This window comes from Esox lucius, chromosome 17 (genome assembly GCF_011004845.1).
Source record: "Esox lucius isolate fEsoLuc1 chromosome 17, fEsoLuc1.pri, whole genome shotgun sequence".
Taxonomy (NCBI): Eukaryota; Metazoa; Chordata; class Actinopteri; order Esociformes; family Esocidae; genus Esox; species Esox lucius.
Window position 1 is genome coordinate 12,757,667 of NC_047585.1, and position 576,716 is coordinate 13,334,382.

Consider the following 576,716-nt stretch of genomic DNA (forward strand, 5'->3'; position numbering starts at 1 on the left):
TCTCCCCGCATGGCTGGTGGAAGTATTACTCTACTGTCTGGCCCTCTCCAGAGCCCGCTCGTCTCTGTTGCTCCTCTCTGTTGCCAAATTGTTTTCTCTTGTGGGGAAGCCCCCTTTTGATGTCTCACTAGCTCGTCTCTCTCAGAGCCTTCTCCCCCCTTTTTCTGAAACAGGACCCCGTTCATGACTCATCCTGTTTCAGAAAAATCTAGAAAAAAGGTGTTGTGTAGTCTGGTATGGCCAGATCAGCTGCGGTGGCTAGTTGTTGTTTCAGCAAAATGAAGTCTTTGTCGGCCGGGCAAGTCCAATTGAGAGTGGCTTTAAGTTTACGCATTCCCTGCTCCTTAACTAGCGCTCTAAGTGGCTCTGTGAGCCCTGAATAGTTTGGGATGTAATTGCGGCTGTACCCCGTGAGCCCTAGGAATGATAGCATTTCCTGAACAGTAGTGGGTTTAGGATGGTGGAGGCTGGTTGTGCGGTGAGCTGGGGAAAGCCCTGCTCCCTTCTGCGAGATTACTCTGCCCAGAAAGGAGACCTGCGTCCTTACCAGCTGTAGCTTTTCTTTTGACACCTTGAACCCTTTCTCAGCCAGTCTGGTGAGGACCATCATTGTAGCTTGGATGCAGGCGGCCACCGTTGGGGCCGCCATTGTCGCCCCTATGTGTGAAAGAAAAAATATCACGAAGTTCCTCTGCTGGTGGGAGACAGAAAAAAGCGTTAGCCAGGTCAATGCAGGTGTACCATTTTTACGTCTTACAGCTGTGTGAGTACCATACGTTTGGCGCCTGAGTGAGTGTCCAATCAGTACATTTGACCGCCCTTTTAACCATGGGCCCCAGGTCTTTTGCTTGGTGTTTAGGATGCAGGGCCTACATGTATGAATTTAGACCCGACCTGCCACGTGTCCCCACACACTACATCCCCAAACCCCTCTCTATACACCTCATCGCCCTGCCGATCATAAAATAGGGTTACATGTGGGGGGTCTGGCGGAGGAAAGTACGGCTCGAGGAGGGAGACCCACGGCCTCCACTTGAAGTCGATGTCCCGTCTGGTAACGTGACAGTTAGTCCATCTGGAGAACACAAGATATTAGCCCCCAGTTTTATCAACAAGTCTCTCCCCAATAAGTTCACTGGTGTGTTTGCTGACACCACATACGGATGGCTGAGGGCCTGTTTACCCAGTATCGTTTTAAAAGGAAATGTCACTGGCAAAGTCTGTCCCACTCCTTCAAACCCCACAACTTCCCCTGTCTTGGAGGATAGTAGTCCTGTGACGGGAGGGGCGGTGATGGTGGAAAACGTGGCACCTGTGTCAACCAGAAAGGAGAAGTCCTTCCCGTCGACATTCAGGGACAGCATAGGATCTGCCCTTCCCCCGCTGTCCCCTCCCCCCCCTGTAGACCGTCACACCTGGTCCCACCCTCCCTCATAAGAGAGTGGGTATTGTCCAGGTGCGCTAGGTGGTGGGACGGCGTGTGGGTTGGGAACTGGAGCTGCCCCTTGGTTTGGGAATCCTCTGCCCCCTCCAGTGTTCTGTGGGCAGTTTCTGGACCAGTGGTTCGGGTCACCACACGTAAAGCAGGCTCCGTATGGGACTTGGGCTCCTGAAGCCCCTCTGCCTCTACCCCGCCCCCTCCCCCTACCATAACCTCCCCTCCCTGATTGGTAGGGCGCGGTGAATGCCCCCCGGCCACCGTGAGGTTGGGGTGCCCATGTGGGAACAGGGTATAAATCGGGTGTGTCAGGTTCTCCTGAGCCTAGAGCTGCCATCTGTCTGTGTTTCTTTTTCCCTTCATTGAGCCTCCCTTTGGCTTCACCCAGCTGTAAGCGCAACAGGTTCTCTTCCAGTCCCTGTATCTGTTTGTCTTTCTCTGTCTCCTCATCTTTTGCCCTCTGTAAATTATGTACTATGTGTCTTTCCCATACGTGTGATTCACTACCCGGCAAGTCAGGATTTGCCATCATTGCCTCTTTTATTTTCTCTGGAGGTCCCTCTAAGACCACCCTTCTAAACCACTCCTGCTGCAGACCCCCTTTCCCCGGGTGGTGCCCTGTGTGTTTGGCCCATGTGTCCTTACATGCTTCTAGATACTGTCTAGGGTGTTGCTCTTTTTCCCAAGGTAACTTGGGCATCGGGGCCCCAGCGGGCAAGGGAAATCGTTCCCTCAGGGCCGTGGCTATGCGCCCGACCACCTGACTGAAAGGAGTGTCGTCAGGGCTCCGCCTAGTGGCGGCCCCTTTTTCTATCTCAGTCATAGCCTGGGCAGACATGGCTCGGGCGACTACTGCCCTCCAGTCCCCCAGTGCCAACATTTGACCAGCTGTGAGTTTATCTAATTGTGACAACCATAGTCCACCTCCCTCTCCCATCGGGGGTAATTTATCTACCAGTGCCTGTACGTGTCCCAGCTCCAATGGTTTATATCGCGGTTCTCCGCCTCCCACTCTAAAGAGAGGCAGCTGAAACCCAGCACAACCAGCTTCCCCTGCTTGTGACCGCGTATACATTTTATTTTGAGTCTTTTGAATTGATTCTACTGTGTCATGGTGTAGTTTATGTTCTGGTGGGGGCGTACGCGGCAGAGGGTATACGTCTACGTCTCCCTTACTCCCGTCTCCACTACTGTCTGTGTCGGGGTCTTCGTCTGAGTCAGTCCATCTCCCTACTGCTTTGCCCGTGAGTACCACCCGTCCTCTATGTGAATTCCCTTTTTTCTGCCTAGTTCTGGTCCTTCTTACTGTGTCACTATCGTCCGACCCTGACCTTGAGTCCTCACCTAACCTGCCTTTAGTACGGCCTGATCTTTTCTTTATGGCCCCAGTAATCTCCTCTTGTTTATTCTTTCCTAGTCGTCTCCCCTTCTCGCTCCTCTTTCTCTGCCCTTGCCTTGAACGGTTTCACCTCCCCCTCAGTGTCTGTCTCGCTCTCTGACTCCGCCTTCCTACTTAATTTTCTCTTATCTTGCTTTCCTGTGACTTGAGTTATGGGCTTGCTATCCTGTGTGTCTAAAGACAATATACCACTCTGTAAACGTAAGACTGGATATAATGGTGCCTGGCCCGTACCAAGCCCCAAGTCATCTTCATATGCTGGGGGTTCTATCTCTCCTCCCTTTTTCTCCTTAATTTTCTGTCCCTTTTTCTCTTTGTTCACATGGTCTACGCCCTGACACCACACTGCTAATTTACACCATTCTTTTCTGTGCTTTTCCCATTCCTTCTCCTTTTCTCTATATCTCCCTCTCTTGACCAAATTGGCTGTTTCCTTCTTGTCTCTAACTCTATCTCGATTTTTAGAACACTCCTTCTCCTTATTCCACAAAATAACATGTAATGATCTCCTTTCCTCCATCCTTAATCCTGCCTCGCTCACCACTTGTCGCAATTTCTCTTCTATCCCTTCTTTTTCTTTCTGAATTGGGTCCATCCTGCCTACAACAGTCATTACATTTGCCACCTGTATCCCCAATTGTTTCCACTTTCCCGTGCCTGGACACCGCCCATCGTCATCAACTTCTCTCACACACTTCCCGTCCATTTCAACCTGACTTACGTTACCGGGACTCAGAATAATTAACAAATGATTAACGGGTACCTGACCCAACACTTTTTGGGACTTGAACCCAGTTCTCTTATACAGAATTTGGGGAGCTCTAAAACTCCCCGGGACTCCAACCCAGATACAGAATTTGGGGAGTTCTAAACCTCCCCGGGACTCTAACCCAGATACAGAATTTGGGGAGTTCTAAAACTCCCCGGGACTCTAACCCAGATACAGAATTTGGGGAGTTATAAAACTCCCCGGGACTCCAACCCAGATACAGAATTTGGGGAGTTATAAAACTCCCCGGGACTCTAACCCAGATACAGAATTTGGGGAGCTATAAAACTCCCCGGGACTCTAACCCAGATACAGAATTTGGGGAGTTATAAAACTCCCCGGGACTCTAACCCAAATACAGAATTTGGGGAGTTATAAAACTCCCCGGGACTCTAACCCAGATACAGAATTTGGGGAGTTATAAAACTCCCCGGGACTCTAACCCAAATACAGAATTTGGGGAGTTATAAAACTCCCCGGGACCCTAACCCAGATACAGAATTTGGGGAGTTCTAAAACTCCCCGGGACTCTAACCCAGATACAGAATTTGGGGAGTTCTAAAACTCCCCGGGACTCTAACCCAGATACAGAATTTGGGGAGTTCTAAAACTCCCCGGGACTCTAACCCAGATGAACCTTTACACACAATAAGTACTTCGAGGTGCCCCTAAGTCCTCGGGACTCTAACCCGACTGGTTGCCGAGACTCTAACTCGCAACTCTCCACCGTCCCCGTCGGGAAGTGGCGTAGGGTAGTCAACCCTAGAACGATTAACGGGCCTCTAACCCGACTTAGAGTGAGACTCTAACTCACACACCGGTAGCGGGCCTCTAACCCGACTTACAGTGAGACTCTAACTCACACACCGGTAACGGGCCTCTAACCCGACTTATAGTGAGACTCTAACTCACAGACCGTTCCCCTGACCCCCTGAATTTAAACCAGTCTCCCAATACGTTTTCCACAGGTCCACAATTTAGTTCATAGCCAATATGCAGATTTAGATATAACAGGCTCTGCTTACCTTTATCATGAGCCGGCTCGGAACCTGTGAATCTCGCGTAGGTTGTCTGGACAAGATCGAATTCCTTCTCCTCTTTCCAATCCCGGACGAGCCCCCAAATTGTTGAAGTATAACACTTCCCCGAGTTGGTTTGTTGGAAAGGAGAATAAAACACAGGGAGTCAGGGCAATTACCGTAGTTATACGTCCATTTATTACAGAAGCTTCTGGAGACACGTGTCGCCGCACAATGTCTAAGGATCAACATTCAAAACATCATTTTTATACTTCTACTACGCCCAAAAAGATAGAGGCGTTAACTTACAAAGTGTGTGCCATTGGCCCAATCCCAGTTTTATTCCTTATAGGATAACTGCAAGTATCCCCTTGCCCCCCTTTCTGGTTTCTGTCTTGTCTGTCCGACTATGTGTGTGTGTCTCTGACCTGTGACCTGTTTCTCACAAAACAGACATACTAAATCTTTCTCTCCCCGGCAACTGCTTAAACAGGGTTTCCTATTCTCCTACTTGCTCCTTCAGTTTCGGTTCATATTACAGACATTTAATATTTTGTTTCATTGGTTACAACAGCTTATAACAGTTCACTAACTTATATAATCACTACATCTACAGGAAGGTAAGCAGTGCCAATCCCATATGGGAATAAACCAAGCATTAATTCCCTGTGCCTCGCTGAGGCAATGTCAACCAGACATCTTTGTAAATGAGAATAAATGGCAGTTGGGATTTAATGTCCGTTCAACCGGCATCGGCTCCCTAATCGTACCAGTCCTGCGCACACGGACCAAGCATCTATTCCCATATACATCACCTTCTGCCTTGGTGAGTCAGCATAACCCCCTTGGTAAATAAGGATAACGTGTACTTGATGTTGATGTCAGGGTCTGAAGGCCATTCACATTGTTTATGTAATCTGATGCCTGAACCTAAATCACCTCAACACATAGACTTTGTTTAATGGTGTAATACACTACCTATCTAAACAAACCCCTTCATACGAGAAATAAGTTCCAGTTTCTACTCAGAAGAAAAATCACTGCTGATATCCAGATATTACGGAGTATTGACCAAAAGTCCAAAACAACAGGTACGTACCTATTCTGTTTCTTGTCAAACACAAACTCAAGAAGAAACTTTTTTTTTAAAAGACACACATCTTACTTTTGACTGTCCTTGAGGGGGCACATTAATGTCTGCCTTCAGGGCAGATCTTTCTCAAAAACATGTTTGAGTAATGAAACATTTTAAATAAGTACATTTTTCACCAAATATTATGTTTCCACACAAAGGCATTTTTAATTAAATAACATTTTCACCAACTTTATAGGAACAGGATATAGAGATGAACAAGCTTGCAAATGCACAAATGTGCGTCCTGTAGGTGTTGGATTTTTAAATATGAATGCTTGCTTGTTTGCTACAGCTTTGCAAAATGTTCAGACTTCATATATCTGGCATTAAGTGTTTGTCATGTTATATCTTAAGACAATGGGATAGAAGAAATTAATGGGACAATTCTGAAAACAAAACATACTCTCATAAAGCATAGTAGGTAGTGTAATTTATTTTTATTTCGTTAAGGTTTTTGACAGCTGTAATTTTGCAAGATTTCAATTGAGTGTTTTAATATTTGTTTCATGGCAAGTTACCACAGATTTGCTAACATTAATAATCTAAAACCATATGAAATGTGATCTAAAACTCACAGAATCGATCACATTCTTTGAGAACAGACAGAGAAATGTGCTGCAGTACAATTTACGTCATCCCAGAGTTTTTGGGCTCCATAATTAAACCTTAAACAGTTTTGGTTGCCCTGAAAATTGTTTGGCTGTCCGTGATTCCAGTAGCTGAAGATAAATCTGGACCCATCACTCCAGAGCCATAGGCCCTCTTGAGCAAGATCATAACCTCCGATCCAGGTTTCAGGAAAACCTCCAGTTTTTCCACCCACCAATAACTGTATGAAATTAAATTCTTTTCTGCTGTGCACAGATGCCAGGTTGCCTCCCTGCAGCAAACAATACTGTTCAGACTCAGCCCATGACCTTGCAGTGTTGATGAACCTGAAGCAGCGGGATCCATAGTTAGACCAACCAGAAGGACATGAGCTCTGGCCTTTTGTCCCCTTATTCCTCTTCTCTGTTCCATTAAACAGCTCCTGGTCATTCATGTCACCCTGAACCAAACCGTGAACAGCATTAATTTCTTCATTGATCTTGAGACCTGGGCTTTGTTCAATGCTGCTTCCCTCATCATCTTTGATCTCCTCAACATCATGAAGAAGTTCACCACTGATTTTGAGTGTGGGTTCTGTAGCAGAAATTTGGTCCTCCAGTAAAGGAGTTGACTCACACAGAATGAAGGCAGAGATGAGAAGCAGAAACATGGTCTTGATTGCCATAGTTGAATCCAATGTCACTTCTGTGGATTCTGTTCAGTTGGAGAAAAAGGAGTGTTTTTAACAGTGGAAACAAAGAACCAGCTGTCATTATCAAACAATTATTAACTAGTTACTTTGATGCATCTTCAAGGGGAATCTTATAGGAGTGGATGAAAGTTAAAAGAACAAGTCCATATTCATCAATATAATAATTGTATGTAATAAGACAATTATAATGTTAATAAAGTCTACAGTATATTCCAGAAGTGATCGAAGTACAAAACATGTTAATATGTTAATATCTTTTTTTTATGTTTGTCGGAAACACACTCAAGCACACACACACGTACCCCCACACGCAGTCCAACAACAAACATTTTACTATCTTTAACCCCTAACCCGAATACTAATCGTAACCAACTGTAACTTTTACCTTAAAATACGCCAACAATTTTCCTTAACGGAGGAACTCTTAAAGGAGGAAGTACAGAGAAAAAAATTCTCTTGGCACAATTACGGTTTATTATTTGCAAATAAGAGAGATGCGTCAAACCCTCAGAAACATAATCATCCGAGGAGTCTATAACTTAATACATGAACAGTTCGTATTTATAGAGGGAAAAGGGGTGTGGTAAGTTGCCGCCCATCTGTCTTGTGTCACAAAGGATTTACCTAATGGGAGGGCTGTCCCCCCACCTTATCCTTCCTGCCATAATGTTTACTGTTGTGTTTACCTAAAGGGACAACTGACCTTACTTCACCCCAAGGACCACATTCCTAAGAAACAAAATGACTGACACCCTTCTGTGTCTTGGCAGGAGAACATGGTCAAAGTAACTAATAATCCTCTGATATTATACAGACGTGTGTCACAATCAAAGTAAAGATGTACATACCAGCCAATGGAAAGACAGACCTTGTACCTTAGTTCAATGTACCTTAGTTCAACATTTCCACAACAATGTTGACTGCATAAATGCACCAATGAGAAGCAGAAAGATGGTCATGCTTGCCATAGTTCAGGGGTATTCAAATCTTACCCTACGAGGGCCGGAGCCTGCTGGTTTTCTGTTCTGCCTCATCATTAATTGGACCCAACTGGTGTCTTAAATCTGAATAGATCCCTGATTAGATGGTTGCAATGAAAAAATGGAGTGCAACTGGCTTCGAGGGCCAGATTTGAATACCCCTGCCATAGTTGATTAATTTTACAAAATAAAACAGCTTCTGTATTGCATATGCCTTGGACATTATGATGTGCCAAAAACATGCACCATGTTCAACCACATTATTGGCCACTAGCGCATGATGCTGTGCCTCTATGGGAACTACACATGAACAAACAATGTATATTAAAATAAATTTAGACTAAACTGGAACTACAAACTTTAGGTCAAAACTTGTTTTGTTTATTGGTGTAAAAATTAATAACAATTGGCCTAGAAAATAATTATGACAATAAAAAGCCTCCCCGGGAAAGTCTATGCCAGGGTTCTGGAGAGGAGAATACGGCCGATAGTAGAACCTCGGATTCAGGAGGAACAGTGTGGTTTTCGTCCAGGTCGTGGAACACTGGACCAGCTCTATACCCTCTACAGTGGTGATGGAGGGTTCATGGGAGTTTGCCCAACCAGTCCACATGTGTTTTGTGGATTTGGAGAAGGCATTCGACTGTGTCCCTCGCGGCATCCTGTGGAGAGTGCTTCGGGAATATGGAGTCCTGGGTCCTTTGCTAAGGGCTGTCAGGTCCCTGTACGACCGAAGCAGGAGCTTGGTCCGCATTGCCGGGAGTAAGTCAGACTTGTTCCCTGTGCATGTTGGACTCCGGCAGGGCTGCCCTTTGTCACCGGTTCTGTTCGTAATTTTTATGGACAGAATTTCTAGGCGCAGCCAGGGGCCGGAGGGTGTCAGGTTTGGGGACCACACGATTTCGTCTCTGCTCTTTGCGGATGATGTTGTCGTGTTGGCCCCTTCAAGCCAGGACCTTCAGCATGCACTTGGACGGTTTGCAGCCGAGTGCGAAGCGGTGGGGATGAAAATCAGTACCTCCAAATCCGAGGCCATGGTCCTCAGTCGGAAAAGGGTGGCTTGCCCACTTCAGGTTGGTGGAGAGTGCTTGCCTCAAGTGGAGGAGTTTAAGTATCTAGGGATCTTGTTCACGAGTGAGGGAAGGATGGAACGGGAGATTGACAGACGGATCGGTGCAGCTTCTGCAGTAATGCGGTCGATGTATCGGTCTGTCGTGGTGAAGAAAGAGCTGAGCCTCAAGGCGAAGCTCTCGATTTACCGGTCAATCTACGTTCCTACTCTCACCTATGGTCATGAGCTTTGGGTCATGACCGAAAGGACAAGATCCCGGATACAAGCAGCCGAAATGAGCTTTCTCCGCAGGGTGGCTGGGCAATCCCTTAGAGATAGGGTGAGAAGCTCGGTCACCCGGGAGGAGCTTGGAGTAGAGCCGCTGCTCCTCCACATCGAGAGGGGTCAGCTGAGGTGGCTTGGGCATCTGTTTCGGATGCCTCCGGAACGCCTTCCTGGGAAGGTGTTCCGGTCCCGTCCCACCGGGAGGAGACCCCGGGGAAGACCTAGGACACGCTGGAGGGACTATGTCTCCCGGCTGGCCTGGGAACGCCTCGGTGTCCCCCCGGAAGAGCTGGAGGAAGTGTCTGGGGAGAGGGAAGTCTGGGCATCTCTGCTTAGACTGCTGCCCCCGCGACCCGGCCCCGGATGAAGCGGAAGAAGATAAATAATAGGTAGCAAAAGCTTTACATCTTGGAAGACTAAGTTTACCTTTTAGTGTTTTCTTACTAAAACAACGATGTATATATGTTTTTTAAATTATTTTGTTTGCCTGAACAAGTATGCTGCTAGTCCAGTAGCTAGAGTTGCTAGTAACAGCACATGCTGTTTTGCCTTTGTTACAGTACACACTGTGGCTTGCAAGTTTTGTGCTGTGTTGCTACTGTACTGGATTTAAGGCGATTATGGTTTCTAATTCTCTGAACTGCTGTACTTTTTATGTTTGAGGAAAATTCTGTGTTCACTTGAATCACAACACTCGGTGAATACATTTTTATTTTTAACAATTTCACTGTTCCACATTTGGCTGATAATGTTTCCCCCCCACAGCATAGCTACTGTATATTCCTAACGTTAACAATCCGGTTTCGTTAATGTTTTCTTGCAGATACCTTGGCCAGAGCATAACCGGTTATCTTGACCCAAGAGACCTACTGTTGGACAATCATTTTGGTTTTAAAGGTAAATGCATTGTTAGTCACAATGTTTAGTTACTGGGCCAAAAGGAAAAAAATATTGAAAAGAGTTGAGAGGGACAAACAACAGGACATTCACTTGAATCACTACATGCTACAGAAGTTGAATCGATTCCAGAAAACCAGGAAAATGTTGAGCCATCTGTAGACTTCAGAGCTGGTATGTAAAATGTATTGCTGTGATGCTTAATTTGTGATCCTGTAACTAAACTATACATTTTGTTAGATTTTCAAATCTTTATCAGAACCAGGTTTCTCCCCAGTAATTCAGACTCCACTTCACAGAGCCAAGAGTTTGAGTACAAGAAAGTGATGTTATTTGTGACGTTTTTTGTCTAGGAAACTATTGCTTCTATTTAAGATTAGGAATCCTTTTATCCATAATCTGTTTTTCATTAGGGCACTTGACTTTCTGGATAAAAGGTGTCGAGGTGTGTTGTACATATCATTAGCTTTGCACAGTTCAATTATTGTTTTATTACTGAATATGCAATCTCTGCAGTGAAATTAAAGCTGTTATGTTTGTTCCCCCAGCTCGTCAAGTACTAAGCTTTACACCACCAGCAGCAAATTTACCCTGGCAGCATATGGGTGAAAACGTTGGAGGTATGTAATACGTTGCGCTAAACTAAGTTTTACATTTAAGTCCAATTCATTAAATGTATGCAATTACTTCAAACATATTTTTACGTCAATGATTATCAATAGGAGAAAGTCATCGCTTTGTTATTGGCCCTTGGACGCATCTGGCCCTTGGACACATTGGCCCTGGCATCTCGTGTACAGCACAAAGTTTTCAGCTATGAAGGTATATTCTAGGTCTATGTCTTATTGTCCAGTGTTTTTACAGTATTGAAAATATTGCTTTTAGTAGTTGTTTTTTTATTTTATGTAGATTTCCAGTGACTCCAGAATGAAAACCAAGCTCTGAGGGAGGAGAACCAAGCCCTGAGGGAATGCAATGCACAGGCAGGTGAGAACGTGCACTCCTTCTTAAATTTAACTTTTTTGTGTGTAATGTAGGTTCAGAATTACCATATGCCTTTGATTTTGTAGCTTCGGGTTGACAGCGGCTCACTTCAAGAGCAGGTGAAGCAAGTAGGGACAATGTTGAAGACGTTTGCTATCACTGGGCAATCAGGTACAACTTGCAAACAACACCTGTGGTTGTTAGTTTAATACCTGTACATGTAGTAGACCTAGATATAAATGTCATAGTTTAGTATTTGAGAGACCAGGACTCACTACTTTATTCTTTTATTCTGGGAACCCCTGTAGGTGCGTTACCTGTAAGGAGCATCTGACCGTGAAGGCAGAAAAAGCTGCACAGCTGAGAAGGACCCACAGCCGACCCCTTGAACCTAGGCTGACTACTGACACCCCAGCATCACTGAACTGGAACACTTTCTTTATCCTGCAGTCAGTAACATCAAGAAGCCAGAAGTGCCAGACTACACTCACCCAATCCACCCTGTTTTTTTTTTGTATTTCAACTTTAGTATTGGCTTATTTCATTCCGTCTAAACGATTCTATTATAGTTTGTAAATCCTATTTCATACCTGTTACTTGATATTGCACATTAACTAGTACCAAAATTCTACTTTCATTTCATCAGTGTGCTTAACTGTTATTCTATTAATAATAGCTTGGAAATACTATTTCGTACCTCTGATACTTGATATTGCACATTACCTGGTACCAAATATTCTACTTACTCTGTTTTTAAAATCAGCATTTTTCATTCCATCACAGTGCTTAACTGTTATTCTATTATTAAATTTAGCTTGTAAATCCTTGTGCCACAGGTCAGCATTGCAGTTATAATGGTCTGTTCTACTATTGTTTTTACCTCTGTATTTTTATATAAATATATATGTCAAGTTTTGTTTATCACAGATACAAGAGACACAGATCTTATTGCAGCACGGTGTAAATCTTGTGCTCCAGGTCAGCAATGCCATTATAACGGTCTATTCTACTCTAGAGCTTTACTCTAAATTATTACCACTTTTCCTATTGTTAGAAATGGCTTGAAAATGTGATGTTATACCTTGATTTATTTGGTATCCTGCACATTCTTTGGTACCAAATATCCTCATTACTTATGTTTACTGGTAATTATTTTCATCCCAGTGCTGACCTCTTTATATTATTAACAATTATTGTGTTATAATTTGCTTGTATGGCTGTTTTTTACCAAAATGTAATTGGAAACCTGCATGTTCTGTAGTATGTATTTCTATGTATATTTTTTTCTGCCTGTTATTTATTTCAGTGATCTGACATCTTGTTTGAATGACAGTTACTGTACTTTGAAATGTGGAATTAAAACACCAAATGGAAATTTGTCTGGTTTGATCAATCATTATTGTCTATAAACTGCATGCTATAAATATTAAATATATATATAAAAGCGGCAGATCGCTCGAAAACCGCGGAAGGTCCGCCTTCTGTATAACGGCGGTGGAACGGCGGTTGGCCCACGGGCCGGCCGCAGAACACAGGCGGTAGAAAGGCGGCTGCCGCCGGCGGTGAGCCGGCAAACGTGTTTGCGATTTAGACATTCTGACGCTTCTACTGTCTCTGGAGGACCGCCTCCGGTCCGCCGACTCATTGCTATCTGGGGTACTGTGTACACTTATTCTTTCCGAAATAATATGTGGATTGCTATAATGGTAAACAAAACTGACCGGTGAACACAGGAGTTTCCCATTTATTTGAAATGAGAATTACAGTATATGGTAAAAATGTAAACTTTATTTCAAGAAATACAACGTTGTCATGTTCTTTGAGGTAAACAACACCACTTCTCTTAGTCTGGAGTGTTTTAGAGTGGTTCTCCGCTTGTAATGCAGCTTTTTCAATTGGGGTACGTACCGTTTCCATTCATTTGTACAATGCTAAGAAATCTAATTACTGACTGAGACAGAACTGAATAATGGATTCTTTAAAAAAAATGACTGTGAAACTGGGAGTAAGGGGACAATCACAGAAAAAAGATTTTTGGACGAACTATCCCTTTATTATTATTGGTTTATTCAATAGAGAGGGCAGTGGTTATATTCCAATTCGGAAATCTGTCAATTTAAGTTTCATTCTAAAAGGATTAGGAGAAGGGTTACGTTTAGGGTAATGGTTAGGGTGAACAGTTTGGCGTCCCCACAAGGATGGTAAAATATTAAATGTGTGTTTGTCTGCTTGAGTTTGTGTTTGACAAAAACAGAGAATTGATATTGACGTGTTGTTCTGTTCTTTGGTCAACACAAATATTTGGTCAAATTTTCAGCAGGGATTTATTTTTTATTGGCAGTTGTTTTTATTCAGGAATCTTTTGTGTAGATGAAGCTTATTTCACAAATGAAAGAGTTTGTTCTGGTAGTTGGGGGATGAACACCATCAACCAAAGTCCAGGTCTTGAGGTAATTTAGTGCCTAGGAACAAATTATATTAATAATGAGAATAACAAGAGTTAATGTTATTCTACTAGCTGGTCTGGTTTATGGATCTCACTGTTTCAGTCACATTGTAATTACACTTTTTAAAACATGTCATGGAGGTACACATTTCTCTGGGTTTGCTGCATTATGGGAGTGTAGTTCATTGAGAAAGTTTGATTTCTCCCACCATTGATGACCTCTTCCCCTTCTCCTTCCACAGAGGCAGAAGTCTGAGGTAGCAGCCCAGGCGGTTTGTGCCATGAACCCCAACATGAACATCACTGCACACCAGAACTGCCTGGACCCAGACAGTGAGCAGGTCTATGGACATCAATCCTTCATGGGGCTGGATGCAGTTGCTGCAGGTCTGGACAACGTGGAAGCCAGTCAGTACAAGTAGCACTTCTAGCAGTGTCAATCTGAAAATGGCCTCCATAGAGGGGTGTAAAAGAAGACGTGGGACCTGTGTTTTACCTGCAGGTTACCAGATTGGAGATAATATACACCTGTGAGCTAAACTAAGTTTTGTTGTATCAAACAAAAGTGTAGTACAGTCCAGGAGCAGGGTCATGTGTTGATGTACAAGTACTGCTATCATTTTCTTGGACACTTGAAGACGGCAAATGATATATTAACAGAAAGGTTAAACAGGAAGAAAAACTCCACAAACAAGGCACAATAGATTAATATGATTTAGCTGGGCTAGGACAATTTTGACCTAAAATAAACCTCCAGAAGATGTCAGAACTACCTTAGAAGAAAAGGACTAGAAGGAAGGCTTCAAATCATGGAATGGCCAGCTCCGCCTTCAGACAGAGTGTAAACTCCACTGAGCTGGTTTGGGATGAACTGGGCAGAAGGGTGAAAGCAAAGCAATTTACAAGCGCAACACATTTGTGAGAACTTCTGCAACAATTTTGGGAATAACTTTTTGCACAATATTTGATTTGGCTGTTATGTCTGCAACAGGTGGTTACATTGATGAGTCATTGATGAACTAATTAACACTTGTTTGATGTTGGCTGTTGTGTCCTTGTGGACACGTGTATCAAAAACAATCCACTTCCTTCTGCAAAACAGAACCTAGAACCTAGAGAACCTGAGAGACAGGTCACAGGAAAATCCCCAGTAAGTCTCTTCATCAGGTCTTGTATGAAATATGATAAGATATGATATGCTGTGGACAATATCCTGGACCAGCTAGTAGAATAAGTAACATGTGACTATGTGGACAAATGCCTGTGCCCAGTAAGAGAACTGCTAATTTTGGCATAGTTTAAGGCAAAAGTTACAATTTGAGTTAGAGTTATAATTTATGGGTTGACACTTCAGGTGATTGGGTGTGAGTGTGTAATGAATACAGGAAGGGAAGGGAAGGTAAGGATCCGAGCGCAGGTCACAGCAGCTTTATTAGTTAACTTTTGAAATCGTGGTCCAAAGACAGGCAATATGTCATACACAGTAAACACAGGGCAGAAAGGCAACAGCACAGGTAAGGGCAAGACAATAACGGAGTCGAAGCTAAACGGGCAGAAACTGGTCGGTACAGAACAACCTGGTCTCATTGGAATACGTAAACTATTTTATGAAACTCTTTGACAGCCAAACTCATAAGATATGTTACGTTAGGTGAAGTAACTTTTGAGTAATAATCAGGGAAAACAAAACTGTAATGCTGCGTCTGTCAGACTTGCACTACCCACTGCTCTAATCAGGGTCTGTTAGGGGTGGCGAGTAGTGCCTTTACCAAGGTCGCTACAATACGTTTCTTTCAAACCATAACCCAAACCTTAATCCTAACCTTAACCCCAGTACTGTGATACCTGAACCAAGCCTTAATCTAACCCTTTTCGTTTATGACCTTACCCCAAACCTTAACCCAAGTGCTCACTCAAAACTTTCCTTTTCAACTTTTTTGGAATGGAAAGAAAAAGGTGCAGTGGTCTCTTATTTTCTTTCTGGAGCTGTATGATAAATAACATATGATACGTTTTAGTAGCGTTAGAAACATGATACTTTTGTCTGGCTTTCATCACATATGATACGTATTACTAGTGTTTGTAACATATGTTTTAGCCAATTCGGAATAGACTATTTGTTTTGGTAGCGCATTGTAATGTAACCTAACGTAACACAACATATACAAAATCAGGTGCCATAGATTTTCGTAAAATCCCGATAACGACTTACAATGGTTTACTGATGCACGTAGCCATAAGATAGACTATGTTACGACAGACTTATGCCTGTTTCCCAAACCACCACGTACATCGCGGTTTTAAAATGAATAGACTCTGTGCACCAGCGTAGTGAGGAACTTCCGCTTTTGTCTAGAAGTCTGCATTGCAGTTTCCAGTTTACTTACTAATACTCATTAGTAAACACCTAAACTCACAACAAGATGAGTGATGCTGTTGTACGAAAAAAAGAAATATAATGTACGTGGCTCATTTAAGTTTCAAGGTACAAGGTGTTTACTAATGCGGATGAGTATTAGTAAGTAAACCGGAAACTGCAATGCAGACTTCTAGACAAAAGCGGAAGTTCCTCACTACGCTGGTGCACAGATTCTATAGCAAGTGCCATGTTACGGATGTTTGGAATGGAATTAGGCCATCTTTGGGGCTTGGAATGGAATTGGACATGAATATGTTTTGAAATATAGCCTATTGCATTTTTAAGGAGCTTGATTACTTATCAGAAGCATATAATATCGCTGTGTAGGCATCAATGGGAAAATGTAAAACTCAAAGAAGTAGAGACATTTAGAGTGGACGAAACTGTTATATCCAACCAATGGGTTGGACATCACCCACTCAAAATCATATCTCTGGAAATTGATCATGTGACATCCAATTATTAATTCATCCTGTAGATATATATGTTACTGTTATGTTACTCTTATATGTCACATAGCAATCAACACATGACCAGCTAACAGGGAATATAAAGTATAGTGGGAAAAGGGTATTCTAATTGTTTGGAATAAAAATGGAACACAAGAGAAAACAAGCATTCAATGTTGTTCTTGAAGAGGTACTGAGGCACCAGCACCTATCCATCCAAGACAGTACCGGTACAATGCAGAGTTTTTCAACTTGTGAACAGTTAATTTTAAAACCCTTTTTCTTTATTATTTCTTGTTTTACACATGCTTTTCTTTATCCTCAGTTGACCAGTTTCATTCAATAAAATTTACATCCACCCACACAATTATTATATAATTTGTTTTAAATAAATTGATCTAATTCAAAACAGTTTTTATCATTTTATTTGTTTTATTGCCTTAAAATTGTTTCACAAAAACAGTAATGTGCCTGTTAAGTTGCACTAACGAGTGGTCTGGAACACTCATTAATTAATGAGCGATGTTATGTGCTTTTTTATTTCGTACTTTGATCACTTCGTACTTTGATCACTTCTCATATTACTTTATTACAAGGAACTTGTTTTTAACTTATGTAATCTTAAAAGAGTTCCTTGAATGTTCATCAAGATAACTAGTTAATAAATATTTGATATTGTCAGTTGTTCCTTTGCATCTCAGAGCAAAAGCCATGGTCCGCAGAGAGCTTCCAAAGCATCAGAGGTATCTCATTGTTGAAAGATATCAGTCTGGAGAAGGGTACAAGATAATTTCCAAAGCATTAGATATACTTAGTTTTTGGGTTTGAGTTAATGCAAGTTAAATGTAACGGAAGTTAATTACTCTGATAATTTTCACAGTTAACTTAAACGTTAAATCGTAAACAAATATGTTAACTTTTTTAATGAATGATTAACAGGTTAAAGGTTTGGTGCGCAGCTCCGGAAATTGTTGATTCAAGTCGAACCTCTATGAAATCCAGGTCTGTCAAAGTGATGTGCCGACCCTGACCAACACTGAGACACATCAGAGCAAAGTTATTAGAAGTTCATAACTTATAGGGCTAGCCTACACCTAATATGTCTTTTGTCACCAAGTTTGTCACCGTGTTGAAGAGGATTTCGATCCAACAATCATGTAGAATCAGGACATGAAAACTAGTAATAAGACACACACGCAACACACCTGCACACACAAACACACATGCGAAAAATAAAACAACATTTGAAAGGAAGCCATGTTGTTAATGCCTAGGCAGTTCTGATGATGAAACCTAAAAGGATGACACTATGAATCCCATCTGTATAATTTTTTTACATTACTCACAGCAGCAGTGACCTGCTTGTGAAAGGTGATGAGAAGCACACTCACAAGGAAATACCTCTGTTTACCAAGCTTCTCCTGAAAGGCTGTTTCAAACACAACAGACTGACAATCATGCTGAGAGCCTCTCAACAACATATTGTGACAGACATGGTTTGCATAAAGTGTTCCTTTAATTTCAAATGAACATGTAACTTTAGGCCTTAAGAAATTAAGGTAAGAGCCATTGGGACAATTGTGAAAAACACATGCTCAAAAAGCATTTTGCGTATTGAATTTCCTTTTTATTTTAATGAATTTCTCAAATCTCCATTAAGACTAAGTCATGCCTTGAGTACATCCATACCTGTTCAATCAACTCCAGACATTGTCTTGTTCAATTCATCATAACACAGAGATTACAATATTCCAAAGGTAAATAATATACAGTAGGATCTTCCTGGAAAACTCTGGGAGGACGGGGTAATGAGGCACATTCCTCTCTTACTTTTTTAGTTATGTTGATATTTTCTTTCCTTCAGTCCTACTTATATTTTACTTCTATTTAAAATAAACAATATCCCATTGAATATACATTTGAAACAAGACACAACTAACTATGTTTCAGAGACAAAAGAAGAAGCAAAGTTTCAACAGGTATAAAATAACTATCTACATCAGATCCACTATTGCATTGCGGTCAATTGAGGATTCCCTACTTTAAAGATGACGCCCTGTGAGTTATGATGCCAAATTCATATGATGTTTCAAAAAAACAAGGTTATTCGGCTGTAATAATTTCAATAACAGTCATTCCATATTAAGCTGCCTGTGTCATTTCAACACATTCAATACTGAAGTATTACAGATAAAGGCTTTCCCATTAACAGTCTACTTCGAGGATGCCAACAACCTGCTGGCTGTTTTCAGTTCACCTCTGTTTAATTTTGGGAAGGATATTGCCTTTTGAGAACACTAAAGATACAAAATAATCTATGGTGAGGAATTTTTGCATTTGATTTGTGGTAAAAACTTTCCAAAGATGAAAGAATAAACCTGGCTGTCTGTGGTTTAGTTACACCCAAAGCAGAAAACACAGGTCTAACTTTACTGAATGATAACCAGATGAAGCCTGTTCTCCACTCTGTCATCCATGTACTGATCCAAGCTCTCTGCCAGGACCTGCCTGGCTGTTTCACCATGAGGAGTGAATCCATGGATGGACTCAGCCTCACACAATTCAGTACTTCATTACCCAATGATACACACCATAACTTTGCCCATAACTGCCCAGCCTTTCAATATATTTATCATCAGGCCTCCCACAATGTCTTGGTTTTCCAAAATGTGAATAATAAGGTCACATTTGGAAGACAGAAGAGGTGAACTTAGTAAAGATAATGTGGACTAATAATTAGAAGAAGAATGAGAAAACACAGATCGATAGGCTCTGCTTCCTCTATAGGATGTATAATCTGATATGTATTTACTATGAATGGTGCTTTATTGGTTTGGTTGTATCAGGGTTGTTTCAATTTGTTTTAAAATATATATTTTTTGATTCAGTTTAGTTTCCAAATGGTTTTAGTTTTGTTTTAGTTAGTTTTTACACAATACTGAGTACATTGGTGGACCAATCAGTGGATACTTCTCCACCTGCTTATGTTTCTATTGCCCAATCACATCACACTTCCTTAAAAACCCAATTGGTTGTGTTTTGCCCCAGACCCTCTTTGACATTTTGTGTTTGACGGTAGTTTTGGTTTCCTGTACATTTGGTTCTCACTGTTCCTTCTCACTGTTAACTTACTTGCATGATTCATGTTACGGCACCCATTTACATTTACAGCCAGCCGTTATCAACAAATATGCAGTTTGATTATGTCCGGGAAATGACATTTCAGACTTGCTAGCCTACTATATTGAGTATTTTCTCTTTACACTATAATCCTCCTCTCCTCTCTCCACGCATCCTCCTTCAAAACCAGTTGGAGAGGGTCATAAGGGAGGGATCTCTGGCTTTCCTATTTCATGGGTGTTTTGAAGCAGATGAGAGGAAAGGAGACGAGGAGACAGGAGTGGAGGCGAGAAGTATGATATTGAGAAAATCCTGACTGGGGTAACTGCCAGCAGTCTCTGGCAACTAACTGAAATGTCCTACAAAATTATTTTGTGTAGGACTTTAAAATATATTCAGAGTAATAAAAGCAATTATTGTTATAATGAATGTTTTTCATTTTTCTATTTACATAAAGACTGACCAAGGAGCTAGTCATTTTTTTCCTGTTCCCTATGATGGGAGACCCTGTCTACTGAAAATAAAACCATGACCCATTCTCTCAGTTTTTTTTATAAGCCATATATTTTTAAACTGTGTTATGATGTTTTAGTTGAATTTTAACCTTTTCTATCAAAAATTGCACATTTTACCAGGTGTATTATAATATTGACTGTCCATGACTTTCAACATTGCCCAGCAGTGCAACTGACTAGTATTACCAGATATTTTATATACCTAAATATACAGATATGCCAAGTAATGAATTACCAAATAAATGTATGTATGTTTTCAAAAAAACATTTGCAAATGTTATGCATTAAAACACAACAAAACAGGCTAGCCACAATAAAATGCCAGTCTAAAATGTGCAAGGAGATGTGTTGCACTGTTTGAGGCAAATGGTGGTCACACCAGATACTGACTGGTGTCCGGACACCCCAGGCCCCCCCCAATACAGTTAAACTGCACATTTTAGACTGGCATTTTATTGTGGCCAGCCTAAGGCACACCTGTGCAATAATTATGCTGTCTAATCAGCATCTAGATATGCCACACCTGTGAGGTGGATGGATTATCTCGGCAAAGGAGAAGTGCTCACTAACACAGATATAGACAGATTTGTGAACAATATTTTAGAGAACTAGGCCTTTTGTGTACATAGAAAAAGTCTTAGATCTTTGATTTCAGCTCATGATAAATGGGGGCAAAAACAAAAGTGTTGCATTTATAATTTTGTTCAGTGTAGAATGTAGTGAGTTGCATTTCTTTAATTAAAATGTAGTGAGATGCAGTAAATGCCAAAACTGTGCAAAGCTGTCATCCAGGCACAGTGTGCTGTCTTTAAAGTTAATGGGTTAAATAAGTTATTTGTTTGAAAAGAAAAAAATATGTGAAAATGTATTTAATGTTTTCATGGTAAATTAAAGTTCAGAAGGTCATGCTGTGTGCTGCCCTCTACTGGTCAGAGTTAATAATTCAGGGAAGCACTTTCTTCAGTAGAACTCTGCAAAAACGCCTGAGTGCTGCATTCATTTTGCTGAATTTATGTCTGATACACTTCTGCCTTGGAGACTATAGGTGTTTCTCAATGTCAAGGAAGGATCCTTCGAAGCCACAATTTGAAGGATGCTACGTCATCGACGTCCGTCGAAGGACCGTTCCAATCTCGAGGATCCTCCGAATCCTACCAAGGACTGAGTCCTTCGTTCGGAGAATTTCCCATAGACGGCGAAGTGCATCCTTCGCGGCCCCAAATCACCCACAATCCAATGCGCACAGCTTTTGGCAGCTTGTAAAAATAAATTAAATGGCGGAACTAAGCGGGGAGTTGGAGCGGCATCGCTGACGGCGAAATAATAATTAAAATGTAAGTATCTTTAGTGTTTTCCGTACATTTGTTATCACCGTTAATGTGTTAAATCAATGTAAAGCTTAACGCTTTAATGCTGGTACAAATAGCTATCATAATTAGGTAGATATATATAACGTTAGCTAACTGAACCTATCTTTTAACATTAGGCTGTTAGCTAGCTTGCCGTCTTTTTTTACCGTTTGTGTTTGTAAAGTTTAATGTCCGGTGGCATTTTCATCTCTTTTTATAAGCCGTTAATGTCACGGCACGTCACGTTAGCAGATATTTTGAAAATGATGTGTTTATCAGTTGTAGCTTCAGGATGGTAGGTAACGCTGCACCTTGTTAACTTCACTAGCAACGTTAAATGAAAGCTAAAATGTATGTGTAGTTTCCCATGTTACAAGTATAATGTTCTGTAACGTTTCGTTATAGCATTCATAACTGTAAACATATTTTTCTTGTATTTGATCTCTGTTAACAGGGACTTAAGGAACAAACGTAGACTGTCACTGGGGATGGGAAAGCCAAAGACAAGCAGGGAGACATATGTTGAATAGATTATTTGCTATATTTGAGATTGACATTCTAAAAATAAATGCATTAAATTAACTGGTTTGTCTGTGTAATTTTTTTGGGTGTGTATATTATAGAAACTGTTGTTCAATGTGTATTTTTCCATAAAATTGTGATCTGCACATAGGAAACTTGTAGCTGAATAATTATTAAGATTGTACCTGTTTTAATAACTCGTTAGGTATACAACATAGACTGTATATATAATGGACGACGCCCTTTCGCTCTTTTCCATTGGTGAAAAATGAAGCCACCAGTGTCCTGATACGGCGCGGACATCTTGGACTTGCGTCTGCGCAGATAGCGATCTTGGGACCAGTTCTGCGCAGTAGTTATGCGCAGTAGCGAGAAGGAAGTAAAGCCGTAAAGCCGCGAAATCAACGGCGCCACCCCTGTGCCCCGCCCTCACTCTCCCTCGCAGAATGCGCATACCGTAATCAATCGCAAGTCCAAGTACAGTACAACCTTTGCTTGTTAAACCTAGACGATATGTTATAGCCTAACTTACATCATGTTTAACCTTAATTTAGAATAGGCCTAATACAAAAATAATTGGTAACTTCTAGCTAACGATCACCTGCTAGCTATTAACATGGCTGTTAACGAGGCTTGTTGTCTTTTAGCTAACGTTAGGTAGCCCATTACATTTATTTACTAATTAAATAGCTTATAAATGTAACTTACCGAAAAAAATTCAAAGATCGATTGGAAATGCCAGATCGGTTAGCACAATGTACTGCAGAACAACCCATTATGTCCGTGTGAAATTATATCAATTATAGAAATTTAGAGATTAAATGTAAAGTTCCAATCTCCTCAGTCCTCCGAAGATTCAGTGGCTCCTCGGCTCAGATAGCTGTCAATCACAGCTGTGAATCACAACGTCACACCACCGTTTTTAGAGCATTAAATAACTAACTAAAAACAAACTTATTTTAAAAACAAACTCTTGAATTTACATTAGCGTGATACAAACTACAGTAAATGACAGAAACCAGCTTCGGAAAAAATATATTTGAAGGGTAATTTAATTGTTTAGTTGATCTCGCGTCCCATTGAATAACATGGGGAGGGCGGGGTTTATGACCTATACTGGGACCACTCACCAGGGGGCGATCGAGACGTTTTGGCTTCACTTTTCAGGGCTTGTGCGGCACGCTTGGTATACAAGCTCTAAAAAGACATTAACGAAACATATCTTTATTATAACATTTATTCAAACATGACTATAAGATGTACACAAGTATATTTAACATGAAGCGGCGATCAGACTCAGCTGCCGATGATGGGGATGCTTCCAGACTGTAGACAGAAGGAGAAAGCTTTAGGTTAGTCTAATTATCCAACCTGTTCTGGTAAGATAACAATTGTATAAAGTATATTTACACATGCTGTAACATAATGGTACTTTCTTCATCATGGTCTTATCTGACAACTGCTGACCATTTGACACACTTACACCTACCTTTACTGTGTTAGTGGGTGTTTATCAATGGTGTCATTATGACTTTTCCTATGTTGGTTGTAGCTTGTGCGTTTACAGTACTATTTAACCTTTCTCACTTGCAGTTTACTGCTTATACTGCCTGTGGCAAGCTTTATTAGCAGGTAGCGTTTACCTTGTTGTTCATGTTTTGCACCTCATTTGTCTGAAAGCTAGAAGCTACTGGACAATGAGCTACATACATGCAGTAAACTACAAGCTAATGTAAACGGTTAGCTACTGAAAGCTTAATGTAATTAAGATTAATTAATGCAATTCTCCTTACCGGTAAGTGTTATGAAAACTACAAACATTAACTCCCACGAGGGTTTACTTTATTGACATGAAATTAATAACACAAAACGACCATTGCTTATATTATAGCTTATTAGTGTCGGTAACGTTACCTACCTTCGCACGTTGCGGGCAAAGTTGTCGACAGAGTATTCTCCTCCTGCAAGCAGACTGACGCTGATTCAACTCCTCCATCGCAACAAAAAATTGAACAGCACCGTTTACAGTTCCAACTCGATTTCGTCCAGTGTTTTGAAATGTAGCGCGGAAAAGAAGGCGAAACATTTTCAATGACGAAAGCACGCAATGACGTGCACTTGGTAGCCTGTTCCATTGTACGTGTTCTTCGAATGCTAAGGAGGAGCCTGTCGTAGCCTCTGAAGGATCCTTCCTTGGAAGGACTAGTCCTACCAAGGAAGGATCGTTGACATTGAGAAACAGCTTATGTGCCTGTAAGTAACGTGTAAACATTTTCAATCACTTGCATTGGTAAGGAATGTCATGTTAGAAACGTTTTTATGTTTGGTAAAACATGTGCTCTGTTAGCTAGCAGTACAGCTGTAGCTAGCTCTGCTTTAATTGTTTGTGACTGGTAGGTAAACTGTGTTTTCATACAGTAGGCTACATTGCTTGTTTTACATTTTGAGAGGAATTATGTAGTAACAGTTATATGTATGCATATGTTCATGTTTTGTGTACTGATTTATATTTGTATTCTGTAATGTTTCAGTTTAATCTTTGACAGAAGGACTACCATTTCTGTGATGGCCTTAGTATCATTTTAGCTGTTTCCTTGGAAGTGAATGTGCCTAGATAATGAGAACAACAGAAACCTCTCTGTCTAGATTCTCTCTGTAGGTTGCGCTCTGATACCCAAATGGTCAATGTAAACATTCCTGTGGTTAACTGTCTTGGAAACCTGGGGCCTGTTGCACAAAACCAGGATAAGGGATTAAGCCGGGATATCCAAGTTATCCTGGATTAATTTAGCTTTGACTTGGTTGCACAAAAGCAGGCTGAATTAAACCCAGCCAAGTAAACATGGAGATTTATTCTTTGCAGCTAGCCTGCTCCAGAGCAGGCTAACAGCCAGGCTAAGATTAATCCTGGAGTCTTATGTGTTAAATCAGCTGCTGCTCTGATCCGAAATAAACGTCTTTTACAGTCGTTCCGTTGTCTTCTTAATGTTTTCTACTTTATTGTTAACATGCATTACTTGTCACTATTGCAGTGACGAGTTTGATTTAAATCCTACTATTGACATTTAGATGGTTTGAAATGGTTGATGAATTTGCAACGGGGATTTCAAAGAAGTCAGTGATGAGGGCAATTCTCCCTGCACCATGGCATGCCCATTCCTGAATGACGTTTTGGATGAAGAAGCGCTGATATTTAGACGTGCTTTCAAACGTGAGAGGGTGTTCCGGGACAGATCAGACCCTTTAGCTTTTCACGATGAGTACCTGCATGAGAGGTATCGATTTACTGGAGATGGAATCCGTTATTGTGTGGCACTGCTTTTTTTTTAGAAGCGGCATGTTTTTAAATGCCCTGGGAGATGCCGAAATTCTAAATAAAGGCACTAGTTGCCGTTGTGTCAGAAGTGTGTTTGGCACTGAAATCCTTGGCACACATCTTTATTACCTTCGCTGGCCACAGAAGAATGTGCTTCATCAAAGAGGATTTCTACAAGATTGCTGGTAACATGAATTACAGATTACAAAAACGTGTTACATTACAACAGTCACAGGATATACTCAGACTATTTTGTGTTACAGCTTTCCCTAATGTCATTGGTGCGCTGGACTGCACACAGATCCGCATTAAACACCCCTCAGGGGCCCACGAGGGAGATTATATCAACAGAAAATCCTTCCACAGTATCAATGTTCAGGCAGAAATTATTTAGTTACTGTCAACTAGCCCAAATGTATTCTGTGCATGACATGTATATTGAAAAGGAAACATTGCATTGTATCAGATGATCTGTGATGCTGCCTGCATCATTACCAATGTGGAGGCAAAGTGGCCTGGGTCCGTCCATGACTCCCGAGTTTTTAGGTCCAGTACCATTTCCCAGCGACTATCACAAGGTAGGCCACACACATTTCACAGATAAACACATTTGCGTCAAAGGTTTTACTTGTGTAGTTGTAATGATTACATTTTGTATTCTCAGGTGAATTCTCTGGCGTTCTGCTGGGAGACAAGTGTTATGCCTGTGAGACATACCTTCTCACTCCTCTTGCAGACCCTCAGACAGCAGCACAGCAAGGATACAATCTTGCCCATGCAAGAACAAGTGCCCGAATTGAGATGGCATTTGGCCTTCTCAGGTCACGATTTCAGTGTATCCACCACCTGAGGGTCACCTCAGACAGGGCCTGTGACATTACTGTAGCCTGCACGGTCCTACACAATATTGCCTGTCTGAGAAAGGAAAGGGGTCCAGCAGTGACACCGGAGATTGAGTGGGACAATGGAGCTATATTCCCAGATGACAATAATGGTAGGCTGGTCAGAGACCAATACATTATTTCAGACGAATGATTTCATTGTCTTGTCCTTCTCTAATAAAGGATTGTTTGTGTTACTCCTTAATTAGGCCTAATGTTTTATTCGATATTATAGTAGCTTACTTTGGTTTCATAACCTCAATTTTCGTCTCACCTCACTGAACCAATAACTTTGCATAGTGTAGTGCACATTCATCACACAGGGAACACCACAATGCTTCTTTAGCTTTTTATTTTAGTGCTGTCACTTGTCAGTTTGGAGCTTGGGAGAGAGAAACCACACATAAAACAAGCATATTAAAAGCAATTAAAATAGAGTGTACAACTTTGCTAGAAAGTAGATATTTTTAAATCCTTACGCATTCAGTCGGTCCGCTATTGTCTGCCAGGCTTTTTCTCTCTGTTTAAAAACAAGCCGCAGTATTTCCTTTTCTGCATATTATATGCTTTACCTCCTCATAACTTTCCATAATTAGTTGCTGCTCCTCGGGTGAAAAATATGCCGCGCGCGTCTTCTCCATCTCTGCATCAGTAAATCTGTGATCGATACCGTGGTCTATTTCAGAAAGCCGTGGACGTGCACTTATCCCGACTATCTACACCTGGCTTGACATAGTTTCACCTTCTCATCCTGGCTCGGCAAACATGCAACCGATTAAGCCGCGATGAGCGGATCAGGCTAAGTCAATCTGCGCTTTTTCAGTTATCCTGGATTTCTTAATTCTACTTTTGTGCAACAGGCCCCAGATCTTTGCTAGGTAAACACACTGTTCAATGTATATATCAGCGTGCTACCAACATTATAGTGAGAAGAGATTGAGCTTGTAACATCATGAGCTAATAGACTATCAAATGCTGCAATAAATAATTGAATTACTCTCTCCATTGACAACCGGGTACGCAATTCATTATTTCAACCACTATACAAAAGGGCTGATTTCCAACATTACTCTACAATGTGGATAATAAATGAAGAAATAACTTGAACAAGTAGGTGAGTGACAGAGTATTCACCACATCTCCAATTTAGCTGATAAGAGGGATTTATTGCCTTTGTATAAATTCAACAAAAGGCATTGGTTGCTGATACCCTATTTAAGTTCAAAATATTGTTTGAATTATTTCAAATGCCCCTTAGCAGGACTTCTTTTAATACCAAGCTAAACTGTGATATACTAAAGGGTTAAACATGTTTATTAATGTTAATAAAATCACTTCTCACAAGACACTCAAAACAGCAGCTGGAAAAGACAATACATTGACAAAAGTAAAGATTTTTATATAACTCAGATATTTTTCCAGTTCAATAGTATGCATTAGCCATATTTTGTAAGCTTAGGAACATGTTTTTGAAGTTATACAATATGCAAGTAGGAGGTATTTGTAATGAACACCCAGACCAGGAGGTTGAGGCAGAACAAAAGGGCAGAGGCAGGACTCAAAAACCAGAGATGCAAGCAGGCAGGTTCGGTAACAGGTGGTCAGGACAGAAAGGCGATGGTACAGGTAATCTGCAGGCAGGCAGGGAAAATCCACAGAACAGGCAGGCAGGTCCAAAGGCAGGCTTCTATACACTGAGACAGACGGGAACAGGGCCAGGGGAGAAAAACACAACAGGCAGGGAAATACTGGTTATTCGATCTACACCGATGCAACAGCTTGGCAGATTCACTACAAACAATACCTCACAACCAAGAGGTGGCGGAGGTCTGTCTTATATGAGGAGAGAAGATGAGGCACAGGTGTCTAGTATTTTAGTGATTGTGATCTGGAGTGAGAGCTCCGTTCAGGTGCAAGATGTCTTGAGTGTGTGTCGGTAACAGGTAGAGGGTGTGCAAGGGTAGAGATGGAGCAAGGACCTCACAGTATTTATTTTTCAAATCAATATCTGATTCATTTAATAAAGCCCTTTCTACATCAGCAGTTGTCACAAAGTGCTATTACAGATTCCCAGCCTGAAACAGCAAAGAGCAAGCAACAACTGGGTTGATGCACAGTGGCTAGGAAAAACTCCAGAATAGGTTGGAACTCATGAAGAAACCTAGAGAGGAATCAGACTCTGTGGGGTGGCCTGTCCTCTACGGGCTCTGCTGTGTCCAGAGAGTCTATAAACATCCATGTCAACTGCATGACCGGGTGGTACAAGGACAATCAAGTGGGTTGAGGGCAGTGGAAACCAAAAAAGTCATCCAGGAACTTGATTAGAAACACATTCAAGAGGACTTTGTGTTCCAGTGACACTGGCCCCCGCGACCCGGCCCCGGATAAGCGGAAGAAAGTGGTGGTGGTGGTGGTGGTGGTGACAAGGTTCGAACTAATGATTATTCATTGAAATAATAATTGTCCTTCAAATTTTGCATTAGTCAAAGAATTCTCCATTGGCAGCAATTACAGCCTTGCAGACCTTTGGCATTGTAGTCATCAATTTGTTGAGGTAATCTGAAGAGATTTTACCCAATGGTTCCTAATGCACCTCCCACAAGTTGGATTGGCTTGATGGGCACTTCTTACGTACTGTACCATACGGTCAAGCTTCTCCCACAACAGCTCAATAGGGTTGAGATCCGGTGACTGACCTCTCCATCATAGACAGAATACAAGCTGACTGCTTCTTCCCTAAATAGTTTGTGCATAGTTTGGAGCTGTGCATTGGGTCTTTGTCCTGTTCTAGGAAGAAATTGGCTCCAATCAAATGTTGTCCCACCTACCCTGTACAAATCTCCCACTTTACAACCACCAAAGCACACCCAGACCATCGCATTGCCTCAACCATGCTTGACACATTTTGTCTGCATCTCACAAATGTTCTCCTTTTTGATCCAAACATCTCAAACTTTATTTTCAATCTTCCTCTGTCAATCAATCAATCAATCAAATGTATTTATAAAGCCCTTTTTACAACAGCAGTTGTCACAAAGTGCTTTACAGAGACACCCGGCCTTAAACCCCAAGGAGCAAACCACAGTAGTGTTGGTTTTCAGTGGCTAGGAAAAACTCCCTAAGAAGGACACATTTTAGGAAGAAACCTAGAGAGGACCCAGGCTCAGAGGGGTGACCAGTCCTCTTCTGGCTGTGCCGGGTGAGATATTAATAGTCCAATTAGAATAATAAATACATTTGATTCTAGACTAGGTATGACCAGGTGGACAAGGACAGGGACAGCAACGAGCCCCCCAAACCAGGTACTCTGCAGGTGTGGACCAGGATCTCATCTCCTCCTAAAATTTTAAACTGGAGGAGACTGAGAAAAGTTAGAAAGTGCATTCCTCATATCCCCTAGCACAATAATATAGCAGCGTAACACCTTGGAACTGAGATGGGGAGGTCCGGCGACACTGTGGCCCTACACGGGGGAGGCCCCAGACAGGGCCCAACAGGCAGGAAATCAATCCAAATCTGTCCTGTGATGATAGGCAATTTTTACACCCTATGTGCTTCAGCACTTGGCGGCCCGACTCTTTGAATATGCATGGTCTACCACTTCGTGGCTGGGCGGTTGTGTGGACTACCACTTCACAATTATACCACTTACAGTTGACCGGGGCAGATGATGTAGGGCAGAAATATTTCAAACAGACTTGTGGCAAAGGTGGCATCCTATGACAGTGTCATGTTTAAAGTAACTGAGCTCTTCAGTATGACTCATTGTACTACCAATGTTTGTATACGGAGATTTCATGGCTATGTGCTGGATGTTATGCACTTGTGAGCGTAGCTGAGTGTAGCTGAAACATCTGATCTCAATGATTATTTATACAATCCATTGACAGACCCAAAACCACCTCAAGATTTGGACTTGGTTTTTCAGAAATAAGGTCCATCTACAAGGGAGGTGCATGAATACTACTGCTAAGAGTATTGACAAAAGTCCAGAACAACAGGTTCATATCTAGTTTCTGTTTTTGTCAAATGAAATATCAAGCAGACAAACACACACATTTTATTTTGCTTGTGGTGACCCAAACCCTAAGGAAGTTGGTTTCTTACCTCTGCCCTCTCCATTGAGTCAACCAATCACATTAACGTCTGCCTTCAGGTAAATATTCCTCTAAGACATGTTTGAGTAAGTAAAACTCCCAATTCCACAATGGCAAAGGTCAGAAATTACCAGAAAAATATATGTTCAATGTAAGTAAATCATTTTCATCATGTGTTTTAATGATATTAAACATCTATTATAATCCAAACTAACATGCCCCAAATATCTAATCTTACAAGATTCCCTGGTCAATGTATGAAGATAACTAGTTAATGCCTTTTTGATATCGGAAGTTTTTTCCTTGTGGACACCTGTATAAAAACACTCTTCCTCCAGCAGTAGAGAACCAACAGAAACTACCTGAGTCAACCATGGCGACCATAACCATCCTTTTTCTAAGTGCTGCCTTTATACTATGTGGGTCAACATCTTTACTGAAAGCTCACATAGACCAACTCTCTGCTTCAAAATCTAATGTGTAGGAGATCAAAGGTGATGATGGAAACAACACTGAACAGAGAGTTAGATCAACGAACAAAATGTATGTATGGTCAGGGGAGTGCCATCTTTATTCAGCATATAGTCCAAGATGTTGACCTTCCATAGTTCTCACATTTTCTCGAAAAATTACAAAGTTAACACAGTCTTTTATGCCTAGACGCATAGAAGGCGGTCAGTGGTCATAGCCTACTGTTACACAGTCCATTATCCTCCAATAAGAAAGGTTTATCCTACAAAATACCCTTGTATGGTATGTTCCAACCTATGGTCAATGGGCCTATACATAGAGACTATGACAGTCACATGGACAACTCCTAGCAGGAGGTATGGACAAGATGTGTGGGGCCCATCTGTAACATCTCTATTGTACTTTGTTCAGAGTTAGTCAGCACATATGCGTTGTGTTAAGTTTCTCATGCCCATTTCCTCTCAGTCCCCCCTTCATACATGTAATAGATAATCATTACATGTTGATAAAACAAGCAAAATAAAAGTACAATCCAATTCCTAATGAACTAAAAAGGTCCAAACACTTCTGTTAAAAAACAATAAAGAAAAATAATAAAAAGGATTATCTGGCCTATGAGGCTTTATTATTCCATAAATGAAATGAAAATAACAAACAATGGACACAGCTTGCCCTGACACATAGCACTGTATGGTACTGCAATCGTACTGACCATCATGATCAATCTTTACCATACACATCAAGTCCCAGGCTACTATCAGTCTAACCAGTGTCCAACAGAAACCGACCTAACATGACATATTAATGAAATGCATAATTAATTCCCAATAAACCCTTTAAACAATCAAAGTCCCCCCTTGTCCATATCATGATTCATGCATCACCATCATAGCAACAACCCAACATATCCTGAACATTACACAACACTCAACTCCAATGAATGTACTAGTGACAGTTTCTACCTTTGAAAAGGAATATGGCACTATTAAACATATCAGGATAGTTGTTGTAATTTTGACTAAACCCTTGGTAGCCTATGGGGCTTTCGGCCGGATTTCACTAGTGGGACATTTTGGGTCCTAGATTCATTTCTGTAAAAGATACAACCTATTATGATGTATCCTTTTAATAGCAACCCCTCTGGCTACAATAAAAACACATAAAAACAGACTTCTGGGTCACTATTTATAAAACTCATCTGTTTGACAGGCAAAAAAATTGTTTTCGGAAAACATTTCTGCCATTCAGCATCAAGATTTTTTTTTAGGAAGCATTATGAGATTTTGTGTCAATGGTATTTCCTCATACTTTCATGCCTTTACTATCAAATTACACTGTAATTGGGTTGAAAATAATGAAAAATAATATAATAGAAGTTAAAAAATATAGGCACCCCCAAAAAATTTGGTTCTTCTACCTAGAAATAAAACATTATGAAATAAATAAGATTGAATGTAAAATCCCATGTAATAGGTGTAATGACTCAAAACGGCCAGCAGATGGCAGCACTAGATCGCTAGTTACGTTTGGACTTATATATTTTATAAACTCAGAAAAATTACCAACTTCTTCCCAAAAACTCAAGAACATCCCCCTACTATTTTGACTAAATATTAATTTTTATATCTTATATATAATACAAACGATGTATTATGGTTCAAAACATCATATATAGTGATGTACACGCTTGTAATATTTATACTGATGTACAAATGAGCCTTTCTAAGATGAATAGGCAATGTCGTTGCCTGGTGAAAAGTTCTCATAGCAACCCAAACTATACAACTATACAACCCATATTATACACGGAAAACCCCAATTATACACGGAATGCTTCAGGAAAGTGGCTACAAATAATATACCATTGGAATCGGACGATTATGGAGAATCTATTTTTCGAAATATTTATGCAAATTAGCACTGTCCGCGGGATCGCGGACGTCGACCATGAATGGTTTTTAAGCAACTTCACAAAAAGACAAGTATCAATGACCAATATTTGGGTAGTGATCATATGTAGTCCTCTACCTGCCTTGTGAGGAATGAACATACATACATAAGAGATCAAAATACCAGTCACTTTAGGAAAACTATTGATTGTTTGGAATGACCGTAGATTCTCATGTAATGTCCTATAGTTCTATTCTTCAGTCTTCTCGGTCTTGCATCAGTGATATAAAGTTCCAATATCAGTTATTGCAGTCAATGTGATGTGGACCCAGCAAATTGCCTGGTTGTCCTAACAAGTCAGTGTAGGTGTATAATGGAACAGTGAGTCTCCAAAACTTCACTAATTCAAGATAAACACCACAACAGTGTCTTCCACTGTGTTGGGACCATGTGACATTTCCGGTTAACTGGCCCGTGGTACTCTGACCTGTAGTATGTGGAGTCCCTCAGGACTCTCCTCTCATCTTGCTGTCGAAGATTCATCTGGAAATGGAATGTGAAGCCAAGTGATCTGACCCTGGCATAGTTCTGCCATGTGAGTGGTCTGGAGGATTTGGAACAGATGCGACCCATGTGGTTGTAGAAATCCTTCTTGAACATGTTCCTGGTACTCTCACACTCCGTTGTCTGTGTCCAGTCAGTGACCTGATGTATCATCAGAAAAGGATTTGTGATGTCCTGATCTGTTGAAAGTATAACTGCAAAACAACGATTAGTGTGGTTCAACAGGCCATCGGACTTTCATCCACTGGGTATTGTTCCGTCAACTCCCAACAATGAAGACAATAGATCAGTCCTGAAAACTTGTGGATCTCAGAAGTTCCATCATCAGAGTGAAGCATACACCCTATTCAGACAAGTTTCCATAAAAGTCTATGTCAAATTTCCTTTTCCATCCAGAACTGGCTTGGTTGATGTTTCATTCAATGTGCTATATTTATGCTCGAATAGCACCTGGCAGTGGAATGAGATTCTGTTGTCTGATCAGACTTGACTTTGCTTAGCCAAATCAAAAATGGTTACATCTATGCTATTCCACCATTAAAATGTTAGACCTTACGTCAAACAAACAGTTTCCAAATAAACAATTAAAACAAATCCTAAGAAAATAATAATTTAAACATAGATTCCAATGCACCATTATAACTATGCAAACAGAAAAAAAACTAAATGTTCATGTAACTCCTTTTAAGTACCAATTTGATTTGCTTTGAGCCCTAAGCTCAACTCTTTCCAATCATAATCAGTTATCATATCATACATCCCCCCTGCTTTCGCTTCATTAAGTTAACGGAAAGCGACACCATGAGTGAAAGCAGAATCACGCCGAATATGGCCACAGTAGGTGCCATCCTGAGCCCACACTGGCCATCATTTTGGGACGGACATGTAAAAATAGAGAATTGGTAATAGGGATGGATCTAGAATCCATTCGATATGGAGTTGCATCCTGTATATTCATCAAAAACAACAAAGTGAAATTGTTAAAAACACAAACATTCACTAACACAAAGACATCAATGTGCAACACAGTCTTGTGCGAAGGAATTATAAACCATGTAACCCAGTGACACATTTGTCTTACAGAGCTAAACAGCTCTCAAATTCTTTAAATGGCAATCATGCATTTAGAATACCCTTAAGTTTCTTGGCATATGCCAAACTAAATTGGTTTGCCCACTAGGGGATAAGCTGTGCAACTAAGTTGTAGGAGAAAAAAACTCCAGCCCATGTTCCAGTGGTGTACCTACTGCAACCACCAGGGCGATTGTATTAGCATATCTACAGCACCCACATTTAGCATTTTCAAAGGCAACGTCCAAACTACCTCTTGATTAACAATGTCTTGATTAACCTTCTGCATTTAAGTAAAATTCTCTAACTTTGATTAATTTTTATTCCAAATAGTGGCTGTCAGCCAAACACTTAATCACAACTTATATTTTGACCACGTCTGTGGTTCTATTGACATTAAAATTACTCTATCATCAACAATGGAGGATGACTTTTGGTCAAAAGTCATACATTTCAATGTTAAAACTATTGAGTAGAAAATGTCTCTAACCTCTACTCAATGTTTGATCATCCCAAAACTGAATTTGCTTATGTTGAGGAAATTACCACAGTTGAGACCAGTCTGAACACTCAACTTTAACCCTTAGAAATAGGCTGCCCTGATTTAATGGGAGAGGTTGTTTGGGGTCATCCTAGGGGTCTGCCCCCCTTCCTGAAGCCCTTGGCTTCACCCACTCATGACAAGCCATAAATACAGGCCAAATGGATTATTTAAAATGTATATGAAATTTAGGTTTCCACATATTAAAAATCCGTACATGGTCCTCAGACTGTCTGTAGCAACATATGTTATTCTTTCAACTTAGCCAATATCCTTTGTTAAGTCAAGGTTCAGATTTACTGTCCTCTAGTTTTGTTTGCAGTTAGTAAAAATATGCTTGTCATATCTATACAATAACTTAACATTCTGGTGGACATTCCAAAACATTGGTGAAAATTATGACTAAACCAAAAACAGACATGACCACCCAAGTAAGCCTATGCTACTCTCGCTATCCCAGGGTGTGGGGGTGTGTGGGGGGATTGGCTCAAGCACTCCTCCCCCCTGTGCTGCTCTCTGAACCTTGCAAGGGTGAGACCATTTTAGACAGTCAACTTTTTAGTATCTAACTTGTTCTATAAAACAAAAATGTCATCTAAGCTGTAAGAGAAACACAAAAACAAACCAATGAAAATGTTCCTAATTAACCAAAGCCAATTCAACATTCAAAATAAAATATAACATTTTATTGAAGGGGATAAACTCGCTTTTGGCAGTTTTCACCCTTTTTGTCATAATTTGAGACTTTAATCTCAATCTTTTGTCTAAAACCAATGTATAACATACATTAGACTCAAATTCAGTGCACATGAAAAGCCTTGTGTCTACTTCAAAAAATGATTACCCTATGTGAGTTTTCTTCTCACCAGTTGTCCTGTGACAAGGCAGAGAGAGAGAGAGAGAGAGAGAGAGAGAGAGAACACACACATTCCAACTTGGTGGAAACCCTTTCTATGGCTGTTTTGGATTCATATTTAGTCCTCATGGGACACAGCGTCTCTTCTTAATGTTAAAGATTAGAGACCCTCCTTGAGGCCTTACGGTCTTAAACATTATCATCAACGCAATAAATACGTTTGATTTAAATTTACATAGTGAACATGACAAAGCACAACAAAACAGGCTATTCCTTGAATACCTATTAAAACATTTTCAAGTATGACAGAACAAAACAGGCTATTTCCAATGCTTATTAAAACATGCTATATACCATCATAGTGCTTTCGAATTAATATTAAATTGAATAAGCATGGTCATTATCAAGGGAAGTGATCAGATTTCCTTGATAAGTTCCAGCTCTACTCAATATTTAGGTTCAATACATTTTTGTAAACATATTTAAAACTCTTAATCAATGATTATAAGCTCACGTAAGTTCCCGGTATCACCAGGAAATCCTCTGTCTTAGATTCCTGAATTCCATACATGGGAGATCTTTCCTTGCTGCTGATCGGAATGTGGTTAGAATGTCTCATGTTCCAACTGTCTGTGCATCCTGTCCTTTTCTTTTGGTTCTTCTTCTTCTTGCGACACTCATCCTGCCAATGTCCAATGATTCCACAATAGTGACATGATCCTGGTTTCTTTTTCAATGGGCTTTGAGTATCTTTAGGTGTTGTTCCTGCTTTCAACGTTTCCAGTTCCTTTTTCCAACTTATCCAGTTCAGCCATTTGTTCAGCTGACGCCCGAACACATTCTTTCTCATTCTATCTTTGAGGAATTTATCATTCCATTTTTCAATTTCTGATAACACAATCAACGACCAATGTGTTTTTTGTAATTCATCAGGCATTCTTTGAATTTCTTCCCATATTTTCTGTATATAAAAAAACTCAAAAAATCTTCTGGAACAATGGCATATTTTTTTATTATCTCTTGGTGACAGTCATCTATTTTCAAATACTTTTTGATCTCATAGGCCAAGGATTTCACCATTTTCTAAATTACAACAAGAGGGCTGCAGTCCCTGTATTTACCACGTTATTTAAAGACGTCTTTTTCTTCCCCTTACTTGTACAGGATTTAAATTATTACTACATACGCGTCAACCTGCTATGCGAATAACAAGGACTGAATACCGAAGCTTTGCACTAAAGAGTGGCCTATATTAGGACTTTACACATGTGTCACCTACTACTCAGTCTAGTAAGTACTTCCCATCACAACAAGGAAGCTTTAGCAAGGACTTCTAGATGACTTAACGAAGATTTAACTTCTTCTGTTGGATCACTGGACTAAGACTAAGAACACATCTTTCAGTGTCTACGTAAGTCTTGCGTGTCCTCACCAGAGGTTTCCATTGCCTAAAAAGCGATACTTCTAGGGCCTTCTTGTTCCAGATGTGTTCATCTAAATACTCATGCTGATTTAACTGACTTGTTCTTTTAGAGTGGTTTGACTCACGATTCAGAGTGCAAATCCATCTGTCCGGCTCACGGCACCATGCTGTTAGATTCTGTCCAAGTTTCATCCATGAACAAAATAAATGCAACCAGAAGTCAGGGGAGAGCTATCTTTATTCAGCATGAGTCTATGATGTTGTCCTTCCATTTCTCATTTCTATCTCTTCCATAATTACAGAGGCAACACTGTCTTTTATGCCAGAATACATAGGAGGTGGCCAGTGGTCATAACCAACCATTACACATTCCAATACCCTCCAATAAGAAAGGTTTATCCTACAACAGACCCTTGTATGGTATGTTCCAACCTATGGTCAATGGACCTATCCATATAGCCTATGTCAGTCACATGGGCAACTCCTAACAGGAGGTATGGACAGAATGTATGGACAGGATGTGTGAGGCCCATCAGTAACAGGCAACACATCCTGTCTATGGTCCTTCTTTCAGAGTTAGTCAGCACATCTGTGTTGTGTTAAGTTTCTCAAGCCAATTTCCTATCAGTACCGATAGGCAGATGTTAAGTCCCAAGTTTCACAGCTCAGATTGAGTCAAGAGAAGTCAAGTCCCAAATTGCTTTCAAATCTTCAAGTAAATGGTTAAGAAAAGTTTTGTTATATGATGGAGAAATCAAATCTTCTTTGTTGTTGAATTTTTTTTATCACCTAAGAGGAACCTACTATTGTTTAGTTTTCATGTATTTATATGTTGTCAATTGTATTTATGAATTTTATTAAAATAAATATGTTTTAATAGTAAGCCATGTATTGTAGTATTTTCCCTTTTCTTGTGATATTGTTTTCAGTTCTATATTTTCCTAATCAACCTTGTCCAAATCGTTTTACATAGCTACTATTTATAGGCCCCCCGGGCCATACACATTGTTCCTCAATGAGTTTCCAGAATTCTTGTCTAACCTTGTAGTCATGGCAGATAGTATTCAAATTTTTGGCGATTTCAATATCCATATGGAAAACCCCAATGATCCTCTTCAAAAAGCCTTTCAAGCCATAAGCGACTCAATGGGTTTCATCCAACATGTCTCAGGTCCAACACATTGCCACAATCATACCTTAGATTTAGTCCTGTCACGAGAAATAGATATTGTAGATCTAATAATTTACCCCCAAAATCCTGGATTATCGGATCACTGTCTTATTACATTTACCGTTAAAACAAGAAATCCACTTGCCCCCCAAACAATGAGTTTCAAAAGCCGTACTATAAATTCTCGGATTACAAATAAATTCCTTGATATTCTTACTAGTTCGCTCATAAATGACAGAGTAAATAAATCTGTAAACGATCAAATCGAGGATCTAAATTCAATACTGCGAAATACATTAGACATAGTTGCACCACTAAAAACTAAAGAAATACGCAATAAGAAACTTGCTCCTTGGTACACCGACAATACTAGAGCACTTAAGCAAGCCTCCAGAAAATTGGAGCGAAAGTGGCGCTCCACCAAGTTGGAAGTATTTAGACTAGCCTGGATAGACAGTACAGTACAATACCGAAAATCACTCACGTCTGCTCGATCAGCTTATTTCTCCAACCTGATTGAGGCGAACAAAAACAATCCAAAATTTCTCTTTGATACAGTTGCAAAGTTAACAAAAAAGCAAAGCTTAGCAAGTGAAGTGGGTCTTCACTTTAGTTGTAATGAATACATGAACTACTTTGATGAAAAGATCGTCACCATTAGAAAACAAATAACTGAATCCTTGAAAAGTTATGGTCCTAATAATCTCAGTTGTCCAAAAACTTTCCGGAACCTCCCTGATCAGGTGTCAATGGGGACACTTGAGTTTTTTGATACCGTATCGCTCGACACATTTACAAAATTTGTAATGAGTTCCAAACCCACAAACTCTCAGCTAGACCCGATTCCTACAAAATTACTTAAGGAGTTATTTCCTGTGCTAGGTCAGCCAATGCTGAACATAATAAATTGCTCCCTTTCCTCCGGATGCGTACCAAACTCATTAAAAATTGCGGAAATTAAGCCTCTTCTAAAAAAATCTAATCTAGATCCCGACATATTAAACAATTATAGGCCAATATCGAACCTCCCGTTCCTCTCAAAAATCTTAGAAAAATGTGTTTCCCAACAACTGAATGCCTTCCTAAAGACAAAAAACATTTATGAAATATTCCAGTCTGGTTTTAGATCCCATCATAGTACTGAGACTGCACTCGTGAAGGTAACAAATGACCTTCTAATGGCCTCAGACAAAGGTTCCGCATCCGTCCTGTTGCTTCTTGATCTTAGTGCTGCTTTTGACACTATTGATCACTCCCTTCTCTTAGAGAGACTGGAAACCAATATTGGGCTACGTGGACATGTTCTAGCCTGGTTTAAATCTTATTTATCTGAAAGATATCAGTTCGTTAGTGTGGATGGCATATCCTCTGACAAGTCAAAGGTATGCTTTGGAGTTCCTCAAGGCTCGGTTCTGGGCCCATTACTTTTCTCACTATACATGCTCCCTCTGGGCGATGTAATCCAAAATCACAATATTAACTTTCACTGTTATGCTGATGACACACAGTTCATATTTCAATGAAGCATGGAGAAGCCCCTAAATTAGCTATTTTGGAAGCATGCGTTTCAGATATTAGGAAGTGGATGACAGAGAATTTCTTGCTCTTAAACTCAAATAAAACAGAAATGCTCCTTTTAGGACCCAAAAAACAAAGAGCGTTGTTAGCAGATCTCACTGTGAACCTCGACGGCTGCATGGTCGTATCCCAAAATACTGTAAACAACCTTGGCGTTACCCTTGACCCTGACCTCTCCTTTGAAGAACATATAAAATATGTCTCAAGAGTTGCTTATTTTCATCTTCGAAACATCGCAAAAATGAGAAACTTTCTATCGAAAACTGATGCAGAAAAATTAATTCATGCTTTCGTTACTTCTAGATTAGATTACTACAATGCTCTTCTCTCTGGTTATCCAGACAAATTAATAAATAAACTTCAATTAGTGCTGCACACAGCTGCTAGAATCCTAACTAGAACAAAAAAATTTGAACACATTACTCCTGTCCTGGCATCCTTACATTGGCTGCCTGTTAGGGTTAGGGCTGATTTTAAGGTTTTACTCTTAACCTATAAATCAATACATGGACTTGCTCCTACTTACCTTGCTGAAATGATCCAGCCATACATACCTACACGCAAGATGCAAGATGCAGGCCTTTTAATTGTACCTAGAATTTCTAAACAAACAGTTGGCGGCAGGGCCTTTTCTCATAGAGCTCCACTCCTGTGGAATGATCTGCCAATTAAGGTTAGAAATGCAAACTCAGTGCAAACTTTCAAGTGTCTACTAAAAACTCATCTCTACAGCACGGTTTATAATTAGCCTGGCCCGGGGGCGTGAAGGTGACCAGTAGGCTTGATACTGTCCACCCTTGCTGTCTTGCCAGGTGGGCTCTCGTCGCCACTGGGATGCCCTCCCTCCAATGCCCTTCGGGGGAAGAGTCACTGGCTAGTTGTTGACTCTCTATTGTGCACTTGTGCAGTTGGGCTGTACGCTGCTAGCAATACTCGGCCCTCATTCAGGGGGGTTGCGGTTGGTGGGTGTCCCTTTGGTTGATGCCTGGCAATGTGGTTGGATTGATTTCCTGCCTGTTGGGCCCTGTCCGGGGCCTCCCCCGGGTAGGGCCACAGTGTCACCGGACCCCCCCGTCTCAGTTTCCAAGGTGTTACGCTGCTATATTATTGTGCTGGGGGACATGAGGGATGTACAACTAACTTTTCTCAGTTTCCTCCAATTTTAAATTTTAGAAGGAGATGAGGTCCTGGTCCACACCTGCGGATTACCTGGTTTGGGGGGACCGTTGCTGTTCCTGTCCTTGTCCACCTGGTCATACTTCTGACCTAGTCTAAAATCGAATATACTCTGGATTTAGCCAAGAGAAATGTATTTATTATTCCAATTGGACTCTTAATATCTCACCGGCACAGCCAGAAGAGGACTGGTCACCCCTCTGAGCCTGGGTCCTCTCTAGGTTTCTTCCTAAAATTCAACCTTCTTAGGGAGTTTTTCCTAGCCACTGAAATTCAACACTACTGTTGTTTGCTCCTTGGGGTTTAAGGCCGGGTGTCTCTGTAAAGCACTTTGTGACAACTGCTGTTGTAAAAAGCGCTTTATAAATAAATTTTGATTGATTGATTGATTGTGTTCTGTTTTGTTGTGTTTTGGAACGTAGCTCTGTCTTTCATTTTCATTCATTGATTTCACCTGTGTTAGTCACTCATCTGGTCTCATCAGCTCATTATTTAGTTCCTCTGTTCATTAGGGGACCAAGTACCGTAGGTACTGTACCCTATTGTTTTTGTTGATTTTATTATTATTATTTTTCTCCAGGCCCATTTTCAGAGGCCCATAACTCGGCCATATGTGGCTCCATTTGCATGAAACTTTGCATACATGTTGCCATGAGAGGCCCAAAGGGCCTCTGCCACTACTATACCTATACACCCCATGGTGGCGCTGTAGCACTTAGTCAAATGTTGAAGGTTTGAGCATGCATATCTCATGAACCGGATGTCATAGAGTCATGCAGCCAAGTTCCATACATGCCCCTTCTCATGTTGACCAAATACGATTTGCATGCCGTTTGGTGTGAATGACCTTTGAACCATTATCTTTAAAAGATATATAAGGAAAGTTGATATCTCAAATAGTATGGCCGAAATCAGCACATGAAATTGAGCTGGGCGGGTCTATGAATTTAGAAGTCCATTAATTCCAAATGGAACATCAAACAGCTATGAAACGAAACATACTCGTAAATGTGTCTGTCAGGAATGGACAGAAAAGGTCCCAACAGAAGCTGCTTGCGCGTGAGTTTTCCTGAAGCGAAGCATTATATCGCATAGTAAGGTGAGTTGGATTGAGCTAGTTGGCAACCTAATAGACTCTGTGCACCAGTGTAGTGATGAACTTCCGCTTTTGTCTAGAAGTCGGTATTGCAGTTTCCGGTTTACTTACTAATACTCATCCGCATTAGTAAACACCTAAACTCACAACAAGATGAGTGATGCTGTTGTACGAAAAAAAAAAGAAATATAATGTACGTGACTCATTTAAGTTTCAAGGTACAAGTGGGGCATCATTTTAATCAGGAGAACATCCTCTTTTTAATAAAATATGGCTCGCGCCATTCAATGACTTCAAACGCTAGACTAGAAATAGTCAGAAAAGGTGATTTTTTTATATACTTCCACATAACGCAGGTTTAAGCACAATTAATACCATATAGGACCAGATGTTTACTTCCTATGCCAGTTGTTATTTTCCAGTTTCGTTGTGAAATGAGGTTACAGTAGTAAAAAAAAAGAGGAGACCTGTTTTGTTGCTTTTTTGAGGCTATGGAATTTTAAGCTTCATTCAGGTTAGAAGAGGCTGAACGAAGGTTCGTTTCAATTCGCTTGCTATGGGGACGCGCTAGCGTTCCAGCTCAGCCAGCGTTCTTTTGACGTTTTTGAGGCTAGGGTGAATTTGTATGCTTTCTATTGTCCTGCCTAATACTACACTAAAAAGGAACACGTCGCTAACTTGCATAGCTGATAGCCGGCCAGCACACCACAGTAAACTCGATAAGTAGAGTTTGAATCCCTTGTTCCGCTTGCTTGTTGGAGCAGGGGACCAGGCATCAACAATTCGATGGACATCACTAATGCTTATTTTTGGCAGGTCTTGGAGACATCTACTAAAAACAGAAATTTTGGGCGACGCGGGTGATCGCCTTAAGTAAACCGGAAAATGATATGCCGACATCTGGCTAAAGCGGAAGTTCGTCCATACGATTGTGCACAGAGCCTATTTCTCACAATGTTGTGCACAAGCAGGTTAAGCATACATTGTCCGCTCTCTCATTGATATAGCGAGCTAGTTCCTGTTTCAAACAAGGTTGATGGCAGATAAAGACCAACTATCTTACAACTATTTTGTATGTGTTATTGTAGCTAGCTAATTTAATAATTGAGCTACATGACGTTCGCAAGCTAGTTGATTAGTGCTGTGCTGGAGAGCTATGCTATAGACAGCTAACAAAGCTGTTTTAAGACCGGCTATAGATGATGAAATCTAAGAGATTGGCGACCGATATTAGGACGTTTAAGGAGAATTATCAGAGGGTCTGTCCGTTATCTACCAAATTCTTTAATATTAAAACATTCTGTCATGCAGTAATGACATTTTACATGTTTCACTGTCATGGTAATTCAGCCTACATGACTTGGTGCACCAGGTCTCAGCAGGGTATACAATTGTGTACAATTTGAGAATCCAGGGGCTTTACAAAAAATTTTCACCCAAACTTCAAAAAACAAAAGTTCCAATCCTGTATTTTACTGACTTAAATGTCAAAGTTGCTGGGCTAGTTAAAACATTTTTTTTGACATTATCTTTGCAATAGTGTTTTTCTTTGTTAGTGTGTACATTTGCTAGGTGAATTCTGAAAGAAACTAAGGGACGTTTTTACAACACCTCATCCTTAAATAATTCTAAAATGCTAAAAGAAAATAGCTTTTAGCTGTTTGATATAATTAAGTGACGTTCTAGTACCACATTAGCAATTTGGCATGATCACTCCAGGATAAGGTGTTGGAGTAATGGTTGTTGGAAATGAGGCCACCACGTTGGTGAATGAAAGTTCAAATGTAAATTACATTTGTAAATTATGTCAAAGATTTGGCCCGCAGTATTTCAAACTTTTTTGTCCTGTCAGATTTCAGATAAATTCCATGGCTAAAATAAAGGTTTCCATAAAATGTATTTCAAATTGACTAACAATATTTGTTTGCCATGCAAACCTGGATTTATGCTGAGTGTTTTGTGCGTGTGTATGGGTGTGGAGCCTGTTTTTGTGTGTGTGTGTGTTCAAGTGGGTCTATAGTTAATGACATTTGTAATTAAGTTCAGTTTGATTCTCAATTGAGCCAAATGATGTTGTGTCCTAGGGCAAGGCAACCCCCCTTAATCTATTCCAGGAAAATGTACCTGTACTTATTGTAAGTCGCTCTGAATATGAGCGTCTACTAAATGACTAAAATGTATACTTGTACATATTTTTCATATTAATGCATTTGATTTGTGTGTAAACACTGTTTTTATGTACAATCTTCAAAGAGGAGTAAAACAAAAATTCGAAATTGATTCTTTTATTAGAAAATTGCTAAATTAGCAATAAAAATGATTTGACATAACTACTCAATTCTGGTTATGGTATGATTGTTATTTATGTACAGAAGTAACATCTCTAATTTATTACCTACATTATCTAGCTCGGCTAATTTTAATATTAACCTTTCAAATTGTAATTTCCATTTTCAATGTGTAACTTAGAAAAATTAAGCTTTGCACTATATAAGATGTCTGTGTGACATTAATCTTTTATTACACTGATGCTGAGAATGTTTTGTTGTTATAATCTAAGCTATACTGCAAACAAATTCAATTGACATTGTCATTAGGGTTTCAACAGTATGCCAAAATCCTATTCTGTTTGTTCCAGTTCGCTGTTATTCTTCTGGCAAAAAACTGTCCTTTCTGCAAATTCCTGTGAGTTAAAATGGTGTAAAGGTACCCAAATGAATATAGTAAAGCGTCAAGAAACAAAACTTCTGGTGCAGTGGACATGCCAATCAGCCTCACGGTGGCACAAGCCTGTGAAATTTGACTTTTTGAAAGTTCACCACACCTATCCCTTTTGACCTGGTCTTGGAAATCAGTCCATAGGTGTGTCTCCTCACTATGAACATTTTTGCCACTGAGACCCAAAAATCACCATAATGGATTTTCAGCCATCTTAGTTAATTTGAAAAACACTTAAAAAACCCTACTCATATGGCAGCAAATGACCAATCTGGATGTAGTTTGACATTTGGTATCTATGTATGAAGATCTTCAAGTGTTGTATAAACCACACCAGTATGTAAGAAACTACATGGGGTAACCATTGGACAGGAAAAAATATCCAACATTGGCTTAATGTTTGTACACGTGTGCAGTTTCTCTTACCCTACATACCATATTGCATAATTTTCATGCTAACTAAATGCTAAAACCCACTAAATGCTGCTTGCAGCTTTAATTGATGTCGCAAATGTAAAGACAATTGCTTAGTTACAGTAACATGTTCCAAGGGTCTTCAAAGTTTCCTTTTGTCATTACTTGGTCCTTAATCGCTGCTTGCAGCAATATTTCTCTTTGTACCTTTTTGAGGTATTGTTAGTTTTGACTTTACTAAGCGCTTTTCCTAGCTTGTTTATGAGATACAGTTATAGCTTTCTGAAAGAGGTTGCGAGGAAAGTGCTGGGAAAATCTAAACTCCCTTGTCATACAGCTCAAGTCGAAGTTGCAAGTCTTTTCTCTTTTTACCAAATCAAGTCTGAAGACGAAAAAAATGGGCCTTGCTTCACATTCAACTCCAACTCATGTGACTTGAGTCCACATGTCTGCAATACTACCAATAACATTAACACTGTATTATTATAATTGCAGTAATGATGGCAATAAGGAAGGTAAGCAGTGCCAATCCCATATGGGAATAAACCAAGCATTTATTCCCTGTGCCTCGCTGAGGCAATGTCAACCAGACATCTTTGTAAATGAGAATAAATGGCAGAAGGGATTTAATGTCCGTTCAACCGGCATCGGCTTCCTAATCGTACCAGTCCTGCGCACACAGACCAAGCATCTATTCCCATATACATCACCTTCTGCCTTGGTGAGTCAGCATAACCCCCATGGTAAATAAGGATAACGTGTACTTGATGTTGATGTCAGGGTCTGAAGGCCATTCACATTGTTTATATAATCTGATGCCTGAACCTAAATCACCTCAACACATAGACTTTGTTTAATGGTGTAATACACATCTATCTAAACAAACCCCTTCATACGAGAAATACGTTTTCCAGTTTCTACTCAGAAGAAAAATCACTGCTGATATCCAGATATTTCGGAGTATTGACCAAAAGTCCAAAACAACAGTTTCGTACCTATTTTATGTTTTTGTCAAATATAAACTCAAGAAGACAAACAAATAAAAAAAAAGACAAACAAACATATTGCTTTTGACTGTCCTTGTGTGGGCACATTAATGTCTGCCTTCATGGCAGATCTGTCTCAAAGACATGTTTGAGACAGATACGTTTTAATACGTTTCACCAAATAATACGTTTCCACACAAAGGCATTAGTAATTAAATAAATGCTTTTCACCAAATAATACATTTCCAAACAAATGTATGTTTTTGTATTAAGACAACAAAATCAACTCTGTTTGGGTTAATAAGGAACTCAATAGGAACAGGATATAGACATGAACCAGGGCCTCATAAATCAAGCATGCAAAAGCACAAATATGTGCGTCCTGTAGGTGTTGGATTTTTAATATGAATGCTTGCTTTTTTGCTACAGCTTTGCAAAATGTTCAGACTTCATATATCTGGCATTAAGTGTTTGTCATGTTTTAAAGGGATGATTTGGACCATACATGGTAAATTAGACATTTCTGCACAAATACTTTCATCCAATCTTACAACATTTTTGGAACACTTATCCAGATTACTAATGAACAATTGTTTAACATTGGTAGTTGTATCATTAAAAAAGCATGCAGTAACCATCCCCCCCACAAGGAACAAAATGTAAAGGCAGGGGTAGTGGGTACAAGCATCAATAACCGACTGAGTGAGTAACCCTGAACATGGCAAAACCACTTCCAGGCACTACCTCGTAGTGGAGCGCCATCTGATACCCTGTCTATACTGGCTCCGCCCGACACTTATACATGCGCTCTACTGAGTATTACGTCGCACATTAAACACTACAGGGTTCCTTGCAGGAGCAAGATGGACCAGCCACCTTGTTAGGTGGGAATAAACCTACTTAGCGGTGCATCACTCATTCAGCGCTCTTGAAAATATCGCTCCCACCTAATTACCACCGGGTGCTGCCGGAGCGAGATGAACCTGACTGAAGTTGGTCTCAGAACACCCGACAAGCCCACGTGCATGCATACGACCCTGCAGAAGTAACACACGATGAGCGACAATAAGCACACCCCAGCCACCCAGCTGTAGTCATTGAATGATGCACACCATACATGACATGACACAATACACATGGTTCTTCGACCTAGCGGTCTCAGCACCAGTGATCGGGAAGAAATTGATCCACAGGTCCCTGAATCAACAGTTGCCCAACCTTGACATACACACCATCAATCCCTGAAGAGTATGCAACAACAAATATAATGCACCGTGGCCAGGAAAACCCCTTAGTAAGGTCAAAACCTAGATAGCAGAGAGAGGAGTGTTGGATCTTCTTATTTTTAACCTTTAGGCTAATAGTTGTTCATGTAGATTTGTGTTGTATAAGTGAAAGAAAGAATCAGGGTCAGATGATTCTATGACTTTTATCAGCAGTCATAGTACATCTTCAGATGTTACAATCAAAGATCTACCCAGTATTAGTTTCTCTCCCCCTGCTGGTTACCACCATTTAACAGCTGACCATGGGGTAGCTTGTGTAATAAAGCCACATACGAGGGTGGTCTGGATGGTGTGTCAACCACTTTATCCGTCTCTGTGGAAACGAAGGAATAGAGAATGTTGGAAACGGACCGCAATAGAAAACGTTGCCATCTTGAGATTCAAACTCAGGCCACCCACATCAAAGGCTGTGTTGTTAACCACTACACCAAGGAGTTGTACTTTGGCTGGGTGTCAGTATAGCCTCTTGTCTGTATCCTGAACAAATCCTCTTTTGCCACTGGTTGTTTTAATCCTCTGACAGCTGGGGTTTTAAAATCCGCCTGTCACTATCTTGACATTTTGGCTTCTAAAATGGCCATCCTTTATAGTAGAAGGAAATGATTTATATTATGCGATTCTGCCTATTAATTCCACTAAAACAATGAAAAATAATAATAAACATTATCATAGAATGGCATTTAGACTACACTTACCCTATCTTACAAATGGATTGATTCCATCCTGATACTTCTGAATGTTCAGACCCATTTTTACTCGCTCTCCATAATAATTTATTCCACTTCTTTTGCCGTTTGGCCATTTATTTTTTCTCAAAACAATTGCTGATAGCAACTGAATGCGTCTTCAATGCAATCCAAGTGCATAATGACTTTATTGGGAGCATGGTAAGTGCAACACGCGCCTCTCCCCCGGTGCGCTCGTTTGCTCTTTCTCTTTTTTGGGGAGTGGGGTGACATGGATAGACTACGCATTGGATTGATTTATGTATTGTAGACTTCTAAACAACGGAAAAAGATCAAGTATAATTATTTAGGGCTGCTGCTGAAATCCTGAAGGACTATAGGTGATCAATATTTGTGATTACGATTGTGGGGCTTCTGGTTAACGAAAGAAAGCTGTCTGTCTGTCTAAATATGATTATTTGAAACAGTACCTTTTCTTCTGTGGAGAGTCAAGTGCAATAGAAGCAAAGGGGGGTTGAGAGGGCGAGTAATTAATTAATAAAAATATGCAGTGTGAGTATGTCCGGGAAATAACATTTCAGACTTGCTAGCCTACTGCAGCCCCCTCATTGAGTATTTTCTCTTTACACCATAATCCTCCTCTCCTCTCTCCACGCATCCTTCTTCAAAACCAGTTAGAGAGGGTCATAAGGGAGGGATCTCTGGCTTTCCCATTTCATGGGTGTGGAGAAGCAGATGTGCTGTGATGTCTTAGTTGAAATTGAACCTTTTTTATTGCTGATTATCAAAAATTGCACGTTTTACCAGGTGTGTTATAATATTGACTGTCCATGACTTTCACCATTGCCCAATTAATTAGCATTTTATTGCATGACGTAAGTATTTGATACATCAGAAAAGCAGAAGTTAATATTTGATATAAAAATCTTTGTTTGCAATTACAGAGATCATAAGTTTCCTGTAGTTCTTGACCAGGTTTGCACACACTGCAGCAGGGATTTTGGCCCTCTCCTCCATACAGACCTTCTTACGGAGCCACTCCTTAGTTGCCGGGGTGATGCCGGTCCCAGCTGTTTCCCCTTGGTTATCACGCACCTGTTCCCGATTCCACCACTTACCGGCAGCACTTACACAGAGCCCTGACGTCTCGTCCCTGCCAGATCGTTAGTCGTACTTTGTATGTCTTGCTCATCCAGCCTGGTCTGAAGAATTGCTTAGTCTCACTTACCTGCTTGTTATATGCTTTGTTTCACCCTGTTCTCCGCTCCGTCACAGGATTACCTGGATTTTGCCTCCACGACCAGATCAGCTACCACGCCCTAACCTGCATTCACCTTCCTGTCTACCTGGGCACCTGCAACCATCTGCACGCCATTCTCCCTGCCAGCACTCCATCCATACTCACCTCATACGCTTTTCTGTTTGTCAATTAAATCTCCCTTCACTGTCACTACTTATCCTTGTCTGCTTATGGGTTCTGAACAGGCCTTGACAGTACGATCCGGCCAGACATGAACCCAGCGGGCTTGGACGCCGTTTGGCAGGCCGTCTCCTCCCAGGGCGCTATGCTGGGTCAGTACAGCACTGCCCTTCTAGAGATTATGTCCGGACTGGAGTCTCTTTCAGTCCGCGTGTCTGCCATCCAGGACCAGCTTCACTCTCCAGCCGTAACGTCCGCCCCTGCCCCAGCACCCGCGCCTGCAGTCTCGGCACCTCCACCCTTGCCCGACCCGGAACCGCGGGTCCCTATGCCAGAGAGGTATGATGGGAACCCGGGGCACTGCCGTTCTTTTCTGCTTCAATGTGATCTCGTGTTTGAACATCAGGTCCGCATGTACGCAGCGGACAAGGCCAAGATCTCCTTCCTGATCGGTCTGCAACGGGGTGACGCCTTGGAGTGGGCCACCGCGGTTTGGGAACGACAGAGGCCGACCACACAGTCCTAGGCTGCTTTCACAGCCGAGATGAGGAAGGGTAAGTTTCAACCATCCGGTACAGGGTAAGGATGCGTCCAGACGACTGCTCACTCTACACCAGGGCGCACGCAGCGTCGCAGCAAACGCCATCGAATTCCGGACCCTGGCGGAGGAGAGTGGCTGGAACGAGGAATCGTTGCAGGCTGTTTTTCATAACGGGCAGTGTGAACAGCTGTAGGACGACCTGATTTCTTATCCTGAGCCCACAGTTCTAGACGACGCTATTTCCCTCGCCGTTCGAGTGGACAACCGGGGTCGAGAGCGCAGGAGAGAGAGACGGCGGGGTGCCCATTCTGCCCAGTCGACAATCCGGACTCTGGTCCCTGCAGGAGGGGGAGAACAACCCGACCATCCATTCGCCCGAGGCGCAAGCAGGGAGACGCAACTGTCTAACCCGGAACCCAAGCCTGGTATGTCGTGGAAAACCCAAGTCCACAACGAATAAAACAAAGAGCACTTCAACTCAGAAACTTGTGAATCCAATCGACTTTAATGAAAGATCATACAAGAATGACAGACATTAAAGCCAGGTCCTTCTGCAGATACACCCCCTCTTACTGAGCTCAGGACCGTGGCTTTTATACAAAAACTTCTACCCGGAACGCCATCTGACCATCTTTTAGGAGTCCCCTGAGGTGGGGCCCTCTTCCTTGTTCTCTGTATGTTCTTTAATTAAGATGTGCTTACTCTTGACAAACTTATGGTTCATTTTTGGGTCGCCCCTCCAATGAACTCACAACCGTCGTAAATTTTCAGGTTCGCAACTGTCCGTGTGCCGGACATGTACAGAACTTATCCTTTTAGGGAGTCTTCCTGTGGCGACCCCTGGGTCAACATGTACACATGTGCACACCTCATGGTAAGGGCCCGGCTCACTGTTCAACTGCGTGGGTGGGTGGAATATGTCACGTGGGAGTTTGCTGCCGGAATGTCTGGGCTTTACATTGGTAACCTTTCTTAGGCAGCAGTGTATTAGAAGCTTGAACTTAAACATGTATAATGATATATTCATAAACTTAAACTTAAACATGCATAATGATATATTCATAATTCGTGGGATTATAAGTAAGTAGATAGAAATTCTCTCACATATCCCCCCTTAGTGGCTTCATAAAGCCACTTAAATTTGGGCCTAAGACCGTCAGATGAGGAGGAGTATCTCAGTATCCATGTGGGAGTTGAAATCAACTCAAACATTTTATCACCTAACTCCTTGTCGCCTGTCGGCCCCAGAAGCTGGGAGCCAAACCTCTTCCCCTCCGTTTGACTGAGTGGAAGTAAAAGACTCACCAACCTTTCCAATCTATGGGATATGGGTGTGTGTAAGCGTGTGCAGGTTTCTTTGTTAGCCTTAGCAAAATGTGGTGTTTCAATTGAGTATAAAGATAAGCAAAGAAAATATATGAACTAGCCTAGGATTATATATGAATAATTGTTAAAACAAGATAGATCAAATATTCCGTATCACATGAGGTAGAATGACCTGAGATGATAACAGAGAACAGACTTTCAGACAGTATCATACAAATAAAAATTTACAGGAGAAATACAAACAGATGGAAAATATACAAAGGTTTGCGTCTCCCTTAATACTCTTTAGTCCGCGGTCCCAACATCAACCTTATTAGGGGTCAATCCCATTAAAAGATCAATATTCAACGGTACACAGTCCTTTCCGGCACACAGGGGACAGTCCCCTCTTTGGCAAAGAGCACAGTTGTAGGGCTCAGGATGATGATAGTGTCCTTCCTTAGCAGGGCATTCTTTGCTGCAGTACTGGCAACTGTCCATTCTATATGGGCATGGATAGTGTCTGCGTGATGTCTTGTCATAGAGGGCATGGCTCTCCGGTGGATCAGAAGAGTTGCTCCTGTTCCCTTTATCCACGTCAACATAGACCTCTCCCATTTCTTCATACAACTGGTTCACGAAGGCCTCCACCACAGGAATATTCAGGTTTGGCAGTCCCTTCATGCCTGCAAGAGAAGAAGAAGGACAGTGCCGCCTTGCGACGGGGTCAGTTGGCTGCTCGTACAATGGTTCACCGCTCATGTCACAAGGTGCTCCATTTACGTTAACATACTGTCCAGGATGTCCAGCACGAGGGTTGACCAATGGACTGTTTGAGTCTGAATCTGAGTCGTGAGTTCCCTGCAGCAGCATTTGAGTGTTCACAGTCCGGGTCAGGTATATTTTGAGGAGAGGGATGACACAGCATGAGCCTAATGCGAGTAAAACCAAGACTATCACCATAACTATTCCTGCTTTAGTGAGGATAGCTCCCCATCTGCCGAAAGAATGTTCTAACCAATCCCAAGCATGAGCGTCTCTACCTGCATTATCTTTAACTTCCTGTCTCAATCGTTTTAGCTTCAAGGTCTGTGTCGGGGCTACTAGAGTCAGAAATAAATGAAATATTGTTAGTCAAAGTCGGTGAGACCAGCGGTAAGATGTTGTCTCCTACTGGTGTTGGGCGGGCGTGGCCCCCCTTAGGTCTCTTCTGTGGTGGCACCAATTGCAGGATCTGCTCCGTTGTTGTTTGTACATTCTCCCCTGGAATCTGTAACACAGACCATAGCCCCAGAGCTGTCAACAGCAGACTGAGCATGAGCATTCTCCACTCCCACGTCTGGTTCCTCTCTGCTGGGCTCAGACTTCTCCGGCTGAGGTACCAGTTCCTCTGGTGCTGAGGGTGCCACGCCTTCCCCCTCTTGGCTTTCACTCCCGCCTGGAAGATCAGCATTCTCATCCTCCTCATGTTGTCCCACTCCTTGTGGAACCTTGGTGCAGTGGTTGAGGTGATACCAGGTGTCGCTGCCCTCTACGCGTACTGCCGTCGTCGTGGCCTGGGTCACTCTGTATGGGCCTTCTCTCCTTGGCTCGTTCCACCTCCTCCTGTAGACCTTGATGTAGACCTGGTTTCCTGGAACCACCGCCCTGGGCTGATCGTCCTCGGGCTCCGGGACCCGCGCCTTTTCCTGTTTGTGAATGAGCTCATGTATAGTAGTTAGTTGTCTGATATATTCTCTGAATTCCAGTTCCAACTGCTCCAGCGGAGGCCCTTCATGGGGGCCTCGAAGCACAGGCACTGGCATGGGTCGACCCGTAAGCATTTCATGCGGTGTTAGATGCGTGGTTCTGTTAGTTTCCATGCGACAACTCATTAGTGCTATTGGTAGAGCATCAACCCAATTCAATCCTGCACTGGCACACATTTTACTGATCTTGGCCTTCAGAGTGCCATTTGCTCTTTCTACCATTCCCTGGGACTGGGGGTGGTAGACACAACCTAGCCTCTGCTTGATGTTAAGATGTTGAATCACCTGTTTCAATGTTCTCTGAATAAAAGCTGACCCATTGTCAGAACTGATTTCTGTTGGTATACCAAATCGGGGCATCACCTCCCTTGTCAGGAACTTTATTACCGTTCCTGCTCCCTGGTCCTTCGAGGGAGTTGCTTCTATCCATCTGCTGAACCTGTCAATTACCACCAGCATGTACCGTTTTCCATAGATTGGTCTGATCATATCCACATAGTCCATGACTAAATGTCTAAACGGTCCTTCAGGTGTAGGAATGTGACCCAATGGCGTCACCATTCCCTTCCTTATATTATTTTTTGCACATACTGCACACTCTGCGAGGGCCACATCTACCGTTGCCTGCATGTATGGTGACCAAAACCCCTGGCGGGTAAGCATCCTCATTATCTCCCCCCTTGCGCAATGGTCAAAACCATGCGCATTATTGATCAAAATTCTAAGGAGAGCTGTGGGTGCCACTAAGAGACCCGTATGGGTCCGCCACAAGCCTGCAGCATCAGTGGTAGCACCCCTCTGTAGCCACAACTGTTTCTCATACACATTGGCCATTTCTTGCATGCGAATCACATCAGACATAACAGGTGCTGCCTCAACCAATATCAAGGGAGCTAGGATAGCTGAATGACACTTAGATGCTAGTTTAGCGGCCTCATCAACAGCGTTATTACCCTGAATTATGTAGCTGTTGCCTTTCCTATGTGCCTGACATTTAACGATAGCTACCTGGCGTGGGAGCAACAGCGAACCCATCAGATCTTGGATGTGCTCATGATGCAGAATCGGTGAGCCATCAGTTTTCTTAAAGCCCCTTTGCTTCCACACAGCCCCAAATAGATGGCATACCCCGTGTGCATAAGCAGAGTCTGTGTAAATGTTAGCTACTTTACCCTCCCCTTCTCTGCATGCAGCTGTCAACGCTTTGAGTTCAGCTAGTTGAGCAGAACACGGTTGCGGACAGGTTTGACTTACGATCGTGTGAAATTGACCCTGAGAGTCCATCCTGACCACAGCAAATCCTGCGTGATTGCCGTCTATGTCTCTGTAACAGGAACCATCCACAAATAACTCTTCCTCTGCCCCCGGAATGGGGAGTGAGAGAAGGTCGGGTCGAAGTCTGGTAAAGGTTAATGACTCGGCCACACAGTCATGAGGCTCTCCCTCAAATTCCAGGGGAATTCTTTCTGCTGGATTTACAGTGGTGCATTTCTTAATGGTGATGTCAGGGTAAGTCAACAAAGGCAAGTAGTCAAGAAGTCTAGCATTGGTCAATACAAACTTTCCACGCTCTATCAGCTCCGTTACTTTATGATGGGTGTGAATAATTACTGGGTAGCCCATGGTGATGGTGGATGCTTTGTCATATGCATATTGAACCGCTGCAAGACCTTGATAGCAGGGTGGATACCCTTGTGCTACTGAGTCAAGTTTCGTGCTGTAATACGCTATGGGTTGTTTCTTTCGTGACACTTTGTGACCCCCCTCAGCTTATCTTTGCAACACCTTTATGGAATCTGCATGGCATTGTTCCAAGGTGGGAGCACATATCAGTAGGTCATCGACATACTGAAGTAGTGTTCCCTCCAGGACAAGCTCCTCTAAGTCTGCTTTGAGGACCTGATTGAAAATGTGTGGGGAGTGTTTAAACCCTTGTGGCAGTCTCGTATATCTGTATTGCTTTCCACCATAGGTGAAAGCAAACAAATGTCTACACTCTTCTGCCAAAGGAACGCTGAAGAAGGCGCCACATAAATCTATAACGCTGAAAAACTTAGCCTCCGGAGGGATGTTGGTTAGTAGTGTGTGGGTGTTCGGGACCTCAGCTAAGCAGTCTTCCACTATGTCATTAATGGGCCGTAGATCATGAACCAGTCTCCACTTCTGCTTATCTGCTTTTAGAACAGGGAACAAAGGTGTGTTACAATCGCTAACTGTTTCCTCGAGCACGTCTGCCTCTGCTAGACCCTCAATGGTGGGCTCAATACCTGCCACCGCCTCTGGTTTCATGTGATACTGCCTTTTCCATACTGGCTTAGCCCCTGGCTTTACTTTAATAAATACAGGGCTAGCTGACTTAACAAGTCCTACATCTGTGTCATGTTGAGACCACAACTGTTCTGGAACTATCCGCTCCATCCCTTCCCGTAACTGTTCCTGCCTGTCTGCCGCTTTCCCCATCTGCACTTGCTGACCTGTACCAACTTCAACTTCCTGAGGCTCTCCAACAATATCTGCAAAACAAAGGATTTTAATGAGATCATTTTCAGGAGAGCAAAAGATTAGAGGATTGTCTGTTTTAACCCATGCGACTTGCGTTGCCTGTTTCATCATTGGGCCCAGATCTTTGGCTTTGAACCCATCGTTTACTAACAGTGTGATATGGGGGACTGATCCAGGTACATCAAACCAGTCAGCTATCAGGGTTGACCCCTCAGCATCTGTTACTTCCATGGCCGCACCCTGTTTACCAATGACAAAGTACTGAGATACAGCGTGAGCTGGCTTACCGTTCACAGCGTCCAACCACAATTGTTCAAAAATGTGTTCCTGATAAGGATCATATTTTAGCGTGCAATGGTAGGCTAGTGTTGGCAGTCTGGCCCGTGGTAATTGTGCTTCAATGTAGGAACCCCATTTAACAGTGACTTCTCTAACAGCGCTTTCTATGTTCCCAATCCAGTACACATTAGCCAGTGGTGCCTGGTGAAGTGACATCTGAGTTTTGATCCCTATGTTATCTATGATTATTCCATCAGGCGAACACTGAATTTGTAGCCCCAACCTGCACAGGGCGTCCCTACCTAATAAGTTTACAGGAGTATGTTCCGCTATCAAAATAGGAATTTCTATCGAGCGTCCGCTCGTGGCTAGTTTGACTGGGGTTGTCATGGGTATAAGCTGCGCTTGTCCCGAGAATCCTATTGTCTTAGCATATTTTCCTGACCTGGGGAGATGAGAGGCATAATTTGGACTTATACAAGTGTAAGTAGCTCCAGTGTCTACCATCATTGGTGTGTCTCTATCATTAATATGAACCTGCAGCATCGGTTCCTCGTCAGCCTGTGATGTTAATACTACAAGCTGACCCTCCCCCGTAGGACTCTCTGGGCCTCCTCAGTATCGCTGGTTTGGTCCTGCATAGGGATTTACAGGACCTCGGTTAGGTGGGCCTAACTGTCGCTGCCACAACCTTGGGGCCTGGTTGCCCCCCTGCCAACCTTGACCGCTAGCGGCCGGGTTAAATGCAGTGGCTTCCCATGGATTCTGTGGACAGAATCGTCTAATGTGTCCCTCTTGGTTACATCCCCAACAGGCTCCCCTCGGGGCTCCTGGCCCACTCAAATTCTGAGGTGGATATCTTCCGTTATTCTGAGGTTGATACCCTCCTCTATTCTGGTATTGTTTTGGGGGCTGTGAGTACACATTTGCTACTGGGTTTTGGGGAGGTACATACATAGCCTGTGGCTGTTGTGCTGGGTGTTGACCTCCCTGGAGGACAGGCGCCATTGCGTATTCCTCAGGTGGGGTCTCTGTAGTAACTGGGGCCTGGGACTTTTTCCTTTTTGTCAGGTCATCAAGCTGTAATTGGGTGAGTTTTCTCTGAATGTCTTTACCCTGTTCAGCCAATTTCTTTTCGTTTTGTCTGTATCTGTCAACAGCATGAACGAAATAGTCTCTGAACTCTTTGTGAGTCTTTGAAGTGGTCAGCCCCACAGCATCCTCCAGCTTGGTTCTTATGGGAGTCGGCATAGCTTCCACCAACGCTTTCCTGAACATATGGGACACAAGTTTGTCAGTTTCTGGGTCATGCTCAGTTTCCATTCTCCACTTATCTGCCTGCTTCTGTAGGTATTCAGCAGGACTGTCTGTGTCTCCCAATGGAGCCCCTCTCAAAACATCAGTGTCCACCACAGCAGGGAACTCGTCCCTCAGGGCCTTCCACAACAAATGTCTGTAGGGATCAAAGGACCGTCCATCTCCGACAACACTCCCGATTGTCCATGCCATGCCACCATCTTTGAGCACCGCCTCCGCTTTGGTCGTACCCAGCACTCTGACCAACAAAGCCTTAATGTCCCCCGCTGCCAGTATTTTACCCGTAGTCAATTCTTCTAGTGTTCTAATCCATTTTCCAGCCCCATTATGGAGATTAGGCAATTTCACAACTAGCCCCTCCATGTCCTGAGTTGGCCATGGTACATAATGATGCTGATGCCCTTTGACTAAGATAGGTGCCATGTTGGTGTATTGTCTGGGTGTCCTCAATGAGTGTGTGCTTCTTAGTCTACCCTTTGGCTCCCTACCGTAAGGGCTGGGAGCAGCTGCAGCCCCCCCATATTCTCCCTCATACTGCCCCTGTTCCTCTTCTGCCTGACTGTCGGAGTCACCCTGTGGATCTGACTCCTCCCACTGTGACTCCCTGAGTTGCTCTACTAGTTCGTCAAGTCTGCGTTCACAACTTTTGGCCAAACTGGCTAACTGGCCCCTTCCTTCCTCCAGAAACATTTTCATAACCTCCTGTTCCTTTTCACGTTTAAGCTTGCGCTTGTTACTCTGATCATTAACCTTATAATATGTAATCAAACTTTCCATTTGTTCACACAGGGCCACATCAAAGGTTCCGTCTTTGGGCCACTTAGTCATCAACTTTTTAGTTCGCTTTTCTAGTGTTTTAGATACTGCTTTAATATGTCCCTCACATAACGGGAACCGTTTAGCTAATAGTTGTACTGGTGTAATCGCCATATTTTAGATTAGATGGTTGAATTTTGTTACTATTCTGCTTTCTCTGACCTTTGTTCTGTCTAAGTTTCAGGCTGTTCAGAATTTATTGTCAGCGTGCTCCCAGATGTCTTCCCCGGAGTATTTAACTTTTCTAGGCAGATTGCCAAGTTTTTCCCTTACTCGCTCCTCTCCTGGGTGCAGCTGCTTTCGACTCCCTGACCTGGGTTGTGCTAACAGTACGGGAGTAAGTACCCGTTGATCCGTGAAACTGCCAGCGGATGCTAATGTCCCTAAGACACGGACCTGACCGTGCTTGATGACAGTTCACAAATAAACTCCTGAATAAATGTATCACTACCCGTTTTTCTTTTAGAACCACACTTCTTCAGTTGGACTGTATATTTGTCTAATAATGGGCTCGTCTAAATCTGGTTGACTGGACCAGAGTCTAGTTCCTCCCGACGTGATCCAAATTACCTGTACTCCGATTGATTCAGAGTAATCGTGACTTTCTAACAATTGTCTCGTGGTTGTGTGATACTTCTCAACCACACAGTATTCAAATATCTGGGCCAGGAATAAATGTACAGAAGTGTCGGCGGGTCCTGTAAATATTTTGTGGTTTATATCACTGCAAAATTTACGTTTCATGAATATCCAAGAGGTAGTGACCCCCTCATTCATTTCGCTATTCACCAATAGTAGTCACAAAACAATTTCTGAATTACACAGCCAATTACTCAAAAATTACAGCAAATTCGCCAATTGCTCCTTATAACAGCACTCTCTCCGCAAGTATTCAGCCGCTCTTGGCTTTTACACCTCTAAGCGCACAACTTCTCTTTCCTTCTCACACTTCTCCACACTCACACACTCGGGTACCCTTTCAGACGCTCATCTCTCATACATACATTCGTCATATTTGTTTCACACTTTTTCATACAGAAATCTGTCTTTATCACTCCCAATCTTTCACATACATTTACACAGGCCTTTTCACAAACATATATTGACACAACGCATATATAGATTACTTAACACACAAAACCCTAATCTTTTTCATACACTCTCACAGACCTAGTTAACCACTTTAACCAGCTCCGTGTATCTCATTCGAACCCGCACGTGTCTACAGGGTTTCTGTCACTCTCCCGATGGGGGAATGATCCTGCCAGACAGTATCTCTTACACACTTAGACACCCAACCGCGGGTTTGTCTTACCCCTGCCAGTTGCTGTCAACACCCACTCCCACAGGCCACCTTACCAGGCAGTGCCTTTTCCACAGACCCTCGCAGGCCGTTGCTGAGGCTACTGTGTCAAGTCGTGAGCTGATCACACACACGCCAACCAGTCGTTACCCCAGCTACCTTACCAAAGTACTCTGTGCGCACCAACCCGCAGGTTTTTAACCTGTGCTGTCTCCCCGGGACAGGCACTCATACCCAACACCTGCCGGCCCTTTCGTCCGCCCCAGGCGTTCTATCTAATAGCAGTCGCCGGTCCTTCTCTCCCGCCCGTCCTTAACTGCACCTGCCGGACCTCTTGTCCGCCCCAGGATTTCTATCTAATAACAGCCGCCGGTCCTTCTCTCCCGCCCGTCCTTAACTGCACCTGCCGGACCTCTTGTCCGCCCCAGGATTTCTATCTAATAACAGCCGCCGGTCCTTCTCTCCCGCCCGTCCTTAACTGCACCTGCCGGACCTCTTGTCCGCCCCAGGATTTCTATCTAATAACAGCCGCCGGTCCTTCTCTCCCGCCCGTCCTTAACTGCACCTGCCGGACCTCTTGTCCGCCCCAGGATTTCTATCTAATAACAGCCGCCGGTCCTTCTCTCCCGCCCGTCCTTAACTGCACCTGCCGGACCTCTTGTCCGCCCCAGGATTTCTATCTAATAACAGCCGCCGGTCCTTCTCTCCCGCCCGTCCTTAACTGCACCTGCCGGACCTCTTGTCCGCCCCAGGATTTCTATCTAATATCAGCCGCCGGCCCTTCTCTTTCTCTCGTCCGTCCTTGGCTACACCTGCCGGACTTCTTGTCCGCCCCAGGAATTTCTATCTAATATCAGCCGCCGGCCCTTCTCTTTCTCTCGTCCGTCCTTGGCTACACCTGCCGGACTTCTTGTCCGCCCCAGGAATTTCTATCTAATAACGACTTATTTACAATGTTATAACATGTGATGAATTGGATCCAAAAGTTCCATGTGCCTTTAACAAAACTGTATTCTTTCAAGGTTCATTAAATTTGGGAAGACCAGTGCTAGATGTCCCACCATAGAGTCATGAGATCTGAATTACACAAACATTTTAACTAAAAGCAAAATTGCTTACCTTTGTTGTGGCCACCGTTTGTGTAACTCAGTCCAATTCCTCCCAGGCAGTTCAGTCAAGCACCTCTGTCTCTGTCCAACTCCTGGCTGGCTCGCCAATTATGTCGTGGAAAACCCAAGTCCACAACGAATAAAACAAAGAGCACTTCAACTCAGAAACTTGTGAATCCAATCGACTTTAATGAAAGATCATACAAGAATGACAGACATTAAAGCCAGGTCCTTCTGCAGATACACCCCCTCTTACTGAGCTCAGGACCGTGGCTTTTATACAAAAACTTCTACCCGGAACGCCATCTGACCATCTTTTAGGAGTCCCCTGAGGTGGGGCCCTCTTCCTTGTTCTCTGTATGTTCTTTAATTAAGATGTGCTTACTCTTGACAAACTTATGGTTCATTTTTGGGTCGCCCCTCCAATGAACTCACAACCGTCGTAAATTTTCAGGTTCGCAACTGTCCGTGTGCCGGACATGTACAGAACTTATCCTTTTAGGGAGTCTTCCTGTGGCGACCCCTGGGTCAACATGTACACATGTGCACACCTCATGGTAAGGGCCCGGCTCACTGTTCAACTGCGTGGGTGGGTGGAATATGTCACGTGGGAGTTTGCTGCCGGTATGTCTGGGCTTTACATTGGTAACCTTTCTTAGGCAGCAGTGTATTAGAAGCTTGAACTTAAACATGTATAATGATATATTCATAAACTTAAACTTAAACATGCATAATGATATATTCATAATTCGTGGGATTATAAGTAAGTAGATAGAAATTCTCTCACAGGTACCACCTAGATGAGGAGGAACAATGTCATAGGAGGTACAGCAACAGCTGCCTCTACTGCAGTCATCCAGGACACTACCTCGCCACCTGTCCCCAGCGTCCGGCAAACCGGAGGGCTCGCTGGCCATAGGGAGGAGACCAGCGAGCCCCACAACAACCACTGACCTCCCTCGCTTCAGGCCCCACACTCAATTACACGCCACTCTCACGGTGTCAGGTCAGTCAGTTCAATGCCAAGCACATCCGGTGCGGATGACAGCTTTCTGGACCCCACGCTGGTGGAACAGCTAGGATTATCCACTACACTATTGCAGGAGGCCATAGAAGCGGCAGGTTGCAATACATCAGTACAGTAACATTTAATAGACAGTTGCACATAACATTAATTAAAGTAGAAATGTTCGACAGACACTTGGATAGAAAAAACACTTTTTCCCCATTACTCTTAGTTCCTAGTTCTCTTGAACAAGACATTTATTAAGCATGTGATACTATTACAAAAGCTGTGAAGTGTCATGGTTAGGTGCTGCTTTGCTGCCTCAAGCCTAGACAGCATGCAATCATTAAGGGAACAAGTCATTCATAATGGTATAAGGAATTCTACAGAAGATTATCAAGGTAAATCTGTCAAAATTAAGAGGTTGTGTCATGCATCATGACACTAAATGACACTAAACAAAACGTCCAATCTACAACAGAGGATGGACATGGTTTATTATTAGAATCAATTATGACATAATTGTGTTCTATCCTTTGTTTCATTGATGCTGAGTCATACTTTAATTCTATCTTTTTATACATGCTAAACAAAACCACGGCACACCACAACCATGAACCGATGCATAAAACAAAACAAACAATAAACCACAAACTGAAGGCCCAAAAGGGCAACTTAAATAGGTTCCCAAATTAAAAGCAATGCAGGACATCTGCCTCTAATTGTGGACAGTCAAAAATGGAGTGTAGAGATGCCAAGAGGCACTTCTGTGGTCATGCCCTGACTGTGGCCCCCAGGTGTATAGAGATGCCTAGAGGCCCCTGCCAGGACCGGACAAATGGCAAACATTCCGAAATATCCCCAAAAGTCCATATTCACACAAAATGTACTACAGAGAGCTTTAGAAAATGTGATAGTCTGTAGAAAATTGCCAAAGGCTTTTAATTCAGTTACAACTGATGAAGAAGAACAGTGTGGGGTAAGAGTAGTTTATGTAACTTCTGTTTTTATGGAAAGATTATAGATCCTTTTATAGATGCCAATATTGTGCTACACTTCATTTTTGGAGTCCCTATGTCCATGACTAGATGCTCCTTAGATAGTCAAGTACCTGTTGATAAGCAACTGTATGCTTAAGGTAGGATTATGTTTAAAATAAGGATAGGCTAAGGGTTATGGATAGGGTCAGAATACGTATTAAGGTTATGGTCAGGGTTAGAAAACTGTAAAAATGTTACTGATATGCTGTAGACAGTCTGCAGATCATCTACATATAGAACTTTGGGATGCTCCAAAATGAGGTTTTACCCAATATGTGAATTATAACCCCATGTTTTCACTCCAGATAATCTGCTCAATGCATGTGAACAATATATATGTGATGGGAGAGGTCTGATTATGCCCACCAGGTAAATATAATCAACATAGATGGAGAGCAAACAATTGAACTTGATGGCAAACAACAAAGTGTATTGTATTTCTTTTATTTAAGGACCTCACACCTATTTGCAGAAAAGAGCTGCCCTGTTGCAGTTCATGGCATTGCAGGCCCAGCACGAGGTTGCGCCTCATGTTACCATGGAGGAAATGGAATATTGGCTCACCTCACAGGCGAGGAAAACCGTAATTGAAAAGTGAATCCGTTTCTACCATTTCATGAATCCAATTGTAACCTGTGTCACTTTCATATCTGGTGTAAAGTTATCTATGGTTGGAGGCAGTAAGATAACTAATGAGCAGTTGCCATAAATTCCTTTGCATTTCTGTTCTGGTAAGAGGATCACATGACAGGCAGTATTATCACAGAGAACCTTTGAACTGAAGAACCTTTGAACCTTTGAATCTGAAAAATATTGGTGATACAGTATATATTCTTGCTATGTTTATAGATGTATTGTCTGTCGATTATTGTCTGTCATGGCCGTGTTGGTGTGTTTTGTTAAACCTTTTCAAAAAGACTATAAAGAAAGACTAATTGATTGTTATCGTGCATTTTGTTTCCATTGTCCTCACTTCCCCACTTTCACACACTCGTTACACTCATACCATCACAGACGATCACACAATGCCCAGCTGTTAAGCAAACAAGTTCATGTTGGTGCAAGATCCTTGGAAATTGATATTTCTGAGCCAATCTGTACTTTTTAATAAACTGTCACTAAAAACTAGCAAACATTAAGATTGATGAATCCAACACTTACACACATTTGTGCGTTTGCATGATTGTTTAATGAAGCCTTGGTTCATATCTATATCCTGTTCATATCAAGTTCCTTATTAACCCACACAGAGTTAATTTTGTTTTTTATAAAACAAATATCTGTTTGGAAATGAATTATTTAGTGAAAGATTTACTTCAGTGTTTTTCTCCGGTAATTTCTAACCTTTGCCATTGTGGAACTGGGGGTTTTACTTACTTAAACATGTCTTAAAGGCAGATTTGCCTGGAAGACAGACATTAAAGGGATAGTTCTTCCAAAAATGATATTTAACTTACATTTCTGAGATGTTCCAGAAGGCCCATAGTGTGATATTTTATAAAACAATCCATTATTCAGCTCTGTCACAGTCTGTAATTAGTGTAATTAGCATCATCCAAATTCATTAATGGAATTGTTTCGTACCGCTATCGTAAAGCTGCATTGCAAGCGGAAAACTACTCCAAAACACTACATTCAGTTACAGTATCTGTCATGGTAACATTGATTTATTTAATGTACACTGACGAAACAGACGGTGGAATTGGTTGCATTCAAACTGGCATTAGCGAACAATTTCCTATAGCCACCATACTGTTCTGTTCTTCGACAGTGATGTCATCGATTGTGAACTTTAACCTCACAAGGTATGTCAAGATAGGTTGCTTCACCTAGCTTTAAAAAAAGATATCGTAGTTTACACTTAGGTACAGTTCAAATATTGCATTTCCTTGGAGAATTTGTAATATACATCTCTGGAAAAAATAAAGAGACCACTGCAAAATTATCGGTTTCTCTGGTTTTACTATTCATAGGTATGTGTTTGAGTAAAATTAACAGTTTTGTTTTATTCTATAAACTACTGACAACATTACTCCCAAATAAAAATATTGTCATTTAGAGTATTTATTTGTAGAAAATAAATAAAAACTGGTCAAAATAACCAAAAAAATATGCATTGTTTTCAGACCTCAAATAATGCAAAGAAAAATTCATATTAAATTTTTCAACAACAAAATACTAATGTATTAACTTAGGAAGAGTTCAGAAATCCATATTTGTTGGAACAACCCTGATTTTTAATCACAGCTATCATGCATCTTGGCATGCTCTCCACCAGTCATATTAATGTTGGGTGACTTTATGCCACTCCTGGCGCAAAAATTCAAGTAGCTCGGCTTAGTTTGAAAGGTTGTGACCATCCATCTACCTCTTGATTAAATTCCAGATGTTTTCAATGGGGTTCAGGTCTGGAGATTGGGCTGGCCATGACTGGGTCTTGATCTGGTGGTCCTCCATCCACACATTGATTGATCTGGCTGTGTGGCATGGAGCGTTGTCCTGCAGGAAAAATCTATTCTCACAGTTGGGAAACATTGTCAGAGCAGAAGGAAGCAGGTGTTCTTCTAGGATAAACTTGTACTTGGCTTGATTCATGCGTCCTTCACAAAGACAAATCTGCCCGATTCCAGCCTTGCTGAAGCATCTCCACATCATCACCGATCCTCCACCAAATTTCACAGTGGGTGCAAGATACTGTGAAAGCTGAAAATGTTACTCATCAGAGAAGATGACATTACTCCATTCCTCTGCGGTCCAATCCTTATGGTGTTTTGCAAACTTCAGCCTGGCTCTTCTTTGCTTCTCATTGCTTGGCTTTTTTCTAGCTTTTCACGATTTCAGCTCTGCCCCTAGGAGCCTGTTTCGAACCGTCCTCACCGTGCACTTCACCCCAGCTGCTGTTTGCCATTCTTTTTGAAAGCAACCTTACGCTCACTGTATCGCTCTACCAGTAAAGCCAGAATTGATCCCTTCTTTTCCTCACTCACTTACTTTTCAACTCTTTTGTCATGTTGAATAGTTTTTATTTTATTTTATAAAAATTACTTTGAGGTACTAGTTGCAGTGTTTTTGCCATTCAGCTGGTCCTATTGCAAGAGGATATTCATGACCACAGCAGTGGTTTTTATACTTTTCTTTGTTAAATTAGATTTGGGTCAGGTAATTAACTATCAGTACCTCATTAAGTCAAATGAGGTGTGCCTGTGTTGGAATTTAACAGACACTGGAATGCAATGGCTGCCATACATGTAGAGATGCTGATTTAAGAAAAATCAGGAGTGGTCTCTTAATTTTTTCCAGAGCTGTATGTACCATTTGTAAAGAAAGCATGAGTGAGCAGGCAAAACACATGTCTTTTATTTCTTATGGGATTCACATTAAACTGTAGGTCATAACAGAATGGCACAATTATAAACCAAAACATGGCAACAAAGAAAAAAATGAACTGACCCCTGTTCAAAAGTCTGCATACTTTTAGTTCTTAATACTGTGTATTGCCTCCATTAGCATCAATGACAGCTAGTTGTCTATGAGGCCCGAATTCTTGCAGGTGACCGTTTGTCTTGGCTCCAGGTCATGCAAAGTCTTTGGTCGTCTTGCATGAACAGCACGTTTGAGATCTCCCCAGAGTGGCTCGATTATACTAAGGTCAAGAGACAGTGATGGTCACTCCAGAATCTTCACCTTTTTCTGCTGTAACCACTGGAGGGTCAACTTGGCCTTGTGCTGGAAAGTGTGGTGTAGTGTAACCAGCCCCCAAAATGCTGTAATTTTTTTGATGTTTGTCCTAAAGAACATTTTATAGATCATTCCGAGGTCACTCAGCCCACCAACATGCTACAAATTCACTATCGTTTGTGTTCCGTTTGTGCTGGTTAATATATTGTTTTTGCGACATTCTTACGAAATCAGTTGAAGTAATGACAGAGCTATAGTTGAAAGAGAGTAGAGCCAATGCACTATCCAGTAGAAAATTTGGTTATATCAGAAACTGTACCAGCAGAAATGAGGGAGCCTATTTTGAGGCAATCTGGAGCAGGTAGGGCGGCTGGCACAAACCAAACTTTTAACGCACAAACGAAGCACAAACAAACTAGACTGTTTCGGGTGAATTTTAAGTATATCGGGGAGCTGAGTGATCTCAGAATGACCAGTGAAATATTCTTTAATGTATAAAAAATGATAGCAGCACAAACGAAAATTTTAACAGGACAAACCAGCCCAAATGGACCATAAACGATTGAGCCTATTTTGAGTCAGTTTGGAGTTGGGTGGCTGATGACGTCTTCAACGCTAATCAAAAGTCTAATATTAAAAACACTGATGCAGCACAAACAACAACTTTTAATGGCACAAATGAAACCGGCACAAATGAAGCACAAACAAAGGATACTATTTTGACTCAATTTGTTTCAATAAAAGTTTCACAAAATATCATAGAAACTTAAAAATGAAAATACATAAAAATATTCTACAGTCAGCGACACAACTTTTACAATCTTTAATTTTATGGAAATAGAACACATAGATTTTATACACATTTTCAAACTTTGATAAACACTATTATATCGCAATAAATATTATCATAGAACCTGCATTCCAAGTTGAAAATATTCTACAGTAGGCTGCACAACTTTTACAACCTTTAATTTGATGGAAATAATACACTTAGATTTTAAACAAATATTCAAACATTGGAAAAGGCAATTCAAATGCAGTAACTTTTTTAAATATTATCCTAGAACCATCATTCCAAGTTCAAAATGTTCTACACTAGGCTGCACAACTTTTTTTTTTTAACTTGATCGAAGAAGTACACTTAGATTTTAAAAACATTTTCAAACATTGAAAGATACAGATTAATTGCAATAACCGTTTAACATTTCATTATAAAAACCTTTTTCCAAGTTCTAAATAGTCTACCCTAGAGTGGACAACTTTTACAACCTTTGATTTGATCCAGAAATCACAACTAGATTTGATCAAAACGATGCACATGCATTTTATACAAATGTTTTAACTTTAGAAATTACTGTTATATCGCAATAACTTTTTAGAAAGTATCATGGAAACTTCAAATAAAGGATGATTAAACAAATGGCTTTGACATGGTGGTTATTTTAATAAAATTTCAACCAATCGGTCAAAGTTGAGTTACATTGATTTGTCACAAACTGCTTTGACATATACCAGGCCTGAAACCCTAAACGGCAACCAATAAGAGTTAATGTACAGTGGCTGTGAAGAAATCCCTAGTAGGGTCCAAATGTAAGATGAAGCATAGAGAGGAACCAGACTCTCAGGGATGGACAGTCCTCTTCTGGCTGTGTTGTGTAAATATTATAAGGGTACATTACCTTTTGGGCAATGTATTTGCATGTTCATAAAATGTGAATGCAAATATATTGCACCATTATTTTTAACAGTACAGCCAATTAAGAAAAAATTCTGATTTGCTGTTTGGAACTGACCTAAGGCATAACATTGAAAGACAAGGGAAAGATAAATGGAAATCCACTATGTAAAGTTACAAAAGGTAGGAAAACAGATTAATAAATTATACCAATACATTTCAATATAAAATTCAATAATATTATTGCTTTTTCAATGTTAGAAAATCTCTATAAATTCGAGATGTGATTGTATGATTAAAAGAAAGGTTGTAAAAGTTATCCAGCCTACTGGGGAATATTTGTTTTTTGAATAACGTTTTTATGATGCTTTTTGAAAAGGTTATTTCAATATAACAGTAATTTTCAAAGTTAGAAAATGTGTACAAATGTGTACAAATTAAAGGTTGTAAAGGTTGTCCAGCCTAGTGGAGAATATTTGAAACGAGGTTTTAATGTTAATTTGTGGTGTTATTGCAATAAAACTGTGACTTTCAATCCACCCACAATGCCAAGCAACAAAAGGGACCCCCACAGCAACCACATGAAATTTTAAAAGGTTATTGCAATTAAACTGTATTTTTCTGTAAGTTTTCTTTTTGGATCAAGTTAAAGGTTGTAAAAGTTATCCAGTTTACTGGAGAATATTTTCAACTTGGAATGAAGTTTCTATGAAAGTTTGTGGATTTTTGAATGTTCAAGTTGTGATTTCTGGATCAAATCAAAGGTTGTAAAAGTTATCCACGCTAGGTTAGAATATTTTGAACTTGGAAAGAAGTTTCTATGATGACATTTTAAAAAGTTATTGCGATTAAACTCTATTTTTCTAAGTTTGAAAATGTGTTTAAAATCTAAGTGTACATTTTCGATCAATTTAAAGATTGTAAAAGTTGTCCAGCCTACTGGAAAATATTTTAAACTTGAACATTTTCTTGAATTTTGAAGATTCTAGTTGTGATTTCTGGATCCAATCAAAGGTTGTAAAAGTTGTCCACCCTTGTTTAGAAAATTATGAATTTGGAATGAAGATTCTATGAAGACATTTAAAAAATGTATTGCGATATAACAGTAATTTTATTTTATAGTAACTTTTTTTTAATAAAATGTATGTGCATCATTTGGATCAATGTGTCGCGTTCACTTCTCGTCTATGCTTTGCTAGCAAGTGATGAATCACATCTTGGTTGTTAGCTCTAGCATTGCTGTGAGTCATGATCATTTGACTAACCTATGTATCCCCCATTCACCCAAGTATAGGAGAATAATATTACACATACATACATACATACATACATCTTCTTCCGCTTCATCCGGGGCCGGGTCGCGGGGGCAGCAGTCTAAGCAGAGATGCCCAGACTTCCCTCTCCCCAGACACTTCCTCCAGCTCTTCCGGGGGGACACCGAGGCGTTCCCAGGCCAGCCGGGAGACATAGTCCCTCCAGCGTGTCCTAGGTCTTCCCCGGGGTCTCCTCCCGGTGGGACGGGACCGGAACACCTTCCCAGGAAGGCGTTCCGGAGGCATCCGAAACAGATGCCCAAGCCACCTCAGCTGACCCCTCTCGATGTGGAGGAGCAGCGGCTCTACTCTGAGGTCCTCCCGGGTGACCGAGCTTCTCACCCTATCTCTAAGGGATTGCCCAGCCACCCTGCGGAGAAAGCTCATTTTGGCCGCCTGTATCCGGGATCTTGTTCTTTCGGTCATGACCCAAAGCTCATGACCATAGGTGAGAGTAGGAACGTAGATTGACCGGTAAACCGAGAGCTTCGCCTTGCGGCTCAGCTCTTTCTTCACCACGACAGACCGATACATCGACTGCATTACTGCAGAAGCTGCACCGATCCGTCTGTCAATCTCCCGTTCCATCCTTCCCTCACTCGTGAACAAGACCCCTAGATACTTAAACTCCTCCACTTGAGGCAGGCACTCTCCACCAACCTGAAGTGAGCAAGCCACCCTTTTCCGACTGAGGACCATGGCCTCGGATTTGGAGGTACTGATTCTCATCCCCACCGCTTCACACTCGGCTGAAAACCGTCCCAGCGCATGCTGAAGGTCCTGGAATAATATTAGTATTATATTAATATAGTACATTGAGAAAACACTTTGGCCGATGTATTTGTTTTGTATTTAGGTATAGTTGCAGGGTAAGTTGTAATGTGTTATAAAGTGAAAGCCTTTTGTATTCAGGTGCTGTTGCTCAACTGCAGAGGCCCTACGCGGTAAGAGGTAGAGTAAAACATTTGTGGGGATAAGGGGAACGAGTAGGAAGTACCTTGATACCTGTGATAGTTGAGTAGCCCGCATATTAAAGCCATGATTGATATCGAGTTGGAGAACTGTGTCTTTCATCACTCATGGATCAATATTACAGTTAAGCATTTTAAATTTCAAAGTAGTCAATGGGTTTATTTGTGACCAAGTGTTTATTTTGCATACATGTATGCATTTACATTTCCTAATTAATTTGTATTTCATGAGTGAAGTGTTTGGCTATTTCAGTAAGACAATTACCTATTCATAAACCTCAAAATCAAACAATATTATGTTCCCTTTGTTTTCACAATAGCATAAGCCAGGTGTCTCCAACTCTGCTGCTGGAGATACTAACCTGGTTGTTTTCAATCCAACCCTAATTTAGCTCACTTTCAAATAACTAGACAGTCAGTGAAGGCTGCATATACATGGGTTTGGAATGAAAACGACCAGGACAGTATCTCTGGAGCAGGGCTGTACTACATACAATCTTTCACTTGTGTAGTGTAAGTCTTGACATAGACTTGTAATGTGCATTTAAAAAAAAGCAAAAAATGCTAATAGTGTCATGAACTTGCAAAATCGGGTGCTCTAGAAATGGCAGTACATCATGAGGGAATATATTTTTGCTTGCTTAAATTCTGACAATTTTCATTTCATACTACTGTCTGAAATTTAGAACGATAAAAGCTCTAACATTGTTGTGATGCCTATCCATTGATACATTGCATTAAAATATGACTAGTTTATATACTACACCAGGGTTCTCACACTTTGGTCCTTTAGAACTAGGGTGCAGGCTTTATATCTATTAATACCAAGGGCGTAGAATTAGTGGGGACCGGGGGTCATGACCCCTCAATATTATAGGCAGGTCAAGGAATGGAAATCCTGGGATCTATTGACCCTGAACCCCCCCCCCCCCCCCCCACCCCCCCCATATACAGTACAAACCTACGCTGTTGATAAATACACATTGAATAAATCATTCTAGTTATTACTAGTCTGGTCTATGATTAACTGAGTAATGTGTTCCAACTGGGCAGGAAATAACCTGCACAGTAAGTTTGAGGTCCCAGGCTTACATATTGTTAACATTGTTTTACATCTGATAGCTGATGATCAAAAGTAGATAAAAAGACTGAACCTGGCATTACTAAGGATGGAAATGCAACTATTAATACTTCAGTTAGACCCAAATTAATTTATTTACATTTAAAACTTCACATTGCCCTTTGAAGTGATTGTGCATACAAAATAATGTACTTAGTTCTGTTTAGAAAGGTATTATAAGCTACAGATTTATTGAGCTAATGAGCTTTGCTGTTTAAAGAACATATTGTGCATCCTTTTTGTGTGTGTGCTTGTGTAATACTGCTTGGAATGTGAACTTCAGATAGTAGTTTAATTCGTCTGAATGCCTATAATAGGCATCTGAATGTCAGGGTTTTAATATATTTCATGCAGTCTAAGTCCATGGACCTTAAGTTAACTTTTGCAACCCCAAACTATTTGCTGTGGTTATGCAGGCATCAAGGCAATAAAAAAATTAATTTCACACATACATTAATATATTAGTAATAGCAACTATATCTTTACAGGAAAACGCCCTGCTCAGTTCCATGAGAGCATGTCTTTCATAGTAGGTTTTATGACAGAAAATAGAGCAATCAAGCAGATTTTTAAAAATTATTGTGCAGAGCAGTCAATAGCAGGTGCGTCAATTAATTTATTCAACAGCTGCACAATACCTATGTCGTTTAGACGTCACGTAACACGTTATAGAGACGCATTGTAGAGACGCGTTCATGTTAAGATTTTCAATTATCAATTCACTCGTAAAACTGACACTTGACGAGTTCGTGTCGTCTTAACGTTGGCGTGTCGTGTTTCTTGTCTTGTGGGTGTTGTGGATATGCCATCTGTAAAAAAACGCGTGTCAATTGATGGACTGTAAAGAGGTAATTTTAAGGTGCTGTTCAGACGTTAAGTGACTCGGTGAGTCATATCAGTAGCTTCCCATGCATTCTGTCTGCAGAGTGTATGCGCGCATAGGCGAGTATGTGTGTCGTTTGATTTGGGCTTTACTCTTTCCCAATGAAAGCGTGGATTTATACAATGAGAATAAGAATTATATAGTGAAAATTAAAACTTAATTTTCGGGAAATAAAACAATCATGTTCTTTGAGGGAAAAAAACACCACTCTTAGCCTGGATTGTTTCTGACTAGTATTCCGCTTGCAATGCAGCTTTGCAGTACGGTTTCCATTCATGAATTTGTACAATACTAATTACGCTAATTACTGACTGAGACAGAACTGAATAACGGATTGTTTGAAAAAATTACTCTGTACCTGAAGGACCAACTGGGAGTAAGGGGAAAATCACCGAAATATGATTTTTGGACGAACTTTCCCTTGAATATGATTGGTTTACTCAATGGAGAGGGCAGTGATTACATTCCAATTCTGAAATCTGTCAATTTAAGTTTAATTCCAAAAGGATTAGGATAATTTTTATCATAGGTACACTTCAACTGTGAGAGACGGAATCTAAAACAAAAATCCAGAAAATCGCATTGTATGATTTCTAAATAATGAATTTGTATTTTATTGCATGACATATGTTTTTGATCACCAGTTTTCAGTAAGAATTCTGGCTCTCACAGACTTGTTAGTTTTTCTTTAAGAAGCCCTCCTGTTCTCCACTCATTACCTGTATTAACTGGAAGAAGTTCAGGATGACGGTCAATCTCCCTCGGTCTGGGGCTCCATGCAAGATCTCACCTCGTGGGGCATCAATGATCATGAGGAAGGTGAGGGATCAGCCCAGAACTACACGACAGGACCTGGTCAATGACCTGAAGAGCGCTGGGACCAGAGTCTCAAAGAAAACATTAGTAACACACTATGCCGTCATGGATTAAAATCCTGCAGCGCACGCAAGGTCCCCCTGCTCAAGCCAGCGCATGTCCAGACCCGTCTGAAGTCAATGACCATCTGGATGATCCAGAGGAGGAATTGGAGAAGGTCATGTGGTCGGATGAGACAAAAATAGAGCTTTTTGGTCTAAACTCCACTCGCCGTGTTTGGAGGAAGAAGAAGGATGAGTACACACCCAGAGCAACTAAGGAGTGCCTCCGTAAGAAGGTCTGTATGGAGGAGTGGGCCAAAATCCCTGCTGCAGTGTGTGCAAACCTGGTCAAGAACTGCAGGAAATGTATGATCTCTGTAATTGCAAACAAAGGTTTCTGTACCAAATATTAAGTTCTGCTTTTCTGATGTATCAAATACTTATGTCATGCAATAAAATGCAAATGAATTACTTAATCATACAATGTGATTTTCTGGATTTGTTTTAGATTCCGTCACTCACAGATGAAGAGTACTATGATAAACATTACAGACCTCTACGTGCTTTATAAGTGGGAAAACCTGCAAAATCGGCAGTGTATCAAATACTTGTTCTACCCACTGTATATGCTTACAAGTTGTGGTTGCTACAATGCATGTCAATCATGTCCTGTTCATGACAGTTTTGTATAGTACATAGGCAATGCAGTGGGCTCACACTACCAACAACAAGGTTGTGGGTGTGAATACCACAGAGTTCACATTCAAATCTATGGCCTTAGGGTGGTGATTCTGTACTTTTCAATGTGAACATAGTAGGCAAAACAATGTAAAATACATACAGTATACAGATAGTCATTGTCTTACGACCTATGCGACTTATATCCGCGCGGACTCAGTCTGTGACTGAAGTAAACAACATGTTCTCGTATGCCAGCCATACGGTAGTCCCTTTAAATCTCGGTAGTCCCTTTAAAATGCCAACATGGCTACGGGGGACTTGAATACACAGTACAAAGTTATTATTCCTCTGCCATCTTACGACCAAATCGACTTCCCACCAGTAGGTCGACTACCTGTATTCACCAAATGGTTGAGTGATGATCAATTAGGAACTTAGTTATAATAAATGGTATTTTAACAATGAAGAAGACAACTTATGCATGTACTTTGTATGAACATGTATTTCAATTTGAAACTTGTCTTTCTAGATGTGTTTTAGTACCTCTAAGTACATGTCAGATGTACTATGTGCTATGAGTGGTGAAATGTTACCACATATTTCTGTGAATAGTACCAAAGCGTAAAAAAGCCATATCTTTTTTTAAAGTTTGTTAAGGTGTCCATAATACTAAATTATTAAAAATAGTAATTTTTTATGTTATTATTATTATTATCTTGATATTTAGTTTCTCGGACCAAAAGATCTAACCCTACCAGAGGATCCCTTTTGGAGCTATTTGTTTTGTCACTACTATACAGTCACCACTATAAAGTCTCTTCTCTACGATAACGGGATACTCTGGTGAATAATGCTTGTTAAATGAAGGTATATCAAAATTTTATTCATGTCCACAAGACCTCATAATGATCATAGTATTCTACTAGCATATTTTCACAAAAAATATATTATAGGTGTAAAGTTAAATGAAACACATTTTATTGTTTAAATGCTATTTTAACTATTGGTGTCATTGCTTTTCACCATGGTGTTGGTACACATCAGAGACATTATTTATAATAAGATACAATGGGACTAGGCCTACTATGGGACTAGGCCTACATATCCACAAAGCCCCAAAACAATATTTTTGCAATCATGCATCTTAAAATATGGTTAAGGAGAGTGGTCTATCGCATTTAAATGCCCCTGTATTGAACCTGTGTACACCTATGAAACAAATAAAAGTTGGTTTTATTTTGATTTGAGTGTTATACAAGTGAACTAAAACTAAGGCTAAAACTACATATGAAAAAACATTAATGCAAACTAAAACAAGATACAATAGATTAGTGATACAAGAACTAAACTGGAACTAGAAATGTTAGGTCCAAAACTAACAGAGAGAAAATCATGTTCTGTTGTTTATATTCATAACAATTTGTTCACCAAATAATAAAGACACTAACAAGTGATTTTCTTAAATACTGTACATGATTTGTGCTTCAGTTTGAACATGTTGAACAATGCTAGGCATTGGCACGCAAATGTGGGTTCAGATGTCCAAAGTGACACAGTTGAGTATTTTTCTACACAGGCATTTTGTCAAAACAGTAATAGGATCTAGAGGTTTTATTATTTTCATATTGGTTTGCTACTTGATACACTACGTCAACAAATGGAATGAGACTGATGGAATAAGATGTTTTCTTTGGATGAGTCCTGCAAACAAACATACATAAAACTCCTGTATTGTGTAATGTTATGAGTGAGTTATTTAATTGTGTATATACAATCTCAGTTTTTTACTCTCATACATCTCAAGTCAGGAAAAAGGTATTGGGTCTAGGTCTTTTTTGGTCCATTTTTGTTATTGAATTAAACAAAAAGGATAGTGTCAAGGTGTTTTAGGAAGAGTGTGCTTGTTTTACTCAAGGCAATAAAACATGTTGCTCTCCCAAACTAGTGATTTATAGATGTGCATTTATCTAAAAGTATGTGCTTCTAATGTACTATGTCGAAACAAAAACTACTCAAAATGACTAGGAATGAAACAAAATGAAAATAAAATACAAATATATCTGAAAAATAACTAAAATTACTAAGTTGTTTGGAAACTAATTGAAACTAAACCTGAATTTGAAAAAAAAAATTTTACAGAATAATAATAACCAATCAAATTATAAAGCCATTTTTACATCAGCACAAAGGGCTTTTACAGACACCCAGCCTAAAACCTCTTTTGTAGGCTCCAAAATTAGGAAGAACCCTAGAGAGAAACCAGACTCTGAGTGGTGGCCAGTCCTCTTCTGGCTGCACTGGGAGAAGCATATAAGAGTTCATAACCTTATGGGCTAAGTCAATGTTTTTGCATGATCAGAAGACTAGCAGGTCAATAATGGCAAGCAGGCTTTGACCGCAGTCCTAAAACAGAAGCCAAGTCCACAGCATAACCAGGTACAAAGGATTGGGGCAGTCAGGTGGAATGTGGGAAGTGGCTGCAGGAGCAATCTGGCAGCAACCGGATCAGCACCTCAACCAGTAGAACTTCAGGCAGGACAGTTGCAAGTCATTTGGGCCAGGTGGATCAGAATTGTGATCCAAGTGCTCATGTCCTCCTAAGGACAAACAGGACACCAGGAAAGACATATCATTCCTAGAATTCACAAAAATACAGAATCATACGATTTCCCCAGCATAATAACTAGGAGCTGCCCTCCCCAGGGTTTTGGCATAGAGGTCAGACCCCCAGGGGAACATACTACCCCCAGGCTAAAATTAATAGATAATTGTATTGTTATAACTAGGGATTGAGACACTCCTAGGCCAGACTATACCTAATCATATAATTTGGTGAAGAGATCAAGGCCCATCTTGCTGAAGGCCTATCTTGCTGAAAGGCCCATCTTATGATTGTAGTGTACATGTAGGAATGTATGGCTTTACCAAATCAGAAAGGTATGTAGAAGCATGTCCATGTAGCTCTTCAGGTTTACATTGACACTTTAAAATCAGCCCTCACCTTAAAAAGTAGCCTGTGTAAAGAGGCTAATACTGGATTCATTTGATGGAGTAGGTTAAGATTCTAGCAGTAGTGTTTAGCACTAACTGAATTTTATTTTATTTTCAGGGTAACCGGAGAGAAGAGCATTGCAACAGTCTAATCTTGAAGTGACAAAAACATGGATTAGTTTATCTGCATAATTTTTTTATGAAAAGTCTGGAATGTTCCAAAGATGGAAAAAAAGCTGCTCTTGAAATACAATATATTTTATATGTTCATCGAAGGAGAGATCAAGGTATAGGGCAGGGGTGGGCAATATTTTTCACTGGGGGGCCACACTGAAAATGCCAGAGAGCATCGTGGGCCAGATTACTTTTTAACCAACATGCCTAAAAAAAACACACAACATACAGTGGGGAGAACAAGTATTTGATAACCTGCCGATTTTGCAGGTTTTCCCTCTTACAAAGCATGTAGAAGTCTGTCATTTTTATCATGACATTAGTATTTGATACATCAGAACTGAATATTTGGTACAGAAACCTTTGTTTGTAATTTTGAAGTATAACACTTCTCCGAGTTGGTTTGTTGGAAAGGAGAATAACACACCAGGAGTCAGGTCAATTACCGTACTGTATATTCCGTTTATTACAAAAGCTTTTGGAGACAGAGTGTCGCCGCACACTGTCTAAAGATCAATCAGTCACATCAGCATTATTTATACTTCAAACATGCCTAAAAGTGGGGGTTGAATATGCCAAGCATGTGTGCCATTGGTCCAGTATATGTTCTATACTTTTTATGTGTAAATGCAGTACAAGCGTCATCTTTGCACTTTGTGGTTTCTGTCTTGTCTATTCTTAATCTGACACACAAGCTCATTCTGCTCTGGTTCCCTAGAAATAGCCTAAATAAGATTTCTTGTTTTCTACTTGCAACTATCAGTTTCAGCTTATGCTACAGACATTCAACATTTTGATTCAATGCTCACAACAGTTTGACAGCTTATACACTCAATGTATCCACAGTAATTACAGAGATCATATGTTTCCTGTAGTTCTTGACCAGGTTTGCACACACTGCAGCAGGGATTTTGGCCCACTCTTCCATACAGACCTTCTCCAGATCCTTCAGGTTTCGGGGTTGTCGCTGGGCAATACGGACTTTCAGCTCCCTCCAAAGATTTTCTATTGGGTTCAGGTCTGGACACTGGCTAGGCCACTCCAGGATCTTGAGATGCTTCTTATGGAGCCACTCCTTAGTTGCCCTGGCTGTGTGTTTCGAGACGTTGTCTTGCTGGAAGACCCAGCCACGACCCATCTTCAATGCTCTTACTGAGAGAAGGAGGTTGTTGGCCAAGATCTCACGATACATGGCCCCATCCATCCTCCCCTCAATACGGTGCAGTCGTCCTGTCCCCTTTGCAGAAAAGCATCCACAAAGAATGATGTTTACACCTCCATGCTTCACGGTTGGGATGGTGTTCTTGGGGTTGTACTCATCCTTCTTCTTCCTCCAAACACGGCGAGTGGAGTTTAGACCAAAAAGCTCTATTTTTGTCTCATCAGACCACATGACCTTCTCCCATTCCTCCTCTGGATCATCCAGATTGTCATTGACTTCAGACGGGCCTGGACATGCGCTGGCTTGAGCTGGGGGACCTTGCGTGCCCTGTGAGGGAATTTCTGCAAATTGCTTATAATCCCACTTATTATGAAAATATCATTATGCATGTTTAAGTTTAAGCTTATGAAATATTACTGTTTAAAGAAATGTTACTAATGTGAAGCCCAGACACACCGGCAGCAACTCCCTACATGATATATTCCACCCACACGCGCAGCTGAACAGTGAGCCGAGCCCTTACCATGATATGTGCATATTGACCCAGGGGTCACCACAGGAAGACTCCCTAATATAGTATCTTCCTGTACATGTCCTATACACGGCCAGTTGCAAACCTGAAAATGTATGACTATGATGAGTTCATTGGAGGGGCGACCCAAAAATGAACCATAAGGTTGTCAAGAGTAAGCACATCTTAATTAAGAACATGCAGAAAGAACTAGAGAACAAGGGAGAGGGCCCCACCTCAGGGGATTCTCCAAAGATGGTCAGATGGCGTTCAGATGGCGCTCTGGGTAGAAGTTTTTGTATAAAAGTCAAGGTCCTGAGCTCAGTAGTTTGGGGGTGTATCTGCAGAAGGACCTGGCTTTAATGTCTGTCATTCTTGTATGATCTTCATTAAAGTCTATTGGATTCACAAGTTTCTGAGTTGAAGTGCTCTTTGCTTAAGTCGTTGTGGACTTGGGTTTTCCACGACATAATTGGCGAGCCAGCCAGGAGTTGGACAGAGACAGAGGTGCTTGACTGAACTGCCTGGGAGAAATTGGACTGAGTTACACAAACGGTGGCCACAACAAAGGTAAGCAATTTTGCTCTCAGTTAATATGTTTGTGTAATTCAGATCACATGACTCTATGATGGGACATCTAGCACTTGTCTTCCCAAATTTAACGAACCTTGAAAGAATACAGTTTTGTTGAAGGCACGTGGTACTTTTGGATAACATTGTAAATAAGTCACTATTAGATAAAAAGTCTGGAGCGGACGAAAGGGCCGGCAGGTGCAGCTAAGGACGGACGGGAGAGAAGGGCCGGCGGCTGTTGTGAATGAGTGCCTGTCCCGGAGAGACAGCACAGGTTAGACCTGTGGGTTAGTGCGCACAGAGTACTTTGGTAAGGTAGCTGGGGCGACGGCTGGCTGGCGCGTGTGTGCGATCGGCTCACGGCTTGGTACAGTAGCCTCAGCGACGGCCTGTGGGTGTCTGTGGAAAAGGCACTGCCTGGTAAGGTGGCCTGTGGGAGTGGGTGCTGACAGCAACTGGCAGGGGTAAGACAAACCCACGACTGGGTGTCTAAGTGTGTAAGAGATACGGAAATCCTGTGGACGCGTGCGGGCACGAACGAGATACACGGAGCTGGTTAAGGCGGCGTTCCTCCATAGGAGAGGGAGAGAGGGACGCGGTTAACTAAGTCTGTGAGAGTGTATGAGGAAGATTATGTTTTTGTGTGTTAAGTAATCTATATATGCATTGTAACAATATATGTGTGTGAAAAGGCCTGTATAAATGTATGTGAAAGATTGGGAGTGGTAAAGACGGATTTCTGTATGAAAAAGTGTGAAACGAATATGACGAACGTATGTATGAGAGGTGAGCGTCTGAAAGGGTACCCGGGAATGAGGGGATCACTACCTCCAGGATATTTATGAAACGTACATTTTGCAGTGATATAAACCACAAAATATTTACAGGAACCGCCGACACTTCTGTACATTTATTCCTGGCCCAGATATTTGAATACTGTGTGTTTGAGAAGTATCACACAACCACGAGACAATTGTTGGAAAGTCACGATTACTCTGAGTCAAACGGAGTACAGGTAATTTGGATCACGTCGGGAGGATTTAGACTTTGGTCCAGTCAACCAGATTTAGACGAGCCTATTATTAGACAAATATACAGTCCAACTGAAGAAGTGTGGTTCTGAAAGAAAAAACGGGTAGTGATACATTTATTTAGGAGTTTATTTGTGAACTGTCATCAAGCACGGTCAGACCCGCGTCTTAGGGACATTGGTATCCACTGACAATTTCACAAATTAACGGGTGCTTACTTTCATACATTTAGCACGGCTCAGGCCGGTGGTCCCTAACATATTAATTACCGCTTATAGTTTCACATATACAGTCAGCATTTCCAAACCCACGTCTCACCACCTCCTCGAAAGCAGCTGTGCCCGGGAGGGGAGCGAGTAAGGGAAAACTTAGACAGGACAAAGGCCCAAGGAAGCAGTAGGATTAGACTTTTCAATTCAACCATTTAGCTTTAAGTATGGCGAGCACACCCATATAACTATTGGCTAAACAGTTCCCGTTGTGTGAGGAAAGTTTGTATTGACTAATGCTAGGCTTCTAGACTACTTGCCTCTGTTGACTTACCCTGACATTACCATTAAGAAGTGTACCACTGTAAATCCAGCAGAGAGAATTCCCCTGGAATATGAGGGAGAGCCTCATGACTGTGTGGCCGAGTCATTAACTTTTACCAGACTTCGACCCGACCTTCTTTCACTCCCCATTCCGGGGGCAGAGGAAGAGTTATTTGTGGATGGTTCCCGCTACAGAGACGTAGACGGTAATCACGCGGGATTTGCTGTGGTTAGGATGGACCCTCAGGGTCAATTCCACACGATCATAAGTCAAGTCTGTCCACAACCGTGTTCTGCTCAACTAGCTGAACTCAAAGCGTTGACGGCTGCATGCAGAGAAGGGGAGGGTAAAGTAGCTAACATTTACACTGACTCTGCTTATGCACACGGGGTATGTCATTTGTTTGGGGCTGTATGGAAGCAAAGGGGCTTTAAGAAAACGGATGGCTCACCTATTCTGCATCATGATCACATCCAAGATCTGATGGGTTCACTGTTGCTCCCACGCCAAGTAGCTATTGTTAAATGTCAGGCACATAGGAAAGGCAACAACAACATAATTCAGGGCAATAACGCTGTTGATGAGGACGCTAAACTAGCATCCAAGTGTCATTCAGCCATCCTAGCTCCTTTGATACTGGTTGAGGCAGCACCTGTTATGGCTGATGTGATTCGAATGCAAGAAATGGCCAACGTGTATGAGAAACAGTTGTGGCTACAGAGGTGTGCTACCACTGATGCTGCAGGCTTGTGGCGGACCCATACGGGTCTCTTGGTGGCACCCACGGCTCTCCTTAGGATTTTAATTAATAATGTGCATGGTTTTGACCACTGCGCGCGGGGAGAAATTATGAGGAAACTCACCCGCCAGGGGTTTTGGTCACCATACATGCAGGCGACGGTAGATGTAGCCCTCGCAGAGTGTGCAGAATGTGCGAAAAATAACATAAGGAAGGGAATGGTGACGCCATTGGGTCACATTCCTACACCAGAAGGACCGTTCAGACACTTAGTCATGGACTATGTGGATATGATCAGACCAATCTATGGAAAACGGTACATGCTGGTGGTAATTGACAGGTTCAGCAGATGGATAGAGGCAACCCCCTCGAAGGACCAGGGAGCAGGAACGGTAATAAAGTTCCTGACAAGGGAGGTGATACCTAGATTTGGTATACCAACAGAAATCAGTTCTGACAATGGGTCAGCTTTTATTCAAAGAACATTGAAACAGGTGATTCAACATCTTAACATCAAGCAGATGCTGGGTTGTGTTTACCACCCCCAGTCCCAGGGCATGGTAGAGAGAGCAAACGGCACACTGAAGGCCAAGATCAGTAAAATTTGTGCCAGTACAGGTTTGAATTGGGTTGACGCTCTACCAATAGCACTAATGAGTTGTCGCATGGAAGCTAACAGAACCACGCATCTAACACCACATGAAATGCTTACGGGTCGACCCATGCCTGTGCCTGTGCTTCGAGGCCCTCATGAAGGGCCTCCGCTGGAGCAATTGGAGCTGGAATTCAGGGAATATATCCGACAACTAACTACTATACATGAGCTCATTCACAAACAGGAAAGTGCACGGGTACCGGAGCCAGAGGACGATCAGCCCAGAGCGGTGGTTCCAGGAGACCAGGTCTACATCAAGGTCTACAGGAGGAGGTGGAACGAGCCAAGAAGAGAAGGCCCCTTCAGAGTGACCCAGGCCACGGCGACGGCGGTACGGGTAGAAGGCAGCGACACCTGGTATCACCTCAACCACGGGACAACATGAGGAGGATGAGAATGCTGAACTTCCAGGCGGGAGTGAAAGGCAAGAGGGGGAAGGCGTGGCACCCTCAATGCCAGAGGAACTGGTACCTCATCCGGAGAAATCTGAGCCCAGCAGAGAGGAACCAGACTTGGGAGTGGAGGCTGCTCGTGTTCAGTCTGCTGCTGACAGCTCTGGGGCTGTGGTCGGTGTTACCAATCCCAGAAGAGAATGTACAAATAACAACGGAGCAGATTCTGCAGTTGGTGCCACTGCAGAAGACACCTAAGGGGGGGCCACGTCCGCCCGACACCAGTAGGAGACAACATCTTACCGTTGGTCTCACCGACTTTGACTAATGATATATCATTTATTTCTGACTTTAGTAACCCCGATACAGACCTTGACAGGAGGAACGAGGTATGTACAGCAGCATTGTTAGCCGGGATATTGCCCCACCATCTAGTAACTGCAGACATAGAAATCACAGTCTTCATTAGCACAGTTAAATTTGGTACCAAGAATGAAACCACATGGTTAGGAAGGGTAGAAGAAAGTAGGCAACAATGGAACATTGTGGGGAGCAGTGGAAAAGGAGAATGTGGCCCGCAGGAAAGAGAGAAGGTTCAAAGTGTAAAGTACGTGGTAAGGTGTAGTCGAAGTAAGTGGACAGTGAACGTGACGGTTTCTGTTACCAGAGCTAAAGCAGAACTGCTGTTTGAAAGAGTAAAGCCCACCTTATCAATGAGAGAGAGAGGCTGGGGCAAAAGGAACGGCGAGGAATGGGGTCTAGCGTGGGATAAAGAGCTAGGCAGTACAGACCCCGATACCTCCTTGCTTTGGAGAAGACCGAGGGCAGTAAGTGTTCAAGATGGAAGTAGGGTAAATACTATGACTCAGAATGTGAAACGAGGTAAAAGGGAAGATAGATCATGGAGTGTACTCGAAGCTAGAGAAATTAGAATACCCGTTAAAACCAGGGATGAAGCCCAGAGAACAATAACGGTACGCGCTCAGAGTGGGGAAACACTGTGTTCATGGGCAGATAGTGTCTCATAAGGTCGAGGAACTTGGTCTACAGGTGAATGAGTGATCACTGTACATGAGACGAGGGGCAAATGGGATATAGCCGTGCAACATAATAACGAACACCAGTTGTCTCTCCAACTAACCATTGCCAGATTCCCAGACGGCACCAAGAGCTATCCAATAGCATGGTGGAACCCAGACGAGGGCGGTTCAGGGGAGGAGTCATCTCCTCCGGTGGCAGTAGGAAAGGAGCCCTCAGCCCCTGCATCCAGGGCAGGACGGCAAGCTACCCCAGGGACGGAAGGGTGGAGTTGGCTTCCCGTGCCCACGGTAGAACAGGCCTTGCTTGAGGTACCCACTCAAAGTCCCACGATGAGAGTGGAGGATGATCACATCGAGGTATTTAAGAAATACGGGTGGTATAGGTGGGCTCAGTATACAGCCAGGCAGCACGAAATGGAAGATTGTCTAATATGCTCTAGAGCAGGCTTGGAAAATATGGTAGTAGTCCCCATTAAGGAAGGATGGCAATCGTGTCTAGATGAGAAGTTTGAGTTATGGAAAACTGGGATAGATGACAGCCGGCTCTATAAACCCTGTGCAGCAACATGCTTAGCACGGTTGGGAAATGAAAAAACTCCAAAATAAAATGAGGAACTCACGTTCAAGCCTTGAAAAAACGGTAGAGTGTCAAGAATTGAACATTAGAATAAGTAAAACAACAGCGGAACACCGGCCCCCCTGATCTGAACCCGAGTGGTGTTCAGTTATTGGACTTCTGTGCTAGTCACAGTTTGTCCATAACGAACACCATGTTCAAGCATAAGGGTGTCCATCAGTGCACGTGGCACCAGGACACCATAGGCCACAGGTCGATGATCGACTTTGTTGTCTTCTCATCTGACCTGCGGCCATATGTCTTGGACACTCGGGTGAAGAGAGGGGCGGAGCTGTCAACTGATCACCACCTGGTGGTGAGTTGGATCCGATGGCGGGGGAGGAAGCTGGACTCGGCAGGCCCAAGCGTACTGTAAGGGTCTGCTGGGAACGTCTGGCCGAGTCTCCTGTCAGAGAGATCTTTAACTCCCACCTCCGGCAGAGCTTCGACTGGATCCCGAGGGAGATTGGAGAAATTGAGTCCGAGTGGACCATGTTCTCCACCGCCATTGTCGAAGCGGCCGCTCGGAGCTGTGGCCGTAAGGTCTCCGGTGCCTGTCGAGGCGTCAATCCCTGAACCCGGTGGTGGACACCGGAAGTAAGGGATGCCGTCAAGCTGAAGAAGGAATCCTATCAGGCCTGGTTGGCTTGTGGGACTCCTGAGGCAGCTGACGGGTACCGACAGGCCAAGCGGGCTGCAGCCCGGGTGGTCGTGGAGGCAAAAACTCGGGCCTGGGAGGAGTTCGGTGAGGCCATGGAGAAGGACTATCGGCTGGCCTCGAAGAGATTCTGGCAAACCATCCGGCGCCTCAGGAGAGGGAAACAGTGCCCTACCAACGCTGTTTACAGTAGAGGTGGGCAGCTGTTGACCTCAACTGAGGATGTCGTCGGGCGGTGGAAGGAGTACTTCGAGGATCTCCTCAATCCCGCTGACACGTCTTCCATTGAGGAAGCAGAGGATGAGGGCTCAGAGGTGGACTCGTCCATCACCCGGGCTGAAGTCACAGAGGTGGTCAAGAAACTCCTCGGTGGCAAGGCACCGGGGGTGGATGAGATCCGCCCTGAGTACCTCAAGTCTCTGGATGTTGTGGGGCTGTCTTGGTTGACACGCCTGTGCAACATCGCGTGGCGGTCGGGGACAGTGCCTCTGGGATGGCAGACCGGGGTGGTGGTCCCTCTTTTTAAGAAGGGGGACCGGAGGGTGTGTTCCAACTATAGGGGGATCACACTTCTCAGCCTCCCCGGGAAAGTCTATGCCAGGGTTCTGGAGAGGAGAATACGGCCGATAGTAGAACCTCGGATTCAGGAGGAACAGTGTGGTATTCGTCCGGGCCGTGGAACACTGGACCAGCTCTATACCCTCTACGGGGTGTTGGAGGGTTCATGGGAGTTTGCCCAACCAATCCACATGTGTTTTGTGGATTTGGAGAAGGCATTCGACTGTGTCCCTCGCGGCATCTTGTGGAGAGTGCTTTGGGAATATGGGGTCCTGGGTCCTTTGCTAAGGGCTGTCAGGTCCCTGTACAACCGAAGCAGGAGCTGGGTCCGCATTGCCGGCAGTAAGTCAGACTTGTTCCCAGTGCATGTTGGACTCCGGCAGGGCTGCCCTTTGTCACCGGTTCTGTTCGTAATTTTTATGGACAGAATTTCTAGGCGCAGCCAGGGGCCGAAGGGTGTCAGGTTTGGGGACCACACGATTTCGTCTCTGCTCTTTGCAGATGATGTTGTCGTGTTGGCCCCTTCTAACCAGGACCTCCAGCATGCACTGGGACGGTTTGCAGCCGAGTGTGAAGCGGTGGGGATGAAAATCAGTACCTCCAAATCCGAGGCCATGGTCCTCAGTCGGAAAAGGGTGGCTTGCCCACTTCAGGTTGGTGGAGAGTGCCTGCCTCAAGTGGAGGAGTTTAAGTATCTAAGGGTCTTGTTCACGAGTGAGGGAAGGATGGAACGGGAGATTGACAGATGGATCGGTGCAGCTTCTGCAGTAATGCAGTCGATGTATCGGTCTGTCGTGGTGAAGAAATAGCTGAGCCGCAAGGCGAAGCTCTCGATTTACCAGTCAATCTATGTTCCTACTCTCACCTACTAATCTACGTTCCTACTCTCGCAGGGTGGCTGGGCGATCCCTTAGAGATAGGGTGAGAAGCTCAGTCACCCGGGAGGAGCTCAGAGTAGAGCCGCTGCTCCTCCACATCGAGAGGGGTCAGCTGAGGTGGCTTGGGCATCTTTTTCGGATGCCTCCGGAACGCCTTCCTGGGAAGGTGTTCCGGTCCCGTCCCACCGGGAGGAGACCCCGAGGAAGACCTAGGACACGCTGGAGGGACTATGTCTCCCGGCTGGCCTGGGAACGCCTCGGTGTCCCCCCGGAAGAGCTAGAGGAAGTGTCTGGGGAGAGGGAAGTCTGGGCATCCCTGCTTAGACTGCTGCCCCCGCGACCCGGCCCCGGATAAGCGGAAGAAGATGGATGGATGGAACAGCGGAACACACCCTCCCTGAGGGAGAATTGAAAATATTAGGTAGACATGAATGTTACTATGCCACAGGGACCGTTATTGTAGGACATTTTCTCAAGTGTAAAACACTTATTAATTTGAATAAAGGGGAGCTAAACATTGCCCAGTCTGGGAAGGAATTCACTCTAGCTCAGAGAAGAGGAGTAGCTCAAGACCAGACTATAGCTACATATTCTGGATATGCGGAGGAGGAAAACTGAGGCCCGTGTTACCAAAGGGGTGGTCTGGCACCTGCGCCAGGGTTAGAGTAGCGCAGGATGTGTCAATAATTCCCCATATTTTCTCGCCTCCAGAAGAAGTTCAGCAGATCAAGGAAGCACCAGTCAAGCCCCGAATAAGAAGGGCATATACACCAGACCCAGTGGTTCTCATTGATGCAATAGGACAGCCATGAGGGATCCCTAATGAGTTTAAGGCCAGGAGCGAGATCACCTCAGGGCTTGAATCCATATTCTTATGGATTACACCAACTAAGAATACGGAATGGATTAATTACATTTATTACAATCAGCAAAGGTTTATTAACTACACTGATGCAGCCCTGACTGGCCTAGGTGAGCAGATGCGTGCTACAAGTAAGATGGCGTGGCAAAATAGGCAGGCTTTAGACTGGATCCTAGCAGAGAGGGGCGGCGTCTGTATTATGTTTGGGGAACAGTGTTGTACTTTTATTCCCAATAATACGGCACCGGATGGCACCTTCACTCAGGCCATGGTTAAGCTAAAACAATTGAGACAGGAGGTTAAGGATAATGCAGGTAGGGAGGCTCATGCTTGGGCAATATCCTTCTTCTTTTGCAGGCATGAAGGGACTGCCAGACCTGAATATTCCCGTGGTGGAGGCCTTCGTGAACCAGTTGTATGAAGAGATGGGAGAGGTCTATGTTGGAGTGGATAAAGTGAACAGGAGCAACCCTTCTAATCCACCAGGGGGCCATGCCCTCTATGACAAGGCATCACGCAGACACTATCCATGCCCGTATAGAATGGACAGTTGCCAGTATTGTAGCAAAGAATGCCCGGCTAAGGAAGGACATTATCACCATCCTGAACCCTACAACTGTGCTCTTTGCCAAAGAGGGGACTGCCCCCTGTGTGCCGGAAAGGACTGTGCACCTTTGAATATCGATCTTCTAATGGGACTTTCCCCTAATAAGGTTGATGTTGGGGCCTCAGACGACTTAAAAAAAAAAAAAAAAATAGCATTATGGGGGACGCATACTTTTGTATGTTTTCCATCTGTTTGTATTTCTCCTGTAACTTTTTATGATACTGTCTGTGAGTCTGTTCTCTGTTATCATCTCATGTCATTCTACCTCATGTGATACGGGAATATTTGATCTATCTTATTTTAACCACTATTCGTATGTGCATAATGATATTTTCTTTGCTTTGCTTTTATCCATATATTCACTTGAAACACCACATTTTGCTAAGGCTGAAAAGGAAATCTGCACATGCTTACACACACCCATATCCCACAGATTGGAAAGGTTGGTGAGTCTTTTACTTCCACTGAGTCAAACGGAGGGGAAGAGGTTTGGCTCCCAGCTTCTGGGGCCAACAGGCGACGAGGAGTTGGGCGATAAGATGTTTGAGTTGATTTCAACCCTCACATGGATACTAAGATACTCCTCCTCATCTGACGGTCTCAGGCCTAAATTTAAGTGGCTTTGTGAAGCCACTAAGGGGGGATATGTGAGGGAATTTCTGCAAATTGCTTATAATCCCACGTATTATGAAAATATCATTATGCATGTTTAAGTTTAAGCTTATGAAATATTACTGTTTAAAGAAATGTTACTAATGTGAAGCCCAGACCCACGGCAGCAACTCCCTACATGATATATTCCACCCACACGCGCAGCTGAACAGTGAGCCGAGCCCTTACCATGATATGTGCATATTGACCCAGGGGTCACCACAGGAAGACTCCCTAATATAGTATCTTCCTGTACATGTCCTATACACGGCCAGTTGCAAACCTGAAAATGTATGACTATGATGAGTTCATTGGAGGGGCGACCCAAAAATGAACCATAAGGTTGTCAAGAGTAAGCACATCTTAATTAAGAACATGCAGAAAGAACTAGAGAACAAGGGAGAGGGCCCCACCTCAGGGGATTCTCCAAAGATGGTCAGATGGCGTTCAGATGGCGTTCTGGGTAGAAGTTTTTGTATAAAAGTCACGGTCCTGAGCTCAGTAGTTTGGGGGTGTATCTGCAGAAGGACCTGGCTTTAATGTCTGTCATTCTTGTATGATCTTCATTAAAGTCTATTGGATTCACAAGTTTCTGAGTTGAAGTGCTCTTTGCTTAAGTCGTTGTGGACTTGGGTTTTCCACGACAGCGCTGCAGGATTTTAATCCATGACGGCGTAGTGTGTTACTAATGGTTTCTTTGAGACCGTGTTCCCAGCTCTCTTCAGGTCATTGACCAGGTCCTGCCGTGTAGTTCTGGGCTGATCCCTCACCTTCCTCATGATCATTGATGCCCCACGAGGTGAGATCTTGCATGGAAGCCCCAGACCGAGGGAGATTGACCGGCATCTTGAACTTCCTCCATTTTCTAATAATTGCTCCAACAGTTGTTGCCTTCTCACCAAGCTGCTTGCCTATTGTCCTGTAGCCCATCCCAGCCTTGTGCAGGTCTACAATTTTATCCCTGATGTCCTCACACAGCTCTCTGGTCTTGGCCATTGTGGAGAGGTTGGAGTCTGTTTGATTGAGTGTGTGGACAGGTGTCTTTTATACAGGTAACAAGTTCAAACAGGTGCAGTTAATACAAATAATGAGTGGAGAACAGGAGGGCTTCTTAAAGAAAAACTAACAGGTCTGCGAGAGCCGTAATTCTTACTGGTTGGTAGGTGATCAAATACTTATGTCATGCAATAAAATGCAAATTCATTATTTAAAAATGATACAATGTGATTTTCTGGATTTTTTTTTTGATTCCGACTCTCACAATTGAAGAGTACCTATGATAATAATTACAGACCTCTACATGCTTTGTAAGTTGGAAAACCTGCAAAATCGGCAACGTATAAAATACTTGTTCTGCCCACTGTATAAACAGAAATAATGATTAATACCAGTAGATCAGCCTTAAATCTTGCACACTAAATAATTCCACATTAAGGATGCTGATTCATAATATATACAGATACACTTATACATCCTATAGAGGAAGCAAGGACTATTGGTCTGTGGTTTCTCATTCTTAGAAGTCCCCTAAGGAAAGTGCAGTATGTTGGCAGACTAAGTTGACCTCTTTTCTGTCGGCAAAAAGTGACCTTATTATTCACATTTTGGATAACCCAGACATTGGATGAGGCATAATGATAAGTGCATTGAAAGATTGGATAGAAAGCTATGCTGTGTATCATTGGGTAATGAAGTACTGCATTGTTTGAGGCTGAGTAGATCCAGGATCCATACAAGGGTGACAGAGTGGAGAACAGGCTTGATCTGGTTATCATTCAATAAAGTTAGACGTGTGTTTTCTGCTTCAAGATGCAACTGAACCTCAGACAGCCAGATGATGTCAGGTTTATTAATTCATCTTTTTATATGTTTTTCCTCACCAAATGCATCGCTATGCATCTATGATAGAGAAATTTGTACAATGATGGTTAAACCTTTTGGATGGATAATTACATTTTATAATTAAGATGTATTCTCAAAAGGCAACATCCTTCCAAAAGAGCTGTGAGCCAGAACATTTTAAACAGAGGGGGACTGAAAACAGCCAGCAGGTTGTTGGCAGCCTTTAAGTAGACTGCTGATGGGAAAGGCTTTATCTGTCAGATTACAAAATGACTATAATACTTCAGTTGTAAACACAGGCGTCAAAATATAGGATGACTGTTATGGAAATTTTTACAGCAAAATAATGGGAAATCCTCAATTGACCCCAATGCAATAGTAGATCTGATGTAGATAGTTCTTTAGGATATTGTTTATTTGAAATGTAAGTAAAATTAAAGTACGACTAAAGGATGGTAAGTATCAAAATAACTGAAAAGGTAAGAGAGAAAAGTGCCCCATGCCCCTGTCCTCTCAGAGTTTTCCAGGAAGATCCTAACTGTATATTATTTACTTTTGGAATATTGTAATCTCTGTGAAATGCTGAATTGAATAAGTCAATGTCTGGAGTTGATTGAACAGGTATGAATGTGCTCAAGGTTAAATGCTTTTCGAAATTAAAATTTCAGTGCCTACAGGTGCAAGAAAATGTTTAGGAACCTATAGAAATCACCATGTGATTTAACAAAGAACACACGATCCTATGTACGTTTACTTGTCTTCATTCAACACATTAGTCAAACATATTTCAGTAGTTAGTGGAACCTCCTTTGCAGCAATATCCTCAAGTAAACATTTTAGTAGTAATTCTGCACAAGAATTAGGAGGTATTTTGGACTGTTCCTCCTTATAGATCTGTTTCAGTTCATTGATATCTTTGCTACAGGATTTCAATAGAGTTGTGGTCATGAATAACTTAGTCCTTCCAAGATGTGAATTTTCTTATGCATAAGCTGTTCTGTTATAGATCGGATTTTGTGTTTAGTGTCATTTTCATGTTTCATAACCCAACCTCTTTTAAGATTCGGATTACAGACCGTTAAACTGATATTCTGTAGAAATCCCTGATACAGATTTAAATTAATTGTTCTCTCAATGATTGCATGCATTGAAGGCATTGAGAAAACAAAACAGTCCCAATCCATGATGGCCCCTAAAAGATTCTTCACAGTTGGGATGAGGTTTTGGTGTTGGTATGGAGTACTTTTTCTCCTTCAAAAATAGTGTTGTGCCCTTCTGCCAAAAATATGTTGTCATGCCTCACCTTAGAACATTGTTCCAGTAGTGTTGTGGAACCTCCAAGTGAGTTTTGGCAAACCTGAAAAGGCAGCAATATTTTTTTTTGGTGAGCAGTGGTTGACTATGGAATCCTCAAACAAATCTCACGCTTTTATAGTGTTTGTTATTGCTGGAAACCCACTCTTAGGGAGAGTAGCAGTGGCGCTCACTTTTCTACATTTTTACAAAAGTCTGTCTGATAGTAGACTGGTGGAGGCCCAAGTCTTTGCAAATACTTTGAGGCTGTTTTAGTCTTATGAGAAACTCTTCTCCTGAGGTGACCTAAAATGTGTTTTGACCAGGCCATATTCAACTTCAACAGATTGCTATTTTGGGTACAGACTTTGGTGTTAAGCAAACATTGTATGGTTTTGTTATTACAGGGCACCTCTGACCCAAACCTGAATGTCAACTCAATGATTAAAACGCATGACTTCAATACTCTTCAGTATTTTCAAAAAAAAAAGTTTAACCTATGCTGTTTATGTTTGACCATTGCGTTCAATTAAGACATGTTAGAACACTTTTTGCATGTACTTTGTTAAATCGAACTGTGTTTTTCTATTGCTCTGACTTAGATGAAGATCAGACTGTGTTTTAGGGCCCATTTATGCAAGTATCGAAGGGGTTTTAATCCTTTTTCTCCCAACTGGAGTTCCTCCTCCTGCATTGCCCTAATGGTATCTGCTGAGGGTGAATTTACAGACTGAAATGTATCTTACAGAACGAGGTCTACCTATTGCCAAGAGGCATAGGAGGGTTTTTTTTACTATTGGGAGCAACAATTTTATTAATCTATGGTTTAAAAGCCCTTTACGATGCTCCCAAATAAGGAGTGTATGATGTATAGTGTAACTGGGTTTTAATTACAACCCTGTTTCCAAAAAAGGTGGGATGCTGTGTAAAATGTTAATAAAAACTGAATGCAATGATGTGAAAATCATTTAAACCCGATATTCAATAGAAAATTGTACACAATGACATGTCAAATGTTGAAAATGAGACATTTTATTATTTCTTTGAATTTGATGCCAGCAACACGTTTCAAAAAATTTGGGACTTCCCTCTCCCCAGACACTTCCTCCAGCTCTTCCGGGGGGACACTGAGGCGTTCCCAGGCCAGCCGGGAGATATAGTCCCTCCAGCGTGTCCTAGGTCTTCCCCGGGGTCTCCTCCCAGTGGGACGGGACCGGAACACCTTCCCAGGAAGGCGTTCCGGAGGCATCCGAAACAGATGCCCAAGCCACCTCAGCTGACCCCTCTTGATGTGGAGGAGCAGCGGCTCTACTCTGAGCTCCTCCCGGGTGACCGAGCTTCTCACCCTATCTCTAAGGGAATGCCCAGCCACCCTGCGGAGAAAGCTCATTGCGGCCACCTGTATCCGGGATCTTGTCCTTTCGGTCATGACCCAAAGCTCATGACCATAGGTGAGAGTAGGAACGTAGATTGACTGGTAAATCGAGAGCTTCGCCTTGCGGCTCAGCTATTTCTTCACCACGACAGACCGATACATCGACCGCATTACTGCAGAAGCTGCACCGATCCGTCTGTCAATCTCCCGTTCCATCCTTCCCTCACTCGTGAACAGGACCCCTAGATACTTAAACTCCTCCACTTGAGGCAGGCACTCTCCACCAACCTGGCAAGCCACCCTTTTCCGACTGAGGACCATGGCCTCGGATTTGGAGGTACTGATTTTCATCCCCACCGCTTCACACTTGGCTGCAAACCGTCCCAGTGCATGCTGAAGGTCCTGGTTTGAAGGGGCCAACACGACAACATCATCCGCAAAGAGCAGAGACGAAATCGTGTGGTCCCCAAACCTGACACCCTCCGGCCCCTGGCTGCGCCTAGAAATTCTGTCCATAAAAATTATGAACAGAACCGGCGACAAAGGGCAGCCCTGCCGGAGTCCAACATGCACTGAGAACAAGTCTGACTTACTGCCGGCAATGTGGACCAAGTTCCTGCTTCGGTTGTACAGGGACCTGACAGCCCTTAGCAGGACCCAGGACCCCATATTCCCGAAGCACTCTCCACAGGATGCCACGAGGGACACAGTCGAATGCCTTCTCCAAATCCACAAAACATATGTGGATTGGTTGGGCAAACTCCCATGAACCCTCCAACACCCTGTAGAGGGTATAGAGCTGGTCCAGTGTTCCACGGCCCGGACGAAAACCACACTGTTTCTCCTGAATCCGAGGTTCTACTATCGGCCATATTCTCCTCTCCAGAACCCTGGCATAGACTTTCCCGGGGAGGCTGAGAAGTGTGATCCCCCTATAGTTGGAACACACCCTCCGGTCCCCCTTCTTAAAAAGAGGGACCACCACCCCGGTCTGCCATCCCAGAGGCACTGTCCCCGACCGCCACGCGATGTTGCACAGGCGTGTCAACCAAGACAGCCCCACAACATTTTATTAATATTAGTTCTGCAAAGTCCTAATTTAGGCAAAGTCCATATTTTATAAGTAATTGATCGTGCTATTCTTTTAAATGTATTGTTGGTTTGAAGTCAGTATCACCATATTTAATTAAAGAGATAACAAATATATGTGGCAATTGTCTAGACGAAGGCAGCCTTGGGAAATAAAACTCCCACCTGCCTTAACTACAAACCCGCATTTCCCAGAACAGCATTCCATCTGCCTCACGTATGTTTGGTCTTGAGTGTGATCCCTTGCTTCCATAAATGAGTTTAAAAAGCGAGTTTAAATGACGATCTCAGTATCTGAGTCTTGGAAATAACATGAAAGGAAACCGAAAAACTCAGATTGTGCAATGAAAACCAGTTCATTCTTACATTACGTAGGCGGGGCATGTGAGCCAGTCCAGTGCGTTTTTGGCGCAGCAGGTATTAGCTCGTCTGTTTGTGTACAGAAGTTTTCACCGAATTTCTTAACTGAACCGCATTTATCACTGCATCCGACAACCAGATATAAAAAAACGCTTGTAATAGCGCAACAGACAATAAGTACAGCAAGACTGTCCGGTGTTGTATCTGAGAATCAATAATTGTCTGATATCTGGAGGCGCGGCATAATTTTACATCTCAGGTAACTAATCGAATTGCTTTTGTTATTTCACTATTCTTTGGGTACCAACATTTCCTCAGTGGATTTCCTTTCGATAGTTTCTGTGTCTTTGTTTTCTTAATTTTGTCTATAAATATAGTATGCAATTGCATCTACATATTCAGTTGTGAGTATACGGATTGAAGAGGGTAAACTGAATTGTTCAGGGGCAGAACGACAAATCTGTCACGTAGGTGTTCTCTACCCACTACAGAAAGGACGTGAAAGGTTGACACTTCTTTGCATAATTGCTCTCCCATGGTGTCACAGGTCTGAATAATAAGACATTTATTTGGAATACAGGTTACGGTTTATGTTTGATACTTCATTTAAAATTGCTCAAATGTGCTGGTTTTCTGTATATCTTTCCATAGTTATGTCAAGAATGCATGTTTTGTCTTGTCCAAAGAAAATTCTTGACACTAAATCCCTTGATGTGAACCAGTGACCATTTGCCTTTGCGTGCAAACCGAAACTGAACTGCTACTCAAACATTTTAATCATACATACCAATCTGTTTGGATAAATATGAAATTGAGCTTATCATGTTAGTACAAAATACCCTCCCCTAAGAATACATTCTTGTGTCTTTTACAGTACAGAGGGAGCCAAGTAAACCAAACAGAGGCCCCTTCTCATAAAATCTTATGGCACTTTTAGGAGAGAGTATTTATCATCTAGGAGGGTCCCTCTGTTTAACCCTTAGATACCTAGACCCAGCGATGCCAAATTAATGTAACATTGAATACGGTTGCATCAGGACACCGGCACAGAGGTGGTGGACAATTAACTTTCATTTTAAATTTAACAGCCTTGATAACAAATGACTTAACTTCAACAAGACACGTCACACAAAACAAAGACTGACAAGAAACCTAGGAAACAAAATAAGTAGTCCTGTCACCTGTCTTACAAATTACAGACAGATGACAGGACTAAACTAGACAGGTGAAATCAATAAACACAGGGAATTAAAGTAGACCATAGAATCAGAAAACCTAGAACATAAAGACACTGAACATGGAAGTGCAAAAGCTAGCACGGAACAGGCTGCCCCCGGCTGTTACAATTAACGTATGTATTGGGTTTTGGGGTAATTAGTACATAAAAGATGTGTGGTTTGCACTTAGTGATGCTACATACAGTATTCCTCATATTACAGACTTTGCCAAACATTTGAAACTGTAAAATTTATTTTCTTACCTTAGGCATTGTCTTAAAACATCAGATGAGTTTTAAGACATCATAGAGAATGATTAGAAATCTCAACCCTTCTCTTTGACCTCCTGCTCGTCCCCAGAATGTTCTGGAAAAGAGAAGTATCCATCTCCCGTGGCTGTAGGTAACAGGAAGTTACATTGCAGCGTGGAGTGGAGATGGTCCCCTGGGCCACCATTCTGGTGACATGTGTATGGATGCAGACTGTAAAAGCCTCAGGACTAGACGCATGTCCCAAGACCCCTCGCACGGAGGTGGATTTTACAGTTAATTACTCAATACCCCACTTCCAGACTATCAAACCCATCCAGAACGTAGTGGTAAACCCAGAAAAGCAAGACATTTATGTGGCCTCGCAGAATGTGATCGAGGCGGTCAGCGGACAGCTCAATAAGTTATGGGAGCTGAGGACCGGCCCGGTGGGCAGCCCGGAGTGTCTGACCTGTCAACTCTGTGGCATTGAGACCGACCCTGGGGACTCGCTGGACACGGACAACAAGGTCCTGCTCTTGGACCCGGCGCTTTACGACACTCCTTATCTGTATTCCTGTGGGAGCTCTAAGCACGGGGTTTGTTACTTACATGAACTTAACTTGGATGGTACCCCACCCACATCTCAATGTCTCTTCAGGAAAGATGCTAACTCACCCTCCCACTGTCCCGACTGCCTTGCCAGTCCCCTGGGCACTGAGGCGGTCATCGTGGAGGACGGCTACACAGCCTATTTCTTTGTGGCAGCAACACTCAATGAGAGCGTAGCGCAGAGGTACGGCAGGCAGTCCATATCGATTCGCCGGCCTCTGTCGACCACGGACGGCTTTGAATTGACCACGCCAGGTCTGACCGTGCTCCCTAAATATCAGAACTCCTACCAGATCGATTACATCTACAGTTTCTCTGCGGGGTCCTATGTTTATTTCCTGTCTGTCCAGAGAGAGAACCTATTGGACTCAGCTGGGTATCAGACGCGCCTGGGTCGTTTGCCCGTGAAGGACATCGAGATGGGAATGTACCGCGAGATCGTGTTGGAGTGTCGTTACAAGCTCAAGCGCAGGCGACGGAGCGAGGGCAAGTCGTTCCAGGACATTGTGTATAACGGGCTGCAGGCGGCCCACTTCAGCAGCGCCGGGAAGGAGCTGGCAGCCGAACTGGGCGTGGGGGAGAACGAAGGCATCCTCTACGGGACATTCGCCGTGACTGATACCTCCGGGAGACCCTACAGTAACTCGGCCATGTGTGCCTTCTCCTTAGCCTTGGTAGACGAGGCCATCGACAAAGGGGTGGAGGACTGTTGCAGGTCGAGCACAGAGCAGCTATCCAGAGGGCTCTGCCAGTACCAGCCCTGCGAGAGCTGCCCGCATGAGGTAAGCCACTGGGCTCCGCCTCTCTGCCAGGGCTTCTGATTAACGTTAAATGGTTCAGATTGTAACTGCAGGATGTGGAAGTGGAGTGAGATACAGGTTGTTAGGTACACTCTGCTGAGAAGGTTCTTGGTCAATTAACGATATTCATTTAATACAATGGGCCAATGCCAATGTTTGTTCCGATGTAGTTTCTTATTTCAATAAATGCAAATTCAATCACACTTTTTTTTTGTGATAATGAAGTCTGATAATGAATGGAAATTGCTTCAAATTATAGTATTTTAAACACACATTTTGTAATTGTATAAAAAGAGATATAAATGTAGTTAAGGACACATGCACAAAGGACAACATTTGAGCATATTAGATGACTATACAGATGAAAGCACAATCGGTCTGAAATATTCAGCCAATCCTGTTTGTTGGGTGCTTAGGAAGTGCATCCCAGGTTGTTTATAGTATCAGAAGTTCCAAAACTGGGTGATTGAATGAGAGGGAAATGTGTGAGAAAAGAGAGGGAGAGAGGGAAGGAGAATGAGTCAGACGGTTTTTCTGCTCTGTTGAATTACAGTCATAGCTAGTAACATGTCCAAGCTGAAAGGGTGGGAACTTGATAATGTCTGAGTACGATACATTAAGCCATTCTACCTTTGTTTCTGAAATATGAACTGTATTAATTTAGAGTAGACCTAAACTATTATATCATGCCCTAGATATTTTTTTCTTTTTTTTTTCCCTTAATGCTATCATACTGATTTATGAAGAATAAAGAAAATGACAATTGGAGGTGTACTTTATGACGAGTGGGGTAAAAATGTACAGCTGTATTTCAACAATAAAACTGTTGTTGTATAAAACAACCACAGTGTTTGACTGGCTGTTTAGTAGCTGGTATCAAGGTGTGGCGTTATCAGTGTGACTTCAAATTTCCGCTCCCTCTGAGCTCATAGAGCCAGGCTTACACCTGCAGAGGCTCAGAGGTCATAAACGGGGTTGCTCAAGGAATGGAATGTGAAGGGGAGGGAGTGTGGTTCTGTGCATGGCTCCTACATAATTTATATGACAGCATGGAAATGAGAGGGAGAGAAGGAGGGAGAAGTCAGGAAATGCAGAGGAGAAGGGATTGGCTCTATTTGAAGTAGCTGTGTCATTTCAAAGCCTTACACTGTCTCTATTAACCAACAGAGGTAAAGCAGTGTGGGGTTACTGTTTAGAGTTACTGTACCATGTCTGAATTGTTTCAGCAAGAGCTGGGGAAAAAAATCACCACGAGTTGTCCACTGTATGTCATTACAGTAACAATTCTATAGTTTATACAGTTACGACAGCTGGCCATATTGTCCTCGTTAAACATTTCAACAGGTTATAGATTATACTCTGGATGGGTGGGGAATGTCAGATGAAGATGTGTATTGAAAATCCTCAAGGGAATGGTGAAGAGGCAAGTTGGGGCAGGTTGGCTAATTGCACTGAGCCGGAGTAGCCAGCTTTCTTCTGGAGGAGAGATGTTTGTTTTGGACAATTTTGCTGGGAAAAAAAAACGTGAAGTACATGGTTACGTTCTGGGTGTTTTCCCAGAATCTCAGTGTGGAACATTTACTTTGACTTTTACTCCTGCTGTCAGTATTAGGTTGAGAAACAACTGTCCGGTTAATTAGCAGTGTTATGTCCTGTGGCCAGAGATCACTTCTTGTTTCAGAGCCCTCTTCCTTTCTGTGTTAGCCTGTGTGGGCTCTGCTCTGTTACATGGCTGAGGGCTGAAGCCACCAGGGATTGGGGTACATGCTCTCTCACAGTGGAGGATTCCTCTTACTGCTTCCACTGTGTTTGGGTGTTTGGGTGTTTTTGTGTTTTTGCAGTAGAGAGGGAGTGCGTGGTCAGGGCCTGTGTGAATAACAGTTTAAAAACACATTTTAAAGGAGGAACCTGAAATTCCACCTGAAATCACACATTCCTAATACATACAGTGCCATCTGAAAGTATGCAGACCCCTTCACCTTTTCCAGATTTGTTTATTGTCTTAACCTATAGTTAGGGGGCCAAGCAACCAAGTTGCTGGAACCCTTTAATGTTTGTACGTTTTATTATTATTATTATTCTCCAGGGCCATTTTCAGAGGTCAATAGCTCGGTCCCCTCTGGTTCTAAGCGCTCCAAACTTTGCCTGATCGGACCTTGGGTACCATGGTACCCATACTCCTCATGGTGGCACTGTAGCACTCAGTCGAAAATGGAAAAAGTGAAGCTCAGATCTCATGAACCGAATGTCGTAGAGACACACAACCAAGTTCCAGATATACCCCTTCTCATGCTGACCAAAAAAGTCTCTGGGGTCTTTCAAATTCGCCCCTTGGATTTTCCTTCATTTTGAATTTGGGGAAAAACATGTTAACAACATCTCCTCCGAGACCGCTGAACGGATTTGCATGCCGTTTGGTGTGAAGGACCTTTGAACCATTATCTTTAAAAGTTATATAAGGAAAGTGGATTTCTCAAACAATATGGCCGAAATCAGCGAATGAAATTGAGCTGGGCAGGTCTATGACTTTAGACGTCCATTAAACCCAAACGTAACATCAAACAGCTACGCAAACAATCATACTTGTAAATGTGTCTGCTAGGAATGGACAGGAAAACTCCCATACAGAAATACCGCTTGGTGGCGCTATAAACATAACCAATGTTTCTCACGATTTTGCCATTGATAAAAACACACTTAAACGATTTCCTCCGAAACAGTTGAATGGATTTGGATGACAATTGGTGAAAAACTGTGCTATTTCGGGTATTATAGATCCCAACCCAATGAGACTATTCCATCTGCCTGCCAGCCCTGTGGTGTAGTGGGAACATCCCAGTCCTTCAATAGTGTGACCCCAGTTCGATTCCCTCCTCAGGCATTCCAAATTCTATATCTCAGAAATGCTTTTCCACTCCTTTCCACAATACATATCTGAAATACCGTGATTTTCATTTATTTGTGAGAATAATTATATTACGTGACCCTTTTATACTGTTATTGTTTTCCAAAGAAAGGAACCAGCCATGGAGTGATTGGAGTCATTGATTTCATTATAAGTAGAATGCATAGCTATTAGCTAGCCATCTATAATAATCTTTGTACGACAGTACACTTTAGTTCCGTTAAAAACGTTTTGTTGCCAACTTTATCTCAGCAAAATTGTAATGGCTGGGGTAAAATTTACATTTGGAGAGGATAGAGAGCTGTAGGTACAATCAGTAGCCCCTGAAGTGTAGTGGGAATGTCCCTGTTCTTCAATATTTTGACCCTAGTTCAATTCCCCTTTGAGATGTTCCAAATATTGTATTTCAGAAATGTATATCCACTTGGTACTGTTCACCCTTCACACAACAGTATACTGTATATCTTCTCTGTAATACCACGATTCTCTTATGTTTAGGATAAAAAAATTTACGTGACCCTTATATACTGTTATTGTTTTCCAAACACACAAATCAGCCATGAAGTGATTGGAGTCATTGTTTTCGTTATAAGTAGGCTGTATAGCTATTAGCTATATAGACTTTGTGCAAGACTACTCTTTAATTACGTTAATACATTTTATTTTGTCCACGTTATTTCAGCCAAAATGTAATGGCTGAGGTAAAAGTTTAATTCTGCTGTTTAAATAGTGTCATGATTAAAGACAGTCTGCCACATAGAAAACCAGGGATTGAAACCTGCCAGCAACAACAAGATTCATCCCTCCTAATCGGCTGAACTACGATTGCCTGGTTCCTTTTCTGGTTTCAAGGTCTTTTTGTTTTATTTAGATTTCCTCTCCTTCGATTGGACATCCTGACTACTAGCGGCAATGGGCATTTTTAAATAGCAAAACATTTCTCTAGTGAGAGCATGCAGTGAGATGCTTCCTGTGCCTGGCTTGGCCCCCTGAAAGCTGCTCGCAGCTTTAATTGATAGTTATTTTTGTGCCATCTATACTGTATAGTTACTAACTGAAAACAAGTTGTAAATGGTCTGAATACCTATGTACATAAGACACTTAAGTTTTTCATTTTCAAAATATTTCAAAAAATATATATCTCACATTGCAGTGTTTACTCTGAAGAGATGTTACCTAAATAGGTATTTTGCCATGATGAAATAGCTGCATGTGTTGTAGAGACTGTTTTAGTGATCTGAAATGCAGGTCATCGGTTTAAAGCATTACGTGAAAGTGTCTTCTACATTCTTAGGAATATAACGGGATGATGTGGTTCAGATTTCACAGAATCATCACATAGAAGTTAAACCATGATGAAACAGAATGTTTTAATGACTAACACACCATAGGCTTTCTCCAAATGTCATGATTAGTGTTTGTGGGGGGTGGATTACCCCTTTAAGCATGTTGGAATTAAATGGGGAATATGACAAACCACTAACAGAGACAAAATAAACCACATCACTAAGTCATTTGAAATTAGTGGGCCAAGCTATTAAATCACTTATCTGATAAGGAAAGTGGTAGTGATTATTGAGTAATGTGTGAGTAATCAGTCAGTGTTAACGCTGTTGTCTTTGTGTGCGTCTCTTCAGAGCTCTGAGGACAATGCCTCATGTCCAAACAAGCCCACCCTGGTGTCCAAACCCTTCAACCGGGTGGATCTCTTCGAGCGGTTATTCAACAACGTCCTGCTCACCTCAGTGCTTGTCACCATCCACGATATCCACACCCTGGCTCACATTGGAACCAAGGATGGCAGGCTCTTACAGGTACTCTCACTGTGTGTGCTGTGTGGGTGTGTCTGACACACTAGAAGCCTCTAAGAGAGCTAATGAGAGAATATTAAAGGAAAGTGTCACAGATTAGTAATACAACTCCATTGTCTTTTGATTACTGCAGCTCATCCTTCGAAGGTCAAGTCCAATCTTTTTTGCCAACTATACTCTGGCAGAGGGCATGGAGGTGTCCAGAAAGGCTGCTGTGCATTCTAACAAGTCCTTGCTATTTGTGGTTGGAAATAAGGTGTCTTTTTCTATTCAACCGTAAGCGTTCATTACCAACGTACGCTTGTTTATGCTGTCCGGACATCTAACAGGGGAAAATACCATCATTTTTCTGTCCCACTCGTTCTTCCCCCTCTGTTTTTCTCCCTTTTACTTCTTTTTTTTCTGTTGCTGTCTTTCCCTGTCTTCCTCCCTCTCTACATGTCTCTGACAGTTGTTCAGCGTTTCTCCAAGAGGCCCGGGATGTAAACACTTCCTGACCTGCTCCAAGTGTCTGGCGGCTCCCCAGTTCACAGGGTGTGGCTGGTGCTCAGGGTCATGCTCCAGACAGGAGGAGTGCCCCGCCCAGTGGACTAATGAGGCCTGTGCTCCCGTCATCACAGAGGTACGATGGCTGGGAGTTGGAGAGGATTGGGTGTTGTCTTGTGTCTGGAATTAACCATCTGGCAGAACGTCCTAACAAGTTGAAGAAACCACTGGCCGTGTTTTAAAAGATAACTTGAAACGCGACTGCAAGCGAATACAGACTGACTGATCTAAAAATCATCAAAGTACTTGTTATTATTTGTAGATCAGTTGCTCAAATTTGTTATTGATCCAATTCAAAAGGTAATTTAAAGCGATTAGTGTTAGGAACAACCTAACAGGGAAATTGTATTTTTGAAATTATAATAACAGTATTTGTAAATGTTGGGCTTGCACGTTAGCGTACTCTAAAATGCAGACTTTCCATTTGACACCAAGAGCTTATGTTTTCAAAATGAGGGTTAGGTTGCGAATGCAGCATGCAATTTGGGACGTGCATGTTGATGTTTACGAGATCTCCAAGAACCGCTCTTCATGTACATCAACATGGGGAAAGTTTTACGATTGTGCTCGGCAGATGAGGCCAAATCCAGATGCAGGAACACAAGCGGCAGTACGTGTGCACTCCAACCAGCATCTCTGACCGTTGGGTCACCCTGGCACACCGTGTTATTAAACCCTCAGGCTGAACCTGACCTTAGAGGGAGAAATAACAGCACATTTTTGTTTCAAATTTTTCACTGTAGAGTCTGACATTGTGTCTTTAATATCTCCTGGAATTACATACTGTTTGCCATTATGTAAACAATAGCAGACTGGGGCACGTTGCCAATGAAGAAATCCACTGTCATTTCCTGACTGAGAAAAGCTCGACGTTGTTCCCTCAGTTTCCGATTATGAATAGTTTGAAATAATTTAATGTTAATAATTTAATTTAATGTATTACATTCACAATAAAATATCTTTAAAATACAAACATCTTCATTTTTCATAAAGCTTTTTTAAACTGCTTGATTGGTAGGTGAACAAATTGTGAGGGTGGTTTGGAATGGGGAAAAGATATGCTGCACATTTAATCATTTGAAGAAATGTTTTCATATTTCTGATGGAATCTTATTGGGCATCCAGTTTTTCCCGAAGACTGCTCCCCGTGATGGTGAGACAGAGCTGACAGTGTGTGGCTGGGAGTTCCAGACTTCGCAGCACACCACCATCAACAAGGGGAACCCCTGGGTTAAAGTGGGAGAGACCCCATGCACTGTTCTGTCAAAGAGCCGCACACAGTGAGTAACACGCACACACATGCGCATTAACACACATGACACACATGGACACCTAATTTATAGAGGCCCATAAGTCGACACTGTTGGCTCTGATCAAGGCTGACCTTTCACCCCAACCCCCCTCAGGCTGGTGTGTACACTTCACCGGGCGGTTCCAAGTCCGTCCGAGAATCTCACCATTACTCTGAGAATAAGTGAGGGGAAGGTGGAGGGAAGCTACCGTATTGTAGGGCAGGGCCAAATAACCGGCTTTACATTTGTGGTGAGTAGGATTTCTTGTCAGTCCACAAATATTGTTTGTTCGAAACGACTTTTCAAATCCACCGTAAAATCTTTTATGCTTCCCAGGTGCCAAATATCACAGACATCACGCCTGACTATGGGCCTCAGATAGGGGGAACTTTAGTCACACTGACAGGATCTCACTTGAATTCTGGGATGAAAAGATTTGTGACTGTAGGAGATCAGGACTGCCCCATCCAGAGGTAATGATGTGCCATTTTCTTTCTGGCTATCATTGAACCTGTAGAGTTTATCCCTTCTATGGTACCCAGGCATATTTATTTTGTATATGATGTTCTTGTCTGTGTGTCTCTCAGTGTCTCTGAAGGTACTGGGTCATTGTCCACCATCGTCTGCCTGTCTAAAGGTGTGACAGAGTTGAAGACGGTGCCCTTGAGTGTCTCTATTGACAAATACCTGGTGTCCACTGACAAGACGTTCCAGTACAAGGTGAACCCTGAGATCTCTAAGATACAGCCTGCCTGCAGCTTCACAAGGTAGGCCACATCAATACGATTCACTAAAGGGCTCACATGCTCCGCCCCCCGCCCTTTCTGAGATTCTACAATAGTTCATGAAGGAGAACAGCCAATTGTTTTTCTCAGTTTTATTTAATTACATTTCTAATGTTTAAAAAGAATGGTTCACCAGAGATTTTTTTTAACCCAGTTCATAGTTTGGCACTATAACCAGCACTGTTGTAAAAAAAATTATGGGATAAATTACTGGTCATTTAATTTCAAGGGGGCGGGCCAACAAAGTGGCGGACCATCAAGGGGGTTTAGCCTGTGAGCCCTACTGGCGTTATCTTTATGCTTTTGGCCAACTAACCTATAAATGTGTTCATAAATTGAGAGGTTAATACAGTATAAATTGGGATTAGTCAAAGAAATTCTGTCTCTTTTTTGGGTCCTGTTTCCAAAACCACTCAAATATTTGCTCAGTGCTGGTTTCTCAAATGCACAGTAAGCAACTTGTATTATGTATTGTATTCATTCATTTTTTTCCCTATTGATTAAGTGGGTCCAAAATCGTAATTGAGGGCATGAATCTGGACTCCGCATACAACACTGTGATCACCTACTATAGCGACAAATCCAACCAACAGCCTCTGCAGCGTGTAAGTTCACCTCCAGGCTTCAGAAACATGCAACATGGTAACACTCCTTAAATTACCTCAGAATAAAGACACTCTGTGTTGAATGTAACCCAGGTCTGCACCGGCACAGCAACCAGAATGCGTTTGGAGTGCTTTGCTCCCGCCTTCCCTAGAAATGAGACTGACAAGGGTTACCTTAATATCGCAATGGACGGAGCTGCCAACCTGATGCAGCAACCCTTCGAATACCATCCAGAGGCCAGCATTACCAGTTTTGAAGACGAAGGCAACGTACTTCGTCTGAGCCATGGGCAGACTGAGGTCTCACTGCATGTATGTTTACAATCACACACCGGACCCAGTTTTAAAGAGAACTTGTTGTATAGTCTGTCAATCATCAAACATTTATTTTACAGTTACTCTAGATCAGGGATGGGCAATAATTCTGACTCCATGAGATCTTTTCTATGTCTTTAGTGGTTTTGACTAGTGTTGCTGCAATTCACCTAGCTTCATTCCATTATCTTTATTTTAAAATCATATGCTTTATCCGTTATTCTGCAGCACAACAAGCTAAACATGGTCAGCCACTGTATGAAGATCAACATGACCATTGGTGGTGTGGACTGTGGCGTCCAGGTATTGGGAAATGAACTCACCTGCAGGATCCCTAAACATGTCGTCATTCCCAGTGAAGGTTTGCCTGTCACGGTGAGCTGCTGTAGTTACTGCAATGGTTAACCTAATCAAACTTAACCCTTAAGAAAACCGTGATCATGCATGTGTCTAGAAATCTCCTTAAGTGAAAAACCATAGGCCATAGTGAGTTCTGAGACATGACCTTTTCTTCGATCCTAGGTGTTTGTGAATGGGCGTGTGTATGAGGTGGGAACTGTGGTCTTGGCCAACAACTACTTGACTTTAGCGTTTGTCATGCTGGGAGTTGTAACAATGTCGTGTGTCGGCTGTCTTGTTGTCTACATTGCCATGAAACGCGTAAAGAGGAAAAAGAAAGGTGAGAACTTTCATAGTTTGTTGGATTCTCTTTAAGCTGTACCTTTGTGTGATGGTGCAAGTCAGACAGACCCACAAAAAAGGTATTATCCCTTAAAGACGTGTGAGCAAATTGAAAACCTAAAACATTTGCTAGTTATCTAAAGATAGGACAATGCAATAAATATTGTTAATCAAAACATTTCAGTCAAACTAGAGACTCGTTTAGCAAGGATGTCGGGCCACACCCGAATGGCCAGCAACCGTGACCTGTCTTCCTCCAATGGTGACTATAGACACGGTGAGCCTCGCTGAGAGCATATATGATGAGCCTGATTGATAAATCGTCATAAATCAGTGGTTTCACTTGCCTTGTTTCATCCATTCTCCAGAAATGTTCTACCACAACAGCCAAACCAGCGGCTCCGGGGGGGTAGTTTTAAATGGCCTGGTCTACGCCGCCAACTACGACCCGTCAGCCGTGCCCCTGATCTCGTTGGACACCCTGAGATCTGGGCTCCTGGAGGAGGTCAAAGATGTCCTTATCCCAGCTGACATGCTCCAAGTTCACCGCAACCAGGTCATCGGCAAAGGTATGGATAGCCTTGTTGAGATTTGTTTTGTATGGTAGTTGTCACTCTGATCAGGAGCTCTGCCAATGCTGAGAGAAGCAAGATGAGTCTATAAGTCATCCAGGATTCTGAGATTGCATTATTCTTTGTAAAATCACCCATTCCTGGATATTCTTCTCGATTTTGCATATATGACCAATTGGCACAATATCTGCATAAAACGGTAAAATCTTAACAGAAAAAAGACAGATTGTATGCCTGTATAAATAACTGAGATGACTATAACATTTAATGTAGTACGTTGGTGGATAAGACCCCCAATGAATTAATGGGCCACATGCTAGAAATGCAGAATAAAGGGCTGTTACCACCAACATTAATCATTTTAGGTTTGTGACCTAGTACCTCTGTTTTAAGTGATGTCCCAAAATGTGTTTATGTGAATTCTGACATTGTTACTCACAAAGGTGAAATGGTGAACAGTTTGAACCAGCAGTTGTGTCAAGAACATTTCAGTTGGTGTATGATTTTTTCTATGCGAACTGTGTCTTGTGCATAGTCATCTACCATACCTTTAAATAAACGTAATCTTCAGCAACGTCTGGGGAGATTACACTTTCATCTTACACATTCCACAAGGAAAGAGGTCCTCTCAGCTCTGCAATACTGCTACTGTAAATCATCTTGTCAGGATCTAGATCTAGATCCAAGCTTTTAGAAATATGCTGCTGACAATATTGCTGAACCTTTAACCTATATTTTTAACCTGACCTCAGAACAGAATGTTGTTCCAGAGTTAGGGAAGTCTGTTTTGTTTCTCGTAATGTAAAAATGGGGGAGGACACATGTAGTCTAAATAACTGCTGTCCCATGTCTGAATTCCTTGAAACTCTGGTTAGTAAGGAACAGAAGGTATTTTTAAACAATAATGTCATGAAGAAGTTTAATTCTGATTTTAGAAAGAAGCACAGTACTTCTGGAAAGAATGCTGGAACCATGTCATTCCAAACAGCATTGCGTTTCTTCATTCAATGATTTGTCCAAGGTGTTTGACACAGTACAGCTTCGTACACTAATGTAGATATCATTTAATTCATGGTGACCAATGTAAATTACTTGACTTAATACATTGCTGATGCTATAATATGCAGATGACACTACCATCCACGCAAAATTAGGCTTGTCGTGTTGTCCAAGATAACGTCTTTTAGCTTCAAGAAAACAATCTCTCCTACCCCTTAAATTTCTCCACACAATGTGAGATAAGTTTGATTTACCCCATCAGTCTACAAACAATATCCAAAGCGATGTTTTTTTTTTTTTAAATACGTATGTGCTCATAAGTTTGCATACCCAGGCAGAAACAGTGACATTTTGGCATTGATTTTGAAAATATGATTTATCATGCAAAAAAAAACATATTTTATTTAATTTAGGAATCATATGAAGCCATTTATTATCACAGTTGTTTGGCTCCTTTTTGACTCTACAGACAAGTTGACCCTCCAGTGGTTAGAGCAGAAAATTGAAGGTTCTGGAGAGGCCATCACAGTCTCCTGGCCTTAATATCATTGAGCCGCTCTGGGGAGATCTCAAATATGCGGTTCACGCTAGGTGACCGAAGACTTTGCATGACCTGGAGGCATTTTGCCATGATGAAAGGGCAGCTATACCACCTGCAAGACTTCGGGGCCTCATAGACAACTCATACAAAAGACTGCACGCTGTCATTGATGCCGAAGTGGCCAATATATTAACACATGTTGCCATGTTTTGGTTTATGATTATGCCATTCTATTATGACCTACAGTTGAATGTGAATACCATAAGAAATTAGACTTGTTTTGCCTGCTCACTCATGTTTTCTTTACAAATGGTGTATATATTATCAATTCTCCAAGGGTATGCAAACTTGAGCACAACTGTATGTGCCAATTTATTGAAAATAATATACTGAAATATCTCTGTACATAAGTATTCAGACCCGTTTCCATGACACTCCAAACTGAGGTTGGATGCATGGGCAAATTCAAGTGATTTGGAAAGGCACACTCTTGTCTTATGGTCTCCTTGACCCTGACCAACCGTGTTGGACAGGCTCATTTCCCTCTTCTCGTTCTTCGACTTTGCATTGGTTAACATGGCCACGCTCACCTGGAGGAGAAGCAGACAGAGTTAGTGTTCCATGCGTTCACAGTGAGTTAGTGTTCCATGCGTTCACAGTGAGTTAGTGTTCCATGCGTTCACAGTGAGTTAGTGTTCCATGCGTTCACAGTGAGTTAGTGTTCCATGCGTTCACAGTGAGTTAGTGTTCCATGCGTTCACAGTGAGTTAGTGTTCCATGCGTTCACAGTGAGTTAGTGTTCCATGCGTTCACAGTGAGTTAGTGTTCCATGCATCAAGTCCAGTGAGTTAGAGTTCCATGCGTTCAGGTCCAGTGAGTTGGGCATGGTTTCTGACCCCTGGATGGATTGCCCTCATGGGCCTTTGCCTTTTTAAGACTAAGGGATTAATAGCTTTGCCTTATCTGTCATGGCCTGCTTTCAATGGCTGCTCTTTTTTAGGTAGGTTTCCTCAACCCCTCACGTCAGTAGTCCGCCTCTCCAGCTTAGTGGCACTGTGTATTGTCCCCATAATGGCCTAGAAATGTCCAATGAAAAAGGAACCTTGATTATGTACATAACCTATATTCCCTGATGGAGGAATGAAAAAACAAACTTTTTTCAGTTGCAATGAAGAGCTGTTCTGAAATTAGTGAATGCAGGTGTAGCTGGGTATTTTTTATGTGGGGCTCCCGGCTACTTCACGTCTTATTGGGTGTGATTGTATTTGTTTTCATGGATTGGCCTGACGCATGCACGTTCACTGTTGTGGCATGTCGTTCTCTCTCTCTCAGGGAACAAAGGTTATATACATATTTCGGGGTTTCTTCAGACTGTCTGTACCATTACATTCTTTGCATAGTCCTGTCTGTAACAACCTTATACATCTAACATACCGGTTTTATTCTTAACTGAAACCAACCATATGCTCTTGATGTTTGTCAAACTCTACTGCCTCATCAGTGTCTGATTTCAATGTATTGCTGTTTCTTCATACTTTGCAACAAATTTTATATAAAGTGTTTAACAATTTTCTATTATAAAAACTGCCTTTGCCATACTACTACATACTACTACTCCCAAACACACAAACTGACGACCCATCTAGTTTGACCTGATCTACCTCAGTTTTTTCCGTATCACATCCGCATCCTCATATGTCACCAACCTGGTCTAAGGGGAATACGTAGACTATTTTACATACATCCATGGCACCCGATTTCGTATGATATGTTACATTATGTTACATTACAATGTGCTACCAAAACATATAATACATTACGAATTGGGTAAAATATATGTTATGAAAGCTATTAAAACGTATCATACAGTGAGGGAAAATATTATTTGATCCCCTGCTGATTTTGTACGTTTGCCCACTGACAAAGAAATGATCAGTCTATAATTTTAATGGTAGATATATTTGAACAGTGACAGACAGAATACCAACAACAAAATTCTAGAAAATGTTATAAATTGATATGCATTTTAATGAGTGAAATAAATATTTGATCCCTCTCCAAAACATGACTTAGTACATGGTGGCAAAACCCTTTTGCTTTTTTTTTTTTTGCTTTTAATTTTTATTTTTTTAAGGTCTAGATTCAGAGTTTTGTATTGGTATATAAAACAGAACTGTTTGATGGAGTTATAGGAAAGATATGCTGCTTTAAATGTTCTACTTAGTTCTGAGAAAAAGCTTTGAAAGATTCACACTTTCCAGAGAGAGGGTCTTTGTTTAAGCCCATTCAGTGTTGTTCACACCCTCTTAGGCCTTAACCCCACCCACCTATTTAAGTATTCAAATGGAGACACTCTGGCCTTGTGCTAAACTAGTCTGGTTGGTCTCTAATAAACACATAGTATATCAAATAAAATAAAATAAAATAAAAGTTCACATGGACTTGACACATCAGGTATAAACATTAAAGTATCTTAGCAGCAGGATTCATAATAAATATTAGCAGCAAAGTGCAGATAGTTGGATAAATTCTGATTGACCGGTCATTCATCCAGGTGAGGGTGATCATGCCTCAGTGCCTGTCCACCTGCACTCAAACTATGTGATGTGCGCAGTTTTGTGAAGACCATGCAAACATAATAGCTAAGCATAATCGCACACAAGCTAGAAACCAGGAAATGTTAGCTAGCTGGTGAGTTTTAGCCTGAAAAGTAGTGACATGCGACATTCACTCCCGTTCAGGAATTCTGTCACACATAAATGCATTTTAACGTTACAGTTAGGTTAATGTTAGGTATCACAGCCCTGGGGTTACGGTTAGGGTTAGAAAGAAAATCACTTCTAACATGTTGACCTTGTAAAACCACTACTCGCTGTCTTCATCAGGAAGTTCTTATTTGGAACAGTGTCTGCAGAGCTGAAGGACCCAGGTTTGAAACACAGCCTGACATGCTTTTAATTTTTGCCCTGAACTAGGTGAGCTAGGTGGGCAAAAACTAAATGTGAGATGGCTGGGGGGGCCCAGGAGAGGTTTGGGAACCACTGATCTAGATGGCCGGAGTTACTTTGTCACCATTGGTAATCATGAATCTGATGACATGCAGAGTTCCCCAGGGATTAATTCTCAGACCGCTTCTGTTCAATCTCTATATTCTACCTCTGGGCCAAATTCTACCGAACAAGAATATTAACTACCACAGCTATGCCGATGTTACTCAAATATATGTCTTTTGAACCATATGACAACAGCTCAATAGAATCAATAGACTCCCCAAAAAGAATGTAAAACAGCTGCAGCTCATTCAGAATGCGGCTGCTAGAATGTTAACCAGGACCAAGAGAACAGAGCACATCACTCCGGTTCTTAAATCTTTGCACTGGCTTCCAGTCAGTTACAGAATAGATTTTAAAGTGGTGCTTTTAGTTTATAAATCACTGAATGGTTTAGGACCCGAATACATTTCTGGTATGTTTGAAGAATATAAACCGAGCAAGGCTCTTTGATCCATGAACACAGGTCAGCAAGTAGAGTCCAGAGTCCAAACTAAACATGGTCAAGATGTGTTTAGCAGATATGCTGTACACTACTGGAATAAACTACTAGAAGATGTTGGATGTGCCCCAAACATATCCATTTTTAAATCCAGGTTAAAAACACTTCTCTTCTCTCACGCCTATGACTGAGTGCTTAAATCTAACCGCACTGTTTAGCCTTACAGCTTTTATAGCTTCCTATGTTTTTATTCTCATCTTCATCCGCTTATCCGTATCGGGTCGCGGGGGCAGCAGCTCCAGCAGGGGACCCCAAACTTCCCTTTCCCGAGCCACATTTGCCAGCTCTGACTGGGGGATGCCGAGACGTTCCCAGGCCAGTGTCGAAATATAATCTCTCCACCTAGTCCTGGGCCTACCCTGTGGTCTCCTCCCAGCTGGACGTGCCTGGAACACCTCCCTAGAGAGACGTCCTGGGGGCATCCTTACCAGATGCCCGAACCACCTCAACTGGCTCCTTTCCACGCAAAGGAGCAGCGGCTCTACTCCGAGTTCCTCACGGATGGCTGAGCTTCTCACCCTATCCCTAAGGGAGAAGCCATCCACCCTTCTGAGAAAACCCATTTCAGCCGCTTGTACTCACGATCTTGTACATGACCCAGCCTTCATGACCATAGGTGAGGGTAGGAAGGAAAATTGACCGGTATATCGAGAGCTTTGCCTTCCGGCTCTGCTCTCTTTTCGTCACAACGGTGCGGTAAAGCAAATGCAATACCCCCCCTGCTGCTCCGATTCTCTGGCCAATCTCCCGCTCCATTGTCCCCTCACTCGCGAACAAGACCCCAAGATACTTGAACTCCTTTACTTAGGGTAATGCCTCATTTCCTCAGATTTAGAGGTGCTAATCCTCATCCCAACCGCTTCGCACTCGGCTGTGAACCGGTCCAGTGAGTGCTGAAGGTCACAGACCGTTGATCCCATCAGGACCACATCATCCGCAAAAAGCAGCGATGAGATCCCCAGCCCACAGAACTGCAACCCCTCCCTACCCCGACTACGTCTCGATATCCTGTCCATAAAAGTTACAAACAGGATTAAATATTCTGCATGACTTAACTTGGTTCTCTGCTTCAGCCATCATTCACCTTTCTTGCCAAATTACCCCAAAATAATTTACCACCTCAAAATCAGGGTGCTCTGGGAATCACTGAAAATATGACAGAAGGGTATTGGACATGGGGCTCTTTAATATAATGTCACATTTCACCAACACCCCCTATTCACCAATACCTCAGGGTCTCTCCCCACAGCCTCCTCTACCACCCACCAAATAGTATGTTTTCAGAGGTTGGTATGTGTCCCTCTCAATCACTACAGTCACAAAAACACTTAACCTTTTGACCCAACAGTTAATAAAACACTTAATTAAGCCATTTTTATTCCAAATAATGCAATTATTTTATCGGGTTTCCCTTCAAACCAACCTAAATATTTGTTTATATTGTCTCCTTTTTAAAGAATGCCTATGCTCCTAGCTTCAAACAAAGCTTTTTGTTGGCCTTTTGTTAGGCTTGTAACTGTCCCAGGCTAAAGCAAGCAACATTTATGAAAAATCTGTTTTCAGACTTTAAAAACCATTGTGTTATTCTAAGAATGTGCCTGAATTGAACCAAGTTGCTTGATTTCTGAATTGTCTGTCTTGTTACAAGCTAAAATTCTTCAAATGTCTAGTTTTATTTTTACTACTTTGGGTGAGCCATTTGTTAAAGGTGTACTTTTTTTATATACTATTGTTTTTTGTTCTTATTCTGATAAGAAATAACTTGGTGAAAGCTCCCACACGACAACTTGGGCACGTTACTATTGGTGGTTTTGTTAACTCAGCTCTCCCCATAAGGAATAGAGTCCTGTTCATCTCTGTAATACAAGGAGAAGGAGCCCCACTGCTGCTATTAAGACATACCCCCAAAGGGGAGACTTCTTCTAGTGGTTTCTGCTAGGCCCAAGGCCTAGTCTACCACACATAGATGGAGACTAGGAGCATTACTCAGCTGATATTCCATTAATTACTGCCCCTGAACACAGATCGAGACATCATGAGTTGCTCATGGGGAAAGACAAGTTGTTGAGTATACGTAATGTTTCAAGCATACAGAGTACAGAGGCCTTCTAACAGAAAATTGAAAAAATAAGGATATAATAATACATACATTTTCGACACTGAACGTTAGTCAGTTTAACACAATCCTCAATGCTGTCTAGCGACTGTTGAAACGTGTAATGCTGTGGCGTAGTGATTAAAGACCGTGCCTCTCATGTGAAAGACCTAAGTTCGAATCCATTGAGAGCAATGACATTTATTAATAATTTCTGGTAGATTCCATGATTATCTCGTCTTTTCACTTGATGAAAAAGTTAGTTTTTGTTGCCTTTATTGATAGTTATTGTATAAATGTCATTCACAAATGAAAGAAAAAAGTTAGTTGTTTTGCCATGAAAGAAAAAAATATGTTCTTATGCCATGAAATGAAATAGCTTTGACAGACCCGCTAGCAATTGCTCAATTCTTATGACTGTTCCAGTAAGTTAGTAGATACCGGTAAAGCTTATTACTGGCTAATATACTGTTAAAACGGCCAGTGGCAAACGCCATACATAGACATTATTTGTGGTGGAAGTAAACTTAGTGAGAAACGATACAGTTTAACTGTATCAATGTCGTTCACGAATTGCCAATTAACTATTAAAACGGCCAGTGGCAAAAAGAGGATTTGTTCAGAATGGAGACAAGAGGCTCTACTGATAGCTGTCAAATGTACAGCTCCGTGGTGTGGTGGTTAACGACACAGCCTTTCACGTGGGCCACCCAGGTTCGAATTCCGAGCTGAAACCAGTTTCTATTGCGGGCCGGCTGAACTAGGCTCGCCTGGTTTCTTGTTTTTACTAGCAAATGAAAATGTTCACCCAAGGACTAAGACCTTTGCATTGTTCTAAGGATTTAAAGGTTCCACTTCAATACCACTCATTCTTAGGTCATCCATACACAGTCTACCTTAACCACCCGTCCACCGTGGCTAGCACAAATATTGATCAGAATCAGAGTTTTATTGCCAAGTAAGTTTCACAACAAAAACATGGAGTTGGTTCTGGCTGTTGGAGCAATAATTTATACAAAAATAATAAAAAATAAGGACAGTGGACTGAGCATAAAAATAGAATCTGCATTAATAAGTTACAAAAACATTACTAAAAAGTATATGTAAGGTGCAAGATTCTGTCCAGTTGAGGGGTGTGTATATATGTGGGGAGGGTTTATAGATTTGTCCAGTTGGGGGTTGTATGTGTATGTGGGGAACATATTTAGTTTGATGGAAAAGCAACCTATAGCAATCTCTGTGTGTACTGTTTGATGTGATAAAACTGAAACTTACAACCCTGTTTGATCTGTTATTTCCTCATTCAAAGAATGTAACTAGACCAGAACAATATAACAATAAACACTGATGTCATTTTGTCTTTCTTTAGGGCATTTTGGGACTGTGTACCATGGCTACCTGACAGACATTAATCAAGAACAGTTAATCCATTGTGCTGTTAAGTCATTGAACAGTAAGTTTTTCCATCTCACTTTTTGAGCTTAGCCTTCATGACTGTTCTGGACGTATGCTCCCTTAAGGAACGCAGACATGCAAGAAGTGTTCCATGAACATGCTTTCGTGTGATCTCACACTATTCCGGGAAGGTTTTGAAATAGGATGACGACATGTAAAGCAAGTGCAAGTTTTAGCGGGGAAACAAACATGCTTTCACATCATTTCAAACATGATATCTGCTGGAAAAAAAATTATCTCATTCTCCCCTTCTCAGGGATCACAGGGCTGGAGGAAGTGGAGCAGTTTCTAAGAGAGGGGATCCTGATGAAGAAGTTCAATCACGCCAATGTCCTCTCCCTGTTGGGTATCCTTCTGCCGCAGGATGGGCTCCCCCTGGTGGTACTACCTTATATGAAACATGGAGACCTGCGCCACTTCATACGTTGTGAAAGGAGGGTAATTAAAAATCCTACTTTTCATGCTTCATAACTAGTCCAATGTCTCATTCTTTTCTTCTTTTGTATTAGTGTGCTGGAATAAACTAATTTCAGACATTCGTTGGTGTACTTACACAGTATTTTATATGTGTGCAAAAGTCTTAGGCACCTGAAAGTTGAACTATTTGGGTATTACATGTTTTAATTTAAAAAAAAATATATATGTATAATAAATATAAATACATGAATATAACATCTTTTTTACAAATTAACACTTGCTTTCCAAATAAATGGCTTTAGTTTTACTTTTGTCAAAAACTTTTGAACAGTACTGTATGTGTATTTATTTAGGTTTTTATCACTGACCTCTATGTTACCTCCCTTCCTCCAGAATCCAACAGTGAAAGACCTAATTGGCTTTGGGCTGCAGGTAGCCAAAGGAATGGAGTATCTGGCCCAGAAGAAGTTCGTACACAGAGACCTGGCAGCTCGCAACTGCATGTAAGTAAAATCTGGGCGGGCCTGTCAATCATTTCACTTGAGTAATGTATTTCATGAAGACTGTTTTACAATTCGGAGCATGGTTGTCCCATCCATAATGTTTTTTGACATCCATTATTCGCTATGTTTCGCCTATTAAGGCTTGATGAGACGTTCACAGTGAAAGTGGCAGATTTCGGTATGGCCAGAGATGTGTTTGACAAGGAGTATTACAGCATCCAGGACCACAAAAAGGCCAAGCTCCCGGTCAAGTGGATGGCCATAGAGAGCCTCCAAACACAGAAGTTCACCACCAAGTCAGATGTGGTTAGTGAATATGATTCAGTTCCAGTGACCTTATAACCAGCTATAACTGTTGTCTATATTTCTCTAGCTCTTTATCCTTTATTTTTGCAGTGGTCATTTGGGGTCCTGATGTGGGAACTTTTGACCAGAGGGGCGAGCCCCTATCCTGAAGTGGATCCCTATGACATCACTCACTTCCTCATGAGGGGACGAAGGTTGCCCCAGCCGCAGTTCTGCCCTGATGCCCTGTAAGTTGTTCGGAGCTCAATTTTGACCCCGAATTGAAAACCTCTTAGGAAACTCTCTCAGTTGAGCTTGGTTGTTGATAGCTGTTATTGTTTTGATAAGAGCACCATTTTGGTTGTTGATGACAGTTGTGTCTCTCGTACAGGTACTCGGTCATGTTGGAGTGCTGGGACCCTGAGCCAGAGTTCAGACCTGACTTCCGCACACTGGACCAGGAGGTGCAGGAGATCCTGTCCCGCCTGGAGGGAGAGCACTACATCAGTCTGAACGTGACATACGTCAACCTGGACCAGCCTCGGCCCTACCCTGCCTTGACTGCCTCGGCTGACGAGGCCGAAGCCTCGGGATTGGACTCAGACAGCGCCATGTCCAGTTGAGAACCAGATTAATTGACCATACCAGAACTGACCAGACAACAGCATATTAAAACTGAGCTGCTCATACCATATCAGAACTGACCAGGCCAAACCAGACCTAAATGGAATATACTGTTGTAAAACTGGACCGGATCGTACCAGGATAGGGACAGTAGGGGGACATCAGGCAGGGATGTGTACATGAACATTCACCAATGATAGACCACTCCCAATACACGCATCTAAGTCACAGTTAACAGAAATAATATTTCACGTCTGTTACTGTAGACTTGATTAGGAAGGAATAAAATATAGGCTGTTGACTGAGCAGACTATGTGAAATGTATCCACTTGTGACACTGAATAACAGTGTTGTTTGATTTTATTTGTTGAGGACACAAAGTATGACTAACAAATGTCATCTGTACTTTAAATGCACTGATTTGTTTCTAAAGGTGTATTGTGAGGTGGGGAAATGGTTTTAAAGGGAAACCTATTGAATCGTCTCCATTTCTGAAGCTGTAAATAAGAACAAATGAATGTATATGTCTACATATTATGCTCATTAGGAACTTGAGGTGTGTATGTAATGTGTGGTATGGAATGTGGCCTTTGACAAAACTGGTAAACTTCAGATTCCCATGGCTGCTTCTGAGAGGATTGGTCAGTGAGCAGAAATTATACTTATGGGAGTGGCTTAAATTGCTTTTCCTCTGGAAAGAAAGTAATAATAATAGTACTGTAATACTAATTGACACTCAGGGAGTCGGCATATACTTTGTCCTGTTTAAGAGAAAATATATATATATATATATATATATATATATATATATATATATATATATATATTTAAAGTTGCATTTTGAAATTGGCTCATCCCTTAAGAGAAAAAAAAAATAAAAAAAATAAAAATATATATATATATATATATATATATATATATATATATATATATTTGATTAAAGTTGCATTCTGAAATTGGCTCATCTCTTATTGAACTTTAAATAATTTTATTGTTTATAAATAATCACTGTCTAGGTATAACCATAAAACATGATTGGAACCATTGTGTTCATTTCAACAAAGATTGGCCAGTAGATCAGCTGTTCCCTTAGTAAACTTTCAGTACACGCCAAATTCTGCTGTACAGCAGATCTTAATTGCAACCATAAGATACCATCTTTACGAGCTGCAGAAAGTGGATGTCAAAGTTTGGTTTTAGTCTAAATTCCAACCCAAAATGTTCCATATCATTATGCCTTTATTAATGGAAATTATCAGTTTGGCATATTTAGCAATCTATTTAAAAATGATTCTCTATGACCATAATTCATTTGATTTCCTTTTTTATCACAGTACGTCCCATATGAATGATTTGGATTGATAAAAAAATAAATAATCCAAATTATGCAATACATTAATTTAGTTAGCCTAAAATGACCATTTCGTTATAGAAAAGGAATGAAAATAAGCCACAGATTTGATATTTAAAACCAAGATGTGATTGTATGATTTTTTTCAATCAAATGGTATTGTATTATAATTACAGAAATTATGGGATTCTTAGAAAAATGAGTAAACTTAATGGTACGGCTGGTAGTGAAGAGTAGCCTAATGTTTGACCCTGCTCTCCCTGGGTGAGAGAGTTGCATGCATGGAGAAAGAGTCCAACAATTACTTAAAGCGATTTATGAACTAACACAAACATTTTCATTATTCATTGTAATTCAAACAGGGCTACAGTAATCAGAAATGTAATTGGACAAAACATAATATGCTCTCCACGTTGCCTTGTTTTCAAAAAGCCAGTTAATCAAAAATGGAAAACTTAAATATCTCATGTACCATTCTGGGTGTGTCCAAACTTGACTAGTACTGTTAGTATTCAGACCCTTTATTCAGTACTTTGTGGAAATGCCTTATTTAACAATCGCAGCTTAGATTATCTTTGGGTATGTCTCTAGCTGATTTGCTCACCTGGATTTGGGCCATTATTCCGCACTCCTTTATTTCAAGCAGTCAGATTGTATGGGGAGCATCAGTGAACTGCGATCTTCTGATTTCCCCACCGATGTTTAACAGGTTTTCAGTCCGGGCTTTTGGCTGAGCGACTTATTAACCTCTTAGCGCGACTGCACCGTTACCATAGAGGTTAGATGCTTCATTCTTCTTCCATGTTAATATGGACATTCCGCTGCAAATAAAGTCTTGTTTGTGTACTTTCGTAAACAAGAAGCCCTGCAATCCTGATCATAATATCGATCACTATAGTCCTTCAGGATTTCAGCAGCAGCCCTAACTAATTATACTTGATATGTTTCTGTTGTTTAGAAGTCTACAATACATAAACCAATCCAATGCAGTCTATCCATGTCACCCCCCCTCCCAAAAAAGGGCGGGAGTGAGCGAGCGTGCCAGGGGGAGAGGCGTGTGGCCCTTACCATGCTCCCAATGAAGTCATTATGCACTCTGATTGTACTGCGGACGCATTCAGTTGCTACCAGCAGTTGTTGTGAGAAAAAATAAATGGCCAAACGGCGAAAGAAGTGGAATAAATGATTATGGAGTGCCAGGATAGTGGAAATGGGTCTGAACATTCAGACGATGAAAAGTATCAGGATGGAATTGACACATTTGTAAAAAAGGGTGCGTCTAGCCGAAATGCTAGTCTATGATCATGTTTATTATTATTTTGCCTTGTTTTAGTGGAATTACTAGGCCTATATGATAACTTGATATAACCACCTATGCTGTGTTCTGTTGAGTGTCACCTGTGGATATAAACATCCAAAGGAAGACTGGACACATCCCTGTTCTAATCTCCACCACTTGTAGATATGGCACATGTAGGGAATTCCAAAGGAAATAAAGGCACCCCCAATTTAAGACACCCCATAAGAAAATGTAAAAAATTTAAATAAATCCTGAATTAAAGAAATAAGGGACTGCCATCTAGTGGTGGCTTTCGGAGGTACAATATGACAGAATAAATTCAGTGACCACATATGGGCATTTTAAATGATAAAATGAGAAATGAGAGAGATGTGGATGAGGGTAAAAAATACCATGTTCATTTTAATATTTTCTACTATCGGCCGTATTCTCCATCTCCAGACTGTCTTGGTTGACACGCCTGTGCAACATCGCGTAGCGGTCGGGGACAGTGCCTCTGGGATGGCAGACCGGGGTGGTGGTCCCTCTTTTTAAGAAGGGGGACCGGAGGGTGTGTTCCAACTATAGGGGCATCACACTTCTCAGCCTCCCCGGGAAAGTCTATGCCAGGGTCCTGGAGAGGAGAATACGGCCGATAGTAGAACCTCGGATTCAGGAGGAACAGTGTGGTTTTTGTCCGGGCCGTGGAACACTGGACCAGCTCTATACCCTCTACGGGATGTTGGAGGGTTCATGGGAGTTTGCCCAACCAATCCACATGTGTTTTGTGGATTTGGAGAAGGCATTCGACTGTGTCCCTCGCGGCATCCTGTGGAGGGTGCTTGGGGAATATGGGGTCCTGGGTCCTTTGCTAAGGGCTGTCAGGTCCCTGTACGACCGAAGCAGAAGCTTGGTCCGGATTGCCGGCAGTAAGTCAGACTTGTTCCCAGTGCATGTTGGACTCCGGCAGGGCTGCCCTTTGTCACCGGTTCTGTTCATAATTTTTATGGACAGAATTTCTAGCCACAGCCAGGGGCCGGAGGGTGTCAGGTTTGGGGACCACACGATTTCTTCTCTGCTTTTTGCGGATGATGTTGTCGTGTTGGCCCCTTCAAGCCAGGACCTTCAGCATGCACTGGGACTTTGCAGCCAAGTGTGAAGCAGTGGGGATGAGAATCAGTACCTCCAAATCCGAGGCCATGGTCCTCAGTTGGAAAAGGGTGGCTTGCCCACTTCAGGTTGGTGGAGAGTCCTTGCCTCAAGTGGAGGAGTTTAAGTATCTAGGGGGCTTGTTCACAAGTGAGGGAAGGATGGAACGGGAGATGGATCGGTGCAGCTTCTGCAGTAATGCAGTCAATGTATCGGTCTGTCGTGGTGAAGAAAGAGCTGAGCCGCAAGGCGAAGCTCTCGATTTACCGGTCAATCTACGTTCCTACTCTCACCTATGGTTAGGAGCTTTGGGTCATGACCGAAAGGACAAGATCCCGAATGAGCTTTCTCCACACGGTAAAATGAGCTTTCTCCACACGGTGGCTGGGCGATCCCTTAGAGATAGGGTGAGAAGCTCGGTCACCCAGGAGGAGCTCAGAGTAGAGCCGCTGCTCCTCCACATCAAGAGGGGTCAGCTGAGGTGGCTTGGGCATCTTTTTCGGATGCCTCCGGAACGCCTTCCTGGGAAGGTGTTCTGGTCCTGTCCCACCGGGAGGAGACTCCGGGGAAGACCTAGGACACGCTGGAGGGACTATGTCTCCCGGCTGGCCTGGGAACGCCTCGGTGTCCCCCAGGAAAAGCTGGAGGAAGTGTCTGGGGAGAGGGAAGTCTGGGCATCTCTGCTTAGACTGCTGACCCCGCGACCCAGCCCCGGATAAGCGGAAAATGGATGGATATTAATATTTTATGAATTCAAAACCATTCAACCTTGAGTTATTCTGAACCCCTGGGGGTATCCAAATGTAATGTATAACAAGCTACCTATATACACTCACCTAAAGGATTATATGAACACCTGTTCAATTTCTCATTAATGCAATTATCTAATCAACCAATCACATGGCAGTTGCTTCAATGCATTTAGGGGTGTGGTCCTGGTCAAGACAATCTCCTGAACTCCAAACTGAATGTCAGAATGGGAAAGAAAGGTGATTCAAGCAATTTTGAGCGTGACATGGTTGTTGGTGCCAGACGGGCTGGTCTGAGTATTTCACAATCTGCTCAGTTGCTGGGATTTTCACGCACAACCATTTCTAGGGTTTACAAAGAATGGTGTGAAAAGGGAAAAACATCCATTATGCGGCAGTCCTGTGGGCGAAAATGCCTTGTTGATGCTAGAGGTCAGAGGAGAATGGGCCGACTGATTCAAGCAGATAGAAGAGCAACTTTGACTGAAATAACCACTCGTTACAACCGAGGTATGCAGCAAAGCATTTGTGAAGCCACAACATGCACAACCTTGAGGCGGATGGGCTACAACAGCAGAAGACCCCACCGGGTACCACTCATCTCCACTACAAATAGGAAAAAGAGGCTACAATTTGCACGAGCTCACCAAAATTGGACAGTTGAAGACTGGAAGAATGTTGCCTGGTCTGATGAGTCTCGATTTCTGTTGAGACATTCAGATGGTAGAGTCAGAGTTTGGCGTAAACAGAATGAGAACATGGATCCATCATGCCTTGTTACCACTGTGCAGGCTGCTGGTGGTGGTGTAATGGTGTGGGGGATGTTTTCTTGGCACACTTTAAGCCCCTTAGTGCCAATTGGGCATCGTTTAAATGCCATGGCCTACCTGAGCATTGTTTCTGACCATGTCCATTCCTTTATGACCACCATGTACCCATCCTCTGATGGCTACTTCCAGCAGGATAATGCACCATGTCACAAAGCTTGAATCATTTCAGATTGGTTTCTTGAACATGACATTGAGTTCACTGTACTGAAATGGCCCCCACAGTCACCAGATCTCAACCCAATAGAGCATCTTTGGGATGTGGTGGAACAGGAGTTTCGTGCCCTGGATGTGCATCCCACAAATCTCCATCAACTGCAAGATGCTATCCTATCAACATGGGCCAACATTTCTAAAGAATGCTTTCAGCACCTTGTTGAATCAATGCCACGTAGAATTAAGGCAGTTCTGAAGGTAAAAGGGGGTCAAACACAATATTAGTATGGTGTTCCTAATAATCCTTTAGGTGAGTGTATTTTACTATTTCTTTTCAATATAAAACGAAAATATGTACATTTTTCTGACTATGTCACATTATTACTCATGTATGTGTCTCAGAAAATGTGTTTTCAATACATCCTCTATGTAGCTGAGGGTCTGCAGAGTCGCAGAACATAAAGCACTTCCTTCTACTATAAAGGATGACCATCTGAGAAGCCAAAATGTCAAGATAGTGACAAGTGGATTTTAAAACCCTAGCTCTCTGAGGGTTTTATGGACGCACAGTGTTGTCCTGGCAAAGGGTCTAACTACTTAGGCACATCAGATATTTCAGTTTTTTATTTTCAATAAATTGGCACACATTTCTGAAATCTTGTTTTCACTTTGTCATTATGGTATTGTGTGTATCGCAAAAAATATATATTGAATCAATTGTAAATTTAGTTTATGACAACACAATGTGGGTTAAATGAATGGGTCAAAACACCTAACTGGTGGTCTCTTTCTAACACCTCGAGACATAACCATCAATCCAGAACCGTCCTGCTCTTTTGTGTGTCGTGACATAACACTGTTGACAACATCGCCAAATATATTCCTAGCCGCACTCTTCAGATGTGGTTTTGCTATGGAGAACCCGCGCTTCAACAAAGGTATTGCCATCTGGAAAAGTCCTCGGAAAAGGCCCCCTAGACCGGCCCCATACATTGCTGAGCTACCATGATACCCCGGTAAACCGTTACCGGCCTGTGTTGTGTAGTATTCAACATACCTTCGAGGATCATCATAGAGCTTCTGCGACTGCATCTTAAACTCTAAAAGATTTTTTGACAGGTCTGAAGTGTAATTTTGCAATCACCTTCCCCACTACAAATGAAACCAGCTGGTTTTGATCAGATTTTACTTCAATACAGATCTCATCAAATTGACTCTTACTAAGAGGTACGTAGTGTGGCTTGTCGTACGTCACTGTGACAACTTCGTTCTTTCTCCCTGTAATATGTACAGTTCGCAGCAGTGGGACATGACTGTCACCAACACGTTGATAATCAATTATATCTGTGCCAGAATATCTGTGGGGTATGTTCCGTACCATGGGGCGTACCACCGCTCGCCTGGTTTTAACCCCAATATCTGTTCCAGTTTTGCACTAAATATCAAACTAAACTGGGGCTCACCTTTTAGAAACATTCTATTTTTAAATTCATCGTACCCCCAGATATACCATTTGTTTTTATATAACTGTTGAGCTCTATCACTAGATTTAATATGCTGCTGTAATAACCGGTGTTGAGTTCATATTTCCAAGTTTTGTCATTATTCAAGTCATGTAGTTCAAATGCGTTTTCACCCCATGTAAAAGTTTTCCACGTATGCGGGTATTGGAACTCTATCAAAGATACTTCCCAATCACCTTTCAAATCTAAACCTTAGGCAAATTTAGTGGTATAGCACAAACTCTTGTTGCTTGGATAGACATGTCTCGATGAATTACTGGGCAGCGTTATGTAGAAGCCACCGTCACCCATGCTGATCGCAGTCAATGTAAATGACGTGATCCTGTAAATCCTGGAGTTTTATCCAGTTTCTAGGTCAACCACTTGTTCCGATGGTATCCAGCTGTTGAATTTCTCAGGCCAACCAAGCCATTTCACAAGACACATATTCCTCCCTTTCTGTACTTTCTCATTCAAAACTGCTTCCACTTCCAAGTTTTATCCTTAGCCACGATTATTTTCAGTAATTCCTGTTCATAAAAGGTCCCAACTATCACATCACCATCGTAATCTTTTATTCTATATACATGAGGTACCCAAGGAATGCATTCTGTTATTGTAAAATATTCATCTGTGTACTCTTTTTCATAGCCTTTTGTAAACGCACCTCTCAGCTTTGAGTCTCACAGTATACCCAACCTGGAACTTGTATCTTTGATTACCATTTCTCGTTAATGTTGTGCCATACAGGTACTTGAGAACTAATCTAACATTTTCTTCACAAACGTCAGCAGGCTTCATCTTAATAGACCGATGGTAGCTATGGTTGTATCCATTAACTAAATCTTGAATAACCTCAACATAGCGATGTGTGTTGGCAGCTGTCAGATACCTCCTGTTGAAGTCTAACACTTCCCCGAGTTGGTTTGTTGGAAAGGAGAATAAAACACCAGGAGTCAGGTCAATTACCGTATCGTATATACATTTATTACAGAAGCTTCTGGAGACAAGTGTCACCGCACAATGTCTAAGGATCAACAGTCAAAACATAATTTTTATACTTCTACTACGCCCAAAAAGATAGAGGCGTTAACTTACAAAGCAAGTGTGTCCTTGGCCCTATCCCAGTTCTATTCCTTATAGGATAACTGCAAGTACCCCCCTTGCCCCCCTTGTGGTTTCTGTGTTGTCTGTCCGACTATGTGTGTGCGCCTTTAACCTGTGTCCTGTTTTTCAAAAGACAGACATACTAAATCTTTCTCTCCCCGGCAACCACTTGAACAGGGTGTCCTGTTCTCCTACTTGCACCTTCCATTTTAGCTCATATTACAAACAATTAATATTTTTCTTCATTGGTTACAACAGCTTATAACAGTTCACTAACTTATAGAATCAATACATCTACACTCCACATTCGTGATTTAATTGTTTTATTAAACCTCTCAACGATACTCGCTTTGACATAATTTCCTGTAGCAAAATGTTTTATTTTGTACTTCTTCATCAACATTTCAAAATGGGAATTAAAAAACTCCTTCCCCTTGTCCGTTTGGTCTTCAAATGCTCGCTTTACCTCTATAGCGCTTTTATTTCTCAGCATGCGAATCCATGCGTATTTGCTTAATACATCTATGCATGTTAACATACATTTCATGTTATTGTTTTCCACACTGTAAGCACTCATGTCAACCAAATCCAGCTGAAATTGCGAATTTATATCATGAACAATAACTCTATTTCTTTTAAAATGTATAGCTACAGGCCTGTGTAGCGTGTATGTGTCCTGGGCAAGCAGCCAGTCATCGACCTCACCATTTTTGAGGATCTCCCCGTTTTTTTCCAAGTATGCTCTTTTCAAACCCTCTCTAACCACATAAGCACCAGGGTATGCCGGGTCATAGTAAATACTTTTCATAACCTGTTCAGACATCGTAGAGTGTTCGAGCAATAATGTGAATGAATAAATGTTTAACAATGTTTTATTTGAGTTTTCAAAATTACACAACCAAAATATTCAGAAAAGTTACACAAACATTCAGATTTCTCATAGTCTTTGTTTATATACATGTTAACATGAGAACTGAAGTTACCCTGTCCTTAGACTACAGACTCTTTGCTTTCGTCACACCTTGACGCCGCTGCGTCGCATACAACATCCTCATTAAATTTGTCCATTTACTCATCCCTGTTCTCACTCAGTCTCTGTGTGATGTTCGGCTCCAACTTGAGCTCATGCAGAAAGTTCTCAGCGGCCTCGTGAACATCAGTCATCGGTGCTTGAAAACCAGATGCGTTCAAAGCCTTGACCAACACATGTTTCAGTCGCGGTGTTAAAACTGTCGCCACAATGTCATCATAATGGGCCTCAAAAAAATACTTAGGCGGCTCGAGACATGAATGTCTTGTCTGGCTCGGGTGGTCCACTTCACATCCGATGCATGCTTTGTGTAGAATAGCCCCAACAACGTTTTCCATAATCATACCCCTTGTTGCTTTGATGATCTTTAAAATTTTTGGTGCAAGGTGTTTGTCCATTTTGTGATAACTCTTGTTAGCATCTGAAAGTTATGACAGGTTAAGAGGACCTAGTTGATCACCAACCCTGTCAATCCAATGGTAGTTTCTTGTTGGGTATGCCGGTGGAATTGAGCTGTCTGGGTCAGGGGTTCCATAGAAGGCTTCAGCGTTGTCATCCCAGGCGTCACACAGCCAGTCCTCAGCCTTGGGTTCTTCAATCACCGCTTGGTTGTAATCTTGAGACATGTTTCGTAAATTCTTCAGACTGCTTGATTGTCACCGGCGGTCTGTCGGTTTTTATGCTGTGCTGATGACGGTGTTAGCTTAAGGCGGGTCTTCAGGGTCTTACGTCAGTCGATCAGTCCGCAGTCACAAACTAACACGTTGACATTTTCCGGAAATAACTCCAATCTAACAGAGTCATACTCTTTCATCCCCTCGACAACTTTAAACAGTACATCTACTGTATTATGTGGGCCTTGTTTTGGCCCCAAATAAAACACTTTTCGAAAGGTGACCCATAAACTGGCACTAAAAACCATTTGATCAGTCACACCAGCCTTGAACACATGGCGTTCGGGTAATTCATAAAATGCAACCTCCGGTAGCTCTGGGTTGAAGATGTATCCCCCAATCTGACCATCGTCCAATTTCCACTCCTGTGTCAACATATCCTGGTGTAGTTGATGGATTCGGGTTAAACTCTGCATCGGTTTCTTCGGGGCTGGCATGTTGATTGCATCTCTGCGGTCCATTTGCAATTTCTTACCAAATCGCTGAGCTGCGTTTAAGCTGTTAGCTTTCACCGGTGTTTCACCCAAAACATTGATTGCAGCACAAACCTCCATGTTTTGTAATGTGTAGTTAAGTTTGCTCAGGCAAGACTGAATGACCATCAACGATGTCTGCGTGGTTTAAATACACATACCACGCCAGTCAACCCATAAAACATGAAAGGTTAACAACCACCGTTTGTATGCCAGCTGTTGCACCTCTTGTCAGAAGATAAAACACCGGGGTTTTATATTTGTCGAACACCATTTGCTGTACACCAAACACCTTACCGCTGACACAACACTTATTTACTGCCTGGGAATTTAACATTCCGGAACCCTAAGACCCATTTGTTAATCTTCGATCATAACCCACCTGTTATAACACTAGTCTGTTTTGCTCATCAGGCGTTGTATAACATCAAACACTGACACATCAATGTAATCATGAATCACAAAGTCACCGGACATGCATGCAACTCCTGAAGTACTGCCCTAACACACGTCGTACAGGAAGTCCCACCCTAACATACGTCATACAGGAAGTCCCACCCTAACATACGTCATAACGGAAGTCCCACCCTACAAACCGGATGTCCCGCCCACCTGTCACATCAATATGGAAGTCCCGCCCCCCAGGGCCATAAATCACCATTCTGACACATTATACCCTACACATACTACTTACCTCTAATCGGAACCTCTCAACCTCACGCACGATCTCAGGCTCCTTCCCCACCAGCGATATTTGTAAATATCCACCTCAGAAAATTGTGGGCGGGGGTGGTGACCAAAATTATTATAAAGGATTATTATAAATAAAACCTAATATTGGGGCGTGAGGCATCCCGCTGGGTTTAGTGCATAAAAGCGGCTAGCCGCCGTCAATCCGCTGATCATGGTATTGTTGGAAGCCATTGTAATGGAAGCGGCCCACCGGTGGCCTCACTGCAATGCACGCTATAAAAAAAACGTCCGTAGCTGCGGCAGAAAACAAGTGGGCCACCAGTGGGCCACTGGCATGTTGCTTGCTAGGACATAATGCGCAAGTTAGAAGAAGACATCCCTCAATGAAGTTCTGGGAGTCTCCCGCATTTTAAATGCGTCTCCCTAACGCCTGAAAATCATATCTCCCGGTTATCGATTTTGTTTCGGTGTAAATATCCGCCTCTATGAGCTTGTTGGCCATCCCGTTCCAAAACCATGGGCATTTACAAAAACATAATTGTCCATACTGGCGTAGCTATCGTGGGTGCGGCTACACCAGGGCCTGCAGTGGGTGGGAGGCCTGTGCTTGACCTGTATAAAAATATGTTATGTGGTTAGACACACAATTGTGTGTTTTACAGTCAGACCTCAGGATCGGCTTTCCATGCATATATACCGCTTTGCAATTTTTCATCCCGGGAGAGGGTCAATGTAAGGACAGCTTGCACCCCGGCCCGGCGTCACCATGATACGCCAATGTTTCTCCCCCTCACATTTGAAATCAAACCACCGCCCCTGTATCTTCAAGTTTCAGAAGGAAATCAGGGAGGGTAGGGATCTTTCAGCTGGTTTGAGGATCATCTGATAGGCAATATTAACATAGATGGTTGAAGAACCATATATCTCTGTAAAATATTAGTGATACATTATGAATTGTAGCTATGTTTAGAGGTGAAATTGAATTTCATTGTATACTGCTGTTGTAAAAAGGGCTTTATAAATACATTTGATTGATTGATTGATGCCATAAACAAGATTCAAAAACGCTGGGACAGGGGCAACAAAAGATATAAAATGTGGTGTGATACTAAAAAAACAACCTGGTCGAACATTTAACAACTAGTTAGGTTAATTGGTAACGGGTCGGTAACAAGACTGGGTATAAAAAGAGTATCCCAGAACAAGATGGGGAGGGTTTAAACACTGATAGACTGCTCCAAATTAAGAATAACGTTTCTCAACGTAAACTTGCAAAGAGTTTGGGGATCTCATCATATAAGGTCCATAATATCATTAAAAGATTCAGAGAATCAGAAGAAATATACTGGCCTATAAAAAGAAAAGATTAAAACGGGCAAAAGAACACAGACATTGGAGAGAGAAAGAACTCTCCCAAGGACAGCATCCCGGAGTCGCCTCTTCACTGTTGATGTTGAGACTGGTGTTTTGCAGGTACGGTTTACTGAAGCTGCCAGTTGAGGACCTGTGAAGCGTCTGTTTCTCAAACTAGTCACTAATGTATTAATCCTCTTGCTTAGTTTTGCACCGGGGCCTCCAAATTCTCTTTCTATTCTGGTTAGAGACAGATTGAGCTGTCCTGTGAAGGGTGTAGTACACAACGCTGTGCGAGATCTAAACTTTCTTTGAATTTCTCACCTGGAACAATATGCATTTCTCAGAACAAGAATAGACTGATACGTTTTAGAAGACAGTTCTTTGTTTCTGACCATTTTGATCCTATAATCTAATCCAAAATTGCTGATTCTTCAGATACTCAACTAGTCTATAGGAGGCCAGTTTTATTGCTTTAATCAGCACAGCAGTTATCAACTGTGAAAACATAATTGCTGAAGATCAAATGCCTTTTAAGATCCAATGATGATCTTTGATTAGTAAAAACAACGTCCCACTAGAACACAGGACTGATAAAAGGGTCTGTACATAAAAAGTTACAATAGTCATTTACAACATTAACAATGTCTACACTGTAGTTCTGATCAATTTGAAGTTATTTTATGTGACAAACATTTCCTTTCCTTCGAAAACAAGAACATTTCTAAGTGACCTCAAACTTTGGAACGGTAGTGCATTTCCAGTGTTCTTAATCAAAAACAAGTTTCTGCAATATTTCCAGGAAAATTTTAACCAAATAGTTTCATAAATTTCAACGTATATTTAGGGGTATGTGTGTGCGACCCGGATAAGCGGAAGAAGATGGTATGGTATGGTATGGTGTGTATGTAATCGAGAAAAAGGCCCTGTAACATATTCTGTCACAGCGGCACCCTCTTCTGGCTCACGTGCGCTACAGCGGCCCATGTTGCCGGCTTACTGAGCAACCAACGTCTTCAGCAGCTCTAACGGGGGGGTGGGGGGGGCATATAGAATCTGTACCCCCTCAGTTTTGTATCCCCATAAACACTGTAAATTGTAAGATTTTGATATGCCCCCTCATTTACAAGTAATGCCCTCTCAGTCATTTCATCCTGCAGCCGGGCCTGTTCCTCGGTTTTCATTTCTACCTTGTTGGGTATTGTGTGCATTGTATCTGTTTTTACTGCTAAATCAATGTTTTATTTTGTAAATGTAATTGCCTACGCAAACTTTGGGTTCATGTTCTTTTCTAATCAGCAGTTTTTTTTTCATTTCATTCCGTGACTGGTTTCCTCACCCTGCACAGTGACAGGCTCCAACATAAAATTCACAATAATTGCGTGCACAATTGGGTGACTGATTTAAACTGGAAATCATAGAATTTTACTTTTGAAATGTGCATTTTGAAGATCAAATGTGGACATGTATTATCATTAAAATAAATGATATCCTTTGTTGTATTGTGTGACGTGTGGTTGGGAATAATCACGGAAAGAGGCGCAGAGCTGAAAAACCAAAGGATGCTTTACACAAAGCATAGACAAGATCAGACAAAAGGGACTTCTTGCAGCAACCGTTCCCTACTGATGGGCTGCTCGACACGCACTCTCAATACTGTTCCGATCAGTTCAATACTCAGTGCATCGGAAACATAGATTATAGAACACTAGATAGGCTGATATCATAGAGCCCCTGTACCTCAGAATGGAGGAATTTGGAAGCCATTTTCCTTGGGACTTGTTGTAAACTAGCTACAGAAACACATGGCAGAAATAGCATTTAACAGTTGTAATTCAATAATATTATATCAATTACCACTGCCATGCACATAGGTACGCTTACAATGACTATACTTTTCAGAATATTGACAAAATTATACATTTTAAATAGTTTTCACTTAATCATTCAATAATTTAAGAGTAAAATATGGTTGAATGTTATCTCATGTGTCAATACAAGACACAGATTAGTAGGCTAATTTAAATACAGTGGAAGTGTATATTTCTTTATGTCCTAAGATTTTACATGACAACATATGGATGCACTACAGATAGTATACTGTACAGATACAGGCAGTACAATTGAATTTCATTGTACAATTTAATTAATGAAGCTTACACTTAAACAATGCATACCATACAAAGTTATAATGGTTAACGAAAACGAACGAAAGAACGAACATTTGGTGTGAAAAAACATTGTCGTTAACTGAAATAAAAATAAAAACGAGGCATTACAAAAAACGATAACTAACTAAAACTGTAATGTTTGGTTGACAAAACAAACTAAAATAAAATAAAATTATAGAGTAAATGTTCTTAGTTTTTGTCTTTGTCAATGTCTTTCCTTTTTAACGCTATTTCAAACATGTAGAGTATTCGCTCAGCTGTGTTTCCTTTCCTTGCTCTCCCTCCGTCTCTCTGTCACTCTCACACACACACACACACACACACAGCCCTCCCCTCCGTGCACACCGCGTCTCCATGAGAACGAGTGTTCGACGTTGAAGCAAGTTCGCGAAAAGTTGGTATCTCGTGAACACCTTTACACAATCACACATTAAAAAGTGGTATATATATTTTTTTTATTCTGAGTATAATTTTGTCAGTGTGTTAATGTCTACCCGAGAAGCGATTGCGCCTTCTTTAGAAAGTTAACTAGTCGCAAAATGCACTTGGGTTGTCGATGTCAAAACACTAAGCTGATTCAAATATGAAATAATGTTATGTCATTTTTACTTTTACACTGAATGTTTGCTGCTTCAATCCAGATGAGTAGGCAGAAGGCTATTGTATAAATTAAGAATAAGGTGTGAAAATTGTACAGCTGTGGTATTTGTATAGAGTGTGAATTCTGTTTAAAAGATGTGTAACGTTAGATTTTTGGTATGGCGTGTGGATTTTGTAAGAGGTAACGTTAACGTTAAAGGAATTTCGATGGGGTGTGAATTTGGTAGGCCTCTAGGGTGTTAAATGTGTACATTTTGTGAAGGCGTGAATATAATAAAGTTTTGTGTAACATTATTAACAAAGGAATTATTTTAACTATCCCTTTCAGATACTTTTTTCAAAACATTAGAGCAAATCTACTAAATAGCGATCAGATGGCTAAAAACCTCATCTGCATTTTGAGTTCTATCTATTTATGCTCTTGGCAAAGGTCATCATGTATGCCTTCTTTAGTCTATTGGCTATTTAGTTTTTTTTCTTGGCACACGTCACTTCCACATTTTGCATTTATTGCTGAGTGCCCATATTTGTGCCCATATGTACATTTTATGTACTGGTTTTATTGTTGAATAAATATTTTCTAAAATGTTATAATATTTTTCTTGAGTTATTATTACACAATACTTTTTCTGACCTTTTTGAATCTTGCCCCTGACAAATAGCCCATATTACAAAAAAAGACTAAAACAAACACTAAAACTAATAAAAACTAAACTAAAACTAAGCATTTAGTTTTTAAACCCACTTTAAAAACTAATTAAAACTAAACTGAATTTGAAAACAGTCAAAACGAAATAAAAACTAATAAAAAATGCAAAACTATAATAACCTTGATACTATGGATTTCAATCTGACATACTTATAAAGGCAGGTAGTAATAAAATTAACAACCCTATCTATTTACCCCTTTTTACCAGCTCCTAAATATTTATGAGCCTATAACTCAGACTCATTCCACTTACCCACAAACCTAAATCCAATTTCCCACACAACCTAGCCCTGTTACACCATTGCCAATACCCAAATATTACTTCATTAAAAATCAAGGTATGCAAACCATCTAAAGTAGCTTTAAATACACTAAGGTGCTTCTTACTTTAAAAAGACTGCTTAGTTGAGACACATTCAGAGCATTGTTTGTCTTCTTCAAATTTCAAATGTTTTTGCAAGTGTTTTTCTAAGACTCAGGCCTTGTTGGCAGATGTTGTAGACTTGGTGAAGAGTAAAATACTTTTCAACAAACAAGGAGAGAAGCTGTGTTTGTCAATTCCATACTGTGTTTTATAAAGGTCTCCCATTTTTAAAATATCATGGGCACCCAGCTCTTCTGTGCTAACTGTCACTGCTACACATTCAGGGGAAAGAATTACCAGACCTCCTCTGTTCTTTTTTGAAAGAAGCTTGTAGGATTCATCATACCAGGGAGCCTGGTCAAATCCATTGATATACTCCAATAAATATAGGGAACAATATTCATTGTAAGTTCCTTTTAAAGTGTTGAGAACATTTTCATTAGATTGTTTTCATAAGATTTTCATCTTAAACCCTTCCTTTTGCTATCATTGTGACACTGTTAACCAATGTTATTTAACAGCACAAAATATATGATATATGAAGTGTTAAGAACTCTGCTGTTTTTGGTTGACACTGTCCTTTCAGTAGTGAACATCTAGTATTATAATATTATCAGTAGTCTGAATTAATTGTCTTGATCATACTTAAAATGTTGCCACATAGAATAATTGTTTCACTACTATAAAACTGGAGAGATTATGGATATTATTATGGAGAGAAAAACTGTGGGAAACTGGATCAGTTCATTCATTTTGAGATTTGTGGAACAATCATTCAATATACAGTGCTCGAAGAAATTAAAGGAACATGCAATCATCACTGTCACATCCTCCATATCTGCCTCCTCACTGTCCAGACCAGGCTTTTCTTCTCTCCTGTCTGTCTGTGTTTGGGTGCCGGATCCTGGTTGCTGCGATCCAGTTCCTGCTTTCCTCCACTACTCTTCAAGTCTCCACACCTGCGGATCATCGTCATCAAATACCCTGGTTTCACGTCCGCTCGTCACTAGATCATTGTTTTTCAATACTAATATATGTATTTACAAGCAATGGAATCTGATTAGAGATATTATATACTCGTAAGGGTTATATTCTCCAGTCCTAATTTCCTAGTTGTGTCCTCATTCAAAGTGGTAAACCTTCATCACCTAACTACATTAGTTGGCAAAAGGAAATTTAAATCCTGTTGTCCTAAACTAACTCCTTTGTTCTTTCAACAAGCATGTTATGTTTTTTTGTTTGCATTCATCCAAGCATTTGACACTTGTGTAAATTACACCCACTCCAAAACAGAAATATTTCCCCATGGCATTATGTGACCAACAGTCAGAGAATATGATTCCTAGAAATGGTTGGCTAAATGCTGAGAACTAGTTGTTGGCAAACTGGAAATGTGACATTTTTGGGACAATCAGGTTGTGTTTAGACAAACAAAGGCAACCCTTCCTTTTAAGTTTTGGATAAATAAAAAAATCCAAACATAAAAAAAATTATCTTAGGGTTCCCAAGGTGTCTGTGTCCTTCCTATATTCTAATTAGCATCCTCAGTCAGGAATTCCATTGTTTGCAGAAAGAAATTAAGCCAAGGTCAGGGGTCAGAAAATAAATGGGGAAACATGACTATAAAAAACAGTCATGGGTCAGCAAAGCACTCCAACAACCCTACTGAAAAATAAAGGTTCTTAAAAGGACCTGTATATTATATTTTTCATATAACATGGGATAAAAATATTTTCAACACTTAATCACATGCATAGATTAAGTTTGAATCATGATAATTAAATATTTGTTAATGTGTGGTAACAGAATATTCTTTTTTTTTCTTGAGGGCAGTTTAGCCATGAGCCAGTAGATATTACCTTTCTGTAAACTATCTATAATAGCATAATACAAACAACCTTTTTCTTTTTAAATGTGTACACACCCTCTCAACCTACCCCACCGACACACAAAGTCAAACTCTTTGCTGAAAAGGGCTGCCCATAGCATCATGATCAGTAGAAGGCACTGTGTCACTCACCATTGTATAACTATCCAGTCTGCAAATCAATGGCATGCCAGACTCCAAGCAGAACATAACTAAGCCTCCATTTGGCCATCCACAGGCCCGCCGAGCAATGAACCTCTTCATTAATTAATTTCAGTTCACTCTCTTCTTCGTTCATCACACTACTTTTAAAGGTACAGATATATAAAGGCACAAACATGTATGATGTCACAAGATGCATGGCTGTGCCTGTCTTTTGACACTGGTTGTCCCAGACTAAAAATAGTGGGATCTAACCAGCCTTCTTCACCAGCCCCATTGCATGTGCTGTACACGTTAGTGTTTAGGTCCTTGTGAGTCCTCAGGGGACTCAATTTCCAGAATGTTGTTTCATTTCATCTGAGTCTCTCCCGGGTTTGAGCTCCACTGACCACCCCGGAACACAATACCACAGCCAGAACCATCCACACACACACACACCTCCCTAAACATTAACAGATAACATGACACATACCTATATACATTCAGATATATACATTTACATACTCTACATACAACCACAAACACATACAGACAGGTGAAACATAAAGGAAAAAACGGCATAAATGAGTGTAGGAACATAACAAATGCAGATGCTTCCATACAGGTGTATTGAAAGAAACAATTAAGCAACTAACATTCTTTCATGCTCTGCGGAATGAATTTTCTTCATTCTTATTTGTACTATCATCAGTAGTATGGTGCAGTGTTTAAAAACTCTTTGTACAAGACTCCAAACAGATCAAACTCATAAACTATTAAATCTTGAATTCAAAGCAACTGATTTGGCTTTCATTTAATTTGTAAACGTCATCACCAAAAGATCAATAATTCAACCACTAGGTTTTTGGTGAAATACAACAAGTATATTCATTAAGTCATCCAAATATTACATAGTGCAATTCTTTCATTTAAGTCATTATAATACTCAGTTAGTCCAAGACCAAACAATGGGAGACACATGTTTCAAAATCAATCAATCAAATTTACTTATAAAGCCCTTTTTACAACAGCAGTTGTCACAAAGTGCTTTTACAGACACACCCGGCCTTAAACCCCAAGGAGCAAACAACAGTAGTGTTGAATTTCAGTGGCTAGGAAAAACTCCCTAAGAAGGCCAAATTTTAGGAAGAAACCTAGAGAGGACCCAGGCTCAGAGGGGTGACCAGTCCTCTTCTGGCTGTTCCGGGTGACATATAAAGATTCCAGTTGGAATAATTAATAAATGCATGTGGGCTAAATCCAGAGTCTACTTAAATTTAGACTAGGTCAGAAGTATGACCAGATGGACAAGGACAGGGAAAGCAATGGGCCCCCCAAACCAAGTACTCAGCAGGTGTGGACCAGGACCTCATGTCCTCCTAAAGTTTAAAACAGGGGACTGGGAAAATTCTGAAAATGCATTTCTCATATCAACAAAGATTTATAGTGGAGAAGGAGAACTTAGTGGGGAAGGGAACTGACCCAATCCCCCAGCACAATAGTAAAGCAGCGTAAGACCTTGGAGCTGGGACGGGGGGATCACTGTGACACTGTGGCCCTACCCAGCGGAGGCCCCGGACAGGGCCCAACAGGCAAGAAATCAATCCACCCACACTGCCAGGCACCAACCGCAACCACCCTGAATGAGAGCCGAGTATTGCCAGCAGACTACAGCCCAATTGCACAACTGTGCAACAGAGAGACAAAGTGGATAATATGTTACAGTTTATTTCCCCGGTTCCACATTAGGCAAAACACTAACTACATTAACCATCACAATTGACAGAAAATATTTTCCATCATTTTTATCCCATAATCAAATGTGATCAGTGAAGACGTTCTACAATCATTGATGCAAAAAAAGTTACTTTTATTGCAACCTTAATTATTTTGTCAAATCAATTTTAACAAATACTATCAGAAAGAAGTAAAAGATATGTCAATGTTTAGCACACACTACACCAATTTGCATCAATTCTGTCTTAAGCATTTGGCCATGATATCATGTCCATGTCACAATGAATATCTTCGTTTTGCCATGCACTGTGGGAAAAATATTTTTGGCATTGCAAACCCAAATGTGACATTAGTCACTAGTGATGTCATAACATGTCTTAACCCATTACCTGTAGGAAGGTGACATGCTCATGGGGATGACAGTCATAGACCTTCCACCTCCATATTGAAAAGGACATTTTGGGGCCAGGTCTAGGGTCAGGAATCAGGGATTGGCCCAAAACCCTTCCTGAAGCATCTCTGAGTGGTGGAACTTAACATTATAACATGCACTTTCATTGAGGAACTCAATGAACAAGCAAGCAAGTACATTTATTTAGCACAATTCATACATAGAAGCATTTCAATGTGCTTTACAATGAAAAGAAACATTTGAAAAATGCAATAGAATAAACAAACAGATTGTTACAGTTCTCTAATCACCCTCCAGGGGATCTCACCACCCCAATATCTCAGTACTCACACTCCAGTGCTTGGATAAACTTGTCCAGGTTGTTTCCAGCCTTTCTAGAAGGGTTCTATGATCTACAGTGTCAAATGCAGCACTGAGATCTAATAGAACTGTTATTTTATCCCAATCAGTATTCAGCCATATATCATTTAAAAATTTTATCAGAGATGTTTCAGTACTGTGGTGAGGAAGCCTGACCGAGAAACCGTCAGGCTTCCTTTTTTTTTGGTCTCAGAAACCGCTTGAGTCCACAAAGTTGATTGAAGACAATCTTCAATGATCTTGGCTATGAAGGGAGATTTGATACAGGTCTATAGTTGTTCAATATAGATGCATTCAGTATTCTTAATGGCTTATTGGCAGCTGTTTTAGAGACATTGGAAAAATGCTTGATGGCAGAGAACCATTATCTACTTGTGGTAGATTCCTTGTTATAGAGATAACTGTTTTAAAAAAAATCCTCCCTTCCATGAACTGCCACCTTAACGTGGTGGAGGCGTTGGAGTACCCGAGTGACCCTTGGAGCTATGTTTTCTGGGGCTATATGCCCCTGGTAGGGTCTCCCAAGGCAAACAGGTCCTAGGCAACGAGTCAGACTAAGAGCGATTCAAAACCCTTTAATGATGAATTACATTTCGAGCACCGTGACGTCGCTCGGTGTGGCGCAGCCGGGGCTCCACCCTGGAGCCAGGCCCGGGGTTGGGGCTCGTATGCGAGCGCCTGGTGGCCGGGCCTTTCCCCATGGGGCCCGGGCGGGCATAGCCCGAAGGAGCAACGTGGGGCCGCCTTCCCGTGGGCTCACCACCCACAGGAGGGACCATAAGGGGTCGTTGCTGTTGAAGTCTAACACTTCCCCGAGTTGGTTTGTTGGAAAGGAGAATAAAACACCAGGAGTCAGGTCAATTATGATACCGCATATTCCGTTTATTACAAAAGCTTTTGGAGACAAGGTGTCGCCGCACAATGTCTAAGGATCAACAATCAACAGATCATTTTATACTTCTACTACGCCCAAAAAGATAGAGGCGTTAACTTACAAAGTGTGTGCCATTGGCCCAATCCCAGTTCTATTCCTTATAGGATAACTGCAAGTATCCCCTTGCCCCCCTTCTGGTTTCTGTCTTGTCTGTCCGACTATGTGTGTGTGTCTCTGACCTGTGACCTGTTTCTCACAAAACAGACATACTAAATCTTTCTCTCCCCAGCAACCGCTTGAACAGGGTTTCCTATTCTCCTACTTGCTCCTTCAGTTTCAGCTCATATTACAGACAATTAATATTTTGTTTCATTGGTTACAACAGCTTACAACAGTTCACTAACTTATACAATCAATACATCTACAGTGCGTAGAGGATCGGGCGGCAGTCGAAGGCAAGGGCCTCAACAACCCGATCCCTGGACACGGAAACTTGCTCTAGGGACGTGGAATGTCACCTCGCTGGCAGGGAAGGAGCCAGAGATCGTGCGTGAGGTTGAGAGGTTCGGTTTACTGGGGGACTTCAACGCCCACGTGGCCAACGATAGTAACACCTGGATCCGATGGCGGGGGAGGAAGCTGGACAGACTCGGCAGACCCAAGCGTACTGTAAGGGTCTGCTGGGAACGTCTGGCCGAGTCTCCTGTCAGAAAGATCTTTAACTCCCACCTCCGGCAGAGCTTCGACTGGATCCCGAGGGAGGCTGGAGATATTGAGTCCGAGTGGACCATGTTCTCCACCGCCATATTCGAAGCGGCCGCTCAGAGCTGTGGACGTAAGGTCTCCGGTGCCTGTCGAGGCGGCAATCCCCGAACCCGGTGGTGGACACCGGAAGTAAGGGATGCCGTCAAGCTGAAGGAGTCCTATCAGGCCTGGTTGGCTTGTGGGACTCCTGAGGCAGCTGACGGGTACCGGCAGGCCAAGCGGACTGCAGCCCGGGTGGTTGTGGAGGCAAAAACTCCGGCCTGGGAGGAGTTCGGTGAGGCTTTGGAGAAGGACTATCAGCTGGCCTCGAAGAGATTCTGGAAGGATTACTTTAAGGATCTCCTCAATCCCATCGTCATGTCTTCCATTGAGGAAGCAGAGGATGAGGGCTCAGAGGTGGACTTGTCCATCACCCGGGCTGAAGTCACAGAGGTGGTCAAGAAACTCCTCGTTGGCAAGGCACCGGGGGTGGATGAGATCCGCCCTGAGTACCTCAAGTCTCTGGATGTTGTGAGGCTGTCTTGGTTGACACGCCTGTGCAACATCGCGTGGCGGTCGGGGACAGTGCCTCTGGGATGGCAGACCGGGGTGGTGGTCCCTCTTTTTAAGAAGGGGGACCGGAGGGTGTGTTCCAACTATAGGGGGATCACACTTCTCAGCCTCCCCGGGAAAGTGGTTGGATGGATGGATGGAGGTGTCTTGTTCATGAGTGAGGGATGGATGGAACGGGAGATTGACAGACGGATTGGTGCAGCTTCTGCAGTAATGCGGTAGATGTATCGGTCTGTCGTGGCGAAGAAAGAGCTGAGCCGCAAGGCAAAGCTCTCGAATTTACCGGTCAATCTACGTTCCTACTCTCACCTATGGTCAAGAGCTTTGGGTCATGACTGAAAGGACAAGATCCCGGATACAGGCGGCCGAAATGAGCTTTCTCTGCAGGGTGGCTGGGCGATCCCTTAGAGATAGGGTGAGAAGCTCGGACACCCGGGAGGAGCTCAGAGTAGAGCCGCTGCTCCTCTACATCGAGAGGGGTCAGCTGAGGTGGCTTGGGCAACTGTTTCGGATGCCTCCGGAACGCCTTCCTGGGAAGGTGTTCTGGTCCCGTCCCACTAGGAGGAGACCCAGGGGAAAACCTAGGACAAGCTGGAGGGATTATGTCTCCCGGCTGGCCTTGGAACGCCTCGGTGTCCGCCTGGAAGAGCTGGAGGAAGTGTCTGGGGAGAGGGAAGTCTGGGCATCTCTGCTTAGACTGCTGCCCCCGCGACCCGGCCCCGGATTAAGCGGAAGACGAAGAAGAGAGAGATGTTTTAAAAAATGGCATTGTGTCGAGACAACATGTGGAAGCTTTAAGATGTTGAAATGTTTCTTCAAGGGATTTTTGATCAACTGTATTAAATTGTGTCCTAATAACCAAGTTATGTCTTGGTGGTCGTGGTGATGGTACAGAGTCATTTGTTGACTGAGTAGTTCTGATGGTCCATTTAATACTTGGGATATTTTTACTAAAGAAATATGCAAATTCATTGCATTTTACAGTGGACATGAGTTCTAATGCTATCTGATTTATGGGGCTTGTCGACCATGAAAAATGGAGTGCGGATATTGTTGATATACTTGTTGAACATCCCTGATAAATATTGCTGTCTGGCTCTGCGTAATTCATTGTTGAAGCTACCAAGGATTTGTTTATAGATGTCAGAGTGGATTTGAAGTTTAGTTTTCCTCCACTTACGTTCCGCTTTCCTACATTCTCTTTTCAGGGTTCTTACCATCATGGTGGTTCTCCATGGTGCTTTCTGCTTGCTCATAGTTTTCTTTACCTCTACCGATGTAACCTTATCCATGACATTCAATATTTGGGAGTTAAAATTATCCAGGAGTACAACAACTGATTGCACCTATTGTTGGAGAGATAGCTATGGCCTCCATAAAGTGAGCATTGGTACTCTCATTAATGTATCTTTTTTTTTTTTTACAGAAACAGAGTTTGCCTGAACATCTGGGGTGATCAGTGATTCAAAAAAGACAAAGAAATGATCAGACAGGGCCAAGTCTTTAACCATGACAGAGGAAGCACACAAACAAGTTTCAATGTTCTCTTGTTCGTTATGGATACTGTTATGGAAAGTTTGAACTAAGGTACATTTGAGAAATGTCTGTCTTTCTATCACCTGGTATGTAACTCCGATCTTTGGTTGTGACACACATCTATAAATATCAGAGCATCACAAGGTACTCTGACCATCTGTTCATCTGCCAAGACCCATAAGGGTATCTGTCCTTTGTTCCTAAGGAATGTAGGAGAGGGGGATCTGGTGTTTAGGGTCATTATTGACTGGTATCAGCAGATTATAGGGTTACTCTTATCTATTGTTTGTCCAGATGATGTAAGACCTCTTTAGAGTTTAAGAGGTTGCCCATGTGGGGGAGGACAGCTTGCCCCTTGTGTGAAGACTAGGTAGTAATAGAACAAAGGGAATGTTTTCTATTGAGTTAGGTCAGCTGTGCAGTAACTTGCCACACCCCTTAACTGTAAGAAACGTGGACTGTTCATGTATCTACTTCAGAGGTCCCTCAGAGGATTATTGTCACGTCCTGGCTATGCCCCTAGCCATCTTTGGACTGGGCTAGGGCCATTGTCAGGACAGAGGTGGTACCTGACCTGCTGACTTGACAGCTGTCTAAAAGATAACCATTGACACCTTGCACAAGGAGGGCAAGACACAAAAGGTCATAACTAAAGAGGCTGGCTGTTCACAGAGCTCTGTGTCTAAGCACATTAATAGAAGCGAAGGGAAGGAAAAGATGTGGTAGAAAAAAAGTGTACAAGCAACAATCCTCTCCGCACCCTGGAGAGGATTGTGAAACAAAACCCATTCAAAAATGTGGGAGGGATTCACTAAGAGTGGACTGCAGCTGGAGTCAGTGCTTCAAGAACCACATACTTTTCATGTTCATACTTTTCAGTTGGCCAACATTTCTAAAAATCATTTTTTTTTATTGGTCTTAAGTAATATTCAAATATTCTGAGATACTGAATTAGGGATTTTCATCACAATTATATAATCATCACAATTGAAAGAAAAAACACTTGAAATATATCAGTCTGTGTGGAATGAATGTAAATATTATACAAGTTAAATTTTTTGAATGGAATGACTTTTGATGATATTCTAATTATATGACCAGCACCTGTATTACACTTTTTTTTTTTGAGAAAGAGTAAGATCTGCTTTGTGATTTTGGAAAACAGCCTAGCACATTTTATGCAGAATTTATTATCTATCAAATTCTTCACGGCATAATATTGAGTAAGAGGAAATTGACCAGTATTTCGTATTTTGTCAACCGAGTTCATGGTCCCTGCAAATTCTTTCTAAAACCTCCTCAAGATCTTTATACATTAACCTGGCAATCTCATCAATACAAGTCAGATATTCCTTTGGGTTAATACTGGTTGTGATGTGTCCAGTAACACTGTTCTCAGTGTGCACCAATGTAATTGAATGGGAACACCTCAATCTAACTGAAAGTCCCACCCCCATATTGCATTTGGATTGTGCAGATAAGAAAACAATAATTAACCCTTTGACACATGCGATCACACCAATGTGATCAGGCTAGAGTTGTCCCTGAAGCGTACACCACACAGGTATGATTAGGACGTATTGTTAGAACGTACCATAAGAACGCCTAGGAATGACTGACGTCACATTCAGCTCAAACAGTGTTTATTACTTTATTTCCTGATTGTAATTGTTTGTAGACCACACTATGATATTAACCAGGTCGCAAGCATTCAAATCGGGACAAGAAGGGTTGCTTACGTATCAAAAGGCATGCAACACTAATACACAAAAACGAATGATTTAGCGACTACTACAGAGCATCTTACCATTTCCTGGAAGAGCTGACAACCGGTCAAAACTATTGTAAAAACCTTCTAGAAGTCACATTACCCATTTGAGGGCACCACTATGCTTTTTTATCAACCAAAGATAATCAAAGGTGAGGAACTCTGAGAGCTGATGGTCATTTACATATGCCAGTCTTTCGGACAGATTTGCCATCCTGGGAAAACTATGATTTGTCCCAATATATCACCAAAAAGAACTATGATTTCAATAATATTAATAACACGCAATGAAAGCACTTGTGCTGAATACAGACACTAAATAGCGCATTTTTATGTTTAAAATGATTGCGACCCACCGCCCTTTGCCTCACAATAGTTTGATCCAGTGCTTAGCAGTGACACATTATCCATCTATAACTACAGTTTGTGTGTGGGAATCTGAGGGAGTCTGTTGTTGGTGGCTGACCCATCATCAGATCTTACCCTGGTGCAGTGGGCCTTGGGTTCCTCCTGGTGCAGGACAATGCCCGGCATCATGTGGCCAGAGTGTGTAGGCAGTTCCTGGATGATGAAGGCATTGATGCCATTGACTGGCCCTCATGTTCCCCAGACCTGAATCCAATTGAGAACCTCTGTGACTTTATGTATCATGCATCTGATGCCGCCAAGAAGCACCACTGACTGTCCAGGAGCTCATTGATGCCCTGATCCAGGTCTGGGAAGAGATCCCTCAGGACACCATCCGCTCATCAGGAGCATGCCCAGACATTGTCGGGCCTGCATACAGGCCTGTGGGGGCCATACACACTACTGAGTTACTTTTTGAGTTGCAACAGCCTGTGAGTTAAATTGTTTATATAGATTTTTGGTGTGAGTTTGAATACAGCCCTCAATCGGTTGATGATTTTGGTTTCCACAGACCATTGTTACATCATTTTGTTCTCAACAAATTACACAATGTACAGTAAAGATTTGTATCTTTTTGATCGTTCATCAAAATATATGCTGTATGTCAATGGACACAAAAAAGTGTGTGCTATCAACTGACATGTCTTCTGTGTCACGGTTTAGAGGCAGGACACGAGGCACAGAGCTGGAATACATCATTTTAATGTAAATCTTGTCAACACAAAACAACAAAAGGAGAGTAAAACTGTGAACTGAAGCGCAGCAATCACAAAGTGAACCACAAACAATGACTGACAAATCAAAAGGCATACCAGGGTAACTTAAATAGGGTCCCCAATCAGAGACAATAATTTGCGGATGCCTCTGATTGGGGAGCACAGAAACAATAGTGCAGAGATGCCTAGAGGCATCCCCACGGTCAGGCCCTGGGTGTGGCCCCCCAGCGCATTGAGATGCCTAGAGGCACCCCAGCCAGAACATGACAATCTGCCAATGGACACACTGTTCATTACAGGACATTTTGGAATGTTTGCCATTAAGACAAAACATCAACGTGTCAAGTCTACACCTGCTCCGATATGTAAAGCCAAAAGGGTCACAATCATGAGCTAAATCAATAATGGTAAACAATCCGAAATGTCCCCAGTTTCTTGCTTTCATTTCTCAGATCAAGAAAAGACTGACGAGTTTTACATTTTATGTTATTTCAATTTACAAAAATGTGCAAGAAAAAGATTGTCTACTACGCTTCTTCTGTACATTCGTTTGGAAATGAAGGAAAGGAAGTTGGAAATATCTTGCAGCAATGCATGCTATGTTTTTTGTTGGCATTTTTCAAAGCATTTGACACTGGTGTACATTACACCCACTCAAAAAAGGAACATTTCCTTGTCAAATTATGTGACTAACAGTTAGAGAACAGGATTCCTAGAAATACTTAGCTAAAATCTGAGAACTAGTATTTGGCAAACTAGAAATGTGACATATTTGTTTCAAGTGCCTGAAAAATCAGGTTGTGGTTAAGCATGAAAAGGTAACCCTTCCTTTTGAGTTCTACTAATATTTTAATTTCCAAATATAATGCGGTTGTTATCATTGAAATCAGCTGGACTTACAGATATCGTCTGGATTCAGACGGTCCAAATAAATGTATTCAAATGTATTCCGAAAGCAGCTGGGAGATCTGCGCAGAGACACCCCAGATAGAGGTTTTCCAGATAAGAAAGGCAGGAGTGCCTTTTATACAGAATGAGCATAGGAAGGAGGAAGAAGGGGGGCTACAATTAACAAAAAAATTATTATCGAAAGAGCTTATATTGTCTTGGGGTTCCCCAGGTATTCTCCTTATATTTTTGGACTATGTGGCAACCTTAGTCCAGAATACCATTGTCAGAAGGAAGTCAGTAAGGCAAGGTCAGGGGTCAGAAAATAAATGGGGAGACTACAAATGTCATGAGTCCACCCACTCCAAAACAGAAATATTTCCCCATGGCATTATGTGACCAACAGTCAGAGAATATGATTCCTAGAAATGGTTGGCTAAATGCTGAGAACTAGTTGTTGGCAAACTGGAAATGTGACATTTTTGTTTTAAGTGTTGGGACAATCAGGTTGTGTTTGGGCAGACAAAGGTAACCCTTCCTTTTAAGTTTTGGATAAATAAAAAATCCAAACATAAAACAAATTATCTTAGGGTTCCCCATGTGTCTGTGTGCTTCCTATATTCTAAGTAGCATCCTCAGTCAGGAATTCCATTGGTAGGAGAAAGAAATTAAGCCAAGGTCAGGGGTCAGAAAAGAAATGGGGAAACTGAAAAATAAAAGTTCATAAAAGGACCAGTATCTTATATTTTCCATATTACATGAGAAGATACATGAAATAAAAATATTTTCAACACTATTAGAAAATATATTTCACCAACCCTTTTTTCAGACTCCTAGGAATGGATCTTAAACTTGAATAGCATGCATGGATTAAGATTAGTTTGCTTTGAATCATGAATGAATGTTGGGATAATTAAATATTTGTTAATGTGTGGTAACAGAATATTCAGTTTAGCCATGAGCCAGTAGATATTACCTTTCTGTAAACTATCTATAATAGCATAATACAAACAACCTTTTTTTTTTAAATGTGTACACACCCTCTCAACCTACCCCACCGACACACAAAGTCAAACTCTTTGCTGAAAAGTGCTGCCCATAGCATCATGATCAGCAGAAGGCACTGTGTCACTCACCATTGTATAACTATCCAGTCTGCAAATCAATGGCATGACAGACTCCAAGCAGAACGTAACTAAGCCTCCATTTGGCCATCCACAGGCACGCCGAGCAATGAACCTCTTCATTAATTAATATCAGTTCACTCTCTTCTTCGTTCATCACACTACTTTTAAAGGTATAGATATATAAACGCACAAACATGTATGATGTCACAAGATTCATGGCTGTGCCAGTCTTTTGACACTGGTTGTCCCAGACTAAAAATAGTGGGATTTAACCAGCCTTCTTCACTGGCCCCATTGCATGTGCTGAACACGTTAGTGTTTAGGTCCTTGTGAGTCCTCAGGGGACTCAATTTCCAGAATGTTGTTTCATTTCATCTGAGTCTCTCCCTGGTTTGAGCTCCATTGACCACCACGGAACACAATACCACAGCCAGAACCATCCACACACACACACCCCTCCCTAAACATTAACAGATAACACGACACATACCTATATACATTCAGATATATTACTTTACATACTGTACATACATCCCCGAACACATACAGACAGGTGAAACATTATGGAAAAAACGGCATGAATGAGTGTAGGTACATAACAAATGTAGAAGCTTCCATACAAGTGTATTGAAAGAAACAATTAAGCAACTAACATTCTTTAATGCTCTGCGGAATGAATTTTTGTCATTCTTATTTGTACTATCATCAGTAGTATGGTGCAGTGTTTAAAAACTCTTTGTAAAAGACTCCAAACAGATCAAACTCATATACTATTAAATCTTGAATTCAATGAAACTGATTTGTCTTTCATTTAATTTGTAAACATCATTCACCAAAAGATCAATAATTCAACCACTAGGTTTTTGGTGAAATACAACAAGTACATTCATTAAGTCATCCAAATATAACATAGTGCAATTCTAATACTCAATTAGTCCAAGACCAAACAATGAGAGACGCGTGTTTCAAAATCAATCAATCAAATTTACTTATAAAGCCCTTTTTACAACAGCAGTTGTCACAAAGTTCTTTTACAGACAAACCCGGCCTTAAACTCCAAGGAGCAAACAACAATAGTGTTGAATTTCAGTGGCTAGGAAAAACTCCCTAAGAAGGCCACAATTTAGGAAGATACCTAGAGAGGACCCAGGCTCAGAGGAGTGACCTGTCCTCTTCTGGCTGTGCCGGGTGACATATAAAGATTCCAGTTGGAATAATTAATAAATGCATGTGGGCTAAATCCAGAGTCTATTTTAATTCTAGGTCTAGGTCAGAAGTATGACCAGATGGACAAGGACAGGGAAAGCAATGGGCCCCCCAAACCAGGTACTCCGCAGGTGTGGACCAGGACCTTATGTCCTCCTAAAGTTTAAAATGGGTGGGGGGATTAAAATGGGAGGGAAAATTCTGAAAATGCATTTCTCATATCAACAAAGATTTATAGTGGAGAAAGAGAACTTAGTGGGGAAGGGAACTGACCCAATCCCCCAGCACAATAGTACAGCAGCGTAAGACCTTGGAACTGAGAGGGGGGGATCCCTTTGACACTGTCGCCCTACCCGGGGGAGGCCCCGGACAGGGCCCAACAGGCAAGAAATCAATCCACCCACACTGCCAGGCATCAATCAAAGGGACACCCACCAACCGCAACCACCCTGAATGAGGGCCGAGTATTGCCAGCAGAGTACAGCCCAATTGCACAACTGTGCAACAGAGAGACAAAGTGCTTAAGGTAATATGTTACAGTTAATTTCCCCGTTTCCACATTAGGCAAAACTCTAACTGTACATTATTCATCACAACCGACAGAACATATTTTACAATTTTTATCACATGATCAAATGTGATCAGTGAAGACATCTTCTACAATCATTGATGCAAAAAACAGGAACTTTTAATGCAACATTAATTATTTTGTCAAATCAATTGTAACAAATACTATCAGAAAGAAGTAAAAGACATGTCAATGTTTAGCACACACCACAACAATTTGCATCTATTCTGTCTTAAGCATTTGGCCATGATATCATGTCCATGTCACAATGAATACCTTCGTTTTGCCATGCACTGCGGGAAAAATATTTTTGGCATTGCAAACCCAAATGTGACATTAGTCACTAGTGATGTCATGACATGTCTTATCCATGACCTGTAGGAGGGTAACATTCTCATGGGGATGACAGTCATAGACCTTCCACCTCCATATTGAAAAGGACATTTTGGGGCCAGGTCTAAGGTCAGGAATCAGGGATTGGCCCAAAACCCTTCCTGAAGCATCTCTGAGTGGTGGAACTTAACATTATAACATGCACTTTCATTGAGGAACTCAATGAGCAAGCAAGCAAGTTTATTTATTTTGCACAAGTCATACATAGAAGCATTTCAATGTGCTTTACAATGAAAAGAAAAATTTGAAAAATGCAATAGAATAAACAAACAGATGGTTACAGTTCTCTAATCACCTTCCAGGGGGACTCACCACCCCAATATCTCAGTCCTCACGCTCCAGTGCTTGGATAAACTTGTCAGTCCTTTTGTGAGATAATCTGTTTCCAGCCAGTCTAGAAGTGTTCTATGATCTACAGCAGTGGTCTCAAACCGGTTCCACGGAGGACCATGTGTCTGCAGGTTTTTGGGTTTTCCTTTAAATCGGTTCCTCAGGTTGGTGGAGAATGCCTGCCTCAAGTGGAGGAGTTTAAGTATCTAGGGGTCTTGTTCACGAGTGAGGGAAGGATGGAACGGGAGATTGACAGACGGATCGGTGCAGCTTCTGCAGTAATGCAGTCGATGTATCGGTCTGTCGTGGTGAAGAAAGAGCTGAGCCGCAAGGCGAAGCTCTCGATTTACCAGTCAATCTACGTTCCTACTCTCACCTATGGTCATGAGCTTTGGGTCATGACCGAAAGGACAAGATCCCGGATACAGGCGGCCGAAATGAGCTTTCTCCGCAGGGTGGCCGGGCGATCCCTTAGAGATAGGGTGAGAAGCTCGGTCACCCGGGAGGAGCTCAGAGTAGAACCGCTGCTCCTCCACATCGAGAGGGGTCAGCTGAGGTGGCTTGGGCATCTTTTTCGGATGCCTCCGGAAAACCTTCCTGGGAAGGTGTTCCGGTCCCGTCCCACCGGGAGGAGACCCCGGGGAAGACCTAGGACACGCTGGAGGGACTATGTCTCCCGGCTGGCCTGGGAACGCCTCGGTGTCCCCCCGGAAGAGCTAGAGGAAGTGTCTGGGGAGAGGGAAGTCTGGGCATCCCTGCTTAGACTGCTGCCCCCGCGACCCGGCCCCGGATAAGCGGAAGAAGATGGATGGATGGACGGTTCCCAGTTCAGACCTAAACAACCGGGGGGGGGGGGGGGGGGGGGGTAGAAACAAACAAACCAACCTAATAAGACAGTTAAGTACAAGGTGAGAGCGAAAACCTACAGACACTCTGCCCTCTGTGGAAACGGTTTGAGATCTCTGATCTACAGTGTTAAATGCAGCACAGAGATCTAATAGAACTGTTATTATATTCCAATCAGTATTCCATATATAATTTAAAACTTTTATCAGAGACGTTTCAGTACTGTGCTGAGGAAGCCTGATTGAGAAACCGTCAGGCTTCCTTTTTCTTGGGTCTCAGAAACCGCTTGAGTCCACGAAGTTGAATGAAGACCATCTTCTCAATGATCGTGGCTATGAAGGGAGATTTCATACAGGTCTATAGTTGTTCAATATAGATGCATCCAGTATTCTCTTTTTGAAAAGGGGCTTAATGGCAGCTGTTTTAGAGACGTTGGAAAAATGCTTGATGGCAGAGAACCATTAACTACTTGCGGTAGATTCATTGTTATAGAGATAACGGTTTTCCTACTTACAAAGCATGTAGAGGTCTGTCATTTTTATCATAGGTACACTTCAACTGTGAGAGACGGAATCTAAAACAAAAAGTCCAGAAAATCAGTATAGTTCTTGGCTGATCCCTCACCTTCCTCATGATCAATGATGCCCCACGAGGTGAGATCTTGCATGGAGTGCCAGACCGAGGGAGATTGACCGTCATCTTGAACCTCTTCCATATTCTAATAATTTCGCCAACAGTTGTTGCCTTCTCACCAAGCTGCTTGCCTATTGTCCTGTAGCCCATGCCAGCCTTGTGCAGGTCTACAATTTTATCCCTGATGTCCTTACACAGCTCTCTGGTCTTGGCCATTGTGGAGAGGTTGGAGTCTGTTTGATTGTGTGGACAGGTGTCTTTTATACAGGTAACGAGTTCAAACAGCTCCAATTAATACAGGTAATGAGTTCAAACAGGTGCAGTTAATACAGGTAATGAGTGGAGAACAGGAGGGCTTCTTAAAGAAAAACTAACAGGTCTGTGAGAGCCGGAATTCTTACTGGTTGGTAGGTGATCAAATACTTATGTCATGCAATAAAATGCACATTAATTATTTAAAAATCATACAACGTGATTTTCTGGATTTTTGTTTTCGATTCCGTATCTCACAATTGAAGTTTACCTATGATAAAAAATTGACCTCTACATGTAACACTGCAGATTTTGCAGGTTATCAAATACTTGTTCTCCCCACTGTAGTTCAAACATAGGCTTAAGCATTTACTTTGAGCCTTTTGAAAACATCCCAGAAAATACAGATTTTGCCGTAGTAGCATTTTTTTGTTGTTGGCGATAGAATACATAGATGCAAGGTTTTAAACAGAAGGAGTTGGGCCAGGTCGGGCAGGTTGGTCAAAACCCACACAACTCAAGTCACATTCTCCATTTCCCCATAATCAGATTTAACATTCATAATAACACATCACTCCCGACATTCCCCCAAGTGTTTAATTGGACTACATGTAGCAGGCAGACTACACGCTAACATAGCAATCTGACATGCTTTATCCTTTCCATTCTCCGCAAGTTGGGCTACGGTTTTGCTGCGTTTTATTAAGCATTTATGCAGGCAAAACACCCACGCAGGGTTGCCAAAGAAGTGCGGTGTGCTACTGAAAGATCATTATCATCTATTGCCAGGTTGCTACTGTTGGTCAGAGGTCAATGTCGGAAGACAAGGCAGCTGCCAAACTGATGAGCAGCGAGCATGCTTGAGCCTGCTGTATTAGGATTGTGTGCACCTCTTCTTGAATTATGTAGCCTCCTAGAAACCATAGATTTGAATGGGCTTAATAAAGTAAATGTCTTCTTTCAACTCGCAAAACTAGCCCAATATACATGTGCTGGTCATATAATTAGAATATCATCAAAAAGTTGATTTATTTCAGTAATTCCATTCAAAAAGTGAAACTGGTATAATGTATACATTCATTCCACACAGACTGATATATTTCAAGTGTTTTTTCTTTTCATTTTGATGATTATAACTGACAACTAATGAAAACCCCAAATTCACTATCTCAGAAAATTAGAATATTGTGAAAAGGTTCAATATTGAAGACACCTGGTGCCACACTCTAATCAGCTAATTAATTCAAAACACCTTTAAAAAAAAACAAGGCCTTTAAATGATCTCTCAGTCAAGTTCTGTAGGCTACACAATCATGGGGAAGCCTGCTGACTTGACAGCTGTCTAAAAAATGACAACTGACACCTTGCACAAGGAGGGCAAGACACAAAAGGTCATAACTAAAGAGGCTGGCTGTTCACAGAGCTCTGTGTCTAAGCACATTAATAGAGGTGAAGGGAAGGAAAAGATGTGGTAGAAAAAAAGTGTACAAGCAACAATCCTCTCCGCACCCTGGAGAGGATTGTGAAACAAAACCCATTCAAAAATGTGGGGGAGATTCACAAAGAGTGGACTGCAACTGGAGTCAGTGCTTCAAGAAACACCACACACAGACGTATGCAAGACATGGGTTTCAGCTGCCACATTCCTTGTGTCAAGCCACTCTTGAACAAGACACAGCGTCTTGCCTGGGCTAAAGACAAAAAGGACTGGACTGCTGCTAAGTGGTCCAAAGTTATGTTCTCTGATGAAAGTACATTTTGCATTTCCTTTGGAAATCAAGGTCCCAGAGTCTGGAGGATGAGAGGAAAGGCACAGAATCCACGTTGCTTGAGGTCCAGTGTAAAGTTTCCACAGGGTTGGTCTAGTGTTGGTCCACTGTGTTTTCTGAGGTCCAAGGTCAACGGTTTATTAGAGCACTTCATGCTTCCTGCTGCTGACCAACTTTATGGAGATGCAGATTTCATTTTCCAACAGGACTTGGCACCTGCACACAGTGCCAAAGCTACCATTACCTGGTTTAAGGACCATGGTATCCCTGTTCTTAATTGGCCAGCAAACTCGCCTGACCTTAACCCTATAGAAAATCTATGGGGTATTGTGAAAAGGAAGATACGATACGCCAGACCCAACAATGCAGAAGAGCTGAAGGCTACTATCAGAGCAACCTGGGCTCTCATAACAACTGAGCAGTGCCACAGACTGATTGACTCCATGCCACGCCGCATTGCTGCAGTAATTCAGGCAAAAGGAGCCCCAACTAAGTATTGAGTGCTGTACATGCTCATACTTTTCATGTTCATACTTCTCAGTTGGCCAACATTTCTAAAATCCTTTTTATGTATTGGTCTTAAGTACTATTCAATGTTTTGGTGATACAGAATTTGGGATTTTCATGACAATTATATAATCATCACAATTAAAAGAAAAAACATTTGAAATATATCAGTCTGTGTGGAATGAATGTAAACATTATACGAGTTTCATTTTTGAATGGAATTACTGAAATAAATCAACTTTTTGATGATATTCTAATTATATGACCAGCACCTGTATTACACTTATTTTATTTTTAAAGAGTAAGATCTGCTTTGTGATCTTGGAAAACTGCCTTGCACGTTATATGCAGAATTTATTAGGAAATTGACCAGTATTTTGTATCTTGTCAACTGAGTTCATGGTCCCTGCAAATTCTTTCTAAAACTTCCTCAAGATCTTTATACCTTAACCTGGCAATCTCACCAATACAAGTCAGATATTCTTTTGGGTTAATACCGGTTGTGATGTGTCCAGTAACACTGTTTTCAGTGAGCACCAATGTAATTGAATGGGAACACCTCAATCTAACTGAAAGTCCCACCCCCATATTGCATTTGGATTGTGCAGATAAGAAAACAGTAATCAACCCTTTGACAAGTACGATCACACCAATGTGATCAGGCTAGAGTGGTCCCTGAAGAGTACATCACACCGGCATGATTAGAATGTATTGTTAGAACATACCATTAGAACGCCTAGGTACGAGTGACGTCACATTCAGCTCAAACAGTGTTAATAACTTTATTTCCTGATTGTAATTGTTTGTAGACCACATTATGATATTAACCAGGTAGCAAGCATTGAAATCGGGACAAGAAGGGTTACTTACGTACCAACAGGCAGGCAACACTAATACACAAAAACGAATGGTATTAGCGACTACTATAGAGCATCTTACCATTTCCTGGAAGAGCTGACAACTTGTCAAAACCATTGTAAAAACCTTCTAGAAGTCACATTACCCGTTTGAGGGCACCACTATGCTTTTTTATCAACCAAAGATAATCAAAGGTGAGGAACTCTGAGAGCTGATGGTCATTTACATATGCCAGTCTTTCGGACAGATTTGCTATCCTGGGAAAATTCAGGCGGACTCCAGGATTTGTCCCAATATATCACCAAAAAAACCTATTATTTCAATAATATTAATATCACGCAATGAAAGCACTTGTGCTGAATACAGACACTAAATAGCGCATTTTTATGTTTAATATGATTGCGACCCACCGCCCTTGGCCTCACAATAGTTGGATCCAGTGCTTAGCAGTGACACATGATCCATTTATAACTACAGTTCGTGTGTGGGACAATGCCCGGCATCATGTGACAAGAGTGTGTAGGCAGTTCCTGGGTGATGAAGGCATTGATGCCATTGACTGGCCCTCATGTTCCCCAGACCTGAATCTAATTGAGAACCTCTGTGACTTTATGTATCGTGCATCCAATGCCGCCAAGTAGCGCCACAGACTGTCCAGGAGCTCATTGATGCCCTGATCCAGGTCTGGGAAGAGATCCCTCAGGACACCATCCACTCATCAGGAGCATGCCCAGACATTGTCGGGCCTGCATACAGGCACGTGGGGGCCATACACACTACTGAGTTACTTTTTGAGTTGCAACAGCCTGTGAGTTAAATTGTTTATATAGATTTTTGGTGTGAGTTTGAATACAGCCCTCAATCGGTTGATGATTTTGGTTTCCACAGACCATTTTTTGAGAACATCATTTTGTTCTCAAAAAATTACACAATGTACATTAAAGATTTGTATCTTTTTGATTGTTCATCAGAATATATGTTGTAGAAGAGGCATGTGACCTGTGAGCATGATGGCAGCGTAGTGTTCAGACTTGGCAAACCCTACTCATTTTCATTTATATATTCACGTTTATTCGCTATTTGCTCGACATTTTGTTTTATGTTTTGACTTTGGGCATCGGCAGTATGTCTTCTCGTCAAGGAAAACCGACTAGCAAGCAAACGCAGCGTGATCAGGCGCATGAGGCAGAGAAGACGGAGGACTCGCTTGCGGCCATGATTGCCTCGGCTATGGAAAAACAGCAGCAATTCAAAGAGTCACAGTTTAAAACGTTGCAGGACAGGCTGGATAATATTCAATCGGAGCTTTCCACCTGCTCTAATGGGGTTAGAGAACTGCGTGATCGATTTTCCAGTCTGAACAGCCGGGTCGGCAAAGTGGAGAAAAATTACGACAAATCTGCCGCCAGATTGACGACATTGGAGGAAAAGATAGCTGATTTGGAGAACCGGAGCCGCAGGGATAATGTTCGTATTATGAATCTCCCTGAAAGCGTGGAAGCCGCGAATCTCACGACATATATCATAGGATCTCTACCTGTTTGGTTCCCTTCGTTGAGCGATGTTAAACCGGAGATCATGAGAGCTCATCGCATCGGCCCGCCCAACAACTCCGGAAGGCCACGCACGGTCATTATGAAGATGCTAAGTAATACGGATCGTGATTCAATTCTCCGTGCGTTTAGGAAATCTCCAATCAAGCTGGATGGGAAAGATGTCAGGTTTGCCGCAGACTACAGTGCGTTCACTGTGAATCGGCGCCGTTCCTTCATGGAGGTAACTAATAAGTCTCAGAAGATGGGCTTTCAGACCTTCTTGTTGTATCCCGCGCAGCTGAAGTTAATGCGAGGTTCGGCTCAGCACGTTTTCAAGTCCCCTTTGGAGGTTGAGGACTTTCTGAATGGTTTGGCCACACAGGAGAATGAGGAAGGGTAAAGAGGCATTACTTTACACTACTCTCGGGGGTTTCCTCTGTCCTTTTCTGCATTTGTTTGTTCAGAATGATTGTTGAGCATAAATATATTAGTACACCTATTTTGTTAACCTTTGATGGTGAGTGGGGAGCGGGGACATTTTGTCTGCCGTCTTTCTCGGGGTCACATTGTTCATAAGGTGGTTAATGTTTCACAAAAAAAATTTTTTCTTCTTTTCTCGTTTTTTCTTTTTATTATTATTATTTTTTTAGTTGATGCTCTGTTAGAGCGTTATTTGTTATATTTGGGGAAATTGTGTGTTCTTGTGGGTTGTGGCGACCAGGGTGGGTGGGTATTTCTCCCTTTAGAATGTATATATGACTGTGATGCATTCTCGTTATTTTTCTATGCCCAGTTAATTGTATTCTTGGTCTCTTTGTTATTTTATAGTTAATTTATGGCTGCAGAAATACTTCATATAGTCTCCTGGAACGTAAATGGGTTGAATGGTCCCATTAAACGTACGGCATGTTTAGATTACTTACATAGACAGAAGGTTGATTTGGCATGTATTCAAGAATCACATTTAAGAAAATCAGATGTTCAGAGGTTCTCTAACAAATTTTATTTTGTAGCCGCCTCGTCTTCACTAGATAGTAAATCTAGGGGGACTCTGGTTGTGTTAAGACGTCAGCTATCATTTAATATTCTAGAAAGTTATAGCTGTGAAGATGGTAGAGTAGCATATATTAAAACAATTATCGCGGGTAAAAAATGTGCATTTATTTCAATTTATGCTCCTCCTCATTTTGACGCAATTTTTTTTTCTGTCCTCACTACAACATTACTGCGCGTTCAAGATTGCTTTCTTATCATCGGTGCAGATATGAATGCGGTAGTGGATGTCTCTCTTGATCGTTCTTGCGTGCAGAATTATCCAGCATCATCTTTATCATCTATTGATTTATGTAAATTAATGTCTGATTTTAATTTAATTGATGTATACCGCATTTTTTATCCTACAAAAAGACAGTATACCTTCTACTCGGCCAGACATAAAAGCTATTCTAGATTGGATTATATTCTTATATCTAATGCTTCACACTCAGTAGTAGTACACAGTGTTGATATAAAGTCATGTCCGTTATCTGATCATAATGTGGTTTCAGCTAAAATTTCTCTTGTTTCTGCACCTACTAGAGCATCTCGGTGGCGCTTTAATACCACATTGCTACAAATTAAAGATTTCTGTGCAATGCTCAAAAAAGAGTTGAGATGTTTTATAGAGATAAATACTGGCCCCGCTTTCTTTGGGACGCTATAAAGGGTTGCATACGTTCTTTGTCTATTTCTTTTGCTTCCCAATTAAATAAATCTAGATTGAAGGAAATAGGCATTCTTGAGACAAAAATAAATAGGCTGGAGAATTGTCAACAAACTTCTCACAATGAGGACGTTCAGAACGAAATAAAGGTGATGCGTACAGAACTTTTATCACTGTTACGGCACAGAGCTGAGTTTATAATGCACAGAGTTAGAAGAACTTATTATTTCAATGGAGCTAAACCAAGTCACCTTTTAGCGCTCAGATTAAAAAATAGTGAAAGATATTCAAATATTATGGCAATTCAATCTTCGGATGGCCTCATAAGTGAACCCAATGGTATTAATCAAGAGTTTAAAAAGTTCTATCAGAATTTATATAGGCCAGATTTAGTTTTCAGTGAGACTCTGTGCGATAACTTCTTTCAAGATTTGACTCTTCCTCGTCTCTCTGAAGCAGAAGCTGCATCTTTGGGCTCTCTTGTTTCATTAGACAAGTTAAAAGATGCCCTTGCGCATATGAAGAGGGGTAAGTCTCCGGGTTGGGATGGGATCCCACCTGAACTATACCTCTCTTTCTGGGACGAGCTGGGACAACCTTTGTTGAATATGATTCTTTATTCTATTCAGATGGGTTCATTTAATAATAGTGCAAATATGGCCATTATTACTCTGTTACCAAAACCTAATAAAGATTTGACTCAGTGTGGAAATTATAGACCCTTGTCTCTCTTAAACTGTGATGTGAAACTGTTTGCTAAAGTTTTGGCCTCTCGTCTAGATTCACTCATGACTAAATAGGTGCATAACGATCAGACTGGTTTCATTAAATCTCGCCTTGCTGCCGATAATGTGCGCCGGTTATTGCATATTATACACGCGACCAGTGGTATGGACATACCGTGCGCAACTTTGTCTTTAGATGCTGAGAAAGCCTTTGACCGGCTTGAATGGCAATACCTTTGGTCAGTTTTAGAGCGCCTTGGTTTAGGCAGAAATTATATTAATTTGATTAAAATATTATATGCCAATCCTTCCGCTGTGGTTATGACAGGGGATATCACCTCTCCGAAGTTTTCTATATTACGTGGAACTCGTCAGGGATGCCCCCTCTCCCCGCTTCTGTTTGCCCTCTCTCTTGAGCCTCTTGCACAGAAAATTCGTCAGCATCCCTCGGTTAGTCCTGTAGTTTTCAGTAATACCTCTCATAGAATCTCATTATATGCAGATGACATTCTTTTATATTTTAGTGATACAGCTGAGTCTATTCATCATATTTTGTCAGTATTTAACAGTTTTAGTCAATTTTCTGGGTATAAGATTAATTGGAACAAATCTTCTTTGATGCATTTAAATAATTCGTCTTCTAATTCTGTTTTACCATCTTTTATACCGATAGTAACTAGCTTTAGATATTTGGGTGTGGACATATTTCCATCTCTGCACACAACAGCCCTGAAAAATTTCCAGGGCATATATAGTCGTGTAGAGATGGACCTGACTCGTTGGTCATCACTTCCACTATCTTTACAAGCTCGAATTTCTGTCATCAAAATGGATATTTTGCCTCGCATAAAAAACGTTTGTGCTATGATACCACTGTCACCACCCTTAAATTTTTGGTCTAAATTGCAAAAATCAGTTTAAAAATTTATATGGAACGGCAAGTCCCCCCGTATAAAGTATTTAACACTTCAGCGTTGCAAGGATGCCGGTGGACTTGCATTACCGGACTTTAAGCTTTATCATTGGGCTTTTATACTACGTTCTCTCACAGTATGGCTGACTCCTGGCTCGGTTGTATCTTGGCAACCAATTGAACTTAATCTGGCTTTACCTTATAGATTTCAGGATTTGATTTATTGCAACATTCCGTTAAAGAGCGCAAAACAACGTTTTGGTCCAATAATAGCATATCTTCTTTCTACCTGGCGGGCGGCTTCAAAGATCTCCGGCAATGATCATAAATGGCACTCTCAATCTCCATTATTTCATAATCATAGTCTTCTATTGGACAATAAACCTTTTGTTTTCCCAGACTGGAGTGATAGAGGGATTCATATTTTGGCTGATGTTTGGGGGGACAATGGGTTACGCATGTTCAATGAGCTACGTGCAGAATATAATTTACCAGGTACTTCATTTTTCTTTTATCTGCGCTTGAGATCTTCCATGCGCGCATATGGGGTTCCTTGGGGCCCTAGTATTCCCAGTCTTACTCTGCATAAGTTGTTTACTTCATATAGTAACACAAGGGGGATAGTTTCGTCATTGTACCTTCAGTTTTTAGAAGCTTCTTATAAAAGGTTACCTGTGGTGGACATTTGGCACAGGGATATTTGTGGGGCTGACTCAGAGGACAGTATTGACATATGTTGGGATTCAATATGGGCTAACCTCAAACTTGTCTCTAAAAACCCTAATCATCAATTGATTCATTTCAAGATGATTCATAGGATGTATCTTACTCCCAGGAAGCGTCATTTAATGAAGTTTTCCACCTCTCCTAAGTGTGACTTGTGCTCTACTGGATGCATAGGGACATATATGCACATGTTTTGGGATTGCCCTGAAGTCATTGAGTTCTGGAGACAGGTTTCGGTTACGTTGAAGGACATTTTGGAATTGGAGATACCATGCTGCCAGAGACTTTTGCTTCTAAATGATGAGTCCTCATATACCTTTTCTTTAACTCAGAAAAAATCACTTTTTTGTGGACTTACTGCGGCTAAGAAAATGCTTGCCTTACGATGGAAACCGCCACACTCATTAACGTGGACTCACTGGATGCATTCCTTTTTGGACATTGCGAGCATGGAGCTCTCAGTGGCAACATTACACGGAGCCTCTCAAAGGACTATTTCATCTTGGTCAGATCTCATTATAAAAATTAAGGAGCTTCTTTAATAATTTTATATCTCATGTTTTATTTGTACTCATTGTATTTGGATTTTGATTTTAACTGAGTATGCTTTGAATGTATATTTGGGAGATGGGGAGGGGGGGATATGGTCGCCCTGGGAATGCGGGAGGAAAAAAAAAAAGAGAAATATTCAGAGTGATGCTTATTTACATTCTTTGTTTCTGTATAATAACACTCTGTAACTCAATAAAAATTTGATTAAAAAAAAATATATATATGTTGTATGTCAATGGACACAAAAAAGTGTGTGCTATCAACTGACGTGTCTTCTGTGTCACGGTTGAGAGGCAGGACATGAGGCACAGAGCTGGAAGACATCTTTTTAATGTAAATCTTGTCAACACAAAACAACAAAAGGAGAGTAAAACTGTGAACTGAAGAGCAGCAATCACAGTGAACCACAAACAATGACTGACAAATCAAAAGGCAAACCAGGTTAAGGCCCTGGGTGTGGCTCCCCAGCGCATAGAGATGCCTAGAGGCACCCCAGCCAGAACCTGACAATCTGCCAATGGACACGTAAAAAACATCAGAATTGTCCTGTTCATTACAGGACATTTTGGAATGTTTGCCATTAAGACCCAACATCAAACGTGTCAAGTCTCCACCTTCTCCGGTATGTAAAGCCAAAGGGGTCACAATCATGAGCTAAATCATTAATGGTAAACAATCCGAAATGTCCCCAAAGTACCAGTTTCTTGCATGGAAAAGCTTTCATTTCTCAGAACAAGAAAAGACTGACGAGTTTCTTAATACATTTTATGTTATTTCAATTTACAAAAATTGGCTTTTCTTCCAAAAACAAGAAAAATATTGTCTACTACGCTTCTTCTGTACATTCATTTGGAATTGAAGGAAAGGAAGTTGGAAAGATCTTGCAGCAATGCATGTTATGTTTTTTTGTTGGCATTTATCAAAGCATTTGACACTGACGTACATTACACCCACTCAAAAAAGGAACATTTCCATGTCAAATTATGTGACTGACAGTTAGAGAACAGGATTCCTAGAAACAAAGCTGAGAACTGGTTTTTGGCAAACTAGAAATGTGACATATTTGTTTCAAATGCTGGAAAAATCAGGTTGTGGTTAAGCATGAAAAGGTAACCCTTCCATTTGAGTTCTACTAATATTTTAATTTCCAAATATAATGCTGTTGTTCAGCTGGACTTACAGATATTGTCTGGATTCAGACAGTCCAAATAAATGTATTCAAATGTATTCCACAGCGGCTGGGAGATCTGCGCAGAGACGCCCCAGATAGAGGTTTTCCAGGTAAGAAAGGCAGGAGTGCCTTTTATACAGAATGAGCAGAGGAAGGAGGAAGAAGGGGGGCTACAATTAACAAAAAAATTATTATCCAAAGAGCTTATATTGTCTTGGGGTTCCCCAGGTGTTCTCCTTATATTATTGGACTATGTGGCAACCTTAGTCCAGAATACCATTGTCAGAAGGAAGTCAGTAAGGCAAGGACAGGGGTCAGAAAATAAATGTTGACAAAAAGTCCAATAATATAAGGAGAACACCTGGGGAACCCCAAGACAATATAAGCTCTTTTGATAATATTTTTTTTGTATGTGCCTGCCCTGTTGCTGCATGTGGATCGCAAAGAACCCGCAGCAGCACTTATAGACTCCGGGGCTGCGGGCAATTTTATCGACAGCTCATTCGCTGCTAAATTGGGGCTGACACTCAACACTGTGTTCCCTTCGGGTTAATACCCTTAACAGACAGCCTTTGGGAGACGGTTATATATCCCAACAAACGTCCGCTGTCACCCTCTGCTACAGACCCCCTCATACTAGGCCATCCGTGGTTAAGCCAACACAACCCTTCTTTCTCCTGGAGTCAAGGCGAATTGACCGCCTGGAATGACCGTTGTTTATTCCGTTGTATGAACCTGCCCTGTCGTGCCACGACCATTGAGGATTCCAAAACTCTGCTGCCTGTCCCTATTCCGCCTGAATATACCCAGTTTTTGGAGGTGTTCAGCAAGGAAAAGGCTTCTCAACTCCTGCCTCATTGACAATGGGACTGCGCCATAAACCTCCTCCCCGGACTCCTGCCCCCTAAAGGGCGCATCTACCCACTGTCGATACCCGAAAAACAGGCAATGAACGATTACATCGATGAGGCTTTACAATTGGGATCCATCCACCCTTCTACATGTCCGGTGGCTGCCAGCTTCTTTTTTGTGGGCAAAAAAGAAGGCGGCTTGAGGCCGTGCATCGACTACCGGTCCTTGAACGACATCACGGTGAAAAATCGCTATCCTCTCCCCCTCATCCCCGCAGCGTTAGAGCAGGTCGGGAAGGCTGAAGTATACACTAAACTCGATCTCCGCAGCGCGTATAACCTGATCCGGATCCGCGAGGGAGACGAATGTAAAACCGTGTTCATCACACCCCGAGGACATTTTGAAGATCCCGTCATGCCCTACGGTCTGACCAACGCACCTGCTGTTTTCCAGTCCTTTATGAATCACATTTTTCATGATCTCCTAGACCGTTTTGTTTTAGTCTACATAGATGACATCCTTATATACTCCAACAACCTGACAGACCATATGCAGCACGTACAGCAGGTCCTAAAGAGGCTACAAGAAAATCACCTATATGTGAAAGCCGAGGAAAGCCAGTTCCATGTCCAATCCATCACGTTCGTTGGGTCTGTACTGACACCAGGTGGGGTCAGTATGGACCATAATAAAGTCATGGCGGTAAAGGACTGGTCCACACCCAAGTCAGTAAAGGAGTTACAACGTTTCCTTGGCTTTGCCAACTACTACCGCCGGTTTATCAGAAACTACAGCACCATACCCGCCCCCCTTACTGCCATGACAAGCCAAAAGAGCCGAAACGTGCTGTGGTCTGACGCAGCCCACACGGCCTTCCAAAATCTGAAGGAGTTATTCACCACGGCACCTATCCTTCGACAACCAGGCCCTGCTCTGCCCTTCGTTGTAGAAGTAGATGCGTCTGAGGTGGGAGTTGGGGCTGTTCTTTCACAGCGGCACGGCTCCCCCGCCAAACTCCATCCCTGTGCGTTTTTCTCCAAAAAGCTCTCTCCCCCCGAACAGAACTACGACGTGGGCAATCGTGAACTGTTGGCCATCAAACTGGCCTTAAAGAATGGAGGCACTGGCAAGAGGGCGCTCTGCACCCATTCCTGGTATTAACGGATCACCGGAATTTGACACACCTGAAACAGGCAAAGAGGTTGAACCCACGTCAAGCCTGTTGGGCCATCTTCTTCAACCGCTTTAATTTCAATGTGACCTACCAACCAGGGAAGAAAAACGCTAAGGCCGACTCACTCTCTCTGCAATTCGACCCACCCACAAGTACGAGCCATCCCGAAACCATCCTGCCCCCCTCCTGTGTCGTCGCCCCGAATCAATGGGAATTCAAGACCCTCCTCGAGGACGCACTCCAGACTGAACAAGCCCCGGACAACTCCCCGGCCGGTAAAACCTTTGTTCCCGTGGCGGTAAGACCCCAACTAATGCAGTGGTGCCACACCTCTCTGGCCTCTGGCCACCCCAGCATCACCAAAACCACTGACCTCATCTCCAAAACCTACTGGTGGTCCACATTGGCTGCGGACATACGTGACTATGTCCTCTCTTGCCCTATCTGTGCCCAGTCCAAGAGCCCCCGTCACCTTCCTGTGGGGACGCTACATCCCCTACCTACACCTCATAGACCCTGGTCCCACATTGCGGTGGACTTTGTCACAGACCTCCCATCCTCTTCCGGCTACACCACGATCCTTGTCGCTATCGACCAGTTCTCAAAAATGTGCAGACTTGTTCCCTTACCCACGGCCTTGGAAATGGCTGAGAGTCTGTTCCACCACGTTTTTCGCCTCTATGGCTTCACGGAGGATATCGTCTCTGACCCCGGTCCGCAGTTTGTCTCAAGGGTCTGGCGGGCCTTCGCCTCACGTCTAGGGATCACACTGAGCCTATCTTCAGGTTACCACCCAGAGTCCAACGGCCAGACCGAGTGCTTAAACCAGGAATTGGGGAAGTATCTGAGACAACAATGCTCCAAGAGCCCTACAGACTGGAGCCGCTTTCTGCCTTGGGCCAAATACGCCCAGAATTCCCTGATCCACTCTTCACACCGTCTAACGCCATTTCAGTGTGTTCTAGTGTACCAACAACCTATGTTCCCCTGGGAGGCGCAGCCCGGACCGGTCCCAGCTGTGGACGACTGGTTCAAGCGTAGCGAACAGGTGTGGGAAACTGCCCATAGACACCTGGAGCAGGCATCCCAATCCCAAAAAAGGTTTGCTGACCGTCGTCGATGACCCACGCCTACGTTCCAGACAGGCCAGCGTGTCTGGTTGTCCACCCGGGATCTTCGGCTGCGCCTCCTTCCCAGATATATCGGCCCCTTCAAGATCACCAGACGAATCAATCCAGTCACTTACCGTCTCTTGCTACCCTGTCAATACCGGATTCATCCTGTCTTCCATGTCTCCCTACTCAAGCCTGTCTTCTACAGCCCTCTGCATCCTCCTGTCTCCCGCTCCGAGCCTCCTCCTCCTTTGGACGTCGGTGGGTCGCCAGCGTATACGGTCCGGAGCATATTGGACTCCCGACATCGGCAAGGGGGACTGCTGTACCTCGTTGACTGGGAGGGGTTTGGTCCGGAAGGGCAGTCCTGGGTCCCTTCGGCGAACATCCTTGACCCCGGGTTGCTTCAGGCCTTCCACCTGACCGCCCTGCTCCTCGCCCTAGGGGTTCTCCTCCAGCTTGGCTTCCGCGGTCGTCGGGAGGCTCCCGCGGCCGGGGGGATACTGTGACGTCCTCCTCTGGCGTGGACCCGCTTCCACGCTCCACCTCTAATGAACGCACCCCTAACTCCACGGCACATGAACGCACCCCAGTCATCAGATCCCAATCACCCTCATTCTGAGCACCTGAGTCTAGTTAATGCCCCTATTTAGTTTGGTTCAGTTCTCTGTGAGGTATTCTTTGTCCCTCTGTCATTCATTACTGAGCCTTCTCTTTTCGCCGTTGCCTAGTGTTATCCTGTTATCGATTCTCGTGATTTGACATTCGCCTGATCTGCTCTTCGACTTTGTCTCTAGCCCTTTGATTTTGGATTGTTAAGTACCTCATGATTCTGACTCTAGCCTGTACAACCGTCCTTCGCCTAGCCCTACTGGGAGTTCGTCTCCCTTATACACCGCCTGCTCCGCGAGTGGAACCAGCCTCTCTCCCTCTCCCTTTCCCCATTTATTACCAGTATATTATATTTTCCATAGTACATAAGAAGATGAATAAAATAAAATAAATTAATTTAATGAATTTCAGTTCAATGTCTTCTTCGTTCATCAAACAACTTTTGAGGGTACAGATGTATAAACGCACAAATATGTATGATGTCACAAGATTCATGGCTGTGCCTGTCTTTTGACACTGGTTGTCCCCGGAGTAAAAATAGTGGGATCTAACCAGCCTTCTTCACCGGCCCCATTGCATGTGCTGTACACATTAGTGTTTAGGTCCTTGTGAGTCCTCAGGGGACTCGATTTCCAGAATGTTGTTTCATTTCATCTGAGTCTCTCCCGGGATTGAGCTCCATTGACCACCCCGGGAACACAATACCACAGCCAGAACCATCCACACACATATACATTCAGATATATTACTTTATATACTGTACATACATCCCGAAACACTTACCTACAGGTGAAACATTAAGGAAAAAACGGCATGAATGAGTGTAGGAACATAACAAATGCAGATGCTTCCATACAGGTGTATTGAAAGAAACAATTAAGCAACTAACATTCTATCATGCTCTGCGGAATATATTTTTGTCATTCTTATTTGTACTATCATCAGTAGTATGGTGCAGTGTTTAAAAACTCTTTGTACAAGACTCCAAACAGATCAAACTCATAAACTATTAAATCTTCTGTTAGATTCTGTCCAAGTTAGATCCATGGACAAAATAAATGCAATCGGAAGTCAGGGGAGATGCATCTTTATTCAGCATGAGTCTATGATGTTGACCTTCCATTTCTCATTTAAATCTCTCTCCAATGATTACAAAGTGGACACAGTATTTATGCCCAAGCACATCCCTTCCAATATCTGTCTGTCTTCCAATCACATACGTGTATTCTACATCCTAACCTTACATGGCCTAATAGTGTCCCCTCTTAAGTTTCTTGGCTCCATAGCTTATCAGGTTGTGTGAGGCCCCTCAGTAGTAGATACCAACTGCTTGTGATATGGTAACTCATATAGCACAAGATAACGAACCACTCCTCTAACAAGAGAATAGAACAAAAATGCATGCATATCATCAGGTACAGACAGGTTTCCTCACAATGGTATGTGCCAACCTACAGTCCATGGGTCTATTCATAGGGTCTATGAAAGTCAGATGGAAAACTCCTATCAGGAGGTATGGACAGGATGTGTGGAAATCATCAGAAATGAGGCATCACATTTCCTACCTAGTGTCCTTCCTACAGAGATCATTAATACTCTTATACATTGTGTAATTCAGCTACTTTTCATGCCCAATATCTATCACTTGAATTCAAAACAACTGATTTGGCTTTCATTTAATTTGTAAACATCATTCACCACAAGATCAATAATTCAACCATTGGGTTTTTGGTGAAATACAACATTCATTAAGTCATCCAAATATAACATAGTGCAATTCTTTCATTTAAGTCATCATAGTATTCAGTTAGTCCAAGACCAAACAATGGGAGACATGTGTTTCAAAATCAATCAATCAATCAATCAAATTTACTTATTAAGCCCTTTTTACAACAGCAGTTGTCACAAAGTGCTTTTACAGACACACCCGGCCTTAAACCCCAAGGAGCAAACAACAGTAGTGTTGAATTTCAGTGGCTAGGAAAAACTCCCTAAGATGGCCAAATTTTAGGAAGATACCTAGAGAGGACCCAGGCTCAGAGGGGTGACCTGTCCTCTTCTGGCTGTGCCGGTTGACATATAAAGAGTCCAGTTGGAATAATTTTGACCAGATGGACAAGGACAGGGAAAGCAACGGGCCCCCCAAACCAGGTACTCCGCAGGTGTGGACCAGGACCTCATGTCCTCCTATAGTTTAAAACGGGAGGAAACTGGGAAAATTCTGAAAATGCATTTCTCATATCAACAAAGATTTATAGTGAAGAAGGAGAACTTAGTGGGGAAGGGAACTGACCCAATCCCCCAGCACAATAGTATAGCAGCGTAAGACCTTGGAACTGAGACGGGGGGATCACTGTGACCCTACCCCGGACAGGGCCCAACAGGCAAGAAATCAATCCACCCACACTGCCAGGCATCAATCAAAGGGACACCCACAAACCGCAACCACTCTGAATGAGGGCAGAGTATTGCCAGCAAAGTACAGCCCAATTGCACAACTGTGCAACAGAGAGACAAAGTGCTTAAGGTAATATGTAACAGTTTATTTCCCCGTTTCCACATTAGGCAAAACTCTAACTGTACATTATTCATCACAACTGACAGAACATATTTTACATAATTTTTATCACATAATCAAATGTGATCAGTGAAGACATCTTCTACAATCATTGATGCAAAAAACAGGAACTTTTAATGCAACATTAATTATTTTGTCAAATCAATTGTAACAAATACTATCAGAAATGATGAAAAATTATTTGAGTTCCGTGACGTCGCCCGGTATGGCGCAGCCGGGGCCCCACCCTGGAGCCAGGCCCGGGGTTGGGGCTCGCACGCGAGCGCCTGGTGGCCGGGCCTTTCCCCATGGGGCCCGGCCGGGCATAGCCCGAAGGAGCGACGTGGGGCCGCCTTCCCGTGGGCTCACCACCCACAGGAGGGACCATAAGGGTACGGTGCGTAGAGGATCGGGCGGCAGTCGAAGGCAGAGGCCTAGGCAACCCGATCCCTGGACACGGAAACTAGCTCTAGGGACGTGGAACGTCACCTCGCTGGCGGGGAAGGAGCCTGAGATAGTGCGTGAGGTTGAGAGGTTCCGACTGGAGGTAGTCGGGATCACCTCTACGCACGGCTTGGGCTCTGGAACCACACTCCTTGAGAGAGGATGGACTCTTCACCACTCTGGAGTTGCCCATGGTGAGAGGCGGCGGGCTGGTGTGGGTTTGCTTATAGCTCCCCAGCTCTGCCGCCATGTGTTGGAGTTTACCCCGGTGAACGAGAGGGTCGTTTCGCTGCGCCTACGGGTCAGGGATAGGTCTCTCACTGTTGTTTGTGCCTATGGGCCGAACGGCAGTGCAGAGTGCCCGACCTTCTTGGAGTCTCTGGGAGGGGTGCTGGAAAGTGCTCCAACTGGGGACTCTATCGTTCTACTGGGGGACTTCAACGCCCACGTGGGCAAAGACAGTGACACCTGGAGGGGTGTGATTGGGAGGAACGGCCCCCCTGATCTGAACCCGAGTGGTGTTCAGTTATTGGACTTCTGTGCTAGTCACAGTTTGTCCATAACGAACACCATGTTCAAGCATAAGGGTGTCCATCAGTGCACATGGCACCAGGACACCCTAGGCCGCAGGTCGATGATCGACTTTGTTGTCGTTTCATCTGACCTGCGGCCGTATGTCTTGGACACTCGGGTGAAGAGAGGGGCGGAGCTGTCAACTGATCACCACCTGGTGGTGAGTTGGATCCGATGGCGGGGGAGGAAGCTGGACAGACTCGGCAGGCCCAAGCGTACTGTAAGGGTCTGCTGGGAACGTCTGGCCGAGTCTCCTGTCAGAGAGATCTTTAACTCCCACCTCCGACAGAGCTTCGACTGGATCCCGAGGGAGGCTGGAGATATTGAGTCCGAGTGGACCATGTTCTCCACCACCATTGTCGAAGCGGCCGTTCGGAGCTGTGGCCGTAAGGTCTCCGGTGCCTGTCGAGGCGTCAATCCCCGAACCCGGTGGTGGACACCGGAAGTAAGGGATGCCGTCAAGCTGAAGAAGGAGTCCTATCAGGCCTGGTTGGCATGTGGGACTCCTGAGGCAGCTGACGGGTACCGACAGGCCAAGCGGACTGCAGCCCGGGTGGTTGTGGAGGCAAAAACTCGGGCCTGGGAGGAGTTCGGTGAGGCCATGGAGAAGGACTATCGGCTGGCCTCGAAGAGATTCTGGCAAACCGTCCGGCGCCTCAGGAGAGGGAAACAGTGCCCTACCAATGCTGTTTACAGTAGAGGTGGGCAGCTGTTGACCTCAACTGGGGATGTCGTCGGGCGGTGGAAGGAGTACTTCGAGGATCTCCTCAATCCCGCTGTCACTTCTTCCATTGAGGAAGCAGAGGATGAGGGCTCAGAGGTGGACTCGTCCATCACCCGGGCTGAAGTCACTGAGGTGGTCAAGAAACTCCTCGGTGGCAAGGCACCGGGGGTGGATGAGATCCGCCCTGAGTACCTCAAGTCTCTGGATGTTGTGGGGCTGTCTTGGTTGACACGCCTGTGCAACATCGCGTGGCGGTCGGGGACAGTGCCTCTGGGATGGCAGACCGGGGTGGTGGTCCCTCTTTTTAAGAAGGGGGACCGGAGGGTGTGTTCCAACTATAGGGGGATCACACTTCTCAGCCTCCCCGGGAATGTCTATGCCAGGGTTCTGGAGAGGAGAATACGGCCGATAGTAGAACCTCAGATTCAGGAGGAACAGTGTGGTTTTCGTCCGGGCAGTGGAACACTGGACCAGCTCTATACCCTCTACGGGGTGTTGGAGGGTTCATGGGAGTTTGCCCAACCAATCCACATGTGTTTTGTGGATTTGGAGAAGGCATTCGACTGTGTCCCTCGCGGCATCCTGTGGAGAGTGCTTCGGGAATATGGGGTCCTGGGTCCTTTGCTAAGGGCTGTCAGGTCCCTGTACGACCGAAGCAGGAGCTTGGTCCGCATTGCCGGCAGTAAGTCAGACTTGTTCCCAGTGCATGTTGGACTCCGGCAGGGCTGCCCTTTGTCACCGGTTCTGTTCATAATTTTTATGGACAGAATTTCTAGGCGCAGCCAGGGGCCGTAGGGTGTCAGGTTTGGGGACCACACGATCTCGTCTCTGCTCTTTGCGGATGATGTTGTCGTGTTGGCCCCTTCAAGCCAGGACCTTCAGCATGCGCTGGGACGGTTTGCAGCCGAGTGTGAAGCGGTGGGGATGAGAATCAGCACCTCCAAATCCGAGGCCATGGTCCTCAGTCGGAAAAGGGTGGCTTGCTCACTTCAGGTTGGTGGAGAGTGCCTGCCTCAAGTGGAGGAGTTTAAGTATCTAGGGGTCTTGTTCACGAGTGAGGGAAGGATGGAACGGGAGATTGACAGACGGATCGGTGCAGCTTCTGCAGTAATGCGGTCGATGTATCGGTCTGTCGTGGTGAAGAAAGAGCTGAGCCGCAAGGCGAAGCTCTCGATTTACCGGTCAATCTACGTTCTTACTCTAACCTATGGTCATGAGCTTTGGGTCATGACCGAAAGGACAAGATCCCGGATACAGGCGGCCGAAAGGAGCTTTCTCCGTAGGGTGGCTGGGCGTTCCCTTAGAGATAGGGTGAGAAGCTCGGTCACCCGGGAGGAGCTCAGAGTAGAGCCGCTGCTCCTCCACATCGAGAGGGGTCAGCTGAGGTGGCTTGGGCATCTGTTTGGGATGCCTCCGGAACGCCTTCCTGGGAAGGTGTTCCGGTCCCGTCCCACCGGGAGGAGACCCCGGGGAAGACCTAGGACACGCTGGAGGGACTATGTCTCCCGGCTGGCCTGGGAACGCCTCAGTGTCCCCCCGGAAGAGCTGGAGGAAGTGTCTGGGGAGAGGGAAGTCTGGGCATCTCTGCTTAGACTGCTGCCCCCGCGACCCGGCCCCGGATGAAGCGGAAGAAGAAGATGTATGTACTATCAGAAAGAAGTAAAAGACATGTCAATGTTTAGCACACACCACAACAATTTGCATCTATTCTGTCTTAAGCATTTGGCCATGATATCATGTCCATGTCACAATGAATACCTTCGTTTTGCCATGCACTGCGGGAAAAATATTTTTGGCATTGCAAACCCAAATGTGACATTAGTCACTAGTGATGTCATGACATGTCTTATCCATGACCTGTAGGAGGGTGACATTCTCATGGGGATGACAGTCATAGACCTTCCACCTCCATATTGAAAAGGACATTATGGGGCCAGGTCTAGGGTCAGGAATCAAGGATTGGCCCAAACCCTTCCTGAAGCATCTCTGAGTGGTGGAATTTAATATTATAACATGCAATTTCATTGAGGAACTCAATGAGCAAGCAAGCAAGTTTATTTATTTTGCACAATTCATACATAGAAGCATTTCAATGTGCTTTGCAATGAAAAGAAAAATAAGAAAAATAAATAGCTGCTTGCCTATTGTCCTGTAGCCCATGCCAGCCTTGTGCAGGTCTACAATTTTATCCCTGATGTCCTTACACAGCTCTCTGGTCTTGGCCATTGTGGAGAGTTTGGAGTCTGTTTGATTGTGTGGACAGGTGTCTTTTATACAGGTAACGAGTTCAAACAGCTCCAGCTAATACAGGTAATGAGTGGAGAACAGGAGGGCTTCTTAAAGAAAAACTAACAGGTCTGTGAGAGCCGGAATTCTTACTGGTTGGTAGGTGATCAAATACTTATGTCATGCAATAAAATGCACATTAATTATTTAAAAATCATACAACGTGATTTTCTGGATTTTTGTTTTCGATTCCGTATCTCACAATTGAAGTGTACCTATGATAAAAATTAGACCTCTACATGTAACACTGCCGATTTTGCATTTCATCAAATACTTGTCCTCCCCATGTAGTTCAAACATAGGCTTAAGCATTTACTTTGAGCCTTTTGAAAACATCCCAGAAAATACAGAATTTGCCGTAGTAGAATTTTTTTGTTTTTGGCGATAGAATACATAGATGCAAGGTGTTAAACAGAAGGAGTTGGGCCAGGTCAGGCAGGTTGGTCAAAACCCACACAACTCAAGTCACATTCTCCATTTCCCCATAATCAGATTTAACATTCATAATAACACATCACTCCCGAAATTCCCCCAAATGTTTAATTGGACTACATGTAGCAGGCAGACTACACGCTAACATAGCAATCTGACATGCTTTATCCATTCCATTCTTCGCGAGTTGGGCTACAGTTTTGCTGCGTTTTATTCAGCATTTATGCAGGCAAAACACCCACACAGGGTTGCCAAAGAAGTGCGGTGTGCTACTGAAAGATCGTTATCATCTATTGCCAGGTTGCTACTTTTGGTCAGAGGTCAATGTTGGAAGACAAGGCAGCTGCCAAACTGATGAGCAGTGAGCATGCTTGAGCCTGCTGTGTTAGGTTTGTATGCACCTCTTCTTGAATTATGTAGCCTCCAAGAAACCAAAGATTTGAATGGCCTTAATAAAGTAAATGTCTTCTTTCAACTCGCAAAACTAGCCCAATATACATGTGCTGGTCATATAATTAGAATATCATTAAAAAGTTGATTTATTTCAATAATTCCATTCAAAAAGTGAAACTTGTATAATGTATACATTCATTCCACACAGACTGATATATTTCAAGTGTTTTTTTCTTTTAATTTTGATGATTATAACTGTCAACTAATGAAAACCCCAAATTTCAGTATCTCAGAAAATTGGAATAGTGTGAAAAGTTTCAATATTGAAGACACCTGGTGCCACACTCTAATCAGCTGATTAACTCAAAACACCTGCAAAGGCCTGTAAAATGTCTCTCAGTCAAGTTCTGTAGGCTACACAATCATGGGGAAGCCTGCTGACTTGACAGGTGTCTAAAAGATGACAACTGACACCTTGCACAAGGAGGGCAAGACGCAAAAGGTCATAACTAAAGAGGCTGGCTGTTCACAGAGCTCTGTGTCTAAGCACATTAATAGAGGTGAAAGGAAGGAAAAGATGTGGTAGAAAAAAAGTGTACAATCTTCTCCACACCCTGGAGAGGATTGTGAAACAAAACCCATTCAAAAATGTGGGGGAGATTCACAAAGAGTGGACTGCAGCTGGAGTCAGTGCTTCAAGAACCACCACACACAGACGTATGCAAGACATGGGTTTCAGCTGTCGCATTCCTTGTGTCAAGACACAGCGTCAGAAGCGTCTTTCCTGGGCTAAAGACAAAAAGGACTGGACTGCTGCTAAGTGATCCAAAGTTATGTTGTCTGATGAAAGTAAATTTAGCATTTCCTTTGGAAATCAAGGTCCCAGAGTCTGGAGGAAGAGAGGAAAGGCACAGAATCCACGTTGCTTGAGATCCAGTGTAAAGATTCCACAGTCAGTGATGGTTTGGGGTGCCATGTCATCTGCTGGTGTTGGTCCACTGTGTTTTCTGAGGTCCAAGGTCAACGCAGCCATCTACCAAGAAGTGTTAGAGCACTTCATGAATCCTGCTGCTGACCAATTTTATGGAGATGCAGATTTCATTTTCCAACAGGATTTGGCACCTGCACACAGTGCCAAAGCTACCAGTACCTGGTTTAAGGACCAAGGTATCCCTATTCTTAATTGGCCAGCAAACTCGCCTGACCTTAACCCTATAGAAAATCTATGGGGTATTGTGAAGAGGAAGATGCGATACGCCAGACCCAACAATGCAGAAGAGCTGAAGGCCACTATCAGAGCAACCTGGGCTCTCATAACACCTGAGCAGTGCCACAGACTGATTGACTCCATGCCACGCCGCATTACTGCAGTAATTCAGGCAAAAGAAGCCCAAACTAAGTATTGAGTGCTGTACATGCTCATACTTTTCATGTTCATACTTTTCAGTTGGCCAACATTTCTAAAATCCTTTTTATGTATTGGTCTTAAGTACTATTCAATTTTTTGGAGATACTGAATTTGGGGGATGATTAAAATTATGTGTACCGTGACGTCGCCCGGTATGGCGCAGCTGGGGCCCCACCCTGGAGCCAGGCCCGGGGTTGGGGCTCGTATGCGAGAGCCTGGTGGCCGGGCCTTCCCCCATGGGGCCCGGCCGGGCTCAGCCCGAACGGGCGACGTGGGGCCGCCCTCCCGTGGGCTCACCACCCACAGGAGGGACCATAAGGGGCCGGTGCAAAGAGGATCGGGCGGCAGTCGAAGGCAGGGGCCTAGACAACCCGATCTCTGGACACGGAAACTAGCTCTAGGGACGTGGAATGTCACCTCGCTGGCGGGGAAGGAGCCTGAGTTAGTGCGTGAGGTTGAGAGGTTCCGATTAGAGGTAGTCGGGATCACCTCTACGCACGGCTTGGGCTCTGGAACCACACTCCTTGAGAGAGGATGGACTCTTCACCACTCTGGAGTTGCCCATGGTGAGAGGCGGCGGGCTGGTGTGGGTTTGCTTATAGCTCCCCAGCTCTGCCGCCATGTGTTGGAGTTTACCCCGGTGAACGAGAGGGTCGTTTCGCTGCGCCTACGGGTCAGGGATAGGTCTCTCACTGTTGTTTGTGCCTATGGGCCGAACGGCAGTGCAGAGTGCCCGACCTTCTTGGAGTCTCTGGGAGGGGTGCTGGAAAGTGCTCCAACTGGGGACTCTATCGTTCTACTGGGGGACTTCAACGCCCACGTGGGCAACGACAGTGACACCTGGAGGGGTGTGATTGGGAGGAACGGCCCCCCTGATCTGAACCCGAGTGGTGTTCAGTTATTGGACTTCTGTGCTAGTCACAGTTTGTCCATAACGAACACCATGTTCAAGCATAAGGGTGTCCATCAGTGCACATGGCACCAGGACACCCTAGGCCGCAGGTCGATGATCGACTTTGTTGTCGTTTCATCTGACCTGCGGCCGTATGTCTTGGACACTCGGGTGAAGAGAGGGGCGGAGCTGTCAACTGATCACCACCTGGTGGTGAGTTGGATCCGATGGCGGGGGAGGAAGCTGGACAGACTCGGCAGGCCCAAGCGTACTGTAAGGGTCTGCTGGGAACATCTGGCCGAGTCTCCTGTCAGAGAGATCTTTAACTCCCACCTCCGACAGAGCTTCGACTGGATCCCGAGGGAGGCTGGAGATATTGAGTCCGAGTGGACCATGTTCTCCACCACCATTGTCGAAGCGGCCGTTCGGAGCTGTGGCCGTAAGCTCTTCGGTGCCTGTCGAGGCGGCAAACCCCGAACCCGGTGGTGGACACCGGAAGTAAGGGATGCCGTCAAGCTGAAGAAGGAGTCCTATCAGGCCTGGTTGGCATGTGGGACTCCTGAGGCAGCTGACGGGTACCGACAGGCCAAGCGGACTGCAGCCCGGGTGGTTGTGGAGGCAAAAACTCGGGCCTGGGAGGAGTTCGGTGAGGCCATGGAGAAGGACTATCGGCTGGCCTCGAAGAGATTCTGGCAAACCGTCCGGCGCCTCAGGAGAGGGAAACAGTGCCCTACCAACGCTGTTTACAGTAGAGGTGGGCAGCTGTTGACCTCAACTGAGGATGTCGTCGGGCGGTGGAAGGAGTACTTCGAGGATCTCCTCAATCCCGCTGTCACTTCTTCCATTGAGGAAGCAGAGGATGAGGTATCAGAGGTGGACTCGTCCATCACCCGGGCTGAAGTCACTGAGGTGGTCAAGAAACTCCTCGGTGGCAAGGCACCGGGGGTGGATGAGATCCGCCCTGAGTACCTCAAGTCTCTGGATGTTGTGGGGCTGTCTTGGTTGACACGCCTGTGCAACATCGCGTGGCGGTCGGGGACAGTGCCTCTGGGATGGCAGACCGGGGTGGTGGTCCCTCTTTTTAAGAAGGGGGACCGGAGGGTGTGTTCCAACTATAGGGGGATCACACTTCTCAGCCTCCCCGGGAAAGTCTATGCCAGGGTTCTGGAGAGGAGAATACGGCCGATAGTAGAACCTCGGATTCAGGAGGAACGACGCCAAGTAGCGTCCGACGACGCCAAGTAGCGCCACAGACTGTCCAGGAGCTCACTGATGCCCTGGGAAGAGATCCCTCAGGACACCAATGTCTGGCCAAAACAACTGATTTAGCTTTCAATTAATTTGTAAACATCAATCACCACAAGATCAATTATTCAACCATTAGGTTTTTGGTGAAATACAACAAGTACATTCATTAAGTCATCCAAACTTAACATAGTGCAATTCTTTCATTTTAGTCATTGTAATACTCAGTCCAAGACCAAACAATGGGAGACACGTGTTTCAAAATGACTTTTTGAAGTGTTTAAGGTAATATGTTACAGTTAATTTCCCCGTTTCCACATTAGGCAAAACTCTAACTGTACATTACTCATCACAACCGACATAACATAATATTTATCCCATAATCAAATGTGATCAGTGAAGACATCTTCTACAATCATTGATGCAAAAAACAGGAACTTTTACTACAACATTAATTATTTTGTCAAATCTGTTGTAACAAATACTATCAGAAAGAAGTAAAAGACATGTCAATGTTTAGCACACACTACACCAATTTGCATCAATTCTGTGTTAAGCATTTGGCCATGATATCTTGTCCATGTCACAATGAATATCTTCGTTTTGCTATGCACTGCAGGAAAAATATTTTTGGCATTGCAAACCCAAACGTTAGTCACTAGTGATGTCATGACATGTCTTATCCATGACCTGTAGGAGGGTGACATTCTCATTGGGAGGACAGTCATAAACCTTCCACCTCCATATTGAAAAGGACATTATGGGGCCAGGTCTAGGGTCAGGAATCAAGGATTGGTCCAAAACCCTTCCTGAATCATCTCTGAATGGTGGTATCTAACATTATAACATGCAATTTCATTGAGGAACTCAATGAGCAAGCAAGCACGTTTATTTATTTAGCACAATTCATACATAGAAGCATTTCAATGTGCTTTACAATTAAAATTAAAATATAAAAAATGCAAAAGAATAAAAAAAAACTGTCAGATTGTCAGACTAATCACCCTCCAGGGGGACTCGCCACCCAAATATCTCAATGCTTGCACTCTTCTGGAACTTCTGGAAGCACTGGATGATTTTATTCAGGTGGTCAGGTGAGGGGGGCTGGATACTCTGCCTATGTGCGCTTTCCTTCTTGTTTGGGAATGGCATTCCAAGACCGTGACATATTTTGGCACCCATCAGCTGGACATCCTACGGTATTTGGATGAACCCAATAAGATCTAGAGGGTCCAAAAAATATTGAAATTGTCAATAAACTTTATCCTGTGGTTGAGCCACGCTGGTGTCAGCCATGTATTCTGCCCAAAGAGTCTTGTCAATAAAAGGAATACTGGAGTTGAAAGATGCTTATTTTCAGGATCTCAAAGCCACTTTTCCTTCATAGAATGTAAAAAGACCCAGTGTGGACAATAATCAGAATGTTGCTTGGATGTGTAGAGAATGACTAGCAACTTTTCTGTTAGGTTTTCAGTCTTTGCTATTCTGATAATCTGGTTATATTGTATGTAGAACCAAATGTGCCATAATATGAAATAAATAAATAAATGAATAAATACATATAGAAATAAATATATAATTATACAGTGCATTTGCATTGTGTACACACTGCATTATCCAGAGAATTCATTTGGATGGTGTGAAGTTGTGAGATGTGGCGGGACCTCACCCATTTGTTAGTGGGTGTGATTTGACACTTGAGAAAACAAACTATCATATGACGGCTCTCAATCATGAAGCACAGAAAGAGTTTCAGTGTTTCCTTGTTTGTTATGGATACTGTTATCGAAATTTTGAACTAAGGTACATTTGAGAAATGTCTGTCTTTCTATCACCTGGTATGTAACTCTGATCTTTGGTTGTGACACACGTCTGTATGAATATCAGAGCATCACTAGGAACCTATCTATTGTTTGTCCAGATTATGTAAGACTTCTATAGAGTTCAAGAGGTTGCCCATGTGGGGGAGGAAGGCCTGTCCTTTGTGTGAAGACTAGGTAGTAATAGAACAAATGGGAATGTGTTCTATTGAGTTAGGACAGCTGTACAGTAACTTGCCACACACCTTTAAAATGTAATAAACACGGACTGTTCATGTATCTACTTCAGAGATTCCTCAGATGATTGTTCTGTAAGCGTTTGATGCATCTCTCTATTTGCAAATAACAAGCAAACCATAATTAAAAAATTACATAAAAATGACGTTATTAAAAATATATAAATATATACACTCACCTAAAGGATTATTAGGAACACCATACTAATACTGTGTTTGACCCCCTTTTGCCTTCAGAACTGCCTTAATTCTACGTGGCATTGATTCAACAAGGTGCTGAAAGAATTCTTTAGAAATGTTGGCGCATATTGATAGGATAGCATCTTGCAGTTAATGGAGATTTGTGGGATGCACATCCAGGGCACGAAGCTCCCGTTCCACCACATCCCAAAGATGCTCTATTGGGTAGAGATCTGGTGACAGTGGGGGCCATTTCAGTACAGTGAACTCATTGTCATGTTCAAGAAACCAATTTGAAATGATTCAAGCTTTGTGACATTGTGCATTATCCTGCTGGAAGTAGTCATCAGAGGATGGGTACATGGTGGTCATAAAGGGATGGACATGGTCAGAAACAATGCTCAGATAGGCGGTGGCATTTAAACGATGCCCATTTGGCACTAAGGGGCCTAAAGTGTGCCAAGAAAACATCCCCCACACCATTACACCACCACCACCAGCCTGCACAGTGGTAACAAGGCATGATGGATCCATGTTCTCATTCTGTTTATGCCAAATTCTGACTCTACCATCTGAATGTCTCAACTGAAATCGAGACTCATCAGACAAGGCAACATTCTTCCAGTCTTCAACGGTCCAATTTTGGTGAGCTCGTGCAAATTGTAGCCTCTTTTTCCTATTTGTAGTGGAGATGAGTGGTACCCGGTGTGGTCTTCTGCTGTTGTAGCCCATCCGCCTCAAGGTTGTGCGTGTTGTGGCTTTACAAATGCATTGCTGCATACCTCGGTTGTAACGAGTGGTTATTTCAGTCAAAGTTGCTCTTCTATCAGCTTGAATCAGTCGGCCCATTCTCCTCTGACCTCTAGCATCAACAAGGCATTTTCGCCCACAGGACTGCCGCATACTGGATGTTTTTCCCTTTTCACACCATTCTTTGTAAACCCTCGAAATGGTTGTGCGTGAAAATCCCAGTAACTGAGCAGATTGTGAAATACTCAGACCGGCCCGTCAGGCACCAACAACCATGCCACGCTCAAAATTGCTTCAGTCACCTTTCTTTCACATTCTGACATTCAGTTTGGAGTTCAGGAGATTGTTTTGACCAGGACTACACCCCTAAATGCATTGAAGCAACTGCCATGTGATTGGTTGATTAGATAATTGCATTAATGAGAAATGTAACAGGTGTTCCTAATAATCCTTTAGGTGAGTGTATATATAAACATAGCATTTGGATTGTGTACATGCATGCAATAGACATTTCATTTGGATGGTGTGAAAGTTTTGCACAGTCCAAATGCAATAGATATTTAATTTGAATACTGTAAATTACCATCTTCTTCCGCTTATCCGGGGCCGGGTCGCGGGGGCAGCAGTCTAAGCAGGGATGCCCAGACTTCCCTCTCCCCAGACACTTCCTCCAGCTCTTCCGGGGGGACACCGAGGCGTTCCCAGGCCAGCCGGGAGACATAGTCCCTCCAGCGTGTCCTAGGTCTTCCCCGGGGTCTCCTCCCGGTGGGACGGGACCGGAACACCTTCCCAGGAAGGCGTTCCGGAGGCATCCGAAACATAATACTGTAAATTATGTGTTGTCCAAACGCAATAGTAATTTCATTTGCATGGTGCGAACTTGTCTCTTTCATCCAAATGCAATAGACATACAGTTCAAACATAGGCTTTAGCCTTTTCTTTGAGCCTTTTGAAAACATCCAGAAAAATACAGAATTTGCCGTAGTAGAACTTTTTGTTGTTGATGATAGAATGCATAGATGCAAGGTGTTAAACAGAGGGAGTTGGGCCAGGTCGTGCAGACTGGTCAATACCCACACAACTCAAGTCCCGTTCCCCATTTCGCTGTTATAATCAGATTTAACATTCATAATAACACATCACTCCCGACATCCCCCCAACATTTTAATTGGACTACATGTAGCAGGCAGACTATGGTTTTGCTGCGATTTATTCGGCATTTATGCAGGCAAAACATCCACGCAGAGTTGCCAAAGAAGTGCAGTGTGCTAATGAAAGATCATTATCATCTATTGCCAGGTTGCTACTGTTAGTCAGAGGTCAATGTTGGAATACAAGGCAAGCTGCCAAACTGGTGAGCATCAAGCATACTGCTGTATTAAATTTATATGCACCCCTTCTTGAATTATGTAGCCTCCTAGAAACCATACATTTGAATTATTCTTTTGAAAAAGAGTAAGATCTGCTTTGTGATTTTGGAAAACTGCCTTGCACGTTTAATGCAAAATTTATCATGGCATAATATCAAATTCATCATGGCATAATATCGAGTAGGAGGAAATTGACCAGTATTTCGTATTTTGTCAATTAATTTCATGGTCCCTGCCAATTCTTTCTAAAACCTTCTCAAGATCTTTATCCATTTACCTGGCAATCTCACCAATACAAGTCAGATATTCCTCTGGGTTAATACTGGTTGCGATGTGTCCAGTATCACTGTTCTAAGTGTGCACCAATGTGTTAACCCTTTGACAAGTACAATCACACCAGTGTGATCAGGCTAGTGTGGTCCCTGAACCATACGATCACACCGGTGATTAGAACTTATTGTTTAGAACGCACAATTAGAATGTATTTTTTAGAATGCACCATTAGAACGTATCGTTTAGAACGCACCATTAGAACGTATTGTTTAGAACACACCATTAGAACGTCTAGGTACGAGTGACGTAACAATGGCTGGTCAGACCGCGCTGTTATTTACTCACATTTAGCTCAAACAGTGTTTATAACTTTATTTCCTCACTGTAATTGTTTGTAGACCACACTGTGATATTAACCAGGTAGCAAGCATCAGATTGGGACAAGAAGGGTTACTTATGTACCAACAGGCAGGCAACCCTAATACACAAAAACGAATGGTATTAGCGACTACTATAGAGCATCTTACCATTTCCTGGAAGAGCTGACAACTTGTCAAAACCATTGTAAAAACCTTCTAGAAGTCACATTACCCGTTTGCCATCCTGGGAAAACTATGATTTGTCCCAATATATCACCAAAAATAACTATGATTTCAATAATATTAATAACACGTAATGAAAGCACTTGTGCTGAATACAGACACTTAATAACGCATTTTTATGTTTAAAATGAATGCGACCCACCGCCCTTTGCCTCACAATAGTTTGATCCAGTGCTCAGCAGAAACACATCATGCATCTATAACTACAGTTCGTGTGTGGGAATCTGAGGGAGTCTGTTGGTGGCTGACTTACAGTAACTAGTTCAAACAAAGGATGTTATCTTTTTTTTTTTTTTACTTCTACAGCTCAATACACATTTAGAACCAACACCAATCTTCATTTTCGCTGCACTGAATTATAGGTCTCACTTCAGCTAGCGGTTCGATTACGTTTGATAGCTAGCTACAGTTACACATCAACCAGCTTTTGCAGCTCTTTGAATTCAAGTCAATTAGAGAAGCTTGCAATACAATCTACAGTGGGGAGAACAAGTATTTGATACACTGCCAATTTAGCAGGTTTTCCCACTTACAAAACATGTAGAAGTCTGTCATTTTTATCATAGGTACTCTTCAACTGTGAGTGACGGTATCTAAAACAAAAATCCAGAAAATCACATTGTATGATTTTTAAGTAATTAATTTAAATTTTATTGCATGAGATTTACAGTCAGAGAAGACAATACACATCTTTGAATAGCATTAGGGAGGCTGTGTTTGCTGCTTCAGCCAAAGTTGATCGTGAACAGATCAAGAAACTGACAGACATATTGAAAAGAAGGTTGTATTGGTCATACAATATTTTTGAAAAGACCCAAATTGTAATTAATTGTCATTTTGTGTTACTTGTTACATGACTTCACCAATTATTTTGTAAAGAAAATGTCAAATCACAAATATAATATACATCCCATTCATTCATTAAATGACTTGCATAAATACAGAGTGATGGAAGCTAAACCGTCTAAATAGAAGCAATTTATTTGCATGTTAACTGTGCATACACGCCAGCTAATGTTGCTAAAGTTGGTCAATGGTCTTTACTCTTGTGAAATAGCCTACTAAGGATGCCAGTTTTGTGGATGCTGCTATTACTAATTTATCATTATTATTATAACTACATCATTTATTTTGCCTGAGTGAGATAAACACTGATATGAAATGAGCACTACAGAGACTAGCAATCCAGAGGATTTCATCAGTCCAGTCTGTATGTTTAATGGCTTGCAACTATGAATGTCTGCATTTAGCTTCAAAGGGTGGCTTCGACAAGGGCATTCTATAAAAACGAAGGCCATCTTTTTTTGCATTCCTATTCTGGCAATACAACATAGCAAAAGAAAAACAATACATGTTTTTCCTAAAGTCAGAGAACTTGTTGCTTGCTGTTTTCTGCCACCACCAAACTTAATTGTGATGTCCACTCCAAATGGGTCTATGGACTCCACAATATAAAAAAACCTACAGATGACAAGAGACATTCTAAAATGTCCTCAGCAAATTAATTTGAAAGGGGATAGCTAACAACTAGGTGTTTGACTTGCTAGGCTGAACATATACTTTGATGCTAAATGTAGTTTTTAGTATGCCTGTTTTTTTTTTTTTAAGCATAAAATATAAAGCACTTTTAATTGCCCCGTGTATGGAATATACTATCCAAATAAATAGCCATGCCTTTTACAGTTATTTGGTAATGTTAGGTAGCTACTTACTATTTTGAGAGCTGGCCATTGGGCCACTCTAGCCTAGAGCGTCTTTTCCACATAATGTTTGGAATGTAAGAAAAGTCTCCGGCACCCCAGGAGTTATAAGGGGGGCGAAATCCAGATGATCAACCACACATCTTGGAACAAGTACAGCTTCAGGGCATGGGACATTCAGAGATGCAGGAATAGCATCAATGTCAATATTCAACCTCTAATTGTCTCTGTAGTCCCCTCCTTCAAACAGACTACCATCGTCCCTGTACCAAAGAAACCTTCCATCACCAGCCTAAAAAACAACTGCCCTGTAGCACTGACCTCCACCATCATGAAGCGCTTCGAGTGGCTGGTTAGAAATCACCTCTGCTCCACCCTTCCTGACACCTTGGACCCCTTTCAATTTGCTTACCCCCCTAATAGATCTACTGATGATGCCATCACCCAGACGACACAAACCTCCCTCTCCCACCTGGAAAATACTGAACCTGAGCACTGGAGCCCCCCAGGGCTGCATACTCAGTACCCTCCTGTACTCCCTGATCACGCATTACTTTTTGGCCACACACAGCTCCAACATCATCCTCAAATTCACAGACAACACTGCACAATGATGAGGCCGGTTACAGAGAGGAGGTAAAGAACTTGGCTACATGGTGCCAGGACAACAACCTCTCTCTCAACGTCTTCAAGTCTAAAGAGATGATTGTGGACTTCAGGAAGTGGCAGGGGGTCATGCCCCCATACTTATTGATGGAGCTGTGTAAGTGGAACGAGTCTCTGAATTCAAGTTTCTCGGTGTGTTTCTCGGGTGAACTCACTTTTGGGAGTTACTGTATATATAAATATATATATACAGTACAGGCCAAAAGTTTGGACACACCTGTTCATTTAATGCATTTTCTTTATTTTCACGACTATTTACATTGTAAATTCTCACTGAAGGCATCAAGACTATGAATGAACACATATGGAATTATGTACCTAACAAAAAAGTGTGAAATAACTGAAAACATGTCTTATATTTTAGACTTTTATACTTTTGGCCTGTACTGTATATACAGGTGCTGGTCATATAGTTAGAATATCATCAAAAACTGTATTTATTTCAGTAATTCCATTCAAAAAGTGAAACTGGTATAATGTATAAATTCATTCCATACAGACTGATATATTTTAAGTGTTTTTTCTTTTAATTTTGATGATTATAACTGACAACTAATGAAAATCCCAAATTCAGTATCTCAGAAAATTAGAATATTGTGAAAAGGTTCAATATTGAAGACACCTGGTGCCACACTCTAATCAGCTAATTAACCCAAAACACCTGCAAAGGCCTTTAAATGGTATCTCAGTCTAGTTCTGTAGGCTACACAATCATGGGGAAGACTGCTGACTTGACAGCTGTCCAAAAGATGACCATTGACACCTTGCACAAGGAGGGCAAGACACAAAAGGTAATTGCTAAAGAGGCTGGCTGTTCACAGAGCTCTGTGTCCAAGCACATTAATAGAGAGGCAAAGGGAAGGAAAAGATGTGGTAGAAAAAAGTGTACAAGCAATAGGGATAACCGCACCCTGGAGAGGATTGTGAAACAAAACCCATAAAAAAATGTGGGGGAGATACACAAAGAGTGGACTGCAGCTGAAGTCAGTGCTTCAAGAACCACCACACACAGACGTATGGGTTTCAGCTGTTGCATTCTTTGTGTCAAGCCACTCTTGAACAAGACACAGCGTCAGAAGCGTCTCGCCTGGGCTAAAGACAAAAAGGACTGGACTCCTGCTCCAAAGACAGGACTGGAGTGGTCCAAAGTTATGTTCTCTGATGAAAGTAAATTTCCTTTGGAAATCAAGGTCCCAGAGTCTGGAGGAAGAGAGGAGAGGCACATAATCCATGTTGCTTGAAGTCCAGTGTAAAGTTTCCACAGTCAGTGATGGTTTGGGGTGCCATGTCATCTGCTGGTGTTGGTCCACTGTGTTTTCTGAGGTCCAAGGTCAATGCAGTCGTCTACCAGGAACTTTTAGAGCACTTCATGCTTCCTGCTGCTGACCAACTTTATGGAGATGCAGATTTCATTTTCCAACAGGACTTGGCACCTGCACACTGTGCCAAAGCTACCAGTACCTGGTTTAAGGACCATGTTTTCCCTGTTCTTAATTGGCCAGCAAACTCGACTGACCATAACCCTATAAAAAACTATGGGGTATTGTGAAGAGGAAGATGCGATACGCCAGACCCAACAATGCAGAAGAGCTGAAGGCCACTTTCAGAGCAACCTGGGCTCTCATAACACCTGAGCAGTGCCACAGACTGACTGACTCCATGCCATGCCGCATTGCTGCAGTAATTCAGGCAAAAGGAGCCCCAACTAAGTATTGAGTGCTGTACATGCTCATACTTTTCATGTTCATACTTTTCAGTTGGCCAACATTTATAAAAATGTTTTGTATTGGTCTTAAGTAGTATTCACATTTTCTGAGATACTGAATTTGGGATTTTCATTAGTTGTCAGGTATAATCATCGCAATTAAAAGAAATAAGCATTTGAAATATATCAGTCTGTGTGCAATGAATGAATATAATACACGTTTCACTTTTTGAATGGAATTACTGAAATAAATCAACTTTTTTATGATATTCTAATTAAATTACCAGCACCTGTATATATGTAAGTGATCTTAATATCTTTGTGTCACAGACATACATTATTTTAATGTTATCTTGGTACTGTCAGAGTTTGTCTGAGTCAATTTTTTTTTCTGGTTGTCTTGTCATTGCAAATATATCTTTTGTGCGTTGTTTTTAAAATTAATAGCTTTAGACAAAGAGCTCACAGACTGGGACTTGACCTTTTCCGTAACGTAACCTCCTTCTGTCATGACAAGCCCAGCTTAAAACCAGATATATCTTCCTCCTTTCTACCTTTACATGCACTTGTATACCTGCATGACAGATTGAAGTCAACATTCATCACAGGTGAGTGAGATCTTAAAGAAACACTTCACTGTAGAAAATATAGGTACAATGATTCTATATTACTTACTTTGATTTGTACTTACCTTGTCTGAGATGAAAGGATTGTTACAGTAGAATAATACTGTACTAGTTGTTTAGAGATACAGGCGTTGTTAAAATAGACTTGTGGTTTCTAACATTTTATTAACAAGTTGATGGGATGTACACTTCTGTCCTTATTTATTTCTCCCTATTGCTTAATTGGTGTTAATGAACTCTGATGCAGAAATCAAATGATTGTTGTCTTGTTTTATGTCCAGCTAGTAATGTAGGTTTTTAATTTGAGAAATAAAATCATAGTTTGCATAGTTTACCCATGCTTATAAAGAGTAATCATGACTCCAATATTAAGCCCACCAAAACCGAAGTTACGTAATATCTCATATAATACGGCTTTAAAATAGTTGCGAAAAAGTTGAAGTTGAATAGTTTCTCAGTTGAAGTTGTATGAATTTATTTGCACCATTTTCTCATGTCAGCTAATATTTCATAAAATAAGCCAATAAGATTTAAACGTGTTAAAAAATTTACATTTTCTTTTACAACCCCATTTCCAAAGTTTGGACATTGCGTAAAATGCAAAGAAAAACTAAATACAATGATGTGCCAATCACTTAAACTCTATATTCAATAGAAAATAATAAAAAAACAACATATCAAACATTGAAACTGAAACATTTTATTGTTTCTTGAAAAATATATGCAGACTTTTCAAAAACATGCTCCATAAAGTTGGGACTGAGGCAACAAAAGACTGGATCATTTATGCACAAAAAATGAAGCTGTCTATATATGACAAAACTAATTAGGTATTCCGGACTAAAGATAGAGGCCATCTGGCTTCTTATCAGCGCAGAGTACAAAAGCCAGCATCCGTGAGGGTATGGGGTGTGCATTAGTGCATGTCACCATTAATGTTGAACAATATTAACAGGTTTTGGGGCAACCATCCAGATTACGTTTTTTCCAGAGAAGGCCTTGTTTGTTTCCGTCTTAAATAGGGGGTGCCTTTATTTCCTTTGGAATTCCCTACATATCTGGAAGGGGTGGAGATTAGAACAGGGATGTGTCCAGTCTTCCTTTGGATGGCTATATCCACAGGTGACACTCTACACAACACAGCACTGCCACTGGCTACCGTACGGTTATATCAAGTTAACATATAGGCCTAGTAATTCCACTAAAACAATGCAAAATAATAATTAAAAATGTCATAGAATGGCATTTAGGCTACACTTACCCTATTTTACAAATGCATCGATTCCATCCTGATACATTTTTTTATCATCTGAATGTTCAGACCCATTTTCACCATCCTCGTTCTCCATCATTTATTCCATTTCTTTTGCCATTTGGCCATTTCTATTTTCTCAAAACAATTGCTGGAAGCAACTGAATGCGTCTTCAATGCAATCCAAGTGCATAATGACTTTTTTGGGAGCATAAGTACACACGCCTCTCCCCCTAGCAAGCTCGCTCGATCTTTTCTCACTCTTTTGGAGAGGGGGGTGACATGGATAGACTTCGCATTGGATTGGTTTATGTATTATAGACTTCAAAAAACAGAATAAGATCAAATATAATTTGTTAGGGCTGCTGCTGAAATCCTGAAGGACACACCATTTCTGATCATGATTATGGGGCTTCTGGTTTACAAAAGTACACAAACGAGATGTTATATGCAGCGGAATGTTCGTTGTTCCTGTGGAAGAAGAATGAAGAATCTAACTTCTGCCGTTAATAGCACTCAGAGGGTTTTAGGGCAGTGATCATATGAAGCCATTTAGTATCACATAGTTGTTTGGCCTCTTTTTTAAATCATAATGATAACAGAAACAACCCAATTGGCTCTAATCAAAAATGTGCATACCCTTGAATGTTTGGCCTTGTTACAGACACACAAGGTGACATACACAGGTGAAAATGGCAATTAAAGGTCAATTTCCCACACATGTGGCTTTTAAATTGCATATAGTGTCTAAATGTATAAATAGTCAATGAGTTTGTTAGCTCTCATGTGGATGCACTGAGCAGGCTAGATACTGAGCCATGGAGAGCAGAAAATAACTTTCAAATGACATGCGTAACAAGGTAATGGAACTTTATGAAGATGGAAAAGGATATAAAAAGAAATCCAAAGCCTTGCAAATACCATTCAGTACTGTTCAATCACTTAATAAGAAGAGTTTCAAGGAGCACAATGCAATGATACTTAAACAAAAATTAGCTGCATGGTTGAGTTGCCAGAAAGATGAATTTGCGGCGACAATGCCACAAAAAAGCATGGTTACAATATGCCCAACAACACTTTGACGGGCCTAACAGCTTCTGGCACACTGTAATTTGGAGTGATGAGACCAAAATAGAGCTTTATGGTCACAACTATAAGCGCTATGTTTGGAGAGGGGTCAACAAGGCCTAGAGTGAACAGAATACCATCCCCACTATGAAGCATGGTGGTGGCTCACTGATGTTTTGGGGATGTGTGAGCTTTAAAGGCACGGCGAATCTTGTGAAAATTGATGGCAAGATGAATGCAGCATGTTATTAGAAAATACTGGCAGAAAATGTGCATTCTTCTGGAGTGGCCATCATAGTCTCCTCACCTTAATATCATCGAGCCGCTCTGGGGAGATCTCTAACGTTTCGTTCATGCAAACAACCAAAGACTTTGCATGACCTGGAGGCATTTTTTCAAGACGAATGGGCAGCTATTCCACTTGGAAGAATTCTGGGCCTCATAGACAACTATTACAAAAGACTGCACGCTGTCACTGCTGCTCAAGGGGGCCCTACACATTAAGAACTAAGGGTATGCAGACTTTTGAACAGGGGTCAGTACATTTTGTTAATAATTGCCTATTCTTAGCAGGTACTTACATTCTTGTTACTATGTAGTTAGGTGGGAACTACCCTGTAAGTAACAGGTTGTAATTTGAAGGGTTTTCTAGGAAGACCTTGATATCCACTACTCTCTGCAATGTATCTGTCAATTCAGCTACTAATGTCTTGATTGCATCACTTATGCGCTGAGAGAACCACATGCAGCAAATATTCAGAGATTCTTACAAGGAAAGATGAATTATGTTTCTTGTCCAATGGTGCCCCCAAATGGCCAAATAGAGACATAGTTCATGCATTAGCTTGATTTATGACCCTGATTAAGAACCAAATTTGAGTTATGGAATATGTTGTTTGTAATGCATTTGGTACATCATAATACTGTTAAGGACATTAACGTCAATCAATTTGATCATATAATGAAATGTGATAAAATTGTCTTTAGCATCAATTAACTTCTAATAGTCTTCTTAATGTTCACATGGCCTAAAAATAAATGTGTAAAACCTTTTGTTCCATACCTGATAGTGTGCCTTATACTGACTTGTTCTTCAGATAGTGTGGTTTGACTCAACATTAACTTTTCACATGGAGTAAAAAAATACAACCATGCGGGTCATGGCACCATACTGTTAGACATTGTCCACTTTTGATCCGTGAACCAACTCATAAACCCGGAAAAGTGAGAAAAAAACTCTGGCCATTAATTAAAGTTAAATCCCCCTATTCAGTGGTTCCCAGCCTTTTTAATTTTCTGTACCACCAAAAAATGAAGTACCCCATCATGTTAATTTCACTATGGTGTCATGAGTGTTTTCAAGTACCCACTGTGGAGAGGCAACTTAATGGAAGCAACTTTTGCTTTAATTACAGCCATGAGTCCCTTTGAATACAACTCAACTTACTTTGCCCGCATAGACTGTCCAAAGTGTGTCCATTCTTCTTGTTTAAGCTCAGTCAAATTGCATGGCTGTAAAGTGGTGGTTGAGTAGAGGAACCAGGATTGCATTCAATTAGTAGTTTTTAGTCAAACAAACAACAAATGCAAAACATAAACTGATATAAAGTAAAGTGCTGACGTACAGTGGATATTAAAATGTCTACACACCCCTGTTAAAATGCCAGGTTCCTGTGATGTAAAAGAATGTGACAATTGTGACAATTTCAATTGAATTGTTCACAATATAGGTCACATTAAAAGTGGAAAGAGTTCTGACATGATTTATCTTTGTCTCATTCTTTTACATCACAAAAACCTGGCATTTTAACAGGGGTGTGTAGACTTTTTATATCCACTGTATAACAGCAAAACAAAACCACTCACCAGCTACGTGCGACATACAAGCAACAACATCTGACAACTGAGGGGAGCAGAGGAGAAACATTTGAACACTTACTGATGGGATCATTGGGACCTGGTGTGCATGATTGAAGACATGGCAATTAACCACCCCGGGATGTGTTTGTGAATGAATGGAATTAACCGAGTTTGGGAAATGCAGGAGATGACAACACTGTGTATCACCTTACCGTCACAATGGCTGTATATGGACTGCACTCATCCCTCAAATTATTGATGGTACTAGGGCACATTAACCTTCTTGTCCTTCCGCCACATTACAATTGCTTTGGCGGTATGTCACTGTAATGTTGGGACACTGTCATGTTGAAAAGTGAATCATCCATGTTATTTTGCACTGTCCGTTTTCTGTCCTGACATGTGCTTTAGTCCCTACTGAGGAGAAACATCCCACACCAGGATGCTGCCACAGCCATATTTTGCTGCAAGTTTGGAGTTCTTTGGATTGGAAAGATATATTCGGTTTTCGCCAGACATATTGCTTTGTTTTCAGGCCACATTGGTAAAGCTCACAATTGATTTGATGCTGTTTCTTTTGATGAGTGTTTCAAATTTCCATAACATTTCAAAAAAAAAAAAAAAAAAGGATTTAACCACCATACATTTCTATAAAAACGGTGGTGGGATAGCTGGAAGGGTATATTTAACAGCAAAACATACCATTGTTTTCCAGTGCATTTATATTTTGAACTTGAGGGGATTTGGTTCTCCAACCACTAGAAATGGATGACAATAGGGGGTGGCCAATAATAGGGGGACATTAGCTAAGGTCTGGGTGGTGCCATACAGTGTTGTCAACTTAGAGCCTTTGTCGCTAGACTTAGCGACTTTTCAGACCCCCTTAGCGACTTTTTTTCAAAAAAGTGACTAGCCACAAATCTAGCGACTTTTTGTGGTGTTATTGGAGACTTGTTCTTACTCTTCTCAACGAGCAGCGGGTGCCGCCGTGGGCGCCTCTCCTATCTGAAAGCACTCACAGGCGGCCCAGTCCCCGCACAGCAATTCCTCCAAGCTGCATTCAGAGCAGGAGATGTGAACTCCTCCGCCTCCAGACTGAAAATTAATCGTACATGCGCTCCGCCAGAATGTCTCTTTTAGGTAACTTTTGCCGGTCCCAAGCCCGGATAAAGGAGGTTGGTTTAAAAAAAAATAAAAATGAATCGACAGAAGAAAGTTAATTTGTAGTTCTAAACATATTTAGGGTGTTTTTATTCACTTTCTGTCTCTCCTACGACGTTATAACTCTCCTACAGGCAGCGTCCATCACGTGCAGTTCTCTTAATCCATGACCATGATGGTGGCTCAAATGTTTTGTTTTTTTCTAGCCTTTTGATTTTGACTTAAATAGTGCCCCATTAGTCACATCATTAGTCAAACAAAACCTGGAGATTAGTAGCGCAAGCAGGTAAAGTTGTTAGTGGGAAGTGGTGCATCCATGGACTTTGGCCAGGTCAAAACTAGACAAGAGCGGAGGTTGACGTCATGTGTGTAACTATAACGATCGGTCATATTTACTGTCCAAAGACGGCGGAACGTCTCCTTTTAATGTTATGTTACATCCCACGTTTTTATTTTACCCAGAATATAAAATGTAGAAGATAGCAAATTCCTAAAGTTATTTAGACTATATACCAGAGATGGGGACAAGTCACACATGGTCAAGTCCAAGCAAGTCTCAAGTCTTAACCATCAAGTCTCGAGTCAAGTCTCAAGTCACAGTTCAGATAAATCAAGCAAGTCAAGTCAAGTCAAGGGTTCACCCTAAGCAAGTCAAGTCGAGTCCTTATAAGTTTCAAGTCAAGTCAAGTCAAGTCACAGTACTAAAGAGATGAACACACACACACACTGTCCTCGGTTTCTGACGTGCGCTCGGTGAGAAGCTCGATTTCAAAATCAAATACCGTTCCGTTTCTGGTTAGAATCCTGCTGCGTCCATAGCAACGCGCTGTTTTTCATGGCAACGGTCTGTTATCAAGAAATAACACGCATTCTGCACTGGAATTCAGCCAATCCATGTAATAAGGGCTAATAATAACAACCTTATAAACTAATTATTGTGACTGAAAAACTGCCTAATATGTAATTACGCTGTAATTATTCTTGTCTGTATGAGTAAAAAAATTAAACTCTTCGAAATGTTTGGTGCTAGTAATCACATCGGCGCCTCCATGTTAGTCTTTCATGCAGTAAAGTTAACTGTTATGGTGTAAGCACAATGCTTTTTAGTTTCCACGCGCAGTCCACAATTACTTGAAAATGCCCACATTTAATACAGACATTATAACCTACGTGTAATAATATACATGCCCGCTCATTTTAAGATGCCCATCAACATTAAAATTCAGGCTATGCCACTGGCTATGCCACTGTAGTCAAATTCCCTTACATCTATTTACCAGACGTATTCAGTAATGATAATGGTCACATTTCTAACAAGAAAAAAACAAACATAATATGCAACCAAGGCCAAATTATGACAAACTAAAGATGAATTCATTACATTGGTAACTTAATCGTTATAGATCTTAGTGAAACTGAATATAAAGAGATTACTTTCTTACCTTTCCTTGTGGTTCTTAAAATAACGAATGAAATTTGACGTTGTTGCATATTTAGCATCTGGCAAATCTTTTTTTATTCACACGGTCCAGTTCAAAGTCCTTGTATCCAAACGATACTATTTGTGGAGCTCGACTAACGTTACTGTCCGCCATGTTTGGCGCGGTTTGAATTGTGCAGCATTAAAGGCACATACGCTGATTAGTGGTGCTGATGTCACAACATATAAAATAATTGTATTGCTGTTTGTTTGTTATAAGTTCAAGTCATTGTCGAGTCTTCCACTTCAAGTCAAGTCTCAAGTAACATGTTCTCAAGTCAAAGTCAAGTCAAGTCATTTTCATACTTTAATCAAGCAAGTCACAAGTCCTGAAAAATGTGACTCGAGTCAGACTCGAGTCAAGTCATGTGACTCGAGTCCCCCACCTCTGCTATATACCTTTCTTTCTAGATGACACCAAATTGGATTAATGTTACAATCATATTTTCAATATTCACAAATTGTAATAAAATGTCATCAAATATTCCTAAACGTTTGTGGATTGATCAGGTCCTTCCCGAACATTAGTATCATATTGATGAGGTACAATATTTAGTGTATTTCTAATTTAACATTAGTTTACTTGATGTGACTAACTTTTTTCTTGTTACAGAGTTAGGGCTCAGTATTCCAATGTCTATTCATTGTTTTATGACTTTTTCTTTGATTCATTTCTATTTAATTTTTACTTTAAATACTGGCGATCAGTCAAACCCTAATGCATATTTTGACCACGTCTGTGGTTCTATTGACATTAAGATTGTACTATCATCAAAAATGGGGGATGACTTTTGGTCTCTGCCCTTACTTCAGTTGGTTTGGAACTCATACATTTCAACGTTAAAGCCATTCAGAGGAAAATATATTTAGCTTTTATTTAATGTTTGAGTATCCCAAAACTGAATAAGCTCATGTTGAAGAAATTACCACAGATGATATCAGTCTGAACACAAATGTAACCCTTAGTGATGGGCTACCTTGATTATGTATATGAAATTTAGGTTTCCACACATTAAAATCTGACAGGGTCCTCAGACTATGTGTTGCAAGATATGTTATTCTTTCAACTTAGCCGATCTTATATTGTTGAGGTATGTAAAAATGTGCTTGTCACATCTACACAGCAACTCAACATTAGGGTGGAAATTAAGAAAACTCTCAAGAATGGTGATATTGAGAGAAAACAGCTGTATGATGTCACTAAAATCAAGGTACAATAAGAAATCCAAAGGAAACTCAATGTAGGCCTTACATCAATACCCTAATTGTTCATTAGTCAATTTACCATTTTAGAATATAAACTCCATTAACGAGTACCAGGAGCCTGTTTAAAAACACAAGTATTATCTCAGTTATCGTTGGTAAATACAAACAAAGAGAAACTACATTATAAACACACTTCGGCTGTTTTACCATCTTCATAGGCTATGACTATCCATCAGCCAGTGGCAAAAGCAAAACACTTCATAGACGCTATGAAGGAGATAAAACTTAATAAGAAACGTTAGTCAGTTTAACACAATCCTCAATGGAGTCTAGTGAGTGCAGAAATGTGTAATGCCGTGGCGTACTTGTTAAAGACAGTGGATGTGGAAGACCTACATTGGAATCTTTTGTGGGCATTTATTAATTATTTCTGGTAGATTCCATGATTCTCACGTCTTTTCACTTGATGAAAAAGTTAGTTATTGTCGCCTTTATTGATAGTTATGGTATAAATGTCATTTATGAATGAAAGAAAAATGTATGTTGTTTTGCAATGAAATTTAAAAATAAGTTCTTATGCCATGAAATTAAATAGCTTTAGCAGACTCGCTAGCAATTGCTCAGTTCTTGTGACTATTACAGTAAGTTAGTAAATCCCTCAATCAGAATCAGGGTTGGGTAGGTTGCTTTTTAAATGAAATCTGTTACATTTACTAGTAACGTAATCTGATTACTTTTAGATTACTTTCACATTAAGAGGCATTGGAAAACAAATAGGAATAGCCTATAACCAACTGAACACCTTTTGCAGGATCAATCAATGTTAGAGTTTACATAGCTGGCCAAAAGCAGAATTCGCATTTTGCCTTATGGGTTGTGCAGGTTACATTGCCTTTGGAAATGGGTTATTAAACCACTGTTTTTTACTTCACTACACGCTAAAGGTCTGTCAGATATTCAGTCATTCCAATTAATTAATTACTTTTTCAATTTAAGTAATCCAAAAGTAATAATACACTTTTTTCAAAAGTATCTGTAATCCGATTACAGTATTTTAGTTGGTAGCGTAACAGATTACAGTTACTGTTTTTCTGTAATCTGTTACATGTAACAGATTACTTGTAATCCGTTACTCCCCAACTCTGATCAGAATAAAACAACTATATGGGGTCACTAAGATGGTATGGTGTCTGTCTCAGTTAAACATCCTCTATTATGCCTCACTAGCGTTAACTGCGAGGACCACTCAGAACTCAGCCACGATTATTATGCCTCACTGCAACAAACTGTGAGGACCCCACAGAAACTACCCCAGGATTGGAATGCCATACTACAAACAAATTCAGCAGGGACTTCACGCGATTAGCTTTATATTCAAAATTCAGACTTTGATCGTCAATACGTCATCAACGAAACAAAACGAAAAGACTTAAATTACATATTCTGAATCTGCTGGGAATAGCGAACAAGCAACAATCCCTGTTTTCTCTGTTGCGTTAAATTTTCCCTGGATTCTCTGTGTATTCTCTGTTAAGGAAGCGTGTTAAAAGTGCATAATAAATGTAGTTTTTCTGACAAACGCCAATTGCATTGCAAACCAAAAAACATAAAACAATCAAACCAACTATAAAGCGCTCAAAATTCAGTGCCCTACCATGTACATGGTTGTTGTATTGCATTATTAAAAAAGTAAAAATACCTTTTATTAAAATAAAGGTCAATACTTCAGACCCAAGGTAACTTTGGTAATATATCGTCAGGGACAACTGGCCTATCATGAGAATCATTCAGTATTATAATTTAGGAAATTATTAATATTATTTAAAACATTTTAATTCAGAGAAATGTCAATAGCTCGGACCCAATACATGTCAGTTGAAATAACCAACTGATATAGCTTCAGGGACAACTGCTCAACCATCAATTTTCCTTAGTTAAAAAAAAATTACATTTTGGAAATTGTTCATAGTTTTCTTTCATCACAGTTTCTCAATAGCTTGGACCCAATGAAACATACATGAAAATAATCAATTGATATAACTTCAGGGAGAGCTGCTCAACTATCAGCCTCCTTTAGTTTGGTTATTTTTCAATGTAGGAAATTATTAATATACATTACTATATTACTAGTTTATAAAGCAATTTTTCATAAATTATGTTCAATTGCTCGAACCCAATAAAACTTAAATGGAAATAAGCAACTCATATAGCTTCAGGGACAGCTTCTCTACCATTGACATCCTTCATTTTGGAAATATTTCAGTGTTTCCAAAATTGAAAAATTGTATGACTAAAGAATGTTGATTGTACAGCAGTAAAACTAAATGATGTTCATGGTAGAACAGCTGTAGATTAAAATCTTGCAGGATTTTAATCCATGACAGCGTAGTGTGTAACTAATGGTTTTCTTTGAGAATGTGGTCCCAGCTTCTCTTCAGGTTGACCAGGTCCTGTCGTGTAGTTCAGGGCTGATCCCTCACCTTCAAAATGATCATTAATGCCCCACGAGGTGAGCTCTTGCATGGAGCTCCAGACCGACGGAAATTGACCGTCACCTTGAACTTCTCACATTTTTTAATAATTGCGCCAACAGTTGTTGCCTTCTCACCAAGCTGCTTGCCTATTGTCCTGTAGCCAATCCCAGCCTTGTGCAGGTCTACAATTTAAATCCCTGATGTCCTTACACAGCTCTCTGGTCTTGGCCATTGTGGAGAGGTTGGTGTCTGTTCGATTGAGTGTGTGGACAGGTGTCTTTTATACAGGTAACGAGTTCAAACAGGTGCAGTTAATACAGGTAATGAGTGGAGAACAGAAGGGCTGCTTAAAGAAAAATAAACAGGTCTGTGAGAGCCAGAATTCTTACTGGTTGGTAGGCGATCAAATACTTATGTCATGCAATAAAATGCATATTCATTATAAAAAAATCATACAATGGGATTTTCTGGATTTTTGTTTTAGGTTCCGTCTCTCACAGTTAAATTGTACTTATAATAAAAATTAGACATCTAAATGCTTTGTAAGTAGGAAAACCTGCAAAATCGGCAGTGTATCAAATACTTGTTCTCCCCACTGTATTTCCATTTAAGTTTTATCGGGTCTGAGATATTGAGCAGGTTTGATGGAAAATTATTTTATAAACCTCCAAAATTTAAATGTTAATAAAATAAATAATGGTGATGGTACAGCAGCTGTCCCTGAAGCTCTTTCAGTTGATTATTTCCATGTAAGATTTATTGGGTCCGAGCTATTTAAGATTATTAATGAAAACATGCTTAATAAACTAGTAATCTGTAACACTTTAGTGGTGTAGCGTTGGAGGAACCAGGCGCAGGCAGAGATCACGTTCGTTGGTTTTATTAAACAAACCAAACAAACTGAAAACAATAACTACTCTACTCAATGAAAATAAAGTGCGCAACAATGCGACTTAACATACAAACAGTAGCACAAACAACACTCACCAGAACACATACAGCGACAGGCAACAATGATCCACAATGTGGGGAGCAGAGGGGAAACACATACAAACGATACAAATTGGGACCTGGTGTGGAAGATGGGAAACATGACAGTCCGGGATGTGTTCGTGGGATATGGGAACTTGAGAAATTATGGCACAGTGGCGCTGCTGCTCACCACACCATGACAGTATCCCCCCCCCCAAAGGCCCAGCCCGGGGCGGCCGGGACAGGAGAGGGCGCCGGGGCGGCCGGGACAGGAGAGGGCGCCGGGGCGGCCGGGACAGGAGAGGGCGCCGGGGCGGCCGGGACAGGAGAGGGCGCCGGGGCGGCCGGGACAGGAGAGGGCGCCGGGGCGGCCGGGACAGGAGAGGGCGCCGGGGCGGCCGGGACAGGAGAGGGCGCCGGGGCGGCCGGGACAGGAGAGGGCGCCGGGGCGGCCGGGCACCTTACCTCTGGCGGCGAGAACCGGTAAGGCGGGTCCTTGAAGCCCCACCAGTTCTCGCTCCGCCCAAAGACCGGGGAGGCCTCCGGACGTAGAGGGGGTGCCCACGCCAAGCTGGCCGGGGACTTTTTGTCAGGCGCCGAGAACCGGTACGGCGGGTCCTTGAAGCCCCGCCAGTCCTCACTCCGCCCAACCACCGGGAAGGCCTCCAGACACAGAGGGGGTGCCGTCGCAACCTTCCTCAGGCACCCCCATAGCCCCCCCCTAAAAAATTCCTGGGGAGGCCTCGGTCCTGGAGGGACTGCCTGCCGGTTCAGGTTTTGGTGGATCATTCTGTAACACTTTAGTGGTGTAGCGTTGGAGGAACCAGGCGCAGGCAGAGATCACGTTCGTTGATTTTATTAAACAACAAACAAACCAAACACAAACGGAAAACAATAACTACTCTACTCAATGAAAATAAAGTGTGCAACAATGCGACTTAACAACTAACATACAAACAGTCGCACAAACAACACTCACCAGCATACAGACAGCGACAGCAACAATGATCCACAATGTGGGGAGCAGAGAGGAAACATTTAAACACATACAAACGATACAAATTGGGACCTGGTGTGGAAGATGGGAAACATGTGACAGTCCGGGATGTGTTCGTGGGATATGGGACTTGAGAAATTATGGCACTGTGGCGCTGCTGCTCACCGCACCATGACATAATTATTTCCAAAATTGGAAAATAGACAAACTAAAAGACGTTGATAGTAGAGCATCTGTCCCTGGAGCTATATCAGTTAACTATGTAAATCTTATTGGGTCTGAGCAATTGAACATTTTTGATTGAAAAATGCTTTAAAAACTAGAAATAATGTCTAAAATGTAAAAAGATGGCCAAACTAAAGGATGTTGATAGTAGAACAGCTCTTTGGGAAGCTATATCAGTTGGTTATTTCCATGTACGTATTTCTTTTAGGTTCGAACTATTGAGCATTTTAGATTGAAAATTGCTCTACAAATCAGTAAAAATTTCCAAAATTGAAAAATAGAAACTAAAGGACGTTGATGGTTGAGCAGCTGTCCCTGAAGCAATATCAGTTGATTATTTCCATATAGGTTTTAGTGGGTCCGAGCTATTGAGCATTTTTGATGGATAATTACTTTATAAACGATTAATAATACAAATAATGAAAGGATGTCGATGGTAGAGCATCTCTCCCTGAAGCTATATTGCTTGTTAATTTTGATACGAGCAATTGACGTTTACATAAACATCTGACGTTTTTCATCAACATGTCCATATAATGGTGCACTTTTAAGTCGGTGCCTTAACCCCTTGCATTGTTGTAAAGCAGTTTTTCACGTTCTTTCGACTATGAAAAATGTATATGAACCAAAATGGAAAAACAAGGAGTGTTGCTTGTTCGCTACCGCCAGCAGATTCAGAATATGTAATTGCTGTCTTTGTGGCAGCTTTTGTTGATGAGGTATTGACAATCAAACTCCCAATCTTGAATACAAAGCTAACATTCCCACAGTTTTCACGCAACTAGGGTTTTGGCTTTAACTCCAGAGGAACACTATACAGTGTCCCGGTATTAAGTAAATGCCCCACTGCAAACAAATGCGTCCCGTTACCCTAAAGCTATACAAATGAGAACAGACACCTACCCTGTGCAGAACAGGTTCCTTAAGTTCTGTTCAGTAATATCTCAGTAGGACCTCCAACTGGTAGAACTGGATTTTGACCCTTTTAAGATTAATTCCAAACAGTCAATTAATTATTGTAACTAATTAATTTAATATATAAACAGAGTATTACAACTACAGTACAAGTATCAAAGATAGAAAGTTCTCTGGAGATTGAAGATGATTGCAAGAGCAAAGATGCAGGCAGCAGGAAAGGTAAATGCAAGAGAGCTTCCTCAAACCCTCATTCTGGTTACTGTATATCCTAAAACACAAGTAGTGGGGGTTGGTTAACTGACCTAAGGAAAACAAAACCAGTCCTGTAGAATAGACTCCTAGACAATCCCTGGGGCTCTTCCTATGACACAGGGGTGTTATCTCAAGGATCGCGCAAGCTAGGAAATAAAAAGCAACTCTTTTGTCTCTGCATTCGCTCTTTGTGACTGAAAACTATGAACAAGCTTGTTGTCTAATTACAGTCGCAAGCTTTCACAGAACGTGACTTCCAGTGAATGTGATTGCAAAACTATTTTCTGTTATCTAAACACATTTAACTTATGAAAAACTGCTTTTACTCTGAAATAATCAGAGTTATGACACAGATGGAAGCCAGTTAGCTTGATTTGTGATCTGGAAGGTGGTGTGACAACTGCGACCTCTGCTGGTTCACCTCCCCCTGCGGCGGGCGGGCCTCAGCGGTCGACGTCACCTGCTTTCTGACGCCACCGTCTCATCATACATTTCACCTGTGTCTCGTTTATGCACCTGTTCCTCATCATCGCTGTTTCCCCCGGTATATATGTTCCCTCTGCTCCCCCTGTCTTTGTGTGTAATTGTCTCTTGCTTATTGAAGAGCTGTTCAACGCTTTGTGAAAGCTTATGCTGATTTTCTCTCGCTGGGATACATTAAACTATCCTTCCATCACGCCTTCTCCGGTTCCTCCTTGCTCCTCTCAACCCCGAAGCCGTGACAGGTGGTATACGTACAGTGAGGGAACAAATTATTTAATCTCCTGCTGATTTTGTACGTTTGCCCACTGACAAAGCAATGATCAGTCCATCATTTTATTGGTAGGTTCATTTGAACAGTAAGACACAGAATAACAACAAAGAAACCAAGAAAAAAAAAATCTATAAATTGATTTGCATTATAATGAGTGAAATAAGTATTTGATCCCCTTTCAATCAGAAAGATTTCTGGCTCCCAGGTGTCTTTTATACAGGTAATGAGCTGAGATTAGGAGCACATTCTTAAAGGGAGTGCTCCCAATTTCAGATTGTTACCTGTATAAAAGACAACTGGCCACAGAAGCAATCAATCAATCAGATTCCAAACTCTCCACCATGACCAAGACCAAAGAGCTGTCCAAGGATGTCAGGGACAAGATAGTAGACCTACGCAAGGGTGGAATGGGCTACAAGACCATCACCAAGCAGCTTGGTGAGAAGGTGACAACAGACGGACAGATAATTTCTTTGTCAGTGGGCAAACGTACAAAATCAGCAGGGGATCAAATATTTTTTCCTCACTGTACCTCAGCAAGTTTACAGTTGCAATTCTAGGGGGTGGTGTGAACATATCCCAATAATGTACTTTACTGTAATAATTCGAATGTAAATTTTTTTGCATAGATATTGTGGGTTACTGTGTATAAATAAAGTCAGAAAGGTCTGATTTTATGTGCTTTCTTTTCATGCTGTAAGATAAAAGGTGAACATTTTGAAAGGGGGTGGTAATTTTCTATACCCACTATATGTATGTTTATAAGGAAATAGAAGTCATTAATCTTTGTAAAAGGTTTGGACAAATGTTTTCGGAATATGCCCTTGTTTTAAAAAGACTGCTGTGGTTGAGCATCTAATTTTGACTCAGTACCATGTTTCAAAATCTTTATCTTGTCCCTGCAGATTCCATTTTCTTTGAAACGCAACCATGGTGATCTTGTTGATTCTTTACATTCAAATGCTGACTTTGGGTGAGTTAAAAAAAGTTTTTATCTACATTTACCTTACTCACCATTGCTGTATCACTCTCCCCTTGCCTTCTCCTGCTTGGTGACATGAATATTCACTTTGACTCACCTCTTATGTCATCACTGTCCTGGACTGTTTTAATAGTATCCAACATGGCAATTTTCTCACCTGCATCAAAGGTCACATACTTGATATTGTCAGCCTAATCATAACCCACATAAATCCCTTATTGTTCCCGCTGTTCGACCACAAGATTATTAATTTCTAATTTTCTTCCAATGTACCACACAACACTGACAAGCCCATCTCCTTTTGTAACATCAAAGCTGTTGACCCTCTCCAACTATGAGATGCCATCTGCTCTGCTCTCCCGATTGATTCCACCCACAAATCACTTAAAGAACAAGCAAACCAGCTCAACGCCGCATCACCCTCAACTCTCTGTGCCCCACTAATAACTAGACATGTCTCTTTCACCTCCTCGTCCCCCTGGTTTACATCGGAGCTCTGTACACCATGAAGCAAGTTGGTCGTCGCCTTGAACGCCGGGCAAGAAAATCGGGGCTCACTTTTTCACAGTGAAGCCTACAAACTCCACCAGTTTACAGAGATGCTCTAAGTGCTACCAGGTCCTCCCACATCTCAAACATAATCAATAGCTTCAATATGAACTCCCGGACTTTGTTCAACCCTTAAACCCTTCAATGACTCACTTTTTAGCCCCTCCGGTTGATTCCCCTTACATCACTAAACTCATGACTCCCAAAAATACTACCTGCTCTCTCGATCCTCTTTCCACAGTCCTGATTAAAGCCTCCAAACCTGCTCTCTGTCCACACATCACAAGCATAGTCAACCTCCCCTTCACCAATGGTATTGTCCCCTCCTGCTACCAAGCTGCTGCTGACACACCCATCCTAAAGAAGCCTGGACTAGACAATCAGCCTTTACAATTTCCGCCCCATCTCCATCCTCCCCTTCCTGGCCAAATCTCTTGAAAGAGTTGTTGCCTCACAGCTCCAAACCCACCTCCTCAAAAACTATCTACAGGTGCTGGTCATAAAATTAGAATATCATAAAGAAGTTGATTTATTTCAGTAATCCCATTCAAAAAGTGAAACTTGTATTATGTATACATTCATTCCACACAGACTAATATATTTCAAGCCTTTATTTCTTAAAATGTTGATGATTAACACTGACATCTAATGAAAACCCCAAATTCAGTATCTCAGAAAATTTGAATATGAAATTGTATATGTGCCTCATCAGTCTGGTTTCCGGACGATCCATAGCACAGAAACTGCACTCCTCAAAGTCGTCATGACCTTCTCCTCTTTGCTATTGTCAGTTCCCTCAACATCCTGATTCACCTTGACCTGAGTGCTGCCTTTGACACTGTTAAACACCAGATTCGGCTCACCAGGCTCGAGGGGCTGGGCGTTGAGAGAACTGCATTCTCCTGGCTGATCTCACTAACGGAACCCATTACATTTCACTCAAAGGCCTAAACTCAGATTCAGCCACAGCTACTCAAGATGTCCCCCAAGGCTCAGTACTTGGTCCTCTACTCTTCATCATCTTCATCCTTCCCCTTGGTCAAATCCTCTGACACTTCAACTTTAATTTCCACTGCAATGTTGATAATACACAAATGTATCTCTACTACATATCTCTCATCAACCCACCTCTGACCCACTTTCTGCCTGACAGCAAAAACAGCATGTCATTAAACAGTGACAAAGCATCGATGACACCATTATTTTTCCATCACCCATGCATATATCCTTGGCATCATTCTGGACTTTACACTCTTCTTTGATCAGCACATTAAACAGACAGTAAAATCTTCATTCTTCCATCTCCACAACATTGCCAAACTCAGAACTTCCCTCTTCTGTCCTGCTGCTGAAACCCTAATACATGCGTTCATAGACTCCCGTTTGGACTACTGTAACTCCCTACTCACTGGCATCAAATCTACATCCCTCCATAAGCTCCAAAAAGTTAAAAACTCTGCGGCCAGACTACTCACTCACACTAAGAAAATGGCATTTAAAGGTCAATTTCCCACACCTGTGGCTTTTAAATTGTCTATGTGTATAAATATTCAATGAGTTTGTTAGCTCTCACGTGGATGCACTGAGTAGGTTACATACTGAGCCATGGGGTGCAGAAGAAAACTGTCAAAAGACTTGCGTAACAAGGTAATGGATCATTCTAAAGATGGAAAAAAATATAAAAAGATATCCAATGCCTTGCAAATGCCAGTCAGTACTGTTCAATCACTTCTTAAGAAGTGGATCTCATGATACCCAGCCAATGTCAGGTAGACCAAGAAAGATTTCAGCCAAAACTGCCAAAATAATTTTTGAGAATACAAAGAAAAACCCACATGTAACCTTAGGAGAAATACAGGCTGCTCTAGGAAAAGACGGTGTGGTTGTTTCAAGGTGCACAATATGACGACATGCTGCATGGTTGAGTTGCCAGATGCCACAAAAAAGCCTGGTTACAATATGCCCGACAACACCTTGACATGCCTCACAGTTCTGGCATACTGTAATTTGGAATGACAAGACCAAAATGGAGCTTCATGGTCACAACCATAAGCGCTATGTTTGGAGAGGTTTCAACAAGGCCTATAGTGAACAGAAAACCATCCTCACTGTGAAGCATGTGAAGCGTGGTTCACTGTTGTTTTGGGGGGGGGGGGGCACTGGGAATCTTGTGAAAATCGACGGCAAGCTGAATGCAGCATGTTATCAGAAGTACTGGTAGACATTTTGCATTCTTCTGCACGAAAGCTGTGCATGGGACGCACTTGGACTTTCCAGCAAAACAACGACCCTAAGCAAAAGCCAAGTTGACCCCCTAATGGTTACAGCAGAAAAGTTCTGGAGTGACCATCACAATCTCCTGACCTTAATATCATTGAGCCACTCTGAGGAGTTATATGTCGTGGAGCTCCACACCCTAGAGGGGCTTTAGCTCCTAGTGGTTTACCCTCATAATGCAAGATGCAACAGCCAATCAGGGCACGCCTGCCCCTATATGAGCCCAGAGAACCTTTGGCTGTCTCTGTCTTCCCTGCATGATTCTGATAACCACTTGTTACAACCGAGGTATGCAGCAAAGCATTTGTGAAGCCACAACACGCACAACCTTGAGGCGGATGGGCTACAACAGCAGAAGATACCACCGTGTACCACTCATCTCCACTACAAATAGGAAAAAGAGGCTACAATTTGCACAAGCTCACCAAAATTGGACAGTTGAAAACTGGAAGAATGTTGCCTGGTCTGATGAGTCTCGATTTCTGTTGAGACATTCAGATGGTAGAGTCAGAATTTGGCGTAAACAGAATGAGAACATGGATCCATGTTCTCATACTTTAGGCCCCATAGTGCCAATTGGGCATCATTTAAATGCCACGGCCTACCTGAGCATTGTTTCTGACCATGTCCATCCCTTTATGACCACCATGTACCCATCCTCTGATGGCTACTTCCAGCAGGATAATGCACCATGTCACAAAGCTCGAATCATTTCAAATTGGTTTCTTGAACATGACAATGAGTTCACTGTACTGAAATGGCCCCCACAGTCACCAGATCTCAACCCAATAGAGCATCTTTGGGATGTGGTGGAACGGGAGCTTCGTGCCCTGGATATGCATCCCACAAATCTCCATCAACTGCAAGACGCTATCCTATCAATATGGGCCAACATTTCTAAAGAATGCTTTCAGCTCCTTGTTGAATCAATGCCACGTAGAATTAAGGCAGTTCTGAAGGCAAAAGGGGGTCAAACACAGTTTTAGTATGGTGTTCCTAATAATCCTTTAGGTGAGTATATAATGCTTTCGTGTGGGTTGACGCCACATGAAGACAACATAGAAGCAATTACATTTTTTACAAATACAAATAAAAATGTATAAATACATTAGAATTAAAACAAAGACTAAAATTAAAACATCAATAAAACAAGAGGGACTGTAATCACCTTAAATAACAGGAGGACTCTAACCACCTGAGGTGGACTGTAACCACCATAATAATAAAACAAGAGGGACATCATAAGAAAACATAGACTAAGTGAATAGAAATAGACAAAAAAACGAAATGAAAACATAACTGGTAGATTCCGTAAAACACTGCATGCACAGTGTGATGGCAATTTCTAAAGTCCAATCTATTTACGAAAATGGTAGGTAAGACAGAGGAAAACTCTAATGCACAATAAACAGTTTTATTCTTGCAAGGAGAGAATACACAGGTTACAAAGTAACAATGAATAATCTCTAAATCAGTATAGGAAATGCATCAGTATATAAGGAGGGAAAAAGGGGGTGTGGTAAGATGCTGCCCCTCTGTCCCATGTCAACCAAACACACCCTTTGTTCTATCACATGTCCTGGGCTTGACACAAGGGACATGGTGTCTTCCCTCATGTGGTTAACTATCTTAACCCTTAAGGGGGAATTAAAGCATCTGAGCAACCTACTGATAGGTAGATGATTAACCCTAAAGTTACTCGTGGCCAATCAAGAATGCCCCCTAGGACAAAACCCAGATCCCCTCTCCCACACTCCTCTATGCATTTAAACATTGGGACTCAGTCCTTTACTCAGAATATATTTTATCAGGTTACAGAAATTTCCCTAACAACAGTTATTAGGCAAGTTAGTATTCTGATCGTATTATTATTTCTATTATTTCTAACTCCAAACCATATGCACTTGAATGCTCATTGGATTCAATCATTTTCAGTTGATATGTTTTTGTGTAATGAGGGTGTAGCAACAGTGAATAACACATTTTATCAAGGCGTGCATAATTATTAGGCCTCAGGTAAAAAGGGCCAAAAAAGAGATTTAACTGATATTGAAAAGTCATAAATTGTAAAATGTCATTCAGAAGGATGCAATACTCTTGAAATGGCTAAACTATTGAGGCGTGACCACCAGACACTAAAACATTTTGTTGCGAATTGTCAATTGGGGTGCAAAAAATGCATGGAGAAGAAAAGATGCAAATAAACTGCAAAAGACTTGAAAATAATTACCAGGAACCAATTATCCTCCAGTGCTACCATATGCCAGAACTGCAACCTACCTGGAGTGTCCAGAAGTACAAGGTGTCAAGTGCTCAGAGACATGGCCAAGGTCAAGAAGGCTGAAAGAAGACCACCACTGAATATGATTCACATGTTGAAGCATATAGATTGGGCAAAGAAATACATGAAGACAGATTTTTCAAAGGTTTTATGGACAGATGAAATGAGTGAGTCTTGATGGACCAGATGGATGGGCCTGTGGCTGGATCACTAATGGACACAGGGCACCACTTCGAGTCAGGCGCCAGCAAGGTGGAGGAGGAGTACTGGTGTGGGCTGCTATCATTAAGGATGAGATAGTTGGACCTTTTCGGGTTAAAGACTGAAACTCAACTCCCATACCTACTGCCAGTTTCTGGAAGATACTTTCTTCAAACAGTGGTATTAGAAGAAGTCTTCAGCATTCAAGAAGGCCTTGTACTTTATGCAGGACTCCACTGTTGGCTAGCAAGCAAGGGCCTCAAAGATGCCTGAAAAATGACCTGGCCCCCTTCCATTCCTGACTTAAATCCTATTGAGAACTTATCAAACATGAGATTTACAGTCAGGGAAGACAATAAACCTCTTTGAACAGCATTTGGGAGCCTGTGGTTGCTGCTTCAGCGGAAGTTGATGGTGAACAGATCAAGAAACTGACAAATTCCATGGATGGCAGGGTCATGGCAGTTATTGAAAAGAAGGGTGGCTGAATAGTTTTCACTGAATAGTTTTGAAAGGCCAGAAATGTTATTTAATTTTCATTTTGTGTTACTTATTTGTTGCCCTTCCTCTAAAAATGTTCAAGTGAGTTGAAGTTGCATAATAATTCTCCATACTAATTGTTGTCTAATAATTGTGCAATGTATTCCCCTGAGAAAGATAAAAACTAAATTTTACCTCAGGTTTGAGCTAAAATTATATTTTGGATTGACTGTGAGCATATAAATAAAATAAATCTTGAGGAATACGATTTGCCTAATAATTGTACACGCAGTGTAGATTCCATGAGGAAGCTATAAATCCGTTAGGCTAACAGTGTGGTTAAATTTAAGCACTCAGTCATAGGCACATGAAAAGAGAACTGGTTTTAATCTGGATTTGAAAATGTATATGTTTGGGGCACATCTAAGATGTTCTGGTAGTTTATTCCAGTTGTGTGCAGCATACCTGATAATTGCTGCTTCACCATATATTCTTGGACTCCGGGCTCTACCAGCTGACCTGAGTTCATGGATCTTAGAGCCGTGTTGGGTTTAAAATCAGAAAATCAGAAATGTATTTGAGGCCTAAACCGTTTAATTATGTTTTTCCAAGCCATTTCAGTACTGTGGTGAGGTCATTTTTCTGAGAACGCTTGAGTTTACAAAATTGCTGAGTTGATTGAAAACAACCATCTCAATGATCTTGCATAGAGAGTGGGTATTGTTGATATTCTTGTTGAAGACTCTTGCTGTGTAACTCATAGATTTGTTTATAGATGTCATAGTGGACTTGAAGTTTCGTTTTTTTCTACATTTACAGTTGGATAAATAATGAATACAGGCTTAACACTAGAACCGCCAGGCCTTTTTTACCCCCTATAACTGCCAGAGCCGAACGCTGTTTGGTGTCATTAGCATACAAATCGTCCCTATTAGCATGGCCATTCTCCTCCACAGCATCACCATCCAGCCAGAGCATCAGTTCATCCACTAGGTCATCATCAACCTACGCTATAAAGAAGTCAAAAAATGTATGAATTACGGATATATATTTTTTAATGGTTAATAAATTTGTTAGTATTGAAGGTTTCATCATACGAAAAAGACAACAAAGAATACATAGAAAATGAATAGACTGTAAACAGCGCGTATCTGCAGGTTTCTCCTGGGGGTTGTAGTGGGGCTATCGAGTTAATTTCAACGCCAATGCATATCTCTAGTCTCCTAGATTATTGGCATATACGATTTTTCTATAGGTGACATGAATAAGTTATAGAAAAACTGAGAGGACTTATTAGAAAAAGACAAGGTCCTATATGAATAGGCTGTGAACAGCGCGTCTTTGCACGTCTCTCCCGGGTGTTGTAGTGGAGCTAACGAGTTGATTTCAATGCCAATGCATATCTCTAGATTCCTAGATTATGGCATATAATTTCTCTATAGGTGATATGAATAAATTATCGAAAAACCAAGGAGTTATTAGAAAAAGACTAGGTCCGAAATGAATTGGCTTTGTGCAATTTAGTTTCTTTCCCTACATAAATAATGCAGATTTCCATTTTCCATTTCCATTTGATGAAAAAGCAGAATATCCTATTGAAAAAAAGAAACCTGTTTGATAAGTAGCCTATATCATTTGTATTGTGATTCAATAATAGCCTTATTACGTTTTCATTCATCTGGGAGTTTCCATTGTTGGCATGCATTCAGTGAGGGGTGATTCGCACCGGGTACCATTTGGGTACCATCGCTAAGTGGCGTGGGATGTTGGCCGATTAAGTCGGAAAACAGGATATAAAAAACAGGTACATTTCCTCTAAATAGTTTTCTGTTCATCAGTTTAGAATTCTGACAAAGGGAAATTTTTATATATGCCAATTTAGGAACATTCATTCTCAGGAGTTGATTCCAGGTGTGGCCTTCGCATTTCAATCAATCAAATTTATTTATAAAGCGCTTTTTACAACAGCAGTGGTCACAGAGTGCTTTACAGAGACACCCGGCCTTAAGGAGCAAACAACAGTAGTGTTGAATTTCAGTGGCTAGGAAAAACTCCCTAAGAAGGTCAAATTTTAGGAAGAAACCTAGTGAGGACCCAGGCTCAGAGGGGTGACCAGTCCTCTTCTGGCTGTGCCGGGTGAGATAATAAGAGTACAGCCCAATTTGCACAAGTGCGCAACAGAGAGTCAACAACAAGCCAGTGACTCTTCCCCCGAAAGGCATTGGAGGGAGGGCATCCCAGTGGCGACGAGAGCCCACCTGGCAAGACAGCAAGGGTGGACAGTATCAATCCTACTGGTCAACTTCACGCCCCTGGGCCAGGCTACACCTAATTATAAACCGTGCTGTAGAGATGAGTTTTTAGTAGACACTTTGCACTGAGTTTGCATTTCTAACCTTAATTGGCAGATCATTCCACAGGAGTGGAGCTCTATGAGAAAAGGCCCTGCCGCCAACTGTTTGTTTAGAAATTCTAGGTACAATTAAAAGGCCTGCAGTCTTGCGATCTAAGGTTACGTGTAGGTATATATGGCTGGATTATTTCAGCAAGGTAAGTAGGAGCAAGTCCATGTATTGATTTATAGGTTAAGAGTAAAACCTTAAAATCAGCCCTAACCCTAACAGGCAGCCAATGTAAGGACGCCAGGACAGGAGTAATGTGTTCAAATTGTTTTGTTCTAGTTAGGATTCTAGCAGCCGTGTGCAGCACTAATTGAAGTTTATTTATTAATTTGTCTGGATAACCAGAGAGAAGAGCATTGCAGTAATCTAATCTAGAAGTAACGAAAGCATGGATAAATCTTTCTGCATCAGTTTTTGATAGAAAATTTCTAATTTTTGCGATGTTTCGAAGATGAAAATAAGCAACTCTTGAGACATATTTTATATGTTCTTCAAAGGAGAGGTCAGGGTCAAGGGTAACGCCAAGGTTTTTTACAGTTTTTTGGGATACAACCATGCAGCCGTCGAGGTTCACAGTGAGATCTGCTAACAACGCTCTTTGTTTTTTGGGTCCTAAAAGGAGCATTTCTGTTTTATTTGAGTTTAAGAGCAAGAAATTCTCTGTCATCCACTTCCTAATATCTGAAACGCATGCTTCCAAAATAGCTAATTTAGGGGCTTCTCCATGCTTCATTGAAATATATAACTGTGTGTCATCAGCATAACAGTGAAAGCTAATATTGTGATTTCGGATTACATCGACCAGAGGGAGCATGTATAGTGAGAACAGTAATGGGCCCAGAACCGAGCCTTGAGGAACTCCAAAGCATACCTTTGACTTGTCAGAGGATATGCCATCCACACTAACAAACTGATATCTTTCAGATAAATAAGATTTAAACCAGGCTAGAACATGTCCACATAGCCCAATATTGGTTTCCAGTCTCTCTAAGAGAAGGGAGTGATCAATAGTGTCAAAAGCAGCACTAAGATCAAGAAGCAACAGGACGGATGCGGAACCTTTGTCTGAGGCCATTAGAAGGTCATTTGTTACCTTCACGAGTGCAGTCTCAGTACTATGATGGGATCTAAAACCGGACTGGAATATTTCATAAATGTTTTTTGTCTTTAGGAATGCATTCAGTTGTTGGGAAACACATTTTTCTAAGATTTTTGAGAGGAACGGGAGGTTCGATATTGGCCTATAATTGTTTAACATGTCGGGATCTAGATTAGATTTTTTTAGAAGAGGCTTAATTTCCGCAATTTTTAGTGAGTTTGGTACGCATCCGGAGGAAAGGGAGCAATTTATTATGTTCAGCATTGGCTGACCTAGCACAGGAAATAACTCCTTAAGTAATTTTGTAGGAATCGGGTCTAGCTGAGAGTTTGTGGGTTTAGAACTCATTACATATTTTGTAAATGTGTCGAGCAATACGGTATCAAAAAATTTAAGTGTCCCCATTGACACCTGGTCAGGGAGGTTCCGGAGATTTTGAGGACCATAACTATTTAAGGAGTCAGTTATTTGTTTTCTAATGGTGACGATCTTTTCATCAAAGTAGTTCATGTATTCATTACAACTAAAGTGAAGACCCACTTCACTTGCTAAGCTTTGCTTTTTTGTTAACTTTGCAACTGTATCAAAGAGAAATTTTGGATTGTTTTTGTTCGCCTCAATCAGGTTGGAGAAATAAGCTGATCGAGCAGACGTGAGTGATTTTCGGTATTGTACTGTACTGTCTATCCAGGCTAGTCTAAATACTTCCAACTTGGTGGAGTGCCACTTTCGCTCCAATTTTCTGGAGGCTTGCTTAAGTGCTCTAGTATTGTCGGTGTACCAAGGAGCAAGTTTCTTGTTGCGTATTTCTTTAGTTTTTAGTGGTGCAACTATGTCTAATGTATTTCGCAGTATTGAGTTTAGATCCTCGATTTGATCGTTTACAGATTTATTTACTCTGTCGTTAATGAGCGAACTTGTAAGAATATCAAGGAATTTATTTGTAGTCCGAGAATTTATAGTACGGCTTTTGAAACTCATTGTTTGGGGGGCAAGTGGTTTTCTTGTTTTAACGGTAAATATAATAAGACAGTGATCCGATAATCCAGGATTTTGGGGGTAAATTATTAGATCTACAATATCTATTTCTCGTGACAGGACTAAATCTAAGGTATGATTGTGGCAATGTGTTGGACCTGAGACATGTTGGATGAAACCCATTGAGTCAATTATGGCTTGAAAGGCTTTTTGAAGAGGATCATTGGGGTTTTCCATATGAATATTGAAATCGCCAAAAATTAGAATACTATCTGCCATGACTACAAGGTTAGACAAGAATTCTGGAAACTCATTGAGGAACAATGTGTATGGCCCGGGGGGCCTATAGTAGCTATGTAAAATGATTTATCGGCCTGGTTAACTTTCATGAGTAAAACTTTGAAAGAATGAAACTCTGTGATATGTTTGAGAGTAAGTTTATAAATTATATAAGTCCAAACGTAACTAGCGATCTAGTGCTGCCGTTTTGCGTCATTACATGCCAAAAAAAAGGGAGATAAGATAATTATCTTTCATTTTATTGTGTTTTATTTCTAGGTAGAAGAACCAAATTTTTGGGGGTGCCTATATTTTTTACCTTCTATTATTTAATTATTTCATTATTTTCAACCCAATACAGTGTCATTTGATAGTAAAGGCATTAAAGTATGAGGAAATACCATTGACACAATTCTTTATAATGCTTTCAAAAAAAAATCTTTATGCTGAATGGCAGAAATGTTTTCCGAAAGATATTCTTTTTGCCTTTCCAATAGATGAGTTTTTAAAATGTTGACCCAAAAGTCTGTTTTTATGTGTTTTTATTGAAGCCAAGGGGGTTGTGATTACCAGGATACATCATAATAGGTTGTATCTGTTACAGAAATGAATCTAGGACCCAAAATGTCCAAGTAGTGAAATCCGGCTGAAATCCCCAGTCTACGTAGGGTTCCAGCCAAATGACTACAGGGGGTAGGCATATCATTACAGATGGACAATGACCCAAAACAAGCTGCAAAAGCAATCCAGGAGTTTTTTAATTCAAAGAAGTGGTATATTCTGCAGGGGCCGAGTTAATCAACTGATCTCAACCCGATCGAGGATGCATTTCACTTGCTGAAGACAAAAGACAGAAAGACCCACAAACAAAAAACAACAGCAGATAGCTGCAGTAAAGACCTGGCAAAGCATCATAAAGGAGGAAACCCAGCATTTGATGTCCACGCATTCCAGACTTCAAGCAGACATTGCCTGCAAAGAATTCTCAACAATGTATTAAAATGTGTTTTTATGATTGCGTTAATTATTCACTCCAAAATGTCAGGTTCTCCTCAGAACTCAATTAATTGCAGTGTCTGCCAAAATGTTCATTCTTGTCTTCATGCGCAGAGCTAAAACTTTCCCTAGCCTCTGCCTTCTTGACCTTCAAAATAAATTGAAATTGACAAATAGAACTGAAGGCAACATGCACCTGGGTTAAGTGAATGAACCCACACATACAGTGGATATAAAAAGTCTACACAACCCTGTTAAAATGCCAGGTTCTTGTGATGTAAAAAGAAAAAAGTTTTCCACCTTTAATGTATAACGTGAACAATTCAATTGAAAAACAAACTGAAATCTTTGAAGGGGAAAAATTTAAAGATGCAAAACTCACAATAACCTGGTTGCATAAGAGTGCACACCCTTAAACTAATACTTTGTTGAATCACCTATTGATTTTATTACAACACTCTTTTTGGATAGGAGTCTATTAGCAGGGTACATCTTGACGTGGCAATATTTGCCCAGTTTTCTTTGCAAAAGTGCTCCAAATCTGTCAGAGTGCGAGGATATATCCTGTGCATAGCCCTCTTCAGATCACCCCACAAATGTTCAATTGGATTCAGGAATGGGCCGGGCCATTCCAAAACGTTGATCTTCTTCGGTTGAAGCCATGCTTTTGTGGATTTGGATGTGGGATTTTGTGTCGTTGCCGTGCTGAAAGGTGGAGTTCCTCTTTATCTTCAGCTTTCTAATGGACGCCTGAAGGTTTTGTTCCACAATTGCCTGGTATTTGGAACTCTTCATAAGTTCCTCCACCCTGACTAAGGCCTTGGTTCCAACTGAAGAAAAACAGCACCAAAGCATGATGCTGCCACCACCATGCTTCGCTGTGGGTATGGTGTTCTTTGGGTGATGTGCAGTGTTGTTTTTGCACCAAACATACCTTTTGGAATTATGGCCAAAAAGTTCAACCTTGGTTTCATCAGACCATAGCACATTTTCCCATGTACTTTTGGGGGACTTGATGTATGTTTTTGCAAACTTAAGCCGACTTGGATGTTTTTCTTTGTAAGAAAAGGCTTCTGTCTTGCCACCCTACCCAATAGTCCATTCATATGAAGAACACCGTAAATTGTTGTCACATGAAGCACACAGTCAGTACTTGCCAGAAATTCTTGCAGTACTTAATGTTGCTGTAGGCCTCTGGGAAGCCTCCCTGACCAGTTTTCTTGATGTTGATTAATTCCACAACCTATGTTATGCAGTAAAAAAAATTGTGTTAAGAAATACACAAACGACAGCTCTGGAAAAAATTAAGAGACCACTCCAAATTGAACGCTTCTGTTCCTCACTCAAAACTTTCCTTTTCAACATTTTTGGAAAGGAAAGAAAAAGGTGCAGTGGTCTCTTAATTGTATCCGGAGCTGTATGTAAGTGTATCACTACCATACATTAAGAGGCAGGCAGAAGGATACAGACTGACAATCCAACTGAAATGTGGTACAGCAACATAATGGGTTACAATAGCATGTCTGTAGTTCACTGAAACAATTTCAGCAGCTTGTCATAAATATACCTTGAAGCAAAAAGTGTTACAACACGTGCATTTACCACTTTATGCAATATTTCGTATGATCTCCAATAATCAAATATGTTTGTATTCAACGTGTGCAACACACAAAATGTGTGTTTGTATTCAGTGTGTTACTGTCAAACCTCAAATGGATAAAAACAAGAAAAGGAACCAGGTAAGCCTAGTTCTGCTGGCCTGCCAAAGTTTAGCCTAAACTGGATTTGATTCATGGTTTGCTATTTGTTTCAACAGAATATTCAATATATATAAACGTTAACATTCTGACTCAAACTGGGTTTCCCAGGCAGTTACCCTTCTGTCTCCAGCTCTTCACTTTGAGATATTGACCAGCTGATATACCAGCTAAAGTTCTAAAGACAATTTTAGATTGTGTCAGCAAAATTTCTGCCCCTATTTTAAAATGAAAAAAAGGAGAGAAATCGACTTTGATGTCCCCATTTAGATGGCAACGTAAATGTGTTAATTTGTGGGGAGGTGGAGTATGTGAGCTGGCCTACTTTTCTGTGAACATTCAGTTTCGTCACTGATTTTGGTATGTTGAATTTGGCCATCCCAACTGCATTTCCATCTAATAGTACTGTGGCATATTGTAATGAATCAAGGGGACAGAGGAGGATCCAAGTGCAGAGCACAGTGTTTATTTCAGAAAAACAAGGGAGATAGCAAGAATCGTGGTCAGCTGGCAGAAGTACACATCGGGCGAGGCAGTAGCGAAGTAGTGGACAGGCAAGGGTCAGATACGGGCGGGGGACACAGAACCAGGCGATGGTACCAGAGGGGCCAAGGCGAAAATACGTAGTCGGTGAGGTGTATCCAAAGCAAGGGTTGTAGGCAGGTATCCAGGTCTCTGTAACAATAAAGAAGTTCACACTAAGCACTTGGGGGGGGATGTCTGGCTTAAGTATCGTGATAGGTGGGAAACAACAAGCGACAGGTCCATCCATCCATTTTCTTCCGCTTATCCGGGGCGGGGTCACAGGGGCAGCAGTCTAAGCAGGGATGCCCAGACTTCCCTCTCCCTAGACACTTCCTCTAGCTCTTCTGGGGGGACACCGAGGCGTTCCCAGGCCAGCCGGGAGACATAGTCCCTCCAGCGTGTCCTAGGTCTTCCCCGGGGTTTCCTCCCGGTGGGACGGGCCCGGAACACCTTCCCAGGAAGGCGTTCAGCAGGCATCCGGAACAGATGCCCAAGCCACCTCAGCTGACCCTTCTCGATGTGGAGGAGCAGCAGCTCTACTCTGAGCTCCTCCTGGGTGACCGAGCTTCTCACCCTATCTCTAAGGGATCGCCCAGCCACCCTGCGGAGAAAGCTCATTTCGGCTGCCTGTATCCAGGATCTTGTCTTTTCGGTCATGACCCAAAGCTCATGACCATAGGTGAGAGTAGGAACGTAGATTGACTGGTAAATCGAGAGCTTCGCTATGCGGCTCAGCTCTTTCTTCACCATGACAGACCAATACATCGACCGCATTACTGCAGAAGCTGCACCGATCTGTCTATCAATCTTCCGTTCCATCCTTCCCTCACTCGTGAACAAGACCCCTAGATACTTAAACTCCTCCACTTGAGGCAAGAACTCTCCACCAACCTGAAGTGGGCAAGCCACCCTTTTCCGACTGAGGACCATGGCCTTGGATTTGGTGGTACTGATTTTCATCCCAACCGCTTCACACTCAGCTGCACACCGTCCCAGTGCATACTGAAGGTTCTGGTTTGAAGGGGCCAACCCGACTACATCATCCACAAAGAGCAGAGACGAAATCATGTGGTCCCCAAACCTGACACCCTCCGGCCCCTGGCTGCGCCTAGAAATTCTGTCCATAAAAATTACGAACAGAACTGGCAACAAAGGGTAGCCCTGCTGCCACGTGCACTGATGGACACCCTTGTGCTTGAACATGGTGTTCATTATGGACAAACCAGCCTGCCGCCTCTCACCATGGGCAACTCCAGAGTGGTGAAGAGTCCATCCTCTCTCAAGGAGTGTGGTTCCAGAGCCCAAGCTGTGCGTAGAGGTGATCCCGACTATCTGGTGACGGTGAATGCCAAGTCCTCTATAGAAAAGGCATGACACATCGCCTGGAAACAGGAAGTAGACCAGGCCTGCAGTGACATACCTTCCGTGAGGTGAGTGACCAGGCCAGTGCTGAGGGGTTGTCCATCCAGCGAATTAATCCTAAAGGGAGGTTGGACAGGGATTAATGTGACTCCCAATAGACGTACGAGCTGGACATCAATGAAACTGACTGCAGCCCCCGAGTCCATGAGAGCCGCTAGTTGTCTAGTCTGGATCCGGTTCCGGAGGGTAGCCGCAACGCTGATTTGACAGTTAGAAATGTTTAGGAGAACAGAAGCACCCACCCTGACCGCTGAGGAGGAAGCATGGTCCGGTGGTCTGGAGGGACAAACTGGGCATTGGCAAACGACATGGTCCCCTTCTCCGCAATACAGGCACAACCGCCCCCGAAACCATTGTTCCTTTTCGGTGGCTCAGAGGGGAGCACACCCCAGCTGCATGGGTTCCGGACCTCTGGGAGACGAGGTAACAGGTGGGACACCAGTGCGCGGCGGGTCCACGGAGGACCACACTAGTCGGCGGTCCGCCAACAAACAGTCAGTTGCGATAGACGCCTGTATGTATCGGTCGAGATCGGTGATGTCCCGTCTGCACGCTAGCTCCACCTGCAATTTCCATTTCAGCCCGTGGCAATATCCAGGGGAGTAAAGCAGGTTCGCTCCATCCACTTCCTGCTTCCAGAGTGCGGAACCCTAGTGCATACTCCGTTGCAGGGCGACGCCCTTGTTTGATGTCGTACAGCTCACCCCCGGTGGTACACCCGGAGGCCGAATGATCGAACACCTCCTTGAACAGCTCATGAAACCGGGATTCAGAGGCTAGCTCAGGACTGCGTGCATTCCACAGAACGGTGGCCCACTCAAGCACATTGCCAGTAAGTTGCGAAATTATAAAACCCACTCTGTTTTTATTGGATGCAAAGTCAGTGGTCAAGGTACAGGCTACACTGCATCAGGAACCCCTGGCATTTCCCTGGGGACCCGTCGTACTTGGTGGGCATTGTGACGGCAGGGGAAGACCGAGGGGAGGCTGTAGCAAACCTGGGGTTTATCTGGGGTAGCAGGTTGCATAGCTCATTGATCCTGTCCTCCTGCTGAGACAGGCACTGGTGCAGCTCTGAATCCATGGATCAGTGAGAGATTCTGTAATGAATCAAGGGCATGGAGTGAGATCCAAGTGCAGAGAACAGTGTTTAATTCGGAGACACAAAGGAAGTAACAGGAATTGTGGTCTTTAGGCAGGGTCGAGCACAACAGGCAGAAGTACAGGTCGGGTGAGGCAGTAGCGAAGTAGTGGATGAGCAAGGGTCAGATACAGGCGAGGGGAGCAGAACCAGGCGACGGTACCAGATGTAGTCAGTGAGCCAAAGCCAGAGTTGTAGGCAGGTATCCAGGTCACTGTAACAATAGGGAAGTTCAAACTAAGCAGACAATCAAACAATCTCTCACAAAGGTCTGGTGGGGACGTCTGGCTTAAGTACCGAGGCATACTGAGACAACAAGCGACTGGAGTTCTGGGTAAAATCAATATTCAAGGGAATGAGACCTGCCCCTGTTGGCGTGGTCAGGTGCATGTGAGCGTGTGTTATGCAGGGGAGAGTATGGGGATCTTACACATATGTGTCCTTGTCAACATTTTGTACTTGCATCCTAAACATTCCCCTAATATTGAGTTTGTGCAGCCTTATGATATGTCGTTGTGTTCTATTGCCATAGAAAACCCGACTTCAGCTCAAACCCTGCAACCTGCAACAACCCAACCCCGGAATACAAACTTCCCTACTTCGACTGTTGCACCCGGTTAGTACAGTGTTAACTTTGGATAAAGGATTCACTGTCTTCTTCTAATATGATTATCTTTAATTACTTTCGTAGTCTATAAATATTTGGCTAAATAATGATATCATTGTCTCCTGTAGCGGATAGCTCTGTGTTGTTCTCCTGTGGAGGTCAACAGTGTCCAGCAGGTCAGGATTGTTCATCTGCCAACACCTGCTATGACCCTTGTCAGAGCTACACATCTCTAAATGACTCCTGGCGCTCCACCAATAATACCGACCAATCCAACCTACACTGTGACCAGAATCTGCAGTGGCAGGGCTGGTACCGGATGTTCCTAGAGGGCACAAGCGTGCGAATGCCAGATTACTGTGTACCGATGCAACGATGTGGAACGCATGCTCCAATGTGGATAGATGGAACTCATCCCTCTATCCAGGATAAGGTGGTCCAGAGGGGAGTCTGTGGTAGTTGGACTTCAGGATGTTGTACTTTTAGGTCAAATCCCATCCACATCAAAGCCTGTCCTGGAAACTACTATGTTTACAAATTTGTCTCTTCCAACGTCTGCTCTCTTGCTTACTGTGCAGGTAACTCATTCCCTTGTTATTCTATTTAAGCTGCTACAATACTTTGACAGATATATTCGTTAGCAGGTCTGCTTACGCTTGTCTGAAATATGACTCTAATCAGATACCAAGAGACGTGTAGGTACAGACACACTCTAACTCTGATCTGTCAAGAAGAGAAGGTTTGTAAGGCAGGCACGTATAGGTAGTTTCTGAAAATCATTCGTTATGGTCCTTGGTTTGGTATTTTAAATGCAGTCACCCCAAATGTATTTCCCTCTAATAGTGTCTAGTGTCATGTGTTCTTGTCCAAATGTTGTACTTGAAGATATCCTAACCATAGCCATCATTTTGAGTCTGTGCAGCCTTTTGATATTTCTTTGTGTTTGTGTTCCATTTCCATAGAAAACACAACTTCAGCTCAAAGAGTGCAACCTGCTACTACCCAACCAATGCAACCTGCAACTACCCAACCCCGAAATACAAACTTCCCTACTTCGACTGTTGCACCCGGTTAGTACAGTGTTAACTTTGGATAAAGGATTCACTGTCTTCTTCTAATATGATTATCTTTGTTATCATTATATGATACATTTAGCCAAATGGAAATATCAAGGAGTTTAACCAGAGTTAAATCATGACTTTTGTGGTTTATTACCAATTTGTGGTTTATTACTTTCGTTGTCTTTAAATATTTGGCTAAATAATGATATCATTGTCTCCTGTAGCGGATAGCTCTGTGTTGTTCTCCTGTGGAGGTCAACAGTGTCCAGCAGGTCAGGATTGTTCATCTGCCAACACCTGCTATGACCCTTGTCAGAACTACACATCTCTAAATGACTCCTGGCGCTCCACCAATAATACCGACCAATCCAACATACACTGTGACCAGAATCTGCAGTGGCAGGGCTGGTACCGGATGTTCCTAGAGGGCACAAGCGTGCGAATGCCAGATTACTGTGTACCGATGCAACGATGTGGAACGCATGCTCCAATGTGGATAGATGGAACTCATCCCTCTATCCTGGATAAGGTGGTCCAGAGGGGAGTCTGTGGTAGTTGGACTTCAGGATGTTGTACTTTTAGGTCAAATCCCATCCACATCAAAGCCTGTCCTGGAAACTACTATGTTTACAAATTTGTCTCTTCCAACGTCTGCTCTCTTGCTTACTGTGCAGGTAACTCATTCCCTTGTTATTCTATTTAAGCTGCTACAATACTTTGACAGATATATTCGTTAGCAGGTCTGCTTACGCTTGTCTGAAATATGACTCTAATCAGATACCAAGAGACGTGTAGGTACAGACACACTCTAACTCTGATCTGTCAAGAAGAGAAGGTTTGTAAGGCAGGCACGTATAGGTAGTTTCTGAAAATCATTCGTTATGGTCCTTGGTTTGGTATTTTAAATGCAGTCACCCCAAATGTATTTCCCTCTAATAGTGTCTAGTGTCATGTGTTCTTGTCAAAATGTTGTACTTGAAGATATCCTAACCATAGCCATCATTTTGAGTCTGTGCAGCCTTTTGATATTTCTTTGTGTTTGTGTTCCATTTCCATAGAAAACACAACTTCAGCTCAAAGAGTGCAACCTGCTACTACCCAACCAATGCAACCTGCAACTACCCAACCCCGAAATACAAACTTCCCTACTTCGACTGTTGCACCCGGTTAGTAAAGTGTTAACTTTGGATAAAGGATTCACTGTCTTCTTCTAATATGATTATCTTTGTTATCATTATATGATACATTTAGCCAAATGGAAATATCAAGGAGTTTAACCAGAGTTAAATCATGACTTTTGTGGTTTATTACCAATTTGTGGTTTATTACTTTCGTTGTCTTTAAATATTTGGCTAAATTATGATATCATTGTCTCCTGTAGCGGATAGCTCTGTGTTGTTCTCCTGTGGAGGTCAACAGTGTCCAGCAGGTCAGGATTGTTCATCTGCCAACACCTGCTATGACCCTTGTCAGAACTACACATCTCTAAATGACTCCTGGCGCTCCACCAATAATACCGACCAATCCAACGTACACTGTGACCAGTATCTGCAGTGGCAGGGCTGGTACCGGATGTTCCTAGAGGGCACAAGCGTGCGAATGCCAGATTACTGTGTACCGATGCAAAGATGTGGAACACATGCTCCAATGTGGATAGATGGAACTCATCCCTCTATCCTGGATAAGGTGGTCCAGAGGGGAGTCTGTGGTAGTTGGACTTCAGGATGTTGTACTTTTAGGTCAAATCCCATCCACATCAAAGCCTGTCCTGGAAACTACTATGTTTACAAATTTGTCTCTTCCATCGGCTGCTCTCTTGCTTACTGTGCAGGTAATTCATTCCCTTGTTATTCTATTTAAGCTGCTACAATACTTTGACAGATATATTCGTTAGCAGGTCTGCTTACGCTTGTCTGAAATATGACTCTAATCAGATACCAAGAGACGTGTAGGTACAGACATACTCTAACTCTGATCTGTCAAGAAGAGAAGGTTTGTAAGGCAGGCACGTATAGGTAGTTTCTGAAAATCATTCGTTATGGTCCTTGGTTTGGTATTTTAAATGCAGTCACCCCAAATGTATTTCCCTCTAATAGTGTCTAGTGTCATGTGTTCTTGTCAAAATGTTGTACTTGAAGATATCCTAACCATAGCCATCATTTTGAGTCTGTGCAGCCTTTTGATATTTCTTTGTGTTTGTGTTCCATTTCCATAGAAAACACAACTTCAGCTCAAAGAGTGCAACCTGCTACTACCCAACCAATGCAACCTGCAACTACCCAACCCCGAAATACAAACTTCCCTACTTCGACTGTTGCACCCGGTTAGTACAGTGTTAACTTTGGATAAAGGATTCACTGTCTTCTTCTAATATGATTATCTTTGTTATCATTATATGATACATTTAGCCAAATGGAAATATCAAGGAGTTTAACCAGAGTTAAATCATGACTTTTGTGGTTTATTACCAATTTGTGGTTTATTACTTTCGTTGTCTTTAAATATTTGGCTAAATTATGATATCATTGTCTCCTGTAGCGGATAGCTCTGTGTTGTTCTCCTGTGGAGGTCAACAGTGTCCAGCAGGTCAGGATTGTTCATCTGCCAACACCTGCTATGACCCTTGTCAGAACTACACATCTCTAAATGACTCCTGGCGCTCCACCAATAATACCGACCAATCCAACGTACACTGTGACCAGTATCTGCAGTGGCAGGGCTGGTACCGGATGTTCCTAGAGGGCACAAGCGTGCGAATGCCAGATTACTGTGTACCGATGCAAAGATGTGGAACACATGCTCCAATGTGGATAGATGGAACTCATCCCTCTATCCTGGATAAGGTGGTCCAGAGGGGAGTCTGTGGTAGTTGGACTTCAGGATGTTGTACTTTTAGGTCAAATCCCATCCACATCAAAGCCTGTCCTGGAAACTACTATGTTTACAAATTTGTCTCTTCCATCGGCTGCTCTCTTGCTTACTGTGCAGGTAATTCATTCCCTTGTTATTCTATTTAAGCTGCTACAATACTTTGACAGATATATTCGTTAGCAGGTCTGCTTACGCTTGTCTGAAATATGACTCTAATCAGATACCAAGAGACGTGTAGGTACAGACATACTCTAACTCTGATCTGTCAAGAAGAGAAGGTTTGTAAGGCAGGCACGTATAGGTAGTTTCTGAAAATCATTCGTTATGGTCCTTGGTTTGGTATTTTAAATGCAGTCACCCCAAATGTATTTCCCTCTAATAGTGTCTTGTGTCATGTGTTCTTGTCAAAATGTTGTACTTGAAGATATCCTAACCATAGCCATCATTTTGAGTCTGTGCAGCCTTTTGATATTTCTTTGTGTTTGTGTTCCATTTCCATAGAAAACACAACTTCAGCTCAAAGAGTGCAACCTGCTACTACCCAACCAATGCAACCTGCAACTACCCAACCCCGAAATACAAACTTCCCTACTTCGACTGTTGCACCCGGTTAGTACAGTGTTAACTTTGGATAAAGGATTCACTGTCTTCTTCAAATGTATTATCTGTGTTAACAGGCCTGCATACGCTTGTCTGAAATATTAATCTAATCAGATACCAAGAGACGTGTAGGTACAGACATACTCTAACTATCACAACGATGAATGAGTGGGGACCCAAATGCGGACACAGAGGCAGAGGAGGGCGGTCCAAAGTATTTATTGAACAACCAGGCAGTGGGCAGGCTCGTGGTGGGGGACAGGCAGTGTTCGTTATCGGACGATCAGATGGAGCCCAATCATGTAGAGATGTAGCCCAATCATATTGAAGTAGAAGGCAATGGTTTAGAAACCCATTCGAAAGACGCTATACAAAACCCATAAATTTAAATGCAAATTCAGTTTTTGGCCAGCTATGTAAACTCTGACTGATCCCGCAAAGGGTGTTCAACTAGTTATAGGCAATTCCTATTTGTTTTCTAATGCCTCTTAATATGAAAGAAATCAAAACTGATTTTGAGTAATCTAAAAGTTATGTTACTGATTACAAATGTGGGCAAGTAAATTGTAACTGTAACGGATTACATTTAAAAAGTAACCTACCCAACCCTGCTTATGGGTAGAAACGTTTAGGTAAAAAACGTTTACTGCTAACACAAGAGGATTACTGATCTTTTGTTGCCCCTGACCCAAGTGGGCAATTTCTTTTCAAAAACAATAAAATGTCTCAGTTTCAATATTTGATATTTTCTCTTTGTACCATTTTCTATTGAATGTAGGGTTCTAAATTATTTGCATTAATTGCATTTTATTAGCCTTTTTTATTTGAAATATTTGCCGGACCGCATAAGCGTAGCTATCCCTTGCTAAATAGTGTTGTGGTAAGAGAAGTGGACTTGTGAACTATAGGTCCTCATATCTCCTCACCAGCGAAGTGTGTATCATGAATGATTCCGTATAGACAAAAACTTTGCTGGCTAAAACTGTTAGTATCTACATTATAGTAAGCCTGAAATAAAACAGTTTACAGTAATACTGTGACTGTTTCTGGTGGATTTTCGAAGTGTGCATGCGTTTTGGGTCAGGATAGACAAACACATTTGCTGGCTTAACTTACAGTAATGTTATAGTAAGCCTTAACCGAAACTGTATACGGTTATATTGTGACTGTTTCTGGCATGGAAAATGTCATCTTCAGTCTCGCTAGCAATTGCTCAATTCTTATTATTATTCCTAGGAAGTTAGTAGATACTATTAAGCCTATTACTGGCTAATAAGCTGTTAAAACGGCCAGTGGCAAAAGCAATACAGTTCATTGATGCTATGGTGGAGGAAACATTAATAAGAAATTTTTAACGTCAGTTTAACACAATCCTCAATGGAGTCTAGCGACTGATAAAATATGTAATGCTCTGGCATAGTGGTTAAAGACAGTGCCTCTCGTGTGAAAGATCTATGTTCAAATCTATTGAGAGCAATGACACTTATTAATTATTTCTGGTAGATTCCACAATTCTCTTCTTTTCCTTTGATGAAAACTTAGTTATCATCTCCTTTATTGATAGTTATTGTATAAATGTCATTCACGAATGAAAGAAAAAAGTATGTTGTTTTGCCATGAAAGAAAAAAATACATTCTTATGCCACAAAATTAAATAGCTTTGGCAGACTTGCTAGTAATTGCTCAATTGTTATGACTATTCCAGTAAGTTAGTAGAGACCAGTAAAGCTTATTACTGAAAAATACACTGTTAAAATGGCCAGTGGCAAACAACATACATAGATGCTATTTCTGGTCTAAGTAAACTTAGTAAGAAACGTTAGTCAGTTTAACTGTATCAATGTCATTCACGAATGGCCAATTAACTATTAATACGGCCGGTGGCAAAAGATGATTTGTTCAGGATAGAAACAAGAGGCTATACTGACACCCAACAAACAAATATACAGCTCTGTGGGGTGATTTTTTTATATATATATATATATATATATATATATATATATATATAAAAATACTGAGGTAAAAACAGTAGTAGAACAGACCATTATAACTGCAATGCTGACCTGTGGCACAAAGATTTACAAGCTATATTTAACAATAGAATAACAGTTAAGCACTGTGACAGAATGAAAAAAGCTAATGTTAAAAACAGTAAGTAGAATATTTGGTACCAGGTAATGTGCAATATCAAGTATCAGAGGTATGAAATAGTATTTCCAAGCTATTATTAATAGAATAACAGTTAAGCACACTGATGAAATGAAAGTAGAATTTTGGTACTAGTTAATGTGCAATATCAAGTAACAGGTATGAAATAGGATTTACAAACTATAATAGAATCGTTAAGCACTGACAGAATGAAATAAGACAATACTCACGTTAAAATACAAAAAAAATGCTATTTCCACAGTGAACAGGGTGGATTTGGTGAGTGTAGTCTGGCACTTCTGGCTTCTTGATGTTACTGACTGCAGGAAAAAGAAAGTGTTCCAGTTCAGTGATGCTGGGGTGTCAGTAGTCAGCCTAGGTTCAAGGGGTCGGCTGTGGGTCCCTCTCAGCTGTGCGGCGCCTTTTTCCGCCTTCACGGTCAGATGCTCCTTTCAGGTAACGCACCTACAGGGGTTCCCAGAATAAAAGAATAAAGTAGTCAGTCCTGGTCCCTCAAATACTAAACTATGACATTTATATCTAGGTCTACTACATGTACAGGTGGCCCCAGTGGGAATTAAACCAACAACCACAGGTGTTGTTTGCAAGTTGTACCTCATTGCCCAGTGCGAGCAAACATCTTCAACATTGTCCCAACTTGCTTCACCTGCTCTTGAAGTGAGCGGCTGTCATCCGAAGCAACAAAATCAAAGTCATATGGTAATTCTGAACCTACATTACTCACAAAAAAGTATAATTTAAGAAAGAGTGCACGTTCTCACCTGCTCGTGCATTGCTTTCCCTCAGGGCTTGGTTCTCCTCCCTCATAGCTTGGTTTTCATTCTGGAGTCTCTGGAAATCTACATAAAAAAATTAAATAAATTAAAAAAACAACAACAACTAAAGGCACTATTTTCAATACTGTTAAAACACTGGACATTAAGACATAGGCCTAGAATATACCTTCATAACTGAAAACTTAATGCTGTACACGAGATGCCAGGGGCGTCCAAGGGCCAATAAGAAAGCGATGACTTTCTCCTATTGATAATCATTGACGTAAAAATACGTTTGAAGTAATTGCATACATTTAATGAATTGGACTTAAATGTAAGTCCAATTCATTGGCGCAACGTATGTACAAATGTTTAGCGCAACGTATTACATACCTCCAGCGTTTTCACCCATATGCTGCCAGGGTAAATTTGCTGCTTGGGGTGTAAAGCTTAGTACTTAACAAGCTGGGGGAACAAACATAACAGCTTCAATTTCACTGCAGAGATTGCATATTCAGTAATGAAACAATAATTGAACTGTGCAAAGCTAATGGAATGTACAACACACCTCGACACCTTTCATCCAGAAAGTCAAGTGCCCTAATGAAACACAGATTATGGATAAAAGGATTCCTCATCTTAAATAGAAGCAATAGTTTCCAAGACAAAAAACGTCACAAATAACATCACTTACTTGTACTCAAACTCTTGGATCTGTGGAGTCTGGATTACTAGGGAGAAACCTGGTTCTGAGAGAGGGAACAGAAATTTGAAAATCTAACAAAAGGTATAGTTTAGTTGCAGGATCACAAATTAAGCATCACAGCAATACATTTTACATACCAGCTCTGAAGTCTACAGATGGCTCAACATTGTCCTGGTTTTCTGGAATCGATGCAACTTCTGGAGCATGAGGCAGCACTGAAACCTCAGTACCAGGAACAATGTTTTCAAATCTCAAAAGAGGTTGTCAAAACGACAGCACTGCTGGTGCATCTGGAAGACTAGACTCCACTTCATCAGAAGAGGCCTGGGATCTGTACTTGGAATTTGAGATTCTCTTTCCTTTCTTGTCATCGTCCGTCATTTCAACGCTGGGACCTGTTTGGAAGCATACCAAATATCTCATCGCCTCTTGCCAAGATTCTAGATCAGGGAATAATGAATGAAAGAGTCAGTTATGCACCATAAACGGAAAGCCATTCCATGTTGATGTTCATTAACATGAGGATCTACTTGGTCAAAGTCGGGAATAACATTATCAGCCAAATGTGGAACAGTGATTTTTTTTTAAATAAAATGTATTAATTGAGTGTAGTGATTCAAGTGAACACAGAATTGTCCTCAAACATAAAAAGTACAGCAGTTCAGAGAATTAGAAATCACAATCGCCTTAAATCCAGTACAGTAGCAAAACAGCACAAAACTTGCTTGCCACGGCGCGTACTGTAACAAAGGCAAAACAGCATGTGCTAGCTAACACCTGCTGGCCACTCTAGCTCGATTTTGAGAGTAGCCTTGTATTTCAAAGCGGCTTGCCGCCAGATGGCTGCGGTCCATTAGACCGAGGCAACCGCCAGAGAAAATGAAGCAGTCGGACCGCTGGCTGATCGACGGCGGCATCTCGCAAAAAATGGGAGTGACTTATTCGCCGGCAAACGTTTCATCCCCGCCAGTAAGACGCACTTATAGCTTAGGGCCGGCGGCAAAAAGAAGACATGCAGATATTTTTTGCTATCTGGGCGCCCATATCAGCCTCTATTTCTAGATGTGTTGTAAAAAAATAATACGTAGTAATATAGAAAGGGCTTGCAACAGAACGATGCATTCACAACACAATTGGTGCATCTGGTCTGGCCAAGGAATAAGGCTTGTTTCAAAATGTTAACCTAGTCTTCTCTAAGTCAAAGGGACAACGTTTAAAGTGGAACAACAATAGCCTACCAAGTGACTGTCATTTAAAGCTTTCAACATGACGCAACCATATGATAGGGTTTTTGGACAGGGCGCCACTTGGCACCACGCTTTAATACATATGAAACACAAATTATCAAGCATTGAACTAATGAAATTAACAAATTAACCAGTGAATGGCAATGTGTTTATGCTGCATGTCATGCATTACCAAATGCATGCGGTTATCAAAATACTGTTGACTATTATAAAAAAATTGTCTTACACTTTTAGCTAAAATATTTGTTGGCAATAGCTCAACGTGTAGGCAATTGCTTTGGAAAGCCCGGGTTTGAGTCAGAGTGTTCACTCTCTTATATTCTGGTTTGAAACCCCATTGACTGGCACTGGGACTGTTATGTTCTAGGCTCCTTTAAGAGTCTACACAACTGAACGTCATGCGTTGGATGAAAATTAGTGTCACTGTTTGACATGTCCTTTTTGGCTGTGTTCTGACTAAAGCTATTATGTTCTATATCATGAAGCTTTGCCCATTGGGGCTTCAGTCGGTATCGGTGTACTCAGTCAGGTTGCTACTGGGCTTGATGTCTTCAGCCCACGCGATGGTTCCTCTGGGCCTGCTGCACATGCAGGGCCTACAGCGCTGGTTCGCACATCTCCAGTTAGATACGGTGCATCACAGGCAGGGCGGTGTCAGGTCTCTGCCCCTCCACCTGTTGGCGGTGCAGATCTGGGAATGGGCACAGGTGCACCTCAGGTGTCTGAGGGCCCTTCACATTCCCGGAGAGCTCAATGTGGGCGCAGACTTGCTGTCTCGGGGAGGTCCGCGGGACGACGAGAGGAGTCTTCATCCCGACATTGTAGCCAAGGTCTGGAGAAGTTTTGGGAAGGCACAGGTGGATCTGTTTGTGTCCCGGGAGGATAGGCACCGCCCCTTGTGGTTCTCTTCGTGTGCAAGACAGGCCACCGTTGGGCGTGGACGCGTTGGCTCACCAGCCGTGGCCGAGAGTACTGCTGTACGCGTTTCCCCCTCTCCAGTGTTTTATCCCTGTCATGTTGCTCATCCTGATCGCCCCTTTTCGCCCGTGTGCCCTTTGGTTTGTGGAGGTAGCCCAGATGGCGGTGGGGACGCCATGGCCGATCCCTTACCGCCATGGGGCATTGACAAAGGCGAAGGGCTCAATCGAGTAAGTGGCTCTTTGCCGTGGTTGGTATTCCGTGCCTGAGCCGTCCTGTTGGGCACTTCTCGTTGGTGAGATGGGCGACCGGGAGTACATCTTGGGCTTGCTCGCTTTGCCCTAAACCAACAGGAGCAAAGCCCTTATGGGCAAAGCTTCATGATATAGATATTGTTACTTTCGTAACTCCAGTTTTCTTGATTGGAGCGTCACCCCTAGGGGCTTCGCTCCTATTGGTTTACCCCTCTGCCAATAGGCAGTCACTGAAGATTTAAATATGCAAATCCCCCCTCTCATGGCCATCTGCCCCATGGCTATAAAATAAGTTGTCACACTCTGCTCAGTCTCCTGACATAACTTTCTTCATGAGAAAAGCAGTCAGAGACCGGTCGGAGCATGAACACTATGGGCAACGCCACCATTTTGGGTAACTATTGAACCCCCACATGGTGTCGTTATTATCCAATTAGTTGCTCACTGTGTGCAAATTGGTACTCAAGTTTAATTGGGAGACATAAGATGACAACCATTGGGAAAATCTGCGTCTTCGATAATACGCAGGAAATTGGACTACCAATGTTATAAGTTGCACTGAGTAAATACAGCTGAATGAAACAAAAACGGTGTCTCTTCATTTCAGGCTGCAAAACAACAAAATGTGTTTATTTTAAAGGGGGGTGATTATTTTCTTTTCCCACTGTATGTCATAAATGAAGTCACAGAGGGCACATAAAAATTGCATGCAAAACAAGGAATAACAAGGAAAAAAAAATTTGGGGATCTGTTCATGCAATGACAGAGAAAAGTAACAGCGATTCAGATGAAAGGTTCATTGGGACAATGGACATTTACAAGAAGTCCAAAGAAAGCACTAACATTATATGGGTGACCCCAGAAATAGAAGGCATTCCACTGAAAATTGAACTTGATACAGCATCAGCAGTATCTATTATCTCCACGGCAACCTACAAGCAACACGTGGATCAGAATTCCCTACCCAGACTAGATGACACCTTCGCTGCAATGGCTGGAGGGAAGATAGACCTAAAACAAACATATTTGTAGCTGCTGTTGAGGAGGTTTCAAAATAATATCTGATCATAAACACACACAAAGGCCTGTATAGATATAAAATACTTTTTGGTATTGCATCTGCCTCTGCAATTTGGCAACGCACTATGGATTCTACTGGGCATTCCAGGGACCCAATGCCTGTTTGATGAAATGATCATAACGCGATAGACAGATGAGAAACACTTGACTAACTTGGAGAGTGTCCTTAGGCGACTAGAGGAGAATGGGCTACAGGCAAACAGAAGTGTGAGTTTTTCCAGGACAGAATAGTTATCTGTGGACACGAAACTGACAGCAGTGGGCTACAAAAACCAAGACCGATGCGCTGGTCCAGGCACCACAGCCACAGAATAGGACACAAATGATGTCTTTCATGGGGCTGATCAACTATTATCGCAGTTTTCTTCCGAACCTCTCCTCAGTGCTGCAACCCTTAACCAGCTACTGAAAATGAACAAGAAATGGTCATGGACAGAACAGTGTAAGAAAGCTTTCCAAGACGCAAAATGTCTAATCATTCTGAACTTCCGGTGAAGCTGGCGTGTGATGCCTCTCCTTTTGGAATAGGGGCGGTTCTCTCATGTAGTAAAAGATGGATCAGAGAGACCAGTAGCTTTTGCTTCCAGGTCATTGAATTGTACAGAGAACTATTCCCAGATTGACAAGGAAGCACTGGCACTGGTCTGGGGTGTAAAAATAATTCCACACAAACATGAGACAAGATGAGACCCAATCTTGTCAGGAGTCTACGAATATGCCATGTCAGGCTGGCCAACAACCTGTAACAAAGATCTTACACCATACCTGCAGAGGCGAAATGAGAACTGTTCATCAAGGGTGCTTGCTGTGGGGGACAGAGTGATTATACCCAGGAAATGCCAAAGTCAGGTTTTGAAACAACTCCATGAGGGCCATGTGGGGACAGTGAAATTGAAACAGCTTGCACAAGGCCATTTCTGGTGGCCTAGGATAGACAAGCGGACAGAAGCCATGACAAAGAACTGTAACAAGTGTTTAGAAAACCAGACACTTGCCAGCCAACGGGATCCTGGCAGAGAACTCATGTTGATTACGCAGGACCTTTTGAGAAACACATGTTTATGGTTCAACCAACGCAACCTGCTACTACTCAACCGCAGATATCAAAGTTCCCTACTTCAACTCGTGGGCGACATGAGTCAAGGATTCAGTGCATACATACTGTGACCAATCTCTTTTTTCCTGGCTTTTTAATTGGTCAACACATCAGCTTAACTGACAATATGCTGGTTACTATCAGCATGTTGTTATAGAAATGTGTTGAATTAATGTGTTAGTGACTTCTACAGATGAGTAGGGGAGTAGAGAATTACTGGTTTAGTATTGGAATAATTTAAAAGGTACCAAACCTGTATTTTACCAAGCAGGAAGAATGCAAGTTATGTTAATGGTGTCACAAGTAAGAGGGAGAAAAGACATGGGTGGACAATTGAAATCAAGAGGTATTTGTAAAATGCAGGTGGGCAACCTGCATTTGGGTGAAAACTTGGGTGGAAAGTGAAACTGATTAGAGAAATTAACCTAACTGGTTTAGACCAGATTAACATGTATTGATGAAATGTCACTCATTCTGTGAGATGTTGTCACACCTTCTTACCAATACAAAGAGGAGGGATCTTGAACTGTTCTTCCGACAAACCCTCACTGATCTTGTGTTATTGTCTTTCTGTCTCATTTAGTAAATATTATATAACAAACTGTTATTTGTGTTTAAGAGCATTTTGATCTCTGTCTTACCTTTTTTAGTAAGAGTTATAATTGGTGAATTGTCATCACAATATCCTCTTGCTTAGTTTTTCAGAGGCCTCCCACACTTTCTCTTCTGGAGTAAATTTGTGCTCGTTTGTGAAGGGATAAGTACACATCATTGTATGAGATTCAGTTTTATGGCATTTCTTTCATGCAGTAGCCTTCATTTCTGAATAGACTGATGAGTTTCACAAGAAACGTATTTGTTTCTGCTCATTTTATGCCTGTAATCGAACCCACAATTGCTGATGCTCCAGATACTAAACTAGTCTAAAGGTCAGTTTTATTGCTTCTTTAATCAGCACAACAGCTTTCAGCTGTGCTAATAAAAATGGTTTTCGATCGATCATTTTAAATTGATAATCTTTAAATAACAAGCACAATGTGCCATTGGATCACAGGAGTGATGGTTCCTGATAATGGGCCTCTTCATGTATATGTAGATATTCCATTGAAAATCTGTTGTTTCCATCTACAATTATCATGTAAAACTTTAACAATGTTTACACTTTATTTCTGATCTATGTAAAGTTATTTTAGTGGACAACATTTTTTGTTTTTCTTTCAAAAACAAGGACATTTCTTTGACCCAAAACCTTGTAATGTATTACGATTACTGTAATTGTACATGTCCTCCTAAACCTGACTGTGAGCATTACTTGTGTTCAAAATAATCGGTGTGTTATGTACAGCATAGTGTATATTTAAATGTAGTCTGGACACGTCCAGTTGCACTGTATGATAACACTTTTTCCTGGTTTCCTTATTTTAGTGACAATGGGCAATGCCAGTGTGGTCTGTAATGAGACATCCATGACAGTGGTTTTGAAGAAGGCCTCCATGGTTGGTCTTAGTGAGGATCACCTGCGCCTCAGTGACCCATCCTGCAGCCTAAGCTCCAACAGCAGTCACATCTTCAGGACCATGGCCCTCAACGCCTGCGGCACCCAGTTGGAGGTTAGGGCTTACTGTATATCAGAGTATGTGAGTGGAGCGAGGAGTAGGGTGATCCCAATTTGTCAGGAGCGAGGAGTGTCATTTGAGTGGGCCAGAACACTCTCACTCATTAGCTCAAGTAGTGCTTAGAGTAGCGCTCACTTCGCATGGTCAGGGTATGCTCATCCCAGCATGCATTTTTATGACTCTTGTGTGTTACTTAGCTTGGTGCTTAAGCTCAAAGCTCATGTTTTTGAGACAAAACATGTAGCACAATAGATAGACCCCAGCCATCCAACTGGCTTTCAAGCCTCACTCTCACTCTCATTAACAGCAATCACTTCCACCCACCAAAAGGTTATACAACATCCACAATTACATCAAAGGGATCCCCCGTAATGACTGTTTTATTCCAACACTGACCACCTGAAAACATATCACACCAAACAATCTCAAATGATCAATAGTCTTCATCAGCAGCGCTGATTTTCTCTCTGCCTCAGCTTTACAATGCACCAACAGACAGCCATCATGCAAAACCTTTGCTTTGCTTTATCAATATCGCCAAACACTTGGAAAAAGACGGTGTGGTTGTTTGAAGGAGCACATTACGACGATACTTGAACAAAAATGAGCTGCCAGAAAGAAGCCTTTACTGCGCCAGTGCCACAAAAAAGCCTGGTTACAATTTGACCGACAGCACTTTGACACGCCTCACAGCTTCTGGCAAATAGACCTTTATGGTCAGAACCTTAAGCACTATGTTTGGAGAGGGATCAACAAGGCCTATAGTTAACAAAATACCATCCCCACTGTGTAGCATGGTGGTGGCTAACTGATGTTTTGGGGGGGTGTGAGGTCTGAAGGCACTGTGAATCTTATATGGCAAGATGAATGCAGCATGTTATCAGAAAATACTGGTAGACAATTTGCATTCTTCTGCACGAAAGCTGCGCATGGGACGCTCTTGGACTTTCCAAAACGACAGTGACCCTAACCACAAGGCCAAGTTGACCCTCCAGTGGTTAGAAGGTTCTGGAGTGGCCATCAGTCTCCTGAACTTAATATCATCGAGACACTCTGGGGAGATCTCAAACATGGGGTTGATGCAAGACGAACAAAGACAACCTTTGCATGACCTGGAGGCATTTTGCCAAGACAAATGGGCAGCTATACCACCTGCAAGAATTCTGAACCTCATAGACAACTATTACAAAAGACTGCAAGCTGTCATACATTTTTTCCGGGACTGTATATTACCAATTCTCCAAGGTTGTGCAAACCTTTGAGCACAACTGTAGCTCCGTCCCCTTCCTCAACGTTATGGCATTCACTCCCCTCCCCTGTATCTACACAACACTCCCCCCCATATTCAGAAAGCAACCCTAAGCTACCTTCCTTACTCCCCCTCATCCCCTTCTTACCCTTATCTAGCCCCACCCTCCTCGTTCCCTGATGTACACCTTCCACTTCCTTATCCCCACCACCCCTACTCGTACCCATAGACATCATATATAACTTTTGTACTATTATAATAAAATTACTATTATAAAAATTTTAATTACTACATGTTTTTTCTTTATGCCGGATAACAAGCATCTCTGAACTGACCACATTTCAGCCCTCTAGGTCACTTGAAATGACTTTAGAAACAACGGAGCCCTAGCACCAGGTCTTGTGAAGCGGTGTGCAAAAGCAGATCAATATAGAATGAAATTGAGTACTTTAGACCATTATTTGCCAAGGTATGGTCATGCGTATTGTAAAATGCCCTATGGAAACTCCCCATAGGACTTTGTCAGACAAAATGCTGACAATAAAATGCTCACTGTGGGGCAACCTCTTCGTGTAGAAGCATAATGAAATCAAATCAAATGAAAGACTATTTGGATTGTATGTCAGGGGTTCTGATATAGAATGACTACAAAAAATATGGAATAATTACACAAGTCTCTATTTTTAAACTATTATAAGAGTGACATTTATTTACACACCAAAATAGGTACATGATTCCCCTTTAAAAATATCAATAAATCATCAGGAACCAACCGGATTGAAAAGCATGTGCAACTTTGCTGGTTAGCAGCTAAACCGTAACGTTAGCTGCCATAGGTCTCACTCAAAGCTTATTGTTATTAGCCAGCAAATAACTACAACCACATCCACAAATATTGTAATTTAGACAAAAGATTAGTTGTCATAAAATCGTTATTGGTGTCAGTAAAACCTCTATAATCGAACAGCTCGTTTGTGATATCTGCCTTGATAACTTGCGCAAGTAGCCGTGATCCAACTATGCTGCACGATTTAGACCATACCATACCATACCATCTTCTTCCGCTTATCCGGGGCCGGGTCGCGGGGGCAGCAGTCTAAGCAGGGATGCCCAGACTTCCCTCTCCCCAGACACTTCCTCCAGCTCTTCCGGGGGGACACTGAGGCGTTCCCAGGCCAGCCGGGAGACATAGTCCCTCCAGCGTGTCCTAGGTCTTCCCCGGGGTCTCCTCCCGGTGGGACGGGACCGGAACACCTTCCCAGGAAGGCGTTCCTTAGGCATCCGAAAAAGATGCCCAAGCCACCTCAGCTGACCCCTCTCGATGTGGAGGAGCAGCGGCTCTACTCTGAGCTCCTCCCGGGTGACCGAGCTTCTCACCCTATCTCTAAGGGATCGCCCGGCCACCCTGCGGAGAAAGCTCATTTCGGCCGCCTGTATCCGGGATCTTGTCCTTTCGGTCATGACCCAAAGCTCATGACCATAGGTGAGAGTAGGAACGTAGATTGACTGGTAAATCGAGAGCTTCGCCTTGCGGCTCAGCTCTTTCTTCACCACGACAGACCGATACATCGACTGCATTACTGCAGAAGCTGCTCCGATCCGTCTGTCAATCTCCCGTTCCATCCTTCCCTCACTCGTGAACAAGACCCCTAGATACTTAAACTCCTCCACTTGAGGCAGGCACTCTCCACCAACCTGAAGTGGGCAAGCCACCCTTTTCCGACTGAGGATTTGGAGGTACTGATTTTCATCCCCACCGCTTCACACTCGGCTGCAAACCGTCCCAGCGCATGCTGAAGGTCCTGGTTAGAAGGGGCCAACACGACAACATCATCTGCAAAGAGCAGAGACGAAATTGTGTGGTCCCCAAACCTGACACCCTCCGGCCCCTGGCTGCGCCTAGAAATTCTGTCCATAAAAATTACGAACAGAACCGGTGACAAAGGGCAGCCCTGCCGGAGTCCAACATGCACTGTGAACAAGTCTGACTTACTGCCGGCAATGCGGACCAAGCTCCTGCTTCGGTTGTACAGGGACCTGACAGCCCTTAGCAAAGGACCCAGGACCCCATATTCCCCAAGCACCCTCCACAAGATGCCGCGAGGGACACAGTCGAATGCCTTCTCCAAATCCACAAAACACATGTGGATTGGTTGGGCAAACTCCCATGAACCCTCCAACACCCTGTAGAGGGTATAGAGCTGGTCCAGTGTTCCACGGCCCGGACGAAAACCACACTGTTCCTCCTGAATCCGAGGTTCTACTATCGGCCGTATTCTCCTCTCCAGAACCCTGGCATAGACTTTCCCGGGGAGGCTAAGAAGTGTGATCCCCCTATAGTTGGTTTAGACGATTTAGACGTTTTTAGAAAAGAAAAGCTGCAATTTCAACATTTTCAAGCATTCAGAATTATAGCCACGTTAATTACGTTTGTAAGAAACCAAACTGTTTGTAAATCCGTCAAGGTTTCAGCGAGATAAGAGTATTTGTGTTAGTGCTGATCACTCACCTTATATTAGGTACCACAGAGCCCGACAGGAAGCCTGCCTGTGACAAGATGGCCACCGGTGATGCCGGAAGTGACTGCGCCTTGAGACGTCTAGCCTTTAAATAGGATGTCTATGCTCGTACACACCATCTCTGGCGCATTCACAGCACAGGTGTGATAATCCACCGTACATGAACGCTACTCAAGGCGCATTGCTAACATACTCCACTGCGTACGTTATGTTTAAACGGATATTTAAAAGCTATGTCCAACAGGAGCCTGTCCGCGATAAAAAAAAAAATCTACCTGCATGGAAATACGTTGCCAAATGACGATTTTTACAACCACAATGAACATAGCGACAGAGGAGGAGGTACTGTTATTAATGCATGTCTTCGGAAAATGACAGAAAAGAACAGCAGCAACGCCAACGAAGATGGTACATTAGACAATTAAACGTTTTCATTGTGTACTACCACTAAGATGTTTCAGTCTCGCAGAACCTCCGAGGATCTTTGGTATTCTGCTCCATGATTTCTGTTGGTATTGCACCTGCGTATGCGTACACTCATGGCCTAGGCAGACGTGCACAAAGTACGGACCAAAGTAGGCAGGATTCGTGTGGCAGCCATGCTGCATATGCATACACATACTTAACGTGAAGTATTCACTATTTGAACAGATAACATTTCCTATTAGTAACGATAAAGTTTTATGTGTTCAAAAATGTTTTTCAGGAGGATGGTGACAACCTGATTTTCAGAAATGAGATCAGTTCCTTTGACAGTGCTGTAATAACCAGAAGGCAACAGGTGGAGATTGAGTTCTCCTGCATCTATCCCAAGAAGAGTAATGTCAGCCTGGAATTCCTGGTCCACAAAATTCCATATATTTTCAGAGAGAAGGGCTTTGGGAAGTTTACCTACCAGTTTGAGTTCTTCCAAAGCAGTCTTTTCAACATAATGGTGGATCCAGCGACTTACCCATTGGAGGTACGTATTTAGCATGGGGTACCTTATATATATTAATGGTGTTAAGACAATAATCTTTAAGACTCCAAGAATCATATACATTTCACAGTAAAAGCAAGTTGTATAAATACTTACGAATAGGGTAAGAGCACTCTTAGAAAAGAGGGTTCACTGAGGGCTAGATGGATGCTACCCATTGAAAATGGTTGTCTTTAACCTAGAAGTAAGGGTTCCACTAGAACCCTTACATTCTTCAAAGGTCCCACATTATGAATGATTCTACCAAGAACCCTCTATGATAGGATATTCCTAGAACCCTATTTGAATGGTTCTACCATTATTGTTTGTATTTAAAGTGTGTAGCGCCCTACAGTACATATTGTGTTCTTGGATGAACCATGTTACCATGCTTACTATTGTTATATAGGGTTCTAGACCCTTGTGTAGTCAGCAACTACAGACCAACATCAAATGTTGCCTTCATACAGTGGGTAAAATCATGGGGAAAAGTTTTTTCAAACAACTAAGCAATTTATCTAGCTCAAATGGTTACTTTGACACTTTCCAATCAAGATTTCGTACCCAACACAGCACTTCGACTGCCCTTATTAAAGTTTAAAACAGCATTCATCTAAACACTGATTCTGGTAAAACTTCAATCCTAGTGTTCGTCTACCTTAGTAGCGATGGGTAGTTAGTCAAACATTAGAATAACTGAAATCGGTGGCATCGTTAGCCCTGGGCATCCGGGGCTATAGCCCCAAATCTTTTTTTTTAATAGCCCATGATGTATTCATCACAGTATCTCACAAGAGTGAGTACACCCCTCACATTTGATTATATCTTTTCATGTGACAACACTGAAGAAATTACACTTTGCTACAATGTAAAGAAGTGAGTGTACAGCTTGTATAACAGTGTAAATTTGCTGTCCCCTCAAAATAACTCAACACACAGCCAATAATGTCTAAACCACTGGCAACAAAAGTGAGTACACCCCTAAGTAAAAAGTGTTAATATTTAGTGTGGCCACCATTATTTTCCAGCACTGGCTTAACCCTTTTGGGCATGGATTTCACCAGAGCTTTACGGGTTGCCACTGGAGTCCTCTTCCACTCCTCCATGACAACATCACGGAGCTGGTGGATGTTAGAGACCATGCGCTCCTCTACCTTCCGTTTGAGGATGCCCCACAGATGCTCACTGGGGTTTAGGTCTGGAGTCATGCTTGGCCAGTCCATCACCTATACCCTCAGCTTCTTTAGTAGGCCAGTGGTCGTCTTGGAGGTGGGTTTGGGCTCGTTATCATGTTGGAATACTGCCTTGCGGCCCAGTCTCTGAAAGGAGGGGATCATGCTCACAGTACATGTTGGCATTCATGGTTCCCTCAATGAACTGTAGCTCCCCAGTGCCGGCAGCACTCATGCAGCCCCAGACCATGACTTTCCCACCACCATGCTTGATTATAGGCTCTACACACTTGTCTTTGTGCTCCTCACCTGGTTGCCGTCACACACTCTTGACACCATCTGAACCAAATACATTTATCTTGGTCTCATCAGACCACAGGACATGGTTCCAGTAATCCATTTCCTTAGTCTGCTTGTCTTCAGCAATCTGGGATGACAGCCATGCAGACCAATTTGATGCAGTGTGCGGCGTATGGTCTGAGCACTGACAGGCAGACCCCCCACCCCTTCAACCTCTGCAGCAATGCTGGCAGCACTCATACGTTTATTTCCCAAAGACAACCTCTGGATATGACATTGAGCATGTGCACTCAACTTATTTGGTCGACCATGGCGAGGCCTGTTCTGAGTGGATCCTGTCCTGTGAAACCGCTGTATGGTCTTGGCCACCGTGCTGCAGCTCAGTTTCAGGGTCTTGGCAATCTTCTTATAGCATAGGCCATCTTTATGTAGAACCGCAATTCTTTTTTTCAGATCCTCAGAGTTCTTTGCCATGAGGTGCCACGTTGAACTTCCAGTGACCAGTATGAGGGAGTGTGAGAGCGATAACACCAAATTTAACACACCTGCTCCCCATTCACACCTGAGACCTTTTAACACTAACGAGTCACATGACACCGGAGGGGGAAAATTGCTCATCGGGCCCAATGTGGACATTTTCACTTAGGGGTGTACTCACTTTTGTTGCCAGTGGTTTAGGCATTAATGGCTGTGTGTTGAGTTATTTTGAGGGGACAGCAAATTTATACTGTTATACAAGCTGTACACTCACTACTTTATATTGTAGCAAATTGTCACTTCTTCTGTGTTGTCACATGAAAAGATATAATCAAATATTTGCAAAAATGTGAGGGGTGTACTCACCTCTGTGAGATACTGTATAATGTGGTAGCCCAGTCACTCAGAAGGACACTGTATTATATTAAACAAAACCCCTTTTCACCTTACAATTTACTTAATTCTCCCATTAATATTGATATAATTAAGGTGGTGTTTAAATGGATTTTCAAGAGGTTATTTAAGGTGTATTAATTGTAAATAAGGTGTAGATTAATAGATTAATGGATTACATGCATTGAATAAGGATAATTAAAGGGTAAAATCCCTTAAGGTGCGCTAAAATCCATTATTTATCCATTAATCTTATTGTGAATTATACTTGATTTTTACATTAAGGTGTAATATTTATAAATGTTCTACCATACCAACACCCATTAATATACACCTTAATCAATGCAACAGAGGGGTTATGTGCATGTATTAATGAGTAATTCCTGGAGAAGTAGTATTACTGAAGTACAAACCCGATTCCAGAAAAGTTGGGACACTGTACAATTCTGAATAAAAACAGAATGCAATAATGTGGATGTTTCAATTTTCAACATATTTCAACATATTATTCAGAATACAACCTAAACATATCAAATGTTTAAACTGAGAAAATGTATCACTTTAAGGGAAAAATAAGTTGATTGTAAATTTCATGGCATCAACACATAAAAAAGTTGGGACAAGGCCATGTTTACCACTGTGTGGCATCCCCTCTTCGTTTTATAACAGACTGCAATCGTCTGGGGACTGAGGAGACAAGTTGCTCAAGTTTATGAATAGGAATATTGTCCCATTCTTTTCTAATACAGGCTTCTTAGTTGCTCAACTGTCTTAGGTCATCTTTGTCGCACCTTCCTCTTTATGATGTGCCAAATGTTTTCTATGGGTGAAAGATCTGGACTGCAGGCTGCCCATTTCAGTACCCGGATCCTTCTTCTATGCAGCCATGACATTGTAATTGATGCAGTATGTGATCTGGCATTGTCATGTTGGAAAATGCAAGGTCTTCCCTGAAAGAGACAACGTCTGGATGGGAGCATATGTTGTTCCAGAACTTGGATATAACTGTCAGCATTGATGGTGCCTTTCCAGATGTGTAGACTGCCCATGCCACACGCACTCATGCAACCCCATACCATCAGAGATGCAGGCTTCTGAACTGAGCGCTGATAAAAACTTGGGTTGTCTTTGTCCTCTTTAGTCCAGATGACATGGCGTCCTAGTTTTCCAAAATGAACTTCAAATTTTGATTTCTGACCACAGAACACTTTTCCACTTTGCCACAGTCCATTTTAAATGATCCCTGGCCCAGAGAAAACGCCTGCGCTTCTGGATCCTGTTTAGATAGGGCTTCTTTTTTGACCTATAGAGTTTTAGCCAGGAACGGCGAATGGCACGGTGGATTGTGTTCACGACAATGTATTCTGGAAGTATTCCTGAGCCTATGTTGTAATTTCCATTAAAGTATCGTTCCTGTATGTGATGCAGTGCTGTCTGAGGGCCCGAAGATTACGGGCATCCAGTATGGTTTTCTGGCCTTGACCCTTACGCACAGAGATTGTTCCAGATTCTTAGAATCTTTGGATGATATTATGCACTGTAGATGACAATAACTTCAAACTCTTTGCAATTTTTTTCTGAGAAACTCCTTTCTGATATTGCTCCACTATTTTTCGCCGCAGCATTGGGGGAATTGGTGATCCATCTTGACTTGTGAGAGGCCCAGCCACTCTGAGAGGCTCTTTTTATACCTAATCATGTTGCCAATTGACATAATAAGTTGCAAATTGGTCCTCCAGCTGTTCCTTTTCTGTACATTTAACTTTTCCGGCCTCTTATTGCTACCTGTCCCAACTTTTTTGGAATGTGTCGCTCTCATGAAATCCAAAATGAGCCAATGTTTGGCATGACATTACAAAATGTCTCACTTTCAACATTTGATATGTTATCTATATTCTATTGTGAATTAAATATATGTTTATGAGATTTGGAAATTATTCCATTCCTTTTTTACTCACAATTTGTACAGTGTCCCAACTTTTTTGGAATCGGGTTTGTACAAATGGATTTTGAAGTACTACAAAATCCATTTCAGTTACTCCCGAACTCATACCGTGAAATATACTGAACGTGTACCATAAACTATCAATAAAGCTATAAAACAATAGTTAAGGAAGGTTCAAAATATATTTAATAATTTAATTGCACAATGTTTTCAAAATCACATCTGCTGGTATCTTACAACCATAGCAAAATATATTTCAAAAAATCCTATTAGCCAGTTCACCTATATGGGATATATTTTTGTATCAGTGATAATGAAAAGCATTTACAACCGGTGTTACAGTTTTGGGCTGGACCTCACGTGCCTCTGACTCTTCTTCTGCAAAGCTCTCTTTAGGTATCACTTTCTGTCTCACGCCTTCATTCTTTGTGTCTTGTACACCTCTTTTCATTGCCGTTTCCATCTTCCTCACATTCCTCCTTGTCCCTCTAAAGTCACCTTTCCTTTCTAAAACGGATTAAAAAACAAATAAGGACTTTTGATAGGCAATACAGTCACTCACAATGTAACCTAAAACAATTTTGTTCATGGATAATTGAAAAAATAGGTAAAGCCACATTGTAAGCCTAACAGAAAATAGCTCACTGTACATTTTCTTATCAAACAGTCCTACTGTAATTCCAGTCCAGTTTTGTCATCTGTCTGGACCCGACATTTGGGGTTATGTGCACCTGGACTCAGTTTTCGTTGATTATCGTTCACACCTGTTTTCACTTGTGTCTTATGTGTGTATATTAGGGTGGTCCTTAGTGGAATGTAAAAATGTTTCTTAGAATTTGAAATAAGGCACACTTGCATTTGATAGGTTTTGGTATAAAAGTAATATTAAAAAAGGTTTGTGGGTTTGCAATGAGTTTTAGAGATTGCTACCAGACATAACGTATATCAAAAAGGCAGAAAGTAAAGAAATGCTGTGTTTTTTACACACAAGTTCAACAACATTGTCTTTTTGAATTTAAGCTTTTTATTTCAAACACATGATCACACAAAGGTCTTGGTCAACATGCAAATGTTTAGGCCCTAGTTAAAGTTTTATTGATTCATGTTTGCCAATAGGCTAAAAATATGTTTTTCATTATAGAACACAAAAACAAGTTAGGAGCAAAAGGATCTGGCTCCATATATAATATATAAAATACAGTATAAGTACCTAATTAAAATTATTTTTGAGAATAATAATTTTTCCATACTACTAAAATAGTGCTCTGTCTTCTGATTTTGATTCAAACATTTCTGTTCTTATCATGCAGATGTTTAAAAATGTTGCATGCATGCGTGTTTTTTTTAATCAACCAATCTGCACTGTTTGGAAACAAAACACAAGGACTCCCACATCTGGTTAAAAGAAGCCAGTTATGTTCAGGGAACACTGAAACTGTTGAGCCACATTTTGCGGAATACATCTCAAGACATCTAGGCGACGGGTCAGACTAAGAGCGGTTCAAAACACCCCTTATTTTCTTGAGTTCCGTGACGTCGCCCGGTATGGCGCAGCCGGGGCCCCACCCTGGAGCCAGGCCCGGGGTTGGGGCTCGTACGTGAGCGCCTGGCTTAGCCCAAACGAGCGACATGGGGCCGCCTTCCCGTTGGCTCACCACCCACAGGAGGGACCATAGGGGTTGGTGCAGAAAGGATTGGGCGGCAGTCAAAGGCGGGGGCCTAGACAACCCAAACCCTGGACACGGAAACTTGCTCTCGGGACGTGGAACGTCACCTCGCTGGCGGGGAAGGAGCCTGAGATCGTGCGTGAGGTTGAAAGGTTCCGACTAGAGGTAGTCGGGATCACCTCTACGCAAGGCTTGGGCTCTGGAACCACACTCCTTGAGAGAGGATGGACTCTTCACCACTCTGGAGTTGTCCATGGTAAGAGGCGGCGGGCTGGTGTGGGTTTGCTTATAGTTCCCCAGCTCTGCCGCCATGTGTTGGAGTTTACCCCGGTGAACGAGAGGGTCGTTTCCCTGCGCCTACGGGTCGGGGATAGGTCTTTCACTGTTTGTGCCTACGGGCCGAACGACAGTGCAGAGTACCCGACCTTCTTGGAGTCTCTGGGAGGGGTGCTGGGAAGTGCTCCGACTGGGGACTCTATCGTTCTACTGGGGGACTTCAACGCCCACGTGGGCAACGACAGTGACACCTGGAGGGGTGTGATTGGGAGGAACGGCCCCCCTGATCTGAACCCGAGCGGCGTTCAGTTATTGGACTTCTGTGCTAGTCACAGTTTGTCCATAACGAACACCATGTTCAAGCATAAGGGTGTCCATCAGTGCACATGGCACCAGGACACCCTAGGCCGCAGGTCGATGATCGACTTTGTTGTCGTTTCATCTGACCTGCGGCCATATGTCTTGGACACTCGGGGGAAGAGAGGGGCGGAGCTGTCAACTGATCACCACCTGGTGGTGAGTTGGATCCGATGGCGGGGGAGGAAGCTGGACAGACTCGGCAGGCCCAAGCGTACTGTAAGGGTCTGCTGGGAACGTCTGGCCGAGTCTCCTGTCAGAGAGATCTTTAACTCCCACCTCCGGCAGAGCTTCGACTGGATCCCGAGGGAGGCTGGAGATATTGAGTCCGAGTGGACCATGTTCTCCACCGCCATTGTCGAAGCGGCCGCTCGGAGCTGTGGCCGTAAGGTCTCTGGCGGCAATCCCCAAACCCGGTGGTTGACACCGGAAGTAAGGGATCCCGTCAAGCTGAAGGAGGAGTCCTATCAGGCCTGGTTGGCTTGTGGGACTCCTGAGGCAGCTGACGGGTACCGACAGGCCAAGCGGACTGCAGCCCGGGTGGTTGTGGAGGCAAAAACTCGGGCCTGGGAGGAGTTTGGTGAGGCCATGGAGAAGGACTGTCAGCTGGCATCGAAGAGATTCTGGCAAACCGTCCGGCGCCTCAGGAGAGGGAAACAGTGCCCTACCAACGCTGTTTACAGTAGAGGTGGACAGCTGTTGACCTCAACTGGGGATGTCGTCGGGCGGTGGAAGGAGTACTTCGAGGATCTCCTCAATCCTGCTGTCACGTCTTCCATTGAGGAAGCAGAGGATAAGGGTTCAGAGGTGGCCTCGTCCATTAGCCGGGCTGAAGTCACTGAGGTGGTCAAGAAACTCCTCGGTGGCAAGGCACCAGGGGTGGATGAGATCCGCCCTGAGTACCTCAAGTCTCTGGATGTTGTGGGGCTGTCTTGGTTGACACGCCTGTGCAACATCGCGTGGCGGTCGGGGACAGTGCCTCTGGGATGGCAGACTGGGGTGGTGGTCCCTCTTTTTAAAATGGGGGACCGGAGGGTGTGTTCCAACTATAGGGGGATCACACTTCTCAGCCTCCCCGGGAAAGTCTATGCCAGGGTTCTGGAGAGGAGAACACGGCCGATTAGTAGAATCTCGGATTCAGGAGGAACAGTGTGGTTTTCGTCCGGGCCGTGGAACACTGGACCAGCTCTATACCCTCTACGGGGTGTTGGAGGGTTCATGGGAGTTTGCCCAACCAGTCCACATGTGTTTTGTGGATTTGGAGAAGGCATTCGACTGTGTCCCTTGCGGCGTCCTGTTGAGGGTGCTTCGGGAATATGGGGTCCTGGGTCCTTTGCTAAGGGCTGTCATGTCCCTATACGACCGAAGCAGGAGCTTGGTCTGCATTGCCGGCAGTAAGTCAGACTTGTTCCCAGTGCATGTTGGACTCCGGCAGGGCTGCCCTTTGTCGCCGGTTCTGTTCATAATTTTTATGGACAGAATTTCTAGGCGCAGCCAGGGGCCGGAGGGTGTCAGGTTTGGGGACCACACAATTTCGTCTTTACTCTTTGCGGATGATGTTGTCGTGTTGGCCCCTTCAAACCAGGACCTTCAGCATGCACTGGGACGGTTTGCAGCAGAGTGTGAAGTGGTGGGGATGAGAATCAGTACCTCCAAATCCGAGGCCATGGTCCTCAGTCGGAAAAGGGTGGCTTGCTCACTTCAGGTTGGTGGAGAGTGCCTGCCTCAAGTGGAGGAGTTTAAGTCTCTAGGGGTCTTGTTCACGAGTGAGGGAAGGAAGGATGGAACGGGAGATTGACAGACGGATCGGTGCAGCTTCTGCAGTAATGCGGTCGATGTATCGGTCTGTCGTGGTGAAGAAAGAGCTGAGCCGTAAGATGAAGCTCTCGATTTACCGGTCAATCTACGTTCCTACTCTCACCTATGGTCATGAGCTTTGGGTCATGACCGAAAGGACAAGATCCCAGATACAGGCGGGCGAAATGAGCTTTCTCCGCAGGGTGGCTGGGCGATCCCTTAGAGAGAGGGTGAGAAGCTCGGTCACCCAGGAGGAGCTTGGAGTAGAGCCGCTGCTCCTCCACATCGAAAGGGGTCAGCTGGGGTGGCTTGGGCATCTGTTTCGGATGCCTCCGGAACGCCTTCCTGGGAAGGTGTTCCGGTCCCGTCCCACCGGGAGAAAACCCCGGGGAAGACCTAGGACACGCTGGAGGGACTATGTCTCCCGGCTGGCCTGGGAACGCCTCGGTGTCCCCCCGGAAGAGTTGGAGGAAGTGTCTGGGGAGAGGGAAGTCTGGGCATCTCTGCTTAGACTGCTGCCCCCGCGACCCGGCCCCGGATGAAGCGGAAGAAGATGACATGACACATCTCAAGACTGGGCATCTCATACACCTGTAATGTTATCTTATGTGAAAAATATACTTTTGTCAAACTTTGGGCTCTTACTCCAGATTCAGATGAGAGACCTCTGCTATTTTCAGGCAATGGTACTCTGTTCATGAAGTAAAAGCAAATACAATACCTTTCAATAAAATGCATGCACATGTAACACAACATCAAAGCGCTGTGGCTAGGCTGTATTGCTTCCTCCGCTGACAGTCCACACTGCCCTAGACTTGACTCGCACCCACGATCCTCTGCTTCGCCACACGTGACCGTTCCAACTGATTGAACTATAGAAAAGGTACTGATTGGATAGCCCCTCGGTGACATTTCAATCTAACTGTTGAGTGAGTTTAACCAGACAGAACAAGTGCAAGTATAGGCTATCCTTACAGCTTTTCTAATTATATTTTTGCTGCTTCATTAAGCTTGCACAGATTTTTTTTTACCTACACAATATTGAGGAAAAACAACTGATTTTAGCCAGCTCCTGCATTTGGCATTTATGAATTGCCTTTAAGAATCAGCTTCTAATAAATTGTCTGCCCATTCTTTTGAGATTGAGATGACTCCACATATCTGTGGAGGAATACCAAATAAACAAACCTTTTAAAAAGCATAAAGATTTTTTTAAATTTTAAAGTATTTTTCACAATACAATTTTAGATCTGGTGTGACGATGTCTTTAGTGCTTGCATAAATGGTTTTACCTTTGTTAATGTTGATTTAGTTCCCTATTTCATGACATTCTCTGTAATGACAACTGTTTCAAGTAATGAGAGATCACTGAGGCGTTTAAAAGGTAGTCTGTTATATGCACTATTGTTGCATATCAGCCATTTGAAAAAACCCTTAACCAACCATTCCAGCTTAGCTGCCCTCTGCTATCCACCCTTTCAGGTTTTATCATTTCCAGATTTGTCATTATTTAGCAGATAGCATTAGTCCCTCACTTTTATCCAAACAGAATTACTAAAGGAGTTACTGAATTACCTTTAATACTTTTTTTGTACTGCCTCCTTGTGAGAATAAAACCCACTGTTGCAGGTGGCACACATTACCAAATAGCAAAAGCTCTCTAAACATTTGTGACAGGACTATCTTTAGAAGAGGCAGACATGGAAGACATGCATTTCATAATCCTTGTGTCCTCTCCTTGTCTTTCTCAAAACATTGGATGAAAATTTGCATGGCCTCCTCCTTTGACCTACTGCGATGGGCTTTTAAAAGGAGATTAAAGGCACTATTACCTGTATTTTGTAAGATCAACAATGAGAAATCAGGTTTTTTTTTTTATAATTTCACAATAATAATGTAAAAAATAATAAAACTTAATAAAACAAATACAATCCCAGAAGCAGTTCTCCTTAAAGGTGTTCACATTTTAGGAGATTCTCATGTAGTCTGTGACTAGAGTTTTACTGATTAGCAATCATTCCTGGAAACCACAAATTAAGGAGTGTGAAAAGAGTACCAAGTCATTCCATCACCATTCTACATATATAGTATTCTGATCCATGCCTAAACCCTTCACCTCCTCTGCACCAGCTAACAGCCATCTACACATTTTTACAAACTTATTTTTCTACATTTTTAACTTGCTTCAACTTGAAAGTCAGACCTGGCAGCTATGAAAATGTACAGCATGTTGTGGTATCATTAGTTAGCTGCTACACACTCGCATGTAAGATAGATATACCATCATCATCAGTAGGTATATAATTATCATTAGCTACCTGCTTTTACCAGCAACAGTTGTATTCATAAATACATACAATACAGGCCTAGAAGAGTGAATGTCTCTTACTGACTGACTGTCTGACCTATGTTGTGGTTAGAGAAGCCGACTTGCAAGCTATTGGTTCCGCGATTTAATCTTCTTACAGTCAAAACAAAGTATGCGTTTAGATTTGTTCCGGATATAAAAAACTTGGCTTGCTATGACCTTCAGTATCTACATTATAGTTAGCCTAAAATAAAACTGTTTACAGCTATATTGCGACTGTTTCTGGTAGTATGCACCAATGCATGCTTTTTGGGTCAGGATAGTCAAAAACTTAGCTGGCTACTACATTCAATAACTGTTATAGTTAGCCTAAACAAAAACTGTTTACGGTAATACAGTTATACATCAATGTCATTCACGAATGAAAGAAAAACAAATGTTTTTGTGCCATGAAATTAACAAGCTATGGCAGTGAAAAGTTAATTGAATCCAGTGACATTTAATCATTTTAATTATGGGCTTTTACGCATGAGGGCATGCTTTTTGGGTCAGGATAGACAAAAACATAGCTGGCTACAACATTATAAGCTTCAACTAAAACTGTTCACGGTAATACAGTGTTGCGACTATTTCTGGTGGATTCCATGATTCTCTCGTCTTTTCACTTGACGAAAAAGTCAGTTTAAAAGAACGACAGCACGTTTAATAAAACCAGAGCACGTTTTATTAAACCAGAGCACACTTCATACAACGAGAGCACTTTTATATATATTTTTTTTTATCTATGTCACCTCCAGGGCTTATAGTTTACTGTTATATTGTAACTATTTCTGGTGGATTTTAAAATTATATCTTAGGTTTTGTTCAGGATAGACAAACACTTTGCTGACTACACGATTCTCGTCTTTTCATTGACGAAAAAGTCTGTTATCGTCACCTATATTGATACAGTAGTTTCTGTATCAATGTCATTAACGAATGGCTAATAAGCTGTTAAAACGGCCAGAGGCAAAAGCTATACAGTTCATAGATGCTATTTGTGGTGCAGGAAAACTGAATAAGAAATGTTACTCAGTTAAACACAATGGTTAATGATTAGTCTAAAGAAATATTGAAACTTGACATTATGTTAATGCGTGACAGAATAATATAAAGTCAAGAGGCTATACCGATACTCAGCAGATGTGTAGCTTGGTGGCATAGTGGTTAAAGACACAGCCTTTCACGTGGGCAAATCTTGGGAAGCCAAGAATGGTCACGTTTTTAATTGCGGACTGGTTGAACTTGGCTTGCCTGGATTCTTGTTTTTGTTTGTGTCTTTGTAGGTAAATAGTGTGCAATCGTACAGCTCAGGCAATCCCATCAGTACTACTAAAAGTTTGTAAGAAGTTTTCATCCATCTTTTTAAAAAGGGCTGCAAAAGCAGATAATGGAACTTTATTATTCTGGAACTAAAGATCTGTTCTTTTAACTGTAGGGAGAGCATTTCACAACCTACTATGCAAAGCCCTGTGATTGGTTAGTCCACTGCGATAGGTGCGGGTGATTTGTATAAAGTTAGAAAAATGTTCTTCGCCTCTCACGGATCCCATGCGTTGCCCAATAAGCCACTCGCTCACTCATTGAAATTAATTGAGCCATTGAGCCATCGCGAACATGCAACCAGGTTATTGTAAGGTTTTTATTTTTCATTTTTCTCCCTCGAAGATTTCAGTTTGTTTTTCAATTGAATTGTTCACATTATAGGTCACATTAAAAGTGGAAAAAGTTCTGACATGATTTATCTTTGTCTCATTCTTTTACATCACAAAAACCTTGCATTTTAACAGGGGTGTGTAGACTTTTTATATCTACTGTATATACTGTACATAAAATTAAAATAGTTGTTTTGCTTTCTATCCTGTTATACTTAATTCCACCCCTTCAGTTTGGTATTTTCTAATTATTTAACAATACCATCAAATGGCATGCATATATTTTTGGTAGGTTCTAGAGAAGGAATGGAAATATATATGTAAAAATAGTTTTACACACAGTAACACACAGTATTCAAGTGAAAATAAAATCTTAAAATACCTTTAAATAAAGTGGATATATGTAATGGCTTTTTGGTAACAATTTGCCTAGATGTATTAAGATTTAAGTGATTGATTTTGATCAATATTTTCTTCTGACAATAAAACATGAAATTTATTTAAGCACTTAAAATATTTTTTTTTCAAGAATTTGTGTTAAGGTGGTATGCTTATGTTGCAATTAGAATAGCCACTTTCAGCTGCAATACTTTTCAAAATGTACAAACAGAAATTCAAAAAAAAAAATAGAAAATGTGATTCCTTTTTGTACATGTTGGAGAAGCATATGCTATTAGGGCTTCAACGGAGATTCTGGAAGTGAGGGAGCCCTACTTTCTACTTTCCAGTTATGTCTAATGTTGCCAGTGGAATAATGGGATCTCAGCTACCCCTGGGTTTCACTTCGACCATATATGCAGGAGCTCAGCTCTTGCCCAAATTAACCCCTGTTTGTCGTGCATACAATATTATACAGGTGCATCTAAAAGAAATGTGTATTGTGGAAAAGTTCATTTTATTTCTGTAATTCAAATCAAAGTGACGTCCCCCTTTTATATTACATTACACATAAACTGACTTGACAGTTGTCCAGAAGACACTCATTGACATTCTCCACGAGGTGGGTAAGCCACAGAAGGTAATAGCTGCAAGGGTTGGCTATTCGTAGAATGCAAATTTTTTGAGATGCATCTGTATAAAATATCTAAATATGTTCCAAAATCTTGCTTCCTGCTAAACGCACCCCATTTCTATGTATTTGTTTCTGCTCTAATGCAACACCATTATTGCCAAAATATAATATTTTTTTTACATTACCTATGGTTCCAGGTGGATCTGCAGGAGATTGTCTACATGGAGATTGTGTCGACATCTTCTGTCCCAAACACTAAGATGTTTGTGGAGTCTTGCAAGGCCACGCCCTCAGACAACCCCAACGACTCCACGTACTACAGCATTATACAAAATGGGTCAGGGACAACTCACTCACTATTGTTTCACTGTGAAACAGTTTTGTTGGTGGATGTCTTAATGCGTTTGCTAAGAGATTGTCACGTTATTAAATTGACAAACATTTGCAGAGTGATAGATGGATTTTCAGAAACTCTAGTTCGATTTTACTTGATTTGCCAGAGCATGAATACCTAAATATGCCTTTTTATAACAAGTCTCTAGATCTACTAATGCAAACCATTTAAATACAGAATTTCAGCGTAAAACTTTTTAAACAGCTCTAATAGTTTTCCCTATCTATCTGTGATTAGTCTAGTTAGTGTAGTACAGTGTAGGCTCTGGAGGCTGGCTAGTTGTTTGAAAAGGTTGCATACATAGCATTTTGAACAGCAACATTGTCTAGATAAAAGCTTGCCTGATTACACCGGTGACATTTCTGAAATATAGCTTTCTTTATGGTCTGGCAATTAAAGGTTCCAGTTAACTCATTTGTCTTACTTTGCTTCTCCAGATGCACGAAGGATGAAACTGTCCAGATCTACCCCAGGTCTCAATCACAGTTTCGCTTTGCAATAGAAGCATTCAAGTTCATTGGGATGCATGACCAGGTAAATGCAGTGAGGTCTGTGTTGACTGTTGGAGTATTAGATCCAGTTATTGTTATGCTGGAGCAGGTACAGTGCTTTAGTCCCCTTCACTCTTTCCATATTTTGTTCTGTTATAGACTTAATTAATAATGTATAAAATATATTTACCCCCCCCCCCCATCAAGAATACCATACCCCATAATGAGAAAGTTATATAATTTTTTTAGAAATTTGTGCCAATTAATTAAAATGAAACATTTTTCTTTCCTTTCCCAAAAAGTTGAAAAGGAAAGGAAGGTGCAGTGGTCTCTTAATATTTTCCATAGCTGTATGTAGAGGATTTCTCAACATATATTTACATATGTGCCTTGAATATGTTCATGAAATATATAACTTGCACTTCTCACAATATCATAATACAATGCACGTCATATATTTTAACGTTGAATATTGTTTTAAAATAATGAAATATATGAATATGCAGTACTCATATTAGTACTTTATTAACCCATGGAAATAACCTTCAAGACATTATTTTCCAGAGAATCTCCTTTTTAATTAATTATTGTTGGCAAAATGGGGAGCAAACCAACATAACAACCAGTCTGGACCTTATTACATATTGTAACGTCTTCGAGGGTTAGGAGAAGCAGGAGGATGAGGCGATGCGTGTTTGTTGTGTTTAATATAGCAGCGAAGCTCAACAGCACTCATTGCATAAAGAGAGACAATAACACACAAAGACAGGGGAAGCAGAGGGAACATATATACTGGGGGGAATGATGAGGATGAGAACCAGGTGCACTAGATGAGGCACAGGTGAAATGCATAATGAGATGGACGGTGGTGTCAGAAGGCCGGTGACGTCGAACGCTGGAGCCTGTCTGCTGCAGGGGGAGGTGAGGCAGCAGAGGGCGCAGTTGTCACACATTACATTGATTTTTGTGAAAAGACAATTGTTATAATTTACTAACAAGACCTGATTTTTTAAATTGTACACTATGTATTTACCATAATATATATTAAATACATTGCAAATGCAAGTAAAGAAACAATAGGTTAGATTCAGTCATCTTAATTTAATAAGGAACTTTATTCACTGTATAATACAACTGCCATTGTGTCACAATATAATGATACATTTTTTGTAAATACTTTAAAGTTTTGACTTTAGTCACTGTCAAGCAGCATATAGCACCTTTTTCAGTTTCAATATAATGAAGCACTTTGTACTCCAAGTTTACTTTAAAAAAAGACTCATTATGAAAACAATATGCATACATTTTAACACGGTATCATGAATGCCATTCCTCTCTGTAAGAGTTGTTCAAAGAAACGACTAGATAACATAAAAAACACAAGACAGGAAGCAATACAAATATGGAAATATCAGTTAGATGTAAATGCTCAATGCATATAACCAACTATAATTGTCATTTATGTAAATATATTTGCATATATTAATACATATTAAAACATATTTGAAAATGGCCAAAATCGAATATGGGAATATATATGAAATATATGGCCATACATTAGTAACACATATTATACATATATCAGTATATGTTAAAAAAATATATAGGCACATATTAAAAATATGTTTTTGAAATGTTAATATATAATACGTCCGTGTGGGCACAGGGCCTGCTGGGATTCCTCAACTCTGTAGTGTCTCAAAATGTAACTTTTACCCCGCCCATATATGTATGGTTGAAATAACATGGGCAACAGAATGTTTATTAACGGAAGTAAAGTGTACACTTGTACAAAGATTACTGCAGATGGCTTGCTAATAGCTATACAACTTACCTATAATGAAAACAATGACTCCAATCACTCCATGGCTGGTTTGTTCTTTAGAAAACAATAACATAATACAATTATTCTCTTAAATATATGAGATTCATGGAATAACTGAGTGGATATGCACTGGTCAGCCATAACATTATGAGCACTGACAGGTGAAGTGAACAACTCTGATAATGTCATGGCACCTGTCAGTAGGTACGATATATTAGGCAGCAAGTGAACATTCTCAAAGTTGATGTGTTCGAAGCAGGAAAAATGGGCAAGCGTAAGGATCTGAGCAACTTTGACAAGGGCCAAATTGTGATGGCTAGGCAACTGGGTCAGAGCATCTCCAAAACTGCAGCCCATGTGGGGTGTTCCCGGTCTGCAGTGGTCTGTACCTATCAAAAGTGGTCCAAGGAAGGAAAAGCGGTGAACCGGCGACAGGGTCATGGGCGGCCAAGGCTCATTGATGAACATGCGAAGTGAAGGCTGGCCCGTGTGGTCCAATCCAACAGACGAGCTACTGTACCTCAAATTGCTGAAAAGGTTAATGCTGGTACTGATAGGAAGGTGTCAGAACACTCAGTGCATCGCAGTTTGTTGTGAATGGGGCTGCGTAGCCACAGACCAGTCAGGGTGCCCATGCTGACCCCTGTCCACTGTTGAAAGCGCCTACAATGGGCACGTGAGCATCAGAACTAGACCATGGAGCAATGGAGGAAGGTGGCCTGTTCTGATGAATCATGTTTTCTTTTACGCCACGTGTGTGTCGCTTACCTGGAGAACACATGGCACCAGGATGCACTAGGTTAGGGAGGCAAGCCAATGGAGGCAATGTGATGCTTTGGGCAATGTTCTTCCGGGAAACCTTGGGTCCTGCCATTCATGTGGATGTACCACCTACCTAAGCATTGTTGCAGACCATGTGCACCCTTTTATGGCAACTGTATTCCCTGATGGTTATTGGCCTCTTTCAGCCAGATTATGAGCCCTGCCACTAAACAAAAATGTCCAGGAATGGTTTGAGGAACACAACAATGAGTTTAAGTTGTTGACTTGGCCTCCAAATACCCCAGATCTCAATCCAATCAAGCATCTGTGGGATGTGCAGGACAAACAGGTCTGATCCAAAGCATCTGCTGCTAAGATGTTGGTGCCAGATAATACAGCACATCTTCAGAGGTCTAGTGGAGTCCATGCCTCAAAGGGTCAGGGCAGTTTTTGCAGCAACTGCCCTGACCTACACAATATTAGGCAGGATGTCATACTTTCATGGCTGATCAGTGTATATAGTTGTGTGATGGCTGAAAAGGTACAGAGTGAGTGGGAGACAAAGATTGGAATGTCTGAGAGGGGAATTGAACCTGAATCCAAATATTGAAGGTCCTGTATATTCCCACAAGACCAAAGGGCTTTTTGGTCTTTTATTGCGCAAGGGGTTGTCATATAGGATTACCCAAAAAGCATGTACTGATGCATACTTTGAAAATTCACCAGTAATAGTTGCAATATAACCTTAAAGTATTTTTAGGCTTACTATAACGTGGATTAATAATAATAGCTTCTCGACAGTAAATCATTTTGTCACACATTAACATTACGCCAAGTTTGAATAGAAGATGTAAACAACCTTTATTTACCTTAGTTTTGGGATTGCTGCCCTATCCAGAACAAAATAGGATTTCCTGTACCTGTTTACCTTGCAACTGTGCTTGCAATTGAGCATATGAAATGGAAGTGAAGCAAATTCAACACTCAGTTTAATCTAGCTGTGATTTAAGGAATTTATAGCAGTTAACATGGAAATATGAAATACCTTTCTATTATTGATAACAGACTACTTACTCTTGTGGAGATATTCAAATGTAATTACAATATGCATTTTCAAATGAAATCCAGTTCCATTACCTAGGATCATTAAACGTGACTTATAACCCAAACAGGTATACATCAGCTGTGCAGTGATCCTGTGTGAGGCGGGGAACCCCAACACTCGCTGCGATCAAGGCTGCATCAATGAAAACTCTATGACTACACCACCCCATAATCGCCTAGTCAGAGAGGCTGTTCTTGAGACTGCCACACACTACATCTCTCAGGGTCCATTGCGTATGAGGAGGAGCACAGACAGCAAAGGTGATCATGTAACCCTGTTATTTTTCAGTGTTTAGAGAAAACCTAGGCCTCACACAATGCTTACAATCAATATTTTGATACTGCCTTTCTCAGTTTATTCAAAATGTCCATATAAGTTTAGAGATTCCTTTATAACATAAAAATCATCATTTAGCAGACATGCTTATCCAGAGAGACAGTGCGTGTTAAAAAGTGGGACAAGCAAAGACATCAGTGGCAATTAAAACTCTTAGCAGTGTTGAGCAGGTTTCAGCATTCAAATATTATATACTATGTGACTTTAGCGCATATCCAGCACAGCAAAAACACTGCGAATGACTGCATTCTAGTAATGCAGATTTCCAGAATAGCTTATATCGGCTAAACCGCCAGATTCCACAGAACACAGTAAAATACTATTGTTGAATCAGTCGACAATGACATGACCAAATTCAAAACGGTTACTTTAATAGAAAGGTCCCGTTATCCATTTCAGATCTTTGAAAAAACAGCAAATGCCTTTCATGACTTACTGATTTTGGTTGACCTGCCACATTTTGCTTAACACAGTAATAACAAAGGGTGTGGCAAGCATAAACACAACGGGAATCACGACACATGATAACATGACCAAATTCAGTGATGCCCATCTAATTTTGGCTTAAAAAAACATACATAATCCAAAAATCAAGTTACCGATTTCAAATATAATTATATTGTGTTAAGTTAATGCATGCCAATGAAGGGTTTTTGAAGGGTTTCTACACTTAAGAGTTTCTGCCCAAATCATTCACATTCACTGCACATTTCTCAAGTGTAAACTTTTTTAACCCAGCATCTCAAGTGTAAACCTATTTAACCCAATTGGATCAAATAAGGAAAACAAAAAAAACCATAATATTGTATTTCATGGTATGAAAGCGTCATTTCATATTTTCTTATGTAATACAAATTCTGGTTTAAGTGTCAATATATACAAAATATGGCCAAAAGTATGTGGACACGCAACCATCACACCGATATGAGCTTGTTGAACCGTGTCTTTATGGACCGCGCTTTGTGCACAGATGCACAGTCATGCTGGAACAGAAAAGTGCCTTCCCCAAACTGTTCCCACAAAGTTGGATACACCCAATTGTCTACAATGTCTTTGTATCCTGTAGAAGTAAGAAGACTCTAGGTAGTATTCTCCTGGCATTTGCCACACCTAGGTTTGTCCATCAGACTTCCAGAGATTGAAGCTCCAGAGAACTTGTTTCTACTGCTTCAGAGTCCAGTGGAGACGTGCTTTACAACACTCCAGCCAACGCTTGGCATGGCGCGTGTTGATGGGAGACTTGCGTACAGCTGCTCGGCCATGGAAACCCATTTTGTGATGCTCCCAACGCAAAGTTCTTGTGATAATGTTGTTTCCAGAGGTAGTTTGGAACTCTCTGGTGAGTGAGGCAACAGATGATAGGCAAAAATTACATGCTATGCGCTTTAGCATTCACGGGAAATACTGAACATCTGATTTTTATTTCTAACCTGCAGAGGTCATTGTCACATTTTTAGAGTGTTTTGTAAAGCCTCTCAAATGAGGCTTCACAAAACACTGTGTTAACGCAAATGTTATGATTGTGTTTTGGAAAGCGTCGTTCTGCCTATCACTATCCATCAGTCCGCTGTGAGGCAAATTATTTTCAAATGTGTCAATGTACATGCTCTCCATTGTTTTCATTGTCTTTGCATGTGCCAATCAACATAATATTGAAAATGCCAGTGCCTAACAGTAAGACATCATTCATCTAAGTTGTGTAACAATGTGCTATATTACAGAACCAAATTAAATAGCATAGATTAACAAAAATATCACTGCATTCAATTGTAATGATAATCTCCATAACAGTCTGGTAACCATTTAATCTCAAACAGCCTCCTGAGAATATGCATTTACAACTTGAGTTCTACAGACCTGTTTAGAAGTAAATAAATGTACATGACAGAACGAACAACCAGACTAAACCCATTGTTTGCCTTTGGGTTTCACCTGATCGGGACAAAAATCCCAAGAATAAAACAATTTCCTATTGCCTAACCACTGATCCGCAGGTCACCCAAGATTACATTCTGCAGGTCATAAGATATTATGAATAGGCATTGCTGGTATCCTAAATGGAAATGGATAGTACCCGAAGAGATCATTCTGATTGTAAACAGAAATGATTCTGTTTATTCAGATGTTATAAAAACCTTCTTAGGGAGTTTTTCCTAGCCACTGAAATTCAACACTACTGTTGTTTGCTCCTTGGGGTTTAAGGCCGGGCGTCTCTGTAAAGCACTTTGTGACAACTGCTGTTGTAAAAAGGGCTTTATAAATATATTTTGATTGATTGATTGAAAAACCATAGTGAACATTCCCTGTGGATAGCAGTTAAAGTCACAGCAAGTAATGTAAAGAGATTGCAAGTGGTACAGATTTAGGATGTTTGCTATATTTGTTTGTCTTTGAAATAAGAGTCGGAGAGGAAAACAACCACAAACAGATTGTGCATTCATCACAAAATCTTAATAAATCTTAAGAAAAATGCATTATATATATTAATTATATTTGGTGTGGACAAATGTGCCTTTAATAAACATTGTTTAGGAGTGTGGGGACTTTATATCAGTAGATGTACATCATATTGTCTCCGTCTGAGAACTCTGAAACGTCTGCTTCTAACACATGTATTCTGTTTCCTCCAGCTGTTATGGCTTTGAACCTGAACTTGGTGTTCATCGCTGGTTGTCTCTTGGCAGCAGTCGCCATGGTCTCTGGAGTTGTCCTCTACAGATCCAGCAAGTCAAAGATCAAATATCAACCTCTCCCAACCAGCGAATAAGGTGCCAGGGTGGAATTATCTTGAAGTAATGATTTCTACATGGTTTCATGCAAAACCCAGTATTTGGTTTTGACACTCTTGGAGTTGGTGTTAAAAATTATATATATTCTTGTATACACTTGTAAACTCATAACTCTTATAGACAATTTTAAAGTTATTTTGTGAAAAAGTTATTACAAAAATGTAATTGTAGCCTGTCCATTTATGGATAAAATAGGTAGAAGGTAAAAGGTACTCTACCAGCTCAATCAGCACAAAAAGATTTGTATGATTTGATTTGACAACTAGAAAATTAGGAAATGTTATCTTATTAACCAAATAAATGAAGAACAAATCAAATAATAACATTAACATCTAATAACGTTCAGAAATAACTTTGTTAAACCAAAGACTATACTACATAGTGGAGAACTTTGTTGGGGCTAAATCTGCCTTCAAAAAAATCTTTATTGTCGAATAATTGAGGTTCTTTTCATATATATCATCAATGGGATTATATTCTGTACTAACAGGTTTAATGAGTAGAGAAATCGATTTACCACATTTACATGCACCATCATTATACTGTTTCTTGTTAAGGGATCTTACAGAACAAACATATTGGGCTCTGTTCCTGAATAATTATATCAATGTTATAGAAACCCCATTTATACTTAGATCAGTCCTTTGTACTGATCTAAGTATCAGATATTATTCCTGACCACCTACAGTAAGAAGGATGGCCTTGTCAGGCGTTGTGTTAGAATATCTTTTAACCCTAGACAGCTCTAGACATGGAAACAATATGTTATAATTAACCAAACATTTTGTTGAAGTTTTCAAGCGATATTTTGACATTTGTTAATGCCCACATGACTCGATTCCTTCAATTTAACATTATTTAATGGTATATATTCAGGTTTAGGGACAAACATAAGATTTCAAATTCATATTTTCCCTAAGAAAATGAAGGGTGCATATCCAGAAATATTTGGGATATTGGTAATGGGCTTTTGAGTTAATTATATTTGTTTAATTTGATGGTGTTATGATTTATATGACATATTTCAATAAAATAAGAACTTCCTTTTATTCAAAACCAAGGATATTTGTATATGAATGGTATATGGTATATGTAAAAAAAAATCTTCATTAAATTGGTAATTCAAATGAGCAAAGTTAATTTTCTTCTGTTTGAAAATGGAATGGAATTTCTAGCAAAAAGATGTGAGATTTACAGCAGGCCAACTGGACCACTCAGAGATTTTTTCTCCTTTAGTATGATTATCAATATTTGCCTAAAATTGTTTCAGAGGAAATATAATAATTATTATCCTCTATACTATCAGTTGACTTTGTGTAAGAGCTGAGAGGTGTAGTCTAGCAAATAACTTGTCTGAGTAACATTTGTGATTTTGCAACATTTCAAACAATGTTAGTTTTAGGTCATGCAAAGTCTTTGGTCGTCTTGTATGAACCGCATGTTTGAGATCTCCCCAGAGTGGCTCGATGATATTAAGGTCAGGAGTGATGGCCACTCCAGGACCTTCCCCTTTCTGCTGTAACCACTGGAGGGTCAACTTGGCCTTGGGCTTAGGATCATTGTCGTGCTGGAAAGTCCATGAGCGTCCCATGCGCAGCTTTCTTGCAGAAGAATGCAAATTGTCTGCCAGTATTTTCTGCTAACATGCTGCATTCATCTTGCCATAAATATTTACAAGATTCCCCATAACTTTAGAGCTCACATACCCTCAAAACATCAGTGAGCCACCACCATGCCCCAGAGTAGGGATGGTATTCTGTTCACTATAGGCCTTGTTGACCCCTCTCCAAACATTTGCGTGTCAACCACACAGCTTCCTCCATACCAGCCACCATTGAGCCGATGTTACATAAGAAAAACACCCTCTCCTTCGCATGTTATGTAGTTGCGTTCATGTGGTATCGGTTAACCGAATACTATTCAATTAACAACATACCATTCAGATAGTAAAATATGGTCCAATGCACATCCCTACTTTGGATATCTTTTTAGATCTTTTTCCATCTTTATAAAGTTCCATTACCAAGTTACCTTGTTACACAGGTCTTTTGACAGTTGTTTTCTGCTCCCCGTGGCTCATTGTCTAGCCTGCTCAGTGCATCCATGTGAAGGCTAACAACTCTTTTACTCTGTATACACCGACACTAATTGCTATTTAAAAAGTCACAGGTGTGGGAAAATCACCTTTAATTGCCATTTCCACCTGTGTGTGTCACCTTGTGTGTCTGTAATAAGGCCAATTATTCAAGGGTATTTTAACTTTTGATCTGCTATGGTATGCAAACTTATGAGCACAACTGTAAATAAAGCACTGCATTTTCTAATGTGTGTATTCAAACTACTTTGCCTAAGAAAGGTGATTTAAGTGACTTTGAACATGGCATGGTTGAGCCACATGTTTCTACCAAGTTGGCAGGTATGTCAACAGCGCCCAGATGGTCTATTTTTGGTGGATTTTATTTTCAAAGTATGCATCCTTTTGGGGTATCCATGCTTTTGGGGTAGTATAGACCATAACACTTTGTGCAGTAAAAGAGGAAAGGGTTTGCACAATGCTCTCATCTTTTCATTCGATAGAAAAGTCAGTTATCATCACCTACACTGATAGTTATAGCATTAATGTTTTTTATACCCTGGTTCTTGAAAATACTTCCTGTGGGAGTAGAAAAATACTGCTGGATTTTCAAACGTCCTCTAGGTGGCACTAAATCACATTCACTTATATTTGCTCTGCTAGAATCCAACGCGGTACAGAACAGAATTAATACTGAAGCTTATTGTTGCTTTTGATAGGAGTCTGAGAGGCAATTCGTTTTAGAGAATGGTAAATTGAAGGGAAGAACTTATGTAATTAGTAGGGATTGATATTAAGAAAGTCTTGTCAAATAATGAAAAAAAGAAAATTGGGCAATTTGGCTAATGGGATTCAGAAGCTCTGAAAAGGGCAAACTGAACACACTGAATTTTTGTTAGAATATCTAGAATGTCTAATAACAAACTGGCATTATGAAAATAGAAGATAGAAAAGTATTGTAACGTCCTAGGACAGAATGAGCTGGAGGCTTAATTGATATAACTAAATAATTGATTACTAAAACTGGGCAGCTATCGGCGTCTACACCAATATAGAATGCCTACGCACTAGAAAATAGTTCAGAAAGATGAATTCAGAAATAATTCTGTTTTGTAGAACCGATACAATATCCGCCCAAATGTAAAGTTTAGCGCTCTATTGCTAGTTTAGGCAACGCAGATTTAAGTAAAAAGATATTCGCCCGCATGTACTGATGACATTGTTTGTTCTAACATGGAAAAGTACAGAGTTAAATAGGAACGTAAAATAAGGTTTTGGTTTGAATTGCGCTGTTGAAATTAAGTTACTACGATATAAGGTTGGCTACATTAAAAAGTCCACACATGTTCTTAACAATGTGTGATATAATTGAAAGGCAAATGATTACTTGCTGTATTGTGGTATGTAAATCATTTTGTTCGTTGTTTTGTGTCACTGGAATGGAAGGTAAATATGATAGGTGAATATGGTTATACCAAGTAGTTATAAAGAAATAAGTATTTCAGTAAATTTCTCTTTAACATGCTTTGTATCAATTCCAAGTTGTTTTACAATTGTCCAGGATATTGTAATGTTCATACTGTTGGGGGGGGTTGGAGAGAACTACCCTTAGTTGACAATACCAAAGCAACAAGGTGAATGCACTGAAGCCACAGCGTATGCCAAAAGTTTAATAACTTTTTACATTTATTGCAGAATAAAGGACATTAAAAGAGAAGCATCGCCCAGTGTCCTAGTTTACCTCAAGTATGTAGTGATATAGATTTAGAATTATTTTAGATTCTGTCTAGGAAAGCTCAATACAATTTGAATTGTTAGTAATATTTATTTACAGTTGGCAGCAGCTCATACTTCTGGACAAACCTAAGCCACCATGCTTCAGAATTTCTAAGCAGTTTGAGCATGTCACAACATTCTGACATCTGCATCATAAGGAACTTTGGCTTGGGATGACCATGGAAACAATTGTATATTTAATCTGGAATTCCACAATTCTAGAAAGATTCAGCTTTATAATAATCATAAACTACTTAACCATTCTGAGAAGTAATTTTTTGGAAACACTGAATAGCTTTGGACTTGATACAATGCCAGTGAGATTTATTTTGGTTCTAGTTGTTGTGAACTTTATTCCTGACCAGGAAGAGTTTGATTCTGGCTACGGCTCTGACTTTGACTCTGATGCTGATGCCTTCATCCAGCTCAGATGTCCCCCATCTGTTCCTGTTCATCATAGAGCCCCAGTGGCCAGGAACCATGCCCCTCTCTAGAGGGCTGGGCTAAACCAGGCAGAGGCCCCGGCTAGGCAGGTTAGTGTCCCCGGTATCCCGGAATAGAGCCCTACTTTCCCAGGCAAGAAACTTTGTTTCTCCAGATAGAGCCCTAGGGTCCCAGGCTACAGACATTGGCTCCCAGGCTACAGACATTGGCTCCCAGGCTACAGACATAGGCTCCCTGACTACAGCCCCAGGCTCCCAGGCTACAGACAGAGGCTCCCAGACTACAGGCCCAGGCTCCCACAACAGAGCCCTAGATTTCCAGATAAGAGCCTTAGTTTCCCAGGCAAGACATTTTGCTTTTCCAGATAGAGCATGAGAATCTCCAGAGCACCAGCCCCAAAACATCAAAAGTCCTGAATTTGCCCAGCCCTCCACATTAATTACCTATAAGAGCATCCAGGAGTCATCTAGACCAGCAAAGCCTTGCCCAGCCAGGTCCCAGACCAGCAAGAGTGCCAGCAACAGCACATCCTCAAAGAGAAAGAGACCTATGGATAACCTTGGTAGGTACCCATTAAACCCCTAAAATGCTGCACAGCAACTGTGTTTTAAATGTACATGAATATGTGGTGCATAAGGCCAGTTGTAGCAGAGCTGCAGAATGGACCACTTCTGGAAACCCAGCAGGCCCACCGCCGGTGGACACCCCCTCTAAGATGGAGAAAGCATCAGAGAACTGTTCTCCCATCGCTAGAGTGACCACCCCTTGCAAGAAGCCCAGGGAGTCTGACCTTTCAACTAACCCAGGTCGCTGCAAGATCCCTTTAAAGGAGAGCAAATATGACCAAAACAATGTTTGACCCAAGTGTGCCTTCTGTTTCCCAGAAGAGGAACTGGGAAGAATCAGACCACAGCCCAGTAAGCATTGATTCTGAGTCAAATGGCATTGAACTCAAGAGGACAAGGTTCCACTAGAGTGAGTCCGTCAGCTGAACGTTTGAGTGCTGATGCTGATCCAACCACCTACGATCAGCATAGTCAACATATATTTCATTAATTCAGCCTCTGACTAGGCAACACAGATTCTAGAAAATAACTAAGAACACTGACAAATAAATGATGAAACAAATATGCCAGAAATATGAATTGCTGTTTGTTCATTTTTATATTTTAAGATAGTATAAAAATGTAAATAAAAAACGCAAAGGGGCTTTATTGCACTGCCATTTAAGCCTCAGACATTGTTAATCGGAATGGTGAACAATGGAACATCCAAACATGGGGTACAATTTTTCATAATCCAGACATTTTAACGTTCACTACTGCACCTATGTCAGCAGAGTTGTTTGGTCAAAGAGTCAATCCCTTTTTGTTTAGACTCAGGGATCTCTAACCCTGCTCCTGGAGAGCAACTGTCCTGGTGGTTTTCTACTCTAGTTTAGCACCCCTGATTCTAATAATAAGACAGTTAATAACTGATTTAGGCTGCATATACAAGGGGTTGAAGTGAAAACAATCAGGACAGTTGCTCTCCAGGACCAGGGTTGGAGAACCCTGCTTTAAGGGTATCAATTGCATTCACCACCATTTATTGTACCACAAACATACGAATGTCAACAATTTTTTTTTTTTTCCATGGAAGATTCGATACCCATCACTTCATCTACCAGGATTCTGGTATGTTCACTGAACTTTGATAGTTAATGTTAGCTAGTTGTATGTGGAAATTGTCAACTTATACTTCCTTAGGATTCTTTTTTTACTGAACTTCAAAAGGCCTCTCATGTCGCTATCTTGACAGGGCACATCTTATCAGTCCTTCTGGGGGTGATGCAGCCAAACACTAGCCTTGTGTTATCATAGTCCACTTAATTTTCTGGAAAAAGCACATTCTCCGGAGGCAAGACAAGGCTCTGCTGTGATGTCACGGGCGCAAGTTCTACATTTCCCCCCACTTCACCTCAACAGTTGCTAGGAGGAGAGCTGTGTTCCAGAGTTCTCTACGAGAACATGAAGTTTCCTCTCCGCTTCCTGGCTTGAGTCATTAATTCCAAGAACGCTAAGAACGTACCGGGATTCTGGTATGAAGGCGCCCTTTGCTCAGCTCCCTTATATACAGCTCCGGAACAAATTAAGAGAACCACTGCACTTTTTCCTTTCATGTCCAAAAATGTCAAAAGTAAGGATTTGAGTGAGGACCAGAATGGTTAAAATTAAGAGACTAGTGCAAATTGAACGCTTCTGTTCTTCTGTTCACTCAGGTGTACTAGGACCATGAAAGATGACATCGAACGAGTTCACGAGAACACAAGAATGGACAAAAACGAGAATTGATAAACATCAATTGTGTACCACAGCAGGAAGAAATTGTTTCGACTCTCAGGAGGAAGCAAACTGCTGGTTGGACCATCACTTTGATTTAACGCTCTTATTCTCATTTTTCTTTGCTGTACATGCTGCTTACAGCCTGGTCTCAATGGAATACGTAAACTAGTATAGGTAAATCTATGGCACCGGATTTATTTGTTAGGTTAGGCTAGATTACATTACGATGCGCTGCCAAAACGTATAATACATTACAAATTGGCTAAAACGTGAAATATGTTATTAATGCTATTAAAATAGGGATGCACCCAAAAAATATTGATAACAATAATAATAATATGAAAAAAATTATGACTCAGTGTTCGATGTTTTTCTTAGCCTTGCTAATTTTAGCTTAGGGTGCCTGGTTGCTAGGTATACAGAGCTAGTTTAAGTGTATTGCTTCTTTGCAATTTTCTTAGTGTATGCTCTAGTAAGGGGGGAATAGGCTCTGTGCACAAGCGTATGGACGAACTTCCGCTTTAGCCAGATGTCGGGATATCATTTTCCGGTTTACTTAAGGCAATCACCCGCGTTGCCCCCAAAATGTCAGTTTTTAGTAGATGTCTCCAAGACCTGCCTAAAATAAGCATTAGTGATGTCCATCTAATTGTTGGTGCCTGGTCCCCTGCTCCAACAAGCAAGCAGAACAAGGGATTCAAACTCTACGTATCAAGTTATCTGCACAACTACGGGGGTAAGTAGTTTACTGTGGTGTGCCGACCGGCTATCGGCTAAGCTAGTTAGCGACGTGTTCCTTTTTAGTGTAGTATTAGGCAGGACAATAGAGCGCATAAAAATAGCCTAAAAAACGGCAAAAGAACGCTGGCTGAGCTGGAACGCTAGCACGTCCCCATAGCAAGTGAACTGAAACGAACCTTCGTTCAGCCTCTTCTAACCTGAATGAAGCTTAAAATTCCATAGCCTCAAAAAAGCACCAAAACAGGTCTCCTCTTTTATTTTACTACTGTAACCTCATTTCACAACGAAACTGAAAAATAACAACTGGCATAGGAAGTAAACATCTGGTCCTATATGGTATTAATTGCGCTTAAACCTGTGTTACGTGGAAGTATATAAAAAAAAAATCGCCTTTTCTGACCATTTCTAGTCTAGCGTTTGAAGTCATTGAATGGCCCAAGTATATAAGTATCTAAAAAAATCACCTTTTCTGACTATTTCTAGTCTAGCGTTTGAGGTCATTGAATGGCGCAAGCCATGTTTTATTAAAAAGAGGACATTCTCCTGATTAAAATTATGCCCCACTTGTACCTTGAAACTTAAATGAGTCACGTACATTATATATATTTTTTCCCTACAACAGCATCACTCATCTTGTTGAGAGTTTAGGTGTTTACTAATGCGGATGAGTATTAGTAAGTAAACCGGAAACTGCAATGCAGACTTCTAGACAAAAGCGGAAGTTCCTCACTACGCTGGTGCACAGAGTCTATTAGCAGTTTGTTGTCCTGGGGCCGTATTCACAAAACATTTTATTTGACCCCTAGGAGGACTCCTAAACAGCACTAAAAGTTCCTAGCTAAGAGTTTCCTTTTAAAACCCATTCACAATGCTGCTAAGACCAACTTTTACTAAGGGATGTGGGGGATGTCTTAAGCTAAGAGATGTCATGTTCCACGAACAAGTTTACCTACTATGCCCACAGTGATTGGCTGATAGGGGAGGGGTCTCTGTCAATTAATTCATCATAGCAATGCTGTAGAAGGATGTGTCATGTAACCATATTGAAATAAAGATTTTCAAATAAAAATGTAGGCCAAGTGTCACGGATTAAACATGAAACCAAGAATTTACTGACAGTCAAGATATGTTCAGCTAATTGTCAGCCTCTTATATGTATGGCAGCTTGCAATGAAATACGTGTTCATCTTTTGATTCTTCAATAATTTGTGCAAATATGTGTCCCATCTACTGCACCAGTAGGTGGGTAAACTATGGCTTTGTTTCTTTGTAGTTGGCAAATATCATGAGGAAACCAAATTATTTGTCAAACGATGTGGAGTCTGGGAAGGGCATTTATTGTTTGATGTAATATTCTACTGACAGATGACTGAGATATACGTAGTTCGTCTGCTCTGCATAGCTGCATTTTACCTGTGGCCAAGTAGCGTAGACATGTCACAACCTGGATGTCTGTTTGTTGGTTAAGTGACAACATCCCTGACTAGCTCTACTATGATCATAATACCCTAATGATTAAGGCGATACCTAAAAGCTCAGTATCAATAACTGTTTCTAAAACATCGACCTGATTACAAGGCGGATTGCCGGCAGCAGCCCTTTTAGGATTGTTGGTGATTTGATATTTGTAAATTAGGAGATTTCACAGATTTAGGAGCTGGTTTTATCTCTCTAAAACGTTGACAAATATGCAACAGTCTTAGAAATATTCTTAGACCAAAAATGCACGAGTCCTAAAGGACTGACGTGCCTGATTTTCTTTTAAGAGTTACTCCTAAATCACCAAGTAAGGAGCTTCTTTTATTGTGAATATGGCCTCAGGACTCTAGCTGCTTCCATTTGCATACTAATGTTAGCTATATCTATCTATCTATATATATATATATACACACACACGTACACATACACACACACACAGCTCCGGAAAAAAGAAACCAGGCAAGCCTAGTTCAGCAATAGAAAGTATTGCCGCCTTGAGATTCAAACTCTGGTCACCCACGTGAAAGGCTGTGTCACTAACCACTACACCACAGAGCTCAACGTTGCATGGGTGTCAGTATAGGCTCTTGTGTCTATGAACAAATCCTCTTTTGCCACTGGCTGTTTTAACAGCTAATTGGCCATTCGTGAATTATATTGATACAGTTAAACTGACTAACGTTTCTTACTAAGTTTACCTCCACCACAAATAGCGTCTATGAACTGTTGCCACTGGCCGTTTGAACAGCTTATTAGCTAGTAATAGGCTTACTGGTATCTACTAACTTCTTAGGAATAATCATAAGAATTGAGAAATTGCTAGCAAGACTGAAGATGAACTTTTCCATGCCAGAAACAGTCGCAATATAACCGTATACAGATTTAGTTAAGGCTCACTGTAACATAACTACTGTAGCCTATGTTGTAACCAGCAAATATGTTTGTCTATCCTGACCCAAAATGCATGCATGGATGCATACTTAGAAAATCCACCAGAAACAGTTGCACTAGATCTGTGAACTGTTTTAGTTCAGGCTTACTATAATGTAGTCACTGGAGGTTTTAGACAGCAAAGTTTTCGTCTATACGGAATAATTCATAATACGTACTTCACCCGCGAGGAGATACAAACTCGGGACCTATAATTTGCAAGTCTGCTTCTCTAACCACTACGCTATTTAACAAGGGGTAGGCAGTCACTCACTAACTCACTAACTGACTCACTCAGTCAGTAAGAGACATTTGCTCTACTTGGCCGGCTCCGCTTACGCAGTCTAGCAAAAATTAAGACATCCAAAAATTCAGCGAAAAGATTCCAGTGTCTGTTAAATTCCAACACAGGCACACCACATTTTACAATGAGGTACTGATTAGGTGATTACCTGAACCAAATCTAATTCAGTAAGGAAAATGATAAAAAACCACTGCTTTGGTCATCACTATCCTCTTGCAATAGGACCAGCTGGATGGCAAAAACAGTGCAAGTAGTACCTCAAAAAAAAAAAAGAAAGCTTTGAGTGAGGAAAAGATTGGTTCAATTCTGGCTGTTTCCATCCTGAAAAAATTCAAAGACGACGGTTCATAAGAACAAGGTCATGTTACAGACATTGGGGACAACAAAGCTACAGACTGGCAGAGGGCGTAAACGACTTTCCACTGAGCGAGATGACTGTCAACTAATTAGAATGTCAGTCAACAACTGTAGGATGACATCAAGTGACCAACAAAAAGAGTGAGTTGACAGTCATCAATGTTTTAACTTTTGTATTTTGTAGTTGAAAAATGACCAGTTGTTATTTTCTACAAATAAATACTCTAAATGACAACATTTTATTTGGAATTTGGGAGTAATGTTGTCAGTAGTTTATAGGTTTTGAGTGAGGAACAGAAGGGGTTAAAATTAAGAGACCACTGCAAATTGAAACCTTCCTTTTCGACTTTTTTGGAAAGGAAAGAAAAAGGTGCAGTGGTCTCTTAATTTTTTCCGGAGCTGTATATCAGCCAATTCTCAAATCACATAGGCTGCTACCGTGATTCCAAACCTGGGGGGGCGTCAGAGTTTACAGGGGGTGCGCGTGATCTCATGTACTTTGAGGTCAAACATGCATAACATTTTCCACTATAATTTAATTGTAAAATTAATAAACTTTAAAATGTTATTAAAAAGTATATGCTTGCAATGCCAAGGCCCATCAAATAATTAATAATAATTGCAGAGAATCGTAAAAGCGGCAATTCCCCAGAAAATAAATGTGTGCATGTCAGTGACCCCCATTCAATCAGTTTCAGCTAGCACCTCGTTTTTCCTGCAGTCAGAGCATCACTATTTTATGAATAAAACATGTCTAAGACTCATCATCAACGTAGTAAGTAAGGCTATATCTCGAGAATTATCTTAATTTCAGTTTTATTGAAGGACAGGACAGGATGAGAAGCTAGCTAATGACAGCATGAAGCCAAGCAAAATGTGATGACACCAGGAAACAAAACACCAGGAGACTATTGGTGAAGGTATGGATTTTGGCTTGTGTGTTTTACTGGACAACTGTCAAGTCAGCAGTTTTCCCCATGAATGTAATTGTGTTTACTGAACTGGACTGAAGGCTCAGGGAGTTAATTAGCTGATTTGAGCTCTTCTCTGTATTACACATTTTTTATTCAAATATTTTGAGTTACTAGATTTTTTATTTGTAAGTTGTAATAAAGATTGGAACAAAAAAGACTTGAAATGTTTCACTTTGTGTAATGAATATAAAATATAGGAAGGTGTCACTTTTTGTTTGAATTATGGGATTTTCCACAATATCTTAAATAATTTTTTTTTGAGATACACCTGTATGTAACACTTAATTTCAGCACAACAGCACAAGGATTTAGCGAATGATTGCACTGGTCAACATTAGCTAAGGTTAAAAGTGATGTAGAGGGCGGTTTTCAAGATGGCGGCTTGAAGGGAGGTTGTGTGTAGTTGAGCGGTAGTGCTCCTTGATAAGTTTCCCTTCATTATTACTCGAATATTGTCATTTTAGCACGCTCATGTCTTGTACCTGCCATTATGAGTATAAATAACTACTTTTTGAGGCAGACAGAGAACATGCCACGTAAGAAAACGCCTATTGTTAACAGCTCTGACGAGGCCGAAGAGCGAGCCGACGTTGCTAATGCGAGCTCGTCCGGGTCCCCGCTCTCTGACGCGGTTGCGGAGATTACAGCTAATATCTCTAAGCTTATTGATGAAAAAATTTATCCGATATCACAGCTGTTACAACTGCATCGTTCTGAACTAGACGAGCATAGTAAGCGGATCAATGAAGCGGAGACGAGGATTTCTGTAATGGAGGACGAGGTAACTCCGATCAAGGCCAAACTGCAGTCCCTTGAGAAACTCGTACATGACATGGGCGAACGGGCTGACGACCTTGAAAACAGAGGAAGGAGGAAGAATATCCGCATTGTTGGATTACCTGAGGGCGTGGAGGGTGACAACCCAACACGGTTTTTTGAATCATGGCTCCCTAAGACTCTCTGTATTGCCTCGAAAGCGGGTCGTATAAAGCTAGAAAGAGCTCATCGATCTCTCGCTCCTAAACCTTCTTCTACGCAGAGACCGCGACCCATCTTGGTGAGAACTTCCAAGACAAACAGCGAGTGTTAAATGCCGCGCAGGAGCTGGGGATCAAAGGCTCCCCTTTGAAATTTGGAGACAACACGATTATGTTTTTTCAAGATTTTTCTGCATCTGTCCTTCGCAAACGCAAGATGTTTGACGAAGTTAAGAAACGGCTAAAATCCTTCGGTGCGGAATACAGGCAGATTTACCCTGCTCTACTCAAAGTGAACATCCGTGGCTCGGTGAAGGTGTTTCAAGAACCGGCTGCAGTGGAGGCGTTCCTAGATTCGCTGGAAGCGGATCCTGTCGGTGATACCTGACTGCCTGGTGTGCGCTGTGTACGCTCTTCAAGTGATCATACGCTGGTGCGGGTTTGGACATTGAGCATTTGATTATGGCATTGAAACGCATGCTTATTGAAGTGCTTATCAAGTTCTACGGTCATTAATGGTGCAAGGCACTACCGCTCGACGTTCTGGTGGTGGACAATCTTTCGTTTCCTTTTGTCGTTCGGAGACCTCTTTCACTGGGACTCACGTTATGCAACGGGAGGTAAAGTGTGTAATTTCGTTAATGTTCAATATTACCTGTTCAAGTTTTCTTTGTATTTTATTTTTTATTTTTTTTGGCTGCCACTTACACCATTCAAATTGTACATTTGGTCTACATTATGTATGATATACAATTGGAGTGATGAAGCTTAAAGTGTGTACGTGGAATGTTAATGGTATCCATACGCCTATTAAGAGAAGGAAAGTTTTAACCTTTTTAAAAAAGGAGGGGGTACAATTCGCTTTATTGCAGGAAACCCATTTAAATGATCAGGAACATGTTAAGCTATCACAGAGGGGGTTTGGCCAGGTCTTTTTTTCATCTTTCACTTCTAGGAGCAGAGGCGTAGTTATTTTCGTTAAGAAAGGTATGCCATTCCAATTAGTGGATGTTGTCAAGGACGCAAGAGGGCGCTATTTAATTGTAAAGGGAGTATTATATGGGGAAGAAATAGCTTTTTTGAACATATATTGGCCCCCTGGCCATCCAAGTGATTTTCTGACTACAGCGTTTGCCAAATTAGCAGAGTGGGGGGTTAAAACACTGTTTATTGGGGGAGATTTTAATTGTCATTTATGTCCCATTATAGATAAATTCCCAACAGGTAAATCATTATCAACCCAGGCTAAAACTGTTAGGGCTCTCTGTGAAGATTTTGATTATGTAGATATCTGGAGAGCCTGCCACCCTGCAGAACAGGAACCTTCTTTTCTAAAGTCCATAGCAGTTATTCTAGGATAGATTATTTATTTTCTCCAAAAAACATGCTACAGCATATAATGTCTTGCCATATAGGTAATATAGCTATATCCGACCATGCAGCAGTTTTTGCTGATTACTCCTTTGGGAACCAAAATATTACATCTAATATCTGGAGATTTCAACCATTCATTTTATCTGATAATAATTTTATATCATATTTTACAGAGGAGTTTAACTCTTTCATGACCATTAACTCTGCCTCAACTGAAGATTCATCTTTGCTATGGGAAACAGCCAAAGCTTTTTCTAGAGGTCTTATAATAGCATATACACTAAGTAAAAGACGCAGACAAGTCCAACAAAAAGAGATCCTAGAATCAAAGCTTAAGGATGCTGAGAGATTATATGTTAAAAAACCAACCCCTGGTAAAATGAAGGAAATTTCAGCACTTAGATCTGCTTTAGATTCTCTTTTGACAAAGCAAGCAGAAATGAAGATTTGCTTCGCCAAACAGAAACTATACGAGCATGGGGATAAGGTGGGGAAATATTTAGCATTCTTAGCAAGGAAAAAATCTGACTCTCAATCTATTCTGTCCATTGTGGATAATAGCGGTAAACGTTTTTTTGACAGTTTATCTATTAATAATACATTTAAAGAATGGTTCGAGAATTTATATAGGTCAGAATTAGAAGGGGATTCAACGCAATCCACAGAGCATTTCTTCTCCACCCTCAATCTACCCAGTCTATCAGAAAATCAGGCCGCTTCCCTAAATACTCCTTTATCTAAAAAGGAAGTTCTAGATGCCATAAAAAGTTTGCAACCTGGGAAAGCACCTGGCCCAGATGGGCTTAGTACTGAATTTTATAAAGAATTTAGAGATTTATTAGTTGACCCTTTACTGAACATGCTCAATGAATCGTTTGTGAAAGGCCATTTGCCACGATCCATGAGAGAGGCGAATATATCTTTAATTTTGAAAAAAGGTAAACAAGCGGAAGACTGTTCGTCATACCGACCTATTTCATTACTTAATGTTGATCTAAAGATACTTTCTAAAATATTAGCAACCCGTTTAGAACGCCTTCTCCCCACTCTAATAAAGGATGACCAAACAGGCTTTATTGTTGGACGCAACTCTGTCAATAACATGCGCCGCCTGTTGAATGTGATACAGTTTGCTAAGCAGCAGTCAGTAGATGGTCTTGTGATTTCGCTAGATGCGGAGAAGGCTTTCGATCGCATTGAATGGCCCTACTTATTTCATACGTTGCGTAAATTCGGTCTCGGTGAGCACTTCATTAGGTGGATCAAATTATTATATAATGAACCTCTTAGTGCGGTGCTGACTAATGGATGCCGCTCCTCTGTATTCAGGGTTGGAAGGGGAACGAGACAAGGCTGCCCCTTATCCCCTCTCTTATTTGCGTTAATAATTGAACCGTTGGCAGAAGCAATAAGAACAAATAATGAAATTCGTGGTTTAACAATTGCAAATAATCAACATAAGATTGCCCTATATGCCGATGATATTTTGATATTCATGGTGAATCCCGATACCTCTACTCCAGCTCTTTTAGATACAATTGACAAATTCGGCTTTTTTTCAGGATATAAAATTAACTAAGACAAGTCAATGGCAATGCCTATAGGCAGCTTAAAACTAATACCCCAAACATTATCATCCTTCCCGTTTAGATGGGCCCCCGAAGGTTTTATATATTTGGGCATTAATGTTACCCCCTCCTTTGAACAGATGTATAAAGTAAACTTTCCTCCACTTTTTGAACGTATTCGGTTAGATTTAGAAAGGTGGAATGCCCTTCCTGTTTCTTGGTTGGGACGGATCTCCCTCCTGAAGATGAATATTCTTCCAAGATTACTTTACCCCATCCAAATGATTCCAATAAACTTTACCCATAAGATTGTTAAGAATTTGAATGGTTGGTTTAGTTCTTTTATATGGGCTAAAAAAAAAGCACGTATAAAACTTTCAACTTTAATGCTTCCATCTTCGGTAGGGGGTCTTGACCTTCCAGATATACGGAGATATCAGCTAAGTGTTCACTTGCGCTATATCTCTGACTGGATACATAGAGGGTCTAGTACAGTGTGGTTTGATATTGAAAGCTCACTTAGTAAACTTCCCTTAGTAAATTAGCTTTTTCTTAAAAAGTTGAAGTCCTTGAAAGTTGCTTGTAGTAACCCCATCACAATTAATGCTGTCAAGGCATGGAAAGTTATCAAGCGTCTGGAGGGTCGATCCTTAATTACCTCAACTTTAACTCCTATTTGTGATAACTATGACTTCTTGCCAGGGACTGTAGACCAACGTTTTCAAGTTTGGGCACACAAAGGTCTCAATACTTTACAGGATCTATTTGAGGGGGACACTTTAATGTCATTTGACCAATTATCCACCAAGTACAGTATCCCACGACAGGATTTTTTTCGTTATTTACAGTGGAGAGACTTTGTGAAAAAGGACACTACTTTGCTCACAAATCAAGGCATTTCGGCTGTGGAGAGACAACTTTTTTCACAAATGAACAGTTCTACAAGTTCCTTTTATAAGGTTCTCAAGGACTGTGGATCTTCAAATACGGATTTATTGAGGAGGACATGGGAAAGGACACTTGATGTACAAATCACAGACGACCAATGGGAGGAGGTATGGAAGAATGCAGGGACTTTAAGCATATGTAACAGGGTAAAAGCAATGCAGTTGAAAATCTTGCACAGAGCTCATATTTCTCCTTCGCGGAGGCACAAGTTTAAAGAAGACTGCTCGCCAATGTGCCCGAAATGTAAAACAGAAGAAGGAGATCTTATTCACTGTTTCTGGTCTTGTAGGGAGATTCAGAAGTTTTGGGTCATGGTTGAACAAGAACTTAATGCTATATTATCTATTAATATTGGCTACAGTCCAAAACACATGCTGCTTGGAATATACGACGACATGGTTTTAGACGAAAATAAAAAGTCACTCTGTAAGTTCCTAACATTCTGTATTCTTTTGAACTGGATAGTTGATAAAGCCCCTCCGAAGTCAATGTGGCACAGGGTTATAATAGAATATGTGTCATTAGATTATTTAACCTGTGCGTCTTATAATAAAGTTATCCTATTTTATAGAAGGTGGGACCCATTCCTGACATATATGGGATTGGATATATCCTCTATTCTCATTAGGGGGTTTGTTTGATGAGACTTAAGTTTGTAGCACATTGGTGCAAGGAAAGAAGAGAGGGGAGGAAAGGGAAAAAGGAGGAAGGGAAGGAAGAAGGGAAAGGGAAAAGGAGGAAGGGACAAAAAAAAAAAAAAAAAAAAAAAGATATATTGTCTGTAGGATTATACAACTGATGTACAGTGGTAAGCCAAATGTAATTTTTAATATTTTTTTTTTCTCTGTTCTGTTTGGTGTACATTTTGGTCTGTTTAAAATGTTTGAAAATTAATAAATATATTTCAAAAAAAAATAAAGTGATGTAGAGAAGTTTCGATGGTTACTTTCGTAACCCCAGTTCTATGAGTGGAGCGTCGCCCCTAGGGGCTTCGCTCCTATAGGTTAACCCTCTCTGCCAATAGGCAGTCACTGAAAATGTAAATATGCAAATAGCACCTCTCTAGGCCATTTGCCCCATGGCTATAAAAGAGGTGCTCACACCCCAATCTCCCTCCCGACATACCTTTCTTCACGAGAAAAGTCAGTCAATGACAGTTTAGGGCATGAACCCTATGGGTGACGCTCCACTCATAGAACTGGGGTTACAAGAGTAACCATCGTTCTATATAGTGAAGCTTTGCCCATAGGGGCTTCGCTTCTATTGGTTTAGGGCAAAGCGAGCGAGCCCAAGATGTATTCCCTGCCTGTCACCCACCTCACCTAAAAGATAAGTGCCAAACAGGACGGCCCAGGCGTGGAAACCACGACACAGAACCGCTTCCATCCTGCACCCACTAAGCACAAACGGTTGTGCATTGAACACAGCCCCCAAACGAATATACACACAGCACCAACCCACCAATCAGCCTCAAGGCCAGCCAGCAAGTAAAATCAGACAAACGGCAACGGGGTCCCCCAAGACGCGGCAGCACAAATGTCCCCCACCCCTACGCCCCTAAACAGTGCGGCAGAGGCTGCCACCCCACGTGTGGAGTGGGCCCAAACCCACTAGGCGTAGGAACACCACGTGACTTGTAGGAAAGATCAATCGCCTCACACAACCAGTGGGACAGACGCTGTTTCGACCATGGCTGGCCCACCTAGGGCTCTGACCTCTTAGCAGAGGTCAGAGCCAACCAAAGCGCAGTCTTAAGGGACAGCATCCACAATGGTATCTGATCTAGAGGTTCGAACGGCGCGTCGCACAGCGCCTCCAGAACCAAAGCCAAATCACACTGAGGCAACGTCCGCCTGGCCCCGGCCAGAAACCGTTTTACCAAGGGGTGGATAAACACAGACACTCCATTGAAACCCTCATGACACGCCGAGATTGCACATGTGTACACCTTGAGCTTTGCTGCTCAAAAAGACTCTGCAGGAACTACAGGACACTGCCCACGTCGCAACAGAGGGGGTCAACCCCCACATCCTCACACCAGCGGGCAGATACCCCAGCGGCTAGAATAGCTAGCTGAAGTAGAGGCTGCCATCGCACCCTGAATGGTCGTGACCACCTCCACAGTCAGTCCCTGACTCCGCAGCCTGGCCCTCTCAGGAGCCAAGCCTGCAGCGGCTGACCCAGTACAGGGAACGCCCCGATCGAGCCGTTCGCCTGCAACAATGCCCCATGGCGGTAAGGGATCGACCACGGCGTCCCCACCTCCATCTGGGCCGCCTCCGCAAACCACAGGGCACCCGGGTGAAAGGGGCCGATCAGTATGAGCGACAACCCCTCTGACCACACCCGAGACATGACAGGGAGAACGCACTGTAGAGGGGGAAACGCGTACAACAGTACTCTCGGCCACGGCCGGTGAGCGTCCGCGCCCACATTGAGCTCTCCGGGAATGTGAAGGACCCTCAGAGACCTGAGGTGCACCTGTGCCCATTCCCAAATCTGCACCGCCAACAGCTGGAGGGGCAGAGACCTGACCGCCGTGCGGTTGTCTCACCACACCAACACGTCCTGGCCCCGCAGGGCCGGTGCAGATGCAGCAACACGCGTCGGATCGTGTCCAACTCCAGCCAGTTGATGTGGCGCTCCTAAGGAGGCCACACGCCTCTGACCGAGCGCGACTGGCACGTTGCGCCCCAGCCCGTCAGGGACGCGTCCGTAAACACAGGGACTCAAACCGACACTCTGCCAATGGGAACCCCACGCAGCAGAGTGCGCAGGTTTCTCTAGAAAGCCAAATCCCGCTCCAACGAGACCGGGATCTCGACCAACCGTCACCGGTGGCTTTGAAGGCCCCTCATGTGTAGCAGACCCAGCGGAACCACTGCATGGGCCAACGACATCAGGCCCAGGAGAGACATGACCGCGTACACGGACACCGTGCGTGACGGCCGGACATGAGCCAAGGCCCGCAGAGTGGCCTCTCTCCGCACCTCGGATATCCGAGCCCTCATAGAGACTGTGGACAACTGGAGCCCCAGAAATACCACCAGTTGACTGGGCTGGGGGGCACTCTTTTTCCAGTTCACCGCAAAGCCCAGGCGAGTGAGTTGAGTCACTAACTGGAACGTGTGAACCCTTGCCTGTTCCGCCGAATGCGCCAGAACCAACAGGTCGTCCAGGTAGGCCAGAACCCTGACCTCCCAACGCTGCCTCTACGCACTTGGTGAAAGTGTTGGGTGCCAACGCGTACCCGAACGGAATCCTTGTGTACTCGTACGACCGAAACGGCCGCTTTGACACACATTTGTTCAAAACGCGCAAGTCCAGAATCGGCCGCATTTCACCCGTCTTTTTGGGCACCAGGAAGTAAGGGGAGTACAGCCCCTTCTCCCTCTGTCCCAACGGGACTAGGGACACAGCCCCCTTTTCTAGACTGTCCGCAATCTCCCCTTGCAGGGCAGCAACCTTCACAGGAGACATCATGACGGTCTCCACGACCCCCAAGAACAGGGGAGGCTGACAGTGAAACTGCAGTGCATACCCCTTCCTCAGCATCACGTCCAGCCACCCCAGCAGAGTGCATAGCCGACGCCACTCTGAGTAGAACAGCAAGAGCAGGCGAGCATGCAGCTGAGGGGCCGTGGTCAGCCACTGATTGTACGCGTCCTCCGCCCCGACCGCCGCAGGAGGGCTATCCATGAACAGCAACCCGCCCATGGCGGGGCCACCCCGAAAGGGAGAGGACGACGCATGCGTCACCTGTGTCGAGCCGTCCATCTCCCCACCGGTTACAGCCGTAACCAAGGAGACAGAGGCTCCAGCAGGCGGCGCACATGAGCACAGCAGACCTGACCTCACAGAGGGACGAGCAGGGAAATCTGTCACGTTCAATGGAAACCTGCCTGGACCCCCATCAAGTTTGATGGGGAGGGAAGTCACAGACTCATGGAGCCGGACACCCCCGACCTCAGGCAGAGACTGAGGGCAGGGAGACCGCCCACTAACCATACCCAGGCCTACAACGGCCGTCTGAAATGAAGGCTCACTCACATGTAAATAAGGTGACACACGGCTTTATTTACCAAACAAGAGGAGCTCCCCACCAAACGCACACAGGGTGGGGAAGCGTCCGAGGGACACTCCCCCCCAAAAAGTCAGGCACGCCGTTTCTTAAAAATAAACTTTCTCATGAAGAAAGAAGGGAGGCAGATTGGGGTTTAAGCACCTCTTTTATAGCCATGGGGCAGATGGCCTAGAGAGGTGCTATTTGCATATTTACATTTTCAGTGACTGCCTTTTGGCAGAGAGGGTAAACCAATTGGAGTGAAGCCCCTATGGGCAAAGCTTCACGATATAGAAACTTTAGTCTTTCATTAGACAGGCTATGTTGCAAATTAGCATGTACACTTTTGTAGGGGCAATTTAATCAAAAATGTTCGACATTCGACATCTTGATCTGACAAGATCTAAACGGTTATCAAAACGGCAAGGTAGCCTAAGTCTACAAGAAACACAGACCTTATTTGAAGCAATTCTAAAATCCCTTACGGGAAATATGAATGGGAAAAATGCTAAACAAACCAGAAACTAGCCATTTTAGCATTTTGCCATTACCCAGCAAGCAACACGTCAGTGGCCCACCGGTGGCACGCTAGCTTTCTGCCACTGCGGCCACCGAGCGTTTGTGCAAAGTGTCCGGCCGCTTTTTTTATGGCACGCGTTGCAGTCGGGCCACCGGTGGGCTTTGATTACAATGCCTTCTAACAATACCCTGATCAGTGGCTCACCAGCAGCCCAACTGCGGCTAGTTGCTTTCCTGCTCTAAAACCAGCGGGATGCCTCGCGCCCCAGTATTAGGTTTTATTTATAATAATCCTTTATAATAATTTTGGTCATATAACAAATGACAATTAACTGAATTAAATCTAAACAATTTATTTCAAATACTGCAAGATGCATACAGAAAAACATGCATTATAGAGCAAGCATACAAAATAAACCTGTGCAAATGAATTGAAATAAAAATAAAAATATTCAACAGTGCAAGAAAATGTGTCCAGCCACAGATATAGTACAATTACAGTATTTGAATGTGAAAAAGTACAAAATAAACATAATACAATACAAAATAAGCAAGGGCTAGAATAATATAATATACAAAAGTGTGACCTAGCAGCAATTGATAGTTATTGAATCATAGAGACATCAGTGCAATAAGCTTATGAATAGTGGCATAACAACTACAGTCAGAATTAAGAACATTCAAACAGAGCTATAAATATATTAAGAGGATAATGTGATCATATAACACTATAAATAGGAGCAGTTAAAAAAAAACATTTGAACTGCAGCTTAGCAGCAATATTGGTTGTGCTGGATATGTTATTCATATTCACCGTAGGTTCCTTGTACCGCCGTGACGCCTTCTCCCACCTGCACGGTCAGCTGCCCCTTTATGGTATCTGGGGACCTGGTTCTGGACAGCATCGTCAGTGGCATTCTGGCTGGAAGGAATCTTCCTTATGGCTCCTGTAATACAGTAATTAGATATTGTACATAAATGGTCTGACATGATTTTGAGAATTGAATGACATTCAAGACAAATTAAATGTTTCTTGAAGACAACATGCTAGCGCAAATATAGTCTTGTTTTTACCTGATTGTAGAGCCGGCTGTGCCCTCAGTTGACATTCTCTTCAGTCAGACGTTTATCAGAAGCTAAAAAGCACAATGAAATGTCAATAGCGTAATAGTGAAATAAATAAAACACCCATATACATGTAATTTCAGAAATGCTGTACAGTATAGCATTTTAATAAAGGGCACACGTTCAGACAAATGCAGTTTCATGAAGACAAGACGCTAGCGTAACTATAGTCTTGTTTTTACCTACTTGTAGAGCCAGCTGTGCCCTCAGCTTGACCTTCTCTTCAGTCAGCCACTTGATCTTCTCCAAATGTTCTGAAAGTAAAAACAGACAGTTAATTATTGAGTCCTAAATTTCTGGTTATTTTACACTCAGAACTCAAATCGCAGTGTCTGCCAAAATGTTCATTCTTAACTTCATATGCAGAGCTAAAACTTCCCCTCTCTGGTGCCTTGGAGTACTATGCTTGCTCCATCCTAAAAATAAACATAAAAGTTGGTGAACAGGTAAATATGGTGAAACCAAGTAAACATTGCAGCAATTACAAGATCAACATGTAATTCACATACCTCCAGGGCTGCAATCCACAGGGTTTTGTAGTGTAGATGTGCATCCTTGGGGTGGTAGGGGCCCATGCTGGAAAGTTTTTTTGCTCATCTGGTAATACACACGTCCAGTCTCTCACGTGTCTAGGAAAAGTTTTGTAAGCCTTTACCCTGAAAAACTAAACTACAGAAAACATTATCACCCGACAGCATAAGACACACACATGCGAGCTAAGAACAATGTTGATACACAAAGAGACCTCAGTAATTTAGCTAGTCTAGCTAAATTTACTGCCAAGAGTAACGTTATCCACATGATGTGGATAACGTTACACAAAGAAACACGATTTAGCTAACGTTACATATCAGTTTATAAAAGTTACAAGGAATAAGCACATATTATAACATTCAAACTTTTTGATACACTAAGAAACACGATTTAGACAAGTTAGCTACTGATGTTACCATACCTGTTCAACTGTTGATATGCGAAGAAGCAAAAAACATCCGAACATGTGGACACAAAAAGAAACACTAGGGTTTACTGTAGGTATTTCATCTCAGGCCAACGCTGTTTTTTTTCAAGCTCAGTTTCTATAAGTTGTTTTCCCGCCAATGGTTTAGAACTTGTGTTCAGCTACCAGTGACTTTGACTAAATAATTAGAATGTTAATATATTGCAAACAGCCCTTGTTTAATACAAAACTGCCATTACGTTCTTACTCAGTATCCTAACAACACTTAACGCTAGTTATTTATAATAGAACAGAACTCACCATAGCTATGTAGGTGACTCAGCGTTCAATAATTTTCAGTCCGATGTCCAAAAAAACCTTGATCTTCGTTTATTTCGGGGGTGTTCATCAAATTGTAGTAAAACAATGTCATAATGTTGTATTGTCCAATTCAGAGCATATAGCTTATACCTTACACACTTTGAACAAGAATTGTTCCTTTACCTGAACGAAAGAACCAAATGCATCGGAAAGGAGCCAGTTGAGGTGGTTTGGGCATCTGGTAAGGATGCCCCGAGGACTTTTCCCTAGGGAGGTGTTCCAGGCATGTCCAGCTGGGAGGAGACATCGGGGTAGGCCCAGGACTAGGTGGAGAGATTATATTTCGACACTGGCCTGGGAACGACTCAGGATCCCCCAGTCAGAGCTAGCAAATGTGGCTCGGGAAAGGGAAGTTTGGGGTCCCCTGCTGGAGCTGCTGTCCCCGCGACCCGATACCGGATAAGCGGATGAAGATGAGAGAGATGAGAAGAACCAAATGATCCTACTAGTTTTCACGGTACTACAGCGTGGGATTCCTGGCTTTCAAAATGGCGATTGTCTTGCCTTACATGCAATTCACATTCGCTATGGCGCCATGTACGGACACAGCGGTGTTTAAACACAGTAAAGGACTGTCCCCCATGAAGCATTAAAGTCGAGGCTATAGGTGTGTAGTTGACCTGGTACCATGCAGTGGAAAATGGCAATTAGTTTGGGAAAATATTATGGAAAGTAATGACGAGAGACGGCTGTTTCTATGTGTTTACTGTACATATTTACAGAAAGGCCCTTTACACTAGCAATAGTCAAAGTCTATTTTATTTATAAACTACCAATGTTGACCAAGATACTGTACACCAAGTTTAACAATATTAAAATAAAGTTCATACAAATAATCAGTACAAGAATAAAAGGAGTACAATAGAATTACTTGCGATTGCATGAAACGCATACTTGATCTTAAGAACGCTTAAATGGCCAGGGAACACAAACAAATGCATCAAGCAGTTCAGTGAGAGCTAACCACCTTGCGAACTACACGGCATAGCCTACAGTATTCTTGCTCAGATGTTCAGCACCACTGGCAAAATATCGCAAAGCACGACAAACTGCTCAACCAACCCAATCTTTTTTATCTATTGACCTTTTACCCAACTTTTCTACACCAGGACTTTTTTTGGACATAATTAATGGAACTACTCACCCCTGAACACAGAGGCTAAGTATTACTATGCCTTATCATTGTAATTGTTGTAGCTACAACACAGAGAACAATCGTCTTCAGGTAAAGATCGCAGAGTTATAGGCTCGGCTTCAGAGGCAAATGTCAGGCAAGGATTATGTTAGTGTAGATATTAGAAAAACTGCATCTGTGCCACCACGAAGAAACAATAGCGTTTGTTAGCCCCCGACACAGCTCCTGCAGCCAGGCAAGAACTTTCTCTTGGTCACTTGGAAGAAATGCCGCCGACCAGTTAAACCTGAGTCGTTGCTAGAGCCAACTGAGATTTTCAACAGGTTTTGCCTATTGGAGTCGGAGTCAAGGTACATTGACATTGACAGGAGTCTCACTCCTATAGCCTCACCATGAGATAGGGTGCAGGTCAGACCGCAGGCTGTTAGGCAGCCTGCTAGCGTAGTGGAGTCTGTGTTGTGGAAATATTGAACTAAGGTGCATTTGAGAAATGTCTGTCTTTCCATTGGCTGATATGTAAATCTGTACTTTGATTGTGACACACATGTCTGTATAATATCAGAGGATTATTAGGTATTTGGGCCATGTCCTCCTGCCTAGAAGGATGTATTCTTTGTCGTCCTATAGATGTATGAATGAGTTACTAGTTAAAGATGCCGAGAGGGGTCTGGTGTTTGTATAGGAGACATCCTTGACCGGCACAGGTGGATTAGAGGGGTACTCGTAAATATGTATAACCCTTTAGTGTCTCTGTTGACTATCCAGACATTGTGTCTCCTCAGGAGTTGAGAAGGATAAGGTGGGGGGACAGCCCGCTCTTTGGGGTAAACAGATGGCAGCATCTTAACACACCCCTTTTCTATGTAATAAATACGGATTGTTCATGTATGGAGTTAGAGACGCCTCGGATGATTATGTCTGTAAGCGTTTGACTCGTCTCTCTCATTTGCAAATTATTTAATAAACTGTTAATTTGTGCCAAGAGTATTTTGTCTCTGTACTTCCTTCTTAAAGAGTTCTGATCGAGAAAATGGCCATCACATCTGTCGATAGCATAGCCAGAGTAGTTAGTCTCAGTTTTATCTATAGCCACTGTGACTCGTTCCAGGCTAAAAAAGTTAAACAAGGTACTGCTAACAAAAACAACCTTATTAAGATAAAGCCTTCTTCCACCTCGGTCACAAATAAAAATTAAAATGACTGTATCACCTCACATCTCAAAATGGGACTCCTAAATGTTAGATCCCTTAGTAGGTGGTGTAGGGTATATTGTGTCAGAATGGTGATTTATGGCCCTGGGGGGCGGGACTTCCATATTGATGTGACAGGTGGGCGGGACATCCGGTTTGCATGGGTGGGACTTCCGGTATGACGTATGTTAGGGTGGGACTTCCGGAATGACGTATGTTAGGGTGGGACTTCCGTTATGACGTATGTTAGGGTGGGACTTCCGGTATGACGTATGTTAGGGTGGGACTTCCGGTATGACGTATGTTAGGGTGGGACTTCAGGAGTGACGTATGCATGTCCGGTGACTTTGTGATTTATGATTACATTGATGTGTCAGTGTTTGATGTTTTACAACGTCTGATGAGCAAACCAGACTAGTGTTATAACAGGTGGGTTATGTTTGATGATTAACAAATGGGGCTTAGGGTTCCGGAATGTTAAATTCCCAGGCAGTAAATAAGTGTTGTGTCAGCGGTAAGGTGTTTGGTGTACAGCAAATGGTGTTCGACAAATATAAAACCCGGGTGTTTTATCTTCTGACAAGTGTTACAACAGCTGGCATACAAACGGTGTTTGTTAACCTTTCATGTTTTATGGGTTGACTGGCGTGGTATGTGTATTTAAACCACGCCGACATCGTGGTTGGTCATTCAGTCTTGCCTGAGCAAACTTACCTACACATTACAAAACATGGAGGATTGTGCTGCTATCAATGTTTTGGTTGAAACACTGGTGAAAGCTAACATCTTAAACGCAGCTCAGCGATTTGGTAAGAAATTGCAAATGGACCGCAGAGATGCAATCAACATGCCAGCCCAGAAGAAACCGATGCAGAGTTTAACCCGAATCCATCAATTACACCCGGATATGGTGGCACAGGAGTGGAAATTGGATGATGGTCGGATCGGGGGATACATCATCAACCCAGAACAACCGGAGGTTGCATTTTATGAATTACCCGAAGGCCAAGTGTTTAAGGGTGGTGTGACTGATCAAATGGTTTTTAATGCCAGTTTATGGGCCACCTTTCGAAAAGTGTTTTATTTGGGGCCAAAACAAGGCCCACATAATACAGTAGATGTACTGTTTAAAGTTGTCGAGGGGCTGAAAGAGTATGACTCTGTCAGATTGGAGTTATTTCCATAAAATATCAGCGGGTTAGTTTGTGACTGCGGACTGATCGACTGACCTAAGACCCCGAAGCCCCGCCTTAAGCCAACACCTTCATCAGCACAGCATAAAAACCGACAGACCGCCGTTGACATTCAAGCAATCGGAAGATTTTACGAAACATGTCTCAAGATTACAACCAAGCGGTGATTGAAGAACCCAAGGCTGAGGACTGGCTGTGTGACGCCTGGGATGACAACGCTGAAGCCTTCTACGGAACCCCTGACCCAGACAGCTCGATTCCACCGGCATACCCGCAAGAAACTACCATTGGATTGACAGGGTTGGTGATCAACTAGGTCCTCTTAACCTGTCATACCTTTCCAATGCTAACAAGAGTTATCACAAAATGGACAAACAACTTGCACCAAAAATTTTAAAGATCATCAAAGCAACAATGGATATGATACTGGAAAACGTTGTTGGGGCTATTCTACAGAAAGCATGCATCGGATGCGAAGTGGACCACCCGAGCCAGACAAGACATTCATGTCTCGAACCGCCTGAGTATTTTTTTGAGGCCCATTATGATGACATTGTGGCGACAGTTTTAACACCGCGACTGAAACATGTGTTGGTCAAGGCTTTGAACTCATCTGGTTTTCACACAACGATGACTGATGTTCACGAGGCCGCTGAGAACTTTCTGCACGAGCTCAAGTTGGAGCCGAACAGGGATGAGTACATGGACAAATTTAATGAGGATGTTGTATGCGACGCAGCGGGGTCATGGTGTGATGAAAGCAAAGAGTCTGTTGTCTAAGGCCAGGGTAGCTTCAGTTCTCATGTTAACATGTATATAAACAAAGACTATGAGAAATCTGAATGTTTATGTAACTTTTCTGAATATATTGGTTGTGTAATTTCGAAAACTCAAATAAAACATTGTTAAACATGTATTCATTCTCATTATTGCTCGAACACTCTACGATGTCTGAACAGGTTATGAAAAGTATTTACTATGACCCGGCAAACCCTGGTGCTTATGTGGGTAGAGAGGGTTTGAAAAGAGCATACTTGGAAAAAACCGGGGAGATCCTCAAAAATGGTGAGGCCGATGACTGGCTGCTCGCCCAGGATGCATACATGCTACACAGGCCTGTAGCTATACATTTTAAAAGAAATAGAGTTATTGTTCATGATATGAATTCACAATTTCAGCTGGATTTGGTTGACATGAGTGCTTACAGCGTGGAAAACGATAACATGAAATTTATGTTAACATGCATAGATGTATTAAGCAAATACGCATGGATTCGCGTGCTGAGAAATAAAAGCGCTATAGAGGTAAAGCGAGCATTTGAAGACATTAAAAGAAGGAAGAACACCACAAAAAGTCCAAACGGACAAGGGGAAGGAGTTTTTTAATTCACATTTTGAAATGTTGATGAAGAAGTACAACATAAAACATTTTGCTACAGGAAATGATGTCAAAGCGAGTATCGTTGAGAGGTTTAATAAAACAATTAAATCACGAATGTGGAGGTATCTGACAGCAGCCAACACCCACCGCTATGTTGAGGTTATTCAAGATTTAGTTCGTGGGTACAACCATAGCTACCATCGGTCTATTAAGATGAAGCCTGCTGACGTTTGTGAAGAAAATGTTAGATTAGTTCTCAAGAACCTGTATGGCACAACATTAACGAGAAATGGTAATCAAAGCTACAAGTTCCAGGTTGGGGATACTGTGAGACTCAAAGCTGAGAGGTGCGTTTACAAAAGGCTATGAAAAAGTGTACACAGATGAATATTTTACAATACTGGAAAGCATTCCTCGGGTACCTCCTGTATATAGAATAAAAGATTACGATGGTGATGTGATAGTTGGGACCTTTTATGAACAGGAATTGCTGAAAATAATCGTGGCTAAGGATAAAACTTTTAAAGTGGAAGCAGTTTTGAATGAGAAAGTACAGAAAGGGAGGAAAATGTGTCTTGTGAAGTGGCTTGGTTGGCCTGAGAAATTCAACAGCTGGATTCCATCGGAACAAGTGGTTGACCTAGAAACTGGATAAAACTCCAGGATTTACAGGATCACGTCATTTACATTGACTGCGATCAGTATGGGTGACGGTGGCTTCTACATAACGTTGCCCAGTAACTCATCGAGACATGTCTATCCAAGCAACACGAGTTCGTGCTATACCACTAAATTTGCCAAAGGTATAGATTTGAAAGGCGATTGGGAAGTATCTTTGATAGAGTTCCAATACCTGCATACGTGGAAAACTTTTACACGGGGCGAAAACGCATTTGAACTACTTGACTTTAAAAACGACAAAACTTGGAAATATGAACTCGACACCGGTTATTACAGCAGCATATTAAAACTAGTGATAGAGCTCATCAGTCATATAAAAACACATGGTATATCGGTGGGGTACGATGAATTTAAAAATAGTGTGTTTCTAAAAGGTGAGCCCCAGTTTAGTTTGAAATTTAGCGCAAAACTGGAACAGATATTGGGGTTAAAACCAGGCGATTGGTGGTCCGCCACATGGTACGGAACATACCCCACAGATATTCTGGCGGGGTTTAACACCCTATACATCTACACAGATATAATTGATTATCAATGTGTTGGTGACAGTCATGTCCCACTGCTGCGAACTGTACATATTACAGGGAGAAAGAATGAAGTTGTCACAGTGACGTACGACAAGCCACACTACGTACCTCTTAGTAAGAGACAATTTGATGAGATCTGTATTGAAGTAAAATCTGATCAAAACCAGCTGGTTTCATTTGTAGTGGGGAAGGTGATTGCAAAATTACACTTCAGACCCGTCAAACAATCTTTTAGATTTTAAGATGCAGCCACAGAAGCTCTATGATGATCCTCAAAGGTATGTTGAATACTACACAACACAGGCCGGTAACGGTTTACCAGGGTATCATGGTAGCGCAGCAATGTATGGGGCCGGTCTAGAGGGACTTTTCCCGAGGGCTTTTCCGGATGGCAATACCTTTGTTGAAGCGCGGGTTCTCCATAGCAAAACCACATCTGAAGAGTGCGGCTAGAAATATAGTCGGCGATGTTGTCAACAGTGTTATGTCACGACAAACAAAACAGCAGGATGGTTCTGGATTGATGGTTATGTCTCGAGGTGTTATAAAAAGACCACCTGGTAGGCGGAGCCTACCCAAGAGTAAAAAACGCAAGAATGAGACAAAAACAAGAGCCAAGGTTAAAAGAGGACATACACCCCGGAGGACACTCAAAGGGAACACGACAAATCTGATTAAGAATATATTTTAGAGAGATGGCACTCCTACACCGTATGTCTGGCGAATGTATGAAGACAGAGTTGGATTTATTCACAGTTCCATTCACACAGACATCTATTGAGAAAAATAGATACATTGAAATACCGACCCTATCAGCAATATCAGACGCAGCCCCTCTGGAGTTCTTTATTGCCGGGAATGGCGAAGACTACGTTGATCTAAACAATACTTTGCTGTACCTACGTGTAAAAGTCACTAAACCGGACGGAACTAATATTGATGCCGGAGCACGTGTTGGGGTTATCAACTATCCGATAGCCACCCTATTTTCACAAGTGGATGTCTCCTTGGGTGATCGTTTAATTAGCCAGAGTAGCAACACATACCCCTACAGAGCCGTTATAGAGAGCATTCTGAATTATGGATGTGATACATTAAAGACACAGTTTTCAGCTGGGTTGTTTTACAAGGATGCCGCAGGTCACATGGATGTTACGGACCCTGCAGGCGAGAACGATGGACTTACGAAAAGGGCCGCCTATTCGGCGGATAGCACAACATTTGAAATGATCGGCCCTGTTCATAGCGATATCTTCTTTCAAGAGAAACTTATGTTAAACGGCGTTGACATAAAGGTTAGGATGGTGCGCGGTAAAGATGAGTTCTGCCTTATGGGGGTCGGGGATGTGCGTTATCGTTTGCATATACTATGAGCATCACTATTTGTCAAGAAAGTGTCTGTTTCGCCAGCCGTGAAACTTGGACACGCTCAAGCACTACTCTCAACCAATGCCAAGTACCCAATTGAAAGAGTGTGTATGAAGACGTTTAGTTTACCGGCTGGGGGTCGTGTTTGTAACCAGGAAAACCTATTTTTAGGACCTCTGCCAAAATGTATTGTAATCGGATTGGTGGACAATGACAGTTTTACCGGAAGTTACACAAAGAATCCATTTAATTTCAAACATTATAATTTGGAGTTTATGCCTATGTATGTAGATGGTCAGCAATTTCCTAGCAAACCATTCCAACCAAATTACACAACAGGGTCAGCAGTGCGTGAATTTTACCAATTGGCCTTAGCTTCAGGAAAACACCTAAAGGACCAAGCCTTGGCTATTGACAGGTCGGACTTCTTACACGGCTATGCCCTTTATGCATTCAACTGCGCGCCAGACGAGGAATGTGGTCAGCACATATCCTTGATCAAGTCAGGGAATGTACGACTTGAGATGAGGTTCAGACAACCACTACCCCACACAATTAATTTAGTTGTTTATTCAATCTTTGACTCCATTTTCGAAGTGTCAAACCGGCGACAAGTCATGGTTGACTACTATTAGGAGAACTGTGTGGAAATGAATACCGCAGAGTTGACCAGTGTGGTGAAACAATTTTCATCTAGGACCCACTTCTATGGTGTGCTGGCAAGTGACCAACTACCTAGGGTGCCTGTCCGAGATGTTGCATCAATGATGATTGTTAATACACACCCAAGCAATCAACCTGGGGAGCACTGGCTGGCTATTTACATAACGGATGATGGCATTGGAAGGTTTTATGACAGTTTTGGAAACCCCCCTGATTATACATATTTTCCCAAGTCAATCAAGGCCTTTCTGAAAACCTGTGAGAATGTGGAATACAGCTCAAAACAAGTACAGGACCTGGTTTCAACCACGTGTGGACAGCATTGTTTGTTCTCTCTCTTTCTAATGACAAAAGGTCTGAGTTATAAAGATTTTGTCTTTTTATGCTGATGATTTACGAGAAAATGATGCCCTAGTCTCAAAGTTTGTAGCTAAGATGTACCAGAGTAAGCGTGATAAGCAAATGTTTAATTGCATACAACATGCTCAATCTTGTGAAACGTTTAATTTGTGCCATGGTTGTTGAAGAAATAGAAAAGCCAATCACGTGTATGTCAACTTTATTATTCAAAAATAAAAACATTTGTAAAACCACATCAATGTTTACATAGTATTTTTCATACAACATTTATTCATGATAAAACAAACATACAATGTATCACAAATAAAATAAAAACACATTAAAATGGAAGCCATTGTGCGGGGTCCGTGGTATGAGGTTCAAAGAAAGCTTTGGTTGTTTGAAAACCAGTTGCTGGTGGTGTGGCTAAATCATCCATTGTGTCACCAGACTTTTGTTTATACAAATTGATTTTACCTCTTACATGCGCATTTGTAATAGTTGTAAAAGGCATGTTGAGACATGCCATGGCCTCTAAAAACACACCCCACCCCAACGGTCTTCTATCGTCAGCAATTTTATTGGTAGCTGTCACACTTTTAACAAGATCCAATAGGTGCGAGCCCTTGATTATCTCTCCTTTGAAAACGAATTCACCATTTGAATTCCATGAAGTCAAATCTTTAGACCTGTGCATTCTATTAAGAATATATTCAACATTCTTTCTACGCTTCACAGGCACATTATCCAAAATTTCATCAACAAGGTCAACATTTCGGTCAACAGTTTGCTTATTCTCAGTCACGTTTACTACAGCAGTCCCGGTCTCAGACCCGGGTAGACTTAAAGTCAGGGTGTTTGTATCAAGCCCCCCCTGGCGCACAACAGTCAAAAATCTTTGTCAAATGGCAGAGTATCTTTTAGCTTTCTCATGTAAATCCATATCAGGCTTCAACAGTATATTGCGAATCGATGAGTCCAAATCATTTTCAACAGACTGTCTTACATCGGTGTTAGTCGTTTTGGATTCCCGCAGTTTTTCTAACTGATGTTGTGGCACCAGAAACATTTTCTGAGCATGCTCCATGTTGTTTAACTCGATGCAATTAGACTGGTTAAGAATGGAACTGCAACGCTTAGTAACGGCAGTAGAAAACCTCCAGATTGGTTGATGGTTTTTCTTTTCCTTGCAACTGAAGTGTTCTTTCTAGACATGTATATAATTTTGGCTTTTTGTCTCTTTACTTTTCGGAGCTGCGACTCGGTTAAGGGTATATTACCGCGCCTTAGATTAAGCGCTATTTCACAGAGTGATAGAATGAGGTTGGTGGATGCTGATTCTAAAATAACTTTTCGTTGACTTGCCGGTGCCTTAAATATCATTTTCAAAAGTGGTAAATTTCTACGAATGCGTTTAGACATGATCAAACTTTCTTAGGAACGTACACGACAGGCCAATCCCCTGAAAACAACTCTGTTCTCAGACGGTAGTCTTCTGGTGTTGTAGCTTTAAAGTCAATAAGTAAATAACCAAAAGGTGGATGTGTTGCATCTTTAAAACTCTCCATGAAGAATCGAGAAAGACCGGAGTATATCTGTCTGCCTAAAATACAAATCTGCTGATTGTCGCGGGGGTTTTTAAACAAGATGAGGTAGTTTGTGTTCAAGTTAATAGTTCTACTAGATTTGCCTTTAACAAACATGTTTTGGACGAGGTAAATTGCACTCAGGTTACGGTGGTGTGAATATTGTGTGAAAACTCGCTCCATCTCCAAACTCTCTGATGCACTTTTCATTAAATCGTCAATAATTAAAAGGTTGTTTTTCTGAATCGGTAGCAGATTGTCATCACACAGCGATGTTGGTAGACCTTCTATGAAATGTATCTCCCTTACTTTCAACAGTTCGTCATACAGCGGTTGCCAACATGAATAAACCCAGACGATATTTTGAATTTCTTTGGAGAATACAACCTCTGCATTATCCAACAACATTTTCACAAAATATGTTTTACCAGAGTTATTGGGGCCACTAATGACACAGCTGAACGGGTGTTGTAGTCGCGGGTCAAAACAGCTATCCATCCTAGACTGTGGTTTAGTACCCATAAGGCCTTGTGCTGTAATCAGGGAGCAGTACACGCTTGTTGTACACAACTCTGAAATGCTTAGACACTACTCGGTTTTTCAACGTGAATGTTCTTTTATCTCTAGCAATTGTGTCTGCATTAGCAAGGACATGATCATCATCACCGCCCTCACCCCGTACAAAGTTGTCAACCAGTCGTGTCAGCGTCTCCAAATTAACAATGGCTGTGTTGTAGTTGTTGAGCGTAATGCCTTTTGCTTTGAGACAGGTCAGACCTTTAACGGTTTTGTAACCATATGTCTTTGACCCGCCACTAACAAATTGAGCTATGCGATCACCATCCGGTAACTCATCGGTCAAGTCACCCAAGAACGGGCCCAGTGGGGGGACCCAATCCCCATGGCGTGCGACAAAGATCACGGAATCAGTGTCTGTGTAGAGTACACGTCTATCCAACTTCTCCAAGAGTGAATACAACTCGAGTCTAGCATAAGCAGTTGTGAACGCGGCAATAAAAATGTTGCCGTTACGTGGTTTGATTGGTGTATGTTTTGTGTAACGCCACTGTACCATCGCAACAGTGTCTGAGATGAACGAGAAATAACCAACATCTATTTCACTGGAAAAAAGGTAGTGGCTAAACTCCTCCGGATCTGTAATTAACATTGTGTTCATAAGGTTAGTCCGATCACCCATCTTACCCCAAAGACTATTCATTGCCAATTTAGCTAAAGATCGCCTAGCACTGTTTACAACAATGTTTTCCTTGTCAAGCTGCACACCCTCCTTTTCATGATATTCACGGATATACCGGTCTTTAGCCTCATCGTCAACCACAGATGGTGGGAAGCCACTAGCTTCCTGCTTGTGCTTCAGGAATGTTCTCATGTAATCTGCAAAAAGATCATCTGATGTCCTGGTGAAATCCCAGACTTCAAATATTTCCACAATCCGATAACCTTTCTCAACAGCCTTGACCAGCTCAATAGAAACCCAGGTACCGGTTAAAGATCTTTCTGAATCAGTATGTGAACAATCAGTTACTCTGCACATAATCTACACAATGGAAAGAACAGCTTACCGCCAACCCTGTGTGGTAAAACGGGGTGATAAAGGCCTTTCGGTGGACACACTGTAGCCTTAACAAAACCAAAGTAGTTGTCTAGTGGTTTGAAATCTCGAAAGATTATGTCTGGATGCCCAATCGGATAAGTCTTTGTCTTGTTGCAGAATGAGTAAAGACTACAGACATCGTTATACTGAATAGTCTCCCCTTCTCGAGCCGTAAACTTCAGATGAATCGCGTTAGTACGACCACCAAAAAGAGCATCCCGAGGGTCAAGGTGCTCTGGAGCACCAAAGGTCTTCAAGAAAGCTTTGACATCTGCGGATGTGTTTTTAAGCCGGTTCCACTCACACTCCCATATGTATTGAACATGTACGTTGTGTTGTTCTTTCAAAGCCTCTAGCTTTGTCAACCATTGCTGGTGCATCAACCCATACTGAATCTTTGTCATTGGATTGATGCTGGTTGAACAATGACACTTTGGGTGACCGTGCCAGAAACAACCTAGAAATTCATAGACCGTGCTAAAACCATCGCGTTCAGCATAACCATCAACGTAGTAGGGACCGATTTTCACTTCACCCCTGTTCAGGGCGTGCTGTATTGATATATTCTTATCGGAGGCCACATATTCAAGCCACTGTATTGAGCTGTTTGAGAATGTCTTCTGACAACGGTTGTAGTTGTCTGAGGGGACCAATGCAATGGTGTCCTTGGTGAGGAATCTGTTGCAAAAGACTTTCATGCAAGCCGAAGCAATCGTAATTGACCGGAATGGGTCAACACCACCACACTCCAGGAACTCAAGTCTGTAGCGCATACAACCCTCTCTCAAGATGACCACATCATTCACGCAGTAAGCCTTTATTTCATCCTGCATGACAAAGGGGTCTGCGGAAACAGTTGCATACCATTGCAAAAACTCATCTTTTTCTTTAGCCATCATGGTATTCACACCATAGTAATGCGGTTCCGGATGGGGGCCAACATAGTTCTCATTCTCCTTGATGTTAAATTTGTAAGGAAAGTAGCCTTTTTTCGAATCCTTAAAACCCATAGCACGTGGCAAGGCCGACAGCTTCATAGGTAGAAAGCAATGACTATCAATGTATCTCTGATTGAATGTGCTGTCTGTAAAAATCATGAGCTTGCTACCATTAGCAATAAGTGTCGTGCCAATACCATTGATAGCAAGGTACTGCATCAAGATGTAACCATCGAAACCTTTAGAGTTGTGTGCTATAAATGTGTAGTCATTATATTTCGGTTGCCTAAACTTTTGAAAAAAAGCAGTGACACAACCATCTCTGGCTGAACACCACGTCTTGTTATCAAAGCTTATTGCACACACAAAATTTGCAGTGTGTACACCATTCACTGGATTGGCAATTGTCTCAAAATCATAAAATATGTAGCGCTCACTGGGGTCCTCGGGCTTGGAGGGTTTTATAAAACACTGATGATTCATTTCAAAAGCCAGATCCACATTACAATTGGGGCACATGTTAGCAATGCACCTGTGTGCTTTATAGTTGGTAATACTGACATTGTAATAGCGACCACAATCGACACAGTATTTCTTCTGGTCACACCTGCTAACCCAACGATCCACACTTTTGTGGTGCTTCAAACGTTTATGCTGGCTATAACAAAAATCTGAATAACATATTCATTTACAGTCAGGGCACTGCTTTGTGTTACGGGGTTGGGTATGACAATCTTCATGAAGACAGACACTACAGCTATGTTTACAACCATGATCACCACGTGTGTTGAAACCGGTATAGCACCAGTCACAAACATAAGACACACCCAGAAAACCCTTCAGATTCATGATACTGTAGAAATGGTTATCGTGTAAGTACATAAAGACAGTTCTAGGGTGGGTTTCCTCGCTGTTTTGAAACTTGGTAAAGTGACCATCCCGTGTTCGGTGAAAGACAACAATTTTACACCCTGTCATTTCTTCAAACCGAACAATATCTGTGAATGACACACATTCATCTAACGCTAAACCAGCCCCCTTATGTAGCTCACGACCACTAACCAGGGCCTCAGGATATGTGTACTGCGGGTTCAACATACCCATCAAACAAACAGAAAAACACGTAGAATCATTATTCACAGCCACATATAAATGTCTTCTTTTTTTATTGATAATCTGATCTATCAACAATGTTTGAGCTTTACGTCGCGGGGCACCACCCTCACGGTTTTTGACAATTTGTACCACCAGTTCTAGTGATTCATCAATCATAATCTCGGCATTACTCTGCATAACACTTTCAAGTAAATTACCAAACGTGCGTTCATTATATTCATCCGCTCTCATGGTCACATGTACGGGATCTATCAGAGATTCACCAATCAACTCAATCTGCAGAAGATCACCAGGCCCTTGTACAAAGTCTGAGGCTCTAACAATCAAATTATCCAAACCTGCCATAATACTTGCGTAGAATGTGCCAAAATCACCAACTTCACCAGTATTTTGTACATTTATCAACTGTCGTAATTCAACATTGTCAAACGCATTACGCTGTATAACTCTAACATCGCCATCACTGCACTGAGTTTGCATCAGAGAGCTCGAAGGAGTGTCAACTAGATTGTGTGAAAAATGGGGGCTACTAAGCTCGGTTAACAAGCCTTGTATCTGAGGATTATTGTGTGCATCGCTGTGTAACAAAGTAGCGGTTGGTTCATTTGTATTTTGGGGTATGGTCGATTGATTATTTGTAGAGGTTGTTGGCTGTTCCGTGTCTGGACTGTCGTTAGCATTATCTTTCGCCATTTCTCTGGTTTAACGTGTAAATAACAATCCACTTTTCAGATTTGAATATTCTAACTCAAACATACATTTACATACAGCGCAGTTTTGAAGAGTTGGCTGTATTACCTTCAGCTTTCAAGCCTGAAAGAAAACAAAAATCCCCTCACGCTGTGCAGCCACAAGGAAGGGTGTCCGTAACTGACCCCATTGTGGTAATGTACATTGTCTCATCACCCGGCTGTCCTCAATCTGTTGGAATATAGAATGTTGTACCAAGGGTCAGTATGCATAGTCATAATTGTTAATAACACTTTAGAACATGACTAAAAATGTCTGTAAATAATTAAACTTACACAAAGTATCTGCTCAGGTTGTGTAAGATCACAGTCTGACCACCCAGTCCAACTGACGCAGATGCTGTTGAGAATTTTACGTGTACCAGAATTTCTGAAGAAGGACGAGGATCCGGTCCAAATGGAAATTTAGCACAAAGATTTATTAATAAGAATTGATAAGTCAAAATACATGAAATACACTGCAGCGGTCAAATATTTGCTCATCCCTCGAGCTTCCACAAAATATTTGCGCCGAATAAAGATCGAACATTGGTTTTAATACTCCCGCCACAGGGGCGGTCACTTTTCACTCTCGTGAGTAAAACCCATCCTTGTTGGACGAATCTCTTGGTGCTCTCACTCTCAGTCATTGATCAACAGGTTATTTGCATACAGGTGTGAAATCTTAACCAGGTTAAAGTAATTTACATTCTATTGTCCTGACCTAGACTAGAACATCAGGGGGCTGGAGACAGAAGGTCTCTTTGTGCTGTATAGGAGGCAGTTTCATTTGTATGTTAATTGTGGGGTTTTAATCCTGTCTCTCTATCTGAGCCAGGTGTAAAGTCTGAGTGACTGTGGCTGAGTGTAATGTAAACATTTTATGGTTATTGTATTCAATCATATTTCCCTAACCTGGCTGCAGCATACAATTTAATAAAACAAAAACATAAGAATACATGGTTATTAAATCAGCATTATTTAAACTACATTTATCTCAACAATCCCCCGTTTCACACCATTTATGGTGTGAAAATAACTATAAATGTCACTGAGAATAAGATCATTACCTACGAAATATGACAAATGTAAACATCAATTATTGTAGACCAGTTGTAAAAAATACTTCATGGTAGATTGCTGGAAAGGAATGTAAACAAGTTGTAAAGAATAGAGTACACCATGATTTATACAAGAGATTCAGTTTCTTCTCCGACCTCGTTATCTGACTCCTCATCTTGCATCCAAGGTGCTAATGGTTGAATCTTTTAACTTGTTCACCGCATGGTCAACTAAGTACTCAGTCTCTCTCTGGACTCCAATTAGATCATCCCAAATGTACTGCTCCTCCAAATGTCAGATAGTCAGTTGTGAACCATTTCTTTGTAGACCGGTGTAACAGGACATAAAAATCTGATGTAACTTCCAAGGTGTTGTCCTTCATAGCTCCAATGCAGCCGTTGTTGTCTTCATTCCAGCTGCTTTGTCAGCCAGGCCAGGAGAATCTGTGTGTCCTCCCTTGTGAATGTCAAGATGACCAGTTCTAGCCAAAAGCTCCATAGCTGCAGGCTTTGAACTCCGAAGCCCTCCTGTAGAGTGTGTCGTCGATCTGCAGGTTCCTCTCTCAGCTACCTGGACAGCAGATGAGTTGTACCTGGTATGGCTCCAACCAGCGTAGCATGATGTTGTGGAATTGGTCTTTCCGCACCCCTGTAAACGTTGTCCCGAACCGGCGCTTTCCTTCGCCCCCATCTGATCGGTTGGAGGCTGCCTTCTCCATCTCATGGGAGAATCGTCAGGACTAGGATTAGTCCAGCTCACAGGAACCCAGGACCTCTCTGTAGATGTGCGGCGCCTCAGTGTAGACTCTGCTTGTAGCTGAAGACCAGTCTGTGTGGATGTGAGTGTGTGTTTGTGTGTCCATCTTATCTCTGCCCACCTGCCTCTTGTCCTTTAAGCCAAGCTCAGTCTCTGTGGGCTCCAACCAGTCGAATTGTTTTCAAATGTCCGGTACCTGAAGTGTGAATCATCCTTGAGAAGATTAGTTGTAACTACACAGTACACCATCACAAATAGGTCCAGTACATTAGCTTGTAACCCAGTTCCATCAAACACTCAAAACCGTATTCCCAATGTCTTTCTTCTTCCTTTGACTAAATAGATTAAACCAGTTGTAACAGTATTGTTAAAACATTAACATTTCTGGTGCTTCTGTTCTGCTAGTGTAGCAAAACAACAATTCCACTCTTTTCTATAGTTGGTTTACCAACCAACAAATAACAACAGTACATAAGTTCTCATTTCCCGTCACTGTTTCAATTACTCATCAGCTAAGATAGTTTGTTTACATTGAAGTATCACTCTCAAAAAGTAGTTCATGGACAGTTCTCAGTTCACCTATATAATTTACATCTGATTGTGTTGAATCAGAACTACAATCGAATTCACCATTGTTTCACTTAAATGATAAGAAATAAAAATAATGAAGAGGTATTGAATATGTAAATAAACCTGGAATTAGAATACCCAATTTGATGTCCCCATTGAGTCGGTTTCTCTCCTTAATAGCTCAAACAAGACAAAGACCTATTTCAAACAGCCCCCCACCCATTTCACTGGTTTTGTGTCAGTGAGTTGGGCACGCCATGGGGTCTGTACCTCTCTTTAAGCAGAATTACTTTCTCAGTATAAACATGTAACGAATAACCAAATGTGCTCCCTGCACCTTTTTACCCACTTATTCCCTAGTGGATGAGATTAAAAGGATTACTTCTAATCAAATTTCAAATACCTGAACAATCCCATCAAATTAGTTATTTTTGCTAAACCATTTCAAAATGGTAAGATGTATTCTACTCAACCATAACCATGTTAGATTTTGTATAAAACAAACTTTTCAGAAAACCGAATTAGATAAACTGTGAACGGACATTAAGGGATGTAGATTTTTTCAGCAACCAATTATCTGCTATAACTATGAAACAAAAAACAAAATTCTTCATGTAACTCTCTAAATATCTATTTAAATCCCTTTGAACTTTAAGTTAAACTCTTTTTCATTATAGACAATTATTTCCCCCTTTGCTTTTACGATCCAAGTGAAAGCAACAATCATTCAGTAAAAATTTTCTGATCGAAAATGTAACAAAAACAAATGAAAATGACAAAAACTTTATGTAAATCAGAAAATAAAACAAATATGCCACACGTTCGCTCGTGTGAAGGAACCCAGAAAACCTATAGGCCAAATTAGCATATACACATTTTGCATTTCCACAGGCAACGGCCAAACGAATTTGAGACTAAACAAACATCATGACTCAATTTACCTCCTAACGTCTAGGGCATTTTCTCAACTCCAGATGTATGTCTATGTTTTTCAAATTAGTGGCGGACAGCCAAAATTGCTACTTTCATGTATAGGTCATGCAAAGACATCAAATTTGTACTAGCAATTAACAATGTTGGATGACTTAAGGTCTCCACCCTTATTACAATTTGATTCGAAATCATAAATGTCAACATTAAAGCTACTGAGAGGAAAATGTATTTAGCTTCCACTTATTGTTTGATTATCCCAAAACTGAATATGCTTGTGTTGGTGAAATTACCATAGATGAGACCAGACTGAACACTTGAATGTAACCCTTAGTAATAGGTGATTTTGATTTGACCCCCCTTCCTGAAGCTCTGGGCTCCACACATTTATTATTTGTCATTAAAAAGGCCAACTGTTTGTTTATGGTCCTCAGTCTATACTATCAATTTAGCCTACAATGTTCGTTAACTGATGATTTTGAGTTAGTGTCCAACCCATCTTGTATTTTTGCAGATTGTAAAAATGTGCTAATCATTTTCTACACGACAATTAAACATTAGGGTGGAAATTAAGAAAACTCGTAAGAATGGTAATGTAGACAGAAACCAGATGCATGACATCACTAAAATCAAGGTACAATAAGTAATCCAAAGGAAACTCAATGTAGGCCTTAAACCCCTCCACATCTATACCCCATTTGTGCATTTGTCAATTTACCATTTTAGAATTTACTCCATTAACGAGTATCAGGCATTGGTTTGAAAACACCAGTATTTTCCCAGATATAATTGTAAATAAAAACAAAGTGAAACTATATTAATTAACCAAACTCAATTCAGCATTTAAAATACATTTACTTTTGATTGTGGGGAGTAAACTCGGTTTAGGTTTATTACCCTTTCAAGATTTATGACTATATTGGATTAAAATTCAGTCCTCTTGGGACACAGCGTGTCTCCTTAATGTTCAAGTTTATCACCATGTGGATAAACTTCATTCTACCACTTATTCAATATATGAGAGTGAAAATAATACGTTAACCATGAGACTATTTCACCAGATTAGAAAATAATTGTACCAAATTCTAATTCATCACTAGTATCCGACGTACCCACTTGTGCTAGCGAACAGCTCAGCACACAACAGTCAGGTACCACGTGGTAGGCCTTGATTAAGGCAGACCTACTTTTCCGTGAGACCCCCCTTGGGGCCTTACGGTTCTACACATTATCATCAACGCCTAAATAACATTCAAATGTTTCTTGAACTACATGTAATATTTAATTAAATAAGCTTGGCTATTACCGAGGAAGGTGATCAGGTTTCCTTGATAAGTTCCAGCTTCATGTAGAGGTAGATAAAGTTTAACTATATACAGGAGCACTCAACTTCTCCATCTCGCAGTCCAACTGCCTAAAATCCTGTACTAATCGCAACACAATAGGCTAGCTGCAAGGGAATGGTTGTCAGGACATGGAACAAAACGACATCATTCTATTTGCATGTGCTTATAACTAAAATACTCCAAAAATAACCTATAGTTTCCACACTTTCTCAAATCCCTCTATCAACTTCCACCCAACCCTCAAATCTGACATACTAAACCCAACCATATAGTTTGCTAAAGCATATGAAAACTGTACCTTCCCAAAGCTTCCATCAGTCACCACTTTCTACATAATGTAGCCTACGCCTTCCAAACAACTTAATATTATGCCTTCTGCAACTTTCATACGTTACCACGTCCATCTGCCTCCAAACAGCCTGCCAGGCCACGCATCCATCACCGAAAGGAAACGCCAGTCACCGGAAACCCTGATAAAACTCAAAAGAACACTTGTTCACATGTCCAAACAACTAAACACTTACTTTGTCGCCAAAGACGTACCACAACGCATTCCCAACATCAAACACATCAAACATATTAACAATTTACACTCCAAGTACACCCCAAACCCTAGTATTGAAACTGGTTTCGGCTGAAGTTACAATTTGTCCCTATATTCCTCTTCAATTTTTTGGAAATCCTATTCTTCCAGTCTTCTGTCATTTTGTTTGGGAATAACTCTAGGGGCTGTTTGTCCACCATTGTGCTATCCTAGACTGTGATCAGTAAGTGTTTTGAAACTAAAGATAATAAAAATCAAAGAGACCAGAAAGTTCTTAGAATAACAAATACAATTTTAAACAAAAATGTAAAATGAATCTATTGTGAGTTGCTAAATAAAATGAAATAAATGAAACTAGGGAGTTCTAAAAAATAACAAATAGATTCTAAACAGAAGCAGAAGAAATTAACCTATTGTGGAAACCTAGAAAAGAAATTAAAACAAAGCGTAAAATTGATCTAACTTGGATATTTAAATGAGCATGAATCTATGTTGAGATAAAAATTTGCTTAAAGAAATGAATGAAACTAGAAAATGTAAGTAATTAAGAAGAGGAATCTAAAGGCTGTGTACTAATTCAAGGAGGATACTAATTATAGGCTAATCTTAGTTTGGTGCCTGATTACACCTCTTTCTGTTACTTTTCCAGGTCTGATGTTCTAATGTTCACACTAATGGGGATCAGGGGATTCTGTCTGTAAATCCCAAGGGAGATTTATTAAATGTTTGCTCCTTTAACTACTAGTTGTTTTAACATTAGAGTATTGCCTATTTGGATTGTAGAATTTATTTTAGTTGGTTTGGATTGAGTAAATTAAGACAATTACACCATATTTCCAGTGTTACTTTTTGTTCATAAGAGGAAACAACTTCCTCACACAGGTCTAGACGCAGTCTGCTGCTCCAGTCCAATCACGATACACAATTAGTTTACACACACTTCCCCACCCCCTTTGCCACAGAGTAAAACTCAAAGATCTGTTTGTTTTCTTACACTTAATTCACTTAATATAGAGCCAAGCTTCTACCATTTTCACGCGGACACTTATACTTCGTGAATGTGTTACTTCAAACAGACCTTTCTGATAAGTTTTTTCAGTTTAAAAATCCTCCCCACATTCCCCAGTCACTACAGAATTGGCGCTAATGGACGCTTTCTTCTGTTTAAAACCACACTGCTTGAGCTCGCTCGCTCCCAATTCAACAACCCAATCTTATTTATGCAACTAGTTATTTACAGTTTATCACAACACACACTGCGCGAGTCGCTGCCACGGACTCAAATTATCAACACCATTCTATTTCAAAATATTTACAGTAGGCCTCTGTACATTTCCTAAGTGTATCTTCACACAATTCGCTATACCTATGTTCAAATTGATTCCTATTTCTGGCTATTAACACGAGGAAAAAAACTAGAGGCACTTCCAATGGCGCATCTACGTCCGTCGTCACGCCAACGTCAGCGTTACCAAGTCCTTACCTCCACAGCTCTAACGTAGATTACCTACAACTATTAAAGCTGGCTTTAAAAAACAGTGCTGCCACCCACTCTACGCAAACTCAAAATTTTACACAGGTTCAACAAGGTCTCCTTATGTCACCAGGTCTCGTTTAATTAGATCACATAAATTCAAGAATTTACCCAGCGCCAAGCCGGCAACACCGTTAAAAAAGTCTATGTTTTATCTTCGTGCCTAACAGAGTCAATTACTCTGTTGCCGCCTCGCGGTCTTTTTATTTAAAAATTTTTAGAGTCTAACTCCGCCGAGCTCATTCGGACTTCTAACGTTTACCCAATCCAGAATTTTAACGATTACTGAATCCAGACTTTTAACGTTTCCTAAAATTTTATAGGCATAACACGGTCTCGTCCTATAGATCACATAAATTAAAGAATGTATACATGCAACCAGGTCTCGTTTAAATAGATCACGTAAATTTCAGAATTTACACCGGTTCAACAAAGTCTCGTTTAAATAGATCACATACATCTAACAATGTATACGTGTACCCTAGTCGACTTCAGCGAACATCTAATGTGCACTTATACCAGGAACCCTTCCTCTGGCTTTTTAACTCTTTCTGTCTTTTTAAGCTTTACCCAGACAATCACAAACAATCACACACAATTCACAGACATTGCTTTTGACTTATCATTTTCAAAATAGTTTTCAATTGGATATTACTTTTACAGATTTTAATAGACTTACGAGTTGACGGCCGTTGACTCTTACATCTAATATTTCTACATAATCCTACGCCAAATTCGATTAAACAGGAATGGCTTACCTTTTTTAGATGGGCCCATGCAAGAGTCAAGCGGCGGCATCAACCTTTGAGTCCCTTCGAATCTACTCGTTCCTCCGTCCTCCTATCAGAAATCACGTGTACGGGGTCACCAATTGTTGAGAATTTTACGTGTACCAGAATTTCTGAAGAAGGACGAGGATCCGGTCCAAATGGAAATTTAGCACAAAGATTTATTAATAAGAATTGTTAAGTCAAAATACATGAAATACACTGCAGCGGTCAAATATTTGCTCATCCCTCGAGCTTCCACAAAATATTTGCGCCGAATAAAGATCGAACATTGGTTTTAATACTCCCGCCACAGGGGCGGTCACTTTTCACTCTCGTGAGTAAAAACCATCCTTGTTGGACGAATCTCTTGGTTTTCGCCATCCAATGAGGAAGGACGTGCTCTCACTCTCAGTCATTGATCAACAGGTTATTTGCATACAGGTGTGAAATCTTAACCAGGTTACAGTAATTTACATTCTATTGTCCTGACCTAGACTAGAACATCAGGGGGCTGGAGACAGAAGGTCTCTTTGTGCTGTATAGGAGGCAGTTTCATTTGTATGTTAATTGTGGGGTTTTAATCCTGTCTCTCTATCTGAGCCAGGTGTAAAGTCTGAGTGACTGTGGCTGAGTGTAATGTAAACTTTTTATGGTTATTGTATTCAATCATATTTCCCTAACCTGGCTGCAGCATACAATTTAATAAAACAAAAACATAAGAATACATGGTTATTAAATCAGCATTATTTAAACTACATGTATCTCCACAATGCCGGTCACTTGAACTAAATACAAATAGGATTAACAAGTGTATACAGGTAATTAAAGCTGATTAACAATAATGTCAAAAGTCTACTTACCAAGATTTGGAGGTCCAAAAATGTGTTTACCAAACACGGTCGGTGTTCAAATCCGCTCAACCTAAACCGGAGATTTAAACAGGCAATATGAAAGACAGCTAAAAATGAATGGATTGCGCAATTGTAAAATTGATTTACAAATTCTTAAAAAGTTGCATCACAATTCAAATAAATTACTTCAAATAAAATAACTTGTACTTAGAACAGAAACGATATACTCCACGCTTGAAACACCAGCTGTCTTTTGCGGATGCTGCGGGGTTTAATTACTATCTTCACATCGCAGCCGGGGCTCCTCCAGCAAGTCACGCCTCTTAACTTTGTCATTGGTTACATGTCATCGTTCTTCACGTTAGATTCAAATTGTGTTAGAACTATACATGCTGCAATGATACAAATTCAGGATAAAACTTAACTATTTAGTTCTGATTTTTGTAGCCACTTGGCAACCAAATATATTGCTATATCACGTCTGGTAGAACAGCCCTTCTCGTTAATTTTCGCGGCTCAGCCGTGACACACGTCATAGAATTGTATATATTAACGATAAACTCATCTGCTTACATATAAACGCTTGCTATTGTCACCATATCGCCATTAATCAGTTCAACATTTAACAAACACAGGACCATAATACAGCAATACAAAATCAGATGTCACGAGTTGTTCATTAAGAGAATGCAGCACATCTTCACCCGGAAGTGACAGCATAACCCCATACTAACACAAATACTATAGTATTTTTTTTAACCAACGTTGCCTATTATTAAACATATCTACCAATGTGTAGAAAACAATCTTGCGTTGATCTCTGTTATACAATTTCAAAAGACGCCTTTACGATTGTTTTAATTACCTGAAATAACCTAACAACGATTCCCCGTTGTTCATGCAAATTTATACGCGACCTTGCTGGTAACTTTGTAACGTTTTGCCTTATAATGCAACTTAGAAGTTAATGCTGACTTAACCATTTTTATTACAAAACTCAACATTGCTTTTTTGAAAGAAGCTTGTAGGATTCATCATACTGGGGAGCCAGGTCAAATCCATTGAAATACTCCAATAAATATAGGGAACAATATTCATTGCAAGTTCCTATTAAAGTGTTGAGAACATTTTCATTAGATTGTTTTCATAAGATTTTCATCTTAAATTAATTGTCTTGATCATACTTAAAGTGTTGCCACATAGAATAATTGTTTCACTACTATAAAACTGATGATTATGGAGAGAAGAAACTGTGGGAAACTGGATCAGTTCATTCATTTTGAGATTTGTGAAACAATCATTCAATATACAGTGCTCGAAGAAATGAAAGGAACATGCAATCATCACTGTCACGTCCTCCACATCCGCCTCCTCATTGTCCAGACCAGGCTTTTCTTCTCTCCTGTCTGTCTGTGTTTGGGTGCCGGATCCTGGTTGCTGCGATCCAGTTCCTGCTTTCCTCCACTATTCAAGTCTCCACACCTGCGGATCATCCCCTCATCAGCTCGCCATCAAATACCCTGGTTTCCCGTCCGCTCGTCACTAGATCGAGATTGTTTTTCACTACTAATATATGTATTTACAAGCAATGGAATCTGATTAGAGATATTAAATACTCGTAAGGGTTATATTCTCCTGCCCTAATTTCCTAGTTATGTCCTCATTCAAAGTGGTAAACCTTCATCACCTAACTACATTAGTTGGCAAAAGGAAATGTAAAACCTGTTGTCCAGATTAACTCCTTTGTTCTTTCAACAAGCATGTTATGTTTTTTTGTTCGCATTCATCCAAGCATTTGACACTGGTGTAAATTACACCCACTCCAAAACAGAAATATTTCCCCATGGCATTATGTGACCAACAGTCAGAGAATAGAATTCCTAGAAATGATTCCTAAATGCTGAGAACTAGTTGTTGGCAAACTGGAAATGTGACATTTTTGTTTTAAGTGTTGGGACAATCAGGTTGTGTTTGGGCAGACAAAGGTAACCCTTCCTTTTAAGTTTTGGATATCTTAAAAAATCTAAACATAAAACAAATTATCATAGGGTTCCCCAGGTGTCCGTGTCCTTCCTATATTCCAAGTAGCATCCTCAGTCAGGAATTCCATTGTTTGCAGAAAGAAATTAAGCCAAGGTCAGGGGTCAGAAAAGAAATGGGGAAACACGACTATAAAAAACAGTCATGGGTCAGCAAAGCACTCCAACAGCCCTAATGAAAAATAAAGGTTCTTAAAAGGACCTGTATATTATATTTTTCATATTACATGAGATAAAAATATTTTCAACACTTAATCACATGCATAGATTAAGTTTGAATCATGAATGAAGGTTGGGATAATTAAATATTTGTTAATGTGTGGTAACAGAATATTCATTTTTTTTCTTGAGGGCAGTTTAGCCATGAGCCAGTAGATATTACCTTTCTGTAAACTATCTATAATAGTATAATACAAACAACCTTTTTCTTTTTAAATGTGTACACACCCTCTCAACCTACCCCACCGACACACAAAGTCAAACTCTTTGCTGAAAAGTGCTGCCCATAGCATCATGATCAGCAGAAGGCACTGTGTCACCCACCATTGTAACTATTCAGTCTGCAAATCAATGGCATGACAGACTCTAAGCAGAACATTACTAAGCCTCCATTTGGCCATCCACAGCCCCGCCGAGCAATGAACCTCTTCATTAATTCATTTCAGTTCACTCTCTTCTTTGTTCATCACACTACTTTTAAAGGTACATATATATAAAGGCACAAACATGTATGATGTCACAAGATGCATGGCTGTGCCTGTCTTTTGATTCTGGTTGTCCCAGACTAAAAATAGTGGGATCTAACCAGCCTTCTTCACCGGCCCCATTGCATGTGCTGTACACGTTAGTGTTTAGGTCCTTGTGAGTCCTCAAGGGACTCGATTTCCAGAATGTTGTTTCATTTCATCTGAGTCTCTCCCTGGTTTGAGCTCCACTGACCACCCCGGAACACAATACCACAGCCAGAACCATCCACACACACACACCCCTCCCTAAACATTAACAGAACACGACACATACCTATATACATTCAGATATATTACTTTACATACTGTACATGCAACCACAAACACATACAGACAGGTGAAACATTAAGGAAAAAACGGCATAAATGAGTGTAGGAACATAACAAATGCAGATGCTTCCATACAGGTGTATTGAAAGAAACAATTAAGCAACTAACATTCTTTCATGCTCTGCAGAATACATTTTTGTCATTCTTATTTGTACTATCATCAGTAGTATGGTGCAGTGTTTAAAAACTCTTTGTACAAGACTCCAAACAGATCAAACTCATAAACTATTAAATCTTGAATTCAAAGCAACTGATTTGGCTTTCATTTAATTTGTAAACATCATTCACCAAAAGATCAATAATTCAACCACTAGGTTTTTGGTGAAATACAACAAGTATATTCATTAAGTCATCCAAATATAACATATTGCAATTCTTTCATTTAAGTCATTACAATACTCAGTTAGTCCAAGACCAAACAATGGGAGACACGTGTTTCAAAATCAATCAATCAAATTTACTTATAAAGCCCTTTTTTACAACAGCAGTTGTCACAAAGTGCTTTTACAGACACACCCGGCCTTAAACCCCAAGGAGCAAACGATAGTAATGTTGAATTTCTAGGAAAAACTCCCTAAGAAGGCCAAATTTTAGGAAGAAACCTAGAGAGGACCCAGGCTCAGAGGGGTGACCAGTCCTATTCTGGCTGTGCCCGGTGACATATAAAGATTCCAGTTGGAATAATTAATAAATGCATGTGGGCTAAATCCAGAGTCTATTTAAATTTAGACTAGGTCAGAAGTATGACCAGATGGACAAGGACAGGGAAAGCAATGGGCCCCCCAAACCAGGTACCCGCAGGTGTGGACCAGGACCTCATGTCCTCCTGAAGTTTAAAACGGGAGGAGAAAATGCATTTCTCATATCAACAAAGATTTTTAGTGGAGAAGGAGAACTTAGTGGGGAAGGGAACTGACCCAATCCCCCAGCACAATAGTATAGCAGTGTAAGACCTTGGAACTGAGACGGGGGGATCACTGTGACACTGTGGCCCTACCCAGGGGACGCCCCGGACAGGGCCCAACAGGCAAGAAATCAATCCAGCCACACTGCCAGGCATCAACCAAAGGGACACCCACCAACCGCAACCACCCTGAATGAGGGCCGAGTATTGCCAGCAGAGTACAGCCCAATTGCACAACTGTGCAACAGAGAGACAAAGTGCTTTAGGTAATATGTTACAGTTTATTTCCCCGTTTCCACATTAGGCAAAACTCCAACTGTACATTACTCATCACAACCGACAGAACATATTTTACATAATTTTTATCCCATAATCAAATGTGATCAGTGAAGACATCTTCTACAATCATTGATGAAAAAAACAGGAACTTTGAATGCAACATTAATTCTTTTGTCAAATAAATTGTAACAAATATTATCAGAAAGAAGTAAAAGACATGTCAATGTTTAGCACAAGATCCCGGATACAGGCGGCCGAAATGAGTTTTCTCCGCAGGGTGGCTGGGCGATCCCTTAGAGATAGGGTGAGAAGCTCGGTCACCCGGGAGGAGCTCAGAGTAGAGCCACTGCTCCTCCACATCGAGAGGGGTCAGCTGAGGTGGCTTGGGCATCTTTTTCGGATGCCTCCGGAACGCCTTCCTGGGAAGGTGTTCCGGTCCCGTCCCACCGGGAGGAGACCCCGGGGAAGACCTAGGACACGCTGGAGGGACTATGTCTCCCGGCTGGCCTGGGAACGCCTCGGTGTCCCCCCGGAAGAGCTAGAGGAAGTGTCTGGGGAGAGGGAAGTCTGGGCATCCCTGCTTAGACTGCTGCCCCCGCGACCCGGCCCCGGATAAGCGGAAGAAGATGGATGGATGGATGGATGTTTAGCACACACCACAACAATTTGCATCTATTCTGTCTTAAGCATTTGGCCATGATATCATGTCCATGTCACAATGAATACCTTCGTTTTGCCATGCACTGCGGGAAAAATATTTTTGGCATTGCAAACTCAAATGTGACGTTAGTCACTAGTGATGTCATGACATGTCTTATCCATGACCTGTAGGAGGGTAACATTCTCATGGGGATGACAGTCATAGACCTTCCACCTCCATATTGAAAAGGACATTTTGGGGCCAGGTCTAAGGTCAGGAATCAGGGATTGGCCCAAAACCCTTCCTGAAGCATCTCTGAGTGGTGGAACTTAACATTATAACATGCAATTTCATTGAGGAACTCAATGAGCAAGCAAGCAAGTTTATTTATTTAGCACAATTCATACATAGAAGCATTTCAATGTGCTTTACAATGAAAATAAAAATATGAAAAATGCAATAGAATAAACAAACAGATCGTTAAAGTTCTCTAACCACCTTCCAGGGGGAATCACCACCCCAATATCTCAGTCCTCACGCTCCAGAGCTTCGATAAACTTGTCAGTGCTTATGTGGGATAATCTCTGCATCGATGTCTTACCATGCTGTTTCCAGCCTGTCTAGAAGGGTTATATGATCTACAGCAGAGGTCTCAAACCGGTTCCACGGAGGGCCGTGTGTCTGCAGGTTTTTGGGTTTTTCTTTAAATCGGTTCCCAGTTCAGACCTAAACAACCAGGTGAGGGTAGAAACAAACGAACCAACCTAATTAGACAGTTAAGTACAAGGTGAGAGCGAACCTACAGACACTCGGCCCTCCGTGGAACCGGTTTGAGATCTCTGATCTACAGTGTTAAATGCAGCACAGAGATCTAATAGAACTGTTATTATATCCCAATCAGTATTCAGCCATATATAATTTAAAACTTTTATCAGAGACGTTTCAGTACTGTGGTGAGGAAGCCTGACTGAGAAACCGTCAGGCTTCCTTTTTTTTGGGTCTCAGAAACCGCTTGAGTCCACAAAGTTGATTGAAGACAATCTTCTCAATGATCGTGGCTATGAAGGGAGATTTGATACAGGTCTATAGTTGTTTAATATAGATGCATCCAGTATTCTCTTTATGAAAAGAGGCTTAATGGCAGCTGTTTTAGAGACGTTGGAAAAATGCTTGATGGCAGAGAACCATTAACTACTTGCGGTAGATTCATTGTTATGGAGATAACTGTTTTAAAAAAGTCAGATGGCATTGTGTCGAGACAACATGTGGAAGCTTAAAGTTTTTTAACTGTTTCTTCTAGGGATTTTTGATCAACTGTATTAAATTGTGTCATAATAACCAAGTTATGTCTTGGTGGTCGTGATGACGGTAAAGAGTCCTTGTTAGACTGTAGTTCTGATGGTTGTACAGTGGGGAGAACAAGTATTTGATACATTGCCGATATTGCAGGTTTTCCTACTTACAAAGCATGTAGAGGTCTGTCATTTTTATCATAGGTACACTTCAACTGTGAGAGACGGAATCTAAAACAAAAAGTCCAGAAAATCACATTGTATGATTTTTAAATAATTAATTTGCATTTTATTGCATGACATAAGTATTTGATCACCTACCATCCAGTAAGAATTCCGGCTCTCACAGACCTGTAAGTTTTTCTTTAAGAAGCCCTCCTGTTCACCACTCATTACCTGTATTAACTGCACCTGTTTGAAATCTTTACCTGTATAAAAGACACCTGTCCACACATTCAAACAGACTCCAACCTCTCCACAATGGCCAAGACCAGAGAGCTGTGTGAGGACATCAGAGATAAAATTGTAGACATGCACAAGGCTGGGATGGGCTACAGGACAATAGGCAAGCAGCTTGGTGGGAAGGCAACAACTGTTAATAGAAAATGGAAGAAGTTCAAGATCAATCTCGGTCAGCCTCCCTCAGTCTGGGGCTCCATGCAAGATCTCACCTTGTGGGGCATCTGTGAGTGCTGGAATTCTTAATTAATTATGTAAAAATCATACAAAGTGATTTTCTGGATTTTTGTTAGATTCAATCTTTCACAGTTGAAGTGTACCTATGATAAAAATTTGACCTCTACATGTAAACCTGCATAATCGGCAGTGTATGAAATACTTGTTCTCCCCACTGTAGTTCAAACATAGGCTTAAGCATTTACTTTGAGCCTTTTGAAAACATCCCAGAAAATACAGAATCTGCCGTAGTAGCATTTATTTGTTGTTGGCGATAGAATACATAGATGCAAGGTGTTAAACAGAAGGAGTTGGGCCAGGTCAGGCAGGTTGGTCAAAACCCACACAACTCAAGTCACATTCTCCATTTCCCCAGTATAATCAGATTTAACATTCATAATAACACATCACTCCCGACATTCCCCCAAGTGTTTAATTGGACTACATGTAGCAGGCAGACTACACGCTAACATAGCAATCTGACATGCTTTATCCTTTCCATTCTCCGTGAGTTGGGCTACAGTTTTGCTGCGTTTTATTAGGCATTTATGCAGGCAAAACATCCACGCAGGGTTGCCAAAGAAGTGCGGTGTGCTGCTGAAAGATCGTTATAATCTATTGCCAGGTGGCTGCTGTTGGTCAGAGGTCAATGTTGGAAGACAAGGCAGCTGCCAAACTGATGAGCAGCGAGCATGCTTGAGCCTGCTGTATTAGGTTCGTATGCACCTCTTCTTGAATTATGTAGCCTCCTAGAAACCATAGATTTGAATGGGCTTAATAAAGTAAATGTCTTCTTTCAACTCGTAAAACTAGCCCAATATACATGTGCTGGTCATATAATTAGAATATCATCAAAAAGTTGATTTATTTCAGTAATTCCATTCAAAAAGTGAAACTTGTATAATGTATACATTCATTCCACACAGACTGATGTATTTCAAGTGTTTTTTCTTTTAATTTTGATGATTATAATTGACAACTAATGAAAACCCCAAATTCAGTATTTCAGAAAATTAGAATATTGTGAAAAGGTTCAATATTGAAGACACCTGGTGCCACACTCTAATCAGCTAAGTAACTCTAAACACCTGCAAAGCCTTTAAAATGTCTCTGTCAAGTTCTGTAGGCTACACAATCATGGGGAAGACTGCTGACTTGACAGCTGTCTAAAAGATGACAACTGACACTTTGCACAAGGAGGGCAAGACACAAAAGGTCATAACTAAAGAGGCTGGCTGAGCTCTGTGTCTAAGCACATTAATAGGGGCGAAGGGAAGGAAAAGATGTGGTAGAAAAAAAGTGTACAAGCAACAATCCTCTCCGCACCCTGGAGAGGATTGTGAAACAAATCCCATTCAAAAATGTGGGGGAGATTCACAAAGAGTGGACTGCAACTGGAGTCAGTGCTTCAAGAACCATCACGCACAGACGTATGCAAGACATGGGTTTCAGCTGTCGCATTCCTTGTGTCAAGCCACTCTTGAACAAGACACAGCGTCTTGCCTGGGCTAAAGACAAAAAGGACTGGACTGCTGCTAAGTGGTCCAAAGTTATGTTCTCTGATGAAAGTACATTTTGCATTTCCTTTGGAAATCAAGGTCCCAGAGTCTGGAGGAAGAGAGGAAAGGCACAGAATCCACATTGCTTGAGGTCCAGTGTAAAGTTTCCACAGTGTTGGTCCACTGTGTTTTCTGAGGTCCAAGGTCAACAGTTTTTTAGAGCACTTCATGCTTCCTGCTGCTGACCAACTTTATGGAGAGGTAAATTTTATTTTCCAACAGGACTTGGCACCTGCACACAGTGCCAAAGCTACCAGTACCTGGTTTAAGGACCATGGTATCCCTGTTCTTAATTTGCCAGCAAACTCACCTGACCTTAACCCTATTGAAAATCTATGGGGTATTGTGAAGAGGAAGATGCGATACGCCAGACCCAACAATGCAGAAGAGCTGAAGGCCACTATCAGAGCAACCTGGGTTCTCATAACCTGAGCAGTGCCACAGACTGATCCACTCCATGCCACGCCGCATTGCTGCAGTAATTCAGGCAAAAGGAGCCCCAACTAAGTATTGAGTGCTGTACATGCTCATACTTTTCATGTTCATACTTTTCAGTTGGCCAACATTTCTAAAATAATTTTTGTGTATTGGTCTTACGTAATATTCTCATTTTTTGAGGTACTGAATTTGGGATTTTCATCACAATTAAAAGAAAAAACATTTGAAATATCAGTCTGTGTGGAATTAATGTAAATATTATACAAGTTTCACTTTTTGAATGGAATTACTGAAATAAATCAACTTTTTGAGGATATTCTAATTATATGACCAGCACCTGTATTAGACTATTTTATTTTTAGACACTAAGATCTGCTTTGTGATTTTGGAAAACTGCCTTGCACGTTTTATGCAGAATTTAATATCAATCAAATTCATCATGGCATAATATCGAGTAGGAGGAAATTGACCAGTATTTCCTATCTTGTCAACTGAGTTCATGGTCCCTGCAAATTCTTTCTAAAACCTCCTCAAGATCTTTATATATTAACCTGGCAATCTCACCAATACAAGTCAGATATTCTTTTGGGTTAATAGTGGTTGTGATGTGTCCAGTAACACTGTTTTCAGTGAGCACCAATGTAATTGAATGGGAACACCTCAATCTAACTGAAAGTCCCACCCCCATATTGCATTTGGATTGTGAGGATTAGAAAACAATAATTAACCCTTTGACACGTACGATCACACCAATGTGATCAGGCTAGAGTTGTCCCTGAAGAGTACATCACACCGGTGTGATTAGAATGTATTGTTAGAACGTAGCATAAGAACCCCTAGGTACGAGTAACGTCACATTCAGCTCAAACAGTGTTTATAACTTTATTTCCTGATTGTAATTGTTTGTAGACCACACTATGATATTAACCAGGTAGCAAGCATTGAAATCGGGACAAGAAGGGTTGTTTACGTACCAACACTAATACACAAATACGAATTATATTAGCGACTACTATAGAGCATCTTACCATTTCCTGGAAGAGCTGACAACCGGTCAAAACCATTGTAAAAACCTTCTAGAAGTCACATTACCCGTTTGAGGGCACCACTATGCTTTTTTATCAACCAAAGATAATCAAAGGTGAGGAACTCTGAGAGCTGATGGTCATTTACATATGCCAGTCTTTTGGACAGATTTGCCATCCTGGGAAAACTATGATTTGTCCCAATATATCACCAAAAATAACTATGATTTCAATAATATTAATAACACGCAATGAAAGCACTTGTGCTGAATACAGACACTTAATAAAGCATTTTTATGTTTAAAATGATTGCGACCCACCGCCCTTTGCCTCACAATAGTTTGATCCAGTGCTTAGCAGTGACACATCATCCATCTATAACTACAGTTCGAGTGTGTAGGCAGTTCCTGGATGACGAAGCCATTGATGCCATTGACTGGCCCTCAAGTTCCCCAGACCTGAATCCAATTGAGAACCTCTGTGACTTTATGTATCGTGCATCCGACGCCGCCAAGTAGCACCACAGACTGTCCAGGAGCTCACTGATGCCCTGATCCAGGTCTGGGAAGAGATCCTTCAGGACACCATCCACTCATCAGGAGCATGCCCAGACATTGTCGGGCCTGCATACAGGCACGTGGGGGCCTTACACACTACTGAGTTACTTTTTGAGTTGCAACAGCCTGTGAGTTAAATTGTTTATTTAGATTTTTGGTGTGAGTTTGAATACAGCCCTCAATCGGTTGATGATTTTGGTTTCCACAGACCATTGTTACATCATTTTGTTCTCAACAAATTACACAATGTACAGTCAAGATATGTATCTTTTTGATCGTTCATCAAAATATATGTTGTATGTCAATGAACACAAAAAAGTGTGTGCTATCAACTCACGTGTCTTCTGTGTCACGGTTGAGAGGCAGGACACGAGGCACAGAGCTGGAATACATCTTTTTAATGTAAATCTTGTCAACACAAAACAACAAAAGGAGAGTAAAACTGTGAACTAAAGAGCAGCAATCACAAAGTGAACCACAAACAATGACTGACAAATCAAAAGGCAAACCAGGGTAACTTAAATAGGGTCCCCAATCAGAGACAATAAGTTGCGGCTGCCACTGATTGGGGAGCACAGAAACAATAGTGCAGAGATGCCTAGAGGCATCCCCACGGTCAGGCCCTGGGTGTGGCCCCCCAGCGCATAGATGCCTAGAGGCACCCCAGAACCTGACAATCTGCCAATGGACACGTAAAAAACATCAGAATTGTCCTGTTCATTACAGGACATTTTGGAATGTTTGTCATTAAGACCCAACATCAACGTGTCAAGTCTCCACCTGTGTCACGTCCTGGCTGTGCCCCTAGCCATCTCTGCGCTGGGCTCGGGGCATAGCCAGGACAGGACAGGAGGTGGCCTTTAGCCACCTCTACTCCTTTTTTTGGTTTCCCCAATTGGAGGCAGGTGTTAGTCATTGCCTCCAATTGGGGACCCTATTTAAGTTTAGTTTGTAGGCCCCAAGGCGTGGTTCATTTTGGTTTTGTTATCCTGTGTAAGGAATACCCACGTCACTGGTTGCTGCCTTTTGTTTTGTTGGAGTCCTTCTTTACTTTTTCATTAAATATGGATTACCTTCCCTACCTTTACTCTGCGCCTGTGTCCTTTTCATCCCACGACCGTGACAGAATGAACCACCACAAAGGGACACGGCAGAAATGGACGGTAGGGGAACTCCTCGGTTGGCCTGACAGCGACACTGAGGAGGAGGAGGAGAACCCCTACCGTCCCCTGCGGCACACCGGGCCAACACAGCGTCCACCCACAAGGAGACGTCGAAAGAGGCGACGGAAGCAAACCTCCGTGTGTCCGCCCCAAGAATTTCTTGGGGGGGTGCCGTGGAGGCAAGCGGAGTGGCAGGACGCGGCCGTGCCACCCGTGCGCACGTGTGGGGTAGTCCAGGTGCCCCAGCCCTGCCCGTCGGGCAACAACGCCGGTGGGGCCTATGAGGGCTTTCCCTGATGTAGGGAGGTGCGAGGACTGGTGGGGCTGGTGGGACTGGTTCTCGCAGCCAGCGCCCCCTGCTGCCCGGGAGCCGCAGCCGGCGCCGCCAGCGCCCCACACTGCCCGGGAGCCGCAGCCAGTGCCCCCCGCTGCCCGGGAGCCGCAGCCAGCGCCCCCCGCTGCCCGGGAGCCGCAGCCAGCGCCCCCCGCTGCCCGGGAGCCGCAGCCAGCGCCCCCCGCTGCCCGGGAGCCGCAGCCAGCGCCCCCCGCTGCCCGGGAGCCGCAGCCAGCGCCCCCCGCTGCCCGGAAGCCGCAGCCTGCGCCCCCCGCTGCCCGGGAGCCGCAGCCAGCGCCGCCAGCGCCCCCCGCTGCCTGGGAGCCGCAGCCAGCGCCCCCCGCTGCCTGGGAGCAGCAGCCAGCGCCCCCCGCTGCCCGGGAGCCGCAGCCAGCGCTCCCCGCTCCCTGGGAGCCGCAGCCAGCGCCGCCAGCAACCCCTGCTGCTTGGGAGCCGCAGCCAGCGCCGCCAGCGCCCCCGGCTGCCCGGGAGCCGCAGCCAGCGTCCCCCGCTGCCTGGGAGCCGCAGCCAGCGCTCCCCGCTGCTTGGGAGCCGCAGCCAGCGTCCCCCGCTGCTTGGGAGCCGCAGCCAGCGTTCCCCGCTGCCTGGGAGCCGCAGTCAGCGCCGCCAGCGCCCCCCGCTGCCCAGTGGCCGCAGCCGCCAGCGCCCCCCGCTGCCCAGTGGCCGCAGCCGCCAGCGCCCCCCGCTGCCCAGTGGCCGCAGCCGCCAGCTCCTCCCGCTGCCCAGTGGCCGCAGCCGCCAGCTCCTCCCGCTGCCCAGTGGCCTCAGCCGCCAGCTCCTCCCGCTGCCCAGTGGCCTCAGCCGCCAGCTCCTCCCGCTGCCCAGTGGCCTCAGCCGCCAGCTCCTCCCGCTGCCCAGTGGCCGCAGCCGCCAGCAGGACCCGCCGTGGACTGGCCGCCGCCCAGGCCCGCGGATGACTGGCCGCCGCCGCCCGGGCCCGCGGATGACTGGCCGCCGCCGCCCGGGCCCGCGGATGACTGGCCGCCGCCGCCCGGGCCCGCGGATGACTGGCCGCCGCCGCCCGGGGCCGCGGATGACTGGCCGCCGCCGCCCGGGCCCGCGGATGACTGGCCGCCGCCGCCCGGGCCCGCGGATGACTGGCCGCCGCCGCCCGGGCCCGCGGATGACTGGCCGCCGCCGCCCGAGCCAGCGGATGACTGGTCGCCGCCGCCCGGGGCCGTGGATGACTGGCCGCCGCCGCCCGAGCCAGCGGTTGACTGGCCGCCCGAGGCCGCGGATGACTGGCCGCCGCCCGAGCCCGCGGTGGACTGGCCGCCTTGTCCCGCAGCGCCTTCACCTGCCCAGGAGCCCCCGCATCGTCCTACGGCGCCCTCGCCTGTCCCGGCCTCAGCGGCGCCCTCGCCTGTCCCGGCCTCAGCGGCGCCCTCGCCTGTCCCGGCCTCAGCGGCGCCCTCGCCTGTCCCGGCCTCAGCGGCGCCCTCGCCTGTCCCGGCTCTCCCTGACCCTCCGCCGGCTCTCCCTGACCCTCCGCAGGCTTCCCCGTCTCCGGCTCCTTCGCCGGCTCTCCCACAGGGTTCTGACCCTCCGCCGGCTCCCCCGGCTCCTGCTCCTCCACCGGCTCCTATTCCCCCGCCGGCTCCCCCGTCTCCTGCTCCTCCGCCGGCTCCTGCTCCCCCGCCGGCCGTCAACCCTCCGCCGGCTCCCCCGGCTCCTGCTCCTCCGCCGGCTGCCGACCTGCTGCCGGCTCCTATTCCTCCGCCGGCTCCCCTGTCTCCTATTCCTCCGCCGGCTCCCCCGGCTCCTACTCCTCCGCCGGCTCTTCCGCCGGCTCTTCCGCCGGCTCCGGACCCACCGCCGGCCCTTCCGCCGGCTCCGGACCCTCCGCCGGCTCCCCCGGCTCCTACTCCTCCGCCGGCTCTTCCGCCGGCTCCTGACCCTCCACCGGTTTCCCCGTCTCCTACTCCTCCGCCGGCTCTTCCGCGGGCTCCTGACCCTCCGCCGGCTCCCCCGTCTCCTATTCCTCCGCCGGCTCCTACTCCTCCGCCGGCTCTTCCGCCGGCTCCGGACCCTCCGCCGCCTCCCCCGGCTCCTGCTCCTCCGCCGGCTCCTATTCCCCCGCCGGCTCCCCCGTCTCCTACTCCTCCGCCGGCTCTCCCGCCGGCTCCGGACCCTCCGCCGCCTCCCCCGGCTCCTGCTCCTCCGCCGGCTCCTATTCCCCCGCCGGCTCCCCCGTCTCCTGCTCCTCCGCCGGCTCTTCCGCCGGCTCCTGACCCTCCGCCGGTTTCCCCGTCTCCTATTCCTCCACCGGCTCCCCCGGCTCCTGCTCCTCCGCCGGCTGTCGACCCTCCGCCGGTTCCCCCGGCTCCTGCTCCTCCGCCGGCTGTCGACCCGCCGCCGGCTCTCCTGCCGGTTCCTGTCCCTCCGCCGGCTCTCCCGTCTCCTGACCCTCTGCCTCCCTGGCCTGTCCCTGCGGCTCCGCCTCCCCGGCCTGTGCCGGCGGCTCCGGGCGCTGAGCCTCCGCCGGTCCGGGTGTGGTCGTCCCGGTCTTGCGGTCGGGAGCCCGCGCCTTTGGGGGGGGGTACTGTCACGTCCTGGCTGTGCCCCTAGCCATCTCTGCGCTGGGCTCGGGGCATAGCCAGGACAGGACAGGAGGTGGCCTTTAGCCACCTCTACTCCTTTTTTTGGTTTCCCCAATTGGAGGCAGGTGTTAGTCATTGCCTCCAATTGGGGACCCTATTTAAGTTTAGTTTGTAGGCCCCAAGGCGTGGTTCATTTTGGTTTTGTTATCCTGTGTAAGGAATACCCACGTCACTGGTTGCTGCCTTTTGTTTTGATGGAGTCCTTCTTTACTTTTTCATTAAATATGGATTACCTTCCCTACCTTTACTCTGCGCCTGTGTCCTTTTCATCCCACGACCGTGACAACCTGCTCCGATATGTAAAGCCAAAAGGGTCACAATCATGAGCTAAATCATTAATGGTAAACAATCCGAAATGTCCCCAAAGTACCAGTTTCTTGCATGGAAAAGCTTTCATTTCTCAGAACAAGAAAAGACTGACAAGTTTCTTAATACATTTTATGTTATTTCAATTTACAAAAATTAGCTTTTCTTCCAAACACAAGAAAAAGATTGTCTACTACGCTTCTTCTGTACATTCGTTTGGAAAGGAAGGAAAGGAAGTTGGAAAGATAACATGCATTGCTGCAAGATGTTTTTTGTGGGCATTTATCAAAGCATTTGACACTGGCGTACATTACACCCACTCAAAAAAAGAACATTTCCTTGTCAAATTATGTGACTAACAGTTAGAGAACAGGATTCCTAGAAATACTTAGCTAAAAGCTGAGAGCTACTTTTTGGCAAACTAGAAATGTGACATATTTGTTTCAAGTGCCGGAAAAATCAGGTTGTGGTTAAGCATGAAAAGGTAACCCTTCCATTTGAGTTCTACTAATATTTTAATTTCCAAATATAATGCTGTTGTTTTCATAGAAATCAGGTGGACTTACAGATATCGTCTGGATTCAGACGGTCCAAATAAATGTATTCATATGTATTCCACAGCGGCTGGGAGATCTGTGCAGAGATGCCCCAGATAGAGGTTTTCCAGATAAGAAAGGCAGGAGTGCCTTTTATACAGAATGAGCAGAGGAAGGAGGAAGAAGGGGGGCTACAATTAACAAAAAAATTATCAAAAGAGCTTATATTGTCTTGGGGTTCCCCAGGTGTTCTCCTTATATTATTGGACTATGTGGCAACCTTAGTCCAGAATACCATTGTCAGAAGGAAGTCAGTAAGGCAAGGTCAGGGGTCAGAAAAGAAATGGGGAGACTACAAAAAGTCATGAGAGAGCAAAGCAAAGCTATACGTTATGTTGTTACATAAAGTCTACCTACTTTTGATAGCATAAACCAGCATGTTATAGTAACTATAATATGTGTATTTACAAGCAATGGAATCAGATTAGAGATATTAAATACTCGTAAAGGTTATATTCTCCTGCCCTAATTTCCTAGTTGTGTCCTCATTAAAACTACATTAATTGGCAAAAGGAAATTCTAAACCTGTCTTATCCATGACCTGTAGGAGGGTGACATGCTCAAGGGGAGGACAGTCATAGACCTTCCACCTCCATATTGAAAAGGACATTATGGGGTCAGGTCTAGGGTCAGGAATCAGGGATTGGCCCAAAACCCTTCCTGAATCATCTCTGAATCTAACATTATAACATGCAATTTCATTGAGGAACTCAATGAGCAAGCAAGCACGTTTATTTATTTAGCACAATTCATACATAGAAGCATTTCAATGTGCTTTACAATTAAAATTAAAATATAAAAAATGCAAAAGAATAAAAAAAACTGTCAGATTGTCAGACTAATCACCCTCCAGGGGGACTCGCCACCCAAATATCTCAATGCTTGCACTCCAGCGCTAGGATGAACCTGTTAGTCCCTTTGTGATATAATCTCTGCATCAATGTCTTACTGGGCTGTTTCCAGGGGGACATTTATGCCATGTCTGTATGTGCATTTAATATTCATCTTCAATAAATTACAGTTCCCAGAACTGTTTACTGAACCACCACAATATCTCAGTCTTCACGCTCCAGAGCTTGGATAAACTCTTCAGTCCTTTTGTGAGATAATCTCTAAATCAATGTCTTACCAGGCTGTTTCCAGCCTGTCTAGAAGTGTTCTATGATCTACAGTGTTAAATGCAGCACTGAGATCTAAAAGAACTGTTATTTTATCCCAATCAGGTCTATAGTTGTTCAATATAGATGCATCCAGTATTCTCTTTTTGAAAAGAGGCTTAATGGCAGCTGTTTTAGAGACATTGGGAAAATGCTTGATGGCAGAGAACTATTAGATCAGTAGATCCATTGTTATAGCGATAACAATTGTTTAAAAAAAGTCAGATGGCATTTTTGTCGAGACAGCATATGGAAGCTTTAAGTTGTCCAACTGTTTCTTCCAGGGATTTTTGATCAACTGTATTAAATTGTGTCATAATAACCAAGTTATGTCTCGGTAGTCGTAGTGGCGGTACAGTGTCATTTGTTGACAAAGTAGTTCTGATGGTCTGTTTAATAATTTGGATATTTTTACTAAAGAAACATGCAAATTCATTACATTTCACAGTGGACATGAGTTCTGATGCTATCTGCTTTATTGGGATTGTAAGCTTGTCGACCATGACAAATAGAGTGCGAGTATTGTTGATATTCTTGTTAAACATCCCTGATAAATGTTGCTGTCTGGCCCTGTGTAATTCATTGTTGAAGCTACCAAGGCTTTGTTTATAGATGTCATAGTGGATTAGAAATTTTGTTTTCCTCCACTTACGTTCTGCTTTCCTACATTCTCTTTTCAGGGCACTTACCATCATGGTGGTTCTCCATGGTGCTTTCTGTTTGCTCATAGTTTTCTTTACCGATGCAACAGGATCCATGACATTCAATATTTGGGAGTTAAAATTATCCAGTAGTAAATCAACTGACTCAGCACTTGTTGGAGAGATAGCTATGGCTTCCATAAACTGAGCATTGGTACTCTCATTAATGTACCTTTTCTTAACAGAAACAGAGTTTGCCTGAACATCTAGCGTGATCAGTGATTCAAAAAAGACACAGAAATGATCAGACAGGGCATGGCAGACTTTAACCATGACAGAGGAAATGTGATTTAAAGGAAGAGGGTGAGTGTCGTGTAGGTGGGCATGGGAGTCGTTGAGCCCCCTGTATGGCAGGTGAAAAGGAACTTTAATAAGCTATTGAAACGACCTAATGTGCATACCACCGCGTATGCGACCGTGTATACGTCTATACGCGTATGCAACCGTGTATACGTGTATACGTGTATGCACCCATGTATACGCGTTCCTATACCCGTATACACGCCGCGTCAGTATACGCGCTCAGACGACTGCTTCAGTCTATGGGGGGTGGATTCTGCCACGGAGATGTAGATAAGCGACCTACCGTCAACTTGCTCCCATTTAACGTCGCCGTGAGCGAATCTCTTTGGCTTTACGTCGCCGTGAGTGAATCTCTTTAGGTCGGTGTTAAAAGTTTCATTTGTGCTGTTGCAGCGTTTTATATATTAGACATTTCATTTTAGCTGTCACCAGCCCCACAACCTGCTCCAAACTGCCTCAAAATAGGCTCAATCATTTATGCTCTGTTTGTGCCGCTGAAAGGTTTGTTTGCGCTTCTACAGTTTTTGGTACCTATTCCTACTGGATAGCGCACTGCCTTTACTCTCTTTCCACTATAGCCCTGTAACTATCCGTAAGAAAACAGTCGCAAAAACAAACCTTTATCGGCACAAAATGAGCACATATGATGGAGCCTATTGAGTGAATTTGACCTATAAATTATTTCATATCTAAAAAATTATAGCAGCACTTCTTTGCGGTTACAATTTTCATTTGGGCTGCTTCGGTGTTTTAAATATTAGATATTTAATTATAGGGTATGTTGTCACCAGCCCCCCCAACATGCTCAAAATTCCATCTAAATAGGCTCAATTGTTTGTTCTCCATTTGTAATGATTCAGCGTTTTATATCCTATTAGACATTTCATTTTAGGTTAGCAGCCCCTGAACCTGCTCCAAACTGCGTCAAAATAGGCTCAATCGTTTGCGCTCCGTTTGTGTCGCTAAAATTTTGTTTGTGCTGCTATAGCTTTTGGCAAATAGTCTACATTTCTCTTTCCCATAGACCTATAGCTCTGCTATACAGCTCCGGAAAAAATTAAGAGATCACTGCACCTTTTTCTTTCCTTTCCAAAAAAAGTTGAAAAGGAAGGATTTTACCGACCCAAACGAAGCACAAACGATTGAGCCTATTTTGAGTGAATTTGATCTATAACCTATTATTTAATATTTAAAATATGAAAGCAGCACAAAAACTATAACGGCACAAACAAATTCATTATGGGTGAATTTGGAGGATTTGGGGGGCGGAGTGACTATAAATTAACTATAAAATGTTTTTAGAATTAACTATAAAATATTTTTTGGGGCTAATACTTAAAATGACAGCAGCACAACTGGAGTAAAAGCGATTAAAGGTTTTATCTGTGTAAAGATGGTCCCCCATCCAGCGCAAATCTATGGCAAAATAGGCTTAATCGTTCGTGCTGGTTTGTGCCGTAAAATGTTTGGTTTGTGCTGCTAGATATATAATGATATTTTATAGGTAAAATTAACTCAAAATAGGCTCAACCATTTGTGCTCCTTTTGTGCCGATAAAGGTTTGTTATTACAACAGCTTTCTTACCACTGCTTTCTTACTGATAGTGACATAGCTATAGTGGAAAGAGAGTAAACAATTATTTTATTATTTGTAATTATTTTACAAATATGTTGTTATATCCCCATGATAGAAATGTTAAATCTTTATTTTGCTACACTCACGGCGGCGACGTTCAGACGTTGCACATTGTTAATCACTCACGGCGATACAATAATAAAAGCGTCTGCTGCATGATGTAAATGTTAAATCCATGATTGACTCCATTATGGCAGGTTGGCCCGGCCCTGATGCATGAATGCCACCCCAAACCATAATATAACTTCTCTTTGCTCTTTCTCTGCTTTAAGTGGCATCACAGTAAATCGGTATACGTAAGGAATAAGGCACAAGTGGGTTTGGTACATGATCATTGTACCACAGATAAGAACCTAAGTGTGATGCATCGTGCAGTGCCTTGACACAAGATATGGATATACCATGGATATAAGCAATTCTCACAAACCCCAGATATTTCTTTTCACTCTTATAAACCAATTACTAATTCAGTTAGACCTGGGTGTCTCTGTCCATGCCTGGCTGACCTTGGCAGTATATGTTTGTAGAACTGGTCAGCTTAATAAACCTCTGCATCATGCCTGCTCCAGATGTGGCTGATATTGCTACAGTTGTTCTAGCCCTTGGGAGTTGATATTGTGATTTTTACCATTTTTCATGTTTGTAAATTACCTGTTTGGTATACGCATTTCTGTGTTTCTCAATGTAATTTCTCATCTGAAAATTGGATTGGAGTGCAATGATTCCTTGAATGTATTATAATTTACAAGCTAATTTGAGCGCAAGGTTCAGAACGCATTTTGTTAATATTTAAGCAATGTTGCATTTTGGAATGCCGTATTGAAAATGTACAAGGATTAATTGAATCTCCTAAACAGATTTTCGAGTTGAGCACAATCTTATAGACTACAAAAGATATCTGAGGTGGATGACAGAATAATTATTTCCCAGTTCAATAAAAACCCCTTCTTGGCCAGATCAGTAAACCCTCAGCGACTTAAAAGAAAGATGGGAAGGGAGGAGTAATGAGAAGGTGAGCATCTGCTTATGAGCCAAAGCATACCACCTCTTCTGTGAAGCATGGTGGAGGCAGTGTTATGGCACCTCTTACAGACTCTACCTCATTTTGTATTTTTGTACTCTGTGTAACTGTATGTTGTCCTGCACGTTTGCGCTTTGTCTCGGCCAGGTCACCATTGCAAATGAGAATCTGTCTCAATCGGCCAACCTGGTTAAATAAAGGTTACATAAAAAATACAAATAAACTATTCTGTGAAGCATGGTAGAGGAAGTGTTATGGCACCTGTTCTGTGAAGCATGGTGGAGGAAGTGTTGTGGTTCTGTGAAGTGTGGTGGAGTAACTGTTGTGGCATGTGCATGTATGGCTGCCAATGATGTGACTGTAGAAAAAAGCACCTGTCAATCATCTGAGGGCAAACCTGAGGGCAAACCTGAGGGCAAAAGGCACCAAAAACCAGCAGGAACTGTAGAGGTTGTTTCCACATATGGGGAGGGGGGGATTATCCAGTGATATACTGTCAAACATGGCTTGACTGATGACCCCAGGCCTTCATGGCCATGCAAACTCTCCCCTTACAATGAAAAGTGTCTAGGCTCCAAGAGATATTTGGGACATAAAGTGTTAACTCAGGAACACTCCTTCAACTGGTAGTTATTCTAGTAGAATGGTGGTAGGAAGAACCAATATTCTATTTTTTATTAAATACACCTGTATACAATGCATAAAAAGGACATGTAAATTAATCCTGCGCAATAATGGCTGATCATGGTCCACAGGGATGTCTGGGCAGTGGTGGATAGGCCATAAATTGGAGTTTCAATACTTGGATTTACTGTCTTGATATTCTTCCAATATATATTGAACGTTCACAAGTTCGAATTTACAGTTCTCTATATAGGAGCAGTAGAAAAGAGTATGTTATTCTTAGAGGAATTAGATAACAAGTGCAGTATGCAATGAACAAACAAAAGTTGTAATCTGCTAAAGCCAAGGAAATTCACTCACGGCGACGTTAAGCCAAAGAAATTCACTCACGGCGACGTACAGCATAAAAGATTCACTCACGGCGACGTTAAATGGGAGCAAGTTGACGGTAGGTCGCTTATCTACATCTCCGTGGCAGAATCCACCCCCCATATATACATGGGTGTATACACGTATACACGGTTGCATACACGTATAGATGTATACACGGTCGCATACGCGGTGGTATGCACATTAGGTCGTTTCAATAGCTTATTAAAGTCCCTTTTCACCTGCCATACCCCCTGCTTGGGACAAGGACAACTTCTGGAAGCACTGGATGATTTTATTCAGGTGGTCAGGTGAGGGGGGCTGGATACTCTGCCTATGTGCGCTTTCCTTCTTGTTTGGGAATGGCATTCCAAGAGCGTGACATATGTTGGCACCCATCAGCTGGACATCCTACGGTATTTGGATGAACCCAATAAGATCTAGAGAGGGTCCAAAAAATATTGAAATTGTCAATAAACTTTATCCTGTGGTTGAGCCACGCTGGTGTCAGCCAAGTATTCTGCCCAAGGAGTCTTGGCAATAAAAAGAATACTGGAGTTGAAAGATGCTTATTTTCAGGATCTCAAAGCCACTTTTCCTTCGTAGAATGTAAAAAGACCCAGTGTGGACAATAATCAGAATGTTGCTTGGATGTGTAGAGAATGACTAGCAACTTTTCTGTTAGCTCTCTGACAGATTTGTCAGCCATGGTTAAGTTTTCAGTCTTTGCTAATCTGGTTATATTGTATGTAGGACCAAATGTGCCATAATATGAAATAAATAAATGAATAAATACATATATAAATAAATATATAATTATACATTGCATTTGCATTGTGTACACATGCATCATCCAGAGAGTTCATTTGGATGGTGTGAAGTTGTGAGATGTGGCGGGACCTCACCCATTTGTTAGTGGGTGTGATTTGACACTTGAGAACAAACTATCATATGACGGCTCTCAATCATGAAGCACACAAACGAGTTTCAGTGTTTCCTTGTTTGTTATGGATACTGTTATCGAAATTTTGAACTAAGGTACATTTGAGAAATGTCTGTCTTTCTATCACCTGGTATGTAACTCTGATCTTTGGTTGTGACACACGTCTGTATAAATATCAGAGCATCACTAGGAACTCTGGCCATCTGTTCCTCTGCCAAGACCAATAAGGGTATCTGTCCTTTGTTCCTTAGGAATGTAGGAGAGGGGGATCTGGTGTTTAGGGTCATTATTGACTGGTATCAGATTATAGGGTTACTCGTATTGTTTGTCCAGATGATGTAAGACTTCTTTAGAGTTCAAGAGGTTGCCCATGTGGGGGAGGACAGCCTGCCCCTTGTGTGAAGACTAGGTAGTAATAGAACAAATGGGAATGTGTTCTATTGAGTTAGGACAGCTGTACAGTAACTTGCCACACACCTTTAAAATGTAATAAACACGGACTGTTCATGTATCTACTTCAGAGATTCCTCAGATGATTATTCTGTAAGCGTTTGCCGCATCTCTCTATTTGCAAATAACAAGCAAACCATAATTAAAAAATTACATAAAAATGACGTTATTAAAAATATATAAATTTATACACTCACCTAAAGGATTATTAGGAACACCATACTAATACTGTGTTTGACCCCCTTTCGCCTTCAGAACTGCCTTAATTCTATGTGGCATTGATTCAACAAGGCGCTGAAAGCATTCTTTAGAAATGTTGGCCCATATTGATAGGATAGCATCTTGCAGTTGATGGAGATTTGTGGGATGCACATCCAGGGCACGAAGCTCCCGTTCCACCACATCCCAAAGATGCTCTATTGGGTTGAGATCTGGTGACAGTGGGGGCTATTTCAGTACAGTGAACTCATTGTCATATTCAAGAAACCAATTTGAAATGATTCGAGCTTTGTGACATGGTGCATGTTACAAAGGGATGGACATGGTCAGAAACAATGTTCAGATAGGCCGTGGCATTTAAACGATGCCCAATTGGCACTAAGGGGCCTAAAGTGTGCCAAGAAAACATCCCCCACACCATTACACCACCACCACCAGCCTGCACAGTGGTAACAAGGCATGATGGATCCATGTTCTCATTCTGTTTATGCCAAATTCTGACTCTACCATCTGAATGTCTCAACAGAAATCGAGACTCATCAGACAAGGCAACATTTTTCCAGTCTTCAACTGTCCAATTTTGGTGAGCTTGTGCAAATTGTAGCCTCTTTTTCCTATTTGTAGTGGAGATGAGTGGTACCTGGTGGGGTCTTCTGCTGTTGTAGCCCATCCGCCTCAAGGTTGTGCGTGTTGTGGCTTCACAAATGCATTGCTGCATACCTCGGTTGTAACAAGTGGTCATTTCAGTCAAAGTTGCTCTTCTATCAGCTTGAATCAGTCGGCCCATTCTCCTCTGACCACAGGACTGCCGCATACTGGATGTTTTTCCCTTTTCACACCATTCTTTGTAAACCCTCAAATTGGTTGTGCGTGAAAATTCCAGTAACTGAGCAGATTGTGAAATACTCAGACCGGCCCGTCAGGCACCAACAACCATGCCACGCTCAAAATTGCTTCAATCACCTTTCTTTCCCATTCTGACATTCAGTTTGGAGTTCAGGAGATTGTCTTGACCAGAACTACATCCCTAAATGCATTGAAGCAACTGCCATGTGATTGGTTGATTAAATAATTGCATTAATGAGAAATTGAACAGGTGTTCCTAATAATCCTTTAGGTGAGTGTATATATAAACATAGCATTTGCATTGTGTACATGCATGCAATAGACATTTCATTTGGATGGTGTGAAAGTTTTGCACAGTCCAAATGCAATAGATATTTAATTTGAATACTGTATATTATGTGTTGTCCAAACGCAATAGTCATTTCATTTGGATGGTGCAAACTTGTCTCTTTCGTCCAAATGCAATAGACATATAGTTCAAACATAGGCTTTAGCCTTTTCTTTGAGCCTTTTGAAAACATCCAGAAAAATACAGAATTTGCCGTAGTATAACTTTTTTTTGTTGGTGATAGAATACATAAATACAAGGTGTTGTGGAATCTGAGCATTAACAATTACAATATGAATGTACATTTCATTGGAAGTGCATGTGCCTAGATAATGAGAACAACAGAAACCTCTCTGTTTATCTCTCTGTAGGAATGTTTACGATGGTCATATGGCATGGGGGTTGACTTCTAAAGACGTGGTCTTAGTTAGAAACGCCCTTAATGTATAGGCTAGCTGGTAACCAACATTACAGGGAGAAGATAATGGAACGTTCACCGTATGACATCTGTGCTGCAATTTTCCAATAAACGTGAACGAACTTCTCCCTCGATTTGATACTGGTTCTACATTTTTTGACCACTATACGAAACCGCCGATTTCTAACACTTTGGTGCTGTGAGCCGTATGGTTGGAGATTTAGATTTTACCAAAAAAAAACTGTTTTTTGTTGTCCTGAGACGAAGCTGGCTGCGCGCACCCGCAACGGAGTCGGTCTTTGTCCCTGTTTCTTGCGAACAGCTGAATGGTTGGTGAGTCTGAAATCCACACCATTTAACGAACAAATCGAGTATTTCAAAAGCACAGTTAGTGATAGGAGACCTAGTTACTCCCTGACTAGGCCACGAATTGCAATCGTGTACAATATCTCTAGGGGTGGATAAATTGGAGAGAAGACCTAGTTACTCCCTGACTGGGCCACGAATTACATTGTGTAACGTGCAAAAATCTCTAGGGGTGGATAAATTGGAGATTAGCGCTAAACTGTATTTCGTTGATAATGCGAATTGCTTTAGGCGATTATACAGTGACTTGTACAAGTAAAATATAATGCCATCCAGTTGTACAAATACGACGGGAAGAGGAGTACAGCCTCAGGCATGACGCGTTCATTTTTAAATAGAATGGCGCGAATAGGATACCATCAAGAACGAAAAGGATCATTAACAACGATGCCTGGACTCGAAATGGACAGAAAGAAAAATAACGTTTTCCGGCTAAACAAGATGGATTCCGAGGAAGTTGAATACAGAAAGATGGAGCGTGTGGTACAGACGAAGAGAGAAGACAGAGAAAAGTTAAGATGGCCGAGAATGGACAACAGTCGAAAGGCGGTTCATTCTGTTTGACCACCTGGCTGACCGACAGTAGTCTCAAGATGGAGTCTCTCTTATGGGACCCTGGAATCATGGACGATACTAGAAACTGACGTGAGCTTTCATAATCATTCAATCAGAGTTCTTAAATGTTCATTTTCTAAAATGTATTGTACCTAACCATTAATTGAAGCTGGAACTTATCAAGGAAACCTGATCACCTTCCTCGGTAATAGCCAAGCTTATTTAATTAAATATTACATGCATTTTGAGAAGCACTTGAATGTTATATAGCATGTTTTAATAGGCATTCGAAATAGCATGTCTTGTTCTGTCATGCTTGAACATGTTCTAATAGGTATTCAAGAAATAACCTGTTTTGTTGTGCTTTGTCATGTGTACGTATGTAATTTTGAGTCGAGCGTATTTATTGCGTTGATGATAATGTTTAAAACCGTAAGGCCTCAGGAGGGGTTTCACAACAATGTACGTAGGCCTTAATCAAGGCCCACCACATGGTACTTGTCTGTTGCTTGCTGAGCTGTTCACTAGCACAAGTGAGTATGTCTGAAACCTAGTGATGAATTAGAATTTGGTACCATGATTTTCTAATCTGGTAAAATAGTATTGTGGTTGTCTTACAAAAGGTTAAGGTATTGTGTTTTCGCTCTAATTATATATTGTATAAGTGATATAATGAAGAATCCACATGGTTATAGTCTAACATTAAGGAGCCGCTGTGTCCCATGAGGACTGAATTTGAATCCAAAATAGCCATAGCCTTAAAAAAAGGGGTAATACAGTTAAAGCGAGTTTACTCCACACAAAATTAAGTGACCTATTTTTTAAATGCTGAATTGAGTTTGGTTAAATAATATAGTTTATCTTATTTGTATTTACCAACGAAAACTGGGATAATGCTTGTTTTTAAAACCAACGCCTGATACTCGTTAATGGAGTTCAAATTCTAAAATGGTAAATTGACTAATGAACAAATAGGGTATTGATGTAACAGTGTTTAAGGCCTACATTGAGTTTCCTTTGGATTACTTATTGTACCTTGATTTTAGTGATGTCATACATCTGTTTTCTGTCTGGATTGCCATTCTTAAGAGTTAATTTCCACCCTAATGTTGAGTTGTTGTATAGATAATGATAAGCACATTTTTACAAACTGTGAAAATATTAGATTGGTTGGACACTAAATCAAAATCTCCAGTTAACAAAGGATGTCGGTTAAATTGATAGGATAGTCTGAGGACCATAAACAAACATTTGGCCTTTTTAATGGATTACCATAAATGGGTGGAGCTCAGAGTAGCAACCTTTCCCATTACATCAGAGAAGCCTATTACTAAGGGTTAAATTCGAGTGTTCGGTCTGGTCTCATCTATGGTAATTTTATCAACAAACGCATATATAGTTTTGGGATAAACAAACATTAAGTGAAAGCTAAATATATTTTCCTCTCATTAGCTTTAATGTTGAAATGTATGATTTTGAAACCAACTGAAGTGTGGGTAGAGACCTAAAGTAACCCCCCATTGTTGATGATAGAACAAAGATAAAGCATTAAAGTTGTGATTTAGGGTTTGGCTGACCGCCCTTATTTGGTCAAAAAATTTATCTAACTTTGCGAATTCCCAAAAATTTAGGAGGTTACTCAAGACACTTTGTGTTTTTCATGAGGTAGTTTGGCCTTTGCCTGTAAAAATTCTAAAGTTGTATGCTGTAGCTATGCTAATACAATTGCCCTGGTGGTTGCAACAGGTAAACCACTGCACATGGGCTGGAGTTTTTCACTCCTACAATTTAGTTGCACAGCTTATCCCCTGGGGGCCAAACAATTTAGTTAGGCATGTGGCAAGAAACTACAGGATATTATAAATGCTTAATAGCCAATTTCACAGACCTGTGTGATGGTACTGTGGTAATGTCAAATTTGAGAGCTGTTTAGCTATGATGTAAAATTTGTTAATGGGTTATATGGTTTATAATTCCTTCGCACAAGCGACCGTGTTGCACATTGATGTCTTTGTTGGTGTTAGTGAATGTTAATGTTTAACTTGTTCACTTTGTTTTGATGAATATACAACTCCTTATCGAATGGATTATAGATCCATCCCTACTACCAATTCTCTATTTTTCATGTCTGTCCTGAAAAGATGGCCAGTGCAGGTTCAGGATGGCGCCTCCTGTGGTCGTATTTGTCATTGTTCTGCATTCATACATGGTGTCACTTTCCATTGACTTAATGAAGTGAAGGCAGGGGGATGTATGATATGATAATTGATTATGATTGGAAAGAGTTGAGTTTAAGGCTCAAGGCAAATCAAATTTGTATTTATAAGTAGTTTTGTAAAAAAAATTGTTTTTCCTGTTTGCATAGTTATAACAGAGCATTGGCATCTGTTATGTTTTCCATTTTCCATTTACAGGATGTTTTTAATTGGTTTATTTGGAGATTGTTTTGTTTGAGGTAAGGTCTAACATTCTAATGGTTAAATAGAATAGATCTAACCATTTCTGATTTGGCTAAGCAAAGTCATGTCTGACAATATTATTCCACTGCTGGTTGCTATTGGGCAATAATATAGCACAAGGAGTCAAACAACAACCAAGCCAGTTCTGGATGGAAAAGGAACTTTGACATAGACTTATGGAAACTTGTCTGAATAGGGTGTATGCTTCACTCTGAAGATGGAACTTCTGAGATCCACAAGTTTCAGGACTGATCTATTGTCTTCATTGTTGGGAGTTGACGGAACCATACCCAGTGGATGAAAGTCTGATGGACTGTTGAACCACACTAATCTTTGTTTTGTAGTTATACTTTCAACAGATCAGGACATCACAAACCCTTTTCTGATGATACATCACGTCACTGACTGGACACAGACAACTGAGTGTGGTCAGATCACTTGGCTTCACACTCCATTTCTAGATGAATCATCGACAGCGAGATGAGAGGAGAATCCACCGGAGTCCTGACTACACAAACTACAGGTCAGAGTACCACGGGCCAGTTGACTGGAAAGGTCACATGGTCCAAACACAGTGGAAGACACTGTTGTGGTGTTAATCTTGATTAAGTGAAGTTTTGGAAACTCACTTATCCATTATACACCTACACTGACTTGTTAGGACAACCAGGCAAATTGCTGGGTCCACATCACACTGACTGCAATAACTGATTTTGGAACTTTCATCACTGATGCAAGACAAAGAAACTGAAGACAAGAACTGAAGGACACTTGATTGAAAATTAACTTATTTCCTTACAATCTAAGATTTTCCTAAATAACTGATATGGTGAATTTCATATGTATGAAGGTTTGTTTCTCGCAAGACAGGTGGGAAACTGTACGATGACAATCCCAGTATTGGACTTCGGCGTATTTGTGATGATGCTTAATGATCTACATTATGATGGCTATCATGGTTTGTTTGGACAGTGAATTGTTCCCTATTATAGATGGTCCCTGACAAAGGTAGATGTTTTCCCTATTTTAAAGGTAGAAATCTGTCACAGGTACAACAGGATATGCGTAAGTCTTTTGTATGAATTTGTCGCATGGATCATGATACGGACAAGGGGGGTTTTGATTGTTCAATGGACTTTGGGGGAAATGTTTTAATCATGATGTCATGTTGAGTCTGATTTTCTGCTGAACACCGTTAACACTGATAATAACCTGTTGATGTCATGTTTCTTGACCTTTATAATCTTAGCTGGGGACGGGATTGATGACTGTCATACATTGAGTTAGGTGTCGGAGTGGGGTGTGTCAATTGTCTTGTTTAAATTAATTTTCATTTGAGGACAAATAAGACCTGGTTGGTCGGATACTCCTTTTGTCATTTGTAACATATGCGTATGGGCCTTTTCTTTTCATTAGGAATTGAATTGTAATGTTTTATCAAACATGTAATGTTTTTCTTTAAATGTTTGATAGGGGGGACTGTGGAATCTGAGCATTAACAATTACAATAGGAATGTACATTTCATTGGAAGTGCATGTGCCTAGATAATGAGAACAACAGAAACCTCTCTGTTTATCTCTCTGTAGGAATGTTTACGATGGTCATATGGCATGGGGGTTGACTTCTAAAGACATGGTCTTAGTTAGAAACGCCCTTAATGTATAGGCTAGCTGGTAACCAACATTACAGTGAGAAGATAATGGAACGTTCACCGTATGACATCTGTGCTGCAATTTTCCAATAAACGTGAGCGAACTTCTCCCTCGATTTGATACGGGTTCTACATTATTTGACCACTATACGAAACTGCTGATTTCTAACAGTGTTAAACATAGGGAGTTGGGCCAGGTCGTGCAGACTGGTCAATACCCACACAACTCAAGTCCCGTTCCCCATTTCGCTGTTATAATCAGATTTAACATTCATAATAACACATCACTCCCGACATCCCCCCAACATTTTAATTGGACTACATGCGATTTATTCGGCATTTATGCAGGCAAAACATTCACGTAGGGTTGCCAAAGAAGTGCAGTGTGCTACTGAAAGATCGTTATCATCTATTGCCAGGTTGCTACTGTTAGTCAGAGGTCAATGTTGGAATACAAGGCAAGCTGCCAAACTGGTGAGCAGCAAGCATACTGCTGTATTAGATTCATATGCACCCCTTCTTGAATTATGTAGCCCCCTAGAAACCATAGATTTGAATGATTCTTTTGAAAAAGAGTAAGATCTGCTATGTGATTTCGGAAAACTGCCTTGCAAGTTTACTGCAAAATTTATCATGGCATAATATCGAGTAGGAGGAAATTGACCAGTATTTCGTATCTTGTCAACCAAGTTCCTGGTCCCTGCAAATTCTTTCTAAAACCTTCTCAAGATCTTTATCCATTTACCTGGGAATCTCACCAATACAAGTCAGATATTCCTCTGGGTTAATACTGGTTGCGATGTGTCCAGTATCACTGTTCTCAGTGTGCACCAATGTGTTAACCCTTTGACAAGTACGATCACACCAGTGTGATCAGGCAAGAGTGGTCCCTGAACCATACGATCACACCGGTGATTAGAACTTATTGTTTAGAAAGCACCATTAGAACATATTTTTTAGAATGCACCATTAGAACGTATTGTTTAGAATGCACCGTTAGAACGTATTGTTTAGAATGCACCGTTAGAACGTATTGTTTAGAACACACCATTAGAATGTCTTGTTTAGAACACACCATTAGAACGTCTAGGTACGAGTGACGTAACAATGGCTGGTCAGACCGCGCTGTTATTTACTCACATTTCGCTCAAACAGTGTTTATAACTTTATTTCCTCACTGAAATTGTTTGTAGACCACACTGTGATATTAACCAGGTAGCAAGCATCAAATTGGGACAAGAAGGGTTACTTACGTACCAACAGGCAGGCAACCCTAATACACAAAAACAAATGGTATTAGCGACTACTATAGAGCATCTTACCATTTCCTGGAAGAGCTGACAACTGGTCAAAAAATTTGTAAAAACCTTCTAGAAGTCACATTACCCGTTTGAGGGCACCACTATGCTTTTTTATCAACCAAAGATAATCAAAGGTGAGGAACTCTGAGAGCTGATGGTCATTTACATATGCCAGTCTTTTGGACAGATTTACCATCCTGGGAAAACTATGATTTGTCCCAATATATCACCAAAAATAACTATGATTTAAAATATATTAATAACACACAGTGAAAGCATTTCTGCTGGATATGGACACCTAATAGCGCATTTTTATGTTTAAAATGATTGCGACCCGCCGCCCTTTGCCTCACAATAGTTTGATCCAGTGCTCAGAAGTGACACATCATGCATCTATAACTACAGTTCGTGTGTGGGAATCTGAGGGAGTCTGTTGGTGGCTGACTTTCAGTAACTAGTTCAAACAAAGGATGTTATTTTATTTTTTTTTACTTCTACTGCTCAATGCACATTTAGAACCAACACCAATCTTCATTTTCGCTGCACTGAATTACAGGTCTCACTTCAGCTAGCGGTTAGCTGACGTTTGCTAGCTAGCTACAGTTACACATTAACCAGCTTTTGCAGCTCTTTGAATTCAAGTCAATTAGAGAAGCTTGCAATACAATCTACAGTGGGGAGAACAAGTATTTGATACACTGCCGATTTAGCAGGTTTTCCCACTTACAAAACATGTAGAAGTCTGTCATTTTTATCATAGGTGCTCTTCAACTGTGAGTGACGGTATCTAAAACAAAAATCCAGAAAATCACTGTATGATTTTTAAGTAATTAGTTTACATTTTATTGCATGACATTTACAGTCAGGGAAGACAATACACATCTTTGAATAGCATTAGGGAGGCTGTGTTTGCTGCTTCAGCCAAAGTTGATAGTGAACAGATCAAGAAACTGACATATTGAAAAGAAGGTTATAATGGTCACACAATATTTTTGAAAAGACCCAAATTGTAATTAATTGTCATTTTGTGTTACTTGTTACATGACTTCACCAATTATTTTGTAAAGAAAATGTCAAATCACAAATATAATATAACTATACATCCCATTCATTCATTAAATGACTTGCATAAATACAGAGTGATGGAAGCTAAACCGTCTAAATAGGAGCAATCTATTTGCATGTTAACTGTGCATACACGGCAGCTAATGTTGCTAAAGTTGGTCAATGGTCTTTACTCTTGTGAAATAGCCTACTAAGGATGCCAGTTTTGTGGATGCTGCTGTTACTAATTTATCATTATTATTATAACTACATCATTTATTTTGCCTGAGTGAGATAAACATTGATATGAAATGAGCACTGCAGAGACTAGCAATCCAGAGGATTTCATCAGTCCAGTCGGTATGTTTAATGGCTTGCAACTATGAATGTCTGCATTTAGCTTCAAAGGGTGGCTTCGACAAGGGCATTCTATAAAAACGAAGGCCATCTTTTTTTGCATTCCTATTCTGGCACAATAATATATGTTTTTCCTAAAGTCAGAGGATCTTGCCCATTTCCCTAAACTTGTTCCTTGCAGTTTTCTGCCACCACCAAACTTAATTGTGACGTCCACTCCAAATGAGTCTATGGACTCCACAATATAAAAAAACCTACAGATGACAAGAGACATTCTTAAATGTCCTCAGCAAATTAATTTGAAAGGGGATAGCTAACAACTAGGCGTTTGTCTTGCTAGGCTGAACATATACTTTGATGCTAAATGTAGTTTTTAGTATGCCTGTTTTTTTTTTAAGCATAAAATATAAAGCACTTTTAATTGCCCCGTGTATGGAATATACAATCCAAATAAATAGCCATGCCTTTTACAGTTATTTGGTAATGTTAGATAGCTACTTACTATTTTGAGAGCTGGCCATTGGGCCACTCTAGCCTAGAGCGTCTTTTCCACATAATGTTTGGAATGTAAGAGAAGTCTCCGGCACCCCAGGAGTTATAAGGGGGGCGAAATCCGGATGATCAACCACACATCTTGCAACAAGTACAGCTTCAGGGCATGGGACATTCAGAGATGCAGGAATAGCATCAATGTCAATATTCAACCTCTAATTGTCTCTGTAGTCCCCTCCTTCAAACAGACTACCATCGTCCCTGTACCGAAGAAACCTTCCATCACCAGCCTGAAAAACAACTGCCCTGTAGCACTGACCTCCACCATCATGAAGCGCTTCGAGTGGCTGGTTAGAAATCCCCTCTGCTCCACCCTTCCTGACACCTTGGACTCCTTTCAATTTGCTTATCGCCCTAATAGATCTACTGATGATGCCATCACCCAGACGACACAAACCTCCCTCTCCCACCTGGAAAATACTGAACCTGAGCACTGGAGCCCCCCAGGGCTGCGTACTCAGTACCCTCCTGTACTCCCTGTTCACGCATGACTTTGTGGCCACACACAGCTCCAACATCATCCTCGAATTCACGGACAACACTACCATCCTGGGTCTCATTTACAACAACGATGAGGCCGTTTACAGAGAGGAGGTAAAGAACTTGGCTACATGGTGCCAGGACAACAACCTCTCTCTCAACGTCTTCAAGTCTAAAGAGATGATTGGGGACTTCAGGAAGTGGCAGGGGATCATGCCCCCATACTCATTGATGGAGCTGTGTAACTGGAATGAGTCTCCGAATTCAAGTTTCTCGGTGTGTTCATCACAGATGACCTCACTTCGTCCAGACAAGCAAGTTTGGCAATGAAAACTGCCCAAAAATGACCGTAATTCCTGAGGAGTCTCAAAGTTCTTTCAGGGATTGATGCTGGTTTACATTATGTATATTGTTACAATATCTATAATTTCAATACCACAACTAATATTGCTTTTAGTTTAAAGTACCTAGAAGAGCGAATGTGACTGACTATTACTGGTGGATTTTCGAATTATGTCTTAGGATTTCTTCAGGATAGACAAACACTTTGTTGGCTACACGATTCTCTCATCTTTTCACTTCACAAAATTCTGTTATCATCACCTATATTGATACAGTAGTTATTGTAACAATGTCATTCACAAATGGCTAATAAGCTGTTAAAATGGCCAGTGGCAAAAGACATACAGTTCATAAATGCTATTTGTGGTGGAGGAAAACATAATAAGAAACGTTACTCAGTTTAACACAATGGTTAATGGCGTCTAGCGACATATTACTTGCTAATAAGCTTTTAAAATGGCCAGTGGGGAATTTCATACAGTTCATACATACTACAGTATTTGTGGTGGAGGTAAACTTAATAAGAAACGTTTAACACAATGGTTAATGGTGTCTAATGAAATATTGAAACTCAGCATGATGTTAATGCTTGACAAAATGATATAATGTCAAGAGGCTACACTGACACCTGGTAAATGTACAGTTCTGTGGCATTGTGGTTAAAGACACTGCCTTTAACACATTTTATTCCTGGCTGGCTGAACTAGGTTTGCCTGGTTTCTTGTTAAACTGCTGCTAATGTACAATGTTATGTATATTATTGCTTCATCTTAATCCTATATTTTTGCTGTGTATATATTTTTCTTATTAATACTCACTGGATAGTTGTAGTGTGCTGTGCCACCATTCATAAGCTATTACACTCATACGAATCTACAATATTCAATAATTTTACCATTGCTGCTGGTTTACATTGTTATTTATATTACTGCCATTTTTCTTCTTCTTAACTCTCACTACGTAGTTGTCTGGTGCCATGTGACAAGAATTTCATTGCTCAGGATGACTGTGTTGTTCTGTGCATTTGACAAAAAAACCTTGAAACCTGACCACGATTTTGTCTCAATATGATAAGAGGAAAGGAACTAAGTGAATTTGAAAGAGGCAGTGTTATCGGGACACTTCCTTGCTGAGAATTCCCCAAGGGGATCACTGTATGGCTTTTATGAATATGAAAATGATGATGAATGAATCATACAGTATATCACAAAAGTGAGTACACCCTTCACATTTTTGCTCATATTTGATTATATCTTTTCATGTGACAACACTGAAGAAATTACATTTTGCTACAATGTAATGTAGTGAGTGTACAGCTTTTATCACAAGTGTAAATTTGCTGTCCCCTCAAAATAACACAACACACAGCCATTCATGTCTAAACCGCTGGCAACAAAGGTGAGTACACCCCAAAGTGAAAATGTCCAAACTGATTAGCCATTTTCCCTCCCCGGTGTCATGTGACTCATTAGTGTTACAAGGTCTCAGGTGTGAATGTGGAGCAGGTGTGTTAAATTTGGTGTCATCGCTCTCACACTCCCTCATACTGGTCATTAGAAGTTCAACATGGCACCTAATGGCAAAGAACACACTGAGGATCCGAAAAAAAGAATTGTTGCTCTACATAAAGATGACCTAGGCCACAGGTGTCAAACCAGTTCCACGGAGGGCCGAGTGTCTGCAGGTTTTCGCTCTCACCTTGTACCTGATTGGTTAATTAGTTCACTAATTGGTTAATTTCTACCCCCACCTGGTTGTTCAGGTCTGACCTGGGAACCAATTTAAAGGAAAACCCAAAGACCTGCAGACACTCGGCCCTCCGTGGAACCGGTTTGACACCCCTGACCTAGGCTATAAGAAGATTGCCAAGACCCTCAAACTGAGCTGCAGCACGGTGGCCTAGACCATACAGCGGTTTAACAGGACAGGTTCCACTCAGAAAGATGTTGAGTGCACATTCTCAGCGTCATATCCAGATGTTGTCTTTGGGATATAGACGTGTGAGTGCTGCCATCATTGTTGCAGAGGTTGAAGGGATGGGGGGGTCAACCTGTCAGTGCTCAGACCATATGCCGCACACTGCATCAAATTGGTCTGCATGGCTGTTGTCCAAGAAGGAAGCCACTTCTAAAGATGATGCACAAGAAAGCCTGCAAACAGTTTGCTGAAGACAAGCAGACTAAGGACATGGATTACTGGAACCGTGTTCTGTGGTCTGATGAGACCAAGATAAACGTATTTGGTTCAGATGGTGTCAAGCGTGTGTGGCGGCAACCAGGTGAGGAGTACAAAGACAAGTGTGTCTTGCCTACAGTCAAGCATGGTGGTGGGAGTGTCATGGTCTGGGGCTGCATGAGTGCTGCCAGCACTGGGCAGCTACAGTTAATTGAGGGAACCATGCCAACATGTACTGTTACATACTGAAGCAGAGCATGATCTCCTCCGTTCAGAGACTGGGCCGCAGGGCAATATTCCAACATGATAACGACCCCAAACGCACCTCCAAGACAAGCACTGCCTTGCTAAAGAAGCTGGGGGTAAAGGTGATGGACTGGCCAAGCATGTCTCCAGACCTAAACCCTATTGAGCATCTGTGGGGCATCCTCAAACGGAAGGTGGAAAAGCACGAGGTCTCTAACATCCACCAGCTCTGTGATGTCGTCATGGCGGAGTGGAAGAGGACTCCAGTGGCAACCTGTGAAGCTCTGGTGAACTCCATGCCCAAGATGGTTAAGGCAGTGCTGGAAAATGATGGTAGCCACACAAAATATTGACACTTTGGACCCAATTTGGACATTTTCACTTTGGGATGTACTCACTTTTGTTGCCAGCGGTTTAGACATTAATGGCTGTGTGTTGTGTTATTTTGAGTGGACAGCAAATTTACACTGTATATATATATATATATATAGTACAGTACAGGCCAAAGGTTTGGACACACCTGTTCATTCAATGCATTTTCTTTATTTTCATGACTATTTACATTGTAGATTCTCACTGAAGGCATCACAACTATGAATGAACACATATGGAATTATGTACCTAACAAAAAAGTGTGAAATAACTGAAAACATGTCTTATATTTTAGATTCCTCAAAGTAGCCACCCTTTGCTTTTTTGATAGTGCTGAAAACCCTTGGTGTTCTCTCAATGAGCTTCATGAGGTAGTCACCTGAAATGGTTTTCACTTCACAGGTGTGCCTTGTCAGGGTTAATTAGTGGAATTTTTCCCCTTATTGATGGGGTTAGGACCATCAGTTGTGTTGTGCAGAAGTCAGGTTGATACATAGCCGATAGCCCTATAACTGTTAGAATTCACATTATGGCAAGAACCAATCAGCTAAGTAAAGAGAAACGAGTGGCCATCATTACTTTAACAAATGAAGGTCAGTCCGAAAAATTGCGAAAACTTTGAATTTGTCCCCAAGTGCAGTCACAAAAACCATCAAGCGCTACAACGAAACTGGCTCACATGAGGACCGCCCCAAGGAAGGAAGACCAAGAGTCACCCCTGCTGCTGAGGTTAATCCGAGTCACCAGCCTCAGAAATCGCAGGTTAACAGCAGTTCAGATTAGAGACCAGCTGAATGCCACACAGAGTTCTAGCAGCAGACACATCTCTAGAACAACTGTTAAGAGGAGAATGCGCAAATCAGGCCTTCATGGTCAAGTAGCTGCTAGGAAACCACTGCTAAGGAGAGGCAACAAGCAGAAGAGATTTGTTTGGGCCAAAAAACACAAGGCATGTACTTTAAACAAGTGGAAATCTGTGCTTTGTTCTGATGAGTCCAAATTTGAGATCTTTGGTTCCATCCGCCGTGTCTTTGTGTGACACCGAAAAGGTGAACGGATGGATTCTACATGCCTGGTTCCCACCGTGATGCACGGAGGAGGAGGTGTGATGGTGCTTTGCTGGTGACACTGTTGGGGATTTATTCAAAATTGAAGGCATGCTGAACCAGCATGGCTACCACAGCATCCTGCAGCGACATGCCATCTCATCCGGTTTGCGTTTAGTTGAACCATCATTTATTTTTCAACAGGACAATGACCCCAAACACACCTCCAGGCTGTGTAAGGGCTATCTGACCAAGAAGGAGAGTGATGGAGTGCTGCGCCAGATGACCTGGCCTCCACAGTCACCGGACCTGAACCCAATCGAGATGGTTTGGGGTGAGCTGGACCGCAGAGTGAAGGCAAAAGGGCCAACAAGTGCTAAGCATCTCTGGCAACTCCTTCAAGACTGTTCGAAAACCATTTTAGGTGACTACCTCTTGAAGCTCATCAAGAGAATGCCAAGAGTGTGCAAAGCAGTAATCAGAGCCAAGGGTGGCTACTTTGAAGAAACTAGAATGTTTTCAGTTATTTCACACTTTTTTAGTACATAATTCCACATGTGTTCATTCATAGTTTTGATGCCTTCAGTGAGAATCTACAATGTAAATAGTCATGAAAATAAAGTAAACGCATTGAATGAGAAGGTGTGTCCAAACTTTTGGCCTGTACTGTATATACAGGTGCTGGTCATATAATTAGAATATCATCAAAAACTTGATTTATTTCACTAATTCCATTCAAAAAGTGAAACTGGTATAATGTATAAATTCATTCCATACAGACTGATATATTTCAAGTGTTTATTTCTTTTAATTTTGATGATTATAACTGACAACTAATGAAAACCCCAAATTCAGTATCTCAGAAAATTTGAATATTGTGAAAAGTTTCAATATTGAAGACACCTGGTGCCACACTCTAATCAGCTAATTAACTCAAAACACCTGCAAAGGCCTTTAAATGGTCTCTCAGTCTAGTTCTATAGGCTACACAATCATGGGGAAGACTGCTGACTTAACAGCTGTCCAAAAGACGACCATTGACATCTTGCACAAGGAGGGCAAGACACAAAAGGTCATTGCTAAAGAGGCTGGCTGTTCACAGAGCTCTGTGTCCAAGCACATTAATAGAGAGGCGAAGGGAAGGAAAAGATGTGGTAGAAAAAAAGTGTACAAGCAACAATCCTCTCCGCACCCTGGAGAGGATTGTGAAACAAAACCCATTCAAAAATGTGGGGGAGATTCACAAAGAGTGGACTGCAGCTGGAGTCAGTGCTTCAAGAACCATCACGCACAGACGTATGCAAGACATGGGTTTCAGCTGTCGCATTCTTTGTGTCAAGCCACTCTTGAACAAGAGACAGCGTAAGAAGTGTCTCGCCTGGGCTAAAGACAAAAAGGACTGGACTCCTGCTGAGTGGTCCAAAGTTATGTTCTCTGATGAAAGTAAATTTCCTTTGGAAATCAAGGTCCCAGAGTCTGGAGGAAGAGAGGAGAGGCACAGAATCCATGTTGCTTGAAGTCCAGTGTAAAGTTTCCACAGTCAGTGATGGTTTGGGGTGCCATGTCATCTGCTGGTGTTGGTCCACTGTGTTTTCTGAGGTCCAAGGTCAACGCAGTCGTCTACCAGGAAGTTTGAGAGCACTTCATGCTTCCTGCTACTGACCAACTTTATGGAGAAGCAGATTTCATTTTCCAACAGGACTTGGCACCTGCACACAGTGCCAAAGCTACCAGTGCCTGGTTTAAGGACCATGTTATCCCTGTTCTTAATTGGCCAGCAAACTCGACTGACCATAACCCTATAAAAAATCTATGGGGTATTGTGAAGAGGAAGATGCGATATGCCAGACCCAACAATGCAGAAGAGCTGAAGGCCACAATCAGAGCAACCTGGGCTCTCATAACACCTGAGCAGTGCCACAGACTGATTGACTCCATGCCACGCCGCATTGCTGCAGTAATTCAGGCTAAAGGAGGCCCAACTAAGTATTGAGTGCTGTACATGCTCATACTTTTCATGTTCATACTTTTCAGTTGGCCAAAATTTCTAAAAATCATTTTTTTTGTATTGGTCTTAAGTAATATTCAAATTTTCTGAGATATTGAATTTGGGATTTTCATTAGTTGTCAGGTATAATCATCACAATTAAAAGAAATAAGCATTTGAAATATATCAGTCTGTGTGCAATGAATGAATATAATATACAAGTTTCACTTTTTGAATGGAATTACTGACATAAATCTACTTTTTGATGATATTCTTATTAAATGACCAGCACCTGTATATATGTAAGTCATCTTCATTTCTTTTTTTTTTTTTTAAGTTGTGTCACAGACATACATTATTTTAATGTTATCTTTGTACTGTCAGAGTTTGTCTGAGTCAATTGTTTTTCTGGTTGTCTTGTCATTGCAAATATATCTTTTGTGCGTTGTTTTTAAAATTAATAGCTTTAGACAAAGAGGTCACAGACTGGGACTTGACCTTTTCCGTAACGTAACCTCCTTCTGTCATGACAAGCCCGGCTTAAAACCAGATATATCTTCCTCCTTTCTACCTTTACGTGCACTTGTATACCTGCATGACAGATTGAAGTCAACATTCATCACAGGTGAGTGAGATCTTAAAGAAACACTACACTGTAAAAAATATAGGTACAATGATTCTATATTACTTACTTTGATTTGTACTTACCTTGTCTGAGATGAAAGGATTGCTACAGTAGAATAATACTGTACTAGTTGTTAAGAGATACAGGGGTTGTTAAAGTAGACCAGTGGTTTCTAACATTTTATTAACAAGTTGATGGGATGTACACTTCTGCCCTTATTTATTTCTCCCTATTGCTTAATTGGTGTTAATGAACTCTGATGCAGAAATCAAATAATTGTTGTCTTGTTTTATGTCCAGCTAGAAATGTAGGTTTTTAATTTGAGAAATAAAATCATAGTTTGCATAGTTGTTTACCCATGCTTATAAAGAGTAATCATGACTCCTGTATTAAGCCCACCAAAACCCAAGTTACGTAATATCTCATATAATACGGCTTTAAAATAGTTGCGAAGAAGTTGAATAGTTTCTCAGTTGAAGTTGTATGAATTTATTAGCACCATTTTCTCATGTCAGCTAATATTTCATAAAATAAGCCAATAAGATTTAAACGTGTTAAAAAATTTACATTTTCTTTTACAACCCTGTTTCCAAAGTTTGGACGTTGCGTAAAATGCAAAGAAAAACTAAATACAATAATGTGCAAATCACTTAAACTCTATATTCAATAGAAAATAATAAAAAGACAACATATCAAACATTGAAACTGAAACATTTTATTGTTTCTTGAAAAATATATGCAGACTTTTCAAAAACATGCTCCATAAAGTTGGGACTGAAGCAACAAAAGACTGGAAAAGATCATTTATGCACAAAAAATGAAGCTGTCTGTATATGACAAAAATAATTAGGTATTCTGGACTAAAGAGAGGGGTCATCTGGCTTCTTATCAGTAGAGAGTACAAAAGCCAGCATCTGTGAGGGTATGGGGTGTGCCTTAGTGCATGTCACTATTAGTGGTGAACAATATAAACAGGTTTTGGGGCAACCATCCAGATTAAGTTTTTTTCAGAGAAGGCCTTGTTTGTTTCCGCAAGGCAATGCCAAACCACATTTTGGGCGTATTACAGTTGTCCTCATTAGATTGCATTCCCTGGCATATGACTGATCAAGCAAAAGAACTGTCTTTTATTTAACCCTCTGACAGCAAGAGTTTTCAAATCTGTCTTTCACCATCTTGACATTTTGTCTTCTAAAATGGTCATCATTTTATAGTAGGAGTCAGATTTTCTTTTAAACGCATGCGCACATATTTTGGTTTTATGTTGAAAAGGATAAGTAAAATATAATAGGTAGCCTGTTTTACATTACATTTGGATACCCCCAGGGGTTCAGAACAACTACAAGGTTTTGAATTTATAAAATAATAAAATGATTATGGAGTTCTTAAATAGGGGGTGCCTTTATTTCCTTTGGAATTCCCTACATGTGCCATATCTGGAAGTGGTGGAGGTTAGAACAGGGATGTTCCAGTCTTCCTTTGGATGGTTATATTCACATGTGACACTCTACACAACACAGCACTGCCACTGCCTACCGTACGGTTATATCAAGTTAACATATAGGCCTTGTAATTCCACTAAAATAATGCAAAATAATAAATAAAAAATTTCATAGAATGGCATTTAGGCTACACTTACCCTATTTTACAAATGCATCGATTCCATCCTGATACATTTTTTATCGTCTGAATGTTCAGACCCATTTTCACTATCCTCGTTCTCCATTTCTTTCGCCGTTTGGCCATTTCTATTTTCTCAAAACAATTGTTGGTAGCAACTGAATGCGTCTTCAATGCAATCCAAGTGCATAATGACTTTTTTGGGAGCATAAGTACACACGCCTCTCCCCCGGCACGCTCGCTCGCTCTTTTCTCACTCTTTTGGGGAGGGGGGTGACATGGATAGACTTCGCATTGGATTGGTTTATTATAGACTTCAAAAAACAGAATAAGATCAAGTATAATTTGTTAGGGCTGCTGCTGAAATCCTGAAGGACACACAATTTCTGATCATGATTGTGGGGCTTCTGGTTTACGAAAGTACACAAACGAGACGTTGTTATATGCAGCGGAATGTCGTTGTTCCCGTGGAAGAAGAATGAAGAATCTAACTTCTGCCGTCAATAGCACTCAGAGGGTTTTAGGGCAGTGATCATATGAAGCCATTTATTATCACAGTTGTTTGTTAAAATCATAATTATAACAGAAATCACCCAAATGGCCCTAATCAAAAATGTGCATATCCTTGAATGTTTGGCCTTGGTACAGACACACAAGGTGAAGAACTAAGGGTATGCAGACTTTTGAACAGGGGTCAGTTCATTTTGTTCTTTGATGCCATGTTTTGTTTCATGATTGTGCCATTCTGTTGTTACATATACAGTATAATTTTCCAAAGGTATGCAAACCTTTGAGCACAACTGTACAACAGCTTGGCTCCGTCATAAAAAAGTCGGGGTGCTCAACACATGACATATGACAAAGGAGACCCCGAACTGCTGAGCAGCTGAAATCCTATATGAAGCAAGAATAGGAATAGATTTCACTTTCAAAACAATAGCAACCAGTCTCTTCAGTTCCCAAGAACATACAATTCTGGGTGAAATCCTCTTTCCCCAGGTACAAACAAACAGCATAACTCAGAGGACTACAGTACACAGTAACTAGTCAACAGAAAAACAAGGCACCACAGCAATTCTTAAACACGTAAAACAGGTGAGACTCAATAGGAAAATGTGGTATAAGAATGAATGAAGAAAGGAAAAAACAACTGCACCTAAATTGTTCCAACATAATTGCCTATTCTTAGCAGGTATTTACATTCTTGTTACTATGTAGTTAGGTGGGAACTACCCTGTAAGTAACGGGTTGTAATTTGAAGGGTTTTCTTATCATTCTAGGAAGACCTTGATATCCACTACTCTCTGCAATGTATCTGTCAATTCAGCTACTATTGTCTTGATTGCATCACTTATGCACTGAGAGAACCACATGCAGCAAATATTCAGAGATTCTTACAAGGAAAGATGAATTATGTTTCTTGTCCAATGGTGCCCCCAAATGGTCAAATTGAGACATAGTTCATGCATTAGCTTGATTTATGACCCTGATTAAGAACCAAATTTGAGTTATGGAATATGTTGTTTGTAATGCATTTGGTACATCATAATACTGTTAAGGACATTAACGTCAATCAATTTGATCATATAATGAAATGTGATTAAATTGTCTTTACCATCAATTAACTTCTAATAGTCTTCTTAATGTTCAAATAAATTTGTAAAGCTTTTTGTTCCATACCTGATAGTGTGCCTTATACTGACTAGTTCTTCAGATAGTGTGGTTTGACTCAACATTAACTTTTCACATGGAGTACAAAATACACCATACTGTTAGACATTTTCCACTTTTGATCCGTGAACCAACTCATAAACCCGGAAAAGTGAGAAAAAAACTCTGGCCATTAATTAAAGTTAAATCCCCCTATTCAGTGGTTCCCAGCCTTTTTAATTTTCTGTACCACCAAAAAATGAAGTACCCCATCATGTTAATTTCACTAGTTTCACTATGGTGTCATGAGTGTTTTCAAGTACCCACTGTGGAGAGGCAACTTAATGCAAGCAACTTTTGCTTTAATTACAGCCATGAGTCCCTTTGAATACAACTCAACTTACTTTGCCCGCATAGACTGTGCAAAGTGTGTTCATTCTTCCTTACAGAATTGTTTAAGCTCAGTCAAATTGCATGGCTGTAAGGTGGTGGTCGAGTAGAGGAACCAGGATTGCATTCAATTAGTAGTTTTTAGTCAAACAAACAACAAATGCAAAACATAAACTGATATAAAGTAAAGTGCTGACGTACAGTGGATATAATAAAAGTCTACACACCCCTGTTAAAATGCCAGGTTCCTGTGATGTAAAAGAATGTGACAAAGATTCTTTGGCGGTATGTCACTGTAATGTTGGGACATTGTCATGTTGAAAAGTGAATCATCCCATGTTATTTTGCGTTGTCCGTTTTCTTTCCTGACATGTGCTTTAGTCCCTACTGAGGAGAAACATCCCACACCAGGATGCTGCCACAGCCATATTTTACTGCAAGTTTGGAGTTCTTTGGATTGGAAAGATGAATTCGGTTTTCGCCAGACATATTGTTTTGTTTTCAGGCCACATTGGTAAAGCTCACAATTGATTTGATGTTGTTTCTTTTGATGAGTGTTTCAAATTTCCATAACATTTCCATGAACATTTCCCCAAAAATTTTTTTAAGTATTTAACAGCCACACATTTCTATAAAAACAGTGGTGGGCTAGCTGAAAGGGTATATTTAACAGCAAAACATACCATTGTTTTCCAGTACATTTATATTTTGAACTTGAGGGGATTTGGTTCTCCAACCACTAGAAATGGATGACAATAGGGGGTGGCCAATAATAGGGGGACATTAGCTAAGGTCTGGGTGGTGCCATACAGTGTTGTCAACTTAGAGCCTTTGTCGCTAGACTTAGCGACTTTTCAGACACCCTTAGCAACTTTTAAAAAAAAAGCGACTGGACACAAATCTAGCAACTTTTTGTGGTGTTATTGGAGACTTGTTCTTACTCTTCTCAACGAGCAGCGAGTGCCGCCGTGGGCCCCTCCCCTATCTGAAAGCACTCACAGGCGGCCCAGTCCTCGCACAGCAGTTCCTCCGAGCTGCATTCAGAGCAGGAGATGTGAACTCCTCCGCCTCCAGACTGAAAATTTATCGCGCATGCGCTCCGCCAGAATGCCTCTTAAGTATCTTTTGCCGGTCCCAAGCCAGGATAAAGGAGTTTGGTTTAAAAAAAAAAAAAAAAAAAGAATCGACAGAAGAAAGTTAATTTGTAGTTCTAAACATATTTAGGGTGTTTTTACTCACTTTCTGTCTCTCCTACGACGTTATAACTCTCCTACAGGCAGCGTCCATCACGTGCAGTTCTCTTAATCCATGACCAGGATGATGTCGCTCAAAATGTTTTTTTTTTCTAGCCTTTTGATTTTGACTTAAATAGTGCCCCATTAGTCACATCACTAGTCAAACAAAACCTGGAGATTAGTATCGCAAGCAGGTAAAGTTGTTAGTGGGAAGTGGTGCAGCCATGGAGTTTGACCAGGTCAAAACTAGACAAAAGCAGAGGTTGACGTCATGTGTGTAACTATAACGATCGGTCATATTTACTGTCCAATGACGGCGGAACTTCTCCTTTTAATGTTATGTTACATCCCACGTTTTTATTTTACCTAGAATATAAAATGTAGAAGATAGCAAATTCCTAAAGATATTTAGGCTATATTCCTTTCTTTCTAGATGACACCAAATTGGATTAATGTTACAATCATATTTTCAATATTCACAAATTGTAATAAAATGTCATCAAATATTCCTAAACGTTTGTGGATTGATCAGGTCCTTCCCAAACGTTAGTATCATATTGATGAGGTACAATATTTAGTGTATTTCTATTTCTTATTTAACATTAGTTTACTTGATGTGATTAACTGTTTTTTCGTTACAGAGTTAGGGCTCAGTATTCCAATGTCTATTCATTGTTTTATGACTTTTTCTTTGATTCATTTCTATTTAATTTTGATCAGTCAAACCCTAATGCATATTTTGACCACGTCTGTGGTTCTATTGACATTAAGATTGTACTATCATCAACAATGGGGGATGACTTTTGGCCCTTACTTCAGTTGGTTTGGAACGTTAAAGCCATTCAGAGGAAAATATATTTAGCTTTCATTTAATGTTTGAGTATCTTTGAGTAGCTCATGTTGAAGAAACCACAGATGATATCAGTCTGAACACAAATGTAACCCTTAGTGATGGGCTACCTTGATTTAAAGGGAAACAATGGTTGGGGCCATCCTAGGGGGTCTGCCCCCCTACCTGGAGCCCATGGCTTTGCCCAATTATGATCAGCCATAAATAAAGGCCAAATGCTTTGTTTATGTATATGAAATTAAGGTTTCCACACATTAAAATCTGACAGGGTCCTCAGACAATCTGTAGCAAGATATGTTATTCTTTCAACTTAGCCGGTCTAATATGGTTGAGGTATGTAAAAATGTGCTTGTCACATCTACACAGCAACTCAACATTAGGGTGGAAATTAAGAAAACTCTCAAGAATGGTGATATTGAGAGAAAACAGCTGTATGATGTCACTAAAATCAAGGTACAATAAGTAATCCAAAGGAAACTCAATGTAGGCCTTAAACACGGTTACATCAATACCCTAATTGTTCATTAGTGAATTTATCATTTTAGAATATAAACTCTATTAACGAGTATCAGGAGCCTGTTTAAAAACACAAGTATTATCTCAGTTATCATTGGTAAATACAAACAAAGAGAAACTACATTATTTAACCAAACTCAATTCACATCTCATTTTATTGTGAGGAGTAAACTCACTTCGGCTGTTTTACCCTCTTCATAGGCTATGACTATCCATCGGCCAGTGGCAAAAGCAATACACTTCATAGACGCTATGATGGAGATAAACTTAATAAGAAACATTAGTTTAACACAATCCTCAATGGAGTCTAGTGAGTGCAGAAATGTGTAATCCCGTGGCGTACTGGTTAAAGACACTGCCTCTCATGTGGAAGACCTACATTGGAATCTTTTGTGGGCATTTATTAATTATTTCTGGTAGATTCCACAATTCTCACGTCTTTTCACTTGATGAAAAAGTTAGTTATTGTCGCCTTTATTGATAGTTATGGTATAAATGTCATTCATGAATGAAAGAAAAATGTATGTTGTTTTGCAGTGAAATTTTAAAATAAGTTCTTATGCCATGAAATTAAATAGCTTTAGCAGACTCGCTAGCAATTGCTCAGTTCTTGTGACTATTACAGTAATTTAGTAAATCCCTCAATCAGAATCAGGGTTGGGTAGGTTGCTTTTTAAATGAAATCTTTTACATTTACTAGTAACATAATCTGATTACTTTTAGATTACTTTCACATTAAGAGGCATTGGAAAACAAATAGGAAAGCCTATAACCAACTGAACACCTTTTGCAGGATCAATCAATGTTAGAGTTTACGTAGCTGGCCAAAAGCAGAATTCACATTTTGCCTTATGGGTTGTGCAGGTTACATTGCCTTTGGAAATGGGTTTTTAAACCACTGCTTTTTACTTCACTACACGCTAAAGGTCTGTCAGATATTCAGTCATTCCAATTAATTAATTACTTTTTCAATTGAAGTAATCCAAAAGTAATAATGCAATTTTTTCAAAGGTATCTGTAATCTAATTACAATATTTTAGTTGGTAACGTAACAGATTACAGTTACTGTTTTTCTGTAATCCGTTACTCCCCAACTCTGATCAGAATAAATAAAACAACTATATGGGGTCACTAAGATGGTATGGTGTCTGTTTCAGTTAAACTCCTCTATTATGCCTCACTAGCGTTAACTGCGAGGACCACTCAGAACTCAGCCACGATTATTATGCCTCACTGCAACAAACCGTGAGGACCCCACAGAAACTACCTCAGGATTGGAATGCCATACTACAAACAAATGCAGCAGGGACTTCACGCGACTGCGGTGAAGTTGGCTTTATATTCAAAATTCAGACTTTGATCGTCAATACCTCATCAATGAAACAAAACAAAAAGACTTCAATTACATATTCTGAATCTGCTGGGAATAGCGAACAAGCAACAATCCCTGTTTTCTCTGTTGCGTAAAATTTTCCCTGGATTCTCTGCGTATTCCCTTTTAAGGGAGCGTGTTAAAAGTACATAATAAATGTAGTTTTTACTGACAAACGCCAATTGCATTGCAACCCAAAAAACATAAACCAATCAAACCAACTATAAAGCGCTCAAAATTCAGTGCCCTACCATGTACACGGTTGTTGTATTGCATTATTAAAAAAGTTAAAGTAAAAATACCTTTTATTAAAATAAAGGTCAATACTTCAGACCCAAGGTAACTTTGGTAATATATCGTCAGGGACAACTACCCTATCATGAGAATCATTCAGTATTATAATTTAGGAAATTATTTATATTATTTAAAACATTTTAATTCAGAGAAATGTCAATAGCTCGGACCCAATACATGTCAGTTGAAATAACCAACAGATATAGCTTCAGGGACAGCTGCTCAACCATCAATATTCCTTAGTTTAAAAAATTGTTTATGGAAATTGTTCATAGTTTTTAAAGCGTCTTTCATCACAGTTTCTCAATAGCTTGGACCCAATGAAACATACATGAAAATAATCAATTGATATAGCTTCAGGGAGAGCTGCTCAACTATCAGCCTCCTTTAGTTTGGTTATTTTTCAATGTAGGAAATTATTAATATATATTACTATATTACTAGTTTATAAAGCAATTTTTCATAAATGATGTTCAATTGCTCGGACCCAATAAAACTTAAATGGAAATAAGCATCTCATATAACTTCAGGGACAGCTTCTCTACCATTGATATCCTTTATTTTGGAAATACTTCAATTTGTGAAATAATTACTAGTTTATAAAGGATTTTTCATTCAAAACGTCTCAATAGCTCAGATGAAAAATTATTTAAAACCGATTAAGTGTTTCCAAAATTGAAATTTTTTATAACTAAAGAATGTTGATTGTACAGCAGTAAAACTAAATGATGTTCATGGTAGAACAGCTGTACCTGAAGCTGTTCAGGTAATAGCTCAGACCCATGTACGTTTCTTTGGGTCTGAGCTATTGAGCATTTTTGATGGAAAAATGCTTTTTAAACAAGTAATATATTCCAAATGTTTTAATTTTAAAAACAAAAAATACACTGGGGAGAGCAAGTATTTGATACACTGCCGCTTTAGCAGGTTTTCACACTTACAAAGCATGTAGAAGTCTGTAGTTTTTATCATTACTCTTCAACTGTGAGTGATGGAATCTAAAATAAAAATCCAGAAAATCACATTGTATGATATTTTAGACCTCTAAATGCTTAAGTAGGAAAACCTGCAAAATCGGCAGTGTATCAAATACTTCTTCTCCCCACTGTATTTCCATATACGTTTTATTGGGTCTGAGTTATTGAGCAGGTTTGATGGAAATTTTTTTATAAACCTCCAAAATTGAAATGTTTTTAAACTTAATGTTGATGGTACAGCAGCTGTCCCTGAAGCTCTTTCAGTTGATTATTCCCATGTAAGATTTATTGGGTCAGAGCTATTTAAGATTATTAATGAAAACATGCTTAATAAACTAGTAATAATTTCCAAAATTGAAAAATAGACAGACTAAAAGACGTTGATAGTAGAGCATCTGTCCCTGGAGCTATATCAGTTAACTATGTTAATCTTATTGGGTCTGAGCATTTTTTAAAGAAAAATGCCTTAAAAACTAGAAATAATGTCTAAAATGTAAAAGAATTGCGAAACTAAAGGATGTTGATAGTAGAGCAGGTCTTTGGGAAGCTATATCAGTTGGTTATTTCCATGTACATATTTCTTTTAGGTTCTAACTATTGAGCATTTTAGATTGAAAATTGCTCTACAAATTAGTAATAAATTCCAAATTTGAATAATAGCCAAACTAAAGGATGTTGATGGTTGAGCAGCTGTCCCTGAAGCAATATCAGCTGATTATTTCCATATAGGTTTTAGGGGGTCTGAGCCTTTGAACATAATTAATTATATTGTACTTTATTAACTAGTAATAATTTACTAAATTGAAAAAGAAAAATACATACTAAAGGATTTTGATGGTAGAGCAGCTCTCCCTGAAGCTATATCAGTGCTTATTTTCATATACGTTTCACTGGGCCCGAGCTATTAAGCATTTTTTATTGAAATATTCTTCATAAACTAGTAGTAATGTCCAAAATTTAACAATAGCCAAACTACAGGATGTTGATGGTAGAGCAGTTCTCCCTGAAGCGATATCAGTTGGTTATTTCCATATAGGTTTTATTGGGTCCAAGCTATTGAGCATTTTTGATGGATAATTACTTTATAAACGATTAATAATAAAAAAAAATGAAAGGATGTCGATGGTAGAGCATCTCTCCCTGAAGCTATATTGCTTGTTAATTTTGATATGAGCAATTGACGTTTACATAAACAACTGACGTTTTTCATCAACATGTCCAGATAATGGTGCACTTTTAAGTCGGTGCCTTAACCCCTTGCATTGTTGTAAAGCAGTTTTTCATGTTCTTTCGACTATGAAAGATTAATATGAACCAAAAATGAAAAACAAGGAGTGTTGCTTGTTCGCTACCGCCAGCAGATTCAGAATATGTAATTGCTGTCTTTGTGGCAGTTTTCGTTGATGAGGTATTGACAATCAAACTCCCAATCTTGAATATAAAGCTAACATTCCCACAGTTTTCACGCAACTAAGGTTTTGGCTTTAACTCTAGAGGAACACTATACAGTGTCCCGGTATTAAGTAAATGCCCCACTGCAAACAAATGCTGTGGGGACTGTCCAGGGAACAAAAGTCCGGGTTATAACTCCCGGGAACACAATAGGTCTAAATGCGTCCCGTTACCCTAAAGCTATACAAATGAGAACAGACACCTACCCTGTGCAGAACAAGTTCTGTTCAGTAATATCTCAATAGGACCTCCAACTGGTAGAACTGGATTTTGACCCTTTTAAGATTAATTCTAAACAGTCAATTAATTATTGTAACCAATTCATTTAATATTTAAACAGAGTATTACAACTACTGTACTAGTATCAAAGATAGAAAGGAAATTAAAAGCAACCCTTTTGTCTCTGCATTCGCTCTTTGTGACTGAAAACTATGAACAAGCTTGTTGCCTAATTACAGTCGCAAGCTTTCACAGAACATGACTTCCATTGAATGTGATTGCAAAACTATTTTCTGTTATTTAAACACATTTAACTTGTGAAAAACTGCTTTTACTCTGAAATAATCGGATCACAGATGGAAGCCAGTTAGCTTGATTTGTGATCTGGAAGGTGGTATACGTACAGTGAGGGAACAAATTATTTAATCTCCTGTTGATTTTGTACGTTTGCCCACTGACAAAGCAATGATCAGTCCATAATTTTATTGGTAGGTTAATTTGAACAGTAAGACACAAAATAACAACAAAGAAACCAAGAAAAACAATTGAATAAATTGATTTTCATTATAATGAGTGAAATAAGTATTTGATCCCCTTTCAATCAGAAAGATTTCTGGCTCCCAGGTGTCTTTTATACAGGTAATGAGCTGAGATTAGGAGCACATTCTTAAAGGGAGTGCTCCCAATATCAGATTGTTACCTGTGTAAAAGACTACTGGCCACAGAAGCAATCAATCAATCAGATTCCAAACTCTCCACCATGACCAAGACCAAAGAGCTGTCCAAGGATGTCAGGAACAAGATTGTAGACCTACACAAGGCTGGAATAGGCTACAAGACCATCGCCAAGCAGCTTGGTGAGAAGGTGACAACAGACGGACAGATAATTTCTTTGTCAGTGGGCAAACGTACAAAATCAGCAGGGGATCAAATATGTTTTTCCTCACTGTACCTCAGCAAGTTAACAGTTGCAATTCTAGGGGGTGGTGTGAACGTATTCCAATAATGTACTTTACCGTAATAATTCGAATGTAAATTTTTTTGCATAGATATTGTGGGTTACTGTGCATAAATAAAGCCAGAAAGGTCTGATTTTATGTGTTTTCATTTCATGCTGTAAGATAAAAGGTGAACATTTTGAAAGGGGGTGGTAACTTTCTATACCCACTATATGTATGTTTATAAGGCAATAGAAGTCATAAATCTTTGTAAAAGGTTTGGACAAAGTTTTTGGAATATGCCCTTGTTTTAAAAAGACTGCTGTAGTTGAGCATCTAATTTTGACTCAGTACCATGTTTCAAAATCTTTATCTTGTCCCTGCAGATTCCATTTTCTTTCAAACAGAACCATGGTGATCTTGTTGATTCTTTACATTCAAATGCTGACATTGGGTGAGTTAAAAAAAGTTTTTATCAACATTTACCTCACCATTGCTGTATCACTCTCCCCTTGCCTTCTGCTGCTTGGTGACTCACCTCTTATGTCATCACTGTCCTGGACTGTTTTAATAGTATCCAACATGGCAATTTTCTCAACCACATCAAAGGTCACAGACTTGATATTGTCAGCTCTGTCAGCCTTATCATAACCCACATAAATCCCTTATTGTTCCCGCTGTTCGACCAGAAGATTATTAATTTAACATTTTCTTCCAATGTACCACACAACACTGACATGCCCATCTCATTTGTAACATCAAAGCTGTTGACCCTCTCCAACTATGAGATGCCATCTGCTCTGCTCTCATGATTGATTCCACCCACAAATCACTTTAAGAACAAGCAAACCAGCTCAACGCCGCGTCACCCTCAACTCTCTGTGCCCCACTAAAAACTAGACATGTCTCTTTCACCTCCTCATCCCCCTGGTTTACATCGGAGCTCTGTACACCATGAAGCAAGTTGGTCGTCGCCTTGAATGCCGGGCAAGAAAATCGGGTCTCACTTTTCACAGTGAAGCCTACAAACTCCACCAGTTTACAGAGATGCTCTAAGTGCTACCAGGTCCTCCTACATCTCAATCATAATCAATTGCTTCAATATGAACTCCCGGACTTTGTTCAACCCTTCAATGACTCACTTTTTAGCCCCTCCGGTTGATTCTCCTTACATCACTAAACTCATGACTCATGAAAAATACTACCTGCTCTCTCGATCCTCTTTCCACAGTCCTGATTAAAGCCTCCAAACCTGCTCTCTGTCCACACATCACAAGCATAGTCAACCACCCCTTCACCAATGGTATTGTCCCCTCCTGCTACCAAGCTGCTGCTGACACACCCATCCTAAAGAAGTCTGGACTAGACAATCAGCCTTTACAATTTCCGCCCCATCTCCATCCTCCCCTTCCTGGCCAAATCTCTTGAAAGAGTTGTTGCCTCACAGCTCCAAACCTACCTCCTACAGGTGCTGGTCATAAAATTAGAATATCATAAAAAAGTTGATTTATTTCAGTAATCCCATTCAAAAAGTGAAACTTGTATTATGTATACATTCATTCCACTCAGACTAATATATTTCAAGCCTTCATTTCTTTAAATTTTGATGATTATAACTGACATCTAATGAAAACCCCAAATTCAGTATCTCAGAAAATTTGAATATGAAATTGTATATGAGCCTCATCAGTCTGGTTTCCGGACAATCCATAGCACAGAAACTGCACTCCTCAAAGTCGTCATGACCTTCTCCTCTTTGCTATTGTCAGTTCCCTCAACATCCTGATTCACCTTGACCTGAGTGCTGCCTTTGACACTGTTAAACACCAGATTCGGCTCACCAGGCTCGAGGGGCTGGGCGTTGAGAGAACTGCACTCTCCTGGCTGATCTCACTAACGGAACCCATTACATTTCACTCAAAGGCCTAAACTCAGATTCAGCCACAGCTACTCAAGATGTCCCCCAAGGCTCAGTACTTGGTCCTCTACTCTTCATCATCTTCATCCTTCCCCTTGGTCAAATCCTCTGACACTTCAACTTTAATTTCCACTGCAATACGCTATATAAATCTCACATCAACCCACCTCTGACCCACTTTCTGCCTGACAGCAAAAACAGCATGTCATTAAACAGTGACAAAAGCATCGATGACACCATTATTTTTCCATCACCCATGCATATATCCTTGGCATCATTCTGGACTTTACACTCTTCTTTGATCAGCACATTAAAAAGACTGTAAAATCTTCATTCTTCCATCTCCACAACATTGCCAAACTCAGACCTTCCCTCTCCTGTCCTGCTGCTAAAACCCTAATACATGCGTTCATAGACTCCCGTTTTGACTACTGTAACTCCCTACTCACTGGCATCAAATCTACATCCCTCCATAAGCTCCAAAAAGTTAAAAACTCTGCGGCCAAACTACTCACTCACACTAAGAAAATGGCATTTAAAGGTCAATTTCCCACACCTGTGGCTTTTAAATTGCAAATAGTGTATGTGTATAAATATTCAATGAGTTTGTTAGCTCTCACGTGGATGCACTGAGTAGGCTACATACTGAGCCATGGGGTTCAGAAGAAAACTGTCAAAAGAACTGCGTAACAAGGTAATGGATCATTATAAAGATGGAAAAAAATATAAAAAGATATCCAATGCCTTGCAAATGCCAGTCAGTACTGTTCAATCACTTATTAAGAAGTGGATCTCATGATACCCAGCCAATGTCAGGTAGACCAAGAAAGATTTCAGCCAAAACTGCCAGAAGAATTTTTGAGAATACAAAGAAAAACCCACATGTAACCTTAGGAAAAATACAGGCTGCTCTAGGAAAAGACGGTGTGGTTGTTTCAAGGAGCACAATATGAAGACACTTGAACAAAAATTTGCTGCATGGTTGAGTTGCCAGATGCCACAAAAAAGCCTGGATACAATATGCCCAACAACACCTTGACACGCCTCACAGTTCTGGCACACTGTAATTTGGAATGACAAGACCAAAATGGAGCTTCATGGTCACAACCATAAGCGCTATGTTTGGAGAGGTTTCAACAAGGCCTATAGTGAACAGAAAACCACCCTCACTGTGAAGCATGTGAAGCGTGGTTCACTGATGTTTTGGGGGGGGGGGGGCACTGGGAATCTTGTGAAAATTGACGGCAAGCTGAATGCAGCATGTTATCAGAAGTACTGGTAGACATTTTGCATTCTTCTGCACGAAAGCTGTGCATGGGACGCACTTGGACTTTCCAGCAAGACAACGACCCTAAGCAAAAGCCAAGTTGACCCCCTAATGGTTACAGCAGAAAAGTTCTGGAGTGACCATCACAATCTCCTGACCTTAATATCATCGAGCCACTCTGAGGAGTTATATGTCGTGGAGCTCCACACCCTAGAGGGGCTTTAGCTCCTAGTGGTTTACCCTCATAATGCAAGATGCAACAGCCAATCAGGGCACGCCTGCCCCTATATGAGCCCAGAGAACCTTTGGCTGTCTCTGTCTTCCCTGCATGATTCTGATAACCACTTGTTACAACCGAGGTATGCAGCAAAGCATTTGTGCAGCCACAACACGCACAACCTTGAGGCGGATGGGCTACAACAGCAGAAGATCCCACCGGGTACCACTCATCTCCACTACAAATAGGAAAAAGAGGCTAAAATTTGCACGAGCTCACCAAAATTGGACAGTTGAAGACTGGAAGAATGTTGCCTGGTCTAATGAGTCTCGATTTCTGTTGAGACGTTCAGATGGTAGAGTCAGAATTTGGCGTAAACAGAATGAGAACATGGATCCATGTTCTCATACTTTAGGACCTTTAGTGCCAATTGGGGATCGTTTGAATGCCACGGCTTACCTGAGAATTGTTTCTGACCATGTCCATCCCTTTATGACCACCATGTACCCATCCTCTGATGGCTACTTCCAGCAGGATAATGCACCATGTCACAAAGCTCGAATCATTTCAAATTGGTTTCTTGAACATGACAATGAATTCACTGTACTGAAATGGCCCCCACAGTCACCAGATCTCAACCCAATAGAGCATCTTTGGGATGTGGTGGAACGGGAGCTTCGTGCCCTGGATGTGCATCCCACAAATCTCCATCAACTGCAAGATGCTATCCTATCAATATGGGCCAACATTTCTAAAGAATGCTTTCAGCACCTTGAATCAATGCCACATAGAATTAAGGCAGTTCTGAAGGCGAAAGGGGGTCAAACACAGTATTAGTATGGTGTTCCTAATAATCCTTTAGGTGAGTATATAATGCTTCCGTGTGGGTTGACGCCACATGAAGACAACATAGAAGCAATTCAATTTTTTACAAATACAAATAAAAATGTATAAATACATTAGAATTAAAACAAAGACTAAAATTAAAACATCAATAAAACAAGAGGGACTGTAATCACCAGAGGTGGACTGTAACCACCATAACAATAAAACAAGAGGGACATCATAAGAAAACATAGACTAAGAGAATAGAAATAGACAAAAAAACGAAATGAAAACATAACTGGTAGATTCCGTAGTACACTGCGTGCACAGTTATTAGGCAAGTTAGTATTCTGATCGTATTATTATTTCTATGCACATTTTCCAACTCCAAACCATATAAACTGGAATGCTCATTGAATTCAATCATTTTCAGTTGATATGTTTTTGTGTAATGAGGGTGTGGCAACAGTGAATAACACATTTTATCAAGGTGTGCATAATTATTAGGCCTCAGGTAAAATGGGCCAAAAAAGAGATTCAACTGATACTGAAAAGTCATAAATTGTAAAATGTCATTCAGAAGGATGCAATACTCTTGAAATAGCTAGACTATTGAGGCGTGACCACCAGACACTAAAACATTTTGTTGCGAATCGTCAATTGGGGTGCAAAAAATGCATGGAGAAGAAAAGATGCAATTGAACTGCAAAAGACTTAATAATAGCTGCAAAAGACTTAATAATTACCAGGAACCAATTATCCTCCAGTGCCACCATATTCCAGAACTGCAACCTACCTGGAGTGTCCAGAAGTACAAGGTGTCAAGTGCTCAGAGACATGGCCAAGGTCAAGAAGGCTGAAAGAAGACCACCACTGAATAAGATTCACACATTGAAGCATATTGATTGGGCAAAGAAATACATAAAGACAGATTTTTCAAAGGTTTTATGGACAGATGAAATGAGTGAGTGTTGATGGACCAGATGGATGGGCCTGTGGCTGGATCACTAATGGACACAGGGCACCACTTCGAGTCAGGCGCCAGCCAGGTGGAGGAGGAGTACTGGTGTGGGCTGCTATCATTAAGGATGAGATAGTTGGACCTTTTCGGGTTAAAGACTATACCATACCTACTGCCAGTTTCTGGAAGATACTTTCTTCAAACAGTGGTATTAGAAGAAGTCTTCAGCATTCAAGAAGGCCTTGTACTTTATGCAGGACTCCACTGTTGGCTAGCAAGCAAGGGCCTCAAAGATGCCTGAATAATGACCTGGCCCCCTTCCATTCCTGACTTAAATCCTATTGAGAACTTATCAAACATGAGATTTACAGTTAGGGAAGACCATAAACCTCTTTGAACAGCATTTGGGAGGCTGGGGTTGCTGCTTCAGTGGAAGTTGATGGTGAACAGATCAAGAAACTGACAAATTCCATGGATGGCAGGGTCATGGCAGTTATTGAAAAGAAGGGTGGCTGAATAGTTTTCACTGAATAGTTTTGAAAGGCCAGAAATGTTCATTTTGTGTTACTTATTTGTTGCCCTTCCTTCAAAAAATGTTCAAGTGAGTTGAAGTTGCATAATAATTCTCCATACTAATTGTTGCCTAATAATTGTGCAATGTATTCCCCTGAGAAAGATAAAAACTAAATTTTACCTCAGGTTTGAGGTAAAATTATATTTTGGATTGACTGTGAGCATATAAATAAAATAAATCTTGAGGAATACGATTTGCCTAATAATTGTACACGCAGTGTAGATTCCATGAGGAAACTATAAATCCGTTAAAATCAGAAAATCAGAAATGTATTTGAGGCCTAAACCGTTTAATTATGTTTTTCAGAGCCATTTAAGTACTGTGGTGAGGTCATTTTTCGATGAGAACGCTTGAGTTTACAAAATTGCTGAGTTGATTGAAGACAACCATCTCAATGATCTTGCATAGAGTGTGGGTATTGTTGATATTCCTGTTGAAGACTCTTGCTGTGTAACTCATAGATTTGTTTACAGATGTCATAGTGGACTTGAAGTTTCGTTTTTTTCTACATTTACAGTTGGATAAATAATGAATACGGGCTTAACACTAGAACCGCCAGGCCTTTTTTACCCCCTATAAATGCCAGAGCCGAACGCTGTTTGGCGTCATTTGCATACAAATCGTCCCTATTAGCATGGCCATTCTCCTCCGCAGCATCACCATCCAGCCAGAGCATTAGTTCATCCACTAGGTCATCATCAACCTACGCTATATAGAAGTCAAAAAATTTATTAATTACGAATATATATTTTTTAATGGTTAATTAATTTGTTAGTTTTGAAGGTTTCATCATACGAAAAAGACGAAAAGGAATACATAGAAAAGGACGAGGTCCAATATGAATAGACTGTAAACAGTGCGTATCTGCAGGTTTCTACTGGGGGTTGTAGTGGGGCTATCGAGTTGATTTCAACGATTCCTAGATTATGGCATATAATTTCTCTATAGGTGATATAAATAAATTATCGAAAAACCAATGAATTGTTAGAAAAAGGTCCGAAAGAGGTCCGAAATGAATTGGCTTTGTGCAATTTAATTTCTTTACCTACATAGATAATGCAGATTTACATTTTCCATTTCCATTTGATGAATTAGCCTACACAATAAGCGGAATATCCTATTGAAAAAAAGAAACCTGTTTGATAAGTAGGCTATATCATTTGTATTGTGTTTCAATAATAGCCTTATTACGTTTTCATTCATCTGGGAGTATCCATTGTTGTCATGCATTCAGTGAGGGGTGAATAGCCCCGGGGACCATTTGGGTACCATCGCTAAGTGGCGTGGGATGTTGGCCGATTAAGTCGGAAAACAGGGTAAAAAAAACAGGTACATTTTCTCTAAATAGTTTTCTGTTCATCAGTTTAGAATTCTGAAAAAGGGAAATTTTTATATACGCCTATTTAGGAAAATTCATGGAAAAGCAATCCAGGAGTTAATTCAAAAGCAATCCAGGAGTTTTTTCATTCAAAGAAGTGGTATATTCTGCAGGGGCCGAGTTAATCAACTGATCTCAACCCGATCGAGGATGTATTTCACTTGCTGAAGACAAAAGACAGAAAGACCCACAAACAAAAAACAACTGAAGATAGCTGCAGTAAAGACCTGGCAAAGCATCACAAAGGAGGAAACCCAGCATTTGATGTCCATGCATTCCAGACTTCAAGCAGACATTGCCTGCAAAGGATTCTCAACAATGTATTAAAATGTGTATTTATGATTGCGTTAATTATTCACTCCAAAATGTCAGGTTCTCATCAGAACTCAATTAATTGCAGTGTCTGCCAAAATGTTCATTCTTGTCTCCATGCGCAGAGCTAAAACTTTCCCTAGCCTCTGCCTTCTTGACCTTCAAAATGAATTGAAATTGACAAATAAAACTGAAAGCAACATGCACCTGGGTTAATAGAATGAATCCACACATACAGTGGATAAAAAGTCTACACACCCCTGTTAAAATGCTAGGTTCTTGTGATGTAAAAAGAAAACAGTTTTCCACCTTTAATGTATAACGTGAACAATTAAATTGAAAAACAAACTGAAATCTTTGAAGGGGAAAAATTAAAAGATTCAAAACTCACAATAACCTGGTTGCATAAGTGTGCACACCCTTAAACTAATACTTTGTTGAATCACCTTTTGATTTTATTACAACACTCTTTTTGGGTAGGAGTCTATTAGCATGGTACACCTTGACGTGGCAATATTTGCCTAGTTTTCTTTGCAAAAGTGCTCCAAATCTGTCAGAGTGCGAGGATATCTCCTGTGCATAGCCCTCTTCAGATCACCCCACAGATGTTCAATTGGATTCAGGAATGGGCCGGGCCATTCCAAAACGTTGATCTTCTTCCGTTGAAGCCATGCTTTTGTGGATTTGGATGTGGGATTTTGTGTCGTTGCCGTGCTGAAAGGTGGAGTTCCTCTTTATCTTCAGCTTTCTAATGGACGCCTGAAGGTTTTGTTCCACAATTGCCTGGTATTTGGAACTCTTCATGAGTTCCTCCACCCTGACTAAGGCCTTGGTTCCAACTGAAGAAAAACAGCACCAAAGCATGATGCTGCCACCACCATGCTTCACTGTGGGTATGGTGTTCTTTGGGTGATGTGCAGTGTTGTTTTTGCACCAAACATACCTTTTGGAATTATGGCCAAAAAGTTCAACCTTGGTTTCATCAGACTATAGCACATTTTCCCATGTACTTTTGGGGGACTTGATGTATGTTTTTGCAAACTTAATTTTAAAATGAAAAAAAGGAGAGAAATCGACTTGGATGTCCCCATTTAGATGGCAACGTAAATGTGTTAATTTGTGGGGAGGTGGAGTATGTGAGCTGGCCTACTTTTCTGTGAATATTTTGGAAAATCATTCAATTTCGTCACTGATTTTGGTATGTTGAATTTGGCCATCCCAACTGCATTTTCATCTAATAGTACTGTGGCATATTGTAATGAATCAAGGGGACAGAGGAGGATCCAAGTGCAGAGCACAGTGTTTATTTCAGAGAAACAAGGGAGATAGCAAGAATCGTGGTCAGCTGGCAGAAGTACAGATCGGGCGAGGCAGTAGCGAAGTAGTGGACAGGCAAGGGTCAGATACGGACGGGGGACGCAGAACCAGGCGATGGTACCAGAGGGGCCAAGGCGAAAATACGTAGTCGGTGAGGTGTATCCAAAGCAAGGGTCGTAGGCAGGTATCCAGGTCTCTGTAACAATAGAGAAGTTCACACTAAGCACTTGGGGGGATGTCTGGCTTAAGTACCGTGACAGGTGGGAAACAACAAGCGACAGGTCCATCCATCCATCCATCTTCTTCCGCTTATCCGGGGCCGGGTCGCAGGGGCAGCAGTCTAAGCAGGGATGCCCAGACTTCCCTCTCCCTAGACACATCTCTAAGGGATCGCCCAGCCACCTTGCGGAGAAAGCTCATTTCGGCCGCCTGTATCCGGGATCTTGTCTTTTCGGTCATGACCCAAAGCTCATGACCATAGGTGAGAGTAGGAACGTAGATTGACTGGTAAATCGAGAGCTTCACTTTGCGGCTCAGCTCTTTCTTCACAGACCAATACATCGACCGCATTACTGCAGAAGCTGCACCGATCCGTCTGTCAATCTTCCGTTCCATCCTTCCCTCACTCGTGAACAAGACCTTAAACAAGATACTTAAACTCCTCCACTTGAGGCAAGAACTCTCCACCAACCTGAAGTGGGCAAGCCACCCTTTTCCGACTGAGGACCATGGCCTTGGATTTGGTGGTACTGATTTTCATCCCAACCGCTTCACACTCAGCTGCAAACCGTCCCAGTGCATACTGAAGGTTCTGGTTTGAAGGGGCCAACACGACAACATCATCTGCAAAGAGCAGAGACGAAATTGTGTGGTCCCCAAACCTGACACCCTCCGGCCCCTGGCTGCGCCTAGAAATTCTGTCCATAAAAATTACGAACAGAACTGGCGACAAAGGGTAGCCCTGCTGTCACGTGCACTGATGGACACCCTTATGCTTGAACATGGTGTTCGTTATAGACAAACTGTGACTAGCACAGAAGTCCAATAACTGAACACCGCTCGGGTTCAGATCAGGGGGGCCGTTCCTCCCAATCACGCCCCTCCAGGTGTCACTGTCGTTGCCCACGTGGGCGTTGAAGTCCCCCAGTAGAACGATAGAGTCCCCAGTCGGAGCACTTTCCAGCACCCCTCCCAGAGACTCCAAGAAGGTTGGGTACTCTGCACTGCCGTTTGGCCCGTAGGCACAAACAACAGTGAGAGACCTATCCCCGACCCATTGGCGCAGGGAAACGACCCTCGTTCACTGGGGTATACTCCAACACATGGCGGCAGAGTTGGGGGGCTATAAGCAAACCCACACCAGCCCGCTGCCTCTCACCATGGGCAACTCCAGAGTGGTGAAGAGTCCATCCTCTCTCAAGGAGTGTGGTTCCAGAGCCCAAGCCGTGCGTAGAGGTGATCCCGACTATCTCTAGTAGGAACCTCTCAACCTCACGCACAATCTCAAGCTCCTTCCCCGCAAGCGAGGTGACGTTCCACGTCCCTAGAGCTAGTTTCCATGTCCAGAGATCGGGTTGTCAAGGCCCCCGCCTTTGACTGCCACCCGATCCTCTACGCACCAACCCTTTATGGTCCCTCCTGCAGGTGGTGAGCCCATGGGAAGGTGGCCCCACATCGCTCCTGAGCCCGGCCGGACCCCGTGGTTAATCAATATTTAGCGGAATGAGACCTGCCTGCATGGGCGTGGCCAGGTGCCTGTGAGCATGTGTTGTGCTGGGGAGAGTGTGGGGCACTCATGGGAGTCACAGATCTTACAGTACCCCCCCTCCATGGGCGGCTCCCGATGCCTGTGGAAAAGGGAAAGGAGGATGAACCCGTGGGCATGGAGCAGGGCGAACTGGACGAGCGCCATGGAACTCCTGGACGTCACAAGACGGGACCCAGGACTGCTCATCCGAACCATAACCCACCCAGTCCACCAGGTACCACAACCCACCACCCCGGCACCGGGAATCCAAAATGGCTGCCACAACATGGACCAGATCCCCATCCACCACCAGCGGAGGAGCTGCCATTAGGGGCGCCACAGGGGGATGCAGAGGGCTGTACTAAAAACCAAGGACACACTGAAAGGGCGTTGAGACGGAGAGAGGAATTGATAATGGAATTCTGGGCATAGTCTGCCCAAGCGAGGTTGCGGCTCCAGTCGTGAGGTTGGCGAGAGCACTGCTGACAGAGACACTTCCCAATCTCCTGATTCAGGTGCTCCGTCTGTCCGTTGGTCTCCAGATGGTACACCGTGGAGAGACTGATGGACACACCTGGCTGTTCACAAAAGGCCTGCCAAACCCTTGAGGTTAATTGGGACCATCGTTCTGACACATTCTCTGGTATGCCAAACTGCCGGAACACCTGCTGAAACACACATTCCGCCATTTCCATCGCTGTGGGCAGGTGGGGAAGAGGGATTAATCGACACATTTTGGAGTGAACCCAGAGGACTCAGGTAAGTCAGTGATGAAATCTATCGTCAGGTGAGACCAGGGCTAATATGTTGTGGGTAAGGGTTCTAGCTTACCTGTGGGCAGCTGACATGGTTTCTTCTAACAGGCGCAGGTGGGACAGGATAGGACGTAGTCCCAAATGTCGTCGGCCAACGAGGACCACCAGTGTTGCCTTCTGAAAATTTTCGTGGTGCCTGTAATCCCGGGATGTCCAGACCCGAAGGACGTATGGCACCACTGCATAAGCTGAGCGCGAACCGAAGTAGGAACATAGGTCTTACCCAGGGGTGTGTCCGGTGGTGCTGGGTCTGATCATTGGATGGTGGCCTGGATGTCCCATCGCACTGATAGAGGAGGATGGGAGGATAGGGTCTGGAGCGGGATGAAAGGTTGGTGGGTCAAACTGTCAAGACAATGCATCGGCCTTGACATTACGTTTACCTGGTATGTAGGTGATGGTAAATCAATTACGTTTGGGCCAATTACGCACCAAAGTTACCTTGGTCATCCATCCCTAATCCTCCAGGGGTCAACACGGATCCGAGGAACCACACTATGGTGACATGGAACTCGCTTTTCTCCCACTTGACCTACAGGTGATGGGTGTGGAGCCAATGCAGGACCTGGCTCACGTGCAAGATGTGTTCCTGGAGAGAGTCAAAATAGATCAGGATATCATCTATATAGACAATGCCAAAGTGGTTGATTATGTCGACGAAGAGGTTGTTTATAAACGACTGAAACACAGCAGGTGCGTTCTTGAGCACATATGGCATCAGCAGGTACTCATAGTGACCCCTGGGGGTGATGAAAGTGGTTTTACATTCATCCCCCTCCTGTATCCGGATCAGGTTGTATGTGCCTCATAGGTCCAGTTTGGTGTATATGGAGGCTCTACCCACCTGTTCCAGGGCGGCTGGGATTATAGGCAGTGGGTACCGGTTCTTGATAGTCAGATAGTCCAGAGAGCGGGTTAATCGATGCAGGACCGGAGACCACCGTCCTTCTTTCCAACGAAAAAAAAGCTGGATGTGGCTTGAGACGTGCATTTCCTCTAGCATTTCATCTATGTGGTGATTCATGGCCTTTTGTTCAGGGATGGACAGAGGATAGATTCAACTCTTAGGTGGTGCCAGCCCCAGGAGGATGTATATCACGCAGTCATAGGGCCGATGAGGGGTAGAACAGAAGCCTTAGCCTTCGAAAACATATCCCAGTACTGATTATACACCGCAGAGATGGGACTGGTGACGGTGAATGCCAAGTCCTCTATAGAAAAGGCACAACACATCGCCTGGAAACAGGAAGGGTACCACTCCGTGAGGTGAGTGACCAGGCCAGTGCTGAGGGGTTGTCCATCCAGCGAATTAATCCTAAAGGGAGGTTGGACAGGGATTAATGTGACACCCAATAGACGTACGAGCTGGACATCAATGAAACTGACTGCAGCCCCCGAGTCCATGAGAGCTGCTAGTTGTCTAGTCTGGACCCGGTTCCGGAGGGTAGCCGGAACGCTTATTTGACAGTTAGAAATGTTTAGGAGAACAGAAGCATCCACCCTGACCGCTGAGGAGGAAGCATGGTCCGGCGGTCTGGAGGGACAAACTGGGCAGTGGCGAACGACATGGTCCCCTTCTCCGCAATACAGGCACAACCGCCCCAAAACCGTTGTTCGCTTTCGGTGGCTGAGAGGGGAGCACACCCCGGCTGCATGGGTTCCGGACCTCTGGGAGGCGAGGTAACAGGTGGCACCCCAGTGCACGCCGGGTCCACGGAGGACCACACCAGTCGGCGGTCCACCAACAAACAGTCAATGGCGATAGACGCCTGTATGTATCGGTCGAGATCAGTGATGTCCCGTCTGCACGCTAGCTCCGCCTGCAATTTCCATTTCAGCCCTTGGCAATACCCGGGGGAGTAAAGCAGGTTTGCTCCATCCACTTCCTGCTGCCAGAGTGCGGAACCCTAGTGCATACTCCGTTGCAGGGCGACGCCCTTGTTTGATGTTGTACATCTCATCCCCGGTGGTACGCCCAGAGGCGGAATGATCGAACATCTCCTTGAACAGCTCATGAAACCAGGATTCGGAGGCTAGCTCAGGACTGCGTGCGTTCCACAGAGCGGTGGCCCACTCCAGCACCTTGCCAGTAAGTTGCGAAATTATAAAACCCACTCTGTTTTTATTGGATGCAAAGTCAGTGGTCAAGGTACAGGCTACACTGCATCAGGAACCCCTGGCATTTCCCTGGGGACCCGTCATACTTGGTGGGCATAGCGACGGCAGACCGAGGGGAGGCTGTAGCAAACCTTGGGTTTATCTGGGGTAACAGGTTGCATAGCTGATTGATCCTGTCCTCCTGCTGAGACAGGCGCTGGTGCAGCTCTGAATCCATGGATCAGTGAGAGATTCTGTAATGAATCAAGGGCATGGAGTGAGATCCAAGTGCAGAGAACAGTGTTTAATTCGGAGACACAAAGGAAGTAACAGGAATTGTGGTCTTTAGGCAGGGTCGAGCACAACAGGCAGAAGTACAGGTCGGGCGAGGCAGTAGCGAAGTAGTGGATAGGCAAGGGTCAGATACAGGCGAGGGCAGCAGAACCAGGCAACGGTACCAGAGGGGCGAAGGCGAAAAGATGTAGTCAGTGAGGCATATCCAAAGCCAAAGTTGTAGGCAGGTATCCAGGTCACTGTAACAATAGAAGTTCAAACTAATCAGACAATCAAACAATCTCTCACAAAGGTCTGGTGGGGATGTCTGGCTTAAGTACAGAGGCATACCGAGACAACAAGCGACAGGTGTTCTGGGTTAAATCAATATTCAGGGGAATGAGACCTGCCCCTGTCGGCGTGGTCAGGTGCATGTGAGCGTGTGTTATGAAGGGGAGAGTGTGGGGATCTTACACATATGTGTCTTTGTCAACATTTTGTACTTGCATCTTAAACATTCCCCAAATATTGAGTATGTGCAGCCTTATGATATGTCATTGTGGTCTATTGCCATAGAAAACCCGACTTCAGCTCAAACCCTGCAACCTGCAAATTTCCAACCCCGGAATACAAACTTCCCTACTTCGACTGTTGCACCCGGTTAGTACAGTGTTAACTTTGGATAAAGGATTCACTGTCTTCTTCGAATATGATTATCTTTGTTATTATTATATGTTACATTTAGCCAAATGGAAATATCAAGAAGTTTAACCAATGTTAATTTATGACTTTTGTGTTCATTACCAATTTGTGGTTCATTACTTTCGTAGTCTATAAATATTTGGCTAAATAATGATATCATTGTCTCCTGTAGCGGATAGCTCTGTGTTGTTCTCCTGTGGAGGTCAACAGTGTCCAGCAGGTCAGGATTGTTCATCTGCCAACACCTGCTATGACCCTTGTCAGAGCTACACATCTCTAAATGACTCCTGGCGCTCCACCAATAATACCGACCAATCCAACGTACACTGTGACCAGAATCTGCAGTGGCAGGGCTGGTACCGGATGTTCCTAGAGGGCACAAGCGTGTGAATGCCAGATTACTGTGTACCGATACAACGATGTGGAACACATGCTCCAATGTGGATAGATGGAACTCATCCCTCTATCCAGGATAAGGTGGTCCAGAGGGGAGTCTGTGGTAGTTGGACTTCAGGATGTTGTACTTTTAGGTCAAATCCCATCCACATCAAAGCCTGTCCTGGAAACTACTATGTTTACAAATTTGTCACTTCCAACAACTGCTTTCTTGCTTACTGTGCAGGTAACTCATTCCCTTGTTATTCTATTTAAGCTGCTACAATACTTTGACAGATATATTCGTTAACAGGCCTGCTTACGCTTGTCTGAAATATGAGTCTAATCAGATACCAAGAGACGTGTAGGTACAGACATACTCTAACTCTGATCTGTCAAGAAGAGAAGGTTTGTAAGGCAGGCAGGTATAGGTAGTTTCTGAAAATCATTCATTATGGTCCTTGGTTTTGGTATTTTAAATGTGGTCACCCCAAATGTATTTCCCTCTAATAGTGTCTAGTGTCATGTGTCCTTGTCAACATTTTATACTTGCAGATATCCTAACCATTGCCATAATTTAGAGTTTGTGCATCCTTTTTGATATTTCTTTGTGTTCTATTGCCATAGAAAACACAACTTCAGCTCAAAGAGTGCAACCTGCTACTACCCAACCAATGCAACCTGCAACTACCCAACCCCAAAATACAAACTTCCCTACTTCGACTGTTGCACCCGGTTAGTAAAGTGTTAACTTTGGATAAAGGATTCACTGTCTTCTTCTAATATGATTATCTTTGTTATTTTTATATGTTACATTTAGCCAAATGGAAATATCAAGGAGTTTAACCAGAGTTAAATCATGACTTTTGTGGTTTATTACCAATTTGTGGTTCATTACTTTCGTAGTCTATAAATATTTGGCTAAATAATGATATCATTGTCTCCTGTAGCGGATAGCTCTGTGTTGTTCTCCTGTGGAGGTCAACAGTGTCCAGCAGGTCAGGATTGTTCATCTGCCAACACCTGCTATGACCCTTGTCAGAGCTACACATCTCTAAATGACTCTTGGCGCTCCACCAATAATACCGACCAATCCAACCTACACTGTGACCAGAATCTGCAGTGGCAGGGCTGGTACCGGATGTTCCTAGAGGGCACAAGCGTGCGAATGCCAGATTACTGTGTACCGATACAACGATGTGGAACACATGCTCCAATGTGGATAGATGGAACTCATCCCTCTATCCAGGATAAGGTGGTCCAGAGGGGAGTCTGTGGTAGTTGGACTTCAGGATGTTGTACTTTTAGGTCAAATCCCATCCACATCAAAGCCTGTCCTGGAAACTACTATGTTTACAAATTTGTCACTTCCAACAACTGCTTTCTTGCTTACTGTGCAGGTAACTCATTCCCTTGTTATTCTATTTAAGCTGCTACAATACTTTGACAGATATATTCGTTAACAGGCCTGCTTACGCTTGTCTGAAATATGAGTCTAATCAGATACCAAGAGACGTGTAGGTACAGACATACTCTAACTCTGATCTGTCAAGAAGAGAAGGTTTGTAAGGCAGGCAGGTATAGGTAGTTTCTGAAAATCATTCATTATGGTCCTTGGTTTTGGTATTTTAAATGTGGTCACCCCAAATGTATTTCCCTCTAATAGTGTCTAGTGTCATGTGTCCTTGTCAACATTTTATACTTGCAGATATCCTAACCATTGCCATAATTTAGAGTTTGTGCATCCTTTTTGATATTTCTTTGTGTTCTATTGCCATAGAAAACACAACTTCAGCTCAAAGAGTGCAACCTGCTACTACCCAACCAATGCAACCTGCAACTACCCAACCCCAAAATACAAACTTCCCTACTTCGACTGTTGCACCCGGTTAGTAAAGTGTTAACTTTGGATAAAGGATTCACTGTCTTCTTCTAATATGATTATCTTTGTTATTTTTATATGTTACATTTAGCCAAATGGAAATATCAAGGAGTTTAACCAGAGTTAAATCATGACTTTTGTGGTTTATTACCAATTTGTGGTTCATTACTTTCGTAGTCTATAAATATTTGGCTAAATAATGATATCATTGTCTCCTGTAGCGGATAGCTCTGTGTTGTTCTCCTGTGGAGCTCAACAGTGTCCAGCAGGTCAGGATTGTTCATCTGCCAACACCTGCTATGACCCTTGTCAGAGCTACACATCTCTAAATGACTCTTGGCGCTCCACCAATAATACCGACCAATCCAACCTACACTGTGACCAGAATCTGCAGTGGCAGGGCTGGTACCGGATGTTCCTAGAGGGCACAAGCGTGCGAATGCCAGATTACTGTGTACCGATACAACGATGTGGAACACATGCTCCAATGTGGATAGATGGAACTCATCCCTCTATCCAGGATAAGGTGGTCCAGAGGGGAGTCTGTGGTAGTTGGACTTCAGGATGTTGTACTTTTAGGTCAAATCCCATCCACATCAAAGCCTGTCCTGGAAACTACTATGTTTACAAATTTGTCACTTCCAACAACTGCCATCTTGCTTACTGTGCAGGTAACTCATTCCCTTGTTATTCTATTTATGCTGCTATAATACTTTGACAGATTCAGTGGGGAGAACACGGATTTGATACACTGCCGATTTTGCAGGTTTTCCCACTTACAAAGCATGTAGAAGTTTGCATTTTATTGCATGACATAAGTATTTGATCACCTACCTAACCATTAAGAATTCCGCCTCTCACAGACCTGTTAGTTTTTCTTTAAGAACCCCTCCTGTTCTCCACTCATTACCTGTATTAACTGCACCTGTTTGAACTCGTTACCTGGATAAAAGACACCTGTCCACACACTCAATCAAACAGACTCCAACCTTTCCACAATTTCCAAGACCAGAGAGCTGTGTAAGCACATCAGGGATAAAATTGTAGACTTGCACAAGGCTGGGATGGACTGCAGGACAATAGGCAAGCAGCTTGGTGAGAATGCAACAACTGTTGGCGCAATTATTAGAAAACGGAAGAAGTTCAAGATGACGGTCAATCTCCCTCGGTCTGGAGCTCCATGCAAGATCTCACCTCGTGGGGCATTAATGATCATTTTGAAGGTGAGGGATCAGCCCAGAACTACGCGGCAGGACCTGGTCAATGACCTGAAAAGAAGCTGGGACCACAATCTCAAAGAAAACCATTAGTAACATGTTATGCCGTCATGGATTAAAATCCTGCAGCGCACGCAAGGTACCCCTGCTCAAGCCAGCGCATGTCCAGGCCCGTCTGAAGTTTGCAATTTTCCATCTGGATGATTTACAGGAGGAATGGGAGAAGGTCATGTGGTCTGATGAGACTTAAATAGAGCTTTTTGGTCAAAACTCCACTTGCCGTGTTTGGAGGAAGAAGGAGGATGAGTACAACCCCAAGAACACCATCCCAACCGTGAAGCATGGAGGTGGAAACATCATTCTTTGGGGATTCTTTCCTGCAAAGGGGACAGGACGACTGCACCGTATTGAGGGGAGGATGGATGGGGCCATGTATCGCGAGATCTTGGCCAACAACCTCCTTCCCTCTGTAAGAGCATTGAAGATGGGTCGTGGCTGGGTCTTCCAGCATGACAACGACCCGAAACACACAGCCAGTGCAACTAAGGAGTGGCTCCGTAAGATGCATCTCAAGGTCCTGGAGTGGCCTAGCCAGTCTCCAGACCTGAACCCAATAGAAAATCTTTGGAGGGAGCTGAAAGTCCGTATTGCCCAGCTACAGCCCCGAACCCTGAAGGTCTGTATGGAGGAGTGGGCCAAAATCCCTGCTGCAGTGTGTGCAAACCTGATCAAGAACTACAGGAAACGTAGGATCTCTGTAATTGCAAACAAAGGTTTCTGTACCAAATATTAAGTTCTGCTTTTCTGATGCATCAAATACTTATGTCATGCAATAAAATGCAAATTCATTACTTAAATCATACAATGTGATTTTTCTGGATTTTTGTTTTAAATTCCATCACTCACAGTTGAAGAGTACCTATGATAAAAATTACAGACTTCTACTTGCTTTGTAAGGGGGAAAACCTGCAAAATCGGCAGTTTATCAAATACTTGTTCTCCCCACTGTAAATGTGGTCACCTCTACTGTATTTCCTTCTAATAATATCTAGTGTCATGTGTTCTTGTCAACATTTTGTACTTGAAGATATCCTAAACATTGCCATAATTTAGAGTTTGTGCAGCCTTTTGATATTTCTTTGTGTTCTATTGCCATAGAAAACACAACTTCAGCTCAAAGAGTGCAACCTGCTACTACCCAACCAATGCAACCTGTAACTACTCAACCCTGGAATACAAACTTCCCTATTTCGACTGTTGCACCCGGTTAGTACAGTGTTAACTTTGGATAAAGGATTGACTGTCTTCTTCAAATGTGATACCTTTGTTATTATTATATGTTACATTTAGCCAAATGGAAATATCAAGGAGTTAAACCAGAGTTAAATCATGACTTTTGTGGTTTATTACCAATTTGTGGTATATTTCTTTGGAAGTCTATAAATATTTGGCTAAATAATGATATCATTGTCTCCTGTAGCGGATAGCTCTGTGTTGTTCTCCTGTGGAGGTCAACAGTGTCCAGCAGGTCAGGATTGTTCATCTGCCAACACCTGCTATGACCCTTGTCAGAGCTACACATCCTTAAATGACTCCTGGCGCTCCACCAATAATACCGACCAATCCAACGTACACTGTGACCAGAATCTGCAGTGGCAGGGCTGGTACCGGATGTTCCTAGAGGGCACAAGCGTGCGAATGCCAGATTACTGTGTACCGATACAACGATGTGGAACACATGCTCCAATGTGGATAGATGGAACTCATCCCTCTATCCAGGATAAGGTGGTCCAGAGGGGAGTCTGTGGTAGTTGGACTTCAGGATGTTGTACTTTTAGGTCAAATCCCATCCACATCAAAGCCTGTCCTGGAAACTACTATGTTTACAAGTTTGTCACTTCCAACAACTGCTTTCTTGCTTACTGTGCAGGTAACTCATTCCCTTGTTATTCTATTTAAGCTGCTACAATACTTTGACAGATATATTCGTTAACAGGCCTGCTTACGCTTGTCTGAAATATGAGTCTAATCAGATACCAAGAGACGTGTAGGTACAGACATACTCTAACTCTGATCTGTCAAGAAGAGAAGGTTTGTAAGGCAGGCAGGTATAGGTAGTTTCTGAAAATCATTCATTATGGTCCTTGGTTTTGGTATTTTAAATGTGGTCACCCCAAATGTATTTCCCTCTAATAGTGTCTAGTGTCATGTGTCCTTGTCAACATTTTATACTTGCAGATATCCTAACCATTGCCATAATTTAGAGTTTGTGCATCCTTTTTGATATTTCTTTGTGTTCTATTGCCATAGAAAACACAACTTCAGCTCAAAGAGTGCAACCTGCTACTACCCAACCAATGCAACCTGCAACTACCCAACCCCAAAATACAAACTTCCCTACTTCGACTGTTGCACCCGGTTAGTAAAGTGTTAACTTTGGATAAAGGATTCACTGTCTTCTTCTAATATGATTATCTTTGTTATTTTTATATGTTACATTTAGCCAAATGGAAATATCAAGGAGTTTAACCAGAGTTAAATCATGACTTTTGTGGTTTATTACCAATTTGTGGTTCATTACTTTCGTAGTCTATAAATATTTGGCTAAATAATGATATCATTGTCTCCTGTAGCGGATAGCTCTGTGTTGTTCTCCTGTGGAGCTCAACAGTGTCCAGCAGGTCAGGATTGTTCATCTGCCAACACCTGCTATGACCCTTGTCAGAGCTACACATCTCTAAATGACTCTTGGCGCTCCACCAATAATACCGACCAATCCAACCTACACTGTGACCAGAATCTGCAGTGGCAGGGCTGGTACCGGATGTTCCTAGAGGGCACAAGCGTGCGAATGCCAGATTACTGTGTACCGATACAACGATGTGGAACACATGCTCCAATGTGGATAGATGGAACTCATCCCTCTATCCAGGATAAGGTGGTCCAGAGGGGAGTCTGTGGTAGTTGGACTTCAGGATGTTGTACTTTTAGGTCAAATCCCATCCACATCAAAGCCTGTCCTGGAAACTACTATGTTTACAAATTTGTCACTTCCAACAACTGCTTTCTTGCTTACTGTGCAGGTAACTCATTCCCTTGTTATTCTATTTAAGCTGCTACAATACTTTGACAGATATATTCGTTAACAGGCCTGCTTACGCTTGTCTGAAATATGAGTCTAATCAGATACCAAGAGACGTGTAGGTACAGACATACTCTAACTCTGATCTGTCAAGAAGAGAAGGTTTGTAAGGCAGGCAGGTATAGGTAGTTTCTGAAAATCATTCATTATGGTCCTTGGTTTTGGTATTTTAAATGTGGTCACCCCAAATGTATTTCCCTCTAATAGTGTCTAGTGTCATGTGTCCTTGTCAACATTTTATACTTGCAGATATCCTAACCATTGCCATAATTTAGAGTTTGTGCATCCTTTTTGATATTTCTTTGTGTTCTATTGCCATAGAAAACACAACTTCAGCTCAAAGAGTGCAACCTGCTACTACCCAACCAATGCAACCTGCAACTACCCAACCCCAAAATACAAACTTCCCTACTTCGACTGTTGCACCCGGTTAGTAAAGTGTTAACTTTGGATAAAGGATTCACTGTCTTCTTCTAATATGATTATCTTTGTTATTTTTATATGTTACATTTAGCCAAATGGAAATATCAAGGAGTTTAACCAGAGTTAAATCATGACTTTTGTGGTTTATTACCAATTTGTGGTTCATTACTTTCGTAGTCTATAAATATTTGGCTAAATAATGATATCATTGTCTCCTGTAGCGGATAGCTCTGTGTTGTTCTCCTGTGGAGCTCAACAGTGTCCAGCAGGTCAGGATTGTTCATCTGCCAACACCTGCTATGACCCTTGTCAGAGCTACACATCTCTAAATGACTCTTGGCGCTCCACCAATAATACCGACCAATCCAACCTACACTGTGACCAGAATCTGCAGTGGCAGGGCTGGTACCGGATGTTCCTAGAGGGCACAAGCGTGCGAATGCCAGATTACTGTGTACCGATACAACGATGTGGAACACATGCTCCAATGTGGATAGATGGAACTCATCCCTCTATCCAGGATAAGGTGGTCCAGAGGGGAGTCTGTGGTAGTTGGACTTCAGGATGTTGTACTTTTAGGTCAAATCCCATCCACATCAAAGCCTGTCCTGGAAACTACTATGTTTACAAATTTGTCACTTCCAACAACTGCCATCTTGCTTACTGTGCAGGTAACTCATTCCCTTGTTATTCTATTTATGCTGCTATAATACTTTGACAGATTCAGTGGGGAGAACACGGATTTGATACACTGCCGATTTTGCAGGTTTTCCCACTTACAAAGCATGTAGAAGTTTGCATTTTATTGCATGACATAAGTATTTGATCACCTACCTAACCATTAAGAATTCCGCCTCTCACAGACCTGTTAGTTTTTCTTTAAGAACCCCTCCTGTTCTCCACTCATTACCTGTATTAACTGCACCTGTTTGAACTCGTTACCTGGATAAAAGACACCTGTCCACACACTCAATCAAACAGACTCCAACCTTTCCACAATTTCCAAGACCAGAGAGCTGTGTAAGCACATCAGGGATAAAATTGTAGACTTGCACAAGGCTGGGATGGACTGCAGGACAATAGGCAAGCAGCTTGGTGAGAATGCAACAACTGTTGGCGCAATTATTAGAAAACGGAAGAAGTTCAAGATGACGGTCAATCTCCCTCGGTCTGGAGCTCCATGCAAGATCTCACCTCGTGGGGCATTAATGATCATTTTGAAGGTGAGGGATCAGCCCAGAACTACGCGGCAGGACCTGGTCAATGACCTGAAAAGAAGCTGGGACCACAATCTCAAAGAAAACCATTAGTAACATGTTATGCCGTCATGGATTAAAATCCTGCAGCGCACGCAAGGTACCCCTGCTCAAGCCAGCGCATGTCCAGGCCCGTCTGAAGTTTGCCAATGACCATCTGGATGATCTACAGGAGGAATGGGAGAAGGTCATGTGGTCTGATGAGACTTAAATAGAGCTTTTTGGTCAAAACTCCACTTGCCGTGTTTGGAGGAAGAAGGAGGATGAGTACAACCCCAAGAACACCATCCCAACCGTGAAGCATGGAGGTGGAAACATCATTCTTTGGGGATTCTTTCCTGCAAAGGGGACAGGACGACTGCACCGTATTGAGGGGAGGATGGATGGGGCAATGTATCGCGAGATCTTGGCCAACAACCTCCTTCCCTCTGTAAGAGCATTGAAGATAGGTCGTGGCTGGGTCTTCCAGCATGACAACGACCCGAAACACACAGCCAGTGCAACTAAGGAGTGGCTCCGTAAGATGCATCTCAAGGTCCTGGAGTGGCCTAGCCAGTCTCCAGACCTCAACCCAATAGAAAATCTTTGGAGGGAGCTGAAAGTCCGTATTGCCCAGCTACAGCCCCGAACCCTGAAGGTCTGTATGGAGGAGTGGGCCAAAATCCCTGCTGCAGTGTGTGCAAACCTGATCAAGAACTACAGGAAACGTAGGATCTCTGTAATTGCAAACAAAGGTTTCTGTACCAAATATTAAGTTCTGCTTTTCTGATGCATCAAATACTTATGTCATGCAATAAAATGCAAATTCATTACTTAAATCATACAATGTGATTTTTCTGGATTTTTGTTTTAAATTCCATCACTCACAGTTGAAGAGTACCTATGATAAAAATTACAGACTTCTACTTGCTTTGTAAGGGGGAAAACCTGCAAAATCGGCAGTTTATCAAATACTTGTTCTCCCCACTGTAAATGTGGTCACCTCTACTGTATTTCCTTCTAATAATATCTAGTGTCATGTGTTCTTGTCAACATTTTGTACTTGAAGATATCCTAAACATTGCCATAATTTAGAGTTTGTGCAGCCTTTTGATATTTCTTTGTGTTCTATTGCCATAGAAAACACAACTTCAGCTCAAAGAGTGCAACCTGCTACTACCCAACCCATGCAACCTGTAACTACTCAACCCTGGAATACAAACTTCCCTATTTCGACTGTTGCACCCGGTTAGTACAGTGTTAACTTTGGATAAAGGATTGACTGTCTTCTTCAAATGTGATACCTTTGTTATTATTATATGTTACATTTAGCCAAATGGAAATATCAAGGAGTTAAACCAGAGTTAAATCATGACTTTTGTGGTTTATTACCAATTTGTGGTATATTTCTTTGGAAGTCTATAAATATTTGGCTAAATAATGATATCATTGTCTCCTGTAGCGGATAGCTCTGTGTTGTTCTCCTGTGGAGGTCAACAGTGTCCAGCAGGTCAGGATTGTTCATCTGCCAACACCTGCTATGACCCTTGTCAGAGCTACACATCCTTAAATGACTCCTGGCGCTCCACCAATAATACCGACCAATCCAACGTACACTGTGACCAGAATCTGCAGTGGCAGGGCTGGTACCGGATGTTCCTAGAGGGCACAAGCGTGCGAATGCCAGATTACTGTGTACCGATACAACGATGTGGAACACATGCTCCAATGTGGATAGATGGAACTCATCCCTCTATCCAGGATAAGGTGGTCCAGAGGGGAGTCTGTGGTAGTTGGACTTCAGGATGTTGTACTTTTAGGTCAAATCCCATCCACATCAAAGCCTGTCCTGGAAACTACTATGTTTACAAATTTGTCTCTTCCATCGGCTGCTCTCTTGCTTACTGTGCAGGTAATTCATTCCCTTGTCATTCTCTTTAAGCTGCTGCAATACTTTAACAGATATATTCGTTAACAGGCCTGCTTACGCTTGTCTGAAATATGATTCTAATCAGATACCAAGAGACGTGTAGGTACAGACATACTCTAACTCTGATCTGTCAAGAAGAGAAGGTTTGTAAGGCAGGCAGGTATAGGTAGTTTCTGAAAATCATTCATTATGGTCCTTTGTTTTGATAATTTAAATGTGGTCACCCCAAATGTATTTCCCTCTAATAGTGTCTAGTTGCATGTGTCCTTGTCAACATTTTGTACTTGAAGATATACTAAACATAGCCATAATTTTGAGTCTGTGCAGCCTTTTGATATTTCTTTGTGTTTGTGTTCTATTGCCATAGAAAACACTACTTCAGCTCAAAGAGTGCATCCTGCTACTACCCAACCCCGGAATACAAACTTCCCTACTTCGACTGTTGCACTCGGTTAGTACAGTGTTAACTTTGGATAAAGGATTCACTGTCTTCTTTAAATATGATTATCTTTGTTAACAGGCCTGCATACGCTTGTCTGAAATATGAATCTAATCAGATTCCAAGAGACGTGAAGAAGAGAAGGTTTGTAGGGCAGGCAGGTATAGGTAGTTTCTAATTGAAGAGCATACTGCCAAACCCTGTGGATCTCCCACTGTCAGTTGCCTCAAAAGCATGCCCTCAGATGTGACATGCTATACACATTCAGAAAAGTTGTTCTTGAAGCAGGCTAGGCAGGTTCTCTAAGGACTCGAAGCAGTTAAGTTTGTTTATTATGTGAATATGGTGTCAACAGCTTTTGCCATGTCAACAAAACCAGGATTGGTAAATTCTCTGCATGTCATCTCCGCAAAAAAGCTATGTTGTGCACACTGTGTGAACAACACACATGCATGATAATAGGTGACCATTGTCACACCCTGTCACATCACTGTTTTGGTGAGTGTACCTACTTTCTGTGAAGAAAATCCATCTGTGTTTCTAGGTGTTGACATTTTGTTACATGGTACTGCAGCTATGTACCTTGCTAAACTAGGACCCACTATCCCAAAACATACCTTATATTGTGCTGTAGAATAAAATACTTTCATGACTACCAACACTAGGCTTGTAAATAGAATGGATAACATTTCGAGCTGAGCTGGAACATTAGCACAAGGCCTAGAATTAAAACAAACCTTCACCGAGTCTCTTGTGGCATGAATGACATTTTTTATTCAGTATTCCATAAATGGCACCAACAAAGGTCCCCTCTCTTCTACTTCTGTAATTTCATTCAATGACAAAAATGAACCAAAAAAGACAGGCAAGCCTAGTTCTGCCGGCCCACAATTAGAAGGGATGAATGTTGTTGTCCCTGGCTGGTTTCAATCTGCGGTTTTCTGTGTGGCAGATTGTTTCTTTAACCATTACCCTATTTTTACAGTTGTCATGTTGGACGTAATAAGTGTCTACTGGCGTAAATATCATCTGGATAAATATCTTGATCAACTTTATAAATAAATAGCATGTCATCTTTGCCACAACTTCCAAAAGCCCTAAAGAAGCCAAGGCAGAATCCTATAACATTTACTACGGTTCTTGGTCTTTGTTTTGCTGCCCCCAAATTGCTGCGCATCAAAGTGAAGTTACTGTTTACCACGCTGGAGTTTCTGTGTTAAGTAGTGATGGCCATTCAAGGCTTCATTAGCGTTAAAGCCATCATTGAAATGTATAAGGCAATATAGTGAACATATCTGTGAAAAAGAACAGACAAGAATAACATTGGAACGGATATTAAACATAAAATGTACAGTCTAGATTGTTAACTATATTAACTTATAGACATTTACTTTAAACTAAGAGTGCTGGTGTATAATTTGCGATTTGAATATCAATTGTTGGTGGCCCTAATAATCATGTTACATTCGTAAAATTTGTGTGCGGCTGTTCACGACTGCAAACGTGCATTCTCGTGCCTGGGGTTTCTGCACCGTTTTGACAATGTTGGTGGTTTAAAACAGACTACTGTATTAATGTACATGCAAAAAGCTATGGATATCTTGATTTGTATATACAACAATATCAATACCCTTTTTGAGAAATTGCCATTTATTTTTCAACAATGTTTTGAAGCAATTAGAAATGAATAAAATAAATAACAGAAAAGGTTAACACATCCTTTGATTTTGGGGTCATGTTCAGATAAACAGACAGATTCTGGAAGATCGAGGGTTATTGGATTAATTGGAATGACTGAATATCTGACAGACCTTTAGCTTGTAATGTAGAGATGTAGCCCAATCATATTGAAGTAGAAGGCAATGGTTTAGAAACCCATTCGAAAGACGCTATACAAAACCCATACACTTAAATGCAAATTCTGTTTTTGGCCAGCTATGTAAACTCTGACTGATCCCACAAAGGGTGTTCAACTAGTTATAGGCAATTCCTATTTGTTTTCTAATGCCTCTTAATATGAAAGAAATCAAAACTGATTTTGAGTAATCTAAACGTTTTGTTACTGATTACAAATGTGGGCAGGTAACTTGTAACTGTAACGGATTACATTTAAAAAGTAACCTACCCAACCCTGCTTATGGGTAGAAACGTTTAGGTAAAAAACTTTTACTGCTAACAAAAGAGGATTGCTGATCTTTTGTTGCCCCTGACCCAAGTGGGCAATTTCTTTTCAAAAACAATAAAATGTCTCAATATTTGATATTTTCTCTTTGTACCATTTTCTATTGAATGTAGGGTTTTAAATTATTTGCATTAATTAGCCTTTTTTATTTGAAATATTTGCCGGACCGCATAAGCGTAGCTATCCCTTGTTAAATAGTGTTGTGGTAAGAGAAGTGGACTTGTGAACTATAGGTCCTCATATCTCCTCACCAGCGAAGTGTGTATCATGAATTATTCCGTATAGACAAAATCTTTGCTGGCTAAAACTGTTAATATATACATTATAGTAAGCCTGAAATAAAACAGTTAGGGTTAGGATTAGTAATACTGCGACTGTTTCTGGTGGAATTTCGAAGTGTGCATCCGTTTTGGGTCAGGATAGACAAACACATTTGCTGGCTTAACTTACAGTAATGTTATAGTAAGCCTTAACTGAAACTGTATACGGTTATATTGCGACTGTTTCTGGCATGGAAAAGTTCATCTTCAGTCTCGCTAGCAATTGCTCAATTCTTATTATTATTCCTAGGAAGTTAGTAGATACTATTAAGCCTATTACTGGCTAATAAGCTGTTAAAACGGCCAGTGGCAAAAGCAATACAGTTCATTGATGCTATGGTGGAGGAAACATTAATAAGAAATGTTTAACGTCAGTTTAACACAATCCTCAATGGAGTCTAGCAACTGCTAAAACATGTAATGCTCTGGCATAGTGGTTAAAGACAGTGCCTCTCGTGTGAAAGATCTATGTTCAAATCTATTGAGATCAATGACACTTATTAATTATTTCTGGTAGATTCCACAATTCTCTTCTTTTCACTTGATGAAAAGTTAGTTATCATCACCTTTATTGATAATTATTGTATAAATGTCATTCACGAATGAAAGAAAAAAGTATGTTGTTTTGCCATGAAAGAAGAAAATACATTCTTATGCCACGAAATTAACTAGCTTTGGCAGACTTGCTAGTAATTGCTCAATTGTTATGACTATTCCAGTAAGTTAGTAGAGACCGGTAAAGCATATTACTGAATAATACACTGTTAAAATGGCCAGTAGCAAACGACATACATAGATTATATTTCTGGTCTAAGTAAACTTAGTAAGAAACGTTAGTCAGTTTAACTGTATCAATGTCATTCACGAATGGCCAATTAACTATTAATACGGCCGGTGGCAAAAGATGATTTGTTCAGGATAGAAACAAGAGGCTATACTGACACCCAACAAACAAATATACAGCTCTGTGGGGTGATTTTTATATATATATATATATATATATATAAAAATACTGAGGTAAAAACAGTAGTAGAACAGACCATTATAACTGCAATGCTGACCTGTAGCCCAAAGATTTACAAGCATATATTTAACAATTGAATAACAGTTTAGCACTGTGACAGAATAAAAAAAGCTAATGTTAAAAACAGTAAGTAGAATATTTGGTACCAGGTAATGTGCAATATCAAGTATCAGAGGTATGAAATAGTATTTCCAAGCTATTATTAATAGAATAACAGTTAAGCACACTGATGGAATGAAAGTATAATTTTGGTACTAGTTAATGTGCAATATCAAGTAACAGGTATGAAATAGGATTTACAAACTATAATAGAATCGTTAAGCACTGACGGAATGAAATAAGACTCAAGTTAAAATACAAAAAAAAGCTATTTCCACAGTGAACAGTGTGGATTGGGTAAGTGTAGTCTGGCACTTCTGGCTTCTTGATGTTACTGACTGCAGGATAAATAAAGTGTTCCAGTTGTCAGTGATGCTGGGGTGTCAGTAGTCAGCCTAGGTTTAAGGGGTCGGCTGTGGGTCCCTCTCAGCTGCGCGGCGCCTTTTTCCGCCTTCACGGTCAGATGCTCCTTTCAGGTAACGCACCTACAGGGGTTCCCAGAATAAAAGAATAAAGTAGTCAGTCCTGGTCCCTCAAATACTAAACTATGACATTTATATCTAGGTCTACTACATGTACAGGTGGCCCCAGTGGGAATTAAACCAACAACCATAGGTGTTGTTTGCAAGTTGTACCTGATTGCCCAGTGCGAGCAAACGTCTTCAACATTGTCCCTACTTGTTTCACCTGCTCTTGAAGTGAGCCGCTGTCATCCGAAGCTACAAAATGAAAGGCATATGGTCATTCTGAACCTATATTACACACAAAAAAGTATAATTTAAGAAAGAGGGCACATTCTCACCTGCTCGTGCATTGCTTTCCCTCAGGGCTTGGTTCTCCTCCCTCAGAGCTTGGTTTTCATTCTGGAGTCTCTGGAAATCTACATAAAAAAATTAAATAAATTAAAAGGCACTATTTTCAATACTGTTAAAACACTGGACATTAAGACATAGGCCTAGAATATACCTTCATAGCTGAAAACGTAATGCTGTACACGAGATGCCAGGGGAGTCCAAGGGCCAATAAGAAAGCGATGACTTTCTCCTATTGATAATCATTGACGTAAAAATATGCTTGAAGTAATAGCATACATTTAATGAATTGGACTTAAATGTAAGAGATTGCATATTCAGTAATGAAACAATAATTGAACTGTGCAAAGCTAATGGAATGTACAACACACCTCGACACCTTTCATCCAGAAAGTCAAGTGCCCTAATGAAACACTGATTATGGATAAAAGCATTCCTCATCTTAAATAGAAGCAATAGTTTCCAAGACAAAACACGTCACATATAACATCACTTACTTGTACTCAAACTCTTGGATCTGTGGAGTCTGGATTACTAAGGTGAAACCTGGTTCTGAGAGAGGGAACAGAAATTTGAAAATCTAACAAAGGGTATAGTTTAGTTACAGGATCACAAATTAAGCATCACAGCAATACATTTTACATACCAGCTCTGAAGTCTACAGATGGCTCAACATTTTCCTGGTTTTCTGGAATCGATGCAACTTCTGGAGCATGGGGCAGCACTGAAACCTCGGTACCAGGAACAATGTTTTCAAATCTCAAAAGAGGTTGTCGAAACGACAGCACTGCTGGTGCATCTGAAAGACTAGACTCCACTTCATCAGAAGAGGCCTGGGGTCTGTACTTGGAGTTTGAGATTCTCTTTCGCTTTCCTTTCTTGTCATCGTCCGTCATTTCAATGCTGGAACCTGTTTGGAAGCACACCAAATATCTCATCGCCTCTTGCCAAGATTCTAGATCAGGGAATAATGAATGAAAGAGTCAGTTATGCACAATAAACTGAAAGCCATTCCATGTTGATGTTCATTAACATGAGGATCTACTTGGTCAAAGTCAGGAATAACATTATCAGCCAAATGTGGAACAGTGAATTTTTTAAAAATAAAATGTATTCATTGAGTGTAGTGATTCAAGTGAACACAGAATTGTCCTCAAACATAAAAAGTACAGCAGTTCAAAGAATTAGAAATCACAATCGCCTTAAATCCAGTAAAGTAGCAAAACAGCACAAAACTTGCTTGCCACGGCGCGTACTGTAACAAAGACAAAACAGCATGTCCTAACTAACACTTGCTGGCCTCTCTAGCTCGATTTTGAGAGTAGCCTTGTATTTCAAAACGGCTTGCCGCCAGACGGCCGCGGCCCATTAGACCGAGGCAACCGCCAGAGAAAATGAAGCAGTCGGACCGGCATCTCGCAAAAAATGGGAGTGACTTATTCGGCGGCAAACGCCAGACGCACTTATAGCCGACAGCTTAGGGCCGGCGGCAAAAAGAAGCAATGCGGATATTTTTTGCTATCTGGGCGCCCATATCAGCCTCTATTTCTAGATGTGTTGTAAAAAAATAATACGTAGTAATATAGAAAGGTCTTGCAACAGAACGATGCATTCACAACACAATTGGTGCATCTGGTCTGGCCAAGGAATAAGGCTTGCTTCAAAATGTTAACCTAGTCTGCTTGAAGTCAAAGGGACAAAGTTTAAAAAGGAACAACAATAGCCTACCAAGCGACTGCCATTTAAAGCTTTCAACATGACGCAACCATATGATAGCGTTTTTGGACAGGGCGCCACTTGGCACCACACTTTAATACATATGAAACACTAATTATCGAGCATTGAACTAATGAAATTAACAAATTAACCAGTGAATGACAATGTGTTTATGCTGCATGTCATGCATTATCAAATGCATGCGGTTATCAAAATACTGTTGACTATTATGAAAAATTTTCTTACACTTTTAGCTAAAATATCTGTTGGCAATAGCTCAACATGTAGGCAATTGATTTGGAAAGCCCGGGTTTGAGTCAGAGTGTTCACTCTCTTATATTCTGGTTTGTTGAAACACTGGCAACGCTGCATTTTTAATTTCTCGTCAATTTATAGTATCACATCTTAAATTAAGCATTGTAGCCAACGTTTTTTAGAAGTCTAGCGTTTCTCAAATAGACGTTTATCAATCAGATGTATGATTAAGGAGTGATGAATGAAATCCGAAGCTTTGTTTGAACACATGTCCTTTTCGAAATGGACTGCAAATGTGAAACCCCATTGACTGGCACTGGGACTGTTACGTTCTAGGCTCCTTTAAGAGTCTACACAACTGAACGTCATGTGTTGGATGAAAATTAGTGTCACTGTTTGACATGTGCTTTTTGGCTGTGTTCTGACTAAAGCTATTACGTTCTATATCATGAAGCTTTGCCCATAGGGGCTTCAGTCGGTATCGGTGTACTCAGTCATGTCGCTACTGGGCTTGATGTCTTCAGCCCACGCGGTGGTTCCTCTGCGCCTGCTGCACATGCAAGGCCTACAGCGCTGGTTCGCACATCTCCAGTTAGATACGGTGCATCACAGGCAGGGCGGTGTCAGGTCTCTGCCCCTCCACCTGTTCGCGGTGCAGATCTGGCAATGGGCACAGGTGCACCTCAGGTGTCTGAGGGCCCTTCACATTCCCGGAGAGCTCAATGTGGGCGCAGACTTGCTGTCTCGGGGAGGTCCGCGGGACGACGAGACGAGTCTTCATCCCGACATTGTAGCCAAGGTCTGGAGAAGTTTTGGGAAGGCACAGGTGGATCTGTTTGTGTCCCGGGAGGATAGGCACCGCCCCTTGTGGTTTTCTCTTCGTGTGCAAGACAGGCCACCGTTGGGCGTGGACGCGTTGGCTCACCAGCCGTGGCCAAGAGTACTGCTGTACACGTTTCCCCCTCTCCAGTGTTTTATCCCTGTCATGTTGTTCATCCTGATTGCCCCTTTTCGGCCGTGTGCCCTTTGGTTTGCGGAGGCAGCCCAGATGGCGGTGGGGACGCCATGGCCGATCCCTTACCAATGGTTGAGCGGGACGTAAGTGGCTCCTTGCCGTGGTTGGTATTCCATGCCTGAGCCGTCCTGTTGGGCACTTATCTCGTTGGTGAGATGGGCGACCGGGAGTACATCTTGGGCTTGCTCGCTTTGCCCTAAACCAATAGGAGCAAAGCCCTTATGGGCAAAGCTTCACGATATTGATACTGTTACTTTTGTAACTCCAGTTCTATGAGTTGAGCGTCACCCCTAGGGGCTTCGCTCCTATTGGTTTACCCCTCTGCCAATAGGCAGTCACTGAAGATTTAAATATGCAAATCACACCTCTCATGGCCATCTCCCCCATGGCTATAAAAGAAGTTGTCACACACTGCTCAGTCTCCCGACATAACTTTCTTCACGAGAAAAGCAGTCAGAGACCGGTCAGAGCATGACTATCGAACCCCACATGGTGTCGTTATTATCCAATTAGTTGCTCACTGTCTGCAATTGGTACTCAAGTTTAATTGGGAGACATAAGATGACAACCATTGGGAAAATCTGCGTCTTCGATAATACGCAGGAAATTGGATTACCTGCGCTGAATGACTGGAGCAATACTTCATATTGAACAATGTTGCAGATAAAAAAAAAATATCAACGCTGCATAGCATAATTGGCCTGAAGACTTATGGTTTGCTCCGTGATTTGACTAGCTCCTTGAAGGTTTTAGTGGACTGTTTAGCCAGGGCAGGCTAAACCCTCGACTAAAACCTTTCAGGAGCTAGTGGATACCTTGAGTCATCTCTTCCTGAAGCCTCCTATCACAGCGGAATGATTTTGTTTTCATGAGAGAGATCAGAAAGAGGGAGAAAGCGTGAGTTGTTATAAAGCCGAGCTTAGGAAATTGTCGGGAACATTGTGAGTTTGGAAATAATCTGAATGATTCACACAGAGATTGATTTGTGTGTGGAGTACGACATGACTATATCCAGAAATGTTTGTTAACTGAGGAAAATGTATATTCGAAAAATCTTTGGAAATCTCTGTGACTGGAGATCGCATCCAGAGATGCGCTGGAATTGCAGAGAAGCAAGAATAATGCACCTGAGCTACTTTCCCCAATCCACAAACTTTAGGATCAGGGTCGACAGTGCCCTTGTGTGACATAAAAGTGCTACAGGTGTGACAGACAGGGACACAAAGCAGATGACTGCAGATTTAAGGACGAGATATAGATGGGTATGGGTATAGAAAAGAATCACCCCCCTTTAAAATAATCACATTTTGTTGCTTTGCAGCCTGAAATGAAAATGGACAAAAAAAAATACAACTTATAAAATCCAAGTGAAAGATATAATACCAACCAATTAAAAAACAGAATCACTGAGTTGGAAAAAGAATCACCCCCCTCCTAAAAATGACTTGTAAAGCCAACCAGGTGTAGTTAATCACCTTCTCAATAGCTCACAAAGCCAATTGACTTTCAACTGTGATCAGATGTGGTCATTTTAATTAGCTAAGAATGAAACAAGCTTTTCCTGTCCTGGTAGTGCAACTGAAGAAAATAATCAACTATGGGTGGCAAGGCATTGTCAAAAGAACTCCGGGATAAAGTTGTGGACAGGCACAAGTCAGGAGAATGATACAAAAAATGTTTGAAGCACAGTGAAGCCTAGAAGCACAGTGAAGTCTATTATTAAGAAGTGGAAGGTATTTGGTACAACACAGACCCTCCCTGGGTCAGGACGTCGCCCCAAACTGGATGAAAGAGCAAGGAGGAAACTGGTCAAGAGGCATACAACAACTCTGAAGCAGTTGCAGGAACTCATGACAATGAGTGGTCATTGTGTGCATGTGACAACAATATCACAAATTCTCCACAAATGTGGCTTGTGTGGGAGGGTTGCAAGAAAAAAGCCACTCAAGAAAGGCTGCATGCAGTTACGTCTGAGCTTTGCCAAAACACACCTTGAAGATTCTAAGACCATGTGGTCAGATGAGACCATAAAGGTGTTATGGTCAGATGAGACCATAAAGGTGTTATGGTCAGATGAGACCATAAAGGTGTTTTGGTCAGATGAGACCATAAAGGTGTTTTGGTCAGATGAGACCATAAAGGTGTTATGGTCAGATGAGACCATAAAGGTGTTTTGGTCAGATGAGACCATAAAGGTGTTTTGGTCAGATGAGACCATAAAGGTGTTTTGGTCAGATGAGACCATAAAGGTGTTTTGGTCAGATGAGACCATAAAGGTGTTTTGGTCAGATGAGACCATAAAGGTGTTATGGTCAGATGAGACCATAAAGGTGTTATGGTCAGATGAGACTAAAATTGAATTATTTGGCCTCAACACCAAATGATATGTCTGGCGAAAATCCAATACAGCTCACCATCCAAATAACACATTTCCTACAGTAAAGCATGGAGGTGGTAATATCATGTTATGGGGTTGTCAGGATAGAAGGAAAAAATGATGGGGCAAAATACTGTCAAATTCTTGAGGAAAATATGCTGTTCTCTGCCAGAAAGTTGTCAATGGGAAGAAGATTTACCTTCCAACATGACAATGACCCAAAGCACACAGCAAAAGTGACCACACAGTGGTTGAAGGAGAAAAAGGTGAATGTCCTTGCGTGGCCTAGTCAGAGCCCGGACTTAAACCCCATTGAAAATCTGTGGAATGACTTGAAGACAGCAGTCCACAAACGTCACCATCAAATTAAACTGAACTTGAGCAGTTCTGCAAAGAAGAGTGGTCAAATATTGCAACGTCTAGATGTGCAAAGTTAGTAGAGACATATCCCAACAGACTAAAGGCTGTAATTAAAGCAAAAGGTGGTTCAACAAAATACTGACACAAGGGGGTGATCCTTTTTCCAACTCAGTTATTGTTTTATTATTGTTTTTATTTTATGACATGTTGGTGTTATATCTTTCACTTGGATGTTATAAGTTGCACTGAGTAAATACAGCTGAATGAAACAAAAACTGTGTCTCTTCATCTCAGGCTGCAAAGCAACAAAATGTGATTATTTTAAAAGCGATTCTTTTCTATTCCCACTGTATGTCATAAATGCAGTCACAGAGGCCACATTAAAATTGCATGCAAAACAAGGAATAACAAGGAAAATAAAAAAAATTAAGGGATCTGTTCATGTAATGACAGAGAAAAGTAACAGCGATTCAGATGAAAGGTTCATTGGGACAATGGACATTTACAAAAAGTCCAAAGAAAGCACTAACATTATATGGGTGACCCCAGAAATAGAAGGCATTCCACTGAAACTGGAACTTGATACAGCATCAGCAGTATCCATTATCTCCACAGCAACCTACAAGCAACACGTGGATCAGAATTCCCTACCCAGACTAGATGACACCTTCGCTGCAATGGCTGGAGGGAAGATAGACCTAAAACAAACATATTTGTAGCTGCTATTGAGGAGGACTCAAAAGAATATCTGATCATAAACACTTGACTAACTTGGAGAGTGTCCTTTGGCGACTAGAGGAGAACGGGCTACAGGCAAACAGAAGTGTGAGTTTTTCCAGGACAGAATAGTTATCTGTGGACACGAAACTAACAGCAGTGGGCTACAAAACACAAGACCGATGCACTGGTCCAGGCACCACAGCCACAGAACAGGACACAACTGAAGTCTTTCATGGGGCTGATCAACTATTATCGCAGTTTTCTTCCGAACCTCTCCTCAGTGCTGCAACCCTTAACCAGCTACTGAAAATGAACAAGAAACGGTCATGGACAGAACAGTGTAAGACGCAAAATGTCTAATCATTCTGAACTTCCGGTGAAGCTGGCGTGTGATGCCTCTCCTTTTGGAGTAGGGGCGGTTCTCTCATGTAGTAAAAGATGGATCAGAGAGACCAGTAGCTTTTGCTTCCAGGTCATTGAATTGTACAGAGAAAACTATTCCCAGATTGACAAGGAAGCACTGGCACTGGTCTGGGGTGTAAAAATAATTCCACACAAACGTGAGACAAGATGAGACCCAATCTTGTCAGGAGTCTACGAATATGCCATGTCAGGCTGGCCAACGACCTGTAACAAAGATCTTACACCATACCTGCAGAGGCGAAATGAGAACTGTTCATCAAGGGTGCTTGCTGTGGGGGACAGAGAGTGATTATACCCAGGAAATGCCAAAGTCAGGTTTTGAAACAACTCCATGAGGGCCATGTGGGGACAGTGAAATTGAAACAGCTTGCACATGGCCATTTCTGGTGGCCTAGGATGGACAAGCGGATAGAAGCCATGACAAAGAACTGTAACAAGTGTTTAGAAAACCAGACACTTGCCAGCCAACGGGATCCTGGCAGAGAACTCATGTTGATTACGCAGGACCTTTTGAGAAACACATGTTTATGGTTCAACCAACGCAACCTGCTACTACTCAACCGCAGATATCAAAGTTCCCTACTTCAACTCGTGGGCGACTTGTGTCAAGGATTCAGTGCATACATACTTTGACCAAACTCTTTTTTCCTGGCTTTTTAATTGGTCAACACATCAGCTTAACTGACAATATGCTGATTACTATCAGCATGTTGTTATAGAAATTTGTTGAATTAATGTGTTAGTGACTTCTACAGATGAGTAGGGGAGTAGAGAATTACTGGTTTAGTATTGGGATAATTTAAAAGGTACCAAACCTGTATTTTACCAAGCAGGAAGAATGCAAGTTATGTTAATGGTGTCACAAGTAAGAGGGAGACAAGACATGGGTGGACAATTGAAATCAAGAGGTATTTGTAAAATGCAGGTGGGCAACCTGCATTTGAGTGAAACCTTGGGTGGAAAGTGAAACTGATTAGAGGAATTAACCTAACTGGTTTAGACCAGATTAACATGTATTGATGAAATGTCACTCATTCTGTGAGATGTTGTCACACCTTCTTACCTATACAAAGAGGAGGGATCTTGAACTGTTCTTCCGACAAACCCTCACTGATCTTGTGTTAGTGTCTTTCTGTCTCTATTAGCAAATATTATATAACAAACTGTTATTTGTGTTTAAGAGCATTTTGATCTCGGTCTTACCTTTTTTAGTAAGAGTTATAATTGGTGAATTGTCATCACAATATCCTCTTGCTCAGTTTTTCACTGAGGCCTCCCACACTTCTTTCTCTTCTGGAGTAAATGTGTGCTCGTTTGTGAAGGGAGAAGTACACATCATTGTATGAGATTTTCAGTTTTATGGCATTTCTTGCATGCAGTAGCCTTCATTTCTGAATAGACTGATGAGTTTCACAAGAAACGTATTTGTTTCTGCTCATTTTAAGCCTGTAATCGAACCCACAATTGCTGATGCTCCAGATACTAAACTAGTCTAAAGGTCAGTTTTATTGCTTCTTTAATCAGCACAACAGTTTTCAGCTGTGCTAATAAAAATGCAAAAGGGTTTTCGACTGATCATTTTATATTGATAATCTTGGATTAACAAGCACAATGTGCCATTGGATCACAGGAGTGATGGTTCCTGATAATGGGCCTCTTCATGTATATGTAGATATTCCATTGAATATCAGTTGTTTCCATCTACAATTATCATGTACAACTTTAACAATGTTTACACTTGTCACGGATGAGGTTGTGGTAGTAGAGAGACACAGGCGCAGAGTCAAGGTCGTCCCAGTAATCCATGTTTTAATGAAGAAAAAAAACCCAAATACAACAAACAAAAAGCAGCAACCAGAGCCGTGGGCTTAACTGAAAACAGGAAAACCAAAATGAACCACACCCACATGGCCAACACACTGAACTTAAATAGGGTCCCCAATTGGAGGCAATAACCAACACCTGCCTCCAATTGGGGAAACCAAAAAGGATTAGAGGTGGCTAGATGCCACCTCCTGTCCTGTCCTGGCTATGCCCTGAGCCCAGCGCAGAGATGGCTAGGGGCACAGCCAGGACGTGACAACACTTTATTTCTGATCTATGTAATGTTATTTTAGTGGACAAAAACAAGGACATTTCTTTGACCCAAAACCTTTGAACTATAGTGTAAATGTATTATGATTACTGTAATTGTACATGTCCTCCTAAACCTGACTGAGCATTCCTTGTGTTCAAAATAATCGGTGTGTTATGTACAGCATAGTGTATATTTAAATGTAGTCTGGACACGTCCAGTTGCACTGTATGATAACACTTTTTCCTGGTTTCCTTATTTTAGTGACAATGGGCAATGCCAGTGTGGTCTGTAATGAGACATCCATGACAGTGGTTTTGAAGAAGGCCTCCATGGTTGGTCTTAGTGAGGATCACCTGCGCCTCAGTGACCCATCCTGCAGCCTAAGCTCCAACAGCAGTCACATCTTCAGGACCATGGCCCTCAACGCCTGCGGCACCCAGTTGGAGGTTAGGGCTTACTGTATGTCACAGTATGTGAGTGGAGCGAGGAGTAGAGTGATCCCAATTTGACAGGAGCGAGGAGTGTTATTTGAGTGGGCCAGAACGCTCTCACTCATTAGCTCAAGTAGCGCTCAGAGTAGCGCTCACTTCGCATGGTCAGGGCATGCTCATCCCAGCATGCATTTTTATGACTCTTGTGTGTTACTTAGCTTGGTGCTTAAGCTCTCATGGAGTTAACTAAATACTTTAATAAAGAAACTGATTAAATCCACAGGTGAAAAATAAAGAACTTCCAGGAATGAGGATAACAAAGAACAGGAGAGGGGGTGCAGTGATGTAGTAACCACAAATAAAGAATCATTGTGGAATTCCGTTTAAATTACTTTGCTATAGACACACCATGCAAGCGCACACAGACAAACCATGCGGTGTCACAATGAGTAAAGACCTGCCAACCCGGTGAGACAAAACATGTAGCACAATAGATAGACCCCAGCCATCCAACTGGCTTTCAAGCCTCACTCTCACTCTCATAAACAGCAATCACTTCCACCCACCAAAAGGTTTTACATCATCCACAATTACATCAAAGGGATCCCCTGTAATGACTCTTTTATTCCAACACTGACCACCTGAAAACATATCACACCTAACAATTTCAAATGATCAATAGTCTTCACCAGCAGCACTTTTTCTCTCTGCCTCAGCTTTACAATGCACCAACAGACAGCCATCATGCAAAACCTTTGCTTTGCTTTATCTATATCGCCAAACGCTTTCCTCAACACCGCTGATAACATGGGGTAAACCAACCTACAGTGTGCTCATACGTTTGAATACCCTGGCAGAAATTTTGCCATTGATTTTGAAAATATGACTGATCATGCAAAAAAAGTGTTTTATTTAAGGATAGTGATCATATGAAGCCCTTTATTATCACATAGTTGTTTGGCTCCTTTTTAAATTATAGTGATAACAGAAATCACCCAAATGGCCCTGATCAAAACTTTACATACCCTTGAATGTTTGACACACAAGGTGACACACACACAGGTGAAAATGGCAATTAAAGGTGAATTTCCCACCCCTGTGGTGGGAAATTCAGTTAAACTTCAGTTAGTGTCCGTGTATAAATAGTCAATGAGGTTGTTAGCTCTTACGTGGATGCACTGAGCAGAATGGATACTGAGCCATGGGGAGCAGAAAAGAACTGTCAAAAGACCCACGTAACTAGGTAATGGAACTTCATAGAGATGGAAAGGATATAAAAATATATCAAATTCCTTGGAAATTCCAGTCAGTATTGTTAAATCAATTATTAAGAAGTGGAAAATTCAGGGATCTCTTGATACCAAGACAAGGTCAGGTAGACCAAGAAAGATTTCAGCCAAAACTGCCAGAATAATTTTTCAGGATACAAACAAAAATCCACAGGTAACCTCAGGAGAAATACAGGCAGCTCTGGAAAAAGACGGTGTGGTTGTTTCAAGGAGCACATTACGACGATACTTGAACCAAAATGAGCTGCATGGTCGAGTTGCCAGAAAGAAGCCTTTACTGCGCCAATGCCACAAAAAAGCCTGGTTACAATTTGCCTGACAGCACTTTGACACGCCTCACAGCTTCTGGCAAATAGAGCTTTATGGTCACAACCTTAAGCACTATGCTTGGAGAGGGATCAACAAGGCCTATAGTTAACAGAATACCATCCCCACTGTGTAGCATGGTGGTGGCTAACTGATGTTTTGGGGGGGTGTGAGGTCTGAAGGCACTGTGAATCTTATATGGCAAGATGAATGCAGCATGTTATCAGAAAATACTGGTAGACAATTTGCATTCTTCTGCACATGAAAGCTGCGCATGGGACGCTTTTGGACTTTCCAAAACGACAGTGACCCTAACCACAAGGCCAAGTTGACCCTCCAGTGGTTAGAACAGAAAAAGGTGAAGGTCCTGGAGTGGCCATCAGAGTCTCCTGACCTTAATATCATCGAGCCACTCTGGGGAGATCTCAAACATGGGGTTGATGCAAGACGAACAAAGACAACCTTTGCATGACCTGGAGGCATTTTGCCAAGACGAATGGGCAGCTATACCACCTGCAAGAATTCTGAGCCTCATAGACAACTATTACAAAAGACTGCAAGCTGTCATAATTTTTTTCCGGAACTGTATATTATCAATTCTCCAAGGTTGTGCAAACCTTTGAGCACAACTGTAGCTCCGTCCTCTTCCTCAACGTTATGGCATTCACTCCCCTCCCCTGTATCTACCCAACACTCCTCCCCACATTCAGAAAGCAACCCTAAGCTACCTTCCTTACTCCCCCTCATCCCCTTCTTACCCTTATCTAGCCCCACCCTCCTCGTTCCCTGATGTACACCTTCCACTTCCGTATTCCCACCACCCCTACTCGTACCCACCATCTCTGGCGCATTCACAGCACAGGTATGATCATCCACCGTACATGAACGCTACTCAAGGCGCATTGCTAACATACTCCACTGCGTACGTTATGTCTAAACGGATATTTAAAAGCTATGTCCAACAGGAGCCAGTCCGCGATAAAAAAAAAATCTACCTGCATGGAAATACGTTGCCAAATAACGATTTTTTACAACCACAATGAACATAGCGACAGAGGAGGAGGTACTGTTATTAATGCATGTCTTCGGTAAATGACAGAAAAGAACAGCAGCAACGCCAACGAAGATGGTGCATTGGACAATTAAACGTTTTCATTGTGTACTACCACTAAGATGTTTCAGTCTCGCAGAACCTCAGAGGATCTTTGGTATTCTGCTCCATGATTTCTGTTGGTATTGCACCTGCGTATGCGTACACTCATGGCCTAGGCAGACGTGCACAAATTACGGACCAAAGTAGGCAGGATTCGTGTGGCAGCCATGCTGCATATGCATACACATACTTAACGTGAAGTATTCACTATTAGAACCGATAACATTTCCTATTAGTAACGATAGTTTTACTCAATGTGTTCAAAAATGTTTTTCAGGAGGATGGTGACAACCTGATTTTCAGAAATGAGATCAGTTCCTTTGACAGTGCTGTAATAACCAGAAGGCAACAGGTGGAGATTGAGTTCTCCTGCATCTATCCCAAGAAGAGTAATGTCAGCCTGGAATTCCTGGTCCACAAAATTCCATATATTTTCAGAGAGAAGGGCTTTGGGAAGTTTACCTACCAGTTTGAGTTCTTCCAAAGCAGTCTTTTCAACATAATGGTGGATCCAGCGACTTACCCATTGGAGGTACGTATTTAGCATGGAGTACCTTATATATATTAATGGTGTTAAGACAATAATCTTTAAGACTCCAAGAATCATATACATTTTACAGTAAAAGCAAGTTGTATAAATACTTACGAATAGGGTAAGAGCACTCTTAGAAAAGAGGGTTCACTGAGGGCTAGATGGATGCTACCCATTGAAAATGGTTGTCTTTAACCTAGAAGTAAGGGTTCCACTAGAACCCTTACATTCTTCAAAGGTCCCACATTATGAATGATTCTACCAAGAACCCTCTATGATAGGATATTCCTAGAACCCTATTTGAATGGTTCTACCATTATTATTTGTATTTATAGTGTGTAGCGCCCTACAGTACATATTGTGTTCTTGGAAGAACCATGTTACCATGCTTACTATTGTTATATAGGGTTCTAGACCCTTGTGTAGTCAGCAACTACAGACCAACATCAAATGTTGCCTTCATACAGTGGGTAAAATCATGGGAAAACGTTTTTTCAAACAACTAAGCAATTTATCTAGCTCAAATGGTTACTTTGACACTTTCCAATCAGGATTTCGTACCCAACACAGCACTAAGACTGCCCTTATTAAAGTTTAAAACAACATTCATCTAAACACTGATTCTGGTAAAACGTCAATCCTAGTGTTCGTCTACCTTAGTAGCGATGGGTAGTTAGTCAAACATTAGAATAACTGAAATCAGTGGCACCGTTAGCCCTGGGCATCCGGGGCTATAGCCCCGAATCTTTTATGAATAGCCACGGATCTCAAACTGACCAAAAAATAAAAAAAAAAATAGCCCATGATGTATTCATCACAGTATCTTACAAGAGTGAGTACACCCCTCACATTTGATTATATCTTTTCATGTGACAACACTGAAGAAATGACACTTGCTACAATGTAAAGTAGTGAGTGTACAGCTTGTATAACAGTGTAAATTTGCTGTCCCCTCAAAATAACTCAACACACAGCCATTAATGTCTAAACCGCTGGCAACAAAAGTGAGTACACCCCTAAGTGAAAAGTGTCAATATTTAGTGTGGCCACCATTATTTTCCAGCACTGGCTTAACCCTTTTGGGCATGGATTTCACCAGAGCTTCCTCTTCCACTCCTCCATGACAACATCACGGAGCTGGTGGATGTTAGAGACCATGCGCTCCTCTACCTTCCGTTTGAGGATGCCCCACAGATGCTCACTGGGGTTTAGGTCTGGAGACATGCTTGGCCAGTCCATCACCTATACCCTCAGCTTCTTTAGTAAGCCAGTGGTCGTCTTGGAGGTGGGTTTGGGCTCGTTATCATGTTGGAATACTGCCTAGCGGCCCAGTCTCTGAAAGGAGGGGATCATGCTCACAGTACATGTTGGCATTCATGGTTCCCTCAATGAACTGTAGCTCCCCAGTGCCGGCAGCACTCATGCAGCCCCTGACCATGACACTCCCACCACCATGCTTGACTGTAGGCAAGACACACTTGTCTTTGTACTCCTCACCTGGTTGCCGTCACACACTCTTGACACCATTTGAACCAAATACATTTATCTTGGTCTCATCAGACCACAGGACATGGTTCCAGTAATCCATGTCCTTAGTCTGCTTGTCTTCAGCAATCTGGGATGACAGCCATGCAGACCAATTTGATGCAGTGTGCGGCGTATGGTCTGAGCACTGACAGGCTGACCCCCCACCCCTTCAACCTCTGCAGCAATGCTGGCAGCACTCATACGTTTATTTCCCAAAGACAACCTCTGGATATGACATTGAGCATGTGCACTCAACTTATTTGGTCGACCATGGCGAGGCCTGTTCTGAGTGGATCCTGTCCTGTGAAACCGCTGTATGGTCTTGGCCACCGTGCTGCAGCTCAGTTTCAGGGTCTTGGCAATCTTCTTATAGCATAGGACATCTTTATGTAGAGCAGCAATTCTTTTTTTCAGATCCTCAGAGAGTTCTTTGCCATGAGGTGCCACGTTGAACTTCCATTGACCAGTATGAGGGCGTGTGAGAGCGATAACACCAAATTTAACACACCTGCTCCCCATTCACACCTGAGACCTTTTAACACTAACGAGTCACATGACACCGGAGAGGGAAAATTGCTCATCGGGCCCAATTTGGACATTTTCACTTAGGGGTGTACTCACTTTTGTTGCCAGTGGTTTAGGCATTAATGGCTGTGTGTTGAGTTATTTTGAGGGGACAGCAAATTTACACTGTTATACAAGCTGTACACTCACTACTTTATATTGTAGCAAATTGTCACTTCTTCTGTGTTGTCACATGAAAAGATATAATCAAATATTTGCAAAAATGTGAGGGGTGTACTCACCTCTGTGAGATACTGTATTATGTGCTAGCCCAGTCACTCAGAAGGACACTGTATTATATTAAACAAAACCCCTTTTCACCTTACAATTTACTTAATTCACCCATTAATATTGATATAATTAAGGTGGTGTTTAAATGGATTTTCAAGAGGTTATTTAAGGTGTATTAATTGTAAATAAGGTGTAGATTAATGGATTACGTGCATTGAATAAGGATAATTAAAGGGTAAAATCCCTTAAGGTGCGCTAAAATCCATTATTTATCCATTAATCTTATCGTGAATTATACTTGATTTGTATATTAAGGTTAAATGTTCTACCATACCAACACCCCTTAATATACACCTTAATCAATGCAACAGAGGGGTTATGTGCATGGATTAATGAGTAATTCCTGGAAAAGTAGTATTTCTGAAGTACAAACCCGATTCCATTAAAGTTGGGACACTGTACGATTCTGAATAAAAACAGAATTCAATAATGTGGAAGTTTCAATTTTCAATATTTTATTCAGAATACAACCTAGATGACATATTAAATGTTTAAACTGAGAAAATGTATCACTTTAAGGGAAAAAATAAGTTGATTGTAAATTTCATGGCATCAACACATAAAAAAGTTGAGACAAGGCCATGTTTACCACTGTGTGGCATCCCCTCTTCGTTTTATAACAGACTGCAAACGTCTGGGGACTGAGGAGACAAGTTGCTCAAGTTTATGAATAGGAATATTGTCCCATTCTTGTCTAATACAGGCTTCTAGTTGCTCAACTGTCTTAGGTCTTCTTTGTCGCACCTTCCTCTTTATGATGCACCAAATGTTTTCTATGGGTGAAAGATCTGGACTGCAGGCTGGCCATTTCAGTACCCGGATCCTTCTTCTATGCAGCCATGACATTGTAATTGATGCAGTATGTGGTCTGGCATTGTCATGTTGGAAAATGCAAGGTCTTTCCTGAAAGAGACAACTTCTGGATGGGAGCATATGTTGTTCCAGAACTTGGATATAACTGTCAGCATTGATGGTGCCTTTCCAGATGTGTAGGCTGCCCAGGCCACACGCACTCATGCAACCCCATACCATCAGATATGCAGGCTTCTGAACTGAGCACTGATAAAAACTTGGGTTGTCCTTGTCCTCTTTAGTCCAGATGACATGGCGTCCCAGTTTTCCAAAATGAACTTCAAATTTTGATTTGTCTGACCACAGAACACTTTTCCACTTTGCCACAGTCCATTTTAAATGATCCCTGGCCCAGAGAAAACGCCTGCGCTTCTGGATCCTGTTTAGATAGGGCTTCTTTTTTGACCTATAGAGTTTTAGCCGGCAACGGCGAATGACACGGTGGATTGTGTTCACGACAATGTATTCTGGAAGTATTCCTGAGCCTATGTTGTGATTTCCATTAAAGAATCATTCCTGAATGTGATGCAGTGCTGTCTGAGGGCCCGAAGATCACGGGCATCCAGTATGGTTTTCCGGCCTTGACCCTTACGCACAGAGATTGTTCCAGATTCTCAGAATCTTTGGATGATATTATGCACTGTAGATGACAATAACTTCAAACTCTTTTCTGAGAAACTTTTTTGGAATGTGTAGCTCTCATGAAATCCAAAATGAGCCAATATTTGGCATGACATTACAAAATGTCTCACTTTCAACATTCGATATGTTATCTATATTCTATTGTGAATTAAATATAAGTTTATGAGATTTGGAAATTATTCCATTCCTTTTTTACTCACAATTTGTACAGTGTCCCAACTTTTTTGGAATCGGGTTTGTACAAATGGATGTTGAAGTACTACAAAATCCATTTCAGTTACTCCTGAACTCATACCGTGAAATATACTGAACGTGTACCATAAACTATCAATAAAGCTATAAAACAATAGTTAAGGAAGGTTCAAAATATATTTAATAATTGAATTGCACAATGTCTTCAAAATCACATCTGCTGGTATCTTACAACCATAGCAAAATATATTTAAAAAAATCCTATTAGCCAGTTCACCTATATGGGATATATTTTTGTATCAGTGATAATGAAAAGCATTTACAACCGGTGTTACAGTTTTGGGCTGGACCTCACGTGCCTCTGACTCTTCTTCTGCAAAGCTCTCTTTAGGTATCACTTTCTGTCTCACGCCTTCATTCTTTGTGTCTTGTACACCTCTTTTCATTGCCGTTTCCATCTTCCTCTCATTCCTCCTTGTCCCTCTAAAGTCATCTTTCCTTTCTAAAACAGATTAAAAAACAAATAAGGACTTTTGATAGGCAATACAGTCACTCACAATGTAATCTAAAACAATTTTGTTCATGGATAATTGAAAAAATAGGTAAAGCCACATTGTAAGCCTAACAGAAAATAGCTGACTGTACATTTCCTTATCAAACAGTCCTACTGTAATTCCAGTCCAGTTTTGTCATCTGTCTGGACCCGACATTTGGGGTTATGTGCACCTGGACTCAGTTTTCGTTGATTATCGTTCACACCTGTTTTCACTTGTGTCTTATGTGTGTATATTAGGGTGGTCCTTAGTGGAATGTAAAAATGTTTCTTAGAATTTGAAATAAGGCACACATGCATTTAAAAGGTTTTGGTATAAAAGTAATATTAAAAAAGGTTTGTGGGTTTGCAATGAGTTTTAGAGATTGCTACCAGACATAACGTATATCAAAAAGGCAGAAAGTAAAGAAATGCTGTGTTTTTTATACACAAGTTCAACAACATTGTCTTTTTGAATTTAAGCTTTTTATTTCAAACACATGATCACACAAAGGTCTTGGTCAACATGCAAATGTTTAGGCCCTAGTTAAAGTTTTATTGATTCATGTTTGCCAATAGGCTAAAAATATGTTTTTCATTATAGAACACAAAAACAAGTTAGGAGCAAAAGGATCTGGCTCCATATATAATATATAAAATACAGTATAAGTACCTAATTAAAATAATTTTTCCATACTACTAAAATAGTGCTCTGTCTTCTGATTTTGATTCAAACATTTCTGTTCTTATCATGCAGATGTTTAAAAATGTTGCATGCATGCATGTCTTTTTGAATCAACCAATCTGCACTGTTTGGAAACAAAACACAAGGACTCCCACATCTGGTTAAAAGAAGCCAGTTATGTTCAGGGAACACTGAAACTGTTGAGCCACATTTTGCGGAATACATCTTAAGACTGGGCATCTCATACACCTGTAATGTTATCTTATGTGAAAAATATACTTTTGTCAAACTTTGGGCTCTTACTCCAGATTCAGATGAGAGACCTCTGCTATTTTCAGGCAATGGTACTCTGTTTATGAAGTAAAAGCAAATAAAATGCTTTTCAATAAAATGCATGCACATGTAACACAACGTCAAAGCGCTGTGGCTAGGCTGTATTGCTTCCTCCGCTGACAGTCCACACTGCCCTAGACTTGACTCGCACCCACGATCCTCTGCTTCGCAACACGTGACCGTTCCAACTGTTATATTGTAACTATTTCTGGTGGATTTTCCAATTATATCTTAGGATTTGTTCAGGATAGACAAACACTTTGCTGACTACACGATTCTCGTCTTTTCACTTGACGAACAAGTCTGTTATCGTCACCTATATTGATACAGTAGTTTCTGTATCAATGTCATTAACGAATGGCTAATAAGCTGTTAAAACGGCCAGAGGCAAAAGCTATACAGTTCATAGATGCTATTTGTGGTGCAGGAAAACTGAATAAGAAATGTTACTCAGTTTAACACAATGGTTAATGATTAGTCTAAAGAAATATTCAAACTTGACATTATGTTAATGCGTGACAGAATTATATAATGTCAAGAGGCTATACCGATACTCAGCAGATGTGTAGCTTGGTGGCATAGTGGTTAAAGACACAGCCTTTCACGTGGGCAAATGATCAAGTTTTTAATTGCGGACTGGCTGAACTTGGCTTGTCTGGATTCTTGTTTTTGTTCGTGTCTTTTTAGGTAAATAGCGTGCAATCGTACAGCTCAGGGAATCCCATCAGTACTACTAAAAGTTTGTAAGAAGTTTTCATCCATCTTTTTAAAAAGGGCTGCAAAAGCAGATAATGGAACTTTATTATTCTGGAACTAAAGTTCTGTACTGTAAGGAGAGCATTTCACAACCAACTATGCAAAGCCCTGTGATTGGTTAGTCCACTGCGATAGGTGCGGGTGATTTGTATAAAGTTAGAAACATTTTCTTTGCCTCTCACGGATCCCATGCGTTGCCCAATAAGCCACTCGCTCACCACACTTCCCTTCATTGAAATTAATTGAGCCATTGAGCCATCGCGAACATGCAACCAGGTTATTGTAAGGTTTTTATTTTTCTCCCTCGAAGATTTCAGTTTGTTTTTCAATTTAATTGTTCACATTATAGGTCACATTAAAAGTTGAAAAAGTTCTGACATGATTTATCTTTGTCTCATTCTTTTATATCACAAAAACCTTGCATTTTAACAGGGGTGTGTAGACTTTTTATATCTGCTGTATATACTGTACATAAAATGTCTATCCTGTTATGCTTAATTCCACCCCTTCAGTTTGGTATTTTCTAATTATTTAACAATACCATCAAATGGCTTGCATATATTTTTGGTAGGTTCCAGAGAAGGAATGGAAATATGTAAAAATTTGGACCAAATTATATCTCAGATTTTAGTTTTACACACAGTAACACACAGTATTCAAGTGAAAATAAAATCTTAAAATACCTTTAAATAAGGTGGATATATCTAATGGCCTTTTGGTAACAATTTGCCTAGATGTATTAAGATTTAAGTGATTGATTTTGATCAATATTTTCTTCTGACAATAAAACATGGAATTTATTTAAGCACTTAAAATTGTTTTTTTTTCAAAGATTTGTGTTAAGGTGGTATGCTGATGTTGCAATTAGAATCACCACTTTCAGCTGCAATACTTTTCAAAATGTACAAACAGAAATTCAAAAAAAAATTGAAAATGTGATTCCTTATTGTACATGTTGGAGAAGCATATGCTATTAGGGCTTCAACTGAGATTCTGGAAGTGAGGGAGCCCTACTTTCTACTTTCCAGTTATGTCTAATGTTGCCAGTGGAATAATGGGAGCTCAGCTACCCCTGGGTTTCACTTCGACCATATATGCAGGAGCTCAGCTCTTGCCCAAATTAACCCCTGTTTGTCGTGCATACAATATTATACAGGTGCATCTAAAAGAAATGTATATTGTGGAAAAGTTCATTTTATTTCTGTAATTCAAATCAAAGTGACGCCCTCATATATTACATTACACAAACTGACTTGACAGTTGTCCAGAAGACACTCATTGACATCCTCCACGAGGTGGGTAAGCCACAGAAGGTAATAGCTGCAAGGGTTGGCTATTCGCAAAATGCAAATTTTTTGAGATGCATCTGTATAAAATATCTAAATATGTTCCAAAATCTTGCTTCCTGCTAAACGCACCCCATTTCTATTTATTTGTTTCTGCTCTAATGCAACACCATTATTGCCAATATAAAATGTTTTTTTTTTACATTACCTATGGTTCCAGGTGGATCTGCAGGAGATTGTCTACATGGAGATTGTGTCGACATCTTCTGTCCCAAACACTAAGATGTTTGTGGAGTCTTGCAAGGCCACGCCCTCAGACAACCCCAACGACTCCACGTACTACAGCATTATACAAAATGGGTCAGGGACAACTCACTCACTATTGTTTCACTGTGAAACAGTTTTGTTGGTGCATGTCTTAATGCGTTTGCTAAGAGATTGTCACGTTATTAAATTGACAAACATTTGCAGAGTGATAGATGGATTTTCAGAAACCCGTGTTCGATTTTACTTGATTTGCCAGAGCATGAATACCTAAATATGCCTTATTATAACAAGTCTCTAGATCTACTAATGCAAACCATTTAAATACAGAATTTCAGCGTAAAACTTTTTAAACAGCTCTAATAGCTTTCCCTATCTATCTGTGATTAGTCTAGTTAGTGTAGTACAGTGTAGCCTCTGGAGGCTGGCTAGTTGTTTGAAAAGGTTGCATACATAGCATTTTGAACAGCAACATTGTCTAGATAAAAGCTTGCCTCATTACACCGGTGACATTTCTGAAATATAGCTTTCTTTATGGTCTGGCAATTAAAGGTTCCAGTTCACTCATTTGTCTTACTTTGCTTCTCCAGATGCACAAAGGATGAAACTGTCCAGATCTACCCCAGGTCTCAATCACAGTTTCGCTTTGCAATAGAAGCATTCAAGTTCATTGGGATGCATGACCAGGTAAATGCAGTGAGGTCTGTGTTGACTGTTGGAGTATTAGATCCAGTTATTGTTATGCTGGAGCAGGTACAGTGCTTTAGTCCCCTTCACTCTTTCCATATTTTGTTCTGTTATAGACTTAATTAATAATGTATAAAATATATTTACCCCCCCCCCATCAAGAATACCATACCCCATAATGAGAAAGTTATATAATTTTTTTAGAAATTTGTGCCAATTTATTAAAAAAAAACATTTTTCTTTCCTTTCCCAAAAAGTTGAAAAGGAAAGGAAGGTGCAGTGGTCTCTTAATATTTTCCATAGCTGTATGTAGAGGATTTCTCAACATATATTTACATATGTGCCTTGAATATTTTCATATATTTTAACGTTGAATATTGTGTTAAAATAATGAAATATATGAATATGCAGTACTCATATTAGTACTTTATTAACCCATGGAAATAACCTTCAATACATTATTTTCCAGACAATCTCCTTTTTAATTAATTATCGTTGGCAAAATGGGGAGCAAACCAACATAACAACCAGTCTAGACCTTATTACATATTGTAACGGCTTTGAGGGAAGGAGAAGCAGGAGAATGAGGCGATGCGTTTGTTGTGTTTAATATAGCAGCGAAGATCAACATCACTCATTGCATAAAGAGAGACATTAACACACAAAGACAGGGGAAGCAGAGGGAACAAATATACTGGGGGGAATGATGAGGATGAGAACCAGGTGCGCTAAACAAGACACAGGTGAAATGCATGATGAGATGGACGGTGAGAGGGCGCCGTTGTCACACATATTACATTGATTTCTGTGAAAAGACAAGACCTGATTTTTAAATTGTACACTATGTATTTACCATAATATATATTAAATACATTGTAAATACAAGTAAAGAAACAATAGGTTAGATTCAGTCATCTTAATTTAATAAGGAACTTTATTCACTGTATAATACAACTGCCATTGTGTCAAAATATAATGATACATTTTTTGTAAATACTCCAAAGTTTTGACTTTAGTCACTGTCAAGAAGCATATAGCACCTTTTTCAGTTTCAATATAATGAAGCACTTTGTACTCCAAGTTTACTTTAAAAAAAGACTCATTATGAAAACAATATGCATACATTTTAACACAGTATCATGAATGCCATTCCTCTCTGTAAGAGTTGTTCAAAGAAACGACTAGATAACATAATAAACACAAGACAGGAAGCAATATAATTATGTAAATATATCAGTTAGATGTAAATGCTAAATGCATATTACCAACTATAATTTTGTCATTTATGTAAATATATTTGCATATATTAATACATATTAAAACATATTTGAAAACGGCCAAAAACGAATATGGGAATATATATGAAATATATGGCCATACATTAGTAATACATATTATACATATATCAGTATATGTAAAAAAAAAAAATATAGGCACATATTAAAAATATATGTTTTTGAAATGTCAATATATAATACTTCCGTGTGGGCACAGGGCCTGCTGGGATTCCTCAACTCTGTAGTGTAAAATAACTTTTACCCCGCCCATACATGTATGGCTGAAATAACATGGGCAACAGAATGTTTATTAACGGAAGTAAAGTGTACACTTTACTGTAGATGGCTAGCTAATAGCTATACAGCTTACCTATAACGAAAACAATGACTCTAATCACTCCATGGCTGGTTTGTTCTTTAGAAAACAATAACAGTATAAAAAGGTCACATAATACAATTATTCTCTTAAATATATGAGATTCATTGAATAATTCATTGAATGAGTGGATATGCACTGATCAGCCATAACATTATGAGCACTGACAGGTGAAGTGAACAACTCTGATAATGTCGTGGCACCTGTCAGTAGGTACGATATATTAGGCAGCAAGTGAACATTATGTCCTCAAAGTTGATGTGTTCGAAGCAGGAAAAATGGGCAAGCGTAAGGATCTGAGCAACTTTGACAAGGGCCAAATTGTGATGGCTAGGCAACTGGGTCAGAGCATCTCCAAAACTGCAGCCCATGTGGGGTGTTCCCGGTCTGGAGTGGTCAGTACCTATCAAAAGTGGTCCAAGGAAGGAAAAGCGGTGAACCGGCGACAGAGTCATGGACAGCCAAGGCTCATTGATGAACATGCGAAGTGAAGGCTGGCCTGTGTGGTCCAATCCAACAGACAAGCTACTGTAGCTCAAATTGCTGAAAAGGTTAATGCTGGTACTGATAGAAAGGTGTCAGAACACACAGTGCATCGCAGTTTGTTGTGTATGGGGCTGCGTAGCCACAGACCAGTCAGGGTGCCCATGCTGACCCCTGTCCACTGCTGAAAGCGCCTACAATGGGCACGTGAGCATCAGAACTAGACCATGGAGCAGTGGAAGAAGGTGGCCTGTTCTGATGAATCACATTTTCTTTTACACCACGTGTGTGTTGCTTACCTGGAGAACACGTGGCACCAGGATGCACTATGGGAAGGACGCAAGTCAATGGAGGCATTGTGATGCTTTGGGCAATGTTCTTCCGGGAAACCTTGGGTCCTGTCATTCATGTGGATGTTACTTTGACATGTACCACCTACCTAAGCATTGTTGCAGACCATGTGCACCCTTTTATGGCAACTGTATTCCCTGATGGTTATTGGCCTCTTTCAGCCAGATTATGAGCCCTGCCACAAAGCAAAAATGTCCAGGAATGGTTTGAGGAACACAACAATGAGTTTAAGTTGTTGATTTGGCCTCCAGATTCCCCAGATCTCAACCCAATCAAGCATCTGTGGCATGTGCAGGACAAACAGGTCTGATCCAAAGCATCTGCTGCTAAGATGTTGGTGCCAGATAATACAGCACATCTTCAGAGGTCTAGTGGAGTCCATGCCTCAAAGGGTCAGGGCAGTTTTTGCAGCAACTTCCCTGACCTACACAATATTAGGCAGGATGTCATACTTTCATGGCTGATCAGTGTATATTGTGTGATGGCTGAAAAGGTACAGAGTGAGTCGGAGACAAAGATTGGAATGTCTGAGAGGGGAATTGAACCTGGATCCAAATATTGAAGGTCCTGTATATTCCCACAAGACCAAAGGGCTTTTTGGTCTTTTATTGCGCAAGGGGTTGTCATATAGGATTACCCAAAATGTACTGATGCATACTTTGAAAATTCGCCAGTAATTGTCACAATATAACCTTAAAGTTTTTTTTTAGGCTTACTATTACGTGGATTAATAATAATAGCTTCTCGACAGTAAATCATTTTGTCACACATTAACATTACGCCAAGTTTGAATAGAAGATGTAAACAACCTTTATTTACCTTAGTTTTGGGATTGCTGCCCTATCCAGAAAATTTTTTGATTTCCTGTACCTGTTTACCTTGCAACTGTGCTTGCAATTGAGCATTTGAAATGGAAGTGAAGCAAATTCAACACTCAGTTTAATTTAGCTGTGATTTAAGGAATTTATAGCGGTTAACATGGAAATATGAAATACCTTTCTATAATTGATAACAGACTACTTACTCTTGTGGAGATATTCAAATGTAATTACAATATGCATTTTCAAATGAAATCCAGTTCCATTACCTAGGATCATTAAACGTGACTTATAACCCAAACAGGTATACATCAGCTGTGCAGTGATCCTGTGTGAGGCGGGGAACCCCAACACTCGCTGCGATCAAGGCTGCATCAATGAAAACTCTATGACTACACCACCCCATAATCGCCTAGTCAGAGAGGCTGTTCTTGAGACCGCCACACACTACATCTCTCAGGGTCCATTGCGTATGAGGAGGAGCACAGACAGCAAAGGTGATCATGTAACCCTGTTATTTTTCAGTGTTTAGAGAAAACCTAGGCCTCACACAATGCTTATAATCAATATTTTGATACTGCCTTTCTCAGTTTATTCAAAATGTTCATATAAGTTTAGAGATTCCTTTATAACATTAAAATCTTCATCATTTAGCAGACTTGCTTATCCAGAGAGACAGTGCGTGTTAAAAAGTGGGACAAGCAAAGACATCAGTAGCAATTAAATCTCTTAGCAGTGTTGAGCAGGTTTCAGCATTCAAATATTATATACTATGTGACTTTAGCGCATATCCAGCTCAGCAAAAACACTGCGAATGACTGCATTCTAGTAATGCAGATTACCCGAATAGCTTATATCGGCTAAACCGCCAGATTCCACAGAACACAGTAAAATACTATTGTTGAATCAGTCGACAATGACATGACCAAATTCAAAACAGTTTCTTTTGTATAGAAAGGTCCCGTTATCCATTTCAGATCTTGGAAAAAACAGCAAATGCCTTTCTTGACTTATTTTGGTTGACCTACCACATTTTGCTTAACACCGTAATAACAAATGGTGTGGCAAGCATAAACACAACGGGAATCACGTGACACATGATTACATGACCAAATTCAGTGATGCCCATCTAATTTTGGGCTTAAAAAAAACATTATACATAATCCAAAGATCAAGTTACCGATTTCAAATATAATCATATTGTGTTAAGTTAATGCATGCCAATGAAGGGTTTTTGAAGGGTTTCTGCACTAAAGGGTTTCTGCCCAAATGATTCACATTCACTGCACATTAACCCAGCAAGTGTAGACCTATTTAACCCAATTATAAAAAAATACATAATATTGTATTTCATGGTATGAAAGCGTCATTTAATATTTTCTTATGTAATACAAATTCTGGTTTAATTGTCAATATATACATTATATGGCCAAAAGTATGTGGACACGCAACCATCACACCGATATGAGCTTGTTGAACTGTGTCTTTATGGACCGCGCTTTGTGCACAGATGCACAGTCATGCTGGAACAGAAAAGTGTCTTCCCCAAACTGTTGCCACAAAGTTGGAAGCACCCAATTGTCTACAATGTCTTTGTATCCTGTAGAAGTAAGAATACTCTTCACTAGAACTAAGGGGGCTAGCCCGAACCCTGAAAAACTGCCCCTGACCCTTATCCCTCCTCCACCAAACTTTACAGTAGGCACTATGCATTCAGGTAGGTAGTGTTCTCCTGGCATTTGCCACACCCAGATTTGTCCATCAGACTTCCAGAGATTGAAGCTCCAGAGAACTTGTTTCTACTGCTTCGGAGTCCAGTGGAGACGTGCTTTACAACACTCCAGCCAACGCTTGGCATGGCGCGTGTTGATGGGAGGCTCGCGTACCGCTGCTCGGCCATGGAAACCCATTTTCGCAAAGTTCTTGTGATAATGTTGCTTCCAGAGGTAGTTTGGAACTCTGTGGTGAGTGAGGCAACAGATGATAGGCAAAAATTACATGCTATGCGCTTTAGCATTCACAGGAAATACTGAACATCAGATTTTTATTTCTAACCTGCAGATGTCATTGTCACATTTTTAGAGTGTTTTGTAAATCCTCTCAAATGAGGCTTCACAAAACACTGTTAACGTAAATGTTATGATTGTCTCAGTGTTTTGGAAAGCGTCGTTCCGCCTATCACTATCCATCAGTCCACTGTGAGGCAAATTATTTTCAAGTTTGTCAATTTACATGCTCTCCATTTGCTAAGTATTGCTTTATTTGTCTTTGCATGTGCCAATCAACATAATATTGAAAATGCCAGTGCCTAACAGTAAGGCATCATTCATCCAAGTTGTGTAACAATGTGCTATATTACAGAACCAAATTAAATAGCATAGATTAACAAAAATATCACTGCATTCAATTGTAATGATAATCTCCATAACAGTCTGGTAACCATTTAATCTTGAACAGCTTCCTGAGGATATGCATTTACAACTTCTTGAGTTCTACAGAGCTGTTTAGAAGTAAATAAACGTACATGACAGAACAAACAACCAGACTAAACCCATTGTTTGCCTTCGGGTTTCACCTGATCGGGACAAAAATCCCAAGAATAAAACAATTTCCTATTGCCTAACCACTGATCCGCAGGTCACCCAAGATTACATTCTGGAGGTCATAAGATATTATGAATAGGCATTGCTGGTATCCTAAATTGAAATGGATACTAACCACAGATGGATAGTACCAGAAGAGATAATTCTGATTATAAAAATTATTCAGATGGTACAAAAACCATAGTGAACATTCCCTGTGGATAGCAGTTAAAGTCCCAGCAAGTCATGTAAAGATAGGCTTTGTTCAGAGATTGCAAGTGGTACAGATTTAGGATGTTTGCTAAATCTGTTTGTCTTTGAAATAAGAGTCGGAGAGGAAAACAACCACAAACAGATTGCGCATTCATCACAAAATCTTAATAAATCTTAATAAAAATGCATTATTATATTAATTATATTTGGTGTGGACAAATGTGCCTTTAATAAACATTGTCTAGGAGTGTGGGGACATTATATCAGTGGATGTACATCATATTGGCTCTGTCAGAGAACTCTGAAACGTCTGCTTCTAACACATGTATTCCGTTTCCTCCAGCTGTTATGGCTTTGAACCTGAACTTGGTGTTCATCGCTAGTTGTCTCTTGGCAGCAGTCGCCATGGTCTCTGGAGTTGTCCTCTACAGATCCAGCAAGTCAAAGATCAAATATCAACCTCTCCCAACCAGCGAATAAGGTGCCAGGGTGGAATTATCTTGAAGTGATGATTTCTACATGGTTTCATGCAAAACCCAATATTTGGTTTTGACACTCTTGGAGTTGGTGTTATAAAGAATATATATTCTTGTATACACTTGTAAACTCTTAACTCTTATAAACAACTTTAAAGTTATTTTGTGAAAAAGTTATTACAAAAATGTAATTGTAGCCTGTCCATTTATGGATAAAATAGGTAGAAGGTAAAAGGTACTCTACCAGCTCAATCAGCACCAAAAGATTTGTATGATTTGATTTGACTAATGAGGAAATGTTTTATTATTAACCAAATAAATGAAGAACAAATCAAATAATAACATTAACATCTAATAACGTTCAGAAATAACTTTGTTAAAGCAAAGACTATACTACATAGTGGAGCACTTTGTTTGGGCTAAATCTACCTTCACTAAGATCTTTTTGTCTCTAATAATTATGGGATTATATTCTGTACTAACAGGTTTAACGAGTAGAGAAATCGATTTACCACATTTACATGCACCATCATTATACTGTTTCTTGTTTAGGGATCTTGCAGAGCATAAACATATTGGGCTCTGTTCCTGAATAATATATCAATGTTATAGAAACCCCATTTATACTTAGATCAGTCCTTTGTACTGATCTAAGTATCAGATATTATTCCTGACCACCTACAGTAAGAAGGTTGGCCTTGTCAGGCGTTGTGTTAGAATACCTTTTAACCCTCAATTTAACATTATTTAATGGTCTATATTCAGGTTGAGGGACAAACATAAGGTTTCAGATTTTCCCTAAGAAAATGAAGGGTGCATATCCAGAAATATTTGGGATATTGGTAAGGGGCTTTTAAGTCAATTATATTTGTTTAATTTGATGGTGTTATGATTTATATTACATATTTGAATAAAATAAGAACTTCCTTTTATTCAAAACCAAGGATATTTGTATATGAATGGTATATGGTATATGTAAAAAAAAAGCTTCATTAAATTTGTAATTCAAATGAGCAAAGTTTATTTTCTTCTGTTTGAAAATGGAATGGAATTTCTAGCAAAAAGATGTGAGATTTACAGCAGGCCAACTGGACCACTCAGAAATGTTTTCTCCTTTAGTATGATTATCAATATTGGCCTAAAATTGTTTCAGAGGAAATATAATTATTATTTTCCTCTATACTATCAGTTGACTTTGTGTAAGAGCTGAGAGGTGTAGTCTAGCAAATTACTTGTCTGAGTAGTCAGGGACCAAATAAACATTTGTGATTTCGCAACATTTCAAACAATGTTAGTTTTAGTAGGCTTAATAAATAGCCCCTTTTAACTTTTATGGGATTTGTTAAAATACTCAGACAGATCATTTTTTTTACACAGCTTATACTCTGAGTTCATGCATATATAGCTCTAGTATAGTAGGATGGCCTTCCTGTTCTGCTCATTTCACTTACTCTTCGTTCGGGTATATCTAAATCAAGTGGTGCCACCTACAGGCCAACTCTCGTAACATCTCCCTTCACATAAGTGAAAAGGCAATTCTCTCAGAGCTATTACACGTAAATAGTTGGTACTTATAGTAGCTGCTGTCTTAACAATGAACATTAAGTCAAATAAACATTTCTTAGAGATATTAAATATAACTGGTTGGACCTGACGGTTGCTACTTACTAAACACTGTTACTAAACAAGTAAACCTTGTATTTATGTTCTCTTTTTTTTCTCCAAATTGTCTATACTTGTCCATTCGATCAAGCCACAAAATCTTTGGTATATTTGTCCGGTGGCTTGATGTTGGACCTGGTTCTGGTCCGCCGGCGACCTTGAGGTGCAGGGCCTGCAGCCTATACCATGTCTTCAGCCATTGGCGGAGCAACTTCAGCCCCAACACATCTCCCCCATTCGTCATCCCCATCGTGGTTGTCAGGCAGCGAAGGCCTGAGTGTCATTCAGACATTCGAAAAGGACTGAAAGTCCAGAGAAGCGTGGGCCATTGTCTGAGATGACCTTGTGAGGTACGCCATGCCGGCTAAACTGATGTTTGCAGCGATGGATGACAGTAGGTGCAGTGGTGCCCTCCAGGAGTCCTTGTAGTAGTCAACCATTATGGGGTAGTATGAATATGTCCATGCCAGCCTCTGACCACAGGAGTTTAGGGAGATAATGGGGAGGGAGTGATTCTGTTTTCTCCTCTAAAGGGTGTTACACATGCTACAGTTAGTTCCGGGAATAATTGGACACTGACACAAGTTTTGTTATTTTGGCTGTTTACCAATAATATTTTCAAGTTACAGTTAAATAATGATTATGGGCTTTAAGTGCAGTCTTTTAGCTTTAATTTGAGGGTATTCACATCCAAATTTAAGGATGCGTTTAGGAATTACAGCTCTTTAATATGTAGCCCCCTCTTTTTCAAGGGACTCAAAAGCTGTTTCGTGGACAAGTGAGGGCTATTCCTTCATTATTTCTTCATCAATGAAGCAGGTAAAGGGTCTGGAGTTGATTCCAGGTGTGGCATTTGCATTTGGAAACTGTGCTGTGAACCCACAACTTGCGGTCAAAGGAACTCCCAGTGCAATGATCTCAATGTGATCAAGTATGCATTTCACTTACTGAAGACAAAACTTGAGGCAGAAAGTTCCATGAACAAAAACTGAAGACAGCTGCAGTAAAGGCCTGGCAAACCCGCAGTGTTTGGTGATGTCCATGTGTTCCAGACTTCTAAGCAGTTATTGCCTGCAAATGATTCTTGACAAAGCATTTAAAATGAAAATTGTATTTATGCTTGTGGTAATTTATCCTATTACATTTGAGCCCCTTCGACGACTGCATGGTCGTATCCCAAAAAACTAAGAAACCTTGGCGTTACCCTTGACCCTGACCTCTCCTTTGATGAACATATAAAATATGCTTATTTTCATCTTCGAAACATTGCAAAAAATCTGAAACTTTTTATCAAAAACTGTTGCAGAAAAACAAATCCATGCTTTTGTTATTTCTAGACTAGATTACTGCAATGCTCTACTTTCTGGTTAGCCTGACAAATCAATAAATAAACTTCAATTAGTACTGCACACAGCTGTCTTGCCAGGTGGGCTCTCATCGCCACTGGGATGCCCTCCCTCCAATGCCTCTTGGGGGCGGAGTAAATGGCTTGTTGTTGTCTCTCTATTGCGCACTTGTGCAATTGGGCCGTACTCTGCTGGCATTACTCGGCCCTCATTCAGGTTGGTTGCGGTTGGTGGGTGTCCCTTTGGTTGATGCTTGGCAATGTGGTTGGATTGATTTCCTGCCTGTTGGGCTCTGTCCGGGGCCTCCCCCAGATAGGGCCACAGTGTTGCCGGACCCTCCTGTCTCAGTCCCAAGGTCTTACGCTGCTATATTATTGTGCTGGGGGAGTAGGGTCAGTTCTCCTTCTCCACTAAGTTATCCTTTTCCACTATACTGTCCCTGTCCAAAGTCATGATGATGATGATCTGGACTAAGTTTAAATAGACTCTAGACTCAGCCCACATTATTATTTATTCATTGTAATCTTAATATGTTCACCCGTCACAGCCAGAAGAGGACTAGTCACCCCTCTGAGCCTGGGTCCTCTCTAGGTTTCTTCCTAAATGTTGGCATTCTTAGGGAGTTTTTCCTAGCCACTGAAATTCAACACTACTGTTGTTTGCTCCTTGGGGTTTAAGGCCAGGTGTCTCTGTAAAGCACTTTGTGACAACTGCTGATGTAAAAAGGGCTTGATAAATACATTTGATTGATACTCCAGCGAGTGGCATTGGAGACGTCTGGCCCTAGAAGCCGGCAAAGTTACTGAATTCCCTCAGATGAGAACCAATATCTTTATTAGAAAACACCATTGGGTTAAACTAAAGGAGTTACACAGTCTTTAAACACCCTCGCCCTGCAGAGTGAGCCTCTCACAATCCGTGCGGCATTGTCGATTGGGTCTTCCAAATGTGCCAGTCTTACGAAGAATTCAGTGACCATGCGAATTTAGTGTGCCTGTTGAAAGTGCACATGTGCAGCTTTCTAAAATTCCTTTCTGTCAGATGGAGCGTGTTGGTATCTCGTGCAATTGTGGCTCCTCACTCCCGACACTGAAAGTGTTCCAGAAAGCATCTGAGGCCTCATGTATCCATCTTGCGTACGCACGAAAACACGGCGTACGCCAGCTTTCACGTTCACGGTCAGATGTACTAACAGTGAAATTAACGTAAGAATGTGCGTTCTTCCACGTAAACTTCAGGCCTGGCGTACGTACATTTTTGTGATTTTTGTCCGTTGGCAACTCATAGAGGCAATAAAGTGAAGTGGCAAACATTACACTACAAACTGTTCTATCGCACCTGCCAGATATTGCTTATAATTTGTAATTGATAAATTATTTGCCATATTATTGTCACACGAGTCTTATTAAAATATTCTATTAATTATGCAATTAAGTAAGAACATATATAAAGGATGTGAAAATTGATACAACCCGTCTAGCAATGGCAGCTTTGGCTTTATTTTCAATGGACAAATCCGGAGAGAACGAGTTTTTAGGGACCACAGTGATTTTCTGGCCCACGATGATGACTGGCTTATCAGCCGTTTCAGATTTCCAAGGGCTATACTCTTGGAGCTCTGCGCTGAGTTGGGTCCGAATTTGGAAAGAGAGACAGTGAGGAGCCACGCATTACCCGTTCCTTAACAGGTGCTTACTATACTTGGTTTCCTAGCAACCGGTTCTTTCCAAAGAGAACTGGCAGACCGCTCAGGAATAAGCCAGTCGTGTTTGAGCCGTGCAATGCCCCTTGGTGATGGCCCTAACAATTTGCTGTTGTGACTCCAGAACAGCATGCGTCAAGACACGGCCAGATGGACGGGCTTCAGCACTGGGGGGGAACATTAGAGACACGGGAGACGCGGGACTGAATGGGCTCTGGCTGCTCAGGTGGTGCGGACTCTGAGTGCGTGCCAGTGGACGTTCCTGCGGTTCCTAAGTCCAAATAAATACAGGCACATCTTAACAGTAATTTGAGTCTGTTCCTTATTAATGGGAACACGCATTTGCAATAAAAGCAGTGGATACGTAAAATCTCTGGTGTACTTTTTGCTATATTGCATGCATTTTAAAATTAAACGGTGGCTGGCTATATATATCAAAGTTAAGGAAATACATTTGAGTCACCTTGCTGGCAGTCCTGTAGTATATCCGAGTCTCCTACATCAGCGGATACGATTCCAGAGATTAACGTGTCTCCTACAATAGAGGCAACTCTCTGATCAAAGGGTGCAAGTTCATCGGTCCCTGTACCACCGCCTGTTCTGCCCACACTTTGTCGGTGCGCAGCAGTTCTCCGCTTAACTTCCACCTTTATGTCTGACCATTTCTTCTTCAGTTCATTTACGGTGCGACTCTCAGATCCCACCGCGTTGACCGCATCAGACAAACTCGACCACTCTTTTTTCTTTCTTTTGTTATTAATTCCAGAGGACAGATTTCCAAATATTTTTTTTCTTTCTTGTTTCTACCTCTGATAGTAGCACCTCTAAATCGTTTTCAGTGAAATTTCGTTTCTTGCTTGCTTTAGCCATGTTCTTGCAGGTTTCTTTTGCCAAATTGGACTAATTACCATATTTAAATTAATTTAATTGAGGGAGGAGACAGGGTGTGGTGTGGTGCTCGTGCATGTGTGCTCAATTTCGCGTTAATTGGCATTTACAAAGAGAATGGCCCTCATTTATCATTCTTGCGTAGAAACGGGCGTATATGTTGGCGTAAGATTTTGCTTACACTCCTCTCATCGCCTGATTTATGAAACTGTGCGTACCTTTAAAATCCAGGTGTACGCAATACCTTCCCTTGATAAATGCCGCGGATGAAAACGATCGTCATTAGAATAACACGCCCCTATATATTCAAGTCTCCGCTTCCCCCACCCCCTCATTTTACGCCATGGACACACGGAAGACGGCAAAAAAGTGAAACTTCTCTGACGTGGAGATTGAGACGATCACCAGGGAGGTAGAAAGAAATAAAATTGTTTCATTTGGCAGTTTAAAAAGCGGAATAAAAGATGATGATGTGATGTGGAGTACCATTCATTCTGCATGACAATTTGTAATATTCGTCTTATTATTTCATGATATTTATCAATGACGTTTATTGTTATTTAGAAGAAGAATGTCGTTATTATTATTATTTCTATTATTGTCTAAAAGAAGAAGAATGTCATTTTTATTATTTTGTCAGTCTGAATTATATTTTGATAATTCAAAGCCTTTTATTACTGAACCCAGTCCATGCGCAACTGCCGGGCCTAACCCTGAAACGTAATGTAAAGCGCACAGACTCGCATCTGAAGGAATACATATAAGTCAAATGCTTTGGTAAAGTCACACAAATGAAACCTTGAAGTCCATGTTGCACAAAAATAAACACTGAAGTTTGTAATTATGTTGTTGTTGTTTTTTACAGTAGGTCATATATCACATCTTTTAGTTTGTCAGTGCGTTAGGATTTTCTTTTCTGCGCTGTTAAGGTTTCATTTCTCTCCGCCATGTCCATGTGCAATATTTTGTTGTCATCCATCCACCAAAGATCACTCCAAATATAACTATTAATACTGTTTTATTTTCAGTTTACATCTCTGCACTGGCATAACATCAGTGCACGAGGGAACTGCAGCAGGGGCTGAGTATACGGCTACAAATGTTTTACTTGAGACAGGTCAAAATAAAAGTCCCGTCTCTTCACACATGCGCACAATTAACTCTTGCACAATTTTGGGTATACAACAGTCAGTATCATAATTAAACAACATAATATAACATAAATGATGAGAACATATAACTCAACATGCGCATTTCCGCACTAACTCAAAACGTGCGTACACCACCTCCTGAGCTGGCGTAGGATTTGAGAGTGCCGTACGCCAACGTCCATATTGATAAATCTCAAAGTCACCGTGGTTTTGGGTGTACGCCAGGTGTACGCTGGAAATTTGGTGTACGTACTTTTGATAAATGAGGGCCAATGTATGTGGAATGCTGCGTACGCAGAGATTCATACATCAGATTATTTTGGTGCTTACGCACATTTATAGCTTTGTCCGTAGGCAATGTTTTAGAATGAATTCAACGCAAGTCTTTGTACATGAGGCCCCTGGTTATTTAAACTTGTTTGCTCTGTAATATAAGCTTGTAGTATTTGTGATCCATGGATTATCTTTTTTACAACAGCCGCAAAAAGAAAATATGTTCTGTTGGTTAACATACGTGTAAGTAGTATTGTTCCAATGACAAATGCCATGTTAACATTAGCTAGCACAGCCAGTCAAAGCAACTGGTGATCTAACGTTGGCCAGCTAATAAAATTTGTTTCACTGTTTTCTATACAGTGGGGAGACCAAGTATTTGATACACTGCCGATTTTATTACTTTCAAAGCATGTAGAGGTCTGTAATTTTTATCATAGGTACACTTCAACTGTGAGAGACGTAATCTAAAAAGAAAATCCAGAAACTCACATTGTATGATTTTTAAATAATTTATTTGCATTTTATTGCATGACATAAGTATCTGATCAGCTACCAACCAGTAAAAATTCCAGCTCTCACTGACATGTTAGTTTTTCTTTAAGAAGCCCTCCTGTTCTCAACTCATTACCTGTATTTACTGCACCTGTTTGAACTTGTTACCTGTATAAAAGACACCTGTCCACACACTCAATCAAACAGACTCCAACCTCTCCAAATGGCCAAGACCAGAGAGCTCTGTAAGGAAATCAGGGATAAAATTGTAGACTTGCACAAGGCTGGGATGGGCTACAGGACAATAGGCAAGCAGCTTGGTGAGAAGGCAACAACTGTTGGCGCAATTATTAGAAAAAAGTTCAAGTTGACGGTCAATCTCCCTCGGTCTGGGGCTCCATGCAAGATCTCACCTCGTGGGGCATCAATGATGGGGGATCAGCCCAGAACTACACGGCAGGACCTGGTCAATGACTTGAAGAGAGCTTGGATTAAAATCCAGCAGCGCACACAAGGTCCCCCTGCTCAAGCCTGCGCATGTCCAGGCCCGTCTGAAGTTTGCCAATGACCATCTGGATAATCCAGAGGAGGAATGGGAGAAGGTCATGTGGTTTGCTAATACAAAAATTTGGTCTAAACTCCACTTGCCGTGTTTGGAGGAAGAAGAAGGATGAGTACAACCCCAAGAACACCATCCCAACCGTGAAGCATGGAGGTGGAAACATCATTCTTTGTGGATGCTTTTCTGCAAAGGGGACAGGACGACTGCACCGTATTGAGGGGAGGATGGATGGGGCCATGCATCACAAGATCTTGGCCAACAACCTCCTTCCCTCAGTAAGAGTATTGAAGATGGGTGGGTCTTCCAGCATGACAACGACCCGAAACACACAGCCAGGGCAACTAAGGAGTGGCTCTGTAAGAAGCATCTCAAGGTCCTGGAGTGGCCTAGCCAGTCTCCAGTCCTGAACTCAATAGAAAATATTTGGAGGGAGCTGAAAGTCCGTATTGCCCAGTGAAAGCCCCAAAACTTGAAGGATCTGCAGAAGGTCTGTATGGAGGAGTGGGCCAAAATCCCTGCTGCAGTGTGTGCAAACCTGGTCAAGAACTACAGGAAATGTATGATCTCTGTAATTGCAAACAAAGGTTTCTGTAACAAATATTAAGTTCTGCTTTTCTGATGTCTCAAATTTCTGATGTCATGCAATAAAATGCAAATTAATTACTTAAAAATCATACAATGTGATTTTCTGGATTTTTGTTTTAGTTTCTGTCACTCTCAGTTGAAGAGTACTTATGATAGAAATTACAGACTTCAACATGCTTTCTAAGTGTGAAAACCAGCATAATAGGCAGTGTATCAAATACTTGTTCTCCACACTGTATTTACAAGCTACACCTATGGAAAATGTTGAATATATTATCTGAATACATTGTATGTCAAACTGTTGCAATTGCCTGCATAAAAAAATTGATAAAAAATGTATTGATATAAACATTGTGTTGGTGTTGTTTTTTGCAGAAGCAAGAATACTGTACCTTTGTAGGTTTGATGACATGTATTTCAACACCTAAATGGTGTATTTCAACATAAATGTCAGTAATGAGGCACATTTTCAAGGTGCTGGTTGCAACAAGTCATTATTTTGGACTGTGTACATTAATTGTTTTATGCAGTATGTTTAGCATATATGCCTCAGGGTGAAATACCAGTTTTTATAGTTCTGTGGTGCAAATATGGATAAAGTTAAGCGTTAGTGTATATTTTTGCTGGACCACGTAAGCAGAGCTGGGTAAGAAGAGCAAATGTCATCGACCAACCCACCCAGCCTCCCATCCTTGTTATATAGCATAGTGTTAAGAGAAGTGGACTTATGATCTATAGGTCCCGAGATCGTAACTCTTCGTAGGCGTAGTATGCATTATGATTTATTCCGTATAGACCAACTTTGCTGGCTAAAACCGTTAGTATCTACATTATGGTAAGCCTGAAATAAAACAGTTTACGATTATATTGAGACAGTTTATAAGTACGCATCCGTGCATGCGTTTTGGGTCAGGATAGACAAACACATTTGCTAGTTTAACAACGTAGTTATGAAATCTTAAGCCTTAACAGAAACTGTATATCGTTAAATTGCGACTGTTTCTGGCATGGAATAGTTCATTTTCAGTCTCGCTAGCAATTGCTCAATTCTTATGATTATTCCTAGGAAGTTAATAGATACTAGTAAGCCTATTTAACACAATCCTCAATGGAGTCTAGCGACTGCTGAAACTTGTAATGCCAATGAAAAAGTCACCTTTATTGATACTTGTATCAATGTATGTATAAACGTCATTCACGAATGAAAGAGAAAAGTATGTTGTTTTGCCATGAAATTAAATAGCTTTGGCAGACTTGCTAGCAATTGCTCAATTCCTATGACCATTCCAGTAAGTTAGTAGATACCGGTAAAGCTTATTACTGGCTAATACGCTGTTAAAACGGCCAATGGCAAATGCAATTCATAGACGCTAATTGTTGTAGAGGTAAACTTTGTAAGAAACGTTAAGTCAGTTTAACTGTATCAATTCCATTCACGAATGGCCAACACATTCAACGGGTTCAATTCAATCCGGATAATATTTTCATTAATCAAAGACGGAGACAGCATTTCTGCAAGGCACCGTCAAATTACACAGTACCTACATTTACCAAATTCATAGAGTTAATTGTCCTCTCCCTCACCATCATATGTAATAAGTTTAATTCAATGTGGATGTTATTTTCATTCATTAAAGAGAGGAACACTATTTCCGCCAGGCACCGTCAAAATATGTGTCCCCCTGTCAATCAAAATACATAGCACTTAATTTTTCCATATCTCTTACATATATTTATTCTCTACCTTACCAACACATTCAATATGTTTTTAATTCATTCATAATACATTTATTAATGAGGGGGACACCATTTCGCCAGAATGATATGCTCCTGAAAAAAAAAAAACTATTCAATGTTGGTGAGATATCCTGGTGGATTGATGATTGGGGGGGGAGGGGGTCTTCCAGTAAATATTTATTGTTCATTTAACATTATTCAGCTACCCATAAGCAAGATAAATATATAAGCCTGTTTCCAAAAACGCTGGGACACTGTAAAATGCTAATATAAAAGGAATGCAATGATGTGTAAATCCTTTATCCCTATTTGTATTTGAAAATAGTACAAATACAAAATATCAAATGTTAAAACTGAGAAATGTTACTGTTTTTGGACATATAAATGCCCATTTCTATTTGATGCTAGCAACATGTCTCAAAAAAGTTGGGACAGGGGCATGTTAACCAGTGTTACATCACCTTTTAATAATACTCTGTAAGCGTTTGGGAACAAAGGACACCTGTAGCTTTGAAGGTGATACGTTTTACCATTCTTGCTTGATATAAGATTTCAGCTGCTCAACATTTCGGGGTCTCCTTTTTCATATTTTTTATTTAATGAAGCGCCAAATGTTTTCAGTAGGTGACAGGTCAGGACTGCAGTCAGGGCAGTTTAGCACCCAGTCTCTTTTACTACACAGCCATGTGGTTGTAATACATGCAGAGTGTGGCTTGGCATTGTCTTGCTGAAATAAGCATGGCCTTCCCAGAAAAAGACTTGATCTGGATGGCAGCATGTGTTTCTCCAAAACCTGTATATATTGGTCAGCATTAATGGTGCCTTCACAGAGGTGCAGGTCACCCATGCCATGTGCATTAATGCATCCCCGTACCATCATGGATGCTGGATTTTGAACTGTGCACTGATACAAACCTGGATGGTCCCTCTCCTCTTTAGCCAGGAGGATGCAGCGTCCTTGATTCACAAACAGAATTTCAATTCAGTATATTTATTGACCACAGAACAGTTTTCCACTTTGCCTCAGCCCATCATAAATAAGCTTGGGCCCAGAGAAGACGGCGATGTTTCTGGATCTTGTTTATATATGGTTTCCTTCTTTTCATGGTAGAATTTTAACTTGCATTTGTCAATGCAGCGATGTACTGAGTTCACAGACAATGGTTTTCAAAAGTATTCCTGAGCCCACGCAGTGATGTCCACTACAGAATTGTCTGTTTTTAATGAAGTGCTGCCTGAGGGCCCAAAGATTACAGTCATCCAATACTGGTTTTCTGCGTTTCCATTGCATACAGAGATTTCTCTGGATTCTCTGAATCTTTTAAGGCAACTATGTACCATGGATGATGAGATCCCCACACTCTCTGCAATTTTATATTGAGCAACATTATTCTTTAATTGTTGCACTATTACACAGTGTTCCAACTTTCAACTTGATTCAAAATACATTTCCGGCATCAAAATGTATTTCAAAATGTATAAATTCATTAAATGTGTCCAAGTGTATTTCACTGACAAACATGGTCTCATTACAATATGTATTTTTCTGGGTAAATACATTACTAAGTAAATACATTTTTGGGTAAATACATTTTTCATAATGATATGTATTTACTGGGAATGACAAAAGTGTATTTGCTTTAACTACATGTTGAAAAAGCACTCGAGTTTGATCATGCTTGTACCAATTATGTAAAATTAAATGGTATTTTGTTTCATGATTAAAATTGTCCGCAGGGTGGCTGGGAGATCCCTGAAATGAAAGATCACATAGGTGTGTAAAGTACAAAGTAAAAGTACTCAACTGGGTTTGGCTGTGTTCACCAGTTCAGGGAAGTATCTAATTAAGATCTAAGTAACCAGGTAAAGGGAGTTCAAAACTAACCAGTGATCAATAAAATAAAAAGGAAGTGTGTAAATTAAGGTCACTGGTTAGTTATGAACTGTGTTTAGGTAATTTAGCTCATCCTCAGCAACTTCACAAAACTGGTGAACACAGCCAAATATTCTACTTTTTACGCCACTGCATAGAAGATAGCCATGGCTAATTATTCTTTTGTTTACATTTCTAAATAATGACAACATACAGTAAGAGGAAAAAAGTATTTTATCCCCTGCTGATATGGTACATTTGCCCAATGACAAAGAAATTATCAGTCTATAATTTTAATGGAAGGTTTAATTGAACAGTGAGACAGAACAAAAACAAATCAAGAAAAACATGTCAAAAATGTTTAAATGATTTGCATTTTAAATGAGTGAAATAAGTATTAGACCCCTCGCAATCAGAAATATTTCTGGCTCCCAGGTGTCTTCTATACAGGTAACGAGCTGAGATTAAGAGCACACTTAAAGGGAGTGCTCCTAATCTCAGCTTGTTACTTGTATAAAAGACACTTGTCCACAGAAGCAATCAGATTCCAAACTCTCCACCTTGGCCAAGTCCAGAGCTGTCCATGTATGTCAGGGACAAGATTGTAGACCTACACAAGGCTGGAATGGGACCATTGCCAAGCAGCTTGGTGAGAAGGTGACAACAGTTGGTGCGATTATTTGCAAATGGAAGAAACACAAAATAACTTTCAATCTCCCTCAGTCTGGGACTCCAAGCAAGATCTCACCTCGTAGAGTTGCAATGATCATGAGAACGGTGAGGAATCAGCCCAGAACTACACGGGAGGATCTTGTCAGTGATCTCAAGACAGCTGGGACCGTAGTCATCAAGAAAACAATTGGTCACACACTACGCCGTGAAGGACTGAAATCCTGCAGTGCCTGCATGGTCCCCCTGCTAAAGAAAACATGTACAGGCCCATCTAAAGTTTACCAATGAACATCTGAATGATTCAGAGCAGAACTGGGGGAAAGTGTTGTGGTCAGATGAGACCAAAATCGAGCTCTTGGGCATCAACTCAACTCGCCGTGTTTGGAGGAGGAATACTGCCTATGACCCCAAGAACACCATCCCCACCGTCAAACATGATGGTGGAAACATTATGCTTTGGGGGTGTTTTTCTGCTTAGGGGACAGGACAACTTCACTGCATCAAAGGGACAATAGACGGGGCCATGTACCGTCAAATCTTGGGTGAGAACCTCCTTCCTCACCCAGGGCATTGAGAATGGGTCGTGGATAGGTATTCCAGGATGACAATGACCCAAAACACGGCCAAGGCAACAAAGGAGTGACTCAAGAAGAAGCACATTATGGTCCTGGAGTGGCCTATCCAGTCTCCAGACCTTAATCTCATAGAAAATCTGTGGAGGGAGCTGAAGGTTTGAGTTGCCAAACATCAGCCTCGAAACCTTAATGACTTGGACACATCCCTCCTGAGATGTGTGCCAACCTGGTGGCCAACTACAAGAAACGTCTGACCTCTGTGATTGCCAACAAGGGTTTTGACACCAAGTACTAAGTCATGTTTTGCAGAGGGGTCAAATCATTATTTCACTCATTAAAATGCAAATCATAACATTTGACATGCGTTTTTCTGGATTTTTCTGTTGTTATTCTGTCTCTCACAGAACATATTGGATAGTGCTGTTGACAGTCAGGGTGATTTTATTCAAGCCTCATCTTAGAACTACTAGGAATAAACATTTTCATCATTAGAAATTATTTTCAATTGTATCACATGTAGTTCTATCCAAAGTGGGGGACAGTGTTTGTTTTAGGGCATGTTTTGGGATCCGCTTTGAGTTTGTTATGTAATGCACTGAGCTTAAATGTTGTCACCGCTGGCACAAAGTTGTCACACAGCTGCTATTTAGTGTGGCTGATTTTAACATCAATATCTAACATTGTGCCTCTCATTTGTAACATTAACCAGCTTTATTATCTGCCACTGAAAGTGGTCATAACTTTATTAATGAGCAAACTGGAAGAGGAACTTGGTCACATGAAGCTTGGAGATAATTTTGGTTATCCCACTCCATGTGCAGCTAGATAAAAGGCCATCAGTGTGTGTTCCATTTTTTTACATGACCTCAGATGTTATACATGACTGCCCTCTCCTGGAAAAGTAAAATACTAATTCTAAACATCCAATCTATCAGTGCTGTGCATAGCCTGTCAAGTCATATCTCAGTATCCTCCAGTTTTAAACTTTAGGAGAACATGAGGTCCTGGTTCACACCTGCGGAGTACCTGGTTTAGGGGGCCCGTTGCTGTCCCTGTCCTTGTCCACCTGGTCATACTTTTGACCTAGTCTAAAATCAAATAGACTCTGGATTTAGCCCAGAGAAATGTATTAATGATTCCAATTGGACTCTTAATATCTCACCCGGCACAGCCAGAAGAGGACTGGTCGCCCCTCTGAGCCTGGGTCCTCTATAGGTTTCTTCCTAAAATTCGGCCTTGTTAGGGAGTTTTTCCAAGCCCCTGAAATTCAACACTTCTGTTGCTTGCTCCTTGGGGTTTAAGGCTGGGTGTCTGTAAAGCACTTTGTGACAACTGCTGTTGTAAAAAGGGCTTTATAAATACATTTGATTGATTGATATTTGATATGAAAATGTATGTTAATGATTGTTTTCAAAAACAAAAATCCAGATTGACCAATGATTACAGGGAATCACAAAAATGACATTTCTGAAATTATAAATGTGCCTCTCTAAATGTCACTTAATGCTGTGGACCTTAACAATGGCCCAGGACCAGTGGGAAGACAACAGCTTTATAAACATAACATATTTTATAGTATGAGGTTCTTTCCTTCATACAGATCATTCTTATGACTCCAAACCAACTGCTGTTTTGAGTTTCCAAAGACACAACAAGTCTCTATTTCATATGACAACAAAACCTGGTTCCAATCCAAGTGCCAAGGCCGTTAAAAAAATGACAAGCATATATATACTGGCTGCTCTCAATAATGGTTTTCCTCTGTCTGTTTTCCCAAAAAAATGATATTAGCATAGATAGAGTCTAACTGTAGATTTCTCTACTCGAAGAGTCAACCAATTTCTGTAATCTGTGGACCCTACGTCTTTGGCACGTATATGCTTGGTTTAAGATCAGATAAAAGAGCAATTAGCACCACATCGCAATTAGCAAATGTCACGTTCACAAAGATTTCTTCTCAGTAGAGAACGCTATGTTGACAGTTTTGCCCATACTCACTCATTTACTTTTATTAGCAATTTCTTCTCCTGTTTTCTGACTGGCATAGAGTTGGTGTTTAAGGACTAGTGATTCAACAAAACAAAAGGGAAGTGCTAGAAACTATCCGTGAGTGGTCAGAAATATAGGACTGTATTATACTTGGCATGGCATGGCATCATCTACCGCTTATCCGGGGCCGGGTCGCGGGGGCAGCAGTCTAAGCAGGGATGCCCAGACCTCCCTCTCCCCAGACACTTCCTCCAGCTCTTCCGGGGGGACACCGAGGCGTTCCCAGGCCAGCCGGGAGACATAGTCCCTCCAGCGTGTCCTAGGTCTTCCCCGGGGTCTCCTCCCGGTGGGACGGGACCGGAACACCTTCCCAGGAAGGCGTTCCGGAGGCATCCGAAACAGATGCCCAAGCCACCTCAGCTGACCCCTCTCGATGTGGAGGAGCAGCGGCTCTACTCTGAGCTCCTCCCGGGTGACCGAGCTTCTCACACTATCTCTAAGGGATCGCCCAGCCACCCTGCGGAGAAAGCTCATTTCGGCCGCCTGTATCCGGGATCTTGTCCTTTCGGTCATGACCCAAAGCTCATGACCATAGGTGAGAGTAGGAACGTAGATTGACCGGTAAATCGAGAGTAAAACGTAGATTGACCTTTCTTCACCACGACAGACAGATACATCGACCGCATTACTGCAGAAGCTGCACCGATCCGTCTGTCAATCTCCCGTTCCATCCTTCCCTCACTTGTGAACAAGACCCCTAGATACTTAAACTCCTCCACTTGAGGCAGGTACTCTCCACCAACCTGAAGTGGGCAAACCACCCTTTTCCGACTGAGGACCATGGCCTCTGATTTTCATCCCCACTGCTTCACACTCGGCTGCAAACCGTCCAAGTGCATGCTGAAGGTCCTGGGTTGAAGGGGCCAACACGACAACATCATCCACAAAGAGCAGAGACGAAATCGTGTGGTCCCCAAACCTGACATCCTCCGGCCCCTGGCTGCGCCTAGATATTCTGTCCATAAAAATTACGAACAGAACCGGCGACAAAGGGCAGCCCTGCCGGAGTCCAACATGCACTGGGAACAAGTCTGACTTACTGCCGGCAATGCGGACCAAGCTCCTGCTTCGGTCGTACAGGGACCTGACAGCCCTTAGCAAAGGACCCAGGACCCCATATTCTCGAAGCACCCTCCACAGGATGCCACGAGGGACACAGTCGAATGCCTTTTCCAAATCCACAAAACACATGTGGATTGGTTGGGCAAACTCCCATGAACCCTCCATCACCCTGTAGAGGGTATAGAGCTGGTCCAGTGTTCCACGGCCTGGACGAAAACCACACTGTTCCTCCTGAATCTGAGGTTCTACTATCGGCCGTAGTCTCCTCTCCAGAACCCTGGCATAGACTTTCCCAGGGAGGCTGAGCAGTGTGATCCCCCAGAATCTCTTCGAGGCCAGCCGATAGTCCTTCTCCATGGCCTCACCAAACTCCTCCCAGGCCCGAGTTTTTGCCTCCACAACCACCCGGGCTGCAGTCCGCTTGGCCTGTCAGTACCCGTCAGCTGCCTCAGGAGTCCCACAAGCCAACCAGGCCTGATAGGACTCCTTCTTCAGCTTGACAGCATCCCTTACTTCCGGTGTCCACCACCGGGTTCTGGGATTGCTGCCTCGACAGGCACCGGAGACCTTATGGCCACAGCTCAGAGCGGCTGCTTTGACAATGGCGGTGGAGAACATGGTCCACTCGGACTCAATATCTCCAGCCTCCCTCGGGATCCAGTCGAAGCTCTGCCGGAGGTGGGAGTTAAAGATCTCTCTGACAGGAGACTCGGCCAGACGTTCCCAGCAGACCCTTACAGTACGCTTGGGCCTGCGGAGTCTGTCCAGCTTCCTCCTCCGCCATCGGATCCAACTCACCACCAGGTGGTGATCAGTTGACAGCTCCGCCCCTCTCTTCACCAGAGTGTCCAAGACATACGGCCGCAGGTCATATGAAACGACAACAAAGTCGATCATCGACCTGCGGCCTAGGGTGTCCTGGTGCCACGTGCACTGATGGACACCCTTATGCTTGAACATGGTGTTGGTTATGGACAAACTGTGACTAGCACAGAAGTCCAATAACTGGGTTCAGATCAGGGGGGCCGTTCCTCCCAATCACGCCCCTCCAGGTGTCACTGTCGTTGCCCACGTGGGCGTTGAAGTCCCCCAGTCGAACGATAGAGTCCCCAGTCGGAGCACTTTCCAGCACCCCTCCCAGAGACTCCAAGAAGGTCGGGTACTCTGCACTGCCGTTCGGCCGGTAGGCACAAACAACAGTGAGAGACCTATCCCCGACCCGTAGGCGCAGGGAAACGACCCTCTCGTTCACCGGGGTAAACTCCAGCACATGGCCGCAGAGCTGGGGAGCTATAAGCAAACCCACACCAACCCGCCGCCTCTCACCATTGGCAACTCCAGAGTGGTGAAGAGTCGATCCTCTCTCAAGGAGTGTGGTTCCAGAGCTCAAGCCGTGTGTAGAGGTGATCCCGACTACCTCTAGTCGGAACCTCTCAACCTCACGCACGATCTCAGGCTCCTTCCCCGCCAGCGAGGTGACGTTCCACGTCCCTAGAGCTAGTTTCCATGTCCAGGGATCGGGTTGTCTAGGCCCCCGCCTTTGACTGCCGCCCAATCCTCTCCGCACCGGCCCCTTATGGTCCCTCCTGTGGGTGGTGAGCCCACGGGAGGGTGTATTATACTTTACCTATAAAATAAAAGGTGAAAAAGTAATATATTTTTCACCTTTTAGGATTCTTATGAATAAATCCAACTAAAAGTATACAGCATGAACGCCAAATGGTTGCAAGGTGTACATTTCCTGAAGTTTGCCATGGCCTTAAGAGTTGTGTATAGAGTTGTGTGCTTGGTTTGCGCTCAGACGCTTGTCCAATTAGCACCTCTCTTAGACAAGTCCTGATAAGGAATAGTCCCACTTTCTCATTGACTCCCTCATTGACTTTTACTAACGGTTTCATCTTGCATTTTCAGATTGGCTAAGAGGTCGCTATTAGCATCCATCAACTGAGCAAGTTTGTTTACCACAGTTCAACAGGTTTTTACTTATCTGTTGCCCTACTAGTGATATTTAAGTTCTTAAAGTGATTGCCTGATTCTTGAAGGTCATAACTGTCGCTCCATTTGTTAGGTCTTTGTCATTCCCTGTGGTGATAAATGAAAAATAGATTTTACATGCTACTTACCTACATGTTATATCCCAATGAAACAAAGCTCAAAAAGGATGGCCAAAATATAGTTCTTTAATGCTGAGATGGGGGGGGGGGGCTCAAAATATATTACTTTTTCACCTTTTATTTTTATTTTACAGATAAAGAATAATGGTCTTATATTTCTGAGAATTAAATATTGCTTATTACCTGTGTAGTTCATTTTCTAGTTTTCATTTTAATTTAGACTTGCAATAACCACAAAACAAAGCCACAGTACCACCGCAACAAAACATAAACAATTATCCAGACAGTGGTGTGGACAAACTAATATAGGATCCCCAATTAGAGGCAACGATTTACAGCTGACTCTAATTGGTGTAAACAAAAAGCGTCAGCACAGAGATGCATACAAGCATCTCTCCTGCCATGTCCTGACTATGACACCCAGACCAGCACAGAGGTAATAGGGGCATCCTCATAGCCAGGACCTGACCCTAACAACATTTTTAGGGTTACATGCTCAGCAGTTCCACCTTCCTCCTTGCAGATGTATGACTAACCAAGTAATATTCAGGGATCCCTTACAGAACAGACAGGTTAAATAATGGTAAAATATATTTGGAACAAGCAATAAACTTCTAAGTGTACGTGGTACCAGAGCCCCCTAGGCCGAAGGTCGATGATTGATTTTGTGATCGTGTCATCAGATCTGAGACCGCATGTTTGGACACTCAGGTAAAGAGAGGGGCGGAGCTGTCAACCGATCACCATCTGGTGGTGAGTTGGGTCAGGGGGTGGGGGACTCTAGACAGACCGGGAAAACCCAAACGGGTAGTGCGGTTGAACTGGGAACGTCTGGAGGAAGCCCCCGTCCGAAAGATCTTCAACTCACACCTTCGGTGGAGCTTTTCTGGCAACCTGTGGAGGTTGGGGGCATTGAACCTGAGTGGGCGATGTTCAAAGCCTCCATTGCGGAAGCTGCGGTGGGGAGCTGTGGTCTTAAGGTAGGGGTGTAACGATCCATCTACTACATCGATGTATCGATTTATATTCCTATGATCCAACTACATCGATCTGTGCTCAGCAAGTTGGCCTTCCGGACGACATATATCGATCTAACATCGTTTTAAAATGTAATCAATCGATTGTATCGATACTAGGAAATAACCCATTGGATTTAAGCACGTCAGACTTTATAGGAATGTTTTTTCTTAGCACTTTTAATGATAAAGGCGATAAACGTTACTCGATTCAGTCTGCCTATCCGTGACGTCATCACCCCGGGACAGCAGCAGCGCAAAGACAACAAAACATAGCATGGCAGAAGGCAGAGGAGAAGCCGACAAACGAGAAATTATCAAGCCACGATTGCGGTCCAGTGTGTGGAAAGTGTTGGTTGCACTTCATTTTTGATATTAATACTGTATTTGTATTATTTCTATGTTGAAAAACAACAGCAAAAGTAGCAGGTAAACCTACTGTTAATTCAACCTGAAGAGATGTTGGTTGCACTTTATTTTTGATATTAATATAGTAGTATTTTTATGTTGAAAAACAACAGCAAAAGTAGCAGGTAAACCTACTGTTAATTCAACCTGAAGAGATGTTGGTTGCACTTTATTTTTGATATTAATATAGTAGTATTTTTATGTTGAAAAACAACAGCAAAAGTAGCAGGTAAACCTACTGTTAATTCAACCTGAAGAGATGTTGGTTGCACTTTATTTTTTGATATTAATATAGTAGTATTTTATGTTGAAAAACAACAGCAAAAGTAGCAGGTAAACCTACTGTTAATTCAACCTGAAGAGATGTTGGTTGCACTTTATTTTTGATAGTAATATAGTAGTATTTTTATGTTGAAAAACAAAAGAACAAGTAGCAGATAAACCTACTGTTGAAATGTTGGTTGCACTTACTGTACTTTTATTGAAAATGTATTGAATATTGAAAATGAGAGCAGAACATTTTAACTTCCTGTTAATTCAACCTAAAGTGTTGGTTGCACTTTATTCAAATAAAATGTGAATGCATTTGCCATTAATTGTTGTTTCCTTGTTTGTTTATATCCATAATAAATTGATACCTGATTCTCTTACAAGAAACAACTGGAATCTAGGAAACTTCACCTGCACTGTCCAGTATCCAGGTATTTATTTCAATCAAATGGGTTGAATTTTTGGCTGAAAAGATACTGAATCGATTTCAAGTCACTGAATCGTTTCGGATCGTATCATTCTAAATGAACCATTATCGGCCTTGAATCGTATCGACAACCACGAATCGTGGTTAAAATGAATCGTTACACCCCTATCTAAAGGTCTTAGGTGCATCAAGGGGCGGTAACCCTCGAACACCCTGGTGGACACCGGTGGTCAGGGAAGCCGTCGGACTGAAGAAGGAGGCCTTCCGGGATATGTTATCCCGGAGGACTCTGGAGACGGTTGCAGTGTACCGACAGACCCGAAGGGCTGCGACCTCTGCTGTGAAAGAGGCAAAACAGCAGGTGTGGGAGGAGTTTGGGGAAGCCATGGAGAAGGACTTTTGGCCGGCACCAATGTGTTTCTGGAAAACCGTCCGCCACCTCAGGAGGGGAAAACGGGGAACTATCCAAGCTTTGTACAGTAAGGATGGGACACTGTTGACCTCAACTGAGGAGGTAATTGGGCGATGGAAGGAACACTTTGAGGAACTCCTAAATCCCACTAACACGCCCTCTATAGTGGAGGCAGAGCTGGAGGCTGATGGGGAAGCATCGTCAATCTCCATGGCAGAAGTCACTGAGGTATTCAAACAACTCCACAGTGGCAAAGCTCAGGGGATTGACGAGATCCGTCCAGAAATGTTGAAAGCTTTGGGTGTGGAGGGGATGTCTTGGATGACACACCTCTTCAACATTGCGTGGGAGTCGGGGAAAGTGCCTAAGGAGTGGCGGACCGGGGTTGTGGTTCCCCTGTTCAAAAAGGGGGACCAGAGGGTGTGTGCCAATTACAGGGGTATCACACTTCTCAGCCTCCCTGGGAAAGGTACTGGAAAGGAGGGTTCGGCAGATAGTCAAACCTCAGATTGAAGAGGAACAATGGGGATTCCGTCCTGGTCGCGGAACAACCGACCAGCTCTTTACTCTTGCAATGACCCTGGAGGGGGCCTGGGAATATGCCCATCCAGTCTACATGTGTTTTGTGGATCTGGAGAAGGCGTATGACCGGGTCCCCCGGGAGATACTGTGGGAGGTGCTGCGGGAGTATGGGGTGAGGAGGTCCCTTCTGAGGGCTATCCAATCCCTGTACGTCCAAAGTGAGAGCTGTGTTCGGGTTCTCGGTAGTAAGTCGGACTCGTTCCAAGTGGGGATTGGCCTCCGCCAGGGCTGCGCTTTGTCATCAATCCTGTTTGTAACTTTTATGGACAGGATATCGAGGCGTAGTCGGGGTGGGGAGGGGTTGCAGTTCGGTGTCCTGGGGATCTCATCGCTGCTTTTTGCGGATGATGTCGTCCTGATGGCATCAACGGTCTGTGACCTTCAGCACTCACTGGACCGGTTCGCAGCCGAGTGCAAAGCTGTTGGGATGAGGATTAGCACCTCTAAATCTGAGGCCATGGTTCTCAGCAGGAAACCGATGAAGTGCCAACTCCGGGTAGGGAATGAGGCGTTACCCCAAGTAAAGGAGTTCTAGTATCTCAGGGTCTTGTTCGCGAGTGAGGGGACAATGGAACGGGAGAAAGCTCTCGATATACCGGTCAATTTTCCTTCCTACCCTCACCTATGGTCATGAAGGCTGGGTCATGACCGAAAGAACAAGATCGCGAAAACAAGCGGCTGAAATGGGTTTTCTCAGAAGGGTGGCTGGCTTCTCCCTTAGGGATAGGGTGAGAAGCTCAGCCATCCGTGAGGAACTCGGAGTAGAGCCGCTGCTCCTTTGCATCAAAAAACCGACGCAAATCTGTCTGCGTGGAGGGTTTATCTGGCAACCAGCTATGTTTACGAAACTGTTGCTCAAGTTAGCTAGTATAGACTACGAGCTCAAACAAAATGCCAGCAGGTTCTATTAGCTGCTGCAAACCGCCAAAAATCTGTCTTCGAGGAGGATTTATCCGGCAACCGGTTTTGTTTATAAAACTGTAGCCCACGTTAGCTAGTATAAACTATTAGTTCAAACAAAAATGCCAACAAGTTGTATTAGCTGCTGGTAACCTGACACAAATCTGTCTATTAGGAGGATTTATCCAGCAACTGACTGTGTTTTGGAATGTGGGATTTATTGCTACCCAATGCCACCAAGAATCGTGATGTGTCCGTGGAAGAGAACAGTTTTGGAAACCTTCCATGTCCGCAAAGAAACTGGAAGAAGCAGGGGCCAGATCGGGACCAAATGGACAATTCTCAATTTTGTAAGTAGGCATGTAATAGCTATTTGCATAATTTTTTTGTATGTCCCGTTCTCCCGGAATAGCATCGGGAGGTACTGAAATTATTACTACGACGGAGCATTGGCACGATTTTAATACTGTTGGGAACAGCCATGACAGTTATTTTCCCTGGCATAACATTCCGCACTAACGGCCTGTCTTTTACACAATGAGCTACTTTTTATTTTATTAACACAATAGGGGGACTACACATTCTTGAAACATTTGAAAAATGTCCATAAATTGTGCTTTTTGCTAAACTCCAATGAGGTCAGCACTGTAGTTCAGCTGTTTTGAAACAGCACCGCGCTGTCAGCTCGAGTCCGGAGGTTTACGGTAAGGTAGTGAATTGTTTACGAACATATAGTTTGGTTTCACGTAGAACATAACCATTGATTCAATGCACGTTTTGGCATAGTTTTTTCAGGAGAACATAGGAAGACCTACAGTATCTCACAAAAGTGAGTACACCCCTCACATTTCTGTAAATATTTGATTATGTGACAACATTGAAGAAATGACACATTGCTACAATGTAAAGTAGTGAGTTTACAGCTTGTATAACAGTGTAAATTTGCTCTCCCCTCTAAATAACTCAACACACAGCCATTAATGTCTAAACCGCTGGCAACAAAGGTGAGTACACCCCTAAGTGAAAATGTCCAAATTGGGTCCAGACCTTGACACTCCCACCACCATGTTTGACTGTAGGCAAGACACACTTGTCTTTGTACTCCTCACCTGGTTGCCGCCACACATGCTTGACACCATCTGAACCAAATAAGTTTATCTTTGTCTCATCTGACCACAGGACATGGTTCCAGTAATCTATGTCCTAAGTCTGCTTGTCTTCAGCAAACTGTTTGCTTTCTTGTGCATCATCTTTAGAAGAGGCTTCCTTCTGGGACGACAGCCATGCAGACCAATTTGATGCAGTGTGCGACGTATGGTCTGAGCACTGATAGGCTGATCCCCCACCCCTTCAACCTCTGCAGCAATGCTGGTAGCACTCATACATCTATTTCCCAAAGACCACCTCTGGATATGAAGCCAAGCACGTGCACTCAACTTCTTTGGTCGACCATGGTGAGGCCTGTTCTGAGTGGAACCTGTCCTGTTAAACCGCTGTATGTTCTTGGCCACCGTGCTGCAGCTCAGTTTCAGGGTCTTGGCAATCTTCTTATAGCCTAGGCCATTTTTATGTAGAGCAACAATTATTTTTTTCAGATCCTCAGAGAGTTCTTTGCCATGAGGTGCCATGTTGAACTTCCAGTGACCAGTATGAGAGAGTGTGAGAGCGATAACACCACATTTAACACACCTGTTCCCCATTCACACCTGAGACCTTGTAACACTAATGAGTCACGTGACACTGGGGAGGGAAAATGGCTATTTGGGCCCAATTTGGACATTTTCACTTGGGGGTGTACTCACTTTTGTTGCCAGCGGTTTAGACATTAATGACTGTGTGTTGATTTATTTTGAGGGGAGAGCAAATTTACACTGTTATACAAGCTGTACACTCACTTACATTGTAGCAATGTGTCATTTCTACAGTGTTGTCACATAATCAAATATTTACAGAAATGTGAAGGGTGTACTCACTTTTGTGAGATACTGTATATCAATACCCCATGGCCTTCCCATTTTGGAAATCCAAATGTATCATATATTTTCAAACCCTAGATCAGTTGCTCCATTCAGTTCCATTTTAGCCCAGAGAGATACTGCAGGAAAAATCAAACAAAAAATCTCTATGAACTAGGATTATACTAGATTATCTGTAAATAGGCCCCAGGTTCAAAAAGAGCCAACTCTTCCTTTAATCTAACAGGAAATTAGTCAAAGCTGTTTGTTGCAACTAACAAGGTCAATAATTGAAAAAGTCAAAATTCAGGTCAGGAGCAAAAAATATACAATGGACACAAATATGTGCATGGGAGCAGTAATGTTCACAAACTGCATTTAATGTAATTATTTTAGAAATGTCAGGGAATTAAGAATATCTTCATTGAAATAGATGTTACCCTGCCAGACAGTTTTTCAGAACATACACAAAGTTAAACAATCAGTGTCCACCACTGTGTCCCAAATGAAATTTTTGCTTCCATTTTATGTAAAAACACAACAGTGTTCATTACAAACAAGTTATTTTCCCCAAAAAAATATAATTTATGTTATTTACTTGAGAAAAACAATGAGCTTTATGTCTAAAATAGTAGCAAATTGACCTTTTATTACCTTAATTACTTCTGAAATGAGATGCTCCGGGAAAGGGACAGGCCAGGCACAGATGAACTCAGCACATCTTGTCATGTCACAGAGGCCATATTCATTGATTTTTACCAAGGTCTTTGGCCTAGTTGGTCATCTCGTTCTCTTAGATAAACGGAAGGTGCTTGGGTTTGCACAAATGCCTTGGAAATGGTTTTCTAGGTAATAATTTAAATCATAGTTTTTTTTACTGCAATTCACGTTTCAGACGAAATACAGAGAAATACTGCAAACAATATTGCATAATGAAAAGAACAGTGTTCTGCATTCAAATCCATTATTTGTAAGTTATATTAATTTCTATTCCTTTAATTCTATCTAATAGAAAAGGCACAAATAAATAAAAAAAGATGCTGGGCCCTAAAAATACAAAGTGTCTGCTGCTAGGTTCAATACTTTCCCCATTGTTATTCTGTACTCCTGTTAACCATGCATTATCACTAGACACATCTCCCTGTCAATCTTGATCACTGGTCCTCTGGGCTCCAGCTCCTTGTCTTCCCTAATGAACAGTGGTACAAGTCTCATTTGATTCAAACATTCTGAAAGCAGTTGGCCAGGGGCTAAGGTGATTCAAAGGTTTTTGGGTCTCTTGTCCGTCTTTCGAACTGAACACGGTGGGGGTGGGGACCTGGGACTCTGGACAGTCAGGCTGTGGACAGTCAGTGGCAGCTAAATTTGGGAGTGAGGGGGATCAGGTTCCCTCTCTGAACACACATGATCCTGTCCTAGTTACTCGAGCTGTGTCCCCTCTCATACCACCATAGTCCCTCAGAGAGCTGTTCGCTCACACAGTGACTTCAGACCCTCCGACGGTGCTTAGTCACTCAGGCTTTAGTAGCGCTTTTATTGCCACAGGTTATCCCATTCTGTCTCTCTTTGGCCAGGCTCAATCTCCACCATCTTCTCTGGGACTTGGCTACCTTCTCTGTCTCTCAACATCCCCCAACTCCCCCACCCCCCACAGCACACAGTGGGTGGGACAGACTTCTCGCGGACCCACCATGTTTCTGGTTCTGGTCGTGACGCCGGAACTCAGGGAGTTCTTGGCCAGGGCAAGGGGTGGAGCTGTCCGCCTCATCCAGGTGCAGATCCAGAACGGTGAGTGCCCCTGGGGACCCAGATGGGGTCAGGGGTGAATGGGATGGGAGGAGGAGTTTTGGTATGGTATAGTGGATTACTAGTCATTTGAGAAATTATTGATTGCGATTTTCCATTTTTATGTGATTAAACTGTTCTAACTGTATGTTTATTTGTGTGTTAAAAGTAGGGGCCAGGCTTGGTCACCTTTCCATGTGCATCAAGGTTTTGGGTTGTTTTGCCATTTATGTCCCTTAATGATTAACGTTTTTGGTGTGTGTGGGAGCTAGCCGTGATGTCTGTTGGTCTTCCGTTCTATCCCTGGTTTTTGTGAGGCTAATGGAGACATTGTTGAGTTGAACAAAAAACAAACATTTCCCAATATGTTGAGAACCTGTGACATATCTTTGTACAGATGGTGTTTGGTCATTCATTTGAGACTGACTGCAAAAGAGACTGTACTCAACTTTGTAATGCTGGGCAAGTTGTCAAGGTTTATCCCATTGATCAAGTTGAATTTCAGAACGGTTTGAGGAAAGGATAGAAAGTATCATCTGAGCCTCACTGGACTCACTGTATAATACACATTTAGAGAAAAACAGGAAAAGGTTGAATGCACAAAGACGTTTGTTTTGAAAGTTCATATTGACCCAGGTGTTTCAGGAGGGATTAATGAATTTGATCACTACTTGATAGTCCTTTAGAATTTTGTCCGATGCCAAATTATCTAAGATATTAAGGTGCTGAAAGTTGTCATCTTTTGCTTCCTCCAACATACCATTAAGCAGTAATTTCTTAATGGTTCAGAGCAATAGAAAATATATCCTTACAAACAGGGTTTAAAAAAAGTGTCCTATATTATAGAGCTCAATTCTATGAAGTAGATTGTTATGTTTGAAATGACACCCATGCTGTTTTCAATAGCATGCTGTGTCTCACCTGACAGTGGGTAAAACACAAAAACATCAGATGATCTAAGATCTAAGCTGTTTGTTGGCACTATCACTCACAACTGTTTTCCAGTTAAGAAACCATGTCTCATGGTATGGTGGGGTATGCAAAATAGGTCAAAGTTGAGCGCTTTTATCACTTTAATGTTTTGGCATTCAAATCCCCAAATCCCTTTCCTGTACACCTATTCCATGGGCAAACATGCAGGCTATTGGACAGTTTTTTTTAAAGGGAGCTTTTGAACGTTAACTGAATTCACATTAAAAAGTGATAGAATCCAAATGAGTCTACCCAGCCTACCCAGATGGCTCCGTTACATTTTCCAACTGATGCAACTATTGTGGCATTTAACGCGAATGGTAAGAGTGCCTTTCATTTTCATTCATGCCTTCCATTCGGTGAACTTGAACAACATAGACTGAATCCTTAACCATCCAGCTACCAGAACTTACTCTAATGTTCATTGGGCCATCCGTAAGCTGAGGTGCCATGTCAGATAAGTCTTAAAATTCATGATTTGTTTTCCAAAAAGCAACTACCACATGGGCAAAGCAGCTGTTCATCAGCTGTGTGAAAGCTATAAAGCATTCAGGCTATGTGCCAGACTGTGTGTGTTCCGCGGCGCGTGAGGCAACGAGATGGCCTGTGAGGTTCTAGGGACATTTTATTGATGTACAGTCTGGGATGTTTACATCGTGTCTGGGACATCTTGTCTGGGCCTATCATCACTGACACTGGCCGTTTGTCATTCTCCAGACATCTAAGACCTCGCTATCTGACTGATAGGGCCATGACGCCTGGCTCTTATTGGGCTGTGCCTGGGCAATTTGAGGGCTATGTCTTTGACATCTGGGCCTGCCTCCAGGAACCATTCGGGCCAACAGTCTGAAGCGTTTGACTGCACTGTGTTTTAGATCCTGTTTGAGGCGTGTTGAGTCCGCTGTTGTTGTTTTTTCCTGGAGGTTGTTTGGCTATTAGGCTACTTGGGGGTTTATCTTAATTGTTTGGGCTGTTAGGCTTCTGTTTTGCTGTTCTCTGATATTTTCATGTCAATGTTTAAAGAAAAATAGGATATCTAAAATGTTTTCATCACTGACCTATGGAAAACAGCCTAAGTGTGTCATTTTTGTTTCTGTCAACTCATTGGGTGATTTTATAAGTCACAATCTCTTTGTCTGGTGTCCTCGACTGATCCCACACTATTATGGTAGTGAAAACTCTCAGCTGTCAGCAATATGACAATAGGAGTTCTGCAAGAGTCTGTGTGGGAGAGCGATTGGGGCAGGGAGAGAGAGTTAGATAGAATGGCTGATGGAAAGTGTGTCTGTGAATAGGAATGTGTTTGAGCTCAGAATAGCAACTGCACTAAGAGATGGTCAGGAAATCTGCCTGCAACTCCCAAGGACATTGGACTTTCGGGCTGTGTGTGCATGCAGTCTTAACCCTGTGAGACCCCTGTGAAAAAATATAGCCCTTCAGACACCAAAAATTCTGATAATTATTTTCCTAATTGATCTTTTGATCAATCAGATATGCCCTGAAATAGATATGAAAATATGTTATGTGATTAGCCAAACTCAAGTGAACATCGATCACTTGATCATGTTTTTATGTTATTGAGAATGATCTCAGAGCTCCATTAAGAACAGGACAGCCATGGAGCCTACTAGCAATTGTGGACAGATCTTACCTAATGACAGCTCTCAGCTCTAAATGTCCAGCAAGATTAATATTACCTTGAAGTTGATTTAAGTGTTAATACACCTTTAAACCAAGTGTTTCTGACACTTTTATCCAGAGCAACTTTCAGTGGTGAATAAATACATTCCCATCACTTTTTACTCTTGCCCTGAGGAAGTCAAGCTCACAAACCTGTCGTTACAAGTGCCATACTCTATCAACTGAGCCATGCAATATCATCTGACATAGTAGAGGGTGAAAGACGAGAAGACACTCGAGGGTAGAGTGTGGAATGAAAGAGATGATGAATGATGTCATCACTGCAAAATAAATGTTTTTACCAAAAGAAATGAAAATAAATGGTTGAATCAAGCAAAAACATCTGCCAATGGGATTAGAAAATTTTGCTTGTTACACATCCTGAAAAGGAGCAACATAGTCAAATTCAGACAGAGCTTGACTCTTAGAATAATACAATGTGATTTTTAAAGAAATATAATTTTCTATCATCAAGGTATGTAATCAGATATCTGCAGTTATTGGTTGTACTACAGTGGCGTTGGTGGAATTGAGTGCTTGCATCTGTATCTAATTAAAGTTTAAAGCATAGGTCAAGGTGTGTGATGAGTTGGGCTGTGTTTTTCAGAGCAGTTGGTGCTTGGGGCATTCAGAGAGGTGAAACAGAGCTGGGACCAGGACTATGACCACTTCCTACTTCCTCTACTGGATGACCACGAGCCATGCTACGTCCTGTACCGCCTTGACTCCCAGAATGCACAAGGATATGAGTGGATCTTCATCTCCTGGTCCCCTGACCAGTCTCCAGTATGTCCATGTTGGAACCTAGTGACACATAGGGTTGTGTTTAAACACGTTTGACTTATCCATGTCTTGTTTACCCACTGATGTCCAATACAGGTGAGACAGAAAATGCTGTATGCTGCCACCCGTGCCACAGTGAAGAAAGAGTTTGGTGGCGGTCATGTGAAGGACGAGATGTTTGGCACGGTGGAGGTACAGTTACATCCCAATCGAAGACTCTTTGATGTCCTCTGGACATAGTAAGGCTCCTCTTACAGACTTCCCTAAATCTTGTTTGCTCTCATTAGGAGGACATCTGTCTGGAGGGGTACCGGCGCCATGTGTCGTCTAGCTCCGGCCCTGCCCCGCTCACAGCTGCCGAACAGGAGCTGCAGAGAATCAAAATCAATGAGGTGAGGTGGCCAAGCACCTACGGCGATGTCGTCACAGCTTACAGTAGTGTATGTGTATAGTATTCACCCGCTGTTAACGTTTGTTCACAGAGGCTAACTTTGTTGTCGCTACTTTTCTAGGGCAGGGTGAAGCAGGTGAGTTGTTATGACAGACATGCTTGTCCCTGTGTACCACATTTGTTTTCACAAGTTGAGAACAGAACAGAGTGTTCCCCCATTAATCAAAGCAAAGAGGCAAGCTAGTTTCCCGTAAACAATGGCCATGCTTCTTCAGGGACCCCGCATGATTGACCACTGGGATGAAGTCAAACCGGTTGGTCAACGGCTAATCCTAGCACACTAAATACCCCCACAGACAACTGAATGAGCCAGCTACTAAATGCTTAATAATTGTAAACTAAATAGAAAGTTAGAATTACACAACAGATTTGAGATCGCTTTTCCTTTTCTGAAGGGCGGTCAGAGGAATGAGATTCTGGGGATAAATGTGCATCTTTACAGACTGCAGGTGTTGTGTATGTTTGTGCATGATTACCATTGTGTACATGTCCTTGTGTGAGTGAATTTTAGTCTGGCTAATCCCTGGTCACTTAATTTTCTTTCAAATAATAAATGTGGGTATTTTGTGGGAATGCTGCCCCCTGCAGGTGAAAATGGAGATCAGCGTGGAGAGTAAACAGCAAAACCTACAAGGCCTTGCTTTCCCCCTGCAAGAGACAGCCAAACGGGCTCTGAAACAACTTGCACAGAAACACGTCAACTACATACAGCTGGTGAGCCTCACAGAAATGCTGCGGTTACTCACCCATATAAAGAACTAGAACTATATTTTGCAGCTAAATTCTCCATGTGCTGACCCATGTATTTTGACCAAAAGCCCACTCAGCCATAAAGTAATCTTAGTAGTACCTGTGTAATATTTGTGTTGTTGCAGAAATTGGACACAGAGAAAGAGACAATAGAACTGGTCCATTCTGAACCAACAGAAACCAGTGGGCTGCCTTGCAGAGTCCCAACGGATACACCCAGATACCACTTCTTCCTGTATAAACATTACCATGAAGGAGACTACTTGGAATCTGTGGGTCAGTCTCAGTCATTACTGTCTTGATTATTCTACCACTTCATTTATTTAATCTGATCATTATTCATGGCAATAATATTGAAAAAGTGTAACCTTCACCAGAATGTCAAAAAATATTTTGTTCAGTCCTCTTCCAGAATATCAAAAATATTTTGTCCAATCCTCTACCAGAATATCAAAAAATATTTTGTCCAGTCCTCTACCAGAATATCAAAAAACATTTTGTCCAATCCTCTACCAGAATATCAAAAAATATTTTGTCCAGTCCTCTACCAGAATATCAAAACATTTTTTTTTTGCTCCCCAGTGTTCATCTACTCCATGCCAGGGTACACCGTTAGCATTAAAGAGCGGATGCTGTACTCTAGTTGTAAGATTCGACTGCTTGATGAGGTGGAGAAAGATTACCACCTGGAGGTTGCCAAGAAGGTGATGACCTCGAGTACATACAATGCACAATGTACTAATTGTATTTCTCGTTATATAATAATTCCCTGACTTACTGAAAGTGTGCATTTATTAGAAGTTATCTTCTCTACAGATTGAGATCGACAATGGGGATGAGTTGACAGAGGAGTTCCTGTACAGTGAGGTCCATCCTAAGCAGCACGCCTTCAAACAGGCCTTTGCCAAACCTCGTGGCCCCGCAGGAAAAAGAGGTAGCAAGCGTCTCATCAAAGATCCAGCGACTGGGGAGAGAAGGCCGGAGACCTAGAGAGGACAGAGCTTGGTCATCTCCCTGCCACTAGCCAGCCCCCAGCCCTGAATCCTCCCTCTATCCCCACGCCCTCTATTGCCATGCCCTCTATCGCTACGCCCTCTATTGCCACGCCCTCTATCGCCACGCCCTCTGGCAGCTAGTTTGGCAATGAGGAAGTGACAGGAGGAGAACATGCTCCTGGCATTTTTATTTTCACATCCTTTGCTTGTGTTTTAACAGTTTGTCGTTAATGTACGTGCCTTTCATGAGCACCATCTATAAGATAAACTTAAATTAATTTGTCTTTTCTCTTTTCATGTCACTCTAAAACACAAACTCTAACACACTGACACATGCAGGCACACATTTACTGACAAACATGAAAGGCCCATGGGTCGTATTAAAGATACCTCTGCCAAGTTTCCCTAAAGTGTTGTCCATACCATGCTCGTCACCACTAAATATTTTGTTTCAAATATGTTTGTAAAAAAAAGCTAATATGAATGAGAGGAATTCTGAATAAAATAAAATGTGTTATAATGTGTTGTAGAAAAAATGTCTAAAAGACTGTTTGTTATAGACGTGTTTGTTCAGTGGGTGAAGGTGTGGTATAGTAACCCCAGATGTAGAATTATAAATAATGAGGTGTCAAACATGGAAGTCCATTGTCCCCATATTTATTCGTTATACTGTTTGAAATGCTAGCTGCTGAAGAGGCACAACAAGTAATAAACACAAGGTTCAGAAAATCTAAGTGTTGAAAACAAAGGTCACCATGCAAGTTTTCTAGTAAGTCCAAATTTGAATTACTTTGCTGCCTCATTGAGGACCTAGATAAACTTTCCAATCTTTCTGGACTAAAACCCAGTCATGATAAAATGCACATTGGATCATTAAAAGGTACAAGATTTAAATTGCATTGTGGTCCTGTCAGGTGGGCTAATGGTGAAGTGGATATCCTTGGTAAACATATACCAAAAACATACAGATCTCACCACTAATATCTTTGATAGGAAAATTGGCAAAGTAAAAGGACTATCTAACAATTTTGGTAAAGTTGCCTTGGTCTACCAAGGTCTACAAAGGCAACTTTACCAACATTTTTAGATACAGTCCTTTCCAAAGCTTCAATTTCCTATTTACTTTGTCAATTTTCCTTGGTGATCTCACAATTCACTGATTCATTCATGGCACTACCTAAACCCAGATAATATTTTATTAAAGTAATGTAGTTAAAAAAACAATGTTTCTTTGTTTGGATTGGTAAACCAGATGTTAAACTGGCATATTTATACAACAAATATGAGTTGGGAGGAGTTATTAAATGTCTGGGCTATAAATCATTCTCCAAAATGATTTTCAAGCAGGCTAATAAGAGAGCCTCATCCAATGTTTAAAAGGGGGCTCTTTCCACAGAACTAAACGTGTCATTTTAAATGGATGAATGATGGAATACTGCTTAAAACATCTACCTTTTTAAATGAATCCAAACAGATTTGGTTACAATTCCAGTTCTATCTTCTAGAAGATCCCGATCAGATATTAGAGCAAATAATATGGCTAAATTGAAATACATTAACAGAAGGTAAAACCAATTTTCAAAGAAAAAAATGTATAAGAAAGGTATCAAGTTTGTTATCAAGACATAACTTGTACAGACAGTAAAATTCTTCCTTACAAGCAACTCTTTGAGGTAAATGGAGAATCATTTTTGGTTCAAAAGTATATTCAGATCATTGCAGCTCTGCCACAAGAATGGAAGCTGAAATTTAAACTACAAAACAGGATTGAATTACCCAGACTGCCACCTTGAGGTCAACTACTGGAGGAACTGGTATCAAAAGACAACTATGTGGAAGTGGTATCCCTTACACAGCTCCGAAAAACATTAAGAGACCACTGCACATTTTTGAAAAGGAAAGTTTTGAGTGAGGAACAGAAGCGTTCAATTTGCAGTGGTCTCTTAATTTTAACCCTTGTGTTCCTCACTCAAAAACTTCCTTTTCAACCTTTTTTGGAAAGGAAAGAAAAAAGTGCAGTTGTCTCATTTTTTTCCAGATCACTGTGCTGCGGTCGCCGCTATCCATGATAGTTTTTAGTTTGATTGCGAGTGTGTGTCTGTGTGAGGTGGGTGTGTATGGGGGGTGTAGGTGTGCACCCATTTGAAAAATACAAAGTTGAAATTATGTTAATGTAGATGGTTTACAGATAGATAACCAAAAACTACATTCAGGGAGCTCCCATATTAGGACTAAACGTTGAAAAGTCGTTGCTTACATGATTTTGCTCAGTGGGTAGAAATATGCAGATGGGACCGATCGTAATAATGTCAATGTCATCAATAACTGAGGGGGCCCAGGCAAATATATTATCGGGGGGCCCAGGATTCCTAACCACGTATCTGCACATATAAACAACATATTAAACATCCAGCCCAAAAATTTGAGGTTTAAAAATGAGTATGTTATTTGCAAAAGTCTCTGAATGCATATTCTGCAAGTAATTTCTCATTAACTGAATTAACTATTAGCATTAGTCACACAGTGTCAGAGAAAATGACATGACATTTGCTATTGACATGCTAGCACTGAATACAGGCACACCAACCCGGACCCCTAGCAATTGTGACCTGATGTTTCTGAACTAAAGCAACGTATTATATTCTGTCATCGTGTCTTGTGACGCTACTTTAACAGAATTCTGCCGATGAGGTCTTTGCCTGTCCTGGGAATACACAATAAACAAGTATGAAGCCTTTCATTAATTAAATTAACTGATTTGATGATTTAATATTAATGTGATCAAAGATAACTTGGCCTGTACACCTGTGTATTTCCAAATTCATTCAGCAGATTTGGTTCCAAAGCTTTTCTTAAACGGAAGCAAATGAAACGATAAAGAGAAAGACTCAAAGCTAAAACATAGAGTATAAGAATCAGCTGAATTTATAAACACCGAGTCGGGTCAGGACTGATGATTAACTTATTTACAGCTTAACTCAACAGTTTGTTTCAAATCTTACCCTACTGAACCAGTCCATCATAGAGACGAAGATCTATATTACTGGAAATAGCTCAAGCATTCCGCATATCCATTATTCTAGTGATTCAATTCCTAGAACGAGTAGAGGGCAGGCTGCCGGCTCGGTAGGCGGGGATAAGCGCACCATGTTTCTTGGAAAGTAGCTAGGGGGAAGGTACAGTCGGATTCCTAGTAGAGCAGCGAGCACAGCAGACCGACGGGCTACAAAATGACAATGAACATAGATTCGTCACCAGGAATGATCTTTTTCACACGGGCTTTCACAATCACAGGTTTTTAAAATAAAATATAAAGGTTTGGAGCCAAATTAAAACAGGAGAAGTTGCGGCTCCGCATGACGTCAGAGGCGCTGGTGTGCTGAACCGTTCTCAGAATAGAATTCTTGGAATTGGTGAATTTTAAAAGCAAATCCCCAATCTCTCCTTCACACGCTTTCAACCCATTCTCGAGAGAACACTCAACGCACTGCATCTCCGTATTTATTGTCTGACTAAATTATACATTACATTGTTTTTCAATTCGTTAATCATTGTCAGAAAGTCTATTAACATATCGGATATTCGGACCCGTTTTCTCTTATTCCCTGAACTGCTGCGTGGGAAATTAATAAAAATAAAATAATTCCTTTGTTTCGACCGGCTATAGTTTCGCTAAAGCTTGCATTGTGGACGATTGCGGGCAATCGAAGACCATAATGATTCTTTGTGTTCAAGGGTAAGTTCTCATTCTTTTGTTAATGTTTGATGTCATCATGTTGATATAAGAAAACTATCCAAAATGACAAATGCCAAAGAAGTTGAGTTTATCTTTGCCGTAACATGACCTAAACATTTATTGCAATATGTTAATCTCAGACAATATACCGAATTTAATATGATCCATGTGGATGTTTATTAAATCGAAACGGATTTAAGGGTAAAAAACGTTTTTTGTCCCCCTTCTATTGGTATTTTTTATGTATTTGTCTTCCCATTTAAATGAATCGAATACGGCAGTTTAATTAGGCCTACTTTAAGTATTATTTTTTACTGTATGTCAGGCGTGTAACACTATCATTTATAACTATAGGCTAAATATATGATTTTTTGAAGCATTGTTTAATCAAAGACAATTTAGTGAAGTAATAATAATTTTACAATGTTTTCCCCACTTAATTTATGTACTACCACCAAGCGACAATTAGCAATAGAAGCATTAGTTAAAATCAATGCTTACAAGCTCTTCATCAAAACATAGCTCAAAACCAGAGGTTAGTTAAAACAGGCACATTAATGACATAAACCAACTAAAAGGGTAGGATTAGCTAATCATCCCTGTATGCTAGAGTCAGCCTATACATTCGGGTCTATATCAGTAATTTTCAAAGTCGTAACACTATACAGCGGAGTGAAACACGTTAGACTATTTTTTCTATTTTTATTTTAACTATTAATCTATACAATATATTCTATGCTTAGTTTAATGTCTAGCATTAAACATAATATACATATCTAAATTCTGAAAACATCTAAACTAAATCTATAAATCACTACTTTGACAAGTCAACTTAATTAAGCACATTACAATAAATATAAAGCAGTATACGAGACTTGCATAACGTTCTATTATTTATAAGCAGTTCAATGTAACAAAACTTGTATAACCCCTAAAAATAAATTTAAGGTGTTTTTCATGGTTGCAAACGGTAGTGCTTTTCGTGGCTATGACAACATAAAGATATTGTGACTATTTTTAACATTGTCTTTGGAAGGTGTTTTATGTAGCCTGGAAAATGCACTTATGTGGATTAATTTCATAAAATTGCCTATTTAAACAGATAAATTCTCGTTTCAGAACATGTCAATAAATTCACACAACAGTTTGCTTAATGTGAAAGCCCCCTTGTCCCTGTCAGTGTTAAACCGAGGGAGGCAAGGAGCCGTCTAAGTTTTAATGTCAAGATGTTAAGTCTAGTAAAGCCACCACTCCCAAATGACCAGTAGTTTGAGGCCCCAAAAAAAGTGGATTAATTGGCCTATGACAGTGTCAGGATTATCCAATAAAAGGATGATGTAATGAATGGTTTAACCTGTCGGGAAAGCCTATACACCCTGCCTGCCCCAGGTCCTGTGCTCATTACTGCTGTATTTTTTTGTACAGCCCCAGGCCGCTGCTGTCTGGTACATCCACAGAGGGTCCCTTAGGTATGCTGACAGGGAGCGTCTCCTCCCCTCACTGCCTTCACAGCACCCCCACTCAGTGGGACCCCACAAAAGACCTGTGCACCATTGCCAACAACTTCTTCTACCTTGACACCTCAGGTAATGCAAATGCAACGTTCAAACTGTCAGCCAGTCCAACTCTGTGAAACACTGTGTTGATTGATGTTGAAATGATCTTCATTATTGCGTTTCAATTTCACCATTCTACTCTAGCTGTATTGCTTAAATCTACACCATCGAATAAGTGAATAACCATTGACTTATCACTCTCACTCTAAAGGCTGGTACTGGGGAGCAATCACGGCGGGTCAGGCTCACTCAGCCCTCCAGGCTGCAGCAGAAGGGGCATTTCTGATTCGAGACAGCAGCCACCCCCTTTACATGCTGACCCTGTCAGTCAGGACGGCACGCGGACCCACCAGCATACGCATCCAGTACAGCGGAGCGCGGTTTCTGCTTGACTCCAGCTCACCCGCCCGGCCCAGCTTGCTGTCCTTCCCCGACGTGCCCAGCCTGATCCAGTACTACGTGGGGCCGGGGAGGAAGGTGGATCAAGGAAAGGCGGAGGAGACGCATGGCGGCAAGCACCAACAGAGGCCGGCTCAGGAGAACACGATAGTGCTGAAGCTCAAGCGGGCCCTTCTCAAGCCCCAGGCCTTCCCCTCCCTACAGCACCTGGCACGCCTCACTATCAACCGCAGCACAGACTGTCCCGACCAGCTGCCTCTGCCATGCCCACTTGTGCGATTTCTGCGGGACTACCCCTTTCAGGTATGAGGACATTCTGGTCTGAACAGCGGCGGTGAACTCAGTTAAATCATTCTACTGAACCTTGGGGGGAAATAAGTCACTGGCTAAATTGAACAGTTCAACCAGACTTTGAGGGAAAGAGGTCCCGGTCAGCTGGAAACCAACAGAGCCCCATAGGACATGTGCTTGTTTATAAAACCATGTTTAGGAAAAAGCCTCTCAGAAAACACTGTCTGGTTTTGGATTTCTCAGAGGGAAGTGGGTTTCTGCGTATCTCGCCGCAGGAGATTCACTGGAAACCCAAATGCGGTGCTAAGTGTTGTGACTCCTGGTGCTGAGGGATACGGGAGCAGCCTCCGTTCTCCCCGCCCATCGTGCTGTGGGCACACTGTCTATCCTGTTTCTGAGCAGTGAATCGTTTCCCAGTAAGATGTACCTTCAGTGTTTTGTCATTTCATTTTTTTATTTGTCCTATTTTTTACCCCCCACTCTGTACATATTCCCTTTTCTATATGTATATAAAAACACAATATTCAAAATGAATCCAACTCTTTTGTCTTCAACGCCCCGTTGTCTTCTCGTGTTTCGAATTCCAGAAGAAACTCTATAGGCCTGACTGTGCAGAGGGAAACCCCAGTGGGTTGCATGGTGTAGTGTGCCCACTCTGGGTTTGTAAGTCAACATCCGAGGTTACCTTCATAACAGACGGCGGGCCGAGCCTCACACTCACTCACGGCAAACTACGTGTACAGCAGGATCTAGGAGGTGGCCGAGGCACTCAGAGGAGGGCTGGATCCAATGTGTTTTTGTGTAAGAGGGGAATCTGAGTCAGCGGGCGAGTCAGTGGGAGGAGGGGGAATCAGTCGATTCGCAGAACTATTGCACGTTTCCTGGGAGGGTGAAATTCTAAGAGGGAGGATTCTAAGTAAAGCCTCTCAGTAATTACCTTCAGCCTAGTGCTCTCTCTCTCTCTCTCTCCCCCTCTCTCTCTCCCTCCCTCCCTCCCTCCCTACCATTTACTCTTATTGCCACACAAACACACATTAGCAGCCACATTAATGTCCCCAGGTAAAAATTTATATACAATATATGTTTGTTGGGGTTTGTGAGTTTGAACTTTTATGGGGGGGACTGGTACGCATGCGTACGGGGCGGGGGGATGGAGGTGTTGGGGCTCTGGTAGGTCGGCCAGGGGCCACGGAAACAGGATCCAGATCTCAGGCGGTCTCTAAATGCTGGTCCTAGTCTTGATATATGTCGCGTTGTCATTTTCAAGGACGCAGAACCGAGGCCTAGGAGGGACAAACAACATTGAACAGCACGTTTGCTCACACTCCATTAAAGAGGCAGGTATGTTGTAGATGTCACCGAGACACAGCGGTCTGCTGATTTGCGTCCGACCTGCCGGTGAAATCGTGGTGTGTGTGGACGTAGCGTAGCCCTCGTTCACCGCCCTCTGCCCACAGCTGAATGAACGGTGGATGACGTGGGTCAACTTCCAAGTACACACGACTGATGGAGAGGAGAAAACAGGAAAATACAGAAGTGACACTTCAACAACAGAGATTAAGTACTGACACGATGACTATGCAGAAAGCTTCTTGGTGTGGGCCACAAAATGGCACATCGAAATGAATGAATACAGGCAGTTTCCTGTAAAAAATAACCCCTGAGGCATTCACACACAGAGTCCCCGTTATTACCCGTTATTCGACAGGAGCTGTGGAGCCAGGGTTAGAATGTGTCTTATCACCTGCATTCCATCAACACCTCCATCCAAAGCATCATGATCCTCAAACCTGGAAAGGGGCAACAATGAGGATTATTGATAGCACATACCTGTCAAACTCATTTTAAGAGTGTTTGTTTGTGAAGTGCGTCCGAGACGACAGAGATGGAAAGAGGCCTGAAATGTGTATCAGTCCAATCAGTGTGTCTGTGGCAGCATGGGCAGCGTCATCGAGCCCACCTTGAGGTTAAGTAGTCAGGGCTGTGTTGAACATTCAGGAGCCAGGTTTTCAAATAAAAAAGGGCATCTTTCATATATTGATTGATTTTTAAAGAAATGTTTATTTGTTTGTGCTAGGCCTATTTATTTCCGCAACATTTACATATTTAGAGTTAATTGTGTAAGTATACTTTATCACATTTTATAGTGGTTCAATCTGGAACTAAAATGTGTTACTTGGGATGTTCTGACAATGATTTACACAAAATGACAATGTTCGTAAAACCAAAAGTATATTATCTTTTTTTAAATGATTTTTATCATAAGACCTAATTTTCCACTTACCTTTGTTGTTGCAAATTCTGAGATTTTTTAGATTTATTTGGCTTTCTAGTTTACTTAAATCAACTTCTTTTTTTTTTTTTACAAACATTGACTTAAGTGTCACATGATCTCACATTATATACACCAGTTACTGGAAGGTCCTAGAGAGTCAATCGTGGCTGCTGTCCAAGCGCTTTGCCCTTTTTACAAATGCTGATGTAAAAAGGGCTTTATAAATAAATGTCATTGATTGATGGACTGATTGGTTTTTACACCATAAACCCTCCACTATAGAAACACTGAAAGAACACGCCACAATCACGACTCTGCCTAAAGTCACTGAGCATAATATCCCCGTTATAAAGCATGGTGTTATCAGCACTTTGCTATTGGGATGCTTTTCATTGGCATTGATTGACAAAATTAGGGATTAGAAAATCTTGGAGGAAAAGCCTGCAAGATACCTTGGACTGGGCTGGGGGGTTCACCTTTCAGCAAGACAGAGATTCCAAACACACAAGTCAAGGTTACACTGGAGTGGTTTAACAACAACAAACTGAGTGTCCTAGAATGGCCCAGTGAAAGCCCCAGACCTCAATCCAATTCAGAATCTGTGGCAAGAAAATACATTTTGTTTTTGACTGAATGGTTCACCACAGAGATTTTTGTACATATTCAACATTTGGAAGCATAATAAGCAGCATAGTTTTCAAACGTCTATGTGATTTCTGAGTGGCTGTTTTATAACCCAGACCATTCAGGGGGTGGAGCACCAAACTGTGAGCTGTCCTTTGGGTTGATAACTGATATAAATTTGCTAGTTGGTAAAAAATTCTATTGTAAAGTCATTCTAATGTTTTATAATATCAGAATACAGACGAATATCAACATTTCCATGTTTGAAGGATAGCAGATATCCTTCATGGGTCAAGGGAGTTGGGCCAGCAACAGAAGGGTCACGGTTTCTAATCCTAGTTCAACCTGCCGTTTGCCCTTGATCAAAAGGGTAAGTGTTTGGGCACTGATAGACCCTGTGCGTGAAAGTAATCAATGTCACTATAAATAGAGTTGCATCCCTTCTGATGACTTGGTTGGTTGTGTCCAACTGGGTCATCAGAAAGGAACAGCCAATGAAGTTGGAAGTCCTACCCAGTTCACGACATTACCATGGTGGATGAACTGAAATGGCGACATCATGCTTGAACACATTTGCTCTAACCATCTCTGAGTGTGTGACTGAAAGCTCATCTCACTTATGGACTTCAGGATCCAGAGATGCCATATCCTCCGAGAACAGGTACGGAGGGTTGCTGACTAAAACTGAGACCGGACTGCACATTCTCACAATCATGTCTGCATCTAAAACATAAAAACAACCACACTCGATTAGTCTTTTCGAAAACAATGTCATAATATCCCTCCTGTCCCCATTGACCTTACCTCTTATTACATCCATATGGTGAACCTCGAGTCGGTCCTGGAGCCCCAAACTGTAACATGCAGAGTTCTGTGGTCACATTACAAGAAAAAAATACAACTATTTCAATCTTGTGTTTTGATATTTACCTATGTGCGTTTTCCACTGTGAGTTCCACAGCATCTTTGTTTTTATCCAAAGCGATCGCTCTGAGCTGAGAGAGAGAGAGAGAAACTGAGATGTGGGAGTTTTTTGAGTCATGGAGCTCATAGGTCCAGGAACATAATAGGAAAGTAAGAGCAAGAAGAGCTCACCTGTGGAAGGGAGTTAAGCAAACTGAGGGAGATGGCACCAGTGCCACAGCCCACTTCAAGGCATCGAAGATTGGCCTCCTCACTAACTCCAGTCCCCTGCTTCACTTGGAGATCTGCAAGCATTAGGCCAACCAGCTCCTGCTCAAACAGACGCACAGCCACAGTGGTGTCTCTAAACTGTAATTTCAGAAGTCACAGAATGGACTATATTTTGAGTGTGTGTTGGTGTGTATTCTCCCACACCTCAGTTTCAGGTCGAGGAATGAACACCGGAGGACTCATCTTAAGGGTCAGATCTCGAAAATCCCACTCTTCAATCACATACTGCACCGGCATTCTGAACACACAGCACAACTCACTTGTTCATATGATGGGGGCTACATTATGCACCAGAGTTGTGGTTATTCACTGAGACAGAACAACAGGTCAAGTCACAGTCGGACTGGAGAATTTATCATGGAATCAATCGCATTTAAACGTGTTTTGTACCATTCAATTAATTCCGTTCCAGCCATTGTTATGAGCCTGTCCTCCCCAATTAAGGTGCCACCAGCCTCCTGTAGACTGTAGCATGTGAAATCTAAAATACACTATGTACCTGGTAAGACGTCTGGTACAGAGCTTCCATGTCTGCTCCATCTGTTTGTGTGTCAGGAATTCAGCCAGTCTGTCCTGCCCAAGGCTCTCTAACTAGGAGGAAAGAGGTAGTGTGATATGGAAGACAACCACAGAGAAGGTTAGACGGTCCATTACTTAACATTTCTCATAATGGGGTCAATTAAAGCCATCTGCTATTTCATGTAGTCAAGTGGGTGGGACTTTTTAGATGAACCGGTTTGACATGGCTCTAATGCGTCATAATGAATTTCCTCATCTGGTCAAGCAATAATCCTTCTTACCACATTGCTTCCTTAATCAGAAAGCACTCACCATACCTACTACCTACCTGTACGCTGGAGAGTGAATTCATCAAAGAACAACCATGACTTAACTTGTAGACACTTCACCCAGCACAAAAGGTTAATGGAGTGTGACAAGACAATACCACCCTTTCAGTTATCCTAATTATCTACCACGGACAGTGCTGAAGAAATTAGCACGACCCACTCTGGGTCCCTTGGCCACGTTCCTGGAAACTCACTGTTTTAACGCCCAGCAAATGTGCAATGATATATTGGCTGGACAGACGTGGTTCTGAGACACCTCGCAGCTGGAAATGTCTTGTCCATAACGTGACACATTCCTGCACAGTGAGTCTGTAGTCTGTAGGTATGGCTGGGATGCATTCAGCCACACCAGGAGAATGAAATGTGTACAACCGCTGAAGAAAGACAGGAAGAGACGTAGAGAACAATAGAGTGAATCAGTAATTTATTTTACGATGAATTTGTAACTTCAAGTCGCACTTCAACTTGCAATCCACATGCAACACCTTTTTAGAAAAGTAATATGCATTCACCTTGTGTCCAATACACCGGACTATAAGTGGGTCAACGCGGTTATAAAATCCATTCAATGATCTTCGTAATCTTATCCACATAGTCCACTTGTCTGAGACAAAAGATCAACACTTGCATCCGTTGACGTATAAACGTTTAGAGATCAAACGTAGCTACTTTGAAAGTATTTATAACAAATAACTTGCGACAAAATGTATTTAAATAAGTTGACTTTACACAATTGAAATCATTCGTTAAGAGTGTATTCACTTCCGGTCTTCGTTAACTGTTTTCAGAATAAAGGTACTCAGATTCCTAATTAAAATCTACTATATCATGTCGATTAAATTAGAATCAGGAACAGTTATCGTATATTTTGAAGAAGTAACAAATTGCATAATATTCAAATTTCAACATACATCTGATTAACAGATTTTAATTTTATTTCACATTAACAGAGTTCATGTCCTAAAGCTGACTTCCATCGACTGTACTGGAACGTACCAACCATCTACGCTAATGTGCAGCGCAAATAAGTGATGTTCGTGAACTGATCAATAGCGCAGGTTTGTTGTTATGTTAGCTACATGCTATCTAGCATAACTCGTTTACGATTATATAGTACGTTGCGATATATTTTGTGAATGACATTTGAACCGATAGATTGCAAGAAAGGGTATGTGTGTTTGTTCACACAGCTGTCAGAGAGCTGACTAGTCTAAAGCTTACATAGCCGGCTTGAGATGGCTAGCTGGCTTGTTAGAGTGCTGTACTGTTGACTGTCAAAAACAACAACCCCACCCCTCAGTCAGAACACCACGTATAATAGTTCACTAACAGGATGATTACTTGGATAACTGGATGTCTTCACATTTTCTGGGAAGAGATTTTGAAGCATTAGGGATTGCTGTTTTTCTTTGTTTACTAGCTATCTTAGCTAGCTAAAGTGTAAAGTGCTGTTAAACGTCTTCATGGGGATGAGTCGAATAGAGTGCATATTTTTTAGTGAGTTCCACCCCACACTGGGACCAAAGATTACCTACCAGGTACAGTATATATTTTTTGAAAAGTTCTACATTGGTTTCACATTCACTTTGACCTCCGTCACATCGTCGTTTTGTGACCTATCCTCCCCAGGTTCCGGAGGAGTACATATCACGAGAGCTTTTTGACACTGTACAAGTGTACATCATTACCAAACCAGAACTGCAGAACAAACTCATCACTGTGTATGTACACTTGGATAGTTACATGACGTTTTTAATTGACCAGTTTTAACAGCCTGTCTTATTTTTGATCCACTAATTATTTTATATGTTAACTTGTGGTTCCGGTACTGCTATGTTTAATGTCTCCTATGTCTTGGATGTAGAACGGCGATGGGGAAAAAGTTAATTGGTTGTCCGGTATGCATTGAGCACAAAAAGTACAGCCGCAATGCTCTGCTCTTTAATCTTGGCCTTGTGTGCGATGCACGGACCAAGACCTGTGCCCTGGAGCCGATTGTCAAGAAGCTCTCCGGATACCTCACAACGCTGGAGGTCAGAGTGATAAGCTGGGTCTAGTGTTTTTAAAAATGACTATGTCAGATTGCCAAAAAGGATACCTAGAAGTGAGTGCTCATTTGTCTTTGATTTGCAGCTGGAGAGTGGTTTCATATCTAACGAGGAGAGCAAACAAAAACTACTACCCATCATGTCCACGTTGTTGGAGGAGCTCAATGCTACCGGCGCCTCCACCTTACCCATCGGTAAGACCCTGCCGCGTGGGAGACAATAGCCAGAAGGTCAAACCCGAATATCTCACACTGTGCTTTCCTCCCTGTTGTTCAGACGAGTCCAACACGATCAACCTGAAGCTAATAGAGCAGCGCAGGGACCCTCTGATCGTTCAGGAGTATGACGTCCCAGTGTTCACTCACTGCAAGGACCACTTCATCAAATCCCAGTGGGATCTGACCACCCAACAGGTAGTCTTCCCAACACACTGGCCACGGCTAGCCATCACCCAGAAGGTGGCACGTTATGCTTTTGTAGTCTGTCCATGAGAAATGACTTACAGTAGTCTAGTGACTGTGGTGGCTGAGAAAAAAGGGTTTCAGAGAAACAGGGATCAGCCTTCATGGGGTACAGCCATGCGTCTGTATCAAATTAGAGCACTGCACGAAATAAGGTTGAAATGTGCTGAATTCTATTGTAGATCCTGGCCTACATTGATGGGTTCCGGCACATCCAGAAGATATCAGCAGAAGCGGATGTTGAACTTAATCTCGTCCGTATTGCCGTGCAGAATTTGCTGTGAGTACTCCGAAACTGATAATATGATGGGGAGGAAGAGGAAATGTTTTCCCCACGAAAACATGGTATATTCACATTCTAACAGAACCATTTCTTCACAGTTACTATGGTGTCGTAACCTTGGTGTCAATATTCCAGGTAATGAAACCCTCAGATATATGGTCTTTCTTTTCATGCTGTTTGTGTGCATTCCGGACCTCTGTGGAATAACTTTGTGTTGTGCCCTTCAGTACTCCAACGTGTATTGCACAACACCCAAAGTCCAGAGCCTGATAGATGACACGTCCATTCAGGAGGAATGTCTCAGCTACGTCACCAAACAAGGTAACCCGTCTGTTTGGGGAAACGGTGGTACGAAGCGGTGCCGGCCTTTGTTTGACCCCTCATCCCGCCTGTGTTTCAGGACAGAAAAGGGCCTGTTTGAGGGATGTGTTCCAGCTGTACTGCGGCCTGACTCCAGGCACAACTGTCCGTGACCTTTGCTCCCGCTACTCACAACAGCTGCAGAGGGTGGACGAGAGGTGAGTCAAGGGTCCTTCGCGTCAACGCGTCATTTTCAGGGGGCCTGACACGGACAAAAGCATGGTGTGTGTGGCTGTGCGTAGGAGTGTCTAAAACGCTACCATTTCTTGGAGTTGATGTCATGCAATGTTTAACAGGAGGCTGATCCAGTATGGGCTGATGAAGTCTCTGATTCGCCGACTCCAGAAGTATCCTGTTAAAGTTCTCAGAGACGAGAGGAGCCGCCCGCCACGCCTTTACACGGGTTGCCACAGTTACGATGAAATCTGCTGCAAGACTGGTATGTTGGAAGGCGTCTCTAATGTCCAGACATCTGTTTTTATTGTAATCACAATAGTGTCTAGCAGGATAAATCATTAGAGGATATATTATGGATAAATAATATCAGTGTGTTCTTGTAACAACGGATAATGTTTCTGTCTGTAGGAATGAGCTACAAAGAGCTAGATGAGCGTTTGGAGAATGACCCTAACATAATTGTGTGCTGGAAGTGAAACACTGGCTTACAGCAACTGCACTACAACTGACTTTATGCAGATGGAGCAAGCAAACCTTGACAGACTGACAAAAACAAGGTCCCATTGTACTGAAACCGAGGCTTCCTGCTGTATTCTCTCTAAAGCACTAAACTGTCTGCTGCCTAGGATTGACAAAAACTGGTGCCAACTCAGCCGAAGATTCTATAAACTCACTCCCAATATTGCTGTGATTATGTGTGGCCTTAATGTGAAGGGTTCTGGAAATGATCAGTGGATTCTGTGGAGAGATGTATGAAACCAATCTGTTTTCTTCTATCCGGCTCTTTAATTCAGAACAAGGAATGTGAGAATTCTGGGGGTGAAAAAGCATGTATGTATGCATTTATTTACTGATTGCTGCTGTTTTATCTTGCTCACCTCACCTAGGTTGAATAGTATTGGGCTATTGCAGAAACTGTTTGTGTACCAACACTTTGCACTAATAAAGCTGCAGTTGTTGATTTCAGTGACCCCACTGTCTGATTGCTACTGTTTTATCTTGCTCACCTCGCCTAGGCTGGAGAGTATTGGGCTATTATTCGTCAACACTTCCTCTCTGCCTTTAAGAGCGAACAATAACATGACACACAAGGGTAGTTTTGATGTCCTCCACCCTGTATGTCGTCACTAGCTTTTTTGTTACAAACTGATAAACCTATAGAGTTGAAACCAAACTTCGTTTGGATCCTTGGTGCGCCTTAACACTAGCCAAGCCAAAGCAGAATTTTCTCTTCCTGGGGTAAACAAAACTTTACTTACAACACAATTATGACACACTGAGTGAACAATCAGCTCCGTGAATTCAACCCCACTGTTAACCACAAGCTAAGACCAAACCTTAAATGTATATAAAAGTGCACGCTTTCGTTTCTCATCCCACTTCGTAACTCTAGAAAACCTTTGTTCCTCTGGTGGTCATGGTGGCTATTTTGCGCATGCGTTTGTTTCCAGTATCCATACCAACCACGAGAAGTGGTTTGTAAAGTAAGTACATCGATCTACATTAGTCTGTTCTGTAACGGTCTATTCCAAGGGTTTTCGCGCAGTTTCTCTCGAATCAACGTTTTTCAATACAGGAAAATACACTTTACGTGGGTATGGAAACATCTGTTCTTTTTCCCGGAGAGGCTGAAGGATATGTCCAAAATTTAGAAACGTTCACACTCAGGGACGTAGGCTCTCCAAGGTACTGTAACGTTGTCAGTATAGCTTGCTGGTTACAGTAGATAACTAGCTAGCTACTGTACTTTAGCTAGCCAATTAAAAATAATGTTCCATTAATTGCTTACTATTTGATTGGCAGGTGGTTCAGACAACATGAGTACATAGAGAAACTGAACATGCAAGCAATATTGAACGCTTCAGCCACAGAGGACGAGTTCATCAAAGAGTTCCTTGTTTCACTGGGAAAGGTAGAACATGCCTTACAAAGCTGTCGTCTTTGTTTTTTTATGGCCAAAAAAGACCACTGCACATATTTACCTTAAAATGTTCCCTGACTATTCATTGTAATCACAGATCCCCACCTTGGTCCATGAGATGATTCTGGTGGAGCTTTGGAAACATAAGATCTTTCCTATCCTCTGTCAGCTCCAGGACTTCAATCCAAAAAGCACATTTCCTTTGTACATGGTGGTGAGTACATGCAGTATACTGTGGAAACAACTTCAGATAATGAGCACTGCTTGTTGTACCTGCACTTCAAATAATTTCCACGCTATCTCTGCAGATACACCATGAGGCTACAATCATCAATCTGCTTGAGACCATCATGTTTCATAAGGTATTTCTACCCTGCATCGGTACCAGCACAGGTATACAGTTGTGCTCAAAAGTTTGCACTCCAGAACCTTCACCTTTTTCTGCTGTAACCACTGGAGGGTCAACTTGGCCTTGGGTTTAGGGTCATTGTCGTGCTGGAAAGTCCAAGAGCGTCCCATGCGCAGCTTTCGTGCAGAAGAATGCAAATTGTCTGCCAGTATTTTCTGATAACATGCTGCTTTCATCTTGCCATCAATTTTCACAAGATTCCCTGTGCCTATAGAGCTCACCCCCCCCCCCCCCAAAACATCAGTGAGCCACCACCATGCCTCACAGTGGGGAAGGGTATTCTGTTCACTATAGGCCTTGTTGACCCCTCTCCAAATATAGTGTTTATGGTTGTGACCATAAAGTTATATTTTGGTCTTGTCACTCCGAATCAGTGTGCCAGAAGCTGTGAGGCGTGTCAAGGTTTTGTTGGGCATATTGTTACCAGCTTTTTTGTGGCATTGGCGCAGTAAAGGCTTCTTTCTGGCAACACGACCATGCAGCTCATTTTTGTTCAAGTGTCGTTGTATTGAGCTCCTTGAAACAACCACACAGTCTTTATCCAGAGCAGCCTGTATTTCTCCTGGGGTTACCTGTCAGGTTTTTCTTTGTATCCCAAATAATTATTCTGGCAGTTTTGGCTGACATCTTTCTTGGTCAACCTGACCTTGGCTTGGTATCATGAGATCCCAGATTTTCTACTTCTTAATAAGTGATTGAACAGTACTGACTGGCATTTGCAAGGCTTTGTATATGTTTTTATATCCTTTTCCATCTTTATAATGTTCCATTACCTTGTTACGCAGGTCTTTAGACAGTTGTTTTCTGCTCTCCATGGCTCAGTATGTCAGTGCATCCACATGAGGGCTAACAAACTCATTGACTATTTCTACACAGCCACTAATTGCAATTGTAAAAAGCTACAGGTGTGGGAAATTCGCCTTTAATTGCCATTTTCACCTGTGTGTGTCTATAACAAGGACGAACATTCAAGGGTATGTAAACTTTCGATCAGGGCCATTTGGGTGGTTTCTGTTATCATTATGATTTTAAAAGGAGCCAAACAACTGCGATAATAAATGGCTTCATATGGTCACTATTCACTATTCTTTGCATGATCAGTCATATTTTCAAAATCAATGCCAAAATGTCACAATTTCTGCCAGGGTATGCAAACTTATGAGCACAACTGTATGTATCAGACATTGCCTGAACACAACATGGAAATACGACTTGTTTCCACGTGTGCTGGTCACAGGACTCGTGCGAAGCGGCGGATGACTCAGTCCTGGACCTGGTGGACTACTGCCACCGCAAACTAACCCTTCTGGCCAACAGAGCGTCCAGGGATGACAATGCAAGCCCTTGCAAACGGATTCCCTCAGAGAGTAAAGATCTGTCTTCTATCCAGGTACATAGGGGGATTCCAATATACAGAAGCTGTTTGGGTTTCAGCTGAAGCGTTATAATCAGCCTGTTAGAGAAGTAGATTGGCTTCAGGTCATTTGTGTGAATTTTAAATGGTTTGTTGTGCGGTGCGTGCGAGGCAGGATTTGCAGGGGCAGAACTCAGCATTAGAGTTTGACATCTCCCTCAAGGCTGTGTCCGTCCTGCGCTACATCACGGAACACTCTGACAGGTGGGAGTGTTGCATTCACATCGTTTTTCAAATTCCTTGAATTGTGGGTGCTAATATACGACCTGCATATGTTTTTTTTTTTTAAGGTTTGAGAGAATTGCTTAATATACTTTAAGATGATTGGAACCAAATACAATCTCTGTGTCCACCTAATTTATAATCACCTACACAAAGGTTTGATAGTAAGGACTTTTCCCAAAAACGTTTGATGGGACCAAATTGTTTACTAATTTAGACTGAGGAAACATGTAAAATATCTTGTTGGCTTTTTGAACCTAGTTGATGACCAAATGTACCCCCCCTCCCCCAAAATGACATTGACACCAGTGCCTAAACATCTTTTATTTTTTCACACACAGCATCAGTGTAATCAATAGGATGCTGTGTACACATAACCTGCCCTGCGTGTTGGTACAGCTGATAGAGCACAGCCCCTGGAGTCACTATTCTGAAGGTTGGTCACTGGACACGCATACATGCAAATGGACAAAATATATTGAACACATAACACACGTCCATATTTAGGGGTTAATAAGATAACAAAACATTGACCGCATTTTCTCTACATATTACATAGTTGTATTCGCTCCTACCTGTCCTTTGTCTCCCTCTACAGGCAATATGGAGAAGTACATCAATGGAAAATGGCAGAAGATTCCACCCGAAGACCATCTGAAGATGACTAAATTGGATGGCCAAATCTGGATTGCTCTGTACAACCTGGTGCTGAAGGAAGACTGCCAAAGGAAATATGACTTCAATAACTTCAACAAGAACCAGCTCTTAAAGGTAGACTACAGTAGCCTCAGCCACTGCAGGGACTTATTTAACCATATGTAGTCAAAATCATCCCTTTAAAGCCTGTGGGGAACAGACAATGGCTTACCCTGAAATTAACAGCATTACAAGTTTTATTTTTAATTTGTCTAAACATTGTAACAAATCAAGTTTGTTTAGCACTGGTAAATACATTGCACTTCAAATGAGTACAGTCAACAGTCACCAATAAGCCCTCCATCCTCAACAGGTCCCACATGTAACACATTCAGCACGTCACCTATCAACTGCAAATTAGGTGATTGGAAGGCTGTTTTGTCCACAAAGTTGAATTTGTCTTGGGACAGTGCTCTAATGGTGATCTGGGTACCATTTATTCCTCCAGATGTTTTAGGAACCCATTGATGGTAAAGAAAACCTCTTTAATCTAGCTTGTTGTGCAATTGGGTATGAAGAGTGTAGGTGACTGTTTGCAAAGGATTACACACAAAACATATAGATAAATCAGCTAGCTCATCCTGAGAGAACCTAGTAGTTTTCAAATTCTAATGCAATATCTGCTGAGCCTGGATTTGTTCTTTATACAAAAAGTCCCGTCTTTCTCTAAAATCACGTATCCATGGATCTGGGTACGTTTTTAGAGAAATAGCTTAAGTATGGAATATTCCCCTCGCAGGGTTCCATCACTGTGTAGTGGAAGACATCAGCCAAACTAAGTAACCGGCATTAAGCCTCTTAAGGGATGTGACCAGGAACCCAATGGCCTCTGAAACAGCTTCAAAGAAGGCCAACTATCTCTGCATTATTCCATCAATCAGGTGTTTATGATAGAGTGGCAAGACACAAAGCACCCCTGACTAAACAGCATTTGGCATACTGCCTAAAGGGCTCTGAGAGCAAAGATTCTCAGAAAAATCTCACAAAATACCCAATTTGCACACTGCCCTCTCGCTCAACTGACAAATTGCTCAATCTCTGGCAAGCCCTGCCTTGTGTGCACACTGCCTGCTTGGGGGGCGTGTCTTCCTAATTCATGCCAGCGGCAACCAGGAATAAGTATTTATTATTTGTGTGACTCCACTACTAAAAATGTTTTATGTATCAACGCAATGTCAAGTCAAGGATTTGTCAGTGTTCAAATAGCAATTTACGTTTTACGTCATGCATGTACAGTTAAGCCCAAAAGTATTCATACCCATGCCAAATTTTTAGCCATAGTAAATTTTTATTTGACCAATAGGTTTCTTCTGGCTGGAAATGACATAAACAAGTGACAAAACATGGTATATTGTGCTGGAGATACAAATGAATCTCCAGCACAAGGTCTTACCGTGTTTTGCCACTTGTTTATGTCATTTCCAGGCAGAAGAAAAATTCACTATAGCTCAAAATTTGGCACAGGTATGAATACTTTTGGGCTTAACTGTATAACTCACCCGGGATCCCAATGATCTCAAGAAACATTCTTCCATTCATCCATTTTTAGAATTATATCTTTGTATGAGGCCAGAGACGCATCATAAATAATGGGGAAACCGGACACCGCAATAATACGTTTCTCGCCCATGTATTAAGCTAGTTAGCGAGATTTAAGCTAGCGGGTAGAAAAGATAAGGTACTTCAAGATGCAGAAAACATCTACCCTGCCATTGGTAGTCATAAACTCTATCACTGCTCCCTTGCTGGAAATTAGCATTAAGTTGAACATTTCTCAACTGTCGCTGCCACTAGGAGAGTTTATCTCTAAGCGGCGCTCTGCCCATTGTCGCCAAGATTCACTGACTCTGGTTGGAAATTAATGGCAGCGTGCCTGTTTGTATCGCTAGTGAGCGGGCAGTGTGCACATAGGGTTAGTTCTAAATGCCAAGCAAAATGTCTGGAAAATACAAAGTACCTGGGGTATTGTGTGTAGATTAATAGGATTATATTATTGTAGCTTAAATCTATAACACAAGGAAATGTGGAGAAAGAGACTGAATACTTTCTCATGGCGCTGTATATCAACAATAGCTTACAACGGCAAAAATTACTCATATTCATATAACACACACTGGTGGAAATGAATCCCAGGGATGATTTACTCACAGATGTGTGCTCATGCATGGTTGATGAATGAGGCTTCTGGTGCTTTCTACTGTAGTCGCTTCTAGAACCTCATGGTCCGGGACGGTTTTAGGCATAAGCAACATAAGCAGTCGCTTGCGGCCCCGACTGCTAGGGGGCCCTGGCCATTAGAAGCCGCTAGGGGAAGAGGCCCCAAATATAATTTTGCTTAGAGCCCCCAAGGGGTTAGATCTGGCACTGCTTATGGTTAAAACTATAGCTCGGAGAGATTGTCTGTGGAAGACCATTGTCCTTGAATGTTATCTGATCTCCCCTCTGATTGGAGGACAGATGAATTATCCAGACAGTGTTTTGACCAAGGTGTTTCCTCTCACTATTATTTCCTAGACCATCTCTCCTTCCTGATCCTATGAGCAGATAAAATTATAAGACTCTAAGAACTTTGTGGCACATTGCATAGGGGTTCTATTTAACAGATGATCGTGTTAAGGTGGTCTTTTTAACATTCCATCATGTATAAGCAGCCTCTATAACACCATCATGTTAAAGTGATCTATTTAACAGACCATCGTGTTCAAAGGTCAAAAGGTTCAAAGGGGATTTATTTGTCATTTGCAATAACAAGTAATGGCAATGAAATGCTTGGTTTACCTACTCCCGACAGTGCAGGTAAAAGGTAACAGTAATAATAATTTAAAAATAAAAAAGAATCACAATCAATCAATAATATCACTATACAAAAATACAAATCACTAATAATAACTATACAACCATAGTGCAATGTGAAGGTGACCGGTGTGCATGGACTATGGATGGAAGGGAAGAGGGGTTCCCGAGTTGAGCAGCCTTAGGAAAGAAGCCTGTTTGAAATGTTCAAGCCTGTTTGTTTTGGACTGGATACTCCTGTATCTTCTGCTTGACAGTCCATGGCGTGGGTGGCTGGGATCTGTAATGATCCGTTTGCTCTTCTTCCTACATCTCTCTGTGTAGAGATCCTGCAAGGATGGCAGGTCAGACATTGTGAGGAGCTCGGCTGTTTTAATCACCCTCTGAAGTGCTTAACGGTCGAGGGTGGTGCGGCTGCCATACCAGGCAGTGACACAGCCGGTCAGGATAATTTTGACAGTGCATCTGTAGAAGTTGGAGAGTATCCTAGAATCCATGCCAAATCTCCTTAATCGGCGTAGGAAGAAGAGCCGTTTCCTGGCCTCCTTCACCAGGACGTTAGAGTGATGAGACCAGGTCAAGTCATCACTGATGTTGACAACGAGGAACCGTATGTTGTGAACTCTCTCTACTGCAGACCCATTGATGTGTATGAGGATGTGGTCTCCCCTCCACTGCTTCCTGTGATCAACAATATTCTCCTTCGTTTTGCTGATATTGAGCTGGAGGTTGTTATCCTGACACCACAAAGTCAGTGACCTTACTTCATCTCTATAGGCTGACTCGTCGTTATCAGAGATCAGGCTTATGATGGTGGTGTCATCAACAAACCTAATGATGGTGTTGGAGTTGCCAGGCAGTCGTGGGTGAAGACAGAGTACAGGAGCAGGCTCAGCACACAGCCCTGGGGGGGTACCAGCACTGAGAGTCAGTGAGGAGGAGGTGGTGTTGCCCATCCGCAACACCTGGGGTCTGCCCGTCAAGAAGTTCAGGATCCATCTGAACATAGTGGGGTCGAGTCTCAGATCCCTGAGCTTAACTGCCAGCTTGTGGGGCACAATGGTGTCGAATGCTGAGCTATAGTCAATGAACAGCATTCTCACATACAGCTCCGGAAAAAATTAAGAGACCACTGTACCTTTTTCTTTCCTTTTCAAAAAAGTTGAAAAGGAATGTTTTGAGTGAGGAATGTGTTCCTTTTGTCCAGATGAAAGTGTGCAGAGTGGGGGGTCAGAGCAATGGTGTCCTCTGTGGATCTGTTTTGTCTGTAAGCAAAATGTAGCCGTTAAGGTGGACTGTTTAACATGCCATTATGTTAAGGTGGTCTATTTGACAGACCATTGTGTTAAGGTGGTGGGTTTAAACACAGCATCATCATAAGTTGATCTATTTTACAGATCATTGTGTTATTATGGTCTGTTTAACAGACAGTGTGCAAACAAGAGAAGTCTCACTCAAACTGAAAATCCTTTTGTTTGTAGCTACGTGGTTTCCTGACTGAGGTGTTAATTGACCAGCTGCCCAACCTGCTGGAGCTCCAGCGCTTCCTCAGTCACCTGTCTGTCACAGACCCTGCCCCCCCAAAGAAAGACCTCATTTTGGAACAGGTGAGGAACACAAAGATTTGACATACACTATATGGCCAAAGGTATGTTGACACCACTGGAAATTATTGAGTTCAGGTGTTTCAGCCACACCCATTGATCACAGGTGCATAAAATCCAGCACATAAACCATGAAATTTCCATATGCAATAATTGACCGTACATTGGGTCGTACTTAAGAGCTCACTGACTTTAAATGTGCCACAAGTCACAAGTCAGTTCATGAAATTCCTGCCCTACTAGATTTGTTCCGGTCAACTGTAAGTGCTATAATTGTGAAGTGGAAGCATCTATGAGCAACAACAGCCCAACCACAAAGTGGTAGACCATGCAAACTCACAGCGTGGGGCTGCAGATTGCTGAAGAGCGTAGTGCATAAAAATCGCCTATCATCTGTTGTATCGCTCATTAGAGTTCCAAACTGCCTCCGGAAGCAACATCAGCACAAGAACTGTGCGTCAGGAGCTTCATGAAATGGGTTTCCATGGCCAAGCAGCTGTACACAAGCCTCACATCAACATGCGCAATGCCAAGCATCGGCTAGAGTGGTGTCAAGCACGCTACCACTGGACTCGCTTGAAACGTGTTCTCTGGAGTGACGAATCACGCTTCAATATCTGGCAGTCTGATAGACGAATCTGTGTGTGGCATATGCCAGGGAAACGCTACCTACTGGAATGCTGAGTGCGTACTGTAAAGTTTAGTGGAGGAGGGATAATGGTCTGGGTCTGTGTTTCAGGGTTGGGTTAGCTGCCTTAGTACCAGTGAAGGGTCATCTTAATGCTACAGGATACAAAGACATTTTAGAAAGTTTGGGGAAGGCCCTTTCCTGTCTCAGCATGACTGTCCCCCCTGTGGGCAAAACTGGTTCCATAAAGACATAGTTTGACGATGTTGATGTGGAGGAACTCTGCACAGAGCCCTGACCTCAACCCCATTGAACACCTTTGGGATGAATTGGAACGGCGACTGCAGGTCAAGCCTTCTCATCCAACATCAGTGCCTGACCTCACAAATGTTATTTTGGTTGAATGGGCACATATTCCCACAGACACTTCAAGATCTTATGGAAAGCCTTCCCAGAAGGGTGGCGGCTGTTAATGCTGCAAAGGGGGTGGGGCAACTCCATTTTCTTGCCCATGGTTTTGGAATGGGTTGTCCAACAAACTCATATAGGTGTGATGGTCGGGTGTCCACATATTCTTTGGCCATATAGTTTACTTTATTTAACCCCATAAATCAAATATACATTTCAAAAGGACTTTAAACATTTCTTCACACTGTATGCAAGGATATATAGGGGTTCTACACTGTGAGGCTACCCAGAGGAGTACCGCGCTAGCCACTTTGACCCATGCTTGTAGGCCTGCCATTTGACTCCCACATTTAGTACCATTTTAGTAACGGACGTTTTTCAGCAGTAACATGATGGGTTGATACTTGATCTATTTCAACAAAGGCCTACTTCATGTAGTGGTAGATTGAGCACCCCACTTCCAGAATGAGCATGCCTTAACGGTAAAGGTGACAGTGTCCTTGCCAGCAGAAGCATTCTGATTCGTGGAATGAGAGATACAGGTCAAAATAATTTATTGCAGCGAGTGTCCCCTCCAGCCTGAGGCCAGTTCAGTGCTGTTGTGATGGCCTTTGATATTGGGACACAAGCACAATTCATTTCTGTCCTCCTTGTAGATTCCAGAGATGTGGAACAGCATCATGCGGTCCAATACAGGGAAGTGGAAGGCCATTGCCAAGTATCAAGTGAAGGAAATGTTTAACCCTTCTGAGAAAGACCTGAGACAACAAGCATCCAGGTAATAAAGGGGTCAATGAACTGACTGACTGGGGAATTGAACATTGGAAGATCATTACTCATACAATTCTGGATCTTTCTGTCTGTCTTTTACAATCTTCACTGCCTTTGTATTTGAATCATCTTTATCTAGACTGGCCCAGACCTACAACCTGGACGTGATGGAGTGTTTAATCCCAGAAAAGCCCAAGTGTGGAGTCTGTGGAGCAGAAGCTTCTAAGAGATGCTCTCGCTGCCAGGGAGAATGGTACTGCCGGAGGTACAACCAGTAACAGTGTAGCACTATACAGGGAATTGTCTCCCCTTAAAGAAATACGCATCAACAGAACTGCCACTTTTATTCCAAATGTCACACTGGTCTCGCAATGAAACACATACTCGAGAACTCAAAATACTTATTAAAAGGGCCAATAGTTTTATTCACAGGTTGACTGTGTACAGCTGAATTCTAAGCGGTGTTGCTCTTTCCTTGTAGGGAATGCCAGGTGAAGCATTGGCCTAAACACAAGGTTGCCTGCCAGCTGATGGCTGAAGCCACAGAGAAGCTCCAGAAAGACTTAACTGTGAACCCTACAGAGGCCGAGGCAAATATAATGGATAGTTTGGACTGAGTCAATGGTAGATCTCCTGTCTGATTTTTATTTGGGATGGGATCAAATTCTATTGTTATGACTATGGACTGTTCTTGTAAACTGTTTTGAGGATTGTTTGTTTCAATTAAATTCTAATTTCTAAATTGTATTAATGCAAACATGGAAAGCTTTATTCAGTTCCAACAGCATTCTAACTTGAGTTTAGAAGGGTTAAGGTAATTAACTGCTAAGCCTTCGGTATCAAGCAGAGTTGAAATCCTCTTGATCTCAGACAAGTTGACAGTGAGTTGAATTTACATGTTGTACCTGGGAAGGAGAACTCAAAACCTGCAAATGAAATTGTGATAATTGGCTCCTTGTTTATTTAGCAACATGCTAGACAATTATAAGGAAAAGGTATATCCTTCTTGTATACATACTTTTTAACAGGAAAATCCTGAATTCATGTCTCCTGGTGTTTTGACTCATCTTGGTCTTGATCCCAGGATCAGTATCTATTATGTTAGGGTTACAGCGATGTATCCATTTCTCCAGATTGTATTTCAGAGTAACTTAACCCAGTTTATTGTTTAAACTCTGCTTATCCCACTTAAAGATGGTGTGTCTACCATATTGTTTTTCTTAACACAAACTGTTAAAACATTAATTAAAACAGTCGATTGCTGATTGAACAAACAAAATGTATCCATATACATAAACATATCGTTTTTAATTGAATGTCACCGCTAAATCAAGTAGCCTAAATATGTAGTGTCCTATGTGGCGGTGAAGGGAGGGGGTGGGGGATTCACACGCTTGCCCCGCTCTTCAAGACTCAGAAGCACCCCCTATACGAAAAAAGTCCGGATGTGAAAATTATAGGCTGCTCTGAACTTTCTCTTCTTTCGTTTATGTTCGATTCTTGCTGTAACACATGTTAAGGTGTTCGAACTATCTGATGGGATGCTTACAGTAAACATTCTGCAAAAAATCTTGGTTTTGGTATTTCAGTTATGTAGCCGATGATAGCCTACATTGTTTCCAGTCGCAAAGCTGCACACCTCCGCTCCGTTATTCGTAATTACTTCTATGGAAACTTCGTAAAATTGAAGAACGTCGGAGACAAGGCATCGCCCGCTTTTTGGGTGGATGGCTGTTTTGGTGAGTTTAACCTATCATGTTATTTACTTGGTATTAACATAAAGAAAACCACTGAGCTTCTCGAAATGAATTATTCTGGATTCGTCCCATGCTTGTGTTCTAGGCTACCATCATGAATCCTCATCTGGGATGCTCAACATACAGCCGGCGTGCAGCTGATAGTTTTCTTGATATGTTCAAAGGATGGATGTTTGTGTTTTCGGCTATGTAATTGTATCTATTATGTAATTGCAGTTACATTTTAATTTCCTTAAAGTATCATTGTTTATAGCAAGGCTCCAAGAGAAAAAACTGTCCCGTTAGAAAAAATGTATTCGAAGTTGACAGTTGTATTATATTGGTGCAGATAATCGAGGAATTATTTTAATAGGAGAACTATATAGAGGATAGTTAATTTGTATGTAATTTGCTACAATACTCATTTTACAAAATAGTGACATAAATCTATAGCCTGGGAGGATTTCCACACAGTTACCAGCTAAAATAATACACTTAAAGTGAAGGCCCATGTCCTGTCCTTTAATATTTGATTGTATTTGATTAATAATATTGTGGGCATTGCCTTGATCACAGGTGTGAAGTGCGGCCCTCTGTGAAGAAGGAACCGAAGCAGTGACTGACATAATGTCTTGGGGCGAGTTTATTGAGCTACGTGATTTAAGGCTGCATGACCATGAACAGATCGAACTGACCAGCTGTGAGGTGCCTCGCTCACCACCTCGCTTGGAGCGGGCTAATGCCCTGCGTATCAGCCCGGGGAAGGTCCCAGAGCTACTCAGCCGAGTGGGAATCATTAGACTGCTGGGGGACAGCCTGGACTCTAGGCTCACAGATGAGAGGGGAGAGGGGCATGACTTTCAGCCCTGCAGCCATGCCCAGCCCACCTGGTGTGACCTGTGTGGAGACTTCATCTGGGGAGTGTACAAGCAGAGCCTGCGCTGTGCCAGTGAGTCTGCTTGCTGGGCATGATTTACATTCAGGGATGCACCAATCCGATACTGGCCAAAAATACGGGATCGAATATCGGCGACAACGATTTTATGTAATGAACTGATGCCACGAAACAGTTTGTATTAAGAAACGCTGTAATAACTTGTTTACGCCGGTCGACCGGAAACATGCGGGTTATGCCTAGTAAACTCAAATAGAACCACAATCATGTCTGGTATCACTCTACACTTGAAACAGACAGTTTCAAACTTTGCAAAGCATGTCTTTCAAGAGGTGACAGTAGAGAAGCTTAGGCTAGCTAATTAACCCATGCTAGTTAACGCCAGATAGCTAATTCAGCTAAAGCTAGTTAACGATAGGCTAATTGAAAAACGTCACTTCTCGAAATCCATTCAGATTCATCGCTGAATAGCAAGCCTATCTGGTGTTGTATTGTCTTTCCTTTGCCAGGTCACATGGAACTTCACAACTTTAAATATCACGATGTTTTTTTAAATTTATTTTTAATATCGATATCAAAAAACTGTATTCACTTTAAGGAAAGTATATAGCTTTAGCTTTCTAAATTTCCACAAATGCTTTTTTAGTTACATTTCAACGTATTCTAATAAGATTTTTTTAAAATGGGGTTTAAGTTTAACAATCTTAAAAAATATATTATAGGCCTATATGAAATTGAGAAAGTTGTTAATAAAACATTGTATGAAAAAAAGCAAATTTCAACAAAATCAAAATGGCGATATTGGATCAGTACTCTGTCTTGGCAGATACTCAAAGTTCAGTACCCAGTGGTATCGGTGCATCCCTACTTGTCATGTGTTAGTTAGAGGCATTAGACTGATATTTTTTTCTGCTTGAGTATTAGTCAGGATGATGATTACTTTACTGCGTTTGCAGCTACACTGCCTTTGCAGCTAACTAGGGCTACAAAAACATTATTACTGTGTCTGCGTAGGATGTATTTCTGTTCAGTTTTGTGATATGTGCCACGTTGTTTAGGTTTTAATCACTGTTTCTCGTAATGGTCTTAAGTGTTTATCTGTAGGCCTGAATTGGCGTTAATATGAGTATCTGCAAAGAGGGACCATTAAGGAGCAAAGGACCACAAAATACAAGACACCTGGTATCAGTCAGCAGCTGTATCTACAGTTTGTTCATGAACAGTGTTGAAATGTCCCTAGTGTTTTCCATTGTTACGCTATACCTTTGCTACAACTGGGCTGTTGTAGATGCTTTCCTCTTCTTGGGTAATTTCTCGCGTTTACACTATCCACTTCCTTTCCTGTGGCTGAAACTTGCCCTTTGTAATTAAGTGAAGATTAGATGAGCTCCACGGTTTGGCATGTCTTTTACTGTATTTCCTAGACTGTGTTATTTCCTGTGGAACTGTGCTCCATTCCTTGGGCAGTGAAATATTGTTTCTATTGACATAGCATTTTACTACCTGATGTATTCCTTGCTGTAGCACCCCCTTATTTCACTGCACATTTCTTTGGCCAGTGTAGGCATAGAATACAATGGTTTTTTTAAACACAGTGGATTCCAACTCCTACTGACAAATCTGTAAATATCAGGACAGGACATTGTTGCAAGTATTGACTCAGTGTGGTTTGTGAGACACTTGTTTATTACTCTGGACGGAAGATATCAGCAAAGTTATCTAAATAGAGCTATGCTGTAAGAGCCCTTGTGTAACAACTTACACCTGTAGTTGTCTCTGACACCTAAAATAGTGACCATTGTAAATCAGACACATAAGTCTTGCATTTCATTACAACATTTCACATAAATTATTTGTAGTCATGTTTTACTAATGGATATCTTGGGGGATACTATGTGCACGTCTTAAGCATTTGGAAATGGGTATGCTGGTTAAATCTCCTTTATAGTAATCACTATACAGTCTAGCAGTCCAACAGACCAAACTGAGTTCTAATAAGTCAGTGACAAGTTATCTTATAATGATTCAACTTGTAATAAGTCCATGTGGCCAGTGGAGGACAGCAGTCAATTTTAAATACCACATTTTTAAAAAACTGCAGGGATGACCCAAAGCTAAAACATATTTTTTTGTGCCAGTCATCTATTAGGTCTTAGTAACTACAACTTGTTCTGTTCTATAAGTCCTATTTTTCTTTCTTTTCTTACAGATTGCAGATTCACATGTCACTACAGATGTCGAGCTCTTATCCAGCTTGATTGCAGTTTGGATCGTAGCTCCATAGTTGAACAAACATGTGTTTTGGTCGAACACACCATAGAGACCGATACAAATGTGGTAAGAAATACATTAACTGATACAATGTCATTATGTGCGCTCTTCTCAACCTTTCGTTCTCTGGGAAGGTAATGTGGAATCTGTAGACTTGAGGCCACTTGGTGTCTACAGCCCCCCTCCCGGTTAGATCAGTTCCTTTGTCATAACCCTTATTTTGACGAAATTAGCCTTATTTCTTTGCCTATTTTCTTCTTTAAACTTTTCCTGTTCTTTTAAACCCCTAGGCCCGGTTATTGGTCATTCTTGTCCTGTTTTCACGGGAATCCTCTATGCTCATCTAAGCTATCATGTGAATTCTGTTCTCACGTTGAGGATAGGAGAAGTGCTATGATTTCATTCGAGCAGCCTAATTATTTCCCCTCCGCGCCCAATCATGTCCCGTTTCTCTGGTTTTGTGTATTTTCTAATTTTAACGGCCTGGGTGGGGCCTCTGTATGCCTGGGGCTGGTGGAAAGGCGGGGGCTGATACGCATCCTGTTCTCTGTGTGAGAAGCTGAAACGTGGCCATATCGTACAGGAAATAAGACAGAAACGCGCTTTTGAACAACATTCTCGGAGTTTACAGCGATAGGCCTTCTAGCTATACCAGCATTAGTATTACTTTGCAATCTGAGTTTCCAGTGTATTAACGCGGTATACACGTGTCTAATTAATTAAACGAACTCTTATCTGCTCTCAAATTAGATGCTACTTCACCAATTGTAGCGAGTATAAAGGATACATACATCTTCCAGTACGTCTGATTTTACAACATTGATCATGAAAGACGCAGTTATTAGTTCGGATAAAAGTCCGTCCTTCGAGAAGACGTGGGGAAGCTCCACCAGTAGCGGATACTGCAGTGGGGACTCGGATTCGGAGTTCGAGCAGTATTTCACTGCTCGTACATCGTTCATTCGCAAACCCAAGCAAGAGAAGGTGAGCGGAGAACATTTGTCAAGCACTTGAATGAGAGTATGAAAAAGTCGTTGACTTCCTTCGTGGGTCTTTATTATTATTCATGCAAAATACTATACTATACTGTTTGTAGCTTTCTTGATATTTGCAATGATTTGTTATTTACGAATAATGTTACTGTAAATAGGTAGGCCTAAGTCTATATATTTCAGCATTTCCCGAACTAGGGATTGCGATCATGAGAGACATTTTTAAAACTTTAAGAGAAAGAGAAACTGTAAAACTGTAACTGTAAAATCTTACAGAACCTAAATATTATTACATACCAGTAAAACAATCAACACGTTGACCAATTAAGTAAACACTGGTCATTAAATGTGTCGTAGTGGGGTCACTAGCCAAAACATTATGGGACTTCCTGGTCTATTTTACATAACATATTGACGAAAAATACAATCAGAAGTTTTCGAGGAACTGTCATGTCCTTTGGTTCTGAAATGTTTTTTGGGACCTAATGTACTTCTGGTATTATAATGATGAATACATTATAGGCCTAGCCTGTATTTCTCGTATGATGATGATGACTACAAAAGGCCCAGCCTATATTTCACATGATGATGATGATTACTACTAAAGGCCTAGCCTGTACTTGTCTTATTTTAATGACTGCCAAGCCTACACTGATGATGAGAACCTCTCAAGGGCTTAGTGACACACCTATAATCATCCTCAAGTTTCGCAAGAAACACTAGTCATGTACTGTTTTTCTTAGGAACATTTTAAATACAAATTACTTAATTCCCCATTGCTTCACACTCATACCTAAGCAAACACCAGAAAGCTGGCACACACAAGCCTGCATGCATATCGCTGGAGGTTGTATTCAGTGGACTATTACACATAATTGGAATTGCAAAGTTGTCTCACATGTCACTACTCATATTCCTATAGCATCTTGAATAATACATTAGATATTGCTGTAAGACACAGTACAGTAGATGTCAGTAACAACCCAGTAACATGACTAACGTCCTTAGTAGACTGATGTCTCTCATTTTGTGATTACCTGTTTACTAGTTAAAGAAGTAACTACTTAGTTAGCGGTGGCTAAACTCAATAATGACATTTAAAAAAACAAGCATGGACTAGTTTTTCCTGGCCCATGTGCTCTTTTCCAAGTGAGGTTCCATAAAGCTGTAAAATAGGGAAATTCTCCTTTAACTGCAGGACATGGATTCAGCAGCGTTGGAGTCTGTATTAGATTTCTGGTTATTAATCAGATTTTGCGCAGCTTGACATTGATTTATGTTGTTGTGGTGCTCCGTTAATTTGGGCCAGTTCATTTCTCCAAAGTGTAAACATCAGCTAACTGCTAATTTGGAAAATAATCTAGTTATGAATGACATGCCACCAATACCAATGAATTATGTGTTCACATGTTTTTCCAACTGAATTGCAGTTGTTTCTGTTGCAGAATGAGGGTTTGAGAATTTGTCCCAAAGGACCTATCATGTTAGGTGCCGATGTTGGCACGTGGCAAGGGGATTTATGAGTATTGATCCCCCTCAGCTACTGTCAACGCAACAATTTGAGGCTAGTTGGTTTCCTAATTGATACAGGAAGAGATGAGTGCTGTGCGTCACATGCCTTGGATGACATTCTTACACAGGAAGTGAGGAATGACCATAAGACCCAGAAAATGCATATGTGGTGATTAGAGTCTATGGGAGACTTAGAAATGTCTTGCAGTTGCTTGAGGCCAAATGTGCCTTGCTTAAAGATGACAGAGATTTTCTGAAGATAAGGCAGCTGACCCCAAAGGCTGTGCCTGTAAATCAGAGGATGGCTTTGTGTCCGACTAAGGGGGGGGGGGGGGGGGTAGGAGGCAGTTATTTTTAAATGAACACAGCTTTGAGGAATGCTTTCAGACATTACAAACAGCTGCATGTCCCCTAATGGCGCCTCCCTACAGAGAGAGGAGGAGTTGAGGAACTGGGATTGGTCAGCGCTGACATCATTGTTCTCCGTTGGGCTAAGGCTACGTTGACAGGAATTTGGGAATCTGATGCAACCACAGATGACTGAGAAAATAGTGAAGCTTACAGGAAGTTAGAGATGGGATGCATAGGCAGCTTGTCTCAAATATAATAGAAGTACTGAATTTTGTTTTTCTTAACTCTTTATCATAGGGATGCACTGATACCACTTTTTCTTTCTCAGTACAAAATCTGAGTACTGAACTTTGATTATCTGTCTACCTATTGTATGTCAAATTAACAACTTTCACAATATTTAACTCTATTGATTTTCATTAAACAGATTTTGTCCAAGCTTCCTTAATTACATTTTAGGGTCAATTTATTAATATGTTATACATCCTCAACTGTCCTCCTTGCTGTATCAATTTTCTTTCTTTTCATTATAGATTTTTGCCATCTATATTCCTACATTACCTATTTCTAACTCTACGCTGAAAACATTCAAGTTGGCCCTCTGCTGACACCTGGTGGTAAAATGAAAATAACATGGCTGCTTCAACAAACCCAGCCAATGAATGGATAATTTAAATATTGACCCTTCTCTCAATCTGGTCAGGATGAACAGGTCGAATCAGGGAAGCAGCAGGAGCTGTCAGTCGCAGAGATACAGCAGAAGGTCAAGGAGTACAATGCTCAAATCAACAGCAACCTGTTCATGAACCTAGTGAGTAGAAAGACATTGCTTTTATGCAATTCTATTTAGTATTTACACCCTAATCACACTAGTACCACTGTCTGTATTACTATGTTCTTTCACTTTTACAATATTCCGCAATCCAACATGGCGATAGTGTGGTTACGTGAATACACAGTGTGAGTGTGTATTATTGTGTGTTCATTGCATTCAACAGAACAAAGATGGCTCCTACACTGGCTTCATAAAGGTCCAGTTCAAGCTTGTACGGCCTGTGTCAGTTCCCCCACCAAGGAAGGGTACTGCAACACAGGATAGTGTGTGCAAGAAAAGTGGAGTGAAGCGTCGCACCTCTTTCTACCTGCCCAAGGATACTTCCAAACACCTACACATCAGCTCCCGCACACGCGCTCGAGAGGTCATCGAAGCTTTACTGAAGAAGTTCACCGTGGTGGACAACCCTGGCAAGTTTGCTTTGTTTGAGCGCACTGAGCGCCATGGCCAAGGTAAGCCTGTCTATGTTACCTGTTTTTTTTTGTGGCTGACATCACACTGATGAATACTAAGAGGGTTCTGGCATCACATTGATAGATACTAAGAGGACCCTAGAATCATAATGATAAATACTAAGAGGTCCTTGGTATCACAATAATGAATATTAAGAGTTACAAGGCATCACACTGATAAATACTAAGATGTTGCTGGTACCACATTGATAAATACTAAGAGGTCCCTGGTATCACATTGATGAATACTAAAGGTCCCTGGTATCACATTCATAGATAGTGTGTGTACAGTGCCATCATTTGATTGATTCCATTGTTTCTCTTTGTCTTTCTTTCTGTATTTCTCTCAGTGTTCCTGCGTAAGCTGTCAGATGAAGAGTGTCCCCTCCACCTGCGTCTGTGCGCTGGACCGAACGAGAAAACACTCAGTTTGGTATTGAAGGAGAATGAGACTGGAGAAGTCAACGTGAGTATTGAACTTTCAGTGGGTGTTCCATCTCAAACCACCATATGACGCTGTGCAGCACAAACCAATGCTTTTTTCTCCATCCTCTCCATTTAGTGGGATGCCTTCTCTATGCCAGAGCTAAAGAACTTTCTCCGCATGCTACAGCGTGAGGAGGAGGAGCATGTCAAGCAGATTATGCAGCGCTATGCTCTAGCACGCACCAGGATGCAGGAGGCCCAAGCTGCCACTTCTGCCTCTGGTGGTTCCACACCAGGCTGAGAAACACCAGACCTGTGGGATGACCTGCACACCTGGCTGACAACCATCAGAAGATGACCAGTCACTGCATCCAAAGATCCTAGTGAACACAACTCGACACCTCCCTCAAAGGAGGAGACTGAAAGAGCGAATGAGAGCGAGAGGGCAAGCACGTGTGAGTGTGAGAGAGATCAGAAGTGCCGTACACCTGGAGAGTCTGTTGTGCCTTTTTTTCTAGAGAGAGAATGAGAGTTGAGAGCGACTATGTGAAACTGTGGCTGATGAGACTGGCTTTGTTCAGTACGTCCTCATTATGGGGCCGCCGTTTGGCTATCCTGGGACAGCTGCCTGATTTGTAATGTTTATCACTTGTAGTTCTTGCTAGCAGTAGGGCCTATAGATAAACAATATTTCTAAGACATCAGTGTAAGGTTAAGCTTTTTGCTGCCAGTAACGCTGTTGTTAATGTGTAATGACAAATAAACTTGAATTTAGCCAAGTCATAAGGCCCTGCAGTAAGGTACCTATTAAACCTAAGGAAATGTTTGAACAAATTCAGGTTTTTTCTGCTTTAGTATTTTCAGACCCTATGCTAGTAACATTATCAAGTGATGGGCAATATCAGTCAGGTTTCCATTGGACTCCAAAGTCTCTGCCACATACCTTCTGCATATCCGTCCTGGGGTGGATGTTACTCTTTTTGCTGTCCCTTTATGAGACTGAATGGGTATACCCCATGTGTGGGGAGTACTGAGAATGTCAATTAAGATGAATTCCCAGGTCAATTTAATTGATTAAGGAATCATCCTGAAACTGAAACACTTTGAACTGGAAGCTAATGCTTTTTATGGAATGTTATGTTTGTATCGTTTTTTTCATGTTCTTTGTTGGATTCTCTTATTAAAGCAACCACAAACTGAGTGGTGTGCTTGTTCTTGACTATGCTCTTCAATTTCACATTCTCTGTTAAAAAAAAATTAAATAATAATGTGCACTGTTAAAAATAAATGTTTTTCACAAAATGGTTAAGTTGTATTGTTGTTGCGGTGGAGCGACATGTTGTGTCGACTAAATAAAGAAATGTACACGTGTAACATTAAACATGGAGGGTTTCTTGGTAGGAGTATTCCATTGGATGCATTATTTACCTTCAATGCTCTTCATAGGAACTATTCCTAACTTGGCAGTTACGACAATACACTTATTTTCTCTGTGGTAGTGTAAAGGTGTAATAAGAGAGGATGCTTGTTGATGGACAGAAAAACGCTTTGTCAAGCCAACAATCAAAGCCTTACATTCTGTAATCCTCTGGCTGCATTGTAGCTGACTCATGCGCAAGGTCAGCTGACTGTTAGACAGCGTCCGTTCTATCGTTAGACCAGACGTCACGTTAGTATGCTTGTTTTGGGACTGTAGATAGCTAGCTAACTAGGTATCTAATAACAACAGTGCATTTGATAAACACTACAGCACCCAAAACGAAGAATTCCATATGAGCACTGAATCCTGAGCAGTATTCACTTCGCTTATAGAAGGAATATGTTTCTGTGAGTGCTGTCAATATAAACCGCTAGCTAATTGAGCTAACGTCTGCTACTGAAGCTAGCTGGTTAGCTACGCAACTTAGCTGTCCAGCTAATGGTTTAACGTTAGTAAGCTAGCATAGCAAACAGACAGCGAACTACAAGGTTAGATAGCCAAATTTTAGCTAGCTTTGGTTGATAATGTTACCCGTTTAAATAGGTTTACTATAGCCTGAATTTATTTGTAACATTTGGATGACTCACGTTAACTAGCTAACTACTCTGTAGCTACTACTACGGCTAACTCCCGTTTAAACATTTCAATTTCGGGTAGTTAGCTAACGCGTTATATATAACATTTGAAAGCCAAGAAACTAGTTATCTATGTATGTGACTAACCTTTCTAGTTACATATTTAGCAATGTGGTCACATTGTGTAGCTTTAGTTACCGACGTTTGGTGTGTGTGGTTATATTAGAACCAGTTAAAGCTACAGTAATGTTAACTATGGCTCCCTTGTTTTCAGATCGAAAGCAGTAGAGAACTGACTGGTTTGCTGGCCGGGTGACATACTCGTTACCTAGGGCGTTTTCTGTCAAAGGGATAATGTCCCATCATTGAAGATGGGAGGCAGTGGATCCAAGGTGAAAGGTGCTTGGCCATTTGCTGGTTCAGGAGCTGGAGGTGATTCAGGCAGTGAGGGACAAGAAGACCAGGCTGTGGCCCGACTGAAAGGGACCAGAAAAGCAACTCCATTTATTTTCACAAGACGGAGGTAATATAGTGTCAAATGCAATGATATGTATGTGGTATGTATTCAATCTACAACATGGTAACTCCTTGTGAGCTAAACATTTGTCCGTTAACTAAATTTGTCCGTCTTGTGTTGATAGTTCTCTTTACTATGATGAGGATGGAGACTTGGCTCACGAATTCTATGAAGAGACTGTGGTGACAAAAAATGGCCGTAAGAGATCCAAGCTGAAGAGGATTCAGAAGAACCTCATACCTCAGGTGAGCTTATTTGAAGTAGACAATAACACTGTGTTTGAAAGGTTTGCCCTTTTATTTATTTTTATTTTTTAAGAGTTAATAGCACAAGTATTGTTGTTTGTTTGCAGGGAATTGTGAAGCTAAACCACCCCCGGATCCATGTAGATTTCCCTGTCATCCTCTGTGAGGTGTGAATCACACTGTACTGCTTTAACGTGAAAAAGACACATCACTCAGTCTGCTCCACACTACAACTGCTCGATCCTGAAATGTTTCTCAGAAGATTGACGGAGGACTGTCAACATTTCAAAGCTGTGGACAGACCACGGAGCTATGTTGCAGAAAGAAAGAAAGAAAGGGGAGGCAGAATTTATGTTTTTGTGAAAGATAGAGGATAGAATTAAAGTTCTGCCTTCTATGACATATGTAGAGAAGCGTCTGTTTGCATATATGCATTGTGTGTGAGTGTGAGTGTGTGTGTGTGTGTGTGTGTGTGTGAAAGGTAGCTCTAGGTAAGGCAACATACATTATATGAAGACCCACCGTGTATATGTTGACCTTGTTCATGTTGTAATATTATCTAAGTCTGCCTCTGTGATTGGAGCCCAGACCTGCACTAGTGAACTTTTAATGTGAATTCATTTAAAAAATCTGTCTGAGTTGGAAATACTTGAATAAAAGATTTACCAGGCTGAAACACTCCTTAGGCAACCCTTTTTTACCCTGTTTCACCACTGGGGCTCAATTGTCAGCGCATGGTGCTTGCAACTAGTATGGAAAAGTATGCATTCACTGTATTGTAAGTCAGGGTCAATAACAAAATCTGCTAAATTACAAAAATATGAATGTAACAGTGTGGTCACAATGACACAGTTTTTATAACTTGGATTTGTGTAATGACTACTCTGAAGCCTTTCTACGTAACTGTTCATCACTGTCCCATAAAGCTCTCACTGATGGATCTTACTTACAGATTTTACTTCAGTTTAGACCGCACTTATGGGTTTCAGTTTTGATTCTCAAGTTCCAGGGTCATTCATCTTTTGTGCCCTTTTTTGGGATGATGATGTTCTATTATGATGTGAATTAGATATCTTGTTGATCTAGAATCTCACTGACATTCAGAAAGTAAGGATGGTGAACATTTTCTAAAGGTTATCGAGTGCAGAGTCTCATGGTTGTGCTCTAATAGCATTGGTCTGGCTACAGGCAGTAACAGGCCTGTGGCCCCTGTAAGTGCATGGAATGTGGGTGGGTGTGGTTCAGGGTTAGAGGTCAGGGACTTTGATGTATTCTGCCCTTTGATGTTTTGCTTAACAACTTAATCTAAATACCAGTTTATTTGTGAATGAGTTAATGAGCGTGTTTGAGGGGAAAACTTTTTTTTTGTAAATAAAGCATTTTGTCACATGCTCTGCAATTTAAACGGTACCCTGTGTGGGTTACAGAGTACAGTCCTATGGTCCCTGGTTTCCTGACTGCGTATGATTGAGGTGACAGGGTGTGTGTTTCCAGTTCCCTACATTGTTATCACTTCCTGGTGGTGCCTGAAGCCTAATGATGTAATGTCCAGTTGTCAAGGGTCAGAGGGAAGCTCACAAGGAGGGAAACTGGGGTTGGATTCACACCCCAGCGAACAAAACACACAAGCAGGTGAGTCAGCAGGGCTTGGAGAACAAACAGCGGAACAGCATCCAGGATGAGGCCTCAATTCCAGGGTTTTTGTTCAATCATGTGCTTTTAGAACCAAAATATCACATGCTCCCTTTAGGCGTACATTTTGTTGGCTGTGTTTTTTAACTATTCATGCCAGCTTCCAACTGCAGCATAGTCTTGAGTGTATCCATGATCTTGCCAACATCACAGCATGTGGTAGTTGGTTGGGTCACTGAGCCACTGCCAATGACAGCCATCACAATCTTCCTGGAGCGGTGACATCTGCATGCCAGATGCCTGTGTCGGGACAGAGTTGAAGTGCTCCTGGTCCTAGATATATCATGCTTACATAAAGTTAAACAAAAGGATAGGCTTTGGCAGGCTGTCTTCACCACTTGTTCGTCCTACATACATTCATTTATGAAGAGGTTTTAAATGGGGTTAACTTTCAGTCTCAAATGTTTTTGATGTATAGGCTATTAGTATAATGTGTAATGAACAGTTATATTAATGTATGCCTAATACTTTGGTTGACATTGTATGTTATTCGTAACTGCTTGCCATCAACCGTTTATAAACCTCTAAACTGAGCATATCAATTTGACTATGACGAAATCATGTAACTTTTTTGGGGAGGGCACGACATGCTCAGGATATTGGTCGTTTATTGGGCTCTATAGCAGTTGCTGAAATAAGACAACAAAACTATCTGATTTCAATTAATAGTTGTAGCAAACGTTCTAGACCATGTATTTAGCCGTATATTCCGTTAAAAACTGGAAAGAAAAAATATTGTAGATATTTAGTCCTTAATCAAAAGTTTACACAGTGATAACAGAGTACCCCCTACACGGCTAGAAGTACAGTTCTTTTCGCCACTCCCCTCTTCCTACTGAATGGAACATCCTGAAGAGGTCCCGTCTCAAACTAGTTTAGTTGGGCAGGCGTTGCATGCTACTAAACTGACAACCGGAGGTACGGTGCACGGTCGCTGTAAGTTATTATTGAAATAATATTTGCCATAGGCAAATTAAGTACAAGTGTTTATTTTGTTTTACGTGTTGTAGCAGGGATCATTTAAAAGTTGTTGTTGTTGGAAGAAGTTCCTTTCATTCATTGTTTTTCATGTATCTTGAGGACAGATAAATGTGGTTTGAAATAGTGGACTAAATCTTTTGGGAATGCTTCCTCATTCTGCTATACAAGGTATGTTACTATATGTTTTTTTATTGTATTCTACAACTATGAAAACGCAGTCCTGAGCAAAAGGTGGGTGTTACGCACAGCAACAGTTCAATTGTGAGTTTTCAAAGAAACGTAAACCGCTGCTAAATCTGTTTTCCCATCTAACTGATTTCTTTCAGTAAATAGTAAGTAAATCGTTTTAATGAGCAGTGGTATTGCTTCTGGTCTTGTGGCATGCCGAAGTCTGCTTCTTAATGCATTATTAATAAAGATTTGCTGTATAGACTAAGCCAGCTGAACTGAAGACCGTTCTTTATACCCACTGCATGTTTTGTGAGCCCTTCACTCTTCATTACAACTTTTCTGGGCATCAGAATGTATTGAAGAAATCAAATTATGACATATGATGTTCACGCCATTTAAATTTGCCCCTTTTTACAGGACAGGAGAGCAGAGAGTGAAAATACTTTCTCTCATCACTCAAGTCATGTTGCATTGGACTGTATTGGCAGATTGGAAAGTTTTGCTGTTGGTGACACTTACATGGGAATGCTTCTGTGATGAGGAACTGAAGCCCACGAGATGGCCACTGTATCCCCAAAAGCCATTGGTTTTGGCCTGGAATGCTCCGACAGAAGAATGCCGTCCACGGCACAGCATTATATTTCAGCTGGATCAGTTCCAGATTGTGGCGTCTCCCAACGAAGGCTTTGTCCGCCAGAACCTCACCATCTTTTACAAGGACCGCTTAGGGTTGTACCCCTACTATGATGAGCATGATGGCACTGCCATGAACGGTGGGCTTCCACAGGTTACCAGTCTCACCCAGCACCTTAGCAAGGTGCCAGACGGGATTCAGTATTACATACGGGAAGCAGAGGCCAAGGGACTGGCAGTTATTGACTGGGAGGAGTGGAGACCATTGTGGATCCGCAACTGGGACGTCAAGAATGTGTACCGCAGCCGGTCTAAGCAGCTGGTGGCCCAAAAGAACCCAACCTGGCCTTCAGAGCGTGTGGCTAAGGTAGCCCAGCAAGAGTTTGAGATGTCAGCCCGGAGGTTTATGCTGGAGACCCTACGGCTGGCCAAGAGCCTCCGGCCCAACCAGCTCTGGGGTTTCTACCTGTTCCCAGACTGCTACAACCATGACTACAAGATCACTCTGGAGAACTATACCGGCCGCTGCCCTGACGTGGAGGTGGCCCGGAATGAAAAGCTGAAATGGCTTTGGACTGAGAGCACGGCCCTGTTCCCTTCTGTCTACATGGGTACTATGCTACGCTCTTTGCCCTCGGGTCGGCAGTTTGTCCGAAACCGGGTGAAGGAGGGGATGCGTCTGGCGTCAAGTGGAGAGGGGCTGGCACGTCCTGTCTTTGTGTACGCCAAGCCCACCTATGTCAACGTACTGGACCTGCTGACAGAGGTGAGGGGTTTGTATCAAATCAAACTTTATTAAACATTTCTTACAAAATGCATTTCAAGGTGCTTTAACAGATAAAAGTCAGAATAGAAACAGTTAATAAATAATATTTTGATACATTGTATGAATTACAGTGATATACATTAAAGATATACATTAAATTAATATTAATATTAAGACAGTCAGAAGAAATTATTTTAGAAAGTCAGGCTAAAAGGGTGCATTTGAAGAGTATGTGTCAGTAGTATTTTTGACTCTTCAGATCATCTGGCAAGCTGTTCTAAGGGGCATAGTGACTGAAAGAGGCTTCACCATAAGTTTTGGTTCTGAAGTTATTTTAGAAATAGGTTTGGTTTATAAACACTCTTTTTTTCTGTGTCTGTGCGAGCGCTATGGGGGCTTCTTTAATTAACTTTTATTAAAAAGTGTATCTCTGTTATCTGGGGTGGCAGCCCTTTCCTGCAGGATGGGTGTGAGTCACCACCCTGTAGTGCATTTCCTTACCTCGGTATGCACAGATAAGAAGTGGCCACATACTCAGCAATACCAAGTGCATCAAGGTTAATTTCTGCTTCTGCTAATTTCTGACTTGTCCTGACTTCTTTGTAATAAATCACCAATGACTTTCTTCCTGCAGACCGACCTGGTCTCCACCATCGGGGAGAGTGTGGCTTTGGGGGCCGCAGGCATCATCCTCTGGGGAGATCACACGTATGCAGGCAGCAAGGCAAGTGTCCACACTATTACCCACAAGTCTCATGAAAATCACTACAAATCGGCGAGTGAACGACCCACAAGACCTCACTTAATGTCAAAGTATTGCAGCAGTCAGTCATGACTCGCTCATTGGCTCTCGCCAGCTGATTATCAGTGGCATGCTCTGGTAGCAGCCCGTATTCCATCCTTTCAGTTACCATGGTTTGCGAGTGTTTGTTCAGGTGGATCCTTGGAAATGTTGAAATTGGAGTGACATGGTAAACAATTGGAGGGCCGTGTACCTCAACCTTTGAACCCACTGTGTGTGTTTCTCTCCAGGCCAGCTGCAAAAACCTGAATGAGTACCTCCGTGGCCCGCTTGGCCGGTACCTACTCAATGTCTCCACTGCGGCAGAGCTGTGCAGCCAGACGCTGTGCGGCTCCCGTGGACGCTGCCTCCGCCGGCACGCCGACACTGACACCTACCTGCACCTCAGCCCCCACAACCACAGCATAGAGGCACTGGCAAATGGCACGCTCAGGATTCAAGGTCAGCTTGGCGAAGAGGAGGCCGCGGGCTTCCGTAGGGACTTCTGGTGCCAGTGCTATGCTGGCTTCAAGGGAGGTGGCTGCAGCCAGAAAGACCCTCTACAGCAAAGAGGGAGTGCGCCTCCGTCCATGAATTCGCGGGGGAGCTGCGTGCTAGTACTACTCGTCACACTGCTGTTCTGAGCGCATGCGTCGCAATGCGACTACCCTCAGTGGATAGAATTTTTACTGTTAGATGACAAACCAAACAAGCACACAGACATTACATACAGACTTTAGGGCTGAAGTCCACGCTGTGGTCCATATTGCTGTATGGTTAAATCAACACTATGGAACTACCAGCTTTATGGCACTTAGTGTGTTTTCTTAATTTTTTGACAATAGAGGGCTCGCTGGAAGTAACCTTGTTTACATTGCTCTCTCTCTTTGTTTCCTTCCCACCCGCGCTCTCTCCCTTTCTCTTTCCCTGTCATTTTCTCATGGATACTGAGTCTATATTTTTACGTGGAAATTAATTGTGGTTTTCAAATGAATTTTTGATGTATGTAAAGGTTTGTGTTATGTGTATGTGCCAACATGAGCCATCTGCACTCCATCCTTAGAATAGAAAAAAAATAGTTATTAGTGCCTTGACACAGATATTTTTTATCTTGAAGTAAATCTGAGTATTTATATGAATGTGTTTTCACATTTAAACAAATGTTTGTTGTCAAATTTATGCCAAAACACACTACTGTTTTCCTCTTAAATATGTACTATGTTTCAGACCCTCAAAATAAATCACAGCTGTAAGAACACCCAACACAATCTCAGATTCAATCAGTCACTGTGACACCCTGTCTAACACCGCAAAGAAAAAGTAAAAATTACACTACAGTGTTAGCTGTCAGTGTTCTGGTTTATTAGTGGTTCTTTAAATTTTCAACTTACTGTTCTTGATTCCTGGGAGTAAACATGATATACACTCTGCTCAGTAGGCCTAGACCTATAATACAAACTACTTCTGGGACAGGATTTGCCTGGCACAACATGTTACTTAAAGGACTACCCCTTCCCCCTTTAATTGTTAGGTGCTGCTGGCCAAAAGTTATTTTCAACTCTTTTAAGTCTTTAGCAATTCCAGTTTCCAGGAAGCTGAGACATTACCTAAAATTATGGAAAGACAGTGCTGAGGGGAAGTCTCCACATATCTATACATCCTTGAAAAACGGTTTAGAGTTTTCCCATCCTTGCTGGTGGACTGCAGGATCTCCTCAGGATTTGGGGTCAAAACAGACATTTGCTGAGACATTGACTTAGCCTATGCCTACAAAGCCAAACAGTTATACTTGCATGGTTGGGGTCAAACCAATGTACTTTGAATAGGGTTTCAAAATGGTTGCCTGGCCTCATCATCCCCAGGGGCACCTTGAGGTAGTTGCCCAGAGAGTGTGTTCCTTTCTCGCATGTCCGGATTTCAGTACAGACATCTTGGTTATGATAAATATTGCCTGCACTTCCAAAACTGTAATTTTTTGACAGTGTCCATGGCCTGTTCTGAACATTCTATTACTGTGCTCCTTCTACCTGTAATTAAATAAAGATAAAATCAATAATGGATAAGGATATGGGTGGCTGGGAATGTTTTGGTCCTTAACTTGCACTATACATCTGAAAATTTATGGATTAATAGGAATTGTGGTAATCTGTTTCTTTTGAAGTTGTGATTGTGTTTTAACTTCTGTGTGCTGCTTCAGTGGATATAAAAAGTCTACACACCCCTGTTAAAATACCAGGTTCTTGTGATGTAAAAGAATAAGACAAAGATAAATCATGTCAGAACTTTTTCCACCTTTAATGTTACCTATAACATGAACAATTCAATTGAAAAACAAACTGAAATCTTTGAGGGGGAAATTTTTTTAATAAACAACTCACAATAACCTGGTTGCATAAGTATGCACACCCTTAAACTAATACTTTGTTGAAGCACCTTTTGATTTTATTACAGCGCTCAGTCTTTTTGGGTAGGAGACTATTAGCATGGCACATCTTGACGTGTCAATATTTGCCCACTCTTTACAAAAGCGCTCCAAATCTGTCAGATTGCGAGGACATCTCTTGTGCACAGCCCTCTTCAGATCACCCCAGAGATGTTGAATTGGATTCAGGTCTGGGCTCTGGCTGGGCCATTCCAAAACCTTAATCTTCTTCTGGAGAAACCATGCTTTTGTGGATTTGGATGTGTGCTTTGGGTCGTTGTCGTGCTGAAAGGTGAACTTCATCTTCAGCTTTCTAATGGACGACTGAAGGTTTTGTGCCAAAATTGCCTGGTATTTGGAACTGTTCATAATTCCCTCTACCCTGACTAAGTCCCCAGTTCCAGCTGAAGAAAAACATCCCCAAAGAATGATGCTGCCACCATCATGCTTCACTGTGGGTATGGTGTTCTTTGGGGGATGTGCAGTGTTGTTTTTGTGTCAAACATACCTTTTGGAATTATGGCCAAAAAGTTCAACCTTGGTTTCTTCAGACCATAACACATTTTCCCACGTGCTTTTGGGGGACTTGATGTTTGTTTTTGCAAACTTCAGCTGGGCTTGGATGTTTTTCTTTGTAAGAAAAGGCTTCCGTCTTGCCACCCTACCCCATAGCCCATTCATATGAAGAATACGGGAGATTGTTGTCACATGTAGCACACAGCCAGTACTCGCCAGAAATTCCTGCAGTTCCTTTAATGTTGCTTTAGGCCTCTTGGAAGCCTCTCTGACCAGTTTTCTTCTTGTCTTTTCATCAATTCTGGAGGGATTTTTTGGTAATGTCTCTGTTGTGCCATATTTTCTGCACATGATGATGACTGTCTTCACTGTGTTCCAAGGTATATCTAATGCTTTAGAAATTCTTTTGTACCCTCCTCCTGACTGATATCTTTCAACAATGAGATTCCTCTGATGCTTTGGAAGCTCTCTGTGGACCTTTTGCTCTGAGATGCAACTAAGAAAATGTCAGGAAAATCCTTCTAGAACAGCTGAACTTTATGATGGCAGGTGTGTAATGACTTCTATTTAACATGAGTTTGGATGTGATTGGTTAAAGGTTTTTATTTAAAAATGTTTCCCCTCGAAGATTTCAGTTTGTTTTTCAATTGAATTGTTCCAATTATTGGTCACATTAAAAGTGGAAAAAGGTCTGACATGATTTATCTTTGTCTCATTCTTTTTCATTAAAAACACCAGGCATTTTAACAGGGGTGTGTGACTTTTTATATCCATTGTACATTTGGCCAGGTCCCTCTTGGATTTTTTATTTTTTTAAAATTAAAATGTTAAGGAATTGATTGAATAAGAACCATAACGTGGCATACCAAGGTGAAATTATATTTATATTTGAGATTCAACAGACATTCACATTCATACCTTTGTTCAGGCTCCCTTCTAAATTTAGGGACTGTGGTAAAAGAGTAAACCAGGTATTTGCCGAAATGTCAGCCGACGATTATAGGATTTAAAATTACTCTCATCAACACCAATCCACATGCTAAATACAATACCAGATTTCATTTGGTCAAAAAGGCATATATTGATTTATTCATAATCAATAAATCAATGGAAACATGTTAAATCATATACTGCTCTGGAAAAAATTAAGAGACCACTGCACCTTATTGTTTACTTTCCAAAAATGTTGAAAAAGGAGGTTTTCAGTGAGGAACAGAAGGGTTAAAATTAAGAGACCATTGCAAATTGAACGCTTCTGTTCCTCACTCAAAACATTCCTTTTCAACTTTTTCTGAGCTGTATATCTTAAATAGCTTTTTCAATAATGGTTATAGAAACTTCAAACTTGATGCATATCATTCTAAAAATAGCTTGCCTACTTGTTTTGGTGAGAAATGTTATGGATTCATTAATAATCAATAAATCAATGGAAACACTTTTATTTCTGCATATCTTCAATATCCTTTTCAAAAATAGTCATAGAAAAGTATATCCTGGTCCATTGCGCTCTAAAAATTACAGGCCTACTTGTTCAATAATTTCTTTGGTGGAAAAAGCCTTTATGGATTTTTTTTATAATCAATAAATAAATTAAAACACGTTTTATTTTGTATATCATAAATATATTTCCCAATAATGGTCACAGAAACTCCAAAGCTGATGTATATAATTTTTGGATTTTTTACAACAGCAGTTGTCCCAAAGTGCTTTTACAGAGACACCCGGCCTTAAACCCCAAGGAGCAAACCACAGTAGTGTTGAATTTCAGTGGCTTGGAAACTCCCTAAGAAGGCCGAATTTTAGGAAGAAACCTAGAGAGGACCCAGGCTCAGAGGGGTGACCAGTCCTCTTCTGGCTGTGCCGGGTGAGATATTAAGAGCCCAATTGGAATAATTAATAAATGCATGTGGGCTAAATCCAGAGTCTATTTAAATTTAGACTAGGTCAGATGGACAAGGACAGGGACAGCAACGGGCCCCCCAAACCAGGTACTCTGCAGGTGTGGACCAGGACCTCATGTCCCCCTAAAGTTTAAAACGGGAGGAGACTGGGAAAATTCAGAAAATGCATTCCTCATATCAACAACGATTTATATTGGAGAATGAGAACTTAGTGGGGAAAGAGAACTGACCCAATCCCCCAGCACAATAGTATAGCAGCGTAAGACCTTGGAACTGATACGGGGGGGTCCGGCGACACTGTGGCCTGACCCGGGGGAGGCCCGGGACAGGGCCCAACAGGCAGGAAATCAATCCACCCACATTGCCAGGCATCAACCAAAGGGACACCCACCAACCGCAACCCCCCTGAATGAGGGCCGAGTACTGCAGCAGAGTACAGCCCAATTGCACAAGTGTGCAACAGAGTGACAACAACAAGCCAGTGACTCTTCCCCCGAAAGGCATTGGAGGGAGTGGCGACGAGAGCCCACCTGGCGAGACAGCAAGGGTGGACAGTATAAAGTCTACTGGTCACCTTCACGCCCCCGGCCCAAGCTACACCTAATTATAAACCGTGCTGTAGAGATGAGTTTTTAGTAGACACTTGAAAGTTTGCACTGAGTTTGCATTCCTAACCTTAATTGGCAGATCATTCCACAGTAGTGGAGCTCTATGAGAAAAGGCCCTGCCACCAGCTGTTTGTTTAGAAATTCTAGGTACAATTAAAAGGCCTGCATCTTGCGATCTAAGGTTACGTGTAGGTATGTATTGCTGGATCATTTCAACAAGGTAAGTAGGAGCAAGTCCATGTATTGATTTATAGGTTAAGAGTAAAACCTTAAAATCAGCCCTAACCCTAACAGGCAGCCAGCGTAAGGATGCCAGGACAGGAGTAATGTGTTCAAATTTTTTGTTCTAGTTAGGATTCTAGCAGCCGTGTACAACACTAATTTAAGTTTATTTATTGATTTGTCAGGGTAACCGGAAAGAAGAGCATTGCAGTAATCTAGTCTAGAAGTAACGAAAGCATGGATTAGTTTTTCTGCATCAGTTTTGATATTTTATATGTTCTTCAAAGGAGAAGTCAGGGTCAAGGGTAACGCCTAGGTTTTTTACAGTTTTTTGGGATATGACCATGCAGCCGTCGAGGTTCACAGTGAGATCTGCTAACAACGCTCTTTGTTTCTTGGGTCCTAAAACGAGCATTTCTGTTTTTCTTGAGTTTAAGAGCAAGATGTTCTCTGTCATCCACTTCCTAATATCTGAAATGCATGCTTCCAAAGTAGCTAATTTTGGGCCTTCTCCATGCTTCATTGAAATATATAACTGTGTATCATCAGCATAACAATGAAAATTTACATTGTGATTTCGGATTACATCGCCCAGATGGAGCATATATAGTGAGAACAATAATGGGCCCAGAACCGAGGCTTGAGGAACACCAAAGCATACCTTTGACTTGTCAGAGGATATGCCATCCACACTAACAAACTGATAACTTTCAGATAAATAAGATTTAAACCAGGCTAGAACATGTCCACGTAGCCCAATATGGGTTTCCAGTCTCTCTAAGAGAAGGGAGTGATCAATAGTGTCAAAAGCAGCACTAAGATCAAGAAGCAACAGAACAGATGCAGAACCTTTGTCTGAGGCCATTAGAAGGTCATTTGTTACCTTCACGAGTGCAGTCTCAGTACTATGATGGGATCTGAAACCGGACTGGAGGATTTCATAAATGTTATTTGTCTTCAGGAAGGCATTCAGTTGTTGGGAAACACATTTTTCTAAGATTTCTAAGAGGAACGGGTAGGGCAGCTATTTTTAGAATTATATGCATCAAGTTGGAAGTTTCTATAACCAATATTGGAAAATATATTGAAGATATACAGAATTAAACGTGTTTCCATTGATTTATTGATTATTAATAAATCCATAATTATGATTTTACTAAAACCCTGGTTGAACAAGTAGGCCAGCAATTTTTTGAATAATATGCATCAGGTTTGAAGTTTCTAGGACCAATATTGAAAAAGAAATGGAAGAAATGCTGAATTAAACGTGTTTCCATTAAGTTATGGTTAATAAATCAATAAATCTTTTATGACCATATGAAATGTGATATAGTATTTAGCATGTTGACTGATGTTGATGAGAGTCATTAAGAATTCTATATTCCTCCGCTGACATTTCGGCAAGTACTTGGTTTACTCTTTTACCAGAGTACTTAAATGTGGAAGGGAGTCTGTTGGATCTCGAATATAAACCTAATTTCACCTCGCTACGAGGAATTAGGTTTGCTTTGGACGTGTCTTGAGATCGACCTGTCCTGAGTCTTCTTGGAATTCCTGCAATTAGCGATTATTTGTTTATATACTTGTTTATTGACTTGGGGGCATATATGCTAAATCTAAATATTTCAGCTGAATTCCTGGTCATTTTATAGTATTTTCTGACCAAACGAAAAATATACAAACACTCTCGCAATCTCCTTAGCTCAATATGGCCCACTGTCACTCCCATTATAATCATGTATAATCATATACCGCCACTCCCCTTTCTCGCTAGATGAATAGTCTGTTCAAACCTGCATTTACTGTTTGGCATTTCACATTCACAGTTTGATTCTCTAAGGAGAGTCAGTGTTTACCGCTTGTGATAGTATTTTTTAGAGCTAAATCAATTTGTTCCTGTATCTTTAACAAAATCTACTGGAAAGAACCCTCCGCCTCGCTCCGTTTTTGATTGGCGTTTGACAAATTCTTTCTTCTGGTTTAAGTGCGCTCGGTTTAGTTTGCGTGGTGAACGGAGTATAAACTTTAAATCCGCGAACCTTGGCGGATTTTTAGACTACAAAAATCCAACCCGCGTATTTCTCCATACGATTTCCCGTCCTCTCCTTCCCTAGAAAAGGGAAGTTAGTTATCAGGTCATGCGATAGCAATCACAGTTCTCCATGGTGAATTGACTTGTAAAACAACGTTTTGCCCACCAAACCGATGATATGGGTAAGTAGACGATCAAAGAGATGTTATTTTGGGGATATTGCTGTAGCTACTTTAATGGTTTGGCTGTGCATATTAGCATTATTTCTCATGATACTAAGTTGACTTGTGAATAATACATCTTGAATATGTATATTTACACAGTATATTTTTGATTAATTGTTCACATGTCAACAATCTATTTTGTGTTCTCTTTCTCTGCAGGTATAATGCACATTTTCTTTTGGGTGCTGTTTCTCTGTGAGAATGTGGTCAGTATTCTTGGAAGTGAGCAGGAAAAGGCGTCCCTCCCTACACTGGCCCAGGTGCCCTTTCTCACTGTGTGGAATGCCCCCACTGGCCAGTGTAAGACCCGCTATGGGGTGGACCTGGACCTTGGAGTATTCAACATAGTCAGCAATCAGAACCAGAGCTTCATGGGTGACAACATCACCATCTTCTACAAGGCTAAACTGGGGCTGTACCCAGAATATGTCCAGAGACAGGCTGTCAACGGCGGGGTGCCGCAGAACGCCAGTCTGCCGGAGCACCTCAGGACAGCCACTGAGAACATCCAGACCTACATCCCCGACAGAGACTTCCAAGGTCTGGCTGTGGTGGACTGGGAGAGCTGGAGGCCAGTGTGGGAGCGCAACTGGGAGAACATGAATGTTTACTGGGAGGGCTCCAGGGCTTTAGTGAAGGCCAAGCACCCAGACTGGAGCCCTGCTCAGGTGGAGGTGGTGGCCCGCCAAGAGTTCCAGGTGGCGGCTCGGGACTTCATGGAGGGCACCCTGCGGCTAGGGGGCTCCCAGAGGCCCAGAGGGATGTGGGGCTTTTATGGTTTCCCTTGCTGCTATAACTACTACAAAAACACGACAGGTAACTATACCGGCGAGTGTCCCCAGATCGAGTCCAAGAGAAACGACGCTCTGTTCTGGCTTTGGAATGCCTCCTCGGCCCTCTACCCTGACATCTACCTAGACGTGGCGATGCGTGGCCTCGGCGATGTCGTCCGCCGCTACACAAACCACCGTGTTATGGAGGCCATGAGGGTGGGGGCCCAGGTGACCCCCAACCCCCCCCCCTATTTATCCCTACGCTCGCATCGTTTACACCTACTCCCTGGAGTTCCTGTCTGAGGCAGGTGCCCCGCCAGTTCAGTGGTGATGTCCATCTCGTGTTGGTGCAGTACTAGAAGTTAACATATGTTTACACCACATACTCACCTCTGACCGTTGCTTTGTAGATGACCCTGGTCTACTCTATCGGAGAGAGCGCTGCGCTGGGATCTGCAGGGATTGTACTGTGGGGAGACAACGCATACTCCAAATCGAAGGTGCCCCATACTTAGAACTCAGCTCATTCAGTGAAAACGCCCAGACAGGGGAGTGATTATTCTTAGTAATTTTTTTTTGTTTTCCAGATTAACTGCGAGGCAGTCAAAAACTACCTGGATGGAACCTTGGGCCCTTACCTGGTTAATGTGACCACAGCAGCGACTCTGTGCAGCCGGACTGTGTGCTCCTCTCACGGCCGGTGTCAGAGGAGAGACAGAAGCTCCACGACCTACCTCCATCTGGACCCGAGGGCCTGGACCATTGTGTCTGACAAGAGGGCAGAGGGAGGGCAGAGCTACAGGGTGCTGGGAAAACTGAACCAATATGAGGCTGTGGCCATGCGGACCCACTTCCAGTGCCTGTGTTATCCTGGTTGGGGAGGCGAGAACTGCTCCAAGCGTCTGTCGTAGTGAGACACAGAATCTCCATGGTTACACTACAACGTAAACATGGTCTTACCTTAGAAAGAATTGGACCAGAGTATTGCTTATAGTGCCTTACGCAAGGTTTTTGAGAGAAACATTTTATTTCTTTATTAATAATTTTTCTTTGACAATGATTATTTGAAGTTAGTTAGAATTGTCTCATTTCGGGGGTTTGGTCAAGCTTTTCCTGATCTTTACCAAGGGTGCTAATACTTGTGGAGGGCACTATATATCCAAACCTGAGACAATGTATATCATGGATATAAGTAGTGTTGTTGCATTACCAAGCTTCATTCTGACTGGCCCATGCTTCCTCCTGTCTGCCTGTGACCAGCTCATTTGTACATTTATGCATCATGTCTGTTTGGGAAATAGTTCCTAGACATTCTACAAAGCTGTAAATCTAATATCATTAAATGACAATACATTGCAGGATTATTCTTCGTGGTTCAAGCACTTTGTTTCAGTTTAACATAATCCATAATTTCAGGATTATAACATATCTTTAAAGCCTATAAGAACCTAGATCAGTACCAAATGCAGTGTGGCATAATTGTTTGTTTGATGTTTTTATGTTTCAATCAAAATGTTATTTAATGTACTGCTTGCTACTTTATGAAATAATGTAATCCAACAAATACTTGATCTACTATGCTTATTATTTACATTGTTGTGAAAGACACATGCATATATTTTTTTTCAGTTCATTGTTGAGCAGTCCAATTGCATGTGAATTGACCCTGGGCCTGCTGCTATAGAATCTCATACACTGGACGGTCTGGCCGATGGTAAGCGACTGAATTCTGCGTGGCTGGGGGTTTGTATGGTCCTTAAGTCTCCAGGCTGGCATGCCCAACTGCTTTAGCTGTATCAGGGGGTCGAGCGCTCAGGTGGAGGTGGTGGCCCGCCAAGAGTTCCAGGTGGCGGCTCGGGCCTTCATGGAGGGCACCCTGCGGCTGGGGGGCTGTGAGAGGCCAGAGGGATGTGGGGCTTTTATGGTTTCCCTTGCTGCTATAACTACTACAAAAACACGACAAGTAACTATACTGGCGAGTGTCCCCAGATCGAGTCCAAGAGAAACAACGCTCTGTTCTGGCTTTGGAACGCCTCCTTGACCCTCTACCCTGACATGTTGATGTTCCGTGACCAGTCCTTAGTCATGTGGACAACAAGGAACTACTGACTACTGTTGTAGTGCACAGTTACTTGAACCAACATACATTGCTTTTAAATGACAGTGAATGATGTGCTGAAACAATCATTGTAATGTAGTACAGGATGTGGTCCGAAACTATTTGAACACATTTACTTAAAATACCACAATATTAAGCCACAGTGGACCACAAGTTTGATATTATAATTTGGTATGTTAAAGATACACAGGGACCATTCAAAGAAATGCTTTCATACCAGATCCCTCACGACAATAACAGAATAAATAAAATTGTTTATAAAGTGAACTCATTAAGAAATATAGTAGTGAAGCAATACTTTAAAGCAAAGTAGTTTGCATAAAAATAACATTCACAATATACATCAGCCATAACATTATGACCCCCTGCCTAAAATTGTGTAGGTCTCCCTTTTGCTGCCAAAACACCTCTGACTCGTCGAGGCATGGACACCACTAGACCTCTGAAGGTGTGCTGTGGTATCTGGCACAAAGACATTAGCAGGAGGTCCTGTAAGCTGTGACGTGGGGCCTCCATGGATTGGACATGTTTTTTTCAGCACATCCCACAGATGCTCAATTGGATTGAGATATGGGGAATTTAGAGGCCAAGTCAACACCTTGAACTCTTTGTGTTCCTCAAACCATTCCTGAACCGTTTTTGCTTTGTGGCAGGGTGCATTATGTTGCTGAAAGAGGCCAATGCCATCAGGGAATACTGTTGCCATGAAAGGGTGCACATGGTCTACAACAATACTCAGGTAGGTGGTAATTGTCCAAGTTACATCCACATGAATGGCAGGACCCAAGGGTTCCCAGCAGAACATTGTCCCAAGCATCACAATGCCTCCGCTGGCTTGCCTCCTTCCCATAGTGTATCCTGGTGCCATGTGTTCTCCAGGTAAGAGGTTTGTGTGCGTACACAAACCTAGCCATCCACATAATGTAAAAGGAAAACGTGATTCATCAGACCAGGCCACCGTCTTCCATTGCTCCGTGGTCCAGTTGTGATGCTCACGTGCCCATTGTAAGCACCTTCGGCAGTGGACAGGGGTCAGCATGGGCACCCTGACTGGTCTGTGGCTATGCAGCCCCATACACCATTGTTTCTTAATCCTGGTGCTTGAGACCCAAAGGGGTGCATGTTTTTGTTTTTGCCCAAGCACTCACACACCTGATTTTGCCCCCTTTTATAATGAGCTGAACTCAAAGATCTAAAACTTTCTCTATGTACACAAAAGGCAGTAACTTGTAACAATAACGGATTACGTTTAAAAAGTAACCTACCCAACCCTGCCCATACCATTACACCACCAGCCTGAACTGATAGAAGGCAGGATGGATCTATGCTTTCATGTTGTTTATGCCAAATTCTGACCCTCCCATCAGACATTGAGACTCATCAGACCAGGCAATGTTTTTCCAATCTTCTCTTGTCCAATTTTTGCGGACCCATGCAAATTGTAGCCTCAGTTTCCTGTTCTTAGCTGACAGGATTGGCACCCAGTGTGGTCTTCTGCAGCTGTAGCCCATCTGCTTCAAGGTTCGATGTGTTGTGCGTTCAGGGTTGCTCTTCAGCATACCTTGTTTGTAACAAGTGGTTATTTGAGTTGCTGTTGCCTTTCTATCAGCTCAAATCAGTCTGGCATTTCTCCTCTGACCTCTGCCATCAGCAAGGAATTTTTTGCCCAGAGAACTGTCGCTCACTGGATGTTTTCTCTTTTTTGGACAAATTCTCTGTATACCCTAGAGATAGTTGTGCAGGATAATCCCAGTAGATCAGCACTTTCTGAAATAATCAAACCAGCCTGTCTGGCACTTCCCCATTTTGATGCTTGGTTTCAACTTCAGCAGATCGTCTTGACCATGTTTTAATCCCAAAATGCATTGAGTTGGTGCCACGTGATTAGATGTTGTAGTAGTGTTGACAAGCAGTTGATTAGATGTTTGTGTTAACAAGCAGTTGAAAAGGTGTACCTAATGAAGTGGCCGATGAGTTTGGAACAAAGGTCTGCAAGACGTTAACTGCTGCAAATGGAGGATTCTTTGATGAAAGCAAAGTTTGAAGCACACATTATTTTAATTATAATTCAAATTTAAAAACATTTCTATTGTGTATTTATTTAGCTATATTTGCCATTCATACTAATTTCATGTATGTTTCTTTGGAAAACAAGGAGATTTCTAAGTAACCCCAAACTTTTGAATGGTGGTGTATTTGCACTACACATACACAAAACATAAGCAAATATGAAGTGGTGAGTTCAGTGCTTACATTATATGGGGATGTTGAAATTATGCATTACAAAACAGTACAAAATGCTTTATGTGGATGTTGGGATTATGGTGATATGGTTAGGTTTTTAGTTATGATTAGAGTTAGATTTTGGGGTTTTAAAGGTTAGAGTTATTATTGGATAAGTAGTTAGGGGAAATATGACTTTCAGTAAAAACAAATGTTGATCTGAAAAATACTGTAAAAGTGTGAGAGACTGAAAAGGTGTCTTAATATAGTTTTTTTTTTGTTGAGATTGTTTTTGCGTCCCTCAGATTTTCATGCAGCCTCTTCCAAAGGTCTAAGACATTGTGGCTAAAAGGGGCCTAAAATGTCTTCACAATACATCAGAAGAACAGTAGCAAATACAAACAGTCTCTGAATCTGCTGGTATGGCTCTCATGCTCCAGTACTCCAACTTCTTCATTCTTCGTAAGAGGGAGGCGTGCTGCTGTTGCGCACTCTTGACAACATATTGATGTTGCATGACAGGTCCTCAGCTGACTCTGTTATGCGGTTGATGTAGATGGGGTTGTTCCCTCTTTTGCCCTGCTTCCGCTAGTCAGATATCCTCTGCTTTGTTTTGCTGACACTGAGGGAGATGTTGTTGACCACGATGCTTACCTCCTATGTGTAGTTTGTTTTCTGTTATCAAGCCTACCTCTGCTGAACTGTACCTCCCGGATTTTGGAAGCCTTATACCCTTATTACTCATCAACCATGGACTCCCATTAGAAAAACATTGTTGTCCACTCGTTATAACAGAGGAGGGCGATGTTGAGTCCTGACATAATTCGGTGGGTATTCTGCCTTGGGTCTGTGACCACCAGGTGGAGGTATGGAGAAATTCAAACTAAAACGAGCTTTGCGTGTAAGCCGCTATGCTACACATCAAAGTAAATTAAGTGTCTCTTTACTAAACAACTCTTTACAAGCCCACAAATGTAATGGAATCCGTCTGTTTAAGTGTTGAAAGTACTTGTTGTTTTGAACTAATAGGTAGCCACTGTCTCTTCTTTGGAACTGTGTTGATCCTGATGACCTTGACTGATTTCCACGCAGTATGTAAGACTCTGTCTCATCTGATAGCTGGTGCTCCAAAGCAGTGTATTGGGCAGTCATTTGACTGCTTGGAGGAATTGGGAGGAGTCTCGCTGATTCCCTTGTCCCTTTTATCACTGCTCACTGGATTGGGGGGAAATGAGGAATAGATAGGAGCTATTTTTCAAAAGAGTGACACAACCAAGACTGCCTTTCCACACAATCTTATTCCCCTACATTGCCTATTGAGCTCGGACCTGACAAAGCAAGTTGATGTTGTAACAGACAAATCAAACTGTTCCTTCAACTTGGGTCATTCCTTTCTCCTCATCCCCGGACCATGTGCTGCTGACCTGTAGGTAGATAAGCTATAATAATGAGTTGCCACGGTGAACGTTTATCTAGTTCCCGCTGGAAACACAAATTCCCAAATGAGTGGCCCTCTCCGACTGACCTCTGTCTGGCTGTTCCAATGAGCAGGTACCCGGCTCTCAATCTCTATCTATCCTCCCATCTCCACGTTTCTTCATTTTGGCGCCTCGCTCTGTTACCCCTTTGTGGTTACACCCGACCCGACCCAACCCCCCTCCCCTCCATCCCCTGCTGCTGGGCCTAGAGATCGTCTAGGGGATTCTTGGTGTAATAAGCCGTTTGTCACGCTCTCTGTCTGTGTCCTTCAAAAGAGTCAAGAACTCTGATCAGGCTTCACGGAGCTCTGTGATTCCTCTGTATGTCTGCAGATATGTGTTGTCCCTTATATCAGTGAGCAAGCCCCTGGTTTAGTACAGCAGTCGTGGCTGTATGCGAACCGCGAACACGCCGGCTCCAGTGATCTGTGCCAATGTCATCCAGGATTTGCACAGTAGGCCGATGCCAAACGAGCAATTGTTTCATCCATACGAAACGCATGAGCAGTCCAGTTCGTTTGCACTGAGATACAGTTCAAGTTTCCCCCTGAATCAGGCTGAGACGCGTGTGGTGGCTGTCACAGCAAATGTTCCCTGAATCATTATATATCCATGAAATATATGTAAATGATATCGGGACTGAAAGCTAGTGAGAAAGTGGAAAGGGGGGAACGGCATCGCGAGACAGGTCACATCGTCCTATTTCTCAGAGACGTTGCTCTGATTGCTCTCCACTAAATAGCCATTTACGTAACAGCAGACTCTATGAAAAACACACAGACCCTATCTGGCTGTTGTGTCGTAGTGTCGTATTATCAACCCAACAGCTCAATGCACAACTGTCTCAAGATATTCCTTTTTTTTTTTCTTCATATAAGATAAACGAATGCCCTTGTACAATCTCTCTCTGGGATTGGAGGCGTGTGGATCTCTGCGAGTGCCGGTTTGCACAAACGGGTTTGTTTGTATTTCTGCCTGTGTGTGTGTGTTGAGGACATGCTGTCTCTGCAGTATGTCCTGATGAGAGGTGACCTGACAGACTGTCCCATGTGACTTATCCTCCGATGAGCAGCTATTCTCAAGCCCTCCACCCTGCCAGACCCCATTAGAGCTTAGACACACAGACACACAGACACACAGGTGGCTTTAACTGAAGCCTGACAATAAGCTGGTAGTCATTTATTTAGAAAGCACAGCAGCCAATCAATTGCTAATAGAACATACTTTCTCCAACCAGTGGCCAATCAAGTTATCACAATGTGCCATCTACTCCTAGCAACCAACAATCAATTGCTTACAAAAGGTCTCATTATAATGTTGCTCTGGATAAAATGGAATTACACTGTTTCCATGGACACATACTGATGTTTCTAGGTGGGCAATATATAAGTAACTAAATGAGTAAGAAAATAACCCCAGTTTAAGCATTCATTTAACCCTACGGCCTTTTAGCCAAAGAGGAAAACTTGCACTTTGAGATCAGTCATTTATTTTGTAATTAATTTAAATGTGATTTCTTTTTGTAAGCAGATAATCCATTTGAGCGTTTTCATTTTACTGCATTTTGATCTAAGCTCATTTGAATAAACATTTTTCTCCATATTAGTCTGGGTAATGAAGTGGATCTCAGAAGAGAAAAGCTTTTGTTAAGTGAGGAGGCTCTTGGTGGCAGCAAAATGGAGCAGAGGACTGACTTGGTCACCTCACCATGGGGAAATGCTGATTTGATTCTAGATGGGAGCTGCCGAAGAATATGAATAACGGCTCGTAATTTGCTACAAAGTAGGAAGAATATAGAGTGGATATCTTATCATCAACCTAGAGTGACAGACCTTAAAACACAACTCATCACATACAATTGAACGCCTACAGCCCATATGTAAATTATCATAAGATGGCTGCCACTGCATAGCATTTTCTTTGTTTTTCAGACAGTGTCTCAAGAGTAAAGGAGAATTTCAACAATGTTCAACTTGATCTAAGATAGTTCATCACCCTGTAAGAAATATATGCATAAATTCTAACTCATGGTTCACTTATCTTTAAACAACCATACTAACTCTGGTTGTCTTTTGCCTCAGCTAGCTACAGATCTATAGAAGTAATCAGTGCATGTGAGTGTGTAAAAATAGAAATCTACTTGAAAGTTACTTGATTTGATATTGCTTAGAGGCAGTGGTGTCGGACCAGGGGGGAAAAGGGGTACTAAGTATATAGGGCCCTAACATGATTTACATGACCAGGAACCATCTAACATCAATTTGACAAAAGCGAAATTCGACTATAATATAATATTGATCCTGTGTGTTGGAAGGCCTTAGTGTCCAACAGTATTGATCCTGTATTTTGGAGGGGCCTTAGTGTCCAACAGTATTGATCCTGTATTTTGGAGGGGCCTTAGTGTCAAACAGTATTGATCCTGTATTTTGGAGGGGCCTTAGTCTCCAACAGTATTGATCCTGTATTTTGGAGGGGCCTTAGTCTCCAACAGTATTGATCCTGTATTTTGGAGGGGCCTTAGTCTCCAACAGTATTGATCCTGTATTTTGGAGGGGCCTTAGTCTCCAACAGTATTGATCCTGTATTTTGGAGGGGCCTTAGTCTCCAACAGTATTGATCCTGTATGTTGGAGGGCCTTAGTCTCCAACAGTATTGATCTTGTATGTTGGAGGGCCTTAGTGTCCAACAGTATTGATCTTGTATGTTGGAGGGGCCTTAGTGTCCAACAGTATTGATCCTGTATTTTGGAGGGGCCTTAGTGTCCAACAGTATTGATCCTGGATTTTGGAGGGGCCTTAGTCTCCAACAGTATTGATCCTGTATTTTGGAGGGGCCTTAGTCTCCAACAGTATTGATCCTGTATTTTGGAGGGGCCTTAGTCTCCAACAGTATTGATCCTGTATTTTGGAGGGGCCTTAGTCTCCAACAGTATTGATCCTGTATTTTGGAGGGGCCTTAGTCTCCAACAGTATTGATCCTGTATTTTGGAGGGGCCTTAGTCTCCAACAGTATTGATCCTGTATTTTGGAGGGGCCTTAGTCTCCAACAGTATTGATCCTGTATGTTGGAGGGCCTTAGTCCCCAACAGTATTGATCTTGTATGTTGGAGGGCCTTAGTGTCCAACAGTATTGATCTTGTATGTTGGAGGGGCCTTAGTGTCCAACAGTATTGATCCTGTATTTTGGAGGGGCCTTAGTGTCCAACAGTATTGATCCTGGATTTTGGAGGGGCCTTAGTCTCCAACAGTATTGATCCTGTATTTTGGAGGGGCCTTAGTCTCCAACAGTATTGATCCTGTATTTTGGAGGGGCCTTAGTCTCCAACAGTATTGATCCTGTATTTTGGAGGGGCCTTAGTCTCCAACAGTATTGATCCTGTATTTTGGAGGGGCCTTAGTCTCCAACAGTATTGATCCTGTATTTTGGAGGGGCCTTAGTCTCCAACAGTATTGATCCTGTATTTTGGAGGGGCCTTAGTCTCCAACAGTATTGATCCTGTATGTTGGAGGGCCTTAGTCTCCAACAGTATTGATCTTGTATGTTGGAGGGCCTTAGTGTCCAACAGTATTGATCTTGTATGTTGGAGGGGCCTTAGTGTCCAACAGTATTGATCCTGTATTTTGGAGGGGCCTTAGTCTCCAACAGTATTGATCCTGTATTTTGGAGGGGCCTTAGTCTCCAACAGTATTGATCCTGTATTTTGGAGGGGCCTTAGTCTCCAACAGTATTGATCCTGTATGTTGGAGGGCCTTAGTCTCCAACAGTATTGATCTTGTATGTTGGAGGGGCCTTAGTGTCCAACAGTATTGATCTTGTATGTTGGAGGGGCCTTAGTGTGCTACAGTATTGACCATGTATCTCGGAGGGGCTTTAGTGTGCTACAGTATGAGTTTTCAAATGAACTAAATCCTGACACTTGCCTTGGCCTTGGGGACTCAAGAATCTAGTGGTAGAAAATTCACACCACAAACAGCATGCAGCTTTGTAACATCCCGACCGCATACTATGGTATGTCCTTTATGTCTTTAAAGAAGTAATGGATCTCAATCCACCAGCTGTTACTGTTCCAACCAGGGAATGAGGGGGAGAGAGAGGGGGAGAGAGATTAGAATAATTACATTTGAATGTTTCTGTACCCACACTTTCCCCCCACAATTCTGTCAAATTTTGTCAGTCATCTTATCATGGTTTTGATTTAATTCTTGGAGATTCAGTTTGCCTTGCGCATTTAATTAACTTAAAGCCCCTCCAAACATAACTGAGAGAAAGAAAATCTCTTTCAGAGCACACAATAAACGTTTTTTGTATATTAGCAGAGAGCACAGCTGTTTGGAAGATTCCTAGACCATTCTCAACAAGCCATGTCTAGTAATTATGACTGTTATGGAGTATATTAACTGTAGACACACATTTTAAATAGCATAACATGTACCATTTACTTCACTTAAATTAAACACACACACACATTTGTTTTCCTATTCTCGTGGAGATCAGAGAAAGCATTCAGATTTTCCTTTCCCTTAACCCGTAGTGTAATTCATACCCTAATCCTAACCATAAGATAACCTCTCTAACCTAATCTTAATGCTTAAACTAGACCTATAACTAAGTGGATCTATAACTAAAAGGATCATACACACCCACACGTTTGTTTTATTTCCAGAAATCCAATATCCCTATTCCCTAACATTAATCCTAACCTTAACCTCAAGCTAACCTTTATTCCTAAACTTAATTTAGTCCTAATGCCTAAACCTAAAATTAACGCTGAATTCTAACACTATAACCCCAATTGTACATTTTACTCTAAACTACCCCCTGAAAACAGATTTCCTAGTGGTGACTAGCTAAAAAACCTTGTTGGGGACCAAATTGTCTTTACCAGGACCCCACATGTATTGTTTGACCTGGACCACACACGCATACACAAACGCACGCTTTCAAACATATGGGTCCTATTCTAACATACTGTACAAATGAACACACACATTCTTATTTAAATTCAGTATTAGTACAGGAACCTCAAGAATGCCTGTTGTTCGGTCTCAACAGAAATGTCACACTTACATTGTAACCTTTACTAGAGCACGTTATCTGCTCTGATAGCGAGGCCGAGCTGGGACGGGGACCACAGCGACGCGATTGGATTTGAAAGGTCCCTGTCGGAGTCATGCCCGCGGGCTATCTCCCCTTCACAGTTCAGCAACACCAGCGCTACGGCAACCAAGCCGTCCGCACCACACACCACTTTGGAAAGTTCCAAGGATCCGATCTGTCCCAGTGGATCTGTGTCTCCCTGCACAGCATCAGCACTCAATTAATCTACTGTGGCTGCCTTGAAAACGGAAGACCCAATTCGTGAGCGTGCGTGCATGTGTGTGCTAGAGAGAGAAGAGGGGAAGAGACATTAGTCTATAAGGAGTGAAATCACTGTTAACACATGGGTGTGTTGATGTTTTTAGTCCTAATTATAAGTGACCTGTGGGTTGGGTGAGCGTGGAGTTGGGAGGAGGATGAAACAGGCAACAGGGAGGTTTCTGGAAGTGCTGACATGCTTACCTGTCACAACAGGAAAACTCTTCTGGAATGTGGTCATCTCCCATGATAAAGAACTGTTGGTGCAGTACATAGAATGGGACAGCCTCCATATATGGAGAGTGGCCATATAGATTTTTTCATAACATTTCTACAGAGGGTGTAATAGAAACAGCTAAAAGATTAAATAATAATAATTGTTAAACTGTGTTCTCTCTCAAGGAGAGTTGTGTGATGTGGCGAGGCAAGCATTACTAGATGATGCTGCCCTGGTTGGACTTCTGACCATGTGTGGTGTGGCGCCACCACCGATTTAAACCGATGTATGAAAATATTGCTCGGCTGTGAATGTTCTTTCATTAATATTCAGTCTCAAGCTTCAATTGAATGACAGCGAATTGGTTCTGTAGTCAATACTGAACATTCAAATCACTGCCAACATATACGGTCTGACAGAAATTATCATTCTGTTCATTCTCCATGATGCCTATCACTGTGAAAATGTAATTCTCTATCCATATTCTTACTCGAGCTTCTGCGCCCTAGCAGGGAAAGATCTCGCTCTACTCCTATTTGATCAGCAGGGGGCAGTGGTAGTCAGGTGAAACTGTCTGCTGATGTTTTCTGCAGGTAGATTGTCTCACTAGTGCTGCTTGGGTGAGGCCCCTACTGTTTTTCCCAACCAGTTGCCAGTCACAGCAGTGTTCGCCACCTTATCTTTTACCTAAAGCCCCCAATACATCAGTATGTTATCATACGGAGAAATACCCCTGTATCAAGATTGTTAACAGGGATAGTTAGTGTACATGTTTTTAGAACTCAGATGTGGCTTTTGAGTCTTCTTCAATTTAGCTAATGCAGTTAATGCTGTAAAATGTTGGTTTTGTCCAGATGTTGAAGGGTTCCCAATGGATTCCAATCCAAATGGAATGTCTCCAGGAAAGGGTTCTTATGTAACAAATCATAGGGTAACACTTTATTTGGGTAGTCAATCTAGATGCCTTACAGACTTTCTACAGACTATCAATAACATTTCAGTTTACTATCTAAAAACATTAACCCTAGCCTTAAACCTCATCCTATCCTTAACCTTAACACTCTCCATAACACTTACCCTAACACTGTAAACCCAACCCTAACCATAGCAAGCAAATACTGTCAATTATTTATCTACTAATACTTACCCTAACATTCAACTGTATCCTATCCCTCAACTTTCCCTAACCCTTACCTTAACACTTACTGTAAGGCCCCCCCTAACCTTAACCTTTCTTAGTTTTCTATGTTTTTGACAGGTTATTGACAGTATGAATGTCTGCAGAGCATCTACATATGGTCATTTTGACTATCCAAATAAAGCATAAAGATTTAAGAATATTGTCCTTATGTATTACCATATGTGTTCGTCTTTTCAGGGCTAGATTTATGGGGGCCCCAAGCAAGAACTGACAGGGGATAGAATTATATTATTTATTTGAACCCAGGCTGCATTTTCATGCCTTCATTTTCAAGTAGGGCACAACAAGATCTCACAAACTCACTGTCAAAATGTAATTTTGTACCCAGGAGACTTGCTCGGAACTGTAACCCGAATTCCAGTGGTGATCTCCATTTCAATGTACTTACACAATGTATCACACACCCTTATCACACACCTTTACCCATATGTAACACTGAACATTTGAATTTCCACATAAGTGTGAACCTGTTCATATTCTTCTTTAATTGAAACATAGACATCTTAATGACTGTCAGAATTAGCTACAGTATCAGGGCTGTGATGGTGTTGCTGCTGTGACATTCTGTCTGCTTGCAATTGTTCTAAGGGTCTGTTGCTAAACGCTGGCTCCTGGGCTGCTTTACCCAGCCACTGTGCAAATCCCTGATTTCACCACCTGTTTCCTAGACAACCAACAACTGTTTAAAGGAGCAGTTCGGCTTATTGACCGCTTGCCCTTGACCAGGACCACTCTCACACCGTGAAGCTGTGATTAGGCCCTTTTCTTTAACAGCACTTCAGGTCCTTCTGGGAAGAGACAGGCAGCATGGAAAACACCCTGGTTTTAGAGTTATCATCAAGTTTGCGTCAATCAACGTGTCTGGGTATGCTTCATGATGGTGGGCCAAATGTGGCTTTGTTCACTCTAGGAGCCATGTTCCTTTAAGTGTGTGACAGTATCCAAGACACTGCATTACTTGATGACATCTACACCCTCTCTCAGATGACAAGAATATCATATTGCCAGTGGAAGACATTCAACCCCTCTTATCTCACTTTATGGAGTTCTCCGTCTCTGTCTCTCATTCCTCGCTTTGCCTTCTCTCCTAATATCAACCCAGAGCCTGATGTCTTAATCTGGCCCCCAATCTTTTCTTTCCTGCTCATAATTACACTGTGATGGTTCTAACAGGTGAACCCAGTCAAGCAAGACTAATGGGATTTCTCCCCACAGTGTCGCAGCACAATTTTACTCTGTCAGGAAGAACCTCCTCCATATTGGGTTTTACAACTCGAAAGGAAAAAGGCATAGAGGAAGAGAAATGTAAATGACGTGTGCCGGGACTGCAGATGTATATTTGAGCCCTGTCTGACCAAACCAGTCAAGCCAAGTCAAGGTCACTCAAACATAATAGCCACCCTGAATCCTTTCCAACTCCCTCTCTGTCCACTTTCAATTTCTCTTCATCTTTTGCTTTTTTCTGCCTCTGTCTCGTGCACTCACTTCTTCTGTCCTCTCCCTGATTGGGCGGCAGACAGCGTGTAAGTGCTCTATCCCGAAGAAGTCTATGAGAGCCCCGGTGATTGGCTGTGCTCTCCAGCACTGTTCACAATCGATTAAGGCTCGGCGCACTCCCACTAACAGCTTTTCCCTGCTGCTTCTGTGGCTTTGATACCATCACAACTTAACCCCTGAACTCTATCCTACCCCTTTCTCCTCCACCTCCCTCCCTTCTTCTCAGACTGGAACTCGATCACCCAGCGAAGCCTCTTTCAGCATCTCCTCACCCCCTCCTTGTCTGGCTGCTCGCCTTTCTCTCGCTCTGCTCTCCTCATTCGTAGTTCTTCACCTCCGTTCAGCCCTCTGCTCTCCTTACTCACCCTGTTCTGTCACCCTTCATTTCCCTCGTTATTCTATCCTCCTTCCCCTGAGAGATACCGAATTTACAGATAGATAGAGACCGAGAGATACAGGCGAATATGGAGATAGACAGTGACAGATACAGATACTATGAAAAGAAAGACAGAAACTGAGACGGGGAGAGACACAGTAAGAGAAAGACAGACTTAGAGATGTTGAGACAGATAAAGATACAGGAAGATAGAGATAAAGATACAGAGAGAGTTACAGAGACAGACAGAGTTATAGAGACAGACAGAGTTATAGAGACAGAAAGAGTTACAGAGACAGAGAGAGTTACAGAGACAGAGAGAGTTACAGAGACAGAGAGAGGTACAGAGACAGAGGGAGTTACAGAGACAGAGAGAGGTACAGAGACAGAAAGAGTCACAGAGACAGAGAGAGTTACAGAGACAGAAAGAGTCACAGAGACAGAGAGAGTTACAGAGACAGAGAGAGTTACAGAGACAGAGATACAGGTAGAGAGAGTTACAGAGACAGAGAGAGTTACAGAGACAGAGAGAGTTACAGAGACAGAGAGAGGTACAGAGACAGAGAGAGTTACAGAGACAGAGAGAGGTACAGAGACAGAAAGAGTCACAGAGACAGAGAGAGTTACAGAGACAGAGAGTTACAGAGACAGAGATACAGGTAGAGAGAGTTACAGAGACAGAGAGAGTTACAGAGACAGAGAGAGGTACAGAGACAGAGAGAGGTACAGAGACAGAGAGAGTTACAGAGACAGAGAGAGGTACAGAAACAGAAAGAGTCACAGAGACAGAGAGAGTTACAGAGACAGAGAGAGTTACAGAGACAGAGAGAGGTACAGAAACAGAAAGAGTCACAGAGACAGAGAGAGATACAGAGACAGAGATACAGGTAGAGAGAGTTACAGAGACAGAGAGAGTTACAGAGACAGAGAGAGTTAGAGACAGAGAGAGTTACAGAGACAGAGAGAGTTACAGAGACAGAGAGAGTTACAGAGACAGATAGAGTTACAGAGACAGAGAGAGTTAGAGACAGAGAGAGTTACAGAGACAGAGAGAGTTACAGAGACAGAGAGAGTTACAGAGACAGAGATACAGGTAGAGAGAGTTACAGAGACAGAGAGAGTTACAGAGACAGATAGAGTTGCAGAGACAGAGAGAGTTACAGAGACAGAGATACAGGTAGAGAGAGTTACAGAGACAGAGAGAGTTAGAGACAGAGAGAGTTACAGAGACAGAGAGAGTTACAGAGACAGAGGGAGTTACAGAGACAGATAGAGTTACAGAGACAGATAGAGTTGCAGAGACAGAGAGAGTTACAGAGACAGAGATACAGGTAGAGAGAGTTACAGAGACAGAGAGAGTTACAGAGACAGAAAGAGTTACAGAGACAGAGAGAGTTACAGAGACAGAGAGAGTTACAGAGACAGAGAGAGTTACAGAGACAGAGATACAGGTAGAGAGAGATACAGTGACAGAGAGATACAAACAGAGGGAGAAAGGGAGATGTGTTTTTACCAAGTCGTGACAGACATGACAACAAGCAGCACAGGTGCCATTATGTTTGATATCTGATTATGTTGATGTGTTTGCTCTGGTGTGTGTGGTTAAGTGTGCCTGTATTTGTTAGTGTGGGTAATGTGTACGTGTATTCGTTTTACCCATCCTACCCTATTCTTTGGGGTTAATGTTGTGTGACTAAAGATAACTATCAGAAAATAAATACACTGCCGATAGCTTTACTTGCGTTTCTTTTCTCCCCCCACTCAGATAATTTACAGGCTATTAATGCATTACTCAGTTCCTGCCTTTCTCCCCCCCCACTCCTCTCTCCAGACTGTGTGTCCTCGGGGGAAAAGGAACAGAATACCCCTCTTTTCTTACAAGTAACAGGGAAAAATTGGCAAAATGTTGCAGCTTTATTTATAAGAAACGTTCAGTTCAAATGTAAGAGATTTCGAATTCCCAGCTTTTTGTTCGGCATCGTTGTTTGTGTGGAGGTCAGTGTAAGTGGAGCATTGCCTGAAGAAAATGTATTTTTTTCCCAGTGTTTTTTATTATCAAAAAGCAGTGAACCATTCACTTAGAAACACAAAGATCTACGTGGAGAGAGACCAATGGCTCCATCTACCCAGACAGAATGTTCTTTTCTTTCTCTCTTCTCTTTTGTGGTTCCTAAAAAAAACTAAGTGCCATTTAACTTTGCCGCTTGTCTCAGAACTGCCCCAGAAGACTTGCCTCAGCTCTGCTTTTTTTTCTGTTAGGTTGTGTTTAGGTGTTGTGGTGTTCATTATGTATGTTAGGCTATGCTAGTTAATCCTGCTGGTCTTATAGCTGATGCCCAGCCCTGCTAGGGAATCAGACACAAGCTCTGTCTATGGGAACTGGTGCTTTCTCTGTCTATGGGAGCTGGAGCCAGGCCTCAAATATGGGCGAGGAAGTCCAATGAAGGCTCTGCTGAGTGGTGCTAGGGTGTAGTTTGTTTTAGAATCTGTCTGTATTTGTCTTGGCATGCCTTTTCTACCAGCAACACCCGAAAGGGACGCCTTTCTGGCCATGGTGTACTGTGTCCTAAGCAGTACCGTGCACAGGCCTTTTGAGAGGCATTTTCTGAAACTGAAGAAAATGCTCACAAGGACAGACGATGTGTCGGAGTGTGTGATACGCATAAAGAGTGTCTATCCCCTGAACTAAAGTTCTTCCACTGAAAGTCAAAGAAAATAAGCAATACTGAACTATTTTAGGAGCATATACAGTTTTGAATGGTATAACTAATTATTTAATATTAGGTACGTTCAAATGTTTGGGGTCAATTAGAAATGTACTTGATTTCCATGAAAACACACAAGAAATGAGTGTGAATAGGAAATAGTTTTGTAATGAATGTGTCCTAATTTGTGAAAAATAAAACAATGTTCCAACAGGTGTACTTTTAACATTGCTACATTAGAGTGTGTTTAAGGATTGCAATGTACACTAGGTATGCTAAGAGTATATTCTGGTGTTGAAAAGTTTGTATGTTTAGGTGCATCTCAAAAAATTTGATTATTGAGTAAGAGTTAATTTCTTTCCATAATTCAAATCAAATCATATATTCTAGATTCATTACACATAAAGTGAAACATTTAAAAACTTTTTTGTTTCAGTCTTGATGATGACGGCTTACAGCTCTTGGAAATCAACATTCCAGTATCTGGACGCCTTGGAGACCGGTGTGGGGTCAGTGATGTCCCCGAGCTTAGGCTCTCCACCAAAGTTGCGTCCATGCGCCTACTACTCCCGGAAGTTAACACCAGCCGAAAACAACAATGACGTGGGCGATCAGTTACTGGAAGAAGACTCTGGGGGCCTGGCTGGAGGGCGCCCAACACCCTGCACTCATCCTTACAGACCATCGTAACTTGGTGTACATTGGAGTTCCATGTTACGATGGTCTGTAAGGATGCCAGGTGGGCTCTATTCTTCACCGGGTTTGACTACATCTTGTCCCACTGACACGGGTCCAAGAACGTCAAGCCCAACACCCTGTCATGCCAGCCTGAGGCAGATGAGACCCAGGGACCCAAAGCCATCCTACACCCCTGCCCCCCCACCCCTCCACACAAATGGTAGTACCAGTCATGAGGACATACAGCATGCCCCTCTGGGGAGGTCTGCTCCGGCTCAGGGTCCAGAGGGGCGTGTTTATGTCCCAGAGGAGATATGCCATCGGCTGCTGGCGTGGGCCCACACCTCACCGTCCTCTGGTCACCCGGGAATCTGTAGGACCATCACTACCCTTGCAGAGAAGTATTGGTGGACCATACTGGCGAGGGATGTGAGGACCTACCTCACCTCCTACCCCACGTGTGCCCAGACACCCCCCTTATAAAACGCCCAGACATCCCCCTTACAGTCATCTCCAATCCCTGCCGGTGGCACAGCGACCATGGTCCCATCTGTCCATTGACTTTATCACAGACCTTTCCGGAATCAGATGGTGTACCACCATCCTGGTCATTGTGAACTGATTCTCCAAGGATTCTCCAATTTTACTTGCCCCTTCACCTGCCCTGCTGGAAGCCTGGGGCGATGTTTGTGGGGCCCTTTAAAGTCCTGAGGTGGGTGAACAGGGTGTCTTACAGGTTGCTGCTACCCACAAATTAGTCCACCATGTTCTTCATGTCTCCCTCCATAGACCGGTGGTGGCTTGTCCCCTCTATGAGGCTGGAGTCAGTGACGTCCCTCCGCCCCCCTGGACATCGAGGGGGCTCCGCCGTTCTCGGCTCATGACGTGCTGGATTCGAGGCGCCGGGGAAGGCAACTCCAGTACCTTGTTGAGTGGGAGGGGTATGGACCCGAGGAGCGGAGCTGGGTGCCGGCCCGGGATCTGGACCCTTCGCTGGCCATCGACTTCCACCGCTGTTGTCCCTACTGGCCTGCTTTGCTTCTGCTTTCTCGTGGCCGGCCCCGAGGCTGGCATCTTCGGTTTGTCAGTCTATATGTGTTGTAAAGCCCAGTGTTTATAGAGTTGGTAAGTTAATATCAGTGTCCAGGTGTTGTAGCGTTCAGTATAAGTTATACGTTATTGTGTTCAGTATTTATGTTTGGGTGTTTTATAAGTTATTGTGTTCAGTATTTATGTTTGGATGTTTTATATGTTATTGTGTTCAGTATTTATGTTTGGGTGTTTTATATGTTATTGTGTTCAGTATTTATGTTTGGGTATTTCAGTGCATAATGTGTGTTGTGTTGACAGGATGAATCGTCAGTGAAAACAGGACTATGAAGGACTATGTGAAAGATGTAATCATCTTCTCTTTGGTATAATTAGAGGGCTCTCCACTCTCCTCATGTCATTTTCCATGGGCAGAACAAAATTACCACCTCACAGGTGACACACAGGACCACTACGAATATCTGAAATCCTGAAAAAAGCAGAAACATATTTACACACAATCAGCTTCCTAGCGTTCTGTGTCTCCCACAGAGTTTTAGGGGTAATGCAATTAATTGCAGCTCTTAGTCCCACTCTCTGCAGGACACCTATCTAAACTCTCCTGTAGGCGGCAGACAGGTTGGTGTTAATGGAGGGAAAAGGGCACCCTGCTTTACTCTCAGCAGACATGACCTCCAGCCTTGAGGGTATGCCCGGCTCACTGACACTTTGGAGGGAGACATAGGGATCTGTAGTGGGCCATGCTGGTATATGGCTGTCCTCTCCTCAGAGCTTTAATCACAGTAGTCTGCGTGTCACTGCCCTCTGCTCTAATTGGCCTGTCACTCTCCATGCACTGGAGGGAGGGGCTGTCCTTTGTAAGGCTGCCATGACGACTAGGCCATTTAATGAGAGGGAGCACGCTGTGACTAATGACATCTCTGAGCCCATCGGATATACAGCAAATGGACAATTTGCTGCATCTCTCTTTCTCTCTCACACACACACATACAGACACTAACAAACAATATACACTTACCTTCAGTCACATACACAACATCAATTTAGAAATGTATTGACTGACTGAAATACAATTCCTTTTGGCCCTAGCTGTGACTCCAACGCCAGCTTTTGAAGTCTGTCTGCAGACATTAGTCATGTACTGTAGTTGCAGGTCATATTTGCATTATCTAATAGCTTATTGGCGATACTCTAAGAGGCTATTATGTATACGACATGCCTTCATTGACTGTTAGGTGGGTCATTGGCCACAAGAGTAATGTTGAACATCTATAGGGAAATAGTCCATGATGTGGATGGGCTGGCAAGATTTAAGAGTGGGTGTGATGAGGAGGACAGACAGCGCATCACTCTGATTAGTGGGAAAGGAAAAATGCATTAAGTGTGGATCGTCTCTCTTTATGCTGTTGATTGGTCCACTAGATACCAGGCCACATCATGGCCAATAAGTACCAGTCATGCTTTGAACATAACACATCCAACATAGAGCAGGATGATTATACGTGTCTTGAAAACCAAGCTGTTTGACCACTCCAAAGTCATGCTCGAAAAATCACTAAGTTACTGCAAATGATGGTTAAGGATTCTAAGGTGTTCTAAACCAGATCCTGTCGAATCCTGTCAAACCTTTTACAAATTAATGTGTTTCTCAGCATCACTGTATCTTTTAAGATTCCTCAATATTAGGAGAAAGCCAAAAGAGATCCTTTTTATCCCAATATCTTAACCCATTACGGGGTTATAAGGCACCAAACACTGTTCCTTTGGGACAAGGAACCAATCAGAGGACACCAAGCACAACCGAGATTTAGTGTGTCAACAAGCTAGTGTGTTGACATTAAGTAATTGTCTCTGGTCCCCTAACAGTTCAAGGTAGTGATGAGAACTACAGCAGATTCACACAACTCAATTGCTGGCTGAAAACGTATTTCTACCTCTCACGGAAGATAGAATGTGTTGATAAGGGTCTCTCTTCTAGGGATAGGGAAAAAGAGCATTGCCTGACCTACAGAAGAGCGACAGACTCCATCAAAGCTGGAGTGGTGCTTTCCTTTTATCCACCATCACAAACAAGAGCCTAACTCCTCTAGCCTCCTCTAACGTAGGGTGCAAATCAGGCAGCAGGAGTCTTTCAGCAGCATTATCAGTGGAGTGAACTCAGTTTTCCGCATTGAGACTGTGACTGTGCCTTGAAATATGTTGAGCAAAGCTAAACCTGATGGGATTCACCTTAGCAATCTTACTGGTATAAACCTGTCGACCCATTTCTAAAATTAATAAAAAGACAGTGGTGATAACTCACATCTCAAAATGGGATTACATACGGTATGTTAGATGCCTAACTTCAAAGGCAGTAACCGTTAATGAACTAATCACTGATCATGTATTTGATTGGCCTATGTGAAACCTGGCATAAGCATGATGCATTGGCATGCACTAAATGAGGCTTCTCCTGCTTACACTACTGACCATATCCTCTGCTCACTCCCATGGGCCTAGGTGTTGCAAACATTTTTGCTAACACATTTTAATTACGCAAACAAAGTTTATGTTACTTATATAAAAATATTTAAAAGTTCCCAGGACCATTTATAGTGTTCATCACTAAGTATCCTACATTTTTACTGGACTTCTTAGCCAAGGCAGATGATATTAATATTTTTGACAACTTTAATTTTCACAGTGAGTCGACTGACCCACTTTAAAAAGTCTATGGAGCTGCAGTTTGACTGTGTATTTTGTCTAATGTCTTAGGACCAAGACATTGCCAGATACGTTGGATCTAGTTTTGTCTCATGGAATTAAATCTAAGGGCTGTTTTTGCAGAACTACCGATAATAAGAGTACCTTCTTATTATGTTTACTGTGGCAACAACTAATTCACTTGGACCTAAACCAAGGTCTCTCAAAGGATGTGCTATATATTCTTGGACAACATAAAGATTCCTGGATGTCTTTCTCCTGGATGTCCAGACTCCACCCACATACTGAAAGATGTGAGAGAAAATCTGTTAAGATTTAACAGAAAGGTTAGACAACTTAACCAAGAATCTAACCTAAACCTACAAAATATCCTATATGGCAACGCAATGCTAAAAAATTAATAAAGCAAGCTTTTAGAAAGGTGGAATAGAAATATAATTTTTCCAGCCTGATTAAGGAGAATGAAAACAATCTAATACGTTTTTGATAAAGTCTTGGGGAAGTTCAGCTTTAATGGCTGGCTCTTTGTTGTCCCTGTCGAAGCGTGTGTAGAACCTGTTCAAGTCATTGGTAAAGGAGATGTTGCTGGCTGTGCAGGTAGGGTTCTTTGGCTGGTAGTCTGTGATGGCTTGGATGCCTGGCCACGAGTCGTGTTTGAAGTGCTCCTGAATCTGCAGTTTGTGGTCATTTTTAACCCCTTTTCAGGTTGGCCCTGGATGAGCTGTAGGCCTCTGCATCGCTGGATCTATAAGCAGCATTGCGTGCCTTTAGCAGTTGTCGGACCTCTGTTCATCCACGGCTTCTGGTTGGGGAAGGTCTTTATTCGTTTATGGATGGTTATATTGTTGATGCAGATGTTGATGTAATCCAGAATGGAGGAAGCATATGTTTTAATGTCCGTATGGGAGTCAAGTATTGAGTAGCAAACAAACTCCAGTCTATGTGTTGAAACTGGTGCTGAAGAATTGTTTCTGACCCCTCTGGTCACATTTTGCCTGTCCTCACTGATGGTTTCATATTTTTAATGAAACCATCAGTAAATATTTTGGGATTTGGAACACTGAAAGGTGATCAGACTGTCCCAGGCGGGGGAGGGGAATGGCTTTGTAAGCCTCCGGAATGTTTGTATACACATCTAGTGTATTGGCTCCTCTGGTGGGGCAGGAGACATATTGGTGGAATTTAGGAAAAACTGTTTTCAGATTTGAATGGTTAAAATCCCCTGCAATCACAAAAACACCTAAAGGCAGCCTGCAGTTCTTTCATTGCTAGTTTACCATTAGAATCCGGGAGTATGTAGGCTGCATTAACAACAATAGATGTAAACTACTGAGGCAAGTAAAAAGGCCTGCATCTGATCATCAGGTACTCTAGATTGGTTGAGCAGTGACTCACTGGTTAATTATGTTTTGTTTACATAAATGCACAGCCCACCTCCTCTGGACTTACCAGAGTCGTCCTCGATCTGCTGTGAAAACGTTGCCCCCTTCCAGCTCTATTACGTTGTCAGGTTTGCAGGGTTTTTCCTGGCTCAGAATGGGCCTTTGGGGGGCGACTACGCATTACAGTAAGCATGATCAGTCCGCGTACAGTAAAGGCAATTAGTTACTTTATGACAGAAATGATTTTCTTGTTATTTCCGACCATTTGATAAACAAAAATGTCTATCATGCTTGAATAAATGAAACCCCCTTAACAAAACTGGTGAATTTTTTAAATGTTGTTACAACATTGGAAGGGAGTTAGATTGAGGGACAGGGGTGTGGGTTGGGAGAGGCAGGCAGTTGCAGAGGTCACTTCCTGCTTCAGAGCATTTCACCCTCTTTTTTATGAACTAAATAAAAGGATCTGACAAGGCCACGGTAGTCTATAGGACTGATATGACCTAAAATCGAAATAACGTTTAATTGAAAATGTTAACACGATTACGATTAATGAACAATTACTTTGATTCTATTTTTTTTTTTATAATGTGAAGTTTACATTGTAACATTAAGAAATGTGCTATATTAAGTTATATTATTTATATAGCACCTTTATAAACACATGTAACAATGAGCAGAACAAGAACATCAGCACAGAAAAGAAAAGGAGAATAAAAATTATCATTTATGACAGTTACAAAGAAACACAGGAAGAATATAGCAGCCAGACACCACCCAGAAATCCCCAATGAGATTATTGAATATTAGAGCATTGTGTCTGTTAAGCTGATGTGCACTTACCGATTGCAATGTGCAGCCTGTGTCCAAAACGCAGCTGCCGTGTCCATCCATTGAGCTGTGCAGCTTTGACCACATTAGCGCCGTTGTCTGTCGTTATGGCCCTGAGGTTCACGCAGAAAGCATATCTCTCAGGCCCTGTGCAATCATCGCTGATGTGTGATCGACTGGAAAATATACCGTCCCAAGGCATCTGTTGCACAGCTTCCATTCATCGTCAATGTAATGCAAAGTAAGGCTCAAGAATGCGTCCATCGTCCTACTTGATCAGAGATCAGATGTGGCTGCAAAGTGCTGAACAGACCTCAGTTCAGCAGCTACCTTTTTACGACATGTTTTGTACATGTTGGGCAGCGCAGTTTGGGAAAGATATGGTCACAGTTTGAGAGTTTTGTTGAGGTGTTTAAAACCATTGTGCTCCACTGTAGCTATGGGAGCCATATCATTCGCGATGCAGTAACAAATGGCGTCAGTTAATTCTTTCCATCTTGAATCCTTTTCGTAATGTGTAGCATTTGGAAAAGCTTGTGTTATCGACATCTGCTTTGTGGAGACGCTTGTTGCTGTTCATGTTTGGTAACGTGATTGTGCTCCAAGTGTGGAAACAGATTGGTAGTATTCCCTTTGATCACTGTTTTTCTATGTTTACATTTGACTTCATTTTGTTAGGTCTCGTCTTTACTGAAGCCAGAATGTGTCTCAACGACGGACACTGCGTTTTACTTTGGGACAAGTTGCTCTGTTTACTCTGCGTTTGTGTTCTCCTCCATGTTGCTTCCATGCTGCTGACAGGACGGGGCGGAGTCACGTGACTACATACGCGGTAGTTTGTTTTTACGGGGAAAGTATTAGGAAAAACCAAAATAACCGACATATGAACATTTAGTTGGTTAGAGGATCTGACTAGCCTTCGGTTTAGGGCCTACTTGTTCAACAGTTGTTTGATAAATTGCTATTAAACACATTCGGAGAGGATTTGAAATGCTATTTTGGCGCTGGCAATTTTCCTTTGGCGCTTTCTAAAACCTCTGGTGGGGGGGCGCCAAGAATTGCTCTTACAGGAAAGCCACGTTTCCGAGGAAATCCTGACGCTGCAATCCATAATACATTTTTGTGAGATTATTCTCAGTCGTATTTGGTCCATTTCGTTCGCCAGTGTCTGTACGTTAACAAGGAAAAGGCTAGGTAGTGAAGGCCGATAGGGGGCTAGCATTAGCCTTGCCTGGTGGCCTCCATGTTTCCCATCCCTTTGTTTATGATTTCGAAGCCGCCTCTAGGCACTTCCTGTCAGCGATGTGAATAGTGTCTCCCAGGGCATCTTCGTGATCTACGGTGGGAGCTGGAAGTTGTCAAAAACTGAATGTGCATCGTTGCATTTTTACAGTTGTTACATACACATTTTTACCTCTGGGACCTCATTGCTGCAATCTCTGCATCCCGGTTGCACATAATACCTTACTCGTTCAATTTGCCTCGATTGCACATCTAGAATCCCATTTAGAACTGCTATCTGTGCCCGCACAACTATTATCCCACCTGTAACATACACTATTCTTAATACTTGTACATTTTCTGCCCTCCTCTATTACCTTAATTGCACATTTGGTATTGCCGTTTGAACTGCATTTGCCTCCATTGCACAACTATATATTCCACTTCCACTAATATAAATATACTTGATTCTCGTAAATACTGCCCTCTTCTGTTTGCAATTCTGGTTAGATGCTAACTGCATTTCTTTGTACTGTACTTGTTCAATGACAATAAATCTAATCTAATGACCATTAGCAAACATATTCTGTCCTAAATGTGCATATTTTGCAGAATGTCAGTTGTTCTGACATGTAATTGGAATGAAAACCTATATTGGCCTATGCAGACAAGTTCTTATCTGGTTTAGATCCTATCTATTGGAATTATTTATTATTTATCCACAGTTTTTATCTGTGGATGGTCTGTTCACCTACAAATCAAAGGTCATTTTTCATGTGCCTCAAGGTTTATTCTGGGGCCACTTTCATTTTACAGTGTTCTGGAAACATGTCAGTTTTCACTAAACTGTAAAATGTCATGAAACATGGCAAAGCTTATCCTGGCTTTCAGTTAAGCCTTGGATTATTTAAAGGGATAAATCATATTATCGGAATTATTACTTACAATCTGTCTTGTCACCATGAGTTGAACTGGGTAACTTGATGGAACTGCATTCACCTTTACTCCTCTTCTAAGTGAACGTGGGTCATGATCCTCTTCAGTAAAATGTTTCTCGCATACTTGTATGTCTCAATTGATTCTCCCACATCATGGTAATTTATGGCAATAAGCCATAATTTACACAACTGTGTATTAAGATATGGCAATGAGTGAAACTCAAGTCTCCGCTCCCACATCCCTTGTACCTTTCTTAGCAAACAAAACATGACCATGGCATTTTCCACAATTACAAATATAATGCGGAAGTCCACCGATAGAAATGGGCCAGCTAAGCGAAGCTACCGGTCTTCACATAGCTTGTTGAGGTTGAGCTTCACACTCACCTTGATGACATCATTGCCGAACAGAAGCTTTGTGTGGTGGCTATAGGAAATAGTATGATAGTGCCAGTTTGAATTCACCCAAATCCGCCGGTTGTTTCGTCAGAATACAGTTTAAAAAAATCAATGCTAGCTCGACGGATTATCAAATGAAGTTTGAAGTGTTTTGGATTGTTTCCACTTGCAATGTAGCTTTGGTAAAATAGAATGCACTTTTTCCATTCATGTATTTGGACAATGCTAATGATGCTAATTACGGACTGGGACAAAGCTGAATAATGGATTGTTTTATAAAATGACAATGTGCCTTCAGGAACAACTCAGGGTTATTGGACTTTTATGATTTTTGGACAAAGCATTGGGTGGACTTTTTATCAACTCTCCTGTATTGGCTTCATTATCTATGACCTACTCTCCTGTATTAGTCCTATTATCTATGACCTACTCTCTTGTATTAGTCCTATTATCTATGATCTACTCTCTTGTATTAGTCATATTATCTATGACCTACTCTACTGTATTTGTCTTATTATCTATGACCTACTCTCTTGTATTAGTCCAATTATCTATGACCTACTCTCTTATATTAGTCATATTATCTATGACCTACTCTACTGTATTTGTCTTATTATCTATGACCTACTCTCCAGTATTAGTCCTATTATCTATGACCTACTCTATTGTATTTGTCTTATTATCTATGACCTACTCTTTTGTATTAGTCCTATAATCTATGACCTACTCTCTTGTATTAGTCCTAATATCTATGACCTACTTTACTGTATTAGCCTTATTATGTATGACCTACTCTCCTGTATTAACTCTACTGTACAGACCTATGCTGTACAAACGTACATCTATACACTTCGACAGCATTTCTCAAACCTAAAATAAGGGACTAGCAGTTGTTTCACAGTTTTATAGTTGCCCTCACCAAGCTCATTTGGTTCAATCCAGGGAGTGATAATTAATTGATAAGGTGAATCAGGCATGCTATCTCTGGTAGAGTTTAAAACTACTGAACAGCTGGCAGTTTCGAGGACAGGTTTGAGAACCACCCGCGCTGCAGTCACCAGACCACGGGCCGCCTAACTGTACCTAGAACAGCTGGAGGCAGCACTTTCCCTTACTGGGCCTAATTTTGTGGAATGATTTGCCAATCCATGTGAAACATGCAGAATCAGTCTCAACATTTTAGAAGGGTCATCTCTTCAGCACAGGTTTTGACAAAGTGTAGTCTAGCCCAGGGGCATGAAGGTGAACAGCAAGGGACTGAAAAACGAATCACCCTTGCTGTCTCTACCTGGCAGGCTTTCTATCTCCAATGCCATACACTCTCTGCAGTGCAATCATGGACACTTAGCCACTAGTTTGCCATACAAGAGGATGCATCACAAAATGTCAGCCCCGAGTTGAGTCTATGATGAGCTCTTTCTGTTCGGCTTTGTGCCCACTGGGGGTCGGGTGATGGGAGAGAACTTTGTGGTCTATACCTGGCCTTTCTCAGGGGTGGTTGTTGCAGGGCCGCCGGATTATGCAAATGCTAGGGGCTCCGTCCATCAAGGGACCCCCAAATGGGTGAGGATTATATATATATTTTACTAATACTATTTTAATACAATTAATTCGAAATATTACAAAAAAGTGGAACCCCCCACCACAACATAACTACAGTTTATTAGGCCATATATTCTGTGCTGCCCTCAGTGTCGCCCCGCCCCAGCGCATCAATCGCCTCCCACCCTGCTCTCAGTTAGACTTACCTGATTGTGGGGGATGGGCGAGGTCAGTTATCTAGTGAGTGACACTGAATGTGAGACATTATAAATTAGCATCAGTAGCTTACTTCAAACAATGGTGCCCAGGAAAGTAAAAGAAGAGAAGAGGAGGAAAAACGGGATGAGGGCAGAATAATGTAATGTGATGAATGAATAGTTGTTTTAATTGCATTGTAGTTACCAATGGAGCAGTGTTACTACTAGCTAGCTTACTTTGGATGTTACTAGTAATGTTCGCTAATTGAAATAGATACCTAGCTAGAGTTTTTCACTTATTTACCTATACCTTAAATTCCTTAAGGAATGTTGGAAAGACTATTCAGGTGAATTAAGATTCAGGTGTTTTGGGAATAACCTAACCTGTAACATAATTTTGAGAAATACGCTTTTTCTTTCGCGTGTGCTGCACTAACTAGCCACTGTCGACCTCAAGAATGCTAGGTGTAATTACACTTGCTATTTCTGTTTAGGCTATAATGTGGCTTCGGTGCTATTACTGTATAGTTTCACCACCAGCAGCTTTTTTATTAATATAATGATACACCCAATCGCCACATACTCCTCGCTTCAGATGCAAATTTGAAATATTTGAATCCCACCCCTGCAAATCCTGGGCCACCTGCAGACACCTTCTGTACCTCAGCACAGCCCAACGATGCATCATCAAGTGCTCCTGTCCCCTCTACCTCAGCACAGCCCAACGATGCAGCATTAGGTGCTCCTGTCCCCTCTCCCTCAGCACAGCCCAGTGATGCAGCATCAAACACTCCTGTCCCCTCTCCCTCAGCACAGCCCAGTGATGCAGCATCAAACACTCCTGTCCCCTCTCTCTCAGCACAGCCCAGTGATGCAGAATCAAGCATCTACACAAAGGCTGCACCAATAAACCCTACTGACTGGCCATCTGTTTTAACTGATAAAGTAGGAACAGGGTTTGTTCTCTGAGGACCATATCAAATAAAAAACAGTTTTACGTTTCTGAAACAAAAAGACGGGAGAAGGTGTCATCAGCATGACTATTTCAATAGTCTTAGTCGATGGAGAAAGAAATCTAAAAAAGCTGCAAGAAAGAAACATTGTTAAATAGCTTAGTGGTTAGAGAAGTGGACCTGCAAGCTCTAGGTTCCCGCGATGAAATCTCCTCACAGTCAAAACAAAGTATGCATTTAGATTTGTTCCAGATATATATATATTTTTTGCTGGCTATAACCTTCAGTATCTACAGTATAGTAAGCCTAAAATAACTGTTTACGGTTATATTGCGACTGTTTCTGGTAGATTTTTGAAGTACGCATCCGTTCATGCTTTTTGGGTCAGGATAGACAAAAACTCTTCTGGCTACAACATTCAGTAGCTACGTTGTAGTAAGCCTCAACGAAAACTATTTACGGTTATACAGTATTGCGACTATTTCTGGTGGATTCCATGATTGTCTCATCTTTTCACTTGACGAAGAAGTCAGTTATCGTCACCTAGTGATGGCCATTCAAGGCCTCATTTGTGTTATTTTAGCACTCAGAGTTTCTTTATCACAATAAAAGCCATCATTGAAATGTATAAGGGAATATAGTTAACAATCTAGTCTGTGAAAAAGAACAGACAAGAATAACATTGGAATGGACATTAAACATAAAATGTACAGACTAGATTGTTAAATATATTACCTTATATATTTCAATGATGGCTTTTATTTTGAAAAAGAAAATCTGAGTTAGCACTGCTAGCATAATATCCGGCTGCAAGAAGCCCGAATGGCCATCACTACGTCACCTTTTTCATTAGTTGTCAGTTATAATCATCACAATTAAAATAAATAACCACTCGAAATACACTCACCTAAAGGATTATTAGGAACACCTGTTCAATTTCTCATTAATGCAATTGTCTAATCAACCAATCACATGGCAGTTGCTTGAATGCATTTAGGGGTGTGGTCCTGGTCAAGACAATCTCCTGAACTCCAAACTGAATGTCAGAATGGGAAAGAAAGGTGATTTAAGCAATTTTGAGCGTGGCATGGTTGTTGGTGCCAGACGGGCCGGTCTGAGTATTTCACAATCTGCTCAGTTACTGGGATTTTCACGCACAACCATTTCTAGGGTTTACAAAGAATGGTGTGAAAAGGGGAAAAATCCAGTATGCAGCAGTCCTGTGGGTGAAAATGCCTTGTTGATGCTAGAGGTCAGAGGATAATGGGCCAACTGATTCAAGCTGATGGAAGAGCAACTTTGACAGAAATAACCACTTGTTACAACCGAGGTATGCAACAAAGCATTTGTGAAGCCACAACACGCACAACCTTGAGGCAGATGGGCTACAACAGCAGAAGACCCCACCGGGTACCACTCATCTCCACTACAAATAGGAAAAAGAGGCTACAATTTGCACAGGCTCACCAAAATTGGACAGTTTGAAGACTGGAAGAATGTTGCCTGGTCTGATGAGTCTCGATTTCTGTTGAGACATTCAGATGGTAGAGTCAGAATTTGGCGTGAACAGAATGAGAACATGGATCCATCATGCCTTGTTACCACTGTGCAGGCTGGTGGTGGTGGTGGTGTAATGGTGTGGGGGATGTTTTCTTGGCACACTTTAGGCCCCTTCGTGCCAATTGGGCATCGTTTAAATGCCACAACCTACCTGAGCATTGATTCTGACCATGTCCATCCCTTTATGACCACCATGTACCCATCCTCTGATGGCTACTTCCAGCAGGATAATGCACCATGTCACAAAGCTCGAATTATTTCAAATTGGTTTCTTGAACATGACAATGAGTTCACTGTACTGAAAGGGCCCCCACAGTCACCAGATCTCAACCCAATAGAGCATCTTTGGGATGTGGTGGAACGGGAGCTTCGTGCCCTGGATGTGCACCCCACAAATATCCATCAACTGCAAGATGCTATCCTATCAATATGGGCCAACATTTCTAAAGAATGCTTTCAGCACCTTGTTGAATCAATGTCACGTAGAATTAAGGCAATTCTGATGGCGAAATGGGGTCTAATACAGTATTAGTATGGTGTTCCTAATAATCCTTTAGGTGAGTGTATATCAGTCTGTGTGGAATGAATGTACACATTATACAAGTTTCACTTCTTGAATGGAATTACTGAAATAAATCAACTTTTTGATTATATTCTAATTTTATGACCAGCACCTGTATATTGATAGATACTGTATCAATGTCATTCATGAATTGTTAGTTAGCTGTTAAAATGGCCAGAGGAGTTTTTCAGGATAGACAAAAACTTTGCTGGATAAAACCTTCTGTAGCCAGGTTATAAGCCAAAAATGAAACTGTTTACTGTTATATTGCAACTATTTCTAGTGGATTTTCCAAATTATATTTTAGGATTTGTTCAGTATAGAAAAAAAACTTTGCTGACTACATGATTCTCTCGTCTTTTCACTTGAAGAAAAAGTCAGTTATTGTCACCTATATTGATATAGTAGTCATTGTATCAATGTCATTCACAAATGGCTAATAAGCTGTTAAAACGGCTAGTTGCAAAAGCCGTAGTTCATAGACACTATTTGTGGTGGAGGTAAAGTTAATATGAAATGTTCACGATGATCACGAAGATGCTTCGGGAAATGCTATTCGCATCATTGACTGGAAGTGCCTGGAGGCTGCGTCGAGATTGTTAACAAAGGTGTGGGAAGCATGGAGGTCTCCGGGCTAGGCTTAAGCTCGCCACCAATCGGCCTTCACTAACTAGCTTATTCCTCGCAAACGTACGGTCACTGGCGAACAAAATGGACGAAATATGACTGAGAATAATCTCACAAAAATGGATTATGGATTACAGCGTCATGAGTTTCTTGGAAACATATCTTAAGTTAACAACAACATCGTATTCTGGGATGATCGGGATGGTGGGGGAATTCCGGTAAGACCAGAGGAGGTGGGCTGTACATTTATGTAAACAAAACATGTTGTACAAACACTAACTTTACTGGGAGTCACTGCTCAACCAATCTGGAGTACCTGATTATTAGGTGCAGGCCTTTTTACTTGCCTCGGGAGTTCACATCTATTGTTGTTACTGCTGTCTACATACCCCTGGATGCTAACACTAAACTAGCAATGAAATAACTGCAGTCTGCCATTAGCAAACAGCAGATGGAACACCCAGATGGTGTTTTTGCAGTTGCAGGGGATTTCAACCATTCAAATCTGAAAACAGTTTTTCCCAAATTCCACCAAAATGTCTTCTGCCCCACCAGACGAGACAATACACTAGACCATGTGTATACAAACATTCCGGAGGCTTACAAAGCCATTCCCCTCCCCCACCTGGGACAGTCTGATTACCTTTCACTGTTTTCACTTCCTAAGTATTTACCCCTCATTAAACATATGAAACCATCAGTGAGGACAGGTGAAGTGTGACCAGAGGGGTCAGACTCACTTCTACAGCACCAGTTTCAATACACAGACTGGAGGTTGTTTGTCACTCAAGCCACCCTTGACTCCCATACGGACATTGATACATATGCTTCCTTCAGTTTGGATTACATCAACATCTGCATCAACAATGTCACCACCCATAAACTAATAAACACCTTCCCCAACCAGAAGCCGTGGATGAACAGGGAGGTCCAACAACTGCTAAAGGCACGCATTGCTGCTTTCCGATCCAACGATGCGGAGGCCTACAGCTCACCCAGGGCCAACCCGAAAAGGGGCATCAAGATGGCAAAAAATTACCACAAACTGTGGATTGAGGAGCACTTCAACAACAATTCCGAGCCCTAACGCATGTGGCAGGGCATCCAAGCCATCACAGACTACTGGCCCTACCCCCATAGCCAGCGATGTCTCCTATACCGACGAGTTAAACAAGTTCAGTGCTCTTTTCGACAGGGACAACAAAGAGCCAGCCATTAAAGCTGATCTCCCCCGAGACTATCCACCGCAGAAGTGTGGTCTGCACTGAGCAGGGTGATGCACGTAAGTCTGCTTGTCCTGATGGTGTCCGTGCTCAGAGCTTGTGCTAGGCAGTTATCTGAGGTCTTTACTGACATTTTCAACATGTCACTGGCCAAGGCGGTGGTCCCAACGTGCTTCAAGACTGCAACCATTGTGCCAGTGCTGAAGCAGTCGACCGCGTCTAGCCTGAATGACTTCCGACCTGTCGCACTCACCCCCACAATCATGAAGTGCTTCAAAAGACTAGTTCTGGCTCATCTTACGTCCTGCCTCCCACCAACACTGGATCCCTAACAGTTTGCCTACCGGTCAAACAGGTCGACAGAGGAAGTCATCTCCTCAGCTTTACACTCTGCCCTGATTTACCGGGACAAAACCAACACCTATGTGAGAATGCTATTCATAGACTGTAGCTCAGCATTCAACCTCTAGGCTGGTCAACAAACTCCATAACCGGGGGATTAGACCCTCCATTTACAACTGGACGTTAGACTTCCTAACCAACAGATTCCAGTCTGTCAGGTTAGAAAACTTTGCCTCCTCCACCCTGATCCTAAACAATGGTGTTCCAAAGGCTGCATGCTGAGCCCCATCCTGTACTCGCCTCTTCACCCACGACTGCGTTCCTGTACACAGTTCTCCAGCCCAAGCGGTGTCTGCATTGGGTGCGTGGCATCATCAGAGATCCTTCACACCCATGCCACAAACTGCTTGCCCTCCTACCATCAGGCAGGCAGTACACATCTTTTCGCTCTCAGGAACAGTTTCTTCCAGTTGTAACATGTACGTGTCTACCTCGGGAACCTCATTGCTGCTATACCAGCAATTCAGTTGCACATGCCACCTGCACCTTCAATTTGCCTGGACTGCACTTTTAGAATTGCCGTTTCTACTTGCATTTGCCTCATTGCACAACTATTAATTTCCCACTTCTACATGAATCTAATCTAATTAGAGTGTCTAGTTTGAGAAACTGACACCTCACAGGTCCTCAACTGGCAGCTTCATTAAATAGCAAAACACCAGTCTCATCGTCAACAGTGAAGAGGTGACACTGGGATGCTGACCTACTAGGCAAAGTTGCAGAGAAAATCTCAGACTGGCCAATAAAAATGTAATATTAAGATGGGTAAAATAACACAGACACTAGATAAGTGTTCCCTGTAGATGAATCATGCGGGTCATAGTACCATCCATAGCATCATTTAAGTGGGAGCTGTCTGGGGCATACGTGGTTCTACCTGTAACTTTATGGATGCTTGAGTTGTGCTGGAGTTCTCCGGAGGTTCTCCATAGTTCTCCGCAGGTACTTTTTGTCAATATAGCAATGGAGAGTAGGCATTAATTTTGTAGAATGTGGAGATCATTTTTAGTGAGACAAGAATTTGGTTGTTACCAACAATCCTTCAGGAAAGCTTCTGTTGTCAGGGCCCCACTTGAAACCTGTTGAAACCACATTCAAGCCTGAACATCAAAGGATAAAACCTTGAAAATCTTAGATGTAAATCAAATGCTGGATCAAATGCCTGTACACCCTGAAGCTCTACAGAAGATGGGCTGATGTGTGTTTTACACAGTAGCCTGAAGCCTATTTTACACATATTGTACTTGGGTAGCACTTATTGTACTTGGAGCCTTGATCAAGAGCACAACGGTAGAACTATGGGATCAGAGACCAGCAGTCTTCTATTTAGATTGACATGGACTATAAATAGACACTGACAGTTATAGTGGTAATTTAAAGGGAGACATTTAAGGGCTGAGACACACCTGGTCTGATGGACCAACTTGGAAAATGACAGCTCCTGCACTTATTTAATCTCAAGTCAAGCATCTTCCATAATTTATTATAAAACACTATGTATAATACACTGCTTTTTAAACTGAAAATTGTTTATTTAGGGACAAATTTAAACATATTCTAAAAATGCAGTTGATTGCAATTAACTATAAAACATCTAGGTCATTAGAACATGTGATCTTAAAAGGATGAACTCTTATATTGTCTAACAGGCATAGCCAGAAAAGGATTGGCCACCCTGTAGAGCAGGGCTGCCCAACCCTGTTCCTGGAGGTTTTCTCTTCTACTCCATTTGTGACTAACCTGATTAATCTTTTCATCCAGTAAATTATTAGAATCAGGTGTGCTAAATTAGAGATATAGGGAAAACCTACAGGACAGTAGATCTCCAGGAACAGGATTGGGAAGCCCTGCTGTAGGCCCAATCCTAATATCCACACTCACAGACTTTGAGGGCTTAGGGCTGTCACACTGTCATATCACCAAGTGCGCAAGGGCTCTCTCACAGACATTTTGAGCCCTTTATGCACCCTATACATAAGTCTGCATTTCCATAGACTTTGCCTGAGGGAACTGCCCACAGTTTATAACGTTGTGTCTTGAAACACAGGGTTTACCAGGGGAAGTCCGGAAGCGAGAGTAAAATCCCGGCAAACCCGCTTTATTAGAGAATAAAGAAGAACGGTAAACAACACTCCATTAACAAGGATTTAAGATGGCACATAGAACATATGAAATCAGAGGACTGTAATCACCTTATTACACACCTAGTTTATTCAACTATTTATTTTAGTTTTTGCTGTTTTTACCAGAAATAGTACATAGATTATTGACAAATACAGATTATTATTGACAATTACTCATCAACTCTGTAGGACAAGAGTCTGCAAGACATATAAATCAGGTAGTCGGCCTATTAGGTGCCTTGGCTGCGAAGAAAGTAAAAAACGTCAAATAAAATGTCCCAAACCCACAATATTGTGCAACTTGTTTCAGCATCGTCAAGTTAACGTGATAATGTCCCAAGTGCTGTCCAATGACTATTTCTAGCATTTTGAGCCTTTGCAGCCTCTTGCACTCAATCACTTACCAGGTGACGTCAGTTAAGTCTGTGAGGGTTCAGGGCTTAGGGTTTAGGGAGGACATTGGGATTGGGCCTTAGAGACTAGAGCCCTACTCTTTAGCTTTTTCTTCACAATTCTGACTTTTCTAAGGAGATTTTCCCACCGCTGTGTATCAACAGCTGATTACTTGCACTTTGAGGTTTAAACTGGGTATTTAAATAAGCACTTTATTTAATTTGATAGCTGAGGCCTTTTAAAGCAAATCTGATTGAAATAATGAGAATGGTATTAAAGTGTGCATGGGGAGTATGAGTGTGCAGAAATGGGCATTGTCAAAAGGTGAAATTGGACAACACAGGAACATTTTAAGGGAATAGCAGTGCAGGACAGGCTCATCGTGGAGGATGTTGTTGGAAGAAAGCTCTACTTTTTCAACGAGGCCTGAGAAGACAATTATCTAATAACGTCAGACAAATTATCAAAGAATGATTAAGTCCAAGCAAGAAGCGAAATTGATTGTAAATGTATTATTGTGAAATTTTTTGTCTCTGAGTGACTTAACATAAAAGAACATTGACACTGAGCTACTGGTTCTTGCAGAGGAAACCGTCAGCAGAAGGGCGAGAACACTTGGGACATATCTGGTGATTGGGGTTCTGTTTTTCACACTGCCAAGATTAGGAAAAAAACAACATTACAATGAATATCAATTCAATTAAAACAAAATGAATAATTTAGTCAAAAATGAAATTAATTTAAACATTATTATAACAATACATTTTTTAAAGTCTTTAGATATTAGGCCCGTCCTTCTGGCAGTCTGGTTGGCAAAATGGTTATTCAAGGATTCCTCAGTCCCTCTTATCCCATAGTGTTCTAAGTGTATCTCTTCAACTAGAGACAGGAGAAGCTCTCCACCACTCTAGCTTATGTTGCCCCTGTAGTAGCAACTAGTCCAGACCCGGTGGCAAGGGGGGCATTGCCCCGCCAGCAAAAATGCTTTGCCCTCCAAAAATAGTTTGGGTTAGATGTTTCCCAATATTATACTTAACTAATTACTGTTGGGAATGTAGCTCTCTTGGCTTCATCTGCAAATGCAATGGAGAATGTGCTTTATTATCTGTTTTGAGTATTCAATGAGTTGCCATGGTTCTGTGATAGGCTTCTCTAGATCATATGTTATAATTGTCTTTTGCCATCTCATTCTGTAGGTGGCGCTGACAGCCAAGCTGGACATGTGCTCCTCAGTTGTGAATGTCTGATGCTCAACCCTGACACTTACAGTAGGCTACATATGTGGCTGCACATCTGCTGCACTGCGTCCAACGCAACATCTGTGTGAGCGAAAATTTCCTCTAAAGTGAGTAGTAAAAAAAGGTTATCTAAATCCTCCAGCTTTGCCTCGAACCCAACCGCACCTAACCCAGTATAATAATCCCTGGTACAACTCACTGAAACGTGTGTGTAATGGGGGTCCTTTCAAAATGACACAGTGCTGACTATTCTAAAAGTTATATTTCAATGCTTGTAATAGATGATGCCATATATACCCTCAATTCATTATGAATAGTTTTTGACATCCCAGATCTGAAAGAGGGTAGTGGTTTCTAGTTATTTCTGAAGTGGAACTTTGACACTATTTGTGCCTTCTGAAAGCTAATGGTTGTAAGCCCAAAAATGCAGCAGAATTGATTAATCCCCTCTTACTTTTTAATTATACTGTTTCATTACGCAGACTTTAATCCATTACATGATCAATGCAATGTTTTCTCGGAAGTTGGTATATGATATTGGCAGTTATTTGCTCCTCGCATTTGTCATGCTTTTTACATGATTTATGTTCTTCCGGTCATTGTACCCGCCTTTCTTACAAGGCTCAGACTTCCCAAAAAGAAGGCAAGGCAAGCAATACAATCAATGTTGGTGCTGCTGGCACACTGAGGCAAGCTAATATCGTTTGCTAGTTAGCTAATTGCTAATTAGCAAAATGCAGTGCAAAGCAAAAATAGTTTTACAACCAAGAACAATATAAAATGTAGTTCTGTCTCCTGTATTTTGAAGAAACTCAAGCCCTATATGTGTGTAACAAGTGTTAATAGAAAATAATTATGAGTCCAGTGTTCCTTATTACAGTGATGACTCTGGGAGGGACACTGTTTTCAGTAGGTTTTTCTGACTAAAAATATTAAATAAATAGAATGACAGATATGGGAAATTTGGACAGGATTAACAAAAATGATGTGATGATTTGTGCTTGTGCATGTAATTACATACATTTTACGTTAATATTATTACACAGCACACTGAATTTTAATAAACTTTGACAATATATCCCTATGATAACCCATTCTTGTGACAAACCGGTTTTCCACTGCTGTTTCTGGGGAGTGTTGTTAGGATGTGGTAGATTCCGGTACAACTGTTAGCCTCATTCTTTACAAATAGACTGATTACCATAATTGCCTCCTCACCAAGATGCTTATCTAGAATTAACATGCTTGTAATATCCAACCCAGGATGCAAACAGTTGGAAACTCCCAGGTCTTGCTGTGGCCTGCAGTAAATCAGCAGTTATAATGTTTTGCTAAACCATCTCTACAGTGAATATGAATGAAGGACACAGGATTTCATTTTGTATTGGGCTCTGATGTCAAACTAAAACGCTGCTCTTTTAATACCTTCCTCAGTCAATCAATAGCATTTATTTCATAAAGCCCTTTTTACATCAGCAGTTGTCACAAAGTGCTTGTACAGATACCCAGCCTGAATCCCCAGAAATCATGAATCATGAAATCATGAAATCATCAAGAATTGATGCGCAGTGACTAAGAACCTAGGACAAAACCAAGATAGGAGCCAGACTCTGAGGGGTGGCTAGTCATCTTATGGCTGTACCGGGTACATTCCTGTAAGAAAGTCTGTCAAAACTTAGCTCCCGCCCACCAGCCTGTGAAAATATTCATGATATTGGGTAAAGAGGATTCTGCTCCGTCATCCACTTTAGGGGACATTGTTTGTGATGTTGTTTGTGCGTCTTTGACAAACCGTGAGTTACCTAAGAGTTAGGAACTATTAAAAAATGATTGGTCAAGAAATATTTGGTTTAATTACGACATAGGTTGACCTGATATCTTTGCTGTGTTTGGTGACAAGACTCACCTAACGTAGCCGTTCGCCGTTGATTTGACTAACCCTCCAAGTCCAGAAAATCATTATACTGCAGTTACATAGTAGTTGTTTGCCTTTTGCCGCCGCTGATGTAAAATGTGTGTTAGATAAAGTTAGCAAAGATTCAATGTTGTGTGAAAGGTTTTGAGGTGCTCTTAATGTTACATGCATTCGGGGAGATGTACATCAGGAGTGCAGCATGTGAACGAGGGACAGTGTGGCACCTATTGGCGCTGGCAACTTCAATTAGTAATTAGTGTACTTGGTGCAGAGATGTATGTGTATATACATGAGTATATGCTGTTAAGGTTTATGTGTGTATATATATATATATATATATATATATATATATATATAATGGATTATTAGGAACACCATACTAATACTGTGTTTGACCCCCTTTTGCCTTCATAACTGCCTTAATTCTACATGGCATTGTTTCAACAAGGTGCTGAAAGCATTCTTCAGAAATGTTGGCCCATATTGATAGGATAGCATCTTGCAGTTGATGGAGATTTGTGGGATGCACATCCAGGGCACAAAGCTCCCGTTCCACCACATCCCAAAGATGCTCTATTGGGTTGAGATCTGGTGAATGTGGGGGCCATTTCATTACAGTGAACTCATTGTCATGTTCAAGAAACCAATTTGAAATGATTCGAGCTTTGTGTCATGGTGCATTATCCTGCTGGAAGTAGCCATCAGAGGATGGGTACATGGTGGTCATAAAGGGATGGACATGGTCAGAAACAATGCTCAGGTAGGTTGTGGCATTTAAACGATGCCCAATTGGCACTGAGTGTGCCAAGAAAACATCCCCCACACCATTACACCACCACCATCAGTCTGCACAGTGGTAACAAGGCATGATGGATCCATGTTCTCATTCTGTTTACACCAAATTCTGACTCTACCATCTGAATGTCTCAACAGAAATCGAAACTCATTAGACCAGGCAACATTCTTCCAGTCTTCAACTGTCAAATTTTGGTGAGCTCGTGCAAATTGTAGCCTCTTTTTCCTATTTGTAGTGGAGATGAGTGGTACCTGGTGGGGTCTTCTGCTGTTGTAGCCCATCCGCCTCAAGGTTGTGTGTGTTGTTGCTTAAAAAATGCTTTGCCGCATACCTCGGTTGTAACAAGTGGTTATTTCAGTCAAAGTTGCTCTTCTATCAGCTTGAATCAGTCGGCCCATTCTCCTCTGACCTCTAGCATCAACAAGGCATTTTTGCCCACAGGACTGCCGCATACTGGATGTTTTTCCGTTTTCACACCATTCTTTGTAAACCCTAGAAATGGTTGTGCGTGAAAATCCCAGTAACTGAGCAGATTGTGAAATACTCAGACCACCTTTATTTCCCATTCTGACATTCACTTTGGAGGTCAGGAGAATGTCTTGACCAGGACCACACCCCAAAATGCATTGAAGCAACTGCCATGTGATTGGTTGATTAGATAATTGCATTTATGAGAAATTGAACAGGTGTTCCTAATAATCCTTTAGGTGAGTGTATATATACACACAGTGGATATAAAAAGTCTACACACCCCTGTGAAATCCCAATCCCAACAATGAGATCCCTCTGATGCTTTGGAAGCTCTCTGCGGACCATGGCTTTTGCTCTGAGATGCAACTCAGAATGCAACTTCTTTGGTTGACTATGGCGAGGCCTGTTCTGAGTGGAACCTGTCCTGTTAAACCACTGTATGGTCTTGGTCACCGTGCTGCAGCTCAGTTTTAGGGTCTTGGCAATCTTCTTATAGCCTAGGCCATCTTAGGCCATCTATGTAGAGCAACAATAATTTTTTGTAGATTCTCAGAGAGTTCTTTGCCATGAGGTGCCATGTTGAACTTCCAGTGACCAGTATGAGGGAGTGTGAGAGCGATAACACCAAATTTAACACACCTGCTCCCCATTCACACCTGAGACCTTGTATCACTAACGAGTCACATGACACCGGGGAGGGAAAATTGCTAATTGGGCCCAATTTGTACTCACTTTTGTTACCAGTGGTTTAGACATTAATGTCTGTGTGTTGTGTTATTTTGAGGGGAAAGCTGTTATGCAAGCTGTACACTCACTACTTTACATTGTAGCAAAGTGTCATTTCTTCAGTGTTGTCACATGAAAAGATATAATCAAAAATCTTTACAAAAATGTGAGGGGTGTATTCACTTTTGTGAGATACTGTATGTGTGTGTGTATGTGTATATATAAACAGTCATGCCAGATGTTTAAACCCATGTTAGCTGCTACAGAGAGAGGATTGTAGCCCACTACATTCAACATGATCGTAGCTATAGACATATTGTTATTGATACGAGTTAGTGACACTTTCTCCCTTTTGTTTCATTCAAAGAACCACAAGCCTACACAGCTACCGTTGTCCTAACAGCCCCAACTGCCCATGTGCCTAAGTTCACGATGAAGAACCCAGAATTTCATCCTGTTCTCCGCTGTAGAGTCCTGACCGATGCCCCAGGGGCGAATGCCAGTTATCCACCAACACCTACAGTAGTCCTACTACATATTACAGTCCTTTGCTGAACCCTCAGCCACAATTCCTTTTAGGGCCACATCATATTCAGATGACTTTCAAGTCAATAAATACAGATGCTATAGAGCTATGCTAATGTGCTATGCTACAGTGCCATGTCCTGAGTCTTTAGGCAGAATCTGGTTCCACTGGACAACCAGATGGGCTTTGGGCCGTGACCGTATCATCATGCCTCAACTAGTTGAGCTACACAACCAGGAGCACTTTGGACAGGAGGTCCTGAGACATGGTCCAAGGGCTCATGTCCTCATAAGGTTCAACAAGACACCAGAAAGATTACAGAGCATTCATTGGATCTAAAAGGATGGAATCCGGTCCCCCGTTACATAAACTAATGCAACAGAAACGATTGGGACTGAGACAGAATAGATTGACCCTGGTCCCCCGGCAACATAATAGTAGCATAAAACTAGTGACTGAGACGGGGTCTGCTGACACTGTGGCGCCATCTAAATATAGTCTAAAATGCTATATTTCACTTTTAAAACCATAGTAAAATACTGCTCTGTTAATACTGTACTGAAATAATGCTCTTTTAATACTTTAAAGCTGCCTAACTAGATTGGGAAAGGACCACTCAGACAATGAAGTTTTCTAAGCCCATAATAAGGGTGATGTGGACTGATATCTCTGAAGGTCATCAGGAACCTTCACAGTCCATGTAGCCTTTGAGAATCGATAATGACATGAACACTGAGGCTGGTTTAATGGTGTGTGAAGGGATAGTTATGTCAGGTTGTTACATTTGGAAATGGTGCATGGATCATATCAGCGCATTGAGATCTGACTGCTGTGGCCGATCCAACACTGAACTCTGAACCTGCCGGAGATGCTCATCAGATAAGCAGAATCCATCACAATGACAGTTGGGGGGGGGGGGACATCTGGCCATTACAGGCCAAATGAGACGTCTAGATCTAGCGTTAGCCAAACTGGATACAACCTGGTTGTTATTGAGGTTAATCATATGGCTACAGTGTACAGAAGTAACTGACTGTAGTTGGGTTGGGTAACCTGGCAACACACGCCAGACCATCGTTGGAACACTGTCTTTTCTTAGAGGTGAATTTTACCGTTATGGATTTTGTGCTGCCACTGTTGCATTGAATTAGTGTGACCAAACAGGCGTGCGGAGGGAAATGGGGCTGTTCTCCGAGTGAATTATACGCAGTCACACACTCAATTTACCCTTGCAAACCTATTTAGGAAGGAGCAGGCATGGAGACATACAAGCAGACCCAGATGCAGCGCAGGCGCATGCTCTCAGTACTAGTTTGAGGTGATCAAATCTGCTATTTTTTGTTTTTACATCAGATTCGGATTAAGTCGTATTTCAGTCCGTGACATCAGGAAATGAACAAAGCTCAGATGAAAGAGAAAGCACCTGAAAGGCAGTCACATCGGTGTTTCATAATGTGATTGACAGGCGTGGAACTCAACATGTGGTACCGGTTTCATTAAATATTAATTACGAAGAGAGTTAGAATATATGCGTGATTGTTCATGATCCACAACGAACGTATTACACGAGTGACCCTATTTAACATGGTACGTCACAGACGACGGCAGGCAGTGTGCTCTTCAGTTTTCTGGTGTGTTATTGTTGGACGACTACCCAAAGCATGCTAATGTGATATCAGTTAAAATATTAGTCTTCATTTCACAGGCAATGAATCGTCAAGGTGTCTCTGCCTCCAGTCCCTGTCCCGCGGCATAGCAGACAGCTGTTTGAAATTAGATCCCACACTGGGTTAGGCCTGCTTGTATGTTACCGCTAGCTGGAGTAATGTTGATCGCTTCGTAACCCAATGAGCAGTCTATCATGGCACAGCGGGCTCATCGAAATGTGACCGTAGTGAAGTGTGCGCATAGTGTTTAATAGCCAATCCTTTAGCTGAGACATTTTGACGATGAGCTGTGATGCTCACCTCATCAAGTGGTTTGAAATGGTCTTTCACCATGACATAGCCTGCTGTTTAGTGGCGCCTATGTGCTACTCTCACTCGTGTGTTCTTAACATCTTGAGATGGGGCGACGATTAAAAGTCAAAGCCACGTGAACGGCTGCCTGATGACTCAAACGGAAGTCAGAATTTCAGAAACAATATCATTCACAACATATTTTCGTTGGAGACTTCGTCTATTAACATTTTAATTATGCGTAAGTTTCAAATATCACTTAACAGACCCCCATCGTGAGTTTTTTTTTTTGCGGGTAATTTCAGTACTCACTGTGTTCCAGAATGTTACTATGACGTCACAATACATTTCATCCACAGTTGTTCTATATGACTGTATCTAGCTAGCAAACGTCAGCTAACTGCTAGCTAACAAAGTGTGACCTGTAATTCAGTGCAGCGAAAATGAAGACTAGTGATGGTTATAAATGTATAACGTCTTATGTCTTATTGTATTGAGCGGTAGAAGTAAAGAAATGTCTAACACATCCTTTGTTTGAACTAGTAACTGAAGTCAGCCGTCAACAACATACTCCCTCAGATTCTCACACACTCACTATAGTTATTTATTGCCTATATGATGTGCCACTGCTGATGACAGGATCAAACCATTGTGACACAAAGGGCAGGGGGTCACAATGTTTTGAAACTAATTGTTGCCACCTGTTCAGTCTGTTGAGTCAGTCAACCCAGAGTTGTGGTTTCAGTTTGTTAACCCTGCTTTCTAAAATACCCCCAATACATCTGACACAAAAATGAATGATATTAGCGACTAGAACATCTTACCATTTCCTGGGAGAGCTGACAACCGGTCAAAATCATAGTGTAAAAACTTTCTAGAAGTTACGTTACCTGTTACGTTACCTGAGCTAGCATGGGAGAAAATTGCTGACCAAGACAATGCGTGAGTAATAATTGAAAATAAAGAAAGGTCACATCTTGAGTGTTCCACTCTGTAAACATTTATATCATGTGTGTGGGTGTAATATCAAGTTCAGAGTTTATTTATCAAATGCACCAAATAACACAGCATCATTCTGATCAGTGACATTCTTGTGACTTAGTGCACATCTACGTAGTAAGAATTAAGAAATATATAAAGCAAAAATATTGCAGTAATATACATAAAAATTTAAACTATCAGCAATTATAAAGAAAGTAGAATGGTAAATATGAACAATATGGGTAGAAGTATTGAATATTATAAATATAATATGAGTGTAATATGCCTATGAATGGTACATACAAAATAATATTCTAATGTACATTAAATGTACATAGAAAGACATCAGAGCATTTGGAATGTTCATGTGTGATCTGTATGATCATAGATCAGTGTTGCTGGTTGAGGAGCCTTATGGACTTGGGTAAAAAAAACTATGGGTCTGGAACTGTGTGCTCCGATGCTCTGGTAGTGTCTACCAGATGGCAGCAGTGTGAACAGACCATAGCCTTGGTGGCTTTAATCTTTGATGACGATCTGTGCTTTCCTAAGGCATCGTGTATGGTAGATGCCTTGCATGGAGGGTAAATGCCTTGCACGGATGGAAGATGGCAGCTGATGACGTGCCCCGCAGACCTCACCACCCTCTGGAGGGACTTGCGATCGGAGCGCCTGCCGTACCAGGCAGTAATGCAGCCTGAGAGGATGCTCTTAGTGCTGAACCTGTTGAAGTTGGTGAGAGTTTTTACAGACATGCCAAACTTCTTGAGTCACCTCAGGAAGTGTAGTTGCTTTGGGGCAGTTTTCACTGCCGAATTCGCTTGCCTGGACCAAGTGTGGTCATCTATCTATGCAGGTGCAACCCAAATAGCACAAAACGGAGTTGGCAGTAACTGAAGATAAAATAAAAATATATATTTCAAACAGAAAGAGTATAATATCAGTTCAAGCAATTATGATGCTGTTTAGCCTCACCTACCTAAATAAACACATTTCAGGGGCTACATGCAGCATATATTTAAGTAGTAAGTGAAATTTTCTAAGCATAAAATAAGTACAATTCTCAAAAAACAATTATTTGTTGGCCTATATGCACATTAATGCTGTGGAAAGACTTCCTGTTCACATAATCTCTTTAATTTACTGAAGGAGCTCTGATAGGAGTATCAGTGTCATCTGTGCAGCCAATCACCAAAGGAAACCCAAAAATATTAACTGATTAGTACTTCAAGTCTCAAAGCTTCATACTAAATAAACGGATTACTGCTTAGACTGATACCTGCAATTCTGTGGAATAATTCTTTCAGGAGTCTTTTGGGTCTGTGACTCGGGAACACTACAAAAGTGTACTGAAAACGTTTCAGTTCAAGAGTCACAACTCTGACAGCCCAACAGAGACGGTTGCCTTGGACATATGCTCAGAGTCACCGATGTTATACAGAAGACTGCCACATAAAGAATTTGTTCCGAACTGAAAGCATGCCCACGATGTATCATAATAACGATATGAGGGCTGAGAATATTGTTAAGATTAATGATTGATTGTGCAGAAAAACGGTAATGCTCAAAGAGATAATCATTAGGGAATGATAAAACATTCAAGTGGGGTCTGATCACTCTATCCCAACAGAGATTTCAGCAGGGTATTTTTGCTTCAAGTGGCTCTTCGATCTGCGTGGTCTGACCAGTGATTTTTCTGTCACTCCTACCTAAACGTTCTAAAGGTACATTCTAACAATACATTCCAATCACGACAGTGTGATCGTATGCTTCAGGGACCCCTCTAGCCTGATCACACTGGTGTGATCGTACACTTCAGGGACCCCTCTAGCCTGATCACACTGGTGTGATCGTAAGCTTCAGGGACCCCTCTAGCCTGGTCACACTGGTGTGATCGTATGCTTCAGGGACCCCTCTAGCCTGGTCACACTGGTCTGATCGTACGCTTCAGGGACCCCTCTAGCCTGGTCACACTGGTGTGATCGTACGCTTCAGGGACCCCTCTAGCCTGATCACACTGGTGTGATCGTAAGCTTCAGGGACCCCTCTAGCCTGGTCACACTGGTGTGATCGTATGCTTCAGGGACCCCTCTAGCCTGGTCACACTGGTCTGATCGTACGCTTCAGGGACCCCTCTAGCCTGGTCACACTGGTGTGATCGTACGCTTCAGGGACCCCTCTAGCCTGATCACACTGGTGTGATCGTACGCTTCAGGGACCCTTCTAGCCTGATCACACTGGTGTGATCGTACGCTTCAGGGACCCCTCTAGCCTGGTCACACTGGTGTGATCGTATGCTTCAGGGACCCTTCTAGCCTGGTCACACTGGTGTGATCATATGCTTCAGGGACCCTTCTAGCCTGGTCACACTGGTGATATTTTACGCTTCAGGGACCCCTCTAGCCTGGTCACACTGGTGTGATCGTAAGCTTCAGGGACCCCTCTAGCCTGGTCACACTGATGTGATCGTACGCTTCAGGGACCCCTCTAGCCTGGTCACACTGGTGTGATCGTATGCTTCAGGGACCCCTCTAGCCTGGTCACACTGGTGTGATCGTATGCTTCAGGGACCCCTCTAGCCTGATCACACTGGTGTGATCGTAAGCTTCAGGGACCCCTCTAGCCTGGTCACACTGGTGTGATCGTATGCTTCAGGGACCCCTCTAGCCTGGTCACACTGGTCTGATCGTACGCTTCAGGGACCCCTCTAGCCTGGTCACACTGGTGTGATCGTACGCTTCAGGGACCCCTCTAGCCTGATCACACTGGTGTGATCGTAAGCTTCAGGGACCCCTCTAGCCTGGTCACACTGGTGTGATCGTATGCTTCAGGGACCCCTCTAGCCTGGTCACACTGGTCTGATCGTACGCTTCAGGGACCCCTCTAGCCTGGTCACACTGGTGTGATCGTACGCTTCAGGGACCCCTCTAGCCTGATCACACTGGTGTGATCGTACGCTTCAGGGACCCTTCTAGCCTGATCACACTGGTGTGATCGTACGCTTCAGGGACCCCTCTAGCCTGGTCACACTGGTGTGATCGTATGCTTCAGGGACCCTTCTAGCCTGGTCACACTGGTGTGATCATATGCTTCAGGGACCCTTCTAGCCTGGTCACACTGGTGATATTTTACGCTTCAGGGACCCCTCTAGCCTGGTCACACTGGTGTGATCGTAAGCTTCAGGGACCCCTCTAGCCTGGTCACACTGATGTGATCGTACGCTTCAGGGACCCCTCTAGCCTGGTCACACTGGTGTGATCGTATGCTTCAGGGACCCCTCTAGCCTGGTCACACTGGTGTGATCGTATGCTTCAGGGACCACCTCTAGCCTGGTCACACTGGTGTGATCGTACGCTTCAGGGACCCCTCTAGCCTGGTCTCACTGGGGTGATTGTACGCTTCAGGGACCCCTCTAGCCTGATCACACTGGTGTGATCGTACATGTCAAAGGGTTAAAGACTTGATGTCAGAATGAGGGATGTCATGCAAAACAGCCAATGATAAGTTGTTGTTTCACCTGTGTGGGTTCTGGCTCTATCCCAACCACTCGATTTCTGGGGCCAATCAGAAGGGACCCATTGGTTTCTGGGACCAATCAGAAAGGACCCTTTGGGTTCTGAGACCAATAAGACTGTACTTATTGGTCTGACTATGGATTGGTTGGAAAATGCTCTGAAAATCTCCCACTTACTAGCAAAACGATTTTCTCATTGCTTCCTAAGGATTATGATGTTAGTCCATTTATGTAAAGCCAGCCAGTGAAATGAGTTAGTCCTTTGGTTATAGTTTTGTTGACTGGCTCACTATCATAAATAGAGAGCAGTTTTAGCTTACTAGCAATCAATAAAAGAAAACCTTCTGAATACATGAATATTCATCTCCTCATCGGTGCCAATTTAACAGTGCTTTAAACATGTATTATTTAGGGTTAGAAAAGAACTACATAATAATTGTTTGGACAGAAAAGAATGCTGGTTAAATTCTTCTGAAAAGTGACATGGCTTATTGATTTCTTCAACACTTAATTATAATAGACAGCAGAATAGTTACCATGGTCACAGCGCTACTGTGCAGGTGACAAGGTGAAGCATTTTGTCAGAAAGGTTCTGAACAGAGTTGTCCGTGCTCTGCTCCTCGATTGAATCGGACTGCTTGTTTAACATGAAATATAATCACAATCCTCAGAAACAGCCTTGCAGCAGTGGCTGTCAACAGAAAGCAAACCTACGTTGGAAAACCCCAAAAATGAATGGAATAAGCTGCAATGGAATAATATGAGATGTAGGCTATACCAACCACATACATGGGCAGACGCATTTGTGTGCTTATTAGGCCTAATGAAGATACCTATAGTGGCCACATTTAACACGACAGGTAACAGAGAAGGTCTGGGTCTACACTGACAGTGCCAAATGGTGGCATTTAATGCAGTGCTTTGCGTCATCAAATGCTAACATTTGTCTTGCATCTCCAACTGTAATCCCTCAAAGTTAAATGGCCATACACTTAAAATACAGCAAAATGACACATTTCCTAAACATCACTAAGGTTGATACTGTTCACTTCGCTACGATTTGGCTGTTTGTACATTACAGCCCTTCTCTGACATGCTCCTGCTTGTATACTGTTTAAGCCAGAACCATCATGAGATGTGTGCAAACCTGGTGGCCAACTACAAGAAACGTCTGACCTCTGTGATTGCCAACAAGGGTTTTACCACCAAGTACTAAGTCATGTTTTGCAGAGGGGTCGAATACTTATTTCACTCATTAAAATGCAAATCAATTTATGTGTTTTTCTGGATAGTTTTTTTGTTATTCAGTCTCTCACTGTTCAGATAAACCTACCATTAAAATTATAAACTGATCAAACGTACAAAATCAGCATGGGATAAAAAAAAATATTCCCTGTGTGTTTTGTATCCTCTGCCTGTATTACTGACAACATTTTTGCCTGCCCCTTGGTCTGTGTCTCTTCACTTCATTGAATTAAAGTTTTAGCGCTTTGTGCTTGTGTCACACAGGGGCGCCGTATAAGGGGGGAAAGTTAGGACAATTCCAAGGCTCCACAGTCAGTCAATTCCATGACTGACAGGGGCCCCAAAAAATAGGTAACAGCAGCGCAGAGGGGGCCCTATAAGATATTTTGGCGGCGCCCCTGTCTACACAGCCTCCATGTTACATTCATTAAAGCATGTATTTGGTCTGGGAAAAGGTACTTGTCACTTTCATGGGACATTGTCAACATTCTGACAACAACATCATGACACCATTTTGAAATCATGACATTTATTCTCTATGAATGCAACAATACAATGTTGACATATATTTCACAAATATTACAAGTACATGCTGTAATGTAAACACAAGTACTTTGACCACATTCCAAACAAGTTAGACAGAAAGTACAGTATAAAAGATCCTCTACTTCTCTTCAAGCTTGAACCGTTACCATTCAGTAATAGCTACTTTAGTAACCACACTAGTGTTTTTTTCAGGAGTGAAAGTTATAATGATAACCACAATAATGTTTTTATTTTTTATACCTTTTATCCAGGTGTTTTCAAATAAATGAATAAATGTTTAATGAAGGCAGTTCTTGGGCAAGGTTTTTCCACAGCTTTAGGTGAGAGTTAGTTGGAAAAAGTAATATCTTGAGTGGAAAAAGATGTATTGATGATTGAACTCCATATTGATAAACAGTGAGCCTATCAAAATACTACAATAAAACTACTGTATTACATGTTCACGGCATATACATTTGAATGAAAATGGGTAGCAGGCATTTACCCTCCAAATTATGTTTTGGTTCGACGAGAACAGCAAGGTGGTAGATACAGACATCAAAATTATTGGCACCGTAGTTAAACTTGATATAAATAAAAACAATTCATTGTAATTTTCCACTGAGTGGAATATATGATATACTTAATCAATCATTCCAGGGAAACAAGTCATTTAGCACTCTGCTTTCAGAGCCACTTACAGTAACATGTCTGTTCATGCGTTTTCATCCTTTTTTGTAATGGCTCCGCGAGACATAAATCCACAACACTGATGTCGCGCCATCCTCTAATGAGAAAGATGGACAGTATTTCCCCAAAAAATAAGTGTCAGTTATCGACACATTTGTTTTCAGTACTTTGTCCTTTTGCTAGGATTACAGCACTGAGACGTTTCTTCCCAAAAATGGACACAGAACATTTTTTTTCAGACACAGAACATTTGAGATCTTTCAATCAGTGCTCTTCTGATTAATCCACAAGGTTTAAATGGGATGCAAGTCTAGAGATTGAGATGGACATTGTTGCTTTTGTTGTGAATGAATAATATTTAACTGACTTTGACATTTGCCGGGGATCATTAGATAATATTAGTTACTTCTGTCTTATAAGTTGGTAGGTGGTAGCTAAATCACATCTAACTATTTGACCCATACTTTGTTAACAACAGGTGTAGACTAGTGAAAAGCTTGTTTACAAGCCGTTTTCACCCTAAAAAACATCATAAATAAAACACATACAGGTATAAAATTATCCTGCTACAGTGTTAATGCTGTTGGGTGTGAGGTGTTTTAGGTTTATGTATATGGGTAAGAGTAGTAGATAATAAATAAGCAGCATCACTCTACTGTATGATGAAGAGTTCAAGGGCAATGCATTGAATCTTCATGTTCCTCAAACCGTTCCCAAACAATGTGTGCAATGTGGCAGGACTCCTTATCCTCCTGAAAGAGTCCACTGCCATCAGGGAATACCGTTGACATGAAGGGGAGTATCTGGTCTGCAACGATGTTCAGGTAGGTTCAGGTAGGTGGCACGTGGCCTCCCACTAGAACATTGCCCAGAGCTTCACACTCCTTCCACAGGCTTGTCATCTTCCCACAGTGCATCCTGGTGCCATCACTTCCCCAGGTTAACGGCGCACACATACACGGCCGTCCACGTGATGTAAAAGAAAGCGGGACTCATCAGAACAGGCAACCTTTTTTCACAGCTACCAGTTCACTTGCCCATTGTAGGCGCTTTCGACAGTGGACAGTGGTCATCATGGGCACATGCTCCATACACAGCAGGGTGCGATGCACTGTGTGTTGTGACACATTCCTCCCGTAACCATCATTAAAACATTTTGTGACTTGTGCCACAGTAGACCTTCTGTCAGTTCGGACCAGATGGGATAGCCTTATTTTCCCTCGCACATCGACGAGGCTTGGGTGCCCAACACCCTGTCACCTGTTTGTGTTTTTTCCCTCCTCAGACCACAGTCAGTAGGTACTCACCACTGCTGACCAGGAGGACCCCACAAGCCTTGTCATTTCAGAGATGCTCTGACCCAGTCATCTGGCCATAACGATTTGGCCCTTGTCAAAGTCACTCAGGTCTTTACTCCTGGCCATTTCTCCTGCATGCAACATGTTGACTACGAGAACTGATTTTCACTTAACATCTAATCTACCCAGTCCTTAATATGTGCTCTTGTTAGGGGATGATCAGCAATATTCGCTTTACCTGTGGTCATAATGTTCTGGCTCATCAGTGTATAGTCAGTACTGAAGGGATAGTCCAAAAAAATTAAGTTAAAGAGATGACTTTCAGGAACATGTACATGTCGTCTGTTTATGACACTCACAAGCTTTGTAGTATTGGTTAAAGAGGGACTGTCAGAAAATCACTATTCAAAGCAATGCTTGTCTTCCTTTCAACTGAATTATTACTTGATGATCTGAGATTTTCATGGGTTTTAATCAATAACTGCCTTTTTGAAGCATCAACTCCAGACCTAAATTTCAATTCTGTTTATGTACCTTCACATATTCACAGTATATGTCTGGGAGTAGCGTAAATGCCAAATATCTATAGGGAGTGGATAAAATAACAGAAATACCACATGGAAAAGGACTGTTACTTTGAAGTAACTAAATCATATTTACAAAAGCAGCTGCAGATGTCACATTAGGTTGAGTGCCGTTTTGAAGAACATATGTCAATGTGCATATATATATATATAGAATGTGTATGTGTGTGTTTGTGTGTGTTTGTGTGTATGTTGAAGTTGAAGCTGACTGAAAGGGATAGACGGACTCTTAATAGGATTTTTGCTCAACGCCTTAAAAGCACAGCCTCGAACAATCCACAGAATTGAATTAGCACCTCTGTGACCCAGTCTCTGTAAAAACTGTACTGTAGGTTGTGAGCTTCATAAAGCTTGAATTTATGGGAGGGCTGCCATTCGGTCGATAGTAGAACCTCGGATTCAGGAGGAACAGTGTGGTTTTTGTCCGGGCCGTGGAACACTGGACCAGCTCTATACCCTCTACGGGGTGCTGGAGGTATCATGGGAGTTTGCCCAACCAATCCACATGTGTTTTGTGGATTTGGAGAAGGCATTCGACTGTGTCCCTCGCGGCATCCTGTGGAGAATGCTTAGGGAATATGGGGTCCTGGGTCCTTTGCTAAGGGCTTTCAGGTCCCTGTACGACCGAAGCAGGAGCTTGGTCCGTATTGCCGGCAGTAAGTCAGACTTGTTCCCAGTGCATGTTAGACTCCGGCAGGGCTGCCCTTTTGTGCCGGTTCTGTTCGTTATCTAGGCACAGCCAGGGCCCGGAGGGTGTCAGGTTTGTGGACCACACGATTTCGTCTCTGCTCTTTGCAGATGATGTTGTCATGTTGGCCCCTTCAAACAGGACCTTCAGCAAGTAATGCGGTCGATTTATCGGTCTGTCGTGGTGAAGAAAGAGCTGAGCCGCAAGGCGAAGCTCTCGATTTACCGGTCAATCTACGTTCCTACTCTCACCTATGGTCATGAGCTTTGGGTCATGACCGAAAGGACAAGATCCCGGATACAGGCGGCCGAAATGAGCTTTCTCCGCAGGGTGGCTGGGCGATCCTTTAGAGATAGGGTGAAAAGCTTGGTCACCCGGGAGGAGCTCAAAGTAGAGCCGCTGCTCCTCCACATCGAGAGGGGTCAGCTAAGGTGGCTTGGGCATCTATTTCGGATGCCTCCGGAACGCCTTCCTGGGAAGGTGTTCCGGTCCCGTCCCACCGGGAAAAGGAGACCCCGGGGAAGACCTGGTACACGCTGGAGGGTCTATGTCTCCCGGCTGGCCTGGGAACGCCTCGGTGTCCCCCCAGAAGAGCTGGAGGAAGTGTCTAGGGAGAGGGAAGTCTGGGCATGTCTGCTTAGACTGCTGCCCCCGCGACCCGGCCCCGGATAAGCGGAAGAAAATGATGTTGATGATGATGGCTGCCATTCAAAAACCATTGTATCCAAGGCCAACGTACCAAGACGCTTAACTTGGTGCACCAAAAACTGGACTCCTGAGTGATCTGAAAAAGTGGTTTAAGTAATCTTTCTCCCCATTTACTACATCAGGACATGTTTACATTTGGAGAAAGCAAAAGGATGCCTTCAACCCACAATGTCTGCTGCCAAGTATGATTGATCTTATGAGGCCATGTTACAGGACCAGGTTCAGCCTGTGGTAAAGACACTGTCACCTCATGATGTTCCAATGTTCCCAGATGTTAATGCGTCCACACACACTGCTAAACTAATTAAAGAGTGGTTTTATGAACACTAGGATGACGTCAATTGCCTTTGATAGCCTCTCCAATCACCGGACCTAAACGTTGAACAGTTCTGGAGTGCAGAGTGTGAAGTAGATAATCACCTCCCTCATTCTTCAAAGTGGAGGGTTTTCTTCTTGAAGAATGGTGCAATATCCAAGTACACACAGCTCTTGGACCTATGGATGTATGACAGCATTCCAAGAAGGCAAAGGGTAGGTATACTCCTTATTATGTCCTTGTTATTAAAATATCATCAGGTGTTTCTGTTATTTTGTCCACCATCTGCATATATCAAATAGTTGTTTCTTAAAATACAATATTACAGGTGCTGGTCATAAAATTTGAATATCATCAAAAAGTTGATTAATTTCAGTAATTCCATTCAAAAAGGGAAACTTTTATAAGATATTCATTCATTACACACAAACTGATATATTTCAAATGTTTATTTATTTTAGTTGTGATGATTATAACTGACAAATAATGAAAATCCCAAATTCAGTATCTCAGAAAATTAGAATATTACTTAAGACCAATACAAAAAAAGGATTTTTAGAAATGTTGGCCAACTGAAAAGTATGAACATGAAAAGTATGAGCATGTACAGCACTCAATACTTAGCTGGGGCTCCTTTTGTCTGAATTAATGCAGCAATGCGGCGTGGCATGGAGTCGATCACTCTGTGGCACTGCTCAGGTGTTATGTGAGCCCATGTCGCTCTGATAGTAACCTTCAGGTCTTATGCATTGTCGGGTCTGGCATATCACATCTTCCTCTTCACAATACCCCAGAGATTTTCTATAGGGTTAAGGTCAGGCGAGTTTGCTGGCCAATTAAGAACAGGGATACCATGTCCTTAAACCAGGTACTGGTAGCTTTGGCACTGTGTGCAGGTGCCAAGTCCTGTTGGAAAATGAAATCTGCATCTCCATAAAGTTGGTCAGCAGCAGGTTATGTCCATTTTGTCTTTAGCCCAGGCGAGACGCTTCTGACGCTGTTTCTTGTTCAAGAGTGGCTTGACACAAGGAATGCGACAGCTGAAACCCATGTCGTGCGTACGCCTGTGCGTCGTGGTTCTTGAAGCACTGACTCCAGCTGCAGTCCACTCTTTGGGAATCTCCCCCACATTTTTGAATGGGTTTTGTTTCACAATCCTCTCCAGGGTGTGGTTATCCCTATTGCTTGTACACTTTTTTCTACCACATCGTTTCCTTCCCTTCTCCTCTCTATTAATGTGTTTGGACACAGAGCTCTGTGAACAGCCAGCCTCTTTAGCTATGACCTTTTGTGTCTTGCCCTCCTTGTGCAAGGTGTCAATGGTCGTCTTTTGGACAGCTGTCAAGTCAGCAGTCTTCCCCATGTGTTGCCTACAGAACTAGACTGAATTAGCATTTAAAGGCCTTTGCAGGTGTTTTGGGTTAATTAGCTGATTAGAGTGTGGCACCAGGTGTCTTCAATATTGAACCTTTTCACAATATTCAAATTTTCTGAGATACTGAATTTGGGGTTTTCATTAGTTATATTATATATTAGTCAGTTATAATCATCAAAATTAAAAGAAATAAACACTTGAAATATATCAGTCTGTGTGGAATGAATGTATAATTTATACAAGTTTCACTTTTTGAATGGAATTACTGAAATAAATCAACTTTTTGATGATATTCAAATTTCATGACCAGCACCTGTATATTCCTTGATGGACCATGTTGTGACTTTGTAAATTCAATTAAATTAGGGTATAATAAATTGTATAAAATAGCTTTCAATAAAAAAGTGATCGATTCCAGAATTGAGAGGCTGGTGTGGAAAATAATCTGTGGTTTGAGTGGCTAGTGCCAGTTACAAATGGTGTTGTAGGTTGTCAAGATGGTCAAAAGGCTGTTGCTGTAGCACTTGGAGAATTTGAGAACTAAGCTAATTGATGTGTTAATTGATATATCCTCTACTCTCTCAACTTCCGCCCCCTCAATGTGGATGTGGCCCTTCTAGCCCCGCCTCCTCCTCCTTTGTTCACGATCAGCTGCTTGTTGTCTTATCACCACACCGTCAGGTCCCTGACCTCCTCCCTGCAGGTTGTCTCATCATTGGTAATATGACCTAACAACTGTGTGTTGTCATCAGAGTTGATGACAGTGTTCGAGTCATTCATGTATGCAACTAGGTAGTTGTCCCCAACTATGAAACTGGAGAGGAGAATATGGATCTCTGTGTGTCTGTCACACACCATGTCACCAGCACCACTAGGCTGATTTAAACTAAATATTTTTGAATGATTCATGGTGTTATAGAGATCTGGCGTCTAGCAATATATCCATGTATCAGTACATGTGCCACTTAATGCCTGATTAAAGCACAATCAGATTTCAGTTAAATAAAGTGCAATTTGTGAAATCAACACCAGACACCTACTATTACAGACTAAAACACTGTCATTGCCTCCTTTAGTGCATCTGCAAGGGGTGTATTCTTTCTGGCAAATGTTTCATCAGAGATTTTATATTGGCCTCATTCTGGATTGTTTGCTTCTGATTAATGTTTGAATATACCAATAGATATACATGTGTGACAATAATAACAGGGGGTGTTGGTGGAAATATAATGTTCACTGATTCTCCCATGGCACTAATCTCTCGTGCCCTTGCAAGAAGTCCAGTCTGGCTTTTGCATGATCAAGGCGACCTAATCATTCCCAGCTTCCAGTTGATTTATTCATCCCCTTTCCTCCCCTCTGTAACAAACAATGCATGTGTGAAGTAATATAGGTGTAGATGTAAGAAATCAATAATGCATGTAAGTTCCTCTGGTTAAGAGTGTCAGAAAAATGAATACAATTAAAAGAATATCCTACTCCAGTGTAATCTCACGGTACTTCACTGTATGACTCTGTAGACCCAGAGGTCCATCAGTCTGTAGTTAGCTCAACACAGGGCCATAGGCCAATTCAATTCCATCTTCAATTTGAGTTTGTTTTATAGAACAGTTACTACTTCAGTGTTTTCCGAAATGGGGTCTCGATGGAATTATTATTTAAGTCTGTGAAAGCTCACAGGTTGGTCACAGGCATGTTGCGGTGACACATCCCTGTAATGGATATTCATATATCCAAAAAAAGGTCTTGGGAGACCTCATTCAAAATGTAGATCTTGTGAGTTCTTAATGGAACATAAATATTATCAATTCCTTATAGAACCATGTTAATATATAGCCTAATGCTAGGATTACATATGTGTATACATGTGCTCAACAAAATGTGACATTCCAAAACTGCTAGCAGACAACTGCTGTTAATCTCAAATATTTTGCACATGATTTACTAAGGATTTTATTATTCTGATGTTCACCATATTTGTATTTCACCATATTTTAGAGATAAAAGCTGGGCTAACAAGTCTCCATATGAGAAAGTTGTGATGAGACTACCATACACTGTATGTGGTATTACTTTATGTTCCACTTAATCTAGTTCTTCCCTGACCTAGATTAATACTAGTCCTGGTTTACTAACACTGGTGAATGGATAGTTCATATTGGTCATGTTTTTTGGCTAATATGTGATGTTATTGTTTTAGTTTACCTTACCTTACTGATCACAAGCAACTGTGCTGGGCTCTCTTTAAAGATGAATAGGAGCTGGATAGATGGTATTAGCCATAAATGGTATTTAGAGTGAATCTTGAAGAGACAGATTTAGATTAACTCCTTAATGTTCTGTATAAAATACATTGATCACATGATCACATTGCTTTTCATTTTAAGCGAAATTACTGATGACATATACTACCGTTTAAAAGTTTGGGGTCGCTTAGAAATGTCATTTTCTTCCATGAAAATATAAATGAAATTAGTTTGAATAGGAAAAATAGCCAACGTAATGGGACATATAGTTAACATGGTTGCAAATAATTATTTCTAATTGAAATAATAATTGTAATCTGTTTCTCAAACAAGACATTGTAATGTATTTGTACTATTGCTCAGTTGTGCACCGGGGCCTCCCACTCCTCTTTTGGTTCAGGTTGGAGACAGTTTGCTCTGTTCTGTGAAAGGAGTAGTACAAAGCGTTGTACGAGATATTCCATTTCTTGACAATTTTTCTCATGGAATAGCATTAATTTCTCAGAACAAAAATAGACTGACGACTTTCAGAAGAAAGTTATTTGTTTCAGCCATTTGGAGCCTGAAATCAAACCCACAATTGCTGATGCTCCAGATACTGAACTAGTCTAACAAAGGCCAGTTCTATTGCATCTTTAATCAGCACTACCTTTTTCAGTTTTTTTGTAGCTGGAAAATCAGCTGTTTCCAGCTACAATAGTCATTATCAATATTACCAGTGTCTACAGTGCTATTTTAATGGACAAAAAAATGGCTTTTCTTTTAGAAAACAAGGACATTTCTAAGTGACACCCAGCTTTTGACTGGTAGTGTATGTATTACAGGTTGTGAAATCCTTAATCTATTTTCTCTTCCCCTGTCTGGCAGCCATCCAATGATTCCAGACAAAAGGATTTCACTTTGTTCTTAGTGGCATTGGATACTATTTTGGTGATGGTTTTACTAAGGTTATAAAATAATAATGTTAAGTTGGTTTAATGATGCCATCTTCTCTAAGAGCTAGAAACACAAATTATATACATCACAAAAGCATTTCAAAAAGGCTATACTTTTCAAAAACACCAAAGTAAGTAAATGTGTCATATGCCAACATTTTACAACACAATAATGCCACCACTCACCAAATGGGTGTCAGAAGCTACGGAATTATTATAGAATCTTCCGCTGAACAGTTTAATATGAAGCAGGTACTGTAATGTTTTTCATTACTAGTTCAGAGTAGCTCAAGGTTTGGATCTATTTTCACAGATTCACTTTTGCTTCTTGAAGATGATTTTCATCTACACCCTCCATTTCCTCAGACACCTGGCAATTAAGTATAAAGACAAACAGATTGAAATAATGAACATTTTATTAAAATCTCTTCACAGAAATAAACTCCAATTTCATTGCAGATGTAAGAAAAAGAATATATGAAGAATTCTTTTTTTCATAGTCAACTATTAATATTCATGGGTGAGTTGTTTTAAGAGACATTTGCAACTGAACATATCTTGAAGCAACACTTTAAAGTTGTTTAAGTTTTTTATTAACATACATTCATGCCTTAAAACATTTTTATGAGCTTTGTTTTTTGTAGATGTATAGTTTGTCAACTGGAAATGTAGATCTTATGACAAAGAAAGGCAGGATGATTAGTCTCAGATATAACTACCACCCTATTTAGTCCTGTCCAGAATGCTTTGCATTATTATACTGTATTATATAGTACTACCCTATCTTGCCCTGTCCTGAATGTTTTGTAATATTTTGTATGATATAGTACTACCCTAACTTGCCCTGTCCTGAATGTTGTGTAATATTTTGTATGATATAATACTGCACACCTAATCTTAATTTTAACTGGAAAGATCTAGAAAATGGGTAGGATAGGGTCTTCTTTTACTATGTTTAAATCCAGTTTAGAATTGTTTTGCAATTCAATGTTGTGTAAATTAACAAAATTATTATTTAATGGACAAACATGTTTCAGTTGCCTATTCATCGCTTCAACTCTGATCGACAAAAGAAAAAAACAATCAAACGTGTGTAAAATAATTGTACTAATATAGTATGTCGAATTTTGCCATTTCCATCCATATACACATTGCACATTAAAATGAATGGACAAAAAAAAAAGTGTCCCTTTGCATATTAACATTTGAAAATAAAATGAATCGTCCATAGATTTTTAACTGAATTAATCAACTGAGTATTGAAACACGTTATGTTAGAAAGGCCTACATCATAGTTTTAGTATAAGCTATTTCAAATAACTAGGTTATAATACCACAGAAGAGTGAGAGCTGAAACGTCACAATGCACAGGTAAATGAATTGTCAGTGCCTTGCAGTTGCATTTTGTGAAAAGCAATCATTAACAACATGGATTTAGTGATAGTTCCAAAGCCGAATACAACATCACTGCTCTGGGCACACTTTCTTTTTAAGCCACATGAAAGGGGTGAGCCCAATAATTTGGCCAGGGCCTGAGGCAGCAAGGCACCCCAAAACCATAATGCCACCATCTCCATGCTTTGCAGCTGGTATGTGGTTCTTCCTTTCAAAGGCAATGTTTGTTTTTTCGCCAAACATGATGTCTGGCATTGCCGCCAAACAACTGAATCATCTGTCCTCAGTTTGTTTGTAGTTTTTGTAGTTTTGGTCTTTACCTAGGTTTTGTCTGGCAAACGTCAGTCGTGTATTGATATTATTTCCGTCAGTTGTGTCCTTCCATGTAGGCCATGTAAGTTTGTGCAGTCTCTTTCTGAAATTTGACTCATGCAGTTTGACAGTGATTGTGGCTAAGATTCCTTGGTGATATCTTGGGGATCTTAGAGACATATAAGAGCATCTTTCAGTCAGTTGTTGGGCTGAATTTGATGTTATGACCTGTCCAATATAGATTGCCGGTGGATTTTCTCTGTTTGTATATGATCTGTTACAGTGGAATGATATATTTTTAATTGCTTGGAAATGGCTTTTAACCCCTCCCAGGATCATAGGGACCAATAATCTTTCTTCTTATGGTCTTGGTTAGGTCTATTGACCTTGGCACTCACCCATTTAGTTTCAAACACACCAGATGAGGTTTCTAATCTTTATGGAACGTTGGAGCACTTCATATGCCATAAAAATTGTAGATACTCCCATGTTTGTTGATGGAATTCCTTGTTTATAAAATAATATATTTTGCAGAAGCTAAGAACACTCCATTGTTTTGAGCCCAATAGCGTTGTCAAGTTAACAGCTATCTGACTAATGCCAAAGGCAAGGGTCAACAGATAATGGAACCCAGGTCAACACCCTTTAAGGCAATTGTGCAAACCACTACACCAGCTTACATTTCTATATAAATGTTAATTATGTTGTTGTTATTGTGATCATGACTTAAATGTTATTTTGATATAGGTAAGTTGGTTATTTACTCAGAAAAACTAAATCTGTATTTTGTGAGGATTACTTTTAGGCCTTATGGCCTATTTGAATAAATGATCTTATGATACAAATATATACACACACATTATTATGCATTACATTATATATTACATTAGTACTGTCACACACAATAATTAATCATGATTTATTGAAATTAAACACCATTTCTGAATATGTAATTTTTTTCATCTGAAATAAAGATTTTTCTGTTTAAAAATTAGTGCATTATGTGAAAGACATGCAATGTCTTTGTTGTAAACTATGGACAGTGCTTAACTTGAAATTAAATAAGTGCAGGAGTTGTCTTTTCTCAAATCGGTCCATTAGATTAGGGTTTGTCATGGCCCATAAATTTCTCCTCTCAAATTACCACAATAACTGGCAGCATCTATTTGTAGCCCATGTAAATCTAAATAGAAGGTTGCTGTTCTCTGATCCCAAAATTCTATCTTCTCCTACCATTGTGCACATGAACCATTCTTCTCACCTCAAGAACCTGTTATGGAAATTTACTGAGCTAATGTATTGATTAATTGGACCATTGTATAGGGGAGCAAAAAATCACTAGCTGAGTACTGGGTTGATAGTAATGTAATAAGTCCATGTATTTAGACAGTAGGAAAATGCAAGATGTGCTAATGGAGAGCTAAACTCATCAAAAGAACATGCCTAGGCTGATTAAGACCAGACAGACGTTTTGCTCAAAGGTCAGCTATTTTGTTAGATGTTGTCACACCTTCTTGCCTATACAGAAGGATGTTTTAGCTGTGCCACAGAGACATTTCACTGATCACTTTGTTGCTGGGATTTCTCTCTCCTTGCAAGTTAATAAAACTGTTGTTGTGTCAGAGACTTCTGATCTCTGTCTTGCCTACCACTGTTTTGCCAAAGTGGTCTCAGGGGACTACGTAGACGATTTAACGTAAATCCACGGCACCCGTTTTCGTATGATATGTTATGCTACGTTAGGTTACATTACAATGTGCAACCAAAATGTATAACACATTACGAATTGGCTAAAACGTAACATAGAGCTCCGGAAAGAATTAAGACACCACTGCACCTTTTTCTTTCCTTTCCAAAAAAGTTGAAAAGGATGGTTTTGAGTGAGGAACAGAAGGGTTAAAATTAAGAGACCACTGCAAATTGAACACTTCTTTTCCTCACTCAAAACCTTCCTTTTACACTTTTTTGGAAAGGAAAGAAAAAGGTGCAGTGGTCTCTTAATTTTTTCCAGAGCTGTATCTTACGAATGCTATTACAACTTATAATATGTTACGAACGCTATCAAAACTTATAATATGAATGTCCGAAAAACTCGCTGCTTAGTTAGTGTTTCAGCTTCTCCCTCTAAGGCTGATGTGGCCCTGGCCTGTCCCTCTGGCCGTCCCCCCACCCTACCGTGTTGTTCCACTACCAGCAGCAGCGTCCCTCTCAGCAGCCCCTCTGGCAGGGTCAGTGGCAGCAGACCTAGTTCCCGGTCGGAGATTTTACCACACGACAGTCTTCCTCAATGAAAATCTGCCGATCACTCCTTTACACCACCCTGTATACACTGATGCAATGCAAAACATTAATGTACAAATATTTAGAGATGGTGTAGATTACCAAATCGAACCCAAAATGTTTCCTAATTGTTGCCCAGTTAATTTGTTAGCTAGAGATTTGATGACACAGTTGGGGATTACTTTAGAACGTTCTGACAAAGGCACAAGAATCAAAAGAAGTGTCATAAGAAGCATTTCAAAAGAAGCAGTTAGACATTGTGTGGAGCCTGCTTATCATTACTATTCATGGGACTTAGGAAGTACAGGGCCAAGAGCTTTTCACAGGATTTGAAAAAAAAAAAAGAAGGAAGAAAAAGGCGTTAGTTTCAGAATGTCAGGATGGAGAGTTTGAGGAAGTAATTTGAAGATGAAGGAAGATGGACTTCTGATGTATACGGTTGTTTCGGAAAGGTATTGGAGGTATCAGAACCATTGATCAAGTGGTCAAATACAGTGTAGAGACGGTCAACCATTACGATCTATGGGCAGATGTAACGGTGTTCGGACGAGCAGTCTAATTTCTTGTCTGGTAAATATCTCTGTTGGAGCTACTGGTGGTATGACTTCCGTTTTTAAGCATTGTTAGAAAAAAGCATTGTTGTTCCACTTCCAGATAGCCCTTGCAGCACTCCCACCCCTCCAGTTAAAATGGCCAACTTTTGACGGTCAACCTATGGTGGGTTCGATTCATGCAGGATTTTAAAAAGCTCTCTATTGGTTTGATGACGAGTTTCTGTGCAAATGTCCATGCGAAGTATGAGGGTGGGGTCTTGTTTTTTCTTCAAAGTAGAGGGGTTGGACCCCCGTATTTCCCTCGCTAAACCTGTGTTTAGTAGGTGGGAGAGCTTAGGTCCGTGGGTTAGCGGTGTGAAGCCTCGGATTGGGTTCCGGGCAACGTAGAGGGAGTGGAACTAGTGATCAAGAGCTAAGGGTCTGACAGGATTACAGAGGATCTCACAGACCTCGCCAGGCTCAATATCTACTAATTTCAGAAGCTGTTTAATGGTGCAAAGTGTATATGCCAAGGTTTGCCTAAATATTTATTTCCAAAAATGTATTGCACTTACACATTTGGTATACAAAGTTGGACATAAACTAGAAACCTTCAGGTAATAACGTGTTTTAATGGGCATTCAACATAATCGTCAGTTTTTGTTTTGTCATGTTTGATGTACACTAGAGCCGAATGCATTTACTGCATGGTTAATGTCAGTCTATTCAGTAAGGGCCCCATTATTCAAGAGGAAGGGCTACACCAAATAGAACATGGGGAGACCTAAACCGATTGACACATTTGAGATTTGTAATGGGATACAATAATAACTTTCATCTCGATTAAAATATTAGCTTGATGGTTTTCTTTCAAAATTGAAATATTGGGTTTTCTCTCTCCTTGCTTGGATACAGACCGAGTGGTAGAATGAATGGATGCAGGTGTCACCCCTCCCTCTGGTGCTGATCCTTCCCCTGGCTTGTCACACCTCCAGCGGTCTATGTTGCCGGCCTTTTAGTCGCCACCATTTCCCATCCATCTTGAACGCACCCTGGACTGTCCTGTTTCATTACTCACACCTGGTTCTCATTACCCAATCATTACATGTATAAATGTTCCCTCTGTTTCCCCATGTCCTTGTGCTGTATTGTGAATGTGAAATGTCCAGTTCTGTTTTAACTTCAGACCAGCCACATAGCTGTAGCTCTGTATCCAGGAAGTGTCCCATTATCTCATCTTTTGTTTGTGTATGCTGCCCTTTAGCAGCCCTTTTCTTTATAGGTGGTTAACTCTCCTCCAGTGTGCTTTGGGAGGTTGGAAATAAACCTGTTGTTTTCATCACCATCCCTTCCCAGTCACTGTGACAACACATGTTATAATCTTTAAAAGTTTATGAAATCGCAGAGTCCCACAAGGCTTGAATTAAAATCCAAAAGATCATATACATAGGGAGAAATGTTGAGTTGCTTTGTGGTTCTGACAAGCCTTTTTTTACTGTTGCAAAAGGGTTGGAATTTTGGGTTAGCCCAACCGTCACAACTCTTTCAAAAGGAAAACTGAAACAGATTTGAAGGATTTCCCTAAAATTTAGGATAGGTTATGTGGTTTCTAATTCCATCACTTGAGTGACTGCGTTGAACATGTTGGGAAATTGTTACTGTTGGATGTTTTTTGTACCTGTTGACTTAGACTTTGGAAAATCTGTTATACAACACATTATTGAATGGATTTCAGATCTGTCCCAGGTAGCAGTGCCTATTCCCATCTACATTCTGGTATTGTGGCTTCATTTGTCTTTATTCTGCTTTCTCGTGTCGTTTTATGACTAATGTAGTGAAAGCAGGGGGGATGTACGATATGTATGATGATCATAAATGATTAGGGTTTGAAAGAGCTGAGCTTAGAGCTCAAGTGAATCTAATTGCTACATGCAAAGGATTACTTAAATCAAAATCTGGCTTGCGTGGTTATAAACGGAACATTGGCATTTGTATTGTGGCTTGTATTTTCCATTCCCAGGATTTGTTTTATTTGTTATTGTTTTGTTTAATGTAAGGTTTAACTTTTTAATGGTTGAATAGAATAGATCTAACCTTTTTTTTTATTTGGCTAAGCCAAGTCAAGTCTTAACAGACAATGAAATCTTATTCCACTGCCAGTTGCTATGAGACATAAATATAGCAAAAGGAATCAAACATCAACCTAACAGGTTCTGGATGGAAAGGAACATTTGACATAGATAATTATGGAAACCTATCTTAATAAGGTGTCACCTTCACCCTAATGATGGGATCTATGAGATCCACACTTTTTCAGGACTGATCTATTGTCTCCATTTTTGGGAGGGATGAAACGATACTTGGTGAATGAATTCCTGTTGATCTGTTGTAGGGTATTAATTGTTTGTTTTGAAGTTATAAGGTCAACAGAATTGGAACGTCACAAACCCCTTTCTGCTGATACATCACGTCGCAGACTAGAAACGGGCAAATGAGCGTCAGAGCAGCCCTACCCACACTCATCAAGGCCCACTGCATGACATCAAACCAGGTGATTGGGTAGTCATTAAAGGAGTCATTAAAGGAGCAAACTGGTGCCATTTGATTCTGAGTATTATCATTGGTTTACAAATAGTGTGGACCTTCAACCTACACTATGATCATTTTAGTGAAATTGTAAGTGTAAGATGAAACAAGCTGAGAGATTCGAGCACACCATGACAAAAGGCCTAAATGACAAATGCACATAGAACTCAAATCAGAATAGAAAAACACCTTTATTGTGAATAACTGTTCTCCAGATGGCGATTGTTATATAGCAACCAACCCTGTCTGGAAAGATAAATGGTATTGGACCCACTTAAACACAAGAGGGAGCGCTATGTTGCCTTCATCATACTATTTCTCCAACTATGTGAATAGATGGAGATGTCGTGATAATTATTGTACTGTGATAATTATATGTGACTAAAGACTATCAGTCATGACAAACGCAACACCCCTTACCGACCACCTGACCACCCTAAAGGTAGACCCGCTAAGATACGCTCCGTGACACTTGCACTCACCACGACAGTTTCTACACATGCACCATGTCACCCTAAACAAAGTAAAGTAAGAAGAGTGCTGTTAGAGCCGGACAACATAGCCCTTAGGATAATGGTTGACGATGCAAGGCCCGAGAACATGACTAACTGTTGGATTTGCCAACACATACCAACATCCTCATGTTCCCCAATGTTCACCCCTGTTCCATTTTCAGTAGCAGACATGGTTGGTCGAAGGTGGCTGCACAAATGGCCACAACAGATAAGGACTGTTATACCCTGTTGGCAACTCCTGTCCAGCTGAGTAATGACAAATTAGATTTGGCCTGTAAGTGGATAGCAGCATTTAACAACCACCTTCTTCCTATGGGAGTGAACATATCTACATTGTTTAGGCTAACTTACAATGAGCAGATAGATAGGAGCTTTGCCGGAGCAGGTCTATATAGTCTGTGGTGGGGAAGCATACAAAATAGAAGGTAGTTAGATATGATCTTAGCCTCCCAAGGAGGTGTAGGCAAGGTGGCAAGGTCTGAGTGTTGTTCCTTTATTTCTGATGCATCAGACAAGGTAATTAACTTAGTGCATGAAACCAATAAGGGAATTGCAGAGCTTCACATAGTCCATGGGTGGGATCCATTCTCTATGGTTGATCATATGGGGCATGACAATATTCTAGATTTTAATTGCTGTCTTTGCTGTTATTGCCTTCTTGCTTGCTTGTTGTATGTTCATTTCTTGTTTAATAAAAGCATGTGCTTCTAAGGTTATGACAGACATGGTGGTCCAGACACATGCCAACGATGACCCAGAACCAGGCACTCCTGGTTTCACTCCAGGTTTTGTTCCCTAATTATTGGAATTACCATACTGGTATTGAACACAATGTTTAGGGTATTGATTGTAGTGGACTAAAGCTTAGTAATTTGATGCTTGACTATCTGTCAGTAAATCGTTTAAGAGTTAACAGTAAGTGTTGCTTAAATGTCAAAAGGGCAGAGTTTTATGGAAATTTACTGAGCAAATCTATTGATTAATTGGACTAATGTATAAGGTAGCAAGAAATCACTAGATGAGTAGTGGGTTGATAGTAATGTACTGAGTCCATGTATTTAGACAGTAGGAAAATGCAAGATGTGCTAACGGAGAGCTATGATTTGCTGTGATTTCTCTCTCCTTGCAAGTAAACAAAACTGCTGTTGTGTCAGAGAATTTTGATCGCTGTCTTGCCTACCACTGTTTTACTTTATTTCCATCACAAACTTTATTTCCATCACAAACCCTCCATGCAATTATATATACACTGATGAGCCAAAACATTATGACCACCTGCCTAATACGCTGTTGGTCCACTGCGTGCCGCCAAAACAGCGCTGACCCACCGAGGCATGGACTGAATGGTATCTGGCACAGAGACATTAGCAGCAAATCCTTTGAGTCCTGTAAGTTGCGAGGTGGAGCCACTGTGGATAAGACTTGTTGGTCCAGCACATCCCACTGATGGTAAATCGGATTGAAATCTGGGGAATTTGGAGGCCAGTCAGGGAATACCATTGCCATGAAAGGCTATACCTGGTCTGCAACAATGTTTAGGTATGTGGCACCGTTCACGTGTAGTGAAAGAAAGCGGGGCTCATCGGACCAGATGACCTTCTTCCACTGCTCCAAGGTCCAGTTCCAACACACGTGTGCCCATTGTAGTCGCTTTCGACTGTGGACAGGGATCATCGTGGGCACTGACCGGTCTGGGGCTACGCAGCCCCATATGCAGCAGTGTGCAGTGCACTGTGTGTTGACACACATTCCTCCCGCAACCATCATTAACATTTTCTGTGACTTATGCCACAGTAGACCTTTGGTCGATTTGGACCAGACAGGATAGCGTTCGTTGTCCTCGCACATCGTAAAGCCTTAGGTGCCCGACCCCCTCCCACTGGTTCAGGGTTTGTCCCTCCTCAGATCCCTGTTGGTAGGTACTCCCCACTGCTGACAGGGAGCACCCCACAAGCCTTGTCATTTCAGAGATGTATGGCCATAACAATTTCGACCTTGTCAAAGTCACTCAGGTCGTTACTCCTGGCCATTTCTCCTGCATCCAACATGTTGACTAGAATAACTGATTGTTTGCTTGCCATCTAATCTACCCAGACCTTGACATGTGCCCTTGTTAGGAGATTATCAAAGTTATTCAATTCACCTGCGAGTGGTCATAATGTTTTGGCTCATCAGTGTATGTAAAGAGATCCCCCTGGAACCATTATATCCCAAAAACGAGTCATTTCACAAGTGGGGCAAGCCTAGTTTAGCCAACCCGTGATTAGAAATTAGTAAGTGATTACTGTAGAAGGCTAGCTAACAGCTAGCCTATAGTAGCTATAATGAAAACATTTACCCCAAATTGGTCCTTGTCGGTGCAGTTCGTCCATCGCCAAATAAACATGTTTCATTTTAGGCTTACTATAATGTAGCTACTGAAGCTTGTGGCCATCAAAGTTTTAGCTTATCCTGAACAAATCCTAATGCCAATTTCTAGTCCGTGGCAAGCTTCAAACCCTGGTCATTTGTATGCATGTTCACATCTCTAACCACTACGCTAGCTTGTAGCCTACATGGGACCTGGAACTAGGTCCCTACATTACCTATTATCAAGGGGTGGTCACTCAGGCACTCAGTTAGAGACATTCGCTCTGCTTGGCCGGCTCCGCTTACATGGTCCGGCATAGATTGGTATCTACATGTAGATACCAATCTACTACATGAAACAACAGGGACGTCGTTTGGCTTAGGCATCCGCGGCTGTAGCCCCAGATCTTTTATGAATAGCCCCAGATCTTAATTCATTTTATTTAAAAAAAAAAATATTATAATAAAAAAACATATCTGCGGACACGAAGATTATATCTGCGGACACGAAGATTGAAATTAGACATCCAATGGCTCTATCAAACATGGACAACTATAACTACACCAAAACGACTTGTAGCATGATTGGCATAACATGGAGGCTTTGACAAAGCTCTTGCTTGCCCTTCTCTACACATTCTCACATGTGTGTTGTTTAGCAAGCCAGGGTGAAATGCCCCATCAACATAGTGTCACAGTCTGTACATCACTTGGTACGCACTTTTCAGGGACCCATTTTGGCTCGACTGTGTAGGGATATCTTTACGTAAATTAATAAATATGAAGAGATGTATTAACATATGTATATAAATGATGTTAAAGCACGACAGCGTATTGTTTCATATTGTTATGACTGATTGACATTTCGGTAACGACCCATCGTCCACTTCATTGTGATTTAACTACTTTTGTCCCTTGTTCCACTGCAGCTGGATTTGTTGCTGTCATTGCTGTCTGTGAGGCCCTTTGGGTTTAGAACCTCCCTGCACTTTAAACTTTTCTTTTGCAATGTTTGTCCTTTACTCTGAATGTATTATCTGCTCTCTTTTATTCTTTTGAGTGTGAATAGGTAAACTTAATTAAACTTTATTTAACCCAAAATATGATTACTGATTTAAAGGCACAAGTACTTTAACATCCTAATGGAGAGATCCCGCCCCCAGGATCATTGGCTAAAGGCGTTGAACATCTATATAGCCTTCTTCTTGGGTATACCTCTACCAACTTTACACACTTGGATTTGGTCAGTTTCTCCCATTCTTCCTTGTAGATCCTTTCAAGCTCTGTCAAACTGGATGTCAGTGAACTTCAATCTCCAGGTCTCCCCACAGATGTTCAGCGGAGTTCAGGTCCGGGCTTTATTTGGGCCCCTCAAGCTTTGTCACTGACTTGTCCCGAATCCACTACAGCATTGACTTGGCTGTCTGCTTTGGTTGTTTTTGTGCTGGAAGATAAACCTTCATCCAAATCTGAGGTCCTGTGTTGTCTGGATTAGGTTTTCCTCAAGGACCTCTTTGTGTTTTGCTCCATTCATCTTTCCCTCAATCCCGGGTGCTGAAAATCATCCCTGTAGCATAAGGATCCTGCCACCATGTTTCACTGTAGGGATGGTATTAGCCAAAAGATCAGCTATACCTTGTCTTTTGTCAGACATAGTGTTTGGCATTCAGTCCTTATAGTTTGATTTTGGTCTCATTAATACAGAGAATCTTTTCCCTCATGCAGTTAGTCCTTCAGACGGTATGTCATATTCCTTCCGTTTCCGTTCATATTCCTTAAATCAGGAGTGGCTTCTCTTCATATTCTTTACTTGGGAGTGGCAAGTCCATCTTGCAGGTTCTCCTATCTCCGCAGATAAACTCTGAAGCTCTGTTAGAGTGGCCATTCGGTTCTTGGTCTCTAAGTTACTAAGTTTGGCCAGACGGCCAGCTCTAGGAAGATTCAACACAAATCGTAGATGTCTATGAAGAGTACCTTGGACCTCATGACTTATTTTCAGCTCTGACATTCCCCGTGAAGTTTGGCATTCTTTATAGCCATGTGTGTCTCTAAAAATGTCCAATCAATTGAATTTGTCCCTGGGTGGCAAATGGTAGGAATACTTATGTGCATGAATTATAGCGTAAAAAAATACTAGTGAGAAACAACAGACAGAGATGATTCCTTGTTGTTTAGTTCCATCATTCATTATCCACATGTCCCATTGCATGTTTTTTTGTTGATTGCTTGGTCCTCTTAATCGTTCACTCTAGGAAGAATCTTTCTCTTGTCTATTTAGATTTCATTAAACCTTCATATTCTATTTTTATATGTGTCACAAAAGAGGACAAGGTACAAATTCTATACGATTTTGAACATAAACTTAATTTATTGCCACTATATTTGTACAAAAATGAAATAATTTATGTAACTTTTGTTCTGACCATATTGCAATTTACTTGATGCACCACAGAATGAATCGCAGCCAGAAACATGCATTATTTCATCCTTTTGGTTGATTGGAAGTGCCTAATCAAGACGTTGGTAACAACCATGTGTTGCAGAAAAATAATAAAAACGTTATTTTGAGATTAGATTAAATAGTTCAATAGACTCTGCACCAGCGTAGTGACGAACTTCCACTTTTGTCTGGAAGTCGGTATTGCAGTTTCCGGTTTACTTACTAATACTCATCCGCATTAGTAAACACCTAAACTCACAACAAGATGAGTGATGCTGTTGTACGGAAAAAAAATATATATAATGTATGTGACTCATTTAAGTTTCAAGGTACAAGTGGGGCATCATTTTAATCAGGAGAATGTCCTCTTTTTAATAAAATATGGCTTGCGCCATTCAATGACTTCAAACGCTAGACTAGAAATATTCAGAAAAAAGGATTTTTTATATACTTCCACGTAACGCAGGTTTAAGTGCAATTAATATCATATAGGACCAGATGTTTACTTCCTATGCCAGTTGTTATTTTTCAGTTTCTTTGTGAAATGAGGTTACAGTAGTAAAATAAATGAGGAGACCTGTTTTGGTGCTTTTTTGAGGCTATGGAATTTTAAGCTTCATTCAGGTTAGAAGAGGCTGAACGAAGGTTCGTTTCAGTTCACTTGCTATAGGGACACGCTAGCGTTCCAGCTCAGCCAGCGTTCTTTTGCCGTTTTTGAGGCTAGGGTGAATTTGTATGCGTTCTATTGTCCTGCCTAATACTACACTAAAAAGGAACACGTCGCTAACTTGCTTAGCTGATAGCCAGCCGGCACACCACAGTAAACTACTTACCCTCATAGTTGTGCAGATAACTCGATACGTAGAGTTTGAATCCCTTGTTCCGCTTGTTTGTTGGAGCAGGGGACCAGGCATCAACAATTCGATGGACATCACTAATGCTTATTTTGGTCTTGGAGACATCTACTAAAAACTGAAATTTTGGGCGACGCGTGTGATCGCCTTAAGTAAACCGGAAAATGATATGCCGACATCTGGCTAAAGCAGAAGTTCGTCCATACGCTTGTGCACAGAGCCTATATGTGGACTAATGCATTTTTATACATTGACCAGTATATTGTGGATTTCTACTGGTGCAGGGTTTAAAATTTGAGGTAAGAATAGGCTTCTTTCATAGAGAGAGCAGGGCATCACATTGGAATAAAGTAACTAGGTCAGAATCAAGGCCATGAAGAATAATTGAAAATGATTGGTTCACACAATCAATTCATATACATTTTTTGAAGTTCTAGCCTAACCCACTTGGTGTGCGGGAATAGTTAGTCATATGAGAAAGCAGGATGAGTGAAGATAGATTGATACAGTAAATGGCCATATTCTCACAAGGAGGCAGGGATCAGTTTTGATTAATTTTCTGACACAGTGATGAGCTGGAATCTGGGGGAAAAAAATTGTCAGTTGTGCTCATTCTCTGCTCGTTAGCTGGGCATGCGCGACACCCGATGCACGCCTTAATGCATCTTTTCATTTTCCTGTGACATAGTGCACGGAAGAACCCATTGCTTGTAATGCAAATTGCAAAACCATTCACTCTCGCGTCCATATCGTTTAAATTATTATTTTATAATGACATTTAAGATGAGAATGAATAACCCCGCTACAATGACACTCAATTTGGAAATCGTTTATTCACAAGAACTGCAATTAATTGAAATGACATCACATCAAAAATGGAAATTAGCTATTAAAATGCAGCAGACTTGTGCCACTTGTGAATTTTGATGAAGCTGTTGTGTTAAGTTAGGTACACCTTACATTCACTTTAATTATGTGCTCTAACAGGATTTCAAAAGATAGTTAAAATCTCTTCCTCCATCACTGTTTGCAGAACATTTACATCAGTTTAGGTTTCTACCATTTGTGATGTTGCTTAGTGGTCAGCGTGTGTGTGTTTATGTGTGAGTGTGTGTATGTGACAAAACATATTCACCACAACACTATTTTAGCCTTTTGAGCTTACTTTAAAGGTGCTTCACATTGTTGAATATTTGCACTGTCCTGTTAAAAGTCCCAGTGAAAGGATTATGTCTCACAGCATCAGTTACCTGCCGGTGTTGTGACTGGCATTTGCCTACACATTCCTATGCAGCCTATAAGTGAAGCTGAATCTCCACTGTGTTCTGGAGCATCATTGGAAGAGGGAAATTTGTTTTGAATGAACAACGTTCTTGTAATTCACCTTCCACCCACACGGGGGAGAAATCCCATGTTGAGCACCTTTTTCAGTTACCAAACACACAACAGGGTTCACTTAACTACCCTCGCTATGACCGTAATAAATGTGGGAGTTTGTAAATGTAGTTACGTAGGCCGATCCTTCAGTAGCGACCATCAGTCGAACAAATAAACAAACGGGCGAGTGTGAGCTGACATTACTGGCAGGCACATTCAAATCCACCGCAACTCTCTGCCAGGTTAGTAATTGCTCTTTTTATGGTGGTAATTATTTCCTCTAAGGTGCGCACTGTTGCACAATGCAATTATACATGTGCTGCTATCTCAGAGCGGAGAGAAAGAATGGGGGTGTTTTCAAAATCCTCGCTCTCTGTGTGTGTGTGTGTGTGTGTGTGTGTGTGTGCGTGCGCGTGTATGTTTGCATGTGTGTGTGTGTCCATGTGCACCTGTGTGTGTGTCTGTGTATGTGCACGTGGGTGTCTGTGTGCGCGTGTGTCTGTGTGTGCACACATTTGTGGGAGAGCGAACATCGGAGTAGCAGTGTATCCGCGTGTAGATTCCACAGGTTCTTGCCAGCACATAAATATTTAGGATCTGTTAAATGTAGGTTGTGTATTCGTGCCATTCCTGTATATAATAACTCTGTGTGTTATGTAATGATCAATGTTTTGTATAAACGCCAGGTCGGGAAACTGCTGCTTTTTCTCAGCATCTAACGGGTGTCCTAACAGACTCCTAAATCCTATGAGTTTTGCTGTATGGCTCATTTGTGCGTCAGGCCTCGGTCAGCCTTATTCATAGAGTGGAAGGGAAGGCATGTTCGAAGGCAAGTCCTCCGAGACACCGTAGGTCAGAACTCCAGACACATCCTCTATTCTGGTCCCGTCCTCTATATTTACATCTCCTCTGTTTGTTTCTCGCTGTTTGTCCTAGACGGACCGACCTGCCGGAACATTGCACCGGCTGGCGAGCACCGGCGAGCAAACACCTCTCGCCGATAAGGCTGGGATGCTCTGCACTCAACGTCCACTGGCGTTGCTCAGGCGTCGTGACCAAGCCAGACGGCGCTCCATGGAGGAGGAGGGGAAGGGGGTTCACAGCGTAGCCTATCATGTGGACGATTTAGCAACATTTTGCAGAAACGATCCAGAGTAGGATCAAAGGAGATGTTTTATTTGGTTATGGTTCATTTAAATGTTAGTGTCTTTGTGCACATGTGAGTCCGGGCATAACTGCTCGCTTGGGTTCATGTCTGTGCTCTTTATTATTTCATGGTTTTACCTAAGCAGGACACATTGTCAGAAATGAGAAAACCGCTTGTTCAAGCAGAGCTATGTTGCTTTGTTATCTTTTTTTCTAAGACTGCTTTTATACAGATGGCCAAATTCAGATTTTCTTTCCAATAATTTGTCTTCTGACCAATTAGATTAGCTCTGTAAAAGATCTGATGTGAAACGATCTGATGTCATCGTTGAAAAGACAAATCTATCAGTGGATAGATAAAAGGGTCGGATTTGGTCCTGTTGGATTTGGAGATGTGATAATTGTCCTATCCTTTATCTAGTTGCATAACCTAATTTCCACAGATACCATCTCCAGGGGAAGATGTTTCCTCCTGTTTTTTCACAGCTCCACATTCAGTCCAGCTGGAAGCTATATTTATCATATTTTCCCTGTTAACATTCAGAGAATTTGTAATCATAATTCAACCTGAGATTTGCTGAGCAGCTCTCAATTAACCCTGCTCCCCTCTTTCTTTGACCTCATCAGTAATGCCATTAAACTCTTTTGGTCACCAGGGCCCTGTGCTGCCTGACTGTGTGGGCAAGAGAGGGAGAGAGAGAGAGGGAGGAGAGTCAGCGAGAGCTTGTGCTGGAGATGACAGTATTGTGAGCATATATACGTGTGGGTGTTTGTGTTTCTTATGCGCCGGGCGGTGTGTTTGTTGAAGTCGAGAAAGGTCTTCTGCTGGTAATTTCAGCCTGGCTATATTGTTATTATCTGTAGCTAAATTCTGTCACCCCTCTGGCTGCTCCGTTCAAATGACCTCTGCCTGGACGTGTTACGTCTCTTTATATAGAGTGTGTTTTAGGATGACTGCATGTGTGTTTATCTGGTATGTGTGTGTGTGTATGTGTGTGAGGGTGTGTGTGTGTGTGTGTGTGTGTGTGTGTGGAGGTATGCATTAGCTTGCTCAACACAGAGGCGAACAGAGCCAGACTGAACAGTCTGATATTGTGCAGTGTGTGCTGCCATAACCCATTTGACCAAAAGGTCTGATCCCCACCAGCCAGGCTCGTTTACAGCTTAGAGACGTGGAATGGTCTGTGTCCGCCCTGTCCTCTATGTCTGTCTTTGTGTGTGTGTGTGTGTGCGCGTAAGCATGTTTGAGATTCCCATTCTCCGTCTTCCAAGTGAGTGTGTGCGCTCGTGCGCAACATCCTTGCAATCCATTATGATATTGCTTATAGCAGTTCATATTATAATAGTCACGAGTCACGACTACCGCCTCATCTGTTGAATATCAGACATGCTGGTGATCAATCATCAGAAATGCCCTTGTGTATGACTTCATAGCAGTCCACTGTAATGTTCACATAGTTATAGTGAGCCGTTTAGTTCGACCAAAACGATTCAGGGGATCTTAAGTGTCCTGCGTGGCCGAAGCAACCTAGTTATTTTGCCCGGTACATGTCACAGACCTACACAGGGAGCAGATCGAACGGTGGCGTTACATTGAATACCGCGCACACATTTACTGCTGTCGTATCATCTGAAAACTGACAGCGGTCATTTGAGCTGAAGCATGACTGCCGTATTGGACACAATTCGGCTACTCCATGTTTACCGGTGTAATTGCACTGTTAATGTATCCTAGCGAGTAAATATAATTATAATGAAATAAATGTCCGCCTTAAGAGCCAGACTAAGTGGCCCCTATCAGACTGTTCTATTCTTAAGTCATTACAGCGTATTTCCTTCTCTGTCCCTCACTTTGTTGAAGATAATCAGGATAAGAGACGGGGAGGGGGGTGCGGGGTTAGAAAGGGAGCGTATGGCTGGCTGGTGCTATTCAATTAGGTTGCTGGAGCTCCTTGTCAGCATTTGATAAGATAAAGGTGGAGGGAGCTTGTTAACATGAAGCCTTGCTGGGAGTTTCATCTGTGATGTGACTTCTCAGCTGCCCAACCAACTCCTCCAAAGGCTGTAGTCCAGGGAGGCAACTATGGCGTGACCGAGTTAATTTGGTGACACCTCTGTTGACATTCAAGCCTGTGCTGTCTGGCTCAGACACAGACAGAAGCATGGGCAAACAGTATACTGATGAAAGGCAAACTCCTGGCACATCCTGGCTGGAGGTGATGGGTTTGGATGTCATCAGGATTCTTTTTAAACACACCATTATCCTTTCACCTTCTGTCACGGCCTCTCACCATCGATGCTGATGACAAGCAAAGATAAACAGAGGTCTCTCCATTACAAACGCCCTGGTTTTTTTAATATCTTTTGAGGTCAACATTGTTAAAATAAGTCGTTGTAAGTGGAAGTAGACTAATATAAATGTTTAGCTAGTTGATTTGAACTCATGGCCCTGTGTAGATCAGTTGGTAGGACATAGCATTTCAGTGAAAAGGCGGTGGGTTAATATCCCACAGAAGCCCAGCAATAAAAAGTCTGAACATTTATACATTCACTACTGTAAGTCAGTCTACTTAAGATCTTCTGCTAAATTACTCAAATGTTCAAAGTAAATGTAATGGTTTAGCCAACATAAATAGCTCAACAATTTGAACAATGATTGGGTACATTTTTACAAAGACATTGAATTAACATAAGAATGACTATTAAAAGCTTATAGATAGACAACAACCATTTCGCCACACAGAATCTATCACAGTAATCTGAACATAGATCCTGAACAGCAAGCTTAGTAAAGGCCTGACTGAACAGCTTCCACGTGAGTACAAATGACCAAATCACCACACGGGTGCCGTTGTCTCTGTAATTGTAATCCTTTGTGCCAATGAAAGAGCAAAGCTATGTTTGTTTGTTAATTAAAACGGCAATCACATTTTTCCCTTAAAATGGCTGCTGGAAGGGCCTCTGTTCAATTCAATCAAGTCAGAAGTGCCCCCCTCCCCTGCACCCCAATACACAAACAACTGTGGGGGGGACAAAATCGTATAAATCCTTGTGGTTGTTGATTGCCTGCTACAGTTGGGATTTTTTTTATTTGGTAAACAGTGGCTTTTGTGCGGGCCATTTGAGGTGCTGGGAGGAGGGGACCAAAGGGGCAGGAATGGATTAAATAAATACAGTTTTTCTGGTCTCGTGTTGGCACTTGTCGTGCACTTAATTTGAAGCAGTAATTAACTTCAGAAATCTCTAGGCGTTTCCAAGCGTTCTTGGGATTTTTGGCAGATAATTCAGAGTGCATGCTGATAGGACCACGGTACTTAAATGCCCCCTCTAGCCAATTTTGCCTCTTGTTTTTTCTTGGGGGAGAAATGCACTCTGCGAAGAATGTAAGAACTGACGGATGATGCTGAATCATGCTACTATTGCACAGGGCTCCAGCGCAGCAGGTGGTGTCCTTCCCATGTTGTTTGTTTGTGGGGCTGCCATAATACCATGGAAGTAGCTAGCTGGCGAACGTAGGCAAGGACACTGTAACTGACAGTGTTATGTTCAATGTTTACTGGTAATGGTTAGCCAATTTTGAAATCACCTACGTACTTCACATGGGAAATCATTTAGGAGTTGTTATACAGCACAAAATCTAGCACAAAATAAACAGACATGACTTGAATCCATACCAATGAAATGTCCTATATCAGGAAAACAAAATATTCAAAATTGGGAATACTTCGGGTTTATCTGGAACAACATATCTCCAGTCTAAAGAGGTCTGTTGGCCATCCTTGGACATCACTGCTAATCACCCGGTTTGTGTGTCGAAATTGTTGTTTGACTTCAGTGGTTTGGCATTACAGGAAGTGTGTGAGCACCAGGGGGGAGGATGGTTATTGATTGAAATGTCTCTTCTGTTCTAGTCTTTCCTTTGACTTTACACAAGAAATGTTGTTCACCTGCCACTGGATATCGGCCTGCTGTACTGGGAGGACATATTGCAAGCCCTAAACAAAGGCAAACACCACACACAAATAAACCTATCTGCATACTGTAACAAAACATCCAAGCCACATCTTAACTATTTTAACATCACATAATGGTTTTAAGGATACAGGGTGTCCATTCAGACCTCAACAAAAAAGACACCACTGTTTCTTTAAGAGAAATCAATTACTAGGTAATTACTTAGTTAATAGGTTGTGCCTTTTGTTATTTAAATTATAATTAACTGACGAAAGTTTGCACTCAATAAGTCATTATGAAATTGAATGTTAACTAAATGGGTCTTGAAAATATTGTCTGTGCCATCTCTTTTGAATTAATCACTACCTAAATATGTAGGGATTGATCATTTATATATACATACTATACACTTGACTTGTAATTTTACTGAATAAAAATGGTACACTGAACTGCCTTTCTGTTTGATATTTTATTTTAGAACACTTCCATACAAAATTATCATCAATTGTTGTAAGGTGACATTGGTTTTATGTTTGGAAATATTTGGAAGAAAATAAACTACAATATGTTGCCCTTTCGCCTTCAGAACTGCCTTAATTCTATGTGGCATTGATTCAACAAGGTGCTGAAAGCATTCTTTAGAAATGTTGGCCCATATTGATAGGATAGCATCTTGCAGTTGATGGAGATTTGTGGGATGCACATCCAGGGCATGAAGCTCCCGTTCCACCACATCCCAAAGATGCTCTATTGGGTTGAGATCTGGTGACTGTGGGGGCCATTTCAGTACAGTGAACTCATTGTCATGTTCAAGAAACCAATTTGAAATTATTCAAGCTTTGTGACATGGTGCATTATCCTGCTGGAAGTAGCCATCAGAGGATGGGTACATGGTGGTCATAAAGGGATGGACATGGTCAGAAACAATGCTAAGGTAGGCCATGGCATTTAAACCATGCCCAATTGGCACTAAGGGGCCTAAAGTGTGCCAAGAAAACATCCCCCACACCATTACACCACCACCACCAACCTGAACAGTGGTAACATGATGGATCCATGTTCTCATTCTGTTTACGCCAAATTCTGACTCTACCATCTGAATGTCTCAACAGAAATCGAGACTCATCAGACCAGGCAACATTCTTCCAGTCTTCAACTGTCCAATTTTGGTGAGCTTGTGCAAATTGTAGCCTCTTTTTCCTATTTGTAGTGGAGATGAGTGGTACCCG

The 576,716-nt window shown here is 41.8% G+C and overlaps 12 protein-coding genes across 29 annotated transcripts; 11 read left to right on the plus strand and 1 right to left on the minus strand.

Moving 5' to 3' along the window:
* The first annotated feature begins 94,291 nt into the window (after positions 1 to 94,291).
* LOC105009497 (macrophage-stimulating protein receptor) lies at positions 94,292 to 118,083 on the plus strand. Of its 2 annotated transcripts, none has more exons than XM_010868920.3 (21): positions 94,292 to 94,712; positions 96,031 to 97,312; positions 101,873 to 102,049; positions 102,180 to 102,302; positions 102,498 to 102,668; positions 103,718 to 103,872; positions 103,999 to 104,134; positions 104,221 to 104,357; positions 104,472 to 104,651; positions 105,175 to 105,274; positions 105,368 to 105,586; positions 105,818 to 105,964; positions 106,112 to 106,268; positions 106,455 to 106,547; positions 106,639 to 106,839; positions 115,399 to 115,482; positions 115,741 to 115,922; positions 116,295 to 116,404; positions 116,545 to 116,710; positions 116,801 to 116,937; positions 117,081 to 118,083. In XM_010868920.3, exons 2-21 carry the CDS (start codon positions 96,107 to 96,109, stop codon positions 117,310 to 117,312), a joined length of 4,113 nt encoding a protein of 1,370 aa, XP_010867222.1. In that variant the 5' UTR covers positions 94,292 to 94,712; positions 96,031 to 96,106; the 3' UTR covers positions 117,313 to 118,083. The 2 variants fall into 2 exon arrangements, with proteins under 2 accessions (XP_010867222.1, XP_010867223.1); XM_010868921.3 differs by lacking the exon at positions 94,292 to 94,712 and adding an exon at positions 95,501 to 95,804.
* Positions 118,084 to 185,872: 67,789 nt separating this feature from the next.
* Positions 185,873 to 414,771, plus strand: LOC105025409. Its single transcript, XM_034287261.1, is given in 31 exon segments — positions 185,873 to 185,951; positions 201,494 to 201,561; positions 218,490 to 218,573; positions 218,693 to 219,142; positions 219,527 to 219,634; positions 219,850 to 220,299; positions 220,684 to 220,791; positions 221,007 to 221,456; positions 221,841 to 221,948; positions 222,164 to 222,613; positions 222,998 to 223,105; positions 371,049 to 371,498; positions 371,879 to 371,986; positions 372,202 to 372,651; positions 373,032 to 373,139; positions 373,355 to 373,804; positions 375,509 to 375,616; positions 375,831 to 376,280; positions 376,661 to 376,768; positions 376,984 to 377,433; positions 377,814 to 377,921; positions 378,137 to 378,586; positions 380,291 to 380,398; positions 380,613 to 381,062; positions 381,448 to 381,531; positions 395,161 to 395,345; positions 398,356 to 398,610; positions 406,491 to 406,630; positions 407,125 to 407,221; positions 410,831 to 411,023; positions 413,665 to 414,771. Coding segments are annotated over 30 exon segments (7,248 nt in total). The 5' UTR covers positions 185,873 to 185,951; positions 201,494 to 201,518; the 3' UTR covers positions 413,802 to 414,771.
* LOC117592912 (ZP domain-containing protein-like) lies at positions 236,872 to 259,890 on the plus strand. 2 transcript variants are annotated; one of them, XM_034287262.1, is made up of 6 exons: positions 236,872 to 237,047; positions 237,412 to 237,666; positions 251,259 to 251,398; positions 251,893 to 251,989; positions 255,706 to 255,898; positions 258,605 to 259,890. In XM_034287262.1, exons 1-6 carry the CDS (start codon positions 236,985 to 236,987, stop codon positions 258,739 to 258,741), a joined length of 885 nt encoding a protein of 294 aa, XP_034143153.1. In that variant the 5' UTR covers positions 236,872 to 236,984; the 3' UTR covers positions 258,742 to 259,890. The 2 variants fall into 2 exon arrangements, with proteins under 2 accessions (XP_034143153.1, XP_034143154.1); XM_034287263.1 differs by having other exon boundaries at positions 236,874 to 237,113.
* Positions 414,772 to 440,176: 25,405 nt separating the features above from the next.
* LOC105025410 (twinfilin-2) lies at positions 440,177 to 446,557 on the plus strand. 2 transcript variants are annotated; one of them, XM_010896055.5, is made up of 9 exons: positions 440,177 to 440,301; positions 443,558 to 443,736; positions 443,830 to 443,925; positions 444,021 to 444,125; positions 444,246 to 444,260; positions 444,773 to 444,898; positions 445,060 to 445,210; positions 445,517 to 445,638; positions 445,751 to 446,556. In XM_010896055.5, the coding sequence occupies exons 1-9, from the start codon at positions 440,205 to 440,207 to the stop codon at positions 445,922 to 445,924; spliced, it is 1,065 nt and encodes a 354-aa protein (XP_010894357.1). In that variant the 5' UTR covers positions 440,177 to 440,204; the 3' UTR covers positions 445,925 to 446,556. The 2 variants fall into 2 exon arrangements, with proteins under 2 accessions (XP_010894357.1, XP_010894358.1); XM_010896056.5 differs by lacking the exon at positions 444,246 to 444,260 and having other exon boundaries at positions 445,751 to 446,557.
* Positions 446,558 to 449,092: 2,535 nt separating this feature from the next.
* Positions 449,093 to 457,881, plus strand: LOC105025413 (cytokine-inducible SH2-containing protein). Of its 3 annotated transcripts, XM_010896062.3 has the most exons (5): positions 449,093 to 449,665; positions 451,091 to 451,251; positions 451,433 to 451,923; positions 453,179 to 453,252; positions 457,803 to 457,881. In XM_010896062.3, the coding sequence occupies exons 1-4, from the start codon at positions 449,646 to 449,648 to the stop codon at positions 453,215 to 453,217; spliced, it is 711 nt and encodes a 236-aa protein (XP_010894364.1). In that variant the 5' UTR covers positions 449,093 to 449,645; the 3' UTR covers positions 453,218 to 453,252; positions 457,803 to 457,881. The 3 variants fall into 3 exon arrangements, with proteins under 3 accessions (XP_010894364.1, XP_010894363.1, XP_028969610.1); XM_010896061.3 differs by lacking the exon at positions 457,803 to 457,881 and having other exon boundaries at positions 453,179 to 453,297; XM_029113777.2 differs by lacking the exons at positions 453,179 to 453,252; positions 457,803 to 457,881 and having other exon boundaries at positions 449,095 to 449,665; positions 451,433 to 452,505.
* On the minus strand, positions 452,481 to 457,614 carry hemk1 (HemK methyltransferase family member 1). Its single transcript, XM_010896058.5, has 11 exons — positions 457,365 to 457,614; positions 457,047 to 457,226; positions 456,504 to 456,595; positions 456,149 to 456,242; positions 455,906 to 456,043; positions 455,741 to 455,805; positions 455,615 to 455,664; positions 455,428 to 455,533; positions 453,606 to 453,701; positions 453,304 to 453,414; positions 452,481 to 453,194 (listed from the first exon to the last, which is right to left on the minus strand). The coding sequence occupies exons 1-11, from the start codon at positions 457,443 to 457,445 to the stop codon at positions 453,131 to 453,133; spliced, it is 1,077 nt and encodes a 358-aa protein (XP_010894360.1). The 5' UTR covers positions 457,446 to 457,614; the 3' UTR covers positions 452,481 to 453,130.
* Positions 457,882 to 458,293: 412 nt separating the features above from the next.
* Positions 458,294 to 461,151, plus strand: nprl2 (NPR2 like, GATOR1 complex subunit). The gene is made up of 11 exons (XM_010896057.4): positions 458,294 to 458,390; positions 458,482 to 458,573; positions 458,717 to 458,885; positions 458,986 to 459,094; positions 459,177 to 459,313; positions 459,544 to 459,641; positions 459,743 to 459,779; positions 459,872 to 459,965; positions 460,045 to 460,162; positions 460,301 to 460,443; positions 460,590 to 461,151. The coding sequence occupies exons 1-11, from the start codon at positions 458,316 to 458,318 to the stop codon at positions 460,655 to 460,657; spliced, it is 1,140 nt and encodes a 379-aa protein (XP_010894359.1). The 5' UTR covers positions 458,294 to 458,315; the 3' UTR covers positions 460,658 to 461,151.
* Positions 461,152 to 461,197: 46 nt separating this feature from the next.
* zmynd10 (zinc finger, MYND-type containing 10) lies at positions 461,198 to 472,317 on the plus strand. 2 transcript variants are annotated; one of them, XM_020044679.2, is made up of 12 exons: positions 461,198 to 461,867; positions 461,985 to 462,093; positions 462,200 to 462,316; positions 462,411 to 462,464; positions 463,749 to 463,901; positions 464,041 to 464,129; positions 464,489 to 464,583; positions 464,746 to 464,918; positions 469,118 to 469,243; positions 470,933 to 471,054; positions 471,187 to 471,312; positions 471,529 to 472,317. In XM_020044679.2, exons 1-12 carry the CDS (start codon positions 461,779 to 461,781, stop codon positions 471,662 to 471,664), a joined length of 1,389 nt encoding a protein of 462 aa, XP_019900238.1. In that variant the 5' UTR covers positions 461,198 to 461,778; the 3' UTR covers positions 471,665 to 472,317. The 2 variants fall into 2 exon arrangements, with proteins under 2 accessions (XP_019900238.1, XP_019900239.1); XM_020044680.2 differs by having other exon boundaries at positions 461,198 to 461,665.
* A 383-nt stretch (positions 472,318 to 472,700) lies between these two features.
* On the plus strand, positions 472,701 to 481,902 carry LOC105025414 (ras association domain-containing protein 1). Of its 5 annotated transcripts, XM_020044682.3 has the most exons (7): positions 472,701 to 472,786; positions 473,360 to 473,732; positions 475,888 to 476,015; positions 479,508 to 479,615; positions 479,803 to 480,091; positions 480,442 to 480,557; positions 480,654 to 481,902. In XM_020044682.3, the coding sequence occupies exons 2-7, from the start codon at positions 473,411 to 473,413 to the stop codon at positions 480,816 to 480,818; spliced, it is 1,128 nt and encodes a 375-aa protein (XP_019900241.3). In that variant the 5' UTR covers positions 472,701 to 472,786; positions 473,360 to 473,410; the 3' UTR covers positions 480,819 to 481,902. The 5 variants fall into 5 exon arrangements, with proteins under 5 accessions (XP_019900241.3, XP_019900242.1, XP_010894366.1 ...); XM_020044683.2 differs by lacking the exons at positions 472,701 to 472,786; positions 473,360 to 473,732 and adding an exon at positions 474,456 to 474,513; XM_010896064.4 differs by lacking the exons at positions 472,701 to 472,786; positions 473,360 to 473,732 and adding an exon at positions 474,896 to 474,984.
* A 244-nt stretch (positions 481,903 to 482,146) lies between these two features.
* On the plus strand, positions 482,147 to 484,015 carry tusc2a (tumor suppressor 2, mitochondrial calcium regulator a). 2 transcript variants are annotated; one of them, XM_010896069.4, is made up of 4 exons: positions 482,147 to 482,344; positions 482,847 to 483,095; positions 483,214 to 483,334; positions 483,442 to 484,015. In XM_010896069.4, exons 2-4 carry the CDS (start codon positions 482,944 to 482,946, stop codon positions 483,505 to 483,507), a joined length of 339 nt encoding a protein of 112 aa, XP_010894371.1. In that variant the 5' UTR covers positions 482,147 to 482,344; positions 482,847 to 482,943; the 3' UTR covers positions 483,508 to 484,015. The 2 variants fall into 2 exon arrangements, with proteins under 2 accessions (XP_010894371.1, XP_010894372.1); XM_010896070.4 differs by lacking the exon at positions 482,147 to 482,344 and adding an exon at positions 482,384 to 482,485.
* Positions 484,016 to 485,836: 1,821 nt separating this feature from the next.
* On the plus strand, positions 485,837 to 489,621 carry hyal2a (hyaluronidase 2a). 7 transcript variants are annotated; one of them, XM_034287024.1, is made up of 5 exons: positions 485,946 to 485,962; positions 486,112 to 486,175; positions 486,596 to 487,577; positions 488,212 to 488,301; positions 488,610 to 489,621. In XM_034287024.1, exons 3-5 carry the CDS (start codon positions 486,642 to 486,644, stop codon positions 489,000 to 489,002), a joined length of 1,419 nt encoding a protein of 472 aa, XP_034142915.1. In that variant the 5' UTR covers positions 485,946 to 485,962; positions 486,112 to 486,175; positions 486,596 to 486,641; the 3' UTR covers positions 489,003 to 489,621. The 7 variants fall into 7 exon arrangements, with proteins under 7 accessions (XP_010894374.1, XP_010894377.1, XP_010894375.1 ...); XM_010896072.3 differs by lacking the exon at positions 486,112 to 486,175 and having other exon boundaries at positions 485,837 to 485,962; positions 486,667 to 487,577; XM_010896075.4 differs by lacking the exon at positions 486,112 to 486,175 and having other exon boundaries at positions 485,883 to 485,962.
* Positions 489,622 to 495,810: 6,189 nt separating this feature from the next.
* On the plus strand, positions 495,811 to 498,420 carry hyal1 (hyaluronidase 1). The gene is given in 5 exon segments (XM_010896079.3): positions 495,811 to 496,241; positions 496,443 to 497,296; positions 497,298 to 497,360; positions 497,467 to 497,556; positions 497,644 to 498,420. Coding segments are annotated over 5 exon segments (1,335 nt in total). The 5' UTR covers positions 495,811 to 496,237; the 3' UTR covers positions 497,968 to 498,420.
* Positions 498,421 to 576,716: the final 78,296 nt, after the last annotated feature.

What these genes read in the sequence shown, in the direction of transcription:
- LOC105025414 (XM_020044682.3), top strand. Translation starts at nt 473,411, where the DNA reads ATGTCTTGGGGCGAGTTTATTGAGCTACGTGATTTAAGGCTGCATGAC. An exon ending in GCAACCTGTTCATGAACCTA is followed by an intron (nt 479,616 to 479,802) that starts GTGAGTAGAAAG and finishes TGCATTCAACAG; the next exon opens with AACAAAGATGGCTCCTACAC. An exon ending in CACTGAGCGCCATGGCCAAG is followed by an intron (nt 480,092 to 480,441) that starts GTAAGCCTGTCT and finishes TATTTCTCTCAG; the next exon opens with TGTTCCTGCGTAAGCTGTCA.
- LOC105009497 (XM_010868920.3), top strand. Translation starts at nt 96,107, where the DNA reads ATGGTCCCCTGGGCCACCATTCTGGTGACATGTGTATGGATGCAGACT. An exon ending in ACCAACAGCCTCTGCAGCGT is followed by an intron (nt 105,275 to 105,367) that starts GTAAGTTCACCT and finishes AATGTAACCCAG; the next exon opens with GTCTGCACCGGCACAGCAAC. An exon ending in CTGGCAGCTCGCAACTGCAT is followed by an intron (nt 116,405 to 116,544) that starts GTAAGTAAAATC and finishes TCGCCTATTAAG; the next exon opens with GCTTGATGAGACGTTCACAG.
- LOC117592912 (XM_034287262.1), top strand. Translation starts at nt 236,985, where the DNA reads ATGGAAATACGTTGCCAAATGACGATTTTTACAACCACAATGAACATA. An exon ending in ACATAGCGACAGAGGAGGAG is followed by an intron (nt 237,048 to 237,411) that starts GTACTGTTATTA and finishes AATGTTTTTCAG; the next exon opens with GAGGATGGTGACAACCTGAT. An exon ending in GAGGAGCACAGACAGCAAAG is followed by an intron (nt 255,899 to 258,604) that starts GTGATCATGTAA and finishes TGTTTCCTCCAG; the next exon opens with CTGTTATGGCTTTGAACCTG.
- hemk1 (XM_010896058.5), bottom strand. Translation starts at nt 457,445, where the DNA reads ATGTGGATAAGATTACGAAGATCATTGAATGGATTTTATAACCGCGTT. An exon ending in ACAGTGGAAAACGCACATAG is followed by an intron (nt 455,665 to 455,740) that starts GTAAATATCAAA and finishes TGCATGTTACAG; the next exon opens with TTTGGGGCTCCAGGACCGAC. An exon ending in CACCACGATTTCACCGGCAG is followed by an intron (nt 453,195 to 453,303) that starts GTCGGACGCAAA and finishes TGTCCCTCCTAG; the next exon opens with GCCTCGGTTCTGCGTCCTTG.
- nprl2 (XM_010896057.4), top strand. Translation starts at nt 458,316, where the DNA reads ATGGGGATGAGTCGAATAGAGTGCATATTTTTTAGTGAGTTCCACCCC. An exon ending in CTGCAGAGGGTGGACGAGAG is followed by an intron (nt 460,163 to 460,300) that starts GTGAGTCAAGGG and finishes AATGTTTAACAG; the next exon opens with GAGGCTGATCCAGTATGGGC. An exon ending in TGAAATCTGCTGCAAGACTG is followed by an intron (nt 460,444 to 460,589) that starts GTATGTTGGAAG and finishes TTCTGTCTGTAG; the next exon opens with GAATGAGCTACAAAGAGCTA.
- zmynd10 (XM_020044679.2), top strand. Translation starts at nt 461,779, where the DNA reads ATGGAAACATCTGTTCTTTTTCCCGGAGAGGCTGAAGGATATGTCCAA. An exon ending in CATTTCCTTTGTACATGGTG is followed by an intron (nt 462,317 to 462,410) that starts GTGAGTACATGC and finishes CTATCTCTGCAG; the next exon opens with ATACACCATGAGGCTACAAT. An exon ending in AAGACCTCATTTTGGAACAG is followed by an intron (nt 469,244 to 470,932) that starts GTGAGGAACACA and finishes TCCTCCTTGTAG; the next exon opens with ATTCCAGAGATGTGGAACAG.
- tusc2a (XM_010896069.4), top strand. Translation starts at nt 482,944, where the DNA reads ATGGGAGGCAGTGGATCCAAGGTGAAAGGTGCTTGGCCATTTGCTGGT. An exon ending in TTTATTTTCACAAGACGGAG is followed by an intron (nt 483,096 to 483,213) that starts GTAATATAGTGT and finishes TTGTGTTGATAG; the next exon opens with TTCTCTTTACTATGATGAGG. An exon ending in AGAAGAACCTCATACCTCAG is followed by an intron (nt 483,335 to 483,441) that starts GTGAGCTTATTT and finishes GTTTGTTTGCAG; the next exon opens with GGAATTGTGAAGCTAAACCA.
- LOC105025410 (XM_010896055.5), top strand. Translation starts at nt 440,205, where the DNA reads ATGTTTCTGGTTCTGGTCGTGACGCCGGAACTCAGGGAGTTCTTGGCC. An exon ending in CCAGGTGCAGATCCAGAACG is followed by an intron (nt 440,302 to 443,557) that starts GTGAGTGCCCCT and finishes TGTGTTTTTCAG; the next exon opens with AGCAGTTGGTGCTTGGGGCA. An exon ending in AGATGTTTGGCACGGTGGAG is followed by an intron (nt 443,926 to 444,020) that starts GTACAGTTACAT and finishes TGCTCTCATTAG; the next exon opens with GAGGACATCTGTCTGGAGGG.
- hyal2a (XM_013132941.3), top strand. Translation starts at nt 486,558, where the DNA reads ATGATGTTCACGCCATTTAAATTTGCCCCTTTTTACAGGACAGGAGAG. An exon ending in TACTGGACCTGCTGACAGAG is followed by an intron (nt 487,578 to 488,211) that starts GTGAGGGGTTTG and finishes TTCTTCCTGCAG; the next exon opens with ACCGACCTGGTCTCCACCAT. An exon ending in ACACGTATGCAGGCAGCAAG is followed by an intron (nt 488,302 to 488,609) that starts GCAAGTGTCCAC and finishes GTTTCTCTCCAG; the next exon opens with GCCAGCTGCAAAAACCTGAA.
- LOC105025413 (XM_010896062.3), top strand. Translation starts at nt 449,646, where the DNA reads ATGATTCTTTGTGTTCAAGG. An exon ending in ATGATTCTTTGTGTTCAAGG is followed by an intron (nt 449,666 to 451,090) that starts GTAAGTTCTCAT and finishes TTTTTTGTACAG; the next exon opens with CCCCAGGCCGCTGCTGTCTG. An exon ending in TGCGGGACTACCCCTTTCAG is followed by an intron (nt 451,924 to 453,178) that starts GTATGAGGACAT and finishes GTCATTTTCAAG; the next exon opens with GACGCAGAACCGAGGCCTAG.